Genomic DNA, 464,961 nt, shown 5'->3' on the forward strand with positions numbered 1-464,961 from the left:
TTCTGGGCGCGACTAACTGGGGGGCGACCTTGGCCTCCGTGAACGGCGGCGGGGCCGAGGGGTCGCTGCTGGACTCCGGGCTCGGGGCCGGGATGGGGACGGGGCCCGGACAGAGGTCCTGGGGCTCGTTGGCCGGGGTGGACAGGCTACACGTGAGGGTGGTGGTCTCGCTAGAGGGGCTGTCCTGAGCGGGGTCGAGGGTGGCGGTGGCCGTGTCAGAGTTGGTGGCTACCGAGGAGGAGAGGGCGTCCAGGGCCAGGGCAGCGGTGAAAGCCGCCAGCCTGAGAGAGCAGGGGAGAGAACAGAGACACACAGACTAGACACCGGGGTGACTGTGACAAGAGGAAGGGTGGCCTCGCACGAGGGCATGCAAGAGAGGGACTTAGTCACTGAGACTTAATCACAGAAACACACGAAAAAGCAAATATAACGAAAAGAAGCAACAGTGGAACAGCTAAAAAAAAATTGTAAAGCAGGACGTCATGCTGTGAGTGGACGTTCAGGATTCATTCCACACACACATACATACACACACACACATACATACACATACACACCAACATGAGTTACACCCACTAAACAGACTACTGTACTGAGACAGAGCCCCAGTCTCCCCCGCTGAGAGATACAGCACCACCTGCTGGGGGGGGAGGGCGTTAAACAGTACCAGCGACATTCTTCCACTATGATTTTTTTTAATTTATTTATTTATTTTTATTTATTTATTTTTACTCTCTGGGTTTGCTGAGGTGAGCGATGGCACCGCTGAAGGTTGTTCGAATGGCTTTGCGTTGTGAGTTGACCACACTCACGCCTCACTCGCTGTCTCTGACTGGTATTGCTTCAACCTCGATACGATGGAACAGAAAATCTCCCGACGGCCGGGGAGAGAGAGAGAGAGAGAAAGAGAGAGAGAGAGAGAGAGAAAGAGAGAGAGGGGAACACCAAAGTGCACTCCTTCCCTTTTAAACAAAGGAAGCGAGGAACAGAAAAGCGACACGCCTCAGTGGACTCCACTCAAGAATGAGCGTGTGTTTGCTGTCAGGGGTCGAATTATCGTTTCCCGCCCAATGAGACGGAGTTTTGATTCTTTGGAGTGGAGTGCAATGCACGACAGCTCGGAACACTCGAAGCGGGAGGAAGAGGAGGAGGAGGAAGAGGAGGAGAGCTGTGAACCCGGCGGCTACTCACTCTGGCTCGGTGAGGGGCGTGGTTTCGTTGGGCTCCGTGGGCCCCGCCGCGTTGTGATTGGCCGTGCACTCGTCCTCCGTCCGGACCTCCACTATGGGCTCCTTGGACTCATCTTTTCTGCGGAGGGCGAGACAAACACTCGCTTTGAAACTTTCCCAAAGGTCAGTCGCCGTGACCTCAGCCGATAATGGGAACATAGACTTAATTAAAAAAAGTAGGGAAACCAGTGAGAAGAGGTGCTTGTGCTCGCCCTCCTACACAGAGCTCGTAGCTGAGGCGTCGCTCAAATCAAAGCCACCTCCCACTCAGAGCAATTTTTGAATCTGCCTGTGTGTGTGTGTGTGTGTGTGTGTGTGTGTGTGTGTGTGTGCGCGCGTACAGTGCTCACTTTAATTCTAGTGCCACTCACACTTTTGCTGAGGTTCAATTGGAATTTTACCCTTGTATGTTATTGATTTTTTTTTTTCTAGGTGCATGAGGTAAGAGAGAACTGAAGCTTTCTTCACACCTTCACCTTCCACAGGCACAATGCTGTCTTATTCTCGACAGCAAAGTTCACCTCTATTGATTAATGAGTCTTATTAACCGCTCAGCACATAAAGCTCTCCGGTTGGAGGCCCAGCAAGCTGTAAAGAGTCTGTTACTGTGTGGGGAAAAAAAACTATCATTGAAAAGATCCGGAGCAGAAAAAATGAGAACAGCTTGATGGAGAAGAAAAATACCTGGAGGACATTTGGCAACCCAGATTGGAGGCTCCAGACCAGACAATATGTTCGTTTCTATTTAGTTTTATCTTGATAACTCAATTTCACAGTTAATCAGAAATCACTGATGGGAAAAACAAACAGGGTTCCTAAGTGAAGAAGGGTTTTTTTTGTGTTAAGAAACATCTTTAAAAACTGCCGTCAGAGACCTTAGCATGCTGGCTAACATTAGCATCCTGGCTAACCAATGTGCGCCGAGCTACGGTGGCAGATTGTAACCATGCATTGACGCCGCCGCCGCGTTTTGCTTTTGATTCATGCGTGATAAACGCTGACCGTTCCCGCGGAACACTCGTCAGTACTAAATGGGATTCGGGACGACTTTTACGTATTCATAAAATGTGGCAGCCAGTGGGAGCAGAGCGACGTGGCGGCGTGTGATCAGAGGCCTCGTCAAGATTACCGCGCCGCATGACACGCACCACGTGGCGCATACTAATAGAAGTCATCGCACACTGGCTGCTTTTCAACTCCCAAATAAACACGATTTATAACTTCCGTGCCAAAATATCTGAAAACTTCCTTTCCAGGAAACCCCGTTGCTGTTTGGGGGGGCGGGGCGGGGGGGGGGGAAATCCCAATTTTGGGTTGTGATTAGAACAAAAATTGCTGCAGGTGAACAAAGTGTGTATGAAAGGGTTTGTCTGACACTGAGGCTCACATGAACGCTGCCTTTCCCTCCTCCAAGTTGTGTCCTTTGGTCCCGGTGCCAGACTTGCCGCAGAGGCACATGATGAGGCCGCATTTGTTGACAAAGTAACATGTGACATCCACCGCCAGCAGCAGGAGCACAAACACTACGACGAGGATCCCGGCCCAGAGCATGACACCCATGGAGAGCGCTGCCTCTTCACCCAGATCTGCCAGAGACGGAGAGAGAAAGGGGGGAACAAAAGACAGAAGCGGGTCTGACACTTTTCCTTTTATATACAAAAAGGGCTCAAGAAATACCAAAAAAAAAAAAAAAATTAAGGACCACTGTACTGACTGGCGCTAAGCTATGCTAGCCACAAAGGATTCAGTCAAACGGAGAAAAACTTACCTGCTGCAGCTGCGACACGTTCTAGCGGCCTCGGCTGCTGGACTGAATCACACTTTAAGGTTGTTTGGAAACAATTTAACCTGGGTTACATTTGAATTACTGTATGATCGGGTATTTAGTTGTTTTTGTTTTAAAAAAACCCAAACAAATCAGCAAATACAACATATAAAACTGTTGTGAGTCATCGGCCGTCCAAACCTTGTTTTTATTCAACGCTGAAAGTAACAGTAAACACTTGTAATTGTGCGCATTGTTGCGCGGGTTGCAGCGGCGTTCCCGTGTGACAAACACCCACATCGGAGCTCATAATGACTTTCACTTCACGAGCTAAAGGTTAAGTATGTTTTACCCAGTCGAGCCGTTTATGTACTTTACAGTTTCTCATCCCGCTGCGGCGGTGCGTGGCCAGCACTTACAGCGGCGCCTGTGAGTAATGCTGCACTTTCTTTTGTTTCATTAAATGCCGTCGTTTTCTCTCTCTGAACGACATTTAGACTGCGTTTTTTTTTTTTATAAACCAGATACTTGTGAGCAGGCGAGTAGTGACTGATATTTCAGAGATTTTAGAGAGGAGGCTGCAAACAGCTAAATCAGCCAATCTCCCCCCCCCCCCCCCACACACACACACACACACACACACACACACACCCCGACCCCCCAACCTAATTTGCATCCATTTATTATATTAGCAGCATTATCGGGGCAAAGTATCCTGGCTGCGTTCAGACTGCAGGTGAATCTGATTCAAATCAGATTCCTTCTTTGAATCCAATTTGTCCACACTGCTTTTAGCAAGTGTCCAAATGGGATCTGGCTCTGTTCAGACTGCGCCACATTATTGACCCATCTGACAGGTTGCTGTAGCAACGATGTCGGAGTGGAGGCGTCGTCCAGCGCGTGTAGTGTGTGATGTCATATAATTGTGACAGCGGCATTTGTTGGGTCCATGCCCAAGCTTGGCTTGAATGGAGCTACAGTATCTCCCCACAGACTGATGAGGCAATGAGTTTCTTCCTCTGTCCAGGGACAGAGTTCTGTCTGCGCCATTATGTTACCTCTCAGAGGTGGTTTCAATCCGTTTTGCAAAAATCGGATTTCATGTGATTTGTGACTGTTCAGACTACAAGAGCCATCCGGTTTCAATCTGGATGGGCAAAAAAAAAAAATCTAATTTCAGCTGGCAGTCTGAACTTCTAGAAGTAGAAGTAAAAACACCTACGTGTAAAGGTTAGACGACAGGTCAACAAAAAGCACTGATTCTGGGAGGAACAAAAGACAAAGGAAAACAAACCCGAGGCTATTTTGTGTAAAGCCTGTTTTAATTTTTACTTGACTGCATAAAAATAAACATAACCTTTAAAAAAAACAAACCAACCCGATAATTAGCAGGTGAAGAACAGCAAGAGAAGGGCGTCTGAAAGAGCACCTGACGTTATGAATGTATAAAAACAGATATGTTGCGAGTGATCATGAAAAACTTAAAAAACAAACGGAAACCTGACCCTTTGGGTGGAGTCAGGATGCATGCAAACAACAACAACAACAACAACAACGACACTCTGAAACTGACAGTGTTGTAAACGTACATCGGTGGACCAGTGTGATTATTACAAACGCCCTCCGGCAGGGCCGCCCTCTCATAGTGTTAAGTGTTACACACATGTACAGTGCCTATGCATACTTTGTGAGCAATTACACAATATATTACAGTGACTTAGCCTTTACTCTGCTCTCGGTGCATAAATATCAGATTTTTTTTATTTTTATTTAAAAAGACTCCACTAAAGATCATTAACACTCTTCTCTGCTGACTAGTACTGACACCTAGCTGCTCTCACGGCCATCTGCAGCGAGCCCACAGGTTTCACTCCTTTTGGTTAAACACGTCCGTCGGCTCCGAGTGGCCGCGGCCGGCCGCTACGAGAGCAGGGCGAGCGCGATGAGGGAGGCGATGAGCGGCGCCAGCGTGCACGTCACGGATGAGCAGCCCTGAGTGGCTGAGGGGACCAAACACCACACACACACGCACACGCACACAGCGGAACCGCAACGCAACCACGATGGACGAGAGGCCAGAATGCAAATGTTCAGGTGGAGTGCGGGAGCGAATGTCCAGGGGGGGGGGGCAGGGGCCGGGCAACACAGCAGGAACACACACACCCACACACACACACACACGGAGAAAGAGAGAGAGAGACAGAGAGAGAGAGGGATGAGGGAGAGGGAAGATGAGAGGAAGCAAACGGGGAGGGAAAAAAAAGGAAAAGAAGGGTGGGGGGGGACAGAGGAGAGAGAAAAAGAGAGAGAGAGTGAGAACGTGTCAGGTCTGGAAAATCAAACGTGAGCAAGAGAAAAGCACGATCACTGAGGGGTGAAACTGGAAAAAAAAAACCAACAAAGCCAAGAGGAAGAGTGTGGTGAGTCAGCGGTGGGTGAGAGATGCTCGCGCTGTGAAATGAATCGGGGGGGGGGGGGGAAATAACGTTGGAAGACAAAGACAAAGGTGTTTGTGGCGTCTCGGCGAAGCAGCCCTGTGACTGATGGCCTCTGCTAGTTCTACTTCTAGTTTGTTTGTTGTTTTTTTACACGGCTGACAGCTTGAGAGTGACTGTTAATGGCTGATTACGGAGGGCAAGCGCCTGTTTATCAGGTGTTATGTGTTTATTAGGTGTCAAGTGTTCAAGTGTTCATTAGCACGAGCACAACCCCGGCTGTGCAGAGCACAACCTCGGGTTCGGGTTTGGTTTTAGTCGTCGCTCAGATATCAGCTTTCGCACCCGTCTTTAGTTGCGGTTAGGCAGGGGGGCGTGGCCTGCGGAACCTACCTGGGATGGCTTCCGGCTTGGGGGCCGTCCTGAGGGACACGGTCGCCGCCTGCGACTTCCCCTTCTCGTTCTCCGCCACCACCACCACGTCGTACTCGGTGTCCCACTGGAGCCCGCTGAGGATCACGTAGTCGCTGTTGCTGGGCATCCGGATCTCAGGTTTCCACTCCGACATCTGCTGCTGCAGAGGGAGCGCACAGTATTTGTCCGACCGTCAAAAACATTAGGCATTTTACCTGAGCACTAGCTGACATTATTATATGATGTGCCAAGTGAGGACAATCATTCAAAACAGATTCTGGTTTTCTGAAAGCTTAGCAGTAAAGCTTAGCTTGCAGTCTTTGTTTTCTATGTAATGGAAAGTGTGTGCTCACATCACCACAACCCCTGTTATTGTCCTAATTTGTCTGTATGTTTGTGCCATGAAAGTTTACACACACACACACACACACACACACACACTTGACCAGGGGTGGGCAAATTGTTTGACTGGTGGGCCCCAAAGAGTTTTAATATGTGACAGAAGGGCTGGAGCAGGAGCAGATGGATGGAGTGGTTTGGTGACCCATTTCATAGGAGGAAAAATATATATCATGAGATGTGTAGGAAACGTGCTTCCATGCTAAATGAAAATGATCAAAAGCAACAAAATATCTGTCTTTGAAGCACCAAGGTATTGAGCTCTTTACAGAAATGACTCTTAAAACACTGAAAAAATGGATGAAGTACAACTATTTTATGACTTACTTACTATTGATATAATTACTTCAAAGTTCGGCGGGCTGGATTAAAAAGCTTAACAGGCCGCATATGGCCCCCGGGCCTTAGTTTGCCCACCCCTGCACAAGACTATGGATGGAAACTAGCTGCAAGCTAAATCAATCCAGAATGTTTACACTAATGTATGTGTTCGTTAATATATTATCCCGATTAAATAAACACCTAGCTACAGATACAAAGACAAAACAGACTCGACTCTCTGCGTAAGTAGACAGAACCGGACACTTTCTTTCGCACTGGCTCGTTTTCAGCTTTCATCTCAAACTTACGGGTTTGTAGCGGACCAGGTAGTGCAGGATGGCCGAGCCGCCGTCGTCCTGCTTGATCCAGTTCACTTTGAAGGAGTTCCCTTTGGGTTGGATCCTGCCATCCAGCTTAGGAGGGTTTGGATATCCTGGCAGGGGCACATTCATCGCACATTTTCAGTTTAGCGGCAGTGGAAATTTCACAGTCAGACCTTCCAAATGAGTCAGAAACCCTTGATTAGAAGTGTGAGTCCGAGGTTAATTCCGTTGCCACTCGCCTCATATCAGAGAAACTAGGTGCGTGTGCTCTTCTGGCTGTGATTCTGAATCAGTCATGCACGGAGAAAAAAACAGGTTCTCTGTCAGACTGAGGTGTTTTTGCGTTGGCTTTTCATTTCGCCGCAAGAAAATCGTTGAAATAGACAGAACTTAGATTGTGTGCTAATGCGAGGAACACAGGGACGTCTCTGTCTCGCCTGTTTTCAGTGTGTTGCACTGCTCAACAAACCTCCGTTAGCATAACGCCTCTCCTCATCCGTTCTTCCAGTTCACTCATCGCCTGCTTTTAATTGTGCTTGGATACGATTTGTAGCATCCTGCCCGCCCTGCCATGACACATCAGCTGCGTGCAAAGCTGAGTCTGAGGAAACAGACGGATCCTGCATAAATTCGTCTCTCTGTGTAATCAACTTTTACAGCTGGCATTTTTATTTTTACAAGGCGGCGCCTTTTAGATTCTGGTACAATCAGTCGGATTTATTGCTGTAAAGGTTCATTTGGTGTGAGTCTTTCCAGTGAGCAGCAACTAGACTCTTTGAGCTGAACGGAACAGAACCTTGAATGGTGTTGCTGGGAGGCACCAGTGGTAACACAAGTATTTTTATCCAAAACCACTGCAGGGGAGAAAACAACAACAACAAAACCCTGCTTCAATTGTAGAACCCAATTCACACGTGATGTTTCCATTTGTCCATTTATCGTCCGCAACCTCATATTTTAGTTGAGCACTTTTGTTTTGACGCAACAAATCAGATTTCTGTTGTTGTTTTTTTGAACTTCTTACTGGACCGAGTTCAGCAAGAATTTGTGAATGGTCACACATCCAACACCGCTGACGCCTGTGGTTCTCCGCAGGGCTGCGTCCTCTCTCCACTGCTTTTATGACACTCACTTTTCCACTGGGCTGAGTCTGGTCACGACTGTGCCCTACCAGCGTGTGTTAAGTGGTGGTATGACGATAACCTGGACCTCAGTGTGACTAAAACCCAAGGAAACAATCAGTGATTTCAGCAAGAGTAGTTCTAACCTTGAGGCCAGAGTTGTACACGGAGCAATCAGGGTCAAAATCGGAGAGGCGTATAAACTAGCTGGAGTGTGTTTGACTCCAAACTCTGTTTTCTAAAAACACCTCGGTTACAACAGGAACAACACTTGACCCTGACGGTGAATTCTTCCACACTCTCTCGGAACATTTCATGCAACTTCTAGCATTTTCCCCCAGGGTCTTCTCACTTTTACTTTTTATTAGCTGGTTTTGTGGATTGTCTGTGAGGGATAATGGCCTCTGCAGCACTGTTAAAGTCTGCTGGGAGATTATTGGTCACCAGCTGACAGACATGAGCTCCCTCTGGAGGAAAGCTTGTCGGCTGGTCCAGAGAGCTCAACAAATTGTGCATGTTCTGACTTGTGAATTCTGCTCAAAGTCTCGGAGACGGCGTTCCAGATCCCTCCATTCAAAAGCAAATAGATTTGAATGGAAGTGAATTTAATTGAGAACCATGACTCCAGACTCCGCTTTGACACTGTTAACCTCTTCTCCTCCCTGCTTTTCGGTTTCCTTAAAATCTCAGCCAGTTCATGAGGTAAAATTGGCCACTGGATGCAAAATCCTTCACAGTACGACGCATAATTACACATCAGATAAATGTGAATCAAACCATGACGAACTGACCCAATCAGTACATGGAATGTGTAGAGGTCCAGACTCTCATGAGGTGGATAAAGCATTGTTTTTCCCTTTTTGAAAAGAGTAGAAAAAAATGGAATAGCAATGAATCTATGAAAGAACACCAGCCTTTTAGTCTTTGACCAAATAAAAGCAGCCCCAGTGGTAAAAGGGAAACCATTAAGGAGCTCTGTGCCCTCAAAATAAAATACAACCCAGGTCTGAATAAACCCAGAGATCCTAATTCGATTTCAAAAGACATTTATTCACAGTATTTTTTTTAAGCTGAAGTCGTGGCTGTGGGCTTCGCAGTAATGCCCCCAGCTTAGCAGCTACATTGAAGATTTCAGCTTATAGAAGAGTTCAAATAATGTGGACTTAATTCAAACACGGTATCTTTGGATTTCTGGGATTTACAGAGGCTTATGCCGTGCAAGCTTTATTGAGCCACTTTGGACTGATTTCTTTTTTTTTTGGTTGTTTATACTGATAGAAACCTATAGAAGACCTCCGATGTTGTAGAACATATGAAATAATTTTACAATGTTGCTTTCAGTTTGGAATTTTTAAAAATCCTGTCAATTAATAGGTGTACGGAGGAGCTTGTTTTCAATACCCTTTGAGGATGTTGCGTCCTCGGTCTTATTTCATCCTGACCTTTCAAAGTCTGCTCGCCTTTGATTTCTCTGTAACTGCGAAGCGGCTAAACGAGCCTCAACAATGACTCAATTAGGTGAAAACAACCACAAAGGCCGAAAACATGAAAGTCGGCGTTGGCTTGACTGACAGCCCGGCTTGACTTTGAATGACAGACGTGTGGTGAGACCTGTCAAAGTTAGTTGACTTTTACCCTGGGGAACTTTTACCTCAGGATTTAGACAATGAGCTTAGCGCTATTGGGGCTAAAGCTGTAGACGGGATAGCTGTTGCTCTCAGCAATGGAAAATGAAGAACCAGAGCAAACAATGCAGGTATGTGTGGTTGGCACTCGTTAGAATTTGTCTGTGATTGAAGGCAACGGTTAATTACAAGCTTGAATGGTCGCAACGCCCCCCACGTATGGAGCAGCGCTAACTGAATCCCTTTGGGCGGCGTGTCGAAGCTATTAAGACCATTGCACTGATCCTTATATTTAGCCGTTATTTACAAAAACGAAAGCTCTGGTTCTGTCACATATCCTGCTGAGGCAAACGTCTACTTGACTATAATATATATTGGAGTTAAAGTGCACATGGAGTGAGAGGGCGGTTAGGGGCTTTGACTGAAGGAGTCTAGAGGAGTTAGAATCCAGGGAGGGTTTTTTTTTTTCCTCCCAGAAATCTGCTGTTACCTTCGGCTGTTTGGAGAGACATCATCAGAACCATGCAAGCCAAGTAAGGGTCATAGTCACATGGCATGACATGACATTGAGAGGTGGAAAGAGTGGAAAAGGTGCGTGAAAGACAAAACAGAGTGACAAGTGGGGAAAAGACAAAACAAGGCAGAACAGCAACAAAACTCGGCGTCTTCATTAAAAAAAAGTGAAGTTGACTTCTTGCAGCAGCATTATCATAAAACTTTCTCGTAAGCAAACAAACAAATTAGTGGATACCAACTGGCCTACAGCAAGAGCAAACACTGCTAAACTACTGCCGAGGAGTTGCAGATGGAGAGTTCAAGGCAAATATGCACAAATCTAACTGGTTAGGTTTTTTACATGCAGGGAAAGTCTCTTCTACCCGGGGGCTGACTGAGAAGTAGCGTCTACAGGAAGCAGACAGAGGCAGGGAAACGGCGGGCAAGCGTTGCATCGCGGATCAGGCCGCAAGTTTATAGCTTCTATTAAGGTGCAAATGTTGCTGTAATCCTGCTGGGATGACGGGGGGTTATCACGCAGGAGGGGCAGACAACTAGAGCAGCGAGAGCTAATCGTCTAGAACTCCCACTACAGAACAAACCTGCGTCCTCAGAGTAATAATGAAAAAGGTCATCTAGGAATATTAAGGAGACATCAGACGTGAGAATCAGCCGCGTAAACAATCCGTCACCCATCCTACAAAACACTTCACTGACATGCCTGGCAAGGAAACTGCTGTAGCAGCTTGAAGATGGTAAACTGGCGAAAAATTAAACTTGAATTCAGTCGTTACAATGTGAATACTTTTTCAAATAGAAATTTGCCAAACAGTGTAGCAATTCTGCTCCTTCTGCAAATGCTTTAAAAATAATAAATTAAACCCAAATGCAAAATAGTAAAAAGAGAGAAAAAATCTTCATGTCATTGTCATATTAATACATTGAGCAAACATAAATCTCTTTAAGAACTAGATGTACTGCATTACACCTCTATAGACTGTATATCATTTACACCATTAGGGCGAGTTGGCTAATTTGACCATGTCCCCTGGTGGTAACTGAGTGAAAATAAAGTGATTTAGCGTCTTGATGATTATTGCACAGAGAAGAAACGCCAGTCTAAACTCAAACTGGTATTTAGAACAACTTTTTTCAAAGTGAAGCCACTATATAGTGGCTGTTTCTTCTTTCTGAACCAACAGAGGGAGCCAAAAACTAAATAATGGATTCAAGCGTCCCCATGCATTCAGTATATATAGATGAAAAAAACATTTTGTGCTGAATAGAAAGCATAACCAAAGACTTTTTCTTATTTGGATTGCTTATTCATAAACTCATAATGAATTCCATACTCCAGAACTGAGGATTTTAGATGATCCTTCACATTGGTAAATGTGTGATGAGGAGGCGGAATCAAAAATGAAAGCTGAAACGATTCGAATTCTTGGTTTTTAAACTGCCTTCAGCACAATTGCTCTTTAAAAAGATGGGAAAAAGTAGAGCTGTGTTAGTGGCTGTGGTCAGTCTCACTCCTTGACAAATCAGCAGGGACAGACCGAGAGTGAAATGTCTTGGAAGCCATTGTGACGCCGTCTCAGCGGCATCACTGCAGACTTGTGTGCAGCTGCCCGGCAGCGTGCAAAGTCTTTTCTTCGCAAATGTTTTTTTCTCTCTCTCTCTCTCGCCCCCTATCAGTAAATGGGATCAGCAGCTTTTTTCCCCCCCCAAGCGCGACTCCAGGTAACGCTCTGATAAAGACAAAGTCAAGAGGCCTGCTGAAGCTCTTCGGGTGTGCTGCCGAGGATGAAACCGGTGCCACTTACTGACGGGCTCGGTGCTGAAGAAGTGGGCGGGGCTGCTTTCGCCTTCACCCTTGCCGTTGACGGCCGACACCTTCACCTCGTACTTGGTCTCCGGCTTCAGGCCCTTGATGGTCACCTCTCCCACGGAACCTGTGAAAACACATGGCAGGCAGTACGTTCCCCCGCGTTCCCTGCTGTCATAACCTTCAGCGCTCCCGTCGGTGACAACAGCCGCTGTTCAAACAACTGCGGGCATAATTAATCCCGTCGCAACGGAATGCTGATTAGTTTGATCATCCTTTGTTGACTAAATGTTTAAACAACAGATGAGTGTATTTGGAGACAATCCTAAAAAACGAGGGACACAACTTTTAAAGGTTCCATAAATTTCTTTAATTAATGTTTTTAATGATAATCTTTTCCTAATCTCTTAGCGAATTGCCCAGAAAAGAATTAAATCCATCCTGTACTTATTGTGCTTGATTCTCCTTTTTAGAAACCGTGCACTGGAACCGTTTAGTGAACTGGCCCCTTGTGACGTCACAAAAAGCCATGACTTGAGACATGCCTTGTTTGTCCTGACCCCCACAGTCTGCTTTTTACCTCCTTCCGATCACAAAGGTTCGGTATTTAGGGGTTTACTCTGAAGATCTCGTTGAGTTTTCTCTGGCTAATCAATTGTGCGAGGCTTCTCCTCCGGAGTCCATAATGAAAAACAAAGCAAATCCAATAATGCCGTAGTTTTGGATGTCTGAGAAGTCACATCCATTGTCCCTTGCGCAGCTTAACGTTTCATTATTGGCTCCTTGACGATTTCATACAGAAAATATCAGGATATCACCCCCCATCCCTCATCCCCTCATCCCCTCTCACCATCCTGGGTCTCGTGGACCGACTGTGTCCAGACGCCCCGGCCCTGAACTCTCCAGTGTGCCATGTAGCTCAGCACGGGGACCCCTCCGGTGGACTCCGGCTCTTCGAACTGGATCTGCGCCGTGGTGGAGAAGGGCCTCACCTCGCTGATGTACGGGGCCGATGGCACCTCTGTTAGGGGAAGGGGGAAAAAAAAGCGGTGTGACAACACAAAGAGATTGCTCCTCGGTGACACTAAAAAGCCCTGACGGGTGCACTAAATCACAAAGCCCACCAAATAACATAAAACAGGGAGCCGGTTTGATGAAGCGCTTACCGAGAGAAAATGAGAATTGCACACGCGTTCGGGTGCTTCGACCTCGGATGACGCCGTCCTAAATTTAATTTGGGCAAATATCTGACCTCTACTGTAGGCATGGAATTAAAAATTAACTCCTTGATACTCCGATCAGCCGAGTGCAATCCTACAAAACGAGCATTTGTTGTTTTGCACCCCGACCCAACACACACACACACTCTCTCTCTCTTTCTCTCTCTCTCTCTCTCACTCTTTCTCGCTCTCTCTCTCTCCATTTCAGAGTAAATTACAATGTTCAATCTGTGTAAATCACTATATTAGTGGGACAATAATGGCTCTTTGGGCTCCCCCACACTCTTATATTAGCACAGATCTTTATTGAACCACTTTGATCTTTGAAATGAAAAGGCACACTGTGACGCCGCCACCGGGGTGAAAAAAAAGTGGTGTTTTCAATTCATTTACTTCCGTTTGTGGCTTTAAAAGGGTTTTATCTCCCCGCTCTGCTATCCAGCTGTCTAATTTACTACTGAATATGCAGATGATTAAATCTTGTAGAGTATAATGTTTTAATTCATTGTATACACTTGAAACCAGTACCTGAGACACTGACACAGTGATATTACACTGGTCAATCCCATAGTCTTATCTATCTATCTATCTATCTATCTATCTATCTATCTATCTATATATAGATGGATTTTATACTATACTGTTTTGTTGTTGCAGCAGTGGAAATTTCTTCACTTTTATTAACGGCTGACTATGTTTTAGTACTAAAAACGAATGTCCCCCAGCATTTACGGCAGGCCTCATAGTGGCCCGTCTAAAAATAATCCCCTTCCCTGAATCACTTCTCCCCTCTCCCTCCTTTGATTATGCGATTAGATCTAAACACACACACACACACACACACACACACACACACACACACAAACGGCTTGGAAGCAACAAAGCAGCGTGAGTCACGACTGACCGGCCTGAATCAGGAGGAACTCCTTGGACTCCGTGCCCATCTCATTCGAAGCGGTGCAGTTATAGCTCCCATAGTCATTCTCAGACTCTGGGGTAATCTGGGGTGAGGGAGAGAAGAGAAAGCAAATAGATGAAGGCCGGCGCCTGCAAAGCAGATGGACAATCTAATGTGTCAAACACGGCGGAAGGTGACCCCTGTGTGTGCCCATTAGAGTAGCCTATTTTTGTTTGTAGCTGCGCGAGCGTTCCTGCTGCTGAATTATTCATCGGATTTTATTTCCCACAATGGGGCCGATAGGAAACCCCCCTCGCTTCAAGTCTGGAAACTTGATGGCATGTGGTGTCGGGAGGGCTTGTGTACACGCCGGTGTGTATCTGTTGGGTCGGTCGCGGTGGTGCGGCATGTGAAGTACCTGCATGTAGCTGACGGACGGAGACCTGAAGACCTTAATGTTGGAGGTGTTGGAGTTGGGGAGGGTCTGGCCGTCCCTCAGCCACACCACGGACACGTCGGTGGGATGGGCCTTGACCTCGCAGGTGATGTTGACGGCGTTCCCCTCCCAGGTGTACGTCGCGATCTGGCCGTAGATCTTTGGCGAATCTGGTGGAAAGATTCAAAACGTTGCAGACGCTCAATCTCCAAAATGGAAGCAGATTCACAAGTCTTCCGGAAATGCCAGGGGGAGGGGAAAGGTGGACGAATCCATTTGGCAGCGGCGCCGCATTAATACTCACAGCGCACTTCCAAATACGCGGTCCTCTGGTCCTCTCCGATGCTGCTGCGCGCTGCGCAAACGTACTGGCCGGCGTCTGAAAACTTGGCATACTTCATGGTGAGCGAGGACACCCGGGCGTCACTCCTCACCACTATTCTCTCATCCAGACTCTAAATGAGAACAGAGATAGCGTTTTGGTGGTGGGTGGAAACAAAAAAATTGTTCACGTGACTGATTTTTCTTTCATCTTAACCTTTTTTTTATTTTATTTTTTTTAAGCTATTTGCTCACAAAAAAGATGTGTGACCTTAAAGTCTGCCATTACTTAAGACGGGGCGATGCGTCATTGAATTAAAGTGTGGAACAGTCTGTGATGCAGCGGCACTATGAGAGCACCGCTGACAGTGCAGGGGACTTAATCAATTATTGATGTCAGAAGGCACCGAAAAACCATCAGCGGCTTCTCACATGGAGGCTTAGCAATTGTTGAAATACGCCGATGCGTGACATCAGCGCATTACCTTAACTGCCTGTCACACTAGCATTTTATTATTTTTTTTTATTTTTCCTGTCTATTGGAAGGCACTTTGGACTCGGTGTCTCTTTCCGTGACTGTACATATTTATTAGCCAAACAGGATTTGGAAGTAAATCATATTCGCGGTCGTGCGTCCCGGCGTCGAAGAGTTTGCCAAACGCCTGTCAAAAAAAAACGTGCATGCCCCAGTTTCAGACCCAAGGGCACATGCCAAGTCGCATAATGTTTGAAGGCAGAGAAATAACAACAGACAGCTGGCTAATGAGATGTGTAAATGACCTTCCTTCTTTACAGATACTTGGTTTCATTAGCTCAATATTCACCGGTACAACATCCGACTCTTAAGTGGCCATCTGACCTTCAGGATCAACAGCTCCTTGTGTTTGTCGCGAGTGGTTGCACTTGTGCTGCGGCGACACTTGACGCCGGCTACCGTTTCAGTCTCGCCGCACAATTGGCTTTCATGAAGAAAACCCTTTTTATTGAGGAAAACAAAAAAAAACAAAACAAAACATGGCACTATCCGTTGAAGGGAAATCTCAGGGGTGAATTCCCCACCGCTGAGTTGATTTAAATTTTGTGGACATGCGTACTCTCAGAGGAAGGTTTGGTGTTTATTTTTTCCCTAAATGAATCCTTTATGCCTCTCAGGTGCTGCAGAATGGAGTATCGAACTCCCTTCCTATTGGTGCTCTGGTGGCTTTGATCCAAGCTGCAGGCGCAACAATGAGCGCGGATGGTTTTACACATATTGAATTAGGGGCCAGGCTGGGCGGCCAGTGTAAGAGAAACCCCGGTTGGTTTGTGTTCTCATTGAATAGACAAAGCATGTCTGGGGCATTCATTATGCATAACGGGTAGCAGGACCAGGGAGGCACTTGCGTAACACACCAGCCTTTCATTCTCAAGCCTGTGGTGCTGCCTCTGACTCCTGCATCTGTGCAGCGTGCCACGCAACGGCACAGCCACGGTAGCCAGCGTGGCCCCCATCTTGAGCAGCAAAACCTCCCCACCGCCGCCACCACCGTCATTTTTCTTCCTCTCCTCTTCTCTGTTTGATAAAAGGGAAATGCATCAGGGGCTAAAGCACCCAAATCGCACCATAAAGCCCATAATTAGAATTCATTAAATGAAAATGATATGCTCACTGCGATCTGATCTCTTCAGTTCATTGTTTATGATGATGCGTTTTCTCCACAAAAACGCAATCCATCACTTTGGTCGTCTGCTAGAAAAACAGGCGATAATTATTTTGGAGGGGGGAAATGCCTGCAGGAAAAGACCTGACGCAGATCAAATGTGCATCACTCTGTGTAAATGTGCCATAAAACTAAAGAGAGATTTCAGACAGATGCTCCTACAGTAAATCTGACCAAACTGACAGCGGAGCTCGGCGGCTTTATGGCTTATTTGGCTCTCCCAGAGCGTAAAACTAAGAATACACCAAATTTCAGCTGGTGCGGTATACAGATGTGCCTCCGCCCGCACGTACCTTCCCTTCCACCATTTTTCAAGCACTTGGCTGCCGGTGCGTCTGCAACCGCCATGATCAGCATGCTCAAAGTCATCCTGCCATCTTATAATCCAGAGACACTGGTCGATTCACGCTGATCGATTCAGATGCACGTCCTTCATTCTGTTTGTCTAAACCGACAGAGCAACGACCTCGAGCTACTAATGAACTCGAAACACAAGCAGAATGTGTTTGTATATACTAATCTTGTCTAACAATTTGGAAGATCAGAGCAGACTAGAAAATATGAAAAAAAAAAACAAAAAACTTTTGGGCACCAAAACATGGCGTTTGTTCTTTTTTCAGAGGCTTTTACTTTGTAAACTCCTCCCTGCATTGCGTCGCACAAGGGAGCATGCTAATCCGTCAGATTGTTTCAATAATCAGTTATTATGCAAGTCACGTAAATCAATTTGAATTAGTCCAAGCGGATAGCTCTTCTTCTGTGGTATTAATCCTGTAGCATCGCCACAACAACAAATAGCTCGGGCTAGGACTACCTGGCGGGTTGTTTGCTAAGTTCCGAAGTCGGCCGCTTGTGTGCGGATACGCAGACAGGACTTCGCCACAGTCACATGTAACACCCACTTCAAATGAGGGATCTTCTTCCTGCCACGTGTGCACGTCGCATGTAACATCTTTTCCCACAAAACTTTAGCTCGCCCCCCCTGTTAGCCCCCGACGGAGCGACAGCAGACGTTTGGATCCGCCGCACATTCTCGAAAACCATCGCCAATGTGGCGGCCGCCTGCGTTTCCTGCCCTCAACAGCAGGAAATGCAGCTCACGTCTGCTGCCAGGGATCCTGGTGTCGGCCGAGGCTGCCGAGAACTGAGCTCGGCCCTGCCGTCTGTCTGCTATCATTAGGCATCTCGTCTACAGAGCGACCTCCCTCCTCCCAAGGTACAGTGTTGGCTCCGAGATCTCACAATAAAGCGCAAGAGAAAAAAAAAACACACCAGAAATCACTGTCCTGCATTCATATATATAAACTTAATCATGAAATTCTAGTTTTGCACATTTTTTTTCTTCCACATTGGGTGACCTGTAATATGCTCCAGAATAAATCTGTATTCGTCTTCATTCCCTTTGGGCTGTACCCTCCAGGGGTGGCCGCAGCCAATCATCCTCCCCCGCGTCACTCTGTCCTCTGCACTGTCTTCTCTCACACCAACTAACTCTACGTCCCCTTTCACCACATCCATAAAACTCCTCGTCGCTCTTCCTCTTGGCCTTCCGCCTGCCAGTTCCAACCTCAGCATCCATCTACTGATATATTCACCACATGCATCTGTGTCTGTATTCTGCATTCCTTCCAAAAGACAGGAGGTGTCAAAAATGAAAATAACCTCATTGTGCAGTATGCAGATGATTTTGGATGTTCTTTGGGTGAAAACAGCTCAACACAACTCCTGTACGAGCGGCGTTCTCTAATGGGGAACACGCAGTTCTAATATTTAAGATGGTAAAGCAACATTTGCCGCGAATGTCTTACATACGTGAAACATTTTCGAGTGTGCAGGAAGTTATGGAAAGTCGTGCGCAGGTGGCTCGGTTTTTTCTTTTTCTGCCCATTTCCAATTTCCATCAGACACAGCCCATGGCTCTGGCAGGGAGCGTCGAGCGGCTGCGCTAAGGAATATTTCATTTCTCTCTTTCGTACCTATTCATGCATCTTAGGTCCAATAAATAAGAAGCCTCGGTACCAGCGTGACAGAAATACATGTTTAAGTTGCAGTCGAGAATTGGCAGTGGGATGCTGCGCGTGGGAGTCGCGCTTCACCCCGACGTAATCAGCTTTTTTGTGCGAAAGCAGGGTGACAAACTGCGCGGGACTGAGTCGAGCATAAAATCCATACACTATCTATAAAAAGGAGGAAAAAATGTAGCGTTCGCGCCAGGGAGGGCCCGCGCTGACTTGTTCTGGCGGCCCAGATTAAAGGTCAGGCGGAGAAAACAGGCCCAAGTAGGTCACCGCATGCATGTCCTTATGGAAAACTGGACAAGGAGGAACAAAGACGGACACTTTGGCGAGTCCCGCCTCCAAAACTTTCTCAGGGTGTTTAGTCCCCGGGACCCTCGCTTGAGAGATCTGCAAAATCTGATCTGCATCCATCCAGGATTGCATTAGGCTTCCCTGACATAAAAGATGGATGGGTTTGTTGGGGGAAAAGTCATGCATTTAGAATACCTTGTGCTGCTCGGGCCGAGTCCATGATGCCTGTAGAGGACAGAGACACAACAACAAACAAAAGGCAGAGCAATTCTTAGAGGGTAATTCTTATTCAGGCAAATACTGGGCTGTTGCATGCAGGCATCAAGTGTCTGTCTGTCGGTCGCTCTGACTCATTATATAAATCCTGAGTGCCTGAGCTATACGGCCTGTGTTTTTCTGAAAGTCTACACTATATTTGGACATATTTTCTGGAATTTTCACCCGGAAAGGCTGCAGTCTTACAAAACAAGGTTTCTTTTAGAGATTTTTTATTTTTTTTTTGGACCTCACACTGGAGAAACCCTGTTTTCAGTGTGGAGCAAAAGTGACTCTATCTGCGTCATGATAGCGCTAATGCTTACCGATAAGGATGCTACTGGTTTATTGGAAAGAGGACACTCCATTACTGTGCAACCACAGAGATAAGGTGGTAAAAGCGACAGTAATTATGACCTCGCTATCTGTTTTGCACAGTGTAGATATAAGACCGCCTTTAACCCGGAATTCACTGCCTCTGCTTGGTCCCTCACAGGGAAACAACAATACGCAAGCCATCGACAACTAGCAAGCTTTTGCCTTCATGCTAAAGAATACTTTTGGGGTTAAAAGAATAAGTTGAAGTTTGGAAATGAACAAAAATAAGTGAAGTTAATCTACAGGTGGTTCAATCCTGGGTGCAACTTTAATTACACCAATTAACCCTTCAGTTGTATTTAAATGCCACTAAATAAACAATAATCATAATTTCTATGTTGTCTTTCTAGCTTTTTAATCTTCTCCCTAGTTATAGTTTCAAACAAATTCTATTATCTTTGGTTTCATTGTCACTGTAATGTAGAAAGAGACAGTATTAATTTATTTATGTGTGTGCTAGTTTCACATATATTTTTTGTATTTTATAGATCCACTTCCAACTGGACTGTCGTGTTATTGTTATTCTTCCCAGCCTTAATCTCTTGAACGAACTCCATGTGTTTGGCAGTTCATTTCCGATCTCCTAATGTCACGTTCGGTTTGACCTCAGTTGCTGACGCTGCACATTTGTGTGGAAGGCATCAAAAAGTGTTGGAAGAAGAACATTAAATCAGCGTCAGCCTAGTTAAAAAACCTCGTATTAAAAAATAAAAAAATAAAATAAATGATTCACCGTGACCGCTGACATCAAATCCGTGCACAGCAAACACTTTGTAGCAGACGACAAATTACATCACAGTGACAGTGGCAGGCCCAAGTTGACAAGGCACAAAGCTTCTTAAAAAGGCATGCTTAATGGGTTTCATGATGCAGAGAGGAGAGTGTTTAGCATAGCAATGGGATGTGATGGCCGGCGAAGAGAGGAGCACACGGCAAGCGAAAAAATAATAAAACGGCTATTTCATCGGGTGGGACAACAATGAAATGTCAGGTTAATAAAAGCGATCGGCTGGATTAATTCTGTGACACGACACTTAATCAAACCATCAGTGGGTTCACACCCCAAAAGTCTCTTTAGTCGATTCCGACCCGACTAAGGTACTGTGTTCGAGCTTGTGCGCCTCTCAGCAAAAACGAACACAAATTTGTTGTTTAATACAGCAGAAAAAAAAAAAAAAGCCAAAAAATTAGGAACGGCAGGAGCGCGATGCAACAGGACACAACTGTAGAGCAGCGAGGCCAGTGGACCAGTCGGAACACGTAACCCAATAGCCTGGAACGCCACAGCTTCATCGCCCAGCACTGGCGGGGGCTGCTTTGTTTTTAGCGGGCGTCACGATCGCGTGTGCGTGACGGCTTGTTTGTGTTGAAAACAAAAACAAGGAGGCAGATGTGCGCGATGCAGATGCCAAAAACGCTCCCCTGAGCCAAAAAGACGCAGCGCAACAATGCGACGGCGCTCCTCTCGGGACGTATCGTTTTTCCAGCCCATTGTTATTCCCTCCCACGGAGGATCGTTAGCGCTTTACGTGCTGACACGGATCAGAGGCGAGGCTGAGCACGTGCGGAAAACCTCGTTCGGTCGCCTCGTTCCGCCGGCTGCCACTCGGGCCGCAGTCGCCAGAGTCGCGCGTCAGCCGACGGCTCCGCTAAGCACATCATAGGAAACTGGCGCGTTGGCAACGGGACCCTTATGTCACTATTGAGTTTGCGGGCGTGCCGCGGGGAATGAGTAGCCTTTTGTGGTGGGGGAAACAATGCTCCTCTCAGCACGCAGGGGCTAAAGACGGCTCTTTCTGTGTCGGTTGACCCACTCAAGCTGCTGCCACACAACATTAATTGCGCATTTTCTTCAGGCATCGCAGCAACGTTAACAAATAACAATAATAATAATAATAGTAATAATAGTAATAATGATAATCATTTCTTTCCCAGAGTCTTTAAGTTTTCTGATTGGATGTTACAAAGAGTGCGACTCTGCGGACTGCAAACTATAAATAAAAAAACAACAACAAGGCTTTCTCTTTTAGTCAAAATAGCTAATTACATATTAGTAATGCTTAGAGCGAAACATACATTTTTAATTGAATAGGCAAAAAGATTTATAATGGAGAAAACATGAGGGGGTTAAGTTAGAAAACAGTTGCACAGCAACAGAACAGTGCGTTCAATGGGCTCAATAATCGAATTTCACACATATTTTGAACTTCCAAGAAAAAAAAGAGCCTAATTTGTCACCTTAAAACCAATGCATATTGAAATGGAAGGGTGTTGTTTCCCCTCACAGTATGACATGGCAACTGTACAGCGATGGTAAAAGAAAAAAAAAAAAAACACTGCTACAAAACAAATTCTATTTACTGCCCTGGAGACAGTATATGTCGCATTCGCCACAAAAGCTGCACCTGGTGCAGCAGTTTCTCATGGCTCTTAGCTTGAGCTACCTGCTGGCTCTTCCTGCCAAGCCGTCTGTCTGTTCATCATACTTTCAAATTTCCAGTGTTTTTTTCTTACCTTCCTGAAAGCCATGACCCCTAAAGGCCTCCTTCTGATCCTTATGTCTTGTGTTTTTTTGGTTGCTTCTTTGAATTAATCTGATTTTGGAAGAACTTATCCAGGAAGGAAAGGCAAAAGCTGTCTGAAATATGTGCCAGGGAAAGAGATTATTTATGACTTGAATAACTGCTTTTAGTATCTGCTTGTTTGGGAGACTCAAACTATACTTGAAATATGAAAGATGTAGAAAAAAACAAGAACGTCACATTCATCCCCAAAACATTCATTTTTGCTTTTATAACTCAATCAATAGTAGTGATTTTTCAGGACTAAAAGGGGGAAAGGTAAGATATTTGATCCGTCTGTCAGAGAGAAGCTAATTTATGTACATCTTCTCATCTTAAAACCACAGCAATATTTCCAAGTTCGCAGGATCAAGTGGTTTAATTTAAGCAGCAGAGGCGCCCACTTTGTATCCATTAGTATATTTAGCGGCAAAGACTGATATTTTGAGGTGAAGCCACTGGTGGTTTGTGGAACTCTAGTTTCCTGACCTGAATCCGCTGAGGTGAAGCTTCACACACAGCTGGTGGGAAAATATCACAGCTGAATGTTGGAGCCCTGCACTTTTGTTGTTTGCTTATTAATTAACCACATGAACCTGGTTTGTGAGTGTTCTGTAAACCTGCCCATTTGACTCTGTGGAACCCTAACCGTAAGAGCCTCTCAATGACGCTTTTAATCTCTTGGCCAGATTAATTTTTTTCACACCTGGAAGATGTTTTTGTGTTGACCCTCTTTATTTGGTCCACATCTTAGATTCAAGTCTGAACTGATTTAATTTGGCTGATGTCAAAGGTCATTCGAACCAAAACATATTATTATGACTCCAGTCAGATGAAAAAGATGAATAAATTGTGTCTAACAGGTCAAAGGCGACAGCCTAGTGTTAAACATGCTTCAATACAATTTATTATCTTTATAGATGAATGTGGTTTTCGAAGGACATGGAAAGAAGAATGCTTTGAATTCGAGAGATAATTGAGTCTGAGCGTTGAATGGAAGACAAAAACAAAAACCTTCTTATGGAGATGATGTGCCGGGAGCAGAAATAATGAAGTCGGAATAGCGGATGCTCAGTAATAGTTGACAGAAACAAAGTAAATGACCAACCGGAAAGCCAAAGAAATAAACTTCGAAATATGCTGCTAAGTCAATTTAACAAAACAACAAGAAAAGCCACAGTGCCGAACTCTGGCGACTCCTCTACCACCACCACATCCAAACTCGCATCGAGACGCATGAAAAAAAAAAACAGCCTCCTGAGGATCTGAGGAGCAAAATTAACAAGGCGCTGTCTTTTACAACGAGTCGCGCCAACCCCAAACGAATGTTGTTTCCTTTTGTCACACCCACTCTGGATGAAATGCAGCTGCCGTGATGATTGCAGAAGAGAGTGACAGATGGACGTGAAATGGACTAACAGAAGACGACAATTAAACAATTAGCAGCCCCCGATTCCCCCTCCTCCCCCCACCGCCCGACGTGTTCAACAATGCCCAAATGAATCTCAATCTTCCGCGCGCCAACGACTTTAGGGCGCGATTGTAAAATCGTCGTGCCTCACCACGACTGTGCGGTGGTGGTGGTGGGGGGGCCGGGCTGCTAATCATTTCTACGATGGAGAGAAGATGCGCCACAGGTGGCCATGCATAGCTGAGGAACGTAGGCGCAAAGAACGCTGCCACCACGGCAAACAGGGAGAGGGAGGATTTATCTGCTCGCAGATCAGGCACTGCCAGTTGTCGGTCCGATAAACACTTTCCTGACGGCCCACCAGCTGAGCCCGTCCTCGCACCTACAGTGCGACTTGACTCAGGAGGGGGAATAAATCGTTCGTACCGAAGGACGGTGCGAAAAGTCTGCACTCTCTTGACTCGACTCCGACTGCGGCTCGAACCCTCCACCGAGTCGATCCTCTACTCCCGATCGATCGACGCACCTCGACATCTGTCACCGGGTGAGTCCAGGCGCAAAGAGGGAGCGGCGACGACATCCAGCGTTAAAGAAGCAGTGAAAGGAAGTCATTGCTTCCTTAGCGCCGGTCGTCTCCGCACTCCCAGCGCTGCTGGAGAGGTGCAAACTCTCGCCATATGCGGCAGAGTTTCTCGCTACTATGGCGGTGGTGGTGGTGGTGGCAAGTTGTCATATGGTGGAAGCGTGTCTTGCGCCGCGCGTGATGCTCCGCTCAAATCTGGGGCGTATCAGGGAAAAAAAAAAACTAAATAAAAAGAAAAATCAAGAAAAACCCGGCACTGTGAGTTGTGACAGGCAGCTCCGAGACTGTAAAAAAAGACTCATCCAGAGACTTCAGCTTTCAGAGTTGGAAAAATTAAACTTTCAGACGTCGGCTGTCTGCCCCGGTGATCGGAATCCTGACAAACCCCCCCTCCCCCCTCCCCCCCAAACGCCCTCCCACCTCCAATTACTTTGATTCTTCCCTGTCGTCTACAGAGGACGCGGGGTAGTTTTGACAGAGGCGCAGACTTTGAAGCGGAGCATGTTTACGCCCGAGTTCTGAAGTGACACCGACGCACGGGGTTAGACAGTGTGTGACAGCACTATGGAGATGACAAGACGGACCGAGCTGGTGATCAGGCAACCTCATGCTGCGATGGAATGATAAGGCGACACAGAAATGGCATTTTCCCATTTTATTGGGTTATTAACCTTTTTCTTTTCTTTTCTTTTTTTTTTAAATCTGGTCTTGTGAGATAAGGTGGGCGCACAAGATCAGTTAGGTTTTGCAGGCTACATTTGGGAAGCATGCAGCAGCCAAATCAATTTCATAAGATGGTTGGGGATCATTCTTTGGGGTTTTTCTCTCGAGGAACAGCAGGGGAAATATTCAATAAAAGGGGGATTATTTGACTCTCTGTGGAGGCGTACTTTGGCATCACTAGTCCAGTACATTTCTGTGCCACGCGGATTTTCATACCTGATAGATCCTGTTTAGATGTGCCTGTAGGGGGGGAAAAAAATTGTAGCGCATGTAATGGACTGGCTCAAGAATTCCTCCGTGAACAACAGCATCTCTCTCGAGGCTTTTTCCCCCTCATTACCTCTCAAGACACCGTGACCTTGAAGAAGCGGGCCAATGGGGCGACAGAAGTGCATTGAAGAAAAAAAAAAAAAACCCCGCTGCGTATTCGTTGTCTCTGATGGTTTGGATGCAAATGCTTGTAATATGCTCTCACCAAATGTATTAAGGATGTAATGAAGCAAAAGCCAAGAGGTGTGTTCCAAATCGCATACCGCACTGCGCTGTCAATGTTTTCAGCGGCGGAAAAAACGCGTTAGCGCTGAGGCGTCAGTGAAATTGCTGTGTATTATCCAAATGTTTGTGTGGAACGAAAATAAATTGTCGTGATTATAATCTGGTGCCTTTGAAACAGTAGTAGAAGAAAAACAGGGGGCAACAAAAAAAAGCTCTAAACACTTCCTGTAAGTGCAAGTTGACTGAGCACGACTTTGGACAACACAGCCCACGTCTGAGATTTGTGCGTCGCGCGCTGGCCCTCCTTTACAAAGCACGCACGCACGCAGCAAAAATAATGGGGGTATTCTCAATCCCACGCAGTGAGCAGCGTTTTACCAGTTCGTGCCGGTTTTTGAAACTCGCACCAGGTCTGACCTCGTGTGAAATAGCTGGTGGAAATATTGCGGCAGTCTTCGGGGATTTAAAGACAGTTAGCTTCGTGATTCAATGTCAGCCATTAAGAATTCATAGTAGCACAGATGCACACCTAACTCTCAATCTGGCATCTAAAATGTACTCAACTTTGCAGTTTCCCCTCTCTCACTCTCTGGCTCTGTTGCGTTGGTTTTGTTTTGTTTTTTTCCCCATGTGTTACATTTAATGAATGAGTGTTTTCTTGATTAATTGAGTCTAAACATTGGCAAAGACCAGATCCAGTTTTTATACTTGCCCCAAATGGGCACATTTGTGCCACGGCTGCAGATACTACAGATCTAAACAGAAAAGTGTTATTGTTTTCAAAGAGAGAAAAAAAGTTCCTTTTTAAATAAATTACAATAATATTAGTCCCTGCGCTGTCCTTTCCACCAGCATTGAGCCGGAACTGACCGGGCCAGTGTGTTGCTTTTCAAGGCTCGCATCACTAATGAGGACGCTGCATCTTGTAACAGGTCCGACCCATGTGTTGCACACAGATGTCAATAATTGGAGTTACATTACAGCCTGGGGCTATAATAGTTATCTGCAATATACATCCAGTGTAGTCAAGACTATAGAAGATGCGTGTTGCTGACGTATACATTTAACACTAATCAGATGGATATCGGTGGTTCCCACCAACTCTATTGACTGCAGTAGTGATTTCCTTCCAGATGTGCCGCTTCCAACTTCCAAATGTTTTTTCTTCTTCTTGTTATGGCATTTTTCTTATCTCTGAGAAGTTTTAGTCCCCGCTACACTAAGCACCTGCATATTGTAAAGTCTAGAGGCCCCCAGGCAAAAAGAATAAATAAAAAAAAATCACCAGGAAATGTGTGTGTGTTACAACTGCTTTCAACAGCTGCGCACTCATTCGTCCGCTGGCGTCTGTTTGATAAACGGGTGCCAGCAACTGGACAGCGCTGCCGCTCACCGCTCCGGAGTGCGCTAGTGCGAGTATGTGATATGGAACACAGCAAAGCTCTTGAGAAAAGTAGTTGAAGAAATATACAGACCATGGTAGCGGAATATGCACAGACAAAATAAAATAAAATATATAAGATAGGAGTAAAAAAAAAAACCTTTTCAATCATCAGCATGAGCAGAGAAATGGCACTGTGATTGAAAACACTTAAACACTTGATAGTTCAAGTGCTTACTCTGGCACTGTACAGAGGGAAAAAAAAAAAAGCAGAAAGGGCTTTTAATGAGACTTTCAATTGCGTACTTATTTTGGGCAACTATAATTGGGTTTCTGATTCAGATTTTCTTGACCTTGGGGAAAACTGGAGTCGGGTCTGAATGTACTCCCCCATTATTGGCTCTCTGGCTGAGTTTCTTGCTAATTACATGAGATCCACTGGGCCGTCTCTGAGGAGCTGCTGATGTCGGCGAAACGTGCAGGGGTGAAATAACTTGTTGAGAGTGTTTAGCCGTTGCAGTGCAGAGGTCGCCTCCACCTGCACCCGCCCAATTTTTGACAGAGCCCATCGCGCTTTGAAACGCTGTCGCCTGGCTTCTGCTGCTTGCAGCTCAGTCTGCCTCACTTCTACACCCTAATGCATTCTTTCAAAAAAAATGCTCTACGTTTGTATACTTGTATCCTTTGACTGGAACTGCTGAAATATTCTTCAGAGTGCAACTTCTGCCAGGCATCTCTGAAGAGGGTTTTCACTGTTGTCGTCCCAGTGTGTTCTTGATACTTCAAAAGGTGAGAATTTCTCTCTCGTGTGCAACTGGGCCAATAACTCCAGCAGGGGGAAGGGGAAAAAAAAAAAGATTCTTGCAGGATTCTTGCATCCAAAACTAGTTAAAAGTTTTTGTTTTTTTTCCTACATCCACGGTTACTCAAACGGTTTCGATTAGGGTACCTGCTCGGCTTCGCTGAAGACACGCCCACCGGAGCTCCAGCTGATGGTGGGAGTGGGATCTCCCGACGCCTCGCAAGTCAGAGTTACCTGCTCCGCCATCTCTGAAGTGGTCTGGTTCATGATGTAGGTGATCTTAGGCTTGACTGGAAAGACACAAATAAAGCCTTTATTGTCTCGGCGTACAAGGACGACGAATTGATCTCACGGCGAAAGGTCAAGTTTGCAGAAGAGCAACCGTGTTGGTCTGACACGAGTTCAAATAGTGGATCGGAGGAAAAGAGACTTATATGGCTGTGTTTATTTATCTGTTAGTATATTTTCTGTCCCCAGAGGTGGAATAACATTGAATTAATAAGCATTTACTTGTATTTGTGTTGTTTAAAAGTTTAACCTTGAATAGAAGCCACGACTCTGATATTATGAGGGTGAAAGTCAGGAGTCACTCGTAATGCTGCACGTTACTCGTCTTTTTTTTTTTTTTTTTGTAATAGTTTACCGTATGCATGATGTACGCTTCCAAAATATACAAGAGAATTCATTTTTAAGCCGTCCTCGGTGTCTGCTGACAACTAACAAAGAAGGAAAAAGAAACGGCTGCCGAGTCAAAACGTGATTTCTGAATAAACAAAAGCCTGCAGATATCCTGTAATTAGAAAGGCAACCTGGGGAGCAGCTCTGTGAGACACGGCGCTGTCAGTCTATTATTGTGGGCCACCTCTGAGTGCTGCATAAGGGTGAATAAAACACAGAAGCGGAGCAGAACCCCGCCTTGAGTAATGCAGTCACGGAAAACCTCCGGAGAAATCCCCCCCGCTCAAAAACTCAATTCTCCCTGAGACTTTGAGGTCGCATGAGCAGAAGAATTGTCTCCTTCAGACTGGTTATGTTCCGTGATGGATATTTCCGCCCGCTCTTTGGTTTTGGTAGAATGTTAAACAGCCGGAGTAAAGGTGTCATATTCTCGAGCAGCGTTGCCGCCGACGCTGCCAGACAAACGTGTCGACTGCCGCGTTCTGACGTCCGAGCGTCACCCACCACGTCTGCGGATGAAATGTGACCAATTGTGAGATGTGATTTGAAGATCCTATATAAGACAATGTGATGGTTACAAAACGGCGCTGACGAAACGTGTCGCAAAGGTTTTATCTTTTTTTTTTTACTGGCTGGATTCCATCCATTTTCTAACAGCGCTTCTCCCGCTCGGGGTTCGCGGGGCTGCTGGATCCCATCCCAGCTGTCTCGGGGGGGTCAAGGCGGGGTTAAAACCTGGACAAGTAGCCGAGTTAATCGCACGGCCACTGATAATGCGTTTTCATTAAGCCTCTTAATGCACATTAGGAGGAATCTTGCATCAGAGATTGTGATCGCGCTAATTTGCAAATGAGTCTTCTTCAAATTAAAGCCAGTGTGCAAATTGTTTTTGGAAACTGAATCATATGTGACCTAGCGACCCTGTGCTATTTGCATCGTCCTGTATTTTTTTTTCCATGACCAGCAGGGCAACAGGGCCGTTAGCGAGACGAATGAGGACGAGGGGACCAAAGTGTTCCTCGACCTCATTCGCGGAAAAAGAAAAATGTAACAGCTACTCAAAACAGTGCTGAAATTCTGCTGTTATTCATTTATTTATTTATTTTTTTAAAAACCTCTGCTTCTTCTGGTAGGCATGTAACACCTACTCTGAAGCAACTGCATTTCACATAGCCTCCTACATTTGCACATAATCCTTTCATGGAAACGCGTCACTCGTGTTTTTTTATTTTTCAAAAGTTTCCTTTAAAGTTGCTCGATAATTTATGTAAATGCGCCAATGGAGAGACAAAGAACCGTTCTTGCTCACGTTCGTGCATATGGACGATCCAAAGCTGCCAAATCACCTCACGTCAGTGTTTCTATAGTGTTGGAAGGAGCCGCAGTCCCTGGAGAGAACCCACACAGACACAGGGAGAACATGCAGTCTCCACGCAGCTCGGGCACCGCGCTGCCCCAAGCAGAACGCTTAATATGACGAAGACGTATTATTTCCTACCTGTGACTAATTTAAAAATATACATAAATAATAATATGCTTCATATGGAAATGCACTCCGACATGTAAAGGAAATCATTTGGTTGCCTTTCCAGAGCTTTTAAAAGAATAGTAGGTGCCACTTCATAGGAAAGTGAATGATGAATTATGTAAAGAGACTGCAGTTTTATCTCAGTGGAAAAAAAGCCCCATCATTATAATGAGGTTATTCTTGGCAGAACAGGTGAGCAATATGTTCCGAAGAGCTGTAGTCACTAATTTCACGGTAATTGTTTAACCACTGAGCACCATGGAACAAGGTCCCGGCCACCTCTATTATTTAGAAAAATAGACTGCAGTAGCAGGCGCAAGGTAAATTTAATTGACAGGGAGATTGCGCGAAATACGCCCTGATTGAAATTCCGGTCAGCCTCGCATGCAAAAATAAAGCCAATAAGCTACTGGGGAAAATGAAGGAAGAAGGAAAAAGATTTCAAAGAGTTCAGCTGCGCTCAGCCCACTTGGTCACTTCTCTAAATCCTTGAGCGTCAGCTTTACATGGAACAGCTACAGCCCACACTGAAATAGCACCTAATGTTGTATCGGTTGAAAAAAAAAAAAAAAAAACAGACACATAACCGCACTGTTATTCCTCCACCTCCTACATACTCTCCTGGCTCAGGCCTACACACATGGAATCATTTCATTGTCGCTCCCTCCCAACCGCGCGGACTCGACACAAAGCCTTTCTTCCTCACCGAAAACGGTCAGGCTGAGCTCCTGTTCGCTCTCCCCGGCCTTGTTCCTGGCGATGCAGGTGTAGTCTCCCTCATCCAGCTTGGTCACCTCCATTATGGTCATTTCGGAGCCGTCGTCGTTGAAGCTGTACTTCTCTCCCGCCTCCAGAACCACTCTACCCCTGATGGAGCAAATGGTTGGGGTTAGGCACCGTAAAACTGTTGCTCCGCTCATAAGACCACAATGTCAACCGCAATTCTTCACATTCTAGTCGAGAAGATCACATTTTCCTGCATCGGACCAACGCTTGAGCTTATTACATATTCATAGTCTATGGGAATTTAAACTTTAAAGACAAAGTGAGGCGGTAAAGGAGTTTATGACTATTCCAAAAAGACATTTTACAAATGGGGGTCAGGAACACAATGCGGCATTACATTGCAGAGGTACTTCCACAAAGCAAAGGAAAAAAAAAAAGTCATCAAACATTTATGGAGACCAGTGGGGGGAAAAATAAAATGGAGCCCAGTGGTTCTCTGGTTGGTCGACAATTTTATGGAAAATAACTAAACCCTGGTAAAACCTGCAGTAAAATTCTGTTCAAACATCTCCGACCCATGGAGGACGGACGTGGATCACATTAAGTAATCCCCCGACTTCTCCTTTAGCGCGGGTTAGCTTATCAGTCCACAATGAAATGTCCCGACGATTATTGGACGGTGCTGCGAAGAAAAATGTTCCTCTCATATTCAGGCTCCCTCAGGATGCACTGTAATAACTTTGGGGGCTCCGTTAACGTTCTCGCCACCCATTATCAGGTTGAAACTTTCAAAATGGCCAAATACCTGCAGAACTTATGACATTTCCATTAACCTCGGCAGGCACGAGTGCCAAGACAGGAGCCGTTTCAAAACGCGGCTCGGCTGAATCATTAATCATTTAGACTGAAACAAAAAAAAAAAAGGGGGGGGGGGCAAATTAGCCGTCACATGACAGCGTGGCAGCCTTTTGGCTTGCTGGCAGAGGCCTTACCTTGTCCAGGTCACCATGGGTTCAGGGTAGCCGTCAACGGCACAAGTCAACATGGCCGGCTGCCCGACATCTGCTGTGGCGTTCACCTCTGTCTGCCACACCCTGATGGTGGGCAGCACTGCAAAAAAAAAAGAAAAAAAAAAAGACAGCAACACATAAATAACCCACTAAATAAAACATGGGGACATGCATGTGGCAGGTTGTAGGAGGATGAAAACAAGAGGCGGGCGCGGTGACAAATTCAGAACACTTGTTTCGGGAACGCTCATTTGCCGGCCTCAGAAGTTGGAGGGAAAAACAGGCTTCATTAGCATGGAATATCTTTGATACACGGTTGCCCCAGGCAACGGTCTCCACACCGATGCTGAGCCCTGCTCGCCTCTGTGGCTCTTCAGCTTATTCAGGCGTCATGGGACACCTGCCACATGCAAGAGGAGGGGGGGGGGGGGGGGGGGGAGTGGGGAAAAAGTGAGAGGCAGAGAGATTCTTTCTCACCGTTCACGATGACCTTTATGACCCGCAGATCAATCTCGCCGCGAGCCATTTGGCGACCCTCACAAGTGTAGGGGCCCTCGTCGGTCTTCTTTATTCCACGGATTTGGAGGTGGTTGTTGCTAAGTACCTTGAACCGAACTGAAGGGGGGGGGGGGGGGACGGAGAATAAATGGAATGCCACGTGAAGGAGTGAGTGGATACTCGCAGTTATCTTTGTCTGCTTTTAATGAGGCCCTTGAACCGAATGCTGCCTATGGAGTTGGCGAGGTTGGATCGGAGCCTTGAGTGGACAGTTTAGGTCGAACTTTCTGCAGTGGGCCGTAACACCACAAAAGCAACAATTATTTTTTCTTACTTGATGCTTTTTTTGCACAAACTTTTACATATTAGGTTTTGACTTTTTGACTTTGCTTGGCTTTTCTAACTTTAAATTCAGCTCTCCTGGTTCATCTACGTTCCTTTTATTGTGCCTGATCATCCAGAATCTCGCCTAAACTCTTCCACCATCAACTAACCCAGTTGTCAATCACCCAGAGGTTCAACACAAAAGTGTGCTACTCTTTACACAGGAGCATAAAGCTCGACAGATAATCAGATAGGAAAGAAAATCATCCTCTCTCAACCATCTCAAGTCATGTTCTACATTAACACAATGCGATTGTTTCTTGTTAAACCCTCCAAATGAAACTCTGAATAGTTCCCGCGGTGTTATTACAAACTTAATTTGAATTGGTCCCTCAAGCTTTTATTTGGTCGGCAGGATTTGCAATGTTTTGGTCTCGGCGGAGCGGCGGCATATTATAGAGACGACTGACAATACAGCAGATAAGATGCAATGTTCATCTAGTCTGTTGGAAATGAGTGAGCGCGCCCGACGTTTCTCTCCCCTGCCTTAGCAGCGCAGGAATATGACCACAGCCTGCGAGGACACCGGCTTCCAGATGAAATGTGCAGTGAGTGAATTTAATCACGGTGTAATTCAAAACACTATTACAGTCCACACATGAGCTTATGTTATTATCCTCCAGGAGACAAATGGCAACAATACCGAGCCCACTGCCAACCCTTTATGACATTATTGCTCAGTGTCGGGGAGGTGAAATTCAGGTTGTGTTTTTAAATTCAGAAGCAAAATATGATCATTTTTCTCGTGGCAAAGGACAAAGCAGCGAGGGTCTCGGCAGTAGCTGAGCTTCTGAACCACTGCGCTTCAGTTTACATTAGCCGTGTTTTTAATTAATAATTTAACCTGTCACTGTGCCTCACGCTTGCAGACAAAGTGGAGACTTTGATTTGAATGTTCAAGAGCCGTCCAGCAAGACATCAAAAACTGTGCAGCGGCGTTGAGGTTTCCGGTTTCTAATAATATATCTGACAGATTGCTATATGAAGTGCTCAATGTAAAGACATTTCAGCAACCTGGGAACAGTGAAACGGAAATAAAGTCTTCAAACGACCCCTACCGTCGGTTTCCATCTGTATTTTCAACCCTCTGTACTTCCAAATGACAGTGGGCGGCGGCGAGCTGATGACATCACAAACGATGATGGCGTTGTCCCCCTCGTTGAACTCTTGCGGAGTCGGCGCGTTTTTGAAGGTGATCTTTTCTGCAAATGGAATGCAAGCGTGTCTTCGGTTAAATGAAATCCCACCGTCAGGGAATCTCCCATCCCAGCGGCCCGCACATGAAGACAGTCAAACAAAGGGACGGATTTGTAATGTACTTTTTTTTTTTCTCTCACTCTCTATTGTTTTAGGACAGCACGATTGTAGTCGCAGTCATCTGGTGTAATAATTCACTGCGTACGAAAGCTAACATAAGCGTATGTACTTGAGGAGGAAACAAGAAGGGAAGGATACTCTGCGGAGCTTGATTCAAAGCAAAGTGCTGACGGCCGCAGATGGACAGACAGACAGACAGACAGACGGAGGAAAGTAATAGCGCAACTGAGGCTCCTTCATCCGAGCGGCAGGGAAATGAGGGAGACTTTCCGCGAGTGGCAGCGCACTGCGTTACCAAACCGCTGCTGTCATCACAGAGGGCGACAATTGATGTTTACTGTCAGTGGCTGTTTCCTTTTTTTCTTGTCCTTTTTTTTTTTTTTTTTTTTACCGGAATATGTATTCTGTGGACAACAGAGTGCGATAAAGCGTGTAACACTTCAGAAGAAATATTTTCCTCCTCAAAACACAATTTTCCAATTTTGCCTCAGCGTCTTGCAAAGGGAGAGGGATCCTAAAAAAAAAAATATAAAAAAAACAGAAATTGCAATCTTGTTTTGCAATTGACACTGCATATCGATTTTTATGTCCTGACTATGTGGGTGAACACTTCTACTAATAGCTTGTGATGAGAAAGTGAAGTGGCAGGGAAATTTGTGTTTGGGAAAAGAAGAAGAAGAAGAAGAAGAAGAAGAAGAAGGAAAAAAAGAAAGTGTTTCATCCCTGATGGACATTTGCTGATGCTTGGCATTCACGGAAAATAAAAGCCATTACTCATAGGAACGGAGCAACAGACAGGATCATTAAGCAGCCCCCTAATGGTGTTCCGACCATTTATTGAACTGATGAAAAATCCATCCTCACTTGAAAAGAATAAGAGTAATGTGTTGCCCTTGAGCAGTCAATGAAATACTATCAGTTCAATAGACAGAATTTTCTCTCTCTCTGCTATGCTCACACCAATCAATAATATGATGAGTAATATGGGGGTGGGGGTGGTGGTGGGGGGTGAAAATAAGGGAAAAACCCTCACGGAAGATCTTCACTTTGACGGTCGACTCCCCCTGCTCGTCCCCGTTGGTGGCGACGCACTTGTACGTCCCTTCGTTCTCGTTCCCGGCATTATACAGTGTGAGGACAGACGATGACTCATCGTTAAGGGTGACTGTGATGTCTGGTCTGTTCAGTTCTATCCTGTCCCCGCTTGGTCCGAACCATTCTATCTTCTTGGCGACGCCTACAACTGAGAGAACAAGCAAGAACAGCGTGTCAGAAACAAGGCGTCTGATATTCAGGCACTCAGCCGCAGGAGCACAGGTCGGTTGTTGTTGGCGTGCATGCCGGGGACTGATGGCTGGGGCTCAACACCGAGCTGTTGTTGTTGTTGTTGTTGTTGTTGTTGTTTAAAAGGCCACATTGTTGGAAATTATTTCATTTCGTAAGTGTCTCCAGCCTGTCAGTGAAATTGAGAGAGTTACGAAAAGTCCATCCTTCACTTTTTTTCTGATCACTGAACTTATTTGTTTTTAGAAAATGTGCACTAAATATAGAGTTGATGGACTTCAGCCCTTAATGATGTCACACTGGGCACCGATACATCTCACTGGTTGGCAACAACAACCCCAACTGGCTTTTTGGTCAACCCTCTGAGAGCTGCCGTCTTGTTTTATTTCCCTTCCAATCATAACAACAGATTTAGCAGGAAGTTCAAACCGAGCATTTTTGCATAAGGCTGTAAACAGAGGGCTAATACTCCTTTTATTATGTTTTTGGGGAATGAATCTTGCGAGGCTGCCACGGTGGAGTCAGGCTGGCAAATAAAGATGTGAAAATGGGACCATAAATAACGTTTCTAGCCAGAATATTTTTTGCACTGCCATCAGCAGGGGTGCATGCTGTAGCCTTTAATTAGAAGCTATAAAATGTTCAAGTCTGCCGAGGAAGCTCTCGAATGTACAAACTTACCTTCGCACACGAAGAATTTGGATTCTCCGAGGCTTATCTCGCCCTGGTTTGGCGTGATCTGTACCTCCAGAGACACTGCAGAAGAGAAACACAGATATTAAAAAAAAAGTCCGATATTTCACTATTCACTATTTCAAATATCCATGACTAGGATGCTCAGCAACAAGAGATCCTGAACATTAGGAGAAAAACACCAGAGCCGGAAACTGATGTCACCATCAGTGTGTGCGTCTCAATGTGCGCTTCAGATGCTTGTCAATAATGAGCAGACATGTCATTTTTCAGTTACTCAGGCAAAGAACTGTGTATCCAAGGTGGCAAACCTTGACTGGTAGCAGGAACGAAGGGTGATTATGATTTCCTTAAATAGGAAGTACTGTGCGTTTTATTTTTGAAACGTTCCCTTCCTGCAACATTTACTTCAGAGGTATTAGTGTCTGCAAAAAAAAAAAAAAATCAGTGTATTTCCCTCTGGATTTAACCAAAGACCGGATGACAAAGACAGATTTATTTTATTTGGCAGCGCAAAGTATTGCCTTAAACACTTCTGTGCCTAATTAGAACAAAGCATCACTTGTTTCCCCGCAGAAGCTCCCAAAGGGCCAGTCAAGGGTTCCTGTGGTTGACTAAGATGCGTGACTAAACGGGCCCAAAACCCTGGCTCTATATTATGCATGAGCAAGGCCATGTGAAAGTGTGCACAGCGGCGTCGGCGTCTGCGCACAAGCGGAAGCGGAGCGATGAAGGACGGGGCAGGAGTGGCCTCGCAGCGTCCAGGAAGGGGGGCGGGCGGGGGTGGGGGGGAGGGACGGAGACGGACCGGGCCGAGCGAGTGAAGTGAAGAGGCAACGTTTTTGACTGACGCGTTCGTTTTCGGCAACATCTGTTTCACCGACTGTCGCAGTTCCGCCTTGTCGCAGATGTCAAGTAAACGTGTGGATTTCTCCGTATCTGCTCTGGGATAATTCTTGTTAATTGAATTGAGGAGCACGGCGAGACGAGGTGCAGCTTAATTAACGGCGCACGCCGAGGTCATTTGACGGCTTTCCTCTTCCAAAATATTCTATCGGTGAGGCTTTTTGATGTTCAAAGTGAGGGATAATGAATGGAGTGGATTTTTGTGCGCGCTGCCGTATTTGTCTAATTTCATGGGAAAGGGATGCGCCTCGATTGGGACTGGCTGGTGCTCATTTTGTCGAGCCTCAAACTAATTTACAGCCGAGGCAAGAAACTGTTTATCAGAGTGGGCTTTCATTTCAGAACTGTTTATCACACTTCACGTCTGAACGCATCCTGCACCAACAGGCGCCGAGGCGGTCGGCGCAAGTCAAAAAAAAAAAAAAATCAACCTGTTCAGTATTTCTGAATTTAAATAACCTGACATGCCAGATGGGATTTTCCTGTAGATTTGGCTATGGATTCTCCGTGTCCATCTGGTTAATACACCACTTATTATGTTGTTTTTTTTTTTTTTAAAAAAAGGACAATATTTTATATCACGTATTTCATCACTCTGTTACTACTGGATGGCGCTATCGCTCAAGGTCTCGTCCTGATGCAAATACGTTGACTGTAGATGCCAGAGTTTAGCTTAGTAAAGCTAATTAGCTTCCTTCGCAAGGAAGACGGTATTTTTTTTTTTATTTAAAAAGCGACTATTTTCTGAATCTTTTTTGCAGCGACACAAATCTGTTGCCCGTCATTGTTGTAGTGAGCAGTTGTTATGAGTAGTCATCTGCGTCTCACGGCCGTCTGCGAGGCGGTGGCGTGCCAGTGACATCATCGTCTCCAAGAAGAAATACAGTTTTTGGCAATTACATGAAGCCAGACATGGTGGTGTTTTCAAACTTTCTCACCCTGGAGCCTGTTTTCACACGTGTGCGCTTTCAGTTTGTGCGATTTCCGTAAAAAAAACAAAACGCCAGCTTTGTGCTCATTCAAAGCAGAAAACTAATTTTCACTGTCATTGTATAAACACACCCCAAGTGTCAGTAGCTCATGCTTGAGTTGAGTCACCTTCACCTTTATTCGCATTTCATGTCTAATATAAGTCTGTAGTTGGCAAAAGTATGGCTTTTGTTGTGTTAGTCGTTCTTCACACTTGCTGCAATGTGTTGTCCCACTAAGCTGCTGTACTTGACAGGGGACTTTAAAAATCTTATTGATGCCTTTAATCTTGTGCTGGCTGTCACCGGTACTAAACAAAAGCACGACTCTGCGCAACCTGTTTTTTTTTTCAAACACTGAAACATGTCACTTCTATCTCTCTCCGCATCCATCCGTGCCCAAGTGCCGCACAATGTGCACCTGCTCATACTTTTCGCTCCGTAAACCTACGACCGTTCGCTCCTCTGCTGCATTAGTCAATGCCATTAGGTTGTGTGACAGTCCTCAGTTTGTCCCCAACACCATCGTGTTAAATCCTAAATCTCTTTCCACCTGTCCAAGCAATCTCTGCCTACAAGCTCAATCTGAGCCAAGGCTGAATGACAATACTCAGTTTGGCAGAGAGAAGTGCTGAGCACTGGGTACAAATAGAGGAGGGGGGGGGGGGATAGGAAAGCTACAAATGCCTTATCATATGTTAGAGTAAAGCTGGCGTAAAGAACAGTAAAATAACTGTCATAAGCCCTCAGTTCAATTTGGCAATTTTTTTTCAACTCAAATCGCCGCAATCAGATGTACTGCAGCGTCGACTGCATTTTTGCCCTTTTTGAGGACAGGATGCAACTATTAGAACTGAGATTTTATCCATTTCTCTGAACTGCGGTTCTGTCAATTGCGGAGCCGTTTCTTATAGCCACTTTTTCCGGGAACACTTTCCTGTGCTTGAATTAAATTCAAACTTTCCAACTGGTGAGTGAGTTACAGTATTTCCTTCATAAAAAGAGACCAAAAGGAATTGAAAGACCGACTGAAAACACTTTCAAAACAGGCCTTGAAAGGGTGAATTGTGAAATCTTAAGTCATCTACCTTCCATTGAATGGCTTAGAATGTAAAACCTCAAGGAACTGAAATATACTCGGATACGAATTCAACAAAACTATACAATGTAGGCTGTAATTAGCTTTTTCCCCATGGAGTCCGCATTACAGCAGCTGAATAATAAAAAGAGCAGTTGTAAATTTATGACTACCTCACACTGAAAGCTCTGCGCATGAAATTACTGTCATGACGGTAGAAGGCAGAGAGCCAGGTTCTTAAAATTCGTTGCCGCTTTTCATAACACTGCCGCTACAGAATTGGAACAAACAGAGTAAAACAGTTCTCAAATCTTCCAGGCAGGCGGCCGCTCGGAGAGGTAAAGGTCTCATGGGGAATTTACTCCACATGATAACCTGTCAGCTTCCATGTCTGCTTCTTCCCTCATAATGGGATGAAAGATCAACGCACGTGCACAGCCCAAGTTTTTGTTTTTCTGGTTTTCAGGATTCTGCAATGGAAGGTATTCAGGTTCCCCTGCTTAGTTCTCCTTATCTGTTAGCTAACGCTGAATAGTCATAGAGGGGAACTGCAGCTGGTTAATCATAAAAGCTGAGAAGCAACAGCAACTCAAAGCTATTTAAAAAAAGGCAGAAAGGAGTTGCAGGAAATACAAGACTGAACCAAAACCCTTGCAAGATAATTAGATTTAGCAATCTCTTCCTTCACGTTTCCACCATGGATGAATAGCGTGGCTGGAACTCTAAGATTAGCTGTCATGAAATGGATAAAGACTGTTGCTTTGTTCCAAAATGAGAGCATCAAATTACGTCTTATCTACAACATCTCCAACAGAGAATCGCTGCCTGGCTGAACGTAGCCACAATAGGAACGCGCAAGGCACGTAACTCAGTAGAACATTTTCCTGCTACCAAACACAAAATCACAGGGGCAGCATAGAAATGTAATCCAACGCAATATTTCATTCTAGCTTTAGGCAATGGCATATATATGCTGTGCTGACTGCTGAAGATACCGTCTGGGGCCAATAAAGCCTTTCTAGGTGCCACATCAATAAGCATTAATGTTTTTATCGAAGAGCAACACATTAAATTTAGATCATCGCAGAGTTCAATTTTACATGACTATTGCTGAACCAAGTGTAACGGAGTGTCATGCTAGGCCGCGACTGTTACTAGCTAGCGCAGGGAGCTGCAGTCTCATTAATGTTTCTAATTTGAGATCATGTTAATTTTCATGGTCTCTTCATTCAGCCATAGGCCACTGACCTTCCAAATGCCACTGCATCCACTTTGGCCCGTGAACGCGCCATGTTTGTCTGCGCAAGGGCTCGCAAACATCTCTTCCACTACAGTGACTCGCCATACCGATGCCATTTGCCCAGTGTGTTCATTTGCTTTGTCACGTTGGCACATGAGGTGCAGCGTTTGTTGAAAGTACTGAGGGTCAGTGCTTTGAGCCCCAGCCTTCCACCGCCGTCGGTGACCTTGAGCATGACAGTGATTGCTCCCCTCCCCCCACCAAATTGCCCCTAATGGTGCAGCGTCAATGTGCGGATGCATGAGCTTGTGGAGAGCAGGTGGCATCCTGCAAAGTAGTCACTGGCAGTGTCGAGACGCGCATGTGAACCGGAGAATGCTGACCCGTACTGTTAAGTGCATTGATTTGTCAAATTGACTTGAAAGCTCTGGCGAGATGTGCGCCTGCCCCTCGCCGCGGGTCTTGGCTATCCTTGAAAAGGGACAGGTAGATGGTCAAAATCATACATGTGTATATATCAGTATAACAAAAATGGTCCTTCCATGTTTTGGATGACACCAAAAAAAAGAAGACACCGTATAAGAAGAAAGCTGACGGGGGTAAAGAAACAGGAAGACAGCAGGGTGAAGAAAGCTGTGGTATAAAGAGTTTGGACAAAATATAAATAGAAGGTGATTTAAGCAAGAAAACAAGAATTAAATATGATTGTAATTTTCAAATGTTTATTTACAAACATATGGTCTTTAATGCAGCCATTTCACTTTGGTGGTAACTAAAGGTGTTGGACTGGAAGGGGCGGCTGTTTTATAAGTGGAGTGTGCATTGATATTCCACTGGTACAGTAGTCGGGGGCTGCAGTTGGACATTCTTGAGCAACTTTACATAGCCCAAAACCACCATCTGTGGTTTGGGCTGTATTTTAAATTCAAATCCCCCCTTCGCCCCTCCAGGAATACACAGACTTTCGACAGTTAAGTAGGAAAAAACTGATAAGATAAAACAAGAAAGGAGCATTAATGAGAATATATGCAGAGCTTGACCTCCACCAGCTGTGGTTGTCGTAATGGAGCACCTCAGGCGTTATTCCGCACTATCAGATGTAGTAGTCAGCATCAATTTAAGCCACCACTTGCCTCAGTTACCACATGGGGTTATGCTGATGATCTATTCAAATTGGGTATGACACATACACACACACACACACACACACACACACACACACGAGCAAGTTAACACTTGCCAAATTGACAGACACAGTTTGAAGACTGCTTGATTAAAAATAAGTGCTGTTTGAGACTATTCTTACTTTCAAAGCAGCAACTGAGCCTGCGCCTCTGTGAACCAGCCAAGTGACCGTCCATGCAATATCTGAAGGGGTTAGCATGATGGACAACTGTAGTCGATATATCGGCACATGTTTAGATAAGGTTGGATAAACTTTCAATACTTATGTTAATTGCTGGAGCACCAGTTGAACTTGATTGAAAAATAAAATTTCATGGTACCGTTAGTAAGGCACAGACATTAGCTTGCTAACGTTAGCCTGTCTTGTTTTACTTTGGAACGAAATAATTAGGAATTCAAGACTATCTTTGTTATCGCCAAAGAGCAATTCGTTTTGTGGGCAGCAGCGAACGGCAGGAAATGGAAACGAACATAAAAGTAGAACATAGAAGGGACATAGGCACCAATCGTATACGTAAAAGCTCGCACTGAGTTATTCAGGAAGCCAACAGCAGCAGGAACAAACAAAGGAGTTCTTATTAATTTTTGATGTAGTCTGCTGCTCAAGCGGTCTTCCACGCTGCCTGATCTATATCCGACATCTGTCTTCTTTGCTTTCCAGCTTTGTGAAAACAAACAAAGAAACAAAAAAATTGACCCCCCCCCCCCCACCTCAAAAGTTTTTGGGTATCTGCTGCCATATTTGTAGGTCATGTGAACCCACCACACTAGCAAAGTAGCTTCTTTGGAAAACTTTAGAAAAGAAAAAAGAGGCCGCCCTGTGCATGGATACGGTTGCTAAGAACGGATTTGGAAAACGGCTCTTTTAGGGAGGGATTTACAGTTGCTTTCAGCAATTTAAACTAAGTGACTTCAGTGTTGCCAGACAAGGGCAACGGCAGGACGACAAGGCAACCGTGATCAGCATGTTCTGCAGTGTATTTGGCTGCTGGCATCATTTGCTATAGAGGTAAAAAAAAAAATAAAAAAAAAATGCACATTTCGTGTAACAAGACTGTTGGTTAAACCAAAGAGTTGATGGATTTAAAATGAGCACAATTAAATGTAAAAAGCAAGATAACAAAGACTCCTTCAATAGCTGAGATAAGCTACCAGTGCAAACCCTCGCTTGCCACCACAAGACACAAACAACTATGCACAAATTCTTTCTTGGTGAAACTTTTGTTTAATAGACTAATAATCTTTTCCTCAGTTGTGTTTCCACAACATCACTGAAATCAGTTATTATAATAACACTTTCTTCACAGCTTAGTCACGGCATCCCAGGCCCACAAAGACTTTGCACAGCTTGGGTGGCTACATTCAGGATTCTACTTTTAAGAAACGAGGGACTATTTGCTTGCTGCTCATGTCTTTCAACCACGGATACTAGGTTCTACCAGTTTCTATGGCAACATGTTTCTCCCCTCTCCCCATATTTTGACATCATCGTTCTCTCTCTCTCTCTCTCTCTCTCTCTCTCTCTCTCTCTCTCTCTCTCTCTCTCTCTCTCTCTCCTCTCCCGAGTTGTTCCCTGCGATCTAACGAGTTGCAGCAGTATAGCCTCCAAGGAGCTACTGTTTATATTTAAAAGGCTGTAATAAACATGGCACAAATTCACATTGAGACCTTTGCCTTCAGTGGCAGGAAGTGCTACTTCTGACACTCCAAGGTCTCCTGTGGTTATAGGATACAAACAAAAACTTTGAATGTATCGACAGTCTACCGAAACCTTGCTTTTGCCCCTACTGTGCTGAACACAAAGCAGCTTCACCTTTCTTCATTTTTCTTCTCTTTATGCCTGTGCTTTGGAGAAAGGCTGTCTTGCAGCTAACAGTGGATGATGAGTTAATTCTATGGAAACTTCAACAAGTAAAACCTGGAGATGCTGCAGTGGTACTATTTCAGATTCTGTGCGGAGCCTCTTTGATTGTCAGCGGGCCATGTCCCTAAGCACAGGAAGTGGAAATGTAGACCTTTAAGAACTGCCTGTGAGCACTCGACATACATGTAGTGCCTTAACGTCTCTGAGTTTGCACTCTGGCACACTCAAACTTGAAGTAAAGCTCTATATGAAGAGCGATCATGTTGTGAAATTTTCGGAGAAAGAGTAATTCCCAGGGTACAAGCAGCACCATCAAATATGCAACGGCTCTCTAGCCAATCAATGAAGTCCAAATATGCTTCAAACATGCATGCTCCGTTTTTCATTTAAAAGCTGCTAAGACCTGCGGTTCTGGAAATCCACCCTTTGTGATCTCACTGGTCACGGAAGGCACAGATAGCTCTGCCAGGTTAGTGACAACACCCCAAGCAGGTTGGTTGTTCCCGCCTCTGAAAGCACCACTTTGCCACCCTGGTTTTGTCCCCTTGCAAACACGTAGGAGGTACAAAAAAAAAGCTTCAATTTTTAACAGAAGGCTGAAATTGAGGGTTTTTGCTGGAGGCTACAAAACAGGGAGGCTGCGGGGGTCAGGAACAGGGGTATGTTGTTTTCTGGCCAGTTAAACAATTCTGGACAGTCAGACAATTAAATCATTTCGTGGCGGCGCCACTGGAGTCTGAGATGAAAAGCTAAACTCTGATTTAAATGGCTATAATATCTGGTCTTAAAACAGAGGCCTTTCATCTGTCTTTTGGTTTTCTAATATGATAAGGCTGTACCACAGATGGCTGCAAATCAAAGCTAATCTGTGTACTCTGGGTTTAAAAGAAATAGCTACATGCCAAACCAAAAGGAAGCACCAACATTTAAAATAATTGGTGATTATTTCATATACTTTTCATCCAAATAATCATCATGCATTACTTCCCATTTTTGTGAACCAATGGCCCACATGATAAAAGGCCAAAATGACATTCATGCTCAACTGAATCTAAAAACTTTCACATTTACTCAAAGTCACTTGATTCCCTGAGGATCCTCACATTTGGCCAGTGTAATCAAATCATGTACTGGAAACAAAGCAACATTGAACCAATGCAATAGAGCAGCTCTGTTAACAATAGAACAATGTCTTATTGAGTTCCATTTTTCTTTGTCACAATTTGATTGAAAATCGATTATTTTTACTGATCAATTGACTGATAGAGACTGATTGTCTCAATATCATTAAAAAAAAATATATACGAAAAACTAACTGAACTGAATGACCCATATAAGTTATTTGAGTTCTCATAGCTGTAAGCACAAATAAAAATAGCAAACTTACTTCAAAGTGTATTTTGCTGTTGCATTTTCATTTTTTTTTTTTTTTTATCTTTGCTATTTAAATATGAACACAGTAGATTATTTGGACATCAACATACTGTGGAAAATACAATTACTGTTCTCTAGAGAAGACACTTTTATATTATTATTTTTAAGTTTTAAATCCTAGGAGTGCACTGAATGTGGAACAGGCCACTTTAATCTGTTGCAAAGAAAATAACACATTTACTAGTTTACTTACTTCCTGCCGACTGCAATGCAAGGCGTTTTGCACCATTTTAAACTGGGAGAACCCATTTGATTATGTCTTGCACACACAGTCTGCAAGTAACAAAATACTACAATAGTCTTGAGTAACATCATGACTCAAAGAACAGCCAGAATAGAATTTAAAGGAAGCTCCTCTGAATGAGAATATGCCACTCTGGGCAACATACATCCTCCTCCTCTCTACTGATGGTAGTAATCTGTGACTCAGTGGACTAAGTTGCACTGCACTCCAGCGGCAAAAAGATTTTGCTCTAATTTAGACAATTTATTGCAAGTGCCCCTTAGCATCTGCCTCAGCTGTGCACCACAAAAACAAAAGGCGGAGACTGGGACAGCTGAGTGTCTGTGCCACATGATGCACCGCTGCACACTCCAGTAAAGACTCAGTATTGTCACTGCTGAAAATGTCGGCAGTGTCCTGGGATGGATACGTGACGTATAAGGGAACCAGGGAGTCTCTGAGGAGGAACAAGATTAAAGGCCCGTTATTAAATTGCCATGACAATTTTTAGCGCACGAAAAAAAAAAAAAAAAAAAAAAAAAAAGACAGAATTGACACGGCCTCAGGGAAAGACGGCGCTGATGTAAATGAAGAACAAATGGAAACAGAAACAAAACATATTGTTTGTATTCACGGTCTCTGGTTTCAAGTGGAGAAATAAGTGTGTGTGTGAGGGCTGGAGACTTGTCAGACCCAGCTATTGTAAAAGATGTGCACAGTGAAACGGTAAGCTTCTTTGGAGGGGTGAGGGAGTGAATTCTTGGAAATGTGCTGGATGATTTCAGTTTGCTTCCTGGCCAGAGACCACTGTGGCGACTGTGCACAAGAATGGGGAGTCTGTGTAGGATAAAGAAATGACTGAGATGATGCACAATGAATCACCCGCAGACTGTCGCAGGAAAAGGGCCGTCTCTTGAGAGACTAATCAAGATAAAGACAGTGGTCGGACTGTCACCACCTTGTTAGCTCCAGCCACAACACGCTCCCTTGCCGAGAGACCACAACCCAAGTGTTCCTTTCCTATTAGGGAGGACAATCTTGAGGTTTTGCTGGACTTAAACGCAGATTTGTCACGCCTCACTTACTGGTATAATGACGATGAAGTTGAAAATGCGGCAGGTGGATGGAAGAGACAATTTGGTCTGAAATGACCGGCTGTTGTTTTGAAAAGAAAGAAAAAAAATCTTGCAACGTTTGTCATAATTTTGGCAGAGCAGAAACGGTGACATATAATTTCTGACGGAAAAAAAAAAAAGAGTCGAACAGTAATGGACATTTTGCCAGGGTAGATATCACACCACCGTGCTCCTCCTCGGCATCGGGATATGATTTTTGTGGGCACGGCGAACATTTTAATGCTAATTGGCTTTTTAAAATGCCTCACGCAAATAAACAAGACAGCAACTTAAAAGATAAGGTCGCGCCACATTTTACTTTATTTTCAATTACATTTTAATTAACTGTTTGGCCTCAGAGGGCAGGAGGGCACAAGGGAGGGGGAGAGGGCCACAATGACCACTCAGCCACAAGCTGCCTTGGATGACACAGAAGACTGAGGCCTGGCAGAGACACACAGCCCTTACTGTGTGTCCTTTCAGAAGGCAGACAGGCCGGGCCGGGCCGGATAAGCCTGCCTGTGACTCCACCAGGAAGGATCAATAAGAAAGAATGTACCATTTCACATACAGCCAGACAGAGGCAGGGGCAGGGCAGAGAGGCGGCGCAGCACTTGAGTGCTCATTATGCCGTGTAGGATGGCACCGCGTGTGCGTCCTCGTCTGAAGCGGCCCGTAGGATGCTGAAATATGATGCCGGGCCATTAGAAACGATGACAGATCGCCACTAATTGGATTGCAGCACGCCATTAAGATAAGGAGCGCCACGAGCTTGTTACTGTAAAAGGTTAACAAGCTGACAGTGGTAATTGTTTCAACAAAAAAAAATAAAAAAAATAAAAAAATACCCGCACAAAAGAACAGTCAAAAGCCAAAACCTATCCTGGAAGAGGTAATCAGTGTTAGCTTTGTGTGGCTGCATCTTTTGCTTTCACTTACCACGTTGGAAAACAGTTGGCGGCAGCCTCCAGTTTGATCGGCTGCCACCAACAGTCAGCCGCATACGTAACGGGCTGCCACCTTGTCTAACCACCGTCTGAAATGACCACCTGCCAACAAACATGGCCCGCTAAGTTCTGCCGTCGCCAGTAAATAAGCAAGAGTCACGTCCCGCGCTGGCAACCGCGAAGCCTCAGATGGCCGTCTCCAGTCTGCAGATTTTCTCCTCTCTGACCACTGCGCACACATTCAAACTGTGAGCCAGCGCTCAAGGCAAAACAGAGGCTGTGCATCAAAATAGTGTCGCTGATGAGCTATTCCTCTTCCCTGTCTGAGTGAATGCTTGTCTTTTTAAGGAGAAATGAACGGTGGGTGAAAAAAAACCATTGTTATTAATCTGCATTGTGCAGTGACAACGAGGTGGGCCAACACAAATTATAGCAAGTGGATTAATCAATCAGACCATCAGATCTCTTGAAACTTCGGCAGCGGTTAAAGTGGTCGCTAAATTTGCCGAAACAACCTGCAATCCAAAAAGCAAAGCACATTCATTCCACATCTTAAAAGACAAAGAAATGCAATCAAGCCTATTTAGCGCTCAAGAACTAAGCTAAAAAAAAAATTAAAAAAAACACTGATTAAAACTGCCGAATAGTAATTAGAAATGTCTTTAATGATGTGGAAAAGCATTTAAACACTGCCTGTCCAGGGCCCTTCCGGTCCTCCTGTAGCATGTTTGTGATATTCAAGGCCATCCCTGATGCCCCTTATTAATCCATGCCACATCTCATTATGCTAAGCCCTAACAGCACGCCATTTGCATTCCGAGACAACAGCGGTATGCTCTTCAGCAGAATCCCAAGTCATTGTTAACAAAGTCATGCCGCTGACTAGATGAGCATGAGTGATGTCGATTGATAGGTTCAGATAAACTCTTCACCTCTAGCCATGACTGAGAATACAGGCCAAAATCTGAGGCCTTTTAAAAAAAAAAAAAAAAATTAAAAAAAAGAATGACTTCTGTTGTCAGACCCGACTAAGCGGAGGCATAACGACAATAAGGTTTCAACAGGTGCCAGAAGGCAGTCGCAGTTGTGTGAATTTTACAGCTGCTGGTTTGGTGATTACGGAGAGGAGCATTCCAAATGGAGAGACACCACCCACGAGGAAGGCCTGGAAAAGTGGGTTGATTGGGTCGTGTCTAAAAACATCCTCTGAGCTGGATGTGAGGCTTCGGCAGATAAGTCCTAAGTAGGACACTTTCAGTCAGTCAGGCATGAGAAATATGCTGATTTGTGATGTCTCTCAGTCAGCCAAATGTGATTCAATCATTTAGCACTTTTGTCGAGACAACAATTCATTCTGATTCGTCAAGGCCCGACTCACAGACAACCTGTTAAAACACCTGCTTTTTGGTAATGGGTGGCGTGTTTAAGAATGACGTGTTCCTGCCTCCAAGAACTCTGAACGGTCAGGATGGAGCTCGGAAATTGGGCATCTAACATGCGTGACCATTAGCTGTTCAAAAGCATAGCTCGGACAATGAAATCTGCAAACCAGACTTTGCAATGGGGGTGGGAGGTTGCAATTCTTCGTTCAATCAAACGGTAATTGGGAAGCTGGACTCCTGCGGTGACTTCATGTCTTTATCTTGCCGCCAGTGCAAAAAGAGCAAGGAAAGCCCAAGGTTGTGTTTTGCATTCTGTGACACAGAATGACGAGGCGTGGTCTTTTTTTCCACAATGGCTCCGCGGAGAGCGACAGATGGCGCAGAGGTACCTAATGACACAACATGAGCTTGCACACTCCCCCCTCCTCATCTCCCTCTCCCTTCTCTCTCTCTCTCTCTCTCTCTTGCTCTGTCTCTCTCTCTCTCTCTCACGCACATACACAGTCGACCAATCAGAGACGGGGCTGTAAAAATAGACACTGGGACAGGGCTAGCCTCAAGAGACTTGGCTACTCTATTCCTTAGGGCTAAGGATCTCCGGAGATCTCTGCAGTAGGAGAGCACTGTCGCAATTAATCCGGGCACTTAAAAGCAGGGTTATGATGAATTAAAGTGGGAGAGTGCTGTTCTTTTTTTTTTCCTTGGGATTTTACGGCCGCTCGTTATCCACGTAATAAGATGTTCATGCTCACTGCAGTAATTTGGCTGTACTTTATTTATTAGGAGTGAACTCACAACGATTTAAGAGCCAGAGCTGCCTTTGCAGATATTTTGTAACTGACTTGTCTTTGGTGAACTTAATTTTTTTTTTTTTTTTTTGACCTACAAATATTAACAAAGCAGCTAGGCAAGTTTGAAACCAGAGGGTGGTCATTTCAGCAAGAAGCAGGCTATAGTAGTGGAAAGGACACAAAGGCAATGCAACCGGCACAGTGACTGAAGTGTGTCACTGTATGAAATGTAAGCCTCAAACAAGTGGGTTTATGTCCTATGTCTCTACGACCTTCCTTTGGCCACTTTTGGATTTAAGTGTTTTGCCTGTAAGTGGCGCTCTGGAGCAGCTAGTGTTTTTGTTTATGCATTTTATCTTTTTTTTTTTTTTTTTTTAACTATACTGTACTCACCTGCTTGCCAAATTTGGTGCGTTTTGAGTATGTTCAAAGGGGCAAAATGAGGTTTGAAGACACATGAGGAAAACTGTCACAATACTAATAATAGGGAACATTACAAATACAATTGGGTCTTTCGCCTTTTGCCGGGCTCAGCCCCAAATTATAGACATAACTCAAGTGAACTTGGCCTTTCTGATGCAAGTGAGGCGTGTATTTACCGTCAGGATTTGGGTGTTTGGTTGGGATCTATCAAGGGGGATATAAGCAGTAGTCGGCTTATTAAACCTCAGGGAAAAACAAATTTGCTGAACTGGCTGTGTCATCTGCACTGTGTGTTGCTCTGCTCCTCTTTGTTACCCATCATGTTATGCCTTTAGAATCTCTTCCTCCTTCGTGCCTTTTGAACCTTAACCACTCTCCTGCTCCCGACACTGTGTCAGTTAACAGAAAAATATAGGTGACAGGACACCAATACTAAGCCATCCTGTTGAAAAGGTTGTGTAAATCCAGAAAGAAAAACAACACCATATAGATTAAATATCAAAAAGGACATCCTCTCACTTGGGGTATCATGTCCTTACTTTATCACTTGATATTGTCTACAACACTGGTGGTCACATTATATCCTTGTCTGCTCAGCGGAGGGTCAGGCACCTTAAGCCACTGAGCTGAGCATATTGGTTGTTGTGGTGTGCAAGCAATGAAAAACCACCTACTGCTATTTCTAACTTTATATTCCCACAAACGCAATGTAAATGTGCAATTAAAAAGTGATGGGACACATATGTTTGCAGTCATCAATGCCCCAATAGTTTTCTGTTCTGCTTAGATTCCATACCACAATTATTCAAAACATTAAAGCTGGATAATAGTTGGCTTGATATTCTAAAGATTTCAGAATCATTAAGTTTAAGATTTAAGTAAATATTTTCTTTGAGCGCAAAGCCAACAATATACTCAATTTTTGACTAATTAATATTGACAAGGCACTGCCGTTATGCACAATGTAATAAAAATATTAGAACCATCTGAAAGTAAATCATCGATTTGGCACTCATAGCCTGAATAATATTAAAGACAAAGTTCTGAATATGAAATGCACATTATTAGTTGGCATCTACTTTTCAGTAGTGGAACATTAACACTGAATTTTCAGTATTTCATACCGCTGAAATATGATATGCTTACGAGTGCAGCTGATCCTTAAAGTCCTCAATGCTACCGGCATAATGTTTCCATCTACTAGTAAAATGAAGTTGCGACCTTGTTCAGTCAAAATGTGTTTTAACTGCTTGTTACTCCAGCCATTCAGGCAGAAAGAGTGGCCCTGCGCTGTCATAAGGCAGAGAACAGCTCTTCCTCTGCATACCCACTCTGCACATTAATGGTGCTCATGCAGCCAGCTCCATAGGGAGTCAGTATGCAAGTTGCCGGTATGCCATTGAGAACACGAATGACAATCATTGTTTGTGTGGAGCATACGTGCAGTCAGTCATGTTCATGGATCAAAAAATACTATTTTTCTGGAATGTTCAACAAACAATTAGCAGTAATGAAAAATTAGAAAAGAAAATTAGTCTAAAGCACATATGAAAAAAGGAGGAACTCTTTTTTTTTTTTTTGGTAAATACCTTGTGAACTGACGGGACAATCTGTTCAGGATTCTTCAGATTTATGGCAGAAGAAGTGGATCTGAGTCTGTCAATTTTCTATTCCCCCTCTGGAGTTTCATGATGCAAAACTTGTCCCTTAGTCATGGTTCAATTCCGAACGGCGAATCAATGAGACACGGAAAGCTGTGGATTTCTAGTTTATCATCGTGTCTTTTGTAAACTGCACTCTTCAACTGTGCTGCTAGGAGATATGCAAAAAAAAATCATTCTTGTCTGTAATAAACAAAAAGCCATAAATGCATTTTGTCTTCACACAAATATTCATAAGATTACCACAAGCAACGAGGTAAAAATCAATCTTATTTTTCACAAATAGTCATGCAGTCATTCAAATGAAAGCCATCTTGCACATATGCACTGCATGTATTCAAATGAAAGCCATCTTGCACATTTGCACTAACAACTTATATAAGCAACAATAGTGCGCAAATCCCTCTTCATTCCTTCATTCCCCTTTTTAGGCTTTTGAAGAGCCAATCCCAACGTACAATGGAGCATACATACTCTGCCTCTGCGCCGGTTTATAGTCATTATAGATGTTAATGTTTCATTAGCGTCGGAGGGTTTGCCTTCTGCTTTTTGAACTCTATGACATGCGTGGAGGAGACGTACAAAGCGGTCCATGACACATCCGGCTTCTGTTGGCAGGGAGGGCAGCATGGCTCTCAGCAGCCCAAGTCAGTATGTCATACTGAGAGAAGATCCTTTAGGGGAAGGCCTTAGTGGCATAGAATAAAAGACCAGCACAAACACAGAGTTTAGACAAACAACGGCGGATTCAGAAGGACGGAACGCTCCCCGCTTTCCTTGGCACACTTGGAGAAACTGCTTTCACTGCATGAATAGTCAGTTTCTGTTTTTTAAACTTGGAGCAAATACCAATATTTGTAGCTAATTGAAAGACAGTGTCAGCTCATGGAAACATTAAAACGTGCTATAATGGATTACAAATTAGTTTAAATCTGTTTATTCAGATATCTATTGCAAAGCAGGCAATAAATAATTCATTCTCAAAAAGTGGCGTGTTGGCATGATCATCAAAAGCTAATTCAACTGATTAAAGTATTAGAAGATACTTCCGTTATATTTGAAGCTGAGCTCTTCACCTCTCATTAAGTCATCATTTGGTGTTGTATTTCACCAGCCCAACCTTTTAGATCTTTAGAGCTTTAGACCTTTAGCTCTTTAGAGCTTTAGACCTTCTGGAAGTCTCTGGATGCAGGGCATCGTGGTCCAACTTTCAATGATGTTGCCTGTTAATGTTGTGTCTTGAAATTATCCCATAAAGCCTCTTCAATTCCCCCGACTTCATGGCGTCAGTAATCACATTTCTTGTGGTTACCACTGCAGACTGTACCAAACAAAGTGCGGCAATATTCCAAAACTATATAATCTAATACAATTCACTCCATGCAAAATAGCACTAATAGTTTTTAATGAAATAAACTGGACAAGAAGACAAGACAACAGCTGTGAACTACCATAATAATTAACGCTACAATGCCTCAAGGCCCGAGAGCCATGACGTGTCCAGCATATGCAACTGCTTGCAGATATTGTTTTTTCTTAAAACAATGCAATTATGTCACTATTACATGAATTAAACTGAACATGGGCTATTTTCCCTTCCTTTCAGGCTGACTGTTGAATAAAAGATTCTCATTATCATTTGATGAATGATTGTTCCATCAAGAGTTTTTTTAAAACGATTTGCCAAAAAGAAATATGGCATTTCTCTCAGTCTGTGAGTTGATCCATTCAAAGTTCTTCTCAGCAACTTTTTAAGGCTTTGCAATGAAAGTAAAAATGTGCGTTGGAGTCAAATTATTAATATTTCCATAACATAATTTTTGATTACACTGCACAAATGAGGGTGAGATAAAGCTAATTCCCGTCCCCAGTCTTTCGGCAAGTCTCTTTTGCTGAATGAAATCCTCCATTAAATACTGGTGACTTGAGACTCAAACTACAATGACTTGGCCTGTGTAACTCAGAGGGAATACAGTTATAAATATATCATTTTGTTTCTCTTGAGAAGGTAATGCCTATTGATGAACAGTCTTAGGCTGGCATTACAAAGAGAGGCACGACCTTGCAGCCTCTAAGTATTCTTGCCTTGCCTCTTTCGTCATTTAAAAAATGCAAAAAAGAAAACTTAAAAAAAAAAGGAAAGAAATCATATCTGAATTAAATCTGTTAAGTGCGTCAGTTAAACAGCAGTCTGTGGTGTCTGTGGAATTCACTGGCGTTATTTCAGTGCAGATCTCACTTTCACTTCCGAGAGGTAGCGCTTTCTTAGTTTGATCTCACAGCAGGTGGAAAATAACAGCTTTCTGATAACAGGATCAGTGTCACTCAAGGGCTGCACTCTTTGCAGGACACTCCTCAGAATACTTAGAAATTTAAAACCTCAATCCTCCAGTATTATTGGGATGTATAAGAAGACTTTTTTTTCTTTCTTTCTTTTTATTTTTTTCTGTTTAAGGCCTCGAATCAACATCAACAAATTAAGATTTTCAACCCAAACATTGTTAATAGGAACATTCCTTTTCTGATGAACAATTGGACAGTAGGCATTAAAAATGCATTACACTTAAATATCACCAAAACTATAACTAGAAAAAGGTAGTAACAGTAGTTTGAAAGTATTACAATATTGATATGTGTCAGAATAAGCCTGCAGAAGTTATTTCTTCACCTGCTTTTTCTTGACACTGCTGTGAACCGCATGCTTCTTCTTTTTTTTTTTTTATAGAAAACTGCCTGGCGTTGACTTGCACTGATGGCTGTGTGGTGTTGAGGGTGACTGGTAACTTCATGGGAAGGAAGCCTGCGGCATACCAATTCAACTTTTCCCAGTTGTGTGTGTGTGGCGATGTATCCTATAGTGTTTCAATAATGAATGCACCATGACTCGCATGAATGCTTGAGAACACACACGCTGCTTCCCTTCACACTACATAATGGAAGTTGAAAGCCAAATCCTCGCCAACAGCATATTGCTTTGTAACAGTAGGATGAGACACGGACTCATTTTCTAAATTCAGAAATATTGTACGCTTCCCCCGAGTGTGAGTTTAGTTGTGTGCAGTCCTAAATCTGTATGCTGGTACACAATTTTGTCTAGCCTTGGTGGGAAAGGATTTTGAAGTTCTTTGATTCTTTCTGGGGCTGCACAGGCCACCGGCAGACTATGATCACTCAGAGCCTGTTCAGCTCTGCTATTGCTCTACGTCCAAAGTGATTCAATCACAAGTTGACAGCTCCAACTCGGTGAAAATTCACCTTGAACGCACCGGGGAAGATTTGGGATCCAATTTTTAGATGTGCTCAAAAGGCACGAATCTACAAAGAACATGTGGACTCTCAAGATGCTTTGCATTGTTTTTTTGTGTTTCAGGATGAAGAATATCACTTTGGTATATTCAGAATGAAATATCAAACGACCTCCTGTGTGTGTGGGAGCAGCAGATGTTTGTCAGTAGTCCCCTTTAAAAGAGTGAATTTCTGCATGTTCCCTGAGCTCTTGCGATGCGAGCGTGTGAGTTGTGGTGTGGAGAAAGTTGTCAGTGTGTGTGATAATTACTCCAGCCACCAATCTGCTGCTCTGGGCCTTTTACCTGCCAACATTTAACAGTTGTTTGAGAACAGGCTCTCACCTGCCAATATTTAGCAAACATTTGAACACAGTGTAAATTCATTTTTACAATGTTGACTAAATGTACGAGGGAGGACGTTTTATTGGCCGCGGTAACCTCAACATTGATACACTAGAGCCAATGCATTCTCCCAAGGTGTCGTTTCAAATAACTGGCCAGTTGAGCGACTTGTTGAAATCTCCCCCGTCGAAACTTTAGAGGATGTCCACCGCAAATCAACTCATTTTGTTGATGTGAAGATGCAAAATCTCAGTCGTGCATCCTTTTCACACATGCACCGTTTCTACCTGGGATGCATTTTTTTTTTTTTTTTTTAACCTAGGGTTCCAGCGGTGCACAGTGATACAATTATAAATGAACTACATCAACATTGTGGTCAGCAGCTGCAGAGTATCTTCCTGCTCTTGTTTCTCCCATGCTCCATACTGCTTGTGCGCGCGCACAGGCACATATTGGAAATGTTGGTGGAATGCACAGATATACGAAGACTGTTATTTTTAGTGCAGCGCCATTTCATCGCTTACAATCATCCCTCTAAAATAGTTGCCACGCAGCCACAAAGACTTATAGTAATGGGAAGAATACAGCTCTTGGCAATTATCAGCATTAACAGTGTGGCAGGTGGAGAACGGCCCCATTAATAAAATAGCAGTTCGAATAAACCATGTAGTCTGATGAATGGCCTGAGTAGTGGAGTATTTGTCTCTGAATGCAGTCAAAGGGGAAAACGGTATAGTGATTAAAGGAACAGGATGTAGGTAAAATAATGACTCCGGCAAACTTTTTGTGGCACTTGTTGACCAGAGCTTTTAGAGATGCAGATGATTCATCTAAAAATTTAAAATTTCTGCTGCATGTATGAACAAGTTCGTTCAAGACATCAGTCCGAGCTGCTTTTCTAAGCACTGTCAGGAGTTAAGGTGTGGAAGAGGCTGTACATGGAATCATGCAAGCAAAAGGTACATTACTTCGACTGTCAGAATCAAATCTTCCAGACGGCACCATAAACCAAAATGTGGCCAGGTTTCACTTTTTAGTCACGCAAGTCCTGCTTCTCCCCGCCACCTCCGAAATAAGTCCAAATAAGACACACAGAAAAGGCAGAAGGATGAGTCAGGAGGAATGCTGAGTTCATAACAAGCCAAGGAGCTGGGGAAATCTATCTTTATTTACACTTGAATGCGACAAATTTTGCCGATTTCAACAGTGCTACACAGTCTGAGGTAAATGGATGGAGAAAAATGTGAATGACGGGTGAAAAAACTGTTCTGATTTTAGTTCCTTTTTAGTATGTCTATTCATTTTCGTCTTTGGTCTTGGGTGTAGTTTGCTGCGGAATACTGGCTATCAAGGTACATTGTTTGGTGCATTTTTAACTGCACACATTCGTTTGTCACATCGCAGTATAAGATATAAATACTTGGCTCTATGTTTGTGAAAACATTTTTCAGAATAAGATGATGATCCCTTTTTAACTTAATGAATGACACAGAGTGTGAGAATCAAGTCCTCTTAAGCGTCTATAATCCACAGAGTAAAAACTAAGACAGCAGAGGAGCAACATCAGGATGCTGCAAACACAGAGGCTCATCACGAACAAAGAGCGACTCAAGCCTGTGCCGCCGCCTCTGTGAGCGAACCCTCCGGACAGAATGTTTATATTCTGTCCTTAGTGCTTTGCAGGGTCACGTGCAAGTGTAATGTCATCTTTTTAGCGTCCTTAGGCAATGCATCTCCTCTCAACTCGCCCAGACCTGGATCTGTCCGATCTACTCTCCATCACAAAAGAGTCAAGCGGTCCTGGCTTCGACCAAACCCGTGTCTCTCCACTCCTCCGCCTCCTGATGGTAAATAAAACCGCAGCATCCAAAAGCTAATCCACTGACTCACAATCACGGGAATTGGGTGAATTTACGAGCCTGAATGATTACAATTTTCTAAAACAAGCACAGCTGAGTCACTTTTCCAGAAATTAACTCCCAGCTGAGTAGTTGCATTTCCCATCATTAGCTCCTTTCTGAGATCAATCCTGGCTCAACAGACACTGCTTGAAACCAGGTGGTGTTGTGGCAGCAGACAGGACATGGCCACTCCTAAAAACAACAAATCGTGTTTTCTTTTTTTCTCTCTCTCTCTCTCTCTGCGGTGAGAAGGGAAGTGTCATATGTGCAAATAAACGATCCAACTTGAAGTTGAGAGCACACTATCAGCAAATGAAACTTATTTAACTGCAGTCAACCATGACCTGAGTACTAAGCTCGACTGCTTTCTTCTCTCCTGGAGGGTTTTCTATCAAAGAAAATAAGGGGATTTTTCACAGACGCTGGTGAATCTTGGCCGTGATTTTAGTGAGTCTAAAGGCGGGGCCAACTAATTGGAAAAAAAGAGATTAATTGCAGATCAAAATCAATAGTGAATGCAGCCCTAATGATACACACCCACTGTGAGAGGTGGGACCGTGCTGAATTGCTGAATCATTGGTCTTATTAACGAAGGAACATTTCGCAACGCTCTCTGCGCAAAGATTAAAACAACCGTGTAAACAAATCGATCGTAAACATGAACGCGACAAGCGATGGAATCATATTCTTAAGGCTCGCAACTTATTTTTGGGGGCAAGAGATATGAAGAGCGAGGTCTTCCACATAAATCCAAATGACTGAACAGCTCTATCAAGATGTAGCTGCTGGACTGCAGACTTTGCTCCCGGCAGTGTTGTTTTCCCCCCATCCTCGCCACGCTAAATCAGACGTAAGAAGGCCGGACGCTTTGCTAAGTCTGGCCCGCAGTCACCGCAGCCTGCGTCTTCCATCTTGCTTGGTAACACAAACAGCGTGGCGAGTCTTACGTCATCGTGACCTTGTGGTCCCAGGCGATGACGTAGCAGGGGCGAAGTGCTCCACTGTAAACCCCCCCGCAGCCGTGGTTTTTCTCTTCGGTGGAGCGCTAGCACGAGAGGCAGGTCGCTGATTAATCGTATGTGTTGCAAGGAGATTTGAAACTAATCGTTTATCTTGCCCCGCTTTGCTTAATTTCTTTTACTCTTGAGTTCCCGGGGCCATATTTCATTAGGTGTAGGATACGTGTGGCTTTGAGGTTCTCCTACATTTAAGTTATGAGTTTGAAGAGAATCAATTCATAATTATGACAAGAAGTTGAACGTGTTCATACATCATGTGGTCGTTATCATAGAGGGGGAGGAAAATGGCGAACCCGGCCCTGAGTCATATATGCCTCAACTCTGAACATAGTAATTGTCTGCATCCTAACTAACTTTTAAAAAATGATTTAACAATTCACAAAAGTAGCCGACACATTTCCATTTGATTGACACACTGGAAAGCATTAGGGTTAAGTTGTCAAGTTTATTAAGTAAGATGAGTTAAGCCTATTATGTCTTTGTTAAAAAAAACCTTGAGTACATAGACACTGCGGGCTTAATTTGTTCTGGCATTGGGTGAAATCCTCTTTCTACCACCATCGGCATATGGTGTGTTGGAAGAGGGTAGTTTGGTATGTATGAGTCACCATGTTTAACTGTGGACACTTTCTATCATGTGCTTTTCAGATCCTCACTTAAGTTTCCAGAAGAGAAGTTTGAATTCAGTTCCTCAAGATTACAAACAATATAACAAATAATCTATGACTAGGTAACACTTCATCATGGTCAATCTTTTCTTGCAAATTACAATAAATGCCAGGAATTCTGCATTGACAATGGTCAGAATAATGCCAATGTTAAAAGGAAAAAGAAAAAGGCACTTCAATGTTGGAACTGTTGTGGCTAAAAGGCATTTTGGATCGTCTCTACTTGTGAAACAGATTTCTTTCATCTGCAGCAGCAAATTATGCAGAAACTATGCTTTCTATTTTGGAGGAGTGTATCACAGCCCATTGCTACTACTTTTATTGTCATTATATTGAGTTCTCACCTACGGGATCCATTAAACAAGTAGTTTCACTTAGAGGGTTTCAAGAGGCCTATAGACAGCTTCCCTTTTTTAGTATGCTGCAGAATATTCGGCGGTACGCTCGTAAAAAAAAAATAAAAAAATGTGAAATTAATCTTAGTGTCTGCTTTATTATGTCCCACGAGGGAACCAAATCCATTTCAATGTAAAATCCCAGGAGACTCTGCATTACAGTTACAATGCAATAAACACTCCACTCTGCATGAGGATCACCCCTGCACGTATTGGATTGTACGTGAAGGATTAAAAGGCTATCCCACGAAAAACCCTGATCTGGAGAGTGGCCGGCCGCGAGCACGACACCCACCCCAAGTATCTGGCAAGTCCAATTACTGATTTTGATCACAGTTAAAAAAAAAAAAAAAAAGAAGAAGAAGCAAATACAGCAAAAAGGATCATTGCAAATTCTCATTGAATGTGACACACAACGTTCTCCATTTGAACTTACATAACGCACATTTTACCAACTTAGAGGATCACATTTCAAAGCCTTTATCGCCGCATCAGATTACATAACAGATGATTCAGTGTAGAAGTTGCGCTCGCTCCGCATCACTGTGCCAGAGCGCAAATAAATAAACAAGACAAGACAACAATCGCTGAAAGGCTTCTGCGGGCATCCCCTCCAGATAAACACCCATTGACAGTTAGCGCCCCGCTCCTTTTAATTCATTGCACATGTAGCAAGTGTTCCATTTGGCACAGTGTACCTTTAAATGACAGAACGTGACTCGACCCATAAGGCTGTGTGTGTGTGTGTGTGTGTGTGTGTGCGTGCGTGCGTGCACGCGCGCCCGCGCGCGCATGCAAGGAGCCCAGCATCGCAACCCAACCCCCTCCCCCAGTAAACACGATCAATCTTCCCTGGGACTGGCGAGCCCATCGCTATGAAAATGCCTCAGAAAATTCTTAGCATACGCCCTCGTTGCAAGCACGTCTCTCTTTTTTTTTTATTGTTTTGTTTTGTTTTGTTTTGAAAATAATATTTCACCACAACGACGCTGAGAAAAATATCACCGCCATTCGTGCTCACGTGATTTAAATGTCCGTCCCTTCTGAAGCGTCATGTTTTATTTAATGCAGAATAAGGATAACTAAGCCCGCGGGCTGGTCACGCAAGGGGCGTTCGCAGTGCGCGTTTGCGCGTGAGTGTCCAGAAGAAAACAGGAGCTTGCACTTTTGAAATAAAAATAAATACAAGCAAGCCAGGTTTACTTCACCAAAAAAAAGGGGCACAGATCCTATGGATCGCCAGTAAGCTAATTAGCATCGGTCGCAGCAGCGTTAAGGTTACCGCTGCACCTGCTACACACGGCGCCTTCGGAAGAGGGGAGAGGGGCGACCCGGGAGGAGAATGGCAAGCCTTCTGTAACCGAGGATAGTTCACCGCTCCAAACTGGATGCTCGACGCACTTCATAAGGCACATTTTTATTTTGTGTAAATGTGTTTTTAAAAAAAAACAAACAAACAAACAAAGATGCTCTTACCTGTGCAGCCCACAAGAAGCGAGGCTAGAAAAATATCCCTTAACTGGACCATCGCAACTCCCGACAAACGTGACCGTTACACGGCGCAAGCTAACGTTTCGTCCGCTCGGTCCCTTTACTACGCTTCCCCCCGGTGTCCCTGCCTGTCTCAGCGGCTGCTCATCCTAGCCTACGTCAGTGTTATTTCTGAGCGGGTCGGTGATAACTTTCAGCAGCAGCGGCGGCGGCGGCGGCAGCAGCACCGTCAGTGACGACAAGCAGCGGCCAGAGATTAGCGGCGATGATGAGCGCCAGTGCTCCGTTCAAAGTCTGACTGACAAGCGGAGCCTTTTCACGCACGTAGATTAATGCGCACGGGCGTAATACGGGCGCTCCAGGAAAGTAGTGCGCGGATCTCAAAAGAAAAAAACATCTACAACGACGTCATGGGGAAATACCCCTATTGTTGCGTCAGTGCAGATGTCAGTCACGTCTTGTAAACACTACCTGGGATGTAACACTGAAACGAATGAGCGAGGTGGGAGAGGCAATCGTCTAATATTGTGGAAACCCTCCCCCCATATATGCCTGCTTTATTCTGCTAATAAGAACAGGTCATTGAAGTTGTTACAAAGGCATGGGGTCTCCTTCCTGTTTTATTATATTTATAGTCAGAATTACATTTCCTTCTGTTCTCTCCTTTGGTTTACGCTTCAAATTATGGATTCTAGGGACTGAGGGGGTCCTACTGCCACCAAGCCTTCTGTTTGAAACTGCTTCCGCTCTGAGTAATTCCAGAGTTCCCAACTCCGCTCTGAGTAATTCCAGAGTTCCCAACTCTCCACAGAGATTCAAGTCATTCAACCACCCAACACATAGTTTGGTCTTATAAATATTCTTATCATGGATTTCCAAGGTAATATTCATTTTATATTATTATCATTATATTAGTTTTTTCCCCCACTTTGCTCAGCGAATTTGGTAATTATCAGTGAAGAAAAGAGCCTACATGTGGAAAAATGTACTTACTTTAATTGTCCCTCTTGTGTGGATCATTATTTTTGTTAAGCTGTACTAAATTAATAATTTACTGGCTCACAGAAGCAGACTTGCTATTAAAATATTACTGTACTATTTGTAAATTGTAATAAGTATGCAAGTTCTTCTTTTATCATTGAAATACCTATGACTAAATGTCCAAGCTTGTCAGACACACTGGACCTCAGCATCTTTACAGCTACAGCACTTTTACTGTATATATTACATATTGATCAATATAGCTGAAGTGGATTGCCATGGCAACATACATTACTTCTAGATACAGACTATCAGTGGAAATTATTCACGGCACAATATGTGTATGAGAGGTGATTTTGCATTTAGTAAGAACCCAGCATTGTTGCTACCCCCTTGTACAGTTATTGCCACTTAACATGAGGCATTGTCGCGAACAGAACTGAATGGAAAGAACGCTGTTGACCTTCTCGAAAGCACACCAATGACCAGAGTGTTATGTAACACTTTTTTTTTTTTTTGGGGTGCAAAATGAACTGCACCTGAGAGAACAGTGAGGCAGTGGAAGAGATGGTTGTTTGCTGGCGCAGCAGGGAAAAGAGCTGCTGTATTTTGCACCCCGAGTGCCCAGCTTGCCTTTGATTTGCGCTGTTGGCCAGCATCTAATAATTCACTCTTATCAGTCTGAGAGACTGGCTTACAAAAACGCGCTGCGCTGAATGCACTTGCGTAATTCTTGCTCGCTTTTTCCGCCCTCCTTTTCCCGAGCCGCATATGTGCGCTGCGAGGTCGAAGCAGGGTGAAGGGCAGCAGAGAGTCTGACTGGGTGGGTTGAGGGCGAGCGGGGGGTGGGGGGGAGGGGGGAGGGGCGTTGCCTTGCGTTTCCTGCTCTCGGCGTCGCACATAGAAATTGTATGATTCAGCCGATGACTCACTCGTTTAAAAACGTCCGGCCCAAAATATACCTTAGTGTTTTATTCAGCGCGGGCTCAGGTCAGAAAAGCTGATGAGGTTTGTTTTTGTACTTGCGTGATCTTTTTTGTGCCACTTGCGAAAAACGTTCCAATACCGCCGAGAAGTTCTCAGGGGGATTTCTTTTTTTTTTTTTTTTTTTTTTAAGGATATAGATAATAAATTCCGCAAGCCTAGTGATTATTTACGGTTATTACTGTCCTGAATTCCTATCAGCCAAATAATTTTGTGTTAATTACCGAGAGGCTTGAGTGGAGGCGTATTATTTTAATTGGAAAACTGGCCAAATCGAATAATTTCTTTAAAAAAATAACTAAATAAATGAAGTTGTTGTTGCTGTTACTGTTGCTGTTTTTTTTTTTTTTTTTTTTTTTTTTTTTTTTTTTTACATAAGAGCTCCGGCTCAGCCCCTTATCATCTTCACTGCCCCACCACCCCTCCACCCCATCACCTGTTTTCCCTTCTGAGAAAATAACTGACAAAAAAAAAAAGCAAGGACGTGGCATCAGTCCCGAATGTGCTGTCCATCTGTGGTGCTAACACATAACTTGCCCTTTCCTTTGCACAAAGCATGGCTGTGATCTGTTTTGGCGCTATTCCTCGTGGCTCAAGCCATCACGGAATTGCACATGCTGATGAAACCCCCCCCCCCCCCCCCCCCCCGTGTTTGTGTCATTTTCTTTGGCCTACGAGGGGAATGCGGTCATTTTGCAAACGTGCACAGAAAAACTCCCAGTGTTCGTCAACCAGCCGACTGCCTGCAGTTATTTTTCTGCTCGCTATCGCTCTGCTTCTCTCCGTACAGTGCGCCTCCTGCTCTCTCTCCTGCCTCCTCTCATCCTCTTTCACCCATTACGAGTCGTGTCCACACATGCATACTCTCTGAAGCTCACGCCTACATGCACACACTCACACGTGCATTCTGTGTTTATTTTTTCCCGTTCCGTTGTTGAATTAGTTATTGCCACTGTGTCGTGTCTGTTACTATTTCAAGCGTGCATCCCTTCACGGTCAGCATGCCTGCACCAGCCATACTGTTTGTATAGATTATTTTTTATTTTTTTTGTCTTCGTGAAGATGATACACGTGAACATCCTCCAGTGTAGGAGTTTTCAAAATAACCACTCAAACCTCCCCCACTCCTCTAACAGAATACACAGTGCCGATACCAAGGCTGGTTTCTGGGTCATGAGACACAAGTGGAGGTCAGTCGTGCAGCAGGCACCTCTGCGTACTACGCGCGCAGCGGAAGTGGGCATTTGCGGGAAAGCAAACAAGAGAAGCCGTAATGAGCGGTTGTTGTCGTTTTCAGGAGACCAGCAGCTCCCTCACGTCGTCTCCTGCAGCAGGTATCAAACAAATCAATTCCAAATCAGGCAAAATGAAAATTAGGCAAACAAAGCAAGGTGTGTTGTCGTTTATGGATCAGCAGGCTCGTAAAAACAAAACAAAACAAAAAAAGCTGTGACAAGGTCTAACGGAACAGGCAATTATAAACAAAGCTTTATTGTCCTTTGTTCCACGTCTTTCTTTTAACAGCATTGTCCCTCATGAAAACCTTAGAAGTAGGCTTTAGAAAAAAAGCTGTGATAAAAGAAGCAAATAGCCATCTAGTTTAATGTTCTCTGCTTTTAGATTCATGGCTTTGACAAAGCTCCGTGCATGACCCCCTCACTGAATTACACCCCCAGTGCCCAAATAGTCAGTTGTGAACTGAGGGGTGCATATCGGTTTGCATGAGTGCAAGATGCTGTTGTCAGACAGGAGATTCGTTGTCCTATGAGTCTGTCCTGCGAGGCACACAGGCCTCCTTTGTGGACTGCAGATATTAATCTGCTCAGGCAGAGATGTGGAGGAGTGTGACTAAGCTCACATACAACCACACACATCAGCACACACACAGACTTGGCCATATGCATATTCATTATGTAACAGCCGACAGAGAGGATGCAGTGTCCAATTCTGGACGGCTTGCCCCACCATAAAGATTGAATTCTTTTTGCACAAGATTTGCACAATACCGTGGAGCGGCGAGCTTGTCGTCACCGCTGTAGACATAAGCTGTCACCGCCAGATGTCTTCAGCAAGTACAAAGGAGGCTTAGCTCCTCTGAGAGTTAAGTGTTCTGCTGCCAGATCAGTGACAACACTGTACCTCCGACTCATTAACATAAACCGGAATGCAAAAAAAAAAAAAAAAAGAAATCTCTGAGGAGGCATTGTTACACGCCGCTGAGTAGCAGCACGCCCAAAAACACAATGCCTGAATGTCGCCCTCAGATCAAAGTATGTTGGTTTATTGTTATAATATTTGTTTGTTTTTTGCTTTAAAATTGTGAGCTCTCAGTTTATGGACTCATAGGGTAACCAATTATGAGGCTTAATTATAAATTACTTAATATAATGTGGTTCCCTGATGACAAGGAAAAGACTTCCAAAAAATATTTTTCTTCCAAAACACCTTTTTATTGCATCTGCTGTAACCATCCTGAACACTTTGAAATAGAACATTCTACTTTTCAACACACACTATTCTATTCTATTCTGCTCTATTCTATTCTATTACAAAGCTTCATAGAGATGCAGGATCTTTTTTTTTTCTTTTCCATCTAAATTCCAACATATTGATTGAATGCTGCTCTCTCTTTGCTGCTTTCCTACTTGTGTTTGTCCCAAAAAATATGACAATCAATGTCAAAATGTTATTAATAATTGTAGATTTTATGAAAGCCATTTGAACTGAGAACTTGCTGGATCTAGTAGAAGAAGCAGAACAAAGCCGGGACTAGGAATCTGCTTTTGATATCTGCTGCCACCTACAGATAAAGGACTTTAAAGCACGCAAAGGCCTTAGATAAGAGCCTCAGATAAGATGGCAATACACCCCTAAGCTGCACTTAACGTGCGATGCGGTCGTCCTGACAGGTGGGGGCAGCATATCTCCATATTAGGTCGAAGATGTTGAAAATAACTAGAAAGAAATAAAAAAAAAAAAAATAAATAAATAAATGAGGCTAAAGGAAAAATAGCCTTGCTCAGCTACCTGTTGAAAATTTAGCTAATTGGTGTTAACATGTCATTTGAAAAGTGTATATTCTTTAAAAGAAAATCCACAAAGACTTACGTTAACTGACCTTTAATTATGTCACTTTATTTTCAACTCTATGGCAAAAAATAAAATGTCTTCACGTCAGCCAACAGGCTGCTTTGACATCGGAGCAACAAAACGTATTCGAAAAAGCCGTCCTCATTTATCTCATTGGTCTTGCTACTCTCGTTGCCCTCAACATTTCATGAATAGGCACTCTCAATATGCTACCTACTGTCTCCATCACATGCATTTTTGTGCATTGGAAATATTTAAAAGGCTCTGTAGCCTGATGAGAGCAAGCTGTGATAACTTGTCCCAGCTTATATATAGCACGAACAATTACAGTAGTAAGTCGGTGTGAAGACTTTTGCTGCGCCGACTTCTCAAACATTCTGTAAACCTTAAGCTCAGGCTGCTCCAGCCTCTGTAATGTGGAGAGACAGTTCGCATCAGAAGCTCAGTCTTTTGAGCAGCCCGTCACTTTGGATTTCACTCAAGACGTATGACAAGCCTCTCAAATACTCAACCTCATTTCAAACCCCGGGCAATGCAGAACACTGCTCTCAGTCATCACGCCGCCTTCAAGATGTTCGCCGCAGTGGTGGAACGGGGAGTCAAGAGGAGAAGGCGAAAGATGATTAAGAAAAGAGCTTTCATGTGTACTGATACAATGGGGATGTCACAACAAGTCGGAGGAAATGTGCGTATTTTTATTGGAAGCTAACCGGAGTTATTGGTTCACTTGGTGCAGTCATCCTTTCAACTCTGTTATTTTCCTCCGTACGCCGGTGCTGTTGGGTGCTCAGAGCTTAACTTCAATTTTTTTTTTCATAAAGGATTTTTTTTTTTTTCAATGTGTTTATTTGGAGGAAAAAAAAATGTTTTGGCCTCAAGTTCGACAGGACTGATATCCTGCAGGTCTGCCTGGAAGTTAAGTCTGCCACGGTTCATTGGCTTCAGCTGCCACTTTGACTTCAGCGGGGTGCAGAGTGTGTTTCCTAGATCGATGCTGGAAATGAGGTTTAACACAGAATAGTGCCAAAAACATGTGATTGCTGAATTCCTATTACGTGCTAGCTGTCAAAAGAGTAGACTGACATGAAGCTCTACACCAGTAAATGAATCAAGATTACAGTGAAATTGTGCAATTTTGAAATATTTTTCTTCATTTTATTAGTCATCATTTTTATTTTATTTTGTGTTATGTTAATACTACTTACAAAAGCTCACAGCAGTGGTGGGTATATACCACAACAAAAATGTCTTATTATTCTTAGTAGTTGTAGTAGTAGTGGTTGTAGTAGTGGTGGTAGTAGAAGTAAAGTACTCAGCGTCACCATTGTTAAGCCACTAAATGTATCTTGAATGAAAAATGTACCTTTATTGATACACATGCAGGATGTTGACCACAAAGAAAGATTTTTCCCTCGTTTTTTTCTTTCTGTTTCGATATTTTTCCAAGCGTTCTTCTCACTCAGGATCTAACAGGGACCTTGGCAGAGTGCTACTTTGCCCTCGCTCTCACTCTGAAGTACAGTATGAACTTCAAATCGAATGAAATGCACTGGGAAGGGGGACGGTGTTTGTTGTTTTTTTTGATGCTCTCCCTGCTATTTATTACGTGAAAGAGATAAGCGCAAAAAAAAAATATTGGTGTTGCTCCTGACCTCGGGATCCGCAGCCTTTCAATCACATCATGCCGACGGTTTTCATCCGAAGATACCTGAACCCGAGAGGCCTCGGCAACTTTGCTCCCAGGCCTAAATCTGAGGTCAGCGATGTTGTTTTCTCCCACTTCAACAGTTAAACTACAGCGCATTTAAGTGCTTCAGCAAAACTTCGACAGTTTCTCAGAGTAACAACCCCAGGAGGAAGTGAGAGGTAAAACCCAGCGACAGAAATGGAGAGAGGGCTGTGCAATGCTTACCCAATACACAGTAAAGCGATATTGGGGCAATGTGAGTTGAATTGGTTGAAATATGTACAGGAATCGCGGCAGCTTTCAACCTCTGGAGAAACATTTGAAATCATGAAAGCCGGCGCTTTCTTTGAAGTGATTCCATAAATCTTTCATGCCATTCTTCATTACTGCCTCCATCATGTGTTGGGCGAAAGACTTAATAATATTATTCCTTTGCCACTTTGAAGTTATCATGTCATATTTTGCTCCAGTGCATGTCACCGGGAGATCTCATCATCACTGCATGCATTCTACCGTTCTAAAGTATGAATTTCCTTCCCTCAGCGTGCGGGGCCGCACCCTCCCCGCCCCCCCACAATTTGCCTTCGGAATCAGATTCCTCATTACGCCATTACTGGTTCGGCGAGAGGTCGGGACGGTTTTGCGGCCGAGCGCTTTCCGAATCTCGCCGCGAAAATGGTGCGAAAATCCAAAACGTATGAATACAGATAAACTAAGATTGATGGCAGCCTTCTCAGACAGGATGAACGTTCTCATACATCCCCCAGCAGCCTGACCTGAGTCGAGTCTTATCTGTATTGTATCAGTTCGTGCCCGGCAGAGACGGAGAAGGAATGAGCCCGATGCAAACACTTGACCCAATCCTCTTCTATTTCCCGATATCTATCATTCTCCAGTAGTGTCGGGTTCCCACAGTGCAAGATGCGGTTTAATACAGTGAGCGGATGAGACAATCCCAAATACAGATCACAACCTCGGTAGCCCGCAGAACAGAGTCGAGAGGGAGGTATCGAGCTGCCAGCTGCAGGTGCAGCGGGGAAATTGCGACTAATTCTCTGCAATCGCTGGATGCAACTGAAGAAACTATTCTACAAAACTTCCCCGCAGGTCGTTGTTGGAACCAAACAGTTGACACAAAAGTCCAAACTTTGTAAAGTGCACTTTTTTTCCCCCTGCTTTCTCGCGCCGACAAATAAAACGCTCAATACCTCCCTCGTGTCTGTGTATCAAACGAGAAACTGCAGCGCGTGGCCGACCCACTGATCCAAGCCGCAAACAGCCAGCCAGTCTTTGTCCGCGGCACAACAAAGTCCGCCCACCACAACCTTCGCGCATTAACGCCGCTGCGTCGAATCAGAAAACTCAAATTGCGTCTCTGTTGTGACAGCGGCATGGCCTGGATCATGATGTTCTTTTGTATGATGTGTTTTGAGTGTCTCGGACGTGGCTCATACCCCGAGTAATGGCGGGAATGCTGCGAGATAATTAATTGCACTGTCTGACAGCTCGTCGTACCCACCTGGCTCATTAGCTGTCCGTGCAAGGCGTGGATTTTTTTTCTCCACAAAATTGCCACAATTAAAACACCAGGGCATGTCTCTACATGTCTGTAGAGTGGATTTACCCCATTGAGCTATTAAATTGCCTTTCAAGAATAGGGGTCGCCAATAGGCAACGGCGATCTGAAGGGGAACACATTTTGACGTGATGGGCTGAATTCCCATCAACTCCGCTCTTGACTCTAATTTCCGTCAGGGCCGAGACAGCATTCATATGCGTGTCACTTCTGCCTAACTCAATTCATCAGCGGTGGGGAAAAGACAGAACTATCGCACCGGGTAATTCCTGCCGCAGCGTCGGCTTTCAAGTCATGCTTAATGGGCAACGGAACAAAAGGTGACGCGCGTCGAGTCCACCCAGTTAATGCGAAACCGTGTGGCTGACGGGCCGGAATCCGCACCGTCTCCCCCCTTAATGAAGGACAGGCCGGTGCTGACCTTTTCGCGAGTTCACCCGAGTTGTCCTTTTGAAAGTTATATCTGCGACTCCGCCGCGTCTTATCAACGGCAACACAGAGACCAGCGCGAGCCTATAGCCCCAAGAGTGTGATGACAATTTGTGTTTTTGAAATGTCAGGCCCGGTGTGACCTGCAACGTACGGTTGGGTTAAATAACAATTTTCAAACACGGTGGGCAAAAAGAGAAGGCAAAGTCATATTACTGTGTGTGTGTGTGTGTGTGTGTGTGTGTGTGTGTGTGTGTGTGTGTCCATGCGGCTTTGTGAACCCAGCAACCAAGTTGGATTTTGATTTTTTCTTTTGTATTTCTTTTTTTTTTTTATAAACCCTTTAGATTCATCCCACACATCCGTCCTGAAAAGAGTCCGATGCATTTGGGAAGGGAAGACAAAACTTGTGTAGTCTGTTACATCTTTGTGGCTCATTTTGATAATTTACTGCTAGTTTAGCCAGACATGACGAGCCAGAGTGATGTCTGACTTAAGTTTAAACCCTTGCGAGTGAGTCAAAGACATGTTGCACAAAAAAAAGAAGACACTTCCGCACTATTTGTTCTTTATTTATATTCTGATGCAAAAAAAAACCAAATAAAAACACAGCCCAGAACTCTACTCTAACTTTAAAATGTGATTAGATAGATTTAATTTGAGAAGGACGTCACAATAAATCCGATTGCTTTCTTTGAGTGTTTAAGCACACATGCCGACTCTCAGTACTTTCCCACACGAAGCTCTTCACAGAAAAACAGCAATGACAATAGCAGACATTGGAAAGGGGGGTGGAAGGGTCGAGCCATTGAATACAGCAATTTAAAAGGAAAATAATTCTGCAGCTAATGAACCTACTGCACACAACTAATACAAACATGAAGAAGGAGGAGAGTTCCATGTTTTTTTTTGAAGAGGGGGCAAACTGGGCACTCAAAAAGCTTGTGTATAAAAGATAATATATCTTACAGTCACTAGCTACTCTTGCTTATATCACCAAAATCAATCAAGTAGTCAGTGAGTTTGGAAATATATTTATTTGTATACAAACACCGCTTCGAGGTTGGACATGTTGTGCGTTCCGAGATGGTTTTCTGCAGATCCTGGTTGTAACCAGTGGTTATTTGAGTTCCCGTTGCCTTTTTTTTTTATGATCGCCCATCAGTCTGACCGTTTTGACCTCTGTGACCCTGGCACCCCTGGCATCAACAAAGCATCTTCCTCCACACAGCAGCTGCCGCGTGGTATTTGCTCTATCTGGGACTGTGAACCCTGGAGATGGTTGTGCGTGAAAATCCCTGTTGATGGGCAAGTTTGTGAAACACTCGGTGCAGCCCGTTTGGCACCAGCCACCAACTAACTGAAATCCCCTTTCTTCCCCATTCTGACGCTCAGTTATTACTGTTTGTTTGGATAAGTCGTCCCCACCACGCGTACCTGTCCAAATGTGCCGTGTGATTGGCTGATTAGCTGTTTGTGCGAACAAGCGATTGAAAATTGTACCTAATAAAGCGGCCGTTTGAGTGCGCGTTGTTTTACAATAAGGGACAAGACGATCACTGCTTGCTGATGGATGCTTGTGTGTTTCCCTATGAGACACATTATTATTCAAACATTAGGAAACAGTTTACGATCACTAAAATCCATAAAACTGTCAATGCTAAAAAAAAAAATACAAAAAAATAAAAAAAATTGTGTTTTCACAGGATATTGCAGTGATGCCATCTATCAGGTTCCTTGTCCATGACTTTTATTGCCGTTCATGAATTCTAAAAGAGATTTTTATGCAGTTGGAGAAGCTTTCGCCGATGATATGGCGCAATATGACAAACGGGGGAAGAAAAAAAAAAAAAATCATTTCACGCGTGTCATAATTTGTCAGCCCCTCTGAAAAAGCAAAAGCAATTCAGATCCGGTTTTGAGTGTAAGAGCAGTCGGCAGCAGTCGGGATCGTGCGTTTGTCACGGCAACAGGGAGCTGATTGGAGGGTGAATCTGAGGACAGATTGGGAATGCGTGGTTGACGACGGCGCGGACGCGTGAGATTCCAAATTTCCAAAAATCTCACCTGCCCGACTGCCGTGGCTGCCGAGGCTGTTGCTGGCAGCCTTGCAGTCGTATGGCCGATGACGTCGTCACGCAGCGAGGGGGGGCATCAGGTGCAACATGTCGTGGCGTTTACTGTCTAGAATAAGAAGAGACACACACACACACACACACGCACTGAAAATCTCTCCCAATGCTTGCGTATGAGAAGTTATCAGTGCCCCGGAGCCAGACAATGTGACTGGCACCCCTCTGCAAGCACAAGCTCCTATTCATCAATTTTGTGATTAACACAGGCTGAGCCTTAATCTGGGAGAGCATCCTGGCATGAAGGGTGAGGATTATATAATATTTTTTTTTTCGTCACGGAAACTAATTGAAAAGGCCCACAGTGGTTCTGTTATCACTCGTGTCCCCCCGCTGAGCGGTGGCCAGGGGTGAGATATGACTGACAGAAAAAGGCGAGACTTAATGAACAGCATGCGAGTGTTTTAAATAGGCAGGTGCCGGATTGCTCTTTTTTTTTTTTTTTCATACGGATATCTGGCATTAGTCGGTATCAGCCTTTGAGATAAAGTGATTATACCTCCAGCCTTTCTGCCGGCGCCATTGTAATGGATGAATGAGCCGGCAAAGTCATTCATTTACCATAATACGTGAAATAACATTCAGCGCAGACACGTGCGCCACCGACATGTGCACCCACGCTGAATGGTGACATCATGAAATGTTGTGTCATGAGGGATTATGCATCAACATATGCTCCGACAGAGAGTCACGATAAACATCCCTTGATAAATAATGACGTTTACCGGTACACAGAACTGCATACGTGAAGCAGCGCTGTCGACTGACACTGACGTGAATGGACTTGACCAATCGCTGGTCTCCACCTGGACTCGACGACCCACCATGTGAAACCGCGCACACCTGCATCCAGCAGGGCTCCACAAGCTTTCCAATCGCAGCAAGGAACTCCTTCAATGTTCCCGACAACGCAAAGACCTGTTTCATAGGCCTGCTCCGTGGTTAACAACCCGCGGGTGTTTAAGCTCAGTAATGAATAAAGGGACGGTTAAATTGTTTGGTACCGCTCAGCAGAATATGCATATTCATTGTCTTCTTCTGACTTTCTTTAATATTCATGCGGCGACACGGATAACCCGGCATTTTATTGTTTTAGAGCGCCGTCAGTCAGAACACATTTGCTCGTGATTTTACGCGGTGCGCTGTAAATTCCCTTGTTAATTCTGCTGTATTGAACAACTCAATAATATTTATGTCAGCTGACAATGTAATCGTCAACAAGTCTCTTTCTTTTTTTTTTTTTTTTTTTTTTTTTTTTAGGATTTTGATTGCTCCTCAGATCTTTATTGTTCACGCTAGAGTCCAGCAGATAAGCCATGCATCATTGATGATGCAAAAAAAAAGGAATGTATTCAGCCCGCTGTTTACAGCCTCCTGCAAAACGCTTGGCTTCCCGCCAAAGCTAATGCTTTGCCATGGCTACCACATTTTTGGAAAGGAACAGTGAAATGAAACGTGGAAGTGCCTTTATCCTTAGAATAAAGGCATAACAAGAGTCTGTCTGGTCAGTTACATCTTCCCTTTGTGACATCACTAATGGCTGGTAACCAAAATGGTTGGTTTAGCAGATACTTCCAAAAAAAAAAAAAAAGCAGAGCAAAATAAAAAATAGTAAAGTAATATTATTTTCCCATTTCTCTGGAGTTCAATTGCAGGCTACAGGCACATATTGTTGGAACACTTGAAGTAAATTGTGTATGATGTGGGACCTTTACAGTAAAGACAAGAGACATAAAGGAAATGAAGACAAAAGAAATAAACACATTTTTTTTTCATGTATATTTGAGGAAAACAGTAAAAAAAAAAAAGAAATAAATAAATCTCTCTTTAACCTGAACAGACAAAGCATTATCCTGAAACTCACTGCAGTTTGGTGTATTTTTGTGCACAATGTAGGGCAATGCGTTTGGATTAAAGACACTTTCAAGAGCTTTTGTATTGTCCCTGGGGAGGACTAAAACCAACAATCATGCAGGATTTGTTAGGAACACTTTTGCAAGTGCATGTCTAATATTTTGGATATTTTTGTGTTGTTGACTGTTTATAAAAACCACTTAGCCTTAAATCTGCCGCTGTGATCACTGACACCAGGTACTGAGAGCAGTTTCTGCCCAGCTGTATTTAAAGAGCCAGACACTTTCTAACTGTCAGCCAGGGGCCCTTTTTGTTGTCTGCGGCCCAGTGGAAAAGAAAAAGAAATTGCATGCTAACGGCTAAAAATATGTTGCCAGACCCGGTAAATCTTATGACGATAGCGGTGTATGCGGGTAAAAGCAGAGTCATAGTAAAAATAGTCGTACAAAATGAAACAAAGTGTCTCTTTGAAGCAAAATGTGCTATTTTCTGTATGTTATTAAAGCGTAATTATGCCCGGGTTGGCAACCGTCTACATTTTTGCTTTGTGCAAGAGCTGAAACCATGTGAACGCAAATCTACAATGGTTAATTAGCGCACGCTGAGTCAAACACTGCAGCATTGTACGTGGCGCTCCTATCTGCCTAATAAGTGTTTATTTTACTGAAATGGCAGACATTAAGAGGCCGGCATTCCAGGACAGAGCGCGTTGCTAACGAAGTATTTTAATTAGGGTTCACTGTGCAAACACAAGCTATCTGTGTCCTCTGCCGGGGTAAGAAATAATTCACTGTGCAAATTGGATAATGAGAGCAGCGGCATCGACTGACCATATTGTATCTCATTTCAAACGCGGCCTCTTTTAATTTGCGCTGATTCGCAGTTTGGTTCATTGCACACTGTACGGCGGCGTTGCACTTTTCAGCTCAGAGTGCATTTCATCGGGACTGAGTTCTTTGTCCTTTCTGGATTCACTCCGAACTGTGAACACTTTGCACGCGCGCGCCCGCGCACGCCGGGCCAGTCCATTTATCTGTCGATGCCGCCCTCTGTACGCAGTATGAAAAAGCAGCATCAACACTTCTTTAGCGACCAGAGGTCTGAGTCAGTCTCCCAACACGTTTTTTGCCGCTCTTATTTTGGCGGTGTGAAGCCCCTTTTGCTCACGGCCTCTGTCACCTGTCTCTTTGCAAGCGCGCCCGCAGGCCTAATGACACACTCGGCGGCTGGGCGACTGCCGGCCACTGCTTGAGTAGATTTACAGCCCGGCCTAATGCGAGCGGACTCCTGAAATATGCTTTAGCGGAAGCGGGTCGGCCAGATAAAAAGTCCTGACAATATTGCGGATGAGCCTTTAAATATGAAAGAGAAAAAAAGGGTTAAAACAAAGCGGCGATGTGTGGAGGAGCCGCAGTTTGCCCCGAGAATTCGGCATGACGGGCTTTCAAATGAAGACGCATCACCTCCAGCGGCTTCATCTGCATGCCGCGCGGAGATGAATGGCGAGGAGTCCTGCTGCTGCGGCGGAATGCTATTTACACAGAATTAAGATTTAAAATGCGACAGTGGAAATGTCACTAACGTCTGGCCTTGGTTAAGAATCTACCATTCACCGTGACGGAGCCTCAAGCCTCTTCAGACGACGGCGGGTGATCAATCGGCGCTTCGTCGGAGCCTCAGACGCTGATCTCCGACTGATTGATTGTCCAACGGAACAAAAGCATATTTTGAGCCCTTTGTTGTCCTGCCACGTTTTACCGGCCTGTATTTTCGTCTCCCTTGGCACCGCAACATTGCAAATCAAATCAAGTCGAATCAAAATATTGTGACGCTGTGCCGGTATGTAGTTTCGACATAGAGAGGGGGGGGGGGGGGAGAGTCGAGTTCCGAGATTTTACATTTTGCGGCTGAGTTCCCGCTGAAATCACCTTAGAGGAACAGCTTTGCCCGCGAGGAAAAAAAAAAAACAAAAACAAACTTTAATCGCAGCGTTGTGGCACTGAGATTTAAGGGCATAAACGCAGCGATTACAACGTTCACAATAACGCTCGGCATATGGCGTTCTGCTTTTCAAACACCAGGAGAAGAACGCACACAAGAGGAATTGAAAAACACTGATCTTCACACCGCCTGCGTTCAGGGAGGATCATAAATTGCACCTCCTATTCATTATTAAATCAGGGAACTTTTCACACTCGGGGGAGGCGAATTAATCCGTCAGACACTGACTGGTGCTGTGGAGCTTTGTCCTCTGCATGGAGGAGCGGAAAAACACTCACCTTTGCAGATGGAACCAGGGGCTAAAACACTGCGGCGCACGTTGCCTTCTCTGTTTGTCAGAGGACACGGCGGCCGGCGACACGCGGGTACAGCTGGCCGAGGGAAGCAACAGATGTCACGTACGTGACGGCGAACAAGGCAGATTTACATCCCTGCTTAAGGTTTGCAGCGCACGCCAGAGGAACAGCGCTACACATGAGGACACGGGCACAATTTCCTGTAAATGGGGAAATGTCAAGATAGCAGCAAACAAGTTGGAAAGCTAAATGTCTGTTCTTGTTGCCAGAGCTAGCTTGGGAAAAGGCCGCTGGACGGACAAGATAAAAGTCCCATTTAGTCGGCATTCAACACTGGGATAAAAGATCCTGCGCTAATTTCAACACATCAGGAATTCATCCATTAAAAAAAAAAAAACCTTGTCTCATCCCATTATCATAACAATCAAAATTTACATACAAATTAGGACACTGCTTAAGCCCACCTGACAGTTTACAGACCACTAAGTATCTAATTAAACCATCAAATTAAAGATGAAATAATAAGTCATACTACTACTCCGGGAAGGTCTAGTCAGCAAAAAAAATAAAAAGTGAAATAATAAGGAAAAATTGTGGAGGGGGGGGTGGGCTGCCTGCAGGCGCTCATCGGAGCTCTGATTTATGAGCTGTTTGCTTCTTAAGATATGTAGATTGCTGATAGTAGACGGGTAATCACGCGGCCCCATTCCAAAGAGTTTGGGCATGCTGTGATGTGTTAATGAAACATTACATCACAATTTCCTACTCCCGCCACCGCCACCCCCCCCCCCCTGCTCATAGGACAATAGCACCATTTCATTGTTGTGAACATCATCTAATTATGATTGCCCGCAAATATTTTGGCCAGGATTACCGCTGCCCCTCCCCCATTAAAATGGTGGAACTTGGTTAAAAAGGAGAGAGATTGAACAGAGAACAGACTTTTTCTGTTGCCAGGCCTTCTCTGTTGGCTCAACAATACTTAGAAAAAGTACATTTTCACATAAATATGATAATAAAGTTATTCTCCATAGTCTTTTCTGTTCACGTCGTATAATATCCACTTTGATGCGTTGCTTCCATTGCCGTATATTCTGGTAGAGTTTTTATCCAATCATATTTCAGCTAGCTACTGTTGCCAGGTGCCATGAAATCTGCCTTAGGCATAGCAGGCCCCTGTCCACCGTAAGTGAACGGACCTCAGTCAGTTGCGACAGCCAATCAGATCTTGAGTCTGTGATGCCGAGGCCAGCTAGCTAGCATTACGCTGAACTTGACAAGTACGTGTCCTGTGATTGGACAAGAACCTGAGAGCCTTACAGACTGAACTCAACCTGGAGATCCAGTGTCCACCACGACGAACCCACGACGGCTGAATGAGAATATGAAGGTTTAGTTGCAGAATCATCTGCAAATGTAAAATGTAAACAACGTGGCGCACTGGTGCAGCTGCTGCGCCAATGTGTTCAATGGTTTCGTAACTTTTGATAGTTAATCGTCTTTTTGGCCTCTCTTACGAATCAGTGACAATGCGCAGTTTATTTGACAAGTTTGGACAAGTGTTTAAACTCAGAGTGCAGTTTTGGTGGACTTATTAAAACTTTGTGAAGGAATCTTTTAAAATCTCCTTTTTTGTGAGTTTTGGCAGTATCTGTGGTCTTCTTAAGACCCTTAAACACCAGGCCAGAGACCAATTTGGATTTACATGATCTGGAAACCATATAGGGACACCTATATGAAGGTCATGTAATGTTTAAGTGTGGTTCTCCGTGGATTCTCGAGCCGTGGGGTCACATTGAGGGTAGTATGAGGTGTATCAATTTAAGGTGACCTAAATATGACGTCACTGACGGCCTAGGCGTGAAATGCACGGCCCGCCTCTGCATTCTACGTGGCGTACACACCCGTCAACTGCCGCGCTTAGGCTCCTCACAGAATGCTGCATATAAGACTACTTTGACAGCAGAAAATGTATTTTGTTAAAGAAGGCAGAGTAGCGATTTCCCTGAAAGAGCCGTGAAAGTAAGAGTGAGCGTGCAATAGGGGGAACTGTGCACATTTATGCCCGGTTTATCCAGCAGGTGCACCACCACTAGCAAGACTAGGGTCCCATGCAGACACGATGACGTGGCGTCTCTATTAGCTCCCTGTTCCGCTGGTGAGCATAATGCATCCTGCTTTTTTACCCCCCAGTTGAAATAAATTATTAGGAAGCGACTGCATGTTCCTAAACCATATAATTGTCTCTTTGATTCCCGTAATTGAAAAAAAAAAGAAGAAAAAAAAGAAAAGAAATTCAACATACGAGAGCATCATCTCGGAGCATAATTTGCGTGTCCAATAGGATTACAGCTGATTTCTGCATGCACTGTCAAGGTTAAAGCGTTTCATTGGATTTTCTCGTTGCCTGCTTGGTCCTCGGTGGGTATTTTGCAGCATAATCATTGATACTGAGCAGACCTCAGGAAAATGTTCTGCTGTACTTTGTTTTGAGCATGGTGGGAGGTGGAGGGGGGGGGGGGGGAGAGAACGGGGGGGAAAAAAAACAACAACACAGCATGTCAAACTGACTCTGTGTCAAGTCTGCGAGTCTGACAAGATGAAGTGATGCCCAGAAAGGCAGATCAAGTGTCAGACTCTCAGGCTGGTTTTACCCTCTAAAACAGCACCTCTGGAACTCTGGGATTTACCTCAGGGAGATGGCTGCTGACACAAGCTTATATCTACATGTACAGTAGGTGCATAAAAAAAAAGAAAATAGCTGTCAATTCATCAGGATCTGAAAGGCTGCTCGACTTCATGCGCTGTTTTCCTGCCTTATCAGTGTGCAAGTGCGCGGTCGCTGGAGGAGCTGCCGTAATGTTCTCAAACTGGCTCAATCTGATGGAGTGCAGTGTCTCTGAATGCACGGCCCATCTCATTTAGCATATTATGAAAATGCATTGGGGTTTCTTTTTTTTTCTTCTTTTTTTTACGTGCCATTTAACTTGCTCCCCAAAAGGCTTTTCTCCTCAATGAAGGAAGCAGCAGTGAAAGATGGTGTGTTATAAAGAACAAGATTGAACTCCAGTTGGCTGGAGTGGTGATGAGGGTGTGGGCTGCTCTTTGTACGCTGCAGTGAAGGGCTTTCCATGATGGAAGTAAAACGTATGCACCGAGTGAAAAAGGATTTGTGAAGGAAACACAGGGAGGAAAATAATCCAGGTGAGAAATGTGAAGGTTTCTGGCCAAACCCCGACTAAAGCAAGAGGGAAAGACACGCAGGCATCTGCTCATCATTGAGGGCATTTCCATCAAGCCTGTCGACGCGCATTAGGATGAAAATTGCATTTAACAATTTATGCAAACAGCATAATTCAAAACAAGTTCCACAAGTTTACTGTAAGGTTTGTATGTTCATTTAACAGGGTTTTACTCTTTTTCTCAAACGTAATTCCTTAGTTCATGTAGCCTCATTAATTTGACTCAAATCACTTGCACACGTGAGTGAGTTTGCTTAGAATTTACTCAACATTTTATGGGAAACACGAATATAAGACTTCAGACTGTACCTGAACCAGTTCTGCACCAGTTTTAGCAAGCTAAGGGAACATATTAAGGCACCTTTACAGCTGCTGCTATCTCATATGAGAAACGGAGTAGCAGCTAGTCAACTGCACCAACTCCGATGTACTGTCTTGAAGATAGTTGTTTTGATTATTTGAATAGATGAGCTCCTCTGCATCGCTGTTGATGCTGCTGTTGTACCAGAGGAATGTGGAGGCATTCTGCTAAAAAAACAAACAAAAACAAACAAAAAACTGATCCTCTCGCTTTGAGATATTCACATCCTGTGTGGAAAAAATTAATAGCAAATCAGCGATTCAAAAACGCATCTGGTGTGTTGAGACCTCAAACGGCCCTATTATGATGAGAAATGAGCGGCGCTCCTGTCTTTAAAAATCACAACAGATTGGACCAGTTTACCAAATATGTCTTACACTGTCCAGCCATTTGTCAAATAGAAGTTGTTGCTAACACAAAAAAGGTCTATTGTTCTTTTTATAAACCAAAATTGCATGATGTTTCTGAGGTAGCACCAGTCATCTTGCGGTCGTCCCTGTCAAGCGTTGTCAAAGGACAAGCAGTAGCATTTGATAACATGTTTGTGTGGGGGCTGATGGCCCAAGGCAATCGTCCAATTAGGCGACCCAGAGATGTCTTGTTTTTAAGGCTTGTGTAGCTGTGCGCGAGCATGTATGTGTGTGCACGCACAAACGCGCGCGTGTGTGCGTTTTAATGTGAAGCTATTACGATTGATATTGATTTGTGTGTCAGCCTAACAGCAGCTGTTCCAGGCTCCCGCTGGAATCGGCCGTGAAGTGTGATGTTACATGACCCAGTGTTCTTCCCACTATGACTGTCACTCTGCTAAATGAAGCATTTTCAGCAAAGTGGAGGCAACAATTGGCTACACCATTGCTCGCTATAAAGTATAGAACAGCTGGGTGTTGAGCTGCATTTTTTTTTTTTTTTTTTTTCCCCTCTCGCTCCAAGGAAGCTCTTGCGCCGGTGTGAGCGGAGAGAACGGAGCGGTCGCAGGCCGAGGGCCACTTCCGTTGAAGGGACTCTCGCAAAGACCTGCGTGTTACAGGCTAATTAGGCGGCCGCCAAACGCGGGCAAGGTGTGGGCGCGGATGGGTGCTTGGCATTCCGTATGACTGCGGGAGAGATTTGGAAAATGAGCGCGGGCGCGCTGGAGTTCAACTCCACGTGCGGGTCCTCGCGCGGCGCGCTGGATTTGATGGACTTGAAGCAGATTTAAAGGTGCGAGAGGGTGAAAGATAAGGAGGATGAATGGGAGCGTTTTGAGAGTTCGGACCAACACTCAAGGTACAGTATTTCCCCGCACACGCGTGCAGACGACGGAGCGGCTTTGCCGGGTCCCACCGGCCAAGTTGACGTGGGCTATGCCCAAATGGATTTATTACCATTAGCGCCTCGATATGAGGTAGCGTGTGATTTATAGCGTCAACCTGCCGCATGTCCGCTGCTTTGGCGAATGCTAAATTGCCTGTTTGCGGCTGATAAAATGGGAAGCATGTGTCTTACAATTAAGTATTTAGGCGTTCTGCGGGGGGGAAAGACAAAGAAGGATGGCAGCCATTTACTGCATTTTACTTCTATATGTTTGGAAGGCGCCTGCGGTGTGGCAGACTGCTGATTAAATATGCTGCCTCAGAGGTGCCACGCTGTGGATAATCGCACCTGCTCAACGTCGGACCAGTTTACCGTGTCAGTCACCTCCTCAGAAATGTTGAGTGTGCTGTACTTTACCTCTTTCGCACGCTCCAATGTCAAATATGTGCCCTTTGTGATGTCAATAAATGTGTGATACGTATATGATATGCCTCCCGGGCTATTGACGACGCCCCCAGCCAGGTGGTTGGCTCCATTATCCCCTACCCCCTCCCCTCGTCTAAGGGTTCACCAAACGATCATTCCAGCAGGAAGCTGCGGCGGAGCTCCACTGGGTTTAATGTTGGACCTTCACGCAAAGAAGGGAGCCGCATGCGCAGATCGACCTCCGGTCCTCTCTTGATAAAATCGGATGAATGGCCCAGGAAAGGTGTTCTCTTTGGAATACGCCGGCGGTAAACACTGCCAGCGTGAGCGCGCAAATGTGATTTGCTCCCAGCTGCTGCATGTATGTAAGTGTGACCACAGAGGGCCTGGAAACCAATCGAGCGCACATGCCTCCTCCCTGGAAGGCATAAAGAATTGATGACCTGTGGTGATATATTTGGAATATAATTTCCTGGGATAATTTGCCGTGAGCGGAAAAGAGAGAGCGAAATGTCCAGTCAAACACGGCACTTTCATCAATGCTGTCGCTGCAATAAATTAAACGTGATTTGGAAGAATAAACCGCGGTTGCGCGAAGCCATTGTTCTGCCCTCATGGGTTTCTTCTGTCGTACTGGTATGGAGATTACATGCACTTACAATGCTAAGCCGTATTGCGCTTTAAACAACCCCTGCCGGCTAATTCATGCACGTGTTTGTTCGTGGCGGAAATTTGGAAAAGCCTCGTTCGTCTTCGCCCACCGAGGGTCACTTTGCAAGGGCCTGATTCAATTATTCCTCGGTTCACGACAGGAGGAAAACATTTTCATGGTGACTGGGTTGCTTAAACAGATTACCATCTCAAATAATTCAATTTCCGTTAATTTGATTGATTTCATACCAAGAGGGGAGAGAAATCTTAATTTGAACCCATTGCATTTCTAATCAAACGTTAACCGCGGAGAGGAGGCCCGGGCGAAAGTCTTTTATTACCACTTCCCCCCTCGCTAATTTAAATAGGAAAACGCTGGTGGCCGTCCCCCCCCCCCCCCGCTAAATGGCATCGGAATGCAAACTGCTCAGCCGCACGGGCAGCCGCGTGACCGCGCCTCGCTGGATGCGCCGACCGAGGGGCCACATAATGACGCACAGAGCAACGTATGACTGGGCATTCCTACAGAGGATCTAGATGAAGCAGTTCAGTCATCTGATCTATTCCCATTCATTATTCATCCCGCTCGGGGAGACCGAGGCGCTGGGCTCCTCTTCTCACAGAGACCCAAGGAACCCTATCTATTCTCATGAGCGGAGGAAATGCCATGCAGTACAGTGCGATGAATCACCGGGGAGTGGAAACAAAAGGCGCTCCTGTTGTGCGAGTGAGCTGAAATGAACCGTTTGGAATATAATTGCGCATAATTACAAATGGGATAAAGAATTCTTGTGTGTTTTTTTTGTTTTTTCGGGGAAGAAAAGAGGCTTCGCTCGCGGGGCCGACTTCTGCGGCGGCCCCGCTTGCAAGACGACGCGGCGTGGCTGGAGGAGAAAACACCTTGTGCAGACATTGTGTGAGTGGCAGGCAGAGCTGGCAAGCTGCCACAGATAATAACATCTGAGACAAATTTGATGTGTGGAATTCAATCTACGGCGATAGGGACGGCTGCGGCTTTAGAGTGGAGCTCTAAATGCTATCTACTCATCCATGGAATGAGGACTGACACGCAGTCTCGGAGAATAGATTGTGCAATTAGCAGCCTTTGTGCTGTTTTGACACAATGAAAAAGGGAAATGAGATTCAACGTTGTCATGCGCGGGCTCTCTGTCGGCCCCTGTGATTCCCATAAGATATTCCGAATGTACTTGTGGCGGCGGGGAATGGGGCCCGGGCTTGAGTGAAACATTACCAGACATAATAGAGCGTGCACGCTGGAGAGAGTGCACAAAGAGAGACAAAGGGAGAGAGAGAGGAGAGGGAGTGAGAGAGAGTTCAACTGCTTACACTTATTAACATTTTGTGCAATTTCATTTCCTTTCAGGCAGTGCAATTCTAAAAGTGTAAGATCGTGCGTGTGCTCTCTCCATCACTATCACCCGCAGTTTTTTTTTTTTTTACATTGCAGTACACCTTTCAAATAAAAGGGGGCGCTCTCTGAGTAGGCATTAAACGTCATCGCTTCAAAAAGCTCCAATCACAGACACGCACAGACCCAAAACTTCAACAAAAAAGAAGAAAAAAAAAAAAAAGAAGCCCATCCACTAAACCCTCGCTGCAAAAACGTTCCGCTTGTTCTGGAGTTATTTCGAATTTCAACCTCTGCCGTTTAAAAGACGACCGCCGCTTTTACAACACAGCAGTTGAGCTCCCCACCCAAACTCTCTGCTCCTGCAGCAGCAGCAGCAGCAGCAGCCGGACCGCTACTCCTGTAGTGCTGAGTGCACGTTGCTCGCAACTCGCATCAACCAAGAAGCCATAACCATAAAGGACAATTACTGTAATATTCATTGGAAGTGTCTGCGGTTCTCCGTTGGTGAGTTTATGACTGCGCACCTCACCGCGCTCCGTTGTATTTACGCATCCCGTGGCAAGGCTCAATTTATTGCTCCGTTTCCCCCGCTGGCTGATCTCAGCGCGGTTAAAAAAAACAAAACAAAAACAAAAACAAACAAAAAAAAAAACGATACCTACATCCCATCAACAAAATAAAACAAAACTTGCACCTTTCGTCCCTTTCCGCGCACGCACAAAAAGCCTCCCTACAGTTCGTCTCTGCCCCACTGTGTGTTTTAATGATGCAATATAATGCAGGCCAATATGATAAGAGGCTCCCTGCTTGAGCCCTCCCTCCATCCCTCCCTCCCTCCCTCCCTCCGCCTCACATGTGTCTCCTCTTCCATCCCATGGCCATCTCTAGGTGATTTAGCGCCGCCAGTCTCGAGCAGGTGTCCAACATGGCGATCACGGGGAGCGGATCTCTCGCTATAATTTCCCTCTGGCTTCTCGTCGTTTCGGCGGCGTTCCTCGCGAAAGGTAAGTTTATTCGTGAGCGTGTACGCGTGTAGCGGTTCTTTTTTTTTTTTTTTTTTTTCCTTTAGACTTCTTTTTCCCTCTCTCCTTTCGCCCGTGGCGTACGCGAGCTCCGCGGCCAAGGAGTTTCTAAAAAGAGAAGTTGTGGTGGTGCGTTTGCGCGCCGAGATGCGCGCAATCTCAGCATCACTTTCTGCGTTATTTCTGCTCGTTACCGGCTCGGAAATATCCGCTATGTGTGCCCCCCCCCCCCCCCCCCCTCCCTCCGTGCGCGTAACGGTCTTGTTGTGCTGTGGTTTTGGCTGCTGACTGACTGACCGTCTGAGTCGGGTGTTGTCCTGCTAAGCGGGCCGCTTTGTTGGGGGGGGGCGAGAAAGAAAGTAACATCTGAGCTGCGGAACCGTTGGGCGAAAAGTGAAGGCGCACACTGTTTTTGGAGCTGTATCACAAGTTGATGCCTCCATGCGATCTGAGGATGAGATGAGGCGAGGACGCGCACGCGTCTCCCGCACTCGCCGTGTGATACCGCCACGAGTCCCCAAACTCATCTCTGCGTCTCTCAAGTGATGGGGACGAAGAGGGGAGAAAAACACGCATTGCAGTTCCAGCACTGTCTGTCTGTCTGTCCGTCCGTCCTCTGGCCGCTCAACTGCACCCGCACACTCGCCGTTCCATGTGTGCGTGTGTGAGAGAGAGAGAGGGAGAGAGAGAGAGAGCGCCCTTTCCGGTCCCCTGCACTGGGGAGAAAAACCAAGCAAAAAACGAAGCCGCCGTGTCCATGTTGAGCTCCCCGCTCGCTCCCTGAACCAGCGGGGAGCTCCCGACGCGTGCACGACGCATCACGGACGGTCCCCGTGCCCGATCATCTCCCCGCTACCGTGCCGCGGTTGCATCAGAGTTGCATGCGTCAGTCAGTCTCTCTGTGTGTGTGTGTGTGTGTGTGTGTGTGTGTGTGTGTGTGCGTATTCCCTCTCTTGCCTATATCAACCGGCCATAGTGACGCAAGTGAAGCGGTTTAAATGTCACTTTGCAGCCGCTTCTAATCCCCCGCAGCTGCTTCCCGGACGCCGCCGTCAAACCTCCCGCTCGTCCGCATAATGAACAACAGCCACCGGCGGCGACACGTGTACACCTGTGTCAGACGCCGTAAAGCATGACAGCGCGCGGCGCGTGCAGCGGTTGTCATCTGCGTCAGGTCATCAACAGGTTTGCAGACCGTCGTCAGCACTGCGCGTGCATGCGCGCGTGCTCTCGCGCTTCTTGCCTTCTTCCAGCAGCGCGAGGTTGTTTCTGTCACGTCTTCCCTCTCCTTGTGGCTTCTTTAAGTTTCGACGTCGCTGCTTCCGGTCTCGCGTTCACGAACGTGAACCGTTAGACCGCTGAAACAACACTGCATGCAAATACAGTAACCTTGAGCCGAGTGGACTCTAGGTGGCAGCACCACGAACCTCTCCGTCAAAGGTCCCGAATTAAGGAGATTTGACTTTTCCATCGTCGACCTGCGTCTCTACAGGTGAGCTCTCCAAAAATGAGAGAAGTCCACCCTCTGCTTCTTTTGCTCGCACCACTTTCTCAAATTTCTTCAAATCAACCCACTGTGACATCACAAGGGGGCCTGACACCACTCCCGGTCGACTAACCACAACCCCCAGCCAAGTACTGCTACTGCCACCTTGTTTTGGTCCATGTGGAAGCTACAGCAAAGTTGAACTGTAGCAGTAGAGGGTAAGCCTGAGTGGTTTAACAGGGGGCTGTAAACAGGGGGCTGTAAACAGGGGGCTAAAGATGCAATTTTCTCGTCACCCTGTCAAGTGTTTGGCTGCTGAGTCGTGGAAGAATGATCTGAAAACGAATATAACGTTTGACCTTTAACCCTTCCTTCTTTGCATTGCACCTCGCCGTGTACACTCCGCGCTGCCTGGAAGTCCCACGTCACGCATGTAGCTCATTAACATCTGAAAAAGAACATGTCATGAATGGATGAATGCAATGCCCTTGAGATCAATATACTCTTGACGGCAGCATCACGAAGCCCCCACCACCACCACCACCCTCCCTTTGTTCAGGTACAACCCCCGCCACCCTCAACCCCCGCAGCCTCAGATCTCTTCCGCCGACAGGAGACAAAAACCAGAGGCTAAGGTCTCCCCGCTCGGCCCCCGATGGCGTCTATCTCTGCGTCATCGAAGAATTATAAGCTTCTCCGTTGATAACAATGATGATAATAATCCACAATGCGCGGCCTTGAACTTTGTCCCAGAACGAGAGCGAAACAACACCGCGGACGGGGTCCCTGCTTGACACAATAGTTGCCAGTTTGATAGAGTAGCTTCAAAAGAGTGCTAATTAACAAAAGCAGGGGGAGGAGAAGGAGGAAGAGGAGGAGTGGGAGGAGGAAGGGGGGGGGGGGGGGTAGGAAGTGATCCTGGACCTTAAAGGAGAAACGTGTTCCCGCATCACCCAGAGTGAGTCATAAAAAGCCAAAAAGCCGCTTTTGGCTGAGCATCCTGTTATGAAACACTGAGACTTTTTGCATTTTAACAAAGAATCTCTTTCGCGGCGCCGCTCTCTCGCTCGCCCGCCGCGTCTCCCGGCACTCAGCCTGCCGCCGAGCGATCGGCGGGGTTTTGAATTTTTGTTTTCTTTGAAGGTTGCGTAATCCCGCTTCTCATCATCGGCCTCGAGTCGCTCATCAGGGTTCGGCGATGGGCGACGCCGATCAATGGGACCCTGTCACAAAAAAACATCACCTGAAAAAAACAAAAGGAAACATATATAGTCGTTCCACTGCGACGGCGGCTGACAGCCGGCACGTGACGTGATGAGTGATGGAGGAGGTGCGACTCCGCCCCGAGGACGGCGGGCTGCTTCTGCCCTCAGATTGTATTTTCTTTACAGTGCACGCTCTGCTTTATTTCCTCATTTATCACCAGGCATATCGTTGATCCCGGCCGTGTTTATCGCTTGTGCCCCGTCAGTCGAACACATGGAGCCCTGGAGGAGGCGCATTAACACCCGCATGTCCTCCGCCGAGTGTTAAGGAGAAGGTCATTAGGATCCCAGACGTATTTAGATCCTTAACTTATAGCAGAAGCTGGCCAACTCGTGTCTCAATTGCTCTTGTAGTTGTTGTTGTTGTTGTTGGCGCCGCTCTGGCGGCGATAACCAGGTCGCTTGCCTCTTTTTTTTTTTTCCACTTTGAGTAGCAGCAACTCGCAGGGGAAAAAAAGAGAGAGAAAAAAACCCCAGCCTATTAATTGATTTAGACAATCATGGAGACTTGAAAGCTGATAGAAACGGTTCCAGGTTGGCAGAGTACAGGATCGACTGTCAGCCTTCATTTTTCCGAGAGACGCTTGTTTTTCGAGGCGGACAAAAGTGCAGTTTGACTGTTTGCCATGAGTCCAGGCCACAGCTGCCAATTTTTTTTTATATTTTTAAACACCGTGAAACAGCAGAGTACACGTCAAACTCTAGTTATATTAAACAGGATGTCATGTAATGCCTGTAGCTTAGCAAACCAATGCAGGTTTTTAGTTAAGGTGCCCAGACGTTGACAGTGTTAAAGTTAAAATGTTCTACTTTGACGGCAACAGCACATTTTCCCTCCCAGACACTTATTTCGAATGGATGGGGAAAAGGCGAAGAAAACCATCACAAATGAGATGCCCAAAGCACAGCAATCTCTTCTCTTTTTGCTTGTCAAGTAACTCAGCAAACTGATTAGCCGTCTGGGTTGCTTTCCTCGCCGGGGCTGCCTCTGCACCGAGCTGAACTTTTCCATCTGTTTAAAGCGGCACTTGTCCAGGATTGTGTTTCAGGATACATTTAATAGTGCACTTAATGGCCCGTTGATACGTGCCCACTTATGAACTATTTCATTGGCTGTACAGCGAAATCACCGCGGTACGTCATTTGTAACAATAATAAAGTCTTCTATTTAAGGGAATTGAATTTATTGCTCATTAAATTTACATTAAAATTCTGCCTAATAAGCCTCAGTCTAATTGCCAGATAATGCATGGTACTACTTTATGTGGTGGCAGCTAATCATACTGCCACAGAGGGGAGGGGTGGGCTGGCAGAGACTTAGTGCGGGGAGGGATGAATATAGCCACCGGTCCGAGATGGAACAAAGACCGTTGGGTGAGGACATCAAATGGTCCGGGCTGCGCTTCTCCTTTTTTTACTGCACCGTCGCCAGGCGTCGGCACAAGAGCAGGAGATCTCACCTGTGAATTGAATGCATTCAAACAATTACTGCCCTGTCAAAAAGAGGCAGCGCCGACGGCGTCTTTGGAGAACGCTTCGGATGTGCGAAGAGACTCGACTCGACTCGGGAGCGTGTCAGTCAGTTTGCTCTGGGATTAGCTGGTGGTGGAGGTCAATGTTGAGAGAAGCAATACCTTCTCTTTCTTTTAGAAAAAAAAAATGAAGAAAATCTTTCAAGTAAACACCGTACGTGTCGGATGTTGGCGGATGTGTCATCACTTTGAGTCATTTTTCCTTCCCGGTTGACAAAGGTTGAGAGAGCTTGAGGAAAGTGTGCAGCGTGCTCACCGTAAAGATGATGCAGACTCCAAGTGACGGAAAAATTGTATATAGGCAACGTTTCAGCGTTTTTATCCCCTTGGTGATTGAACACACTAAAAAAAAAAAAAAAGCAGGAGGAGGAGGGATACTAAAGTAGCTTCAGGCAGCAATTAGTGGCTACGTAGCAACAGATGGCTGGCATGACACGAGAGCAATGAGAATTCTGCCGATTTTAGTCCGTACACACGTTACCGACGTCACTCGTGATTTGCGGAACGAGCGCTAGTGAGACGACGTAGCCGCCCCTTAGCTACACGTCACCGCCCTACGGGTATCGCGGCACAGCCGTGGGGTGCTGGATGCGGTGCGGGCAGCGGATCAGCAGTGTCAGCGCCGCGGAAACTGCAACGGGATGAACTGCCGCCGAGCGGCCGAGCAGGAAGACGGGGAGATCGCTTTTGCCGCCATCTGTCGCCCGTCGTTTTCGTCCTCACCCAAGTACAATGTGTGATTAAAAACGTGGGAGTATTTGTTCCCTCTCCCGTTGAAAATTTCCCCTTAGCAACGCCACGCAAGCGAGTCCCTCCGACGCCGACTTGCAGCCGCCCAACGCCGCCGTCGGGAACCGAGCGTATAGCGGCCGCCACCGCCGGTCAAACTAGACGTAATTAAAAGCGCCGGACTGCAATTATTTCAACCGCGTGACACTTCATGTCATTAACAGTTTAGATTCGGCCTGAGTGTCCCCCCCCCCCCCCGTCTCCTGGTATAGATGCTGTTTAATATTCACACGGTAAATGTTATCTGCCTCCCCTCCTGCTGCAGCACCGCCAGCGCCTGTCCACAGTCTCATCTGTTGCTCCTCTCCTTCTAAAGGCCTTCAGAAAAAAAGAAAAGAAAAAAAGTTTTGGGCTCCTCTGTTAAAGAAAAGGTTATTTTTTTCATTGTTCGAAAAGAGATTTCTCTCTCTTTTTCAGTTTGCGTATCGTCAACAAAAGCCTTCTCTGTGCAAGGAGGGGTTAGTTTCCCGGCTGTGGCTCGGCGAGGCTTGCGCTATGGCGGGTGTGACACGGTGATATACAGAAGAAATAAAGGAAAGGCTAAACATCTGAGGAGGTGTTTCAGCAGATTTAGGGCCCACTGCTACTGTGCCAGTAGACGGAGCTCCCTCTGCCTGTTTATGGAAAACTAAATGCATGATGTGTTCTCTTTACTGTGGAATAATTCCTTCAACAAAGCTTTCAAATAACTTCTCGGAGCTGTTCTACTCGCCAACTTAAGTGATAATAATAATAATAGCTATAATATGAACGCAATTTGTTGTTCACTTTGTGCTTTATTAAAACCAATTCATGCCATTGTTATGAGTCAGCACACGCTGTAGGTGTTAGCGTGTTGCACCCGACCAGAGACGAAACGTGCTTAAAAAGATGTTTCATCGGGGGATATTTTTCTTGACAGCCGTTCTTTTTGCATGATGCTGGAGGAAGCGAGCGCGAGGGTTGGCAAGAGGGTGGGCCTCCCTGTGAACTGCAGGCTAAAAAGAACTGGCGCCGTGGGAGACGGCTCCGCACTGCAGGCTGGAAAGCATTTGTCTAATGTGCATCTTTTGACACTGACCTACATGGCATCGGGGTCAACGCTAGGGCCACGGCGAGCTGCAAAACTTAGACATGCAATAAACATAGAGCTGAGAAAAAGTCTTTCAGTTAGCGTGAACCGGAGGAACTCTGGTCATGAAGTGAAAATGCAAAGGGAGAAGGCAAAAAAAAAAAAAGAAAAAAGTTAAATGGAAACGCTCTGGACATTTCAGCGGGAGGGAATTTCGCCGCCGACCGTGGTGTGAAAGCGAATGACGAACGGAGCGCCATCAGAAATATGCCTGTCTGTCTGTGTTGAAATGTAGTAAACAGTCAATTAGCAGAAACAGACAGATGACAGGTCCTTTCATGACTGTGGGACAGAAGATTCCATTCATGACCGTGCCGTGGTAATGAGGAGGGGAACTGATGTCTCCGTTTATGAATATGACATTGTTCTCGCCGCTCCCGGGATCTGAGAGGCTCTCTCTCTCTCTCTCTCACTCTCTCTCTCTATTGGCTGTGGCGCTGACAATCGGGTCCACAATGACAGGGGGACTGGTGGGGGGGGGGGGGGGGGCGGGGGGGTGATGATTTTTTTTTTTTTTTTCGCTGTTTTTGTTTTTTTTGTTTTGCGGAGGGCCACAGAGTGCACATTAGTATGGGTGATGGAGCAATTACAAGCCGCCATTAAGACCGTTGGAGCTGTCAGCGAAAAGAGTGCTCCCTAAATGAAGAACCCCGGCGGGTACATTTCCTTCATACCTGCACCGTGGCATGAATATCGGGTCCCAAAAAAAACCCCAAAACAAATGAGAACAAATGTCGACAACCGGCTCGGTGCGAACGGCTAAAAGCAGCCGTGTGCCTCCTCTTCAGCGCTCCCCTCTAATGATGTTTGTCGGGCCGCGATCGCGCCTCGGCCTCCGCCTCCGCCTGACCGCTCGTCCGTTTCTCATCCGCGAGCACCGATGCCCGCAGTCGTCTTTTTTTTTTTTTCCATTTATCGTTATTATTATTATTATTATTATTATTATTCCATTTATTTATTTTTATACCCAGAGCCGGATGGGATTCAGCTGGGCTCTCGTACCTTTTTAAACCTTGGCTAAATTTTGACGACGGACGGCGCCGGGCGAATTTAAAAGCAGCGCCGGTGCCTCCGGAGGGAGAATCCATCTGCTGTGTGCCGTCTCCGCTGCATACTTTACCCGCCACATCACGGCTTTGGCGGAGCTTTTTCATCGAGGTGCAATCAAACACTTGATAGCGAGTCAGTGCCCAGAGGCTAGACACTATAATGGCTTTAAAAGATTCCTTGGCGTTTGCTCTTGCGCCCCCGCGAGTTTGCCTTCGGCCCTTAGTCGGCAGATCTCGTCGCGTCGCCGCGGAATAGACGTCGTATAATGTTAATCGGCGCGCTCGGGGACGATGTACTTTCAGGGAAATGCCTTTTATTCACCAACTCTGCTGTAGTAAAATGTCGTAATGGACGCCAAAAGGTGCACTGTTGTAAAGTAATCAGGGCAATTAGCAATTGGCGATTGGCGATTGGCGATTAGCGCGGGGCTTTAAAGTGGAGTTTTGCAATGAAGGAATGAATAAACAGGGTGCAAATCTAAGCAGGAATGATGAATACGTGCTTTAAAACGCCGTTCCCACTGTAGAAACCACAGCGGAGGCAGTGGAAGGCACGGCACGAACGCTTTGGTGGTCACAGAACGCGTTGCCGACAAACAATGTCAATGTTTTCACATCCCTCTTGACCGCTCACATTTTGCCAATAACGTCTCCATATCATCGCAAGAACTTGAACAGATGGCGGCACTGCACGCTGACGTGGTGATGCAATGCGGCCTCCTTCCTTGCGGTGTATCTGCCCTTTATGTAAATGTGAATGCATATTGTTGGCGAACAGAAGCACAGCAGTTGTTTGTCTTGCGTTTTATTTTATTTTTAAATTCTATCGTACGCCTACAAATCCCTTGAAACGTATAGAGGATCCTTGAGTGCGGGGAAAAAAAACCTCATATGGCGTAACACCTGGATAAAAAACACTAGTTTTTGTTATTGTTTCTAAACTGTATGTATTGCATATTTCTGTATAATATACACACATTCTCAGTCTCTTTCTTTAAACATACACACACACATACAGTATATATGATACTTGTTTTTGTGACTGTAGCAAAGTCCAACTAGATAGCATTAATAGCACCTGGTTGGATTTATCATTAGTGCAAATATGTTCCCAAGACCTGTTAGGCATCCTGATGTGTGTGTGTGTGTGTGTGTGTGTGTGTGTGTGTGACTGCTCCTCATGAATCTACTGCATGTTTGTGTGTCTGTGATCAGACTTAATTAGACCCAACTCTGGCATTCATTAAGAATTTGCCCTGTTTGGGCTCATTACGGTTCTGCAACATGAGTTCAGATGGCGCAGTTTTATCAGTAGATGGGGAGGCTTCTCACATTATCAGAAATTACACTGAGCAGCCCAAAGGGGCACCCCATGTCATTTGTTCACTCATCCGTGGGCCGTATGCAAAAACAGAACTGCGGTTGACCCGACTCTGGAAGATACCGGATGACATCATATAATCACGGCACATTCACCCAGCAAGCACCGGGGGAGAGAAATAAAATTACCGCCTGAAAAAACAAAAAATAAAACAAAATCAACCAGTTGATTGACATACATAGATAATCCAAAAATTCTGGTAGAAATGTGATTAGTGCGTGTCCTCTGCTGCAGGGGCAGAGAAAACAGAGCCAGATGAATCTCAGGCTAAAACTCACGACATTAGGACTGAATAACTGTTGGTCGATGCCGGGGGAGAAAGCACTCTTTCTGAGAGGGAAGGCTGGACCTTTAATCAATGAATTCAGTTATCGAGCCCACACTAATCCACTGCTTCAGATGGAACGAAATGGGTTATTTTTGTTGTTGTTCTCCGCGCGACACGCTTTTTCGGGAGGTTCGCCGTCGACCAATTAGAGGCCGCGCCGTTTCGTTTGCCTCGTCGTCGCTAAGCGCCGTTAACCGGCGCATGCATATCGCGGTTGACGGCGGTCGGCGCGGTTCTAAGTTTAGCGAAGCCTCTCTCTGCTTGTCGAGGTCGCTTCCCTCCGGCGTTCCAGGCGAGGGGTTGAGGAACCGCACCTTAACCCTCACCCGTATCTCCTCGCCGGGCTTCTTTTAGCACATCTGAGCCTCGCAACATAACCTGCTGGAGCCGGAGTCGCCCGAACAGCAGCTGCACCGTGGCGGCAACGGCACCGCTGGAGGAGATCAGGAAACACAGCGCCGGCAGAATGCAAACGCCGCTCGAATCGATAATTATTACATTGCTAATATAAATGTGGCCGTCTCTAATCTGATCTGGGGTCAGACGAGGGTGAGGATTGACAAATCTAATTTACCGCACATTCTTTCCTCTGTTCGGTGAAATATTAGTGCAGGTGCTTTCCTTTCTTAACAGCACCCCCTGGAATCAGTCTTTCTTGTCGAAGTGCTGTTTGTGAATGCATTTATGCAGACTGAATTAAATATTATTCCCTTACCCAGCAGGAAAGAGCGAGACTCGGGGACGTTATTAGAAAAAGGCCCGGCCCTTCCAAGTTTTTATGTTTATTTCAAGCGGTTCCTCCGCTGAACCCTAATGTTTCCCTAATTTTATTTCAGCAGAACATCCAGTGGTGCCAGCTGGAAAGAGGGGAAAATAATAAAACAAATCTTAAGGAAACAACGTCTAATTCTCCCAGGGGGCAGCAGAACAGGAACTTCCCTTTAATGTATTCAGGCAGTCCTCTTAAATTAGAGTATGCTACTTAAAATGTTCTGTTGGTGATGAAATGCTAATGTTTCTTCCAACTTATTGCTTGTGCCAAAGAAGAAAAAACATCAAAAACGTCTGAACAACAGCTGAGGAAGTACTACGTTTATAATGCACACACTAAAGCAGAGGAGTCTTGAAAGTACTATGTTTTGCATGTGCCAAAAAATGAAGGCTTTTATAATACATTTTTTTTTTTATTAATCCCGTGTGATTACACTTTGATTTCCTTTTAGAGTGCATATTAAATAGGCTAACCACCGCTCGGTTAGCAGTAGCTGCTGGCAGTCTGTGTTTTTGTTTGAGCGTTTGTTTCAGTTTTAAATGCTACTTGCTAGGATAAATCACAACCTATAGTCTCTGCTATTAAGCATTAAATGTCTTATAATTTTTATGATGTGCAATTGAATAATTAGACTTTGAGTGATGCAATTACTCAATGGCTGTTACTCGGCTATAATTTTTTTTAAATGCATTTATATTTTTTAGACCAACAAGTTTATAGATGGGATCTTTTTTTTTTTTTTTTTTTTAAGAAAATGTGTTGGTCAGAAAATGTTTTTTGTTCAAGTATATTTATGTTTTTAAGACAACGGACTAGCCAAGTGATATAATTAGCTTGTTAGCTTAATATGCTTGCTTTTGGCTCAGTAAAAAAAAAAAGAGCTCTCATTCTTGGCACATTGTCATATACGCTAACTAGGCAACAGCCATCACTGTTAGTGTATTTTATTTACCTGCCATTCGAAGGTGAGAGCGAGATGGTGATTCAAGAGCTAGCTAGTAGCTTCTCATCAGTTCAGTGCTACTAGGTAGAATTCAACAAACTAGCCAAGTGGTAACCTGGTTGGTAAGACAACAGTCGTTGCAACCTGTTGGATTTACACAGAATCACGACTTGCAGAATGCATTTACCTTTTTATATATATGTATATATATATATGTACATATATATATATATATACATATATAAAATTACCATTGACATGAACAAACACAAAACAGTTCCGCTCACCAGAAACCAAGGGAAGTCGTCTCTCTTCTCAACCTCCAGCAATGCAGAAATGCTTTTACTTTTCAAAGAAGCCGACGCAGTCCCTCAGTCAATAAATCGCTGGTGCACAATAACATTGAGAACACATCCCCCACAAGGGTACACAGATATTTATTGCGGGACTCTTGTTACGTCGATAGCATTACAAAGTTGAAACCCCTCGAATTGCATTGTAATTTTTTCCCTTTACCTCCCGAAGCAGCTAATGTACTAAGTGGATTGCCTGGGAGACGATTTGGCTGGAAAGCGTGTGGGCGTTCTCAAACGTCCATTTTCAAAACTACCCAGGCTTGCAACGCACCAGCGGCTGCGGCGGCGGATATTTTGCCGGGCATAAAGGTGATCATTTAGGAATGCAGAGTCGATGCCCAACTTCCTCTTCAGGTGGATCAAAGGATTGTTTTGATGCTGTTGACACAAGAGGAGGGCTGTTGCTCGACAGGTTGATGCTGCCTCCCCCCGCGGGCATCATGCTCTTGATTTATCAGCGTGACAATAGACCCATCTTAATTACTCTCAGACGCAGCGCCATAATCTGTCATTGTCAAGGCGATCAGGAGTGTGCAAACCAGGCACCAAGACTCATTCAGCCAAACCGCAAGCCTATTGATTACTTCTCATACTTGAGTCATTGCGCTGCCCGAGAGACAACGGGAGGCAATAGAGCTAATGGAAAGCGGGGTGGCGGGGGGGGGAGGGGCCCGACTCAAAGTCACATTGTTTACATCTGAGGTGACAGGTAAATGCATTTGAAAGGAAATATGGCTTTTGATCCAGCGTCTGTAGAAAAGAAAGTTGAAATCCCCGGAGCTGCCAAACAGTCTGCCACAGTTCAGACGTGGAAATGATACGCTTTGGCCATTGTTAAGGTCCACGTCTGCCTTCAAAGGTGAGCATTTGAAATTTCTGTCATTTGTATCCAACACTGGATGCACGCCTGACATCGGTTTGTTTGTTTTTTCGGTTACGATTTTGTAGCCAATATGAGTCAGGAGGTGGGTGGTGGGTGGTGGGTGTGTGTGTGTGTGTGTGTGGGGGGGGGGGGGGTAGTTGTTTTCAGAGTCCTGATGGCCAACAATTATATGTTATATTATATTTATTTTGCAGGAATATCACTGCACATTAAAAACCAGTTTCGGAGGGGAGCGGTGTGAAGTGAATGAGGGATAATCCAGACATTTCTAAAAAGTAATCTGGATTAAAATGCAGTGCAGTGACTTTGAGTGTCCAGAAAGGCGCCTGCAGATAAAATGCATCGTGTTTGCTCTTCAAGAATATTGTTGGTCTCTCTCACAAAGTTTCTGATGGCTATGTTAAAGGTCAGCGGTCATACCAGTTGGAGTGCTCATCTTTCTCGTAATGAGCAACGCTGACCTACTTGCAACTCTGCTGGGTGGTTTCCCGTCTAAGTGCACACTGCTGCAAATCATTTCTATTTTCATTTCACAGATAAAAATACAGGCGCAGGCGCAGTTAATGGTAAAACAAAAAGTATCCCAGGGGTTGTTTTTTTTTCCACCCCAAGAATGTAATCAGCGGCGGTTTTCCGCGCTCCCCTGTGGGAAAACATTGTTGGAGAGTTTATATGGACAAAACCCTAAAATGAAAGGGTTACACGGTTTAATTTAAGGAGCTTTTACAATTATAGTGCCACTGTTTTTACACAAATATGGGCAGTGTCCCATTCCATTGTGTTTGGTAAAACCTTTATGCAGATCATATTATTTCCACAGTTTTCCCGCAGAGCAAAAGTTTTCCTCCAACTCGCACATTTCAAACAGTCCAAAATTTCTCACTTTTAATCTCCTCTTGTTTGTTTTATCCCCACCTCCTGCCAATTTGTCTAAAGATGGTATTAAAGTGAGCCTTCTTTAATGAGCTGTATTTCCTTCTCTATCACCGTTTGTTGTTTTTGATGTGCATGTTTTTTTTTTGTTTTTTTTGTTTTTTTTTTTGTCTTTACATCACTTTATTAGCTCCCCTGTTAAAGTCTCGCACAGCTCCTACTGTATCAAGTCCTCTCCCCACTTCCCGCCTGGAGCAGTCACGTTAGATGGAGCTCGGCGGCGGCCCTTCATTAATGCTACTCATTTGTCAAGATAAGCCGATTTCACTTGTCAGATGTTCACTCAGACTAAATTCTTTTAACTTTTCTTTGTTCTCTGCTCCACTAGTGTCGCAACTCTGGCGAGGAACTAGACGAGCGGTTACGTCCGCATATATAAATACACTCAAAAGTGTACTATTTTTAATGGCGCTTTGTGAGTTCCCCTCTGAAGTTCCGCCGAGCTCGGCACCGCTGCTGCTTCCCGTGCAGGATGGATCGTCTGCTTTTTGTCTGAACTCCCCGGAGCTGGCGAGGTGTGCGATCGTGGGCCAGGTGAGGACTTAAAGGCAGGTCAAAGCTGCATCCATGACCGGCGTGAGGCCATCTCAACAACACAGTAGCAATTCACATCCCGCCAGGTCGCAGCTGTCAACGCTCTCGACAAGTGGCTGCGGAACGACCGCGCTTTCCCACGTGAGCGCCGAATCCCCGGAAGCCCGCCCCTCCCGACGCCCGGTCGTCTACTTTCAACGCTTTCAATAAATTTAATTAGCAATTGTAAAGTCTGCGCCATCGCCTAAATGGCTCCAATTGTTTTTTCCTTCTCTCCTTGAGGCGGAACAGATGCCGGCACTCATTAGCAGCGCTAAAGCCTCCTCTAACTTCTCGCCGTCTATGGCGCCGCGATGCTCCCGAGCAGCAACACCGCAGGTTGAAATGGGGCCGCTTGTCTCGGCGAGGAAAACAAAAAAAACGTTCGGCGTCGGACCTGCGTCCGCCGACATATCCCGAGAGGGGATTTTTTTTTTTTTTTTTTTTTTTTGTCGTCGTCGTCGTTCACATAAATAGATTTGTGCATCTGGACCCAGAGAAGCATCTCTCTCACAAGAGCCCTCAGTCCATCTGCAAGAAGAGCGGCAGCTGCGACGGCGCGTCACTCTCGCATCCTTTTGTGTGACGTCTGACTGCTCTTTTTCTTCACGTGCACACACACACACACACACACACACACACAGCATTCCCGCTAATCCACGGAGGAGACGAGGAAAGCGCAGCGTGCCAAAAATAAGTCCCACAATGCAAGTTTTACATTTGCCTTCGCCGCTCACGTCCAAACTCCGCACCGACGCTCGCTTTCGTTTTACCGCAAGAACGTCGGGGTTGCTGTTGGCGCGCGCGACGACGACTCGGGCCAGGCACCGCAAAGGACGACGCGAAATTTTGCTGCAAATCTAATATTGTTAACTTTTTTCAGTGGTCAGCCAGAAGGCCGTTGCTCTGTGGCACCTTTTAATAAACTCTAAAAATCAATAATTCAGCGGCGTGAACTGCATCCCGTAAGTCTAGACAGGGAGAGATATGAGGCAAACATCATTCAGTGGTCAAAACTCACCAAATGAAAAGTTCTGTTTTGTTGGAAGAGGCCAAACTTGGCCGCGTATAGCAAACCTCCGAGGAGGACAGGGCGGCCGTCCGCTCGGAAAAAAACAGAACAAAACAAAAAAACAGATATCAATAAATGTAAACAGCGCTGGCCTTGGGATGTCATTAAAAAGAATAGCATGTCTAGACCTCATGGAAGCGAATCATATTGTTATTTGGAGGCAGCAGGAGTTATTGCCTGTGAGCACCGAGATGACATCCATCAATTTGAGGGGTTTTATTGGAAAATGTAGATGGGTGGGCTTCGCGGGAAGATGTAAATGATTTACTTAGCATAAAGTTTTGCTCGAACGGTCAGGGAGATAGCGTAGTTAGCGAGGGCAGGGAAGTATGAGTGTGTCAAAGGCGGCAGCGAAACAAAAGCTGATTTCCACCCGAGAGAGAGAGAGAGAGAGAGAGAGAGAGCGAGAGAGGGAGAGAGAGGGAGAGAGAGGGAGAGAGAGAGAGAGAGAGAGCGAGAGAGAGAGAGAGAGAGAGAGAGAGAGAGAGAGAGAATGGCAATTTGTGCATGAATAAATGGGCCGGACCTGCGCAGCGTGGATTATTCTGCTTCAGATATCAGTCGTCTTAAGGGTTGTCACATGGCGTACATGCGTAATAGGATTGTCGTACACGATTTCGTTTTGTCACCCATCCGACCCCCCAATCCCCCCCCCCCCCCACCACCACCACCACCACCACCCCCACCACCCCCGTGCCCCAGATGTCACGTCTTCTGAGGTTGTTTGACTGCCGGTTTGTGCGTCGCTTTTTGTGCCCCCCCCCCCCAGCTCAAGGTAATTTGCGTCGAACGTCTTGACATTTTAAACCCTTGTTTATTTCAATTTACATGACATGATGTCAAATTAAAACTTTGTAACAGAGACGGCGAGAGCAACAGAAGCGGCGTGAAGGAAAACTCGCTTTTACGTTTTTTGTTTCTGTCCGCCTGTATTTGATTGCATTCAGTTCGCCACAATGAAAAAGGATAAAATGAACGTTAAGGGAACTATTTAGACTTGACACATGGGAGTTTTGTAAAATTCCAAGGCACATTTTTCTTTTTTTTTTTCCTTCCCCCCGCCCGCCCAATGCCTGGGCTTGAAATTACAGAGCATTTGCATGCAGTTGTGAATCACTTTGACATGTCGGCCTCATCTCTCAGCACATCTCAAACCTACATTTATTCAAATGCGTTCTGCGCGGTGAAGGTTGACACTGCATAATCCATCAAAATGTTCCATTTGAAGAAATGGGCTGGCATTATTTGAATCATCACAAGGCAGCCTCGCTCACGGTGAGGCGGCAGATACTTGAACGAGAGGCTGTCGAAAGGTTCTTTTTCTTTTACCCCGGCGAAGGGAAGAGGGAAAAAAAAAATCTCTCCAAATGTTTTTAAATCTCACCCTGCAGATGAACTCGACTTTTATTTTTTTCTCCTCGTCGCTAACCAGTCTTGTTTTCCTCTTTGCCCATAAACCAATAGCGCACATTCAGGGTCGTCCTTAGCATCTGTAACAGGAAGTTACAGAAAGTAAAGTGTTTTTTTATGCTTTAAACGGTGAGTTAATCACATTGTGTAGAGTCCTGCTGCGTAACGATGAGTTCTGTTTCGTCCTTTTTTTTTGGTCCCGTCGGTGTTGGACAGAGTTCAGGAACAGACTTGGGGCGTTTTCACACCAGGAAAGTCCTTTAGTTCGCTTTCTTTGGTCCGGACCAAAATACAATGTATCTTTTTGGTTTGGTGTGGTTCCTTTTCACATTGCAATTTTCGCAAGAGTCCCAGGATTTGACAACAAACCCACATCTGTGCAAAGATCGTGCAAATCATTGGACAAAACGGTCCGGGGGGGGGGCGGGGTAACACGGTAAAATACGGAAATTAAACAATCATGGATCTCCAGCGTGCTGTCCTCGTTGTGCTCATAATGTTTGTTTTCTTTCACACAAACAAAAGCGTTTGCAGGTAATTTGGAGCATAGGAGGCTATTGATGCAACATCGATTTTATGAGGACATGTTTACCATTTTGTCGACAACAAAGACGTTTGGCAAGAACCGTCTCCTCATTGCGACGTGCTACTAAACTTTCTACTATGCTAACCAAAACCTAATTTCCCATAATGGTTGTGGCTACGGAAGCCTGTGACGTGTAAAATAGTGTGTGATTTCACAACTGGCTCGAGCCACGGTGCGGTCGATCTCACACATCAACCGATGGTTCGTTTGGAAGCGAACCGAGACCACCTCTCCGGCAAGGTCTCGGACCGGCTGTTTGCTCTGGACCAGAGTTTGCTGGTTTGTATTCACACCAGCCCAAAAGGTCCGCAAAAGGGACTTTTTTGGTTTAGTTTGAACCAAACAGGGCAGGTGTGAATACGCCCTTAAAAACCACCACTTGAGTTCCATCACCAGGCTCTCCGTTTGTCCCGCGGCTCAGCTGCTGATACCCTGAAAAGGCGCCGCTGCTAATTCCAGTCCTCACCTATGCCAGTGCATTCGCGTCTCCTACCGATGAATGAAAGACCTCCCACATCCTCTGCCTTCCCTTCCTATGTTCACTTGGCATTCAGGTGCTGTTAATTATTTTTGTGCCATTGAATGAGCTACTCTTAACCTCACTGCTGCCACATACGACCATCCTGACACACAATGACATCTTTTATTGTTTGTTCTCATTAATCCGCGAAGGAAAAGACGCAGTGCTTTGCTACTTTTTTTTCCTCTCGTGGGTTTTTTTCGGCTGCGGCGATGTTGGACTCTTCCGTCTTTCACGCAGCCTCGTTTTTTTTTTTTTTTGTTTTTTTTTTAACGGAAGAGGTTTATTCACTCTGCTGTGCTAAAGTTAAGAAAAAAATGTGTTGACAACAAAGGTTACTTTCAAAAACGCTGCCTTCGCTTAGACGACGGCCAAGGCCACAGTTCAGTACAATGTATTATTTGATGCTTTCATTTACACATATCTTGGTACGCGATGTGTCAGGAGGGAGTGAAAACAGTTTTTTTTCCCCCTCTTTGTCCAGTGTCAAGGTTGGAATGTGTGCTTGAGGGACTCAGTTTAAAAAAAATAAATACGTCTTACTGAATGTTGCAGCCCCGTGACCCTGATCTCAGGAAGAAGCGGGTATAGAAAATGAATGACTGAATGTTGCAGTTCCTAGGCTAAGGTCAACAAGTACCATAACTTAAATTGCATTTTACTTTAAAGAAGATAAAGAAATGCTAACAGAATGTTCGCTCCTTTGCGCTCAAATTTTCGAACAGAAAAATAGAGCCGAGGTCTGCTTGCACTTTTTTTTTCTGTAGATACCAACTGAAAAGTAAAGGTGAAACTGCCTTAATTAAAACGCTATTATAATTTTTTTACCAGCAGTTAACTGTGATTTGCGAGAGCCTCGTGAGCATTTTATGCCTTTCATTTTCTGTGCTATGCTTACAACCCTGTTAACACAAGTATAATAAACTGAGCTTTGCGTTTAGTGAGGCAGTGTTTCTTACAGTAAACTTAATTTTCCTCTTTCCGTTAATGCAATGCTAAGTTGCGCAAATTACGAATTGTAATTGCCTGTAGATTTTTTTTTTAATGTCACTTTATTCTATCCAATTCACTCTTGTAAGTTGTCATGCCATGCTAACCTGGATGTTTTCTACATTTTCACATATGAAGCAACTGGAAAAGGCTCATTCTCAAAAACAAAAGAAAGAAACAAAAATGATTTGAAGAAGACTGGACAAACTTAGCTTTTTGATCATTTTAAAATGGACCAATCATTTCCTTTCTGCACCCTCTGGAGTGTTTGCCTTCAGACTGATACTTCAAGTATCGAATGAATACTGAAGCGAGCAAATTTTTCAGCCTTTTTAAGAATACAATCAGAATTTTGCAGATTCACTCGTAACCATTTATTTTTTTCCCAAAAAGATATGTGATTCTCTCCTCTCCATGCTTTGTTCCATTCTTTTTTTTTGATCTAAGCACCAACTGACGCATCCCCCCCCCCCCCCAGTTAAAAGCTTTTGCTCTTTTTTCCAACACTGTAGCAAAATCAATACACTTACATTCTTTAATTCTCAAATTGAGATCTGTTGGATTGTGCAGGTGGTGCAATATTATCTTGGAGCCGAGCAGAATAGTCACAGACAATCACGGATAATGTTGATTTTATTGATCACCTCCACCCAGAATTTTTTTTTTTATTTATTTTTTTGTCACAATCACATGTAAATTAACTTCCCTGAAACTTGTACAGGAACACAAGCTGCTGTATTGATTTAATTTGACTGGCTTGCATCAGTTGGCAGCAGCTGGTTGTATTAAAGTAGCTTTGAGTTAGTCTAGGCTGGTTGAGTCCGTTCATCCGTGCAGGCCGTCTTCTAATCGTCCTTTGAAATGTCCTCTTCACTAACTCTCTACACAACAAGTTTAGGAACCAGATGCCAGCCAGCTCTGCGCTCGGGAAATCAGATCACTCCTATTAAAATTCTTGACTTTTTTTTTTTTTTTTTCTTTTCAAGGATAGGAGCGTTTGGGGTACTGGCAATTTGTCTTAAACGGAGTAGTAAGGGAAACAAACTACTAAAAAGTACTAAATTGTCTCCTTGACATGTTTTGCGTTACAAATTATTCACTGATAGACGTTCTAGTCAGTTATTTCACTTCACTCTTTTTTGAATCCATAATTGAACTCTTAATGTTTGTCTTACCTGATGTAGATCACGTAGATCTTGTTTCAAACAGAACGGAAATGTGACATTGATTTAGCTGTGCTTTTTTTTTTTTTTATTGTTGACCTTGTACAAGTCATTAACTATACTGAGCTCTGTGAGTGGTGGTAATAATCCCCAAAAATGGAGGCTATTTGAGTTGAATACAAATCGAAGTGAATCAGTAACTGAACGGAGCTTGATTCTATATCCCCTCCGACAAGGCATCTCCTCTAGAAAAATAAAACATTACGCTTCTCAATGTGTGGCCAGATGGTATCTGTGAAGGCTCTGACATTTCAGCCTTGCAGAGTCCAATTGAAGGTGAACTGTAGGACGCTTCTGATGCCATAAAGATTTTCCACTGCAGTTGCAACAAATGGTGCAAGAGGGATATTATTTTGATGTAAATGCGACACTGCCTTTTAGAAATTCGATTTGAAACTTTGTTATTGATAAGTTATGGATGACAGAGTTAACAGTACGTGTGGGTGAGTTTAGTTGTTTTCGAAAACAAAATCATATCATCCGTAAAGAACTGTATTCCGCTTTACTTCTTTGTAATCGTGTGTTAGCGCTGAATGCTATTGCTAATGAATGGTTCTTTGCCGCGCCCCGCAGCAGCGGAGACTGAGGTGTGATCTTGAGAAAAGCCTCTTGTGATATTAAAAGGCTCACTTGCCAGTCCCTCCGCCAGAGGGTCAAGATGCGGGAACTTAATCCGAGTGCAGAAAGTCTCTTGACATCCAAAACGAGCAATAACATGAGGAAGATCAAAGACCTGCTCTGTATCAAGCGGAAGAGGAGCCATATGTCTGTGTGGATTCTATAGGACATGAAGAATGTGTTTTACATCGTGAAACCCTTGCCTCCCCATTTTGATCATTTCCCACAATGCTTCAAAGCGCCCCATCTATCCTCCTTCCCAAGACTTTAATTGGCTTCTTTTTGTGTCCGTGGAGACTTATTGGGCCCATGTTCTAACACTTAGTCTTAGTTTTACCGAGGTTTGGTGGCAAGATAATCAGAGCCTTCTCTCGCTGAAGCAGGTAGGAAACCACTGATGTAAGATCTCAGATACATTTCAGAAGGAGGAACCGCCAAAGTCTTTGTAATTAGGAGTCCATCTGGCGTTGCCGAGTTTGTTTATGCGCTGGCTGATATCACTTTCGTCAGAAATCTCTGGCACGTTAAGTTTGTCAAGGAATTCAGTTTGGATATACTCATTAATGTTGTTGCTCTGATTGGTAGGCTTGCCTTTAAAAAAAAAAAAAAAAAAGGAAAAAAAAAAAAATCTCCAGTGGACCAACCACTGTTGGTCGCCACGATTAGTCCTCTCTGTACTTGTTTGACGCACCGAGCAGTGACGCCACCGCTGCCACCCTCATAATAATTTTGTTTTAGCCTCATTAAGTTTTGCAGCTGGTTTATCCTCTGTTGCCTCATTTTGTTGAGTTCCCGTGTCAGTAAATGTTCTCAGACGTCGTTTCCATTCAGCCCCTCCTGAAACTCTTGCTTAAAAATAGCCAAAGTTGCCTCGGCTGTGTGTGTGTGTGTGTGTGTGTGTGTGTGTGTGTGTGTGTTTTTGTTATTTCCAGTGTGTCGTTGTCTATGTGGCACGCTGCTGCTTTTGCTCAGAGTCATTTCCAGCTGAATCTTAGTCTTCTTTTTTTTATTACTCCTGTTGAACCATTGCAGCCTTTAACGGATTATTCACAGTATTAGATTTTGCAGCATGCCCCGAGCGTGTCAACGCAACTGTAGAAGTTTCTGGTGAGGTGGCCTTGACATTGGTTCAACTTCTCTCCAGTCCTCATAATGTGATTTGTTTATCGGCACGATACCAGGTTAATTGTTGCACAAGAACGTTTGACTAATATTTCTCCTGTTACATTCAAGGCCCTGCTTCTCTCAGCTCCTCGCGCTCCTCCACCAATGCCGGGCGTCGGTCAAAAGACGATACGGTGTTTAAGGATTCCTTTGCCCTGCAGCTTTTTCCTCACCACACCATTTTTGCCTTTGCTGAACTTCTTGCCCCACGGCTCTGAAAGACACATTATTCTGTTCTTGCCGTTGTTGTACATTACTCCGTCCTCTGCTCTTCACATCCGAAAGGACGCCTTCTGCTGTCCTTGTGGTTCAGGCGTCTCGCAGTGAACGTCCTCAGTGCAGAACCGGGTCCTCAGTTCATTGCTCGGTGAGCTCTCTCCCCAACTGGCACTGGCACATTCAGGCTCGCTCAGCGTTCCACCTCTCCTTGGGAAGCAAATGGCCAGAACCTCTTTTTCTCAATCTCAAGAATGCCAAGTGTTTGTGTGTTATCACCTCTCAATCACCTGAAGTTTTACTTCTCAAGTTTTCCCATTACACCTTGCAACCTTGTCCTCAACCCCTCATGCACGGCATCCTTAACATCTTTTGAACCGCTGCAAGCACGGCACTCGCGCCGGTCAAAATAATTTAAAAAAAAAAACACCCAGTTTGAACATCTCTGTAGCCTTCGTGACGCCCAGAGTGGAAGGACTTATCATGTTTTCAATGTCGTCAGTTTGGCCTGCAGCACTGTCTCTTTCTAACTCAGTTCCTGACCTTTTCTGCATTTAAGAGCCGCTCGGAAACCTTGTGCGTCTGCACTTGTTTTCCTCTGCATACTTGCTGAATTCCACAGAAGTTGAAGCATTGTAACTATTTTATGTGGGCGATGGTTGTTTTATTGGTATTGATTTCAGCATTAGCAGCCGAGGTGGACTAGCCATGGCTAGTTTTTATTTATTTGTTTATTTGAACTTTTTTAGGTTACATTTTAACCAGGTAGCAACAGTTTGAGGGATGACTAACTAAACTTAACTAAATTCTTGCCAATGCTGGTTTGGAGTACAGCTTAAAAAAGTCTAATACATAGAAAGACTTTTTGGTGTTGTTCTGTTTTCCCCATCTGGCTCCAATAACGCTGGCACTTCTGTAGCACCATCTCAACTCTTTTTAGCACCGGCTTGGCTGGCATGGAGCAACTATTCGCTCATTGGCCTTCGACTGTGGCTTTGAAAGGCATCTTGCAACAGTTGCCCCCTGCTTTTGGCACAAACTCTAAATTATAAACGAGTATAAAACTGAACTATAAATAATAAACACACAAAGCATTCTTTGTATCCGGGTTTGGCTCGACGGATGTGAGAGATTTCAGATGTGAAATCTCAGCAATCCGGAGGCACTGCAAGGTTAGCAGTCTGGGTGAAAACCATTGATTTTGCATTTTGTCTTTTATTGATGAAAATGCGCGGCAAGGCATTCCCCTTATACCAAGAGTTATGAGGTAGTTATTGTTTTATGCATAAAGTAAAGCTATTTGACAATAGAGGATTGACCGTATGGCCGTATGAAGGAAATGAATCCGAGCAGATATCCGCGGTTCAGCATTTCCAAGTGGCTACTTTTATGAGAGCCTTGTTGTTTTTTCACCTTCGTTTTTCTTTAGGATGAGGATGGCAGAAGATTCTTCCTTTTCTTTTTCCAGCATTCACAGATTTGAGCTCTTTACATATGCAGATGACACCCCTCCGCTGGGGTATAGAGACATTTGTCGCCTCTTTGACTTGCCAACTTGTTAAGCAGCAGCTCAGGTAGATATTGGAAAAAAAATGCAAAGGCAACTTTAATGGTGACTCGGGTGACACATTGAGCCCATGGCTGATGAACCGCTGAGTGACAGCTGGCAGGCCCTTGAAGACGAAGCTGCCTGTCAAGGCGTTGCGCGAGTGGAAGCTGCATTATTAGGGGAAGCGCCGTCACGGTGCGCTTTAACTCTTTAAAACGCTTTGCCGTTTGCGTCGCGGGCAAATTAGCGGCGCGCGGCCGCCGCCCTGCGCTTATCTAGTGATTGGGCAACAATTTCACTTTCGGTTGAGTGCCCCGAACGGAAGCGAACGCGTCGACCTCGCGTTTGTTTGGCGCCGTCCGTCCGTCCGTCCGTCCGTCTCGGTGTTAAGTAAGTCACCTTCAAATATTCATCACAGCCGTGCGTCATCAACGCAAGGAGGCAATTTGCGGCGAAAAAAAATAAAATATCTTGCTCGTTCCCTCCTCCCCGTCAGCGTGGACTCACGCTTGGCCTCCGTGGCGTCAACACTGCCGTAATTACCCAGTATTAACGCGTCAATATGACACCAAAGCCGGCAGAGACGCGCAAAATGCCAGAGCGCCGCCGCCATCGCCGGCGTGCGTAAGGTTTACCCTCAACTCTTGTCAGAAAGGCGTGAAAAATGGAGGTTTGTTTACCGCCGGATCATAATTGCGATCGGTATTTACGAGGCCCATCAAGCCTTCAGCGGTGGGAGGAGGGTGGGAAGGGGAAGGGGGGTGGGGGGACGGTGGTTTTTGAAGGTGACTCCGGATGGTGGGTGGGTGGGGGGGGGGTGCGGCTCATCAGACGGGGCGGACGCAGCGGAACAAGACTCTCAGACAACCTGTCTCCGCTGGGCCGGCCTTTTAAATCATCATCACTCCAGCCATCTGTATGATCACCCGCATGATATATCACCTGTTAGAGCCGCAGCATACGCAGCATACGCAGCATACGCAGCGGCGGCGGCTGCGGCGGCGGCCGCCACCGTCGACCACAGACGGTGACAACGAGTCTGGCAGCCGGCCACCGACGTCTCATGCTCCCGCTTCCTGTTATTAAGCCGTCGCCGCCGTGCTGTTGTGTTAAGCATCACTTAAACTGCCAGTTAGGTTCCGGCGGGGGGGGGGACAGCGTCGGGGCGGAGGTGTTGGGGTTTGTTTCCTCTCTATCTCTCCTCTCTATCTCTCCTCCCCGCCCGCGCTCCGCGTCCGGCTTGTTGTCTCGGCGACGTGGCCGGTTGAATTTTTCATGGCTTCAATCAGCTCGGAGCAGCTTGTTAGTCGGGAGGAATCTGACAGCTGCTTTGATGCTCGCGATCTGTCCAAAATGTCGTCCGGCTAAAGCTCAGCTGTCTGCATCTGTGCAGGACGCGCGGGCTGACTTCTGGTCATGTCGAAGCTCGGGGGTAAATCCATTATTTGTGCGGCTCGCGGTACCGCCGTAGCAATTGTTGCTGGGGTATCCGGCGCAAAGCTTAAGGGGGTTTTGACGTGGAGCGCGCGAGCACCGCGGGATCCGCAGGAGCAGACACCGGTGGGAAGATGAGTGAAGAGAAATGCCAAGCAATTAAAAATGTATTTTTTCTTCTTTTTTTTGTTGCTTTGTTTTAGTTTTGTGCCTCAGCCTGGCAGTAGGTCCTTGCTCGAGCCCCGGAGAGGTTTAAATGTTGTTAAAATATTTACATTGGCATTTTTGATGAAACCTGTTCTGCTCTCGGTTACCTGACCTTGTGGAAATCCTAAAGTGCCTGAGCAGTTGACATCTCTTATACGTGGAGAGACAAGGATTTGCGGGAAATAACGTGGCGTTTTTGCAGTAGTAACGTTGTCGCACACAATGTCGGTAATATCTCAAGGTCTGAAAGGGGGTGTTTTGTTTTTTGGATGTTCTATTTATGACTTGCAATCAATTCCATCAGAAGACAAAAATCAGCTCGCGCGTTGTCTGATATATTGAGGCTTATTTGTCTTTGTCATACTGCTCTTCCCCCCCCCCCCTCCCCTCCTTCAGTCCAAAACCTATTAAAACCACATCAGTCACACGGTTGCCCGGGGTGACGTGTTCCTTTATTGCAACGAGCGCGGGCTGCTGTAGATTATTTTGACTCAATCCCAAATACATCATCCCGCTGCTGTAAATAATAGAGTGCCCAGTGTGCGGTAATCTTACAGCTGATGTCCTTTTTTTTGTCCGCGCTTTCATTTGAGAATGACTTTGCAGAAAGGGAAGAAAGAAAGAAAGAGAAAAAGCTTTTAATTCCTCACAGTTTGAGAGAATCGCGAAGCCTTTGTGTAAACAAATGAAACTTGACATGTGTGACTCTCCGCGCTTCAAAGGCATGGCTGGGATTCACGCTTAAAAAGAGGATGGATTCTCTTTTGTATGCAACTATTCCTTAACATCTGAGGGCACAGCGTGTGGCATTTAAATGACTCTATTGGCATTAAATGGAACAGGAAATAAATATAGATGCATTGTTTTTGAGTGGAACAAAGTGTTTTCATTCCCTAATTATGGGAGTTGTTTTTTTTTTTAAGCATATTTACATAAACAGCAGCTCCTGTGGCTGCAGTAGTTCTGAGCATTCATTTGCTCTGAGTTTAAAAAGAAAAAGAAAAATCCGACATTGCAGCTGAGATCTGGAGACGTCAGATAACAGGGGTTCAACACTGTTTGCAAAATGCTTTTTCACCATTAAATACTGTATATATATTTTACACACTGGCCCTTTAACTATTTACAGCCGGTCAATTATTCATCACCTGCAAGACTATTGCCAATATTTTAACCCTGTTCACGCTCAATGTCACTTGAGACGCTGTTAAATCCAGCACGATTTGCCTTTACATTGTATTCACCATAGGCCACATGACATAGCCACATGCTAGGTGTTATGTTGTTCGTCTGTGCGTGTGTAAATTTGACATTTTAACAACAATACGTGGAATGGACAGTCAAGTTGTGTCCCCCCCCCCCTCCCCAGCAGCCCTTTGTTTCCATCCTCGCTCCTCTTTATGCAACACAGGCTCCTCATCCAGAGTGCTGGAGTGTTTTCTGGCCTCAGCTGGACATTATCTGGGCTCCAGATTGTCCTTGGACCCCCGTGTCTGCGTTCTAACCTTGGAACCTCGGCTGCCTGGAGCACGGCGACTTGTCCCCCCTCCTTCCAAACCCCCCCCCCCCCCCCCCCCTCTTCCAAATATTGATTAATCCACTTTATCCCAATTCTGATGTGATTAAAGGCAGAGCGTCAGAGCCTTTCATGTCGGTAATTAGTCACTCGTTAGCCGTATGTTTGACAAGTGTGCCCCCGGTGGCTCCTGGAAGCGTCTCTATTAATCACAAACAGAGATCCGGACAAAAGGCGGGTGATGAAGAGATGGAATTATACATCTTAAATGGCAATCGGTGGGATTGTGCGTGTGTGCGTGCGTATGCGTTTGTTCCTGTGTTGATAAAAAAAAAAAAAGACACATTTGATGCACGACTGCGGAGGATCTCTTTTGGGTCAGGCTAATTCTGTTCCCCAGACGATGTCGCGCTCGTCATTATCACTGTGACCTGCTCCAGGTGATAGACCCATCCATCCTCCCCAAAACACACTCACAGGCACAGGCACACACACATGCGGCTTATTATAAAGGAAACAGTCTGTAAAAAAAAAGTATATATAAATATATATATATATATGACACATTCACCTCATCCCCTCCACCCCACCGCCCATGTTTTCCCACCACCTGAAGTGCGAAGACGATCCCTCCTCCGCCCGGCACTAACTCCAACCTTTATCTCCCGTCCGCATCTCCCCCCCCCGTCTCCCCCACCCTCCCGCCCCCCCGCCGGCAGGCTGCGAGGACACGACAGGACAGGAGAGGATAAATTACGGCCACTGAGGCCCCGGCTATCTCCCGTGCTTTCATTTGCACCGGCAATTAATCAGCCATCACCGGAGAGAGCTCTCGCATGTCAGGCGGAGGATTTTATTAGGGGTGTCCTTTATGGGCCTTAATGAGACTTATGTCTTCCTTGAGTATTTCATTTGCCGCACACACACACACACACACACACACACACGCACACAACGCCGGCCGCTTGTAACCTTGAGGTGAGGGGCTCCTTCTTCCTCCTCCTCCTCCTCCTCCTCCTCCTCCTCCTCGACGTTGTCGACGCTCTTTGTCCGTCACAGTGACGCTCTCCCTTTAGAGATTGCGCCTTGATTGCACCCCCCCCCCCACCCCCGGCCTCCTCCCCCCTCCGCTTCCCAGACCCACCTGCCTCGCGCTCGTCTAATTTAAGACTCAATTAGGCCTGATTTGTTTTTGTTTATGCCGACATCCTTCGCCCCGTCTCCGCCGCCGCCGCTTCTTCCTCTTCGTCTTTTTATTTTTTTTTTTGAATTGCGTCGCGAGTGAGATGTTGAAGAGAGATAAACGGCGCCGAGCGACGAGTGGAAGCCGACAGTTTTGTGTCGGCCTGATTAAAAAAAGATTCCGAATGCTGCAGGGCTGCGTTCGGTCAGGCTCGGCACATGGTTTGACAGCCTGGCGATTCTCTCCTCCTCCTCCTCCTCCTCCATCTCCTCGCGCTGATATTTTCTTTTTCCCCTCCACATTCTTGAGCGCTCCTGCAGCTTTCTGCGCTCACGAGTCCGTTTTCTCGACGTGCCTCGCTCTTCACACTCTCTCCTCGGTGGGTGGTGGCGAAAGTCCCCAAAGAATCTTGCACATGATTGTTTGAGGAACATTTGTCCCACGTAGACACACGGAGAAGCAAACAGCGTCCTCGAAATATTTATCCCGCAAATTATCATTGCTAAGGTGTTTGACAGAATTCTGAGCAACTTGGACGCTCTGTTTTGAGATAATAGACAAAACTATTTCTGCCCAGGCAGTGTCTTTGCAAACACTTTGTTCACCTTTTTATGAAATTGCTGCTATTTTCTTTTTTTTGTGGAAGAATTGAAATACGGTTTGAATTTGTGAAGTGAGCTGCACGCCGGATCAATTTTGAAAATCTTGTACCTCTTAAAAAAAAAAGTAAAAATCCTGATCAGTGCTGTGCGAGTGATTTTAAAACCATCTCCTGAAGTCGGACCATCTGCCTTATTTTATTTTCCTCTCCCTTCTGAATGCTGGGATAGGAAAGCCGCTCAATTAAAAGCATGCGCGACAAATATCTTTCTCCTTTTGATTGAAAACTGATCCCAACTTGCACAATGTTATTTTCTTTTTTCTGTCCGCGCGAAGGGGAAAGCAAACAATAGAACAAATGTAGAAAAATCTCCTCTGGCTATTTTCTGGGAGTGCACCCATGCGAGGCTGCACAGTGAAAAGACTCGGGAGTGGGCGTCACCCAGTTAACCCCTAACCACAGAGTCGGCCAGTAAGAGGATATGGAGGCCATCTGGTAGCGTTTTTACAGTATGGTGTGGCACTCTGCCCATGTGTGTCCTACAGGAGGGGTCGTATGACGGTCATGGAAGAGAGAGCCTCCGCAGGCCCTCCGAGGACGCTCGCATGAATATTCTCCGTCCAATTTTCCGGGTCGGCTGTGAACCCGAGCAAAGTACGCGACCTGATCACATCTGTCACCGGGCGCCGTGTTGAGAGTGATCAAGCCATACAAGCTTTAACAAACCTGCGTGACATTTTCAGCAGCTCGGCTCGAAACGAAAATATTTGGATAGGAGGGTTCGGCCTTACCGGCCGCCACCCGGAGACGCCGTGTGCCCCCGTGGCTCCTTTTGAATGCGCTTTCAGGGAGTGAGACACTGTGTGCAGCATCGCAGGCAAAGACAAAAGGGTTTTAGGTACGACTGTATCAATCTGCATTCATCTGTGTCTTTATGTATTTATTCAGGTTCAATTTGCAGGACAATTGTACTGTGTTCGCTTTGGTTTTAACAGCTACAGCAGTTTTCTTTTTCCTGAATTCTGCCGACCATCAATGAATAAAGGCAATCATTAACACACAACTCCACACATGAAAATCAATATCAATGTTCGTCACTATCAACATTATCTATCTATCTATCTATCTATCTATCTATCTATCTATCTCTGCCTGGCAACATCAAAACTTGTTGCGCAAATAAGAAAAAGCGAAAAACTTTATTTTTTTTTATCACTCTTTAGGCCTTCTTCCTGTACTTGTTTTTTTTTTCTTTTTCTTTTTTTTTGTTGCACCGACCATTTTGGCTCCGTCAAGTGAAACAATCCAAACAGCCTTGAGATGCACGGAATGATAAAGAACCGCAGGAGCTGAAAAATCGATATTGAGCTTAGACAAGCTATTTACAGTGCCTTGATAATGTTTGACACCGGCCGATCCAGCCCTCACTGTTTGGTTATTAGGGGGAAATCAATGGCCACTCTCGTTTTGGAGGCAGGCAAGAGCCGCATCGATTTGATGGCCCATTAGTCCAATGAAATAATATTAATTTGAAATGATTTTTTTTTTTAAGGAGGCAAATAAGGGACTTTTACCCTAAACGTCTTATCCCTGGCTCTCTTCTCTTCTTGGATGGAAATTGAAAAAGCACACACTTGCTGCTTTTTTTATTTATTTAAAAATGTTTGTAATGTTTGTCATGGAATGGAATTTTTTATAAACCTCAATAATTAAAAATGGAACACTCAGTGAATGTTGGCAGATTTAATGTGTTGTAGTTGAAAATGATCTCATATAAACTGCAACTCAATACTTGTTGAATACGAAAAGGTTTTGTTTTTTTTCTTCAAATTAAATATTGACATTGTGTACCATAATTATAGAGTCTGTCGCACAAATGTGGGCTGTAAGTGGTCTTTAATGTGCATCCTTTAAATTTTAAACAGGTGCGGTGGCAGTTGCCACTTTTTACAGTTTTAATTAAACGTGTATTCTCAGCGTGCAGCTCGGTGCAGAGCAGCTTGACTGGAAAATTCTCTCCCTACATGTGAACCCACAGAGTCTAATCGCATTAATAAATCTTTAATATTAAATCTGCAGCTGCACCATGAACCTGTGCTAGATTCCCCACCACCACCACCACCCTGCCAGGCCTTTCACCGTTGTTGTGAAATTTATTGTTGGAAAGCTGTTAAATTTCACCCTGGTCCCTGGAAACCCAGAGCGAGCCCTCACACTCGCGCCGACCACATTTTCACAATTAATTATGTGTGGAAGAGTCACTCCCCGCGCTGTCAGGCTGCCGGATACGAATCATATACATGTAAATGAACACGGTGGTCTGGGTCTCTTTGAGAGTCTGCCGGGGAAACAAGCGAGTCAGGAAATCAAATGATGCTTCCGAGTTTCCCCGGACTGCTTAGATTTTTCTGCAAATCTGGGAATGAAAAAAAAAACAACTTTATTTGCATCTTTAGCCCAATTAATTTGTAGTTTGAGGTGTGACAGCAGTAAGAAGCAAAAGTAGAGGAGCGGAATAATGAAATGACTTCCTCCCTGGGATTTAATAAACCAGAAAGTGCTAATTTCATCTTTGAATGCGTGCAGTATCTAATGCCTGAAGAAGGGTGGGTGGGTACACTTCCTGTTAAGGGTTGTGAAGCAGTGCAAGAGCCCCTCTTCTTCTTTATTTATTTATTTAATTATTTGCTGGGGCAGACGTCACAGCACTTTGGCAAACGAGGGACTGTGGAGAAGACGGCTGCCAGCAAAGTTTAGACGTCTTTATTCCTTTTCTAATCTCACGACGGCAAAAAAAAAAAAAAAAATCTGAATGTGTGTAACAGTGGTGCAACATGATGCAGACGTGTGAAACGACGCGGGAACGGCTTTGTCGAGTGGAGTGCCGGTCGTCTGGTCGGAATGAGTTAATGTTTAGAGGGACGAGCTGGTGTCTGTCGGAAGATTCACCGTTTGATAGCATGAAAGCAGCGCAGCCCGAGCAGCATCACTCCCACTCCCACTTTCACTTTTCTGGCTTATGTACGAAAATAAGTAAGTAAGTAAGAACTATTCAGTCAGTCAGGAAGCTTTATGTGGATGTTCATCTGGAGTGCTTTCTATTGGTGGTTTAAATTGTCTCGCAAAATCAATCAGCTGTATTTCCCCCGAACTCGCTTCTTCGTCTTCCTCCGCCGTCGATGACTGTAATTATTATTTCCTGCCATCCAAAAATATTCCGGAAAAAAAAAAAAAAAAAGCTGGAACCTGCAGATGTTTTGCCGAAACCCTTAAACGGCTGATTATGGACCTCGCCGCCGACTGTAGACTAATGTGTGAATTGCCTAAATGCCGGGGGCTCTCCTCTAAACTTCCTTCCTATAAAAGTTGCACTAAGTAGCTAATGGCCTCGCCGCTCCATTGAGCATTAAACACGTAGTTAGAGCGCTGCGGCAAACAAACAAGCCTACACGGAGAGGCCATTTACATGATGAGGATCGTGTTTAATCGCAGCCGAAGGAAGAAGAAGAAGAAGAAGGAGTAGCAGGAGGAGGAGGAGGAGGCGGAGGAGGAAGAGGAGGAGGAGGAGGAGGAGAGGCAGCGAGGAGAGGGAAACATTTAGAATAAACAAAAAAAAAAAGGAAAAATCCGAGTCGTCGCTCACTCAACTTGTAAAACGGAATTTACATGTTGAATACCGCCGGCATTCATACCAAGCCGGACCTCGCAGCGCCTTATTTCAGAGTGGGGGTGGAGGGGTGGAGTGGGTGGAGGGGGTGTACAGGAGGAGGCAGGCGGAGTGACTTTTCAGCGCAGCCACCCACCAGCTGCCGGAACATAAATAGTAATGTGTCATTATCGCCGCGCTGGGGGAAAACACCCTGTGTTTTAGTGCTTTGCCGAGTTCATGTGGCAATCAGTGGGTGTGTTCGCACGGCTCCCGCCTGGAAAAACAGCCTAAATTAGACGTTTATGATGCGGCCACGTGGATCCCTCCGAAATCCAGAAAATGCCGACGGACGTCGTGGAGAGCCGCGTGTGCGTGTGTGTGTGTGTGTGTGTGTGTGTGTGTGCGTGTGCGTGTGCGTGCGTGTGTTTTCCTTTCCCGCCTCTTCCCCCCCACCCCCGCTTTGAAGCGAGCTGCGTTTACCGCTCGTCTGATGGAAATGACCTCGGCGCAAGTCGCATTCGCCTGAGTCTTATGCGAGTGGGAGGGGGGTAAATGTCTTGCGGGGGGGGGGGGGGGGGGGGGGGTTGTGTCTCGTGCGTGAGAAGCGAGTGTAAATAAAGAGATGCGGGTTGGTTGAAGGGGGGGGGGGGGGAGAAAAAGATCAATGTCTGGTTCTGTGTTTTTGCGGCCCCGCTGCAGGTTTGTCTGGAATGGAGCACCGACCGGGTTGCCGCTGCGCCTTCACATGATGCAACCCGCCGCAAGTCCGTGTTTCTTTGAACTCGGGTCTTTTCATGGAAGTCTACCAAACATTTCTCTCTGGATTTTTTTTTTTTTTTTTCCGAGGTGGGGGGGGGGGGGCATTGTTTTGCTGCCTTCTCTTCTGTTCTCAACTTAAGCATTTGCCACAAATACAGCGGCGGTGGTTTGCGTTTGCGCTTTTCTAATTAGAACTCGTGTGTGTGTATGTGTATTTTTGTTGTTGTTGCTTGATAGAGAGATACCCCCCATAAAAATAACCAAAAAATAATCTGACGAGAGCTAAGTCAGACGCCGAGGATGAAAAAGCGACGGCAGAGTGAGAGGAAGTCCAAGTCGTACGCAGAGGAAGATTGCGTGTGCGTCAGTGAGGGAAGTGCAGGGCCTGTTTGTTTCCCCCCTTTTGAATATGTAACTTCGGAGGGGGGGGGTTATCGGCGGATCGTCGGCAGCGGAACAATTGCGTAACGTTCTTCCTTTATTTTGCCAGTGTTGCCTTTTCATGGAGCCCGTGGCGCAGCTGATCATCACGACGTCCTACCGCCCCCCCCCTCCCCCACACCTCCCCCGCCACCCTCATCCCCCTCTTTTCATCTCCTCCCTGCACTGACACAGAAATATTTGGCTGCCTTGTTGCCCGAAAGAGCGCTGATGAATTCCTGGAATGATTTTCATGAAGTGGCCTGTTTTGCCTGAGTGAGAGCAACTGTTAAATATGCGCGGCTGAAAAATAAATGAAGCCGAGCCTCTGAGGGAGCGTCCGTTATTTATTTATTTTTTTGTTGTTGTCGTTTTTTGTTTTTTTTTTCCCCCGTGAGCGACTCGATTTACAGCGGCGCATTTACATGAAAGTTGCAATTGTGGTAAAGAAGAAAACACTGAGCGTGCTCTGTCTCTGGAGGTGGAAGCTGCTCCGCCTCCGCGTTGGACTTCACGCCGGGTGACCTCTCAGCTCGGGTCCGCCAGGTTCTGCAACCCGCTCGTCCAAACGCCGCACAGTTCGCCCTCCTGCGCCTTTAAAGCCGGCGCGAGCCGCTTTAAGGCGATGCACTTACGTGTTACGCGTCAACGATTGGTTCGCCGCTGCAATGCTGATGCAAGAAGCTAAAAACATCCACGTTCAAATACGTGATTGAAGTAAAAAAAAAAGGCTCTTTGACCTCTAAATATTGGTACAAATGCAAAAAACAACAACAAAAAAAAACATACTCAAACTCACTTCATGTGTCATTTAGTTCTGACAGTTGAGTGAAATGGATATTAAATATACAGCGGAAAAAACACAACAAAGAAGACTTGACGCTTGATGGACAGTCGAGGGTTGCTGGCCGTTTTTCTTTTCTTTTTGCACCCTTTTTTTTTGTGTGTGTGTATTTTAAGAGTCGCTATTAAATTTCAATCATGACAAATTGAGGAACATGCTGCGTATTTAAGTGCCAGAAAGAAAAAGGCTCCAGCTAGCCGCCTCGCCAATGCTTTTCTGCCCGTGTGTTCTTCTTTCAGTCAGTCTGACATATTAATGAATGAATAAATAAATAAATACAATATACAGTATATACAATTACGCAAATAACCCCATGTTTTTGTCGTAGTTGTGTTTTTTTTATTTATTTTTTCAATAAAACCCCTCTGAATATTAAGAAGTCATGCGACTCTCTGAGCTATTTCAGGCAGCCAACTGTTGCTGGGCTGATGCACATGTGTCAAGCTCCACCCATGGCACATAATTGTTGAGTTTTACGGTGGTTGGGGAGCTGAAATGGCCTTAATGTGGTGGTCTATTTAAACTCTCCCGCTGCCCGTCAATGCGCTTCTTCTCCGCATCGGCGCCGCACCTGTTATCTCAGCCCCGCCCCCAACCCCAGCCTCCACCTGCGGGGTTATTCAGGGTTTGTTGGTTGTGTGTACTTCTTTTTCTTCACTCCTCTAAAAGGCCACGCTAACCTGCTGGATGCCAAAACAACACGCAAACGCATTTGCCGCGGCGTGAAACATTTATAGCAGATTTCAGATGGACTTTAAAAGAAAGTTTTGAACAAGTCGTTCCACTTCACACTCACAGCAGTCGACCTCAGAAGGTTGCGCTGCGCAGCGCAGCTCGGCTAAGGACGACCTGACGTTGAATTTCAAATTAACGGGCCCTTTGAAAATGGATGAACCATTTTCCAATAGTCGTCCGATTCATTTAACCTGTTGTCGCCCCTGACTCATCTCACTTTATATCAACAGTTGGCCAGTTCTCAAGGTCCTCATTCATTTCTGGGGCCATCGGATGTGAAATTTCAAGATTTCTTTTTTGAAAAAAAAAACATTCCGCCCAAACTCAAGGACACAGTATCTGTGCTTGCTGTCACACTTTGCCCCTCATATTTCCACTCCATCACCTTTCACTCGGCTTCAACTCTCCCGCGGAGCCGTGTTGTTGGCCGAGTTGAATGAAGAAATTAATGCCTTCTATTTAGATTTGGGGTCATGGTAACGACGTTGCAGAAATCAAGGGGAAACTTCATCATGGCGGTCGGAGCTGCAGGGTGCTTTCATGAGTAATCCTGGTGAAAGTATGCGGTGTTGCTCCAGCCGAATGTGCCCTTACAATATGTTGCCATCGAGTGTTAAAATGCGGTGGCATGGGAGGCGCTCAAGCTAAATGTGTTAGCCCACCTCCTCCCTTGTCACCTTATGGAAATACGGACAGACGATGAAGCGCTCCGAAGTGAAATACGGCCCCGCACCTACATTAAAATCCCTCTCGCTCTTATTTCATCTGGCCGCTGCCCCGTGTTTATTTCCGGGCTGCGCTGCACTTGGCTGATGTGAAGAGGCTGGCTGTCCTGCAGCTCCCAGCCTGCCTCCCTTTGAATCGCCTCATCTCATATTCACCCTCCCCAACCCCTCCCCTTCCTTTTTTTTTCTCCCACCGCAGATTATGAATAAAATAATCTTTGTTTGCTCAATGAAATTTCTACCCCACTTCCCTCCACTGATGCTTATCTTGTTTAAAGTATATCAGCTGGAAAATATACTCTGTAATTTGAATGCCAATGATTCCAGTAAATATGTTTGGGGGAGATATATAACACCGAGAGTGACTTATTGGTTTTTTTTTTTCCTTTTTTTTTTTTCATCTCTGCAAATGCCTCCACGGTTCTCATCCAGGGGCTCGCCAGCGTATGAAAGACGCAATTAGGCAAAGCGCGCACCTGTGAATGTGACCTTTATACCGTGAGAATGCTCTTTGTCTGTGTCGTGATTGTTTTCTCGGACTGCTCCTCTACTCTGGGTGAAAGTAGCCGTATCAAGCAACATATATATATATAACTCTAAATACTACGAATGGCTGTAAGTTTGTTAAGAAGCGAGTGAGCTGAAGGCAGCTGGGATTCCAAGTCTAAACTCCAAAGAGATTTCTAGATTGTTTGCAGGCCGGACCGAGCGAGATGGACGTGACGGATGGATACATTTGTGAAACATCCCATCCGTCTCGTCAGGTCATTAAAGGGACGGCGTGAATAATCCTTCAAGTTGAACTGATTCTCTCTCTCGGGACTGAGAGTCTGAGTCGCCGGGCTGGATCCCCGCCAAGATGGGGGAAGCGCTAACGGCGAGCGCTGACCTTTGACCTCTGCGTCAGGAAAAAACCGCTATCGCCTCGTCCTTCTATCCCGTTTGACATTTTTCGTGTAATTCTTTATTTTTTCTATTATTTTTTTGTCGCCGTCGCAATAATATCCAGGAGATACGGCGTTTCATAAGGACTGATAGCTGATAACCCAGGCCGTCTGGAGCCGCTGCTGGCAGAAGCACAAAGATAAAGGACAGAGTGTGTGTGTGTGTGTGTGTGTGTGTGTGTGTGTGTGTGTGTGTGTGTGTGTGTGTGTGAGAGAGTGAAGGACAGCTGCTTAGCTTAGCCTCGGCAGCGCGCCGGCCTGCCCCGTATCCTGCAGCGGCGGCCGTAGCAAAGACAGCGAAAAGGCGACTCACCTCTCCATTCAGAGCGGACAAAAGCTTCCGGCCGCGTTCCCTTTTTATTTTCCTTGCCAACAAAGCACGTATGGCCTCCTCCCCTCCGTCTGCCTCGCCTGCCACATAAATGAAGAGTCGAGCGCTATTAATATTCAGCCGCGACCATTTGAAGGGCCATCGAGTTTAAACTCTTGCACCTCCCCAACCTCCAGCCCACCCCGCCCTCCGCTCGGCCGCGCTCGGCTCTCCGGACCGAGACAGATGGTGAAATCTTGGATTTCGGTGCGACAGGTGGAAAAAAAAAAAAAAAACATTTAAAAACCCCAACGTCGCCTGCCTGCCCGCCTGCATGCCTGCCGTTGCCAAGTCGGCGGGGCTTTCATCCCGCCCAGCCGCACTTAACGAAAGCAGTCCCTCGCCGCCCGAAACGAAAGTGCACAACAAAGTGAATCTGCTGACTGTCGCTACTCAGCACATCGGCGCCGCAGCGAGCTGCTGCACGCCGCAGCGAGCCGCTCTCTCTCCGCACTCGACCGCTTCTTCCTCGGGGCTGGTGGAGGCCGCCGTCCTGAGAGGTAAATGGATGAATGGAGGCTTTATGGAGATGAGGGAAAGCGTAATGGCGCTCTCTCTCTCTCTCTCCTCCGTCCCGGCGGCTGGAACAGTGGCTCTCTCTGTGCGTCTTTTATCAGGGACATGAAAGGGGGACAATAAGCCTCTCTGCTATCAACAGCACGGTGTCATTTGAAGCAGATTATCCCTCCGTCGAAGCGAAGGGGAATAAAGGACTGGGAGACAATCGACAGCGTCGGGGAGCCGAGGTTCCCTCCTCCCGGGAGCAAATGCTCTCCTTCCGCTTTTGCCGTAATTCCAAAAAGAAAAAAAAAAGTCTCATCTGCCAGCGGGCCTACTTATCGGCGGCAACATTTTGCACTCGCCGCCCCGAAAGGGACGGCCAATTTAAGTTGCCCAGGTGCACGGCAACACGTCCCAGTAACACTTCCGGCGGCCTCGGCGTCCAATGTCGAAAATGTGCTTTCGCGTACGGCTGTCGATGTTTTAACATGCAGAACAGACGACGCAGCCGTGAAAACCTCTGTCCAAGCAACAGCGAGCCACTTAAAGGGCCAGTGCGTAGGATGTAGTTCAGTGGTAATTAAACAGTATTGCAAACCGTCATAATTTGTGCATTTTTGCATAAAATGTCGAGCAAAATTTCAATCCAGTGACTGGAAATTGTCATCTAAAATGTTATGGAAACGGCAAAATTCCATAAAATTTTAGATGCAAAATTCTTCTCAAAGTTTCTTTTTTTGTCTCATATCTTCTTTCATCAGCTTGAACCTCAATCAGATCCATGTTCACAGCTGCTATATGAGCATGTTGGGACAATACGCCATCCGTCCTTTCAGCAGAGATGCGCTGGAGGCTTCATTTGAACAGTTAGTTGACTGGTTAGTTAACTGTACTCTCACCTCGGCTTGGACCGGTTCTCCACGGCGTAGGTTACGACGTGTTGTGATTTTATTTTTTTATTCCCCCCCCCCCCTGGGGTCAAACGTGGAGCCGGCCCATCCATCATGCCCCAGTTGTTCCCCCCACTAATATCAGCTGTGGAGAGGCTGTTAGCAGCTCCTCCATCACTGTTTTGAACCGAGGCCCCAGGTTCTAAAAGCTGTTGCTCTGTCACTGTCTAAATTGAGACGGAACACTGTGGAACGGGGCAGGTCAGGACTTTTATGCCATCAGTTATCCGACGCTAGCAGTGTGACACGATGGCGACCGCGACGCCGAGTCGTTCTCACGTTTGAGCGGACGACTTTTCTGCGGATTTGTACGTAGTTGCACTAATTGAGCTTCTGGTTTGCGCCGTTTCCTGGTTCACTTCCTCCCTGCGCTTGTTGTCTTTCTGTTTGCTTTCGCTTTGACGTGCCTTTTGCACACCGTGCCATCACAGCTCTCTCTTAATTCTTTTGTTTTTGTTGTGAACGTTGGTTCTGCCGCTGGTGTTTGGCTCCTTCAAACGTTTGCAAGACCCAAAAGCCATCCCAGCTTAAAAAAATGGCGGGGGGGGGGGAGTTGTTTTCTCATCTTTGGCCAGGCTTCACGGTAACGCCAGGCAGGAAAGAGTGACAGATTCATCATGTTTCACCAATAAAGTGCAAGGTTCCGGGTAATTATGACGTTTAGTTTGATCGCGTCCACAGACGAATAATAAAGCCTTGTCTGACAGAATGGGGACGCAGCACTTTCTGTGGGTTGTAATACATTTGATGCCATCGGCTTTGAGTTTCTTCAAAGTTTGCTTAGGTATGTTTAAAAAAAAAAATATATAGCTCAAAGGGTTTTTTTCTTTCTTTCTTTTTTTAAACCGAATTAAAAGCTAGAAGAGAATTAGATCAGGTAGCTTTCTCCAGAACAAAACCTCCAGAACAAAAATGCCATCCCGGCACAGAAATTTAGAGATCAGAGATGATGACACGTCCTACAAAATATAACTAACAGACTAATTCAGATTATTATCTTCCATCTAATGCATAAAATTCCTGCAGCTCCTGTGACAACTGCACGTCATGTTGCCTGGTTAATTCACGTCAAGTCACCTGATAGAAACGCTGCAGCTGCCTTTCTATTTTTTCTTTTTCATAACACATTTTTAGAAGCTCTGAAGCCTTGACATTTTTTTGGAAATACACCAAGTGATGGACGTCTTTGGAAGCTATTTCTTTTTATTTGCAAGCTAACAATATTCCCTTCCCAGAAATGCCAGTCCCGAGCGACTGTAAGGTGGATCTAAGTCTTTCGCTGGACGAGTTTATTTCCACACAAACGTTTAAAGCTGCAAAAGAGAATGATTATATTTCTGCCTAACTGTTCTTAACACCGTAGTGGAGTGGAATGCCAATACAATCTCCATCCATGTATATTGAGCCTATTTCACTCCTGACATGTCCACTGGAGACTTTCAAATGGTTGATTTTTAAGAAGAAACATTAAAATCTTTACGCACTCACACACAAAGACACGAGACTTTATAGGGTTTTCCAGTCCAAGTGTGCGTGGCCGTGTCTTGTGTCTCCATTATCAGGGGTTTATGATCCTCCGCAGAGTTTGTTTCTTCCTTTGTCTGACACGCCGTATATATAAAAATCCCTCTAGGAGGCAAAAATCTGGTGTGTCCCTGGAAATTTTCCAATTTGGCTGTTTTATGGTCGAGGGTCGCTGCAGACAGGGAGTCAGCGAGTGAGTGTGTGGCACATAGGGATAAAGCCACTGTTTTTTTGTTTGTTTGTTTTTTTTTCGCCCGCCCCATTGCAATAATAACCAGCTAGATTTCCCAATTTCCACTCGTAGTGTGTTGCTCACTGCTAAACAATATCAAGCGTCGTCTCGGAGGTGGAAGGCCCCATGTGCCCGACAAAAGAAACAGAACAAAGGGCCTTCAGAAGGGATGCTTTCATGGCATTTACACTATGTGTCGAGATGGCGCAGTGTTTCAATCATAACGCGCGTTATTATCGAATCCATCGTCCTTAGGCAGCCGCGGGGAGACGCGTGTGACATGTGGAGTTTCTGTGTTATAAAGTGGGAGACGGAGGCAGAAAAGGAGATAAAGAGGGCAGGGAACACATTATTGGGATCAAGCCAGATGCTTCAGGTCTCCATAGAAACCCCCCACACTTCACACTCTTCTCTATTTTCCCTCCATTTCATTATTTATTTTGTTGTCAGCGGTCCCAATAACTTAATTAAAGCCAAGGCAGGGTAGCCCCGCTGTGCGAGATGACAGGAGCCCGCCATGATTTGTGATGGATTACTGCATTTTATATTCCCTTTACTTACTCTGGCGAAATGCGCCCGAGCCGCCTGCTCTAATACCAAATGAATGTGTGACAAACAATGTTTTTGTGTTTGCTCAGAATGATTTAACAAACAAGTCATTGCAAATATGGATGACACCCCCTTCCCCCGCCACTGCCTCCCCACCACCACCCAACACACACACACACACACACACACACACACACGCACACACAGGGTTTTCACTCCCTCCCCGAGCCCCCTTTACTTACCCACAAATCCATATTTTTGTTTTGTGCTGGCAGTCTGTGCAGATGAAAGTGGAGGCAGCAGCAGTGAGTACCTGTGAAAAGCTCGGCTGCAGAGCTCTAGTGACAAAACACAACTCTTAATTGGACACCATGGGGTGGTGGGGTGTGTGTGTGTGTGTGTGTGTGTGTGTGTGTGTGTGTGTGTAGAGGGAGGGAGCAAAAGCATATAATCCTTATCTGAGCTGATTAGCCGGCAAAGTTTTGCTTTCCTGTTTGTATTGGGTTGGAGTAACGCCGCACAGGGTTGCCGTGATACACAAATTATCGCCAGTGGTTCGTTTAGAAGTTGCGTTTGGTTTCGTGACAGTTTTTTTCATTTATTTTTTTATTTTTTTCAACTTTTACAGAACGGCAGCATTTTTACATCTGACACCTTCAAGGTTGGGTCCTCCGGGCAGGGAGAAAAATGATTCCCCCCACCTCACACACCCCTCACCCACCTCCACCCACCCCTCCCCACCCCACCCCGCCTACACATCTGTCTGAAATCGAAAAAAAAGAGAGAGAGAGACCTAGTTTCAATCTGTCTGTCATGAAAAAAAAAATCCTTTAACTCTGACTGATATCAAAAAGTGACTGAGCTGTCACACGCTGTCAATCACTCAGGAGCTCTGTCAGTCAGAGATGAGAAGTTCCTCCTTGCTATTTCAGGGCTGAGCTATTGAACATGGCTTGGATTTTTTTTTTTTATTATTTATCCCCCCCCTCCCCCCCCCCACCACCACCACCACTACCGCCACAAGATCAAAATTAAAGAGTGGATCCACTCATAGTCACCACTTCCTCTGATTGTTGCCCCCCAGTTGATGGTTGTCTCTGATCTCGGCTGAACTCTGATGGAAACCTCTCTTCAGGCCGCCAGCCTCTAATGTTGCCTCAACCCACTGGATTTATTGTATGTATTAACCTGGTAAAGAATCCACTGATTTCATTTTTAAGGTTTTTCTGAGACATTCCAACTGGCCTATTTTTTTTTTTTTTCTCAAGTAGAACCAGTTAACAACAAGCTTGACGCTTTGTAATAGTGCAAGTGTGTCACCACGATGTTCCACAGTCTTTGACTAAACTGTCAAAGCGGGACCTGTCAGGAGTAAACAAACAGCAAAAACATCTTTCATCAAGACCTGCCGTGCTTGATGTTCTTGGTTTCCTTTTAACACAGAAATCCCCTCAATTTAATAATAAAATTACCACAGGTTCTTTTTTTGTACCAATAGCAGCAGTTGAGCTTGCATTTACTTCCTGTTTATATGGGTCTCCATCTTCTAGAGCAGTTTCCAGCAGCCGGTCTCTGCTTTTGTCACAGTTAAAAAGATGCTGATTGGTCACATTGAGTAAAAACACTTTCTTGCGAGATGGATGCCCAAGAGTTCCGACTTGAAATCTTGGAAGGTGCTCAGTATTTTATTGAAGTGGACGTCTGGTCCCAAACATCCTCTTTAATATTATACTTTTTTCTAATGTAGTGGACCTGCCACTAGCCTCAAACTACGCTTAAGACAGTGCGGCTGGGCTTTAGCTTTGTGCTTTTCTCTTTCCTGCTAATGGACTGTCCTCAGCCAGGGGTGCTATCCATCACATGCACTACCTGAAGTCTGGAGCCTCTATAAAGATTAGGGACGGTTAAGAGAAGATGGATGGCTCTTGTCTCTGCCAAGAATCATCCCCCAAATGCCTAAATTAAATCTAGGAGTTCTCGTGGGGAGGCTAGATTAGCCTAGCAGCAGCAGGCGGGGTTAGCCGCGGCCCATGTCACCATTACCGTGTCATATGCTGAAATATTCATTAAACTGCGAAGATTAGCTTAAAGAGTCGCCTTTAAAGTTAACCGAAGAGGGCTCCCGGTGGGATCGTTGAGGTAGCCGGCTCCTTTCTTCACTCCCTCCTCTTTTCTTTGCCCTCTGGGAATTGTCAGCGAGCTAAACATTTGTTAAAGAAGTCCATATTAGATTGACCTTTATTTCTCAGCGTACACATCTTTTGGTCTTTGAAAGGTTTGTTGGCTCTGTGGCCTTTTATAGCCGGTGATTATGGATTTGTTTCCTCTCACTCAGGTGGTCGGCCGAGGTGACACGGTCACATTTTGCTGTAAGAAGCCCTTTAAAAGACGCGGCAACACCAGCTTTCGCTGAAGTACAGCTGCGCTTTCTTTTTTCCGGCGGGGGAATGGCGGGGGAATGGCAGGGGGGGGGTATTTTTCCTCACCATTTCAGCCGGTTGGAATTAAAAAATGGCGCTCGCGGTGAATTTAACACAACGTCCGCGTCTGCCCTCAACAGTTGTGCCCTGGCGGAATTACTGTTTTCATTCAACAGACTTGATTGCACTGTGGCCATTTTGATTTGTCACAGCGTGAAAAACACGAGCGGCCCTTGTTCCATTAAGAGTCCCAGTAAAAGTCCGACGCTGACAGCAAAACCGCGCACACTTAAAGGATCTCCTCTAAATGGAATTTGGCATTCATTAACGGCCTCTTGCCTGCTATGACATGACAAAACGTCCGCTGCGCAAAGAGTCCATCATCACAGTCACTTTCACTTTGAATTCATAATCCAAACCTCCCGCTAGTGTTTCACATCAGCAACCCTGAGGGGGGTTGGATACGTTAAGTGAAACAAAGCAAACCCAGAATTTGTCTTTAAAAGCTCACCTGACTGCGGTAAAACAACAGATGGACGTCTACATGTGTGACAATGAGGTGACAAAGTTGATATCCGCAAAGTCAACACCGTCTTCTAAGCGGAGTAACACCTTAATACAGTCAGGATGATGTAAAGTCGCATCTTAATTTCATCAGAAATCAATAGCCGTGTTTGCAAAGCAAAGAGCTTCTATGGTTGATTAATATGACGATTACTTTCTTACACGCCTGATTACACCTGCTTAATAAAAACAGAAATGCGATCGCTTGGGTATTTGATTGAAAAATCTTTTTCGTACTGGAAAGAAAAAAAGAAAAAAAGCTTAGATTAAGCAGAACATCAAATTTCAATCAAACCGCGAGAGAAACCTGAAAACAGAATCAAACGACCTCACCAAAAAAGGGAGAAATTAGAAATCATTCTCCCAAATGCGGCCACACAGTCGAGGTTAATAAAAGCCGCGGTGTCAGAAATGAGCAATCAACAGTTTCCTCACAGCCGTGGTGTTAAAGAATTGGGAGAATAAACACAGAGCTCATATTTTTCTTTAATTTGAAAGGGGACTGGGGCGGGTGGGGTGGAGGGAAGCCTCCGAGAGTAAAAGGCGAATTTCGGAGAACACTGAGGAATTTTTCTCAATCAAAGCGGTGAAGGCTGAGGACGCGGCCCCCTCGCGATATTTAGACCTCAACATTTCTGTTTTGACTGCCGCCTTGATTTACAGTGCTTCATCAATATAACGCAGCACTCCAGGCCGGGGCCGAGGGGAGAGTGGCTGCCGCTGATTTACGGTTTTGAAGTGTGCCAACCGCCAACAGTCTCGCACGCGCCACTTTCTCCTCCAATATTTAAATCGAGCATCAAGGGTTTGTGTGTGTGTGTGTGTGTGTGCGTGTGTGTGGGTGTGTGGTCCGCGTCCCTCTCCTTCTGTGTCACTGTGTCGTGAACGCTCCCCCCTCCCGGCCTCATTTATATGAAATGAAAGTGTCAGGAGAGGGGGCGAAAGAGAAAAAAAAAAACTGTTTCTCATTTCCTCGGAATGTTTTGGAAGTAGACGACGTTGGTGTCCCGACAGCCCGGCATGCCCAGACCATTAACCATCCGCAGCGTCTCCCGCGCTCAAACGAGAGGCGTGCGCGCTCAGACCCCGTCGGTGTTTGCAGGAAGTGACAGCGTCTCACGACTCTTAAAGGGACAGTTCAACCTGTGCTGGTATTCTCCAACACTTGTCAAACTGGTTCTAATCCCTGCGGCCATCCTGCAGTTTCGCAGATGGAGCGAATTCAGCTCAATGGACCAAAGTGAGTTAATGAAAAACATGTACGTTTCTCGCAGTGTCATCCACATACAGTATATGGGGGACACACCGGTCAAAGTATCGACTTGCTACATGCATGCGAGCCTCATTGGCTAGCCTTTTTCAGTGATATTTCATCATGTAAGTAGGATATTTGATCAAAGTGCATTCGTTATTTCTGCGTCACAAACAAATAAATGGAACCAAGGCTAACCGCAGCACTTGACAGGCCGCAAAGTCTCTTAACAACTTGTCATCTTGAATGATGTTATTTAAAATGTGATGGGTGTAATGAAGAGAACTGTTTTCATGCAAACACGCAGTACCGTGGGTTGTCAGTTCAAGTATCAGACACTTGTGTTTGTGATTTCAGTGGTTGATCGTCTGGTTTGAGATAAGTAGATTATGCAGATTCAACATTTTCGGTCAAACGAAGTTCACCTGTAAATGATATAACGCATTTAGTTGCATTCTGAAATTTGATCCGATTGCAGAACCTCCCAAAGTGTATTTTTGTGAGCTGGAATGGAGTGTTGTGACCCTGAAAGCCGGAGAAGTGGTGATACAAAGTGGACGGTTGACTGGAAACTTTGTCATGTTGAGACAAATTGGACCTCTGGTTGGACGGCACGCCGGGGGCAGTGTGGAGAAATGTTTTCTTTGTTTGTTTTGTGTGTGTGTGTGTGTGTTTGTGCCTTGGCCACAATTGACTCTTAAACTAACGGTCAGCGGTTTTACTGATTATAAAGTGTCATCAAAGCCTCCGCTGATTTTAGCTTGGTAGTAAATAAGCCGCATTTCATTTTTTTCTTTTTTAGATGAACCATCCTTTTAATGGCGAGGTGGGGGAAAAAATAGAAGTTAAAAGCAGAGTGGGATTGTTGCGTGTCTCACTCTGGGGCGGCCGACGTCTCATCGGCGCTTGTGCCGCGGGGCGGCTCGGCTCTGTGTCAGAGCTCGGCCCGCTGTGCGTCGACTCTTCTGGAGTGGAGACGGCGCTGAGCCGGTGCTGGCGGGACCTGGGCAGTCGGTGCCAGTTGTGGGTAGTGGGGCCAAGATGTGTCGGGGGAGCAGACAGTTATTATCTGAGATGAAAATCCATGCTATCCTGACGGCTACAATTAGTGTCAGCTGGGGTATTGAGTCTTTAAAAGGACTCCTGGCCTTTTGGCTCCCAGCCTGTCTGGCTATAGATGTCTCTAATGAGTCATTAGCCGCATGGCCTCTCCTCTCATGAGTCCACCACATAATGGCACACCTTTCATCTATTTTACAGAGAGGATGTCGTCGGTCATTAGTACAGCTCTGAAGTCCTATTACCTTAACGTCAATGATGAATGAATGGATCGCCGGCTGCCAAGAACAATATCTCTTCGCATGCCCCGGTCAAGCTTGACTCTTTTTTTTTTTTCCCCTTTTTTTTTTTTTATTTCAATCCAATTCCTCCCCTGCCATTAAACCGTAATTGATAACTGATGTGATTGTAACTTTTATCGTCGGAAGATGTGGAGAGAAAAAAAAAAATAAAGCCCCGGAGACAAAACACAGGGAGGCTTGTGATTGCGCGGCGCCGTGTTTTCTTGTCCTCGCTCGGGTGTCACAGGTGATGACTTGACACCGACGTGCGATCCGCCGGGGAGCGAGCGCTCATGGGAAGAAAACTCCCATCAGTCCTTTAATACGCTGCGCCGCGGCGCCCCCGACAGTGTCATCTCGCCCGTGCCACTCGCGGCGGCCCCTCGCCCTCGCCTCCGTGAAACACCGCAGCCCGACACGGCTGTTTTGATGTTTCTTTTTCTTTTCTTTTTCTTTTCTTTTTTCTTCTCTTTTTCCGAAAGACGAGCAAATTGTGCGGATGTGCTGCAGATTGGCAACCTCGGCTGAGCTCCGTGTCTCTGGTTCAACACTGAGGGCAGTCGAGAAAGGGCTCGCAAGACTGTTTTGCATAAGACAGCCCCGAGGAAAAATCCAAACAAGCACTTTTTTTTTTTCTTCTTCCTCTTCTAACTTCTATCGATTGCAGCTCCGTCTGCGCACGTGTTTCCCCTCACACGTTTTGAAACCGCATGTAAGAATTTGCATGGTGAATCCAAATGAGCAGACAAATAACTGACTTAGAATCAAGATTAATTAGCAATATTCTCTACCCTGAATTGTATTTAAATTTGGACTTTTATTATTCTCAAGGTCATAGAATTAAAAAGTCAAATTATATGTATTATCTGAATCTGAATCCGACATATTTGTACATGCTTACGGGGAGGTTAAAGTGAAAGTGGCTTCCGGAAGAAAGAGAATAGTAAGAGTAAATTTTAATGAACGCAAATTAAGAGCAATAAGTTGATTCAGATAAGTTCATCTTTTGTTTCATTGCCCAACCATTCAGTCCTTTGTTCAGATTTTGTTTCTGTATCTTAACATATTTCACTCTAACGCCGTACAGCCAGAGATGCCGTTGCAATATCTAACGCACACACTTATGCATCTACGCACACACTGTTGCAATGTCATCGAAGGTAACAAATTATGTTTTGGTGACTTCATTGGACACGCAGCGCTCATTCGCTCCCTCTCCCCCTCCCAAGCGTGCCAGTGAGCTACGGCGGTCTTCGTCGAGTTCTCCATCTGATAGAAATACACCTGTTTCACCCATTTGATGGCCTTGTTTGCAAAACTCCACGCCAGCGTCACACAAGACAGCCATTATTACTGTGTTTTCCCCCCCCGCACCACCAGGTGTCTGTACGAGCAGGTGTCTGGGTATCTTCATTCTCTAAAATCCACCGGTTAAATGCATGTTTCAGTCCTTTCTGTTCAATTCCCTCTGCCATTTCCACACGACTACTTCAGAAAGTAGATGCGATTTTCTTCGGAATGTCCTTCATCTCAGTAATCAATCCAGATTGATATCAGTACCGGTGTGAATGAAGCCGACGTGGAAGCTTACTCGACATAGCAACAGTAACCAAGGGGCACAGGGAATAGCAAAGAAAGGTGGATTATAAGTATAGGTTATATCAATTCAGTCAGCACTGTATTTAAGTCCAATATGCACAAAAGATTGCACAGCATCTCAGAAAACAATCATTTGTTCTCAGCCTTTGATTTATTTGAGGACAGATGAAGAGACACTCTATGTAGAGTGGCTTGGATCTTTAATGAACGTTGTGTTGTTCCTACCAAGCACTCCAAATGCTTGCATTGAAAATTATTGGGTTCAAAGCAACAAAGAGCAGAAACTGGTCAGCTGGTCTTCACAACACAAACTTTCACCATCACCTCTGCAGACCCCAGATGCTGTTGTACATTTTGAATGCACACACACACACACACACACACACACACACGCACACGCGCATGCAGACCACCTCTCCAGACCACTCGAAATGCATCGCGGGTCAACGGTCAGCGGCAGCCCAAGGTCGCCCGGCCGAGGAGTCTCACGCTTTTACTCCCCCAGAAATAATTACGATCTACTTTCACTCGAGCCGTGTTTACTCAGCCCGCCGTCCTCCCCTCGCCGCCTTCCCAACTGTTCATTCCGTCGCTTCCAACCATAATTCCACCATTGTCAACGCTCTTACGGAGCGGCTGTGTTGTTCCGTGGCCTTGATGAAACTTGCCGAGCGCGGCCTCTAATTATCCAGCCTTGAGCGGTGTTAAGTGGGAAAGAGAAAGGCAAAGGGAAAAATAAACCAACAGTTTTCAGCCTGACAAAGAGCCGTGAGTCATCCATCTGTAGCTGCAAGCTGAGCTGCCAATCAAGGTCACAACTCGAGCAGATTTGTACAGGAAAGAGATAAAGAAACACAGCCGAGGGTTTTGTGTGTTTCAATGCAGCGAACTGGCGCCGCTTAATACGGATCAGTGACATTATCGCGCACGCCGCTCGGTGAACGCCGGCTGCCGTGTTGTCTTTATCTGCTGTTAATTTCTCTGGTTAAACGGATCCAGTGGGGTGATGATGCAGCACCAATTCATGATGCCGCCAGGGTCGGTTACTGCTTGTTAGCGCTAAGAGCTCATCAGCCAATCGCGTGGCAGCAGCCCAGTGCATTTAGCAGAGGCGGGAAAATATTTACATTCTGTACTTCAGTAAATTCATGGGTACTTGGAAAAATAAATACTGTGGTAAAAGTAAAAGTACTGAGTCAACTCATTTACTTAAAGTAAAAGTAAGAAAGTGCAGGTTTTGAAAAAATTGAAAAAGTTGCGACAGGAGAATCTGGACTGAACTGACCGGAGGTCTTGCAGGAGCATCTGGATAATTTTAGGTCTCAATGCTTTTGTTTCTTCTTTTCATTTTCAACTTTAGCAGAAGCCAAACTGTAACTCAAAACAGTTCTGACCAGCGAGGAATTATTTAGATGTTGCACTTTTAATAACAATAACCATTGTTATTGTTATTTATTTATTTTTCGCTGTACTGAAAATGTACTGAACAGTGACCTCAAAGCCAAGCAACTGCACAGTTCATATACCGTAGCTCCACTTCAAGCAATGACTACAATGTAGTTGTGATTTACCGGAAGTTAACAAAACTTGTGTCTCTTAAACACAAAAGTGACAAGCGTGTTTTTTCCAATGTAACAAATAGAAAGTGCAGATATTTGTGGACAAATGTAGAGAACTACTCCACCTCGGTGGTCCAGTGGTAAAGTGTCCTCCCTGAGACTGGGAGGTTGTGGGTTCACTCCCCAGCCGGGTCTTACCAAAGGCTATAAATATCATACCCATTGCCTCCCTGCTTGGCACTCAGTCCTCGGGGTCAGACTATGGGGGTTGTGGAGGACAAAGTTTGCAACCTTTGAAATGTGACAATCAGTGGGAACTCACTCAAGTAAAGTACACCAGATACTTGTTTAGACTTTTAGACTGACATTTAGACTCGTAGAGGAGGTGGAGACATGTGATTATCCAACCCTAAATATGCAAAATGGCGACCACCTGCGAGCAAGACCCTTGATCAGTGTGTATATAAATGAAGCGTTCCATTGGTAGGAAAACCAATCTACTCTTGTCTTACACTGCCACAAGCAAATTTATGGGTGGAGTATTGAGCTCTTGCCAACAAAATCTTGACTAAATTTTAACACACTGTGCAATTAAACGCTTGTGGACGCTTGCCAACTGAACTTGACAGCAGACACAAGTGCAGCGCTGACAGTCAGTGAGGACTCTCCCCATTTGGCCCGAACGTGTTGCGGCTGAAGCATACACAGTCTGTGTGTTGTTGCCGCGCATGCACGTGTTGCGCGCACGCGCGTGCACGTGTTGCGCGCACGCGCGTGCGGATGTTCCTCCTTCTGTCAGTGTGTTGAATAATTAGCGGTGTCAGATGGTCAAATCATTTGTTCGCCGTCGTCTCCTATAATGACCAAGGGTTGTTTGTGTGCGCTGTATACGTACAGATACAGAAACGCAGACACGCTCCGTCTGCTCCTCGGCTCAGCGTTTTTTTTTCGTTTTTTTTTCCCCCTCCGTTTGTTTTGTTTTTTCCTCTGCCTCTCTCTCGACGCTTCCGCTCGTCGCTCCTCTTTTGCCGTTCATTAGCCGTTTAGTGAGCCTGCCTGCCTGCCTGGGCGCAGAGGTCACGAGGGTCTCCTGACTTTAAATGGCTGCAGACAGGTGGAATAATGCATCGTGGAGGATCAGGCGAGTGAAGTGACGTGACGTGACGTCTGGCAGCGGCGGTCCAATGGTGGGGGGGGCGCTTCACGAGAGCATCAAGACCCCAGCACAGACTGGGCCCAACACGCACAACCTGCATTTCCTTTCTGAAAGTTTGAAACATCTTGCAAGAAGGACTGCGGGGCTGAAGTTTCAACTCTTTGCAAAAAAAAAACAACAACAACAAAAAACACATTAGAATTGCATGACAGTCTCCAATAAATGTTTTATTAATTTCCCTGACTGTGATCTCCAATTAAGCTCCGTAATTCTCCCCCCCCCCCCCGAGTGAGACGTGCTCAAAACTGACCTCGGCTGCGTCTGGTGTTTGGATACATTAGAAAGTGCTGAGCAGCTAATCTCCCTCCCCGCTCTTCATTTCAATCCGCGCTGCACAGGGTTAAAAAGAAAAAAAGGAAAAAAATAAAGAGAAACTGTGTGGCAGCACGCTGCAGCCGAGAGATTGGCTAATCTGTGAAAGCGAGTCCGGCCGCTCACTGGAATATTATGTCGGCTGATTTAATGTGCTCTCTCTCTCTCTCTCTCTCTCTCTCTCTCTCTCTCTCTCTCTCTCCCCCTCTCCCCTCCTCTGCTTTTTTTTTCCTCCTAGGTAAGCACTTTTCTGGCTGCTGTGTCGGGGATGGGGGTCAAGCTGCGTGTCATGGCGGGGGCCTGTGAGGGCCGGGATGACTGATTGAGGCGATGTACTGCAGTGTGTCCGTTTACAAGCGAACGCGGCTGGTAACATCGATTCTTCCACACACACCGACGAGGGACGACTCCGGGGCCTGTAAATATAAAGGTCTGAGGGAGCGGAGGGGAGGGGGGGAGGAGGGGGGGCAGCACTCTGCAAAGTTAGAGTTTCGCCCCTTTTTTTTATTTCAAAAGAAAGAAAAGGGAGCATCCAGTTTATTCCAACCTTGGTCTCATTTTTCTAATCTTCTCCTCTTGACTTCGCAATGTTCGGACCCTCTTTTAAAGCACTGGAACAAAGTTAAAGTGGGAGCACATCTGCAAAGATCTTGTCTCATCCTGCAGGCTTGGTTTGAGAAAAAGTAAACTGGGAAAAACATCAAAATTCAGATTCAGAATTTGGCTTGCAATATTTTGGTGTACTTTCTTAAATAAGATAGAAAATAACGTGATATAGGTGAATACTTACTTTAAATGTTGTCATCTAGAAGCTGCAATTATTGACTCATTAGTGTCAAAACCGTATTTAAACCAGTTTTGGGTGCAATGCATAGTTTTATCTCCACGTCAGCGGCGAGGAAAACGAAACTCAAAGTATTTCCTGCCAACTTCTTCGTCTCCATTTCTGCCCTTTTGTTTGTTGAAGCCCGATTTAACGCACATTAAATAGAGAGGCATTGAATTATTAAGCCAGGCTTCTCACCTTGCTGTCACATCCGTTGAAACATTAACTGACTCCGCCGAGATATTTTTGCAACCCTCTGCTAATAAGCGACTAAATGTCTCTGGCGTAGCTACCACGTCCTGGCCCATCAGTTGTAAGCTAAAATAAACATTTTTGCAGGTGCCAGAGATGGGAGACTCGAGTCACATGACTTGACTCAAGTGAGACTCGAATCGCAAATTTGAGGACTTGAGACTTGCTTGACTAACACTGATAAAAGACTCGACTTGACCTTGACTTGGTCTTCATGGCTTGAGACGTGACGTAGGCTCCAAAGGACTTTTGTAATTAAATATGAGATTTTTTTTTTTAGTTTTTTTAGTTTTGTTTTTAGATTAGAATTTTTTTTATTTTGAAACACGATCGGGTGATTTCACAGTGTGATGCACTGCAGACCAACAGATCAACACATGAGCAGCAGTCAATGGAGGCGGCTTGTAAAATTTGGCTCAATTTATGTTTTTTATATTGGTAAAAGCTTAACACGCTTCCCATAAATATATTAATAAAAGTGTATACTTGCAGTACAATAAAGGTAATTTGGTTTTCCTATCCTTAGAACTGTTCTCATACATACAGGAATATACACAGACAAGGGTCTTGCTCCTAGTTGGCTGCCATCTTGCGCTGCCACTTATTAAGGAAGCCTGCCGGACACTGCTCTAAATACAGAAACAAATTTACACACTGGGCCTTTAATGGTTGAGTCATGAAAAGGCAGAGATTAACTCATCAGTGGCAATGGGTGAGCGGAGGGGAAAAAAAACGATCAGATTTACTTAAAGTCGCTGTATTAAGCGGTGGGCCGCGCACCTGAAGCGGCCGGTTAATATTCCGGCAACACAGCGGCATATTGACACTGAGATTGAAGCACTTCCACATCAGTGCAGCAGTTGGGTTTGGCGGCGTGCTCTGCTGAGTCTCCATTATTCATGAGGCCTGACCACCCTTCACCAGCTGTCACCGAGCTGACCACTGAATCCCATCTGGGCCCTGGGGGACGTCACCGGGCTCCATCAGGGAGGCTGTAAGATGAGCTCGCTGACACGGAAACTCCCAGGGCGGCTCCCACTTACCTAAGCCCCGCCCACCCCCCCTCAACCTCCCCACTACCCACCCTTCATGCGTGCCCCTGTGAGGGTGGGTCGCTCTCAGCAGGTTCAGAGGTTGAGGGTTGGGGGGGGGGGGAATTACTTTTTTTTTCTTCCCGTGTCTGAGCCGACACGCAGTTTTTTGAATGCACTGTCGCATACTGTGAACGCAACATTTGGGCTTAAATCCGAACTAACAATAAACTTATTAAGCTTTGCATTAAAGTGTCCACAAACTATCAGCATATTAAAAGGAGGCAAAAACGGAAAAGCTGTGCGCAGGATAAAAAAAAAAAAAAAAAAAAAAAAAAATCAATCAAAATGTAAATGATTTATAGGAGGAAGGACTGACGCGAAGGATATATACAACGGTAAACGTTTATTCTGAGTCAGGAGGTGCATTCAAAATTGCACATTTTTGCTAGTATAATGCAGTGTACCCTTGAACACTATGTACACAGTATAATTATTCTGGTGCACTTATCTCAACAGGTCAGTGTTGTGGCAGGTTGCATGTTGCTGTTTCGCACAGCTACACTAGCTGCTAGTGCTATTTAGAGCTTATTGAGAATCATGTACCAAAATTAAGTATTTCGGAGATAAACTACCCTATGAAAACTGTTGGCCAAAAACCAAGAGCAGGTTAGCTAGCTGATGGATGCTGAGGTTAGCTAGCCAGCATGTCAATGTACGAATTATATCAGAGCAAAGCCAAACTGTAAAATGTACAGTGGTAACTAGGTAACAGGCTAGCTAGCTCGTCATTACGGGCGATACAAACATTGCTGACTCACTGACTACAATCCCAGTGGTGCTCAGTGCAAAAAAAAAAAAAAAATCACACTATTGTCTTATTGTTCCCCAGTTTTCCCTGCTGGTATTTCCAAAGTTGAGAGGTTTGTGGTCCTCCTGTGTTGCTAACATGGTTTCCATTAAGAGTGTAAAGTGTCCATTGTTCCCCACTCACTTTTTGGCTTCTCTGAGTGCGTGACTAGTACTCTTAGCATGCTTCTCACCGCTAATGCTCTTCAAGCACTCGTCCACTCGAAAAAAAATTAAGTACTTGGTGCAGGAGTGTAGTTCTAAAACACACCAACTGAAGTAAGTCACTACTGGCTTAATAGTCCATGTTTTTTTGTTGTTGTTGTTGTTGGGTCACTTTATTTTTCTGAGGATAGGAGTGACTCTACATCAGCTCATGGTGGGACAAAAGCTTCAGTCGATTAGCTGCCCCGGCATGCCGTCTGCAGTGATGATGTCATGGCTTTAATAATCACCGTCTGTGTTTGCACAAAACAGAGTATCGTCTATTCAGCATGTCTAAAAGTGTCCCTTCGGAGCAGATGGTGCTGGAAGCAGGAGACCAACCCCTCTCTCACCTCAATCTGGATAGCGCTGCTCATCACACCCAGCCAGGAGTGGGGAAGAGAGCAAGTTTGCTGCAGGCAAAAACACAAGCAGGCGTCTTTGTGAGGGGCGGGGCTTTATTTACGTGTTAAAAAAAAAAGAGAAAGAAAACAGAAAAAATTTGCTAGTGTAACTGTAAGGCGCACTTCCAGGATGGGTTATTTTGACGAGGTGAACCACTTACCCCCGTGTCTCTTTATTCCGTCGAGCCACGTGCCAAATGAGGCAGCCGTCTAATATCCTCAGGAAGTCCTCAGATTAATGTCAATGAGCGTGTGTGGCGCACTGCAAAACACACATTACAGCCAGCCTGTAATCACTGGAACGTCTCAGGACTAATCCTCATCAAACAGGCCATGTGTTCGAACATCTGATTAAGGAAAAATTGAGCCCCCACCCGTTATCCATCTGCAGCTGTGCAGACAATTACGCACGCGACCACTTCCTGCCCCACCCCACCCCACCCCACCCCACCCCCAAACAAAATCTCAATCATTTCAACGTTAAGGACCATAGCTCGGAATGCAAATGTCTGTGTGTGTGTGTGTGTGTGTGTGTGTGTGTGTGTGTGTGTGTGTGTGTGTGTGTGTGTGTGTGTGCTGTCTCCAGCTTGTGGACATACTGTGAACTCAGCATTTCCTTTATTGCCTTTTCCCTAACATGTCGCTCTATACTGCTTATATTTGTATTGCTAAAAAAAATCTTCTTCTTTTTACACGACGCCTCAGCCTTCAGATTCTCGTACTAAATACCTCATGTAATCTTTCATCTAACGAGTCGAAGAACAATTTTTTTTATTTTTAGCCAGCAATATACAGGTTTCATCTGGGGAATTTGATTAGAGGTCACTAGCCTTCGGCCAATGAGACAAAAAGTTCAATTTGACGCCCTCCTCCAGCGCTCAAAACCTAGTTTTTTGTGACGTGAATGAGGTCTTAACTGCTTACACAATCTAAAAAAAGTCAAACAATAGATGTGGACAAGACCTAAGTGAGCTCCCACATTCTACTGTGTAACAAAGAAATCAGGCTTTAATTCCAGGACCCAACTGTGCATTTTTAACAAAAGCCACTCAGATATGTTTGTCTTTTAGTAATCACACTGACTGTGGGAAAATGCTCAAGTGTCATTCAGTGTGTTGAGTACGTGGTGTTTGGTTGTAAATGCGGTGTTTCCGTTGTTTGTCATTTCAGGGACGTGCGTGCGTGTGCGTTAACGTGCTAACCTCAATTAGCCGACACTGCACTCTGAGTGAGAGCTGCAGGCTCTTATCAACTGGAAGAATAGGTGTCAGCTCCGCCAGCTATTGAATTTAAATCCCATTCATAATTTTACCTCTATGCTAAAGGTCACATTAGCATTTGTGTTGATAGGCAGTTGGTATGCAGGGCCTATGGCTCTCATGCCTTTGCTGTTGTTGCCAGGGAGATAAAAGTTGGGCTGGCTGATGATTGCCGTGGAAAAAAAGAAAAATGTCTCTCTGTGTGTCAGTCTGCTTCCATGCATTTGTTTGTCCTCCAAATATGAGCGCTGCAATTCATCCCGGCGCACTGGTGGTGGTCCCACCGGGTGCATAATGAATGCAATTTGGGAACGACACTTAATTGCCGTATCAACCTAGTAAAAAATGAGTAACGCACCTCGGAATAATGGTCAGCCGCACCGGTTCGGTGATGAGATGTCACCTATCTTGGTTAAGCGCTGACATAATGATGACACCAGGTGATGTGTGTCAAGTGGAGGACAGCTTGGATAAGCTAAGCAAACGGCAATGCAAACAGGAGGCACCTGTGCTTGTGTTTGTTGATATTTTATAATTGTATTGCGCCGGCAGGCTAAATTGTCGTTATCGTCGTCATTATCGTTACCTAGTGTGAGCATAAAACCTTGTGATATTTGCTAGCTAGCAAGCTGCATTAGCTTCCACAAACAACTTATTCTGTGCATGTGATCTGGAAATCCACTTCTGTGCTTTGATGAAGGTTTAATAATGCAAGAGTGCAAATGCGCTGCACCTTGCCATTAACAGTAGCTAAATACATAAGATGATAATTAGCAAACTTTTTAGATTTAGAAATAATTGAAAAACTTAGATGCCCCGGCAACCATCTTGGTCAATGCCAAGAAGCCTTTTTTTTTTTTTTTTTTTGCATCAGCCTCTCTGTGAGTATTGAATTAATGCACCGGGATGAAAACTCAGCCATGCATATTCTATATGCTGATCCTGCGCTCAGTTCTGAAGGCCGCTGAATATTTTTCGGTGTGAGGCAGCGGCCCCCTCCATCAGACCGCAGCAATATAGAAAAATGCCCGTCTCTCATTTTATAAAGGGTAAATAAACCTGATCTGAAGAATTTTTCATTTCTGCTATAAATAGATGATACTCAATTATTTTATAAAGGCATATTTTCTGTGGAGGTCACGATGTAAAGGGATACCGTTTACACAAAGCAACTCAAAACGTTTTGCACTTCCACAGTCAACAAAACACTACAACAAAAAGCTTCTTTTTTTTTTTTTTAAATGGACATTTCAGAGGGCGTTGTGACATCACAAAGGGCTGTTGCAGCAAACACTTTCTGAATTGTGGAGAAAGAAGAAATAAAAGATCGGACTTCTCGCATGTCAATCATTAGAATCTGTCTTTGTGTTGTGTCATTCGCAAGTGTTTCATTCAATAGTCTGAATCTTCTTGCTGAACACACCAAACTAAATCACTTGCTGAAACAGTTCTCAGCTCAGTTAAGCACTGACAGTTTGCAGCTTTGATTTTAAATCATTTTAAATCACAGCAACACTTCCCGGTGCTGTTGCTTTGGGTGCAAACTGCTCGGGAACTAAATGATTTGGTGAATAAATCTTTGGAGTGAATCGTTTTACTGTACCAATTCACCTATTTGTAACAATTTTTTACCGCGTCGACTTATTGCACCGATTATATTGAGAATTGCGAGAATCCCATTACTCATGTGGCTAATTTCAAACAGCATCCAACAATTCACAATTTTTACAGCGAAGGTGGAATTCTCAGACTTGAGCAGCGGAGCCAGACTTGCGATCAGCGGCGAAGACGGAGCGGCGTCTTTCTGCAAGGGAACAACAGACATTCGTCAACGTCTGAATGTGCCTTCGTGTTATTGTCTCCGCGAGCGGAATACATTGTCGCGCCGTCAAGCTAAACAGCTGCTGCGTCGAGCGCGTGCACGGGATCCATCTCCCGCGGCATCTGTTTCCTCCGCCGTATATTTTAAAACCTGTTGCCCGCTGGCGCTGACTGAGCTCCTCTCCGGCTGTAGGAACCTCCCGGCCCCCGTCAGCTGCGACGCGGCGCTCTCCTCAATCACCGGAGCGCCGCCGCTCCGCCGCGGCCTGAATGTCGCTTCTCTGCGCCGATACTCCACCGCTGAGTTAGTCTTTGATCTTGAGCGGCCTAGAAGATCGCTGGAGGTTTTAGACACTGCTAATGGCCCAAAAGAATATGAAAAGTATTTACAGTCGGACCCTGAGTTCCGACTGGTGGGGAACTCATTGTGACGGTGGTGGTGGCGGGGGGGGGGGGGGGGGGGGGGGGGTTGCTTCTTCATTAGGGTTAATGATCTCATTAGCTGCAGTTAAAATTGCAATCACCTGGTGCGGCGTTTTAGTTGGGGAAAGGCAACACGGTACGTTACACAGAGCGTCCTGAGGGACACGCGGCCAGGTTAAAGTAATTATTGTTGTTTTATTTTACTGTAGGTTTGTCGTTTAGCGTTGTTTGCTGCTAAAAACATATGCAGTGCAGCTCCAGGTGTGTTGGACACCACGTGTTTAGTTGACAGAAACGCTAACATTTGGGTGGAAAGGAATCTCATTAGCAAGAAAAAAGTTTCATATCTGGTTGAGGTGATTTTTAACCCGTGTGACATAAGGTAAATGCAAATTAGTAGAAGGAGACACAATTTGCCAATTAAATTGTCATGAAGTCAAAATCCCGGCTGGAGGTGTGTGTTGGACGGATAAGGTAACGCAAAACACGGGTGTCACTCGTCATACTGCCACCTACAGACAACGTTTGTGAAGTTTCTCTGCTCCTAGATTGTTTGTTTTGCTTTTGTCTGTGTTTTTCTCAGCAAAAATTGGCTTTGTATTAAGATGGAAACCATGCTTTGATTAATAATGAAGTAGATCACAAGTGCCGGATGATGAAATGATGAACCAAAAGGTGAAAACCCCCAAATCTTTGGGTAGAAACAGCTGGAACTGGAGGAAAACTATTTGTATTTGACATTGAGATAACCTGGAGGAGCGCTTGTTTACTTCATAACGGCAGCCATCTAGCCCACCAATAACAGAGGCCGTAGCACCGCGGTGGTGGGACCTCAAAACCGAACCCAGATAGTGGAGGCGGGCTCGTCGGGAGGATCATTGCTTCAGAAGGGATCACCTTGGTGTTTTGCCTGCAGAGGGGACGGTCTGAGCACGGTAGCAGGAGCAGCGGGGCGAAACGGAGGGAGACCTCGGAACGCTGCCGCGGTGCCGAGTCGCAGGGCCGGTTGTGGGCCCAGAATAATTAGGTGGATCAGCCGGTAGCGGCCATCCATCATCTTCTCAGGTCCGCGGGCGTCAGGCTTTCCAGGTTTCCTTCAGGCTGCCTTGTTCCCGGCAGCTCTGCAGCTCCTCCTGGAGAATCACTGGAGGAACGGCGCAAATGAACGCATCCATCCACGCCTCACGTGTTCCCTCAGACACGTCCCTGACTCGGAGCGGCTGCCGTCGGTGCCGCTGTTATTGCGTTTTTTTTTTATTGTTGTTGTTTTGTTTGTTTTTTTTATCTTCCATTTGAGTCATTGCATAGCAGCCACCGCCACAGTTATGGAAAATGATGAAGCAAATACGTGCACGAGTCAGGCTGGTGGTTAGCGTTCGGGTAGCGACTCTGCTCTGACGCTCCACATAGCCGGGGTGACTTTAGTTCATGCATGAATTAATTGCAACTTGGTTGAGTAGCGAAACAAAGTCGCAGTTAGAACGTCTGACGACTGCGTGGCAGCTGGCGCTGCATAGTCACTGATTTTGTGCAACCCTGCCATGAAAACCCAGTAATTTAACAGAATTATTTTTTATATATCTGTCAATTTAAGTGACTGGTATGAATAAAATGATTTTTTTTTTTTTAATATCACCATGTCCAGGATGCACTTTGTCCAAATCATTTGTCATAACAGGAAACTTCCTCTTTCAAAAAAAACAAAAAACAAAAAAACCAACACTTTTGTAATTAGACATTTCCTTCTAAAACCTTCAATCTAAAAAGCCAACTGAGTTGACCAAGTGAGGGAAGGAAATATGGAGGGTTTTTTTGTTTTAGCATCTTTTGTAAGTATTTAAAAAAAAAAATAAATAAAACAGAAGAAAAATCTTTACGCAAGCTTTTCTGTCCCTTTTCAAGAGCAACACAGCCGAGCCTGTGGGGAGAGTCTTCACAAAATTGTTGGCTTTTATCACTGCGCTGCCTCTCTGTGTGACAGCAGGCATTATACCCCAGTTTTAAGTGCCACTGGGGGAAAGGTATACACATTTGTATTCTCGCACAATGCACAGGCGTCACTTTTTTTTTACGGAGCGTTGCGTTAGGCCCGAAGGTTGTGTTGAGACAAAAAATAAATAACATATAAAAATAAGGGGACAATACAAAGATCTGAATGGCGGAAATGATTCAGCGGAGGAGTAATAACAATGGGGGGATGGAAGTCGATTTAAACAAGGGAACTGTCTCTCGAAAAGGAAAGCAAACAACTCAAGGACATTATTCTGGGGAAAAGCTAAACAAAACAACACACACACTCACAGCAGAGGCACAGCATCGCGTTTACCGCCATATACATTAGCGGAACAGTACGACGAGGGGGGGGGGCGTTAACGCTAGCGGCCGTGTTCCAGGGTGTGAAAAGCTCGATCAACATTTCCTCAGGGCGGCGAGCTCGGATGCATCCCGACAATCCGGAAAGATAAATGGATCAGGTGTCCACGCCGTGTGTGTAGTTCAGGGGCCCCCCGTTCAGCCAGCGGCCGCACAAACACGGCGCTTCCGGGGCTGCAAACACAGGGCGCTCGCTCTAGCGAGGCTTGTCAAAACACAAAACGTCCCCGAGGCTGCAGCAGCGCTTTGACGTGATCAATGGACACCGGGGGGGGCGACGTTGCCGTGTGCTCGCCGGGCGTGACCCGCGGATTTAGTCCGCCGTCCGGGAGAGGAGGGGGGGGCGAGTGCACCTTGTTTACTCGCAGTCCGGAGAATCGGCCGCCGCGGGGTGAGGCTATATCGCCACCTGTGGCGGCGGAGGGCTGGTTGCGGGCTGCAGGCAGCTCGTATTCATTTCGTCGGATTCGATGGACACAATCACACACACACACGCACACACACGCACACACACACACACACACACACACACACACACACACACAGATGCAACTTTTTTTTTTCTTCTTTCTTTTTTTTTTTTAAATGAGATTTATATCCTGTTCATTTGGGTGTCATTTCCCCTCCTCCGTCATGCGTCCCCGTCCAAATGACTTGTTGTTATTGCAACAGGTGCGAGCCCGAGATAAAATGTGAAGTGAAGGAATTTGATTTTCGGCGGAAGGATGGACGTTTCTTATCACGGGTGACCACTTTCACTTCCGTCTTAATCTCCCTCTCCTGGCTCGGTGTCCCTCAGTTGTGCCTCTGCATGTTTCTTGACACGTATGTCCTCCTGACGCTCGGCTGTGCGTCTGTGCAATGTGCACCCATTCAGTCCGAGCCGCATGTGCGCGTGGGTGAGGGAGGGGTTTTCCATTTTTGATTTCTTGGTTTAAATGCCATATTTTGATTCAGCCTTACCTGATTGAATTAATTCATCCAAAAATTGTTTGGAACCTTGTGTTGGTTTGATCATGTCTGAATCTATTAATGAACTCAAATCAATTAAATGAGTTGAGTACAATTGCGTTTAATTGAAGCCTCCTTTCCTTCATGTTGTTGCCGCTGAACATCAGTCCCGCTGTTGCGGGCGACGCTTATTGCGAGTCACATGACTCCAGGATGCAACTCTTATCATAGCTGTGTTGTCATTTCATTGTTAGCATTGAATCTGAATTTGAAAGCTTTTGTATTCAACTTTCTAACAATGACCGACTCTATAAGGATTATGTATTTGTGGTTGGGTTCAGTCCCATGGAAAAAATGTGCCAAGTTTTCGCCCCTTATTGTTTTGACTGTGCGGTTCTAAGCTGTTGCCGCTAGTTAGCACTTTGCCAACACCCGCTGATTTCCTAGAAATCATAAGAGAGAAGATGTAGGAGGTGGATGATAGTGTGCTGGTTGTTCCACTGATGGACTTCCATCTATTGGTTGGGGGCAGTGTACAATCAGTGCTGTAGCGAATCAGGATGAAACTCTGCCAGCAGTCACAATTTGGCATATTTTCCTCGGCACCTCATTCACTATTTTTCGTTGTGAAACCAAATTATACCAGTATTTTCTATTCAAACCACACGTAATGCTAATGCTTTGATACAATCAACACAAAAATCCAGCCTTTTTTGCTGACCTTACAGTGGTTTTTTTTAAATATTAACTTTTATGCTTGAAAATACAAATGTCAAAAGACTTGCTTTTTTTCCCCCCATCCAGTCATTTCATGCAAGTACTTTAGAATTTCTCTCTCATCTTTTGTGCCCGCAACTCTTTAATCTGCTGATTTGCGCATTGTGGATGCACTGTCAGCGCTCAATTTTCTATCCCCCCGCAAACTGGAAACTCAGTTCTGCGGTAAGGACCCTATAATTTCAACACCACTTACATTCAAATGCATTCTATCAAGCCACCACAAGGATAAACATGGTCTGAAAAATTACAGATGGTAGATGTGGGGGAAAAGAGTTGCCAGTCTCACAAGAGGAAGCCAAATTATTATTATTTTGCACCTATACGGCGGCGGACTTCTCGAGTGCTGTTTGTCTCTTTCAACACCAGCTGTCACTGCCAGTTGTTTGGATTCAAAACTTTCTCGAGAACGGTTTACTTTTCCAATCTCTCGCTGCCCTCTGTTCACAAAGGCCTAAGGGAGGGATTTGCTCCCGGAACCTGGAAATCAAGTCCGGAGCAAAAAGAGTACATGAAGACGGAGTAACCTATCAGCGGGGTATTTGAGAGAGTCCTGAACCCAACAGCCAGCTCGTTCTGTGCTTCTTATAGAAACACTGGCAGCAGTCCCTCTCTGTTTACAAAGCTGGCCTGCGCCGCCGCTTGTGGAGTAGAGCGCGTGTGGGAGGGGCTATGGAGATCTCTCATATTTGGCAAAGTCAACAACGGTAACAGGAGGATACTTCATCATAGTCACAGTCACTGTCAGGTACCTGAGACCTCGCCAGCTTTTTCAATTTTCTCCCGGCCTCGCAGCAATTTGCCAAGCAGCCCAATAGCTGTTGCATTCCAATCTGCGCGTAATGTTATTTGTATATCACGCTGGAGGTGGGGCTCAAGGTCGCCCCGCCGAGATCAAACCAATAATACAGTGCGCGGAGGAGCGATCTGGCTCGGCCGCCGCGGGAGAGAAACGCGTCAGGGCTGTTTGAGGAGGTCACCAGATGGCTTGAAAGTCATCGTCTTCCTACCTGGCGACTTGCGGCCCGAGCGACGGAAAGAACCGAGCCTGCCGGACGGGGCCGTGCACTTCGAGAGGTTTTAGCTCTCAGTCAGCAGCCAGGCGGTAATGTAGCGTGGCGCGACCGCAGTGGAACACAAGAAGAAGTGGAGGTTAGGAAGCAGAAACAAAATAAGCAGTCGCCATGGTAACGGCCAGCTTGATATCAGCGTTTGCATTTGTGATGTTTTTGACCCTCGCCGGTCCACAAACACGTAACGCACAGCTGCTGCCCTGATGCGCGTTACGGGAAAGCGCTGCCTCGGAAAACCCAAAACTCAAAATGTTTTTAAAAATGTGTTTTCTTATTTGTTTTTGACTGAATTTTTTTGCATCCCATCAGCAGTGTTGGGGAGTAACAAGTTCAATGTAACGGTTTTGCAAAGTAAAGATAATTCTAATCAGTTACATGGCTGGAAAAAATGTGTCATTAAATGAGTTACTTGTGGAATTATTCACGATTAGGATTTTAATTACATCTGAATCAATTTTACAAAAAAGGCTGTGCTTTATGTTTCGTAATTTTATTTTTGTTGCATTGTGTAGTTTTCTCCCGCACTGGCTTGGCACGAGCACCGTCCCTATCTGCTTCCCTCCGTGGACCAAGTCTGGTTGTTGAATTGTCTCTCTCTGGAGCGCCGTCTGGTCGATGTTTAAGTTGCAGCAACAACAATGTCGATTAAGGAAGTCAAGGGGAAAAAAAGGATGAAGGAAAAATATATGTTTCGTGCAGTCATCGGAAAAGGGCGCAAACGTGATTGTCCAATGCAAACAATGTTTGCCTGCCGTCAAAGATGTTGTCGACCTCTGAAACGTCCACGTCGAACCAGAAGACACATCTGACATCTGACATCATTTTTGAGTACCGCAGGGATGTCAACACTGTCAGGTCTAAACAGTTGAGAACAATTACTCAAAATTTAGAAAAATAATCAAAATGTAATCAATGTAGTGTGATTAGATACATTACTTTGATAAAGCAGCTGAAATAGTTTCACTATTATTACATTTTTGAATAGGGTAATAGAGTTATTGTACTAGTTAGATTTGCAAAATGATCTTCCCACCACTGCCCATCACCGCGTGTCGGAGGTGTGCAGATCGGTCAGCGTGTCAAAACGCCGGCGTTCGCCGAGCGGATTTGAGCGCCGACGAGGGATTGGCCAACGTCCTGCTATTCGAATACCCCCCACCCCACCGAGGTGATAACCTGGGGAAGGAGAGCGGGACGGCGCCGCCACAGTTCACCTGTCACTCCGGCCGCTGCTGTTGATCTTCCTGATTGGAGACGGGCCCGGTTAAACAAACAAAAAAAAAAAACGGAAAAAAAAGAAAAGAAAACGTAACGCACCGGGCCTCGGCGAGAATGTTACAGAGACAAAATGCGTTGGGCGTAAAAGCGCCCTCTTGTTTGCCCTGACATGTCAGACGTGACCTTTTCAGGAGTTTCAGAATAACCGCAGGGACCCGACGGGGGAAGTAAGTTGAGGCTTAGGAGAGGAAGTTCCTGCTTGCGCTGACATTACCGGCCATCTGCTTTAACTGCTCGACTGGGACACCAGCAGAGAGGCAGGTACTTAAAAAGCGCGCAGGCAGCTTTGTAGTTAATTTTCTGTCATGTGGGTGTCAATAAAAAAAAGCACTTGGTTTCAGCCTTTTTTTTTATTTTATTTTTTTATTTTTTTAGGACTCCAAGGACTGGAAGTGTCCTGATATAGCCTGCAGTCTTATTTCCTTCCCACCCCACCCGGTGTTGTTATGACTACCTTGATAGTTAAAAAAGAAATTATATTTTGTGTTAAAATTGTATAATTTTATCGCTTTTAATGACTCAACAGTGCAGATGTGCGGTTTGTAATTATAGTTATTGTGTGTCACATATTGGTAAAGAAGAATTGGACTAAAATCCTCATCATCATGTTTTTTTGTTTTTTTTTATCTATCTGGTCTTACTGTACAAGACTGATTGTGATTGTTAAAGCTTTGCCATTGAATGGCAGCGTTTCAGTGCTAAAACCTCCAAAACATCCCACCATCCAGGGCTTCAAATAGCAGCTTTTTGAAAGGATGATAACTTATTGTATTCCGACAGGGAAAGTTATTACGTATCCATGACTCACATGGTGCCGTAATCAAAAAAAAAAAAAAAAAACAATTTTGTGAAAACCCCACAGGTGGCCATTTTGTCCAATTTCCACTGGTAGAGATGTGACTAACAGATTGTGGGTTTAAAATGTGTGTTTGTTTGTTTATTATTTTTTTCAGGCCGCTTCACATCTCCTGCAAATCTGCTCATTTGCAAACGCATTTCGCGACTCCTGAGTCTTTTTACGGCTGCGAGTGATCAGACTTCCGTCCCTCCACTGGATTAATCACCGCCGTGATTTCCGCGAGGTTTGCTACAGTATCAGCGTGGCCGCGTTCCAAGATGTCATTTGGCCAGAGAGCGTGAACCGGCAGCAAAATGAATGACTGCATATCCCATTACCCCCAGTGCTGGCTTTGCATTTTGTCCCCTCTTCTGGAGTTAAACCGAGGGGTATTTCCAGGGGAAGGCGGGTGGAGGGAAAGCATGCGATATTTCGCTCCTTCAACACCCCCACTGCTTTGCACCTCATCTCATCCTCGAAATGAAGACGAGGGGGGAAAAAAAACCCGACAACTTGTAAAAACCCCTCCGGCTCGGCGGCTGGCAGCGGGAATAATGTAACGACACGTTGAGATTCCGAGTGAAGACTTTTGTAACCAGCAGGGTGGCGGCGTGACCTCCGCCCGGCTAAGTGATGGTCTTCGCTCGCCTCCATCTGCCCCATTGTGTTCGCCCTTGGCAACCCACCATCAGGGTTGTTGGTGTTGGTGAGTTAATGAGGAATGTGGAAAGGTTAAGCACACAGGAGGGGCCCGGCTAACAGGAAAATTACAACCGCAATCATCGCCCGCCGTTGCCCGGCACGCCACGCCACGGCTCGGCACGGCTCGGCACGGCTCGGCCCTGCTCCCGCCATTATGTCATCGCTTGCCGCTAATGCTAATGACGGCGGTGCGGTGGGGTAGGGGCTCACTGTATTGCGGATTAGCAGGCGTTCCGCCGGTACGTTCCCGATCACCTGGACACCGGAATATTGCTGCCGAAGAAAGTGCGACGTCAAAGCCGAGCACGTTGCGGGAGCGGGGGCGGAGGAGGAGGAGGAGGAGGAGCGTTGGGAGGGCAAGAGAAAAAGAAAAAAAATTCTGTTTTCACTTCGCCATCCCTCACGGTGGCGAGCTGCTCCTCGGAGCTCCTCCCCGGGACGGAAAACGCGGGCTGCCGGCTCGCCGCGCGCCGTGATGGATGACGCGATTGTTATTCAGCATTCCTGGGCTCCGCTCGGCTGCCAGGCGGCTGTCTCCTCCGATGGCCATTGTTCTCCGGTCGGCTGGAAGAGTCACCTTTATCCGATTGAAATAAATGAGATATACTCAAACTGAGACATTAATTACAAAGTTTATCTCCCGGCTAAAGTACACTAATAAAGGACTCTAATAAGGCATCCATCATGGGCCAGACTCTGCGGATGTACCTAAGGGCGCCGGCCAGAGGTCACCTGATTTGATGAATGGCAGTCACGTATGATTCAGCACAAGATATTGCAGAGCCTCCTTCTCACGCGTGGAGCAAATGCCCGTGTGTGTGTGTGTGTGTGTGTGTGTGCGTGCTTGTGCGTGCGTGTATGTGCGTGCGCACACGGCAGAGCTGAGACGCCGTTTTTGATGTATTTTTCCCCCGGAATTTCTGCGCGAGCCCATCGGACTGGTGACTTGTTAGGATAGAAAGCCTACACAACATCTGTGAAGAATTTTTCTCTCTTTTTTTTTTGGTAGCTGCCAGCAGATAATTAGTCCGTTTGAGCCGTTCTGTTCTCACAACGGGGAGTTGCAGTTACAGGCCAGGTCAGAAAATCCTCCTGCTGGCATAAAGATTCGAAGAGAAGATACGTGTCCAACGCGGCGCGGAAAGCGCAAAAAAGTGGATTATCCCACAAGAAGCTCTCTGATTGGGTGGGTCTGAGTTGTATGTGGGCGGGCCCAGTCCCACCAAGGCTTAAGCAAAGCTATGCAGGCAGCTCTGAGGTTATTTTCCTCATTCTGGAGATGAATAACTTGAGAATGCAGGTTATATTTAGCAACTTGCCCCTCGCTGTGAAATGGGCTCTTTGACGTCTCCGGTCTCTTTCTGTTTTTCGTTGCGAGATCTCCTCAAAGTGCTTTAAAGTATTTGCTAATGGCTGTTGTTCTGATTCCACTCGGCTCGCGACCAACAACAACAAAGAAGCGGCGCGAGTGCTCAAGGTACTCTTTAGTTTTGTTTGGCGTGTTGAAACTGCGGCTCCATTCTTCAGCTTGATGTTGAAACGGGACCCCAAACACTCCTTCAGAAAGAGAAACAGTCTTCACAGAGCTCGTTATTTTAACAGCGGCAGCTTATTGTTTTTACTTTCCCTTTTCCGTCGTGATCTCACTGAACTTATTATCTTTCAGCGGAGGTAAAGATTTTTTTTTTTTTTTTTTTTTACAAAAAAAGAAAAAAAATGCAGTGACAATGCAATGAAAGGAGCTCTTCTTATGCTCCGCTGCCTTCTTTTCTTGTACAGAGATGCAAATTGTCCATGCAGTGCAATTTCAGTCACCATATTGTGGCTTTTGGCAGCGGCACAGAATGACTGTCTGACATCTTCACTGCTCGGCTAAGATTGCACCAGCTGTCTCCCCGTTTGCTTTCAAAATGCCTTCTTTGTTAGCATTTTATCAGCCGTCTGATAGCGGCGTGGCTGCAGGGCAGGCTCCCTCCAGCGCCGGACTACAATGGCACGCGCGGCACCAGATCGTCTGCGCGCGGGGCCGGTCCAAAGGGAGAGCCGTCTGGGATAAATAAAAGCGCGTCGGCCAAGTCTATGCTAATTAGCTGTAAATGGTCACGTTTAAATTTTAATAAGCCCTGTCAGCACATCCATGTCTGCTCATTAAACAGCTCCGCCGCGCACTCCGGTGCCGCACTACAAAGCAAAAAAAAAAAAAAGTGGGCTTTCACCATGAGACAGGTGTTCTCATGCATGTCATGCAGCAGCATAAAAAGCTCACTCATCACTTTTGAAAAAAGAAATGCAGACACACACACACACACACACACACACACACAGAGGCAGGTTTTAAGGAAAGTGCATGAGCCAGCAGCCTTCTCTCACTTATGCAAAATATTGTTGTACTCCTTAAGATCTATTATTCACTCTCTTGCTTGCATATCCAATTACCAAATGAGCTCTGCCGCATTCCAGCAACTTCTGTGGAGAATTCCTCACGGAGCGAAAACACAAAACAAACAAAAAGAAAAAATCCAAAACAAAAAACCTTGATGGCGGCAATTAGTAACACCAGAGGGTGACATGACTTTCCTTCTATTTGTGTTGTCTTCTCTCTCTTTTTGTCTCCCTCTCTCGCCGTCATTAATCAGTGAATCTGTCGGCGGACGTCGGCGCCGAGCGTCCCGGTAAATTTGCCTCCCCGTCCAATGTGCCGCGCGCGCGTTAGACAGCTTGCGCAGGTGACTTCCTCCTGCACGGGGCCACGAGCCCGGCTCTCCCTGCGACGGCCAGCTCAGGCGAGAAACAGCCAAGACAAACTGTCTGCGGCGTAATGATCTCCCACTGTTTAGCAGCGCGCGATGCACGCCGCGGCCTGGCGGTTCGGGGTTTGAGCGGGCGGTGCCATATTGCGGAATGAAAATAATCTTGTTCTCCCTCCCTCCCTCCACCCCCCCTCAAGGCGGCGCGAGTTCCACCCCTGCAGGCTGACCAAAGCAATGTGGTTTTCCCAGGGCAAGGCTGTCTCGCTGCCGCTTCTCCTGCAGCTCATCTGTCATTGGCCAGACACACAGCTTCTGGATCGCTGCCTGAAGACTTTTAAAACTCTCTGGCGAGAGGTCATACATTGAATTAGAAAGCCGGTGGGGGGAAGAAAAAAATAGAAAAAATTCTTGGTGCCGGAGCACAAGAAAGTATTAAACTGCATTTCTGTGGCAGTGATGCCTCAAGCGTTACTTGGCCTGTCAGTCTGGACCCATCATGTGAGGTCCTGGTTTATTTCCAGGAAAAAAAAAATGCATTTTAATCTCGGAGTTTAGTTCAGACTTCCGCTGACCTCCAAAGTGCCGTATTGATTTATATTCATCTATGTTAACGTGTGCGCGCCAGCGTGAGTCCATGTGCTGCTTATTGATGGACGAGACCGTGGACATCCTTAAAAGGCCCAGTGTGCAAGATTTGTAGCATCTAGTGGTCAGAAAGTATATTGCAAGCGCATAGCTTAGCTTCTCGATAGCATTGTGTTTGCTGTGTCCCATCGTGTTGCGTTCACGGTTCCCCTCGACGGGGTGGAACACCCTGTGACAGTTTCAGCTTTAGCTACCAACAAATACAGTACAGTTGAGAAAGGCAGTGGGGTAGCTGGGTTGAATGGCTCACCCTTCAGAGTGCAGCAAAATGATTTGACCGCTCTTGGTGTTAAACCCCTGTTTTGTAATTTATCACTAGATATTTTATTTATAGACATCACCAGATATAGATAGATGGATATAACGGCATGTGAAGAACCAATGTGGAACATTTGAATATATATTATGCGCACTGATGCCTACAAAAGTGGAAGATTTTTTTTTAAATGTCTTTAATACCGGCAAACAAATGTTATGCATGAATTTATTTCACCCGTGGGTAATTGGGAAACATAATGTAATCATTGTGCCTCCTCAAAAGTGATTACTGATGCATTTAAATAGGAATAAGCATAGGATTTTGTCGGGAAAATGAAACATAATTATTCCAACTTTATGTGCAACTTTGTGATAAAGTCCCAGTCAAAGTTGTTTTTTTTTCTTGCTAATAATGACCAATTATATTTACAGCAGCACTACATCCAATTGCAAGAAACAGCAACAAAAAGCGCCACATGCCTGCAGTTGCCTCGAACATGGGTCTTTTTGGTCAATTTTGTATCACAGCTGGTGTATGAAAGATGTGCAATTTTAGATCATGTCAAAGTTTTTCAAAGTGAAAAGCCAAACATTTCGCTGCTGAGCGGCAATTTAAACCAACAACGTTGTGTCAACACAGCAGGAATTTCCTAAAGGAAATCGCCAACGCAAAGTTGGGTTTTAGTTTTATCCATGACTGGAGTTCAGGAAGTAAAGGGTGCTTAATGAAAATTAACTGTTTGTGTAAGTACACAAAATATAGCCAGCAATTAGTTGTGTGTTTTTTTTACCCTCGTTAATTTGTGGTGGTATGTTCGGCATGAAGTAGCACGACATGCAGATACTTGTTTGAAGTCCAATTACCTGCGACAGATGTGTAACGGTGCTCAGGCAAATGACTCTGTAGCATTTGCACCCAAGCCACGGCCAAACAGGGAAAGCAGTTCAACAGTCTGTGAAGCCGACTGCGCGGCGGGCGGACGCACCGGGATAATGGAGCACTCTGCAAAACTAACAACCAAGTGAAATGTGGCAAAGCGCAATGCCTCCTCCCGAGCCACGGCTCTCCACTCGACGTGTTGGAGTGTTTGTCACCCTCCTAAACAAGGAGGCGTCGATGGAGAGGATGGCGCCTGCAAAACCTCAGCGGGGTGGCGACGGGGAGAGGCGGGGGGGGTGGGCTCGGTTTGGGGTTCTGGCCTGGTTTCGCACGCGGACGCTGAGCGGATTTGCATGCCGCCGCACCAGAGCGGAGTTGTGGGAAGAGAGAGAGTCTGGAAACAAAAGCCCCGGGGCGGAAGCTGCGTGCAGCTCCTGCAAAGGAAAAAAAATAAAAAAACTAATTCAGAGCGCCGTTGCAACGCTGACGACGAGGCTTTTCCCCCGCGCTGCGCCCTCTCATTATTCATCTTAATCGCCGACTTGCTATGTGTTTTTGAATAAATAATTGAAAAGGCAGACAATTAATAAATAAAACAAACTGGGTCATCTATTATTTAAGAGACTCCCCGTTTATTATCTAATCTGAGTGGAGGTGAGTTCACGGTTCAGGCCTTCATCTCTGCTTCGCTGAGAGGCCACACTGGCGATAGGTGCCGAACCGTCAGCAGCCAAACTTTAAATTCAGAATTTTTTTTTTTTTTTTTCTGAGAGTTCAAAGCTTCCGTTTGGGGTGTGTAAGATCAAACCCCAGGGACGTATTGTTTTGCATAAGCTCTTATCTTCCAGGATGTGGCACTGCTCTCTCATCGCTCCCTTCCCCCCCTTTTTTTTTTTCCATGTTTTTCATAATATGATAATGCATTGTTTGCCTGGAACTTCATATGTGTTGACCTGTGGTCCACATCTGTCTCTGAGAGATTACTGCAGATCTCATGAAAGAGCAAATGAAAAGATGCAAAAAATAATAATAATAATAATAAATTAAAAATCCCTCCTGTGGAGCGGTGAGAGGAGCTCCCCATGTGCCAAAATTCACCAAATGGTTTCGCTAGCAATGAACGGTGCCAGCACATTTGTTTTCGCACTGAACCACAATTCAGAGAGTAATACAAAATGTGCACAAATCATCGGAGGCAGTGAGATTCTCTTATCTACGGGAGAGAAAAAAAAGGACGGGAGATGCAAAGGTTATTGGAAATTAACTTTGATTTGGGAATATACGCGAGCTGGTCAAAATCAAGGCTGGCCCAAAGTGCAGATGGATCAGTGTCACCCGAATAGATGCAATTTCCATTAATTTGTAACACTCCGCAAAGGCCAGCCAAGTTCTTAAATTCCAAAAGAATCCATTTATTCTCGACAGCCTCTCTTAGCGCTCGCGAGTCAAGTCATGTGGGAAACGGTATTAGTTGCTCTGAATATGATATTAAATTGAGAAGAAACTCTGATGTCGAATTCCTAGAAGAAGAAGAAAAATAAGAAAACTAAAAACAATATCTGATTCATGGTGGATGCTGTTCATGCCTTGGCACCGACTGATCATCTTGGCCGAATTCAGGTTGTCTCTCCGTACGTCACGTCCAATTAGTTTTGAATCGTGATATCTGAAGAGTGCCGTAGGAAGCGGTTGAAAATGTTTCTCGCTGTTTCTCCAGAGAGACAGTCGGCCCGAGTTCTCACCTTTATTCTAAGAATTCATCTGCTGGTTTCTTTGGTCAAACCTTCCCTCCATGTTAGAGTCTTTGTTGTGCGCCACGGCCAGTGACCCGTAACGGATGGGCATTCTGGCATAAAAGATCATGTGACCAACCCTCAGGGGTAGAACACTGTCCATTAGTCAGGGTTGAATGTCCTGACTTCTGTCTGAGTGATTGGCTGCTGCTCATTTGCTGCCAACAAAGATCTAAAACGTAATATATAGGACTTAAGATGTTCTCAAATTTCAAGGATCAGTTCAATATATAATATATGTCTTGTACTACTCACCCTGATGCCAATGGTTGCTCTGGTGACATTGTCCATATTGACCATATGACTTAGTTTCACAGAGGTGGACATTGAACGGTGAGTGAACAGCTCCCCTTGTGGCCAAAGGTGGTCGGCATTAACCCCCACCTTCCCAAAAAGAAAAAAGGGTTAGGGTTAATTGAGCAGATAAATGAAGTAAATGGGGACTGAAGTCTATGTAAAGCCGCATTGAGACTAAAGCCAAAGTCAGAATAAATACTTCATCTTTATTTAGCGTTGTGTAGTGCAAGAGGTGTTCCGTAAGTGTCAAACTGTCACTTTTCAACCATTCTTAGTGAATTTATCAGTATATTCTACTTTTGGAAAACACCTCTAAAGTTCTGAAGAAGCTTGTTTTGTGAACGCCAGTCTAAATGGGACTAGCGTCCCCCGCTAGTTGCGGCGTCAGCTCTGCCTTCGCCTTACTTGAATCAATCTCTTGGCAGGCTGGGGACGACACGCAGAGATGTTTCTCGCTTGGCTTTTTACGAAGCCCAGATGGTGCATTAAAAAATGTGCGCGCCTCAGACCCGGCGGGCCGCAGGATGCCCTCTGAGCAGCTTTTCTCACGTCTGACGGGGCCGTCTGAGGGGAAAGTTAGTGCTTGACATAAAAACGTAGCGCGGGACGAGATTGCAAATGGCTCCGCAGTCACGAGGACGCGGTTCGTAATGGGGGAGTTGACAAGACAAATGTTTGTTCATTGGGTTGTAATAATCTGTAATCAGAGTACCGCAAAAGCTTTTTTTTTTTTCTCCCCCCCACATCAGTGTTTGTTTTTTTTTTTGTTTTGTAGCGTAGAACGATTTGAAAAAATGCCCAAGGACGGTGATCAAACACTGGATTCACATCATCTCAAAGAGCCGCTATTAGAACTTTTTGTAAACAGCGTGTATTTGTAATCACTGTCATTTTTTCCCCTGATGTCGTAAAAGTGAAAGAAGAAACACAATTTCACCTCTTTTTTTCTGTTTTTTCAAGCTGGCATTTAGAGCGGAGACCAGGCAGTTCTGCATATTTTTTTTTTTCTTACAAATACTGTTGACATTAGGAATCAGACCTTTGGGAGGAAAGTAGTTCCTCAAATAGCTGCTAAGATGGGCAGTGAGTCCCCAGAGTGAAGGTGTGTCCCACTTTGCTCAAGATGAAGAGGGCCGGTTCCAATCCTTTCATGAGGGGGAGGCTCGGCTGAAAGAGACAAGCGGCTGATTGAATCGAACAGTTTTAGAATTACCGACAGAAAAAAAAAAATCCTCCTTAATAATTTTAGCAAATCATATTTTGGCTGACACCAGTTGAGGTCAAGCTCCTTATTTACAACTTGGTCACTCATTTTCTTTGACATTTGACACTGACTGATCATTGAATTACAACCACATGATGGTTTTTGACCAAAACGAGTGTCGTGGGATTAAGAGAAAACCGCAGCGCTGCGTGTTTGTTTTAATCGCTCGCACTCATCATTCCATACTCGGGTGCTGTGATACTCTCAGGATGACTTGTTCTCTCCCAATGAGATTTGACTGCACAACTTTAACCACCCAGCGTTGCGATGGAGACTACAAAGACTATACAGTTGACAGTACAATGCTCCCTTTGTGCATTTATATCCACAGCTGCTTTACCACATGAAATGCTAATATGGCATTTATAATTATTCTGAGGCATAGTTGCTGCCCCCTCTACCTGTAATCACCTATGTTGTCCTGCTTTAGCCCATGGAGTAGAGCCTGGCGAAGTCACTTGGCTCCTGATATATTCACTTTGCTTTCTTTGCCCGTGTTTGATTTACTTTTCATCGATTCAGCAACATTTTCACCTCCCTCAGAAGCTTATTTTGCAATATTTATTTCTCTCTTTAATTCCCAAGGTTTCTAGCAAGCTGTTATTTGCAAATCCATAACATGCACAAAAAAAAAACACTTGATTGAGACCCCGCCATCGTAAGATAAGCAATAACTCCTGAAGAAAGCAATTTAAAGGACATCTGAAGTCAAAAGCAAGGAAGAAAATAGGCAGTTGAGAAAATTGAATATTAAAACAAACAAAGCGGGCCCTTCTGCAGGATCCAGCCAACTTTTAATGCACTGATTTGTCATTCATGACTTAATAGTTATGGAACTTTTGCTTCATAACCTGTAAGTGAAGTGAAAAACCTTAATTTAACATTAATATTTCCTCATTCCCATGATGGAGGCTGGTCGATCAAAGGGACAATCTCTTAGGAATAGTTTAAAGGCACCCACCTACTCATTGTCACTGAACATCATGTCATCATACGAGGGCAGACAGTAGTGGTTATGGGGCCTTAAAGTTCTTGCTTTGCAAACACGCCTCGGATTACATTTTCTGCACTTACCGCCAATAGACAAGCAGCATCCTTCACTGACTGTGACACATTTGCCCCGAGCAGCTTTGGAGTTTGCGCGCAACTTGTTGTTTTTGAAGCGCCGGGTTCAGCCGCGCTCTGAACCCGACGCTCGCCGCAGACTTTGGCTCCTTCTCCTCTTTCATCCCACTTCTCTTTTGCACTTGGATGCGCCGCGTTTCTCTCGGCGTGTCCTCGGTCAGCGCGGTACGTGGCCGCTGTGAAGGGTGACCGGCGGTGTCGGGGAAGGTTTAAAGGTCAGAGCTCGTCTCCCCTAGCGGCTTCGCAGCCGCAGATAGCATCACATTTAGCCCTGACTGTAGGTGGTTCCAGAGTTAGCTTATTCACAGCGGGTTGCAGTGGCAGAGCCCCCTCGACTCCGTCTGGGCCTCATCAGTACACTTTAGTCTGTGCGAGCGTCACACAAACACAAATGTATGTGGAGTTTATTAAGTATCTGCTTGAAATGTAACTGCATATTAATCTGACTTGCTGCGTGTAATATATCACCCATATAAACACATACTGTGGCTTCTCCACAGTATGTGAAACCTCTGTTTTTACACCACCTTGTAGAAAGTGTGTTTTAAAACATGCAATTCTGTAAATCAGCCCTTTGAGACGCTGCCTTCTCAGTCCGCACTGTTGTTTTTTGCTGGAGGCTGCAAACACAGGGCTAAATATGTTGTTGTTTTGGCTTGTTTTTGATCATTTACAATGCAATGCAAGGTAAAGAGAATAAATTGGGTATAACATTGGACCTTTAAGGATGTGTTGTACTCACAGGTACCAAAAGTTACATTTAACATCTCATCAGCCTCCAAGCAGAAGTAGCGTCTCAAAACGAGGCTTGGGCCTCACCTTGCGTCATTCACTTACAAACGCAGCGCGGAGATCGTTGGCTGCCTGCACACCATTTCTAGAGAGGAGAGATTACATTACATTAATCTGACTAATGAGCTATCACGCTGAATAAATAAATCTTCAAGCCCCGTAATGTATTTTAATAAGATATGCTAAAGGCTACTCAGATGAAAAATTGCCTCTCAAAAGTCTGAGCCTATAGAATAAATCTGACTTCCCTATTCTGTTGACACGAAGAGTCCGGGTGAAGCAGATTTTAATAATTGATCACTACAAAGTGCTGCGAGAAAGCGTTGGTGATAAGCAAAAAAATAAATAAATAAAAAAGGTTTTTTTTGTGCGCGTCTGAATTACAGCATCCTATCGATCCCCTTTGAATAACATTAAGCTGAAGAGTTACAGATATGGGAATTATTCATAGACGTTTCCTAAGAGAGATTGACCACCAAGTGGGCACGAAAAGAATAAATCCAGAGACTGAGGCCATAAAAGTGGAGGGGCGGCTGATTTTAAAACCGTAAATTTTTGCCCACAAAAGACTTTCGTTCTCTGCGCCGAGGTGAGCTTTCCTCGCCCGTCGCTCGGCCCTTCGTAGGTTAAATGTTTCTAAGACGGTGCTCTTGTTTGCCACAAAGGATCCATTCACAATTCGCAGAAGAAGAGGAAGGGAGGAGAAGAAAAAAAAAAAATCAGTTTTTGCAGATAACGACTGGCAGTAACCAATTCTGCAATGTTTTCTATGAAAGTGGTTACGGTGCAATCTGTTTGCAGCCCCGGGGTATTTGGAAGGCTTTGTTAAAAGGAGATACATAAACGAAACTAATTAAAAGTAAAAATGTTCCCACTTTCCATGACCCTACACCGAATCCAACAAAGCGTTCTCTTCTTCTTTATCTGCACACAAAGAAACATATCTTGTTGTTGGTGGATATTTTTTTGTGTGTGTGTATTTTGCTTTTTCTCCTCACTTGCCTGTTGGCACAATCTGTTAATTTAAGATGCCCAGAAACAAAATGGTTTGAAGAATTGTTCTATTGAGTGGACTGTCTGCCCGCTGTGCCAAACTAATACACAGCAGCTTGAGAGAGCAATCAAATGGAAATGGACATTTGAGCAGCTTAAAAATGAAGCTCATTTTTCCCCCTAAAGAGATATCGAGCGTTCTGCCAGAATGTGCGATTCTCTTTGCCGCCTGCGACTTTTCCGAGGGCACGCTGGCCGATGTTCACAGCTTTTTCTGATATACGTTGTTTACACTTTTCACCGAGCCTGATGTCTGAGCTTACTCTGCAGAACAATAGAACCACTGTTTACTTTCCTTTATCTCTCTCTCTCTCTCTCTCTCTCTCTCTCTCTCTCTCTCTCTCTCTCTCTCTCTCCCTCTCTCTCTGGCGCCGCTCTTTGGAAATGAGAACGGCGGAGCGTTTGGCCGTTGCTGCCTCAACCCTCTGCACTTAAAGCAATTACAAGGTTTGTCAAAGGAGGCGCGAACCTTGATGCGTCTGACCATGAAGGAGGACAAACGAAGCCGCTGTTTAGAGGGCCGTCAAAAAAAAACAAAAAAAAAAACAGAGCAAACCTTTGATTCCTGTCCGTCAGTGTTGTGTTTAACAAACGCTATAGATTAGCCTTCAAGCTAACTGTGTAATCAATGGGAGCGCTGACAATGAGCGCTGATTCCAGCTCTTGCTCTCCGATTGGCTGTGCACACATACTGTAGCTCTGATTAGATACACTGTGGACGTCACAGGAAACGACAGATTAGAGGAAAGTCTCATCTGTCCTTAAGAAAATACTGACTTGACACGAGGTTTCATTGTTTAATACCTAAAGGGATCTCTTGACATGAAATGCAATTAAACTGCTACATCTGTTGAATTTGATTTGGATCTTGTGCTTCTGACAGCATTTGGAATGTACATAGAGCCCAGACAGACTTGCAGGGAGGTGACTTTATTGTTCCACTACTCGAGTTGGGCATCAGAAAACATGGATTGGCGTCCAACTGACTACAGACATGCCCGTTTACATGAGAAATAAACAGGTGCTCAAAAAAAAAAAAAGGAGCTGCAACACTTTACATGTCGGGGCCTTTAAAATAATAACTGCAGCTCTGCTAGAAGCCAACTACTTTTGCCACTTCCTTGTATCTTAACTTGCGGCTACTCCCCGAGGATGGCTTCACTGCATCAAGCTCAGATTTTGATGTGCGGCAACTGCAGGCTGAGCTCGCTGCTGCATTTTTTAAGTGGCTTGCTCAGCAGTGCTCGTATGATTTCCCAGTCAGGCAATGTTTCAGTGTGCAGTTCTAAAACTATCTGAGACACTTGGCCACCCAGGTGTTGAAGTGGCGGGTCAATGGCTTCATATAGAAATAAATGAATAAACATGCGATTGAAAGCCGTCCACGCGATCTGCGGATCTCGGGTGTGCAGGCTTGCCAAACCCTGGCGTCATCCAGTTGGCCACTCCTGGTGTCTCATTATTCTGCCTCGTTTCGGTCGGAGAAAAGGTAAAACTGTATGGATCCCACAATCCCACACAGAATAATTCCATATGTGATACAAAAAGATGAAAAGACAAAGGGATAAAGCAATAATTGCGGTAGACTTCTGATAGCACAGACTGTATAGTTATATAAGGGCCTAATGCACAAAGTAGCACCTGAACTTCCCCGTTTTTGTCTCTTCGTAGACGCTGGTCCTCTGCGTCAGCTCCTCGTGGAGGCTTTTTGGGAGAGATTTTCCAAGATCGTATCGCTCTTATCCCTCATTGTGACACATTTTTGCTTCTTAAACCTCATTGCTAATCTTGATATTTCCCTTCTTAGGAAAGCAGTTCTGGTGCATACCAGCAATCACACGCTATGTACACTACTGTTCAAAAGTTTGGGGTCACTTGTTCATTACTGCATTAAACTGCTTTATAAGCGGTTTCATTATGAGTGCATGCAAATCAGTCTAGTTGTGCTGAAGAAGTCTGAGAACACGTTAGCGTTTCCACTGTTTGCAATTTCTAATTAAAAATGATTGAGAGAATACAAAGTGTGAAACAATCCATGTGAACACACTAAAAGTAGGCTTAGGGTTTTAAAGAGCGTATATAATTTTTCATCTGTTTAATCTTTTATGGACGAGCAACACAACTAAGTGTAATTATAATACAAAGCTTTGTTTTAGTAATGTTGAGGATTTTCTTCTTTTTTTGGGGGGGGGCAATTTCAAAGCCAAAAGAAAATGATGGCGTTCAATGATGGCCACATGTAGCACGCTTGATTCATTCTCTAAAATCACATTCAATTCGACATTCAACGCAAAAGCGGTCAAAGTCACCCTATATGTGTTCAGTACATCCTGAAATGATTTCCGTGCACCAGCAGTAATGTTCTCAGAGCATTCCAGTAGATTATTCCATGATGCTGGTCATAATGGAGTCGAATGCAGACATTAGTCAGTGACCTCAAACTTTTGAATGATCGTGCAAACGTCTTTCATCGTGTTAAAGTTGGCAGAAAACGAACAACAACGAGCTGGACGCAAACCGCTTGGAATGCATAAAGTGGGGAAAGCTAAATGCGTTAGAGTTTACCTTTGCTGCGAGGTGGAAGAGGGAAACCTCTTTGATAACAAAAAGAGGGAAAAACACCATTTGAAATATTGCAAGAAATATGCAGCGGCAGCAGCGGCAGCAGCGCCGGCAGGAGCCACGAGGGGACTGGCGGCGTCGGCGCCGGCGCCACACATGGCTTAATTAGGGCTCCCAAAGTGAGCGCATTGCCGAGCATTGCTTTAATAGCCGTCGCCGATGCCCCCTCACTTCATGTGGACTCACGCGGGGCCGGAAAAACCATAAGCGGGGCCGCCTATAGGGCGGACGCACGGGGCGACATCACAGGGCCGCGTAGGAACACACAAGCGGCTCGTTTCCTTAAAGCGACACCTTTTGAACGGGAAACACAAAGAGGGCCGAGACAAAGAGCCGGAGCGATGAAAGAATTAGACGCGGGGAAGAAGTGGGGGTAGTTGGAGGCGGGTTGGGGGGGGTGGGCGACAACAAGAGACGCCGGCCGAGGCTAAACGCAAGTTGTTGTCGCCGCAAACGCAGCGCAGGTGGACAAATTGACACGGCGCATTGAAAGACGCGGCGCCGAGATTCCTCCCGCTGTACATCTTGTTCATTTGAATATTAATGAGGCGGCCACCTCCCCCCTCCCGACCCTCCCCCTTCCCCCGCCCGCCCGCCTGTGTATGCATATGCACCCGGCCAGGCCACGTGCAGCCGTCCTGCATGTTAATATGCGGTTGCAGGGACCAAGTATTAGCAGTGGATTACAGGTGACTAGCAGCCTTTTGAATCTCTCTCCTGTGATACCCTTTGAATGTGTTCGCTCCCTTTGAAGTGATGTCAGTTTTAGAATATCTCAGCCCTTTTATGTTTAACCATGGGTGTTTGCGTTCGGGAAAAAAAAAAAAAATCTTCTTTTTTGGGGAGGAGGGGAGGGAGGAGGAGATGAAAGCTTAGCATCCATCAAAGAGTGAAAAAAAAAAAAGTCTGGGAAAAGTCCTGGCCATAATGAAGCCGGACTTGTTAAAACGCAACAAGAGGCTGTTGTGTCGGCGGCGGCGGCGGCGGCGGTGATTAGGCCGCAGCGGCGGGTCAGGGAGTTGAATGACAGGCGGGGATCCTGAGCGAGCGCCATCGCTGGATCTGATCGGCCGCTTGTGTGTTCCTCGGCGGTAATGAGCTTACAGTATGTGCGTAATGTGCCCGCAGCTGATTCGTATGCTGGATGAGGTGCTTAATTGTTCACAGTGCGTATTCCACTCCAGTCTCACGCCTCGTCCGTGTTTGGATTCATTTCGGCTGCATTTCACCTCATTTGACACGCCCGCTTCTTTTTCTTGTCTTTGTTTTTTCTTGTTTTATTTTTTCATTTTTTAAGCCAGGTTGTTTAAGGAGTATTCGTGCATTGTTGAAATTGATTCCAGTGATTCAATCTCCCAAAAACAACCAAGGTACTGTGCGTCTCCTGAATTTGAGAGGGTGGAAAAGGTGCAGATTTAAAGTGCTCGTTTCAAACGAAATTAAATGTTTTTCCCGGCGGAAGATGAGCTAAGTTGGCTTCAGACAAAAGACTTCCTATTCAATTTAATTTTACTGCTTCCAACAACAAGCTACAAAGAACTACCCCATAAATCCTGTGCTGAATCTGCCAATAAACTGTGCCCTTCTTCTTTGTGCTCAATGTGAGAAGCAGTTGTCGGGTTATTTCAAGGAGGAAAGCAGACGCTTGGCTAAGATTGGGAGAGGCTACGGAGGAGACGCGGAGCTGTGGTTTGCTAGGTCTTTAAGCTGGGGGATAAAAACCTTCTCTGATGTTGATCCTGCAGTTGCTTAGGATCCCAACCAGAAGCGTGGAGAGCTGACAAACTGGGTATTGGCACCGGCGGCACCAGCGGCCGCCTCCTGTCGGCCCAAAACAGACAACATCCCAGCAATGGTCTTCCTTGAAAAAGCCTCTCTTCAGAGAAAACAATTCACTCGAATGTCACTATTCTTCCGTCAAATCGCCAACGAGCCCGTGTCTGCTGTTTGCCATGCGGTTGAAACCCGAGATTTAATTGTTAGCTTGAATTTGATGGAAGAAAATTCTGTTGAGTGCAGAACGGAGTCGGTGATTGCCGGGGAGTTTCCGACACTCTCACTGCAGACACTCTCTCTCAAATTTCTCTTCCTAATCATCGGGTTTGATTCATACCTTTTGCTCTCAGCATGTCTGCGTGAGTGGAAGTCTGTGTGTGTGTGTGTGTGTGTGTATGTTCTCTGCTCTCTTTGTGTGGGCAACGGTTCCCTGAGGAGAGTAGCCTATAAAGCAGGTTATGTCACTAAAGGGTGACTGATTTAGACTGAGAGGCGTCTCTAATTTTACGAGGTGCGGGCGAGTTCTGTGCTACGAATCAGTTCAAGCTCCTCTTTTGTTTCCTCTCTTCCGTCCTTTTTGAGGTCACGTCCTCCTGTAGCCATGACCGCTGTGCAGCGTACCCATCGCTCTGGGTCACATCGAATGTAGATTGCCTGGTGCAGTGTGAACAGGCTTTGGAGGATTTGCCCAAGAAACACATTGCACAGAACTATCTGAACGTAATTAAGGATATTAGATGAATGGCAGACAACATATTTGACCAACCAGACTTTCGGCCCTGGATGGACAAGAACCATGGAGATGCTAGTGGCAGCTGAAGGTATGTAGCAAAAGTAAATGCGATGATGAAAGACAGGAAGGACGAGGACAACTTTTAGGTTGGTCCCTTTATCAACTGGAGCAAGGTGGGTTTGGCTCAGTCAAGTCATGCTGTTAAAATGGATACAATCATTGGTTTTGCTTTCTCTTTACGCACTTTTCCAAAATTGCTTTAAAACCGGGGTAAAATTGGAAATGTAATTTCACGTAAAGGCATCTAATGCAAATGAACGTGTTAGGGGAAACTTCCAGGAAGACGCAAACATGTTGCATCCTCCCGGAATTAGAAAAAGACTAAAACCACCTCAAGCGAGCATTGTCATTTTTTAATGCAGTTTTTCTTTTCCCCTAATGGTCATTTAAAGGTTTTATGGAAATGTACTAATTAATCGTCTGCACAGTCATCCCACTCTTGGGGTCTACATTAGCACTGTACCATTGAATTACTCTGGACTCGTGTTGCAGTTCATACGCCTATCGTGCAACATTACCTTTCCCCGATACTCGTTGTGCGATGTCGGATTGTGCAGTTCACCGCCAGATTGCTCGGAGATGCGACTGGCAGCTGCATCCGCGGCACCCGGAGCCGCTCTTCACCGAGCTGCCACCGGTGTCTCACTGAAGAATGCAGGAGGTCTCGCTGAAAGTGAACCGTCCTTCAGATGCGTCGACGCGCCGTCTTCTCATTCTGTTCATTAAAAATAATCAACTGCTCAGCGCTCCGTCTTCGCGCCGCTATTTAACCGAGAGGCTTTGCGCTGATGGAAGCACAGCCAGGGCAGGGTGAGGAGCGGGTGCAGGGGGGAGCTGCAGGTAGAGAGCGGGGTGAACTCTGTCCGACTGGCAAATGGAGTACATGCGCCAACAAGGTGCTAAAACAACCAGAACATCATGTGCTCAGGGGTGTCGCTGTCACAAAGGTGGCACGAAATGTGACAAGGCCGTGCGCTTCTCTATGCAGGATAAAACCTGTCAGTTATAATTGGTTCCAGGAGTCCCGGCGACTACCATATTACTGGAAACAGCTGCGTCGTGCCCCAGAACTGGGATTTCAGCTCGCAAACGTGATCAACAAGTGGCAAAATAAATAACCAATGAGGACTGTGACAGCTGATAGAGCTGTGGAGCATTAAACTCACTGTCACTGACTGAAGCCAGCTTCTTTTTGCATTGCCAGTAAATGGTAGACAGGATTTCAAGGGACACGGCAATTAGGAGATATGATATCAAGTAAAAATATATACTTGCTGTTGGTTTTGTGAACAAAAAGCAGACCTCATACTATCATACTGGTTAAAATGGATTGGATTTCCTGGTTAAAGTTGCTTGTTTCCATGCTGCCAATATTTCATGTCTCTTATTGGTCGCCCAGCACTGCCATATGGCTCGCGGCATAGTGTAAAATAGTGCAACGATTTCCAGCTTCCAAGAGGTTTAAATAGGGACAACTGGACTGCGAATATAGCAGCCCATGATTCAATTGGCATAATTACATGTACACATGGCGTCATCCCAGCCACCATTTACACCATGCTATAGCGCGTTCACGTGTAGGCTAAAAGACTGTTTATAGCACATGCAGAGAGCACAGCATATGCAGGATCTGGTCGGCGTAGCTGTCGCGAACATGCACTCTGAGGTGAGTCGTATTTAATTGTATTTATTTTTGCGGGGACGGCTGTATGTATTAATCATGCCATCATGTTTGCAGACTTAAAAAGCACAGATGCAACGTGTCACTCAGCCAGCAAACACACATGAAACGAGCTCCTGTGAAGGTGGGTGAGTCTGTCAGGCTGTTGTACTCCGGATTTCTTGGCGTGCACTTGATCAGTGACGAGCCTTTGATGTCGAGCGCCCAGATCTGACGCTCTGATTCGGAGCGTAACAGAGACAACATTACTGGTTGCGGGCGGGCGTGTGCGGGCGGGTCCGCATCAAATATGTAATATAATGTTTCTGCCGCAAAAAAGAACCCACACAGCGTTCGCGTCGTTTCATCTGTTTTGCGTATTTTTCCGAGCTGCTCTCTAAAACAAATTGACTCGTTCCCATAAGGATAAGCTGCGAACATTACCTTTAAATTGACAGCGCAATGTATGCTAATGGCGTCGGAGCGGCGCCTCTCCCAAAGTAGTTACAGAGGTGTCGTCGCCCGTTTTTTCGGGGAGAGACGCGGGGAAAGCCATTACGCGGTGAAACCCTGCAAATTGCCGCAACCCAATGTGACCGTCCCGCGTCGTCATGTGGGTGGCTGGCTGGCTGGCTGGCGTGCACCACGGGGCTGGAGCTCGCCTGAAATGGGAACACAGCCAAACACGCCTCGTGACGCCGGGTATGAATTTGTGTATTCTGGCTGCCGCATTAATGTTGTTCTGGGTTTAGAGACTCGGCGCCAGCGGGGGTCCGCGAAGATTAAAGAGCGACTTTTTAGGTTGGTGGGCCGCAGCGGCAGCGGAGAGGCAGGGGGAGAGAGAACAACTGTTTGCAAGAGGTGACAAAAGATAACTGAGGGGAATAAGAAATGTGACACAGAGAGCCATAAAGGTGCAGACATTCCCCCTAACAGGCATTAGAACACCGCGCTGCCTTTTCAAAGGGTTCTTTCAAAAAGAAACAAAAGAATGAATAGTCCCGAAGAGTTGTTAACCATAAAACTGGCAGTGTCTGAGGTTTTTTAAGGTGAAAAAAAAAATAAAAAAGAAATGCTGTTCTCTAGTTTCTCACTTGCAGCTGCTGCTGGTCTGATGTTGTGCGTCAGGATGAAATAGTGCTGGTCCACTGGTCCCCGTTAATGTTTTTGTTTCCGTCCTGGCGCCGTAGGAGGAAGAAGGCGGCGCTCGGGGTGATGAAATGTTTTGTTGAAAAGCCACCAAGCGAACAGCGGCGTGTTTGACCGCTTACTGGCAAAACTCTTATTTAATCGTACACTGGCGGTGACCCACGGCGGAGGTCACGAACTATCGCTGCATGAATGTCAGGGAGGACATGAGTCAAACTAAACGCAATTGCTGTTTTTTTTGTGTGTTTCACTGAAAGGTTTTTTGCTGATATTGGGCTGATTGCTAGTTTGTTGTCTTTGAGCCATTTAAGATGATTTTTTTTTTTTTAAATTTGAAGGTAACAAAGACTTCCTGTCCTAATCGTTCCTCGAACACAGATGTAATTTTGGAAAAGTTGCAAAAGCTACAAAAGGAAGTTATTGACATAAGGACAGGCTGGACTGTTTTCTTATTTTGAGGACCTGATGAAATTTGCAATACATGACATACAAATGCTGAATGGGATTGCTTTGTTGAATAGACATTTAAAATGAAATTTTATGGATTTCCATGATAGGTTATTTACTTTTTTGTTTCTTTTTTTAAAAAAAGAAAAAAAAAACATGGCTTTACCGTTAGAAAACAGAAACATCTCAACTTTACAAGTTGTAGGCAGCAGCCCGAGTATGAAAACCGTGAGTGGGCAGATGGAAATGGCTTTAAAAAAAAAAAAAAAAAAGTTCAAACTTGGTTTCAAAAAATATAAATAAAAGAAACGAGTGTATGGGTAGCACAGCGGCCTGACCGTGTCTTCTTCTTCTTTGCCTTCACATCTTCCCAGCAGGTCTTCCTGACGATCCACGAGCAGCAAGACAAACAAATGAACTTGGCAGCGCTTGTTAGTTTGGACTCGCCACGTCCGAACGCGTCCCTCCACTTTGATCGCGCGGCCCTCCGCTCGTTTTCTTCCCACGTTCGGCACACGCGGCACCCCAAACTCGTGGAATGAAGACCTAAATTGCCCATTAGTGAAAATGCAGATGCGCGAGCTGCACAGTCGCCAAGGCTAATTGCAGTCCTAATATGGAATAATAAACTCGCTCTTTGCCCGGGCTGCAGTGGTCATCGTGGTTTCACCTCCTCGGGGGCGTCAACACAAGTCCGACTCATCGCGGTGACCCCTCCCACTCCCGCTGACACCCCCCCCACCCCTCTTCCCACCTCCGCGCCTCCGTGTCTTTGAGTTTGCATGGGTGTTTCTGACCTGACAGTGCAGCACATCAGTAATCGTAACATGCAGTCCCTGTGGAGGGCAGACTGACAGGTAGGTAATGATCAAAGAGGCTGTTTCCTTTGTTTCATGTTGGGCTCCGAGAGAGAGAGAGAGAGAGAGAGAGAGAGAGAGAGAGAGAGAGAGAGAGATACATCTGTACTGCCGCCACCGCCGCCGCCGCTTGTTTTCCGAGCTACACTCGCACACAATCACGCTCAAAACACGCACAGAAGGCGAAACTTTAAGTGCCTTTTACACTCTTCACAGTAACAGCTACACGCTGCCGGGACGCCGCCTCATCTCACAGTCGCGCCACACCTCCCCGCCCGTGTTTTGGAACGGTGAAGTCCTGTCCATCCCACGGGGGAGTCGGTGGGGGGGGCTGGGGCGGGGGGGTACTCTTGTCACATGCACGTGTAATTTGGGCTATTAATTAGGATAATTAATTTTGGGTGGCGCCTTGAAAAACACGGAAGACGGTGGAATGAATCACAAAGAGACGGAGGGGAAAAATCTAAAAACGCAGAAGACGACAGACGATGCACATTGAACACAGTGTAAATGTGTTTGCCAAAGAAAAGCTTCCCCGATTAAATAGTGTGTGTGTTAATTCTGGATAAATAACTTGAAACACCACTCCAGAGAGAGAGAGAAAGTCTGCAGACCTCTTACAAGTTATAGTCATCACGGATCTAAGGGGCGTGCTGGTGGTATGGGGCATTTATAAAACACTGACATGCTACACAGCAAGGCCCTTCAGTTTAAATCTTGAACTGAACTTGATTGGAAGCCGGTGAAGACACTAGGAGCAGGGAGATCTGAGGGCAATACTGGGAGTTTTGGTGTACCGATGCCGTAGATGCAGCATCCTGTGACAAGAAAGGTAGTGGTGCAGATGAAAGGGCAAAGAAAAATGAAGAACTTTTTTTCCCGTTGTAAAAAATACCTGCGGATGTTGAACGCAGGAAACACCAATTTCACCATCTGGCTACTCCAATCGTTCAAGCTGAAGAAAATGATTGTGAGACACTCGTCGGGCCAAACATTCTTTCCACGTGGCGAGATTTGACAGGCGACCTGCCTTAAAGAGCTCTGTGTTGCCGTGGCGGGTCGTGCTTTTCACGCCCAGGCCTTCAGTTACATGGTACTTAGTCCAACCTAAATGAATACACCTAATAATACCATCAATACTATCAAAACTCCAAAGCCGCAAACACTCAAAAACAGCAAAGGTACACTGTGTGTGGGGGGGGGGGCCCAAAAAAAAAGTTTGGCCATTTAATTTAATTGCCCAGATTGTTGCCTTTTAATATAAAACACCAACAAAACGATAACAAAACAAACTATTCATTGATCATGTGAACAGGGAACAGAAGGGAACAGATAATTCACATTTGTTTTCGAGAATATGCAACAGCACGACAACTGAACAATATTGTGTCCCTTTACTTACAGTAGAAATTGCAGATGATTCGGCAGTTTTCCTTCTCCTCCTTCAGACATCGGATCTCCAGGGTTTAGTTGAGTCTGTCCGGCTCTCAGGAGTGATTATACAATCACAGCTCAGTGTAAGATATCGCAGACTCGAGATCTGATTGGCTATCGCAACTGACTGCGGTCTGTTCACTTCCAGCAGACAGGCGCCAGCAACGTTGATTCTGAAGGCCTCAGGCAGAGGACATAAAACCTGACGGCACAAGCTAGCTGAAATACGATTGGATAAAAAAAAACAAAAAACGACAACAATTGAAGTGGCGGATAATATGACGTGAAGAAAACAGACTATGGAGGACAACTTTATGATTATATTTTACAGGGGAAAGGTAACTTCACTGAGGATGTTCAGGCCAGCAGTGACGGCCCTGCTGGCCGCTGGTGGACATCATTAACGCAGCAGTGACTGAAACGCAGCTCGTCTTGCTGAGTCATGCAACCCGAGGACAGCGTCACAAATCCACTAAATATTAACCCACAGCGGAGAAAGAGGCGAAGCGACCTGCCCCCCCCCCCTCTGCCCAAGTGAAGCCAGGCTATCTCCCCCACTCAGGTGCCAGACCACTCACACATATCTTGCCCTCCAATCTTGTGTCCACAGTTGCCGGTGGCTGTGAGGACAGGTTTATAGTCTGCTGCCTCTCTGTTCAGCCGGCCAGTGTCTGTTTAATCAATTGAAGCAATTCAGATTGTGTTTGAGAGGGGCAGCAGCCGGGTGTGCCGCCGCCATCGCCGCCGCTGGTACAAGTACATCCTTGAGGTGGCGACGGTGGGGAAGCTGCTTCGCTTTACGCCGGGGAGATTAAAACTTCAGGGTCACAGTCTTAATGAAAATGTCAAGTGATAGGCGAAGGTGTAAATACGGGCGCTCAAGCCACGTGGGCATTTTACCCTAACTGATTTTATTACCTATCTTTTTTTTCCCTTTTTTTTTTGTCGTTGCTGTTGGAGGGATGATTGGCAGACGTGAGGCTTTGGCTGATTGCTATGAGGTAAATCAAACAGCAATTAGCCAGTGTTAAGGTAATTGCGTAGCCAATCAAATAAAACTACTCAAATCAGGCAGGAGAAGCATGAGGAGCTGCTTTAATGGTCTATAAGATCTACTCCAATAACACGGCAGCCACTAGACTTCCCCCCAATTCCTGTTTTTTGGTTGTTGTTTTTTTTTTTTTTTTTTTTTTTTACAAAGGACTATTTGTACGTTTCACACCTTCCCACCTACGTCCTTGGCTGTGGCACCAACTCCTCCAACCCTCAGGTTTTGATTTTAGCAACCGATTCCTGTGAACGTAAACCTCAGCCGTTTCTAACAAATACTGAAAAGACGGATGGCAATCTGCTTCGGGAAAACCTTGGTTGTCGGATAAAGAAAATTTTCCAGCTAAAACCTTTGTCACATTGTGAAAGGACTTGAAAAAAGGTCAGGCAGATACAGAATGATGGGTATTTTTTTTTGTTAAAAAAAATCTTTTAAAGCCTTTAAAGTTTTTGGTTTGAAAATACATTTTCAATATACAAGTAGGCTCTTTCATTGAATTCAACTCTTCATCAAAAATCATAATGTAATCTTTAAAAAGTTGTGGCACCTCTGACCAGAGAGGAAATATTTTATTAAGCGTAGTTAACCATGAGTAATATGTTTGTTATTTCCTTTGGGTCTTTTTCTATCCTCGTGCAGCGCTGGCCCTCTGCTGCTGTGACCTGAGGCTGTGTCTCAACGGCCTCCTTTTTCCAGATATTTTCTAAAAGGAAGAAGTGTCCTACTCAAAGATAAAAGATTGTTTTAAGAATGTTAAGGAACGCAACACTTTGTGAGCGGAGTAGGTTCTTTGTCAAATCGCTGTCGTGTCCATTTGCATTTTCAATATTTGATAGAAGCATTAAAGGGATCTGTGGCATTGAGAGAAATGGAAACAATGGAAGATGTTTAAAAAATGGACAAGAGAACCTGGACTGCAGGTTCTCTGTTTGTTGTTGTGCTTTATTTTATGCACTTTTTCTTTTCTTTTTTCCCCCAGCAGTGTCGTGGTGCCTGGTTGCTAATGTGTCCGGGGTCATTTCATGTCGTACTTGGACAGCGGCTGGTGTGTAAATGTGTCTTGTAGCGCCAGTCGTTTCGATCATCTGCGCTCAGCGCAGCGTCATGTTTTATTAACAGCTCAAGATGTCGCCGGCTTTGCTCCTGTTTCTTTGGCCACTGTGCACTGCAGTTCAGACTGGGTTGGACAAAAACAAGCCCCCCCCCCCCCCGCCGCCACTGCCACCGCCGCTGCCATCATATGCTCCTAATGTTTTGTAGGCATGATTATTAATTGAGCCAGACTAATTTAATTATACGTGGCAGCCCTACTCAGCGGCGAGTCTTACATTAACTTGTACAAATGGACCTGTGGTTTATTTGGATGCTAATTACATACAGTCTCAGACACTCAGAAGTGATTTGTAATGAAGGAAAAGGTTAGATTGCTCGTCTTGAAAAGAAAAGCTTAAAGTTGTTTACTTTTTAGTCAGTCATCTTTCATTTATACCTTCGTTAGTATGCGGCACACGGGCGCCTGCTGGAACACTTCCTGAGTCTTCTTCCTCGGCTTCCTGCTTGTGGACAAACATCAGTGAACCCCGACGCGGACCCTCTTTAATGCACCGAATGGCTGGCAGCTGATCCCTCAGAAAACCAACCGAATCTCTAAAAGGGGCGGGGGGAGGAGGGGGGAGGAGGGATGCGTTGCTGGCAAGCGTGAAAAGCTCCAAATGATTGATGGCCATTTGTTTTGCCTGCTTAATACAACATAAACTCTCTGGCGATTCATCACCAGAGTGAGGCTTTTCCACGGCGCCTTTTCAAAGCCCACTAAAAATAATTCATTTTCCGCGAGCTAGCAGCCAGGCGCTAATGTTAAATATTCATGCGGGTCCGGCCTAAATGATGTGGCCATTGGCTCACAGTTAGAGTACACTCTGCGCAAGGGAGGAAATGTCAAGCTGTGAATAAATGAAAGCGGCGAAGCCGTATATTAGCCTGCCATTGTGAATTTACTGTGGCTGCCATTTTGTGCGGCCACTTCAGACGGATCTCTTTTGTAATCAATACGGCCGGGAGAACATGGAGCGTATTGCCACGTTGGCAGTAATCTGGACTCGTGTTTACCCGTCCTTAATTCACCCTCTGCAATAATTCCCGCCTCGTGAATGTTAACACGGGGGCTTTTTGTGCCGTTTTCTGTCGCGAGAGTCGCCGCCTTTTGGGGAAACTGGCCATCGGGAGGGAGGGAGGGGGCGGGCGGGCGAGCGAGGGAGCAGGGGAGGGAGAGAGCAGAGCTTTTTCAAAGACCCGGCCACTTGTCGCTACATGAGGTCAACGCGGCCGGCGGCCGGCTAGATGGAAACGAGTGGTACGCGTCGCTGGGAGTCACGACGGTCATCGGGGCGGCGGTGTGTTTGCAGGCGCCGACTCATTCCCTGGTCAGCAGCCGCCGGTGTTGGAGACACACACGCCATTCTTTCTGGAACTTAAAAGCTTCTCTAACATTATGTTTCGTCATTTTTTTTTTTTTCTTCTCACAGTCGGAGCGCTTTTCTTGTGTGTATGTTTTGTCCATTTTCCCCCGCCACTGTGACTGCAGTAGCAAATGAAACCGGAAACTCCTTTGCCGATCGCTGGTGGAAATCAGAAGTGCGTCACAAAGCTGCTGTGCAAAGCCAGTTGACTGGGAAGCTTAGTTTAAGCTAAAATAGCAGCTAGAGTTTGTGCAACGGCCACCCAGTTAAATTATCATGAGCACAAATCAGACCAGACCACTTCGCTTTGATGTTGAAATCATGTTTTTTTTTTGTGTTTATTTTGTCATATTATCAATCATGGTCATGTCGCCATTGTTTGACTGCTTTTATTTTTTGTGTTATCCAACACACGGTCAACATTCTCTGAACACAAACTCTTCAACCCCAACATTACGAAACCTCACAGCGTCATACACAGATACAGAGGAGATTTTTTTTATTTTTTTTTGCCTGGGATGCACGAGAGAAAAAAATGCCAAAAAATAAAAAATAAATGTTTGCCGAGCTCACAGGTCATCGATATTAGAGAGTGCACTCGATAGAAAAGGGCAAAACGTAATAGAACTTACCGGGTTGAGTATCCATTTAGAGGAACTCAAATAGAGAGCGTAATGTCCGCTGTGCATCACTCGGGTGCAATGTTAAATGGCCTCATATTGACAGACACACGCTAGCAGAATTCATTTCATCTCACACACACACACACACACACACACATGCGCGCACAGACACACACTGTCTCTGACTAATGAGGCCTAGGGCTGGAGATGGTTCCATCAAGGAATACCACCCCCCAGCCCCCCACTCCCCCACACTCTCCCCGTCCCTTTCTTCCCTCCCCCCCTGCCCCCCTCCCACTCTAACACACTCCTCCGCTCCCCGCTAAAAAACATGCACCTGATTGATAGCGGTGATTTTAGTGAGAAAAGGGAAATGGGAAATTGAAAAATGGAGGAAGAAGATTGGAAACAACGCGCTGATTATAAACTCTGCGCGCGAAAAAGTCGGCGCGGGGGTGGGGGGGGCGGTTGGGGAGGAGAAAAAAAAAACAAAAGCCTCCTCGCCGCTTGCTGCGCCTTTTTCATGGCGGCGACGAAAGGCAGGCAGCAGGTGTGTGGCTGACAGGTGCCTGATTGAGGCCCACAAAAGATATTACAACTGCAAACAAATGGATGTGTTTAACGTCCCCGGATGCGGTTAACGTTTTGGGGCTGATAGATGTGATTATGAGCGCAGGCGCCGCCGAGCGGGCACAGGTGTTACGGAGTGGGAGGGGGGAGCGGGGGCCGGAAGGAGGGGGGGGGGGGGGGGTCCTGCCGTGTTATTGTTATGATGATCATAATCCATCCATACAATTAATGGTATGCCATCGCCAAGGTCGTCAGCCTTGGGGGGGTGGTGTTTAGTGCGTCTGGTGTTGTAATAATGGAGGCGCAGAGGGTGAGCGGGCCCGCGCAGATTTATCATTAAAACAGGGGGGCCGGGGGGACAGTGGGGGGGAGGGGGGATAAAAACAAAACAAACAAAAAAAAAACAACAAGAACAACAAACACCGTGTTCCGAATGCACTGATTTACCAAATAACCCCAATTACCTCCACGCCGCCGCTATTTATTTTTTGGTTTGCTCTTCTCATGTTTATGCTCTCATATTTCAGGATTAAATGCAGCGCCCTAAACAATGGCGCTTTTATAACGGTGCGAATAAATCGGGCCGGCAGGGCGCAGCCCCCCCCCCCCCCCCCCCCCCCCCACACACACACACACACACACGCCGGGAAGCTTTGTGCATTCCATAAATGAGGCGGCGGCGTCTTGGCCGAGTCCCGGGTGGTTTAATATTCTCTGAGAGCTTCCAGACAGTGAGTGGTGGTGCAGCAGCTGTCTCTTGACCCCGCCGGACCCCCACTTACCCCTCTGACCGCCTCCATTCCGGCGGCGGCGGCTGTGGCGATGACAAGCCTGTCAGAAGCTTCTCCTAACGTCCTAATTACCCCTCTCTCTCTCACACACACACACACACACACGCACACGCACACGCACACATGCACACACGTGCAGGAAATGCGAGCGTGGACGTTGCGCACGGTGAGTAAGCCGATACGCTGGCGCACACACCCGACGAGACGGGACAAAACACAAGCGCGGTGACACACACGTGCGAGCGCACATACAGGCGGCACACATGGTTTGTGTAAACGCTGCCCATGAGGGGTTTTTTTCCTGGCAGCCGTACTAAAGGTGAGGCATTACAATGTCTCCAGAATAACAAAAACTCCTCCCCCCAGGACTCTTAGAGACGCTTTGATTCCTATCTGCCGTGTGCGTGTGTGCGTCAGCGCTCAAATTTGTGTGTGTGTGTGTGTGTGTGTGTGTGTGTGTGTGTGTGTGTGTGTGTGTGTGGGGCCTCCGCTCCGTCGAGCTCCCCCCCCCCCCCCCCCCCCCCCCCAGTCCCTCCGCCTGGATTGGAAACAAACGCAGGCGCTCCCGTCCTGGAACCTTCCAAGGAATGAGAGCCGAGGCGACGTCTGGCGACGCCCCACAATGGGACCCTGACTGGAGAAAGTGCCGCGTCACTATAAAAAAAACGGGAGGCGGCGAATGAGACGTGATGTGTCACTTTGCCAGGTTCGAGCTCGGTCTTGGCTTTAGGTGGGGATTTCTTCTCTCTGCTTGGCGGGGTTTTTTTTGTTGTTTTTTTTAGGGTGCAGAGCTGCATTGAAGTCTGTTTCCGCAGGACGCTGAGAAAACACAGATCGCGCCTGAAAGGAAAGAAAGATCATCGCAGATCCTGTTGAATGGAGTCGCCTGGTGATTTATGGACCTTTAATGTCATTTCATTTGTCATATTCTGCGTTGCTTAATAGTGCAGCCGGCTTCCTCTGACAGGTCCAATTCTGATATGTACTGTCCATGTGCTCAACTACTGTACTGTTTTCTGACAATCTTCTTGAGTCCATAACAGTGACTCATACAGACTTGGTTTGCATATTAAACATAAGGATGGTTTTCTTTATGCTTTTTGACACAGTTCCTGCATTTATCAAGGTTGGGAAACTGGCACAAGGCGGACGCTAGTTTGTGCCCCCTTGAGGCTGTATTTGGGAATGACCTGGACAGCCTGACTGACACTCCACTGCTCGGTCATTTTAATGTGTCGTGTACTTTTTTTTTTACTCATCATAATAACAGTATTATTGTTGTAGTACTATGTGTAAAGTTACACAAATCTCTAGGAATATAGCATTTCTTATTTGAGGAGCAAAAAACAATCCTTTCAAAGAAGTAAGTTCAAAATTAAATGCACTACAAAGGCCTTTTTTTTTTTTCAAGATCAACATCTACCCTCTGATATAAACACAAAAATTGTATATCCCGATGCATCGTGCAAAGAGGACACTTGATTGTAAAGTTGGGGCACAGCGGTGTCTGAAGACAACTTAGCTGTGTGATTTGTTGTGATTACAGCAACGCAGCGTGCGCACGCTGCCTGCTTCTCATGGTGCGTTTGAGAACAGCTGGAAAAACGTGTCAAGAATGTTTAAAAGTTAAAAAAAAATAAAAGAAATTGCACCCATTGATGTTTAAGAACTGGGTACCGGACTGGCAATATGGCGGCGCGTCAGATTCTCCCAGTGGCCACTCGCGGTACTGCAGCAAATTTATTTTCTCCCATAGACCGTAATACAAAAGCAAACTGCGCAAGCTCTATGGGCCAGCAGTAGGAAGTGTAGAGGACGAGCAAGGCAAAGACTGTCATCGTGAGAACCCTGCGGCCGCTGCTACACACGAGCGTCTGCTGCTGCCGCTGCTGCTTCTCGTCTCTTCAACTGTTAGCTGCCAGTTTCCTTCGGCGATCTTCCGAGCGAAACTCCTCCAGATGCTTGAAATTGGTCGCGCTGTACGGCACAGCGGCACTTCCGGCGCACGAGACGCTCGAGACGCCGGCCTGGCTTGCGAGTGAAACCTGTCCACGCTGAGGACCTGTTGGGAGTTAGCCGGTCGCTAATCAGTGCGCTCATGCAAGACTGTCTGACGTTACAGTGTGACACATTCACAGTCCATGCGATGGACTCGGCTCAGCGGCGTCTATGCAATGTCCAGTCAGTAAATTGCAGCGCTGATGGCAGTTGGGGTTTATATCAGTCCCATCTCTAATAGTAATGTAATATTATGTAGTGTCCCTCCTGACTCATTTTATGTTGATTGGAGACATCCTGCCCCCTGAAATAGTCTGCCTTTTTGTGTGTGTGAGAGTGTGCGTGTGTGTGTGTGTGTGTGTGTCAAATTACCTTTTCACAGCTGCGGCATGAAGCCAGCGCTGCATCTTTTGATTCCTTTTTTTTTTTTTTTTTTTTTCATAACTCCTGCCTTTTATTCCGCGACGAAGCCGCAAGAGCTCGGTGTCTGTCATGTGAGGCTGTGCGGAGCAGCAGTCAGCTGTCTACAGCAGTCGAAAGAGGGGGGGGGGGATTGCTAGCCTTTTTTTTTTCCTTCTTGAGTGCCGAAATGCTACCTGGGTTGTCATTGAAGCAGCTTGGCTGCTGTTTGCGTTCATGTGTGTTGTGAGTGACGGCACCCGTTCACGCACAACAAAGGAGATTATACTTGTTTTGTTTAGTTTTTGTGCAACACCTTAACTGACGTCTTATTTTAGCCCTTAATTCCGCAGAACATCTATTTGGCTTCATTAGTGTGCCTGAAGCTCTTGTCCAAGAAGAGGCCGGTCACCTCATTCAATATATCTGCTTTTTATCTGCCAGCGTTTCTGGAGGATTATCCCTTAATCTCTCGGCGTAAAAGCTTCAGCCTTCAGCTACACATGTTTTCCCGCACAGCACAAACATCTGGGTCACGGATTGGACATTTTTCGAAGCTTGTCCCATTAAGAGTGAGCAATTATCACCTCTGTGGGGATACGTTGCGTCTAACGCAGTTTATCGAGCAGCTGCAGCCGCATGCTTTGCATTCCTTTTTAGTCCAACAGACTAATGTGGTTTACTTGACTCTCGGGGCAATTAATCTGAGTTTTCCCAGGAGTGCGGGTGAGTATTTTATTTTATTTTTTTCATCATGACAGGATAGGTTGTAAAGTAAACCTGACAGCTTGTCAAGCCAAGTACTTCCTGGTTAATAAGCAGTGCCAAATCCATGTGCACCACACAAACTTGGGGAGTAAAAGCTCCTCACCACTGGCAACTGCAACATTCCCCACTTGTTAATGGTGACTTGGAAAATGAGAAAGCAGCTCAAGGTTTTCTTACCAGCTTTCTCAAGGGCCTCCACTGCTACCACTGAATGAGCTGAATGAGGTTTTTTTGTTTTTTTGTTTTTTTTTTGCTGTCCCCAGACTTTGATGGATTTGTACGGGTCCTCATTCTTGAATAATTTGACGAGTATTTTCTCATGAGGTCGAGTCTATTCAAGTGCGGCACAATTTCCACAATTTCTTTGTTGAGCTCATATTGTTTGGCTCATAATGTTCAGCATGTTGCGCGTCAACCTGGTGTGTGATCGCTTGAAAAGATGCGGGAAGCCACTAAAACAAGGAGTTTTTTTTATTTTTTCATTTGTTTCCTAGCCTCCTGAGGAGCCCACACGCCTCTCTAACTGCAGTTATCGCAGCGAACGTTAATCTCACATTATTCTCCAACTGGCTACAGTGGGGGAGGATCATCAGCGGCCGCTGTCACTTCCTGTTCCTGTCTTGATCTTACTCATCGGCCGCTGCCGGACTCTTTGTCGTGGGCGGTCGCCTTCCCAACACGGAAGTGTAAATTTCAAACCCGTTTGATATTTGCCATTTGAAATCAAAGGGGATCCAACTTGTTAAAGGCGGTGGGGGGGGGGGTTGGATAATCTTATTAACACCTCACACTTGAGGAGTATTTGGACAAGTAGCAATCACTGGCAATCAAGCTGCAGATCGAGTCACACCCCCTCGATTGTTGCAGGCAGGCTTCGTCCTCTCCATCGAGTGGCCAGCCTGAGATGCTAATTAACCTCAACTGACATTTCTTATAAGATAAAGTTCACGTTTCCACTAGACTCTGTTTTTCCCAGTGATTAAAAAAAACGAAAAAATGTGCTTACTGCCACGCGCCCTTGTTTGTTCTTGACCTGCACGCGGCGCATCTGCTACATACAGTGCGAGGCGCCGCTTCTTCTGTCTCTTGTTTTGCAGAGGCAGATGAATAAGACTGGTGTCTTTTGTGTGTGTGTGTGTGTGTGTTGCAGTGTGGGGGGTGGTGGGGGGGGTGCATAAATATATTCTGCCCCTTTAAAAGTTGCCCATGTTTACCAGCTCCACTCTGCGGGGGCTCGCTTAAACGATTTCCTAAAGGAGAAAAAGTTTAAAGCCCACCTCTGATCCTCCTAATTAAATGAAAACACAGTGGGGCGACGCGCAGTGAGACGGCGTCACTTCCACGCGCCCGGCAACACAGAGCTCTGTCATCTGACTCCGTTGTGTCCCCCTGTGCGGCGCGATCACACGCTCGCTTGACGCGGCGCCTTTGCTTGCACATTATGTGGCTGAATAAGCAGGGGAATGTTTCACCTGAAAGTGGGCGGGGGCGGGGGCGGGGGAGGGGGCGGGGGAGGGGGATTAATTCAAAGGCGTCGCACCGGTCCTGAGACGAAACGCGGCCTCATTAGCGTTACCCCACTGAGGAAGGAGGAAGGCCTGTATGCCGCTCTTAACACACACAGGCGTCCTCTCTCCGGAGATTCGCTCGGCGTCAGAGATGCGAAGAGCGCCGTGGTTTGTTTTGGGTGCAAATGGCTTTGACGGAGGGCGAGATGCGGGGGGGGGGAGCGCAGAGCCTGGCGTCCAAACGGGTTCGAAAAACAACCTTTTCGCAGGTCTCAGAGCCGCTGTTTTAGCCCCTTTGAAGAGTTGGAACTGTTTGGCACGTTCACATTTATTTTTAGGGGTTTGGAACCAGCAATGATTTCACACCATCTAAGCAGGCAGAATCCTGGTCCTAAGTTTGGGTGGAAAAAGAGCGAGTAGGGGTGCAGCCGATGTTGTTCATCGGCACAGTCAGTGGAAAGCAGCTGCACGACGCTGCAGCTTTCGCTCAGCGGTTAATCAACGGCATAAGAAATTATGCACGGCAAACCTGTTATTCAAATTCCTCGTCAGTTTGAAACCTGAAATTCTTCCTCATGCGACCTTCTGAGTACAGCAGTCACCTTGTTTGAGATGGCTGTTCTTTTCAATGGTAGTGTTTTTGCAGCATTGCAACTGTGACCATTGCCATTTTTTTAAGACTTCAAAAAATACATCAAATCAACCGACACTGAAGATTGGAACTGAATATGTGTTGTTTTGTTTTTAATTCATATTTTTCACTCCTGACACTGTGTGTTTTTCCCTCTGAAATGTTATATTTAGGGACGTTGTAATCAGCGAAGCCTTCAGCCCCCCCCCCGCCCCCCCCCAGCCCTGACTCAGTGTCATGTTTTCTTGGTTATTCATACTGGGAAAGCGTCAATGTTGTGTTTACTCGTTGTCTGTCAGCGGCTTCAAGTTTGTAAGCGTCTGAAATGTCTGAAATAAGTCGAGCTAAACTCTTTGTATCCCGACAGTATCGCGCAGCCCACTTCACGCTGCCACGTATATCACTTTCATGCCTCCTCCGTGAATATATCCCGCTTTCCGCAGGTTGATTTTCTTTCACTTGAAATTTCCCAGAGGTTTTGCAAGGTTAAAGGGCTGCCTCGATCGTAGAAGAGTTTACTGCCGTAACTTAATTGTCATAATATTTTCACTTAAAATAAATGAATAAATACATAACAACAGCATATTTTCCTGTAGCAAAGGAGAAACGGTCCAAATGTCGAGCGTTCCCCGGGCGATCGCGCCGCCGATAAAAGCCAGGGCAAGGACAGACATTAGGACAGGCATCATTTGGAGGACGGCGGCGGCGGCGGTGCCCGCTCTCGTCCCGCCTGACTGACAGATTGGTACAATGGCTGCGCTCGCACGGATGCCATCGCCGCGCATTTCCCCCAAGAAATCTGTCTGTCAGCACTGTCTAAGCAGAGTGACAGCCATGACATCTAATCACAGTCGAGCTGGCACCTCATAACTTCTAGTTAATGTGCTGCAGGTACAGAGGGGACACAGAGAGAGAGAGAGAGAGAGAGATGGTGGGAGCATTGCAGTCGCACCGCGGCGCTATTTATAGCCCCCCTGGCCCCACCCCCCCACCCCCACCCTCTCCTTTAGAGGCCACAGGCAGGAAGTGGATCATGCTGAAGGGTTGGGCGAAGGCATCGCCGCACTACATCACAATACAGCTCTCTGCTGACAAGATTAAACGCCGCGATGCCCCGTTGTTACCATGACACACGTTTCTAGGTTAGCGCCCCCCCGCCCCCAACGCCCCCACACACACACACACACACACCCACCACCACCACCATCACCCTCCTCCCCATCACTCCCCACCCACCCCTCCCCCCGACCTGACAAAGTAGCACAGAACGAGGGCAAGATACATTCCACATGTACAAAAAATGGTAATGTGTCATTTACATAATGTTGCGACAACACAATAATTACCTGGCAATTAAAGCGGCTCCGGATCCTCATTATGGGCTGTCCTGAGGGCTCCTTGTGTTTGCTCGCCTGCACTGGGACACCACAGCTCAGGAAACAGGCCCGTGGTTTTTTGGGGTTTTTTTTCTGGTGTCAGCCTATCAAAATGTGCCGCCGCCGGGTCCGGGCTCTAATTGCCCCAGGAGTCCCACTCTGTGCTGAACAGCCACAGTAATAACTGATGAAGTTTTTAGCGGACAATCTGCATTCTTCAATTATTATTATTTTTTTTTTGTCTTCTCAAGAATCGAAGGCGCGAGGTGCCGCTCCAAGCTCCCCGGGACCGTGTTCGAAAATTTGTTTCCCCCCGTCGAGTGCGATTTGTCACTCAGGCCTCCTTTGTCCCCCGCGGGGGTGAATCGCTGACACGTCGAAAATGCACAAAGGAGTGTAACAAGGACGTGTGTCACACCTTGCACCCTTATTACACCCGCCCAATGACAAGTTGGACAAGCGGTCGCTCCGACGCGCCGGTGTGCCGAGCTCACCGTGCCAGCCAGAGAAGAAGCCCGGAGAGTGTCCATACGATAAAAGACGGCATGGAGGTGGAGGGTGGGGGTGGGGGGGTGGGGGTTGGGGTGAGGGGGTGGGGGTTGGGGTGGGGGGGTAGGGTCTGCAGCAGAGGGAGAGGAGGAAAGGTGTGTGTGTGTTAGAGAGAGAGAGAAGAGAGAGAAGCCAGCCTGTTTATGAATAGCAGACAATGAATGATGGAAGCTGTCTGTCGCCCCCTGGGGAGGGTTGGGGGGGGGCTGCGGTGGGGACTTGGGAGCGCGCCACTCCCTCCCCCCCCCCCCCGTGCCCTGCGAGAGATGCCAGTTTGGGTGGGCACCGTTCCGAGTGGGTGCTCCCCTCTGCAGGACGCATGGCGGCGAGGGACCCCCCCCCACCACCACCACCACCCCCAACACTCCCCACCTCCACCCCCTCGGGAAGGCTGTGGCTGCTCCGGAGCAGAGGAGCGGCCGGAATCTCAATCAGGGGACACAAAGGCACCGCTGCTTTACTGCCCCCCCACCCCGCTTCATATTACCAGAGAGGACAGTTGGACAAAGACCAACAACTGTGTGTGTGTGTGTGTGTGTGTGTGTGTGTGTGTGTGTGTGTGTAGGTGTGTGTGTGTGGTTGCGGGGGGGTTCGAGCAGGTTGGAGCCAAATGATCTTAAGCAGCCTCGTGTTTGTGGAGTTTTGAGGCCCTAACGTGTGAAATATTGGCCCGGCCGTTTCTCACCTCCCCTCTCCTGTGTTCTTCTTCTTCTCCCCCTGCTTCCCCTCCGCATCGCCTGCGCCGCTACAGGAGCTGCTGAAAGCGTGACAGGTACCGCTCTCTCTCTCCCTCTCTCTCTCTCTCTCTCTCTCTCTCTCTCTCTCTCTCTGCCGTCGCCTGCTGTTCATTTGGATCTGTCTGTGAGCTGATTGGCCGTCCGTAGCAGTCTGTTCATCTGTTCATATTTACAAGAATGGCTCCCCGTTATGTCCCAACTCCAACCCCCCACACCCTCCACCCCCACCCCCTCCACACACACAAACGCACACACACGCCACACACACACACACACACACACACACACACACACACACTTTACAGGAAAAGAGGAGGTTAGAGCCGCTGCACTCACTCGACGGTGGTGGTGATGATGATGATGATTGTCTGTTGTTTTTTGATTTAATTACATTTTTTTAAAACTCACTTAGGTTCAATTATCCCGACAGCAAAAATAAACAAAGCTGTCCATCATCAAGTGCTGTCAAGTCCACAGTAAAACCTACTTTTCCTCTTGAAGGATGCACGGTAGCAGTCAAGGTTGACAAAATTTAGTTAAAACACTGTACCATTAACAATTGGGTGAGAAGACTCCCTCATCTTCTTTGTGGAATAGAATTTAATTGTATTATTGCTGTGGCTTTGTAGAGCACAAAGCCACAGTAAACAACCAGTCATCAAATATTGCCAAAGCTGGACTAACAATCACACAAAAACCTCACAGCAGCACAGGTGCTAGCATGCTAACGTTAACGAGGAGTCACCGTATCCCCATCTTTGCTTAACAGAATGCCTCATTATTAATAACAGGAGCGGCTATGACTCAGTAATCTTCTGTCTGCCTTCTGTGCATTTGGTCAGGTTAATAAATTCGACAAACTGCCGCAGGCCACCAAAAAGCGTCATCGCTCCTGATCCCATACGACAGACGAGACGTTAGCAGTGTTAATTAAAATGACGGTGACACACCAGACATGACTTAAAGTTAACGGCAGACCATTGTTGTCCCCCGGACTTATTCCTAACAATAACATCTTGTCTGATGCAGCAGTCAAACTTTTACAGCACATATTGTCTGAACATGAGTGCGTGGCTCGCTCCTCCTTTGTCCTAGCCGCAAGCTAACACCCTCCCACGTGAGAGCAAACCCATTTGCTCTCAGTGATAGTCGACTCTAACATTGTGTGAATTTTAAAGTCTTTGTGTTTGTTTGTGTGTGTCTGTGTGTTTTGTATATATGTATCTGTATTATTTAACTACTTTAATATATTCCTCTTGAATCACTTCTGAATTCTATTGCCCACAAAGTTGGATTTTGATTTTTTGTTTTGTTTTTATTCAGACACAGTCCTCTGTTTATTCCTATTCAAATGTGTTAACAATCGCTGTTGACCTGGGACAGTGATTACATAATATCCCAATTACCCAGGTGAAATCCATTCATGCAAAACGTTTGTTTGGTACCGTAAAAGACGGGTAAAATAAAAAAGAGATCCAACTTTATTGACAACAGTGTATTCATGACTATAAAAGAGATGCTGTGTATTTTGTTTTTAGCACACAGGGTCTGATTGTGTCCACAGTACTATTGTAGGTGAATAGTTGGATGATATTGCCCTCCTCTCCAACATACAAGTAGACTGGCTTATGTAAATGTAAATGTTTATCATTATGAACACATTAATTTTTTGACTTTATTAAACTAAGAATACCTACACATCTACTTTTGTACCGTGTCATGCAACTAGACCCCTTTAAATGTTCTAAATTAGGCTCCTTAACGTAATTGCAAATTGTGAGAATTGAAAAATTGATGCTTTTAAAGTCATCTTCATTTGATTTTTTCTCTGACCTTTGTGGTCCAAGTGCGAAAAGAGACTTGAGCAGAGGCTTGTAAAACTAATTTGTCAAGCTGCCGTCATTTATTTTAGCCATAACTAAAGCCAGCGACAAGCTGCCTCATTACAGAAAGGGTACCCTGTCGTTGCAGCGCTATCGATCATTTCATTACTATCAGAAAAGTGACGCGCACCTCCCCATGATATTTCAAGTCATGTTACAGCATGATTATACAAACGGTCGCTCTGAACTTCTGAGTGAGCGCTCGTCATGAAAGGAAACGGGGGGGGAGGGGGATGGTCAAATTAGAGGGCGTGAAATGTTTTATGCCATGCAATGGTGTCTGGGGGAAATGGCGCTGTGGTAATTATACCCCGAGACAGAAACCTTCTTACTCGGGAACATCCTTAAAACAGCATTTCATCAGGAGGATCGGGGTCTAATGACAGGGAGGGGGATAAAGACGCGCGGCGGCGGTGGCGGCGGTGGCGGCGGTGGCAGCGGAGCGGAGCGGCGCCCGTCAGATAACGAGACAGAAACTTTTATTGTTAATGACTGTCGATGGCATTGGATGTTTCTTGAAAGGACACGACTGCTGCTGACAGCGCCGACTCAGGGGAGAGGAATTGGTGGGCCGCCCGTCCTGCTTTCTGCTCCCCCTTTCATGTCTTTTGATGTGAAAACAAGAGAGGAAAGTTCAAAGCCGGAGCTAACTTGATTCAAAGGTGCCTGCCTCCAAACTTCTGCTGCAAGATCTGCCCCTGCTAATATGTCTTGATTTCGTCCAACTTTGGTCCAAATTGGGCAGGAGGGGTGTGGGTGGGGTGTGGGTGGGGTGGGGTGGCGGTGGCGGCTGCTGTTTTTTTTTTTTTTTTTCTTTTCCTTTTTTCACCCCGCTGTTTAGCATTTTGAGTACAGCTGATGAGCCGGCCGCCCGTGCCAGGCACTCAATGCCAGATTGTCCGTCTCCTCGGAGAGGGCGCAGACTTTTGAAGGTCTGCGTTTTCCATCCGACTGTTTCATTCACCATGTTGTGATGCGGGAACAGGAGGGCAGCCATGTGTACAGACGCAGCCACTTTACTCTTCCAGACAGCTGCTGGAATGAGTATGAATTTATCAGCCAGTCATCTGTGCCGTGCCATGCCTCGGCCCGCGCCCCGGCTCCCCGCTCCCGCTCCGTCCCCACCCACCCAGCGCCCCAGAATTAATGACTGCCTTCCCTCATTTGCACCCAATCATGACCGGGATGCTGAGGCAATTGAAAATGTTTACTCCGATTGCGAAAACCCTCCATGTTTTTCACAAAGTGGCCCGTTTTCACTTTGATGGGATTGCTAATCACCGCAACGTTATTTATGTGTGTTTTGAATTGGAGATGAGCCCGGGCTGTGATATTGGAGGGGGACCAACCTTGCTTGGGGCTGCAAAACCTTATGGAGAATTTATCCGTTGCATTGCCTTTCTCTCGGCACAACAGATTGGAGGCAGACTAACCTTGCTTTGAGGCTGCTCCGCCGCTCTGACTGCCAGATATACGGGCGCCACTTCCAACCATGTTGAGACACACTTCACAGCGTTTTGGAAAAGGAAAAAAAAAAAAAAACACTCGCGAGGCTCAGCGCGGTAATTTCCCAGCACTTCTTCGTCATTATGAAGCGGTATAAAGATAACAATTTAACAGTTGAATCTAATCAGGCAATCAGCTTTGTTGGTTTTTTTTTGGTTTTGTTTTTTTGCAAGACATAGGAAAGAAAGAGTAATACTTTATTATTAAGAGAAAGTTGTTTGGATTTCAGTAGACATTGCATATGACTATCTACAGCTTTCGAATTATCTCTCTGCGCTCCTACGCGAATGCTTTGGAACCTTGTTGCATATACCAGTGTCTTTTTTTTCCCATTTATTTCTCATTATTCTATTCATTGCCTGTAGCGCAGTGCTCACTAGTCTTCCCTGCGTCGCTCAGGTGAATTACCAATGCAGCCGTTTCTGACTCGCTGCCAGGCCATAAAGTTGCGAGGCTTGAGAGCTTTCCATTTTTCGGAGCTTATCTCTTGAATTTGCATGTCTCACAATTTGGCAACCTTGTCACTCTGAGTTCAGAGAATGCCGAGTACAAAGCCTGCAAACTGTGATTTTGCTCAGTGCTGCATACCACTAAATAGTTGGTGGCCAGGCATAAAAGGAATCCAGGTAAAGATGAAATCTCTGTGCATGCATATTTGAAGGGATTTTCATGTATGTCCACATGATTTTTTTTTTGATGAATCATACTGATTCACCCCTGAAGCTGAATGTCAAAGTGTATCTCATTTTTCTAGGAAAGTAATGGCTGAATTAAAGTCAGAAGCAGGTCAGAGTTAATTATAAATCGGGTAATTCTGTGCCTCAGGTTTAAAACCCACAGACATTTTGCAGAGCTGCACACGACAGAATTACCTTCCTATTGGAGCAAATGTTAAAAGAGGGCTTGTGCTTCTCTGACTACATGCATATGTTAAGACCTGAAGTTAAAGTTCTCCTGCCAAGCAGAATGAGGAAACAGCTACTTAGTTACAATTCTGGTCTCTTTTGGTCACTTCTCTTTCAAAACACTTTCAAATATATAAATACATTTAAACAAGGAAGCAGGCCAGGCTGTGTTTCAGTCAACTTTTACAATGACTGACTGGTATTTTTTTACAAAAGGCTAATTTGTCAAAACTGGAAACTTTCTCTAACTTTATGTGCCTCGCAAGGAACAAACAAGTCTGGCACCGGATGCTTTCCTGGGTTTTTTTATTTATTTATTTATTTTATTTCATTTTTTCCGGAATCATCCCCAGCGTTCCTGTCTGGCAAATGTTTTATCAGGATATTTTTTCACCACCACCAACACACCCACCCACCCAGCCAGCCAGCCAGCCACCCACCTCCTCCCCCCACCACTGAGCCTTAACAACACTGTCAGTATGAAAAATGTGCAGAAAAAAAACGTAAAAAATAAATAAAAGTTTGAGTAACACCTGCATACATTTATACACTGTCTCATCCGTAAAGTCATTCATCGTCTGCCTGTCTGTCCCTGGTGGCAGGTTGAAGGTACTGCCTGATAAAGCGCTGAACCCGAGACGTCGGGCCGCCGTGTTCCGCCGAACCGTTTAATTTGTTCCGTGTCGCGTCTCTCCAGCCTGCCAGCGCGCATTAAGACGCAGTGAATGCACGCCACATTAAAATACCCCGGGATGAAGTGCGCGTCGCGGCGGCGGCAGGTCGCGAACGGACGCGTACACTCCAGACCTCCCTGTTACCTCCCCTTTTGTCCTCGACCTGAGTGAGTGGAATGAAATGGGTGCTTTATTGCATCGGACAGGTTCTGAGGAGGCCTTTTTTTTTCACACCGGAGGTTAATTCCTCATTGCTCGCCGCATTCGGAGTTCATTCTGAATCATGTTATTTTGGCTGTCTCTTCCCATTATCACTATCTAAAAAATGCAGGTGCCTTTTATTATTCTCTCCCCACCCCCACTGCACCCCGCCGGCCTCTCTTCTGCACTTTGTAAATGTCAGAATGCAATAGAGGTGTCTGACAATTCTGGCATGCAAATGTGTTTTTGATGTTTTCTTGAGGGCCGAGGGGGGTTTGAGGGGTTTGGTGGTGGGGTGGGGTGGGGGAGGGGCGCGGCTCAGAGTGCCGCTAATCTGCCGGTGTGGATCGCAGGCATTAAAACGTTATTCTCTATCCGCTCCCTTTTTTTTTGGGCTACCGCCGGATAAATATAGCACAAGGTGACTTTTTGCTTCTCCCTTTCAGAAAACGGCAAAAAAAAAAAAAAAAGTCGCCTTTTGTTCGGGGGGGTTTGACACGAGGTGCAAGTCTTGGCGGCGGCGGGCTAACGAAGGTGCGCAGCCTGTCTCGACGTCATCGGAGGAGCGCCGGGATGCTTGTGGCGCATTTATTCCTCGAGACGCAGCGAGCAGCTGAGCACACAAAATGCACAACGCCATCGCAGTCATCGGCGCCAAGCTCTCGCGACTTTATCCAGAAATGATTTTGGACCGGCCCCCAATCCCTCAGACAGAGGAGGAAATCCATAATGGCCAAGGAATGTAAATATTCCCATTCTGGACCGACGCGTTCCCTCTGCTGCCCGCGTTCGGCACAAAGGAATGATGGACACGTCCGCTCAGATTGTGGCCGCCTAAGCGGTAAACCCTCCATCCATCAGCCGGCCTGCTGCCGGAACAGTTGTTTCTTTTCCAACACCTGCATGCATATTTTAATCCCTTTGCTATCTGTTTTATGTTTTATTGATGTGCGAGAGGTGATTAGCGCTATGCGCCTGCCCTCGGCGTTTGTTAAGCATTCTTTTGCAAGTTGTAACATCATTACGCCAGGTCGAAACTGGACTGAGCGGAGGAGTGTTTAGTTTCTGAGAGGGCTTTGATTTATCATGAATCGCTGAATTATTTCAAACTTTCCACTTTTTTTTTTTTTGCACCCAGTATGGAATTGAATCGATATTCTCTGGGGGCTGTTCTGTCTCGGTTGCGTGGCCCTCCTCCACCACCCACCCCCAAAACCTCTAATTTTGGACGCACACTTTTGAGCGTCTTCCTAATGGAGGATCGCTCCAGGCTGTAATTACACCCACCTGTGTACCATCACCCGTTAGTCAGAAGGATAATATCCAGTGACCTGACTCTTCGTGATCCCTGGATTGCGTGGCTCACACCGATATTGCGCACCGTCGATATAAATAAAGATGAAAGGCGCGTCTCACGTCTACTCCCACTGTGCAGTTCGCGGCTTCAAACGTGGAGCCAACGCAGGATCGCAGTCACGATCTGGCAGAGGCAAAAGACGTCGCCGAGCTTCCTGCCACGCTGCCGCTCGGCCAAATCGCAGCCGTTGCTCAGCTATCAATCACCAGTCCGTGTTTTGTTTTTGTTTTTTCCTCTTATAGCTCAGGCAATTTCTGAATTCTCAAATTTCAATACTTTTGATTGACGCGTGGCTGAAGCACCGAACAACATGGTGACCGCGCTGCCTGCAACCGTCGTTTAGCATAAACAGCATCACCCCGACTGGAGTCCTGCTTCTTTCCTTTTCTACAATTGGCTCGCTGTAGTGAAAGACGTCAATACTCATTGCCAGGTTTTGATTCATGGATGGAATAATTAGCCACTTCTTGCACAACAGTCTGTTTTGTGCAAGCAGCGCTGCTATTTAAGTCTGCGAGCGCCAAACCTGGTTTCAACCTGGTTGAGTTTGTGAACTTTGTGAAGAGACTGTAGCTTCTTTGTTCAGTTATTATTTGTCTCCACCAGCACAAATGGTTCTGCACGTGGACTGGAGGGACTGCTGTAGTCGTTAGGAAAAAAAAATGTGGTTTCCAGTAAGACCACAAATATAGCAGCCACCAACAACAGTCACTGTGGATTTCTTCTTTGGTCTGTTTTTCTTTTTCTTTTTTTTAAACTCCATATTAGACCGACTCAGCTTCCGAGTGAGACCTGGTTAGTCCGTTGGATTACAATCACATCCCCTAGCATAGAAGACACAACTTTCAAAGCACAGCAAATGACATGTCGCACACGTCAACGCGAAGTCAGCAAACTCACAGTCACACCGCGACTCCTGTGATGCTAATTACATGAACTCAGCGCAGGTGGGGTTAGGCTTGAATAATTGCGTGGAACACCTGTGAGGCAGAACGATGCAGAGAGTTGAAATCCCAGTGCTGTTACTCTGTGTGTGTGTGTGTGTGTGTGTGTGTGTGTGTGTGTGTGTGTGTGTGTGTGTGTGTGTGTGTGTAAGTGTGTAATTTACCGAAAGCCTCTCTTCCAATCCGAGGCCCAATTCCTATTTTTAACCCTCGGCCTTAACCCTCAAACTCAACCCTCAATTTAGTAGCCCTGAAAACCAACGGCCTCAGGCACTGCGCGGCCTCAGAGGACGACACAAGCTTGTGTGTAGGTGGAAACATTTCACCTCTGCAGTATCTCGATAAAGCAACTTAACAATAACATTACAAACGGGAAAAATAACATTTCTAACCTCGAGGACAGCAATATATATATGGCTTTGTGGCGCAGCTTCTGACTTTAGCTCGTAAAAAACAAAAACAAATGCCCTGCATCATGGAGGTAATCAAAAAACATTGAACTAGGAAAAATCTTTATTTCCTAATAAAATAGGTGGGAGAGGAATAGAATTGGTTGTGGAGAATCGGAAGGGCGACACAGCTTCCTTTTTGTCCCTCAACTTGGCACTTTTGAGAATCGGGACGGCGCTAGCACTTGGCGAGAACACGCATTTTCGAGACAGGGGGGCGGGGGGTTAAGATGGAGACTTCCAGGGGGAGTCGGGATTCGCTCCGAATTCGCCCGGTCTCGTCCAACTGTTGCATCACACACATTCCAACGTGGAGCTGAGTCACTTTGTGACCTGCGCGACAACCCCGACGCCAGGTGGCGGTCGGTCTGTCCAGGATTTAACTCTTGGGGATCCGTCATGTCGTCTCTTTGTTTACCGTCAGCGGTGGCGGCGGCGGTGGGACGGGGACGGGGACCCAGACCCAGACCCAGATGGTCTGGGATCAGCCTCAGAAAGTGTTCAGTCGAGAAACACTTCCTGCACGCCACTTTACAAGAAGTCAAGACGCCTCTCAGCCGTACACGGCTCCGTCTCCTCCCCACCACCACCACCACCCAACTTAGCTCACATCAACTACTTTGCCACCTTCCTCCTCTCTCTCTCTCTCTCTCTCTCTCTCTCTCTCTTTGTCTCGTCTTCTTCCTCCATCCCTCTCTCTCGTCTCTCTCCACCTCCGTGGGCAGCAGAGCTTACAGCCCATCTGGCACTGACTCACAGGGCCCACTCCGAGCTGGGGGGAGATCAATAGTGACAAACATTTCACATGGCTCTTATATTAAAAGGATTAGACGTGGCTGCGAGTAGACAGTCTAAGCAGCCCTTGCACATATATTTGCGCTGAGTATATGTTTACACGCAGCCACTTGTGTGTGTGTGTGTGTGTGTGTGTGTGTGTGTGTGTGTGTGGAGGAAGGGATGGGGTGGAGGGGTGAAGGAATTGTCTAATTAGCTGCAAATGTGCATGAATTGTGCTTTTGTGTTGCAAAGTGGAGGGCCTGAACCTGTCGACCGACAACGTGACGGTGATCGAGGGGGAGACGGCCACCATCAGCTGCAGAATGAAGGACAACGACGACTCGGTCATCCAGCTGCTCAACCCCAACAGACAGACCATCTACTTCAGAGACGTCAGACGTGAGTACACGGCGGCCTGATATCGACGCATCGGAAAATTTGTGAGAGGTGAAACGGTTTTCCTCTGTTCTAAAACAAAGGATCAAGACCTTAGTGGTTGTGGCCCGTCGCCCACTTCCCAGATGCGCATTAAAAAAAGATATTAAAAGTGAAAAAAAGAACACTGCTGGATGTAGAGCCGCTCGGCTGCGCCTATGTGTTTTCCTTTTTTTTTTGTTTAAACATTCAATGAGTCGAGGCAGACACAAGAAGAAAAACACTGACATATCATGTCGAATCTTGATCCTTTCCGTCATTTTAAAGCTTTTCCCCCGAGATGCAGCTCAAAAGACGCACAGTCTAATATTCTGCAGGTAAACATGTTCATTTGTAACAGAGGACAGCGTGATTGGCTATGAAAGGAGTGTCCTTGAAGGCCCCCTGGTTCCCTCGCTGCGGCCGCGAGGACACGCAGCTGCTTTTCCGTCCTTCAGTAACGATGACTGACCCTCGTGTAAACGCTCCCGTGTATTTCGCGCTGTGCCTTATTTATAAATGCAGCCATCAACATCATCACAGAGGGGGGTGGAAACCAGAGAAACAGATTGTTTCCTGGTAGACCAGCGTTGATGTTGACGGAAAATTTGATTTCCTATTGTCATAACCTATTGTCATAAGTGCACGTGTGTGATTATTAAATCCACACATCAGGTCTCAAGAAGACGGACCGCGAACGCCGACCGCAGTTTGCCTGCAGATATTCACACTTGACTCCAGTTACATTTTAAACAGGTTTTTTGTTTAGGCAACGGCATTTTCATATTTCCAAACACTTGTTTCCAGGTTGTTTAATACAAATATTATTCTGAAATTTGAATGTGGCCTTTGTAACCTTTTCTAGACTTATTTTCATTCCCTGCTGTTTGCTTCTTTCATGAAGTACTTTCACAAGGGAAACCTATAATTAAATGTGCAATTTGCTGCTCTTCAGCAAATATCCGAGCAGTTAAATGCGAAGCTTTGCTCACTGCATGAGAAAAATATTCTCTTCTGCTTCATTCTTGTTGCATTTCCTTCTTTCTCTTTCTCTTTCTTTTTTCTTTCTTTATCCTTATGATAACTAATATCTTCATCATGTCTTGAGTGCGGCGTTTTTGTTTTTTTATTTGTTCATCACAATGCTTGTGAGTGCACATTTTATATTTGTACACAAAGCAGTCAGTCATTCTTATTTATTTATCTATTTTCACGAGGCAGTGAAGGTTTCCGGCAAAACTCGTTGCAGATGATCTGCAAGGGCGTGACGTCATCTGTCCTTGACTCCTTGGCTCTTATACAAAAGTCATTAAGCTCAGAATGCGGCAAGATTATTATGAGATAATACACAGTGCTGCCGTAATTGGGATACTTCTGTGTCCTTGTCACTGTTCGATTTTACGATAATCTCTTAGATTAGGATATTGAACATTATGATTATGCATGAGCATATGCTCTCCCTCTGCTTCAGGTGAGTTTTTGTCTCCTTTTTTTTTTTTTTTTTTTTTTTTTTCCCCCTCCTTGCACTTTTTGTATCTGGGATCCGAGCCAAGATTCAAGGTTAACAAGAAACACTCCTCATTTCATTCTATATTGCATCCCAGATGTCATTTCACGAGTCGAGCTAGCGAGATGTGTGTTCCATTTTCTCCCTTGGAAACGTACCGGGGGAGCCTGAATACACATCCTGGCCACATTTATCGAAAGCACCGATGGCTCAGCATGGCACAGAGGAGTGGATTCAACATGAAGAATAGGTCATGTTGTCTTCCATAATGTGAAAATATTTATCCTGACACCAAACGGGGAGACAGAGACTGGGATCATGTTAGTCTGAAAACAGGAATAATAAATAAGCGCCTCTTGAACGCCGCCAGGCTAACAATCGATTTTTCTTTAGCGCCGAACTGTTAAGGAAATCTTTGCACTGGCTTTTGACAACCTTTTACTCTTCATCCTTTATTAATCTGCCCCGCATGAGTCTGTGAACACGCTTTTTTTCTCCCCCTTGCTTAATCAATGCGATTTCATTGTCAAGTGCCAAACACTAAAGGTGTTTTTGTTTATCTGCCATTAGATCTTAATATATGGCAGCCTTCTGGCAGCTAAAGTGTTATTGAGCTGCTTGTTTGTGTTCTTTGTGATGGAGTCTGGTGGGCCGCCGCCGCTCCACGCTCAGCTCCTATAGGACTGCTGGCTCTGCGGGGACCCCCCCCCCAAAAAAAAAAAAAAAAACCCTCAGCCAGAGGCATTGTTAGCTGTCAACAGGCCCGATACACACTGTGGCACATCTTTGTGTACAAGCAGGTAAACAGCGCTGACACGGAGACGGACGGCGAGCTGCAAGAATAGCAGCTACGAGCGACAGCCGCAGAAACTGAGACGCACGCAATACCAAAACAGTCTTGTTTTTTTGGAGTGTGGGGGGGGGGGGGGGGGGGTGTACAGTAACGGTGAAGGCCAAATGAACACATTTCCGTTGCGGCAAATAAAGACGAATAATGTAGCAGGGACGAAGGCTGAGCCAGCGTTCCCGGGATGACTCATCTATTCTGCCAGATAGATGCGGAATGACATGCAATTTGGTCGAGTTGTCATCTGAAATGGTACAAACGAGCTGTTATCTACAGAGGTAACCTCTGAGGATGCTGATGTGATGTCACGGCGTTATTCATTCCTCGGGAGCAATGCTGTAAGGCGCTGCGTACTCTGCTAGCTGACCTTCTTTTCAGCACCCAAGTACCTGCTCCCTGTCAGTCCGAAGTGCAACATTTACTTTTCTTCCAAAGTTTGCCTGTTTTCTTTTGTTTGGTATTTTTTTTGTCAGGTCTCAAACCTGCAGAGCAGAACTTGCGCGTCCTTCCACTTGCTGCCAGTGAGATTAATTGGAACACTTCTTACAGCGTTCCTCTGAAGCTCTTGGCTCCAACATAGAAAACCGGTCTATGTTAGAACGTATTGCTTTCAGTCAGAAAGTCACACATGCAGTGGGTAGTGTTTTCATAGTAGTCTTTCATCAGTTACTTTTCGCCTTAGTTACTCTGCAAGTGGTCAAGGTTGGCGCAGAGGGGAAAAGATATTTGAGCTTTAACAATAGGGCCACAATTAGGAAAAATAACATCTTTGCAAATTTTCCACTAAACTACAGGTGATTTATGGTCTAATCAAGTGACCATAAATCTGCATAACAGTTGGGGAATAGACCAAACAAGAAAAACTATGGCTAGTAATAGGAATGCAATGGTGATGATAGTAATGGTGGTCCATATTAACAAAAAAAACAAACAATGAAAACAGCTTCCTAAAAGTGTTTTTGCGATTGAAAAGATGCTCTAACATGGAATTGTAAAAACTTAAAAGACGAAACACAAAAATATGTCATAATAAGACAGGATAGTTTTATCATAAGAATGCAATCTTCACTCTTCGATGAAAAAAATAATGTTTTTTCATAATAGTCCTTTTTTTCAGCCAATCCAGGATCCAGTGATTCACCAGAATGTGAATATTTGGTTGCTGTCTTGGTCTCAGCTGGGTATCTGTGGGGTTTTTGGACATTTGGTCTGAAACACAAGCGAGCTAATTACACCAACGTGGGATTTTGGAGGCTGTGGTGATATTTTGTGACATTTTATTTGCCAAAACGCTTTATTTCAAAGGAGAAAAGAAAATCAGATCATCCCAAACAATCTTCATCCGCAACCTTAATACATGGACACGTTCAAGGAAATTGTACAAATGTGCTTCCTTCAATTTATGTACGCAGTCGAGTGGTTATGAGACAGACTCGTTGTAATCTATAGATAGCATTTTAGGGGTGAAGGGCTTTCAGCCTGAGCAGGTGTTTCGGCTCCCAAAGCATCTCAGTGTCACTTTCACGAGAAACTTTTGGAGAGTTCATGAATTCTAATACAGAGTTGGGGTCCGGGGAGATTCCGTACCCAAAATAAAAACTGCTGCTCAGCCTGATGTCGGTGGAGGCTGCGGTAGCACTTCATGAGCTACGTAAGCGTTCTCAGAAGCATAACATACTGCTCATGTGGCGTCGCCCAAGTGTTGGTAAGCCTCGGCTGTCCAATTAGTTTCGAAACGGTGATTCCAACTCCACGTTTTCACCAAAATATTCTGCGCGTTGCAGCAGCCTGTGAACTAACCTCGCTCAACTTGCAAATTTCTCCCCCAGCATCTCTCGCTTCACTCGGACGGCGCCACATTAGCAGTATGGAGACATTTTGTTTGTTTTTTTGTGTTTTATTTTGGAATACTTGGCCAGTCCAGGCTCCCGCTGGGTGAAACTCTCCGTCTGTGAAACTCCGTAATGGTTACATGGATTAGAAAGTGTCGCCCGAGCCGCCGCCGTCGACGTCAGGACGAGCGCTAAAGGGCTGGGATTTCAATTTTCAGCGTTCATGTCGCCGCTGGCCTGAGGCCTCGGGTAATGATCGCTACGCTAAGAGTAAACGCCCCCCGGGGAAATAACAAAGTCACTGCGCTTTAAACAGGTGCCAAGTGGGGTTTGCTAGTTCAACAGACACGTTGGAGGGTTTCGATTTTGGGGGTGTGGTGGGGAGAAAAAATATGATAATAATAAAGAGGCAGGTTAGAGAACATCAAAAGAGCTCCCAATCAAATCAAGCAAAGCTGTTTATGTAAAGAGCGCTGGGGGACGAGGGCTGACCCGAATGCAGAGCACTCGTCGGGAGGCGGTGCGCTAACCCAGCCTGACAACATTAAAAAGGGAATCCAGCCAATCTATACCTGCATTAGTACACAGCTGCCAGTCCACTTTTTGATGTTCCAAGTTTCAGGCTGGCAAGCGCCCGCCGCCCGCTTTTGATTTCATTCATTATGAATGTTTGAATGCCTCGCCTTTTTCTGGAATATGTGGGCTCGACGCATCCATCCGTGACCAGCAGCAGTCCATTTCTTAAGAGTTCCCAGCTTGTTAGGAGTCCTCATGAGCGGTCTTCACACTTTCCTGTCTCCGCGAGTGCTCCCTGGACTGTAAAGCTGCTTTATAAATCAACTTGTATGAATCATTTGGAAACTCGCTTTTCTTTTACTCAATTAGGGGAGAAAGCGAACAAAAAAGGGGGTGGGGGGTGCGGAGGAGGTGGTGGGAGAGGCGGAGGCGGCGCTCGCCTCTCCCACCACCTCCCGCTCACCGACGAGGCTTCTTTCTCATTTTCTCCTGGACGCTCCTCCGTCTGCCGCCGTCCCCTCTCTCATTCTCGCCACTCTCCCACCTCCCTTCTCACATGTGTGTGTGTGTGTGTGTGTGTGTGTGTGTGTCCCTGCACTCTGAATCCTCATCGTCTCCTCCTGTATCCCCGCAGCTCTGAAGGACAGCCGGTTCCAGCTGGTGAATTTCACTGACAACGAACTGCGGGTGTCTCTGTCCAATGTGTCACTTTCCGATGAGGGACGCTATGTGTGCCAGCTCTACACGGATCCTCCTCAGGAAGCCTACGCAGACATCACGGTCCTGGGTAGGTGTGACGGGGGCCATGTGCGACCCTCACGCACACGCACGGGACGCAGTTCCTCCTCCTTTTTTTTTTTTTGTTCTTTTTTTTTTTTTTTTGCATTTCCTATCATCGACGCCCGCCGCCAAATAAGGTTAATCTCCGATCCTGTTATCTTAGCGAGTGCAACAAAATGTCTGCCAATTAGGCAGTTGCGCTGCTCAACAGCGTAACGCAACCCCCCCCCCAAAAAAAAAAGACGAAAGGAAAAAAGGAGCAGATGCTGAAGCTGACGGTTCAGGCCGTGTTGGTTTTGGCAGCTGTGTTGACTCTGTGAATCCCACTGAATGTTGACTTGGCTGCTCCCAACGTTTCCCCCCATTGAGAGTCAGCTGTGCCACACTTTGATGCTTTGCAGCGAAATTACTCTAGTTAAGCTTTATTATACATGCAGACATCCCGGGGGATTGAAAAGAATTAAAAGCACTTAAAAGTAATTACTCTGGTTGTACAATTGAAACCTAGCTGCAGCGTTTCTAAAACGGAGGGTTGCACTGAAGGGCCCTTGAGATAAACGCCCTGCTGACTCTTCGGCTTCCAGGGGAGCAGAGTTCAGCGAGTCGCTGCTCTGACGGATGCACGAGGTCGGAGGGGAGGGGGGGGGGACCGTGACTCTTTTTTTTGTTTGTTTTTTAATTGTATCGGATGCAATCGTACGAAACTGAATGAATTAAACATTTTTCTTCAAGTTTCTGCCTTGTGCTAACTCGCAGAAAACGGCGAGAAATCCTTCAAGGCAGCATGTAACGAAGCCCAGAGTGCCGGATGCCAGCTGAACACGTGCGGCCGAAAGCAGAAGTGCTGCACATCAAAATAATTTGTTTCAAATGTGTGTTTCTGGTGATATAAATGGCCCTCCGCTCCGAAAAGTCGCCTGTTTGTTGCACTTCTCTCTGCCGCACAGTCGGCGCTCACGTCGCGTCACATTAGACGTGCGCTTCCATCGGCGCCAAATTGCTTGTACAGACGAGGAATATGGCGGTTGACCGTTGAAACGGGCTGGGAGTGATGAATGGGCTCCGTGTTTATTAGCGTGGTCCGCTCGTCTAAAGGCTTTTCATGCCGAGCTTGTCAGGTATCGACGTTTCCGTCCCATTCAGACGCTGCAGTTTTCCTCTCGGGGTCAGCTGAAGACAATCAGGGGGTTCGGCGTAGCATCAGTCAGAGGGTTCCCAGTTCGGCTACCGGAGCACACCGTGCACTCCGTAGCGGAGACGGAGCTCTCACTCAGAGGAGAGGAGTTTGCCCTCGGCGTGAAAGCCGGGGCAGCAGTTTTATTTCCTGAACATTTTTTTTTCTTCTCAGGGAGAAACATGATGTTGCTTCTTTTCTACCTGACACTGTTGCTTGGATGGAAGGGTTGCCAGAGAACAAATTAGGTGACAACCAGTTTAGCAGAAGATGTGATGTGATGATGTCAAATACATCCTAAAGCACATTTTTTGACAAAAATGAAAGAGACACTTTGCCTGTTAGCTTGTAGCTTGACAGTATGTCGATCCATCCATTAAGCTGCTGCCAACTCCCTTTAGAAGAAAGGTTGGGTTGCACCAACGAAATACCAGTTTATTGCAGGTTCACATGGTGACAAACAACCTTTCACAACTATGGATAGTTTAGAGTTGCCTATTAGCTTACTGTCCTTGTCTTGGTACTGTGAGAGGAAGCCAGAGTACCAGAGACAACCCACACAGCCACAGGGGGAACATGCAAACTCCACGCAGCCAGGCTGCGAACGTGGGAATCAATAGCAACAGAAATAGAAATGATCTTCACGTCCTTTTTTTCCCTTGTAATTCCGCCACTGCTTTGGTTTGTCCCCATCCATTTGATGTCATATTATAGTAGCTTTCAATTTGTAATCGGAAGAATATTTTATGGAATCCACGAGTCTCCGAGGGGTTCGGCTTCAGACTCACTGACGTGCATAATACTCCAATGAACTCATTAAATATTTGATGTTTTGCATGAAGCGCCGGACAGGTGAGTGCTTTTGCTAAATGCTAAAATCTTCCCGTCCAGTCCCGCCGGGCAGCCCGATCATCGAGAGCCGCGAGGACGTGGTCAGCGAGGGCAACGAGACGGAGCTCACCTGCACAGCCATCGGCAGCAAGCCCGTCGCCTCCATCAGATGGATGAAAGGGGAAGAAGAGCTGACAGGTCAGTGGAATAACAGCCACTCCGCCGTCTCCCGAGGCGTTTTGCCGCAACCGAACGGCGACCACGGCCGTGTCGGCGATACGTACTGGGGTGAACCAGGTCGCCGTGGTTAGAGAGGAGGAGCAGGAGGGTGCGTTTTCACCTGCCTGCCTGCCTGCCTGCCTGCCTGCCTGCCTGCCGTCATGCCTGCGTAAACCAGCCGTGTCATCACGCCCGCCCGCCTGCTCGCCCGCCTCGGCCTCCTGCTGCTGAGCTCCGCCATGCGGTGATCAGACTGCGAATACATCTGGAGGAGCTGCGTTCAGGGAGGCAAGGCTCCCGTTAGCCGCTGAACAAACAGCCCTGACAAATTTACCTTCCACTCACTTTTCACCACTGCGATTGCCATTTCATCCCTTGTTGACTCTTAAAATAGCTTAAATATCTGCCGTGAATAATGAATTGTCACGGGGGTGGGGGGACTGTGTGTGTGTGCGTGTGTGTGTGCGTGTATTTTTAAGGACAGAACAACATTAAGTTTAAAATAATGGTAATAATAATAATATTAAAACGGCGACAAACTTGTATCCGTTTGCCTGATCCTCCTTTTAGCTGCGGTTCGCAGGCTGTAAACTGGGGATGGCGGGGGGGGGGGGCGGTGGGGGGTGGAGGATGGGGTTAAAGAGCACAGGAGCTGAGAGAAAATCCTCATTACCTCTCAGTTATGATTAGGAGTCATCAATTATTCATTTCATACTTATTGTACAGCGTGCCGGGATGAGGCGGGGGTGCGGTTAGGGGGGGGTTCATTGGTTTTAGTCGTATCGTATTTACACAGAGTGGATATCTGCGGGCCCCGCTGTCAGATTATATATGTATTAGAACGGAGAGGATTCATTTAGCTCGTCCAGAGATGAAATATTTAGACAGGAGCGAGCGCGAGAGAGGTAAATGCCATCTGCGCCTCCGGTCGCTCCCTACAGGAGTCGGAGTCAATTTCTGTTTATGACTCGTCAAGTGTTGTGTGGCGGGAGGCCGGGACGACGGGACGGGTCGGGATCAGCGGAAATGCCAGCGACACGCTGAGCCGAGGCTAATCCATAGTGGCAGCGGAGCGCACGGAGGAGAGCGCCGGCGAGTCGCGGACCCCGGCGAACACCAGTCGCTGCTCATTACGGATGCCGCGCTAAACTATTCATTAAGATTTAGAGACGTGCCCGATTTTTTTTTTTTTTTTTTTTTTTTCTGATCCACATGTTCCGATCGTGCTCGTCTCTCTCGGCGCACCGAATTTTCACCGAGCTCTCAGACTGGCCGAACTGATTGTGCGGCCGTTTTTATGGCGATGGGCGCCGGCCAGAGAGGCTGGGTGGCAAAAACGCTTGTTAGCATAAATGACAGCTGCCGTATTATTTCAAGTGGAGCCGCGTTGGAGGACGAGGCAGATGGCTGTGAATGACGGGTTTTAAAAAATGTGCATGCGGTCGTAAGAGGTGGAACACGGCGGCGGGTTTAAAGAGATTTTACAAGCCTTTGTTTGAAAAGTGAAGGTTTTGAATTTGGGTACTGCGGCATCTCCTCCCTCCTCGCTGTTTGTTTAGGGCTCGCTCTTTCGGACTCCCTAAGGATCCCTGACTGGACCTCTGGAGCAGAGCCGCATGATTGATTATTCAGAAAACAGCATGTTTAGCCCTCTGTTTACAGCCTCATGTCAAAACCCTGGGCTCGGTTGTGACACGAGACCTGCCAAAGAGCTTTGCTGCACCCTTCACATGTTCGGGAGGTGATGGAGGAAGAAGGTCACGGGGGGGGGAGGGGCAGGAACAAGCACCCGCTTGGAGGTGTTGTCACAAGCTGGGAGAGTAATCTGTGCCCTTTGTGACATCATAAATGGCCGTTTGTTTCACTTACTCAAAAAATGGAGCAGGCAAAAGGAGTAAAGGAGAGATTTTTCTCATGCCTAGGCAGGATCGTTGACACAGATTATTCTCAACAGACATTGGTAAAATAAATTTTGCAAGAGATGGGGCCTTTAATTTCTCTGTCTTATATTGGACTCAAGGTTTAATCGTTTGCACTATCGCACGGTTGTGGCAATATCCAGCTGTCTGAGTGGTGCAACTACCAAGGTTAGTTTATTAAAGTCGGAGCCTCTGCGTAACAGCAGCGTAATGTGATAAAAAAAAAAAAAATTAAAAACTCAATATTTAACATTTCTCAGCCGCTCGGCCAAACTTCTAAGTAATATTTCTCCTACTTTCTCTGTCAGAACCTGTTATTAATTCTTAATGGGATGTGTAGCCTTTAGTTTTATCAATATTTAACGTGAGTTTTAATAGAATAAGGGCCATTCATGAGAAAGAGGAAAATAACCTTGGAGTTATGTGATGAAAAATTGCCGCTCCTCGCTGCAGTTTAATGCGACCAAGTAACCCAAGGGTTGCTGCAGAAAAGGTTTATAACGATCCATAAATGTCAATAAAGCCTGAATTACAGTCCAAATCCTCCAAACTGCGCCGCGCATTAATTAAAAAATCAAGTCGTCCGGCGGCGCAGTCATCCTGCGCCGCCTCCGCCGCCGCGGGGATGCGCGGCGTGACTTCAGAACCTATATTATCCTGATTGTCGCCAGCTTTACTGATGCTAATGCCGCCGGAGCCATTCAGACGGCACCACGAGTGGCTTTGCTTTTCAGCACACACACACACACACACACACACACCCGTGCATGCAGGCAGGCAGGCAGGCAGGCAGGCAGGAGACTGGGCCGAAGGAAGTGACTGAAGGAAAATGTCACCCTGAGAAGAGGCTGCGCTTGATTGCGCCAGGCTTGATCAGTGGTTGATGCTCACAAGAGCGTTTGATTTGACATGTCTGCCCGCCGCACTCACGTCTCCTCTGCATTCAAATTGGAGTCCTTCCGCGACCCGATCGGCCGTTGTTTTCTTCGCCTGGCTTTTTTTCTTCCCCCCCCCCCCTCCTTCCTTCTCCTCCTCCTTCTCCTCCTCCATCTCCTCCTCCGGGTGACGTTGATAATTGACATGATAAATGACAAGCATCGGGTCCTTCCCGCGCGCTTTGATAATGGCTCTTGTTTTCTCGCGGACGCCGGTCTGATCTTCAAAAGCGCATCTGAGGACGCTCGCAAGTTTTTGCCGGCGGATTTCTAAATTCAAATCGGGGGTGGGGGGGGCGAAATAAATAAATAAATGGAATGAATAACCGATATTGGAAGATTTCGACCAAGAACTCTTTTTTTATTTATTTATTTATTTTTCATTTTGTTGACAGCGCCGAGATGAGCGCGAGCGACGCCGTTTCTCACCGACCTTGAGATGTGTTTTGCTCTCCCTGCGGTGTTTTGCATGAGGCCGAGGTCAAACAACAACGCGGGAATTGAGTGTGGTCGAGGTAGTTTGAGAGAGGACGATGCCGTCGTGCCAAAAGAAATACATAAACTGTAAGTCAGACTTTGTAAAGAAACAGATGTTGACGGCAAAGAAACTTTAGGTTTGTTTGACTGTTGATTTAGTTTGAAAGGTCCGGTATTCTACCCCTTCACACATTTTTGTTTTGGAACAGACTGCTTAGCCCTGTGTTTGCAGCTTCCTCCACAAATGAGTAGTTTTATTTTTGGAGTGTGTCCCTCCTTAAAAGCCCCACATTGACGCTGTTCTCCAAACTTCATTCCATTCATTTTTCTCCCCGGAAAAACAGTGGATTTCAAGAAAACACTCTCTTAGCCCTCTGTTTACAGCTTCCTGCTAAAACTGAATTAGTTGGATCCTCCACGTCCGTGGACAGGGGTCAAAACTCTTCACAGGGGATGCGGTCATTAAGGTGCCCCCTTGTGATGTCACACAGGGCATTGAACTGCTTTTCAGCGCTCTTTCTGCCAGCATTACTGGAGAGTTGATTGACACGTTGCACAACACATGGAGTCATCATTAGAAAACACTGACACACAAGCTACAATCAGCCCTTTGTCATGTCACAAACACCGATTCCCAAAACTTCCATCATTGTGACCTGGCAAGGGGTAAAATATGGGAAATTTAACTTGCATTGGGTTCAACAGTGCTACTTTGGGGAATTCATACAACTTTATATTGGGAAGATCATCTTTCTGAAAATGGCAGCAGGCAAGAGAATAGAAAGGTTCCACTGGCCTCAGTCCTGATGCGCAACGTGTGTCATTGTTAGAAGTTTTGTTTGTTTGTTTGTTTTTTTGTTGGTGTTTTTTTACGGTGCGGGACCTTTAACATTTACATAACTGCTCTCCCCTGGCCGACTACGTCCTGAACCGTTTTAGCCGTAATTAGTCTGACTCAATTGTGTTGACTCACGGAGAGGATAATGACTCATCATCGCAGCGCTCCAAATTGTGCTCCAATTCAGCGCGGCTCTTTGGGAAACGCCCTCGCTGACCCTGCCAAAGTCGGCCGGCGCTTATGATTACGCAGCAGCAGTGGAAAGTCTCTCTGAGGAGCAGGCGTCTGGTTGTTTGTCCAGGTGAGTTAGTGTCGGCGCTGCCCCTCAGCTCCTCTCCTCTGCCTTAACTAAGGGTGGCTGCCATGAATCAATACGCTGTTTATGCGCGCAGAGCTTTTTACAATCGAGTCAAAACCGCTGGATTTACTGCACGCTGAAATGCGTTACGAATAAATTACACTTTTATTGCTCAGTTGGAGTTCAGCGACACCCCTTTCATTAAAAATCTACCTAAATATTCACCGTTTTAAAGTGAGAGCCGTTTATTTTTATGTTCTTATCGCACCTACCGCTTTTTTTTTTTTTTTTTTTTAATACATTTTTTTTTTTTTTTACTCCCAATGTTATTACCTTCTCCACCGGTCAGCGCTGCTTTTCCAGCAGCTTGTTCTCTCGCCGCAGTTGGCAGAGTGGTCAAATTTAATGCCCACAAGCACATCGACCACTTACCTTCTCCCGCAGCTTAAAATTTTATGTAGGCAGGTCCAGTGCCGGGCGGGTGTGTGTTACTGCCGGGTTAATATCCATCAAGAGGCCACGCGCATGTGTGTGTGTGCACAAGCGTGCTTGTGTGTGTGTGTGTTGGTGATCATCAAGTGCGGAACAACAGTGGGGTTTTTTTCTTCTTTTTTTTTTCTTGCCCTCCCCGAGTCCGGCCCGGGTTCCCCTGTGACGGGGCTGAAATGGAAGTGTGCTGCAGGTCAGAGTGGGGTTGTAATTATTTCCTCACTTCATTAAGTGCGAGTAAACCATCACACTCAGCACTGCAGCTAATGCGATGCCCCTGTGGCATTGTAATGCTCTCTAAATGAATGCCCCTCTGACAGCCCTGGGGCCTTGTGGGCAGCAGATTACTGCGGGGTTAGCCCCGGCAACGCTCGGCGCCCGCCCCGAAGCTGCCCGAGCATTCATTATCGGCCGCGTACGACCCGGCCGCTCCGCTCTCATCAGAAATCGAAGGCCCCGCGGCCCATCAAAATTCTATAAAGTCTTGTTTTCGCAGCGGCGCCTACCAAATCATAAATTACAAGTAATGAAAGCTGCCCGCGTTGACAGGTAATGCGTGTGTAATAGCAATGACCATTTCCCCGTCGCCGAGGTCGGCGCAGGTTTTGTCGGCGCGGAGGAATTTTTCCATTTGTTTCATGAGCCGTTAACTTTTTATTCTTTTCTTTTCTTTTTTTCTTTTCCCCGCCACCACCGCCACGCTCTCTGCTGGTGTTTTTTTTAGGTGAGGTAACGGCGGAGGAGACGTATGACAGGTTGTTTACCGTGACCAGCCGCGTGAGCCTCGCTGTCACCAAGGAGGACGACGGAGTTCCGGTGGACTGCATCATTGACCACCCAGCTGCGAAGGACCTGCTCGCCCAAAGACACCTGAGAGTGCTGTGTGAGTGGCCTCCAGTTGGACTTTTTCACGCCAAGAACTGTTCAAGTCGTGTGCGTCGTGGCTCTCAGAGGTGCAACGCGCGCCCAACATTGTTTAACAATCAGTCAGGTTGTCCAGGTGATAAGTTTTGAGGTAACAAACACAGCCACATTTATTAACTGACGAAACTGGACGCTGGAGCATCAGCCCATCCACTCACTGCCACACAGTAGAGCTGAGGATTATAATGAGAAAATTAGATCATCAGCGTACAATTTTACATTGTAAGCTGTAAACTTTTTTTTTCGGTGCTTGTTGTTAACAATAATAGGTTATTGCTGTGACAATGACATTAATTGAACTACTTGCATTTGTTTTTCAAAAAATCTGCGACCGTTTGCTGCAAGGTTGCTGCTAATTAGCTTGTTAGCATTAGCAGCATTCGCAAACCGAGGCCGCCGATGGCTTTTTGTGTCCTTGAGTCCCCCCCCCCCCCCCCCCTCCCGAGTGCGTGTCTGAATATCACCTTCAGAATATGTGCGCAAGTCTTCTCTTCCTCCAAGACAGTTAGTGAGAAAACTTTTGAAGAGTGACAAACCTCACAGCGAGGCTACATGGCAAAGTTCAGGACAGACTTGTCAGGGGACGCAAACATGAGAAAAATACGTTTTGTAGTGGAGGCTGTCTTAAAGATGCACAGCCGAAATATGAGCCGGGCTGACCCGGTGCACTCCCTGACCAGCGGATGATAGATGTGCTGCAGTCTACCGGCCCGTCCGCTATCTTCGGATCGTGCAGACTTGTTCCTTTTTTTCTTTTTCTTTTTTTAAGCCCCGCGCTGCCTTAACCCACGGGACAGACCGCGGATGAAAAAAGTAAAAGAAAAAAAAGAGAAAAGATGAAGCAAAAAAAAAAACAAAAAAAAAAACTTTTGTTCTGGCGTCAAGCATTGTTCCTTTAAATGGAGCGTTGAATAAAGATCTACAGACAGCGTTGTAAGTTAAAGAAAAGGTTATGGTACCCTTTTGTATTCAATGTCGAATATTAATTTTTATCAGGGAGACAACTGTTTTGTCTGACCTTTCAAGGAGAAAAGAAAGCTTGACTGGTACCGCTTGACATTTTGGTAATCTTCTGCTAGCGTTGATAAGGACAAAAATAAATAATTTTCCCACCAGATATCCGAGACTTGGGTGTGTGTTTACCGAGCAGAATAAAGTGAAATCATTTCACCCTCCTCTAAGTTTCACTCCTGGCAGTTTGCCTTTCATTTAGGGGTTCGCTTCACTCACTGCTCCCTCTCAGAGTCCAACACTCCCTGAAAAAGACGCTGTGTTGTTATTATTTATAACACCGGCAACCCTTGTGTCTTTTCTCCGCAGATAAACCGGAGGTGAAGATTATGGTGACATATCCCGAGGGATTAACCCGAGAGGGCGACAATCTCGATTTGACATGTATCGCCGAAGGAAAACCGCAGTGAGTGCCCGTGCAGACGCCTGCACTTTTTTTTTTTTTTAATTTATTTTCTTTTGCTTCTTGCACTTTGCCTCTTCACAACCTCTTTTCTTAGAAGTCCAGGCACCCTCTTAACCTTTACATTCCAATGTACCATTTAAATGTTAGCTGTTTTTAGCTTGCTCGATGAAAACCAAGCAAAAGAAAAACATCATTAGACAGGGCCTGCCAGCAGTCCTTCTCCTGGAAATCTCCCGTCTGACCTTTACGCTCGCTTTCGAGCCGGGAAAAGACACCGCCTGACTGATGCATGTGATAGCCCCATGGTGGCAGGTTTCCTTAGATGTGTGAGCGGCAAAGATGCAAAGCACATTCACAAGTCACACCAGATCCCTTGCAAAACTGTGACGTGCCGGGCGTCATCCAGCGGTATTGCAATGACAGACCAAAAATCCATCTTTTTCCCTGAACATGTTGCTCAGGAACAGGCACATTTACACAACAGGCAGGCCGCCAAAAGGAAACTGCAGCGCTCACAAGCTCAGGTATTTAAGAATAAACCAGAAAAGAATAGTAATAAAAACAAGTAGAAGACACAGTGCAAGTAAAGAATCAGCGAAAATGTTTTTTTAACTGTCTACGTCTGGCATTTTAAACAAATGCTTTGAGTAAAATTGTCAAAACTATTTCACAAGTTCAGACTTGACTGTAGGGACTTTGCCCAACTCTGCCTCCAGGCACTGGAGAGCCTCAATGTTTTTAACCGGGGCAGTGAAATGTTTTGCAGAATTTCCAAGATTTCCTCTTGTGCTCATCGAGAATCAATTCTTGGTTTGTTCACATTTATTTCAATAGAGGAAGGTGAACTAAACTAGTTCTGCCTCGCTGACAATGCAGAGGCTTTGGGTTCGATGAGTCACTGTGGCGACCACCTGGTGGAAACAGCCGGAAGCAGAAGACTGACACAGAGTTTTCTGAAATGACCACTGAGGTTGAAATCACCACTCAGGAATCCCCCTATTATCACACTCAGGGGAAGCTTGCCTCAATCCCCACCAAAATAAAAGGCATATAATATTTTCCACACTGTCAACAGCCATGTTGAGTGGCCACAGAGCGGCCAAGAAACTGCCAGTTGATGTCAGCAGCAGCTCAGATCACTCACTGGTCTTTACTGTCGTCAGTCCCCACCAGATCACCTGGCTGAGGGTGGACGAGGACGTGCCGCCTCACGCCGTGGTCACCGGCTCCAACCTGTACATCGAGAACCTCAACAAGTCCTACAACGGCACCTATCGCTGCGTGGCGTCCAACACCGTGGGGGAGGCCTACGACGACTACATGCTCTACGTGCACGGTAGGTGCCGCGCCTCACTGGGGCACCGCTGCTTTTACGTCCAAAGTGAGTTTGAGTGTATGGTTTTTTTTTTGCACCCTGCGTAGATGCAGTTGGCTATTTAATAGCTCCAGTTCGTTTTGTTGTGTTTGCTCTAATTAGCCGACGTAGCCACAAAGTGCCCGTATAGCTTTGCCGCCGATGACATCACGCAACGCTTAACATAACTCCTTCACGCATGAAGACGCATTTTACTAAACATGTAAAATCCCTCTTGAATTTTTCATAAAAGCTCAACTGCTGACATTTGAAAAGGACAGGAAAAAAACATACTTTCCAAACACTAAAAACTCAGTTTGTCAAAAACGAAAACGAAAACGGACTGCGCTCGCTGATTTCTTGTTGCCATCTGTAAACCCTCTGCTCACAAACTTTGCACCGGGTGACTTTGGCGAATGTCATCATGATGATTTTACAGCCAATACAGGAAAGCTTTTTTTTTTTTTTTTTTGGAGGGTAGAAAGATTTATATCACTCCATAATGTCTGCTGCCGATTTTTGACTTAGCGTAAACGACTAGCCTGGCTGTGTGCAACAGTGACAAATCTCCCTGCCAACGTCTCCAAAGCTCAGTAAATCACTGGGGGATACAAACATAATCAGCTGTGAACAATGCCCAACCCATCCCCGCTTTGTGTTCCCCAACTCCGGTCTGAAGCTTATTTATAGTAACTGAGCTAATAAGGTCCATATTTATCCAAAACTGATGCAATATTTATTAATCAGGTCTGAATAAATCATTGACTGTAGTGGCCCATTTAAAACACGATGCGAGAGTATAAGTAGCCCTGAACAAGATGGCAACAGGGACATTAGACGATGTATCTGAAATAAATAAATAAATGTTTAAAAAAAAAAATCCGCCCATCATTAGTTCATTCACTGCTCCAGTATTGGCCTTCAAGATGAGGTGCTGCAGCAGAAAATCAACCTCACATTTCTACAATGAAGATGGCCTTTGCTTTTGATTGACTTTCATCTGAGTGGATGGAATGTCAAAGTGCTCTGCAGCCAACCAGTAAAGGGCAACGGAGGGATCGTCTCTCCCAGGACCTGACTTTAAATGCGGCGGGCGGCTCGTGTCCTTCCCCCATCGGAACCAACCTGCCTTGAACTCCAGCCCCCTTTAATTGTGCCGTCACTGCCGCCGCACAATTAGCAGGCGCATGCCGCGGTGGCTTCAGCCGCGCGCCCAACGCAGAGAGACGCTTTCTGCCGCGCGCACACCAGTCATCCTTGCACTTTAATCTGGGAGAGAGAACAGCAGGGGGGCGCCGTTTGAAGTTCTGAAAAAGGAGACAGACTTTATCATTCTGAGAGCATGTTAACGCCATGCTGGTCGAGTACACTCTGCTCAGACCTTTATTCCTTCTTGTTAGCGTCTGGAGGGGAGAGGGGCAGCCATTGTTGCTGGCTGCTCTTCAAACAAGAGAATTTCCTTCAGAATCTTCCTTTTTTCCAGCCCCCTGGCCAAGAACATTAAATACCCCCAAGAATGCACTTGATGGCGGGGGTAAAAATAGTCTGTTTGCTTTATATTTGTGGTGGTAGTCACAGCAGTATTATGATTAGTTATGAGAGGAATAGTTGTAGCATGAGCAGTATTAGTATTAATAGTCGTGATAGTAGTCGTAGTAGCAGCAGCAGCAACATTGTTAGTATTAGTATTAGTGTTAGCAGCAGGAGGAGTAGCGGCTGTCGTGGTCGTAGGAGCAGCAGAAGCAGCAGCAGAGCAGTACGAGTATTTGTATTAGTATTAATATTTGTATTAATATAAATATTAGCATTAGCAACAATGGGAGTAGTGGTACTAGCAATGGCAGGTGGAAAAACAAAAGAGCACTAGTAGGTGTAGTAGTATTAGTAACAGTACTGTTGGCAGTAAACATTTAGCACATTTTAAAGGGCGGGAATCAAAACCAAGGAGTTTGTTTGTGTTTTAATCACGTCACTGCCAGCTGCCTTAGTCGAGGATCCCAACATCCCACGTGCTCCACACCAAAATATGTTTTCTTATTGTTTGCTTGCTCAGATGTTTGGCCTTCTCTCAGCTGAATGATGTATGCTCAGAGTTCGACACACAAGGCTGCCTTTATTGATCTGCCGAAGAGGAAAAAGTTTGTCTGTGCTCACCTCAGTTTCAACTGGCGTCCCAACTCGAAGCCTGGTTTTCCTGCTAGTAGCTTAAGAGCCACTCAGGAGAAGCTGGAGCGTTCACGCTGTACAATGCGCAGCCTTCAGAATCTACTCCATTCATAGTTGCAGTCGTTTTTCAGTCGGATTTTCACAGAGTTGGTGTTTGTTTGGATATACTCGATAACACTATCCGGCTTGAACTTTATTCTGACAATTAGCAGCCAGTTAGTAACACCAGCAGACAGGATGTAATATAAGATCTGCCATTACGCTCCCTCGCCTCTGTGTGCGAGTCATGGGAAATTATTTTTTTACTGATTCGAGTTTATATGGGTGACTCACCAAAGGCCACCTGGTTTTCGAGTGACTGAGTCGGTCAAACAGACCTAGAAATCCATACAGGAATGAGGAAGGAAAGGAGGAGAAACCAGAGTTGTAGTTGTTCTTTATTCGCACGGCAGCGTGGAAAAAAAGTAAATATCTTGATACATTTACTCATATATATTATATGTTTTTTTTTAGCATGTGGTTAGAGTAGCAGGTGCACGGTGATGTCATGTCGTCTCGTCTTTTCTTCTTGGTGAGCAAATCATCGCACGAGTCACTGGAGACTGGGAATGACGACTCGCTCAGGAGTCGTTGCATTACCGCTACTTGCTCTGCTCTGGCGTTCTGATAGGCTCCCTTTAGCTGTTGTGTCTTCATTTTGCTGCTGGATGCGTTTCAATTTCCCTCCCAAGCACACACATGTACACACACACACACACACACACACACACACACACACACACACACACACACACACACACACACAGACACACACAACCTATGTGACTTGAGCTGGGTTATATACAGCTGGTTTTGGAGTTTTAAAATGTATTTTGTAAAAGCTGTGCCGTTTGCAGAGAAATTCAGAGCACCTTATTAAAAAACAAAAAACAAAAAAAAAAAAAAGTCTGTCATCTCACAACAAAAACCTTGTGCTCGCCGAGATGTAACAGCGCATTATTAATTGCCCTTTGGCAAAATGCAGCAAGCTGTTGTCTGTCCCCCTTTGTGGCCACTGAAACCGGAAGCATGAAACGTGGCCGGACAGGAAGCGTGAAGAGAGGGGGAGCGGAGCCGCGGCCCAGCATTACCTCCTCGTGCTTTTCATACAAGAGCTCAGCGCCGCTTTCAAAAATGCTGCTGTTGTTGTTTGCTTTTGATGGCCGTGAACTTTTGTGTGTCGAATCGGTGATGTAACGTGGATTTATTTTATTCTCTATTTCTCTCTCTCTCTCTCTCTCTCTCTCTCCCTCTCTCTCTCTCCCTCTCTCTCTCTCTCTCTCTCCGCGCTGGCCGGCAAAAGTGTTAATGGAAGTTGCTGGAAATGCAGCTTTTTTTATGAGGGGAATGGGAAAACGCATTTCTAATGGTTTTAACATCAGCTCTGTTTTGCTATTTATTTATTTATTTTGTTTGTTTGTTCTGGCAGACATTGAAAAGGATGTTAATGGAGGGGTCGCAGCGAGGTCCCGGTGTAGGGAAGCCACAATATCGTGCAGCGTCATTAAAAGCTGGAGTCCAACTCTTTGTTTCAGTCTTTTCTGACTGGAATTCTACACCAGCAAAATAAAACAAGCTGAAATCTTTCATGCTCTGGTTGACGGAAATGTTTTGTGTTTTTTGTATTTTTATTTTGGCGTTTTTTGGGGATTTTTTTTTTCCGAACGGAATCACAGCATGACTTGATTGATCCTCTCAGCCGCTGAGAAAACATCAGATGCTATTTCTGTTCTATTTCCCCACCTGCCGTGAGTCGAATATAAACTTTATTCCGCCGCACGCTTAATAAAGAGAAAAGTGCCTCCTGCCTGACGTAACGTTTGGTCAGCGGCACCTCCGTCTCCTTGTGTGACTTTGTCACGGTGACACGGGGCGCCTGTGACTCTCGTAACTCCGTCGCACCCATGGTTATTCATCATTGTGCTCTGCCAGGCGGATGATGACATCTGCTTGTTCCCAATGGGCCCATAATGATCACTCTGAGACAAAAAGGACAGCATATGCTGGCAAATAGCTGCGGCTCACCACGCAGACTTAGCCGAGCCTTGGCCGCCCGCCTCCCTAATTGTCGCGAAAAGTTTACAGAGGGGAAAAAAAAAAAACGGAAAAATCCTGCCGCACTCTCCCGAGGTGCGACGGGGAGAAAATGAAACGTGTTCGTCGAAGGTTAGAAAACCTCGGCTCTGTTGCCTGTGTGTGCGCGCGTTACAGCGGCATCGCGCTTGCACCTCGGCGAGGCCTCCGCTGGAAAAAAAACAAACCAGACGCTGCTTTCCGTCGGCGTTCATGCTCGTGGCGTTTTTCAATTAGCCGCTCCCCCTCCACGTACTTTATAAAAAATTCAATCAAGCGGCGGAATGTCTGGCTTCAGTCGTCTATAATGACACAGCAGCGATAATAACCTTGTGTAACCTTGTATAATTGTGTCTGCAGCACCCCAACCCGCCCCCCCCCTCCACTCCACTCGTCTTCGTCTTCCTTTCCGAAGAAATAAATGCCAGACAGAATCTGTGAGAGTTTGTTGTACCAAACTAATCATCGTTGCCACAGTAGCTTAATTGGACCTTTTTTTTTTTGTGCAACATGCATCAGCCCTAGCATGTCCTTGCGTGTCTTTTTTTTTTTTCGACCACTGCCCTCCACTCGAAGCTCTAAAGTGTTGAGCAACGTGTGCCCCCAGTGCGCCAGAGCCTCTTAGACGCACAGCAACATTTGGACAGTGAATTGTTGTTGTGTTGGCTTCCAGAGTTGAATCGGGCAATAATTATATATACACCCATCCAATAGTGCATATACACCACTGGTCAAAGGTTTGGGGTCACTGACTCCTTCCTGCATTGAACTTCATTATAACCAGCATCATCAAACAATCTCCTGGAATGCTCTAAGATTTTTACTGGTGCATATAAATCCGTCAGGATGTGCTGAATATGGAACATATGGGATGGCTCTGACGGTTGTTGCCTTGAATAACTAATTCATTGTGATGTTAGAGTATGAATGCAGAGGTCGGATGCTTTACCACTGCTAAAATAAAATAAAAAGTTAACATTTCTAAAACAAAACTTTTTATTATAATCACACTTTTGTGATTAGTTGTGTGTGCTCGACCATAAAACTGTGAACATCATGATTCATATTTCAGGCTCTTTGAAACTGCCTACTTTCAGTGTGTTCACACACAACTCTGCACACTCCATCACTTTTAATTAGAGATTGGAAATTGTTTTCATTAAACACTAAAATGTTCCCAGACTTGTTAAGCACATCTTGACTGATTTTCATGCACTCATAATGATCGCAGAGCATTCAAGCAGTCATTATTTCATGAAGCTGGTTATAATGGGGTATCATGCATACATTTATATAAATATATACATATATGAATGTATATATTAATATATATGTATAATTTTGCACGAATACAGACACACACATATGCATATGTGGGGGTGTATATATATATATATTCATGCAAAATTACAGATTTCTCCTCTTCAGTTTCTGGCATTTCCCCCCCTCCCCACCGCTCGTCTCCCCCCCGCCCCACCCCCCCCAATTTGTTTTGTTATCGCGTCAGTTAAAGCCTCTTGTTTAGCCGACTTCATACAACAAATGGCTGCGCTCTAATGAGTTCTGTTGCTGATAAATATTTGCTTATGGGCATCGCTAATGGAGCCAAGCTACATTTTCCCTCCACTTCCTTCTGCCCTTCTGCTGCTGCTTCTCCCTGCTGCTGCTGCTGCTGCTTCTCCCTGCTGCTGCTGCTGCTCCCCCCTGCTCACCTGCTCCTCGGTGGTGCCAGTCCTCCTGGCTCCTCCTATTTCAAAAAGACTAATGACCTTTCAGAGTGTGACAGGCCCCGACAGGTGTGAGGCCGATGTAAATCCATGTCAAATAGAAATCCTATTGTGGGCCGGGTATTGTAAGGGGGGGGCGGCCGGGAAAAAGGAGTCTTGTCACGCTGTTCTTCACGGCCGCGTGTGTCTGCAGCAGAGTGTGAATTGTGCCCCCCGGTGTACGTGGTCTGGGAGTGCGCGAGGCCTCTCCGAGGCAGCGGCGGCGCTATAACTCACGCACGGCGCCCGCAGGCGGCACAGCGACCCCCTCGCTGCCCTCCTGCCGCCGCCGCCGCCGTTTAGGCCGCGCTTGGCTTTTTGTCCGATAAATCTGCGGTGGACGAGTCGAGATTCGCAGGTGGTGGTTTGGACACAACAGAGGCGGACGTGATTTACCCGGCGCCCGTGCTGGGTTGTAGGTAGGAGATGTGCAGCACTGCAGCGCACAGAGCAGGTGATCGCCTCATACATTTTGAATGGAAAACGAGCCCTTATAGGTGCCGTATTGTGCACATTTTTGGCATCCTTGCACTTTGTCTGTATTCAGTGCTCCACCTAAGAAGCATGGAATGCTCAAAAAAAAAAAAAGAAAAAAAAGGCATAATTAGCCCTCTGTTGACAACCTCCTGTTTGAGCACCATGCTAAAAAAGGCATATTTAGCCCTCTGTTTACAACCTCCTGTTTGAGCAACATGCTAAAAAAGGCATAATTAGCCCTCTGTTGACAACTTCCTGTTTTAGCACCATGCTAAAAAAGGCATATTTAGCCCTCTGTTTACAACCTCCTGTTTGAGCAACATGCTAAAAAAGACATATTTAGCCCTCTGTTTACAACCTCCTGTTTTAGCAACATGCTAAAAAAAGGCATATTTAGCCCTCTGTTTGCAGCCTCCTGTTTGAGCAACATGCTAAAAAGGGCATATTTAGCCCTCTGTTTACAACCTCCTGTTTGAGAAAAATGCAAAAAAAAGGCATATTTAGCCCTCTGTTTGCAGCCTCCTGTTTGAGCAACATGCTAAACTTCCACATCCTGCTTCCACTTGCATGGAGACCGTAACAAAGTGACAAGGTGTGCTGTCACTAACACTGGCTTGTGATCGTCACCCTTTGTGACATCATCCAGGGCAGATTTCCGTCAGTGTGTCTCAGCAAAGGCCTCGTTCCTGGGGAATCCATGATGAGCCGAAGATGCATTTCATTGGTAGAAAACACGCTGCAAAACGCAGCGAGCTGAACACCTGAGCACCGTGCAACGGGTGTTTTTGTAAGCATGAGAGAAGAAAGGAATGAAGGGGGTGGAAAAACAACAAGCCAAATCTATTCGCTCGCTGTTATGTTTGCAGACAGGTTTAAGCAGGCATAGATAAACAATTTCTCCCACATTGTTTCACTTTGTGCTTAAAATTGTCTCACACGGAATTCCTCACCGACACAAATGCTCCCTGAAAAAAAAATATGGCCTCTCGCGGCGGCACTCATATTTCTGCCCTCATAATGTTTAGCCCAGAGTCATCCAGGCCTGGAAATTGCTCATGGAGAATTCTTGTTCGCCGGGATATTATATGTGCCACATGCTATCCGAGCTTTTGTGAGGACCCTCTTCCCCTGAATGGCCAATTTCCCTCTTCCAGACACTGACATTTCAGCTATCAGACTGCCTTTGGTCACAGGGAGAGAGAAATCTAGCCCAACCCCCCTCCCCAATACACACACACACACACACGCACACGCACACGGTTGCAATACTTTCAGGAGAGAATCTTTCCCAGATACCCTGATACCCTCTCCCACCATCAGCACCGCCTCTGCTGTACTCTCCATCCCCGGCGGCAACATTATGCTGTCCTTGATGTTTTATCATTAGTTTGGGAGTGTGCGGTCCCCCACTGCTGCCTTTTGATGGAGTGCAGACAGTAAAGGCATGGAGACAGCCAGTCAATTTCCCCTGCTGCGACTCCACCACAGCGAGGGGTCACGCTATCTTCCCCCGGCACCATCGCCAGGCATATATTCCCCTGATGAGGATGTTTCCAGCCCTCCTTAGTGCCGCAGCGTACCTGAGCTGCCCTCCGTTTTGTCTTTACACTGCGTTCGTGTGTGTTCTAAGTGTGTGTGTGTGTGTGTGTGTGTGCGTGCGTGCATTGGCAGGTTGGTGACAGGCCTAATCAGAGCCGGCGCTGGGCGGAGGACGCCGGCTATGCGCGGCGCGGCGCTGCAGCGGAAGACCACCAGTGTGGTTTAATTTGCAGTTTGACTTAATTATTGTGAGAGACTGTGGGAAATTGCAATTTGGCTCTGTGACAACCAGACATTATTATTCACAGTAAATTAGAAAATGTAACGGGGGAAGAAAAAAGAGAGAGAAATACAATACCCCCACCCCCACGTCATGCAACTCTACGCAAAGAGAAATATTGGTATTGGAGTGGCTTCTGTTGCGTGTGCGTGGTGGTGATAATAATAGCTGCAGTACACGCACGCGGGCGTGTAGTTGGTGCGGTAGCCAGTAGCCTCCGCAGCCTCTCTGCTGGTTCTCCTGGTTCCCCGTGGATCAGGTTGCTGGTCTCTGGAGGATGGTTGACTAGTTCAGTGATGACCTGGCAACCCGGCCGTGGCTTCGCCTTCAGCCGAAGACAATTAGGAATGGGCTGCAGCTGTTGACAGTGGTGTTGATTTGCTGTCTCGTCTAGTTAGAAATTCGTAACCAACGACTGGATGGAAGGAAGGATGGAAATCGTTTGCAGCGACACCCAGGAATCACCGGCTTCGGAATTACGACTGTTATCTGACCTGGTCCTCATCTCTTGGCTCAGCTGTTAAACACAACTGTCAAGTTTGGGAGTTAGCCGCTAAATCCGCTGCTACTTAGCGCTAATGAGCAGGTATTGCAAGATAACTGTTTACCTCTTCATTGCCTGGTCAGGGTCGACATGCTGCATTGTTGTCTTCAACTTTCAAAACAATTTGTATACAGTCAGCCAAAATAATGTAAACACACATCAGAAAAAGAAAAAAAAAACGTGCGTACATTTTTCAGTACCAAATTTATTCAGACATCTTGAGATTAATACGAGTTAACTCAAGCCTCTAATTACAAGAGGTGCTGAAAGTGGTGGCCATTGGCTTCCAGACATGATGTGTACGGCAAACTACTGCTTGGGTAACGTTTCTTACCTCAACACGTTGATGCTACATTCATGAGGGTAATGACATCTGTTGGGAAAACATTGTACAACAGTACACAGTGTGGTCGTAACTTGATCAGACTTGGGAAGAGGTATTTATATGTGTAGAAGTACTTACACAAATTAAATATTCATGCTAGTTTTCCCTTTCCTGTGTACGCATTATTTTGGCTGATGCGATAAACAGTGAGCTCCGAAATGTCACACGACACCTTCCGGTGATCCCCAAAACGAGCGCGTTTTCACCCTGCAGAGTCTTCAGGTTTTTAGAAAGGTTTGTACGCTCAACGAAGAGCATCGTTTCATCGGAAAGCTTTAGCTAACACGGAAGAGAGACGTTGGTAGCTAACAATGGGATCTTCTTAGATTCGTATAAGAAGTCAAAGCGCTGCCCTTCTCCCATCTGCACCCTTACAAGGAACCCACTACGACTCGCTCACGTGCACCCTGTGACTCTCACAGCTTTCTCATTCTCAATGACCTTTGACCTTATTTTCCCTTGGATTGTTCCTCTTTTGTTTCTCACACCTGTCTTGTATTTTTTTTTGACTCTTTTCATCTAGATGCTCCCACTACTAGCCCTACACCCACCACCAACTCAGTCAACACGCAAGGTAAAGTATCTCCCCCCTCAACTACTGTCCTTCTCGACTGTGTGTGTGTGTGTGTGTGTGTGTCTGTGTGTGTGCGAGAGAGAGAGAGGATGTGTGGTGCGTGTGTCCCTGCGCATGTGTGTGAGGGCCTGCATGCACGTGCGATCAGGTGATCGCGAGGAGAAGGGGCAAGGGCATGTACCGAGGGGCCGGGAGAGAGCTTGCGTTGCCAGTTTTAATCAGATAGTGTCGCTGATAGGCGACGTGGACGACAGGCAGCGGCGGCCCGTCACAGATTCCTGTCATAGTCCTTCCCAGTCGCGCGTTTGATGCGAGCAAAAAGCGGCGGACCCGCGCCCTGGCTCCGCCGCTATCTTATCAGCATCTGCAGCCGTATCTCCGCCGGCCCATCCATCATATTATAATGCCCTTTACATCTCCCCTACAAATGCCAGTCACATTTAGCTATTACGAGGCGGAGAAAAGATCAATAACTACGTATTTTTCCTCAAAGACAGCCTTTCCTTGGCGTAGCGAACAAAAGAAAGTTTAGTTCATTTGCGGAGTTTGGCGGCGGGGGCGACCTTTTGGGCACCTCGCCCGCCCGACCGCCCGCCCCGACCGCCTTTTTCCATTTTGATTCAGCTGTGAACAAAAAAGAAAAAAAAAATGGAGGGACGGGGGGTGGGGGGGCAGGAATCTGAATATTAACCCCCTCCCATATTGACACCTCTCTCTTTCTTTTCTTTTTTTTTTAATCGCTTTTATTTCAAAAGCGGCGTTAAGGCTGCGGCGAGGCAACCTTGGGAGCTGACATTTGGATATGCCAGAGTGTGACATTTCAATACAACAAACTATCCTTAAAGAATGGATCGTTTTTATCAATAGCTGTTTTGGAGATATGGCACTCGGAGCCCTTTCGCCATGACAACTCCGCAATTGATTCAGCCATGGAAATTTACGCCCGCTGTTTTAAAGCTTTTCTTAAACTGTGGCTTCCTCCTTCTATCTGTTGTGCCCTCATTCATTGAAGGAGACAAATGAAAGTCTTGAGCACATGACACCGGCACTTCCGCGCCTCAAAGTTGGAGGCCTCTTTTCCGCAGGAGCGTGCACGCCCGCCTTCCTGCCGTCGCCGCGTTTTGTTTTTTTTTTATTCTTCCTTTTTTTTTTTTTTCCAGCGGAAACGTTCCACTAATTTCCAAAAGACAGCTCTGAAAGGGGATTTACCATGATTTATGCAATACATGCTGGGCGGATGTAATTGAGCTTTCTTGCAGTTCACCACTCTTCTAAATACCCTGTCACAAGGGCAACGGTAAGCCGTCTTGCGGCGGATTGCTCCGCGCTGCCGTAATCAGCATAAAAGCAGGGGTATAGCGCCCGCCCGCCCCCTCCCCCGCCCCCAGTCAAGAAGAATGCAGGTTCATTTCGCAGTCGTTCGTCATAAGTGTGTAAACAGGCGCAGCCGTTGCAGCGTCAGCTGTGCACTTTTCTTTTTAACTTGCTCGTAGTCTGAACAGCCTCACACACCATCCTGATTTTAAGGCCCAATCAGAATATTTTCAACGTCAGCACCCCCCCACACTCACACACACACACACACACACACACACACACACACACACACACACACCCTCTCTGCCTCTCTCACTCTCTCTCTCTCTTGATCCTTCCCTGAAACACACGCTGAAGGGCTGAAGTTTGGAAATCTCTTTTGTTTGTCAGCAGTTTGCGACTGAAAATTTCCCCCGCACTTAACAAGATATTCTGTCGTTTTTTTGCCCTTTGTTCAACCAACTTTTCCCTTTTTTGAGTGTTTTAGGCGTCCGATGATACAGCATCCACTGGTTGAAACGGCAAAGATGGCACAACCCACTAGCCACCAAGCAAATAAACACAAATAGCAAATAATGGCAACAGAAAGAGTTTTTAAGGGATAAATGGTTTTGGTGTTTTCAAATCTTTTGCTGAATTGGAACCTAAGGTGAACTAGAAATGAGAGATCAATCAGTAATCAGGGATTAGGGATTGATCCAATAGTGGATTAAAACAGACTCTTATTGTTAGAATGTCTGTCATTGTGTATGGATATGGATGTTAAGTTAAATAGTTCTGTTTCTTCAGGACTTCCAACCAACAGTTTTAGATGATCTGGCCTCCATGTTTTATTTTAATGCTGTAGTTTTTTATTGACTTAAAGGTACAAACAGATTTGAATGGCTAAGACTCCTACGAGACTCGTTTATACAAGCGACAACTTTTCTTTTTCCTCCTTTAAAGTCATAATTTTCTTGAAGCACGTTGTGCGGTTCGAATTACCTTGTAGATGCAAAGCTCTCCCAGCAGGCTTGGATCTCTGCGGCTGCCTTCTCTTCCCTGTGTTTCCCGTCTTCTGTTATTGCCAAGCGAAGCTTTCGGTTCAAAGACCAAATCTGTTTTTGGGAGGTGGGTGGGGGGGGGGAGCAAATATCGCGTTAAGGCACAGGCTTGCTCCCCGAGTTGTTTGTGCTCTGCGCCGTTTCATGTCGAGAAAAGTTTCACAAGAGGGTATGATGTCAGGTCTTGCAGTGCCTTAAAAGACTTCGTTTGTGACTGCGCATTTGTGAAGTTGGCCGTTCAAAGCGGCGCGTCTTTAAAACTTTTCTGACTCTCTTTGTCTCATTGTGCATTTGTTGTGTGTTTACACTGAAACGAAAAAAAAACCCACCAAAAAAAGCTTTTAGCTGACTTCTCGTACCAAAAGAGCAGTTGACACATGTCACCTTCCGCGCCACCCTCGATTCTGACGCGTAAAAACTAAAGACGGCGGAATGAGTGTCGGTAGAAACGGAGCAGGCTTGGTGTCCTCGAGATGAAGAATGCAACCCAGCGGGGAGGAGTCGGCGTGCGGCTTTACCCGCAACGCCCGGCATCGGAGGGAATCTGTGGCGATAATGCTTGCAGCTCATCAGATGCTCAGAGAGGAATCCGAGGTAGGGACATCAGATCCTGGCTTAGCCTTCAGTAACACAGCGCTTTGTCAGCCAGCCAGCGGAGGAAAGACAGGGGGACAAGGATTTGTCTTCCACTCCCCCATTATAAAGGCTCCCTAATATCAGACGTGGCAACCTACAGCAGGAGGAAGTAGGCTTCAGGGAGCAAAATAATCCAAAGGTGGGGGTGGGGGTGGGGTGGGGGTTTCCTCGGGTCAACACGGCGAGCTTCACCACTTCCACGCAATCAACCTTTCCAGAAAATATCAAACTGCGTCTATCAAGCGGACGCCGCCCACAGATGAAATCAGACTAACCCTTGGAGATTTTCCACAAGGTTGGCCAAGCTTTGATTGTCATTTCCAATTTTATACACACACACACATATATATATATGTTATATACATTTCCAGGTCTTGATTTTTCGTAGAAAGTAAGTGGAAAAATATTGCATTATTAAAAATGTACAAAAATGTTTACATTTGTGCATTCATTTGAATGGTATTGTTCTCTTTAAAAAAAAAAAAAAAAAAAAAAAATCAGACCTAATGCAAAACACCTCTTCTGAAAAAAGAGGCAAAAGAAAGAAAGTAGGATTTTATTTATTTGTTATTTTTTTACTCATTTCACAGCAGTCCGCCGGTCACCAAACGCAAAGTAACGTAAATCAGCCCTAAATCCTGTCACAAAACTCATTTGCAAGTGTGTTGAGTTTTCAGAAAGTCCAGGACGGAAAAGGAAGATCTGACAGTGGGCCCAATGCAGCACCTTTAACATGCACATGGTGCACACTACAACAATACATCTTTTCACTCAGAGGATCACTGCGGGTTTTTTTCTAATTTCAAGCCAAAAAAGAAAAAGTGCAAACTGTTATTTACAGCCAGATGGCGGCCTTCTTTAAGAATCCGTGTCTGGCAGGTCTGGTGTTTGTCGTTCTCTCCCTCTGTGCCGGTACACACTAAACGTTGTCGGTGTGTTTCCACGGCTGTCGACTCTTGGGGTTGGAACTTTAACTACACGCAAGTAATTGACCTCTGCAAAGGCTGTTCTGAGCACACTTTAGTCTTCAACATAATTAGCCGTTAAGCATCCGCCGCCGTTGTTTGGTCTCTCACGTGTATCATCACCCTTTGAAGTATTTCATTGGAAAAACTGAGGAATCATTTAGGAATGCTTATTTCTCCGTTTCCCTGCTTCACATTTGTTTATCCCGATTCCCAGTTGAAATTGTGTTTTTCTGACCTGCAGGCTTCATTTTTTTATTATTCTTCCATTTAAAGAGTTATTAAGGAAAGAAAATATTGTAATAGCCCATTTTAATTGGTCTCGGGGGAACAGGTTAGTAGTGCTAGCCCACCCTGAAGTCGAAAGTGTGTTTCACTGTAGCGAAATTGCTCTTTTCATGGAGCAGTTGCAAATGATTATGAGAGCTCTACTTAGCACATTAGGGTCTGAAGATTGAAAGTTATGTGCCAGTGAACTCACACTGTGTCCTCATTCTCGACTGATGAGCCGCATTACTTTGAGCCACTTCACTGGGAGAATCAGAATTTGTTTTGGGTTTTTTTCCCCCACTGCTGCTTTTATCTTCTTTTTTCCTGGAGACAAACAAACTAAATACATAGATAGGTCAGGTTGCGTAGAGGGCGATGCAGGCGGGCTGGAGTTTGCTGTCCCCTGGTCGTTTGGCATTGGGTCAGTAGTGGCATCTTTTGTCTTTCAGTCTCTGATCATTGTCGCAGTGGCGTTTGCGCATGTTTAAAGAAGCTACACGAGGAATCATTTCACCACAAGGTGTCGTAGTTTTGCGCTGCAAAGACGCCACAATAAAGCATCTCCCTGCACAGACTGCGGAGCCTCCAGTGTACTGAGCAACTTCCACAAAGCAAAGAAGGGAGTAACAACCATTGGACATTATTTTGTGGAAGCAAGTGCACAACAGTGCAAGCAAGAGGTTGTCTGTCTTTGCATATTTTTCTTCTTGTCTTCCATTTTGACTGTGGCATTTGCCACTTCTGCTTCATTTACACTGTGTTGGGATCGGGCCGGTGGTTCCAAAGGATGAAGTAGAGACACACATGCGTTAACGTGATCCAGTCCAGCCAATAAGCGAAAGGAGTGGAAAGAGCAACACACACAGAGGACGTGTGATGTTGTTTTTTGCTGAGATGTACCGCTAAGGGTGTGTAGCTAAATATATAGCATAAGCTAAATACATTTCTATATAATTAAATAATATTGATCTAAACTATGTATTAGGTGCCTTCATTTATTGTATTAGATAAAGCGCATTATGCGAATGGGAATTCAGTTTGGCCTGAGTGTGGTTTAGTTGGCTTATTAAAACACACACAGTCACACACAATCAAAATCCAATCCGAAAAGCACTGTATTATGTTTCGTTGATGGTCAGCTGCAACGGCAACATTGCACTGGATGGGGAAAAAAAAGATTCCATAGAGATTTCCGTCCTTCAGCGCTTATCTCATTACATTCATTTCCTCTTGCAGCAGCGACCGACACAAAAGCCTCGGACGTTGGCGATTTACTGCTGCAAACGGCCATTCCTTAGGTTGAGTCTGTGGCCGTGTCCCATTGTCCCTGCCGCTGCGCAGGCACAAGGTCGGTACATCCAGCGCGAGCCGCGACGGCGCTGTATTGCTAGAGGAGAGTCATTGTTTCAATTATAGCCACATAATTACACCCATAAATTGCCATGTTTTTGTTAATGCCCAGGGAAAAAAAAGGCAACAAAAGGAACCAAAAAAAGATGGTAAAGCTGAAATTGCATCCGGCGTAATCAGCCTGGCGACAAGCTCGTGCCTCTGATCTCCATCCTGACTGAGGCCCCCGTCGGCCGGCCGGCCGGGGGGGCAATTAGTCATTCCAGCACAGAGGGACTGGAAGGTGGGACTGTAAAGCATACGGCGCGAAGGTTCAGCGGAGCAGATTTAGCCGCGGCGCGGACACAGGCATCAGCTGCAAATCCTCTCTATTCCCCCCGTAAATCCCCACAGCTGTGCACACCCTGTCAGGACGCTGGTGTGAGCGTGTCAGCGCTCCCCGGTGCAGCCGCGAGCAGGGCTGTGCCGGCTCTGTGGACACGGGGGCTCATTACAGACCTAATCATATTCTGCTTATTTCAAGCAGTGAGGTCATCGGGGCTGCTGTAATGACGCTCGCTGGGGGTTTTTTTTCCTCTTTTTTTTTTTCTTACTTTTCGAAAAACCTAGTGGGCTTCTAAGCACGTAAATTGAGTGCGGATGTGCCTGAAGGCATCACGCTGTTCATATGTGGATACGTTAGAGCCCCAAATGAGGAAGTAATGTAAATGAACACTGAGTATGACTGATATTTTTTCACATAAGGTCAAACACTGGAGTCAGAGGCAGATCAGTTCCTCCAGAGACTAAACCTCATTAACCGAATGTGTGGAGAGGTCACTCATGTTTTTGTGTTTGTCTTTTTTCTCCCCCTTTTCACCAGCGTCTGTAGGCTCTTTACCAGGAGGATGCGTGTAAAAATAATAATAATAATAATAATAATAATAATAATAATGATGATTTAAAAGAGCACGGAGGATTAGGGAAGCGGTCTCTCTGGTTGCAGCAGGTTGTTGCTCCAGTTCCTCCAGATAAACGTAAAGCTGAAGTAACACCGACCCAAACGACAGCGGTTATGTTCCAGGTCTGGGGAGTACAGTGTCAACCGCATTATGCATCAGCGCAGCTCAGGGTTCTGTATGTTTACGTAATCTCTTCTCTCTCTCTCTCTCCCACCCCTCCCCCCACCTCAAAAAAAAAAACAAAACAACAGCATTGGTTTTATGGGGTATTTAGTGTAATCCCCTAACAATGCACTGCAGGCAGGCGGCGCTGGGAGTTGAAGGAACAGGAGTGCCGCCGTAGCGTTTTTCTTCAAGTCGGGGATCCTGTTTTTTTTTGTTTTTTTTCCTTTCTTTTTTTTTGCAGCCCTCCTGTGTAATAAACACGTAACTGACAAACATAAAACTGCTGTTCGGTGGTGTAGTCGGCGCGGGCGAGGCAAGATATGCAGCCAACCATGTCTGCAGATACTGCAGGTGTTATGGGATTTTCTCTGGTCGCCCCCCTCCACCGCCGCCACCACCCCGACCCCCACCCACCCACCCACCCCTTGACATTTTGGGCGATGGAGCCTCGGCGCTTCGCTCCCGGAGAATTTTTTCCACCTGTTAAATGAAAGTGTCCCACGCTGTGCCCAGGCAGCCAGGAAGCCCGGCATGTTTCCTCGCGGATGTGTCAGGCGCCAGACAGCGGGGGGGGGGGGGGTGGAATGGGGTGGGAGGAGGTGGTGGGGGGTGGCAAGGTGAATGGTGGGCGGTTCGGGGTCGCGGCTGGGGGTGGGGTGCAAGAGACAGGGCCATTTAGCAGGTGAACGTTCATTAGCATGGAACACAGGCCTGTTCCTCCTCCTCCTTCTCCTCCAGGGAACAGCCAGTGGCTTCTGACAGCTCTCCTATGGTAAACAAACAGGGGAGACGCAGTGGCTCACTGCCCCCCTACTCCACCCTCCACACACACCCCCACGCCCGGCTCTGCGAACACGAGTCTTTTTTTTTTTTTCCTAAGAGAGAAAGCTCAGGAGCCGTCCTCCTTAATTGGTTTCCTCCGAACGAGACGTCCTCACGCAGGACGTAACCTTAAACCTCTGGGAAGGTGTTGCTTTAGCCGGAGACCACTTACCTCGACTTTAGTAGCCCCCTCGCCGGCGAGAGCGGCCACTCGGCGAGAAATTCTCGCCGCCGCCGCAGCACTCGTCTCTCCCCTCCGTATCGAAATCGTTCAACTTTTGAGCGCGGCTCGTGAGATTGATGGAAAATTGAGCTGCTCTCTCATGCAGCAAAGAACAGCCTCCGCCGCCAGCCCGGCCCCTCGCCTGACACTCCTCTATCAGCCCAAATGCGCGCAGATAGACTATTGATAAACGGCTGTGAACTATTCTGAGACTGGAAAATTTATAGGCTTCAATTTTTTTTTTTTTTTTCTGCCTTGTTCTCGTAGGGGTGCACGGATAAATCTGGCGCGACGCTCGGCGCCAGCGCCGGGCCGACACCTGAGGCAGCCGCGTATTTTCTGCGCGTGGCGACGCCGGCGCCAATTTATCTGCCGACTTGTGTCTATTTCTTGATGATTGAGCTCCGTAACTTCCAGAAATGGCCCCTTAAATCGTGTTGTATTTTACAGTGTGTGAAATTACGGGCAGCGTCGACTGCCTCTCGGCGAAATAACTGTCTTGGGGAAGAAGAAAAAAAATGCGTCGACGTCGCTCGCCGTCGGCGGGTCAGACAGCGATTCTCCACTATATCAAACCCGGAGAGGCTTCGTCGAACGAGGCGGAGTGCAGCGGGCGAGCGTGTGCAGTTCCCCGGCACCTCGCTGGGATTTAAATATGTCGGTGTGAACCGGGTCGTTGCCGCGGCTGATTTTGTTTTCACAGTTTTTCCAGCGGCCGAGCTGTAAATGGAGGATATCGGTTTGCAGTTACTTCTCGCTACTGATTGACAAGTTGAGTGAAGTTTGAGTGGAATATGCAACTGAACAGAGTCGAGGGACTTGAAGAAGGAGACGAACTTAACTGGGCTGCATTATTTTCTTTGGATGGTTCGATTTATCTTTATCAAATCTTGCACGTCTAAGGTTCCTACGGAGGAACTGACCTGTTTGACGCTACAAAAAAAAACAAAAACGTGGGTTTCAGTATCATGACTCCGCTCACCACACACCTCTCTGCTTTTAGACTCCAGGGCCGGCGAGGGGGCGCCACAGAAAATTGACCACGCTCTCATCGGAGGAGTGGTTGCCGTGGTCATGTTTGCCATCCTCTGTGTGCTCATCGGCCTCGGTCGATACTTCGCCAGACACAAAGGTAACGCACCCAGCAGCGCAATCACACTTGATCATGAACACATCTACAGTTCAAGTGGTTTTTTTTTTTTTTTGGTGGGGGGGAGGGGGTTTGTTTGTAAGTGAAGCGTAATGACATCAAAATCCGCAATAAGAAAGACAATCGTGTCGTGCAGCTTTTTTGTGTGTTTTGTGATATACAGTTGTTGTTTCTCCCTTCCCCGCTCCCCCTCCTGTACCCGCCAGGCACCTACTTCACACATGAAGCCAAAGGGGCGGACGACGCCGCAGACGCCGACACGGCCATCATCAACGCGGAGGGCGGACACAACAACACAGACGAGAAGAAGGAGTACTATATCTAAAGTGGGCGGGCCAGGAGAGACGGGTGGGAATGCTGGTGGTGGTGGTGGAGGTGGTGGTGGTACTGGTGGTGTTGGGGGCGGTGCTGTGGGAAGATGATGTCTTAACTGGGATTGGTTGAGAGAGAGGTGTGAGACGGGGCAGTTGTGAGGTTTTGAAGTGGATGAGAAGAATGTGGAAAGTGGGACTGGCGCGGCCAAGTGGTGAGAAGAGACACGGCTGAGTCTCCTATCCGACCCTTCCTGGACTGCTGGGGCCTGTTCTGTACGGTTTGATTATTTTACAGACAATTTTGTGCCTTGTTCGATTTTTTTTCTTGTTGTCGGGTTTTTTTGTGTTGTTGGGTTTTTTTTTTGTTCCCCCTCCCTCACATGCTTGTTGGATAAAAATTTTATTTTTCTCGTTTCATATACTCCACCTAATCCTTGCTTTTGGCCGTTGGGAAAGGTTACGTGAGCCTGGTCTGTTTCTGTATGTGCTGCCTTTAGTTTATGTACCCAGATCTGAGCAAGCAGGTCAATGTTTTTGTTTAGTTTTTTTGTTAAGGGAACAAAGAAAAAAAAAATTGCAGCCCCTCGAGTGCGAAAATTCACTTCCTGCAGGGTGAGTTCCAATGTAAGTGGCGGTCCGATTGGTCAAGACAGCACAGAACCTCCCCGCTTCTTGGTAAACCTCACTGTGCTAATTACTAATTTAATCTTTATGACGCAAGTGTCGGCCACACAAACTTGTATGCTGATGTATGCTAATAATGATGCCCCATGGAGTTCACCTGCGGGCGGAGCGGGCCCGGAGGCACGTTGAATCCAGAGTCCTGGTCAAGTCCCGCTGAAGGATGAACCACGCAGATGTCTTTGTTTTTGGCTGTTTCTGTCACATGAAAATTGACCAAAGTTGAACCCCACACAATGCCAGGATGTGAATGTCAATTACTTCTCTCTTTTTCTTTTTTTTACATAGTGCAGAATGTAAATGAACAGAGGACGATCATTCTCCAGTATTAATTTCTATGTGCATCTGCTCCCTGAATGATCATAGAGCCTCGTCACCAAGAGAAAGCGGTAATCATCAGGAAACTGTGGCAAACTCTCCCAAATCCCTCCAAACACAACTGTGCCAAGACAGGTTGGTTTGTTTTGCATTGATGAAATCAAAGTAATTCTCTAACTCTAAAAGCATGTAACTTTACTGTCACCTACAAAACTTGCTGGGCTTTTTTTTCTCCCTTTAATCCTCAATGGATACAAAAAAGTGGTGTGTACAAGTCATTGTCCATTTTCCCTTCATCAGCGTCCCTGTTTGGTGTGCTCTCTTTGAATTATAAAAGTACTAAATATTGATTTAGTTTTCGGTGCATTTTAGCCGAGGTCCCAGTCGAACCACAGCAAATGAAGTGTTAATGTTACAAACTATGAACTGATATGGAGCTAATTGCAATCCTTGAGATTATTTTTTTTTTCAGCCGAGATAATAGAAAGAACGACTTGTTCTGAAAAATGATTGACAAATCGAATTTTACGCATATAACTAAATAACACTTAGACAATACAGTATGTCAACGCTTGCATGATTTGCTCTGAGGAACTGAGGACGTTTAAGGGATTCTGAGTGGCCCAGGAAGTTCAGCCTGACAAAAAAAAAAAAAAAAAAAAAAATGCAGAAAGCAGCTTTCTTTCTCACCTTGAAGCTCCAAAGTAAAGCTGGTGTGTAGCTCATGCCTGGGTCAGACTACGCAACAATTGCCACGCCAGATAAAACAGGAACTGTTCCATAAATTCCTGCTGTGTCTTGCTTGGAAGGCTGGCAACGCTACAAGTAATAACCCGACCAATCATTGTTCACAACTGCACAACTCATAGATCATTTGGTAAGGCAGAGTCTGGCAGGATGAGGAGGACTTCCTCCTCATCAGGCAGCATTGAGCGGCAAAGATTCCAGCTTTCATAAAACCGGAAAGAAGAAGAACATTTGAACAGCATTTTGACAATTTTGTGCCATTGCTACCGAAACACTGTGCATGATTGCCAGCAGTCTTTTTTTTGTGACACAAAAACTGTAAACCTAAACCCTGTGTTCTACTGGACGGGTCATGCTGTCATCATATTTGTCAGTTCCAGGGAAACATCATGGTGGGTGTCGCATTAGAGAAGACATGCAAGACTTGTTTATCCTGGATGTAAAGCCACCGTTGCACATACCGTCAATTGAATACAATCATTCCGAATTTGCAAAGTCTGTAGTCTGATCCTGGCATAAGTGGGGGCTGTCACTTTAAAAACTACTCTGATTCATGGTTATGCTTGCCACAGAGAGTGACCCAGTTAGCTAGTTAGCTCCTTAGCTGGGCTTGACCTCTCGGCATCGGCTACCGGAGAGCAAGCTAACCGTAAGGGCGTCCAGTTTAACCCCTGCAGCTGCAAAATGCACCACGCGTTAAGACTGACATTCTCTCTAAAGAGGACGAGTCATACGGGTGAGATTTGACACAACGGGCAAGGAACAGCTGGAGAGGCAGATGGAGACATTGTTGCTAAGTGCTAAAGCTACAATGATAGTCCTAAATGGAAGCAGACAGCTGCAGCTCCTCCAGTCGCATAGCAGACAGGATTACACTTCTTTCGGGGATTTGCATGGGGGACATTGTTACTCGCAGATATCACAATAGATCGCAGTTCATCGCGACGCCGGCTGCGCCATGCTTGCTAACGGCTGTTGTTAATTGTTGCTAATTTCAAGGCAATCTTTTTTTCTATTCTTTTTTTTTTTTTTTTTTTTTTTTTTTCTTAAGTAAAATTCAGTCAACTTGTCAACTCTAAGGTCAATTTCTGTGCCCCGACTCCTCTCGCATGCAGTGAACTAATAGTGCACTTGAAGCTAGCGCAAAATGAGGAAGTGTTCTGGCTGTACTGCGATCGTTTAGTATTAACACAGTGTAGAGTTGAAGATGTGTTTGTATGTTTTTATTATTGAAAGAGATGACAGGACCTAAAGGGAAGGTGGACAGTGACAAACAGAACTCCACAGAGAAGAAATCACTTTTTGGAATTAGAGAATCTGCAGGATTTTTTTTTGTAATATGTGATACTGTGCCAGTCTTACTTGCATACACTGACCAACGCATCAGTTCAAAAGAAAACCTTATTCTTTTTCAATATTCAATGTGAAAAAAAATGTACTCTTTTTATTTCATGCTTATTTTCCAGCTATGAAATTCTTGCTTTTTTTGCCATTGTCAAGTTTAGATTTGAAAAAAAAAAAAAAGACGTTCAAACATGATTCAGTTCGACTCCAACACTGCCTGTAAAGACTCTCCACCTTTGGGCTGCCTTTGATAACTTGGAAGGGCTGCAGGCCTTACAAGTTATCAGAGATTTGTGTCAAGCTCTGGACTGAGGTTTTTTTGGGGAGGAATACATTTCACTGCAGCCTCAAACATCCACAGAGGAGCCATTATTTTATTTTATTTTTTTTTATTATTTATTTTTTCTCCAAGCAACATAAATCATAAATCTGGCTCGGAGACAGAGTTACAATGCCTCACAGTTACAGACAGATGTGTAAAATCCTGTATGCTAATCAGTGGGAGCTTTTGTTGCATTCCCTAAGTACGGAGTTTAAAAAAAAAAAGTGTATTCTGAAAAAGGACCACTGCCTTAAACACTCCTCTTAATGCTTATCATTCAAAAGGAAAAGACTGAAGGACTTCATTTTAGTGCCTTCTTTGATTTCGAGGCATCTGGTCAGTATTGTACACTTATCCCTCACGTACACTCTTGCAGTATATATTGTACACTACTCGCCTGTATCTCACAGGGCCAATATCAGTACACGTCATCTGTATTCTTGCACCGTAGACTCGCATCACAGTAACAACCTGGAGCGTAACGAAAGCTGGTATTACTGATAGAAGAAAAAAGAAAAACCCTTTGACGGACACTGTGGCGTGGCAGCTTCCACTGACTATAACGCTGTATTGCCAGGATGTAATATTTATTGTCTCGACTATACGATTGCAAAATACTTTCAATTTGGTCACGGTTTTGCTCCGCATCGCTTCATTCCTTATTTATTGTGGATATCTTCAAGGGAAAGTCAAAAGTCAAAACTATGGGAAGTCACTTTTTTTTTTTTTTTTTTTTTTCCAGGAGAGTTGAGAGAGTCGGTGTCACATGCATGACCTTTTGGGGTTCTGTAGTTGTGTTTAATGGATATACATTGATAATTGTTTTCTGATCATGGAAAAGACAAGGGGTCAATCTGAGCATCTAATCCATTTTTAAAAAAATTGTTTTAAATACTTGATATTTGGTATGTTTTCACTCTCTCAGGTTCATGAGTGTTTATAGTTGTGTTTTTTTTTTTTTTTTGCATCTCAGGTAGAATGCAAACTTTTAAGGCCCCAAGTATATACTGTAGTACCGCGGTTATTCCAGAAGTGAAGAATTGACAAGATGTACATGTTTTTATTTCTTCATTTGTACATGTTTATGTGTTCTTAATATGGTGCACTGTTACAGTAAACGTTGATTATTTTGCATAGACCTAGTTCCTAAAGAAAGAAACCTAGATTTGTTAAGCAGACGAAAACTATGTACAGTCAGTGTCAAAGAAATCACAACGATATTCATGAAACCTTCTTCCTCCTCCTCCTCTTCTTCTCCTCCTCCTCCTCCTCCTCTTCCTCCTTCTTTTTGCTCCACTGTAACGCTTTGCTTCTACAGTATCGGTTATTTAGTTACTATAGAATGTGACCACAGTCCATTGAAGCATCTGTTTGCATTCAGTCGACTCAAGCATACATTTCCATAGATGAAAACGATGGCGTGTTTACTGTGACAAAAAGTTTCATAAATGAAGTGTAACATGTCTTGGATATTTGGATGAATCTCGTGTTTAAATGGAATTCGAGGGTGGGGAGGGGCGGGGCGTGACGCGGGGGAAGCGGCGAGGGCGGGGCTCCGCTTGTTTTATCGGACCTTTAAACGGTTTTAGGGTTGTATTTTTTATGTTTGTTGTTGTTGAATCTTTAAATTTCTCTGCACCCAGGTGACATTTTTCTTCTGTGTAGTGAAGAGAATGTTTTCTCATGCGGCCATGCATATTTTGTATTGGTTCACACCACCATTTTTACAGAAAAAAGAGAAAAAAAATATCAGAAGAGTACTTGTCTTAATAAAAAGATATCAATGTTTAAAGTGCCGAGCTTCTGTGACTTGATCAACACACCGCTTCTCTGTGGCATCCGGCGCCGACGCTCAGATGGCAGTTGGTTTTTTTATTCTTCCCACCCTTTTTCCCTCCGCACACTCCAAATATGTTGTCTCGACTGAACCGCTTCACTTTTCATCCCCGGCTGCTGATACTTGTCAAACGCTTTAAGGAAGAAAAAAAAAAAACATTCCTAGTTGAGGGTTTTTTTTTTTTTTTCTTTTTAAGTTTTCTAAAGGAACTGAAACACTCCTGAGGTAGATTCAAGGTGGTCAAGCAGCAGCAGCAGCAGCAGCAGCAGCAGCTCTGGCAATCTGAGCTCCCATCAGTGACTGACATGTACCATGGTGCAGATAGAGGGAGAAACATCTTTAATGACACCTTGACTGACACCGACAGGCTCCGGGGCCCCTGTTAAGGTCTCCGGCTGAACATGTGGATGTAAGTGATTTGACAAATTGATAGGCATTTTGAGGGAGAAGAGCGCGTTGCTAGTCATAAGAAATTTTGTCATCATATTTCTGTCAGTGCCTCCGTTTCCCATTACTTTGGCTGATCCATCGCAGCTAAAGGTCAATAACATTATTCGAGCTTTAATGGAAATGGTTTAACCTCAGACACCAGCCACTCTCCCTCCTCGCTCATGCAATCATTCAAATAAAAGTGTTGGCCTTGAGCGACGTTGCGCTCGACGCCAAATGAATGTTATTTTTGCGAGATCCTCAGATTTATTTATCCTTACTTTGGCCAACACTTTCAAGAACATTTCTCCGCGAGGAGCCCGTCGCTCGCCGCACGACTGCGGCGGCTGTCAGCCCCACCAGCCCGGAGATTGTGATGTTTCGGTTAGACGGCTCTAATCCCATTTAAATGTTCAATTTTAATTTGGAATGCCATGTTAAAGTGTAATTAGCACAATGGAGAAATTGAGAGCGAACGAATGTCTGAGCATGGCTTGTTTAGTCGGCTAATTGATTGATTGAGATTGATGGCATGTAGGAGTCGGCCTGGCTGAGGTATAATTAAATGATGTGGGAGTAAATAGTGAGTGAACAAAGGCAAGTGCACTGAGCTCTATCTGCACACTTGAACATCACGCACGCACGCACGCACGCACGCACGCACGCACGCACGCACGCACGCACGCGCTACCTAATGGGGCAGCAAAGCAAACTATGAAGTGTTTAACCTTTGAATGAAATTTTTTGACGTCTGCGTCAAGAATGTTTGAATGGTTTGAACACGAGGCCAGATAAAATTTTAGCCTCGTAATGTAAATGAGGTGGTGCTGCATTTTGGTTTCTGCGTTTATCCCACGCGGCGGCGTCTCAGAAAGCGGAAACAAGCTTTTGTTATAATAACGTGTTAATTATATCGTTATCTCCAAAAAATCTGCCTTGAGCCGCCTCGATAAAGGCCAAATAATTACCGCGTTACCACGTGAAATTTGCTTTGTGATCTCGGTATAAAGCAATCATTAAAATGGGATGTCAAGATAAAAGCATTAAGTGGGGGGAATAGAGGGAACATTTATTTCCTGTTGCCTGGGCTAGGCTGTGACACTCCCATGTGTAAATGTTTGTTGTACATTTATGTTTGTTTTGAGAGGTTTTCCATGCGACAGTTAGTTTGGAGTTGTTAGCGTAATTGGGCCGTGATTTTGGGCTTGAAGAGGTGTAAAAATAATAATAATAATAATAATAATAATAATAATAATAATAATAATAATAATAATATATTTAGTTCAATATTGTTTTTTCCTGTGTATCCATATTCATTTAATTTAATTATTTAAAAATGTGTATCACGGAAAAAACGTTTTAATTAACCTTTTAATTCAAGTGTCTGATGTATTTAATAGTTACATCACAGTATGTACAATTTGTATCCACTAACATTCAACTGACTGCATGATGAACTTCACCATTCTTTCAGAGAAAAGAAGGAACAGTTTTCTCCAACTGTGGCCTCAAAAGTACATGAATCACAGTCCAGCTTCACAAACAGTGACCCCAGTGGAGTGGTGGACTTATTACAAGTGGAAATGAATTCGGCACGTATAACTTTTACATCAGGATGCAAAAGTGAAAACAAAACCTTTTGTTATGGATTGAAAATGCCACATTTGCTCAGAGTGAGTTTAGGGAGAAAATGTGCTCCGAACTGGGTCCCATGTTCAGGAATTAATTTGGAAGAATTAATTTAATTATTTTGGTCACAGAGGCCTGCTGCAACATCTAAAGTGTGAGAAAAACATTCTGTTCTTTTTAATTGAGCTTTACAAGATTAACTGCAAATAAATAAATATGTAGGACTAAGAGGAGCCTTGCTGGATTAAGTCGGGGAGATTTTCCTATATTCTGATATTCTGTTTTTTGGAAGATTTACTCATTATAAAAACAGCCCAAAGAATAGAAAAAAGGTCAATAAAAAAAATCACATCAGGAATAAAAAAAAAAAAGCCTCAAACCTAATTCCATTTCTGTCAGGGTCAGTGAAGGACAACACATCTTCATTTTTTTGTGAGTGTGTGTGTGTGTGCCCGTGTGTGTGAGTGTGTATGTATGCCTGTGTGTGTCCTTAAAATAAAATAAATTTTTCTAGAGTTTTCAAGTTGTTTGAATGAAGGACAAACATCTGAGGCCTGAAACAACAAAATTATCTCCCCAGCCTAACAGTGTGATGCAAAGAAATCTGTGGCAATTAAAGCGCCTGCGCACGCACACGCTCACATGCACGCGCACAGGCTGTTTACCCAGTATCAGAGTGTGGGGAGGCGCGTGTTTCTGAGGCGATTAACCCCCAAAGTGAAAGACGCTGTGAACAAAAACAGTGTATGCTGTAATGTCGCTGATACTGCTGCTTGATATTTAACACGTAGTGAGATACCGATGTTTACCGGGAGGTGGAAATGTGGCGGACGGTGACGTAAAAACTTTTCGGTTCGCTTAATTAGAGAAAAGCTATAGGAAGAAAAACAAATAGGTTTATCGTGCGGTTGCTCTCGCCGAACAATAAAATTCACACGCGTCAGACAGGAAAATCTGCAATTATCCGCCGAGCCGGAGCTTAGAGCGAAGTTCCCTGTACGAATTCCCAAGGTGACCCCTCGTCCGGGGCTCAAGACAAAGTTTTTCCTCTCTAAAGTTGCACTGATGTTCTGTGTCGTGTGACAGCACCCAGGCTGAACAAGGACAAACCATTTCTCGCCTCCTTCAGCATCGCCTTGTCAACCTTTGTATCACATTGAGCACTGTTGATCAATCAATCACTTTTTCTTTTCAAAAGTGCTAAATCACAGGCAAAGGCGTCTCTAAGTATTTGCACAATCAAAGGGAAAACTAACTGATCCCTCCAGAGCAAGCATGAAGTGACAATTTCCAGAAAATAAGAACCCAGTGAGAAGACACCTGGAGCAGACCCCGACTCTGAAAAAAACAAAAAAAAAAATGAAGCAATAGATAGAAATACAAGTAGAAGTACAGTCAAGAGCGCACGACTACTGACACATGATTCATTTTCATTGGAAGGCAACTTTCAATCTGAAGTCGTGGTCGTGATCGTCCTCCCCAGTTAGCCGTGGAAAAGGCTATTGTTGCTCTGTGATTTCATGTCGCCATCCAGCCTCCCTCTGATCCGCTGATGCGCCTCGCTAGGTTGTTTTCTCCCTTAATGTGTTCATTTCCTTGTCTGCATATTAAAGTGTTCTATTTTCGTGCCAAAGTCAGTCGGCGCCTTAACAAAAACAAAGAATGAAAAAAAAAATGTCTCCGTGCACTGCAAAGTCACATGGAGCCTCAGTGACTCGTCCAACTGCCGCAATAACGTTGCCACCTCAGTAATTTATCACTCTCTTTCTATTTTCACTTATTAAATTAATCAGTTAGGTAATTAAAAGTTACATGTTTTAATTAAACCGGCATTGGATTCAAACAGAGGGAAAGAAAGGCATCACGGGATAAAGGTCATCAGCTTGAATGAGCTTGAACTTAATTTCTCTTCCATTTAAGCAGATGCGGATAAGTTAAAGAATGAATTATCTCTTCCGTGCTCTGTCACCGTTGCAGACACGTTCCTTTGAAATAAGAGCTTGGAGATAGCAGCACAATGCGCCGCCTCACAAAGACAGAGAGCAGCCAGATAGCGGGGGGGACTGAGGAGAGAAGCCAAACAGATACGCGGGCGAAACTGTGTCATAATCCAATTCTGCAGATCTCAGAACAATCAGAAGAAGAAGAAAAAAACAAACCTCTCACATGACAGAAGGAAATCATTATTTCTGACTGAATTACTTTTCCAGCATATAAACACACTTGCTTAGGTACACATTGCTAGTAGCAGATAATGAATAAATAATAATAAATAAGCTTTTTTTTTTAAAGTGTGAAGATGAAGTTCTTCATACTCTGCTTGTAACCAGTGGTTATTTCCACTCCTGTTGTCTTACTTTGCTCTCCAACCTATCGGCCCATTCTGCCCTCTGACCCCTGACATCAACAAGGCTACCCCCCCACACCTCCACCCCACACACACACACACAGACACACACGCACAACTGCTGCTCACTGGATATTTTCGATTTTCTTCTTTTCAAACCCTGGAGATGGTTGCGATGTTGCGAAAGCAGATCAGCACTTTGTGAACTACACGGATCAGCAGCCAACCATGTTTGCCCCGTTCAAAGTCACTTAAATCACCTTTCTGGTTGTCTGAATGTATTGAGTCGCTGCCACGTGATTGGCTAGTTTGCCATTGGTGTTAATTAGCAGTTGGACACTGCACTCAGTAAAATGGTTGGTGAGTGATTGTGTACAAGCATGGAGAAGTTGTTGTCTTTTAACTTGAAGATATTAAAAGTGGACAGCAAGACACAATTTGTAAATTTGAGGGGAAAATATCAGAATCTCTGGTAGGGTTTTGGAAGACATCTGTCTTTGAATATATGATTGAATAATTTCAGAATTTGATTACTGTTTTTATTATTATTATTATTATTATCATTATTATTATTATTATTATTATTGCATTGAAGTGAACAGCATGCTCTCTCTCTCTCTCTCTCTCTCTCTCACTCTAGGTGTCTGTGTATGTGTGTGTGTGTGTGTGTGTGTGTGTGTTGCAGCTAAATTTGTGCGTTCCCATTTTTGTCTTATATCATTTTGTTTTCCTGCTCTCTTGCCTTCAGCTGCCACCTCGACAACAAAGGAGAACAAACTCAAGACACATGCTCCAAGTATTTGTCTCTGTATCTGCTGTTTTCTTTTGTTTTGTACTCGTTTGGACATTTGACTGGCGTCCCAGTGTATAGATACAATCGCTGCAGTTTGCCTAGGCTGCAATCGGGCTCTATAGGCTTTTTGGTGTGAATATTAAAGGGAGACTTTCAAGAGTGCTAACCGTGTTTTGCTTTTCTAGGCCAACTCGGATGAAGACAGACTCAACATGAAGGATCTGCAGACAAATAGGGAGGGGCTAGGGGGGTAAAAAAAAAAATGCGCGCGGTTGTTTTTCATTTGTTCAGCTGTGTGAAGGATTGAGTTTTCGCCTGGTAAAACAATACTGAGCTGAGCTTGTAGTTTTTTTTTTTTTTCTTTTTGTCTGTGTGGTCATCGCTCCGCATCTGTGCCGCCTTTTATTCATTCTCACGGTTCAGATTGTACAGCCAGATGAAGAGAGTCGTCATCTGAAGCATATTTCTTGTACTCGCCGTTTTCGTTTTAAGACCTGAAAGGCTGAGTTGAGTTGTAGTGAGTACCCAGCGTGAGCGCACTCTCGCCAAGTCATTGTGATGTGAACAAAAGAATAGACGGAGCTCCGGAAACAAGAAGAAAATGCGTACCACCAAGAACAAAAGAGACGAGTTAATGGAAACAAGATTGAACACACTTTTTTTTTTTTCTACACGCCGTTTAATTAACGCTGAGGAACGGGGAGTAGCGCCGAGAATATTGTGTTATTCATAGAATTTTATTTCAGGCCTTGAATAATTATTACAAAATGTGCGGATGAACAAAGTCCCCCAATTATGTCGATAATTACCTTTAAACATTTCATTAGGACCCACAAGACGGTCATTTCAGGCTGCGCACTCCTGAAGTTTATCTGCCTCCTTTGACATCTGACAGGCAATATTTCCAATTTCAAAGTGACGCATCCCACGTGAGGCTGATTCACATCTGCGGCCTCAGTGATGTAGCTGTGTGCTGTGACGCACCAATACGGAGTCCACGTATGTTTTGTTTTTCTCTTTCATTTACTTTTGACTGTGTGCGAGTAAAGATCAGTTCGGGGTCCATTAGTTTTATACTAGTGCTTTTTATGCTCTAATATCTTGACAACTTGTAATAACTTCACAATCAAATACTATGCAACACAGGTAGAGGGACAACAACAAAAGAAAATCTGTGGATCAAACAAAGTTAGTCATCTTATTTGGCTGCGCTTCCCCTGGCTTCTCCTTTCTTCCATTATTAGCGTTTGTTTCTTGGTTAAAAGTGCGAGTGCTAACAATTTGTGGAAGAGCGCACTGAATTTGCGTCTCTAATCAAGAAATCAAACAGTGCCATCTCCCAGTACGGCTGCTTCGGCAGTGCAAAGAGCCAGTCCAAACAAGACTCATCCAGTTTGCCGTGACAATATTTCCTTTCAGGTTTCTGGGTTGTTTTCCTCCATTTGTGGGTTTGGAGGCTGTAGTGTGCAGCTGATCTCCTTCGCTTTGTAGCCCTCTGTTTTTGAAAGGGGCATCGCAACGGAGCCCGCAGCGCTATCAACATTATGATCAATTTGAAAAAGCCTTAAATTAGCCTAGACTTTTCTGTTCTCTTAAGGCATGGTAGTAAATTTAGGGCTTGTGGAATAATTTCCTTAAAATTAAATTAGACACAGCATCATCTAAAAGACATTTAGTTAAGGGGAATATTTGCCTACTGGCATAAAGTCATGCAGCGGAAATGTAGAAGTTATTACCAAATGGTCCAAAAAAAGGAAAATTATGTGGAAATGGTATTTTGTGCTAATCTTCAATGCTGTCTGCCAGACTGAGGCCAACGGTGTTTTTGAAACAGTGGGTGGGTTTATGGCAGAGGAGAGTTAAAGGGGCAACGCTACACGACTTTCATAATTGTCTGCGTGAAAGTAATAATAAATTGGTATGTGAAATTTGTGAATGTATGTTATTTCTTCAAGGGCAAAGCGTCACATCGCGTATCCTCTCGATGTGTTCATTGCCAGCCCTTTGTATCCTTCTGTTTACAAAACCGTACCGGCCGTGTATGTGAATCCCTGCCTGCTCCCGCCCACTGGAAAAGTTGCCATTCCACTGTTATAAATAACTTCAGAAAACATGTGCAAATACTACGAAACACACTCCAAATGAATGCTAATGTAAGCTGCAATTGGACCGGATTTAACTTTAAATTCCGATGTTACCAGAACTTGTTACCATGTTTCGTTTCCAAGGGGACCACTATCCGCGACGCACCTGCCCTCGTGAAAGAACTTTGCAAAGGTATGCAAATGGTTTGATTTTACTTTTACTGACATAACTGGAGAAATAAAATCGAGCAAAGCGTTTTATATAGAATCCTCCTGTATGAAGAGGATTATGTATCAGATGAAGGTCCGTCACTGTTGGTGGTCCCCTTGGAAACGCAATGTGGTAACAGTTCTGGGTTCTGGTAACAGAATGTGACCCTTTGGATTTATGGTTGTATTCAGAAGATTTTCAGCTAACGTTAGCATGCTCTGTTCATTCAACACTGACACACTTGTGGCATTATGTTTTAGTCATTCAACAGTTTCCTTGCTTGCTCTATGGGGTTAAGGAGGAGGAGTCCCAAGCCCCTTTGTTTGGTTTACACGCTGCTCTCAGCCGATCCCTCTAGAGGTGCAGTTTAAAAAACAAAACAAAAAAAAAAAAAAACTAAAAATAAAATAAAATAAATGAATAAAATGCTTATAGCACTTTAAGTCAATGAAACCTGGGCTAAAATACTGAAAGATATAAAATGCAAATTCATGACACCACACATTTATTCATAGAGTGTTTTAAGGTCTGGCAAAAACTTGTGGCTGCTCTTCAGATATCTATAAATGCGCGTGCGTACACCGAGCTTCTACTGCGAGGCAAATTTGATGCAATCCATTTTAAAAAGGGCATTTCAGAAATATAAATTACATCCACACACGCTTTGTTTCCCAACGTATAAATTAAACGAAAGTCTCTCTAAACGCATAAATTAAATAACTTGTGTAATTACAGAAAGTGCAGCCTGGAGCGGCCAAGGCTCCTCGTTCTGGTCGGTTAAATAACTGCATGAGCGTAATTGGTTTTCTGCTCGGTTAGAAGTTTCCTCCCTGACATAATATTCATGTAAACCGACAGCCTTGCGCGCGCTACGCCGCTCTGGCTTAAGGGTCACTGACCAGCTGTAAATTAGTGCAGCGTGTCCACCTGCAGCGATGGCACAACATTGTCAACGGCCTTGGAGTCTCGGCGCCGCAACCGAGCAGCCCAAAAATTCACTCTGGGCTCCTCCTGACGCCTTCATTTCTGCTCGGCTTCACTAAATGCTCACTGTTCCAGATGGCAGCTCTGGTATTCTTTTAATGAATTAAAAACCCACACTGCCACACTACCTGGAACCTTTTTTCTTTTTCTTTTTTTTTTCTTTTTAAATTACAGCCTTCTGATGATATTTCCTCACCAGTGGCGCTTTTATCTTTCACCAAACTCCGACCCGTTCAGGGCCCCCTACCCACCCCCAAAATCACTGATGCACCTTTTTAAAATTAAACGCCTCAAATGGGCTCACGCGGCTGAAGCTAATTCAGCTGGTGTTTACCTTTTGGACCAGCTGCATTGCCTCGGATAATTGCATTCTGTTTCTCGGGCTATTATTCATCAGTTAAAGGTCAAGAGCGTTATTTACAAACTGAACTGATCCTTGCGGTGTACGGGCCGGCAAAACACAGCCATCATGCTGCTTAGTCACTTTGATGTGCATGTCAACGTCTGTGTATGGGAAAAAAAAAAAAAAAAGAGAGACAAAATGACGGAAATAATAAATCCAAACTGCGAACCATTAGCGAAAGAGAGGCGCGTTTGTGTAAAACTGTTGCTCCAATCACTCCTTCAATCACTCTTCCGCTGTTTTGCCTTAAATCGCACCTGATTTTTGCATTTCAGAAATCACTGATACGCCCATAAGGAACGTGCTTCTAACATACTGATTGGTTATCTCATCTACTGCCTTGGCTTTTCTGTCATTTCCGTGATTCATTAGATTCTATTGTTGCGTGAACACGTCAAGAAGGTACGGATGATTATTTTTTTCTCTCTTTTCAGTCGCCCCCTCGCGCCTCGGAAACGTGCTCTGAAGGACACAATACAGGAAGAAGCCGATGACCAAGTGGCAGAAGTTAATAAGAACAATTTGAAATACAACTTGTTCAGCCAAAATCCAATTTTTAGCCCTTCCAGATTGAAACCCTAAAAATCGGATTTGAGAAGGAATCTGATTTGAATCAGATTCGCCTGCAGTCTGAACGCAGCCAACCAGTGTACATCGCCATCACAGCCAAAACAACAGCAAAAAAACAAGGAAGGGATTTCAAGATAGCGCCCCCTCCCTTCCTCCTTGTCATAAAACTGGAATGGTCGGATAAAAAAAAAAAACAACCAAAAAACGTTTCTTTTGCGGAGGCGCCAGTGTGCTTTGAACCGTGGAAGCTCTGCTCCTGCCATATGCTCTCCCGCTAATAGACGTGCACGCTGCTGCAACAACAGTCAGTCACCATTAAGGATTAAATTGCTCCCAGAGAATGAAAAGGCCCGACAATGCCGACATTCTCCCAGTCGACGAAGACTGTTGTTATCCTGCGGATCGCCTGCACCGCCCCCCACCCCACACCTCCCCGACCCCCCCGACTCCCCTCGGGAGGTGACGGTCCTTTCACCTTGCAGCTGCTGCCGCTTGGCATCACATGCCTCACACATCTCATCCTCAACATCTGGACACCAGATGTTCTTGCATAATTCCTCACACAGGTGAAAGTTTGTTCACCTTTTCTTTCCCCGCACCTTGCCCCCCCCCCACCGCCATACTTCCTCCCCTCACCCCCCACCCATCTCAGGAAGGTCTAGACACACTTTTTGCCTCAGTGTTCTCCTTTTGCCTTTAATCCGTTCAATGCCGCAAGCAGGGGTGAAAAACCTTGACGGCGGGGTTGCGCTAGCGCTTTTTTACTCGTTTAATTTGGCTCGCATTTGAAAAATAAGACTTTAACCTCATCCTGAAAGGCAGCCGTGTCTCAAATGCATCGCAATGTCCAGGGAGCCAACGGCAGCCTCGCAGGGGCAGCATTTCTCCCGCTGGAAACGCTGAATAATAAACGCGTACGTTGCTGTGATGCGGTGGATTCAATGGCCTATAGAAAGAGGAAAGCTCTCCACGCAAAATCTTCTTTTTTTCCCCCCCTTGCTAGAGGCTGCTCACTTTTCTCAGGTCCACTCTCCCATAAATAATTTGCCTTCAACCTGCACATGCATAAAAATTGCAACTTGTTGGTTATGAGAGAGAACAGTGAGGATGCACTTTGAATGCCAATGTGGCAATGAATAAACAATGGCTAGCTGCTCCAGGAGCAATGCAGAGCTGCCAGGAGGCATTGCTTTGAGTTCGCAGCCCCTCCTTAATGGTTTTCGCCACAAATCCAGCCTTTCACTCCGCCGTGAATGCGAGGCGGCTCTCCCAATATGAGCCTTGCAATATTTCAATAATTTTTCAACAAAGCAACAATTTTCAAGGCACCCGGGACATCCTTGGCTGATTATCCTCCATCCACTCTCCATCACCCTCAGTGAACTATGTTTGAATGGGTGTTCTGTAGTAACAAGCCTGTGCAGAGTGAGGGCTATCCTTGCAGTCGTTTCAAGAGTAGCAATAGATTTGCATCCCTTTCTGACCTCCTGTTAACTCAGCTGGAGGAACTTTAATGAAAGATTCAAGGTCTCATCACAGTTTGCGCTGACCACGGTCAAGGCTTCAGAAACAATGCAAGTGAACCTGTTGGGATCCTCTTAAATGTTTTGAAAGGAAAGGGCATGCTCTAGTATGTTCAATAAAACATAATATTAGTGCTTTGGTGCCACCTGGTGGAAATCAAAAACCACTGTTGTTGAATTGCAACATGGCCACTGTGCCACTGGTTCCAATTTTAGCTTATGAAAAAAAAAAGAAGAAGAAATACATATATACATATATATATATATATATATATATATATATATATATATATATATATATATATATATATATATATATATATATATATATATATATATATATATAAATATATATATATGTATATATATAAATATATATATATGTATATATATATATATAAATATATATATATGTATATGTATATATATATATATATATATATATATATATGTATATATATATGTATATGTATATATATATATATATATATATGTATATATATATATGTATATATATATATATATATATATATGTATATATATATATATGTATATATATATATATATATATATACATATATATATACATATATACATATATGTATATATGTATATATATATTTATATATATATATATATATATATATATATATGTATATGCATATATGTGTATATATATATATATATATATGTATATATATACATATATATATATATATATATACATATATATATATGTATATATATATATATATATATACATATATATATATGTATATATATATGTATATATATATACATATATATATATATATGTATATATATATGTATATATATACATATATATATATGTGTGTGTATGTATATATATATATATACATATATGTATATATATATGTATATATATACATATATATATATGTGTGTGTATGTGTGTATATATATATATATATATATATATATATATATATATATACATATATATATATATATATGTACATACATACTTTTTTTCTTGGTCATTGTTACATTTTAAACTTCCAAAATGTCAGCAGAATCAAAGAAAATACACTGGCTGAAAAGACTCAGTGTGACTAATCTCTCTCCCAAATTGTGTGCCTGTTTTTCCAAAAGCTTTCTGGGAAAATCCTACGCGCATGATCCAAATACAGGTTCATCAAATGAAACTGTGAACAAAAACATTGTCTCCTCTGTCAGTGTTTGATTTCTTCTTTTTTTTCGTTCACTCTTTCTCACACTATAATATCGTGGAAGAGTCTATTATACTACCTCAGAACAGTCCTTCCAGTGACGTTCATGCACCCATGCATCCATAACCCTAACCCCAACCCCGACACTAAGGTCAAAGAGGGGGGTTGCCAGACCTTATGTTGCAGGTAGGATTGCCTAATAACCTGAGGTTTCTTTTCCGCCAGGGGGCACTAGGGGGGCGAACAAAATTGGAGAGAAGATGAGAAAAAAAATGCTCATAAACAAATAAACAAATAAATAAATGATAGACTCAAATGATCTTTTAATCATTGTCACCAGATAGAATCTCATTATTGTTTAATCATTATTATGAAACATAATCTATAATAATATCCAGTATTGTTGCCTGCCAGTCAAAAACACTGTTCATGGCGTGGGTGTGTAGGCATGCCGGTTTTGCACCATTGATCAAGATGATTTGCTCCTCAAGCGAGTCTAGCTAGTAGAAAATGCACAGGTTTGGGACAAAGAGACTGAAGGAACAGACAGACGTCTTAACCACTAAAATCATGATCACTTGCAGCTCAACATCACAGCGTGGGATTCTTTAATTGTCGCAGTCTATGAGAATAACCACTGGCTGCTAGTGGTAAGTGTACCATGTTTTTATATGAACAATTGCAGCATGGCATAAAGTATGCTTTATTGTCCGCTTCCTGCCACAGGTCATGTACCCAAGTGAGTCCCGAGCCCTTTCCATTGACCCCTTTTGCGCCCTGGCCAAACAAGTAGAGTTTTTAAGACTGCGCCTTCTTAACAGCTCCACACCCCACCCAGAAGGATGCTACATCTCGCTGGGTTATAATTTGCAAAGTAAGTGAGGTTTGGAAATTGACATTGAACATTTTCCAAGACCCACCATTGCTAAATTATTGCATTTAAAAAAATCTTTGTCAGATTAATTAGAATAATTCTAAATGTGTCTTTTTTTAAAGAGAACTGTTTGCTGAGAGAGATTGAGACTGTTCGCAAGCAAAGCAGGCACCGTCCTCAAAGAAGAAAGCCTTGGACTGTGGCCAGCTGTCCTCCTCTGAGGAGCCAATCAGCTTTGCTCTTCATTTAGGAATTATTTCCATGGCTTTGTCAAATGATTCAAGTCATTGTGCTGCATTTCAAATGTAACAGTCTGAATTATTTTAGTCAAGCTGACAGTAAAATGAGATGGAGGCGAATTTGATGACAAGTAGTAACAATGATAAATAATTTGTAACGTCTCAAAGGGCAAGTGTCTAATCCCCAATACTTCAACATTACATATTACGAGAGGTGGTCACTGTGTCACAACCTCCATGCTGACCTACGTAGTCTTTTTTTTTTTTTTTTTTCTCGGCCGATTGACGCGACTGCTCCCAGTCGGCAATCTACACACCTGTAGCTCATCCCCTGCAATCAGGCCCTGCTCTCTTAAGCTCCAAGTCAGCAGCCACTGTTTGCCAGATAGTCTTCCGACACACGCAAGCCTTTCCAGCACTTATCCCCGGACTGATTGCCGTGAGTAGCAGCTGCAACCAAGCGTAGCGTTCTGCTACTGTCTCACTGGGTCCCGTCCCGTCCACTTGATAAAATATGTATATAATTATTTTTTTTGTCCCAAAAATAAAAGACATGGTGTCTTTTTTTTTGTTTTGTTTTTTCCATTTTTGGATGTGTTTACATTTTGCATTCTACCACTCTGTCTCATGCTAAACTGTGATTGGACAGCAGTGAGTTTTGGGTAGATTGAAGGTTTTTGTCAGACATGTTGAGATTTTATATTCTACCATGTCTCTTGCTAAACTGTGATTTCTATAAGACTTTTAAAATTTGCTTTAAAAAAAAAAGTCTTACAAGTGGCCATTTCAATCAGGAGGCCGGAGAGGAAAAAAAAAAAAAAAGATGCTACGTCAGATTCCAGCTTTTCTCATTGGAGTATCAACTTTAAAAAAAATAAAATTATAATTATTCAAATTTTTCTAGGATATTATGCAGTCTAAGATCCTTAAAGCCCAGAACAAAACAAAACCTAATGACTTGAGATTTGAAACCACAATCTCTTGATTCACACTTGTTAATTATTGAATCTCTCTCTCGCTCTCTCTCTCTCTCTCTCTCAAACTTGAACCAGCAGTCTCCCACAAACTGCAGCCCAGTCCTGCAATCTGTCACACAGTCGTTTGTGGCTCTAGTGAGAGCTCTGCAAAGACTGATAAAGTGCCTCAGATAAGATAATGAGTCAGTTTTATACGGTAGTGGAAAACTACAAGTCTGACTATGACTGGAAAAAAAATATATATATATACATATATATATATATATATATGTGAGTGGCCTCACTGGCTAGAACCTGGAGCTGAACCTTGTTACACAAAATGCGCTGTGCTTAGATTCAAAGTCAGATTGGGCCTTTTGATGTGTCAGTAGGTGAGAAAAAAAAGTGGTTATCTTTCTATAAATACCCCCCAACAACAAAATAATTCAGGATACTACTACCACTGATATAACATCTTTATTTTTGTAAGACTTTCACTAAAATAATCCATTTAACATGTCTTAGCGAAATATCCTCTTCTACATGTCAGGATTTGAAATATAATCTTTAATGAATAAAACATTTTAATTTATGTAAAACAGCTTATTGTTAAGTTTTTTTTTTCCTCATGAGAAGTCCATTTTGAAACAAAACACCAATGCTGTACGAATTACACTTTTTCACCTCACTGAATGGAGCTCATTTGCATTGACGGATGCCTAGCATATTTTTGCCACAGTAGCTTTTTAACATAACAGAAATGACATTTGTTATTTCAAATGTGCAGTTTACAATATTAAAACAACCGTAACGGCAAAGAAAAACTCCAAAGTTAAAAACCATGAGGTCCGCTTCCATTTAGCCCCCAGAAGTACTCATTTAATGTTAATAATAATTATTCAAAGCAAGCTTTTTCTGACAGAAAAATGCACACGCGCGCACACACGCACGCACGCACACACACACACACATATATATGCGTGTATATCTTTTGTATATATATGTATAATGTATGTATGTATATGTATGTATATACACATATCAGTAACATGTGGTCACCAGAGGCAGAGGAGGCATCATGGAAAAGATAAATACGTGATAAACAAATAAATGACATGGTTGTATTCATCAAATGGTTTGCACTATAAACTAATTTTTCCTAGTTTTTGTTTTATTTTTTTTTATTTGAATTAAAAAAAATCACAGAATTTTAACATTTCTGTTTCAATACAGAGAAGAGTCAGACGATGAGGCAGCTGGGCCTCACCTTGGATTGTGCAACCCCTTGCACACTGCTCTGCCATGCATGCATCCGTAAGTCGCCATCCCATCTCTCCTGACTTTCCATAGTTTACCTGATGTTTACAATATGTGTGTAATCTGTTTCGTGTGCTCAGCGATCTTTAACAACGGCAGTGAAGAGGCACAAGAGGAGGCAGGCAGTTCTCCTGCCTCACGGTAGGGGGCACTACTAGGCCCAGAAGACGTTCATTAGTGCCGCTCCACACAGTGAGCCGCCGTCATTGTTGCATTAGACTCGATGGAAGTAAAAAAAAAATTAATAATAATAACCTTGTGATTTCTGCATTAATTTGTAAGGGTTTCTTAGTAATCTCTCAACATCTGGTGAATAATCTATTCTGTTGGGTTCATGTATTTGTAAATCGATTGATGGAGTCAGCGTCTCACTAGCCTGAACCACACCACACGTCACTGATATATGTACACATTACTACATTTAGACAATGTGTTTTGTTGTCTCAGTGTATATATATGTATATATATATATATATATATATACATACATTACTACATTAAGACAATGTGTTTCATCCACAGTAAATTCTCCAAAGTGCTTGTTGAAGTCTGAGTAGACCAGGATAGAAAACAAAATGTACAGTACATTGGCCACATGTTAGTTGTGTGTTATTTATACAAATATCATACATTAGAAATAAATGATATTTATACACATTCCTATACTTCAGTCACACTGATGAAAACCAGTATAATTTTGCTCTCCATCCCTCCTCGCTTCAGCGTCAAACAAAAAAAATTATAAACCGATAATTTACCCACATGCCTCTCGACCTGCTCTTTGCTGATCTCTAGATTTGTGACAATATATCTGTGTACATTTAACTTGTTCCCTTTGAGATCCCCCTAAAGCCGTCGCAAATGAAAAACTACACCAGCAAAAAGACAACAGTATGATCAGCAGCAGCAGCAGCAGCAGCAGCAGCAGCAGCCTCACTTCACACTATTTAGCAGCTCCTGAATTTTAGAATAAACACACTTTCAAGACAACAGTCTGTTGGTCTGGCGGAGGATAAAGTGCTGTTCTCCTTTGGCCCCAGTAAGGAATAAGATCAAAAGTGGCGGGTGGGATTCAGTCGAAGGCCCCGGCCTCTGATAGCAGGGCAGCTTGGTGTAAAGCCTCGTGACCCAGAGCCTTAGACAGCAGTCTGTGCCCGCGGGGAGACATGCAGCCCTGGCCGGGCAAATATCCGGACGCAGCTTTGCCGGATCTGGAGGGTTTGGGTTTGGGCACTGCGTAATACCCCTCCATTTGGTCGTACTGTGTGGGCCTGACTTTAGTGCTTTGAGTCCTTCTGGTGTGCTGGGAGGAAAAGGTGCCCAGGTGTTGGGGATCCAGAGGGGATTGGGCGTGTTGATGATAGTGGTGTCGGTTTTCTCTGGTGCTCTGCGACCTCCCGGCCCTCCTGAGGATGCCTGGCTTTGCCACGCCAGAGTAGCCGCCGCCGCCACCGCCCCCGCCGCCGCCGCCGGCCATCATCAGACGCTCCTGCTCGTGACTCCGCGTATGGCTTCTGTTGTTGTGCTCCGTGCTTTTGAGGTTGGGACAGCCTCTCTCTGGGAGGGAGGGGACTTTGCGAAGAGGTGGGTTCTGCCTGATCTGAATCCTCCGTGGCGGAGCCACGTCCTCGCCCGTCGGGTGGCCGTAGTGCCGCCTGGAGACGTCGAGCTCGGGCTGCCTGGGCCCCTGGGAAGTCGGGGACACGGCGAGCGCGGCGTTTCGATTTTCCGATCTGTTTGCCGAGAGCAGGCAGGCGTTCCCGGGGTCCGACTTGCTTCTCGTGTGCGCAATGTCTCTGTTCCTGGAGTCCATCGGCGACACGGGACTCAGGCTCGGAGACGCGGCCGGAAACGTGTCTTTACACCGGGGTGCGTTCTCGTGCTTGGCCGGATGGTACACCATTCTCTCCAGAATCTCCACGTCTCTGCCCTCGTAAAAGTCACCGTCCCTGTTTTCCGCGTAGAGCTCCCTACTCACGGGCGGAACGCGGCGCGGCGAGAAGTTGTAGTAATCCGCCCGTCCGCCTCCCCGGTAAGCCTCGCGATGGCGGACGTCGCTCGGCTCCTCTTCTGGGTAGCGGCCGCCGTCTGCCGGGTTGATTCCGGAGTAAGGGTTGTAGCGGTAGCTGGGACGCGTGTTTTCAAACTGCTGGGCGGGCTGCATGCCGGACTGAACGAACCTCCGGTAGGGCGACTCCTGGCCGGACCGCCGCTCCACGTAGAAGACAGGATCGAGTGGCAGCATCTCGGCGTCCAGCGGCCCGTAGCGGCTATACTGGGGGGCGTGGAAGGAACGAGCCCTCCTGATACCCGGCTGCCCCGCAAAGCGATCTTCAGCCCTCTGCCACGGGCCCTGCTGCCTCTGGCGCCCACCCACGAGCAGCTCGTCCCCGCGGTAGCGTCTGCACTGAGGCGACAGCGGCTGCCGTAAGCCCAGGGTGCTGTGGCGGCTCTCGGAGGACTGCCGGTAGAGTCCCCTCGGCCCGAAGAGGAGGTGCGGCAGGACGTCCGGTCGGGGGCAGTGGGACTGCGAAGGCGCTCGGTTGCGTTGACGCGGGTGACTGTAGACGTCCTGGTCGAGGCCCGGCGATCCGACCTCCTCCGGGCTGTAGTGGCGGGCCGAGGGGGCCTGCGCCGGACGCGGGAGGACCTCCTCCACGGAGGCGGGCATGGCGGTCTCCGCCAGGACGGCCCGGAAGTTGAAGATGTTGATGGAGTCTGCGTTGACGTAGACGGGCGAGGTGACGGGGCTCTGGGCGGAGCACGCCAGTTGGGTGGGCGTGGAGACGCCGACGCTCTGGCAGGCGGGCTCGGCGTCGCCCGCCAGTAGCTCCCGGTCCTCTCGGCGGTCGCTGCCCTCGTCCAGGCTGCCCGAGCCCAGCGGGCTGACATTAGGCGTGAAGTTGCACGCGCTCTCCTGCCCGTCGGTGAGCTGCGAGGAGCCCGAGCCGAGGCGCGGCGGCAAGAAGTGCGGCGGGCGAGGGCAGCAGTGGCTCTCCGGCGCCGGCCTGTGCCACTGGTGGGGAAGAACTGAGGGGCCGCGAGAGGCGAGCGGCTCCTGAGGGTAGACTTTCAGGTCGAGGACCGAGGGCCGCGGCGGTCTCTCGTCCGAAGGTCCCACCCTCTGGACGTCGGCCCTCCTCTGGGAACCGCTGCTGGCCCTGTGGGCAGATTCAGCCAGAGCCAGAGCCAACTTGCGTGCGGCACTCATCGAGGGAGGGTGAGGAGGGAGAACAGACACTGAACTCATAAGTCTATCTGTTCCTGGGGAGGGATAAGACAAACAACGCTACAGTATGACAGGACAAACAAAGCTATGGTAAGACATGATGGGAAAACAAAACACAGAGGCTCGCGTAAGAAACTAGGGAATGCATTCTCCTTTAAAGTTAGGCTAAGCTATGTGCGGTCACGTGACGCCTGGGGTCGCCGCCTCTCACCTGGGTCGGGCAGGTTCTGGGCCGACTGCGTGCGGTCGGTCAGGGCCGACGCCTGGCTGGCCGAGCTGAGCGGGCTGCGGCACAGGTGGGCGGCTCGGGCCGCCCTGCCCTCCTCCAGCAGGGCGTCGCACTCATCTACTGGGCCCGGGGAGAAAGGAGAGGCGGAGCAACAAAGTACAAACACTTCATTACTGCACTTCAGGAGATTTTTCAGATATCTGTACTTTACTTGAGTCTTTATTTGTTTGATGAGTCTTTACTTTTACTTCCCACATTTGTACACAAATATCTGCGCTTTGTACTTTTTACAATGGAAAAATATTCTTGTAATTTTTGTGTTTAAAAGATACAAACTCCGTTTAAAGTAATTCACTTTTTTTGCTTGAAGTGGAGTTATTTGAACTACGCTGTTGTGTAGTTCAATATGAAAGTGGATCATATTTTAAAGTAAGATTATTTTTAGTAACCTTTGCTTTGGTGTTGCTGTTCAGTACGTTTTCAGTCCAAAGAAAAATAAAAATGTCAAAAATAATTAGTTATTGGTAAAAGTGTAAACATTCAATAATGGCTCACTGCTCACAACTATTACTGATTACAGTTTAGTTGTGCAGCAGTTGAAAAAGAAAACAAATATAGCACTGAGTAGCAAAACTGTTCAAAATGATCCGGATGCTCATCAAGACCTCTAGTCAGTTTAATCCAGATTATTCTGTCACAATTCTGTCTGTTGCAAATCTATCAAACCGTTTGATTTATAGCAAAAAAATACATTTTTACTTTTGTATTTCAGAACCTGTAGTTTTTTACTTTTACTTGAGTGAAGAAGTGGAATCAGTAGTTTTCCTTTTACTAGAGTATTTCTTAAACAGTTATCTGTACTTTTACGTAAGTACAGAATGCGATTGCTTCTGCCACCTCTGGTGGAGTTTGGCCGTCTCCCTACCTTGGCAGAGACCCGGGCTGATGTCCGGAGACTGAGTGCGACTGATGTTGTAGTTGTTGTTTGGAGAAGAGATGGGCTCCGACTCGCTGGAGCAGCCAGCGCTCTTCCTCCACTTGCCCCTCTCCCTGTGCTGCTGCTGCTGCTGCAGCCGGGGCGTCGCTGAGGGCTGGCTGCACTGGAAGGACATGGGGTCGAAGTCCAGACTGGAGATGCCGGCGGCTGGCGGGCAGAGATCCAGCTCTTCGTCCGGTTGCTGAGGTGAAAGGCTCGTCACGCTGTGGATGCTGTCGGGGCTGCGGTAGGCGTCTCTCGGCGGGTGGCCTCGGTGGCCCTCTTTGCTGCGGCTCCTGCGGACGTCGTCCCTGCCCACCAGGGAAACGGCCTCGCTCGTCGACCGAGGTCGGCGGGGACAGTATGCGGAAGACTCGGCTGAAATTAAAAACGAGCGTAAATTAGATCAGGGCTGCCACCAAGGATTATTTTTGTTGTCGACTAATCTATTGATTTTTTTGTTTTTGTTTTAACCTGACTATCTTAAATCACACCTGTGTTTAATTTAATAATATTAATTGACAAGTAAGTGTGTAATTCAAAACATCGTCGTCTACGTTATTTGTGAACTCGATGACGATAGGTGTTCGCGTATCGCCGTAGTGCCACCCTGGAATGCTGGGTGAGCTTCAGTGTTTGCACCTGACGTGTTTGGCTGCTTCATTTTTCTATAAAATACTCCTAAACTTTAGAAACTCTGGTTTGGAGTTTTTCAACCTCTTCAGAGAAGAAGCCGTTCTTCTTCTCTGTTTTTGCAGGATGTAAACAACGAGCAACGCCACCCTCAGAGCTCAGTACCGCACTGCAGGTAAAAAAAAAATGAGCAGGTAGCGGCTGCAGTGTGATTTCTTTTCATTCAGCAATTTACAATAACACCGCACATCAACGCTTCAATTTTTGCGTCGAAGAATTTATGTTGTCGACGTTATTCATTACGTTGACTAATCACTGCAGCCCTAAATTAGAGTCAAATTGGAGAAATGTGCACACTGCAAGGGTGAGGCGTAGAGACTAAATGCATAATCACCTTCCAAGTTGTGCAAAGACGTGAGAGACTCCTCACTCTTGGTCGAGCGCAGTGTGCCAGTGTCTCCCCGTCCACCTGCACAATTTGTCAGAACACGGTTGTATTTTTTTGCTGTTGATACGACAAACACTCGTGATAATTCAGAGAATCGCTTAAAAAAAAAAGAAGCGCTTGGAGAGTCACGGAGGAGGGGGATGGGGGGGGGGGATCACCTGGCAGCGCGATGCTCTTGATCTCGTTGGGCTCGCTGGGGTGTCGCTTGAGCTTGCGTTTGGACACCGACTGGGATTTCCCCAGGTGGAAGAACGAGAGCCAGTTGCCCACAGGAGACTTCTTGGCTTTAGCAGGAGGCCGTTTGTTGCTACGACACACGAGAGCAATACATATTTCCAACCAGCCACTGAACACAACATGCAGTTAACTCGGCCAAATGTTTTTCTCTAAAGAGTCTGTTTAAAGAGACTTTTAAATACTAAACCTGGAGCCTTCAAAGTTTTTGCTATGTCGGTTTTGCACGTTTGATTATTCAATGAAGCCAAAACACTAAAATCAGATGGCATCCTGTCTTCCTGTAGCTTTCAGCAGATTCCTTTGACCCACCTCTCCATCGGCAGATCGATAACTGTGTGGAATTTCCCGACCAGAGCTCCGGGTCCTTCGCCGACCTCGATGTAGTCACTGTGGCTGAGGCAGGGGGTGGTGGCCGGGGAGCCCAGCTGTGCCTGAGTGCGTGCCTGCGCCTCCTCCAGCGAGAGCAGCTTAGTGGACGGAGAGCAGACCAGCAGGGACTTGGGCCTGGATAAGGTGTTGTTTCCTTAAAGAGAGATTTTTTTGTTTTGTTTTGTTTATAATCAAGTCCCACTCACAAGCTCAGAATAGATGTGGCCTTCTTCTCTCACTGTGTCAACCCACCTGTGCTTTCCCGTATGATGGCGTTGAGTTTGGCGCTAAAAAGAGCCTCGGTGTTGTTGAGTATGAACTCCACCACCACCGACTGGATTCGCACCTCCATGAAGGCCGCCGTGCCGCTAAAACATGCCGACTCGATCTGCCTGGACCTGGAGGCAACGGAAGGTCCATCACTCGTTTAACAGCCAAAATCACCGGCACACAAAGAAACTCAGAGGCAGAGAGTTCAAAGACAGCAATCTGAACTGGACACACAGGATGATGATCCCAAAAAGTCACCTGAGGAGATTCGGGGCCCAGACAATAGCCAGGTTTTTGGTGTGCATATTAGTGGTGGAGCTGAAGGTGGCCAGGTGGGAGAGGTGTCTCATGAGGTATTCCAGAGTCCTGTGGGACAAACAAGTAGAGCATCAGTATTTTTGTGTTGAAAAGATACAAATTATGTTCAAAGTAATTTACGTATCTATTATAGTTGTTATTGCTTGAACTAGAGATATATGAACTATGCTGTTCTGTCGTTGAATATAACAGGGGATCATATCTTTGAGGGAGATTACTTTAGAGTACCTTGGTTTTGTGGTCACTGTTTAGTATGTTTTTAGTAAAGTGAAAAACGTAGAAAATAACATTGCTTATTATTATTAAAAGTATGAACTTTCAATTAAGGCTCACTGCTCATAACAATTACTGATTACAGTTTGGTTTTGCTGCATTTTTGCAAAATAAATAAACATTTTGTTTCATTTCATTCATCGCAAAAACCTGGTTTACTGTTTTAGTTAAGTACATTTCAGAATCTGCACTTTCTTCTCATATTGCAAGACTTTGGCACCAGTCTCCGATTAAAGGACTACATGGACGAGTCACTGGGGAAAAAATGCGTCTCTTCTGTATTTCTAAACAAGAGTAAAACAAGCATCACAGCAGGTCGCCCAGCTGTGATGCGCTTCCGCTTCAGTCCACCAGGGTGCAACAGTGAGCCGTAAACGTGACCTGTAATGAGGCGGAGGCAGCTGCTGGATGACGTTGTGGATTTTGACCAGCCTCTCCTCATCCGTGGCTGCAGACACGGCCTCCTGCGGGCGCAGAGGATAAAGCGTTGCATCACTGCGCACTGTAATCACATGTACACAGTTGCCTAAACTTCTCCGTCTTTGGCGCTTGGGATCAGAGCAGAAAATGTTTTGGGTTTGCTTAATCTGGTATTCGGTTGATACGTGTGCACCCCCCCCCCCCCCGCACCCCCCATTCCTCCCACCATCCCTGGAAAGCTCAGTGCAATGCAATGACCCCATTTGGAGCGGGGAATTTCCTATTGTTTCTCCCGCTCTTATATTTTAAGAATAGAGGGGTTTTGTCCTCATGATGCCAAACAGCTTTGCCGGTTCCCATTCCCACATTTATCCCCGGCGGAAATCCCTGCCCCAGTTCCGCTGGTTCTCACCGAGAATCTGTCGTAGAGCTGGTAGGTGAGCAGCGGGTTGGGCAGCTCTCTGAAGTACAGCTTGCACAGGGAGCCCACCGAGTGGATGTCCTGCCTGAAGACGTCCCTCGTCAGGTCAGGGATCTGCTCCGAGTCAAACTCGTGCCTGGACAGCAGAGAGGAAGGGTGTGTTTATTCACACAACATTATCATTCAGACGCAGGGCGACTCATGGCGCTTCACAGGGACACTGCAGACGTGAAGTGAACCAGATGCGAGAAAAGAGATGCACGACACTGACAAAAAATTCTCCAGCAACATATTTTGAAGAGTTTCAATGAAATTAAACGCAGGATAAATTCTGTAATTTGCTCCGAAACTTGGGGGAGCATGAAGCCACTCACCATTAATACATGCAATGAGAGTAAAACATACGTGTTGTTAATATATAACTAGAACTAGAGAATAAAGCTGGCATGTAACTCGGGGGAGGGGGGGTTAGGTAGACTTTGGCCAACGTATGCACTTCCTAACTCATCCATCCATTCAAGCACAACAAGGCGAGGTTAAAACGGTTCAAATAAAAATAGAAATGTCCACACAGTGACAATATGGGAAAACTGCATGACACAAAGTGTTGATAATAATGTTCAATGCTGAGGTGCTTGGTCTAATTCCAGCGTGAAACAGCCCATAATAATCCACAGAAACATGAAATTAAAGTTGAGCGCTTGAAAAACAACAATGCCACCGAAATGAGGCCTTGCTGCTATTTGTTTGCACACCTGAGTTTCTGAATGTTGGATGAAATTCCCGAGAGTCTGTAGATTCCATCTACAACTCCGTTTTTCTCTATGAATTCAGTGCAGCTCTTCACAACCTGCGGGACTGCATGGAGAGAATCGTGATGTGCTAAAACACAAGAACACAAAGGAAAAACAAGTAAATATAGAAACAATCTGTAGATATTGAGTGTAGAAGCATCCCAGCAGGAAACAGAACGTTTCTGTGTGATGGGAATTCCAGTGAGTAAATTGCAGCGTGAAAGATGAAAATCCAATTCACCCTCATGTTCGGAGCTGTGCAGATGCTCTCCCAGGTCGCAGCCGAACACTCGCTCCTTCAAGATGCCTCGCTGGCGCAGCTTCTGGGGCGGCGGCCGCGACTTCATGAACGTCCTCAGGAATGTCACCAGCTTTCCGTGCTTTTTACACACTGATGAGGATGGCACACGCTCATAAAGTCATCCATTAACCCAGCAAAAACAAATCCTCTCGCCACACAGTGCAAAGTACCTGGTTTGGGCACCGAGCTTTGCACGCTAGGTGGGAGCTTGTCATTTATGAGCTCGACACAGTCGCAGGGAAAGAAGCCAACCTGCAAACGGGAAAGGAAATGAGCAAAGTAGAGGAGTGATGAAGAGGGCAGAAAGACTTGCTAACTGCGGGCACCAGTGCTGAGAGCTAGGTGTGGAAATAGGTCAGCTAGCATGAGGGTACAAACTGCCTCAGGCTCAATAAAAGTTTCTCTTTGAAATTTGGGTCACAGCTCAGATTTGCCTAAGATGACCGTTCTATGACAGCTTCCCATGAAAACAGGTGAAAGAATGCAAATTCTCAATGTGTTTGAAAATGTCTTTTTTTTTTTTAAAAGTTAAATCAAAAACTTGCGTTGTTTTTGGAAAATTGGGTCACGCCTCAGACTTGCCTGAAAGTCACTGGGATGACCGTTCTAGCTTAGCTGAGCATCAAAAGGGTGACAGAATGCTAAATCTCAACAAGTCCAAATATCTCTGAAAAAAGTCACAGTGCGGCCTTACAGTCCTTGTTCCTGCAAATGAATCATCTCATGGTTTCACTGACACCCCATGGCAAACAAGCGTCTTTTGCCTTGAATTATACTGCAAGTTAAAACAGCAGCCCATCTCTGCTTCGTGCACTCGTTCAGCAGCACATTTTGCACTGACGAGCCACGTAGATTCATCCAAATAGATGATTTTTACTATTCAACTGCAAGTGAGCAGCTGGTGACACAATTTCTAACATCTTCCACTTCAAATGCCTCCATGTGACCTTCTACATTTTATTTTAGATGGAGAAATGAGCTATTCCACTTTTTTTATTCTTTTGAAAATCGACCTTAGACAAAGTAGAGCAATGATTCACCTGGAAGCCGTGTTTCCCTCTCCACCAGCCCGTGTCCTCTTTCGGAGGCATGTCTATTACAGACACGATGTCTCCCACCTGCGCCGCGGAGAGACAGACGGTCAGAGTAAAGTCAAAACGCATTCAGAATCATCAGGAGATCAAATCCAGTGCGTGGGAGGTCTCACCTCGAAGGTCAACTCATCGGTGGCCTGGGCCGTGTAGCGCTTGGTGACGTGGGCGGCAGCGATGGCCGGGACGTTGATGGAGGCCTCCTCTGACACCAGCAGATGGTTCCCCTTGTTGTCAATCTGGAAGAGACGTCAGACAGGACAGGATTTAGGTGGGATTCTTAAGCCAGCTTTTCAAAATAAGCAATGAAAAGGATGTAAACGCAGCACAGCGCTTCTGTGTTCCAGATGGAGGATATTAGCTACGTTATTGTTCTCTCTGTGCTGCGCCGCTGGCTTGTCTTTGCGCGTTATTGGCCAATTCTCAAGTCTCCAGGGTCAAAATTAGTATTTATCCAAAACGAGGAACAAATATCAAGGGGAGAGGAAAAGAAAATAAACAGTCATTTGTTGACTTTCATCCATATCGGAGCTGTGAAATCCATGCAGGATTGCCACTGTGAGGATGCCCAACTTTAATCGCACAGTATTTCATGTGAATGCCCTATGGAAGTATATAGTTGATGGCTGATTTAAGATGAAATACTCTAATTCACCATCCCTCTGCTGGGTTAAACCTGGCTTTGAACAGTTAACGGCCGCGTGCTGCATGCCGCTTTCATGCACACTCGCAGGCGCTCGTCACTGAAACATCACAACACTTTTGCAGATCGAGCCCAAGGCTGCAGCAGTCTGTTAGCTCAGACCGTCAGCTGTCCGTGCCTGCTACGCTGGCAGCCGGTGGCTCTGTCACACTGTGTCAGCATCTGCTGGCTGGCCGCGAGGAGGCCACGCCCCCTCTCGACACTCGCAACCGAAAATAACAAAAATAAAATTAAAAAAAAAACGCTGCTGAATTCTGCGCATCAGCTGAGCGAGAGGCAGGCACTTTTTTTTACTGTTAGGATGCAGTTTCATTTAAATATTGAAAGCGCGGATGAAATATTGAAATAGATAAATGGGGTCGTGCCCTCCGAGTCACTCTCTAACAGACACTGCAGGAGGAGCCGGTAAACCAGGAGATACCTCCATCCATGTGAGAACCGGACCGCAGTTGATCTTGTTGTCGGCGATGGAGGAGAAGCGGGACAGGTAGGTGGCCAACATCCTGGTCACTGACTGAGCGAGAGTCACAAGAACGGAAGGAAAAAAATAAACACATGGCGATGGAAAGGAACTCATCTTGATTGCAAAATAATTTTTTTTTGAATGCATAAATATGTCCGATTTCAGCTGCGGTACCTCCACGGTGTCCTGTACGGTGTCGTATCTGGGCAGCTCGCTCAGCTCCGAGTATCGCCGATCATAGATACACAGGTGCAGGTGTTTGTCGAGCACCCGGAAGTCTTCGTAGGACCTCTTCACCAGCCAGTTTCGTCCCTGACGCAGGACAGGAGAGTCAGAGTGATCACAATATGACCAATAAATAAACAAATAAATAAATAAATAGCTCCCATGATATTCCAACTGGCTGTGAATTTACCTGACATGTGATCTGGACCAGGTAGAGCAGCTCTTTAGAGTCCAGTCCAACTTTGGGTCCTTCACTCTGTCCCTCAGCAAAGGCCAACTGCAGAAAAAAGAAGAGCAGAAAAAGAGGCGATAACATTGAGAGGACTCATGATATGTAAATAATGCATGCGTGAGAAAGGCCTCACAGCATGATACCTGCGGTGCAAGAGGAACACCGTGTCCGACTCCATATTTCCATTAAAAAGTAAAAAGCACTTTTGTTTCAGTGGCATGTTTGAGTCTGGCAGCCTTCAACACTCGAGTTAAAAAGAAATGTGTAAAAAACGAAAAGAACAAGTTTGTTTCTGATCGGAATAAAACTTCTTTTTTTTTGACATTCTTGCTCTTCAGAGGCGTTTAGATCATTAAAACCATGGTTAATAATTAGTGTTCAGTCGTTTCCCTCTGCAAAGAAGTAACTCATAATCGCATCGCAGTAAGAAATGCATAAAACATAAGTCGCTAGCACAGATTTCCTCCTATACTTCTCCCTCCCCAGGACAATTCTATCTGCGGGAAAAAGGAAAGGGAAGAATGAAAGCAGTTTGGGAACAAGCTGACAGACAGACTCGGCTGAAGAAGAAGAGACTTCAAAGACCTGGAAGCGAAGAGGGAACTTCTGGTTATTTATATCCGTTAGCGGCTCATCCAGATGTTACACAACACGCGGCGCCCTATTTACCCGGCACCATGGAGGATGACGAGGAACAAGACCAAAAGATTTAAAAAACAACCCTGGGAAGGATCCTGACTTCTATATTAACGCGCTGCCAGTGACGGGACTGCATGAACAACCGAGATCAGACGGGTTTGTTCGACTCTTAAGTAAAAAGAGAATCTTAGAGGAGGTGTGCTGGAGCATCACTTCCTCTCTGAGGTTGACGCCTCCTGGAGCACCTCCTCCAAATTAAAGACAAAATTCAAACCTTTTTTTTTTTCCTTTTTTTTTTTGAATTATTGATCTTTGCGCAGAAGCATCCTGTCGTCCCGGAGGTTTAACAGTGACAGACGGACAAATGCGCTTGGGTTACCTGCTGCCTCTACAGCATCTCAGGCATCCTTGTGGTGCAGCTGGAGGAAGTGTCCCCCCTCTCTTTGTGTGCAGCCCCGCCGCTGCAGCAGCAGCAGCAGCAGCAGCAGCGTCGCCTCCTCCGGCAAGCTCAGTCAGTCTTGGCTGAGGGCGGCAGATTTTTTTTCTTTTCTTTTCTTTTCAGTCGCGCCGTCCTTTCCCGCCTCACGCAAAGGAAGAAAAAACAAAAACAACACTCACACTCTCACTCAGCCACTCACTAGGATCGCCACGCGCCTGCCGCTCCATTCAAAGCTGTGAAAAGAAGACGCCTCCCACTATGTGTCTTAACCCCCCTCCCTTCCCCCTCCTCCCTTCCCCGCTAGCCTCTTTCCATCCCTCTCCGCATCCTTCAGCCCTCCCCCCATCTCAGACGCTGCTCTCCTTTCTCTCACTCACTCACTCACTCACACACACACACACACACGTGCGCGTGCACTCATCCATCACGGCGAGGTAAAGCATGAGATGAATAGACGAGCCTCCATCAATTTAACGCATTCAGCTTTGGAGGCGGGGCGGAGCTAATCTGCAGCCATCCGTCAGGCTGTGCAGACACAGACCGTCTGCCCTCCCGATGCTGCTCCGCAGTCAGGATACAGGAGACCTGATCAGCGTCCTCCCCCCTCCCAGGGCTGTAAATATAGAAACAGGGCCGAGTCGTCGTGGGAGGCGCGGCAGGGAGAACAAAGGCTCCAGCTTTTGAGTTGAAGTCAAGACGTGAATCTGAAATAGCATCACAGGAGTAAAAATATCTATCATCCGAGGACACACCGCCTGTGTTTGTCTTTTTTGTCATTTTCAGTGTTCATGCAACACTCATGCGCCCCCCGCCTCCACTCTGCCCATCTGGGCCTTTGGTGTCCCGGTGGAGCTTTTTCAAGGTCAACGTGGCTGCCGTGCAGCTTCCTCTTCGCCGCTGAAGACGTCACCAGCGGCAAGACGTCCAGTCAGAGGCTTCACTGCGCTGCTCCGTGAGCGGCGCATCTCAGCGGCGAGACCCGCATCCATGCGCGGCTCGTGCACTCCTTTGTGCGCAGCCTCCCCGGCAGCATCTCCCCTTGTGGAGAGATGGCGGCTGCTCTCTGCTGGCAAGCGAGGTGAACTGCATGCACGGCAGTGAGCGCCTTCTCTGCTCTAATAAAGTGTCTGTTGGCAAAATGAATAGCGTCACTCTACATTAAACACTGATTAAAAAAAAAAAAAAAAAAAAAACTTTCTCGACTGTGTTTATGTATTTGAAAAGATCAAATTAAAAAAAGACTTTGACAAGAAGTCTGTCACAGTCACGGCAACAATGCAAAGGTAGAGTGGGAGGTGCAATTTTTCTTTTACTTTGCAAACAATCCATAATTCAAATGAATATAATACTTTGCAAACTATTTATAATACAAAAAATTTGAAGCAGCAGAGGTCGACGGGCAAATGGAAAACACTCCAAATCGCCTTTACTTTAATATTGCCACCATGTCTGCATCAAGCACAATGTGAAAAATCATTTTTATCTGCTGCGTACAAAACAACAACAACAACAAAAAATCAAGAGATCATCAGACTGACTAGGATTTATCCTGTGTGGCAGCCGAGCGGGTGGGCTTACACAACATGAACCATGGGACTGTGTCCAACAGTGGAGGAATTAGAATAGAGAATTCCAGCCTGCACACTCTGCTGCATTTCCTCATTGACTCTGCGCCTGACATCATTGGCTGGAGTCAAGCTAATAGGGAGGATTTACAGGTCTGCACTCACGCAGGGCGAGTGCCCACAATAATGTGCCATAATGCAAATGATTAATCCACCAGCTGGTGGGACACGATGGCGGCCTCAGTGTGAAAATAACTGTGGAAAGTCTGATACTATTTGTGAATAAATAAATATCAGTCTAGTTTTCCTCTGATTAGTTAATTTTTCATCTGCAAAATTGGAAAAATGTTCATTTTTCACTGCCCATTTCCATTGGAAGCATCATGTCAGGATGCGTTCAAGAACCACAGACCACAAAAAAGAACCTGCTTGTAGCTAGCTTGTAAACAACTGCTGTGGACGAAGAGCTAGCAAGGATTCTTTTTTGAGAACTTTTTGTTCATTTTCACAAAAAAGCAGCGACGCAGGACATCACGTTTTCACTTCGCTACCAAGTCGCTTTGGTACAAGTTTAGTCAACCACCACGCACGCTTGGCACACAAGCAGCAAGTCTAGGCTAATGTCACATGCTAGCAAATCTTCACGCCAACAGATCTGACAGACATATGGGGACCAAATTCCCTTCCAAAATGTGCCTTTCTTCCAAAAACCCTGTGGACAGGCTCCTAACTCAGAGGGTAGGTGGGGTAAATCCAGGGGATTTGGGAACAATCAGAAAAAGAATTACAGCTGCTACAAAACAAAAAAGATCAGACGCAATACGAAGCGCCGGCCTGATAAAGAAGCACATTGATTCAACTGTCGTGCTGGGTTTTTAAGACAGCAGTATTTCTGGAGAATTTTAACCAGGCCCATTGAACTCCGGCCAAAGGAAGAGACCTACAAACAACTCTCAGCCGCGAAAAAACATCGGAGTTGCGAAAGCACTCGGAACTCACCTGCACGTTGCCAAAGTCAACATTCTCATAGTGGAAGTGGGCGCACTCTGCCAGCCTGGGGAAGTGACCTCTCGGGAACGTCAGCCTGGATAAAAAAACATAGCGCAACAAGCCCAATCAGTATTCAACACAGCGAGGAGAGAGCAGAGCCAGAGAGGGATTAGGCCTCTGTGGCGGAACAGACTGACTCAGTGTCCGCCGGAGCCTCGCCCAGCATTTTATAGGTGGCCTGGATAAGAGGCCCGTTTTACAGCCCATAATAGCAGCGGCAGCGGCGCAGCACCTACTTCTTCATGTTCTTGACCTTCATACTGGCCGTGCTGAGGCAGGAGCGCAGGAGGGGCTCGGCTGGGTGCTCTGTGATGTCATCACTCCTCACCTGCCACAACGCCAAGAGGACACGTTACTATCACATTAGACCGTGACAGCAAAAAAAAAAAAAAAAGAAAAAAAAGAAAAGTAAATGTCAGAAAAATAGGTTCAGAAAATTCTTCATTAAATGGTATTTAAATGTTACATGTTTTATTTATGCTTTCAAGGCACTGCTATGTTATGCTAAGCTGCCAATTGTCTCACAATGTTTACTACAGCGTTATGTAACAGCAGGCTGAGTCATATTATCGATGTACATAAGCAGAGTGGTAGTATCGTAAGATATGACTTTATGATTCAAAATGTTTATAGTACAAAACTAACGGACTGACTGTGATTCCAGCAAAGCCGGACTTTGATTTTTTTTTCTTTTTTCTTTTTTCATAATCATGTGCTGTGACACTGTGAAGAGGTATCAGTGCCCTTTGTGACAACACAAAGGCTGATTCCCAGAACTGCTCATTGCAAGATTGTTTTTTTCTAAAACACGTTAGAAACATCTGGTCACGAGAGATGTCTGCGTAATACACTATTTTAATTTAATTTTTGTTTTTAAGGCAAAGTACAAAATAACAGGAACCTGCGACGACGTCCTCATCCCGTGACGTCATTTGCAATACACACTCACTGGCTCAAGCCGTTTACCATCGTAACGCACAACTCTCGGACCCAAACCGAGGAGGTGACGCGTCCAAAACACACGTCCACAACAAACCGTCGCCGCTCTGCTGCCATTTGCGACAGCGTGTGTTACCTCAGTGACGCCGCGTGGACGGTGACGCCGCAGTGTGACTCGAGCGGACGAGCGACTCATCCATTAGCTCCGTGTTCACACCGCCACTCGCACTCTATAATGAGTCAGAGCTCCGTGTGTCCACGTGCGTGTGAGTGGGCGTGTACCCTGGCAGTGGACGTCCCCTCCGGCTCCCTCTCCTCCGCGGGGACGTCGTCGGTGTCTTGGGGTAAGGCATCGTCTCTACTCTGGTCGTTGGACGGCGGCAAATCCCTGTGGAATCAGACAATCCGTCACAAGTGGGTCGCTTAAAAAAAGCACACACACACACATGAAAGGCAGCGCTAACGTAGCATGCAGTCTGGGAGACGCCGATAGGATTTTGCAGTTGTTTCATCCGGACAGCAGAGGGAGGAATTGAGCAGGAGGATTGGAAAATGTGAGGCCCGGGCACCTACGTGTGACTCGTTGCGGCTCAGCTCAGAGAGAATCTCTGCAAAGGTCCAATGTGCAGAATCTGGCTTGATAGATGATACTTACTTTGGTAAAAGCTTAACATACTGCCCATAAATATATAAATAAAAGTCATTTGGTTTCCCAACCCTTGAGCAAAAGATATACAACGAGAAAGGCTCTTGCTAACCGTTAGCCGCCATCTTGCGCCGCCATTTTTTTTTTAAGGAAGCTCACCTGACAGTGACCTAAATACAGAACTTACTGTCGGACGGGCTTCCTCAAAAAATTGACTCACCGGACCCTTTAAACTTGAGAACATGACCAAAATCTAAACTTTCAATTGAGATTGCATGTTGCACTGTGGCGGGGTCATCAACAGCAACAACAACAATAACAACAACAATAAAAAAAGAAAAAAAGAAAAGGCGGCCGTCCTTTTGTTTGCATCAGGAGGGCAAAGCTCAGCTCAGCTCAGCTCAGCTCAGCTCAGCTCAGCTATTCAGGAGCCATAAAGGCAGTCCGGCCACAAAGGAGTGCTCGACATGGAAAAAAAACCTTCATTTGAAATGTGACTCGGTGCATTTTGGGAGTGGACGCAGTGCAGGCGCATTCAGCTCAACTTTTATTGTGAGCGAATGTGACGAGATCTTCTGATCCGGTGGTGTTCTGGTCGCTACAACGAGGCAGAGAAAAAAACACACACAGGCATGTGCACGGACACAGACACACAGACACACACACACACACACACACACACACACACACACACACAAAGGGAAAACTCACCGCTGGAAGATGTCATCACTTCCTGGTTCACCCCGGGGTCCTGAGGCAGCATTCTCAATCACCGCGGCAACCACGCATGCAGCCTCCATGGTGCCGCCCGACTGCAACAGCCCACTGTGGAGGAAACGTGAGCGTGGGAGGAAGGGAGGGAGAGAGAGAGGGAGAGAGAGAGAGAGATGGGCGAGCGGTTAGCAAGGAGGAGGAGGAAGAGGAGAAGGAGGCAGGATGATGATGCTGCCACCGCCAGACGTCGACCCACTTGAAGGCGCTGCGAGAGACACTCAAGGATGCGTCCACGGAGGAGAGAGCGTTATCTGCGATGACATCACTCTACAGCGCCGCGAGCTGCCCTTGGCTTGGCGCTGCGTGCCGCGGTTGAGAATTCACCGGACGGCTTTTGACGAGGACACGAGCCTCGCTACGGCGCCGCCGCCGCCGCCGCCGCCGCCGCTGCGCTGACAGTTTTATTTAAATTTGGAGCGAAAACAAACGATCGCAAACCTTCATCGAGGAGACGTCGAGATCGCCAGAGCGGCTTTCAAGACGGTTCTTTGATATCGTATGCAGGTTTAGGGCCATTCTGTTCTCTTTATTTCCCTTAACGGCCCAGAAAAACATCTTGAGCCTTCGTTTTCCTGCTACGACAACAGAAATTGTTAAAGGAGTTGATCATGTCGGATAATGAAATCCATTTATTTTCTCTAACCGCTTCTGCTGCGCTCAGGTGTGTGAGGTGCTGGGGTGCTGTCCCTGCTTTCTCAGGGTGAAGATGGTCACACCCTGGACGGGTTTATCAGGGCATCAACCGGACAACCATTCACGCTCACACCCACCAATCAGTCTCATGTGCTGGAGTATCGGAAGTATCTGCCTACTCCACACAGAGGCCCCCAGAGGGAGGATAAATATAGAAAACTATATTAAACAACTGTATATATTTTCACTCTCTATAGGATCAAATAATACATAATGGCTATTAAAAAAAAAAGGTCTCACTGTTGTTGAGATATTTATTCATCCATGTTCAGTCACCACTTACTGGGGTTGATCCACAGCCATCACAAGGGCTTGTTAAACCCTACACAAGCTGCCCGTTCATCACAAGGCTGACACACAAGCGTTTTACACTCACGGGTAATTTGGAGTCACCGGCTTCTCTAATGCACTCAGCAAAGAGCCGACGCAGACACAAGAAGAGCTACACAGAAAATACAAACTCAGGACCTTCCTGCTGTGAGGTGGCAGTACTAATAAGACTCACGCCCTGCGGCAACACAATGGTAAACTGCATTCACTATGTATCTACTATGATTTAAAACACTGACCTAAACATCATCCTAATGGTGTCCTTGTATTACAGAGGAAAAATGGAGCGTGGCCATGTAACCTCCGAAAGCGTAATAAGAACAATTTGAAGCCAGAGCCTGTGAGCTGGGGAGGCAATGCTAACAGGAGCGTGATAGTCTGACTCTATTAGGACTCGTGCTGGTCTCTCTGCCTGTCTGGATCAGGACTCGGTGTATTTGTTTTGATTTGCTATTTTAACATCCCGGTCATCCGTTGAAGGCAAAAACAACCACCACTTTGTTTTTGTTTGTTTTTTTCAGTACAAATAGTTGAGATGTTCAAGTTAAAGGACTCGGATTATTCACTCAGTCTTTGGGAAAACTGCCAGGGCCACTTTTTTCCAATTACCACACCTCTCTCTGTTTACTGCCAACAAAGAGAGGGATTGTAGGGACGCACTGATCGAGTGTAACTGGACTCCTCCTGATAGTCCCGCACGCCTTTCCCATGACCAGGCTCCAAATGGACGAGGGTGCTCAGCATTAAGGCAAACAGAGGAAGGCCCCTCCTTAAACCTCAGAGGAGCACTTCAACAAAAAAAAAGTCCCTCTAACAAGGAGCAGGCAGTTTCAGCTCCTCTCCAAACAGGTCAGCTAACCAAAACAACCAGTATCTTCATCACGCCTGATTGCCGCTGTGGCAGTTTCCCAGCAGCCCCTTCGCGGCTTCGCTCAAAAAGCTTCATGACTCAGCAGACAGGCAGAGGACGCAGATAAGAGCCCGCAGGTCTGCTCGGCCCACATCTCACAGGCATCGCAGCCTTTGCCAGGGGGGGAGCCGGTGCTCTGCACCGCGGGCAAATTAATTCTCTGTTTAATAGCGTTCCATCAAGTGCAGTTCCAAAGAGGCCACTTGGGGGAGAGAGATGGAGAAAAAAAAACAAAACACTTGTGAAAGCTATGCAAGAAGGCGGCAAGGTTTCCAAGAATGCATCTGAAAAATTTACGGAGAGAAAAAAAGAGACAAGAAAATATGTGCAGCATAATCACAGAAATATGACGATGACGCCTTTTAAGTGTCCGTGTGTGCGATGTTTGCTCTGCGAAGCCGTAGGGAGGGGAGCGTCAACGTCCTTCCAAGCATTCCGTGATTACTGCTGGGACGGGGTTCACGAGTACAGCAGCTGACCATGCTGACTGCAGCTCATCAGACACACGATGGACGCCAAGTAAAGGACTGAAAAGTGTAAGAGCTTGTGTGCAGAGAGCTGCAGAAGGCGGTGTAGAGGAAGAGTGTGTTACTGCGGCAATCACAGAAAGTGAAACCACTCAAATATCAAAAGGAAACTTGAAGGGAGTTGTGGTGTCGTCAGCACGTGTCAGCATACAAAACACTTTTGAAAATCAGATTAGTGTAGAACTGGGTGCTGATGCTGATGGGCTTCTTATTCTTCATTGTGCTACACCTTAGCCTGCCATGGCTTAAAGAGGAGAGGAAGGTTCCAATGTGTGAAAACGGCCTCTGCGAGAGAAGGACGTTGGCCTGTTATCTGATGGCCTACATGGCTCTTTGCAGCCCAAAACTAGGGCAGCCTACGCGCCATCCAGGCAACCGCTATCAGCTTGTTTGTAAGAAGACTGGTGAGAAATGGCTGCCTACATATTTGTAGCTACAATACACACACACACACACATACACATACAAATGCACAAACGCACACAGCAGATGCATCCGTGAGTCACAGCTCAGTCTTGGTATGTGAGAGGAGGGATGAGCAGGGAGCCAACAGAGGGGCGGAACATGAAAAACTTTAGCTCTGGCTCGAGGGGAGTAAACACTAAATGAACAAATGCTAATGCACATAAAAGATGTATAAAAGATTATGTCAGACAATATAATGTCTCATGAGACGTTAAAAGCCCATTACACTCATTATCAGGTCTTTATTTCTCTCTACAAAACTCCACCGGAGCAGCCTCACAGGGTTAATTAGCCCAAAATAAGAAGACAAAAAAACTTCTGGCACATTTGGCCTTTTTTAGCGCGCAGAGGACCGAAAAGAGCTACTGGTGAGGTATCATCAGAGCCTGTTGTGACATCACAAAGGGATGGTTTCCATATATATATATATGTGTGTTTTAGCACACAGTTTGAAAAGTGGGTCAAGCAAACGATGCAAAGGATCGACTTTCCTCCCCCTCACTTCACGGACAGAGTAATGAGTAAATTAATTGGTGACCTTCAAGATGCTGAGGTCTGAGAGGTCCGTCCGTGTGTCTGTTAATGGTTCAGCTTTTCAGCTTGATGTTTGACTCATGAGACTGAGCCTATAGCAGCTATCTAGATGTTAGTTGTGCACGTCAATCCAAGTTTTTTGTTGCTGTTAACTTGATCCGGTGGGTGTCAATTTGTTGGTTGTTGGCGAAAAATTTCTCCCCAGGAGAGCTTAAACTAACACTCGCAAAGCTAGCTAGCTAGCTAGCTCAGGATTGGAATGTGAATTTAGTTTTTTTTTTTTCCTACCCCCAGGCTACAGAGGATTAGCAGCAATAGGAAGATAGCATCAAACACCTAGTCAAAACTACACTGCACCATCTCTGGAGGAGGTGAAGGGGCCACAGCTGGTGCAGCAGTGATACAGAAAAAGCAGCTCTACTGTGGGTGGAGTGGATGGCAGAACAAAAAAAAAAAGAAAACCTGTGATGGGGCAAAGATGCTGAAACAGCTTCAGCAGCAGGGCTAACCGCTTGCTCTGTGGGCTCTGCTAACGCGTTACAGCTGTTTGTATGTGGCAAGTTGACTTTAAGATGATTTATTGTGACATTTTCACTGCAGTTGTTTTGCAATGTGAAGATTTAAAGAACTTAAAAACTTGTCTTTTTTTTAATTCTCCACTCTGATCTTCCCGGGTGTTTTGCTGTTGCAACTTCTTTGCGATCCAAAATCGCAACAGTGGAAAAAAACATTTGAGAAAGAAGAGTAAGCTAACACATCTCCCAAAAACATAGTTCCATGCTATTTAACATTACTTCATCTTTATCTCAGTTGAGACACAGGCATCCCATAGCTCTGCAGTGAAAAAACAAATCTCGGCCACATCAACAAAATTACCACTAATAACATGATGACATCATCAACATAGAACCCCGAACTTGCACTTGTGTGTTGCTGCTGCAGCTCTTCCATCTTGACTGGGGATTTGTCACTCATTTCACCTCTTGGGGGGTGGAGGAGGAGGAGAAGGAGGAGGGTCATATGATCCCATAATCTTCTTGAAATCTACCCGACTGAGATTAACTCTATTTCATCCCACACTCAGCCAGTGGCACAGCTCGTCAGCTTGGCCCCTGCAACCTTCAGAGTCGGGGTGATCCTGCCGAGAGCACGGAGGGCGGGGCCAACAGCAGGCCGATTAAGTTGTCGACAACAAAGTCCCAAATATTTAATCAAGCGGCCGATCTGTCACCTAAGCCTCACAGTGCAGAGCACAGGGTCGTTTTTTTTTTTCTCTCTGCTCTCTTTGCTTCCTTTAAGAGTGATGGCTGAAGCACAGCGTTGGTTCACTAGCTTTGCGAAGGTGTCACACAATATCAGACACGTGAACACCGTAACAGCTTCCAGCCAAAACAACGCAACAACGATGCAGCTACTGCAAACCTTTAGAAATTCCTAACGAGTGCACTGCCAACACAACAGTGCACAAGTGTTGTAAAGTTGGAATACATTGTTAAAATCCCCAACGTGTGCCATATTTTCCTCCCAGACCTTCCAAATACTGGTTCTTGGGACTACAGGCATCATCACAAGGCAGAATTTATAATCAGCTTCACTATTCATGATGCAAAATATCCAGTCAAAGGCAATTTACCGAAGACCAAGATACCATCGCCAAAGCTCCTGTTCTGTGATAGCATCCGAGGCCCCATGAGGTTAAGTTACCGCTTTTGGCTGTGGAAAATTAAATCAGACAGAAATAATGCAAAAACTGTTTCAAAATATTTATTCTGGCTTAATGAAACTGAGAAGGATTTTTTTTTTTTTGTTCGCACCAAAGTAAACCAGAGTAGCACTGTAAACCAAAGGTGGGACATTATTGCCACCTTACAGGTGAACCTCTTCTTAAATACAAATATTATCTTAGTTGTTCATGAGTTAAGTGACAACAGTTGTTTGTCTTTTGTGAAATTGTCAAAGTAGAAACATATATTAATAATAATACTGCTTGTCTTTGCCATGACAATTTTGCCCAAACATGATGCTGGTGAAACAAATGTCTGTCTAAATCACAGTGCTCACATATACTAATTAATTATGTCATCATGGCAGCAGAGTTTTACCACTCAGTGGTGGAAAATACACAACGCTAGGCACGTCTGCCCAGAAAATGATAAATAATTAGATGTAGGAGGTTTTCGCCAAGACCTCAATGACCATTTTGTGTCTATCACACATCACAAACCACGATACTTTGTCAACACTTTGTCATTGTGGGCGCGAGACTCACAAAACTATTTTCCACAATCGTCTTCCAGCAAAAAAAAAAATAAAAAATTGCCTTGTGAACTCGAAGATATCCACAAAATATGATCTAACTATCAATGGTTGACTGAGCATCGGCCTTCAAACACACCAACTTGCACTAAATAAAATCCTAATATTGACGTGTACAAGGCTGTTACAGTGGCATCCAACATTGGATTTTTTTTTTTTTTTTTGCCCATCATGTATGCCCATGCCCACCCACACTGACACTGCTGTGAGTTAGGGGGAAAAAAACAGCACCAAAATCCTCCCGCAGGCTGTGATGCAACTGCAACACACTCTCATTAGTGGGAGCCCTACTGGGAACCAGTGGGAAAAGTTCACCGGCGATGTACTCTGACCTGTTGGGCCTGACGGATCAGCAGCAGGCGGCTGGGTGCGAGCGACGCACGCACGCACGCACGCACGCACACACACACCCACATCGGGTGCGCGCCCGCGCCCGCAAAAAAAATAAATATATATATATCCGCTACGAACGCAATATCAAAGGAGCGGATCGATAGATCCGCGTGGCGATCGGGTGGTCGAGATGACGGCCGCCTCGTCTTGCTCGTGCCCGGCGCCACTTGCCTACCTGTAACCGCGCGCTGCCGTCTCCTTCTACGCCTCGCGGCTTCCAGCAAACACGCCGTCAGCGTCCCATCGCGCCCGCGATGCTTCTCCCGCACGCACGCCGACCGTCTGAGGTAGACATTTCAGGGCACCGGGCTGCGACATCTCCGAGGCGGCGTGGTGGGAGTCATCCCCGGCGTGCCTCCACTACCAGCTCCTCTGCCGCGGTCCCGCTGCTTCACCGAGGAGGATCCGCCGCTGCACTCGACTCGCTGCTGCTGCTGCCTGCCGCCGCCGCCGCCGGGAGCGCGCACCGGTGCTGCTGCTGCTGCTGCTGCACGCCGCCGCCGTCGTGCACGCGCTAGCCGGATGCGTTGCAGCCCCAGGGATCGTCAGACCTTTGTCAAAGTCAAGGAGCCCCGGGCGAGGTGGGCGCGGGTGTGCGCGGACTGGAGACCCTCACTCCGGTGAGAGTCCCGAGGAGCCCCATCTGGCGAGCAGTGCGGGGTTAGGTAATAAACTTGCTGCTGGATTACATAATCATCTGGTGTAGGTGGGGTGGCAGCCGTAAGAGACATGATGTACAGCTCACTGTGTCATCACACCTCTTCTTATTGTGTTGTGGAGCTGGAGCAGCTGCTGCCAGCTGTTGCTCTTTTTTTCATTTAATTTCTTGGAGGCACTTTGATTCTGATACTGGCACTAAATTCTGCCATTATTTTTTGTCAACACTAGCAGATGTTACATGGGTGCACAACGAGACGCTTGTCATCCAAAATCAGCTTCAGATGTCACTGTCTGGCCAATAACGGCCATTTTAATGTGCACCTGAAATAGATGTTGGATATTTATCTGACTGGTGTCTAATGAAACTGGGAGCAGTGGGAGGTATCCGTCCTGAGGACATGGTACCAAACTGTTGCCTCTGCAGCAACAGCCCAGCACCAAAGCCCTGCTGAAGCCCTGCTTAAAGATTGACAGCTGAATGCCATGGCATTACTGGTCAAAGCACAAAGATGCACTTTTATCATAGGAGAATACCAGATATCTGTATATCTGTATGTATAATTAAATAGACAATGACTTGATTTACATGGGTTTTTTCCATTTCAGATGAAAGGCCATCTGAAATTAACTCTTTTTTAATAATTCAATGAAACCCTCAACTTTACTTCACTATTCTGTGAACATGATTGTAAAAAAGTGTCCTACCTGATGAAGCATGGGGACAGTTTGCATTTTCCAAGGCTGATTGGGCCAACTGGGTTCTGACGGCGACTGTACCACCAGATATTTGTACAATCTGTTTGAGTGGACAGTAAAAGACTCAATATAGATATATCAGCACGATATATGTGTTTGGATGGATGACCTTATTAAAACAATTGCAAACATCATGTATTTACATAAGGAACAGGTTCAGTCTAAGGTTTGTGGTTTCAGTCTGACACCACAGTGTGAATAAGAAAGCTGAGTGATCATGTGCATCAGTCAACATGGATCCACATCCTTTGCTTTCTCAGAATTAGATGTGGCAACACCAAGCGCTTTAAAATCCTTTCCAAAAAATAATATATGTGCCATATTTCCCATAGTTTGGAAAATACTTTTCCTTGGGACTTAATTTTACATGCTCTGTTAACTTGCTGATATATTTTCTCTGTTGTAAAAAAAAAAAAAAAAAAAATGCAATAAGCAAATAAAAAATAAAAGCATTATATTGACATCTTGGTATCCCTACAAGCAGTTTCGGACTTGGTCCGAGTAGCTTTGTGGCAGAGTGTTTGACCTGTGGATCATCATCACTTTTCATTTTGCTGTGTGCGTGACAGTTTGTTTGCTCACCAGCCGGCTGGGAGGAATTTAAACAAGAGCACAAAGGTCATCCCAACAGACCTCATCCTCTTTCAAGCTATTTGTTTTCCTTGTTCTCGCTCAGTCACCACACAACACTCGACTGAGCATTTGGCTGCAGACTGAAGGGCCAAAAATATTAATCATTAAACATCGTTGGCCCAGTTGAACACAATCACCCTGAAGGATTCTGCAATCTCAAGTGGTCGAAGATTCCGGTATGTGTGTTTCAGCTCCACCGCTAATCTGTAAACATTCTGCCCAATACTTACACCCTGTGTCCAGCACATGAACTACACCCCTTCCATTACTGATAGCATCCACGAGACCCGGGCACGGGCAAAGAGACAGAGAAAGAATGCTAAAGCCTCTTTTGATGTTTTTTATTATATCAAAATACAAAATTTGAGAGGAAAATTTCTGATGGAACTAAGCATTGGGGATGATATGGTGACATGGATACAACACTGCTTTCATATTCTCACAGACATGCCATCGATTGAGCACAGGTCATGTGCTCGGCCCATGTCTATACCGTGATGAGCCACCAGAAGTGAGCCTGTGCGTTTTCCCTAGAAAAGGCTTTTGATGGTGACCGCGTGAGGCCGTGCTGTTAACAGGCCAGAGTGAAACTTATTTCCTCTCTTACATCGTAGTTCCTGCAGGTTTCTCTTTACTCCATAAAAGAAACGAGATCCATGGCAGAGCATCGGGAGTGTGAGTAAGACATGATCTCCGATGACAAATTCACTGGACAGCAGTGGCGAATGAGAGAAAAAAAAAAAGTAATACAAATATTATACATAAGGCTTTGGTACAGCACCATACAGTATGAGTTAATTGCTCACAAAAAAGTTAAGTGAAGCTTAATACCTGATGCAGCGACAGAAGACTAAAAACCGGCGTTATAAAAAGAAGAAACATCAGGTTGTCATTTTAAAACCGAAAAAAAAGAAGTTTTGCTTGAAATATTTACATATGGACAATGATGAACAGAACTTAAAAAAAAAGACACGTTATGGAGAAAAGGTATGTACAGAACAGAAGAAAATAACACAGAATGTAAACATGTGATGCACAGCACAGAGTTCAGTAGATGAAAACGAAATGAAGTGTTGTAAATTTGCTTCCATTTTCAAGCACTACTTGGTTCATTTTGAGTATGAGCATCAGCTAAAACAGTCAACGATGTAGCGCTTATTGTAGCCTACGATAATAATACATTCTAGTTTCTCAGTGCTGGTACACAAAAAAGAAAAAACAAACAGAGAATATAGAAAATACTACATATTTCTATGTTCCTCCCGTTGACAACCAGCTTGGGTGTTCCATGAATGATTTGTAAATAGGCGTTTTTTGTATTGTCTCTACATGCAAGATTAATACAGTTTTAAGAGAAAAAAAAATCAAATCACTTCATCATCCTACCAGCACCTAGTGATGCACTAAAAGCTATAAGCAGAAAAGTTTGAGAAACAAACAAACAAACAAACAAACAAAAAGTAAAACAAAACAAAACAAAACGAGTCAAGTTGAGCTAACAGTACGTCCAAAGCAGCCCTCTTAAACACTGTACATGTTTCTGTTTGAATATGCCAAAGAAACAAACAAACAAAAAAAAGCCCGGAAGACGACATCCATCTGTTTTCAACCCATGAAGAGGATGTCCAAGCTTTCCCAAGACCTTTCCCACCAGGAGAATAAATACAAACGCGCTCCGATGGTTGCTCATGGCTATACTGTACAGTACTAGTAGTAGGAGTTCTACCGTCCGGACGACGATGAGATGACGTGACGCGCTAGCTACGCCCCTGCAATAGTGTGCTTGGAAAACAGTGCTGTTAACCGAGGATGGCAGACCTACGAAGAAGTTGTGTAGAAAATATTCCTCTTGATACCCCCACACGATGCTCTCACTGGGTTTGCTTCTTTTCCCCCCCTGTTTAATCCCCCTCCCACGTTGTTCCTGTGGCCTGTACTAATATAAATTCAGATTATGCTTCTCCTTTCTTTTTTTTTTAGGCTGGGTTAATAGTCTCAGTAACATCACAATTATACTTTTAGAGAGGGTACCTTGGAAGCACAGACAGACATTTGCAAACACACTATAGAAAAAACAGGTCATCTTTAGAGTTCCACTTGAATGTCACAAGTCTCTATTATTTGAGGTTATACGACTATGTTTTTTTTTTTTCTTTTCCAGTATTGTCTATCACTGTCATCACACCATGTTACTGTTATGATACGGACCTCTAGTGTCTCTACCAGAGCTAGTTTAGTTGCTCAAAAACACACAGGGGGCAATAAAGAGTCACTGGTGGGAACAGAGAGAGAGAGAGAGAGAGAGAGAGAGAGAGGGAGAGAGAGAGAGAGAGAGAGAGAGAGAGAGAGAGAGAGAGAACAACGGAAATTAAAAAAAAGAGTTCTTTTAGACTTCTACTCTACAGCACCACGAAGTTAAACATAGCACCAAGTCGTTATGTTCAAAGCAACTATGCCCTAACACGCTTTGTCTCCGTCAAGCTAATGTAAACACAATTTCCTCCACACAGCACGTGTTGTACATGACTCTAGCGTGTCTGTGACTCTCTGTGGACCTAAAAAAAAAAAAAAGAAAAAAAAAAAAGAATATTGGTGTTTGTTTTTTTTTACCTTTTTTTTTCTCTATTGGCTTTTGGTCGCCTGCGAGGTGGTGGAGCGTCTGGAGGGAATCTACGTGTGTGCTCATGAGCGCGAGAGAATACAGTTTGGACTTTGATCCAGAGATATGATGATGATGATTATTATTATCATAGAGGGCAACACGCTTCTGCTTCTAAAGCTCTGTCCAATGGGCATTCACGTCAGAGGAAACACTACTAAAGTTGTGCGGCCAGCGGGCTATGGCAATTCTACGTCGTGTGGCGCTAACGAGTTGCGCGCCGTTCTAAAATAACGTCCGCTAAAGTATGACAAATGAGGCACCTCAAAATGTTTTAGAAACATTGTCACCTTAAAGCCGTACTATAAGCAAATACTTTTTTCCTTATACTATGTAATCTAATTTTCTTCTTCCTTGGGATCCGTCCCCGTACTTTTTTCATTTTTCATACATCCTCGTACAAGAGCGTCGTCCTGAAAAACACGGGTCGATTTTCTTTTTTTGTTTTCATCTTTACAAATACAATACATACCATGTACAGTACATAACAAATATAGATCTTTTTTGTTCCTCCCCATATCTTACATGAAACCAATTGGTTAAAAGTGTGCGCGCGCTTCAACTCTCACCAGCTCCCGGCGGCCTGCCAAACCGTTTCGACCTGCAGACGTCGGTCTGATTCCACATTCACGTGGCTGTGAATTTATGAGTAGCAGGCAGGGAAAAGTTGAGATCGAACCAGATTGGGCGATAAAAAGGGAAAAGCCTGTTGATTGGTTTCTTATGCTTGTAAGCACCGGCGCTACCTGCGTGGGTGGCGCCCCCTTGGGTTGCGATTGGGATTCGGGTGCAACGCGGAGAAGGGAAACCAGTCGGATTTAGCGCGCCGGCAGCTCCGCTAGACGCGACGTTGCGGGTCATTCAATGTACTTGTGACATCGGGACATTCATTTCCTGTACAGCAAAAACATACATTCATTATCGGTTAGTGTCGAAAAAAACAAACAAACAAACAGGCAAACAAACAAAAAAACAGAGCAAACATACTAAGAAGTAGCTAGCAAGTAAGATAAAGGTGTTATAGAGAGAAACAGTCGGGGTGGCCGTTGTGTGGATGTGTTTCCTTTTGCTTTGTCGCCTGCTCCGTGACGCAATCACGCTCCTCGCTAACGGCTAGTGTTAAACATTAACATCCTCACTCTACTGGCGTGTAGTTCTTGTACTTTTCTGCTGAAGGTATATTCAGTGATTTACTTCAGTTTTTATTTTCTTTTTTTAAAACTTTTTTTTTTAATCTAAACATCTGTCTTTATTGTGTATATGGGTATTCTGGTTCTGCCCTATTTCTCAGATATACACAGTTGAAGCAGTTACCCATTTAAGATATATTTATATATGTATATATATATACGTGTGTGCGTGTAAAGAAGACAAAAAAAAAACTGATAAGTAATGCATCTTGTTGTGTTTTGTCTCATGTTTCCTTGGCAGAGAACGGAAAACAAACAAACAAACAAACAAACAAAATAAACATATATAGTACCGGAGTCCCTCACTCCTCCCGAGAGAGACGAACATGAGAAGGCGAAGGAAAAGGCCGTTCATGTTTGAATAAACAAAAAGGCAAAAAAGAAAAAGAAAAAGGCACCAGAAAATGTGCCACACTTCACAAATGAGTCCTCAGTAATGAAACACATGCTACTACAGTACACTTTTTTTTTTTTTAACCACAATTCATCACCCTGTTCGTCTAAATCCTACAAACCCCACCTCAGTTCTGCGCCCAAATTACTCAGAGTCCCCGGCGAGGCCGCGACCTTTCGTCATCTCGCGGCGGTGCTTCAGCTTATGCGTGTAAACAGCCAAACGCTCCTGGAGTGGTTGGCATTACGTCAGAACTTAAAAGTCAAAACGCAACGATGTGCCTGCTGTGACTGGGTAACGGGAAAAAAAAAAAAAAAGAAAGAAAAAGGCTCCGACAAAGTCGGGCCGGCATTATCCGTTTTTTGAGCGCGCGGTGTGTGTCGATAGAAACCTTTTGAACCGTAAGCCTCACATGTAAAAAGGCCAAGTACGTACAGTATACCACAAAAATTACAGCAAGTCTGCGTTTTACTCTGAGGTATATTTTGCGGTGAGAACCCTGTGTTTAAATACTGACAACTAGGTGTGTTGTAGGAAAGGCGGGCCCTCTCCCTGGCTGAGGACGCACCAGGCTTTCACAGTACACTGTATCACTGGAAAACCAAAAACGATATGAAACCCTCAATGATCAGTGAGTGGACAAAAAAAACAAAAGAAAAATCTGCAATGTGTTGTGACACACTCCAACAACACTCTGTTATTACTGAAGGAGGAAGCTGAATTTCCCTTGTTTGTTTCGTGTTTTTTTTTTTTTACTATTTATATACATTATATATTTTTCAGAGCATTTTTCAAGTGAAATTCCTCGAGAGACAAGCAACTTAGAAAAAAAGCCATTGTTCTGGTCTTGGGTGAGATCTCCTCCCCGACTCCAGCGCCGTGTTCAGCCCTGGTGGATGTTGCCCTGCTCCCCCCAAAAACACCGACCGACTTCGGAGGCGATGAGAAGAAACGCGGGAGTCGCTCGATATCAGGAGCAGCAAAAGGCCGAGGTCAGGCTTCTCTTTTTGAGGCGGAGGGGGGGAGTGCGGGAGGGTAGGTCAATGGTCCAATGGCTTGGTGGTTCAAACGGGGGTCAGCGAAGAGTCCCGTAATTGGGGCCTTCGGAGTCTGCACTGGCCAGGATGCCTGTCTGGTCCTCCTCGGACTGCCTGCGGTGCAGCAGGGAGGTCAAATAGTGATAGGGGTTCTTCTTGTTCTGCCGTTTCCTCTTTCTGCGGAGGCTGAGCTCCTCTCCCTCTTGGAGTGTCCGGGATTGCTGCGGGGTCTGAGAGGGACATGCGCCTAGAGAGGAGAAGAAAGGGAGTGAAGGCCCAAATCTGTTGGTTTCAGGACAAACCCCATCGTGACCCACAGCGAGACCAACCTGTTCTACGTGCTGAGGTCGTGTTGTTATTGTTGTTGGCAGCCACTCCTTTGGCTTTAGTAATACAGTGGTGTAGCAGTGCTGGTAAACTCTCAGACCCGGCAGGATCACTAGACGCACCTAGAGGTTCCCTGCGAGGGGGAGAGACAGCACAGCACACATCGGCCAGCGTTAATCCCGCAGCCACGCCCCCGACCAGCTCGGCTGCACAAAGGCAGGAACGGTTTGCTTTGCTAATTCCAGCGGATGCTATCGGAACATGAGTTTGCGATGGGCTCCGGCGCTTCTAGTCACACTTGCGTCACCATGGCAACAGAAACAAAAAAATGAAATCAAATCCACTCTCTATCGGCGTTGATGGATGATCAAAGTTAGACACAAACATAAAAGAGAAAAAGAAACAATAGTTTGATTAAGGTGGCAGTGGGTTTGGTGGATTTATCTACTGTTAAGTTCCTTCTCAAGCAGTCACTGAACTGAAGACCCAGCTTCACTGGACGTGTGCAGAAAATGCATATTCTGGAGTGTTGGAATACAATAGATGGATGTTTTTTTTATTCTGGATTGATAAATGCAGGCTAAAGGACTGGTTGTAATACTGAGGTTAAGATAAGGATTTGGATTCCACTCAGGATGAGCCTCTGAAGAGTGACTGCTTCAGAAATCGGGTACAACATCGGCCTTTTTGCTGTATAAAACTCATCAAATGAAAATAATGTCTGAAACTGTGAAATGACCGTCCCTGTAACAAATGAGTCTCATCATAGAATGTCATTAGAGTTGCTCTAGTCTGACTATTCTCAGCAGCAATGCAAGTGTGTGTGTGTGTGTGTGTGTTTGCGGGGGTGTTGGTTTGCTTTAACTGCTTTTTAACTGAGGCCAAGAATAGATGTGCAAGCAATAATTTTTCATTCAATGCTGTGATTGTACTTTAACTATAATTGTGGTGTAGAAACAACAGCAACAGTAACTTTTCCTAGATCATATTTTGGATATTGCCTTGACAACTGCAGCTGCTAAATCATGCTAAAAGGTCGGAAGACAGCTGGTGCTGATGCAATCAGTCCGTAATGTGAAAAATTTGGATATGGCTGGAATTAGATTCCCCCCCCCCCCCAACAATTGATGAAATAACTGCGGTTACAGTTATTCTAAAAAGAATAATTGATATAACCATAAGTCACTATTTTCATTTCATGAGTAATACATGCTACATTGAATGAATATAATCAATGTTGAATCAGTTCAAACAAAACAAAACAGAACAAGGACATCAAGTTAAGGTATCTTAACCGTCACAGTACACAGTAGTCTGTCTAAGACGTACTTTTACCTCAAAGCGAACACTCGACTTTGGTTGTCCATCTCTCATAGAAAGATGAAGTCAAATCAAATCAAAATGACCTCGCAAACTCTTTGGCTTGAGGTTCGGGTTCATGAGGGGCCAAATACGGCTCATGGAACCGAATGCAAAAAGCATCAAAACCTGACTCAATGCCTCATAGTAATAATAATAATAATCATAATGGCTCATTAGGTCAGGCTGCATCAATACATGTACTTTCTCAAAAGGCAATGGGAACACAAAGAGACGCTGTCCGTCACTTGCCACTGTGGAGAGAGAGATCGAGAGCCATTAGCAGAGAGAGAGAGAGGGGGGGAGACAGATCAGCGAATTAGAGCAGCATATTTCCATCATCTCACTATAGCTGTGCGCCGGGGCCACAGCGTCTCAAAACGGTAGCAGGTTTCCATAAGACATATACACCGTACAGCACACTTTCATAAACATGAACACTGCGTACAGAGGCTTCACCATGCTGACGGGAGGAGATGGCAGGAAGAGGAAATGGCCGTTAAAGAACAAGTCACATGACAGGAGGAGGAAAATGGCCATTAAAAAACGGTCACATGACAGCAAAAAAACAAAAGCACTTAGGACAACAAATGTGACAAAGAATTTAGTCGGAGAATCGTTGTTATTTGTTTGGTTGTAGAGAGAAGTTTAGAGATTGCATGCATGGCATTTTGCACATGGAACAAAACTTTAAAGGGGAATACTCCAGTCTATTATTCCTGTGCGTACCTCTATTGATTCAAGGTTTGGTTTGTTTTTTCTTTTTGTTTTTTTGTTTTTTTGCTTTTTTTTGTGCAGGGAAACACGTCAGTGTCCAAACAATCCAAAGAGCAACAGCAATGCTTCTCCACCGTCCAAAACCACTCCTCCTGCTCGCTCACAAGCCGGATTACTGCAGCCTGACGCCGCAGCAGCGGGCTGGCTGTGCCCTTACGAGCGTGTATTGACAAATGTGTCCTGCAGTCATTATTCCCATTAGTTGCACTTCACTTGAATCCAGCACAGAGGCACAACCCAAAGCGATTCCCCTTTAAAGGAGAGAGTGATTAGAGCCCTCCCCCTGCTGACCCCTCCCCTCTCAGACATGGGTCCGACCCTTACCTATTGCTGCGTAGGGGACCGGGTCACAACGCTGCCCAGATAGCTGAGATCAATCAAAAACAAATCACGTAAGACCCTTACCCTCTATAAAGCTGCAGCCCTACAAGCTACCATCCCTCTACAGGCCCGTGCAGACGCAAGTCTCGGCCTCGTGGCTTTTGGCTACTGAGTGCTTGTAGCTTCTAGGGTTGTGAAGTGGGTGTGAGGGGGCGCTATAATGTGTCAGCAAGTACTGTGGGCCATACAGCCTATAATAGGCTCGGCAGTGTTATTACTGTTATTGTTATTATTTCGCAGGGGTTAAATGTGTTCTGGCATGATGCGTCTCCCAATCTGTGCTTTAAGTCTCTGATCTGCTTTAGCGAATGTCGCGGCTAAGAATTGAAATACAGATATTCAATCAGTCTCAAAAAGGCCAATTAATGTTATGACCATAAATACTATTTAAGGGAGTGTTTATTATGTTATGTTTAATTACTGCTGACTAATGCTTGTGTTCTAAGTAGCAAAATCTGTTCGGCCTTTGCTGTTATATTCAATCATTGTCTTAACAGTGCTGCCAACCATTCAGAAAAATAACTATATATTAAATATATGATAGCAAACAATGTATTTTTATTTACAACAAAAACCCAATTAATACAAATAAAAAGCTGGTCAATTATTTAAAGGTTGGCCCTCCTAAAACATTGAGCTTTCCTCTTGTAACTACAGACCTGATCCCTAATTATTACTCAACATGTATAGAACTTAAGTAAGAAGATTTAGATTTAGGACCTGTTTACAAGATTATTGTAATGAGATATAATTGGTCCACAATAATAAGTAGACACATAATTAAATATCATAAAGACTTATAGTGTATGTAATAATAATAATAATAATAATAATAATAATAATACATATTTTAAATTATATAGTTATATACTATATGTACAATCAAAGTTGTCTAATCAAGTTTGACATGAAAAGAAATCTTAAATGTAATGCACACAAAGAGCTCTGCTTTAAACAAGTAAACAGCTGAACTGACCTAGTTTAACTTCTGCAAAAGAATGAATGATCTGAAATTGAAATTGAATCTTGACATGCCATCAGATCAGGTTTAGGTCAAATGCCTTTTTTTTGTTTATTTTAGATGGACTACTATGATGTGTGCTAAATGCAATCACATGCCCTCTGCATATTAAGTAACAATATGCACTTTAAGTTTGCCTAAATGCAGACATCAGAATCAAAGTGCGGTTCAATACTGAGGAAAAGTCTTATGATGAACAGATGAGGAGCGAGGTCTCCTTTTGTTGTTTTTTTTGTTTTTTTAGATAAACATGTGACTATTCTCTACGTGGATGGATCACCTACCCTGAGGCTGATATCTGGAGCTGAGAGGGCTCTGAGGGTAGCATCTCCTCCTCTGTCCTTCTCTGGGACGGCCTCTGCCCGAAAACATCCCTGCCCTCTGGCGGGGGGGAGGGGGACTGGGAAGGGTAACTGGCTGCGGTTGAGGCATAGGACATGTGGGCGTGGTAACTGGGGCTGGGTTGCCTGGCGCCCTGAGTCGGGGAGGTGGTCAGGGAGGACCTGCGGGAGAAGCTGACTGTGGCCGTGGGCTGCAGGGTGATCTCAGGCATCTCCAGAGACCGAGAGGTGCGGAGGATGCTGGGCCGGGGCGGCGGCCGCACTAAGATGTCTGGCGAACCCGGTTGGGTGCTCAGGGGGCTTTGGGAGAGCGGCGAGAGGCGCGAGGGCTGGAGTACTAGCGGGGGTAAGCTGGGGTCTGCCCGGCGCCCCGCCCTCGGGCTGAGCCAGGACTGAGGGCTACTACTGGGGGCTGTGCTTGGGCTCCCTGCGCGGGCTGCCGGGTCAGGGTAAGGCAACACTGGTATGCCCACACCGTGGGCCGTGTGTCTGAGCTGGCCGAGACTCTGGGCCTGTTGCATAGCTAAGCGCCTAACCGGAGGCCCCAGGGGCCTGTCTCTGCCTGGGGGAGCCATGGGGACCTCCAGCTGCAGGAGTCCAGGGCTGGACGGATCCTTCAGGGGAGGGAGCTGAAGGCGGCTGGGGGGGAAGGAGTGAGGGGGGTATGGCGGTGGGTCGGGGAGGTCCTGGGGGTGATGCAAGGGGTGATGAGGCGGATAGATGAAGCGCGGACCCTCTAAACCCAGGAAGGGGAACTCGTGAGGCTGCCAGCTTTCGGGCGAGCGAGGAGGAGAGCTCTGTGAGTGCGACAGCGAATGGCCAGAGGTGTACTGATGGTGCTCCGTCTCCCCGCTCTCCTCGGGGATGGAGGGGTAGCCAAAGGGCCCCTCGGCGGTGCCCGGGGGCGAGGAAAGAGCGGAGCTGCGCGGGCTGATTTCAGGCATGTAAAATGGTGGTGGAATCCCTGATTCGCCGCGGCTGCCCAGGTACCCATAGAAGGGGCCCTGGGGGAAGCCCCTGTAGCGGGAGGCCGGTGCCTGGCCTGAGGCGTGAAGTGCACTGCCCTCTGCAAAGCTCATACCTTCCATGGCCCTGTGGAGGCGGGGGCTGTAGGTGGGGGGCTGCGTTGACTCCAGGCTGGAGGACGTTGGGGAGAGCTGGGGCCGCAGCGTGGGCATGATGGGCGGCAGAGGCCCGGGGTCAAAATCATTCTCCTCATCGGACTGCCGGAACTCGGGGTACATGTCCGACTCCTCGGCGAAGGGGAAGCCCTGGATGCGGCGGTGCGGCGGGCTGATCTCCATGACGAAGCGGCCGTCGGGGCCGCGACTTATCAGCTCAATGGGCGTGGTGACCTCCGCCTCGTGTTTAGACACACTGTATTTCTTGCTGGCTATGGCACGCTTGGTTTTCTTGTAGAAGGACAGCTCTTTCTCTCGTTCTCTCAGGGGGCTGGGCAACTTTCGGACGTACAGGCCTGGACCGTGCGAACCCTCGGAGGAAAGAGAACGGGGCCGAGATGGAGGGGAACTCTCTGGACTTATCTTCCCCGACGACAACCTGACGGACAAGCAACAGCGGATTAATTAAAAGCAAGTGCAGCAAAAAGAGAGACAGAGTGCCTACAGTCATTCCGGAGTAAGACGTGGTTGGATGCTCTTAAAAGGCGCGACGGCTGTTTCGTTTGCGAACCAAAAGGAAAAAAAGAAGAGCAACAGAAAAGCAGCACGACAACAAGGTTGTTGCAGCAGCGGGTTCGCAGTAGGACAGCGGATAACACACCAGGCGAAAGTGATGGGATGAGAAAATAACCAACAACGTGACCATGATGAAGCGTGTCACAGATCTATCGATTGTCGAGCTTCTCGAGCAGACGTGAGACCAATTTCCGTATGCGGCACCAAATGGTCGTATGAGGGAAGCAGATGACATCAAACCAGGCCTCATTTGCCCACACCAGGAGCAGAATAGTCACCACTTACTGGGCCACTCAATGCATTTGGTCGGCATACATCCGAGTGCAGATACCGGCTACCCGACTGTACATGCGGCTGAGATAAAAGCGATTGGGTTCCTGCGCGGCGCGTGAGAGTCTGTGCATGCAAATAGAGGCTCCACTGCAACAAATAAGTCATTGTCAGTTGATTATTTTCTACCCATTGCATTAAAAACCATGCAGCCAAGCCAGTGCAGTGCAGCACGCTCTGTATTACTGTGCAGGCAGGCACTCACAGGGGGCTGGCGGGCGGGGGCAAGAAACTGCTCCTGGCAGGCTCGTCCCAGCAGGGCTCTACCCCCGGCAAGGGGGTGAGAGGAGGCCTGCGGTGGGAGACAGACGAAATGGGCCTGGTTTATCTTTGGCAGGTGCCACTCGCGGGAAGAGCTAAGAGTCAGCTTCCTGGTTTTGCCTGGATTCTTGACTATAATTAACCAAGGGTCACTTTTGCTGATAGCTCAGCTTCAAGGGTTATAGCTTGGTAAATAAATTCAAGTGTCATCTGTTTGTTGCTCACCACGTTGCCAATGTGGGATCTGGTAGTATTTTCTAAACCACGCGACCGATCTGGAGTTTCACAGACGGAAAAAGCTGCACCCAGAGGGCGGGTACGATAGCCATGGACTCCAGCGTATATACGGACTAGAAAACCAGCAAAACCACCAAAAAGAGCTTCTGTAGCTTCTCTAAAGAGCAGAAATAATGTGACACAGCAGTTTGTTTTTGAGCTAATGGAAGCTTCTGCTGAAAGTCAGAGAGAAGCAGGCAGCCTTTTGAGAATATCAGTGAAGAACTGTTCCAGTGTACATTGTCATTCAACTCATGCGCCTCACAATAACTTGGCTGCCGGCTATAATGCTACAGAAGATATTTTAGATGAAAACACATTATCACACTATTGACAGTGGACTGTCTTCTGAACACTGGAATGGCACCGCATGTGCGCGGTATGGAGACTTTTATTTAACACAACACAACCATTATGCAGCAATCAGTCGGGTTCTTTCTGTCTGTGAAACTCTAGAACAGTCACCTGGTACAGAAAATATTCCCAGTTGAGTAACAAATGGGTTCAATTTCAGATTTTGGTCAACTCACTTCCAACTATCCTGATCAGATATTCTGGAACGGGATTTAAAGTGATTATTGTCACACATGAGCTCCTTTTTGAGATTAAAATGCAGTCATACTGTACATGTACACAAGATATACAGAGAGACAGACAAGTACACACATGTAGTGAACACTGTGCATTGAATGTGCGGCTAAACAAAAATAAAATCATAGCATTAACACTTAGAATCATGCAGAAAGCATTTCAGGTTAAAGAACACAGATGGATCAAGAATCAATACGCATACTGCAGCTCGGCACTCTGGGTAATATGCTTAAAATGCTGACTCCACTGCTTTGATCTTTCTTTAATCTGCCCGTGACCGGCTGCAGGCTGAGTCTGTACAAGCTATTTCACACACACACACACACGCACGTCACACAAAACCTACAATCTTATTTGTAAAATCATCAAGCACACTTTATGAAATTCTAAGGCTGTGACAAATAGGCCGTCGCTTTCATATTATCTCGTGGCACGACAGAGAAAAGAGGGCAGGTGTTTTTTTTTTCCTGCATTTTCTAGTGTCTTTTCAGAAAACTGGTGTTTGAGAGTTCGAGCCGTTTGTGTGAAAGGTGCGTTTGAGGACGCACACAGGCTCCGACTCTGGCAGGCTGCAGAGGGTTCGGTGTTGACTTACGGTGACTCAATGCTTTTCCTGAAGTGTGTCACAGACAGGGGAGGATCTGGGAGGACAAAAACGATATTAGGATTTAGCATCACCCTCTTTGAATCGCTACACGGATGATTTGTGGGAAAAGTCCAAGATGCGAAGCTCTCTGGTGTTTGCTTTCAAAGATCTTTTACCTTTTATTAGAATGTTTCTGGTTAGCCATTCATTCTGCATCTATCTGCTGTTGTTCTGTGCATGTGTGGTAATCCTCAGGTACGTAGTTACATTATTAAGACTCGGACTTTCTTCACTTTTCTGTGTCATTATTTTGTTATTCTTTTAATGTACAAATTCAACCCAGCCAATGTCTTTGGCAGCAGCCAGGCTTTTTTTTTTTATAAGACCATCGAGCAGCAGTTGTCTTGGTTGATTACAGCTAAAAGGTAACTCATAATGCAATCCTGAAACTGACCCAATCCATTGGATGTTGCCAAGAAGGTGAAATCTGACCGATGCACCTGATTAATCCTCTAAGAAACACATTCCAGTCTGCCCCTTCATTGCTATGTTGCATCTGTTTGTTTTTTTTTTGTCCCCATATAACCAATGGTGAGACAGTGTAAAGAGACTTGCAAGATTATTCCATATAATTTATATTAGGTGGACGGGGAGACTGACCTGGCTTGCGCTTGAGTTTGCGGCGGTGTTGCTTATTGACGAAGCAGGCGGCCAGAGTGCTGAACAGCACGGCCGCTGCCAAGAAGCAGATGGTTGCCACAACGCCCGCCACCACAGGCCGCGCCAGACCCTCGTCGGGTAGCTCTGCAGGAGGGAAGGGATCTGACGGTGGGAGAGTGGGCGAGGGGGGAGGGTGGGAGCGGGGAGGTGGTCCTCTCGTTAATGGAAAGTTTAACGACAGGCTGAGGATTTCAATTATTGTTAGCAATTATTTGCTTGAAGAAAACTGACCAGTGCTGGACACTCCCACCACATTACTGCTCTCGCTGATCAGGTCGTCCATTACAGCCATCACTCGGAACTCATACCAGGACTCCTGCGCACAGAAACACAGCCGGCTCTTTAACCAGGTGGCCAAACGGTTTCACTAAATCAGGTAAGTTTGTACTTTTTTCAATATTCTCCTGCATGTTTTACCATTCAAAAAACAGGCAGCTTCTACTATGTTTTCATAGTACACTTTCAGTAAATTCACACGGAATCATTTGGCCGCCACTGACCTGGACGAGGTCTCGCGCTATCAGCTCCGTTTCGGTGGACGGGATCAAGTCATCGAGAACCTCCCACCTCTCCCCGAGGCGGAACTCCATGATGTAGCGGTCGACGGGCGAGGAGTGGTTTGCAGGGGGGAGCCATGTGAGGAGAACACCGTGCTGCGTGCGGTTGGCTGTGAGGCACCGTGGTGGAGTAAGAAGCACCAGTGGTTCTGGGGTACCTAGAGGAGAGCCTGCGGGAACAGATGCACCACAAGTTTGTTCGATGGACACACTATGAAAGAAAAAGAAACAATATCACAACAACTCACAAGTGTAGCTAGTAGGTTGATAAGGACAGTTTTCTTCAATCACTGTGCCGTAGCACACGAGTGTAACGGGAAATAATGTCGGCTGTGTCGTGAAAAACATCCAACGTGGAGTGACTGTGCTTTGCGAGGAATCTTAAGTCTATTTTCCTCCCTCAATTCCTTCATCCAAGAATTCAATTAAAGCACCACTATGTAGTTTTTCCACATTAGAATGACAATTTCAAAATCATTTTCACGAGTCATTGACTCAAACAGAGGATAATGACAGCCCTGCCACTGTACCAGCCAGCTACGGTGCCATGAACCATAAAGATGGCTTTAGAATTGTTGTTAAGGGAAGAAAAAGAACCAGGTTTTGCTTTTCAGATGTATTTTTCTTCAAACTTTGTACGACCACAGTAACACAATAAGGCACTCTCAGGGTATGACACATATTTCGATAACAGAACCTTTTATCGCTGGCCGCCATTCATCTATTGGCTGCTCTGAAAGTGTGTGAACTAGGTCAGAACTTTGCAAGGCTCATTTAACCTGGGCTGAATGCTGCAACACTGCTTTGTTGTGGCTGGGAGAATCTGGGTTTACACATCAAAACAAAGGCATCATAGATTCTTTGTTGCTGAACTGTCCAGCATTGTGGAGTTAACTTTAATACTCGCAACATTTACCACTAGCGCCGTCGCTGCCTTTGACCCACAAACACAGCCCATTCATTCAGAAGAATTCTGAAGTGAAGTCCAACACCTAACATTCTACTTTTCTTTCTTATTTTGCTTGAAAACGGATCATAAGGTCATAACTAGAAGCACATGATGTATATTGAGGTATAAAAATACAACCCAAGAGACCAAGTAAGTAACATAACAGAGGAGAGCATGATGAGCTCTAAAAAATATAAAAAAAAAAAAATAATAAAATAAATCGGAAGTTCAACAGTGACGGAAAGAAAAAAAGCTCAGGCTCGGCTCCCACCTGCAGTGTTGACTGTCACAACTTCGCTGAAGGGGCCTGTGCCCAGTTTGTTTTGTGCCAACACACTGAACTGGTACTCCGTCCCAGGCTCCAGCCCAGGCACCACCAACCAGGTCTGAGCACCGGAAACTGGCATCGAGTGCCAGTCGTGTGGACCGAAGTCAGTTCTCTTTGACCTAAAAACAAAACAAAACAAAAAAACAGTTACAAGAACCAAAACATGAAACTTTTACACATACTCTATTGTCAAACATCGGTGCAATTCTTTCCATATTCAATTTTGTATTGTATTTTCCTCACTGAGAAATCTAAAGGAAAATACACTCTTCCTGTCTGCAAATGCGTGGATTGTTTTCCAACACGGGGAGGATTATTGAGAGGACGTCGACTTACACTGGACCGTACCACACGGAGAACGTCTGTTCGAAGCCGCCGTCGTAACCGGGTTCCCAGGACACATTAGCAGAGGTTGTCGAAGGCAGTACATGGATATTGCCGGGAGCGTGTGGACTGGTGCCTGCGTGGATTAACAGACACCGAGAGAAGGAATGGCTTCAAAAATGCCAGTTTCCTCAGCGGCGACTCTGGCCTGATGCGGCTGCGTGAAATTTGAGATTCACATGCGCTGAAAAGCAGTGGCTGGAAGATCACTTTCCAAATGTAATTGGTTCAGATAATGCTACAAAGTTCCCCAATTGAAAATGTAATAATTGGGTAACTATTTATCATTCATTCATTCATTTTCTATACCCGCTTCTTCCCGAGCTCAGGGTCACGGGGGTCTGCTGGAGCCTATCCCAGCTGTCGTAGGGCGAAGGCAGGGTGACACCCTGGACGAGTCGCCAGTTCATCGCAGGGCCACATAGACACAGACAACCATTCACACTCACATGCACACCAACGGACAATTTTAGAGTGTTCAATTGACCTCACATGCATGTTTTTGGAGTGCGGGAGGAAGCCGGAGAACCCGGAGAGAACCCACGCAGACACAGGGAGAACATGCAAACTCCACACAGACCTTTTCAGCAGCACAGTCTTGCATTGGACAATTACATTTGCGCCCTTTTCTGATATCTGCGCAATTTTTTTTTCATACTTTCAGCACTGGAATGCCTTTTTAAAGGACATTGTTATTGTTGCAACTTAGAGATTGCTCAGACGACGCTCCAGAGAGAGACAATTTAACTGGCAGGTGAATGGTAGGGAGCGCCGCAATGCCAAATTTAACAGGAGAGCCAATCAGAAGAGTCGGACTAGTGTCAAACTGTTGTCTGTGGAGGGAAAGAGAAAAGATCGGTTGCTCGTGCAGAGCCAGTGCACAAGATAACCATGCAAAGCATTTTGTGAAAATTAATCAGCTCTAATCTAAATTGTAACTATGAATAATTCCACAAGTAACTAATTTAATTTAGAAAAAAATTCCAGTAACGTAACGGATCACAATTATCTTTATTTTCTAATCAAATTACGCACGCAGCCCAGCCGTGCGCCTGCCACTTATTGAGGTGCAGAGCGATGCAGGCCGAGACGGCCGATCAGTCCGAGGTCAGCCTCAAGAGCGGCGCCGCTCATCCCGCCCGCCTGCCCGCCCGCCCACCCGACAGCTGCGCCACGTGGCCCACAGCCAGCCGCTGCTCACCGGCATAGAGTCGAGACCCGAGTGTGGGCTGAAGAACGCAGCTGCCTCCGTCACCTTCACGACACCCATCAGCCGAGGGAGAGCCCCACCGTGGCAGAGTGAGCTCCGCCAGCTGTGTGACATTACACTGATGCTGCACGTACGTCAGGAAAGGCAGCTTGGCTCGGGAAAGAATTTAATATGTCTGTGTTTTTTTCCATGCCTATTTTGAATTTCTTCTCCAATCGAATGCATTTGTGTCGCCAACCAAAAAATAAAAGAAAAAAATTCAGAGGCTCAGGAGATGGATCGATAATCAAGTGATGAGGTGGTTGGATTCCTGAGTCAGCATGCGGTGACATTGGACACTGGGCCACTGTGTGATGTCCAGTCTGAGGCATAAGCTGGTACATGACGAGCACAAAGCGTTGCATCGACGGCAGAAATCCTTGAACGAGTCCAACAAATCGAGAGATGCGAAGAAACAAAGCAAAGAGAGTTTTGGTAGCTAATCATCAAAACACACTGCTGACTCATCTGCATGAAGAGGTTGCAATTTATTCCTTGCATTGCACAATCACGTCGGGTTTTACCACAGCGACATTTCACTGCCATATGTAACGTGACGAGATAAATAAAATCTTTCGATGTTGAAATCTTGAATCTTTATACACATTTTCAGGTCTCTTTTATTAGCTTATATAGCTTATGTAATTAATTTAGCCCTCTGTTTGCAGCCTCCTGAACAAATGCACAATTTTAGCTTCATGCTAAAACTGATGCTTACAACCTTCCACGTTTTGAAAGGCACAAAGCGGCCGGCAGGGACGCGGCCTGAAGACCGGGCAACTGGCTTATTAGCCTGCGAGTATGTAAGTATCAGAGCCCTTTGTGACATCACACAGGGCACATTTCCAAACTGCTTGTTTGTAGCACTCACTTCCTGAAAAGTGGAGGCACAAAAAGAGCTCCTGAGCAAACGATGCTGCTTCCAACTGAACCAAAACTGGCCTAAGGTGACTTAACTTTGGTGCAAACAGACCTTCACCGGATAGTTTCAAGTGTTGTGGCAATAATGTTTTGCCTTTGTCAACACTTCAATAAATCAATTCTCCACTAAAAGACAAAGATGACAGCGACAGTGTTTTTAGCTGATGGGCGCACACCCCAATGAAACCGTAAAAGATTAGATCTAATGAAACTTTAATGACGTCCAAGGGGAAATTTTGGTAGAGGTTGAGGTGCTGTGTGTGTGCGGGGGGAAGGCGGGTTTCAGTCACGCAGCCCACACGTAGACGAGCGAATACGGAGAGAGAAAAGTTCAGCTCGGGAGACACCGTGCAGTTTACCAATGACGAGGATGCGAGTGCTGGCAGTGATGCTCGTGACCACGTTGGTGGCGACACACTCCCATTCTCCGTGATCCTCCTTGCTGAGGGACAGGAACTGCAAGCTGCCGCTGGGGAGGATGTTGTGCTTACTCTTGCTTGGCTTCCCCACCTGCGAGAAAAGAAACCCCAGTTAGGGGGCAAACGCCAAAAAAAGGCCAGGTGTTGCGACTGAGAGTTCCCCCGCCGCACCTTTCTCCAGGTGATGGTTGGTATATCAGGGTCTCCAGAAGCAGCACAGGGGATTACCAGCTCTCTCCCAGCCTCCTGACGGTACTCCCCGCCAGGTCTTACGTTGAAGTAAGGCGGGTCCTGCGGAATCAGCGCAGCGTTAGTGACGGCAGAGCGTGCAGAGAGGCAGCTAGCACGATCACGTGAGCAGCTGCGGTACCTTTAGCACCAAAGTGGCAGGGGGAGACATGCCCATGGTTCCTAGGGCATTGTAAGGCACACAGGTGTAGGTGCCCAGGGAGTCCTCTGTAGCCTCGGCCACCCGGATACTTCCGTCTGGCATCAGGCTCCAACCAGGGTACTGTGAAGAGCAGACACCAGAGGGGAAGTTCTCTTAACTTCACAAGGCATCAAAAAAAAAAAAACAACACTAGAAATTACAGAAGGAACAAAATAGCAGATTAATGTAAAGCATTGTTTATCTTGAATGTATCAAACAATTAGAGAAATAATAGTAGAAATACAAACTCTAACAAACATATGTTCAAAAGCCTTGCACAAAATACACACCTACTTCTTTCTTTAAATTTTATAGTGCTTTGTTGTGCTTTAAAGATCACGCTATACCAAATCTCTCTATATTTAAGATCTGTAACAAACAACCTTACAGATCTCCAGAAAACACTGTATTTAGCCCTCTGTTGACACTCTCCAGCAAAAAAAAACCATGTATGTAAAAGAAAGAAGTAAATTCTTATTTCTGAAGAGTAAACTGAGATGCTACAGACACATATTGTTGTGGGAAAATATGAATTTTGCCTGATATGGGCACTTTAAATAATATAATATATGTTAAGAGAATGCCGTGTCATCCAGGTCGACCTCTATGGGTGAAAATGTGTGAATTCTAATATCTTCCAGAACTGAAAATCAGGAGAGGTAGGAAATCCACCCAGCCTGGAGACAGAGAGAGCACGTGGCCTCAAGGCCGACTGACCTTCTCTACCCTGAGAGGGTAGCCGTCTTTCTCCCACTTCACCGACGTCACAGGTGGGTTGGCGTCCACCGGGCAGCGGATGATGCCCGGCAGCTTCCGCGGGACGTAAATGACCGGGGGCATGTTGATCACTCGGGCAGGGTCTGGACAGAAGGGGAAGGTCAGCGCTGGGGACAGTGGTTGCGAAATCCAAACTAATGTGAACATTATTTTGAAATTCCTTCACCAGTTTCGGGGAGAAAGAAATTAATCAGCACCGGGACTTTTGGGTCTAGAGCAGGTGGGCAAACTTTTTGACTGGTGGGGCCACAGTGGGTTCTAAAATGTGAGGGGGCCGGAGCAGCAGCAGATGGATGGAGTGTTTTGGTGAGCCGCCTCATAGGAGGAAAAAATATATCATGGGATATGTAGAAAAAGTGCTTTAACGGCAATTGAAAATGGACCAAAGCAAAGTTCCAATTAATCAGTGTCTTAGAAGCCTCACGGTATTTAGCTCTTTATTGAAACAAATCTGAGAACACTGAAAAAATACAACAATTTTATGATGTACTATTAGTTTAATTTCTTCAATTGTCACTTAACATGAAGAAATTATTTTATTTTATTTGCCGATATACAATATGGCCACAATGTTGCAGGTTGTGCAAAAGCTCCACAAGACATTCAGACATTATTGAGACATTCTTGTGTTTCTAAAATGATTTTTTTTTTCACCACAGATTTTTTTGCACTGTACAGTTCAGCCTTGCCGGCCGCTGCGGCGTAGAATACGAGGGAAGGACTCCGGAGCTTAGCGGCACAATTTCCACTTTGCCACGCTCAAATAAATTGAAACAGTAGCTTCCGTACTTAAAGAACACGGCAAAGATGATATTTTCCGACCTATATTAATTCCATTTCCTGCGAGGGGCAGCGACACACGCACAGCTCGGCTCGGCTCGGCTCGGCTGGCACCTCGTGCGCAGAGCATCCGGCGCAACGTCTTAATTACGGCCTGCCGTATTCTAGCCGACGGGTGACGAAAGCGGTGCCTGCAGTGCTGCACTCGCCTCCGTAGTGTAGTGCAGTAATCAATGATGAGCAGCAACTTGGGAGCAAATTAGCTGCACACACACACAGACACACACACACACACACTGGTGCTGGTGAGAACACGTCACTGGGCCAGAAGTGCTGTTTGGCCCTCATCCGTCAGAGGCGATGAACAGGAAGGTCATCGTTTCATTAAGGAGGCTCAAAAGAAGGGCGTGGGGGGGTGGGGGGTGGGGGGGGGGATTGAGTTTGACGACGTGGAAATCTTTGGGTGCAGGAATGAAGCTGGAGCCCCGAGGGGAAGAAAAAAAAGTAAGAAAAAGAAATAAAATCCAAGCAAAAACAAACAAGCTCGCCGCGTTTGAACTTGAATCTCAGCGAGGTGACTGCGCATCAAAGAGGCAGAAGGGCCGTTCGGCTGCCTTCATACTGCTGCTGCTGCTGCTGCTGCTGCTCCGGTGCTCTCACATGGCTGCTGCCCCCCCTCCCCCACCCACTTTGTTGCCAGGGCAACACTCACACTGAACAGTCAGGTAGGCCGATGCCGAGGGCGAGATGCCGAGGCTGTTGCTCGGACTGCAGGTGTACTTCCCGGCATCCTCCGGCTTGACCCGGAAGATGATGAGGGTGCCGTCGATGAGGATGCGCACTCTGAGCTTCAGGTCGCTGCGGAGGCACAGAGAGAGAGAGTGAGAGAGAGAGAGAGGGAGAGAGAGAGAGAGAGAGCGAGGCAGAGCAACCCCGTCAGACACTCACACCGACATGACGGCGCACACATTTTTTTTTCTCTCTCTCTCTCTCCCTCTCAGTCTCGCTCTCTCTTTTTTTTTTCTAACCCTGCAGGCATGAAATACTTGAAGGTGCCATGAGGGAGCAGCAGAGAGTCAAAGCTCGACCATCCCGAGAGCCGGAGAGAGACTTTCAAAGAGATCCGCTTGTCGTGACGCGCTTGAGCCTTAAATGCAAAGCAGCAACACAAATGTTTACCTGGGTTCTGCCGCAACATTTCAATTCATTTATTCATGCATTGCAATACTGCTGCGTTTACAACTGCAGTCCCTGAACACACCGGTGTGTCACGGCAAAGTATTGAAAAATATAGAATACAGCTATTCTACAAAGAATAGAGGGATTTCTCATTAACCCAGCAAATATATCACACACGTCCTTCACTGTAATGCTGCAGGTTCACTTGATGTTGCAAGCGGAGTCTTTATGAGATTTGGTTTAGTGAATTATTCATCACTGTTTTATAGTGTTTTTAGGCTTTTAATCAGACAAAAGTTTATTTTTATATACCAATTGGAATCTATAACCACATAAGCTAATCAAACATTTATGGGGAGCTGCCTCACCAAAAGACTCTCCACCACCACCAGGCCAGCCGGCTGCTGTGTATGAATGATTGATCGTTTATTGAGATAAAGTCAAACGCTGCGGCTGCCTGATGCCACTGCGTGTTTGCATTGGTGAGAAATGTCCTTGCGTCTTAGTCGGAGATCCATAAAAACACTTAATGTCCTCTGTGGATGTACAATCACTTTCTTCACCGACACGACTCGTCTACTCAGCGTAGGAAAAATGAGAACCAATACTAAGAACAGAAAATCAGTGTGACAAAACCGAAAAAGAAAATGCAATTAAAAAAAAAAAAAAAAAAAACTAAAATGACGAGTGAGGCCTGGCAGCGGCGCACGCACCGTTACTCATAAAGCTAGAATAAAACATTTTTTCACTCTCGTTTGGGACACCAAAAAAAAATGTAGAAGGCATTGATTTGCCCAGAGGGGATGGGACGCAGAATGTAATTATTGCAAAAGTGTTTGTTTACGAGTGCATTGAAATATGAACAGACAGAGCTTTACGGGTGCCAGTGTTTAAAACATGTACAAAATAAATGCATAGAGCTGTAGAGTAATTAATGGGAAATATGATTGGGACATTTTTTTTTAACTTAAATCAAGGTAACACAAAAAAATGTAACCGATTCCGTGGAAAACAGAGAAAAATCTCCGTTGAATTCCACCCACCCTCCACAACGCGAAGCATTGAAGCCTTTAAATCAGGGCCGCCGACCAGCCTGTTCACTCCTCCCCCTCCCACTCGCTCTGTCTGTCTGTCACTTGCTCGGTGTAAAAACCCTCTCAGATGTGCCCTGCGGCGCTCCGGGGCTTCCCGCTCGTCGCTGCAGCTGATGGCACGAGGCCCCCGAGTCATGTGGTACTGTCATGCAGGCGCGCAGGACTGGCACTGACCAGACAGACACCCCCCACGCCCCCGCCGTCACCCTGCCAGGCTCGCCGTGTCCTGGCCGCAGCAGGGCAGGACTCACACGCACATACACACACACACACACACACACACACACACACACACACACACACTGACTGAGACGACGAAGACTCGGCGACCTGACGTGAACCATAAGCGCCTCGCCCAGACACAGACTGTGAACCCCGCGGCGAACTTTACTTCTTGAAGTAGACGTTGTCCTCCTCCCAGAACCAGGTGTAGGTCAGGTTGCCCGGGTACGCCTCGGCCTGGCAGGTGAAGAGTGCATTCTGGGAAATGTTGACGGTGATGTTCTCCGGCGGCGAGACAATGTAGGGAGGCCCTGCGCGGAGGAGAGCAGGCGGTCATGAGCGCAGATCGCTTTCAGATGATTGTAGATTTGTTTGAAATGTGAAGGGGATGCGAAGTTCAGAGTCTCGCTTTTAGGCCCTGGTGAGGCCGAACCTCATCTCAAGACTGACTGCTCTGCCCCTGCTGCTTTGTGATAATTGAATCAATAAAACAAGGCAAAGTAAGCATCATTGTTGAAATGCTTTGCAGCAGCCCACTTATATAAACAAGCTTTTTATGTGACTGCTCCCCACTTCAGAGAGTTGCAAACTGTTAATTATGTCTTGCTTTCGTTTCTATTGTTTTCCTCTCCTGTCTAAACCTGTTGGTATTAATTTAATCATTTTTATTTTTTATTTCCTGATTACTTCTGTTAACTATTTATTAATGTTTTTGCCCTGGTTTGAGAGGCGGCAATGCACATGCTTTTTGTTTTTGTGTGAAACTTTTCGTCAGCAACTCTGTGTTGTTATTTGAAGTGCACATCATTTGCATTCTTATGGGCATTCATGCACTCAGACTGCCTTCTGACTCAATGAGCTGCTTCCTGTCCGCAGCATTTCAGCGGCCGTTGACATACAGCATGTTTAACTTTGCATCAGTTCTGGTCTTCAAATGGGATACTTTGAAGACGTTTTTAAGACTGATTTCATTCTTCAGGTTTCTAAATTCAGATCTTTATTTTTTGTTTTTGGAGTCAAGTACTGCAGTTTCAGCTTCCAAAAACTCCCGACGTCAACAGAAAACAGCACATTTCGCCTGCCGTCCGACGGCTGGAACACTTGGTTTTAGCTTCCTGCTCGGACTGAGACTTTATTGTAAACAAAGCAGTTCCCGGAGGGGAACAGTGCTTTTTTTTATGACACCGCAAAGGGCTGATTCAGAGAAAAGTTCATTTAACAAAATCTCTCTGGAACGTAGAGAAGTAAAGGATGGATTTATTACCAATCAATACTGGCTAAACAATGCTTTGGGGGCTTAATAATCACAAAACAAACTTTGACATAAGTCATTGTGAAGAGCACTAAAAGGAAAAAACTGCAACTGCAACTTAGGTTTTGTCAGCATTTTTTTTTCTTTTGCTGTTTATTTTAATTTTGGAGGATCAGCGTGAGAGAGAGCACACGCTTCCAAACTATTTACAATAACTCACCTCCGTCTGGTGTAAAACGTGGCTCGCAGTGCTGCTATTACAACCTTAATAGTAGCCAGCGCTGCGGTGTCTGCGTGCCTGACATTGCAAACTCTTCCCTCCCCAAGGCTCCCGACGTTAGCGCTCCACTCTCCATAAAACAGCAGAAGCCATGAAAGGTAAGCTGTCTGTTATGAGCGGGCCCAGATACCGGCCTCCCGCTTCTTCCCTTTCTTTGCTGAGGCTTTATGCATCAGGTGGGGCCGCGGACGGTGCGGCGCGGCTTCTTCTCGCAGGACAATTAAATACGGATGGCTGGAGGGGGGGCCATCCCGACGCCTTGTTACGCCAAAGTCTAATCAAACCCCCGGCTTTTCACGCACGTATTCAAACCAAAATAAACTGCAGAGCAGCATGCAGCACTTCACGCTAAAATATCTGAATGCACCTTCAGAGAATCTTATCTTTACACACACACACACACACACACACACCCAGGCCTGACCTCAGGTTTTCTCTTGCTGTGGATAACAATGTGTGCCAGCTAGTCCTTCTCCTATCCAATAGTCTTAATCACTTGTATTATATTTTTGTCAAAATCCTAAGAAAAGAAAAAAAAACAAAAAACTTTCCTCTTCATTCCAAATTTCTTCCTTTCCTATAATCAAACTCCCTGCTATTGTGATGAGTTTTCCCTTGAGCGGTATATTGCTATGTCTCTCTGTGCGCTGAGGCTGAATCCTACACAAGAGGACTCGGGACACACAAAGACAAAAAAAGACGACATTTCGTGAATAAAGTAGAAATTTCCTAAATTGTGTCGACGCAAATAAAGTGGAAATTTTGTGAATAGAGTGGAAATTTCGAGATTAATGATAAATCAATCTATGGCATTTGCGCACCTTCGTCACCTGACAACATGTCTTCTGTGGGACAACTTGTGAAATTGCACTTCAAAATTGGGTTTAGTAACAAGGAACTCCTTGCTCTTCTAGCACACAAACACAGTGTGGTAATAAGTATTGGGACATTGAGAAGACTGTGTCTGCCAGCTGTTTCAACAGCCTGCAGACGGGTTGCACCGTGTACAGGAGCAGCTTCTTTCCCTTCCCTTTGTTTTCTGTGTACGTTTGCAGCGAGCGATGGCTCGTGCACTTCGCCGCGCGACGAGACAGAAGAGGTGAATGTCCTGCTCTCTTTGCGCCGTCGCGGCCCGGGCATTAGCCACGGAAAGGAGATCGGCTCGATTTTCTTTTTTCTTTTTTTTAAACACACACGGTTAACTCTCCGCAGTATCGGGCGGAGGAGAGAACCGGAGGCTGGCATCACATCCGTCTATCTGATCTGTGTCTAGCGGAGAGCCGAGTTAATGGACCGGAGACGGACAAGAGACGCTCCTCAGACGCATCCCGTTGTTGCAGGCCTACGCACACGGCTGTGCGTGCGCACGAGAGAGAGAGAGAGAGAGAGAGAGACTGAAAGGGGGAGAGAGCGAGAGAGAGGGGGAGCGAGAGAGGGGAGGGGGGGGAGAGAGAGAGAGAGAGAGAGAGAGAGAGAAAGCGCAATCATGCATACGCCCATGGAGGCCCCAGACTGAGTTATTGACTGACTGATCCAGACTCAGCAACGCTACACACATCAGCAGAGACGGGCACGGCGGCGTAGCTTTAAAATGCTAGCACGCTAAATGCCTTTAGCTATAAATAATGAAACATAATCTAAAGGTGCATTTTAAACATTTAGCTGCAGGGAACAGTTTTCACTTCAAAAAGAAAATTCTTTTTTTTGAAGGTAATTGTGAACAAAGTTAATTAAAATTTTCCTCGCAGGTGATTGATTTCTTTCTTCTTCGTTTGTTTACCTTGAACCAGCAGGCGGGTAGTGTGGAGCACCTCCCCCTGGTCGCTGTACGCCCGGCAGGTGTACGCCCCTCTGTCATCTCTGGTGATGGCGAGGACGGTGAGAGTGCCGTCGTGAACCTGCAGCCACACGGAGGACAGGCGGGAGAAATGGGAGCGGCCGTCGCAAACAGCCAATAAAAGGCGAGACGGACGAGGCAGGCCGTGATTCGGGTGGTCAGGGAAACTCCCACACGACGGACTCAGAGGTGAAGCCCGTCCACGGCAAATGAAAAATTAGCAAACGGCGTGGGGAACAGATTTTTGAGATCCGTCATCGTTGGCCTTAAAATGCAGCGACGTCGCAGCGATTGGTCTGCTCTTATGAGTCACAGAGGGAGGAGAAGAAGAAGAAGAAGAAGAAGAAGAAGAAGAAGAAGAAGAAGAAGAAGAAGAAGAAGAAGAAGAACAACAACAACAACAACAACAACAACAACAACAACAACAACATGAACGAGAACAAGAAGAACAAAAAACAAGAAGAACAACAACAACAACAACCTGGGCTGAAGTTAAAGAGATTATTGCTGGTGCTGCAGTCATGTCTATTTTACCAGAGGTGGTCATTGTATCTCTATAACTTGAAAACTATTTCCCTTATCTTAAAACATTAACAAAAAAACGTAAAAAAAAAAAAAAAATTTATTCAGTTCAGTTCAGTCCAGTTAAAAAGTATTGGGAATAGTATAGTTATCGGCAGCGCCACCTTTGGTTAAATTTGGCGCGGGACCAGAATGGAAACCAGTGGTTTCACTACCACTAATACCACTAACAACACTAACTAGCAGCATGTGTGGATGAATGGTTTAAAATGATTTCCAGAAATTCATTTCAATCATTGAAAACTGCAATTTTTTTTTTTCAGGTTTGCCGGCAATATATTAAATAACATTTTTTAAACATGGATTTGCCTCGGGGTAATACAATTAAGATACAATATTAAGTAAGAAGTGTGACAAATTAGTGTAAGCAACTGTGCTAATCTACATTTGATCAAATAGATGGAAACGGACACCCATAATTCTACACCAGTCGTGAATGTCTGCAGCGAAAAAAAAAACAAATCAAACCAAAAAACGGATGTGAAGAATGCGCAGCGTTCCGGCTTCCTGCGGCTCCGACTGCTGCATGCGTTGACCTTGGCGACGTGGAACTCTGGGAGCGGCGAGCGCGTCAGCGTGCAGCCGCTGATGAAAACCAATAAGTGGCGAAGAAACACATTAACCGAACCTAATAGAAGCGCCCTCATAAATTATGCAGCAGGTTTTGCGAAAGGCTCTGTCCATTCAAGTCACACACAGCTGTAGCCTGTCCATTCATGCAGCGGATAGGCAGGAGAGAGGGCGGCGGCGACGGATGGTGGTGGTGGTGGCGGCGGTGGTGGTGGTGGAGGGGATGCCGTCTATTTATCTGCCCTCAACATGTTTTACAGCCGAGGCTTTATTAATCCCAGCCACAGTTCACTTCTGTTGCCGCGCAAACTGAACCGTCGCTGTTCGGTTTGTCTGTCGCAAGATTGTGGCAGTGGGAGGGAGGCGTGGACTCAACACTGATGAGCCTTGAGCTCCGGAGAACGCCGCTTGTCTTAATTGGTGTTACACATTCTGAGGCAGAAAGTCAAGTGAAACTGATGCTGAGGAACCGCTGGAGGTGGACAGATCCGGCTGCCGCGGCTCGCAGCACGCTAGCTAGCTAGCAGAGCTAGCAAAACTCGTCAGGTGTTCCCCTGTGTGTATAATCGCGACAGCGCGATAGCTCAGTTTCATCCAGACTGTTTGACATTTTCATATTAAAAGAAGTTCAATAAAAGAAAGATAAACCAGTGCTGAAGGTTGTTTTTTTTCCTGAGGAAAAACACGTTTTTGTTTCAAACCCAACAGACTTGAGTTCAGTTCAGCGAAACTGTGCAGTGCGTCGCGACTCGCTACGGGTTGGTGGTGCAGGAGGAGGACTGTATATGTGAAATGAACACAATGAATCGGTGCCATGTCAGGTTACTCTAATCATAATAATCATAATAATAATTCAGGTCTGATAATTGTGATTGTAGGACTGAGACTTTGCCTTCTCAGTTTCTTTGTTTCAGTTGTCATACGCTCATTGCCAAGACAGGCCAAGTTGGAAAGACATATGAATTTAAAGCCTCTATTTCTATACTTTCTTCTAAGTACTTTCAGACCAGTCAGACACAGTGAACACACAAAGACCAAAAACCAACAGTACAGGTTTTAACGAACATTCGTATAATCTAAACCGCTGTTGATCGACCGTTTGCTTTCATAGGAACTTGGATCTGGACGTTGAGTCCAGGTTGTTTCGTCTCACAACACAATGTCAGTCCTTGACCTTTATTCGAGATCAAACACAGGTCAGTTAAATACAACCTGAGCGCCAAACACTCGTGGTTTTCCATGAGAACATGGAGCCATTACCGCAGTGGTGTCCCCAGTCAGCGGCTGAAATGTGCCTCGTCTTCGCTTCGTCCTTTAAGAATATTTGAACTCATTTTCCATATTGACACAAGCGTTTCAAAAAAGAAAAATATTTATGTGTGTGTGTGTGTGTGTGTGTGTGCGTGTGTGTGTGTGTGTGTGTGTGTGTGTGTGTGTGTGTGTGTGTGTGTGCGTGCCCGTTTTCATCTCCGGGCTCACCAGAGACCCGACTTCTCCTCCTTTTATTTCCCGGCGGGCTTCTCTTCCCTCCTTCGTCTCATCCCGCCGTGTTTACGCGGCAGATTAAGCTACAGGATACGTTCAAGTCAAAACAGCTTTCCACTCACATCTCAGCGTTTTTGGGTCATGTTGCATCCCCCCGGACGTTAACTGATTATACACTTTTTTTTTTTCAAACGCGCTTATGCCACTTTGATGGTTTTTTTTTTTTTGGGGGGGGGGACGCGGCTCTCGATCGACGACGTGCTGGTCAAATCTTCGTCCTCGTCCTGCAGCGAAGCTCCAACACCGGCGCCGAGCGACGGTCGTCGGGCCGGTCGTGCGCTTTTTGCGATTGCTGCAGCTGCACTCAATCCGAAAAGATTAAAGAAGGAGACGAGAGAGGACGGAGGAGGAGAGGAGGAGAAGCAGCAGCAGCAGATAAGGTGAGGCAATGAGAGATGAAGGCTGAATACCAATTTCTGCCACTTCGCCAACACTTCCTGACACAGCAGGAGGCCGCTGTTGTTTTTCACCTCCTTTTTTTTCCCGTTTCTTTCTTTTTTCTTTTTTTTTGCTTCGCCGCAAATGAAGTGCACTTCAGGGGAGACCCGTCTCCCTCCCACGTCGCCTCCACCGGGCCTCTCCTGCGCAAAACGCCTTTCGCATCTTTTGTCTTTGGCGCTGCCGCGACTGTACAAACAAATGAAGCAATAAAGACGAGCAAAGAAGAGACGGAGGCCGATGCAGGATTCCTCCTCGTCCTCCTCGTCCTCCTCGTCCGTCCCTGTCTGTCACATTCCTGCTTTTCTCCATGACGTCTCCATGGTCCCGGGGGGCGGGGGGGAGGGGGGGACGAGAGCTCGAGCAAATATACCCACACTCGCACACAGCTCTCCTCTCACCGCGGAAAAGAAGCTTTTCCGCCGCCCCCGAAAAAAAAAATCGGAGATTCTCGGCAGCTGAAGCAGACGGCCGGAAGACGCGAGACGGCCGCTCAACGCGCAGCTGTTTCAAACGAAGCGCGAGGCGAGGCGAGCGTGACACCCGGCTCTCGCTCGCGATTTTCGTTTTGCGGCTTAACGTTAATATTAGGACTCATGTAATATAGATGCGGAAAGAGGGGCGATTAATAATGCATCGGAATGATGTCTAATTGCTCACGGAGGCGGCTGGAGGACGGAGCGGCGGACGGGAGGAAAGAAAAAAAAGGGAGTGAAATTAACAAGAGAGAGGAAGAGCAGCCGCGCCTCACAAGTTGTTTCTACTTCCTGTCTTGCGGGAAGTTGGCTCCAAGTCAGGCGCCGCCAGGAGGGGGCGAGAGCCGCGCGTGCATCTTTGAAAACGCTTCCAAGAAATAGCATGAAAGATGCACTTAAACACACGCGACCCTGCTGTGGGTTATAATGAGATGATTTCATTTTCCGTTTACCGTCACTTGACCTCTACTTCGCATTCTTACTTTCCGCACGCGCGCGCAAAAGCTGACAACGGGAGCACGAGCCGCCGCCCAGGTGCTGCATTCAAAGTGCTCTCCAAGGTCTGCGGGGGCTTTTATAGTGCGCGCCCACCCGCAGATGTGACGATTCCTCGTCATCTGCTGAAAGCTGCTGTTGTCTCTGCGACTCACTCGAGACGCAGGGACGAGCCGAACGTCGCCGATTCCGGGCGCGAGGAAGCAGCGCTAGCTCGACGCGGGTCGTTAGCGGTTGATTAAGCCGTCAAACCCGCGCCGAGGCCGAAGCAGAAGCGCTCTTGTTGTGATGTCAAGCTGTCGACTTTTTTTGGGGAGGTTATCCACGGGTATTAGAAAGAAAGAGAAAAATCCCACGGCAGCAGCCAGCCGCTGAAGAGAGCTCAGAAATGTGGCTGGCAGGAGTTGATTCCTAAAGTGATGATTCAAGGTGGAGCCATTTCTTTTAGGGAGAAACAAGAGCAGTACCACCGGGTTCTTCCCTCTCCTATAATTAAGTATTGGAAAAAAATGACTCAATGAGCAACCGCACATTTCAAATCATGTTTTCAACCCCCTGGCAAAGGTTCCCTCATAAAATCTGCAATTTGTTTTGGGCGAGACACAGTTCGGAGCGCACTCTCGCTGCAGATGGACCATCTGCGCTCAAGCCCCCGCTTCTATATTTGCAAACATCACAAATCAGATTGATGCCCATTATTCGTTATTGCTGCCTACCGAGTACTTTGCGTTGGTCGCGAGCTCCTCCCCCTCCCTCAGCCAGCTGATCATTGGTTTTGGATTTCCCTGGGCAGAGCAGCTGAGCAGAGTGCTTCCCCCTTCCTTCGCCTCCACATACTGCGGCGGCGTGGCTGTAAATGACGGTGGGGCTGCGACGAGAAGAAAACAGAGGGAGAAACGGGAGTCGCACAATTAGTAAGACAGCGCAAGGGGTGACGGTCATCTGAGCTGTTGAATGAAGGATTAAAGTCACACTGAGCAGTTTTTTGTTTTTTTTTTACCTTTAACATTTTTAACAGGGAAAATTTGTCATTTTTTAATCTGCCACTTCATCCTAGGAAATCATTTCACAAAAAAAGGCAAATTTAAAAAAACTGGTAACCAGTGCCTGCGCAAACTGGGCAGGTGTTTTCTTGCAGCTTGCTGGGCAGGCAACCAATGTCGTTACAGTTCTGACACCATCGCCTAAAAATCTCACTAGGGCAACAGGATTCTGTGTCTACTGCTGCAGATAAATGAATTTGATTCAGGTCCCTGCATTTGCACCACAAACGCCACCAAATTTCAAACTGCAGTCTTTCATGAAACGTGTCAAAATTGTAGAACTTCCACACAGGCATACATTGCAAACAGGTTCTTGAAATATAAAATATACATTTGTTTATTAAGGACAGTACATTTAAGTTTTGTCATCCATCATGTCTAGCTGATACATTACGTTTTCATTCCTGCAAGAAACACAAAAAAACTTCAAAAAAAACTTAAAAAAAAAAAAAAGTAAAGCAGCTTTATTGTTATCATATTGACGTACAAGGGAATTGCAAGAATCAGATGATGGTTAAACAACAGGGGGGAATGGCAAGGGTATACGTAGTTTAATCAGTAGTTCCTGGGACGGCAAACCAAAACTACTGAGTAACATCCCCGAACATGTGCCTGATGCTTCGGAGCAACAAGGAAGCTTCACACTCACATACACACACACACACACACACACACACACACACACACACACACACACACACACACACACACACACAAACACTTTACACAGAGTAAACAAATGGTCCAATTAGTGTTGAGACGTTTGGCCGGCCGTGCTGCCCTCTGCCTCTCTCACACCCAATACATTTATACCACACAGTGGATTAACATGGGCTCTGATAAAAATGTGTGACTGCTTTGTTGCATCTCATGCTTGCGTTGCGTCAACAGCTGGCACCAAACAGATGATCAAGTATATTGAGCAACCTTACGGAGGGGCCGTTCTGGGACGTTTATGAATGTTCAGCGAGATGATGATCTAGTTAAAGGCCGACTGGGTAACATAGAGAGACACCTGCTGGAATTAAACGAAACTGAAAATAAATATTTCCTCAGGTGCTAAATAAATAAGCAATGCTTACATTGTTTTTTAGCTAATGATAATTATTTCAAAAATATTGAAAGTATACTTTCATGTTATAAAGTAATGTATAAGTATATGTATGTAATCTGTTTTATATTATATCATCTACACAAACTTTCTGGAAAACTGGTGCTTAATTACTTTTCAGGTGAAGCCTAACTCAGACTATTCTTGAGGGACTAATCACGGGTTTGACAGCAACGTGGTGGCACACACCACACACCACACAGCAGGTAGCATCAGCTTGGGAGCTGTTCCACACCATCAGGTGCAGCTCCTCACGGCGGATGTGTCAACATGGCCGGGAAGCTTGGGAGTTGCTCCACAAAAAAAGTGAGTTGAGTGTCACGTTCTCGCCCTACTTTCTGCAGCTCTTCATCAATTATATACATTAAAAGATGTTTTCAGGAGGCGGCACGCCCACGCTTCTTCTCTGCAGACCACGCAGCACAACGGCAGATGGCCTAGATCCTCTGACACAAAGTGCATCTTTGTAGTTTTTTTTTTTTGCGCATTACGATTTTTTTTCATGACCAATTTCATCGTATATATCGTGTCATTTTGAATAAACATCAGAAAATCACAGCGTCTGACACACAAGATGCTAGTTTTGTCAAACATTTTAGATTTGTCTGTGGTATCCATCCGGTAAAGATGCACAGAAAGTCTTCGGTAAGGTGAGAACCTTTCAATAAAACAAAACATGAAAGGCGATCCTTCCGTCTTTCACATTCAAAGTGGACTGACGCTTTTTTCTTTTTTTCTTTCCCTGCCAGTTTAGCTCCTTGGCGACGTCTCAACACTTCCCGAGTGGTGCGAGGAGCAACATGAGCCACCACCTCATGGTGAGACACGACGTGTCGGGGTGCCGCTTATGAGGAAAAGCAGAATCATCTTTTCAGAGGAGAGAAGCCTTTTTGTGGAAAGCTGGCGTTCTCTGTGTCCTGCTTCTGATGTGAAAACATCCTCCAGTAATAAAACGACTGCCAGGCTACTACAGCAGCATCTGAGCTCATTTATCCTCCACGTCTCCTGTTGTAAACTTTTTTGGATGATTAGTTCCACAAAGCTGCTCCACAGATACAAAAAAAAGGGGAGAAACTAGATAGGGTAGAACTATCCAGTCACTTACATTAACTAAAGACATAATTCTCCATTAGCTCAGCTGCGTAACAGCAACTCTGGTCTTTCTGGAGAGAGAGAGAGAGTGCCAAAGAACCGGCAGCACATCTTCCAACATTCGGTGCCCGTGTGGCTAATTTACAGAGAAATGAGAGGCAGGAACAAATGTCCGCTTATTATCTTAATTTCCATCCTGCGTGGTTCTAAATGATTTTCTCCACTGGTAGCCTCAGCGGTCCTGTTAGCCGCTAACACACGGGCATCTGGAGCAAAAAAAAAATGAGCGAGGCTCCGGGGCCCCAGCGGGGTCAACAAAATGGGTCCCAAATAGAGGCCCGACGGCGCTCTGAAACAAAATCTTCCGCCGCAAACGGTTCAATCAGAAACACGCCAATGTGCCGGCGCACTGCTGTGCCGCTTAAAAAAAAAGAAGAAGCTTTTTTCGCCTCTTCAAAGCGACGAGAGGGGCAGAATGGGACTACAGAGAGCAGGGCGGCGGGGAGGAGGAGGGCAGACAGAGTGGCCTTAGTGTCTTTTTTTTCCAGGCACAGGGCTTTGCCATCTGACACCTGCCACTGAGTGGGCAGCGATCCCCTGTCCGCTTGGCAGGAAGTTAGCGCCGCCGCAGCACAGGAACTCAAAAGGAAGAGTGTATGCAAATAGCCGCGGCCAAAGGAAATGGGTGCCCTCAGTGTCTGTGCGGAGGCCAGACGAAAATGGCACCTGCTTCCCTCACAGACGGCCATTTAAGAGGACAGCAGTGACACCGAGTCTTCACAGGAATTCCCCACTGGGGGGCAGTGGGAGGGTGGGGGTCGGCCCCTGGAACAACTGCAGCCTGTGCCCCCCCACCGCCACCACCACCCGACTAGCGGGGGTCCTTATCACAAAATGAAAGCCTTAATCATCGAAAATAGCGCTAGCAGTCGACGGTCTAAGCTAGCTGGACGTAATCTGCCCACCAAGCCGGGCGCAACTACGTCCGCCGCTTAATATGCAAAATACGCACAACATTCTGGGGATATTATTAGTTCTGCTACATCCCAAAGAGCTCCGCCTGTGTTAAGAGCAGAGCCGCAGCGGTGCAGCCCAAGTTAAGGGGGAATACTGATGAGGCCAGCCACAGAGACGCAGTATGCCTACACAACAAAACCTCCGTGTACACACACACGCGCGCGAGCACCCAACCTCCGCACGCTTCCCGACCAATGATTTATGTCTTTTTTTTTTATATATATAAACACAGCACACCCGGAAGAAGCGTGCAGGTGCAGCAGAGCGCCACCTATTCACCATTTCAGCGATCCGAGAGACAAATCTCCAGCACCGAAAGCGCCAAACGCCGCAGTGGCGTCTGGCGAACGGGGGAACAGACTGGGACGCGTCGGCGTGCGCAGGTTCCGGCGTGGTGCCGAGCGCTCCCCCCTCATCTGCATTTTTCATTCCGAGGTGATTAGGTTGCACGGCGGACTTTATAAACGGCTCCTCAAACAGCATCTCACACGCCGTGTTTTGAGATCATTATTCACACACTCACACGCGCGCGTGTAACTCTATTGTGAGACATATGCGCGGATCAAATATGCATAAGGTTCACACGCAGCACTCGCAGGCACCAGGAATATACGTGTGGATGAGCTTGAGAGCAATTTTCTCCCTCAGGAGCGGCAGATAAGAGAACTTGTGACAGCAGCACAAGAAAATATCTTGCAGGTCCCAAATCGTTCTCGTTTTCTGATCTTTATTTTTCATCCCGGACTTCAGTGGGGCTGCCTCGCATGATTAATTAACCAGAGGACTCGACAGATCTCGGGGAAACAGCATGTTTGCCCTCTGCTTTCAGCCTCCGTCAGAGACACAAACATTTTGACTCCCTACATTTTTAAAAGTGTCGACAAAAACAAGGCCGGAATGAGCAGCCGGCTGAGGGTTGCCAGTTAGGCATCAGAGCCCTTTGCGAACTTTTCGATCAGTTCCTGAATTAATTTTATTAATTTATTTTTTTCCTGCGGCTTCCCATGCTGCACCAACACCAAAGACAGGTTTCACATCGGACCCTTTAAGCCCCCGGAGCCTTAATCAGGAAATGCAAAGGTGCAGATTTTGTCTTTCCGCTCAGTCATCAGTCTGAGCCCTCAGACTTTCATTGAGCTCTTCACAAAAAACACTCACTCTCGCTATCATCAGCTTTTTTTTTTCTTTTTTTTTCCATTGAGCAGTTGGAAAGCAAGATCTAACGATGAAATCAAGCATAAACTAGAATAGGTCTTCCACTGATATTATGTCTAATTGCACGAAAGAGACAATAAGAAGAGTAATCAGTAGGCAAAACAGAGACAGAGCAGTAATCAATAAGAAGAGCTTTTTTCTTTTTTTTCTTGAAGCAAAGTCAGATATTTTAAATATCTAAAAGCCTATTGAGGTATTTAAGCGGTTGATAAAACAGAAGAAAAAAAATCCCTCCAATTGTTTTTTGTTACAATAATTAGAATAAACAGCACGACAGCAGAACCTCAAAAAGCAGATTATCTAACATTTTTCTTTAATGACCGTGTCATTAATATTGTTGTTCTATTTTTCTTTCTTCGTGATAAAACAGACTGAGACACAAAAAAAAAACCTGAACAAAGCCTGCCGGCGCCGTGGGCGGGTGACTCACCGTTGACTGTGAGGTGCACCCAGCTGCCGTTGTGGAAGGTGTCGGACTGTTGCTCCAGCATCAGGACCCGACACTCGTACCAGCCCTGGTCCTCGGAGCGCACCGGATCGATCTGGAGGGAGGCCTTCCCATGCAGAGAGGCTCTACCTGGAGACGCACCAGACAAAAAAACAGAAAAAAAAACTGAGAGAGAGAGAAAAAAAACGACACAGCAACTCTGCTGATCATCAAAAAGATCAGTTAATACAAGGGGGGATTAAAGCGATTCGCTTCAACCTTTTCTTCCGCAGCGCAAATCGTCAAATGGGGTCTTTAAGTGCAGATAGAGAGATGAATCAGCTGTAATATATTCTCTCAGTGAGTGCAAGTTATCATGCAGATGAATCCCAGTTTGTCCCATTTTCTGATATTAAAACAATATGACTGAAAAACAAAAAAGAATCTTAAAAAAAAGACCCTAAAAACATTCAATTCATGTTTACATTTTGGTTCCACTTATTTCCTCAGCAGCGAACGTTTAGTTGTTTAGTTGCGACGTCTCGCTGAAGTTCAAGGCCGGCGTCACAATGGGGGAATCGACTTTGAACGTGGCAAACATTCCAGAGTGGAGATATTTACTGTCAGTTCACTGTATGAGCAGGACATAGTTGTTGGTGTCGAGACGCGCTGCTCTGAATATTTCCCAGACCTGCGGATCCACTGGGATTTCCACGCACAACCATCTCCAGCGTTTACAGAGAATGCTCCCAAAAATAAAGATAAAAAATACCCTGTGCGCTGTTGAAGTGTGAAGGAAAATGCCTCGTTGATGTTAGAGGTCAGCAGAATGGTGGAGACCACGAGTTAGGCAACTCAAATACCTACTGGTTGCAAACAAGGCCTGCAGACTGCACAAATCATGTGCGCAACTAGAGTATATTAAGTATGTAGGACTCCATAAAAATAAGTTTTCAGAGAAGAAACTACTTCTGTCTCTGCGTTTCAGGTTGAAAACCTCCTGCAGACGGTGCCTTCACATCCCAGAAGCATAAAATCGATTAGACGTAAATGTCCCTCAAAGTGCTCAACTTCTACTCCGACCATAAGTGGAGGAGGGGCGAAAAAAAAAACCCAGCAGGCTTGAAAACAAGGTTTCCTCTGCAGCAGTGGGATTAAACCGCGGCGCAGACCTGCTTCCCAGAGCCCATGCATAACTTCAGCTGGATTAAAATAGATCTTTGGCGTGACTGGCGGCAGGGAAAACCTTTCCAACCTCAGAAATCATCTCTTTCTGATGAAACTTCTGCTCTCTTTTCTCTCTCTCTCTCTTTCTCTCTCTCTCTCTCTCTCCCTCTCTCTCTTCAAGGCTGCGGGATAAATTGGAATTCTAGCGGCGGGAACCCGCGGGGGGGATGAGAGGAGTTTGAGGGAAGCGGGCGGCGCTGAAATGTTCAGCCGCTCGACTGTCTGTCTTGGAGCCTCCAGCCGGCTGCTCACATGGCTACCTCTGACAGGCCGACAGAGAGAATCACTCGCTGCTGCCGCTGCTGCTGCTGCCGCTGCTGCTGCTGCCGCTGCTGCTGCTGCCGCTGCTGCTGCTGCTGCTGCTGCTGCTGCCGCTGCTGCTCTGTCTGCCGAATCCTCTCAGACGGAGCATTTTTATAAACTTTGATGTTTGGATGTACTGCGAGCGCCGTTTCCCTTCAGTCTAAATGTCGGGGCAAATGTATCGACTCAGAGCGAGGAGGAGGAAGAGGAGGAGAAGGAGGAGGAGGAGGGTGGGGGAGGGGCGGCTGAGCGGCTCCGGCTGCGCTGTCTATGAATGCAAGAAGACAGATTCTGTAATCCCGCCATTGCCGCCTTAATTGGTCTAGAAAACTGACGTTCTCCTCCTCCTCTTTTTTTCCCCCCCTTCAGCAGAAAATCGATACGGCAAAGCGGGAGCTGGGGTTGGGGGGAGATAGAGGGGGTGATCGCTTTAACAAGCTTGTCTTAAAAAAAAAAAAAAAATCAGGTTTATTTTTGGCCGGGCCTTGAAGTGCTGAGTGGGGTGAAGTGGTGGTGTGAAGGGTGGGGATCAAGCTCAGCTCCCATTTGTCAAGAGCCAAAAGTGCGGCGCTGTAAACTGTGTGAGTGTCCTCGTCAGGACCGCCGCACCCTCCCTCCCTCCCTCTCCCCCTGCTTCCCCCTGGGGGGGGGGGGGGGGGGGGGGGGGCGCACATCACTTACGCAGCGCGTGGTGGACAAGTCGGGGAACCAACGCCTCAGTCGAATCGCATCACGGGCCGTGTCACACCGAGGAGCAGCCAGGAAGGAAAGCAAAAGAATACGCTGGGCGAGACGGCTCGCAGCCTCACCGGGGCGACGAGCGCAAAGAGGGAAGAACGCAGCGCCCGGCCTTTATCTTGGACTCCATCGTTAGGAAACGAGTGGCCATTAATCGCTGGGTGAACGACGGCGAAGGATCTCGGACGACCGTCAGAACCGTTGCGAGACACCCTTTAAGATGTCGCGTTGAAATTCTGCTTCTTCTTTAGTTTACCCCATAAGCAGTCAGTCTGATCATAGCGTGATTCACTGCGTGAATTGTAATGACTTTAAAGTCTGGACTGCAGATATTGCTGTTACACTGTGGCTTACAAGCTACGTAATGAATGGAGGAATGAATGAATGAATGAATGAATGAATGAATGAATGAATGAGGACTACACCCACTGCCCTACATGGACTCTATTATTCCTCGACACTCTCGCCTGAACGTTGACGTATTTTATCGACTGATGCTCCTGCTAGCCTGAGTGGAGCAACATTAAGCCACAGAAGGAATACTTGACATTATTGTTTTGTTTACGCCTTTCAAGCTCCTCCTATAAAATGGCTATTGCCCCGACCTCTGCATTCATTGGATAATTGCTTTATCAACTGAAGAGATCACAGTTTCAAAAGGGTGATTCCAGACCAAAGAGAATCAAGTCGTCTCAGGAGAGTGGGCGGAGTCTGTGATCAAGGGGGCCAGGCCCACATTCCTATTAGAAAGAAAATCCCAGCTGAAGTTCTGCAAGCAACAACTGAATCTGACGCTAACGTGGTTTCGTCCAGAGGCCCGAGTGAGGCCAAATGAATTATTGATTCCATTATTTCATTAAAGGGGACAAAAAAATAAAGATTTTTATGTAGCCCAACCTGGATGGAGAGACAACAAGGTTCGCTCTACTGTGGCCAAAGCATTGCGATTCATGCGCAGTGTAAGTACAGTGTTTGTAGATAATCTATTTTGGTTTGGCGGCACCAGCTGGACGACAGAGCAGAATCACATTTAATCTTTCCATTAATTTTACTCGCGTCGAACGACAACAATTCGTGGAAGCGGCCCAAAACGAGCAGCGAGTCGCCCCCCACCCTCACCCCCACCCGGCCCCCCCGAGGAGCTGCTCGTAATCTGCCAGCCAGTCCGGTGTCATCGCAACACCGCGGCCGCGCACGTTCAATCCCCACAACAAACTTTAATCTGTGTAATGAGACCGGCCATATTCCCGCCGCATCTGCTCCCCGGTAATTCCTCGCCAGCGGACTTGACGGCACACGTTGCAAAGGCCCGTCCGGCTGCAGCCCGTGTCAGCGTGTGAAAAACACTCCTGGTTTAAAACGCTGATGCTGGTCAGGAGGTTACAGCGGAACAAAACCCAACAAAACGGAAGCGTCCTTTTTACTGACTAACGTTGCGTAAAAAAAGAATTCAGTGGATGTTAATTTTTTTCATATTTTTTTCCATCACCTTTTTGAAAAATTTCATTTGTTGAAAAATAATTAGATAGCACATTATTTGTCGTTGAAAACAGGCAAATCTCTGGGGTTTTCCTTTCGGACACGTTGGGGAGAGGAATCCTCCGGCGCTCCGACAAGCCCGGCTTTGTCCTTCTTTCACAACACATTACCGAGTCAGGCAGAGGTTCTGAGCTCGCTAAAGAGGTGGGAGCTGGGAGAAATAATTCTGACCCCGTTCTGACAGCTCGCCATCTTGTCACAGACAATGAAGCCGCTTCGCAAGAGACCGTTTTTCTCTTTCTTTTTTCACCCCCTCCTCCTCCTCCTCCTCCTCCCCCCCCTCCTCGCTGTCGGCCGGGTGACTCTTAAAGGAACATCGCAGGGATTTGACGGCTTTCACGAGCCAACTGTGATCCATGTGGACGTCTAAGCAGCTAAAATCTTAGAGCTGGAATCAAGACGATGAAAGGAAATGAAAGAGGTCGCTCGATTGTGAGGGATTGACAAAAAAAAAAAACTGATCTGTTTTCGGAAACATTTGACTTATTTTGTCAGTCAGTGAGAAAAGACTATTACTATATTGCCTGACAACTTTGTTTATTAACTATGTTGGTGGTGTCTCAAGCCAAATAATATGTTCCCGCACACTAGCTGGGGCAAAGTTGACCTGATTCATCTCGTACACGGTGTGATCTGTCGCTGCCATCAATAGAATGCAGGACAGAATGCATCAAACCATTTCTCTGCATGTCTGGAAGTGACTGAAAGTTGCAGCTTCATCTTGGTGGGGCGGGGATCAGGAGTCAGCACGCTCTGCATGGCTCTCATAAACAGTCTGGAGAAATGTATACGGTATATATATATACACAGTATGTATACATATTTCATGTATAAATAGTCACGTACCAATCACTATTCAGGTCTCTTGAAAGGTGAAGTGTGTAATGTTTATGTGTTTGGTTATATCATCAGTACAAGCTCCCAAAGGTTTGAGTGTCCTTTCACACTCTATGGTAATACTGACAGAACCTGCTAACAAAATTCAGGGTAGAAGACAAGAAATAGTTTCAATGTTCTTGTTTCTACAGAATTGACACTTTTCTTAGCAATAAAACAACGGCTATATATAGCTACATACTGTAGCCATGTATCAGCTCCCATGAAATTGGCTATGACCTAATAATCATGTAATCAATGTACATTATTATAGGTCACAGGTAACTAAACTAGGCTAAGATAAACTGTCATCATCATCTCTCATCCTTTTTCCTAAGATTCAACATTAGTGTCAAATGTTTTGTTTGATATGTGTCAAAGTTTGTTACATATTCACCATTAAACCCAGTACATTGTTATTCCAATTATTTTCCTTTATCTTAAAATCTTGAAATTACAATTTTTCCAATAAAAAAAACAAGAACGAGCCCTTAAGGTGTATTCTGCACATTATATATTCCTGAGAAATTGCCCTCACTTCTTGCACCAACGAAAAGCCTCCCTGATCCTGAAGGTGCCAGTCACAACCTCCTAGTTTACTTCAAATCTGAACGCAATCTGAGCTGCATGTGCACCGTGCAGACGTCTCACCAGTGTACTCTGGGTCCACATGAGGAGGGTAGAAGCGAAAGTTGATGAAGAAGGGAATAGGCACTCCGAACTTGAACCATTCCACCACATAGGGAGGCTGCTGGCCGTCCAGGGGAGGGGACACGTCGCACCCCAGGATCACGCTCTCTCCGGCGCGCGCCGTCACAAACCGGGGCTCCTCTCTCACTCCGTGGGCACCTGAGGGCAGAACAGGGCGACGTTTTAGTTGCAACATCAATGGAATGGAATATCAGTGAGGCATGAATGGAGGATCTACAGGGACAAAACAGAGAAATGGTGGTGGGGAAAATAGCGGTAAAAGGCAACTCGGCTGTGTTTCCATTACCCCTAGAATTGCGCAAAACCTAAATATCGCAATAAAAACCTGGTAATGGAAACACAGACATTTCGGAAAAAAAAAAAACCTCTCAAATAATCACTAAAAGGTTTTTACTCTCTCGTGAGGTGTTTTTTTTTTTTGGCATATCGATATCGAGGTACATCGCAAAAGTGTCATGGAAACACTTTTTCCGCATTTACGCGTCAACGGACGTGACATAGGGGGTCACATGACCAGTTCACTTCAAATGAACACAGCGCGTTATGTTCGGACGGAGGAGGAGACAGAGTATTTTTTTTACAAGTAATCAAAGAGAAAAATATAACAACCATTCTTGACAGCAAACAAACGTAAACAAACAAAAGCAAACATAATTTTCGTCAATCTCGTGGGACGAGATTTGACGAGATTTACGGCTTCACACCATTCAATGGAAACACCTGCGAATCACAATTGTGCTTTGTTGAAATTGTAGAAATATCGCTTTTATTTTGCGAAAAACTGTAATGGAAACGCAGCTAGTCACTCCAATCGCGCACACACACACGCACACACACACACTAGTGGTGAATGAATAAACCCTCAGCCTCTCATAAACTTTTCTCATCCATTCACCGAAACAACCTGTCGTCAGCTGCCCCCTCCATCTTTTTTGGTGAGCGTTTTCATTCTTTTATTTTCTCAGAAGCTTCCCAGGAGGCTCCGAGGACCATCGCTGGCCGCTCCCCTCCAGATAAACCTTACTACGAGCGGCGGCGGACTACGCACCAGGCCCGCGGACGTCCAGGCACGCTGCCCGAGCGTCGACCTATCAGACGACTGAAAGGTCGGCATACCTGTCTCAACAGAATGCTTACTCTGGCAATAGATTTCCTCCAGCTGCCACCCCCGCTTCCCATCGAACTGGCTGCACCTCCGCCGTCAGAGCAGGCACGGCTGCCTGCCCTGCAGGGGAAGAAGGGGGTTTGGCTCCGGGGATCAAGAGACATGCTGACGTATCACTCCGGAGAAGCCGCAGCTGAATAACTTAATGCTTTAATTAGCAGCCAGTATCATTTGCATTAGCGGGGTAATTCAGTTTTTTTTTTTCTTTTTTTTTTTTTACAAGAGGAGCAAACGCAATGAGAAAATGGTCCGGCCAGCACTATGTCAGAAAAAGCCAACGTGTCTCAGAAAATCAAAGCCCAGCCCCTTTTTACAGGCCGCATGCATCACACAACGACAGTGTTCACCCGCTTAATCTGCATCATAGCCGCAAAGAGAGCTAATCCACTTTATTCCCCTTAGCCGGCGCATATTCTGGCCCTGAAACGGAGTAGATTTAATCAAATCACACTTTTCAAACAACGTGGTCGGCCCTCACGTCCACCAATCCGCCTTTTCCTAACGTGCCACATTTGTTAAGCGGGAGAAAAATGCGTTACTATACGCACCTACTGAACGTAGCACATGGCTGTGTCCCAGTGGGACGCACATGACCAGCATGTGAGCATAAAACCTGCACCAGTCTCAACATCGACCTGACACTGGATTAAGAGCCAACAATTAGCCTGTTACAGTTCCAAGAAAAACAATCCCTTGCTGTAGCTGAGCAACAACAAATAGTTTTTTGTCAAACTTAAGACTGTCTAAATCATGCGAGTGGTAAATTATTGTTCACTGAAAATTAGAGCAAACTGTAAAAATGCCAAATACTGAGACAAAACATGGAGAAGCCGCAGAGCTTTTGTTGACACCATGTGACAAACCCACTGCCTTCTCAGGCACCTGTGATGAGACCTGTCCCGTCCAGTTCTGCACTCCCCGGCCACTTCATGAGAAACAACTTTCAATTGCTGGTTATGACACCGGCCAATCAGACTGCAGCGTCTCAATGCATTCCGGCAAGTGGACGTGGTGAAGACGACCTGCTTGGGGTTCAAACTGAGAATCAGAATTCAATACTATTGTCACTGCCGACTGTTAAGTGCGAGAGGGGGTTCTTGTGACCGTAAACGTGGTGACCTAAACATGGTTGGTTGCTGGTCAGAGTACAACACACGCTGCTGATCTACTGGGATTTTCAAACACAGCCATCTCCAAGGCTTCCAGAAAATAAGAGAAAATATCCAGTGAACGGCTGTTGTGCGGAGGAAGCTGCTTTATCCATGTCAGATGGTCAAAGGAGAATGGTCAGACTGGATGGAGACCATAAGAAGGACAACAGGAACTCAAATAACCACTTCAGTCTGCAGGAAATCACCTCTGAATGTACAACATGTCCAAGAAATGTAGCAAGCAGCGTGTGTATCTATTGATAGCCATTTATTAGCTACCCGGTTCTAGTGATGTGTGCCTGAAAAGTGACCCATGAGTGTGCAGCAAAGTGCAGCAAAATCAGCAATGTGCCAAATAAATTGCTTTGGGCTCAGTGGGAGCTTGAAAGTCACACCTGAGCATTGTCGCCTCATTTAGAAGGCCCTATAAAAAGATTATGATAACCCCTCTAAGCACTTCCTGCACGGCTTATGCGGAGGCGTGTACAGTATAGATTTACTATCAAAAACAGACTAACTTGCTTTTTTTTTTTTAGCTGCTGTTAATCAAGGCATGGCAGGAAAGTGCTGCAGGACTTCATACTACTTTCTTCGGGCCTGCTGTTGCATTGGCAGCTGCATTGATAGAAAAGACTTAAGAAGTCGAATTAAAGTTAACATAAAGAAATGACAGTAAACAGCTCGGTAGTGAAGAAAAAAATTCACTTCTTTTAGTGATTCTAGGTACTACGCATGTGTTGTTGAGGGGAGCAGGCTCACACCCATAATGAGACACACTGGATTCATTGTTAGCTTTGAGTAAGTAGAGTCACTTGACATGAAGCACAGGCTCAAACCTTTCGGTTGTGGCTGCGGCTTGTGTCGCAGGAAACCCATTGTTTGCTCCGAGCACACTTCAAACTGCAGGCGTTTCTGAGCGTTTAGGTTTCTGCCTGGTGTCGCATTGCCGGTACTGTGCCTTACTGTCTGCTTGAAGCCCTGGAGGTGATATATTGGGGAGGGGTTCATAATTATTAGGGACTTTTATGGGATGCTTATGATGGGACGATCAGAACAGGCTTGGTCGCCGCTTGTGCCTTTTTTCATTTCCTAAATGGAGACGCGGCAGCCCAGAAGGGTTTATGGGGGCTTATTCAGGGTAAAATATTTACACTCTCAACAGGGCATAAATGATATACGAAGGGGCTACGCCGAGGACGATGGGCTAAAGTCACAGCGGTGTAGATATGAAAGGGATCAATACTGATTACGAACGTTCCTGATTGCTTGGACAGTGTAAACCTCAACCGGAGTCAAGGGAGGTCGCCGAGCGAAGGCTGAGTCCTGCCAGCAGGAATCTGTCGACTAAGATCTGCATAAATCAGACAGCTAATAAATCCGAGCAAACCAATAGGTTTTATATGCATCCGTCCCTGGCGCAGAGCAGATTTACGGCTATCATCATCAATTCCTGACGGCTGGGTAACAATTCAATCATTCCTCAAACACCTGTCAGATCAATCACCCGCCGCGGCAGACGCTCCCCGCTCCAAAGCAAACACGCGCGAGGGAAAATTCCTCTCTGTCGAGCAAAGGTGAAAACGCTTCGCATTCGCACGCGGTTTGACTCCATTCATCGTTTGATCCGAATCAATAGACGAACGGCTGCTGACATCTTTCAGCTGACGTCTTAAAATGACTTCCGCTAAAACCATCAGTCCAAAACCACACAGATACTACAAATTAGCTGCAAAGGGGGGAAAAAAAAACTTGTTTACGCACTAAAACGAAGACATTCATTAATGAGATAGATCCAGCATATTGCTGTAAAACCTGTGTCATGCTTCTACAGTGAACCAACCATATTTGAGTGATTAGATCACGTGTTTGCTTTGTCCCAATGTAATATCATTCAAGGTAGAGGAGGAGCACAAGACAGGGAAGACTCAACAATAGAAAGAAAGACACACTTTCATAACTAGCAGTTAGCTGTAACCAGCAGTTACAGCTTTCAAGCCAAACCAAGGAGGCCCGGTTGGTGAGTCATCTTGGAACTTGCTTGCTAAACACTGCATCACAGAAACGACTGGAGATTCAAAGAGCAAAAGGACTCCAGGGCACAATTCAGGTCCAATAATCAGGTTAAGCTGATCCAGAGAAAAATTGTGGTGACATTTATGTGAATAATATTGCAGAAAAACATTTATCACGGAGAGCTTCACTCCAGCGCAAGAGCAAAAAACAAAAATAAAACGTAAAAATGTCCTCAACACTCGGGCGAGCCACTACGGCTCCAGTGCAGTTTGGAATGTTGCATACTGGACAGAAGTGCGGATGTGGAGGATGTAATAGAATATAGACTGGACAGAGGCTGGAGAGAGAGGAACTCAAGGACGTGCAGCCACTGGGCTGGATGGGACACTGACAGGGCGGTAATTAAATGCCAGGCTGGATGTGCTGAAGGTCACATCAGTGGCTGGCCTCAGAGCGCACGACTTCGAATGCGTGCGTGTTTGCATGCAGGGGACGTGCGTTGCGTTGCCCGGATCTATGTGTTAATTTGGGACTGTATGATTGAATATACAGAACCACCAGGAAAACAACGGAGAAGAGGGGATTCCAGTCCAGAGCGCTGCTGCTGCTACTGCTGCTGACCACACCTGTCTCCTTATGTAGTGCATCCCCATAAAAGCTTTCAATCGACAGGAGTAGATGAAAAATAATTCAATGGAATAAACATGATTTAAATTCATTTCCTCTAATTCAGTGAAGATAATAGGCTCGCTGGAGGTGGTTTTAGACTTTTTCAAATCAGCGCTAACGCACAAAAGGTTTTATCAAAACAGGTTATTCTGAATTAGCTAAATTGACAAAGTGAATATGCAACTCAAGTGACCTGCACCGCTTGCATCGTCTCAGGTGTTTCCATTACAATCAACACAATAGAGTAATTTTTTTATCAACAGTTATCAAAGTAACATAACTGTCTCTCAAGGCATGATAATGGAGATGTAAATTGATTCTAAAGCATCTCGAGCGTCGTTATTTGAAATTAATTAAGTTTTGTTCTGTTTGTTCTGCTTGAAGCAACCTGGTCAGGTCAGTATGTTTTCATTTGCTTGAGAAATGAGGCCAGGAGGACATATTTTAATGCACAGGTCTCATCAGAGGATCTATGTAAGTGCCGCACCTTCACTGTCCCGTATTTGACTCCCACTATTGCAGGCAGCAGCACGTGCTCTGATGATGATCAAGTGGCCAAGAGAGCAGACCGTCCAAATCTCAGCCACGCGATCAGAAGACCTGGCTTTCCCAGAATGCTTCAGGCTCTGTTTTGCAACGGGGCTCCGCCGGGACCGAACTGGCCGAGGCAGAAGAGGTGAAGGGAGGGGGAGGTGGGGGAGGAGGAGGAGTCGGGGAGTGGAGGGTAGGTGGTGGCATCACCAGAAAGCGCTGGCACATGCCCAGTACTGAGAGTCTGCCATCCACAGCTTGTGCACGGAGCAGCGCAGAGGAAGGGGGAGTACAAATGAAAGGAAGTCAGTAGAGATGAAGTTGCGACGCTTATCTGCTTGAGGACGTGAACGGAATGGAGGCGCGACCGCCCTGGCAGGAAATGACAAGTTATTTCAGAGGGAGTGTGAGATAAATATGTAAAATGTGCATATTTATAGTCACAAGAAACGGAGCAGATGGCTAAGAATAAAGATTAATGTTAATATAGCGATTGATGCAGGACGTTAGAGCACCTGGAACACACTTAGAAATTATTTTGGATGTTTTTCAGGTTGGCAGAAAGTGGCTAAATATCACTACAGCAAAAAATCCGATGAGTTTATGGTACATTTGGATTAATAATAATTAATAATTTTTCCAAAATATGACAATTTGACTTGATTTTCATCAAGTCAATGACATGTCATCGGCCTATTGGTGTCGTTGGGCAATGTCCACTACTTGGCTCTGTTTGCATTACCGACTCTCAATGGATCAGAATGGGGATCCTGATCACTGTTAAATGTGCCAAATCACCTCCTGGTTTCTAACATTTCAGAGGATCAGACTATCAATGCGCACTCAGATGGATGAAAAACACAATTCCATATCCATCAACCTGTTCGACAAACTAGAAACTCTGGTTTTCCAGAAATTCCTTCACTCATCTAATGGACATCTGCTTCATAAAGTCGCGGGCTAGCAGAGCTCACAGCCTCGGCACTAATGGGAGCCCATGTCAGCCTCGATTCCGCCACCTTCACAACGCTCGGCGCCTCCACTCCATCTTTGAAGAAGTGAATAAACCTGGGCAACGAGAACAAGCCTTGCCGAGCCGCGGTCCACAAGAGAGCTCCGAAATCCGTGCGAAACATCAAGGAAGAGGCCGACGAGGAGAAGGGGAAGTGCAGACGGACACCATCTGGCCCGGCGCCAGCGAGACAGACACTTTAAAAGACGGAGGTCCCCGCACAGGACCTGAGAGCACCAGCAGAGAGCCGCACCAGCGACACAAGTCCCTGCCGCTCGCCAATGACATTTAATTACTTCTGCATTGCCCCCGTTGCACCACCTTGATCGGCTGCCAAGTCACTTTTGACTTTGTTGAAGTAACCTTGCGTCTCCGAGATCGCACGCAGCACCGCTCAATATGCACCTAGCGCGAGAAAACTTCTCCCGCTGCTCATTTAGGCGCGACTGATGGCTCAGCGGCTCTGCTAAAAATCACTAGACAGCATCTCTTTAGAGAAGAGACGGAAGCCAGAAATCTTGTTTGGTTTTCTTGGAATGAATTCTCTGTGACATTTTGATTTCTATTAAAAGTCCAGTTTGAAAGTGGTGCTTTATCTTCCATTGTCTCAAACTTCATCATCCCCTGCACACAACAGCTTGCGAGCCGGCTAACACAACAGCTGAGTTGTTCTTCCGACTCTTGCCAAGAATGAGACGACTGCCAAATTCCAAGGAATGTTGACAAGGTGGAGGTGAACTTGTCGGGAGCAGGGAACAAGGCTGTTTGCCACACGCTTGCGCCGAAAACAGCTTTGTATCCGGAATGAGCTGCGCTGGTGGTGGGGGCGTATTGTTTTTCGGAAGTGAGATCTGGGTGGACGGCTACTGCCGAGTTATAAATCCACCACTTTTCAGACTTAGCAGTGGCCGAAACTCTGCACACTCTCTGCAAACGACTTATTGTGTAAAAATTAATAGCGACGGTAAAATTTGTCCTAACTGCACCAAATGCTGGAAGGTCACAGATAGGAGATAAATGAAGTCTTGGGTTTATATTGTGTTGTCTGTCTGCTGACGACAAGACTGTGTTTTTTTCTTTCCACTTTTATGAGTGCACTTAAGGAGATTTTTGAGATCTGCTTTTATCACCACAGCTGCTAGTTACTCATGCAAGTCACCATAAAAATCCACACCTTTGACAGGCCAATACTAACATTTAGAATATGCTTTTGACAGATTTTGTTCGAAATCTTCAAACGACCATTTTACGCAACTCTCAGATTTGAAGTTGGCGCTGGTTTATAGCAGAGCCCAAGTAGCAGACTCAACAAGTCTCACAGCATAATTTATTCAACAATAGGCAGGGCTTTTATCTAACCATTAAGTAGGTGGCATGATAACGAAACTGGCTGGCTGTGTGCATTGTTTAACAAGCACAGCCATATAATCCACTGAAGTAGGAAGCAGTACGAAAATTTACGCCAAATAAAGTGGTGCGTTGCAGCCATTGGTGTTTGTTGTTGCCATTGTGAAAACTTAAAATAGTTTAAGAGGAAAACAGTATGAATGCTGTTTGAACTAAATTCTCATTACGCGTTCTATGAGAAGCTATGATACAGCAGAGTCCATTACAACAAATCCCACAAGAGCAACATTACATTGAACCAAGGCATTTCTTAAAAGACAAACAAATTGTTTTCAAAGTATTAAGGTAAAAACCCCACCGTGCTCGTGTGATTTGGGCAAAATAAACTGTAGGCTAATACATGAGTGGGATGCCAGTCTTCAGCGCTGAGAGACTTTACCATGCCTCTGTTATCTTAAACAGTGTGTGGGGGGCAAACCAGCGGAGACAGAGACAAAACTCTCCCCCGTCTTCATGTTTGTTTTCTATCGATTTAACTAGAGGCTTCAACGTTGATCTTTGTACATTCTGACAGGGGCAGTCCAGCCGCCTCTTCACTTTCCATTCTTAAGTTAAATCCAAAGTAACCCACTGGTTGTAGCTACATACTGAACAGACAAATATGAGAGCCGCATCGATTTTCTCATCCGCTGCCAAGTGAGAAAGTGAAAGGGCTCATTTCCCAAAAATGTCAAACTTTTTCTTTAAAACAAATACTCCATTAGTATTCCACTGCGGCCGCAAAACACAATGAGGTCTATTTGACAACAACTCTCTATAATTACCGAAAACTTTCTTTTATCTCATCTGCATTTTTTTTTTTTAAATTCACACATTTTCTTCCTGTTTCACTTTGTTGATTGCATTTTGCTGAGCATCTGTTTGCTTTTATGTTGTGCATTTATCACCAGTCGGGTTCTGAAAGCTACTTCATAAATAGTTATATTGCTATTGCTATTCTCACAATTATTGTTATTATTGACTACTTTATCACAACTTGAACTTTTATTGAATTACAATCAATCAATATTTAAAATAAAAAAAAGAGAGAGAATTGATGCAGCTCGCACTGTCCCCAATCTTAATGTGTCGGGATTGTTTCAAAGACTTTGTGTAGGGACAGTGCTGTGATGACTAGCTTTCATTTGTGATTGATGATGAAGTACGCCGCGATTTGTGGCTCTGCGGCGTTGAAAAGACAATCACCTTCCGAATGCTGGTCAGACAAATCAACCCATGCCACCAAGCCGCCTCTACGCTTACAAAGAAAATGTGCTCAACATCTGCTTTAATCCCAGATGAAATGAGTTTTGCTGCAAGGTGGGGGGGGGGGGGGGGGGGGGGACCAGTTCTGGCTGGGTCTGATTGGGTTGGGGTGGGTGGGTGTGTAGGGGGGGTGGAGGGGTCACTATGATCAGTTACCAGACGACAAAGTTGGCACATGTCTCCCTCATCTGGACACGGACGGAAAAGCAAGGTTAAGTAAGTACATGGGTCAACGCAGAGGGGCCGGGATGGTGGGATGGGGGTGGTGGTGGAGATGGGGGGGGGGGGGGGGGTCCTGACAGAAGAGGATATTTTGGCGTGTGCGCGCGACGGAAGGACTCGATCATGAGCCACTTTGAATGAATGAACGAACTGGGCGAACGAACATTTTTTTTTTTTTTTGCAAGACTGCATGCCTGCCTTTGGCGCAGCGCACCGTGCACCCCCCCCCCCCCCTCCCAGCCATCAGACACCCCCCGCCCCTCCAACCCTCCTCGCCATCATCATCATCATCATCATCATCATCATCAACGTGCAATATGAAAATGGGCGCATATGAAGCTCCGAGCACGCAGCCAACCAGCTGCTCCATCAATCCAGGAGTGCATTTTTATCTGACACCCGATGCATTATTTAGTTACTTTTCCATCTCGAGGAGCTGATACGGTCACACCCCTCTCTGGAGAACTCAAATGGGACTGCTGCTGCTGCTGCTTGCTATGATACAATGCACCCCCCCCCCCCTCCACACACACACACACACACACACACACACACACACACACACACACACACACACACACACACGCGCGCGCAGAGGGAGGGAGGAGGAGGAGGAGGAGGAGGAGAGGGAGACGCTACAGCGGCGGCGGAGACGTTATTGGCAATTTGCGCGTCGCTCTATCACGCAAAAAATGAATAAATAAATAAATAAATAAATAAATAAATAAACATGCCCCGTGCACATATCTATCGCAAGCCGGGCGCTGACAATCGCTCAATCCCGCTTTCGTCACCGCCAGACAGCAGCATCCGTATCGGCACAGACATGTCACTGATACGGCCTCACGCGTGAACACAAGCACAAGTGAGCCAAGGCCGTTCCGAGACAAATTGCCACATATTTATATATTTCGTTTTTCCCACCCTTCCTTTCCCACCGTCCTTCCTTCCTTCCTTCCTTCCTTCCTTCCTCCCTCCCTCCCTCCATCCTCCTCTCCTCCCGTCATGATACGATTAAAACCGGGGCTGAACTTTCACGTGACACGAGACATGCAGCAATTTGCGAGAATGACACACAAGCGCACAGTTTTATGATCCAAACCTCCCTCCTCCTCCTCCTCTTCCTCCTCCAGCACCAGCACCAGCACCACCACCACTACAACCATCAACACACTACCATCACGTCTCTCCAATCGAGAGGAGAAAAAAAAAAAAAACAGGCAGACGGTGGAAATGTGCGGCGGCAGCAGGCACCAGCAAGACAGACATCATGATGCGTACGCGCGGGCGGCGCGCGGAGATGATATATTGCACTTCAACTCACCTTGAGCGGCCGTTCCTCTGGTGCTGAATACACTTGCTATCAGAGTGGCCACATACCAAATCATAGTACTATTGCCGACCAGCCACCGCCACGCAAAGTGCCCCGTTCAACCAATCTCTCATATTCGACCTTGCAACCTGGCGGAAGCCAACCCCTGCTCATATCCCGCTCTCCGTCCGCGCGGCGCTTCCCTTCATCCCTTCTTCTTCTCCTTCCCTCCCCCGTCCTTCCATCCGCATCCTCTCTTCCCGCAAGAGACAGAGAGCACCTGCACCGCCGCGCTTGTAGTAAGTAGACGGAGCCGTTTTATTCCCCCCACCCCCTCCTCTTTTTTTCTATTTTTTCTTCTTCCCCTTTTTTTTTTTTTTTTTTTTTTTTTACGAGCGCATAGTGAAACCAAGTGCGAGAATGCAGCCACAGGTCCGCCTCTGCCCGCCTCCCATTGGTTGCCGTGCGGCTCTTTGGGGCGTGTATTGGCTCTCCGGCGCGGCCCCGCAGCCGAATGACAGGCGAGCGGAGCCGTGCGCCGATTCAAGGTGAGTTGGAGCGTGCCATAGTAGTGGCACCGCAGTATCATGCGCACTGACAGACAGACGCGTCCACATCTTTAAATACACCCACCACCACCACTACCGCCGCCGCCGCCGCCACCACCACCACCTCTCCTAAAGTGGCCCTCCTCCACGTGCGCCATCATCGCCGCACACACAGCAGCGCGTCCATTCATGCCGTCTCCCTTTTCTCTCTCCCCTCCCCCCCACCGCCTCCACCACCGCCGTCCCCGTCAGACTGTTTGCCGTATCGATATCAGCACCAGCCGCCGTCTGTTTGCGCCGCCGTATCGAGTCCACGGATGATGATGGTGGTGGTGGTGGTGATGATGGGGTGTCGGGTTGCGGCTGACTCATCAGCGCTTGTCAAATGTCTCTGTCGCCGACGCAGCCTTAAATTCACTATTATTATTTCCCCCCCCTTTTTTTTTGACGTGCTCACACGCGCCGCGTCCGGCCGGATGCGATGGGTGTGGCGACGCGATCCACGAGCTTCTCCCCCCCCCCCCATTCAATGGCCGCGAGGATGCAGCGCCATCACGCTGCCCACTGCGCTACACATGGTTTCCACTGATAAGAGCGCCGCCGCCGCCACCATCCTCCTCCTCCGCCTCCTCCTCTTCGTCTGTTTTATTCTGCATGCATGACCACGGTGGGATCGCAACGCCTCTGGCTGTGCGACATCAGCACCCAAATCTGTGGCGAGCGACACGACACTGGCTGCATGTGGGTTGGTGGGAGATCAGCCTCACAGGGTCGCATAGGTGATCCAGGGGTTCATATTTTTATTTTTTCCTCTTTTTTTTTGTTGCAAATGTTTTATGTTTTTTGGGTCTTCTTCGTTTTTGTGCTTGTCTGTCTCTCCCAGCCCCTCACCCCCTTCCTTCTGCTCCATTCCCCATTTTTTGGAGGGTGGGGGGAGGCTGTCATTTTCCTGTCTGAAATCAGAAGAGGGGGAAGAAAAAGAAAAAAACAGAATCCAAGACGTTCTCCATTTTCTTCTGCAGTCTCCTGAAAGCCCCGCAGTCCTCACCTCGCTCATTCACAATCCGGTTTTCAGCGTCGGCTGGCCAGCACACCAGGCAGGATTCCTGACCTTACATGCATAATGCATGTGAGAAAGATGAATATATAATTAATGTGTTGTATAGTCTTTACCACTCATAGGTTTTTTTTGGTATCGTTTAAAGGATTCATCAAGCTATGACTAACAGAAATACACAGCCTCTGTAATCTGCCTGACATGCAGGCTTCAACGAGAGCACCTTGCGTTCAAATTTCACACTATTGGCTGTTTTTCTTAGTTTTACATTTTCTGTTGCTGCGACGACACTTGTCTGTCATGTCACTCCATGAGCTCTCGTAGGTGTCAGAGAGCAATGAGGTGACTGTGAAAGCTGTAATGTATGACTCACGTTGTTTCCGTACTCATCCAACCACTCAGCTTGGGAGGGCCCCCTCTCGCGCACCGTATGGCAGCATTTGCATTTGTCATGTGTGTTCACTCATTTCTTGTGATTCTCCAAATGCGGTCTCGCCGCTGGTTTTCCTTCCACAGGATTGGAGGAGCTCATCTGAAAGGCACGATTCGCAAGAGGGGAAATACATTATTTTCCGTATATCCTTGGCTTTATCGTGAAAGTTCTGAACGTCCCAAATCTTAAGAATATTTTTGTTACCATTTCAGCTGAACATCCAGGTCAAAATTAAAAAAAACTATGCAGGGGGGATGATCAGATTAGCTCCAGTTAGCATCTGAGCGGTCTTCCTCAGCTCTGTGGGCTCCTCCCTCCCAGATGGACCACATGCAGTACTGTAGATCGAACGTCACATGCTCCCAATGAAAACCTTCCGTCAGGAAGAGAGCTGCGTCAGTGCATCACAATTATCACTATGTGCGTGTTTGGGAATTCAGCGACATGTAACATTTTTAAAACACCTCCCCGAAGCGTTTGCCTCATAAACCACAGGAGAGACTGTTTGATGAGAGACGGCGAGAGCGGCTCAGATAATCTCTTATGTAACCAAACTTTGTTTTGCAGTCCCATTAAAGGGGAACAGGAGATCGCTGTGTTAGCAAAAGGCCAGGGAGGGAACAGGAAATGTTAGAAATTTGAAATGCAACAAGGACCCAATAATGCTGGCCAGAAAAACTGCTTGTGATGTTACATGTTGTACTATTGTGTATGTGTGAGTCACCATATTCCTAACTTAAAGTGGATGTGTGACCGTGTAAGTAATTGTAAAAATTATTCATTTTCATTTCTGTGCATAGTGTTCAAAAATTGTGTTAAATGATGGACAGATTAGCAAAGATTCCTTACCTTCACGCAGCATGGAAACACTGCTCTCCCTGCTTAACAGGCAGTGGGGATAAAAAGACGTCAAATCTCAACAGGTAACTTGCAAAAAAAAAAAAATGTTGAAGTGAAAAATTAATTTTCCTTCAAGTGCACTGTAATAACAATGGAGTCATTGTTATTTTGGGTGCTAATAAATATTTCACTTTCAGGCAGCAGACAGTAAAAAAAAAAAAATCCCTAGAAGGATAAAATAACTGCTACGTATTAATCTATAACTATGAACAAAATCCGAAAGTGAACTATTTCACTGGTTCATGCATCCATGGCAGAGACATAGGGATGTGTACGCTGAGGGCCCCATCCTGCATCAGTCAGTCAGCCAGCAGATAAGCTGACCTCCCTGCACCGAGCAAGATGTCAGGCGCACCAGCTGCTGAACAGATGTTCTGTTGCGTGTCTGTTTATGGAGTTAACAGGCGCTGAAAGTCCGTCCGCACAGTCTCCCGCCACCGACTATAATTCATGCTTTTGACCAGTAGTGGTCAGCAGTGTTTTGGACAAATACCCTTGTCGGCTGTTTTTATTTGTGCCTCTGCTGGAGTCGGTTGAGACGACAGCCAGGCCAAGTTCAGCAAATCTAATGTGAATGTCTAAACATGGCTCGGACCAAATTATTACAATTCATAACCAATCACTTTATCTGTAATTTATTATGTCAGTCATTTTCCTCCATTTCAGCAGATGCTGATGTGAACTGAGAGAGAAAGTAATTATGGTTTTCTTTAAATAAGCATTTATCAAGAAAGTGGGCTTTTCTCATCGAGTCAACTAAGATTCAAAAAGTTAAATCTGGAACGAGAAATTTGAACTGAAAACGGAACATTAAAGGTCTCATTACTATGCACATTTTTAAAGGTGGGACCTTTTGCAAAATTTAGACATTCTCCATTAATGATAGATTGATTGCAGGCAATCTATCTATCATTTATTAGACTGGGAAAGTTATGTTTATTTTACAGTATGTTTTGATTAACTTTTTAAATAGCAGAAGCAGTGAAACGCATGGTGGAAACCTTGAGATGAAACATTATCATATAGTTGTTATTAAGGTTTTCAGACATCAAACTACCAAATAAAACTTTACCGAAGAGATTCCCTGTTGCAACATACTTATATGTTGTTTGGCTGCTCATATGTGTATCATTGACAGGGGAAAATACAATTGCAGCTGTATAACAACAATAACCGCTAGAATACATTTTAGCATGACGGTCATTTTTTTTTTGTGAGTGTGGCAATTCATGGACCTGCTCACAGCCTAAAAGTATTTCTGCACCACTGATGCTCAAAGCTGATGCCACTTTTTTTTTTTTTCGCTCTCCTTTCGGCTTACGTCAACCATCTTGTTGCCCACACAGCCCCACCCTTCCCCCACAGCACGGTCAGCCGCCTGAGCTGAGTGAAGTTTTCACCACCAGAGAAGGTGAGATGTGATGCTAAGTCACGTCTCAGGAACAAAAAGTCGTGATACTGCACATTCTTATCTAATGCATCAACCAAGCTATGTAATACCTAAATCAATCTTCAGCAGTCTAGGATTAAATCAAGTGCTTTTTTGGCCATGAAAGCAATTTGAAGGTTTTCTATTTCTGAAACCACCTTTTATTTAATTAACTGTTATTTTAGAATACCATTGGAGAGAATCATCTCTCCAAAAAAGCAGTTCTGAATTCCAACACCAAGATTGAAACATTAACTTCACTGTCTCCCTTTTCTGTCCTGCTCTCTGCAGCAGCAGATGTGAATGACACATGCACTGCGTCGGCAGGATGGGCTTTGAGGCTCAAAGTCACTTTCATTTGCTGCGCCCCCTGTCAGATGAGAATTACTTGTCATGTTCAGTGGTCATCAGCGGATCTGTGGGAGAGAGAGAGAGAGAAAAAACACCCACATGTCTGCTTCTTCACCCAAAAGCTTTTTGAGACGTTTGCGGAGCGCGATAATGACTCAACAGTCTTAATTTAAAAATGCCTGCACTTCTTTATCACACTGAAATCTTCAAGTTTGCGCACCATGGCACCTCGCTGCTCACTTGTGAATCCTATTATTACCACGGTGCTAATTGGGTTGGGGGGTGCAGTGCCAGCAAACTGTCAACTCTTAGTCTTATTGGTATGAGGAGGGAGTTCAACTCTGCCTGTCCATGAGAGGAATCAACATAACAATTTGGCATGACTTTTTTGTTTTTTTTGTTTTTTTTTGCTCCTTGTAATAACTTTCCAACAGTTATTGCCACCGCAACCAATATAGAAACTTTCTGTCGCGCTTGGCATCACAAACTGATTCAGCCTGCCAGCTGAATGAAGCAGTCTGGTCTTACGTGATTAATATCGCTGTGGCTGCAGAAGTTTGATTGTTTTATGGGGAAAAGTAATTGATATAAACTAGTTTAAAACAAACCCCTAAGTTAAACTAAGTCCAACTAAGCTGCTGATCACGACACATTCACAATATGGGTTCAAAACATGAGGAATGGTGTTTTCCCCTTAAGAACATTGACATGTTTGTTGTGCTCCAGGGTTTACAGCCGGACATTTTAGACATAAATATTTCAGTTTTTATTGAACTGATTTATTTGACCACTTTGAATACTCCAAAAACTCAGCCCGAGACTGTTTATCATTGCAGCCTAAACAGCGGTCAGGCAAACTTCGAGGTTGTTGATAAATAAACATATTTTTAGTTTGGCACTTTACAAATAAGTTGAACTATACACACTCTCTGCCCTGTCCTGCCTGGAAGTGCCCGATATTAAAGAAGAGTTTGAAGAATTTAAAACAAGGTTTGACAGGTCAGTTCTTCCATCATGACTGTTGAACTGAGAGTTTAAGAATGTCCATGTATTAAATCTATAAAGCAGCAGGCAAGGTTTGAGCTCATGTGCTCATCAACTATTTTTATCTTTACTGAAATACAATTTCAAATCCAAGCTCATTTGCAAATTTGAAATGCTTTACAATATGCTTCACAGTTTGATTTGTAAATATTCCTAAAGATATTGTATATTTTTGATAGCATTTTTCACTAAGTAACTAGAAATCAGTGTTTTTGTCTTAAACCATGAATTACAACGTGTAAAAGTGTATTTAGAAAGAAGTGTTTTAGACCTTCTGGTGAAAAAAAACAAATGAATATCAAGATTTAAAAAGCAAAAACATGCTTAAGACATGCTGTATTATTATCGCTATGCATGATATTTTTACCAGGGTTTCCCAGTGCTCTTAATCTGAAGGAGCTAAGACAGAGGCCTCCACCACCTCCTCTGCTCTTTGGGCCACCATGATCTGAAACTTCTGTCCTCTGCTGGATTTCCTAAACCACCACCTCCATTTGACAGTCTGCTTTGGAAATCCTCGGAGCCGCCTCCCTGCTAAACCTTGAGCTGCTTCTGAAAGCTCCACTCCTGCCCAGAGGAGCCCCATCACACTCGCAGGCAGGCTGCACTTTTCTTTTTCTTTTTTTGATTAAAGCTATACTGCCAAACGTGTCTGCTCCTCTTATCCAAGCCTGATGAACAGGAATCTAAAAGTGGACGTGCGCGGGATGCAGCCCTGCATCTCATAGAAGGCGCTTGATCACAACAGCATGATTTCCCAAAACCAAACAGAAGAAATAACAGCAGAAAATGGAAAATGCACATGGCAGAAACAGCAAAGAGGGCGAGTTAGGACATTGTGGGTTGGGGGAGGGGGGGTATGAAGGGAACCTGCAGACAGCAGATTTTTGACAGGTACTGAAGGTTACTTTGAGATAAGACAATCCTTCAAGGCAAGTACGACAGAGTGACCAAGCCGCAGACACATTTGACACATTAGCATTTCCTGGAATCACTCTAGACTTGGTGTGTCGCCGTCTGTCACACTCACATATAATTTATCTTAAAGGCCGAAGATTCACACCGACACGCACCAATTCGGGGAGAACACTTATATTTTACATAATAATGGTATTCTGTAAACTCTGGCTGTAACCAGTTATTATTTGAGTTACTGTTGCTGAGTGACCCTCTCAATGAGGTCTTTGTCCTTGGCTCACAATGCTCCATGAGTTGTTTTAAATTGCAAAACAGTGGCAATATCTGCACTGTGTCTTTATTATAAAGTGAGTCAACACTCACCCCTGAATACAAACTTTCATTTATTCAACCTCCAGCACCTGAGAGTTTTAATCTCCCTTTTATGTGGAGGAAATTTGCAGTTTCACGTCACCATAGTTTTTTTCTCTCCCTTCTGCATAACGCTGCAGTCTAATATGCTTTTCATATCTCGTGCTTCCAACACGGCGCACAACTTAAATAGCTCAGCTGGTGTTAGACCTGTCTGTCAAGCTTACAGGAACAAGACTCATGGGTCTGAGCCTGAGTAGAGGAGTGGATATTAAATCAGAAGCCAATGCGGTGCATTCTTCATATTCGAGAAATATATGCAGTCCCAGAGCAAACGATGCAAACAGGCGCTGGCTCTTTTAGCGATGGCATATTACAGGAAATGAGGGTCTCTATTAGCAGCACCGGTGACATGAATCACGATGCCACCGTGTCAAAAGGGTAGTTTCAAAGAATATACACGAAGAAAGGAAAAAACTGAGTATTTTACCAGTTATTTATTCTCCATATTTTTATTTACTATAGAATCTCAGCAAAATAAAAGAACTAAATGTCGATGAAGCCCTTATCTTTGAAAGTCCCACTGCATCTGCTAAACAGTAGAAGCAAACTGTTTTCTATGACATGCAACAAAGGCCAACCAGAAGGGGCCTTGAAATGGAGAAATGATTGCCTAGCAACGTATACTAGGAACACAGCTACAGTGGGAGGCCAGCAGGAGGGAGGTGAAGGTCCTTTATTTCCCCACTCTTGTTATTTTAAGATGATATTTTTTTTTTTTTTTTTTTTTTTGGGGGGGGGAGTCAGAGCTTGTGTCTCAACTTAACACCAAACCTCTGCATGAGGAATTTAGTTTTTTAGTAACATGTTCTGTATTTGTTTTGTCTATTATTATTTTTTCATTATTAAGAATTGAATATTGCTATGCGTACAAATGCATCGACCTAATATACTCTCTGTAGAATGTAAGAGGAGTGGTAACAGATGGTGGCAAAGATTAATTCTATTTTTTTTCTCTCCATACATTTTTCCTCTACATAAGATGGTGCTGCAAAAATGGTGACAGTTTTAAAAATATGTACGTATACCTGATGATATACTGCCACCTACTGGTCATTATCGGGAACCAAGTCGGCTACATTTTGTGAGGTATAAAAATATAATCAGGCTCGAAACAAAATGAAACTTTGTATCAGACCTACTTTCAGGGGGATTTGATTGATTCGGTGGAAAATGATGGTATTGTGTAACGTTCAGTTTAATATGTATGTATGTTTTTTTTTATTTTATTATTATTTTATTTTTGAGAGAACAGGGGCAGATGTGATGACGTTTTTTTTTTTTTTTTTTTCAGTGAAGGATTAACGACGAGTACTGGCCCAAAGAAGAAACATATTGTTGTGCGCTTAAGAGATAAATACCTTGTGATTCCCAGGCATTTCCTGTCTGTGGACATCTTCCGCCCCGGTGCCCTTGTAGTAGCCTTTCATGAGGACGCCCAACCCTCGGTATTGTCTTAAAGGCAACGTCTTATAGGTCTTCAGATAAATCGCTTAAAGCTGTGTGTATGATATTTCTTTTAGCCTCGCAAACAGTTAAGTGTTAAGTGTCTATTATATTGCAAGTTCTTGGTCAAGAATGAGTTCTTCTCACGTACATGTTTGTTTTTACTCGTATAGTTGATTTCATTTGAATTAATACAGCCTCGCTAATAATATTGGGAGATATAATATGTAATGGACGTTAATAGAAGTTGCCATGCTCAGTTTTACCAATGAATTTGCAGTGCACTTTGGAATAAAGAAAAGTTCATATTTTATATATCTTTGTCTGTATCAGATTTTAGGCCTGGCCTTTCGGGGACTTCAGTTGGTCCCTGGACCTCACTTTGAGAACCACAAATCTATTATTTCAGTATTCATCTCAAATGTCCCGGAAATTGTGCATTTATGTCTGCAAAAACCTATTTTCTTTCGACATGCACCGGTGGGGCAACAGCTTAATACTTACTATTTCATTTTATCTATGTTTACTTTTTCAACCCTGGGAATTTAATCCACTACTGGTATTGACTGACTCTTAAACTGAGTCATTTCCAAGTGCTTTTCAAAGCAATGTGAACATTTGAAACGTCATCACTTCGCCGAGTGTGAGTGTGTGCCCTGCTTCTGCTGCCTCCGTCGGAGGGGGAGGTGCGAGCCCGTCTTAGCGACGCCCAGCGCCTGCCAGCCCGCGGTGGAGGCTCCGCCCCCTCCGCTCGTAGCTATGGAAACTCGTCGATGGCAACATCCAGCAGTGTGCGCTGCTGCTGCTGCTGCCGCCGCCTCCATCCTCATACCTCTCTCCTCTCGGAGGTGCCGCCGTGTGGATGCGAGCGTGTTTTCTCTGCCTGCGTGCGTGTGTGAGCTATTGTGACCGTCACGTTAGACACGGCAAGATGGCGATGGCTCGACTCGTGGCTTGTCTGCTCCTGTACAGCAGCCTGGGTAAGTTTTTCTTTGCCCTTTCTCAACAGCGGTTCTCCCGCACAAGGGAGCGGAGGTGCCACCGCTGTTTAGTTCCAGCCGTAGCGAGCCGTAACGTTGGGGGGGGGGGGCTGTGTCTGCTAGCGGAGGTTAGCTCAGCGTAGTAGGGTAGTACGGCCAGCAGCCCAGTGGTCTCCCTGCCGCGGAGGGCGTCTCTGTGTGTGTGTGTGTGTGTGTGTGTGTGTGTGTGTGTGTGTGTGTGTGTGTGTGTGTGTGTGTGTGTCATTGGAACGCTTTGCTTCCGCTCTACCGTCGCTCAGGGTGAGTCGAACCAGGGACAAAAATGACGTCGCTGCAACAACAAACGTTTTAACGTCGTGGATGAACGTGAAAACACCTGAGCAGGGAGAAAAAAGCTTTAAAGGGCGCTTTATTTGTTCTATTATCTTTGACATAAATACCCAAATACGAGATTTTATGTTTATTTTGGGATGATCACAGATTTGTGTGGGGATTTCCGTGCTAAACAAAGATAACGTCACTTAGGGTGACAGGGAGTGCAACTATAGTGCACGCTATGGTGAGCTGGGGGGTCCTGGTCGTGTCAGAGCAGAGATGAAGGGTATCATAAGTCACAGGGCCTCGCCACTGCACCTCACATAACCGCTGTAATAATAATAAACAATGAATTATGCATGCCCGCTCATTCCTGCAACCATGCATGCAAAAAAATCATAGCGCCGCTATTATCCAAAGTTCAAATGCACATCTGTAACAAGCCGCCGTTGAGGTGGCGTTCGAGAGGCATGTTTTTATTGACGTGCGGGGTTAAACGGATGGTGGGTCACATGGTTGGAGGTGACATGCCTCATCACCCCCCCTCCCTCCCCTCCCCCTCATCTCCCCCCCATCTCCCCCCCATTTCCAAAAAAAGAAAAAAACAGCTGGAGCATTTGAGTGGATCAATGCAGCTGCCGGTGGGTTGACAAGTGCTGTCCACCCCCCCCCCGGTATGCACTTAGTGTTGGGTCACCCTGCTGCTGCTGCTGCTGCTGCTGCTGCTGCTGCTCGGCGGACACCAACTACCGACGCAGCAGATAGTTTTTTTCCGAATGGGAAGAGAAGCATCTAACAGTGTTGAACTTTTCACGCACGCTTGCTCCGTCTTTGCAAGCGTGAGTCAAACGATTAAGAGGAGCACATGCGACGCATCTGAAATTCAGCTCAGCGCGCCTAAGCTGCTGAAACTCAACCATCATATAATGTTGGTGGCACTGAAAAAAAAAAAAAACCCCACCAACAATCCAGTAATCTACTCTTAAGCCTTTAGGTCAAAGTCATGAATATTAATCAGTTTTCACATTCTTTTAACCACGCTCCATAGAACTCGGAGACAATGATGCATAAATTATTTTTTTGGGGGGGGTCAGGGTAATTATAGGACAAGGTTTTCGCGTGATGGATTCAAGATGATGTTGAAACTTTAGTTTCCTCATAGAGATGGTATATTACACGCAGAGGCTTGTATCACACATACTGCATTCTATTACTTTTGTCTATGTAGTGTAAAGAAGAAAAGGGGAAGAAAAGTGAAGAAAAAGTATGTTTACAGTGAAATCTGGATTAAACTCATTCTTCGGGTCACTCGAAAGCTCATATCTACATTAAAACATAAGACAATTTTGCTTGTTTATTTCATAAACCGTACTGCTGACGGTTTACTGCTGAAACCGTCAGCAGTAAACCACGGTATGTTGTAATAATATGACTGGTGTTCTCTTCCCACTCTTCTATAATCAGACTGGTTTGTTTAGTAACCTCTGTTAAAAATTTGTGGACATAAACTGTTTCTCTGCAGTCTTTTATCTCTCTCTCTCTCTCTCTCTTCCTCTCTCACTCTCTCTCTCCCACTCTCTCTCTCTCTTTCTCTCTCTCTCTCCCTCTCTCTCTCTCTCTTTGGTCTCACAAATAACAGAAAATAAAGCTCCCCCATATTTCCCTCATGAGCTTATCGCAACACAAGTGTCTCACACTCCGTAATCAGCCGCTGTTGCACCCCAGTATGCTGAGAGTGCGCCTGGTCTTTGGCCCCGCTCGCTTTGCTTCCAGCTAACCGTTCTCTTTGCAAATGTTTGCGGCGGCTGCGCTTGGAATGTCTGGGAACGAGGCTTTTTATAGATGCGCTGCCTCGACATTCATGTCCCTCGCAGGGACGGGGGGACAGGGCAGTGGCTTTCATGTTTATAGAATAAGAGTATTGCGGCCGTGTGGTCATTAAAGATCACGTCTCCGCATCCAATATAGGCCCCTACATTGTCTATGCGTTACAATAACCGGGATTACAACGGAGCCTGTGTGTTCGCTTTCCCAGCGAGCAGCCGGATTATTTTCATTATTCAGAAATATTGTCTCTTCTTTCTTTTCTTTTTTTCTCGCATGCACGGCCCCGCCATTGTTGCGTGCACGCCTCTATGCGACGCTCGCATGCATAATTAGGCGGACGACGTGGCGCTAATTGACTGTGGATATTCCTTCCCACGGCACACTGCCCTCGATCGCATCGACGCCACGCCAGGTTTCGCATGTGCTCTAAGGCATTTTGTCATATTTTACACGCACTTAACTTTTATTGTATTGTTTTTCGAAGAGTAAAAAAAAAAAAAACTGTCGTTACGTAAGTCACTTTTTTTTTGCAGGGCTGCATTACCAAAGACAGAAGATGTGGGAGGATGACGTGCAACAGGGGTCGGCCCTCGGGCCCTTCATCTTTTCCACAGAGTGCCTTACCAAAACAAACAGACCTATGAGAACATTTCATTAGATTCATCATTTCCTCTAAGACCGCAACGCTCGAGTTCCCTTCTAATCCTCTTTTCTCGCACGTGTTAATATTTTTTTCCGCGACGCAACCCTTGCTTGCCTTTGCATCATTTTGCGTCGTGTTCCCTTCGCGTTTGGCCCGCGGTTTAATTCCCGACTGTGCGCCGTCACCCGACGCGCCGCCCTGCCCCCCTGCAAGTCGCCTCCAGAGTCTGGTTCTGAGAGAGCGCGATACGTCGGTGGACCCGTGCATACGCCGAGGGGGCATTTTGCCGCTCAAGCTTATGTCTCTCAGGATGTCCAGTTACTGCCGCGCTATAAATAGCCTCCGATGTACAGGGTGGGAAAGTCAGCGAACGGAGACGGAAGCTGAGACCTGGGAGTCAGATCCCATCAGTGTCCGCAGCTGTGCTCGTATGAGCGGATGCTTTGTCATCACCCATGTTTTCAGCAGCTTCCTCGGTGCGGGCTGCGTGCCTACCTACTATACTACACTCAGACTGAGCGTCGGGCTCGGAGGCTGCTGGAGAGCCACTGAACTAGAGTCTGCTTCTCCTCAAGGCAAATAGGGGGGGGGGGGGGGGGGTTGGAAGTATTCAAGGTCTGTTCGGATAATTGTTATTATCTAATTTCAGCCTTCATGCCGCCACCACTGGGAGCCCTAGCGCCTTAATTATTCAGCGCGGGTGCAGTTAGCTGCATTTGTACCCGGCAATTGTTGCGTTTGGAAGTGGCACAAGACGGAGCGGGCTAAGTACACGGTTGCCGCCGTTGTGGTGGCGCGCCCCGTTGAGTAATTTGCACGTTGAAAGATCGCAGTTGTGGCGTTTTTGCTAATTTGTTGTGTCGCGCAAACCTCGGCGCGCCGTCGCAGAGGCTGAAATTTAGAATTAAAAAAATGACAAAAAAACCAACAACTTGTGAACCGTGTCTCTTGCCATTACAATCTGACATTTACAAAATAACACAGATCGCTTAAAGGAAAGTGCACTCAAGCAAGGAACTTAAATAAGTATATCTTCTGTGTTGTTTATGCCGGGGGGCGGTGGGAGGGGGACCAAGGCGGATGATTAAATGTGCTTTGAGTTTAAGCACATTCCCACACTGTCGAGTTATTTTAGTTCGTCCAATTTGTTTTGTTCGGGGATGTCGGTAAATTATTTATTCTGCATAGCTCAGCACCTATTAGTGTCACATACATTCAGTGAAAAAAGCCTTTGGAGAGAAGAAATAAACCAGGGGGGGGGAATTAAATTGAACTAGTATGATGTTATTTTTGGGTGCATGCATGTAGCGTGTGTGAGCACAGGAATCTGAGCTCCCTGGCCTCATGAGTGACACATCATTGAGCAGCTCTGGCCAGCCTCTTTAAAGGCACGCTGTCGCACAGGAGCTAAAAGCTAGTGAGGCAGAAGCTCCCGTTTTCAAATCACAGCTGTTCTTGACAAAATTCTGACAATTCCTCCCACTTTGACTCTGAAAGCCGAGCTCTATTTTTACTTCTCGTGACAGCCCGCAAATCAGACGGTCTCTACCCCTCAGCGCTTGAGATGAACTTGAGCAAAGTCACCCCAAAAAAGAAGGAAATAAGTTGTTTGCAAATAGGATGTGATTTTGTTCTGGGGTTTTTGTTTTGTTCCAAAGCAGACCCCTTTTCCTTCGGGGGGTGCAGTCTGACGCATTTGGACAGGGGTCAGGAGTTGGTTTCAGCCCCTAAATAAAAAAAGATCCCTAGTTTCCTTTTCTATAGGCTTGTGATTGTTTTGCTGACTTTTGTGTATAGAAGTCCACCCACGCCGGCTCTCCAGAGAGTGTCACAAGCCTCAGACAAAAAAGCAGGGAGTCAGCTTTTTAACCTCAGTCAGTTTCGCTTCCAACGCAGCCCTGTGGAACGGAGCCAAAACAATAAAAAACAAAAACGTCTAACTGCCGGAATTAATATTTTTATTGAGGCAGTTAACATTTGGAGCCCACGGCCGTTATTATGTTGTCATAACAAGCTGAAATGACCACCGTCAGCCGCCATAAACTGAACCACGTGTAATAGCAGAATTGCTATATTTCTTTTTAATGCCAGAAGCCTGTAAACATATTTGCATTAAAAAAAAATACACGTGCAGACACATCTTGGCTCAGAGTGTTAATCTTGTTAAACAGGAACGCGGAGTTATTAATGAGATATGCTAACCTTAAATCAGATCCCAAGGCTCTGGCGCTCTCTGAGAGGCTCTATATTTATCACCCTAATCCTCTGTTTATTAGGCAACGTGCCGAGTTGATAATGTGTGTTAATGAAAATGTTTGTGCGCGCCATCAGGGTTACTTAGCACTTTTAAAGCCTCATTTTTTTTTTTTCCTTCTTCTTCTTCTTTTTCTTTTTTTTTTTTTTTTTTTTTTTTACTTCGCAGGTCACATTCCATCATCTCTCGGGGTAATCCTCCGGACCACGGACAAGATTGTATGGGCAAATGAGTTTGAGCGTAAGTTGCCGGAAGATCACACTAATCTATTTATTCCAAAGTAGCTTTTCTCTCTTTGCTGATTTGAGACGCGCGCCCTTGCTGTCCGTTTTCCTCACAGCCATCGAGCTGACCTGTTTAATAGAGTCCATCTCGACAAACAACCCACGGATTGAGTGGAAGAAGATTAAGAACGGCATCCCCAGCTACATCTACTTTCAAAACAAGATATCAGGTGAGGCTTAGAAGCGCCGTTTTAAAAGTGACATAAACCCACAGAGCTGCAGAGAGAAGTTTGAAGGAATCACTCAGGACTCAAAGACCAGTCGAATGAATAGCGCCGAGAACTTGGCTCGGAATTCTGTTTTTCTGGACCGTGAAGTCTCGCTGCGTGTGTGAATGAGCGATTGTGATGGCTTTCTTTTCTCTCTCTGAAGGGGACTTGGAGAACAGAGCTCAGCTCAGAGAGCCAGCCAACATCCTGATCTTCAACACCACCCGGTCGGACACGGCAGAGTACCGCTGCGAGGTGGCCGCCATCGACGATCAGAGGGACTTTGATGAGATTCTGATCAGCCTTGCAGTGAGAGGTATAGATGGCAAAGCCCCAGCTGATCTCCATATAACTTCTTATTATAGAAGAATCATACAAGGACTTCATTTGTCTGCTTTTCCCTTACCTTTGAGGCGTTTCCACATCAAATGCAGCATGACGTCAACACACAGATGTTGCAATTGCTTTTTTTGCAGCGTGATTTTCACATTGCGTGTGAGTCCAATCATGCCCCAGCCACAGCTTGCGTGTTATTCACCCGCCATTGTAAATAATATCACAAAACCTGGCACCCTTCCACTTTCTGTCCATGCTTCTCCTGCACTCGGGGTCGTGGGGGGTGCTGGACTCTTTCCCAGCTGTCTTGGTGTGAAGGCAGGGTTACCCCTGGGGTACAAGCCTGGACGAGTTGCCAGTTCATCGCAGAGACCAAAGCACCCACACTCACAGTCTCACCTAGAGACAATCTAGAATTGACAATTAGCCTAATGTGCATGTCCTTGGACTGTGCGAGGAAGCCGGAGAACCTGGAGGGAACCCATGCAGGCACAACAAGCACTGCATACACAAAGGTTCCAGCTTCGAATAGCACTTGTGATTTTCTTGCTCTGAGGCAACAGCAATAAGCACCTTGTAGTCCAATGAGCTGCTACAATATTAAATAAAAGCAAATTGGTTTGTCCATGTTGTAGTGATGATTATCTTTGGACTCCCTCCCGCAGTCCAAAGCCATGCACTTCACCCTCACTGCCTTCACTTAATTGTCCATATGTGTGAGTGCTGTGGCTCAGTGCTGAGCTGGCTGCTTTTACTGGGTGTGACCCCACCTTCACCCTAAGGCAGCTGAGATAGGCTCCAGCACTCCCATGACCCTGAGCGCAGGAGCAGCAGCGATAGAAAATGGATGGATGGATGGATGGATGGATGGATGGATGGATGGACAGACGGATGGATGGACGGAAAACGGACGGACGGATGGATGGATGGATGGACGGACGGACAGACGGATGGACGGATGGACGGACGGACGGATGGATGGATGGATGGACGGACGGACGGATGGATGGACGGACGGACGGATGGATGGATGGATGGACAGATGGATGTTGTCATCCATCTGTCCGACGCATGATGTCATTGTTACGCGTTCATCCATGTCCGTGTCTGTCTGTGTGCAGTGAAACCTGTGGTACCTCGGTGCAGCGTCCCCGAGGCCGTCACGGTGGGAACGTCGACGGAGCTGCGGTGCCTGGAGAACGAGGGCTTCCCTGCGCCCCAGTACCGCTGGTTCCACAACGACGAGGAGCTTCCTCAGGACTCCAAAACCAGTCCCAAGTTAATCAACTCCTCCTACAGCATCAACCCTGACACGGGAGGCCTGGTGAGACCAACAGGGGCAGAGCCAGGGATGACAACGGTGCATTCGATGCCTCGTGTTGTGTATACTGAGAAAAATATTCCCAAAAAAATGTATGTCTCAGACAAATGTGGGGGATGTTGTTTGCATAACAGCGCAGGTGCAGCTTAGCTTGTGTAAATATAGACGGCTCAATTTGAATAAACCCTGGCAATGTATGACTATTAGCAGGATTAAACCACGCATGCAAATTTAGCAATTAACAATGTTGAATCAGAGGCTGCACAAGAAAGGAGGATGATGTCGAATTGACAGGTATTGTGTTGGGATTATGGTTCACTAACTCAAATGCAACAAGATGTAGTGAGAGGTGCAAATTTTTCCGCGCCTTGAATTTATTCACAGCCGAGCATCCGTTTTAGCATTTTGTCGACAATGCAATGTGTCACGGAAACGTTTCTATATGTGTCCCCTCTAGAAATTTCGAAGAGTGAGAAAGGAGGACGCAGGGGAGTACTACTGCCAGGCCAAGAACGACGCTGGGCACGCACAGTGTTCGCCGCAGAAGATGGAAGTCTGTGAGTGTCAAAGCGCCTGAGTCAGAGTGTCAGAGGTCACCCTCTTAGAATAAAAAGAGCAATTTTTACTGTCCATACGGATACAAAAGCAGAGTCTATATCAGTGCAAATGCTTGCCACCTTTATGACAGCTGGCTGGATACCAGTTATGGTGAAAATGTCTCGGCAATGTGGAACAAATATTTATGGAATTGTACGATACATGCAGAGGAACAACCGGCAAGCCTTCCTACCTCTGTTAAAACCGCCTCTGTGATGTTGCAGATGACGTCGACATCCTTGGGATCTTCCTCAAGTCCTGCGGCGCGGTCTTGCTTTTCCTCTGTTTTGTTGGGACCCTTTGTCATTCCCTGAAGCGCGGATGCTTTCACAAAAAAGGCCACAGTGAAAACAAGTGAGTACAGCGTGACTTGGAGCTGTGGGAGGTGAATCCAGTCGTCTCCCGCAGCAATGCCCTTTGCTATGAAGGATTTTGAAATATTTGTTTTCTCTACCCAATAGCTACAATTGGCCCACACAAACTAACGGTGTGGACTATGCTGACGCAGATGAGGTAAGCATTTATTGCTAAATGTGAGAGGTGGAAGCTTATAGAGGATGCTTTGTGGATACCAGCTTTTCATGTCCTTTATTTCCCACAGGGCCATTTTCGCCACAAGTCTTCATTCATCATTTGACAGTTGAGACAGGAGATGATACGGAACAGAGACAAAAACAAGAAGTTTTGGAGGAGGTTACACACTACAATTACGCTCCAGGCGGTGAAGTTTGAAGTTTAACATAGCACATTATTCTCTGATGCACACAAAGATCAAACCAACCAACTTGCCAAAGTAACTTTATTATATTTTGTGGCACAGTTTTGTGATTTTTTTATAAGTGCTGTAGCATTTTGTATTCACTACGCTGTTAATATTGAGTTGAAAACATAACATCGTTTTTTGAGGTTTTTTTTCTTCTTCTTTGTTTTAAAAACGTTCTCAATTTTTTCCAGCATGTGTTCATCACACGTCAAAACCATTGTTGTCACCGAAATTAAATGCTGGACATTTTTTTTCCTTTTGGGAAGATTATCTTTTATAAATCTTTACTTGTTTTTACAGAATTCATTTGAGTTGTTTTACTAGATTTATGTAAACAACTTGTGATCGTTATCATAAAGATGTTTGTGTTTTCTTTTGCATTGGGATGAGTTGAAACATTTTGTATATAAAATAGTTACACAGGCAATAAGCAGCAGAGTGTAAGCGGCTGATGCGCTCCATTTGAATAGGCACAATTTGTCAGCCTTTCCTCTATTTACAAATAATAAGGATATATACAAGTTTCCCATTGATTTGACAAACATATATGCCACTATGCTGCAAAATCAATATGTACTATAAAGGTGATGAAGTATGATTTTTAGAGTGCTGTTTCTGTGTATAAGTGACCTTCTGTGCTTAACTAATTATTTTGAGTATTGGACATATTGTCCAGGTTTGACTCAGTATTTAATGTACATAGAAATGCATACATTTTTTTGAACTTTTGATTTTCATACATTGCACTTCATACCTTACTGTACATATGCGATAAAGTTGTTTGTTGGAAATAAAATAACAGTATTTACTGTTTAGTGTGTTTCTGCAGTGTTGAGCCTGTCATTTCAACATTATTGTCAGTCATCTGTGTAACAACTCAGGAACTGTTGTAAAATGTCCACTGGCCATTTGATAACAATGCTGTATGTTCATGGTATTTTGTTACTATTAAATACAATTGAACTGTTAATTGGAGGCGCAAATGTGTCACGTGTTTTATAAAATATGAGGTACAAGCCTTTTAATGCTTTAGAAAGGTGAGGGATTTTAGATTTTAGATCTTTTTTAACTGCGTCAAATTAAGAGCAGATAGTTGAATATTTATGAAGTGCAGCGGCATTATAACGAAATACATATTTTTCGCTTTGTTACACATGGCAATAATTCAGTAAGCACTATATCTTAACATATAGTTGTTGTTTTTTTTTTTTTTTAATGTATTTTATGTTATCTTTAAAATCAGTGAAAGCCTTCTCACCGAACCGACGTAGTTTCAGGCCCAAATGCATCCAACTACACACGCGTTGCTCGTTGGCGTTTTATTTTGAAATTAGAAAGGCACCCGGAAGCAGTTAACCCCATGCTGCTGGCGCGACGCAACTTCCTGAATTTTTGACAACAGTCACCGTCTTTTCCTTCAGTAAACAAACATGTAGTATATCTTTTCAACACTGTTAATCGCTACGACGTAAATCGACAGTAGCCCGCCTTTACCGTTAGTCGATAACATTTTTACATAAAGGGAACAAAAACGGAAACTACTCATTTGCTGATGGACATATTACCGTACCTCTTCGTTTTGCCAGCGCATTGCCAGCTTGCTCCGTCGTTAGAACTGTGTGTTGACATGTAGCCAACGTTTATCTTTTCGAGGAGTTCACTATCGTTGACTTTGTCCTTGTTTGACAGTTTGCTGTGTTCACCGACGTCTGGACGGTAGCGATACAACACAGGCCTGGCCGTTCTCTGCCTGTTTCCTACTTTTGCAGCCTAGCATTAGCAGGTTGTGTTGGGTTTTTTTTTTTTTTTGTGGACTCTCGATCTACAATAACGTTACGTTCATAGTTTAACCCCGCACGTCTGCACGATGAGTTTCTTCAGCTTTGGCCAGAGCGCCGAAATCGACGTGGTCCTGAATGATGCCGAGACGAGGAAGAAGGCTGAGCACAAGACCGAGGATGGAAAGAAAGACAAATATTTTCTTTTCTATGATGGCGAGACTGTGAGTGGGAAGGTGAATGTCACACTGAAGAACCCCGGGAAGAGGCTGGAGCACCAGGGCATCAAAATAGAATTTGTTGGTCAGATTGGTATGTACATGGTGACGGGTGGTGACTTCTGCTGCCCTCTTTTCTTATTGGATAGTGTCAGCAAGCGCTGACATTTAAAAAGAAAAAAGAAAAGAAAAAGACATCTATTAAGGGACTGTGTACAAATTATTTTTTACTGCAAGTGGGGGTTGCGAGATAACACAGACCACTCAAACATATAATGTAAATTATTTCTAAATACTTATTTTTACTTCTTCATTATTTTATTGTGTCAAACTGTCATTGGTACAATTGGATGTGTTGTGACATTTGAGCCGCTGAAAACATAATCCACTATGAACTGAAATTTCACCAAAAGACTGGTACATTTACCCCCCTTACTGTATTACTTTGGAAGTGTGGTTTTGCTTTTTGTCTCTATGCAAAATAAGCCCTAAAAAAAATAAAAAAATAAGGAACCAGCATGCCTTCAATGGAGTTCAATGCACTTTTAGACAAACCACCCAGACTCAAAAGTGTAACCTGATTTTCTGCTGCTACTCCACTGTAAAAGCTCACAGCTTAGTGGACATAACTTCAGAAATAGTCTAACATTTCTTCCGAAGTTAGTAGAAAAGCAATTAAACGTGTGTGTATATGCATTTGCTTTCCTTCCAGAGCTCTATTATGACAGAGGAAACCATCATGAGTTTGTCTCCCTGGTGAAAGATCTTGCACGACCGGGTGAAATAACTCAGTCGCAGACCTTCGACTTCGAGTTCACTCATGTGGAAAAACCTTACGAGTCCTACACAGGCCAGAATGTCAAACTAAGGTAGGATCGATCATTGACTCTTCCCTTGCCAGGTAGTGAGGCTGGAACAACTGGAAGTGTCTATTTTTAACCTGCCTGTCATGTGCTGACATTCAAGTTGGGCGTCACCAAACTTTATCACCTGATGATTGGATGAAGAGGGAAAAGCTTCCGTTTTCTGTTCCTTCTTGTGCATTCACAGATATTTCCTTCGTGCCACGGTGATCAGAAGACTCAATGACATCGCCAAGGAGTTGGACATCGTGGTCCACACATTGAGCACTTACCCCGAACTCAACTCCTCCATTAAAATGGAGGTTGGCATTGAGGATTGCCTCCACATTGAGTTTGAGTACAACAAGTCCAAGTAAGACTGTTGAACTGCAACAAACATTCTTCATGATTTTTGAGTTACTCTTTGGATTACTCTTTCTGGAAAACTTGTGATTAAAAAAAATTGAACAAGTCATTGAATTGTGGCATTATATTGTGTAACTGGAACTATAATAGTAGCTGTAACAGAGTGACACAAGTCTCAGCAGCCTTCATGGACAAAATATCCTAAAGCGCACAACATAACCTCCGAAAAACCCTGAAAATTACAGTAAAGATTCTGAAAGAATATTGATATTGCACCAAGACAATGAAAATAGGTTTACCTGTGTTGCCATTTGTGTTTGGACAGGTACCACTTGAAAGACGTCATCGTGGGGAAGATCTACTTCCTCCTAGTGCGGATCAAAATCAAGCACATGGAGATCGACATCATCAAGCGAGAGACGACGGGCACCGGGCCGAGTGTCTACCATGAAAACGACACCATCGCCAAGTATGAGATCATGGACGGCGCCCCTGTCAGAGGTGAACAACACATCTCTACGACTGCAGCTCGTTAGTTTAATCAGAAAGGACCCCGCTGTTGACCAAAAGATCAATATCATCCAACCTGCTGTTCCAGGAGAGTCCATCCCCATCAGGTTATTCCTGGCTGGTTATGACTTGACTCCCACCATGAGAGACATCAACAAGAAGTTCTCGGTGCGATACTACCTGAACCTGGTGCTGATCGACGAGGAGGAGAGGCGCTACTTCAAACAGCAGGTGATGCACGACTGTGGTTAAAAGCATGAAGTGCTGATAATCAGCTGCTGCCAAGGTCCAGCGCTGGAAAATGTGGAAATGAATGAAAATTAAAAAAAAACTTATGGTGGCTGTTAGGATGAATAGCAACGCAGTAATTAGTAGACATCATATTATGGATGCAGTTTCTTTGGGTTCCTTCATATTTGCAGCTTATCCAGCAGCTCAACTTTAATTGTGTCGCTGTAGGAAAAACAAAATAATCAAATTGGTGCGAGCCATTATGGGATGTACCATATTAGTTTGCATTTAATCCTCATGCAAATAGATTTTTACATCACTGAGCCTCCACAATGCAGTTGGAAGTCAACAAGATCAATTTGTGAGTTAATGTATGAGTGCACAGCAATTTCTTTTTTTCTAGCCAATGGCGTAAATATGCATCTTTTAATTTCTTTTTGTCTCTTTCTCTCTGCTTCTCTTTTTTATATATTTTTTTTTGATTGATTCTCAAGAACAATTATATTACAACAACAAAACAAGAAAACACCAGACAACAAATACGCACAAAAAATAAAAATAACAAAAACACACAGACAAAAACAGACAAAAACATCTTGATATTATTACAAGATGATGCTGTATGGACAAACATTGAACATATACTTCAACTTTTCAGTAGATTAACGACTAGTTGCCAGATTTTATAACAACAGCTCAGCTCTGTAGGCCATAGTGAATCTGATCTCCTCCAGATGCAATACATTGCCCAGTCCCTTCCGTCCTTTAAATGTTATTTCAGTTTTAGCCGGAGGCCTAAAAACGTGTCTTTTGAAAGAGTGCACCAGCGCAAACCACGGCGTGGATGAGTTTGTGGACGTGATGAAAAGAGAGCTTGACCAGCTATCTTCTCCCCGCCTCCCACGCAGGAGATCACGCTGTGGAGGAAAGGGGACGTGGTGCGGAAGAGCATGTCCCATCAGGCCGCCATCGCCTCGCAGAGGTTCGAGGGCTCGGCTGCCTCGGAGAGCGCTCTGGAGCAAGCGGCCAAGGAGGAGAGCGGCTAGAGGCCCCGGACGTCCCGAGCGCCGCCAAGCGAGCGACATCTGGGCCAAGCAGCTGTTTGTACCTGCTGGGATGAAGAAGGGAGGCTGCCATGCAGTAACGCAGTGTGTGAACTGGAACAGTGTGCGTGAGGCAGCAGGAGTAGCTTCAGGCCGCTGGTCTATTTTTTTTTTTTTTTTTGTCTCTCCTCTTTTCTCTTAAATCAGATTACTCACCTGCCTCACTGTCCTCAAGTCTTTTGTGAGTTTTTTTTCCCACTGATTTGATTTATAGACTTCTAATTCCGTACATGTCAATATGCTTTTAACAAAACGTGTGCCCGACATTCCACGACAAGTATAAAATACATTCCTAACTCTGGTTATTGGTCAGAAGATTTTTTTTTTTTTGCACTGTTATAATTTAATGCATTTCCTCTTTTCGTGTTTGCTCTTTGAAAAAGGAAGCTGGATTCCTTTTTTCTCCTTTGAGAATAAATATAATCCCACCTTTGTGTTGAATCTGTAAATAAGACCAGCTAAAACCTTCAGTCATGTTCATGTGTACACTGAGAAGACTGCAAAGTGCCACAAAATGACCTTTTGGTGTTTGTTTGCTTTACTTCGCCATTCCAGTGTTGTTAGGAAGAGGTGTTGTATTATGGATCTGATAGTATGAACTCCTCTGTAACCTCTTGACTAGAGACTTGACACTTGTGCTTATGTGTAACAAGAGAAAGAAATGCTCCTGCTTCTAACACCATTTCATTCTTTTAACCAGAGAAGTTACATCAGAGCTATATTTGCAAAACGCTGATCAAATCTTCCGCCATGTCCCTGAAAGTACAATAAATTAATGCCAAATGCAAATGGAGCACTTCAGACTACTGCTTGGTGGATAGAGTGACATTACATGAATTTAATGTGAACGTGGGGACAATCCCCAGATTCAGATGGTGGCCACACTTGAGTTACGATAGGAACGCTAACCAATCAAATGTTTCATTCTTGCCTTACTCTAATTTTCATGATTATATTGTTTAAAGGACCAATGTGTAACATTTATCAGCATGAAAAGAAAACCTATGTTTGTTTTTAGCAAAATAAAGTAACTAAAAACAAGTCACTGGATTGTTTTCTCCTGCTAACAAGCAGTTCTATGTACATGGAGAGCAGGTCTACTTGTATATTGCATCACCATGGTGACAGCCCAGCATGTGACATAACAGCTGGTAAATAAAACATGTGGCATATTAAAAAAAAAAAAAGGACAATATCTGCAATATGCTTTCACACAATTAGATGCTACTAAAATTCACACTCTGGCCCTTTACGTGACTTTGTACTCAGTGCTGAACAAACACTTCCATCTTAGCGCTGGAACTCATTATGTAAATTTATGGGGTACAAAATGTAAAGTAATTTACCCAGGGACTATCAGCAGAGTGATGAATAGTCTGTTTTCTTGCTTTGTGTGTTAAAATCAGCTGAATTACAGCAGGAAAACAATCAATCCTGTGGGTGAGTTTCCCTCATCACTACATATGATGAGAAAAACTCATAAGCCAGAACAGCTGCACTTTAATCACTGCTTTAGTTTTGAATCCACTAGCACCCAGTCCAATAACTGGTGCCATAAACCAAACTCAAGTCAGGATCTTTTTTTTTTTTTTAACCAAAACATGTTTAATACTAGTTAACAGACAGAAAAAAACAGAGTCGCTCGGCCGATCCTCACACAGGCTCTTCATCTTCCAAACCCACAACAAAGGCAAACTCTTCTGCAGAGGAAGAGCACATCAGTTAGCAATATGCTGGAAAAGCACATGAGAAAAAACTGTGCAGGACAAGCAACAGTGAAGCGTCTCCTTGCATCAGGATCCAGGATCGTCGCTCCGTAATGTGGCAATGTGTTTATAATTATAACAACCAACCAATCCTGACCTAGTCAAGCCCCGTTTAGGCAGCAAAGGCAGTAAGAACAGGTTGAAACGATGCGTGTCTAATAATTAAACTTAATTCATTGTCTAATAATTAAACTCTGTTTCACATCAGAATACTGTTAAATGACATTTCCACTGTCCAACTCTGTACTCACCAGCAGTGAGGGGTTGCACAGACAGCCGGGCCCTTGTAAAAAGCGCCATATTTTTCGAAGCGCCCCCCTGCTTCACGTGCTGCAGGTGGTACTTTTTAAGCTCGGAGAGCGGAATAAAACGCTTCATCATTCTCTGGTACTGAACGTCAACCTGGCGGAGAGCAAAAGCAAAAAAAATCAGAAGTTGTACCTGCTGCGCATCAGCTGCGCATCAGCTGCTACGCTGTTGATGCCTGACGTGTCGGTTTACCATGCTCCACTTGGGGTTGTCGGGTTTACTGGAGGCATCGAAATGGACGTCTTTCTTGTCGAACTGAGTGTGGTCCACGTACGCTTCCTTCACAATCTGGAGAAGCAAATGCGGCAGATGAGACAGGCACTGGGTGCGGCATTCAATCCGAACATTTTTCTGCAGGTTCAGAAAGGCGGAGTGATGACTAAGATTTAATTTCTGGGGGGGAAGAAAATGCTTTTCAACTGTTTGTTAGGATTGGGAGCCTACCTTCATGACTCCTGCTATGCCAGGCTCCTTGCAGTTGCTGTGATAGAAGAAAGCCAGCTGACCCTCTTTCATTTGCCTCATGAAGTTGCGTGCCTGCAGGATAATATTGGCATAAAGAACAGTGACTGCACATGGCTGGATAACGAGGCCAGGCCCCGGGAATGACCTAGTGCTGATCTCAAGGCTCTTACTTGATAGTTACGCACACCGTCCCAGCAGCCAGTCTGATCTGGTAAAGCCTTGAGGTCCTCGATCCCAAACTGCAAGCGGGAAGCAGGCGAATCAGACCACATCAGCCTACTCTGTTAGGAACAGGCGGCAGGCTTGACGCTCTCGTGTACCTTCACATCCACGCCGTTCTCAAAGCGGCTCTCTGGCTCAGACTTCATCAGCCAGTGACAGTACTGCGAGGGAGCAGCTGATTCTGTCACCTCAGCTTTTCCAGATGTCTTTCTTTTACCTCCATCTGCCTCTTGTGCAGTGGAGCCACCAGCAGCTTTGCCTGAATTGTTACAGAAATAATAATTAATTTCTAAACTGCATTGCCGCTCCCCTGTGACAACATTCACACACCTGCTTCAGCTGCTTTTCGAGTCACTCTGGGTCTTTTTCTTGGAGGCATCTCTGTCAGTCTAAAACGACAATAGACAACTTTCAAAAAACATTTATTTGCAAATGAATTACAAACAAATCTGTGACAACCGCCTAAACACAACAATATCTATTAAAATCCACACTGACCACCCACAACCCAGCGAAAGAGAAAGTTCTACTGGTTTGTTGACATGGCTGGGAAGTCGTGGCCAGAGATTAGTTGAGTTAGTAGATTTGTTGCTTTACCGGCTGCGCACAGCTCGCAGAGTTGTTTAATCCAAATGTTGTGACGTTGCGGATCTAACACAGATTAAAAAGCAGCTACGAGAGGCAGGAAATGTCAGCGGAACCTCTTGGTGCTGAGTCCTACCCTTCTGTGGCTCACCGCTCTGCCATCAAAACCCGCTGAAAGCGCCGCGACGCGTGACGTCACTGAGTTTATCGTCGTGCAGGCGGCGAGGAAAGGCAAAATGCCTCGACTGCCCCCTAGTGGCAGCCAACAATTTAGGTCATGAACTTTCCCCCGAGAAGAAAAGAAATCCATTTTGTACTCTCGAAGTGAAGCAGTCTTCAAGAGAACATCAGCGAACCCGGGACGTCGAGGAGCTAAACAGGATATCCTCGATAGCTGTGTGGTGTTCAATTGCGAGTTTGGGTGAAGTTCCCCCGGTAATTTTGACACTACCCCAAATTCCACATTAAAGACGTTTAATCCATTAACCATCACCGTAAAATAATAGGGATATGAAAATGGTTGTGGCATGGACTGATACCTACGGCCTGGTACTGGACGGCATACATTAGTCAGGAGTACTTGAGTGCACTGCGCTAGCATGTTATACCGCCATCTGGTGGAGATGCTAATGCATTAAATAAAACCACAAATTTATTTTTATGTAAAACTTACAATTTTTCCAACCGTATTCGGGTGGAAGTTTATTTCATACGGTAGACGTTTGCTCATACCTTACCCAAATGTCTTATTCTAGAGATGCAAGGATATAAACAAAATAGCATTATATGGAGGTATAACAACTGGAAACCTGGCATTTTTGCAGTCATTCTGAAAAAAAGAAAATCAATCTCGTGTAGTAGAAGTGAGTGCCATGGTGAAAATAATCAGAAGATAATTGCCACCAGCCGGCCCTCACTCTGTATTTGCAGTGAACATTTTAAGTGTACCTTTAATTTGCACTTGTTGTTATCCACCACAAGGGGGCGCTCTTCCCCTCATGTCAGCTCTCGTACCACCAGCATTATGTTTGCTAGTCAGTAATAGTAGTACAGGTGTTCAAGGAAGTTTTTGTGAGAACAGTGTTTCATTCACGTTTATCTCCATTCTCTTCCTCTGTTCTCATTGGCAGCTGGGTTCCTTGGACGTGTTCATATGTCACAAACATGTATATTTAAAAAAAAAACATAATCTTTTAAAAATCCGAAAGATCTCAATTTTGTTTCCGAGAAGCACTTTAGGTATGAAAAGTAGTGAAATTTATTTAACTGGGCCGAATGTAAGATAACAGTGCTATTGATTATCATTGATTAAACTGGTTAAGAAAAAAAAAAAGGTGTGTGTGTGGAAAAACACACAATCTTGTTCATTTCCAGAGGTTTTGTGTCACCTCCCTGCAGACAGTCTGTGCTTTGTCCTTGGATGGGGCATTGAGAGGTGATTTGGTTCATAAATGATGGTGTCTGGGTTTGCTTTGCTGCACCCAAAAGCAGTTTGTTCCTATTGGCTTCCTCCGAATGGAGCACAGCCATGGAGCTATAAGTTGAAACCTGGGAAGTTCCTGGAGCAGTCACCCAGTGCAGTTTCACCAAAGTATCGCTCATTCTTCATTAGAGTCATCATTAGAGCCCTTGTCTGAAAGGAGGCCATAGCATGAGATGACAGGAATGGCGACACAGATTTTATCGTAGTGGTTATCATGCGATCACGAGGAAAGCTTAGAAACAAACTTATGCAAAACAAATTGTACTGTAAATGTTGAAGTAATCAGACCTGCAGCAAACTTCCTGCATGACTAAGTGAGCAGCAGGTTAAAGGTTGGAACTGATGCCTTTCATGGGCCGCAGTGCTTTTATGACCTCAACTACTGGAAACACAGGAAACACACCGTTTCCTTCTCAGAAAACTGGATGCTGTGATTCCTTAATCAACGCTACCTGGACATGTATCCTGATATTTTGGTTTTAAGTGGCTCGTCTTTTGAAAAGAATGTCTGGATCCACCTGACCTCAAGTCACCAACCTCACCCCACAAAGCACCTTATCTGAGCCGAACCCTTTATGGACCATCAGCTCGTAATCCTGCACCTTTACTACTGCGCGCTGCTGTCAAGGATAAAGTAATCAGCTTATCATGAAGACATGATTTATAAAACTCAGATTTGCAATAAGGGCATCTAAATGATTCTGAACCGCTTTGATGGCCTCCAAGGAAACAGACACAGTATTTCTGACCCCATATTATGGTGTAGTCTATTTTTTCTCACTGTTGATGTTGTTTGAAAGCACTGTTAAGCGTTTTTAAAAAGATAGTTCAACTGTGCTCACCATCCTGGTCCCGCACCTGCAGGAGCAGCAAAAGGAAGGAGGAGAGTAAGACAGGTTTCGGTACTTTGTTGCCTTATCTTAGATCATATCCCACCACTGAAGGCATGTGATGTTGGGAAATAGGGCCATAAAGCAGCCGGGCAACTCTTTATGAGTAGGGCTGGGAAATCTGGCTGTGTGGGCACATGGGGGCTCCAGGAAATAAAAAGGATTACCACAACATGACAATATGACAACATGAGTTGTCGACGAATTTAAAATTATTTGATTTATTTTTTTATGTTTTTCCACTTTTTTCTTTTTCTTATGCTGTGATTACGTTGGTTTTCCTGTTTTGTCATTTTCGATTCAGCTTTGCTTCAAATCTCTTCATCATTCTTTGAGTTATCTGCTAATCAAAATCACTTAACCCTGAAGGCCTTTGGGCAAATTATTGAATTATTATTGGGAAATTACATTTCACATTTGTTAATTTAAAAATGAATGTATTACACCCCAAATTTGCTCAAAACATTTCAAAAGACACTCATTGAAATAGAGGAGACGTAAAGGGACGTTGTGTAAAATGTAGCAGCACCCTGTGGTAAAAAGGCATTTTGCAAACAAATATTAATGTTAATTTTTGAGGTCACAGTCGATCTCAAATCTTTCTTGTACCAGGGTTAATGTCAGTGTAAGAATCACAAACCCTGAGCACATTCACGTTATGGCAATCAAATTAACTTGTGCTGAATTCTTCATGTACACATAACTCCTCACTGCTACACAAACGGCCTCCTTCGTGAGGTGAAGCGGTGCAGGTGCCTCCACACAAACACTCCTCACTAATGGGATCAGATTGCACCGCCTTGATTTTAAAGCTGTAATAAAAGTGTCTTTTTATTTGATTGCTGGCGGGTATCACTGGGCCTGACTCCATTCAAGGTCTGTTTGAAAACAATGAGGAAAACCAAAGGACAAAGGTGTGTGTACACTTTTGTGTGTGTGTGTGTGCATGAGGACCAAGGGGGGTCAAGTGAGGGGGTCATGGGAGTGAAGGTGGAGGTGGAGGGGGGATCCTAGGGTGGAGAAGTCACACAGGTAGGGGACACTGATGCAGGCAGCAGCACTGTGCACTCACCATGTCTCAATCTACAAAGCGACCCTGCATGACTGGTCTTGGGCAACAGCTAATGGCCCCCAATTACAGTTTCTCTGTCCTCCAGAAAGCAGGCTGCTGATGCGTGACCGCCTGAAATGAGTCTTCCTCTGCAAATGCACAAAACAAGTGACCTGCCAAGACAGCGACAAGCCTTCGTTTTGATGACCGTTTTCCCAATTTTGGAATCGGGAGATTATCGAGCACTTTGGGCTTAATGGCTCCATTCTGAGACGGTCGTGACGGTGGGGAAAAAAAAAATCGACACATGAGAGCAATAGAGGGTACGGGGTGGAGAGGTCAAACTGATGTCTCACCGTGAAGCTGCAGACGGACGTTTTTTTTCCCGAGTTTTTTTCCGACAGGATGCCTCCTGCGGTCGGGGTTAATGTGGTGTTGTAGGGACAGAGATGTGCGCATGAATTAATTTTAGGGATGAGCAGACGAGCGTGGAGAAAGAGGTTCAGAGTCCAGTGGTGGCAAGATGGGAGGGGGGAGAGGGCGAGCGACTGGTGAAGGGAAGCTGCGGGAAGCGGTTTTCATAAGGCAGATGTACAGGAAGTGATAGATAGACAGATAGATAGTTAACGTATTTAAACATTATTATTATTATTATTATTAGTAGTAGTAGTAGTAGTAGTAGTAGTAGTAGTAGTAGTATTATCTGTAACCCATCAGCCCAATTAGCCGTGCCCTGTTGTAGTGTGTAGCTGCCTTGAGACGCTCTCAGGTGTTTCAACACGGTGGTTCAGAACCCCTGATATGGGCCGTCCACCCTCTACAGGATCAACACTTGATTCATAAGTACCAGAAATCATGCAAATTCATTCAATAAATCATGCAGCTTGTAAAGCAACTGTTTAGTCGTTTTAGTTTGACAGAATAGAGACCGATGAATACACATTAAAAAAGTTGACTGCTGGCACTTTAAACGACCCCTGGAGGTGGAGGTGGAGTTGGTGGTGGTGGTGGGGAGGGAGGGACAGATGCCACGGATGACTGAGTGTGAAGCTTTTCTCTTTACTCATGAAATAATAGATAACTTGGGTTCCACATCAGGTGGCACGGGGCCAGAATCTTAATTGTCCAAAAGCTGACTAGAATAAGCAAAAAGCAATTCAATCGAGCTCCCAAGAGAGCTTCTCTCTCAAAGTCCATGTTGACAGTGAAAACAGGTTAAGGGGGGGGGGAAAATAAAGAAAAATCGGACCCTATCGCAACGCGCTGCTTGTTGTGAACACATAAACTTGAGACTTCCGTGGTTTTTTATCAGACATTTTGAGTCATTTAGAAACTTTAGCATTGTTTATTTATCAATCAATGTCAATGAAATATTTGACAGTTGTTCATGCATGATTTTTAAGTTTGGTTATTCTTAATGTCTGCTTTGTCACTACTCAACGGAATTTCAGAAGTCCCTTTTTCTTTTCGTTTTTATTAAATTATACAGGACAAGCACATGGGGAGTCATTAGAGTTCATCACTTTTAATTTACAGTCAGACTTTGTAGAACAGTTCATAATCCACTCGTGTCTGCACTGTCGGCTTTTGTGACTGATTCTGTTTATCCTCTGAAAATGAATAAAGCAAACTTCAGCATCTTCAAACTAAATTTCAATAGTTCAGTTCTAACTGACGGCCATTTCGGTGGACGGCGTTCTGTGCCCAAGTGCTCCTCTTCCTTAAGTGTGACGTTGAGGTACTTTTTACGCGGCACTCGGGATGAAGTGTGCGACTGTCGCCGCAGCTTCCTCGACAATGAGCCTATTTAGGTACCTCACACCGCGTACACACCAACCACATCGATCTTGGTATGAGGTAAAAGGAAATGTGCTGATCTCCTGCTCGCTCTGTTATACATTAACTGTTAACAAAAAGAGAAATAAAAAGAGTTCACAGACTTGGACAGATAACCTGCTACTGCATCTGTCACACCAAGCAAATAAGTTGCTGACAGAAAAAATAATCTTGACACTCAAGGTCATTGTTGCTACCGTCACATTGTGGAGTTTTCTGCTTTTATGGCCAAAATAAAAATCTATGGTTGACTGATAACAGCAGGAGAAAGAGAATCTAGTCTTGAATATAGTCTCCCTGTTATTGAACTGGACATGACAGAACATAGATAGACTTAGAACAGTTTACTTAAACTCATGCGATTTATAGTTTTGGTGAGTGTAAAGATGGGAGATTTCACATTTATAATCAACCTCTTGGCGCTCATCTTTAAGTGTATTAAAAAAAAAAAACTACATAAAATAGCAAAAAAAGCTTTTATTTTGTCGTTATTATTTTGCACATAGGACCTTAAACTCTTCATGCAAGTGGCACATAAATGGTGGAGAAAATGCATCAAGGTCACAGTGTGGCAGGGTGGCGCTGCGCCGGTCGAAATGAAGTTCCGCTGCTTTTCAGCATTCTGCAGGATTTATAGTCGGCTTTCTCAGATTGCATTTATTTATTAAACTTTTGATTTGGACAAACATGCCACTGCAACGTACCCCCCGCTGAGAACTAGGGAGCTGTCAGTGTAGCCAGGCGGTTAAATGTGTTTCGGTGCAGTGGTTCCAGAGAGAGGCCTGCCGGGAGGGGAGGTCACATTTTTAAGCTTTAATGTCCGGTTCTCCACTTTTAACACCAGGAAATTCAACAATTTAGAATACATGTCACACACTGCTGGACGGTCCACTCTTCATTTCGTCTGGAGAATTGTTTCACCACTTGAGTTTATAATTGAACACCAGCCGAGGTGGAGTGCACAGGACTTTTATTTTGTGTATCTTGCCGTCGTTGAACTCAAAAAAGTGCAAATGAATTTTTGCCCAGGTTGTGTGTTTTTCTGCCGGGCAGGCGCGGACGGCCGTGTGTTTGTTCTGCGGGGCTGCAGTCAGAACGTTCCACCTCTCATGGCCGCTAATGGCAGGTGTGCATGCCTCTGCATTAATCAGGGTGCTGTGAACCTGCCATTTAATCGCTGAGGAAGCCGAGCAAGTAATTACTTTTGCATCGTTAATGCACAGACCTAGGATTGTGTGCAGGGGCAGCGACCGCATGCAACCTACAGCTCAGTCAAAACTTGCTCCCACTCCACTGTTTCACTACTTTTATCCAGGCAGGTGTAGTGTTACTTTTTTTTATCTTAAGAATGTGACATACATTTAGTGACTTAGATAAAAAAAAGGTACACTAAACTGTTTTGCAAGAAACGCTGATGAGGCAACAACAAATGAGCTACTTTAATGATATCAGCCAAATAAGGCCAGTGCTACAAGTGAAACCTGCATGACGTGTCGCAGCTGAAATATTAAAGTAAATAAAGGCTTTCAGGTTTATTTCTTTTCTGATCTTTGGAAAACTTTTCTGTGTAAAGAACATACTTATATAAACTAAATATTTGCATCACTGACATTTGATTCCGGTAATTAGACCACCATCAACAACACTAAGTGCTGCAACAGTTTTAAAATCCCATTATCAGCACTTCCTGTTTCGTAACACCCTGCAATGTATATGTTTACGACCTGAGTAAGAGGTCACGATGCAACAAAAAAGCTTGTGAAACAGCTGTTGTAGAGTGTTGTTGCATAAATGAGATAAACTTGTTGTCTTTTTCTTTTTGCAAGAAAACAATTTTTTTTTTTTCGATGTTTGCTAAAATGAAGAAAATATCTTGGTGTCCAGCTTTGGTTAAAAAAAAAAAAGAAAGACAACCATTGTTTCTTTATCAAATCACACTCTCAGTCACAGCAAACTCTACCTTATGGGCGTGACCTCCCGCTGAGTGGAGCCGCCAACTGCTTGGATGTGATTCACGCTGTTCTTTTCTCCAGAGATTTATCGCTCTATGACACGCCTCACACGGACCTGGCACAGTTTCTCTGCTTAAAATAAGGTCAAGGGTGGGTATGCCATGCATGAAGGAGTGAGTGTGTGTGCGTGTGTGCGTGTGTGTCTGTGTGCGCGTGTGTTCAAGCTTTATTGTTATACGTGATAAGTGTACACTGTAAAGCCTTTACAACAAAGCTCTCAAATACAAATAAAAGACAGGAATGTAGCCATCATTTACTGTCCAGACTCATGTATAAAAGCTGATGCCATACTGTGCACTCACTCTCAGCTGCATGACCTTCCTAAAGCCCAGTTCCATCGTTCGCCAGGTGACAGCGGCGCAGTTCAAGCCAAGATTCCTGGGGAAAACCGGAGTTCGATATGCAGCGGCTTAGCTTGTGCAGAGTCTTCTTATGTCCTCAGTGCAGATGTGTGCAAAATGCAAATTTTTTACCAGGGTTCCTCGCTTTAAGCCAGGCAGCTCCCGGGCTTGAGCCCGCGGCCGTTAACACCTGCTGAGATAAAACTGTGGCTCCAGCCCTGCACGAATAGTTGCACGGAATTAAACTGATGCTTTTTACCAACCGACACATGTGGCACCCGCATCTACTTCATTCAGTAGAACACTAGCCTGTTTGAACAGTCAACCCACTACTTCTCATTTCGTGCCTTGGTGTGCGTCGCTTTATCTAGAGTGAATCAAGAGCCTCTAGTGGTTTGTTTAGGAAAAGTTTGGATTCATCAAATTCGTAAAGGCCAGAAGAATGAAAATCAGCCTCAGAACCTCAATGATATACAATATAATATGTCTAAATGTACTTATGTAATCTGTTAATGAAGGTGGCATCAGCTCCAGCTTAACACATGTACAGACACTGCTGTAGCTGTTGTTTTGTCAGGGATGGTAGAACTTACACTTTTCTCACTTTGCACCTCGTTCTCACTGATGCCTTTGTTAGCAGTTTTGTGGAATAGGGCCAAATGTGGTCCCTTGTAGGAAACTTAAACGATACAGCAACCTGGCTTTACTAACTAAAAAAATAAAGGAAACATCCAATTCCTCTGTTTCTAATGTGATTGGCCAATCATTTAAAAAAAATTTTTTTTTTATAAACACATCGGGAAATTCCAAATGTAAGCTTTCAGCAGGCTCCTTATCGAGGATGAGCCGGACCATTTTTTCTGTTTTCACCTGACGCCATCGAGATGGCAGCTCTGCCCCTCAGTGCACCCTCACAAAGTTGCCTTCATCCCTGAGTCAATATTGACCAGTGGCCAGCAGGAGATAGACGCAGCGACAGCAGCTGGAAGGAGGACAGATCATCAGCCACACACACACACACTCACACTCACACACACACACACACACACATGTAGTCACGTGCAAAACACGGCAACGTGTGTGTGCGCTCTTGTTTAAAACAAACGAAAAAAATTCTGATTTATGGCTGTTACCACGACCACTCATTAACTTCTATCAAATAAATATGCAAAAGTAGAGAAAAAACACAATTTCCATATCCAGGAAAACACAATTTTCTATTCTAAATGGATAATAATTCTGGATTAAAGGCCTGGACCTTTATTATTGGAATGACTGATCACTACCAATCATCATCTCTTTACATTATAGAAGCCCGGCTAGTTCTGACAGGACAAACCCAACAGGCATCTTGGCTCTGCTACAGTGAAAGTGTGGGAGTACTGGAGCCTTCATGATGCTCAGGGTCGTGCTGCTCTGAGGAACTTAATACTACATCCCCAGCTTTTTTCTCTCTTCATTCTTCTTCTCATGTCTGGGTCTTTGTTACTTCACACGATGGAAAATCCCAAATGTGTGAGGTTTTTTTTTTGTCAGTGGACCAAAATAAAATATGCATTCATGTTCCACAAAAGAGCTAAGGCGAAATCAAACAACCCCCGGGACTGAAACCGATTCTCTGTGACTTGACGAACGGCCAAAAACCTCAAAGCTTCCTCTGATCTGGTGCAATCTGACAAAGGGAGAGAGGAGGAAAAGCTCGATCCCCGGCTGCACACGTGCACACCTTGTGCATGGAGAGCAAACACGGGCGAGAGACTTTCAAGGCTCTGGCTTGATTTAAGCGCACAGAAACACTCTGTCACACACGCCCTTGCCTCGGCAAGTGTTGACAGAGCCAACACTGTCTGTGTGACCCACACCGCTGCCGCCGGAGCAAAACTGGCAGCCGCAGGCCACCACGGCTCTCCCGGCGCAGGATCACCCGCAGGTCATGTTTAAGAATCGGGAGGAGCGGACGGACGCCGGCCTCTTCCATCACTTTCCTCCTCCTTATCCCGCTTGTATCAGCGAGGTGGCAAACGCAAATGTTTTCTTGTTTTTTTTTTCCCTGTGTGCTAAAATCCAGGCTGTGATTCATGGGCGCGCTGATGAAATCGTATGGGCCTGATAGCGATCAGAGCTGCCGATGCGTCCGATGATGAGAAACTCTGACGCAATCAACTCGCAAGTGTAATAGTTGGGTCGGGTGATGGATTTAAATTCCCGCAGTTATCCTGAAGTAATGGGAAATATTTGCATGATTAGCCATGTTTGTGTCAGGAGGTGGAGAAAACCGATTTCAGTTTTTGGAACAACTCGGCGTCTTGTTTAAAGAAGCCAACAGCTGCGACTGCCTTTGTCTTTAATGTGTGGTATGTACAGTGGTATGGTTTAAAATGTACCTACAATATTTAAAGGTTCAGTAGGTTATTTCCTCTTATTAGCGTTGTTTGTTAAAAAAAAAAAAAAGTCTTTATTCTTGAATTCGCCAGTTGTTGACAGATTCAAGCGGAAAAGTTAGCATGCTAACAGTTAGCAAAACAAGGAATTGATGAACAGTAAAAATCTCAAAGGAATCCTAAAAAAATTAGAAAAAAAAATGTGTTTCATATTTTAGCATGTCTGGCTCGATACTTAACAACACATCTTGCAGAGTCTCTGGAAAGAGGAAGAGAACAGTCAGAGGGGTCAGGAGGAGGGTAAGGTCCAGCTCAGTCTGCGGAACGGTACGTGGCCGATGGCTCCCGGATCACATGCGCACAGTGTTGCCCTTGCCCTTGATATTTTTTTAATGTTTTTTTTTCGTAGCGTTCCGCGTTCTGCGCCTGCAAGACTGTGGGGTGTGGTGGCCAGAGGTCACCAGAGGTCAGGTCAGATGGGTCAGATCAGCTCGGAAAGTTTCAGATCTTTGGGAAAATCAAATCTGAGCGTTAAATATGCCATAACTGTAGAAGATGTAAAGACACACTGAGCACAACTACGTCATATGATTAATTAATGTCTTGACTTAAAGTGAATTTCTGATGCATTTTTTTATGTAAAACATCAATCAACACTTTGAACATTTTGACCTTTAACCTTTTTATGCTGTTTGACCACCAAATGACAAGCATACATTCATTGGTAGCATGACACAAACCCATGCAGCCAAATAATGTGCTTCTAAAAGCTTTTGCTCAACATTGGACTCTTTTGCAATGTATATACATTGTTTAAGATGACCCCCCCCCCCGAAACAAAGATAAGTTGACACACAAGTTGCTTTGTTACAAGTTTTGGCCGGTTACTGAAATTCACCAAAATAGAAAAACAAGAAGATTTTCCCTCGTCACCATCTCTTGAGGTTACCTTAAATCCACCTGCTCTGTACAGGGCAGGTACAAACAGGAACATGAGGCGCATCTCCCCTCCGGATGGTCCCGGTCTGTCCTCTCAGCCAGTTGCTCAATCTACGTGACTGGGGTCTGTGACAGTGTAATGGGCAGTGCGTGTTCCACGCTGCGCTCCAGCGCACACGCCACTTTCACAATACGGAGACGGTGCTTGCACTGGATAAACAGTTTTGCCTGCTTGTTTTTATTTGCCGTTAATGGTTCACGGATTTGAAAAGAAGACATGACAAAAGTGCCAAAAGATGTGAGTCAAAGTGTTGGTGTCACCCGAGGGTGTCCAGAGGTGCTGCGTGTGCGTCAAGCAGTCTGTCTGTCTCTAAACAAGGAGCGATTTCACAAAGCATGATTCTTTTTTTTTTTTTATTGACTACTCTTAAAGGGCCCTTTGTGTCGTCCATAAAGGGATCTAATGGCATGAAATGGAATTTGAAATGCACAAAGCTAGATGAACTCACCAAAAAGTAAAAACTAACTGTTTTGACTTTGTTGTTAAATGACAAGATTTACATAAAGAGCAGGTTCACTTTTGAAGGTAGACGGCCATAGTGAGTCAACATCTTTCTACACCAACCCAGGATGTGGATCTGCTCAGGCTTTCTTGATGTTTGTCCTTGAAAGATGCCACTCAAGTGGGACATCAAAAAAGGGATTGACATTAGCATTGCTTGCAGCATTTGTTCTGACCATTAGATGTCACTAAATCAAACACACCAGGCCTTTAAACCCGTATTCAAAAATGCACCTCGGCCTCACATGTACTTGTTTGCCCTGTTTAATAAACCTGTCTCCAGTTTGAAACAAATTTTTGTCTTTAAGCATCAATCTTGCGTGATTCTTCAGTTCCAGAAAACAAAATGTGCCATTTGTTTCCTTATCAAGAATAATCAATCTGTTTTTCTGGACCCTAATAACCGACATGGGAGTCATTAACTGCTGGCTGGCGCTGGCAGCCGGACTGTGATTAATCTCTTTCCGCCAGCTTATTAACTTCAGTATGCACAACACAGGCCCTTCGCACTGCCATCCAGCGTGGTAAAGTTTTACATCAGGGAATCTTTATACAGCAACACCTCCATGTGTCAATTTCAGGCAGAAATGACTGTCAACTCTTTGTTATGTGTGCAAACAGAACACCTTGAAGTGATAAAAGTCAGAGGCATTTCCGCCGTCATGGACCCAAGTCAATTTTTAATGGATTCCATTTCTCTTCTGTGAAGCAAATAAAAAAAAAAAAACTGATGTTGAGATAAAAGTTTCCTTTCCATTCCTGGAGGACAACACACATCTTAGGTCTGATAAGTTTAGGAGACTCCTGGATATTACTAATGATCAACCACATTCATACTACACTAGATGTTCACACGTTTAAGCAATAATTAGCTTGTTGTAAACCACCATAAAGAGTTTGGTGCGTGCATTGTGTTAGTAAGAAATTATGTATTGATGCAAGGGAAAAAATAATACTCTGATTCTTCAGGGTTTTTATCTGTTTGAGATGTAAAAGACAGATGAAAGTGAGACAAATAACAAAGGAATTGAGGTGTGTGTGTGTGTGTGTGTGTGTGTGTGTGTGTGTGTGTGTGTGCGTGTGTGTGTGTGAGGGTGTTCAAGTGTAGATAACATCGCACAAGTCATTCAACTTTTATACTTTTGTAACCTGTAGAAAAAAATAATCATTGATTCTACACATTGTCTACATTTTTCTCCAAGAACCCTGTGTGTGTGTGTGTGTGTGTGTGTGTGTGTGTGTGTGTGTGTGTGTGTGTGTGTGTGTGTGTGTGTGTACATTCATCATCACTTTTTATTTCATTAAAAGGTGCTCCCCCCCCCCCCTTTTTTTTCTTTTTTTTTCTCTCTCTCTCTTTTTTGTTTACCTCCACGAGCCCTGATCAGCTGTCCTAAAAATGTAAAATCCTTTCCTTCCAAATCTGGTTTTATCCGGGTCTTCAATGACTAACCGATTCTGAACAAAGGCATCACGGTCTTTTTGGCATGGGACAAGTTGACTAACTATTTCTCCTATTTAAAAAAAAAAAAAAAAAAAAAAAAAAAAAAAGTCGAGCCGTCACCGTCATTCTACCGACGGATTGTTCAGACAATCCAGTTCGAATTTGAACAAACTGTCGCAGATCCATCAGGGAAGGACACTTGCAGGTAGTGTCCCACTTAATCATTACTTTGGTTATTAATATTCCGTTAGTGTGAAGATATGCGCTATAAAGTGAAAGGACATGTGATATCTGCGAGCGAAGTGATACCTTAAATAAAACTCAACAAGTTTTATTTATTTTATTTATTATAACAGTTTTAAGACTCTGACACGTGCACCTCGTTATTTTTCCGAGCCACAAGTTGCCGAGGTAAAGAAAGAAAGCTGACTTTTTTTTTTACTTAAAAAAATAAAAAATAAAAATAAATATTCAAAATTGTCACAAAGACACCGTTGACAATCCTGCGACACATTTTAAAATGTGAACACTGCGGCTCTGGCTCAACAAATGAAAAGTTGTTGTTCTTTTTTAATAACAACTGCAAGCAATACTTTGTGGTTAAACAAACTCTTAATATGGCTGTGGTGGTCAATAATGTCTCCATAGTGATGTTATTTAAACCCCCCCTGTAATGAGATTATTCGGTTTGATTGTGGGACAAACTGTCAATGAATGAGGGCAGCGACAACACATCCCATTAACAGCCACGCGGTTATCCAATTAAGCAGCAAATAGAACACAAAGAGCGGACGGCTTCATAAGCAGCACGGACACGAGTGCTTTGAAACGGTTTCACTTGTTTCATGACAGAGAAAAACCTCCCGTCAGGCCTTCGCAATAAAACACGACCTGACAATTTAAAAATTAAATAAAATAAAATAAAATAAATAAATAAATAAGGAAGGAAGGAGGAAAGTGTGACGACAGTTTGGTCCAGCGTTGTGCGCTGTTCGCCGTTTTTCTTCTTCGTCTCGTCTCCTTCTTAAAAGTCTTTATGGTACACACCGCAGAGTCCAAGGTCCGCCGGGGCTGAGCTGATAAGGGGGAACCAATAAAAGCAGCCGTGCAGCAGTGTAAACACGTCTAGGCTCGGCTCGGTGCGGCCCTCGCTCATGTGGATTTACATAAGGCTCCATCAGCCGGCCCACTCATTATCATCTTTTATATTCCCCCCTCAGCGACAAAGCATCATGGCAAAGCAGCTCCATCCTCCCCGCTGGACCGACTGGGAAGTGGAGTCAGCCTCTCGGAGCAGGTGTCTGTAAACACCCCCACAAACCCAGCACATTGGATTGCACCAAACGAGGACTAGGAAGTTGTTTGGGTTTTTTTTTGTTTTGTTTTTAATCTCAAACTTTTTAAACTTTTATTTTATTTTTTACTTTTAGCTTCACTTTTTTTGCCCCGCTGCTGCAGCGCACCCAGCAGGCCTATATGTTGGCTTTTTAATGTTCTCAAAAATGGTATCCAAGCTGACATCCCTGCAGCAGGAGCTCCTCAGCGCCCTGCTGGACTCGGGAGTCACCCGAGATGTTCTGATCCAGGCCCTGGACGACATGGACCCAAACCCGGCCGGCTTCGGAGTGAAACTGGAGAGCCTGCCGCTGTCTCCCGCCCCGCAGCCGGGCTCCAAGTTGAACGGCTCGGCGGGCGACGGCGCCGACGTCAAGCCCGTCTTCCATACGCTCACCAACGGCCACGGCAAGGGCAAGCTGTCCGGGGACGAGGGCTCCGAGGACGGCGACGACTACGACACGCCGCCGATCCTCAAGGAGCTCCAGTCACTCAACACGGAGGAGGCCGCCGAGCAGAGGGCGGAAGTGGAGCGCATGTTGGCGTGAGTTAGATTTTTTTTTTTTTTTTTTAGTTAGAGTTTAGCACTTCAACGCACACACGCACACACACAACAACAAAAAAAAAATCTGCGCAAAGAGTTAACAGCAAATACCCGGGAATTAAAACGAACGCATTTTTCGGAAGTCTGAAGGATTGCCAAGCATAATTCTTCACGGCACAAATCGGTAAAGGCACAAGTGAATATAAAGTCCAATTGAAACGATTTCATTTTGAAGTAGTCCACGTTTTCCTTCTTTGTTTACAATTTTAAAATAACCCGCCACGGCTTGGTTTTGACATTTCTGGTTACTAATTATCCAGATAGATTATTATTTCCCCAGCTTTGAAAAATATCAGCTGAACTTAGATCTATTTATTATTAACTATAGCCAGCTGCGGCTCTGAGTCGCGGCAAGACGGCCAAAGGCCCCGGGGAGAGACAGACGCCTCTTTCTCATATAATTGAAATTCAAAAAATTATTTTAACCAAGGAAAAAAAAAAACAATAAAGTATTTTTATAACAGATTTAAAATAATCTAAATTTATAAGTAAATAAGTAAGTAGTTAAAATTTAAAAAGGGGGCTAAGACAATAATGATTAAAAAAAATATATAGTAATAATTCTAAGAATAATTTATAGTATTATAGAATACATATTCAGCTGCCTAATGAACAACAGTGAACTTTTTATTGTAAAATGAATTTGCTCAGTACCCGCAGTCATAAGGCCTCGTTCAAAGCCATGCCCCCTAATCCATTTGTTTCTAATCATCTTTACTTAACACACTTGATTTTCTGTAAAACTAATATTTGAGGCTTTAACACAACCGGAAGAATAACACAACTAACCCACGTGTAGTCCAGTTATTATTAATTTTATTCTATAAATCATCAACTGAAAGATACACAGTGGCGTGCGATTAGAGTGAATGGAGATCTGGTTATTCATTGTCAAAAGTTATAAACTAACATCTCCCACTTAACCCGCAGACTTAGATGCAGGCCTCCACATTCTCCAAAACAAACAGTCGTGTGTAGCTTTGCAATAATTACTGATGTCAGTGTGTGTGGACCGGCTAATCTCTGGCTGTAGGGTAAGGCGCTGGCTTTCATGTGTTTTCTTGCATTTGTTTGCTGCAAAAATATCTGTAGGTTGTCATGATTCATTTGAGCTGTTGTTTAAAAAGTAGCGTAATTTTTAATCAAAAAGTAAAGGCTGTGCAGTCAGACTAAACGGATAATTGTAAAATAAAATATTTACACATATTTAGTACCAACCTTCCGTCTGTCTCTAAGGCTAATGTTTTATTCACACAGACAAATTGATCATTGAAAATTGAAAATGGATAATGCCGCATCACTTTCAAATTTCAATGCATCATTGATTTGATTTTGGTACTCAGAATATTTTTCTTTCTTTGTTGAGATACTTTTTAATATATATATATATATTCTTTAATTGAAGGCAGCAGTTTTTAGGATGCAGGTTAAAATAAATACATCAAATGCTCCAATAATAGCACACATCTAATAACAATTTTTAGTGGTGGACTAGACAAAAAAAATCAAATTAAATCTTTTTGTAAAACTTTTGACACTGTTTCTTTTTTCAGATTTTATTTTGTACACAATTGCTCCAAACTTGCATGACATCATTCTCTCCCAAAAAAGAAAACTGTACTGCATGATAAACACTGAGTTTTTCAATCTGCTTGGACCCCCTTCAACCTTTGGAAATATTTACAGTCTATTGAATGATAAACAAGTCTTCCGTGAGAGCACTTGTTGCGCATGTGCTTTTATGCTTGGAGCTTTCAAGCTGCGGTGCTAAAAGGGAAAAACGGGACAACCGTGAGACGAGCTTTTGAATAATGTGTAGGTTTTTGTTGCGTAACTGAACGTGTTTACAACAAAGTTCTGAACCAGACCTGCCACCTGTCTGGAAGACATTTGAACGGTCTAACTTCAAGGCCATAAAAACTAAAATTTCATTTTCACTTATTATGATTTAAGAACGATGATGCACTCGTGCTGAAACGTTTCGGTGAGCTTTGCTTTGTGGCTAAAGGTGTTTTTCTGTCCCGTGTCCTCGACTCTGAACCCAGCGAGGATCCATGGCGCGCTGCCCGCATGATCAAAGGTTACATGCAGCAGCACAACATCCCCCAACGGGAGGTGGTGGACATCACGGGGCTGAACCAGTCTCACCTCTCCCAGCACCTCAACAAAGGCACACCCATGAAAACGCAGAAGCGAGCGGCCCTCTACACCTGGTATGTCAGGAAACAGCGGGAAATTCTTCGACGTAAGTTAATATTTGAGTTTCTCACAGCTCGGCCTCGGCCTGTGGTGGGTTGTCGCTGGAGTGTTTGGGTTTCAAACCTTTCAGATTAACCTGCTAAATTGGACACGGCCTCTGCTTTTATCTGCAGAGATATTCCGGCAATACATCCTGTAGATTCTGTTGCTTGAGTTTTTCCCTGGGAGTTTTTTTTTATTGAATACGTCTCTTCTTCTTTTTGCAGAGTTCAACCAGGTGGCGCACGGTCCTGGCGGCAATATGACAGACAAAGGCAATCAGGATCCGGTGTTTTTTTTCCCAGAGTTCAATCCGTCTGGTCAGGGTCAGCCTACCGATGACATGGGCAGCGAACCCTCCTGCAAGAAAATGAGACGGAACCGTTTCAAATGGGGGCCTGCGTCGCAGCAAATCCTGTACCAGGCGTACGAGCGGCAGAAGAACCCCAGCAAGGAGGAGCGGGAGTCCCTGGTGGAGGAGTGCAACAGGTACAAGGTCGCCGCGGCCTCCGCTACCGGGGGTGGGGGGGATTTCCCAAGTCGAACCGATGTCAACGGCAACTTTTTCTGTCCACACAGGGCCGAGTGTCTGCAGAGAGGCGTCTCCCCGTCCAAAGCTCAGGGCCTCGGCTCCAACCTGGTGACGGAGGTACGGGTCTACAACTGGTTCGCCAACCGGCGGAAAGAGGAGGCCTTCAGGCAGAAGCTGGCCATGGACGCCATCACTGGGCAGCCTCACAGCATCACGCCTCTGCTGTCGCACAGCTCGCCGCATCATCCTCAGAACAGCGCTTCGCCTCCCAGTAAGAACTCCAATTCCTCTTTGCTCTGGTTCTTTTGTTATATGTTTTGTTTTGTTTGTCAGGTCATGTGATTTACCCAATACGAGTCAAATACTCACAGTTTTGGCGTGTTGTGAATTTAAAGTGTTGGTAGCCTGTTGATGAGATAACCTGCATGTGACAGGTACGCGTCCCATCGTCCTTTATTTCACTTCCTCACACCGCTAGCTTGCCCAGCCCAGCCAACTCAAGTGCCATTGCTGTTGATCTGACTCCGAGCAGCTCTCTAATGAATCACAAAAGCCTTTATACGATGTCCTAATTAGTCGCGCTTAGGCCCAAACGTGAAGTGTAAAAAGCTGCTGCACAACCGATTACCGAAACGTGAAACGTGGCGACGTCGGTCTACACCTGAATCACCTGAATCTCTCATAACAGCGGTGATGTGCACGATTTAGTCCCCCTCCGCCTCCTTAAGTGCGAAAAACGGTGTCCGAAACAATTAGGAGGCACAGCTGATGTGATCAGAGGGGCCACGGGCGGAGGGGACAAGTGATAAATGAGCGTGAGTGAGTGAGCTGAGCAAATGCCATTGTTATTCCGATCTTTGAAAACACACTGAGAACAATCCGCATTGTACCTGCAATCTCCACTCCAAAGTCGGCATGGAGGAGCGCGATACAAAGGGCAGCGGTCCTGTGACGGGCCAGGGTCAGGCCAGGGTCAGGGAGGGGCCGAGGGGGGAGGGGGGAGGGGGAGGGAAGGGCTGGAGGGAGACGCATCCAGATTAGCTCGCCATAACGCCATCATTTCCACATTTCCTCCTCCTCCTCCTCCCCGCCGCAGGTTGCTAATGACTCCCCCTCGCCAAGTTGCCAAAACAAGGAAACGCCGGCTGTTATTCTGCTGACCATTTCACCCTGACCCGGTGTTTGCATATGGACTAATTGGTATTGACCGAGTCTACCTGCCGTATACGGCGCAAAAAAAACCCAGAAAAAAACAAAGCCGTGGGCTTCACGCGGCATTTGTCCTCGGGTGCCATCACTCACCCGCCATAAAAACGGCGATTTGAGAGACTCGCTGCTCCGAGTCCATTGTTGTTCCTCTCGTGTTCGAACACGAGGCCGGCTTTGAAGGGAAAACAAACTGTTTGCCCTGGCTTGCTCTTTTACCTTTGGATAAACTGGTCCCACTTGTGGATTGTCTGTTTGCTCCCTTGTGGTTTCTTTTTTTTTTGGAACACCTGACCAGGCGTTGACCTCAGGTGGGGTCAGCCGTGAGGTTGCGGAAGGGAAGGGAAGGGAAGGGAAGGGAAGGGAACGGTCCCCTGGGTGCCTGGCGGAGAGAAGCACTTGTTCTCCCAGGAATGAACCCCCCTCAGCTGGCCGCTTACAAGATTCCCCGCTGGCATCCCGCCGACGGCATCAGCTGTTTTCCAGTGTCTGCCCCGGGCCGGACAATAATATCCCAGCAGGGCGTCTCATTGCGTTGCTAGGGCACGACCTGTATTATGCATGCTTAATGGACAATTAAAATCCTTTTGCTACTACATCTCCCGGGCCTTTGATAAGGGGCTCCTCTGACTTCTACTCTCTTTGCTCCGCCTCAGCAGGGGACCTCATTGTCTGGGGCGTATTAGAGGGGCGCAGTGACTGTAGCCTAGGTTCATTTATCTCTGCTGGGCCTTAAGGAGGACCCACTGTTACAGCCCCCCTCCAAACCCCCAGCACCTTCACAGTCGCTAGTATGACTTGGCGAGGTTGGCTGCAGACTTGGAGCAGCAGGAGCTGTCCGCTGGGGTATTGGCTCTTTTCTGGCCAGACAGGACTGATGACCCCTTCTGTGCCTCCAGAGAAAGCCAGTCAGCCCCACCACCACCACACCTTCAGTCCGATACTAGAGGTCACCGCTGGGTCGGATCAAAGAAACTCCTCTCTGGGAGTTTTTATTGATTCTGTCACAGCTCGTTGGTCCGACGGTTTCGACTGGATGAACGCTTGAAACGTGGTGACGTTTTCGGTGGTGACTTTTTTTTTTTTTTTTTACTTTTAAAAATGAAACTGATCCAGTAGAGATTGGAGTGTGCGCGTGCGTGCGTGAGTGAGTTTTGTGTGTGAGCACTGCACACACCCGTGTTTTCCAATACAATATTTGCCGTCTGTTCATCCCTTGATAACATTTGCTGAGCTCGGGTGATTCATCTTGCTGCAAGCATTTTACTCTGAAGTATGAGTTTCGCAAATTAGTCAATGTCATGGGAATAAATATAATGCAAGCAATTACTTTTAAGTGGTAGATTTCTCGACCTAATAGTTTTCAATAGAAGTTTGGATGTTTTCAGCTATGCTGTGGTATTATAATTTTTCTTTTGACCCATTTTAGTTTACGGTTATCAGACTTTTCACAGATTAAGTTCTACCACAGTAAGCAACACCTAAACCAGATAACCGAGTGTCCCAGTGAGTGCAATTTGACATTTATTGGTAATACATTGCCCTTCCTGTCATGGCTACGGTGTTTTCATCAGTCTGCTACGGTTGCCAGTTTCCAATACTGGATCTCCTCCCTTCTTGTTCATTTGACAGAATTTCGCTGAATCACTGCTGTGTAAGTGCAATGTTGACGTTCACGTCACAAAACTAGCAGAGTCAGAAGTTCCAGATCGGACACAGTAGTCGGGGGGCATCCTCAGTGGACCCTTTGCTTTCTGTAACCTCAGGCAAGTTGGAAGTGGGACGCCCACACAAGGCCCTTGCTCTGCACTTTCCACTCCTCTGTGTCCTGCACAGAGGCACAAAGAGGAGACTGCATACGTCCTGCATAGACGCAGGAGGTCTGTCATATGCAGGGCCACTACAATGAGCACTGCCTGGGGTTGGGGAGGCAGGCTTTGATTTTACATGGCTCACACAGGGAGCTAGGGCCTTTTAGAGCCACTGAAGATCCTTGCTACCACTCCCCTTCTGAAGTTCTCGCCCTCCCCCGGTTCTCGTACGGGAGACCTACTAGTACTTTTACCCCCGGAAGTTCCCACCTGTTAAGAAAAAAAAGCGCAGTTTCCTGCAAGATTTCAATCCAAAGCTTTCCTGCCGACGCAAACTACAAACACCAGTGCAGCTCTCTGGAAGAGAGCGTCCCAACTCCTTCTTACTCAGCCTGATAATACTGGCAGTTAAAATTACTGCTGAACCCAGAGAAACACAACTGGCCTGAATAGCATCTTTTACTCCCTCCTCAGAGGTCGCCCAACAACGAGATAACGGCCTTTTTATGAGTCCTTTTCTATGGGGGTCATGAGTCCAATGGAGTACTTTATTGTCCCGCGGCAGTGTTTACAAGACACCGCGGACTGTTGTGGTGCTACCACTCTGTCTGTGCAGAAGAACATATAAAGCTACCGAGCTTAACAAAATGGAGGACATGATACGCCCAGTAAGACTTTTTTGCTGTGCGCCAGTGTGGAAGACTTGTGTGCAAACAAGTGGATGGTTTGGCATTGCTTGGAATGTTATTGTCTGCTATTCAGCAAGAGCTGGTCATTTTGATTCCAGTCAAGTTTGTGTTTATTAATGTAGTGAAGAATTAAGGGAAAGCAGCTAACCTGGTGATCAGGGAAGCTTAGGTTGATACATATAGAAAAATGGGGATAAATAAATGAAAAGTGACTAAATCAACCCTTTGTGATGTCAAAAAAGCCATGATACAGCTTCCAGGTTGGTGATAACATTCCTCCCTTCCAAACATGTGAAAGGTACAACAACACATCAGTTCTAACAGGAAAGTAGTGTTTTTTTGGCAGGAGACTGGAAACAGCGGGCTAAATAATCTGTTTCGTGGAAATCTATAGAGAAATCTGAAAATGTATTTAAAGTGGCACAAAGTGCAGAGCTGACTTGCTGATTGTTTCTCTAGCTAGCAGTGTTAGCTCACGTAGCTACATGCTGTGCTTGCCTAGCATGTTTGTTTTTGCCTGCACATGCAGCCAAATTCAACACATGCTGTTGACGGACATCAGTTTGCATGCATGCAGCTCCTCAAAGATTGTCTCCTCGAGAACTAAAAGCTAATCGGTCTCTCTGGAGGCAAACTCTTATATCTGCAAACACATCCTGGCCCAGTTCCCAGCACCGGCCCAAATCAATGCCCACTCATTGGTCATATTTAGCGTCAGTGCCTCTCCCTCTTTTTATCTCAAACCGGCTGTATATCAACGCTACCTGTCACGTCTGGCCGACTTTGGTGTGGTGTCCAGGCCGACACACCTGGGTCAGGGACGCAGGGCCTCGGTGGAAGATGGGGGATCTGAGTGCAAACAGAGTCTGTCTCTAAACCGTCAGCCAGGGAGCGGTGCTACGTGTGTGTGTGTGTGTGTGTGTGTCCGTGTGAGGCCCGGGACCGCAGGATAAGAATGTGTTTGACATTGTTTGTAATTGTGTAATGTTTACTCTCTTGGTATCAGAGGGGGCCTGCATCAGCAAACAGGCGTTTGATTGTCGGCCCTGGTGGGGGCGAGGCATTCCTTTCGCGATTCACTGGGAAACAACAAGGAGTCTAGACGCGGGATTAGGTGATGGCACTTAACGGACGCTTTTCATTTTTATCACGGCTGCGTTATGAGCCGTTAGAAAGGAAAATTGAAGGTGCTTGTTCACTTCTGCACATTTTTCATTCTTCTTTCTTCAATACGTTCACATCAGATGAGTGAGTTGCTAATAAATAAGAACATAATAGCATATATATATAATATATATAATAGTAGTGTAACTATTTCAATGCCTTCAAAGTAATGTAATCTAACTAAAACACATTTCATTAGATTTTGATTACTTTTAGAAATTTTGAATAAATGTTCTTAACTGTAGTAGCCAAAGCAGCAGCAGCAGCAACAACAACAACAACAACAACAACAAACCATAACAAGGTCAAACTTAATTGCCTCATTCATACTATGAGATCATTCTGAGATCTAAAATCACGGCAGCATAATCTACTGTCTTTTAAATCAGCAATTCCTTTGTAAAATAAATCGATTCGTGATTAAAATTGTAATAATTGATTATTCTGCAAGCAACTAATAATATTAATTTAATTCCATTTTTTTCCAGTAATCTAACCAGTTACAATTATCTTTATTTTGTAATGAAATTACTTAACACAAGTTACATGTAACTCGCTACTCCCCAGCACTGTGCGTAGCAGAGCTTTTATTGTGCATTTCCAGTTTACCCCCAACATGTTGACACAATTCTGATAACTGTTTGTCCCATCGCAGAGGTTGGAAAAGCATCAGTGTACTTTTACCATTTCTTTACCTCACTTTTGTACTTTGTACGAGTTTGAGAATGCTTGCACCTCGCGCAGTACGACGGCCGCGTGCTGCCACGAGGAGCGAATCCTCACACGAATGTGACGGCGCTCGACGTCACTGTGTGCGTCTCGCGTCCTGTCTGGAGAGTCGCTGCCGCGAGTGCATGTGTGTACAGTTGGTCGGCCTTGGCTGAGCCGCACGGCGCAGATAGCGGCGGCGGCTGCCTCTGCGTGTTTGTTTGTCCTGTCCTCGGCTGATGGAGTCAAAGAGCAGGTGGCTGCTTGGGGGTTACGGCGGCGTTGCTCACAACAAGCGCCGCTATCTCGCTGCCCTACATAGCTGCCGTAGGCGCGGGCGCGTTAAAAAAAAACACACACTGAAACTAAAACTGCGTCTTCTCTCCAATCCAGTGCGTTACGGCCAAGGCCCCGGCGAGGTCACCTCCTCCACCGCCATCGGCCACCACGGCAGCAACGGCATGTCCTCCGGCCAGTCGGTGCTGCAGCAGGTGTCTCCAGGGGGGCTGGACCACAGCCACAGTCTACTGTCACCTGATGCCAAGATGGTGAGTGAAAGCAACCTGGGAACCCGGCGGGCCCTCAGATTAGATAAGAGGCGGGCCGGCGTCCAGAGGCTAAGCGTACAAAAGCAAGGTCCCCTGAACTCTGCCTCTCCCGTGGGCTCCGCCGGAGAGGAGGAAACAATTAGAACATTGTTGCGGCTCTTGTTTGGAAGGTGGGGCCCGGCGGGTGGCAGGCCACGGCTGGCCTAGCGTGTAGCCTTCACCGCAGCGTGCCAGCCGCACTCATTACTCAGCCAATAAACCTGACAAAGAAACATTCTGTCCTTATTGATTAAATGCCTCGCACGGAGGAGCCCCAGCAGGCGGAAAGCTGCTTGCTCTGCCCCGAGAGCCAGCGCCAACTTTTCATCGTATCTAAATTTTTTTCTTCCTTTTTTTTCACTTTAGAGTTTCTCCCTTTTGCCCTAGTCCAATATTTGATCAGTGACGAGGGAAGCCGTGCTCTGAGGAGGGTTGTGACAGTGCTTTGAGATGTAAAAGGGTTTTAAAAAATCCTTTATAGAAAAGACCATGTTGTTTAAAGGTTGGGGACGGGTATAAAATCCTTCAGCTGAGACATTTGAAGCTGTTAAACAACTTCCGTGCAGAATTGAAACACTTCTGCCTTTTTGGAACCTGCGAGAAAAATGACCTCGGTCGGGTTCGTCGTTGCTGAACGTCTAATATGAAGAAGTGCGTCTGGAGTATCTGCATGATGATCTACATCTGTCAGAGCGCGCGCATGGGTACTGTTTTAGAAATGCGGGTAAATAAATGGGTTGATCCATAAAAAAAAATCTCAGTATTTATGCACTGGCATTTTTTCGCCTCTTATCCCTGTTTGCTCATGTATGAGTATGGTTACACAAGTACAGCGTTTCACAAAAGGAATCTGAGCAAAGTCAACATTTATGCCCGTTGTGTGCTTTGCAGCCAACATCTGTGTCACTTTGAAACGCACTCGTTTGAATGTGGGTGGCACATTCAAATACAAAACGTCTGCCATGTTAAAAAAAAAAACAAAACAAAACAAAGCATTTGCTCTAATGATCTCATTCCTCTTTTACCCAGATTTCTGGTTCGGGTGGAGGCCTCCCTCCGGTCAGCACGCTGACCAACATCCACAACTCCCACCACAGCCACCAGCAGACGCAGAACCTCATCATGCCTCTGTCTGGAGTCATGGCCATAGCACAGAGTGAGTCCGCCGTCCTGCTTGAAGCACCCCCAGTCGCTCCGCTGTGACTTCCTCCCACTGACTCTGACTCTCCCCGGTCCAGGTTTAAACACGTCGCAGTCCCAGACGGTGCCCGTGATCAACAGCGTGGCGGGCAGCCTGGCGGCGCTGCAGCCTGTCCCCTTCTCCCAGCAGCTGCACAGCCCCCACCAGCAGAGCCTGATGCAGCAGTCGCCCAGCCACATGAGCCAGCAGCCCTTCATGGCGTCCGTCACACACTCGCACAGTCAGTAACCCTCTTGTGACCCTCCGGCAGCTTTTATATGTGCGCGCAATAAACAGTTGCAGTAAAGATTAAAGAGAAATGAAAAGTTTTAAGGCGTTGTATAATGCAAAAGTCAATGTGCCCGAACAATGTCCCCCACACGTGCCAGTTACGAGCTAAAACCGAGGTCGTCTTCGGGAAGCTGTAAACAAATGGCTAAATACGCTGTTTTCTGGGTATCAGTGGAGGTTTTAGGGTAACTGAATGTGTGAGGCTGTTCCACTTGGAGACAGGATGTTCAATTCGATAATCAATGATAACAACTGAAAATTGGTCTAATAGGTGGTTTTTTTTTTTTATTTGCATATTATACACTGTTTGACTTGCCTGGCTCGTTTCTAATCAAATCGATCCGCGAGTCAGGAAATCTAATTCTCTCTCTCCGCTTACTCTTTGCAGTGTACTCGCACAAGCAGGAACCCCCCCAATATTCCCACCCGTCGCGATTCCCCTCGGCGATGGTGGTCACGGACGCCAACAGCCTCAGCACCCTCAGCTCCATGTCCTCAAGCAAAACGGTCAGTTCACGTCTCTCACTTTTGCCTCTACTGAGGGTTCTGAATCTGGAGCAAGGGCGCTAACTGGATCGGCTGTGAAATTGTAAAAAAAAAAAAAAATGTAGCTGTTCAGCTCAGCTCACAGGCACAAAGCAGATTCCCCTCATGCTCTCCTGACCCAAAGTTTGTGCGTGTGTGTTGGGATTGTGTGCTGACTTGTTTGATTCCTGTCACATTAGGACGCTCCTGTAAACAAGATGGTGCAACTCGGGGGTCTCTCCTGGGTAAATACAAATTTCATCCGTCTTAAAGCATTGCACTTTAATTTATAAATTGAAAAAAAGCTAAGAAACAAAAAAAATCACAAGAATTACACACAAAGCAGAATTTTTCCGCTCTCTCACCTGTGAGAGTTTGTTTGGGGCTGCTGCTGCTGCTGCTGCTACTGCTGAAGCTCAGATGCTTTCTGTGTCTCTAAACTTTCAGACAAGACTAATGTATGGATGCTATACTCCTCCAGATTCCTATTTCCCCTTTAACTGCCATCCAATCAATCACCTGCTCTCTCAACCCTAACGCCTTTTGATTAATGCCGCCTCCTCTCGCTCAGAGTCACCTCTGCGATCAGGAAATGAGCCCCTTGTTAATCAAAGCTCTCAGTGCCGCCGAGTGCTCGGCTGTCTTCTTCCATGCTACAGTGAGGCTGGAGATGAGATGGGCAGGATGGAGGGGGCCGTAGTTTTCTGTTGTTTTTTTTTCGCTTTCCTTAATTACGCTGCTTCCTCTTTCCTATTTCTCCCTGCTCTCGGTGATCGCTCTAGCCTGAAATGTTGTCCGCGACACTTTCACACGCTCAATTTCCCACGCTGAGGCAGGCACTCGCATTGACACGCCGCCGCTGCTGACAAACTGATGGCCTCATGTCCTCTGCTCACAGTGCAAGCAGAAAACAGGCCAAAGTTATATACTCTTTAACTATAGTATCTAACATATTGTGCACTTTAGAAAAAACTGTGAGAAATTAGTAATTGATACAATACTGGTATTAAAAACTAACTGGTAACTAAGTTGCGTTTGAAAAAAAATCTAAATTGAATTTATGTTGGTAAAAAAAAAAAATTCCTAGTAGACAGCATGGTCTACTTGGTAAGTAAGAGAGGATAGTTAACAGTTAAAAAGACCTGACAGAGAAAAAACGTCCAATATTCCAATTTTCCCAATATTTAAATAATTCATGATGAATTTAAAAATAAAGCTACATTTAAATCCCTTTATCCCTTTTTTTTTACCACTGTTAGAAAAGATAGTTACATAAAAGAAAAAAAAGAAGAAGTTCATACTAATAAGGAAGCACTTGTGAATGAAAGTCCTGCTTCTGATTCAGAATAAATAAAAAGTACTTCCTTTTACCTCATCATCACCTTTTGGCATTACACAAACCTATTCTGACGGGACTGAGCCGGCTGGTATTTCCTTATCAGATCGTTATTTGGACGGAACAGACTTCTTCTCATGCCACCACCGACACACTCAGGCTTTATAACGTTCATTGTTTGCCGTGAACCCTCCATTACACCTGAGTCAGTTTGAAACCCGCCTCTGCTCACAGCACCGCATCTAATGGCTGCGGTCTTAGCTGCGGGTCACTTTTTTATCAGGTGAAACTGTTTGCTGGCCGCAGGGTCGGGCCAGGGTCACCTGCCTCCACCCCGCTGGAGAGGCAGGACAAAAATAAATCCCACAAACAATCAGGGGGAAAAAAAGAGGAAAAGTGGCGTTTCAATGGAAACAAAGCTTTTTTGGAGGTGGGGGAGGGATTAGCAATGTATTTGGTCAGGTGTGTCATATGAAGGCACAGGAGGGATGTTTTTCCCTCTGTTAGAGGAGTTTGTGGTACTTAGTTTAAAGGCATAAACTAGATTTTGTAAAGGTTATATTTGATGTGACTTTATAGATGTAAGATCCTCGTGATGAGTATGCAAAAGTAATGATATTATTATTATGAAAGACTTTTAATTCAGTTTCTAGTGTATTTAATCACATGCTGTTTTGCATAAATGTAAGCAGCAAGTGACTTTAGATGTTTAAAATCAAAACTAACTTGAATACAAACGGCATGAAAGAGTTCATGCTGCCTTTGACTTCATCAAAAAGAGTTTCAAAAGTCCCCACGTCATATACAGCCTTGTGTCTGTGCTGCGTCTGTGTAAGTGGACAGATTGTATTTATTGTTTAATTTAACGCAGACCTCCCTCTTCTTGTCCTCCCCCTCCTCCTCTCAGTGTCCTCTTCAAGCCTGGTGAGAGCGTCCACCTGACTTCCTGGGAGCCTGGCAACTGGAGCACATTTTTCCACCCTCTCACCGTGGTAGCCATGACGCTTCTCTTAATAACCGGCAACGGCGCGGCTGGACGATGAGTCGGTCAACATGCGAGGGGAGTGCGGCCGACGGGCCAGGCGGTGAATGATGAGAGATGGGGACAGTGGTGGAAAAAGGAAGAGGGGAGGGGAAGGAAGGGAAAAAAATAATGGTAGAAGGAAAGGAACTCACTGCACCTGAAAGTGACTGAAGAGAGACTGGATTCCACTTCGGTTGCACGCAAAATGATCAACAAGGATGGATGATTTTAACACAATCTTTGCAAACAGTATTCAGTTTTGTTTGTTTGTTTTTTTGGGGTTTTTTTCTACTGCTCGTTTTCAAAGGAACAAAGATGGAGAACGGGAAAACAGACAGTGTGTGGTGAATGAAGTCTCCGGGACCATTTGTATTAGACTGTGATATAAGGTGGAAATATGAAGACACGTCGGTATCATTCTCATGTGAAGGCCTGGACTTTACCTGGAGCGCCTTAAACGCGAGCGGAACTGTGTGACAATCGCATTAATCTGTATTGATCTTGTCACTGGGCTTTCATGAAGTCTTCCATGTTATTCTTACACACTGCGTACTGTACAGCAGCATAGGTGCGGGCAATCATGTCGACTTGGTTCAATGTGTGAACGCTGATCGAAAAATGTCTCTGACAATCTCCAAAGGACTATGCAATGTGTCTGTAGGTAAATGCAATGTTTGTTTGTTTTTGTACAGCTGGATTCTGCACAGAACTCCACACACTGGAGACCAGAAATGATTATGCACTATCCATGAAATTAACAGCAATTATTGTGTACTGGAGCTGGCTAGAGAATAACACAAGAGCAGATGTTTTTGTCAGATGTGCCAAAGAAAAATAATTGCGTTATCGTGTGTAGGAACGACGTTTATTTGAAACCATGTCTCAAGAGCTTTTCCAGCGAAATCTTGTGTCCGCCAGGAGGTGGGTCGACTGACTCACACTCTCAAATGTGGCCCTTCCCCTTCACGCTGTTTGCACTCGAGTTCAGGTGAATTTCAGGAATGGCGCACACACCCTCCTCTTCCCCCTCCTACTTCCTTCTGTAATGTGAAGAGATACCAAACTTGGACAAATATTGTTAATAGCTCCTCATCATAAGTTGTACCGTGGGACCACCCGCTTGGGGCAGAATGAAAAATATTGACAAGTATTCAGAAACAAAACGGCCACCATCTTCAGGTATTTTGTGACGCTACATTTTGTGGGATGAAAGAGGACAATGTTTTGACAGGAGCTGCACTAATCACACAGGAATTCACGCAGAATGGAGTGATGTAAAGGGGACAGGGCACGGAAAGTTAAAATACACTGTCTCTTTTAATTTATTCACCTAAAAACATAGCAAAAGGGAGCCACTGTCTGTACGTTTGCTAGCTTGCAGGCTGGCCAACAATCACTAGCCAAAGAGCTAACGGTGAACTCAAGTCACGGGAACTTTGATTTTGTTTTGTTTTTTGTTGTTGTGGTAATTTTCCTCCTGTCTCCCTTAGCTTCCCCACGTCACGTAACCAAAACACATGCTATATAACACATTTCTATGTAATTCCTTATTGTTTAGTTCTGCCCAGACAAATAAGATGCAGGTTAGCTAGCTTGACAGGGACACAGAAGGTAAACCTGGGCTCTGAATTTGGTATCAATAATATGATTTACTTTGACTTCAAACACCAACTTGATGAAGTAAATGATGATGTATTGACTATCAAATTCTAAATGTTATTTAGTGTGACACATCTGCTATCCTGTTCAATATAGGTCATGACATTGTTTTTGTGATGTCAGTTGTTTTGTGACGACAACTGCCATCTGATCAGAGGGCACTCATACGTGTGTGGCAGGGCATGATTTTTTTTTTTCTTCTTAATGTATTATTTTTGTATAAAATTGAAATCAATCATAAATCATTATTTATACTTTAAGAAAATATTGATATTTCAGTAAAGGTTTTTTTTCAAAAATGAAAACATGGTTTTTGCGTCTTTTTATCTGAGACACTGATTTAAAAAATGTTATTCTGTCTAACTACTACTATTACTAATGGCAAAGGCCTGTGTTTTTTATACTTGTCTATCAAATTGAAAGCATCAGCAACTTTGCTCTATATTGATACAGGCTCCACCAAGATGAAGTGTTGCTACGCGATAAGTAAATAGCCTCTCTGAAGTTCATAGATCTAAAGGGCATGTTGCATTTTCAGCAACAGGTTCACTGAACTCAGCATGTTGTGATGGTGCAGGTTTCAATCTTTATCTGATAGTGACAAAGCGACTCATTGTAAAACATATAGTTCCCATCATTGTTCTCATAATTATGTTTCTTTTTTTTAGGTCGAAAGAAAGCACTAGTTTAGTCATAATGACAGCACACAAATTAGTAAATATTATTGTCTTCATCCACATTAAAATTCATAAACTGATAAAGGAACTAAAGTATGAAATGAATGTTATGGCTCCACCTGAAAACAACCCAAAAAATTGCCATCATATGGATGCATACAGTGCATGCAGATGTGAACAGGTAGTTGTGATAATTTTATTTTTATTTTTGAACAGATAAATACTAAAGTCAAATAGCACAGTTTGAAGAAACTCCAGTCTCGGTTGATCATTACGAGGATTCTTTCGAGATTGTTTTTGTTGTCAATGTTTTTTTGTTTTTTTTTTAAAAAAGAAAAGGATTATTGCTCATAACGTTCTCACTTGATTCCAAACAAGCCTAACAGAATGGATGGAAGCTATGTACAAGCAGGTGATTAGATATATTTAGATCCAAGGGCCTGACTGGCTGACTTCTGGTTTGAGTTGTGTCTTGCTGTCCCCTCAGGATTCATAAGGCTCAGTTTAGCTGCCTTGAAGATCCCTGACTGAAAACTGAAGCCTGCAACATTAAAACTAAAAGCTTCCCTGCCATCAGAAGTCTGGCTCACTCCCTCAACCTCACCCTCCCTTCCTCCACTATCCCTGCGTTGACCTGCAGCCCCCTGCTGGGAGAGCCTTGTAATCCACTGATGTTGCTCTATTTGGTTTTCAATAAGGCCTTTGATTTTCAGACCTGGGAATCCTCTGAAGATCTGAACATGTCCCCTTTACTCTTTTCTCTGCAAAGCACTGAAATGCCAGGAGGTCCATTAGCATCTGTTAGAGCTTGAAACACAACACTAAACACTTAAATCAGCTGGGAATAAGGCTTCGAATGCAAACTTGACTTGAATTGATTTGAAATAATTTGTGAAATCCAGGAGATGTGAAGAAACATTCTAAAGGCTATAAATGTGTTTGCTTAAGTGTTTTATCCTTTCTGTTAGTGTCATGCCTTTATATGTTGAGTGGCCGAGCACTGTTATCTTATTACAGGGGAAGTAAACATCTAATAAACTACCACTCGCACATCTTCTCAGTCTAAACCTGACATCTTTAAGAAAGAGATGACAGTCACACCCTTTGCCCCGTAACCCGGAAACTTTCTCCTGCATAGTAAAGTTAAAGAAACTGCAGATCCCGTATGGGGACGATGATCCCATCCAGTCAGTGTGGATCAAATCTGCAGAGGTCACCGTGAGGTGCAGGCTCACACCGAAAGAGACGGAAAGTTGAAGCTGTAGGGTGAATGTGGCCGTGTGTTTAGCAGCACTGGAAGAAAGGACACTACATCAACTCCAGCTGAGGCCCAAGAGGTTAATGGGTAAGACTGCCCAGCAGGAGTCAAGGGTCAGGAGGCCACTCTCTGCCAGGGCTAATTGGTCACTGTGACCAGAGTTAACGCCAACTTCTCTCTGGAGAAATACATACACATGTATGGAGCAGCTCTGACAGGAGTCCTCCATCAAAAGCCCCACCAATGATCAAGGAGGCCTCTGTTGTGATCCGGGAGATCAGTCAGTCCTCTGTGGCCGTGCATCGCCACCAGAGCCACCTACGGTGACAGCTGGGCAGGGCTCGGGAAAAGATTGCTGGCTTTTGATCTCGAGTTATTTCAGTTCTGTTTGTTGTCACATTTTTTGCACAAAAAGTGAGAAGGTAAAAGCCTTCAGAAGAGTAACAAGCTCATGTCAAATATGTGTTACAGCCTGGGGCTGCTGTGAGTCTCCCGTTTAGAATCTGTTTAATCGTCTGTTCAATCATATCATTATTTTTTAATAGAAAATAACAGTGATATATATTTAAATGGTTTTCTTTGTAGCAAATTATCCAGAGTTTTGCCCTGAATGTATCTAAGTCCTGCTGATTTTTCATTGAAGACCTGGTTTTTTTGAGGTGCCCTGAGGATTGATGCTGTCATTCTGATGCTGTCACCCAGCTGACACTAGACAGCTTAATGATTTATGGGAATAGTGGGATGCCCAGAATGGGACCCAGGTTAATGTTCACCTTTTTCTCACTGGACCTTCTCATCAGGGGGTCTGCCCACGACCGGTCCACATCCAACCGTGGAGGGGGACGTGACTGACTGACTGACTGATTGACTGACTGACTGACTCGGCCGGCCGCCAGCGAAACCCTGAGCACTCGGCTGAAAGGGTTCTCTGCTGCAACAGACTTGTGTATGAAACCGGAGGAGACGAGGGAATGGCAGATGGATGATGACCTATGTCTCGATAAAGAAGGAAGAAAATTAAGAAAAGCAAACTTTAGAGTGGAGTAATGAGTGAAGGATCTTCATGACAAAGGCTATTGTCTTGCAGGATAAAGACTCTTGCTGCAAGCCATATTTTTCTCACTGTAAAATGAGCATAATTATAACCCACAGGCACACATACATGTCTAAAATGCTGTTTTCAGACATTATATTTACTTTGTCATCATCCAAGCCTTCTTTATTTAAAATAAAGAATATTGTACCACATTCATCTGCATGTTAAAATCAGAACAATGTCACAGATTTCACACTTCATGTGCAGCATTCACAATCTATGTGAGTGTTTCGAAGATTTGCACTTTTACGAGGTAACAAGCTTTCTCTTGTTTTCCGAGGTGTTTTTTTCCCCTGCTGACTTTCAATTTGTGTCTTGATTCTGAGAGCCCTGGACAAGTAGAACAGCGTGTTTACACTTGTGCTAGACTTAAAATGGTAAATAACAATGTTTAATCTTGGAAATGAATCTATGTGCATGCATGACATGCATGTTGTGGTCATGTCAGCCATTCCGAGGTGTCTCTCTTTTTTTGAATGTGTATTTCATTACCTTGTTAAGAAGTAGAACCACAGTACCCGCCATTGTTAGATAAATTCTACATATAAAATCTGATATTTAAAATTAGATAACAAACTAATTCTTAAATGACTGAACAACTTTCTTTGAAGCAATATTTTTTTTCCTTCACTGCTTCTATCTGGAAAAAAAAATGAAGGTGCATCGTTTCCTTTTGTTAGTCACTTTGAAGGCTAAATGGTTGCTTTTTCCCTTCTGTCATGTATATGGACTCTGAATCGGTGCTGTTGAATGGAGTTCAGCTATAGGAGAGGTTGATGGCCAGGTGATGGATAGCGGCACAGCTTGCATCCACTGCCCTACACTACTAATTAAGCTGTAAATCTTTCACAACAACACTGACTAAGACAATGTCAGAATGGCCATTCCTTGTTGTCCCAACTTGTCATCGGTGTAACAATGAAATTGCCATGTGAATCACTCTGTAAAGATGCACAATGGTCTCAATACTTCAATCGGCCTGTAAAAATGTAGAACACGACATAGAAGGGCCATGGAGCAAACTTTACATTCTAAAAGGAACATAACGCACGTTAATGGTGCCAATCAGGGACAGTAACGCAAACAAAGCTGATTTTAATTTTTCTATCAAACGTGACTCAGTCTGTTTCTATAGGGAGTGACAATAGAGGGAACTGTGATTACAATTTAAATGAAGTGAAGTAACATTCTTACATTGTAGTTTAAATCAAATGTAAAAATTTGTAACACTGTTATATGACCTGCATTTATATATTTTTTACATAACTGTAAATTATTTGGCAGGAATACAGAGCTGTGTTCTAATGCTGCAGCAGCGCAAACTTTAATTATGACCATAAAGTACTACCAACTAACTAATCCCTTAATGTAACAGATGCCACTCTGCCCTTGTTACTTTGTGCACGGGAAGCGTCTCTGCTGAAGGAATGATGCCAACATGTCAAACACTGACATCTACAGGAGATGGACCTCATTGCCGTTAATCACAAGTTATGGTTGAAACTATTGACCCAGTTTAATGCCTGACAGACAGATGTTGTCGGTCTCGGCTTAAGAAAAAAGGATTATTCTTTTTTTTTAAGATTTAAAAAAAAAAAAACCCAACAACAACAAGAAAAAACAAAAACAAAGAGTCAGCGTTGAAAAAGTACATTCAACAATAGTATACAAATCTACTGGTGTGTGGTATAGTGACAATTGCACATGAAATATTATATTTTAACGTGAATAAGTGCAGTTAACGTACTATTTTATTATGCTCCTCTGTAGACTTACATGACAGTAGGTTTTGTTGATAGAAGAGTACAAGATCAACAATAACTGGATGGGACATTTTCTCCTCTTCCTTAAGAACAATGGACAAAATGTTAAACAATAGCCTGTCCATTTGATTGAGTGCATGTAACAAACAATTGAACGAATCGAAGCGCAAAATGTTTTTTTAAAACGGGTCCAACAAACTATTTGATCGCGAGTCAAGGTAAGCGAGTCGAGCCTGCAATACATTTCTCAGGGAAAACTATCCCTTGCTCGCTACCGTCACATGATCGTCACGGCTGACGTCATCTTCTTACGAGTGACTGCTGTTATCAAGATGGCGCTGCGGCCCGGATCTGGTGGAGGCAGCAGGTATTTTACACCATTAAAATGACTTTTCTTGTACGATGTGACGTGTTTCGGACAAGCGTTCGTCTCCGGATGCCATTTAGCCACACCGTAATCACACCAAAAATCCCACAGACGGCGGAAATGGCTCGAAGTTTGTTGTCGAGGCACTGGGATGAGATGAGATGAGATGGCTGGTTGTCAGGTGTAACAGCGTCTGGCCACCGGGAAGCTAACGATAGCTAGACGTAAATGTTGCGCTCCCTGCCCTCCGAGTTGGTTAGAAAATGGTTGTGATGCCTTTTTTTTTTTTTCTTTTTTTTTTTTACCAATAAAATTCGTTTCCTTTTATGTCTGTGCGCATTGGATAGCTGGAGGTCACGATATTCAGTCACATATTGTCAACAATTACCTGTAGGATATGCCCAGTACTCCCTGGGAAGAAGCTAGCTAAGCTCGCACATATGATGGCGATAGGCCTGTAGTCGTCTGTTAACGTTTGAAATATGTTATTGTTGGTCCCCTGACTACCACCTACCTTGAAGCCAAGTTCATATCATTGCAGGTGACACGTTCTGGCCTTTTTTTTGTGACACTGCTCGTTTTGAGGTGACAGTGATACCAGTTGCTCAGTTTGTCCTTTCACAGATGCACGTTTTTCATCTTTAGCCAGTAAAAAAGAAAAAGGGATGAGCATGTATCCCATTATAGCTGTGCAGTAGGTGATTGGTAGAGGAAATTACCAGGGTAGACTCATTACTCTTTAATAAGTGGAAATCAAGCCGCTTCAATAATGCATAAGGTGTGGGTTGGCTGCCCTGACAGGTGAAACCAAATCCATCACCTCAGAGTGAGTGTGAGGGGAGGAGGAAGAGGAGATGTAATGTGAAGACCTGAAGCTGTTTGTGGTTCTCTTGTTATTAGTGTTCTCTGCTTGCTTGTGGAACGGTTTTATGGACTTGTAGGTGTCTTTTGTGTATGCATATGTTGATCATTCTGTCCACTGAGAATATGTTGATGTGTTTTCAGTGTTTCATTGGCACATTTTATCTGCAAAACACAGGGCATGTGCTTGCAAAGGTGTTTGCTGCACAGTTAGGGATGCAGTAATGGCAAATCCCCAAAGGTCCCACGCAACTGATACTTTGTTGTTGTTCTGTTGCAGCGTCTTGGACAGATGTAATTTCCCTCCGTGACATCACAAGGGGCATTTGGGGTGCACATACTTTTACTAGAGGTACGCAGGCATAAAGAAAGTAAAGATCATTTCACATTTCCGCTTCTCCTGCACTCAGGGCTGCGGTGGGTTCTGGGGAGTTCATTTACTGGCCAGAGACGCATGTTACTGTGAAACAAGACTGATCATGTGACTTTTACACAATATGACCCTTTGAGATATAAAAAAACAAAAACAACAACAGCAGCTTATAAAGCTTTCAGGATGCAATTAGTCATTGTTGTGTGGTGACATTGGCATTATGCAGATTTCTCTTCAGAGTGCTAAGTCGCATTCTATTTCCTGCTTGTCAATGTGTGGCTGCTGGGTGCGTTCGTATTTACCGGATATCCTTGTGTTATTTTTTTAATTTCCACACGCTCACACCAACTTGCCCTCCACCTCCTGCGGTCCCTCCCCCAGCTTGATCACAGTTGCTGATTGATTAGAAGCCTTTACAAGGCCCCAGTCTACCCCTGCGTCCACAGATGCTATTACTGCTGATCTTCCTCTTTGTTAATCTTCCTGGACTCGGGCTGCTGTTTGCTGGAGGATGGCGGGCAGCAGTGCCGCTGTGCCTCTATAAAAGCCTCTAAAGCAGCAAATCTTCCACGCGGCAGATGTGAGAGTATGAAACCCTAATCTCTGAAGACTGCGCCAGGATGTGAACGCAAGCGCTCTGTAAAGTGTTGACTCAACTAATGCAAGCTGAATATTTTTAATTGATGCCAAAGCATAAAGGGGTTCCAGTTCTGTCCTTCCAAGTATGAAGCTGCGCCCCACCCCCGAAAAATAGGTTTCTGCTACATGCCTTCAAAATGTCTAGTTCTCCTTTAGTGCACTATGTCGGTTTTTTAGCACTGATGCCAAAGATGTTGTCAAAAAGGTCAAATTTCATTTGACCTTTCATTTTCAGTTTATTTCCCCTCATCTTTCCTTTGCATTATTGTTCTGATGTGAATGTTACTCGTGCCTTTGCATCTCTAATTGGATTTAAGTAGATGCATTGAAATGATCAAATTTAGCTGTGGGCCAGTTGAGCTTGCAGAGGGCCCAGATGGCTCGTAGTTCCGTTTGACTTAGCCTGATAAACAGGGCTTCAATAAGTTATTTGACAAATAGCTTGAGGCCTGTGTGAATTGGCTGTGGTGTGGAGAGACTTGGCTGGCTTGTTGAGTCTCCCTCTGATTTTTTCCCAAAGGCCTGTTTCTCAGCTCAAACCCCCCCCCCCCCCCCCCCCCCCCCACACCCCCACCGCGCCACGAGTCCAAGTCGTCTGCTCCAGGGCTGCGTTGCTGTTTTTTTTTGTGACATTAAGGAAATGTTGTTATCAGTTTGATTTAGCGGATGATTTTGTCCTTTGAACATTTCATGTCGACACAGAACATGAAATCCAAATTATAAATGAAAGTGAAGAAATGCATTTTAAATACAACAGAATGGCCTTTCTGAGCTTTATTCATAAAATAAATACCATAACCTGCGTCTCCTGTTCTTTCCTTTTCAGTTACATGTTTCCTGTTGGAGGGGGTCTGGGACCTCCACAAGGTGAGTCATCCCGCCCACAGCATCCCAGCTACATGGTGTTTTTTTTTTTTTTTTCCTCCTGTATTTTTGGCCCAGTGAGTGATTTACCTCTTCAGCTGTGGATGGCCATCATGTTAAGGGTGTTATTGTAGGGGACAATCCACTGCAATAAGGACCTCTGAGGGGTCATTACATGCCCCCATCAACTCCGTCATTTGGAGAAAAGTAGACTATCTGCAGCCGCTAATGCAGGCCATTTGTCCGCCCTGCTGAGCCCAAACATGCAGAATCATCTGTAGGCTGCAATCAGAACTGGCTGCTCAGCTCATGCAGCATCTGGGAAAAGAAACAAACTCTTTTTTTCTCTTTCCCTCCTCCCCTCCGCTCTGCTCCCCCCCCCCCCTCCTTGTTCTGCACCAAGCTGTCACAGTCACCCCCCAGAAAACAAATTTGCTTGTTTGCCGAGCCTGTGTCTCTTTCCAGCTGCCAAGGAAATTGATTTGTTTTACTGAATTTCATCCAGACCCAGGAGGCTCCCCCACCACTGTTGGGACCTTCTATTAGGTTTTCCTCTGAGTATTTTTAAACTGAGCTTAATTTCACGCTTCAACTAGTAATACAGCTATTCTTTGTCATGTCAACCACTCAATAGAGATTAAATGTGTGTGTTTGTGTTTTTGCAGGCATGGTTCCCATGCAGCAACAGCAGCAGCAGCAACAGCAGCAGGGCTTCCCCATGGTACCTGTTATGCAGCCCAACATGCAGGGCATGATGGGGATGAATTTTGGTGGACAGATGCCACCTGGAGCAATGCCGATGCAGGTGAGTCGTCGTGTCAGTACCGGAAAGGATTTGTCCGCTCGTTTGTTTAGTATGTCGTCTCTTCCAGAACATGAGAAACAAATCATCTTGATCACAGACGGGTGGTAGACGATAGAATAGGCCACAAGTGTGGCGTCTTTAATCATAAAGAGGTGAAACTAAATACTGCACAACACTGTTACTCAGACCTGGAAGCATATAGACTCCAAAGGCACTAGATGGCAGCACTGGCATCCAACAAGTTTTCTCCTCAGCGTTCACGTTAGGAAAGAGCCGATTAGTATCACATCGCCTTGGCACGACGTCACCCTCTGATGTTATTTTTTTCTTGTTGTTCCTGTCTGACAGGGTGGCATGGCTCTTGGCATGCAGACGCCTGGGATCCAGTTCCTGGGTCAGCCCCAGTTCATGGGCATGAGACCGGCCGGACCCCAGTACACTGCTGACATGCAGAAGCAAATGGCTGAAGAGCATCAGTAAGATATTTTCACACTTCTCACACAAAAGCCCAGATGTTTACGTCTGCATACAGTTTATGAAATGTAGTCAACTGCTTGACTGGCTGGACGCCAAGATGGCAGCTGTGTTGTCTGATATTGTTGTCGTCACATCAAGTCCTGTGTTGTATGGTCCAAGTGTTAAAGAGGAAAGCTATCACCAATATTTGGCAAGCAGACCCTAAATGTAGCTCTATTGTTTACACTTAAAAGGGAGAGTGTAAGTTTTGCACAATCCAGTTGCAGCATTTTGATAATTTCTCATATTGAACTGTTATGTAGATTGAGGCAGCATTGACTCTGTGATTCAAACTGTTAATCTGTTGATAACTGACCGTCATCTCTGAACTCCATCTCACGACTTCACTCTGCCCGCCCCTCCAGAAAACACCTGGAGCACCAGCAGAAAATGCTGGAGGAAGACAGGAAGCGACGGCAGTTTGAGGAGCAGAAACAGAGGCTGAGGCTGCTCAGCAGCGTCAAGCCCAAGGTGAGGTTCGGCCCACTCTGCATGTTGCTTCTGTTTTTCATGACGCTGATCCTACTGCATCCTGTGCCGACGCTCGTCTGGTGTGCGCAGACGGGAGAGAAGAGTCGGGATGATGCGCTAGAGGCCATCAAAGGGAACCTGGACGGCTTCAGCAGAGACGCAAAGATGCACCCCACCCCGTCATCACAGACCAAGAAAGCAGGTCGGTTCACCTCGGAGCTCTGATGCAGACGGCATTCCTGTCATTTCTGTTTCCTTCTACAGCAATACATTTACACTGTGTGAATGCTCTGAAATATAATTTATATATATATATATAAAATATAATAATGAGTTCTAATAAGTTCCTCATCACATTTAACCTCTCACACTCTTTCTGTAGAATCCTTGGTAGTGTGCTTTGCTTCTTATTCTTTTTCTTTTTCTTTTTTAGAAATGCTATTTATGCTCCACAGAGTGTTTGCTTTTTGCCAAGCACATTCCTTTGCTTCCTATTGTGCCTTTGAACAGGATATACAGTTCTCGAATAAGAACGCAGAGAGGTTCCTTTTTAAAGTTCTCTAACTGAACTAAAGCTGTTTCATTCTGAAAAATATTCAAGAGATAAAGACCCAAAGACAAACAAACATCAAACAATTAATTAATAAAGCTAAAAAAAATTCGAAAAATGTTAATTTTCTTAAATTGCAATAATCATTCAAACCCGCCGCCACCCCCAGACTCGGCTCCACAGCCTTTAGTCTGCTTTGTTATGGAGTTTATTCATACTATTTAATCCTTAATTAGGCATGATATTAAAAAAAAAAAAAAAAAAAAAAAAAAAAAAAAATCAGAAATTAGTCCTTTCTCACTCTCATCTATCCTCCACTGCAGTCTGTGTGTGTGGTTGTCTGGCGCCATCATCATTATTATTTCTTCATTTTTGCAGAATCATCGCCATCTCACCCCTCTGTCACCACTCACTCGCACCTCCCAGCTTTGTGCGAGGACACTGACGAGTTTACTGACTTTCAGGGGCCCGTAGGCGCCCCGGCCTCTTTCCCCACACCCTCCTCCACCACCTCCCCTCCCACCTACTCCTCTGGCCTCGCCGCTCAAGCCCGTGCCGGGCCTCCGCCCTCTGGTTTCTCAGAAGACCCTGACGACTTTTGTGACTTTGTTCAGGGTCCCGCTAGTAGTTTCCCCGCGCCACACCTCTCTGTGGGCGCGGCTCAGTCCTCCTCACCTTCCTCCTCCTCCTCCTCACCCCTCCCTGTCACCCAAAACTCTGCTGTCAGCACCAGCTCCCCATCAACATTTCAAGGTAACTCTTCTTTTGCTTCCTTCAACCCTGCCATCCTCATGAACCTTATTATTTGCACCTTATTCTATGAATGTATGAATACATTTAGTTTTTGTTTTTTTTTTTACTTTTGTTGCTGCTCTTGTGCCTGATGCTGAATATATTAACAGTTATGTTGGGGATTTTAGTTTGTGTCGGCCAGTGTTCCAGCATGTGAGAATGCAGCCAGTACAGCAGATGGCGTGGCCTCATTACCTAAAACCCTTTAAAAGCAACAAGACTTTACCAGCCAGACAAACAAGGATTTTGGGGAAGAAAAAAAACCCACCCACCTCTATTTATACTAGTGCCTGTGTCTCAGGAGGCTCTAGCAGTGCGATCGCTGCATCCACTATTTATAGAAGCCCTTAATGGTTTGCGCAGTGATGGAAGACACATCACATTTATGTGTCCTCTGCAGTCTAATCTCTCCCTGAGCAGCTGCTCTGTGACAGCTCTCACCCAATAGGCGATGAGTGATGGGAGATAGGCGTCGCCTCCTGTCCGGAGAAATGCAGCAGCACGCCTTACATCGATCATCATCGTTTCCAAATCCTCTGAGACATTTCTGACCCAGTTGTTAAGTATCTGGATTAAGCGGATTAGATGGTCAAGCGAAGGAGTAAGCGTATAGATTTAAATAAAAATAAAAATGAAATGGTTTTGGCACTCAAGTGAAATTGAATTGGTTCTGGTAAATAGAAAAAAATAGAAAAAAAGAATGAATTAGTGCACAGTGTGCAAGTTTCAGTCACAATGCCGTGGAAGCCATGTGCTAGAAATAAACGGTTTTCCAGCACTTAGACTTACTTTTGCATGTTTTTTTTGCATGAAAGAATTTTTACACACAAAGCTGCCAGTATAGCAAGTGAAGATAGAGAAGAATATGCTGTAAAAAAATAAAAAAAGGAAGATGTTTCTGTTTTTTTGATAATGGGGGCTGCCGCATTCTGTTAACATTCATCCTTTGATAGTGCCGAGTGTAATTTAGCCTTTGCTCTACCTCAGATAAAAACCTTAAACTGTGGTGTGAAAAAAAAAGTGTATCAAGAAAACTATTTCCTGACTCATCCCCTCTAGGCCCGTCACTGGAAGAGAAGCTATTCTCCTCGTGCGATTTCACTGCTGATAAGACGGCCCTCGTTAGCTTTAAACCCAAGCAGAGTTTGGCTGAAATGGCTCCCGCAGCCAAACTTTCAACCCAGTTTCAATCCAGCCGTAAATCCAGGAACTGGGCCGTGGCCCCCAAGAACTTGAGCTCCGTCTTCGTCACGGAGAAGCCGCCGGGGGCTCCCGTTTCAGCACCCGTTGTCACCCCATCAGCGGCAGAGCCCTCTCCTCAGAGCGGTAGTGACAGTGGTGAGAGAAGTGTTGTTTATTAGATTGCAAGAGCCGCATCTCCTATCGCTCGCTTTGCCGCGGTATTAACATTCAATCGATGCAGCAACTCTCTACTTGTCCCCGGGAAATGTTTTCACTCTCAATCTGTTACAGCAGCTTAATCCTATTCCTCTCTTTGGCTCACATGGTATCTTCTGGACTGATCTTCCTTCTATTGTGGACTACGTGCTATTAAATTAAATCCCACCGGCATCTTTTCTTCACTTCTGGGATCATTATGCGGCGAACCTGGCTGCCGTCTTTACACCTTGCCCCAAGCCAAATCTCTTCCTCTGCCCGTTGTCTGCGTGTGTGTGTCATTTAAGCCAGATCTTATTAGAGTTGCCTTGTCAATTCGTTGCTCTCTGCGCAGACTGTGGAAGTGGGCCGCGTGTGTGTACGTGTGTGTCACAGCCCTGCTGCTAACTCAATAAGCCAATTGTCTTTGTCACACTTTACAGAAAATCATCTCCAGTGCATGCCTGCTGCTTCGGTCTAACAGGGGTTGTGCAAGGATTGGCCCCAGACATTATCCAAGGCTGACTGTGCATGCCGTCAGGCTTCTCCTTTTGTGCTGTTGTTTTTGTTTGTCTGTCCGTGTCATCGTGGGAAATACTGAGGCTAATCATGAAGTCCGGGGAGATTTGTAATTCGATTTATCTAACGGCGCAGGACTGATGAGAATGTTATGTGCAGAGGGCCTGGCTGAATGAGCAAGTGGCTCACAGTGAGACTGTGGGGGCTCAGCAAGAGTCACAGCCTTTGTTTTTAAAAGTTAGTTTTGTTCACCTCATATTTGTGGTCACAACCTCTGTATTAAAGAAAAAAAAACAGAAACACCCCACAGAATGATTTATGGATGTTTGCCTTGACAGGCTGCTTGTGATTCAGTGCAGGGGGCCGTACGTCCGCCTCCCACACCTCAAGTACACGATCTTTGTCCAATTTGATGCAAGCAGGGCTCAGCTGCCAAGAGGTTTGGCAAATCCGATGCCCAGACAAGGAGTCCCATATCTCAACTAACTGTGTGTGTGTGTGTGTGTGTGTGTGTGTGTGTGTGTGTGTGTGTGTGTGTGTGTGTGTGTGTGTGTGTGTGTGTAACATCAGGTGTTGGCGTGTATCCACAACAAGAGCACATTCAGCCCATGCTGCCAGCATGGCTGTACAATGACAGCCACATCCCAGGTAAACATTTCTGCATGAATATTTTCAGTTCGGTCAACAAAAGATGAAAATTGCACCAAATTAATAAATTCACGCAGCATTTATCCCATCAAACAGTCTGGATGGATTTATTTCAGTTCAATAAATACATGTCATTATTAATATTATTTCTTATCTCACTTCCTGTTGGAAGTGCCACTGTCTAAAAATGTATTTGCTGTATCTTTTCTTTCTTTTTCTTGGTTTGTTTTGTTTTGTTCCCTTCAGAAATGTTCAAGAAGGTTCTTGAGTTCACTATGACTCCTGCGGGAATAGACACAGCCAAGCTCTACCCCATACTGATGTCATCCGGTCTACCCCGAGAAGCACTGGGCCAGATCTGGGCATCAGCCAATCGCACGACGCCTGGCATGCTGACCAAGGAGGAGCTCTACACCGTACTGGCACTAATTGGTGTGGCACAGGTGAGTATTAAAGAGGGGGGCAAATCACCCACTCGGGATCACCTCATTAATTATCTGTAAATGGTGTCCGCAGCCTTGAAATCCTTATTGGAATACCGTGTAGCGGCAAATAGGGAGAAAGCAGCAGCTGCAGCAGCAGTTTAGCGACCAAGTCCCGTGCTTGTGAAGCCCTGTGTAAGCCACATATTTGTGAGTCCCAATCAGCCAAGTTTGGCAGGAGGCTTCTTATCATCCTGAGCCTGGCACTGTCTCCTCCTCCGCTGGGAGGCTGTAAATCTACTGGGCGGCTCATGAAACGGAACGCCGCCGCTCGCATGCACAGAATAATAAGTCACCCTCGGTGATGTAAATCTTCCCGGCACCTGCAGCTCTGCATTTTCTCACGCGCAAAACAAGTTTTGATGCTGCCTGTGACATCTGTTTTGGGGATAATCTGCCCTTTTTTTTATCATTTCTGTGCATACACTGCACACACTGGGCCCTTGCAACTCACTGATGGCGTGCACTTTGTTTTCAGAGTGGCCTACCGGCGATGAATGTGGAAATCCTCAGCCAGTTCCCCTCTCCGCCAGTCCCCAACCTGCCCGCCCTGGCTATGGCCATGGCCCCCGTCATGCCCCAGCACCAGCAGCCCATGATGGCCAAGCCGCCAGCCTCCATGGCCATGCCCGCGACAGCGCCGCCCGTCATGGCCATGCAGCCCGTCGCGCCCATGCAGGCTCCCACCAGCACCAGCTTCATCGCCAACTTCCCACCCGCTCAGGTGACACTCCCTCCGTCGTCGCCCTTTCCCACTTGATCACATGTCGTGTGGGTGTGTCCCTCACAATCGTGGCTCTCGACTCAGGCGACCAAAGCTGATGACGATGACTTCCAGGACTTCCAAGAGGCTCCTAAGGCCGGAGCAGATCAGGCCTTCACTGAGTTTCAGGGAGATTCAGGCCCAAGTTTTTCCACAACAGTCGCACCTCAGCACCAAAACAGGTAAAGTGGTTTGAATACACTGAGAAGCCCATCTTTTTTTTATGTTAAAAAATATATATTATTTGTATTGCTGCTCCATGATCTTTTGTGGTTCTGTTAGAGTCTCAGTCCTAGTCTTCTTATCCATGTGGAAGGTCTGCCAGAAGTGTATGGGGTTAGGTGGTGGTTGGGGGTTATTGAATTAATGTCATTGTACTGAGATCCAGCTCAATTTTTCCCTTTTGAAGTGATTGAATGAAAGCCTGCTGTGGAGTGGCTCTATTATTTGCCTGTAGAGAGAGCCAGCAGGGAGGGGAAAAGTAACATTTATATTTTTGTTAACCACATTTAGTTAGCATTTTATTCATTTTTGCATAATTTAGCCAAAGCCAAAACGCTATTGTAGCTCACAGGGCTTGTTTTAAAGAAGGTTCACCCAGAGCAGTGTTGCCAGACATGAATTTCTATATGCTGCCGTACCGACGGGCAGCTCCCGAGACACAAAGTGGCAATGATGATTTGTTCTTTTGGCCCTGATGTGATATCTGACGTACTGTATATATCTGCAACCACTGTTTCCACTAAAAGGCTGGGCTAAAGTTTCACGACGCAGGCAAATGAAAACCTGTTGCTGCTTGCAAGACAAACACAGTCTTGAAGATGTTTGCAGATGAATTTATTTTCAAAACACTTACCAGTCCATCCCGGAAACACAGGCGTTAGTATTCCGAAGCTGCCTCGCCCGGAATTACAATGAGCGTTGTCATCTAATGAATTCACTTTAGTGGACAGTCGGTAAGCTCATATCTTTATATTGCATTTCAAACCCATATGGAAATGCGGCTCTCTCACAGAGTGGCGGCTAAAAAGCAATTAGCTGCTGAAGGACAAAGAGAAGTCGTAAAGTATCTCCGGTTAAAACGGCTTTGGTTTTTTTCTGATTCCCCTGCATGTTCTTGAATTCTGTGCGCTTCTCTCTGTTGGAGATGTTCTCAATCTCACATTTTAGAATTACGTGTTGAAGTTTTGTGTCTCTTGCTTACCAAAAATAAACAATTTTTGCACATGTTCAGACTCATGACATCCAGCCTGAACTGACAGAAATGGCCCTGAACTGTACTTTGCTGAAAAGTATTGTATTGCATTACATAGTTACATCTTCATTGAAACAAAAGGCGCAGGTCTGTTTCTCTTTCCTATAATCCACTTGCCTGGAGATGTGTCGTTAGCTGATGAGGCAGGTGTCCTACGTGTTTAATGAGTAAAGCGGTGGGCCGACCAAAACTGTAACATAAAAGTGGCTGTAAAACGCTGGATAAACACCTTTTACAATCTTCCATTATTCATATCCTGAGTGCCTCTAAGTCACACTGCAAAAACACTGCAGATAAATGAAACTTGTTTGCATGGTGGATGAGCCATAAAAGGACCTGCTTGTCTGCGTCTGCCTCCCTCACATTGTGACCGCAGACCTGCTGCTGTCCTGGGTTTAACCATCTTGAATAAGAGGCCGAGGAGAAGCTTGCATGTCTGTTGGACAGTCTGAACGCAGCCAAAATCTCAAGAAAGCAGAACTGTGTCCATCTTCCTGCTAAAACTTTACATGTTGTTTTCATGTTTTAATACCAACTGAAAACATCCGGAATGGGAGATCTTCTGTTTTGCAAAGAGCACAGATGAACACTTTGATTGACATGTGCCGCTCCCCCCCCCCCCCCCCCCACCTCTGTCAAGTAGTCTGATTTAATTTGTTACACACCAGCACTTTGGCTCATTTTGAAACGTTTGCTCTTGTCTCTTTCGGCATTGGCAATTTAAAGCACAGCTATTGATTAACGCGCCCTCCGCCTGCACCAGCCGCAGTCCAGTGGTTATGACCAGTGTGAAACTTTTTAACAACCCCTTTGTTGGCGTCCCAACTTTGGGAGCCGGGGGAAAACGTTCAATCAGCTCTGGCGGCTTAAAGGGATTAGACTCTGCTTTTTGAACCTCGCTCCTCCCTAGTTCTCACTGTAGCCATTGTGTCCCAGCAGTGTTCCCGCCATGCTGACTCCCGTCTCCGGCTCCTCGTCCGCCGTCGCTGCCGCCGCCGCCACCGCGGCCTCCGACAAGTACGCTGCCTTCAAGCAGCTGTCCGTAGATCAGCCCGCGGAGCCCTCGCCCCCCGCCTCAGGTACATTTCATTGCTCACAAGCACGTTTAGACCTAGAGGGGAACGCCGTCTGCTTCTCATGTTACGCTTCAGTCAGGGTGATTCATGAAAGGAAGTGATCAGACGGCTTATGCACTTCACACCATTCAATGGAAACATCTGCAAATTGCAGTTTTACTTTGTCGAAATTTTAGAAATATCGCTTTTATTTTGCAAAAAACTGATGGAAATGCAACTAGTGTCAACGGTGGAAATTTATTATGAGTGTTTTGCATTGTTTTCTTTTTTAGATATAACTTTATTGCAGACAATTTAAGGCAAAAAACCCAGCAACAATAAAAAGAAAACATTAAAACTCAAATTTTACATCTTGCACATCTTTTCTGAAATGTGCTTTGAAAACAACAGTGTTTTGTGCTCTGTGGATAATTATTAATCATTAATTAACAACTATTCCCCCCCCCCTGCTGTGTGCCGTCCAGATACCGGAGACAAATACAGTGTTTTCAGACAGCTCGAGCAACCTGCGGACAAGAAACCCATCGGTAAGAAATCCCCCCCGCTCTCTAATAAGTGTCAGCCTTGTGTGAACACACGCAGCCTCATCCTCTGCACGGCAAACACACGCTAAGCTGAGCGCTGATCTCTCAGAGTCCACGGCTTCACTCCCAGGAATACTGCTATTATTAACATTAGGAATACTTTACCACCCATCACTCTGCTGCAGTGCCACCTTAGTAATGTTCTATCTTTATGCTGCATCGTATGATGGAAGCCTTTCTTTGGTGTTGATACCGCCATGTTTCCCCATCCCTGTTCTATTAGAGCAGTTTGCGCCGGAGACGTCTCGTACAAAGCCAGTAAGTGATGCTCTGCGGTGACCTTTCCCTGGCGTTGTCTGGCTCCGTCTTCCTAATGAGCCCATTCGTTATCCCTCCTGCGCCGCACATCATAAGTGTTAACGGATTCTCTGTTTCAGTCTGCGCATATGAATATATGTAGTATGCAACAATGGATAAAAATAGTTGAAAAGTTGTGCCTTATTCAGGCAAGCAGCACAGTTGTGTAAAAGTTTCTGCTGTTCACTTCACAAGATTTTGAGTGCAATGTTTTTCAGGAGTCTCTGGTTGCGTAACGCCTTCCAGTTAAATATATTTACCCATGTAGTGGTGAAAATGAACATTTTATTTTTGCTCTCATGTTTTTCTTGGTTATTTTACTCAATACCATTTGACAAACACCTTTACTTGAAGCCATGAGGAGCAATTGGTTGAATTTCTCGTGTTTCCTGTATTCATTTCAGAGGTCTGTTGCATGGCAGTGTGTTTCTGCATGGAATTGCCCTTTTGTGCGGTGCTGCTCTGCAGCTTCTCTGCAGCTCACAATCCATCAGGACTGAGAGTTTCACACCTTTCAAGCGTTTCTGTCGTCACCTTTACCCAAAGGGCCTGTAAAAAGAACACTATTGTGCTTTCCTTCCTCTCCACGATGATCAATATTTTTAATAAACCAACAATTTCTTTCTCTCTCTCTCTCCCCTCTCTTTTGCTCGCAGGTGAAGGATTTGCAGATTTCAAATCTGTTAGCGCCGACGATGGCTTTTCAGACTTTAAGACCGCCGACAGCATCTCCCCACTAGACCCCTCAGAACAGGCCAAAATCTTCCAACCCGCCTTCCCTCCCGCCTTTCCCAACTCTCAGTCCCTGCAGCATCTTTCTCACCCGCAGCAGCAGCAGCAGCAGCCCAAAAACCCTCTCAACATGGCCGACCTGGACCTTTTCTCCTCCATGGCCTCTTCCCTTCCTCCCACCGCAGAGACAAAACCCGGCGCCGTCCCCCCTGCGTGCATGCCTCCCTCTCTAGTGCTGGTGCCCGGCGGTGCCAAGCCACCAGGGGGAGCCACGGACGACTTTGGCGACTTTGCGCTTTTCGGCTCCTCATCCGACACCTCCAAAACGACGACGACCACGGCGGCGGCGGCGGCGGCTCCCCAGGACAACTTTGCAGACTTCTTGGCGTTTGGGAGCTCCGGCGGGGAGCCCAAAACCGAGAGCAGCGGCGCCGCGGCCCAACGGGAGAGTGCCCCACAGCGCCCCCTGCAGGGCTCCGACAAGTACGACGTGTTCAAGCAGCTGTCGCTGGAAGGCGGCCCGGCCTACGACGACGGCGGCGGCGGCGGCGGCAGTAGCATCAAGGAGTGCGGCGGCGGCTCCTTTTCCTCGCTCCGGAGCGAGACGGAGGACTTCTCCGACTTCCAGGCGTCCAAGTTCTGCACGGCGCTCGGCGCCTCGGAGAAGACGCTGGTGGACAAGGTGGCAGCCTTCAAGCAGGGCAAGGAGGACTCGGCCTCCGTCAAGTCCCTGGACCTCCCGTCCATCGGGGGCAGCAGCGTGGGCAAGGACGACTCGGAGGACGCGCTGTCTGTGCAGTTGGACATGAAGCTGTCGGACGTGGGCGGCGACCTGAAGCACGTGATGTCGGACAGCTCGCTGGATTTGCCGGGCCTGTCGGCCCACCAGCCGCCCGCCACAGGTGAGGAACTAGTGCGCTTGCTCTGGTGAAGCGGGGGGGGGGGCAAAACTCTGTTGTATATTGTATAAAAAAAAAAAAAAAAAAAAAAGGAAAGAAATACTATCCAGGCCCCTCCCCTCTCTGCAGCGTTACACTACAAAAAGAAAACCGACCAATACAAGTGGCACCGTCATTAAGCAGAGTGCAGCCACCCAACAGAGACGCTACACGAACAACATATCAGACAACAGTGTTGCATCGCTCAGCTGACATTTAATCCTTCATCTCATCTTATTTATTATCATATTTATATTTTCTCATCCTATTTATTCAACCCACAACATCCTCCCTCCTTTATGTTGCACACGTCCCCTCTCACCCCATTCATTTTGTCTCAGTTGTAATGGCAGAAAGCTCCTGGTAGACTGCGGAAGTTCACTCCAGCCTGAATAGATTCCAGTTTAGTTTAAGGGACAGAATATAAAACTTGAGAGATGTTTTGGCCGTGCCGAAAAACATCTGGAGCTGCTCTGAACCTGCCAAGATGAACCAATTAGGTTTTATATTTTGTCCTTAAAAAGAAAAAAAAATGGCTAGAAAGCTCCTGGCCTCCGTTTTATTTCCTTTATGGAAGGACGAGGAGTGTTGGCAGATGTACGTCGTAGCAGTTCCTCACTGCCGTCTCTGGGAATCACGCAAGGTTCCTGTTTGTTTGTGTGTTTGGCAGAGGTAGACGCTCCGCCACTCCCCTTCCATTTGCCTTTTGTCTCCTCCAGCTGAACACGTGTGTCTGTGAGGGTCGTCCATGTGTCGCACAGCACAAACAGGAGTGTTTTTATTACCAGATTTACCGTCATATATTGACGGTTTTGCAGACCGGGGATTGATATTCTTTATTAGCCGTTTGAAAGTAAACGCCAGTGCAGTATTTGGAGCATTTAGCGGTTATTGCGTGTGTTCCCCAGCAGCATGGTTTTGTAGACGACAGGGAAGAGGTTTTGAATGTGTGGAAAGGCAGCCACAGTAAAACTGATTGTTGAGAACCCAAAGCTGGATGACACGTGTGTGTGTGTGTGTGTGTGTGTGTGTGTGTGTGTGTGTGTGTGTGTGTGTGTGTGTGTGTGTGTGTGTGTGTGTGTGTGTGTGTGTGTGTGTGTGTGTGTGTGTGTGTGTGTGGTAGCACATGTTATTGTAAATCCACTAGCTAGGCTTCTACGCTACAGGTGCAGCCTCGCCATGCAGTGTTATTTTTGTTTAAATGACTATTTTTACTGTCAGTGGTTCATCAGGCCTGTCATGGACGACCTAATGGAAGTGAAGTTTACATGCAGGCTGGTGTTCCTGGTGTTCCTGGTGCTGACATTGTGAGGGAATCACCCCATTTTGCTCACGCCGTTGTTCCAATCTTTCCTCTTTCTGCTCCGCTGCTCTTCATCCATTTTTCCATTGTGTCTCTCACCTTCCATGTCATCGCCACGATTTCACACATGACGGGAGAGTAAACGTGCCCTCAGACGGGCTCACAGATTGTCAGCGGAAAGATTTCCTTTCTGTTTCGAAGGGTTGTTTTTTTTCACTCCAGTAACTTGAGTATAATTTTGCTTCATGGAAGGTATTTCAAATCCCACTTATTGTCCAGCGAAAATGACACTCCTTTCCTCCTCCTCCTCCTCGGTTCCTTCACAACGTTGAAAGTGTTTGACTCCGCCCCCCCTGCACCCACACCACAAGTTGTGTTAAACCTGAGGTCCGAGGAGCACTTACACTACTGACGGGTGACGACAGAGTTACCAGTTTGACACGGCGACACTCCTCAGAGGCTTTTTACCCTGGCCGCTCCTCACGTCCTTTCTTTCATTATTCATCCAGTAATGGGTTTCCTGGGAGAGCTGCAGAAATAAGCGTTTACCTCACTTTGCTTTTCTTTCCCCCGCTGTGTTCCAAAACATGTTGCGTGTTCTTAAAGAGACAGTATTTCTTTCATGGATTCCTTTTGGCCGCCAAGCACAAAAGAAATCCGATATTTGCCTGTTATTTATTGATTTATTTATTTGTCGTCTCAACTGTTATTTGTGCTATCGGCGCATGAATTATGACACGTGGCTCTGCGGTCTGGATCTCTGCAGACACTATGGAGTTAGTATTACCCTCCCTGCCTTGCTTTTTCCCCCTCCTTCTTCTTCTTCTTCTTTGCTGAAGTGTGCCTGCCTATTTCAATTTGTGAAATTGACAAGAACATCATATTAGATAGAATAACGGTATTGCAAGCTATTTTTCTCAAAGACAAAAAAAGGTGTGCAGATTACTGATTTATTTTTATTACCAGAAATATGAGCTCCTATAAGACTCACGCGGTCTTGTCGTGCTTGTGTACATGAATTGTAGCCTACAGTAATAGATAATACCCAATTGTTAATCAGCATATCCTATATAAGGCCAGCATTGTCGCCTGGAGTGTTTAGCAGTGTTATTGTTGAGGGAATGACAGGATTTTCGCGGTGGCCGTAGCGAGGGAGAAGGGATACTGTCTCTTTAAACTGGCTTCAGCCTCTGTGATTGGATGTTGATCCAGAATCTTTCTGTGAGTTCAGGTGTGCTTTTGGCCCTCTTTGTTTCTCCAACCCTTTGAGTGCTTGAATGAAAATATTAATAACCCCCCCCCACCCGCCACCCCCCACAAAACAATGTTTTCTTCAGATGTGAGCATATCAAATGGTCCCGTATGGTGATGAAGCCTCTTTAAAATGAGGCCTTTTAAAAGCGTCACCACCCCCCCCACCTCCACCCCCCTGCCCCCAAACAATTTCACATTGCCTTCCCAGTCAGTTCTCCCCTCCTTCAGGTCCTCAAAGGGTTCACGCCTCCCGCTTTTGAGCTTGTTCTCCAACATATCTTTGCAACCTGGCTTTTTTTCCAAACATTTTGTATTCCTGTCTTTTTTTAAAGCACCTGTTGCTTTCCATCCTGATAGTTTCAACAAAAAACAACAACAACAAGTTTATCTCCTCTGAGCTAACTGGTTTTAGTCTGTGAATGTGCCTTCTCATTCGGGTCTCTGCTCCTATTTCCTCGGGGGTTTTCTTTGTTTTACCCTCTGGCTGTTTGTTTTTCTTCATTTTCTCCTGACACTGCATGCCCTTGTATTCTTAATGACTGGAATCTAATTTGTTAGTTTGACAAAAAACCCTCTTGTAACGATAGAACTCTTTCACGGTACTTTGTGAACCTCTCTCTCTCTCTCGCTCGCTCTCTCTCTCTCTCTACTCATATTGTTGTAATAAATATGACTGTTGGTATTGCTGAAATGCGTACCGTCTTATTTCCTCTCCTCCTCCTCCTCCTCCTCGCCCTCGAGAACTGATCCGATGACACGAGGCATTACAGCGATAGGTCCTTGTCAATTTCACAAATTGCTTTTTTTGGTATCGGACTCAGCTGCGTGTGTGCGTGTGTGAGTGTGTGTGTGTGTGTGAGAGAGGGAAAGAGACACACACACACGGATAAGGAGACTTGTCTGTGTGATGCAAATGCAAATTTGTGCAAACTGCAGAACTCAGCCTGTGGATGTCAGCCGGGATGAAAATTATATCTGCCATGACAACAGGACGCGGTGAGCGGCTGTGACAGGATTGATCTTTAATTTATGCAGTCTGAGGTGTTTGTCTCCAAAGACAGCAGCAGGCGTCAACACACAGCCTGGCTGGGGGAAATAATGGGCTGTTTCAAGAAGAAGTTAATACAGCGGAGACGTCGGTCGGACGCCTTTTTCACGCCGCAGGATAATTCATGGAACGTGACGCCGTGAAATGTGTTGTTGCTGCGGACGTATTGCTGCGGTATTGTTGCTGTCTCGCCGTCAGTCAAGTCCGACTTTGGTCGTGCGCCGCTCACGTCAGTGACACAAACTTGCTGAATGTTGATGTGTTTGAGCAAAACACTCTCTGGAAAGCAAAGCGAGCAAAAGAAGTTTCAAGGGCGCACTGTTGTCCTGTCTGAGGGGTTCGCTGACAAGCCAGAGACACAGTGTTTTATGAGTGAGTTTGCATTACCTGGTATCAGGGATGCAGATTGCCGATTAATGGATTCATCGTTAGTGGATTGAACTTATCGATCGACTAACGATTAATTGATAAGCGACGATTTTTCCTGAGAACCTAAATTTCAAAATGAAAAATGTGTATGTGTTTAAAAGTAACTCGTTCAAGTTATATGGTGACCATCTCAGTATCTACAGGTGACTTGCTCGTTCCTGCCACTACACTGTTATGATATTAACTACCCGTGTACGAGTGCAATTAATTGCGACTCATTTAATTGAATCGATTAAATTCTTAATTGACAATTAATTAATAATGGATTAATTGTTAACATCCCTACTTGGTGTCTTCAAACTTTAGTGCAAAATACTTAGTAATGCATTGGACTTGACACTCGGGCCTCTGACAATTTCAATGGCAGTGCCATTCAAACAATTGTAGAATTCACGTTTTGCCCCGACGTATTTTGAGAAATTGGGCTGTTCATCCACCCACAGTTTTACTGAGGTGAAAAAATCCGCTCCTTCAGAATCAAGCCCATTCTGCCCTTCAACGTCTTTAAACAATGTGCGCGCCCTAAACCGTAAATGCAGGACCTTGAAGAAAAATCTGTCAGATCGCAGACAAGCGACTTGGAGGTGTAACGATAATTGTCGCGCTGATGATCCAGCTGAGTTCTACGTCCTCGCCCGGGTTTTTTTTTTCATTCTCCTGCCGCCTGTCACCAGCGTGTGTGTTATCCCCAGGAACCTCTTGGCATGTCTGTGTTGTCATTGCAGAGGGAGACGACTTGAAATTTGACCCGTTCGGGACCTCCGCTCTCAGCACGCTGGCCAACTATGACTGGTCAGAGCGGGACGAAGGTCTGCCAGGTGAGCTCAGGAAGCCGCAGCAGCGGGGCTCCGGGGCGGCTCCACTCCCGCCCCTAGCGCCGGCGCCGAGGGCCGAGCCAGCCTTCGGCAGCACGGAAAACATCACGAGGGCGGCCGCCGCCGAGGACGCTGCGTCGGCCGACGACAAGTTCGAGGCCTTCGCCGACTTCGGCGACAAAGGCGGCGCGGACGGCGAGGACGACTTCGGAGACTTTGCCAGCAACTTCTCCGAGAAGTCCGACTCCTCCGCCGCCGTCGCCGCGGATGAAAGCCAGAGCGAAGCCTCGGACGAGTTCGGCGCCTTCCAGGGCGACAAGCCCAAGTTCGGCAAGTCGGACTTCCTGAAAGCCAGCGCTCAGGCCAACGTCAAGTCCAGCGAGGAGATGATCAAGAGCGAGCTGGCCACCTTCGACCTGTCCGTTCAAGGTGAGAGGAAAGATTTTATCAACCTTAGTTTGCATCTGAGAAAAAAAATTGCATCACCTACACGTGTCACCGGAAAACAGTCGATTTATTGGCCTAGTGTAGTTACCTGGCAAGCTCGGGGGGGGGAGTGAAAGACGCTGCAATCTAAAATGTAACCACCTGATGTCGCTGTTTCTTCTTTAATATCTCCAAATATTGCACACTTAACCCTTAATTGGATTTTATTAAAGAAGAACTTGACCAAACAGAGCATTGACTGTAGGACCGTCTCCCCCTCAACCTGCACCGACTGCGATGTGTAACCAAGCCGTCAGACGTCGGGTGGCAGTGTTGAGATGTCAGCGCCGCTCTGACCGACTGATCAGTCGAAGGCAAACAAATCCACGCAGCCACAAATCCAGCGTGCGTGTCCGTCTGCAACAAGGACGGCTGTTTGATTTCTTTTTTTCTATTTCTTTTTTTGCGTTCTACACCACGTGACATTCACGGTGTTTCGTGCCCCGCGACATCGGCTGTTATCGTTGGCGCGTCCTCTTGTGTTGGAGCCGATTGCCGTGCAAAGAAAATGACTCTATTGTGTCGCCATCATCCTGTGAAACGGTAATTGGATCATGATGGGGGCCTCCTGATTATAGGAAGAGTGATGACAGTCTGGGTGGCTGGGAGACTGGGACACACACACACACACACACACTGTCACATTCAGAAGAGGTCTGGCTCCTCCGTGTGTTTGTGTGTCTTCCACCGCTTCCTCTGAATAATTCATAGGTGCACATTGTATTCTGCACATAATCACTATTTATTACAAATGAACTATTTACTCACGCTGTTCACGTCTGCCGGGGAAAACTGCTGCTTGTCTCTCAAGTCTTCAACAACGTGGTGTCACCTTAAAGGTATTTGCTGTGTGGTTTTTTTTTTGTTTTTTTTCCCCCCGCCTCATTTATTATTGGCTTTTGTCTCTTTGTCATATCAGGCTCCCACAAACGCAGCCACAGTCTGGGCGATAAGGAGATGGGACGTTCTCCTCCGTCCCCGGCGCCCGAGCAGCCCTTCAGGGACCGCTCCAACACCCTGAGCGAGAAGCCGGCGCTGCCCGTCATCAGGGATAAATACAAGGACCTGACCGGGGAGGTGGAGGTACGCAGAGCCAAACCACTCCCCCTGTTTTCTACCTGCCACTTCACGCTATCACGCTAATTAAAGTCTTAAGAGAGCAGGCCGTGCAGTTTTTTGTTTTGTGTTCACTTGTTCCCGCGAGTCCCTTTGAGATAATTCTGTTTCCGTGCCACCGCAGGAGAGCGAGCGCTACGCGTACGAGTGGCAGAGGTGTCTGGAAAACGCCCTGGAGGTTGGTGCTTTTGCTTGTGTTTTCAGACTGCGACCTCTATTCAGTCAAAAAAAACAAAAACGAATTGTTCTCTTGACAAATATGATAAGCGAGTGGAACTCAAGTGGCTTTTTTTTTTTTTCTTCAAAAGCTGACATTTTCTTATCAAACCCATATTGGGGCAGAATTGCTTCCCATAACGAATCAGACGACCCATGAGGATTTGAATTTGCAATACGCGTCCGCAACTTTAGACAAAGACGCATTCAGATAAAGTCGATCAAAGTGCTGCAACCTTTTCATGTTGAAAGTGTCATTTATTTTTCTCATTTCGCCGTGCGGTTTTCATTTCACTAATAGAATTTTGTCACTTGAAATCCATTTGTTGTTAATTGCAAAACAATTAAAATGGGCAGCATTTAATATAAATCTCATTTACCTTTTGATTGCGTATAAAGAGAATAGCGCTAGGGCAAACCCATCAGATGGTCGTTATGTGAGCGGCCGTCATGACGCGGCCGCCGTGTCGTCCTGTCAAACTAAAGGTCATCATCAAGGCAAACAACATCCTGAACGGCATCAGCAGCTCCGCCGTGTGCACCGAGGTCATCCAGTCTGCTCAGGGCATGGAGTACCTGCTGGGTGAGGAGTCACGCACCACACACACACACACACACACACACACACACACACACACACACATGGTGCGCTCTGCTATGAACAAGCTGCGTCTGTGAGAGAACCCCTCGGTGTGGCCTTGCACCTCGTGAAGGACAGATGGACGGAGCGAGCAGATTACAGCAGGCTCTGGTGTGATGTCTTCTCTGGTGTAGATAATAAGAGGCCTGCTGCTGCTGCTGCCTTATTGTGTCTCTGTGCTCCTAATGAGCTGCCAGAGGTGAACGTGTCGCCTCCCTGGACTCAGAAATATAGGCTTCTCCCCTAAAAAAAAAAAAACAAAAAAAACCTTGAAGTAAACGTGTTTCTTTTTTTTTATTATTATTATTTCCTTTTTGTCCTGTTATTTTTTCCGGACTGTCAGGTGTGGTGGAGGTGTATCGCGTCACCCGGCGGGTGGAGCTCGGCATCAAGGCCACGGCCGTGTGCTCGGAGAAGCTGCAGCAGCTGCTGAAGGACATCAACCGCGTGTGGAACAACCTCATGGGCTTCATGTCTCTGGCCAAGCTGGCGGTGAGAGTGGATAGAATTGGAAGCCGGCGCAAAGTCACATAACAAGCGGAGAGATTTTGTCAGCCCCTGCTCACACACACACACACACACACACACACACACACACACACACACGTAGAAAATTGGAGCAATAGCATCATTAAATTGTATTGTTGGTCCATTATGTTGAAATCAATGTTCCATTGATCTGGTTGCAGCAGCCTTTTTGGTAACATAGTGCTCAGATCAAAGAGGGTCACACGAGTGAGATAGATTTTTTTTTGTTGTTGTTGCTGTGTCTGACTGGGTGGGACTGTTTTTATTCTGAGGGAGGATTTACATTTTTTTTTAAAGAAGACAGATGAAGGTTTTTGTTTTCTGCTTTTTGTTTTCACTGCATAGAAGTAAAAGAAGGCTGACGGCTTTTAGGCATAAGCAGAGTTTGTGTTCCCGCTGCTCTCGCAACCGACAGAAGTGACGAGGGTGTTAACAATTAATCGATTAACGATCAATTTTCGATTAAGAATTTAATCGATGAAATTAAATTAGTTGCAATTAGTTAAACATTTTTTTTACACGGGTACTTAATGTCATTATAACAGTGTAGTGGCAGGAAAGAGCAATTCTGTTGATACTAAGATGGTCATAATATAACTTGAACAAGTTACTTTTAAACACACACACATCTTTCATTTTGAAATGTCAGTTCTCAGGTAAAATCGCCGCTTATCAGTTAATCGTTAATCGATCAATAAGGTCAATGTCAATCAACTAACGATTAATCAATTAATCCATAATTTGCATCCCTAATTCCAGGTAATGCAAACTCACTTTGCTTTTTTTTTTTTTTTTTTTTAAATAAAAAAGTTGAAATGTGACCCATTAGAAGGCAGAGGCTGAATGTGTCGGGTGTTTTTACTGTTCTCCAATGTAAAAATCTGTCACGTTGGACCCTCAACATTGTTTAAGGGTTGAATAATGTGTTCCTGACACATTTTTTATTGTGAAATTTAGGTTCTCAGGAAAAATCTCTTCTCATCAATTAATCATTAATCAATCGATAAGGTCAATCAACTAACGACTAATGAATTAATCAGTAATTTGCATCCCTGGAAGTGACGATTTGTTTGTGTTTTTGTGTCTTTTTTTATTATTATTTTTTATTTTTTTTAACTCCTGCGTTCTCAGCCTGACGAGAGCTCCCTGGATTTCTCCTCCTGCATCCTGAGGCACGGCATCAAGAACGCCAAGGAGCTGGCCTGCGGGGTGTGCCTGCTCAACGTGGACGCTCGCAGCAAGGTAAACCCCGCCCACCGGGTCGAACCTCGACGCCTGCGCTGTTGCGCCGAGACGCCACTGACGCCTCTCCGGCTCTGACACGTTTTGCAGGACAAAGAAGAGAGCGCGATCGGACGTCTGTTTAAACGAGTATGAAACGTTCAGCCGTCAATCAAACCTTCGTCCCTCTCTGTCACGCTGGGGTCCTCTGCGGTGGTCGGGGGTGGGGCTTTTCTCTGATTGGATTGGTTTGGCGGGGGTGGAGGGGTGGCCAAAATGACAGGAGTCATTTCTTCCCATCGCTTCTCCTTTGCTGGTCGCCAGCCCGTAGAATCTCCTCGCTCCTCCTGCCATTTAGCGACAGCAAAGCAGTATGTAGGGTTAACTGCAGGCAATTTGCTGTCATTTGTGCAGGAGTAGTAGTAGTACAAAATAGAATTTTTGTTTTTTGTTTTTTTTTTCCTCCCTACCTAGAGACTATTACATTTTTCAGGTTAGATTTGCAAATCAAACCAATGATACCTGGTTGTGATTTAATGATTCTGGGTGAAAACAGGCTTTGGAAATGAATAAAGTCCATAATTAATTATATGAAATTCCTTTTAGCCATTTTAATAATTACATAAGGGAAATCAGTAAACCCCCCCCCCCCCCCAAACAATGATTATAAAAAAAAGTCCACCCTGTACTTCTCTTGTGTTTTCCACTTTTCCAAAAACACCCCGCTTTTTAAAGCAGCCCTTTGTGACATCACAGATGCCTCAAACACTGATTCCCCTCCCAGGTCCGTGATGACACCCGAGGCAGGTGTACGTTCCGCCTCATGGGAGATTGTTCTCGTCCACATATTCTCAAAGTTCTGAAATCCACTTTTCTGTTGGACCTTGTAAATGATGCTGGAGGACTTTTTCATTTTGTCATCTAAAATGAAAATAAAAATCCTATTGGGTGATGTAAATCAAATTAGCTCTCATTCTACAGTTTAGAGCTGCTTAGACTTAATATTTATACGATGATAATAACATTTTATTACTATACTATACATCTATTTCAGGTTTGGGCTGTCCAAACCTCATTATTCACTGCTGTTTTTTTTCCCAATCCGGCAAAGAGCAGCGGCAGGCTACTTGTTCCTGAACCCCTTTTAATAATCAGAGTGTCTGCAGACGGTGGTGTGAGAGAGGACAGTTGTCACTTTGGCACCTCGGGGTGGTTTTAGCACTGTAGGATTGGTTTTTCTGAGGTCCCACACGTCTTGGAAGGGTTTCCACTCTGCTCTCTCGCTCTCTTGGGGTGTCACAGCTCCTCCGTGTCACTCGGCCGTTCCCACAGTCAAACCTGCACGCTGTGGAAACGCTGCCTCCTTACCTTTCCCCTCCTGTGAGGTGGGCCGGCCATTATAAAGGTGTTGGTGAGCAAGGTGGCGGTGCTGACTTTTTCTCCCACTTTTCACTTCCTGCCACTCGGCCCGAGCCAGAGGGACGGGGTCGTAAGGTTTGGCTGAGCGAGAGGCGCTAGCAGGGACGCTAGCAGGGTCGCTAGCAGGGACTCTAGCAGGCGTGGATCACACTTCAGTCCGATGCGGAGAACACAGCCCAATCTCAGACCTGCACGCACACACCAGCCGGGAATGAATGCAGTTTTATTTTGACTCTGTGCCACTAGCATGAGATTAATAACCCAGTTTTTTAATTATGTTTCTGGCACGGCGACGCCAGTAAAAAAAATGAGCAAAAGCCAATTTTGAGCGCATCACACAATACAATAAGGAGAGCGGAGAGCCTCGGCAAATGGGACGTTAACGAACTGAAGCTGGAAATATTATAAATGGAACTGATTCTTTTGGATTTAGGAAAAAACAACTGTCGAATCCCATTACATTCTTCACTGAGACTGTAGCTGCGTTTCCATTGCGCTTCCAAAACCTGTAATTTAAACGCAGCTACTGTCTCCAAGTTGTCAGCACTGCTGCTGCTTTAGAAGCAGCACCGAGATTAGCAACTCAAACGGCTGCATCCTCATAAATGCAGAAACATCTATCGGTCTTCTGGCTCACGGTTTAACTTTCCCATTAATAACTGCAGTATTGGGATTTGAAACCGTGGCCTGTTTCCATAGGAGGTCTGTTTCCATAAAACAGGAGCCCCTCTCTCTTCATCCTGCGGCATTTTTATCTTGTGTTTGTGTGTGCGCGCATTCGGGGGGGTAAAAGGAACTTGTTTTTGTTTTGTTTTTTTACTTTGTGAACTGGTTGCCTTCTATGTTGACCTGCGCTGCTCTTCCTGCTCCGGGCCTTGCATGGAATCGCCTCAACGTGCTGACTCTTCTTGTGCTTACAGGCAGTGAAAAAAGACAGTGTCGGGAGGTTAAGGGTAATTATTCCTCATTTTTATTCATTTTTATTTAAAACGGAGAAAAACACCAGAAGCTTTTAATGACACCCAACCGGGTCGTCTTTCAGGCCGAACAACAAACTCGATACTGAAACTCCAAAAGGTCAGATTTTTATCTGGCCGGCTCCGCCGGGAGACCATGAATAGTTTATATCTGGTTCCTGACTAGAGTTACCTGGTGTTTGGGAGACTGAAAAGCTGAATCTACAACCATTTAATTGGCTTTTATTTATTGGAGCACACAGGTAGGGGCTGTTTGAATGAATGGGAGGTCTGAGACGCAGAGACTCTTAAGGTGAACCTGCCTCCCCTCCCCTCCCCTCCCCTCCAACACGTCCGGCGCATGCAAACAAGTACGCCAGGGTAGCGAAGAGCTTTGAAAGGAAATCACACCACCTGTGATGGGGGGGTGGAGGGGCGGTTAGGGGCGGGAGAGGCGGCGCAACGTCTCATTGTGCGTCTCAGACACGAGCGAGCGGAGACGTAGTCGACTTAATGGTGCGTCGCCGTTGTTGTACTTTGCATGCAGTGGTCGCTTCTCTGCATGCGTCTCCTCTCTTGTGCTGCGTGGGAGGCTGTGATTCATAGCACATGACTCACTGCTCTGCTCTGCCCGGCTCCGGCTCCGGCTTGCATCCTTTCACCAGGGATGCAAAAGTCTGCGCAACACACACACACACACACACACACACACTCAGTGCCACAACTGGTCTCGGTTAAATCAGTGTTTTAGCAGCAGTCACATTGCAGCTGTTTTAATCCTGGACACAGTGAAGAGGTTTAATTCAAGAGGCGGCAGATCAAGAAAGTACGATGCAAATAATCGTTAATTCATTCATCGTTAGTTGATTGACCTTATCAATCGATTAACAATTCATTGATAAGCAGTTTTTAATTTTTAACTTGATGAAAACTTAAAGGCCCAGTGTTTAATAATACTCCTCTTGTTTTTACTCTTTTTTTAGAAATAGTTCCCATCCGTAAACCAGCACTTAACAGTAGTGAATTAAACTGTTTTAGTCCGTTTCCTTCCTTTCACACCCTGGGGTGTCTAAATGTGTAAAGTGTGTGTAATATTTGAACCTCCTCTTTTTCTTTTCCTGTCCCGTCAGGCGTTCAACTCGGAGACGGACAACTTCAAGCTGCTGTACGGGGGCCACCAGTATCACGCCAGCTGCGCCAACTTCTGGATCAACTGTGTGGAGCCCAAACCGCCGGGACTCATCCTGCCAGACCTCCTCTGAGTTTGGAGCGCTGCTAGCGCCTGCTGGGTGGAGGAGGGGTGGAGGTGGGGGAGCGGCAGGGGCCATGGAGAGCTGAGTGGCGCACACTCACACTTTACAAAAGATGTTGAAAATCACTGGGTCGTCCCTTTCTCTATTTATTGTTCTCCGTTCTACATTCCGACCATGTTTTGGCAAATCAAGCCGCCACAGTCGGAGAGCTTCTCTGATGAAGAACCAGCCGCGCTGTTATCGATGCCCTCCGGCGGTTTTGTATTGTGAACACTAAGAAAAAAAAGTGTGTAAAGGTCAGGAGATTATTCTCACTGTTCATGATACTAAACCTCCCATCAAAATCTGATTTCTGAAACATGCTTTGCATGTAATTTGTATTCTTGGATCCCTTCCCACTGAAGCAGAGCCCTTGACTGTAACATTGCATCTCACCTGTACTTGATGGATCTCTGTGGCTGTTAAAGTTTTATTATCTTTCTAAAATATTTAATGTTCTAACCTTGGAAGGTATCTGTCTTTTGCTAAATTATGCTGAGGGAACTGCTTTGAATGTTTTTGCACTGTCGTGGATATTTTAGCACCTTTTGGGCGCATTTGAACGATGTCTTTTATAGGGGGAAGGTTCGGCTTCTGGGCTGTGAAGAAAAACATCGTACTTTGTTTGAATGTTTTTTGTTGGTTTGTTTTTTCCGTGTAAATTTAGCGCAGTAGTTGTTGAAGACTGTGACTGTGAACTACTGTAATGGCCGCGGTACTTTATATTGCTGTCTTGCAGTAGCGGTGCAACTTTGATTGTAATGTGAATGTTGTGTAAATAAATCAACATAGAGTTTATTTAAAGTGCTGCATCGTTGAGTTTGTGCTCTGATTTAATACATAAACACTGTTGGTCACAAAATGCAGAAGATGAAAAACCGGATCATGCTGTCCGATCAATCAAAACACATTCAAAAGTAAAAATGAAAATTTCTAATAACAATAAATTGCTGTCACCCTTTGTTTTCATTGTATTTGCTCATTTTAATATCGTATGTTGGGGTTTTTTTTTGGGGGGGGGGCAAAAAAAAATGTCTTAACAGCCCAAAATTCACCGAAATACCAGTCTTATCGTAGTATAACATGAGACAGAGTGATAGAATGCACAATGTGAACATGTCAGTAAATTGAAAACAATCAACATACTATATATACTGTTCTGACGGTTTTCTTTTGGGGGAGGGGGAATAATAATTCTTTAAACAGCCCGAAATTCAAACAAACAAAATGACCGCAATATCTCTACAAGTCTAAAATATTGAAAAATCAACATGCAGCAGTGGTTCCCCAACTTTTCCACACCATGGCCCCCCAAACAGTATTAGCATCTGGTCAGGGAGCCCTTACGTCAACCAATAGACAGCGTTACAAAATATGTTCAAAAAAACAAAACAACTTAGAATTATTTTTAATTTCTCTCATTTGCCATTTAATAATTGTTACATTTGTTTAGTATAAGAATACTATCAACTAACGTGTTGATAATCATGACCATTTTTCTATATGGCTGTAAAGCCTTACTTCATGTATGCTGCTACATTTTCTTACTTTAGTGGGCCAATTCTAAGGTTTTTTACAGCAGTGTCTGCACAGCTGGGTTGTCTGCCTGTTCCTTTGGTCTCTGTCATAAACCGGTCCGCTTTGTACTGTGTTTTTTTTTTTTTTTTTTCAAAAAAAAAACAAAACCCTGCTGTCATAGTTTTTTTAATTTCTTGAACATGTTGAGATTTTGCTTCTTCTTTTTTTTCCGTGCAGTACTACCAGAACGGCCATCCCAGCGAGCTTCAGGCAAATCTGAGTTGCACATTTTTTAATCCCCAAATTCTTCACATTTTATGTGTTTATGCAGCTTCTTTTTTATATACTTCCCGTTTGGGTGCTGCTGCACGTCCTTCCTCTATCTTCCACTCAATAATGCACATTCTCTCCAGACAGATTGGCCTCATCTCCATCACTTTGCCACAAAGTGGAATGGATTGTGCTTTGACGAGCCTGCCAGACCACCGGTGGCAGCGGAGCTCCAGCCAATCATTGGAAAACTGTCCGGCGGGGTTCTGCGAAAAGCGCTCTGATTATCGCTCTCGCCCCCTTGTGCTCAGGTGTGTTCCATCACATCCATTTCACATCTCACACACTCCCTCTAATTCATTTCCGAGGAAAAATGAATTACCTTCCTCCCACAGTGAACACAGGGATTATGGAAAATTACAAGCGCGAAAAAGCAGCCACTGAACGAGACTGCGGGCTTCTCTCTCAGGGCTGCTCCTGTCATCGTCACGCCTGCTTGTTTTCAGACTGAAATATCACTCTGCGGGAGATGAAAGTGACACCGCGCTGTATTGACTGATGCTTGGTGGTATTTCATGGCCTAAATCAATAGGATTATTGTTGTTCAACAAAGAGCTTTTGCTAAATTTTCTCACAACAAAGCCTCCTTTCAAAATGCTGAAGATTAAGTGCTCGTCCCGAAAGGGAACAGACTTGGAGAAAACCATCTGGACATCGATAAAAACCATGTAATGCAAAACTCCCACTATCAATGTTATCAAACAATAATGTGTTTGCGGTCATTGAACCCTGCAGAAATGATCAATTATTAAATTTTTCTTTTCTTTTTCTTGTTTTTGGCTAAACCTGTCAGTTTGCCAAAGCATGCACCTCTGCAAATCTGCCCTTTGTGATGTCATGTCTCTGGGACATAATGACAACACCACCACCCAGGTGCTCGTTCTGCAATCTGAGACCACATGACTTTTGTGGGGTTGTGCCAGTGGAATAGGGTGGATATTGAAATGGGTCAAATGTGGGTCAAACATAATATGCTAAATTACACAAAATTATACAAAAAAAACCCCCTCTGAATTACTCATTTAAACATGCTTGGGAATATATGTGGATTTTTCTTTTTCAATTTTACATTTTTTTGTGATTTTTACTCAAATCTGAGTGATCCATGTGGCCCTGGAATGCATTCTACATCATTTGGGGGGACGAGGTGATGGGAACTTTTAAAGTCATGCATAAAACTTGACAGAACAAAGTGTTTTTCAGCTCCTGTTTGTTCTGCCCGCTCCTTATTTATCATTCACGGCAGAGGCACCTGGCTGCATTTTGTCCCATCAAACGTCTCACGCTGCTTCCCATCGATCGGCTGTATGGCAGCATAAACTCATTATCCCATACGTGAGGTTCTCTCTCCCGGCCCGTCGCTTCTCATCCCTAACCTCTGATGTGTGCTGGAGTTCTGTTCTAAAAAAAAAAAAAAAAATGTCACAGATAGTCTACAATGACACTCTTGGAATGTGCCCAAACACCACAATTTGATGCCAAACACACTCATGGTATCAAAAGAATGGCCACGGCCCTGGAAGTGGATTGTGTTTGTTTGCTGGAAAAAAACGAACAGACAAAACACTCGGTCGGTAGCGCTTTGGTGTGTTTACAATCTACAACATTGTTTCAACGGCGATGATGGCACGAGGCAGCTCTCAGATCTGAGGTCGGGCTGAACTAATGTCCACGTCCAGCCGAGCCCTCAGATGTGATGAGTCACCGTCACACCGCGGAGACTCGTTCATCCGCTCGCTGACAAAGAGGCGCTTGTTCTCTCAGCCTCGGCATAGTTACGCATGTTTTTGTTTGTTTGATTTCCTGTTTTTTTTCTTTTCTTTTTTCCTCCCCTTCAGCGTATTCAGCGCCTTTACACAGAAGCGCTAAATGTATTTCAATGTGTTCTCGGAGGCTTTTGTGTAGGTTTCTGTGTGTTCCACTTCACGGTGGCTACGACCATTTATGGCTGCAATTTTCCGTGACACACACACACACACACACACACACACACACACACACGGTTAAATGAGGGTATGTCTGAAGGAGCTCTGACAGCAGTGTGTGTGTGTGTGTGTGTGTGTGTGTGTGTGTGTGTCGAGCTTGTTAAAAGCGTGGCATTGAGAGTTTCACCTATTGATATGAAGCAGAACTGCAGCGCATACCAATTACGCTGAATTATTAAAGGCCGTATAATCCCAAACCCACAGAGCCCGGCGCTCGGTAATTAATTTTTAGCTGCAGCGGATCATGGTCTCCGGTGGAGATAAAAACCTGCGCAGAATAAAATGAATTCCGATGCCGAAATACAGCCACGGCTCATTGGCTGAATTTCACATCGTCATCGGAAATTCCAAAGACCCTAATAACGACAAACGCTCATGGGAATATGATTGTTTGTAGATTGGGATTGTTTCCTGTCTATATAATGTTAATATAGTGAGTAATATTGTATAATAAACTAATATTAAGTTTCTTCCTACAAACACGTTTGCATTATTCTTTTCAGGACTGTATCCTCCTTCAAGCTGCAGAATGCTGAATGGATAAAACACAAAAATACGACCACCTGTTTACCTGCGTGACTAATTACTGGGGGAAAGTGTTGCTGAAAATGTTGCATATTTAACCCTTTGTTTACAGCCTCTCTCCAAATGGCTTTATTTTTATCTTCCTGCTAGCACTGCCTGAAAGGGTCGAACAGCGCCTGGCTGGATGTGTCGTCCCTTACCTGGGAGAGGTGTCTGTGAGATCTCCAGTGCTCTCGGTGACATCACGGACAAGGAGGCCGGTCCCCAGAAACGAGTTTAACAGCACCTACTTTCTGCGAAGTGGGGCCAACAAAAGTAAAAGATGGACTGTAAATGCAGCTGTTCGAGGCGCTTTTATTTTGAATTACGGACTTTTATTTTGACACTCAGGCAACTGTTACCTTCGTACACTTAACGCAAGGACTGAGACGCACCTGTGGACGCTAGGTATATAATAAGTAATATTTACTGTATGTCCAAGCAGTTTACCAAGACTGGACTGTGAAGATTGCCTGGAAGAAATATCTAGATAACTCTGCCTTTGGTTGAGAAGGCTAAAGTGGTTAGTGTTAGCTTATGTCTTCATCTGTATTAGCCTGACTGCAAAGCAATGCCGTTTTGCTAATGATTGTGTACAAGCTGATGTTTTATTTTAGTTTGTCTGAACGTTTAGATAAATGACAGAACGTTCCACAGGCAAACCCAAAAACCGTTTAGCGAGGAATCAAAAGGTCTCCTGGAGTAAGTCAGCAACCTGTTCAAGTCAAAAGAACTATGGCTGTTTTAAGATTATTCCAAGAACATGCACATTTATATTCCAGAAGCCACAATTGTCGTTTTTTTCCCCCCCTGCATAAATTTAAACACACCAGAGTGTGTAGTTTTTAATATCACCCAGTGCGTGGATAAAGTCAGAGAGCAGATGGTGTATTTTCTCTTTTGATTATGTCTGTGCATCGGTTAGTAATTACTTACCCCTGAAGCTGTAGTTCTCCATTATTTTCATCTTCTTTGTTGATTTCAGGGCCGCAGAGTCCATCGGGTCCTTTTAAATGTCATTCAAGCTGCATTTGTCGCCCAAATGTTACTGGCAATCAGGTTAACAGTGAAAACAATCATTAGCGTGAGCATGAGCGTGAGGTTTTTGTATTTTTATGAATTTCTTTACAATTCAATCATTTTAAGGCGTCCCAAAGCTGGCCTGTTTTTGTCAACACTCCTGAATCCACAATTAACACATAATGCAATCCTGCAATCGCTTTTCCTGAGGCACATACTTCAAAAATGGAAAATGTATAGCACAAAAATATAGAGTATATGATATTTATTAATTATTTCACAACTTGTGACAATAAGTTTGACATACAAATTATAATTTAAAATGATCATTACCTTTAAATTACTGCTGTCACTCAATTATGTAGCATCGGAGGATTCTATGACTCAGGCTAAGTTAAATCAGACTTCAGCCAAATATCTCACACACAATTCACACTTTTGCCTTCAACCATTATACTTCAGGCGTAATGGTCACACGATCTGTTCAACTGAGGTGGGGAACTTTGTGAAGAGCTGACTTGAATTTAGAAAAAGAAAAATACATGATTTTGTTAAAAAAGAAGAATTGGGCCATTATTTTGAGAAGGCAACATTACTGACGCACCGTCATGGACGGATTGTGGTAAATCAGCTTTTTGTTCCACGAATCTGTCACAAGCCTAGAACAACCGGCTTCTGTGTTGTGGCGATGTTGTGCGTTCCCACTTGACTACGTACACGGGGCAAAACAAACAAGACAAACTAATTTGTGACAGCCCTTTCAGTTCCTTTCAGCCCGACAATACATATATATATATATATATATATTTTAATAGAGCATCCAAAGCACTACAATAACATAGTGAGGTCACAGGAGGGAAACAGTCAACCCTGTGGTACACAGGAACTTTCCTTAGACTGCACATCTGACAGGATTACACTTCCAAGAAGGCAGAAAATCTCACTTCAAAGTGTGTTTTTTTTTTTGTTTTTTTTTGCTCACTATCGGTATCTTCTGACAAAATATATTTCCAGATATTGTTCTTTTTTTTGTTGTTACACTTATCTTAAATGCTACCTTAGATTAAGAGCATGCTGCCCTTCACATTGAAAGACTACTTGCGAAAAAAAAACAAACTGGCACAATACCACCACATGACATCACATCAGGGAAAAGGACTTCAGTTGAAGAAAACCTCCATCAGGAGCCGGACGGGTTTGGAGCAGGAGATCGGAACGGAGCACACGTCAGCGCTCTCTCATCCCGGTTTTGCGGTGACATCATAGCGCTCCAAAATCCATCTTTTCGGTCCTGAGGGGGTGATTTATAGCTTGAAGTGGCCCTATTTGAAGACTCGACACGCAAAAACAAGCAGCACCGTCGACATCGACTGGTGTTGGGGTCACGACATTTACCTTCTCTTCGTTCCTTTTGACCGAGCGAGACGACCCCCCCCCCCTCACAGGCCCCAGTACGGAGCCAAGCTCCTGCGGTCCCTCTCGTAAACGTCCGGTACGACCCCATAGGGCGTCTGCACCATCTTCACCGAGTTCCTGCCGAACAGCTTCCGCTCGTAGTCAATGAGCTGCCGCCAGAAGCCGCCGTTGGGCCTGATGACGGGGCGGCGGGCTTTGACCCAGGCGTGGGCCTCGGCCAGCGACACGCGGTGGTACTTCATGAGGTAGGCCAGGCACAGGGAGGCCGAGCGGCTCACGCCGGCCGCGCAGTGCACCAGCACGGCACCCCGCTTGCGGCCCACGCTGTGGATCTTGTCGGCCACGCTGTCAAAGTACAGGGAGATGGGCGAGTGGGGCATGTCGGCCAGCGGCACCTTGACGTACTCCACGTGGGGCCAGTTGAAGTTGGGGAGCTCGATGGTGGCGTTGACCACGCAGGTGATGCCCTTGGACAGCAGCAGGCTGCGGTTGGAGGCCACGTTGCCCCTGCTGAGGAAGAGGCTGGGGGTGATCTGGGCGATGCCCCCCAGCAGGCTGCCATTCTCGGGCAGCAGCCTGGGCACGGCGGCAGGAACCATGGTGCTGCGCTGGTGGTGGTGATGGTGGTGGTGGTGGAAGAAGCCTTGGCTGCGGGAACCCATCGGGACGGCGGGGTTGGGTTTCAGAAGACGGGCGAAATGTTCAGCAAATCAGAGTTACAGCAGTGCAGCAGGACCAGGCAGGCAGCTCCTGAAACACACATGAAAAAATAATAATTTTCCTCTAAACTAAACATTTTCCTGTTCACTGTAGGCCGAGTACTCAAGACTGACAAACATAACAAAACCTTTCAAAGGCTCCCTATTGGCTCGTACAAAACAAGGCTTCCAAATGGCTCATATAAATCAAGGCTTCCAAATGGCTCATATAAATCAAGGCTTCCTGTAGGTTCGTTTAAATCGAGGCTTCCTATTGGCTCATATAAAATGGGGCTTCATATTGACTCGTATAAAACAAGGCTACCTATTGGTTCTTTCAAATTAAGGTTTTCCTATTAACAGGTGTAAAACAAGGATTTCAATTGGCTCATAAATCAAGGCTTCTAATTAGCTTGTTCAAATCGAGGCTTCCTATTGACTTGTATAAAACAAGGCTTCCTATTGGCTTGTATAAAACAAGCTTTCCTATTGGCTCTTTCAAATTGAGGCTTCCTATTAGCTAGTATAAAATACGGCTTCCAATGGGCTTGTATAAATTGAATCTTCCCATTGACTCTTTTAAATTGAGGATTCCTATTGGCTCTTTTAAATCAAGGCCTACTATTGGTTCATATAAAACAAGGCTTCCAATTGGCTCTTTCAACTTGGTGTAAGACTGCCTCATTCGAGCCAGCCTTCTGCTGGGCTGAGTTCAAAATTCAATGTATTGCCTAAAGACTGACAGAAGAAAAATGGGAGTAGTACAGGAGTGGGAGTCATTCTGAATGGGAGCGAGCTGGGAGTGGGAGTCATCTCACCAGGAAAGGGATGGGACAAGATTTTTTTTTTCTCTTGGAGAGGGATGGGACAGGAGAGAAAATCCTCTCCCATGTCGGCCTCTACCTCCCACCCCTCCCCGGAGGAGGCACGCGCTCAACCTCATCTCCCGCTCACCCATCCACGGGCCTCACGCAGATTACATCTCTCGCCTCTTCCTGCTGGCTATTACCGCCGCTGATGCCGTTGCGGATTGCAGCGAACCGCCGAGTGGAAAGTCATCACATCCTGCACCATCGCCCAAGAGGACGTGCAGTGTTTTGACACGCGGCTCCTCTCATCCAAATAGCAAAAAATTAACATGCAGATGTGCAACACGGACGTCCGGAGAAACAATAAATTGAAGGTCGTGCAACATGTTTTTTTTTCCCCCGGACTCCAAGTGAGACATCCTTGCAAACAGCTCTCCGCCGCAGGCTCGTGTCCTCCACACGATGTCCACAGGCCTGACGAGACGAGCAGGAGGTTGTTGTTTTGTTTTTTATCCCTTTTTTCCCATTTCTGCACCCGTCTCGTTAATGAGACACACAGGTCAACTGGCTGCTTTACAATGAATTCAACCTAGAGAAAAAAACACACACACTGCTCTCTTGCAAAGAGACTGCCTGCAGAGGTTCTTGCTTAAATTAACAAATAATAACGTGATGCAAATCCAATGTTCTCTGCATTCTGCCCCCTTTAGTTGTGGCTTAAAATAAAACTAAATTCACACAAAGAGTGCACTTTCATTAGTCCAACAAACTGTTAGAGAGGAGAATTTTCCCGCTTCAATCCATTAGTAAGAATGACTTAAATTTGCCCTGTGGTGCAAGTGCAGATTTTTTTTTTTGAGATGAGAAAACATAACCGATATAAGTGGGGCCTTAAGTGCTGGGTTTAGCTGAATTTAAAAAGCATGTTTTTGTTTGGTTTTTTGGTTTTCTTGGGAAGTGAACTCTGATCAGTTCCTTTGGCTTGCAGCGAGTGTGACAGCAAACTTTTTGAATTGCCGACAACATTCTGGGTGGTGGGCAATGATTCAGAATCTGCTATGAGTCATGCAACAGTGTCATCCAACGCAAAGTTTTATTTCTTTAAAAAAAACCAACGTTCTAACTCAGCGGGAGGCAGAGCTGAATCATAAAAATGGAAACAGGCAACTTTCCCCCAAAGCTCGTTTTTTTTTTTTTAAGGCAATTCAGATAGCAGAGAGTGCTAGTTTTAGTTTCTCATTCTCAGTTTTTGTTCTTTGCTATTCATTCCAACACCGTACTGTACTTTACCTGGAAAGGCATTTCTGATAACCAATTACGCATAAGCAAAACTGAAAGAGGAGACAGAACTCACTTTTCTGGAACCTGTGCACCAGGCAAGCCAAGACTGGAGACTATTCCCCGCTAAAGATCAAGAACCTGAGCCACAGACGTGAGAGTGACACTTCCTATCAAATCAAACACACCGTTACCGCCACGGAATAACAACTGCTCAGTGCGGATCCAGACGGAACTGGATATCAATTTTTCAGAGTGTTCAGGTGTAACATCACCGTCCCTGGCAAATCATTGTTCCTCCTTACCTGAAGGACTAACTATCTTTCATGCATTCTTCCCACAGCCTGTCACCCGAGTGTCTTCACCTGCAGGTCGGAGCGTCTCGTGTGACCGGAATCTATGTATTTGTTTCCTGGATTGGAAAGTATCCAGGCTACCAGCGGTAACCATGTTACCGCCACCGCCGCTGCTGCTGCTGCCGCCGCCGCCGCCGCCAGGAGCCAGGAGCCAGGAACCGACGTGGCATCCACACACGGTTGGTTGGCCTGGCAACAGCGTACGTAATTAACATACAGTACACTGACCGGCAGACGAGACGGAAGCTGTGATTTCTAGAACACCCAGGCATAGACGACGACGGCGTCAAGAGATCATTGGCCCGATCAGACGCGCTGATGAGCCACAGCGACGGGCTTCGCGGAGCTATGCTCCATCCACCGGGTTATTTTTACCACCGGGGAGGGCAGGAGTGAGGCTGCAGAGCGGAGGAGGGAGAATTATGCAGAGGCTGTCACCACATTAAAAAAAAAAAAAAAAAATCTACAGTAATCTTCAACATACTGCAGCTTAAAGTCGAACGCATTTCATGCACGGATGAAGATTATGTACATCAAGGAGGGTCAACTGGGCTTTTCACGGCACACCCTGACTAGCCGACACAAATCACACGACCATCTTCCTTTTTTCCTTTTTTTTTTTTTTTTGAGTTCCTTAAATGTCACCGGGGGAAAAAAAAAAGCAGCCCTCAATCACCCAGAGCGAGTCTGTCAACAGGTGGTCTCGTCTCGCAAATCTTCTTACGCACGTATCCGTTCCCGCCCCCCACCCCCAGCAAGGGAGATTCCTCTGGGGTCCGGTTCCCCTTTCGCTAACGCAAATTGGAAACGTGACCCACCTGTGGGAGGCGGAAAAAAACAAAAAACAGAGCGGCAGAGCTCGCAGTCACGCCTCCAGCAGTGAGACCTCGTCGACAACAGGATCCGGGCGGCGATTTTGACACTGAGGGTGAGTGAAACCAGAGAGATAAAAGAAAATGCGAACGTGTCCTCACTGCCCTCCAATCAGAGGTGGGGGGGAAAAAACACTCTGCTCCCCACCCCCGATGGTAATCAAGGGCAAACTCCTTGTTTAAACCAATCAACCAATGGCAGTTTTACAAGCCCGCTGTCAAGTGCAAAGAGGTCGACTTGAGCGCAGACAAATTCCTGCCGGTGTGTGTGTGTGTGTGCGTGTGCGCGCACCACGTCACACACCAGCAGGCCGAGGCAGGAAGGCCAGTCAGGCGCTGATAGATGGCCGCGGCTGATAGGTGCAGGATTCGCTCTGGTTTGGGGAAGACGTGTTAGACAGTCGCATCAGCGCCAGGCTGAAACAACGCGTCTCCACTTTCAAGCAACAGTCAATCAAACTGTCAATCTAATGAGACAAGCTCGTCATGAGCCTAAACTGCAGCGAGAGGAGGCCAGTCTCAGATTATAGAGGACAGGGGCGCCCGATACGTCGATCGCAAAGGTACAGAGGGGGAGAGAGAGAGAGAGAGAGAGAGAGAGAGAGAGAGAGATAGAGTGTGTGAGAGAGAGAGAGAGAGAGAGAGAGAGAGAGAGAGAGAGAGAGAGAGAGAGAGAGAGAGAGAGAGAGACTTCAGTCCTTCGTCCAACGCTGCTTCTTCCACTCACACACCAATTACCCTGACCTACGCGCTCAAAAAGATACTGAAAAACATCCTAACATAAACATACTTTTACAAATCAAATTAAAACATCGGCAGTTATAACCTTCTTAACACGTTTAAACCATGAGTTTGCTTGCAATGATAAGCATATAGGCACACTTGGAAAAAGTGAGTGCACCCGTGATATAGGACATTTGGTGTAGAAGCATTTTCTCGAGGCATTGAGTAGAAAACTTTTTGACTTCTTAACTTCAGGTGAATGGAATGTACCATCACGCTTTGTTGTACATTATATTATAATATAATGCATTGGTTTTGTTTAATAATACAAATAAGGCAACACTTTATTGTACAAGTATGTCTCTAAGGCCGTTTCCACATTATAATTAGATGCCCCGCCCAAGCACGTTTGGCATCTCCTCTAAAACTTCGCCGCTGCCGGTTAGCTTTCACCTGAACTTTTTTTTTTGTCCAGCCCCGAACTTGCTTTAGGATGTAGGCGGTCCAGCACAACACCACCGGTGACGGCAGGTATTAGTAGTAAATCCCCGAAACACACAAAGACATAAAGAAAAAGAGACGACTAGCCAAGGCTACTGTCAGCAGTTCATCGTGTCTGTGCACCAGTGCAGAAATCATCCAGGAGTTGACTTCACAAAAATTTCCTCCAAACATTTTTCACTCTTAGAGACCAACAAGGACCGTTTTTCTCCCTTCCGACTGTACATGTACCATTAAGTGTGGAGAATGCAATGTAATTAAATGAACTCGACTAGGTGTTCAGACCAGAAATGGGGAAAATTGACTTTTGATTGATATTCTTTTCAGAAAACATATAAAAGAGTAGGCAGTTCTGGACAACAGCATTCTGTGATGTCACGAGGGGAACTGAATCCAAAACCTTCACCACCATGCCAGGTGTTCACCCTGCTTCCTGAGACCACCACCTGTTCAACAAGACATCACTGCTGCCGCTAGGAAGCTTAATAAGAAGATACTTTAGAGTTGGCTGTAAACAGAGGGCTAAATATGCTGCTTTTTTTTTTTTTTTTTTTTAAACTTCATTAAGGAGATATAGATAGATAGATAGATAGATAGATAGATAGATAGATCAGGAGGGATAAATATGATCTGCCGATTGATCGCGAGGTTCTTTAAAACTCTTTCGTCACAGAAATAAGATGCGACGTCGCTGTTGTGATGTATTAAAAATGCAAAGATAAACGCGAGTCTCTCCGGTTCACCCAATGAGCGAACCGTCCCTGTGCGCACGCGCTACTCGTCCTCGTGCGCGTGACGCGCGTCGAGCGAGCGAGCGAGCGTCCGTTGTCAAGTTGGGAGTGTGATGGGGAATGAAGTGTGGAAAAACGTCAAGCAGGGGGGGAAACAAAACGCACAAACGCGTCCTCGGGCGGAAAAGGCGTCCTGCACCTCCGCACCGCCGCCACCACGTGCAAAAACACCGTCAACCTCGTCGGGAATGCAAACGCGTCTGTTTCACGTGTGTGGAAATTCAAAGTGAAAACTGCGAGTCTGTAGTGTTGAGGCGAGACCGGCGCGGACGAACCGGCTCCGTCATCAACTTACCGGCGGACTCCAGCCGGGCGGAGATAGATGGAGGTCCCTCTCACCGCCCCGCAGCGACGCTCCGGGCAGCTGTCACCCTCTGGGCAGTCACCTTCATGCAGCCGGCCTGGAGGACGGAGACAGGGTCGGAGCATCAGACACCGAACACCTTACGACAATGTGGCAGCAGCGGCGGTGGCTCGAGCCCATGGGTGCCGGTGTAGCGAGTCTGCCTGCTTGACAGCCGCCTCTGTGGGCTATGAGGGGTGATTAGTGCCGCACCGACGAGGTGGTGGCGACGGTGGCGGCGGCTGTGGCGGCGGGGGGAGCGGCTCGGCTTTACGCAGGCCCGGGCGAGACTTCCTATTGGCGGAGGCACATCCACGGTGAGACGTCAGAGATGCACGCTGCACTCAGCTGACAAGTGTCTGACGGGGTGGGGAGCGGTCCACCGGGTCCACCCCCCTCAGGAAATGTTGGTGCAACATGTGTTTGGAAGTCGGAGAACATGGTACCCACTCCACTACTTTGACTTTGACGTCGTCTGTCTTCAGTTTTGTGCAGACTACATTGGATGGCTGGTTTCTAATATCCACATTCCTCTTTTTCTTATTCTTGTTATTTAGGTTTGGTACTGTCTGCACTAATGTATGGTTACGTACATTACCACAATTACCATAACGTGGCAGGAAAAGAAAGGACATTTGTGTTCGATTTTTTTTTATTATTATTATTTTTTGCTCCTTTTGAAATAGACTTGAAATAGACTCAGTTTCAAAGCCACAAACTATTTGTCAGCAGCAGCTATTACATTGGCAAAGGCAGAGAGGGAGGGTGAAGGATTTGCAAAGTGAACCGCATAGATTTTATCAACACATCTGCATTTCAGTTGGGATAAAAAAATGAGTTGGGACCAAATGTAAACCTGCATTCTGTCGGTTCCAGTGTGATTTAAAGCAAAGCCTTTGCAATTTCTGTGGATTTAATCAGTTAAGCCAAAGGTGTAAATGTGCCTCAGGATGTAGAGTAATAATAATAATAATAATAAACATAAAAATAATTGTAGAGATTCAATTGATTTACAGTACATTGTCTCTGTTGCTCACCAGTTCCTGCTTTGGCATCGACTAGTCTTCAGAAAGGGGCAGGGGGAAGCCTGAGCGCATCCACAATTCACCAAACTTCTAAATACATCTCCTCTTCGGTAATAGAACCACCCAACCTCAGGCACTCTGTGGGTTGCAGTTAAGAAGGTTGGATTGTTTATCTCTTATCTTCAGACAGACCCTGCCCAGAGCATCAGTGGGAATCGTCTGGTCCCACACCTCAGAACTCCACAGGTGATGTCTGGATGAATGCACTTCAGTTTTCCAGTCTCAGGCACTGACTGTTGTTTTGACAGGTGCCTTTATCGAATCAAGTTCAAAAAGCCGTATTGGAGTTGTGAAGGATTCAAGCGTGTGGAAACACCACCTGCTGTGTGCATTTGAAGAAACGCAGCCAACTGGTTGTGGACCCAGACGTTAACCTCTGGCACATGCACTCTGTGAGGACCTCTGCACCACAGAGGAGAACGGCTTGTACTGTAGCGACGGAGCGCCTGCCGAGAAGCCCGTGATCACGTTTCACGTCCCGACGCACATCAAAAGAGGACCTGCGCTCCGCTTTACACTGGCAGTAAACAAGGTCGGGATCACGTGGCGGCGGCGGCGGCATTCCCTCAGCGCGTTGTGCACGTTTAACACGGCAGCGCACATGCAGAAGATGCGCACATTAGCATCGTAATTGTCGCCCTGGCTTTGAGGGCTTCCATGCGTGCGCGGAAAACAGAATGTCTAGCCCTGGTTATTTCAAATCTCATTATCCTCCTGGCTGCAGGAAACAGCTTGATGTCCTCGAACGCAGCTCTAACGCTTTGACCATCCATCTATAGACCTTCAGGAATGTGGCTGTCTGCCCTCCCAAACTCCCTCCTCCCAACTGTGAGCAGCCGTGTACAAAATCATAATTAGACATGCCTTCCCAAAGTCAATTTTATTTCAGAGAGGATCGGGGGGGTATGGCACTAACCGCCAGCCCGTGGCCCCTGCATTGCTGTCTCCTAATTACATTCCAAATTTAATCAAGCAGAAACAAACAGCGGGACCGGGCAGTGGAGCGACAAAAAATACATCAAAATGAGTCCCGGGCTGCTGGCTGTTTCTGCAGTTACGAGGACACCAACAGGAGCTGGACTGACTGTGAATTTCTCAGCCCCCCCCTCCCCCCAGCCCCCCAACCCCCACCAAACGCACACACACACCCCTCCACCTGGAATGCACAGTGGAAAGGAGAGATAAGAGCTCATGCTGGTTGAAAAGCCACCTGATGAATGTTTAAAGAGTCGAGGAAACGGTGACACAAAATGTCTGTGAAAGGAATGAACGAGAAAGAGAGAAAAGATCGGGTGGGGGGGGGGGGGGCTTGGTGGGGGGAGGGGTATATGTTTGAGGAGTGGTAGCCTTGAATTTGAAGAAATGGGGGGGGGGGGCACAGAAGATGGATGTAGAGACAGGGAGTGAGGGAGGGAGGGGAGACGGAGCTGCAGGCTGGGGAGACAGCGGCTGCGGTTCAGACCCGAAATGTCAGATGAGTCAGAGGCATTCTGGGATGTCGCTTCCATTGGCTTATTACGGCTCCGCATGGTCTGCCAGCGAGAGCTGGAAAATTTACAACGACAACCATCAGTGCAGTAACAAACACCTGCAGCGACACGGCGTGAAGGCGCCGTCGGCTCTCAGCCGCCGGTGACCTTGATCGACCCTGACCGGCTGTGACGAGCGGCGGGCCGGGTGTCGGCGAGGTGATTGGTGCACACAATAAAAAAAACAGCTCTAAGACGTCTGGATGCGGCTGTGACGTGCGCCTCCCGATGCGTTCTTTGATGATAGCGGCGGCGACGGCGCTCCTGGGGTCGCCAGATGGCGGCGTTTTAGCGTCGCAGCGGAGCCGTGAAAATGTCTGCGTTGAGAGAATCGTTGTCGATGCACGCGGACTTGTCACAACAGTAACAACCACTACGACTGGCTCCATACTGCTCCTTAACCTTTTAACCTGTCCCTTATGAATAATTTTCCCACATCCCCCCACATTTTTGCTTGACTGTTATAAATCCCTAATGCATACAATGACACTGATGTGTCCATGTATGATTACATGGAGGTTGTATCTGTATCTATCTATCTATCTATCTATCTATCTATCATGCATGTTTTGTTTCTGTACATACCTTGGAGGTCAAAACTGTGGTACAAATAAAATAATAATTCTCATTTCCCACACAGTGGCGTCTGCTAGTTTTGGTTCTTGGTGTGAGAACTAAAGCCCCCCCCAAAAAAATTCAAACTGAGCTGAATGCTGCTGCTGCTGCTGCTGCTGCTGCTGCTGCTGCTGCTGCAAGAATGAGAATAAGAATGAAGAACCGGGATGTTTGTCCCTGAGAAACTGTGTTTAAAGAGGCAACATCAATCCCAGATGACCCCAGCTGGTTGTAACACTAGAGGTGTTTATTTGAGTCTGTGCCTGTGCGTGTGCGTGCGCGTGCACGGAGTGGTAAGACGAGGAGAATGGAAAGTGCTTTGTGGCGCTGACGCTCCACCTGGTGCCGCTGGTTGCGGCAGGAGTATAAATAAAGTTGCAGCGCCGCACGGAACGTGACGCGACGACGGCGGTTATTATCACCACGCGTGGCGTGTTTGCTGTGGCAACGCAGAGGCTCCGCACAGCGGTGATGCTAAAGGGGTCTCTACCCCCACATTAGCCCCGTCTGTCTTCAAAGGCTTCGGCCGCTGCGCAGGTGCTGCACACGACCCCTCGGAACATCTGTCTGCGAAAGACGAGCAGATTTTTTTTTCCCCTCTTTTTTTTTTTTTTTTTGCGCTGAATGAGCAGCGTTTTCTTCCAACCTGTGAGTCAGTGAGGAAGCGCACGTCGACACAGATGGGTGGGCGGATGGATGGGCGGGTGGGGAGGGGGCTCTGGTTAGTCACGACTCCTCTGCCCGCCAAATGAGCGGGAGCAACAGGGGCGAGTGTATGTGTGTGTGTGTGTGTGTGTGTGTGTGTGTGTGTGTGTGTGTTCAATGATGTACCCCGAGCGCCTCTTATAGTTGATGAGTTCACCTCTGTTAATCACTAGCCTCCAATAATAACTAAAGGAGGATGGGTGGCTAATCTGCGTCAGTGTGTGTGTGTGCGTGTGTGTGTGTGTGTGTGTGTGTGTGTGTGTGTGTGTGTGTGTGTGTGTGTGTGTGTGTGTGTATTGGCCTTTGTAAAAGTAGGTTACACAAACTCAGAACAGCGTGGAAGACATCTTTTCCCTTTTCTTTTCTTTTTCTTCTTCTTCTTCTTCTCCTGAGTGGCTCCAGGAGTTGAAAATCGATGAGGCAGCAGCAGCAGAGGCGAAGCTCTGAAACCTGCGCATTGATTTTCAATGGAAATGTGTTTGTCCGTTAAGCTTGCGAACATCTTGGACCAGAACCTCCTCCCCCCCCCCCCCCCCCCCCCCCCCTCCTGTTTGCTAATATGAGCAGGAACAGCTTGAAGACAACAGGAGAGAGTCAAATAGCTTAACTGTGCTGCAGTTTAGCAAAAGACATTGGGGCACTTTGAAAACCACATTGCGACAGATGATTAATTGCATTGAGCAACGTTATGACCTTTGAAATTGTAACGTTGCATTTAGGAAATTTCTCGTTGACAAATTTATATAAAGGTATTTGCCACACCATGAAGCATTTACCATATACCCACTCATCTGCTGATGTGCAAATAAAAGTAAATTGTAACTGGTCTAATTTGTCCCCATGAATGTGACAGAGAGAAGATTTAGCCTCCAAGTTAGCGTCCAAGTTTTTTTTTTCCCCCCACTGGGCTCTTTACCAGATGGATGCCTGAGATAAGTCCACAGGATTTAGGGAAAATATCCCATCTGGTGTGCCAGATTTCAAAAATAGTTAAATGATGTAAAAATAATTCAAATGGATTTAGTTAGACAAGACAAAGAATGATATAATATCGGTTGTTTTTCTTCGATCAAACATTTCCCCCCCCGAGTGTTGGGACTGATTGGGCAGACTTTATAGCCACCGTGCACAACATTACATCCTGGCAAAATAGATTTAAAAAATGCCCCACGTCATACCTCGGACTGACATTACTGACTCTAAACAAATGGTCAGAAATGAACTAGCATTCATCTATATGTCTCAGACTATGATAAATATCTCAAGTCCAGATAAACCTGCAAACTGTCAGAACAACTTTACCTTCAGCCCGCGACCGTCAGGGTGAAGGAGGCGCTGAGCGGCGTACAGTGAGTGGGTGAGCTGATAAATTCAGCATCCCTGCACGCACACACACACACACACACACACACACACACACACACACACGCACAGCGCTGACACTAACATCTCCACCGTCTGCTGCTGCTGCTGCTGCCGCCGCCACACTGGGAGCGAGAGGGCCGAGACGAGCACAGCCCGGTCGCTGACAGCAGGAGATGTAATTCTCCGTGGCGGTGAACAAATATGTCATCAGTGCAGTTGAGACAAAGGTAATTAACCGAGTCGCGGCCCGTCCTTTATCAGACAGAGCTGGATGAATCTGAGATGTGCTGCTGCTGCTGCTGCCTCTAGTCAGCTGATGCTGTTTAAAGCCTGAGGAGCCAGGGGGTGATGCGGGGGGGTGAGGGTGAGTTGGGGGAGATGCAGAGCAGCTCAGGGGCTCAAAACATGTCCACGCAGAAAGAAGTGAAGCTGTCCAGGGCCGATTTTAACATTCTGCTCGACGAAACACTGCAAACCTCATGTTTCTGCAGAGAAAAGCGCCCTGAATAAAACAAGCAAACCTTGAGCTCTGCAAAAACAAACAAACAAACAAACAAACAAACGGAGCATTTCAAATTGCACGCTCCTGCACTGAATTTGCTTTGACTCTGAGTCAGTAAGGAGAGTTGAAATGTTCACAGTCAAACACCAAAATGCAGTTTGCGGTTTTCGTTTGCTCATTTGCACAAATGTTCTCTTTCTTTTTATTTATTGCTATGGATGGCTATGTGGATGGTCTGGATTTCTTAATTTTTCCTGTGTAATTTGATGTCCCAGAGAAGTTTAAAGACATTCACCACGTTGAGTTGAACATAAAAGGTGAAGAAAGGGTGAAGACACCCGATGTAACAAGAGGAAAACTGTTTACTGGAAGCAAATGCCAAGGCAGTGAGTTCCTCTGCTGCTTGTCATTTGAAGTGGAAACTTTATTTGTCTTTGATCAGACACATGGACGCTCATTCTTCCACATCCTCTGAAAAATGACAGTGTTACAGTGTTCCAAATGAGACGTTTCTCTTCTTGTTACTGTCACAAGGGCTCTCGGCCAGCAGTTCAGAGGCTGCTAACGGGTCAGAGTTCATTTGCTGCCACCGACTTCGAGCGTCGGCTTCGGAATTGCCACAGTTGTCCCTCATCACAGCGCGCCCACACGTCCACATGGACAGAGGATGGAGTCAGCGCTGCCGCCGTCTGTCACTGTGGAACGCGTTCAAACATGCGACAAACCCTGCCGGATCATCCGGTTCAACACAGAATGCAGTCGAGTTTCCAGTGAGTTCATCGAGTTTCCCTGGACGACACCTTTCAACTCAAATGACCACGATATTAAATTTGAGCCGACAGGTGTTTTTGATGGATACAATATTCCACGATATAATTAAATACGTTCACAATTTATGCTGAGGTGAAGGTTCTTTTTAGTAGAAGTCAGGAATTTATTTTCCCCACTGATAATTTTGTACTGGCTGTTTATCGGCCTTGACTGACCTCAGAGAACATTATGACTTCCATTACGAAATGATTTAATTTCACTTTTAAAGAGTATTGTTAAAATGCAAAATGTTCAGTTTTTGAAAAGAAGGCTTTCCCAGGGCTGAATCTGTAAAACTACACAGACAGCAATTTTTTTTTCAAAACCCTTTAATGACAAAAACAAAAACAAAAAAAAAACATCCACTTTTTAAAAAGCTGAATTTGAAATGACAGGGTCATACGTATTTCCTACTTTGATACATCACAGTTTTCTTTTTTCAAACGCAACAAAAAACAACAACAACAATAACAACAACAACGTGAACCTTTAACAAAAACGTGAAGGCAGCAGGCAGAGGCCAGTTTCCAGTGTGCTCAGCAGTGGTGGTCTCAGGCCTTGGTGATGTGTCCCTCTTTGATGAGGAAATCGTAGATTTTGCGAGTCTTGTTGACGTCGATCTTGATGAGAGCCCTGGCCTGCGCCAGCCGCAGTCCGCCCTGCCGTCGGCACTCGCTCAGCAGAGCCTGCTTGTATTCCAGGTAGGCCCCCGGAACCAGCCGCACCACCTGGCACAACTACACACACACAGCAACACCCAAGGTGAGAGAGACCCGTTTCCTTTGGAGGCAGACTGAAGCTCCACACTTCCTGATAAACCTTCCGAATGCAGGAAAATATAAATAAACCAAAACTGGAGCTGTACCTCTTTCTCGCGCTCGTTGAGTTTCTCCGTCCCCGGCAGTCCAGTCAGGTTGAGGGGGGGAGCACTTCGCCTCCCTGTTGCTGTTTGGGAGAGGAAGTTCAGCACTGCAGCTCTGACAGAATTAACATATTGCGTGTGTGTCCGTGTGTGTGTGTGTGTATATGTCTATTTAATATATCCATCTATACACATATATACTTATAATGTAATATTATATATGTTTATATACATACGTGTGTACATATACATATATACACATACAAAAATATACATATATCTATGTGTATATTTGTGTGTGTGTGTGTGTGTGTATATATACACATACAAACACACACACATAAAGTATAGATATGTACATATATACGTACATATGTACACTAACACACATATATAAATACATATACACACACACACGAATATAAATACACATATATTTACACACACACTAAAAGGAGATAGTTTGGCGAGCAGCCGGGGTTGAATCCTCTACGCAGCAGCGCAGGGAGCTGCTGATACACGGGTGTATTTATGGAGGTGTGTGGCAGTGAGTGCCAGCGTGGCAGCACAACAGAGAGGCTCCGTACCTGACACGGTGATGGTTGTGATGGTGGGAGTGATGCCGGCGTCTCTGCCATCACAAAGAGAAGAGTCAGTGTCTCTGCTAGCTCGTTTACACACATACACCCCCCCCTCCCCCCTCAAAGCTTCACAACTCTCGCTCCAAGATCCCCGCCGGCATCCAATGAGATGAATCATCACGTTTGGCGTTTATTTCTAAAAAAGGTGGAACAATTAGAGAAAGCTGGATTCCAGCCACGGGAGTTTAAAAATAAACAAATGCAGAAGAGAAGGAGCTCATTGAGGCGACTAAAATATACTACAGAGACTGAGGTGTAAGTGAGGGGTTCTTCAACATGAACGCTTGCTCGGCTTCATCTGGCCGCTGGCCGCCTGGCGACAGGTGCGATGACGGAAGCGCCACTCTTACATGGAGGCCTGCTTCCTGAGCCACTGCTGGCAGGCTCGGCCGTCCTGGATGTACTGCAGCACGTCGCAAAACATGGTCCGCTTCCTGCGCTCGTCCTCCCGCGTCCGCTTCACCCGCTCGTACACTTTGGCACCTGGGGGGGGGAAGATACGCAGATCAACAAACCAGCAGACTCAGACAGCAAAATCATTCCTGGCTGGCTTCAGTCCTAGAGAAGCAATTAAAGTTTCTAAATAAATTCAGTGCCAGCTTTCCTTTTGCGTGCCATAGTTCAATAGAACGGCAAAACCACCGTGATCCCCATATTAAAAGTACCAAGGACTTGCTTCGCTGTGCTGCCGCTGCTGCTGGATGTTATTACAAAGAGACAGAGCCAAAAGAAAAAGAAAAAAAGGCTTCGGCGTTTCACAAAAAGTGGGCATGAAAACATTTTCGGAGAGAATTTTAAACAGCAGGATTTTTTTGCTGAGCAGGGGAGTGAAAAGGTCAGACGAGACTCACTGCAGAAAGACTTGATCCCGGCTTTTCTGTACTCCTGCAACCGGCGGATCTCTCGGCGCAGCTCAAACTCCACTGGAAGAAAGAAAAAAAAAACAAGGACGCAAAGTTCGTACATGGTGTCAGAGGGAGGAGGAGGAGGAGGAGGAGGAGAATTCAGGTTGTGTTTCCGTCCCGAAGCTGAAGAAGGATTTTCTGTCAGTTTGTGTTTTTGATGGCGAATTCACAGAGTCATGCAGCCTCAGTATCAAGGCTCCTCAACACTTGATGCACTTACTCAAAGTAGATCTCAGTTCACATCTGTCTGATCCAATGTGACGCCGCTAGACAATATTAGATTGATTTGTTCAATTGAGATGTTTCAAGGGAGACTATTACGATCATTCCGCTGTCCTGACTAGAGGACAGAGAGAAGGACCCTGTTGCACAGAGTCAGATTCAGTCTTCTGTGTGTTTAGCACGGGGGTGGGCAAAGTTTTTGACTGGTGGGGTCACAACGGGTTCTAAGATTTGACCTTTTGAGGGGCTGGAGGAGGAGCAGATGGATGGAGTGTTTTGGGGACCCAACTCATTGGGAAAAAAATATTGTATATAATATCTTTATTGAAATGACTCTTAAAACGCTGGGAAAAAAAACTACAGCTATTTTATGACTTACTCACTATTAACATAATTTCTTAAAGTTCGCCGGGCCGGATTAAGATGCTTAACGGGCCGCAGATGGCCCCCGCGCCGTAGTTTACCCGCGCCTGATCTAGCGGATACTCACAAGCGTGGCTTTCGATGAATTTGTCGTGTTCGATGGGTCCGGTCACTCTGGCGAACCTCCTCATGGCGTCGTAGAGGTCCTGCACCTCCTTCGGGTAGCACCGCTCCAGCACTGACAGCCAGACAGTGGAGGAGGAGGAGGAGGAGGAGGAGAAGGAGGAGGAAGAGGAAGAGTCGGATGAGGCCAACAAAACAGCGACAGAGCCGTGTTGTGGTTTTCACTGCGTGTCGCGGGGAGCTGCAGCCATTCGGCCGCTGATTAGATTTCCCCTGAGCCACATGGAGGACGCTGGCAGAGAGCGGCCATTAACACGCAGCTCTAAATCAACAACTTTATGTGCATGTAAATATGAGCGCCGCTAATGCTTTTCTATCACCGCCGTTGTCGTCATCTCCGCCGTTACGCCTCGGTCGGGCTGCTGCTCGCTGTTATGATGTCTCCAGGCTGCCGTCTGGGGATTTACACAACAGATTGTAAAGGTCTCTTGCCTTGTACTCAAAGCGCTGAGTGCATGGCACTAAAACCCACCGGCCGTCTGCTACCTTTCACATTACACACGCCGCGCCGCTGACATATTGGGCAGAGCATTGCTTCCTCCATAGGCTCTCTAGCGTGTGTTGATTTAGCGCTTCAAGGGTCAATAACATAGCATTATATGCACATGACTGTTGGCTAGATATTTGCCAAGCTGAAAGGGAGTCAGTGCAATAAATTAACCGAACTGAAAACGTTTGTACATCTGGCCGTACGTCCGATCTGAGAGCTGTGGAATCAAATGCTGGTTTGAAATGATCTCCAGAAACCCGCGCTGGGAAATTTACTTTGCAAATGTAATTGGTTACTATTACAAGTTACCATATTGAAAATGAAATAGTATTATTTTGCATTTGAATTACATTTATCCAGGTAATGTAACTAATAAGATTTGGTTACATTTTGATTTATGTTTAAATGAACATTCTCGACTGTTCAGACCTGACAGTGTTAAGCTTCCAGCAGTACTCAAAATAACATCAACAACAAAAAAAATAAGGGTCAAACTTCAGTACCTCTTATTACTGAGATCATTCTGAGATACAAAATCATGGCAGCACAACCTACCACATTTTAATTCAGGAAAATAAATCACATACTTGCAAAGACATGCCTGCAAACCAACCCATTTTACAGTTAATCTCGCACTCAATGAAAGCTACGTCTACAATTTTGCACATTTTTTCAAATCAACCTTTTGTTTGTGGAGGGAAACAAAAGGACGGTGCTCATGCCAAGCCAGTGTACGAGAGCCCAGGCACAGCAACTACAATTGAAATTATTTAAAAACTTGGCCGTAATCAAAATTTTAATCATGAGTAATTCCACAAGTAACTGTAATTTAATGACATATTTTTCAGGAATGTAACGGATTACAATTGTCTTTAATTTGTCATTAAAATCACGTAACAATGTCACATGTGGCACAACAGTGAGCCCAACTCTGCCGCATCGCACTGCCGCATCGCAAACGCAGACTCACTTCCACTCCACTCGCTCCACAAGTGCTGAACGGCCGTTATGTTCGTCTCAGAGCGCCGCTGTGGTTACCGAGTAACAGACAAGTATGAAAGCCCAGACAGGGGAAGGGTGAGGGGGCGGGGGGCTGCTGCGGGGGCGTGAAAAAGGAGCGGCGTCGGTCAAGCTCACTTCACCGGGTCTCTGAAGTGTGCGCTCGAATTAGCGGGGCGCCATCTAGGTCACGCAGCGGAAAAAAACAGCCGGCGGCCACGACGACGACGCCGGCCACAAAAACATTTCTGATTCACTTCATGTGACGGCCGCTGAAAGGACCTCGGAGACACTGCAAACAGCGGCGCCGGTCCATTTACCTGCAGCGGCTTGCGAGGCACCGGCACGACACGGAGAGCTGCCATGCCTACGATACCACTGCCCTTACTGCATGCGACACACACACACACACACACACACACACACACACACACACACACACACACACACACACACACACACACACACACACACACACACACACACACAGGAGAGACAAACAATCTTTGACAGTCTCCATGACAACCGGTCTGCAGCTCGACATCCACCGAGTTCCCTTTTGTCTTCAGAGACCGAGGGGGGAGATAAGGGAACAGGAGGGGTGAGACAGGAGGGGGAGGGGGAAGGTGAGGGCGAGAGGCAGGGCTGACTGGCGAGCGAGACGTACGTAAGCGCAACACAACAGCAATGCAATGCAATGCAATGCAGTGCACGACAACCCCCTGTGAAACTGCACGCTGGCAACCAGGGATGCAAATGGTCGATTGATTCATTAATGGTCGGTTGATCGACCTTATCGATCCATTCATGGTCGATTTCAACTTTTGTTGTTTTGTTTTTTTAAAGTAGTTTAAAAGTGAACTGTTCTAGGTATATTATGACCATCACAGTATCTACACTGTGAAAATGATATTAACTACCAATGTAAGAAAATGTTCAATTAATTGTGACTAATTCAATTTAATCGATTAAATTCTTAATCGACAATTAATAGATAATCGATGAATTGTTAACATCCCTACTTGCAACAGGTGGGCCTGCGCTAGGAGGAATGGGTTGGCCTGGCTGAAGCTGAAGTGGGAAAACTGAAATGCAGGAAATTCATTACCGGGTGGCAGCGGCAGCAGCGGGGTCGATCGATAAACAAAGGCTACGTGCCGCTCAACACACGCTGATCTATTAAGGGAGTGGCACATACACACGCACAAACTATTCTAAACCTCTGATGTAAAACACGAGCCCCGTCCAGTTCGGACCCCCAGAGGAGCAGCGCGGTACTGCGAGCAGCAGATATCTGATTCCTCATCAGGCTGCAGCAGAGGCCGATATAACTCGAGTGTGAGACTGTGACGGGAGGAGGGACTCACTCTGGAATTTGCGCAGGTTGATCAGCCCGTGGTCTCGGATGACCCTGGAACAAATGGAGATTGGGATTTATTAGCATGCAAATTAATATTGTGATTGCGGCGCCTCGGCAAAATGAAAGCGGGCGCGTTTGCTCGTATGCAATCACCCCGCGGGCTGCCGCTCACCAAGGAGGCCTGACATTTTGGAGGTTCAATATATTCATTTGTCTCCAAAGCAGCGTTAAAGGTGAAATCTGCTCAATAAGCGGGTTCAACGCTGGAGTCAAATTGTTTGAAGGGCTCAGAACGAACGGCCCCCCCGTCGTCTTGTGCTCAAAAGTCCCAGGGTTGCAGCCACAGCGGGCTTCTGTTACCAGCCGGGGGGCCTCGCTAACACGTTAACGGGGATAATTTAAGGATCATGAAAAGTCAACCTTGGAAAACAAACAACACATGCCTCCCCCAGCACACGTGCCATCGCTACATGTGCTCCAGCCGGGGGTGTTAAAACCTGAGACAGCGCAAGGTTTTGGAAGTTCTTTTGAAGAGTTTGTCAAATGACACCATCTGAAAAGAAGACGGTCTGATTTTTTTTTCACAAGTTGAGAACAAAAAACAACAAAAGCACAATATTGAAATTAGCACTTGTTGTGTGTACGGTTCCAACAATGATAACAAAAAATATTAAGAAAAGACCCTGAAGGCAAATGTTAAAGCAAAATATTATTTCTTTGACTTTGAGTCCGAAAACGAGAGATTTGGAAATAAAAAAATATGCTTGAGAAAAATCTTAGATGCCCCCAGCAAGGCGTGGGTTCTTTGTCGAGACCACATTGTTTTGGTTTTGAAAAACAAGGGACTGTCAACAACAAAGCACCACTTTTACTGCGATGATAAATGCGGATGTTTTTGCATTAGGCCCTAAACAGAGGGCTAAGCATGCCAGTAAATACACCTGCTTGGAGAGGTTTTCATTCAGGGTTGCTCGACTGGATTCAACAATAAAAATGGAGATCTGGAAATTGGTAAAAACAAGGAACCTTTTCTGAAAAGAAGTCAGGCTCAAAAGAAGAAACGCCAATATGGCAGACCACTGCCATCTACTGCCAAATGTGGGTCATTACAAGACAACAGCGTCTCAGTAAATTTACAGTGGACCTACTTTTTCCTCCTCTGCCTCTCCTTTAATCTTGAGTGATAAATATCCACGACCGACAGCTTGAGAGCTGAAACAGAACAAGAAGTTCCACAGGCCATCATTCACAGAGGATTCCCTTTTGAAGCTGAAGAACCTCAGAGAAAAAAAAGGGCCTCACCGCGGAGGATGTCCGAGTCATCGTCCACAAAGTCGATGTCCTTTAAATCCCATTCTGCATAGTTGTCGAACTCCTGTTGAGTAAGTGAAAATGATTTCACATGCACGGTTCACACATGGCTATCTACAGTAGATGCTGTCGGACGTTTAGAGAAGATTATAAAGCATAACACAGTTGTCCTCACCTCCATGAAGTCTGCTCGTGCAGGCATGTATCCAGCCATATCTCGAGACAGCACAGAGTCAAATGTGGGCCGAGGAGGGTCGTCACTTGCTGTTATATCGGGGGAAAAACAGGGCAAATACAGATTAAATTTGACGATGGACATTTATTTGTCTTATGCATGAAAACAAAAACTGTTGCTACTTGCATAAACCTTTCATTTTTTGTTAATCCCAAACTTTTAAGAGTCCTGATATACTTCCTGCCGTTTCCTGTTGGAGTTTTTCCCAACTGCTACGTGATGTGACAGTGAAACAGTTGGCCAGCACTGCAGCAGATGGGAGACCTGAAGGCTCTTTGGAGCCAAGGCAAATTTCTTCCTGACCGAATGTTCACTTCAGTTTTATTTCACTCGAACTAACTTGCGGCTACGTTGCCTGTCCACAATCTAACGCTGCAGTCATTTTTAATTATAACTACTCACGCACACATTAGTAATGGATTCAGATAGCAAAACTAGAAAGAAGGTGGATGAACTGTATAACCTTCAAGACTCTGTTTCTTCAATTGGTCAAAATGAATACAGACAGGGATGGACGATGTGTGGATACTGACGTTTGAATGGGATTGCTCCCTCTGCAAAGCGAGAATCTTTTGTTTTTCGCATGCTGAGCAAGGTGGAGGAGAAGAGAGGGTTATTGATGAAATTCTTCATGTAGTGGCTCTCGCATTCATCTTTGGTTTTCGTGCGCATCTGGTACGCTACGTCCTGCCTGCGGCGGAGAAGAACAAAACACATGTTACTACTCCCTGTAAGCTGGTGCTCTTTAAACATAATTTCTTCACGATATCTAGTATCTAGCCAGTGACGCTTGATAAAGCACTGACCAGTTTCCAAAGCCACAGTCCATGACAGCCTCCAACAGAGCCATCTCCTCCTGAGCCGTCCATCCCGGCTCGAGCACGGGGAAATCTGAAGTCTGTCGGGAAAGACAGCGGAAATAATGAGTGTGCAGTCAGTCTGGTGCTTCATGCTAAAGAGTAAAGACGATATTCTTTTGACTCACCATTATTTCATATCTGTGATCGCTCTCATGCTTCTTGTGTTCAAATCCTTTTGTGAAACACTGGGAAACAAAAAGTGACTTTAGTGACACTGCCAGATTTGGGCACAGACGAGACGTTTGTGCACATGTGATGCATGCTGACCTGGAGACACAGCAAAAAGGGCGAGGGTCCACATTCTGCACACTTGATATAGGGCTCCGTTAAATACGACGAGCAGCCTCTGCAAGGTGGCTTATCAAAAGGGTCGTCTGAAAGGGCAGGCGTTTTAGTGAGTGTGATGCGATTCATTACTGGAAATACATGCATAGAATAAACAGGCTGTTCGTTAGGGTCACAGTAAGTCAGTCACATTGAGATCGCAAATAGTAAACAAATCGTGAAAATGGTGGCTACATATCAGTACCCACACTGCTAATAACAATAATGTTTGCTTTTACAATGTCTGGTGCACACGACAGACTTGCATAAGGTCACGTTGCAAGAAAACTAACACCTGGCATTTGGAAAGTCGCGATAAATCAAAATACAGACGAATTCAATAGCCTCTCTTGTAGCGTACAAGCTAGCACAAAGCAGCAGCAACTAGCCACCGGACGGCAAACGTGCCTTTCAGATAAACAAAAACGAGACATATTCTTCGTTTTACCGCAGTGCCACCACGGCTATAAAACCATAAATGACCATAAAACAAATCTTACTTCCAAATGATGCCAAGCGGTCCATGTTAAAGTTTCTAAGGAAGCTAATTGACAGATAGGAATTCTTCTTCTAAGATGTTTAGTTTCCACCCATTCATATATGTGTAACGCTACTGCCCCCATCAGGACAACTGTCGGCACTTTTCATAATTCTAGTCACTGATGATTCTCCACTCCACGTTTCAGTTTAGTCAATAATTTCAGTAAAATTCACAAAGAACAAGTATCTTCCAATGTACGAGTCACTTTCCTGATCGATAAGTGTTTGGACTCTTATTGATTGGTGATGCTAAATTAACCTTAAATTTAACAAGGGAGGTTTTTTAATTTATTTATATATTGCATTTTAATTTCCATCTGCGGTTTTTCAACGGGATTAACGTTGGGCAACGAAGTGAACATTGTTTATCATTTAGACAATATTTATCCTTCCTTTAAAAAACAACAACAATAGTTTTCCTGATTTTAGAGGAATCAGAACAAGTTTAAAGTACTCTTGCTATTTCCATCTTAAAAATCACGAGTTTCGAAAAGTTCTCTCTTTATATTTCCCTCAACATATACAGTATAATATAAGCTTTCAAACATTCCCCACTTTTAAAACAATACAAACTTAAACATTTTAGTCTTGTCCCCCCTGAATGACAAAATACAACGCAGCTATTAAAAAAACAACAAAAGACTGACATAAATTTAAGAAATAGAGTAGAAAATGGAAATACGCTAGGGGAAAACATTTCAAATAAAAAAAAATGGTGTTTGCATTAACCCTCAAAACAAACAGAAAAACAACAACAACTGCCATCCTCTATTTCACCACGTGATGGCGATCTCTCCTTACATCTGTGCAGAAAACGAGCAAACGCCAGGTCTCTCTTTGTCTTCATATCCGCACACGCGCCAACACCTGAGCTTTGTTTGAGTCACTGGCTTGGTGATGGACGATGTGAGATGCAGGACTGCGTGACCTCACAGCATCCCGCGCAGAGCTGACGTCTTCTTCTGTCTTCTTTATAATCCACTGTGGAGCAGGTTGTTTTTTTTCCCCCCACATGCTGCTCGCCGTCATGCTGACTTGAAAGCAGCTCACAGGAAAGCAACACATAAATCTAAACTTTATTACTTACACGTGACTGAAAGGAACAGCCCATTAATCAGCTCGGCTTTGAAAAATCTATAAGGAAGCAAAACCTTATTTATTTACATCTATTTGATATTTGATTACTTTTGCAAAATTTGATCTCCAGATAAAAACACGTTTGGCACTTTGGTTATAGCCTCCTGCAAAAATGGTCAGTTTTGGCCCCCAGCTTGAACCGATTCTGGGTTGTAGATTCCATTTAGGTGAGGAGAAAAACAAGGTGACTGACCTGAGAGATCAATCTGTGAGGCATTTGTACTTTATTTGTCATCACTAAGGGCTGTTTCCCCCCCTGACAAACATCTTTTGAATGAAAAAAGAAGTGTCGGCAGAAGAAGCTTTCTTTCCTCATTTGCACAAAACTCACAGAAAACACTGTGAAATCATATTTTGCATTATACTGGACCTTTAAACCCTTGAAATCAGGGTTGGAAAACACATTCTAACTGTTGATTGGTTTAGGCCTGAGGTGTCCGCTTACATCTAATTAATGAGCTTTCTCTGTGAAGAAGATCCACCATGACGAGCCCTCTGGGTTTCGACTGGGACCTCTCGGGAGAGGCCAGTGTGAGGGTCTGGGGCTGCGCAGATCCGCCAGTGACAACAAAGCTGTTCCCTGTCCAGATGCACTGCAGAGTGAAGAGAAACTTTCTTCACTGTTTTCCCATTGGGTGGAATTTCCAGACTGCAGTTTGTTTATCGGTGCCTGCGAGGACATAATGATTTATTTATCTTCAAAAAAAGAAAAGCTCTTCTTCGTTTGACATTGGTGTTGTGCGGCAGCCTCTTGAGGCCAAACCCTGAACTATCCTGTATTTAAACATGAGATCAAAGTGGCCCCTGTGAGATGTATACTCCATGTCAAAACGTGCAGCATATGGCCACAAAAACATTGCGCGTTATTAAAATCCCGTAAACATTTATAGTCGGCAGGGACATAAGATACCGGAGGTCGGTTGCAGTGACTAATTCTGAGTTTGAAATGGGAGCCTGTCATCCAGCGCTGATGTCAGATGATGCTTTTCATGTCCTGATGCCCCCCCGAGTAGAGTAGGGGTCAGAGATAAAGGTCGGAACGCTGTGCAAGCCAGTCTACATCAGACTCCATAAAAACAGCCCTTTAATGGCTTTTGTCTAAATCAGGCATTGGCAAACTATGGCCCGAGGGCCATAAGCGGTCCGTTAAGCTTTTTATCCGGCCCTCCGAACTTGAAGAAATAATAATGATAGAAAGAAAAAGGTCATAAAATAGCTGAATTTCTTAGGTTTTTTTCCCCAGTGTTTTATGAGTCATTTCAATAAAAAGGTAAATACTGTGGGGCTTCAAAGACACATATTTTGTTGTACCTTTGATTTTGTTTTTTTCAGATCCATCTGCTCCTGCTCCAGCCCCTCTGTCACATTTTAGAACCCATTGTGGCCCTTGAGTCAAAAAGTTTGCCCACCCCTGGTCTAAATTCTTACTGTTCATTTGAACACCTATTTATTTATTTTAAAAAAAAAATATTTAAACCTATTTTTCCACATTTATTCATCTTTTGGTCTCAGTGTTTCCAAATTCTCAGTCTCATCAAACTAGAAAATATTAAACCAGGCCAAATAATCTGCTATCTTGGTGAAGACCACGGCTCCGCACCTTGCATGTGACTTTAATGACACTGGGCGCCGATTTAAAATGCCAGGGTCAACATATGCGCGAGTTCAACTGTACGAGATCGCGTCTTGGCAGCGAACGCGGGCAGAATCCATTATCCACACGGGCGCTAACAAAGGAAATAATGTCCGCCGGGCAACGGTGACATGTGCGGTCCCCCCACTCCTTCCACAGCACCCCCACCCCCGGTGCAGCAGCATCCCTGCCTGCGAGCGGACAACCTGCTGTCGTCTCCCAGCCACATGCCACCCTGGAGACCCTCCCCCTGTTGCCCCTGTGGCAGTAAAGAAGAAGAAAACAAGGGCTGAACATGCAGGCAAAGCTCCAGGCTGCAGGCCCCACGCTGCGCCTGTGGATCAAAGACTGCGGTTCTTGGGCTTTCGCCGTTATTGACGTGTGCCACATTATACACAGGCTAAACAAATGTATCCCCCCCCCCCCCCCCCTCCTACTTCAACCTATTACATCTTTAACACCGCCCCCCTCCCCTCAGTCAGTCCCTGCCCACTCCTTTGCCTCTCACCAAAAGCACTTCCCAGCTGCTGCGTTTTCAATGCGAGGGCCCCTCGGAAGAAAAGGAGGCATCTGGCGCGCGCCTTACAGGCTAATGGAAGAAAAGAAGGGAAAAAAAAGAAGGAGTTAAAATGCTCCTCGCGTGGAAATGTTCTGAAATACGACGGAGCCAAAATAGACAGGCGCTCCTAAATAAGTCCGGATGAAAAGACAGAATGGAGAGACGGCTGGGTGAAGTCGATATCCTGACACAGAGTGGTAGCTTGGGAGCACCTTTGAGTGCAGGGTGGCCTCGGCTTGGTAAATTGCTGTTCGTGAGTAAAGATCGGCACGTAAAATCATCTGATTTAGCTTTAAATGAGAAGGGACATGCCAGCGGTAATCGTGTAATCACTCTCCAAAGGAAGCATTCAGCTCAGATTTATTGGCCCCCCGTGCCCTCATTTGGGCCCGTCTGCTGCTTCACATTCCAGTTAATTGTTACTGTATTAAATAGAATTTATAGGATGCTGCCATAAAACACCTTTTGTTTTGTTTACATAGTGTGTGTCTTGGAGAGAAGTGTTTATTGGACCTACTCACAACTGTATGTGGACTATGGCTAACGCCGCTTATACAACGTCAGAATGATTTGATGCAAATTAGGATGAGAAAAAAAGAAGCACTACTTTTTAACTTGCTCGGTTAAAGTTACATTTATCTTCCAACCATGTGTCCTCCGGAACACATTGCATCAATTATAAACAGTGACTATGATGATTTTCTCCCATTGTGATAAAATCTAAGGGCGGCTGTAATTTGCCTTAAGAAACAGTCCTTATTTTGCAGTGAAAGGGGCCACTTCTTCAACACAGTAGCTATAAATAGATGGTGAAAGTGCTAAAAAAAAAAAAAAAAAAACTCTGCAAAGGGTCAAATCTTTCCCCTCTTAAACAGATCAACATCATAAAAAAACTGTGAATTTATCACCCACGAGTTTGCCCAGTGGAGATTACGGTTTAACAACTGGCCAACTATCTGCTGTTAATCATTTTCTCCAATCTTGGCAGTAGCATAGGTAGTATGACACTAAACTAAACGTGACTGCCGAGCGGTGCGGCCGGCGCTGACCTCCCCTGGAAGGAGGAGGCCGCCGCTCTCGGTCTCTCACGTGCGGCGAGAGCGAGGGAGGGAAGGAGGACGAGATAAGCGCATTTCTGCCATTGTTGGAGCGGCGCTCGAAGTTCGTCGTCAAGTCCTGCGCGTTTCCCCTCTGCTGTGAAGCGGAGGACTTTTAGGTGGGACGAGGTGGCTTTTGACCCCGCGGCACCTCAGCGGGCTGATTTATATGCAAGCAGTAGCCGGCGGGGAGCGAGGAAAATGAACCTTGTAGATGTCAGCAATGGCTTATCTTCCTCCAGCATCTGCGAAGAGCCCGAGAGGATGTGATGAAACCAAAGGAAAACATGCCCTCCTCCCGAGCAAACGTGTCATCTGCTGCTGATTTTTCTTTTTTTTTTTTGCCACAGGGTCGCCCACCTCTCTCTCCCTGGGTGTGCTTCACCTCCTCGTGAGCTCGCTGGACTTCCACTCCCCACGGCCAAGGTAACACCCAGGAATCAGCGCAGCCAGAGTTCAGGGAGGTCAACAAGTGGGTGTGGAATGTGAGCGGTTCCCACACAGAGTGGCCGTGCGCACACACACACACACACACACACACACACACACACACACACACACACACACACACACACACACACACACACACACAAGGCCTGAGAAAACATGTGCGCAACTGCAGAATGGTAAACAGCGATTCCGAAAGGGCCGGCCGCCACTTTATGCAGAGAGTCTTCCTGTTTGAAGAGGCATCCAGCCTGACGAGGGGCAGGAGGACAAAACTAGAGGAGGGAGTCCCAACTACTTAAAGTCCTAATACAACAACAGGATAACAATAGGAATCACTGTCACTGTACGGAAGTACTGCTGAACAACCAAAAAGAAACAGTTGAGAAGGCATTTATATAAGAATTGGCCTTTTTTCATTCTCAATTTCTCATGCCTCTATTTCCCACAATGCATTTCAAGCAGTCTGTCACGCTATGTTGTGGTTTGAGTCGCACATGTTTTATTGGACCCGCTGGATCAGTTGTGGGAGGTTTGTGGAGTGCACTTCTTTCTTGGTCCAATTCCAACACCACCCATGTCTTCCCCCCACCACGATGAGGCGTGTAAGTCCTCAGCTTCAGCCAAAGCTGATTTCAGAAACATCGCTTGAGGTGATTTGTCGGGTTTCAGCATAAAAGACTTTTTACAAGATCCCTACAAGATGCTGCAAAATTTAAGGGTTTGGAAATTGAAATTTCATAAATTTCTTATGTGTTTATCGCAAGCTTTAAACCTTTATGACAACACGCCAAGAAAGGGCTGGAAATACGCAGCAGGATCACAGTGGTACGCTGACAGAGACTCAAAACTGTGTTTCAGTGTTAAAATCAAAGTTCTGGTGAGGAAATAAAGTAACATTCAGTATCCTGTTGTGGGAAAATGTTCAGAGAAATGATGTGATAAGAGATTTCTGGGGCAGATAGAGGGAAACGTTGGCTTACACACACACACACACACACACACACACACACTCTCTCTCTCTCTCTCTCTCTCACTCTCTCCTTGTGTGAGGCGCTCTGTGCTTCCTGTGTTAGCGCTCAGAGCAGAGCGGCTCTACCACAACAGTGTCAGGCCGCATCAGCTACGGGAGCCTTGACGGCCTCCACACTCCAGACTCTCCCAGTTGCAAACTGGAGGGGAACCAGCGCTGCTGTTGGTTTAGCACCCGCTCGGCCTGGCAGGATCTCGGTTTGTTGGAGGCGGCCGCGGAACAATAGCGCAACCACCCCGGGCTTAATCTGGGAGAAGAATGACGCCGCGCACTGTGCATTATCTGCGGCGACACTGGAGATAATGGACAAGAATAACAGCGAGGGGTCACGAGAGATGATGTAGAAAGTTTCTTTTTGTTTTTTTTGGCATGAATGGCCGACGTGTTATCGCTGGAGTATAAATGGTCTTGAAGTCCTGAGGCAACAGCTTCTCCACGTGAAGAATAGTATCCTCGTAGTGTGACTGGATGACCATAATGAGCCATAAACCCTCCCGCAACTATAAAAGACATTGTACTTCACATTATTTTTAATCAATAAATTCTACTTGTTTTTCAAAATAATCATCAAGTTAGCATTAGCTTTGAATTTACAGTAGCTCCAAATACAAAAGTAAATAGTTTTCAATTTACTCAAGTTTAATTTGAGCTCTGTAAAGGAAGCGGAAAGAAAAAGTATAGTTTCAAAATCGCTTTTGTCACCAAAAAGTTTTTAATGTCACTGTATAATCAGTTATCAAACGCACACTAAACGTTGAATTTGTCCATCCATTCATGCCCAGTCCTCTGCAATGCCTCCCCTCCGCTCCGCCACATTGCTAAGAATGTGTCGTGTCATCGCCGTCTCGCTCCCTCACAGCTTCACGCCGAGTGTCGGCCGAGTGAAAGCATTCTCGGTTGTCACCTGCTCTCTCCGGGCTAAAGTGAGACGCGATCTGTCTGTCGCTCTTCAGAGGAGGAATGCGGCGACAACGGCGCGACTCGACAACAGTGCGGCGCGGCAATAGAGACGCCACACTTCCCGCGTCCAGGCTGCCAGTTCAGGGTCGCGACCTCGGCGCCACCACTTTCTCCCACCCTGGTGCAAAAACGCCCGAGCCGGGGTTTCCGCGCAGGGCTCATCTGCACCACCACCACCACCACCACCACCACCACCAGATCAGAGGATTAGCCAGCTGTTCACAGGGAAGCATGTGAGTAACCCTCCTCACCTCCCCTCCGCCACCCACCCACACACACACGCACACAGATCAGCAGAGCTACTACGGGAGCTACTGAAACAATCTGCCCACCGTCAGCGGAACGACTCTGCAGAGGGCGACGACATGTTTTCACAGGGTTGCATGACGGCGAGGCCAAATGGGCCAGATTAGCAAGTCGGACCCAGCGAGACAGTTAGCGAGAGGGTGCGACAGGCTGGGTGAGACCAGCGACAAGTGGAGTGGATGCGTCGGCTAGTGTTAGTGTGTCGCCGTCGCAGCATCTCAGTTTGTCTCTCAGGTCATGATACGGTCGTTTTGGTGCAGAGTCACATCTTCAACTTTTGACATTAATTATTAAAAAAAAAGAAAAGAAAAAAAAAGGAATTCTATTAATAAATGGTGTTTCCTTTCGGATCAGAAATCTTGAAAAAAACAAACAAAACTCAAATGCAAAGACGGCCTGGTGCTATAAATGCTGCTGATGTCTGCAACTCGATAACGGCCAGACATCAGAACCCAATTGTACTGTTTATTCTTATTGATTATTAAGATTATGCTCTGTCCGTGCATGGCAACCTGTGCCTTCAGTGCAGTATAAAGGGTGGATTTTGTGAAATACAAAACGGCTCGTAAATCTCAGTCTCAGCCAAGTCAGTAGCCCCGAGGGGCGTTCCATGTAGTATTCAGCTCATTAGACTTAAAAATGGTGAGTAACAGGCAAAAACAACGCTGCGAGGCAGAAATGTGGCGGCCGAGTTGGGATATTGCATCACAGTTGTTGTTGCGCGAGCACGTGTCGGGCAAGCAAAGGTGTGGCGCTTTTTTTTCCTCCCCTCCACGGAAAAGCACTGCGAGACTGTGACGGAGCCGATGTGAAAAACCACTCGGTGCGTTAACCCGTATAGAGCAGCGTCAGCAGCGAGTTCTGGGGGGTAAAGAGCTGAATGAACACAGAGTGGTTGTTTATGAGCTTGGGAACTGAGCTCTCACAGGACAAGACATGACTGAGAGCAGCGACCAGGACTCGGGGCCGTTTGGGCTTTTTTTTTTCTTTTTTTTTTCTGATCTGCCATGTGGTTCTCGTTGCTGCGGCGCTCCGACCGTCATTGTGCACTGGTGCTTTAACGGGCCTCGGCCTCGCACGTGAGCCGATCAAAACCACATGTTCCTGCACGACTGCGTCTGCGGGCTCGTAAAGACGGTGCTGCGGCCGGAGAGCTGGCCCCCTCCTCGCATGCGAGGAACATTTTCCCCTCCGCAAACTCTCGCGGCTGATGCAGCATAACTTCCAAGTCGGAGTGAAATTTTGTTTTTTCCCTGACTCAGGGATTCTGAGGTGACCGGCGCTTCGGTCGCAGTTGTCAGAAACGAGTCCTGAAAAGAGAGGAGTTTTGTTTGTTTCCCAAGGCTTTATTTTTTCTTTTTTTTTCCAACACCATAATCCAGAAGTAGCCAGGGAGGAATTGAAGATGTTTAAAGAGAGTTACAGTGCATGAAAAGCAGAGATGTGCCTGTTGAAAGATGCCAGTAACTTTGAAAAGGTGTTGCGTAAATAACTCCGGCAAACAAAAAACATAAATTCAAATACATAACTGCATTTCTCTTTAAATTGAAATACAAAGTTGACTCAAAATCCAATCCGAATCCAAAGGAAAGGAAATAATGATGCGAAACTGTACAAAGTCTTTCCTTACCAGTACATTCTCTGTGGACATGGCTAAAGGTTTAAATGTCCACCTTCTTCTGGGGCCCTCAAGAGCCACGCGACTCAGAGGAACATGACTGTCGATTACTTCAATCGATTATAAACTCTCTCCAATGCAGGTTTTTAGGGTGGGTTAGTGAGATTTTTCAATTTAAATCTGAGCGAGACAACAGCCACGGCTCCCTCCAGCCACCACCCACCCCCAGAGTAGCTGCTTCTAAAGACTATCACTGGAAAAATCTCTTTGCACCAATGCCTTTTTGGAGAACGCGCAGACGGGTCTAAAAGCAGATTGAGCGATGAATGGAATGGAACCACATGTTCAGGGAGGGAACAACACAGTTTGTCTGGAAGGAGACTGTGTTTGGGTTTTGTGGTATACAGTAAACACAGCCAGAGGCGAAAGGCTGAGTGATGTTTTGCGTCTGAATATCAAAAAGTGAAGTTGTCTGGATTCAGAATTCAATGGCTGCAATATATGCATGTATACATGTATGGATGTATGTATGCATGCATAGGTGTTTTCTAGGGATGCAAATTTTTGATTAATTCATTAATCGTTGGTTGATTGACCTTATCGATCGATTAACGATTAATTGATCAGCTGCAATTCTTCCTGAGAACCTAAATTTCACAATGAAAAATGTCTGCGGAACACATTATTTAACCACTAAATAATGTTGAGGGTCCAATGTGACCCATTTTTACATTAGAGAACAGTAAAAATAGCCTAGACATTTGTCCTCTGACTTCAAGTTGACTTCTAATGGGTCACATTTCCAACTTTTCTTTTTTTAAAGTTGTTTAAAAGTAACTTGTTCTAGGTATATTATGACCATCACAGCATCTACAGGTGAATTGCTCTTTCCTGCCATTACAATGTTATAATGATATTAACTACGCGTGTAAAAAATGTTCAATTAATTGCGACTAGTTTAATTCAATCAATTAAATTCTTAATCGACAATTAATCGATAATCGATTAATCGATAATCGAGTAATTGTTAACATCGCTAGTATATACGTACATATTCATATATTGATCCATCAGCCTCACAACACCCTAAATGAACTTAATTACTCATAACATTACAGCAAACAGTAAACTTATCAAACAGTTGGTGTAAGTTGAGTCCAACCTGCTCAGGTTTACATTTGCATGACATGCTGGGGTGGCGGACGAGCCGGATCAATTGTACGCTTATCATTTCGATCCAATGATTCCAAGAGGGCGACTTTTGCATGACGAGCCGGCGCTGCTGTTCACAGCTCTGAACATGCTCGCTCACGTAACATCCCGTCCTCGCCACCGTCCCCGGCTGTCAATTCAGTCGGATGTTCTCAGCAGCTGCTCACATCGTCACGCAAGCAGCTCGCCTCCACAGTTAACCAGCAACCTTCTATTTTTCCCACCCTCAGAATATGTTTCCTCCTGTCTGGTTCTGGTTCATTCTCGCTGCTGCTGCCCACTCACGGTTATTTAGTCATCGGAGCTTTGCGCTTGGATCTCTCATCCGTCTATCCGCCGTGGTGGAATCATGAGCCGCCAGGACATAACGCCCTGCGTCTGGGGTTATTTGTGTTATGGCAACACGCTTAGACGTTCTGCAATTATCGCTTATAACCTGATGACATTTCTGACTTTGTTCTCACTGGCTTCTCTTGCTGAATCAAAACTCATTTGAATCTACACATCATGGTGCATATTTGCCTCGAAAGTCCCTCAAATTTCTTTTTCTTCTCCAATGCTCTGCTTCTTCTCATGCTCATTGTTTAAATATTTGATATTGACAGTAGAACAACAAGGCGTCATGTGACTTTCTGGTCTGCAGCAGACCCTGGAAATGCCTTTAGACTGCTGATTGCAAACAGGGACCTATGGGCTGGCCTATATACTGTTTTCATAAGGTTTCAGGAGCATCACCAATGTTGCATCTTCCTGCGCAGTCCCAAGTTCAGTAATATGCCATTCAGAATTGCTGGCTATTATTTGATTATAGCAAGAGTTCATAATACAGATATTTGATAACACTGGAACTCAGAGTTCTAGCTCTGTGCATAATACAATTGATCAAGTTTTACAGAAAGGAGAAGAGACATCTGCCACCAAGCTGCCCTGAGAAACCACAGAAGAAGACAAATAATGATGATAATAATAATAATAATAATAATAATAATAATAATAATAATAATACATTTATAATTGAAGCAATCTCAAAGTGCTAAGAAAAAGACTGAGAAGTCCGAGCTAGATTCTTTAGCCGCTGCTGCTAAACACAGGTCAATTTGAATGCTGCAGTCACAAAATGGCACTTTCACAAAGATCAACACTGAAGGGTTTAACTGATGAACAATCAGTTTTGAGGAGGGTTAAGTAAAAACACGTAGACGCGTCATGGCTAACCACAGGACGGCGGTGCCGGCCAAGAAGCAGTAGCTAGCCAAAAAAATTAAAGGGGAAAAAAGAAAAAAGTCACACAATCGAACAAATTTAGGAAAGATTTCATCACTTGTGTCACACTGAGTCTAGCCTGAAAAAACAAATAAAAACAATTTCATTTTGGGATAGAGTTTGCGTAAAAGGCGTCAGGTGCCAAGCAAACCACCAAGTGCTCGAGTCGGTGATTTTATTTTTGGTTCCGATTGTGGAAAGTCATTCCTGAGCCGCCACAGCTGTGGCAGAAATGCGTCAAGAAAGCGAGTTCATCTTTTGTGTCAGCTATATCTGTTTCAGGGGCAATGTGACACCGCCGACAGACAAGCAGGAAAGAAGAATGAATATGACCTCTGAACTCTCTGGCTGAGTCACTACTCACAGCCTTCGACGGCTACGCAGACACTCTCAGGTGTCTCTATGGTGGTCTGTTTTTCCCCCCTGAAGCATCTTCCCAGACTGACAACCAGGTTGAATGAATGAAGACGGAGACGTCGAGAGACGAGGAGTCGTGCCTTCAGCGTAAAACCGGCCTGTAGCTACCTGCAGGCTCTCCCTTCTACAATGTGTGCTTGTGTTCTTCTCAGCTTGGCAGAGATCAAATTACAAAAATTTCCAGTCTCTTGATGTTGAGCGTCTTAACTGCTCCCGGAAACAGTAGTTTACCTCACACTGAGGCAAACAGTAGTTTACCTCACACTGAGGCAGCAGATGCAGCAGCACCACCTGTCTCTGCAGTAGCAAACAGAGGTCAAGACCCCTGGACCACCAGGAGCTCCAAGAAGAGCCGCACTTCCCACAGCGCAATGAGGGTCATGTATTGCTGTCATTTTCAGGGTTCATAACCTCATAATGTTATTTTAACAACAATGAAAATGAAAAAAAAATCTCACTTTCGTGCTTGCGTGCAGTACATCTTCAAATGACAGCAACAAAACTAAATTGAATAATCATAGAGGACAGCTGAGATGAGCTTGGATCAATTCATTTTGGACAGGAATTCCATCTCAAAAATATGTGAAAATGTTCTCATCAAAAATAATTTAGGTCAACACATTTTTCTCAGGCACTGCAGTGTGTGGGTGAGGTCTGGTCACAGAAATTTCCATATAAATAATAATCTTAACAATGATCTATACAACCAACCAAAGTTGTCCCTAACGGTCCCTAAAATTCAGTGAAACTGTTTATACAAACCGCCTCATAGTATTGAATTCAGTCGCAGCCGTTCATGCGGTAAGCCTGATGGTCATTGACCAATATTAAAGTTGACTGATGTAAACTGCAAAACTCATTTCAGTTTAGAGAGATCGCCTCAGAAGTCTTTTTTCAATCTCACTTGGACTAAAGATCAACAGTGATATATAATGTTCTGACTCATTGCCCCTTGTGCAGCAGTTTAGGGGGATTCAAACTATTTCAGGCAATGGATTCTCATTCGACGAACCATACTTCTGTTTGACATGTTTAAGAAAAGATCGAATTCCCGCTTCCTGCACCGGCACCGACTGAACAGCTTTCCAACGTCTCAGCTATACGTGCGTTAAGTAACCGGAGCACTTCCTCTTTCTGCGGCCGTAAAACGGGAGATCCATCAGCAGCTTCCTGTTTGCCGGTGCGCCGGCTCAGTTTACGCGCTTCCTGTATAACCGAGGGGACTTCCCGCACAGCCGCCTGCATCCAATGAATCCCTCAGCAGTTGGCTTATCTGCAGCGCACAGCACGACGCATGTACGGACGAGGAGATAAACCGGCGCACATGCAGGAAGCACACGGCCAACTGTAAAAGTCTGCTGTTGATCATTGATAAGAAAAGACAATAAATCAGTCACCTGAAGTACCTGTGCTCATTGTTAATAGACTTGAAAGCCTCAGGTTCCACTGCTTCTTTCTTTAGAGAGGCATTCACTGCTTCCTTTTGATCTGTTACTAAGCTGTAATGGGGAAAGCATTCAAAAAGAATAAATTGAGATTATTCAAATGCTTTTCACTCCAGGCCAAAGTCCTTGTACACGCTAAGATATTTGCACCAGCTGTGTCACGTCAGCAGTCGCTCCTGTATCTCGTGACACTGACGTTTTACTACCCTGTTGACAGTTGAGTTTCTACCGGTGTAGCCCATTAACTTCCCTTCATTGAAGAAGGAGAAGAAGTAGAAGAAGAGGAAGCCGCTCTCATGTACATTAATCAATCAATCAAACTAAATAAATAAATAAATATATAAATAAAAGAAGAAAAAGAAGAAGAAGAAGAAGATTTTTTTTTTTTGATTTTTACAATCACATTTATTTACAAAATGGAAAGACAACTCTATGTGCTTCAGAGGAGAAATAAGAAATGATGAAAAATACAAAATTGTTAATAAAGTACAATGTTCAAATATGTACAAACACAAACAAACAAAACAAAATACAAAAAAACAAAAACAAAAATGAAATAAAATATGAATTGGTAACTGGCTTACGGAACAGGGTATTGTCTTGAGTCTGGTTTTGAAAGCACTGAGAGCTTCTGATGTTGTAGAGGAGAGAATTCCACTTTTTGGGGGCATGATTTAGTTTTTATACAGGATATGACAAGTAGACCACTGGATGATGACCTAAGATGTCTTGTTGGTGTAGTGCAGTGATGTAGTGTGGAGCGTAGCCATTTAGCGCTTTACATACAATTGAAATAATTATTTAAAACCTATTATTGCCTGAAAAGGGGACTTGAGGATTGGGGTGATTGAGGTGAGTAGTTTTTCTGGACCCGGCGGTCAGAAAGCGTGCAGCAGTGTTCTGGACGAGCTGTAGACTTCTGACTAATTTTTGAGAGTCGCATCGTTGCATCTCAGCGTCCTCCCCGCTATCACTTGCTATCATTGGAACTCACCCGGAAAGGCCGCAGGGCTCCACCATTAAAACTCTCCGTGAAAACAAAAGGAAGACAAAAAAAGTGTGCCACAAGTTAGCGCGTTAGCATGAAAGTGCTGATGTGTGTGTAAGTGTGTGTTAACCAGTTGCGAAGAAGTGCTGAGGCAGCTCGCGGAGCCTCGTGTTTTAAATCAGCCTTAGGATGCGCCACAGCGGGTTATAAATAAAAAAAAAAAAAAAGAAAAGAAAGGAAAAGAAAAGTCAGTGAGATGACGCAATTTAAAGTGCCAGACTCTGAAGTCTGGAGCCCATCCAGCTGGTTCAGGTAGCACGGTCGGTTGGTCGGCCTCGGGGGAGATTTGACGGCACCATGTTTAATGCACGACGAGGCCGTGGCGCCCCCCCACTGATACCTCAGCACTTAGGATGGATGTATCAGAGAAGAGAGAGCAACTCTAACTACTCGACTAGACGTCCACTTCAATTATTTATCTCTGGAAGTTAGAAACTCGGCGTGCAGTCGGAGCGAAGGAAGGACGTTTTACTCTAACAGGCAGTCGGCATAAATAAAACACCAGGAAGGTTTTTGAAAGAGGGCTTGTTTGTTACAATACACATGTGTTATTGTTCCTTTGGCCGCTGAAGGACATTAACATTTAACTTTGTTGGTTGAAAAAAATAGAATAATAACACTGACTAATGTGACACAGCAGCTGGACGTCGGGAAGTTGACTGAATAAATATTTTGTTTTCCAACCAAACCAGTGAATTTTTTATAGCCAGCTGAGACAGCTGGCAACGACTTTACCTTCCTGGTCTTTTTCCTGATTTTTTCTATTTTTTTTTCTATTTTTTTTAAGGACGGAGCAGTCACAGCTAAAATGAAACCAACTTGCTTTTCAGTATTAAAACCAAGTGGAAAATCATGAAGACTGGAGCTTTTTAGAGGCGATTTGTCAATACCTCAAACAGGGGATTTCAGAGTGAGACAATAAGAGTATTCAGTTCAAGTAAAGAAAGATCAGATCATCACGGGGAGATGGAGAACTCTCGCTCTGATTGAAAGTAGATCAGAAAGCAATATTCTGATACAGCTCACGGGAACCTTGAACTTCGCATGTCAACCAGGAATACCGTGAAGCGAGTGGATTTAGGGATTATCTCCTTAATCCCAGACCTGTTGATCAGTGTTTGGGCTGCAGATTGAAGGAACAAACAGCTGTGAATCTTTTCGATGAGATTCGTCAGTCGGTCGGCAGAGGGATCGTTGCACCGCCGATACGTTCGACCTGGCTCCCATGTGACACACGATGCAAATCTCCTCCCAGAGAGAATCAATGCTGTGGTCAGTGGAGGGGATGAAGTCCTGGGCCGTTTTCCTGCGACATCTGGCTGTTTTCACCGATGCAGCCCACCCCCCCACCACCACCTCCTTTATGTCGTCAAACCAGCAGCAGGAAGAAACCTGCCGCAAGAATGGACACCCGGCTCGGGTCAAAGGTCGAGGCCCTCGCCTGCCAGTCACAGCGGTCATCTGCACGCTGGTATCAAAGCAGCAGCTTCGGTTTCAACCCCCCCCACCCCCCACCCCGGCTTCGGTCTCCTTCAGCAGGTTTCAATGTTTCAACTCTGCCCCTGCGTTTCTTCCGACGGCCGCCACGGAAGTCATCTCGTACCGCCGGGCAGAGCTGCGTTTCAACCTCCTCTGTCCGTCATCCATCTTTATATAATCCGCCAAGGCCCAGCTCATAAAGACAGTTGGTGACCTTCCGGCCTCGACGCCGTCGCCCTCCGCTGCCTCCCGACGCGGAGATTTACGCCGACTCGGGGCCGTTAAAATGTTATCGCCCCAATTTTTCACCACCTTCTCTTGACTTATCGCGGACGTCTTTTTAGCCGAGAGTTGCTGAGCATGTGAGGGCGCTCGTCTCCCGCCGTAAATCTGGGTTTGGGAGACTTAACGGCGGACAAATGGTGCTTGTCTTAAAAAAAAAAAAAAAAAAATGTTTTGGTGAGTGAAGGAGCCGGCGATGCTGCCTGTCTTGCGAAGGATTTGCAGTTAAAATTATTACGAAGCAAGAAGATTTTTACAACCTTTGCAAACTCTTTTCATGCAGGACCTTTCATGTACATTTTATAGCCTATATACAAATCATTAATTTCATTCAGCAGATGATATCTGTGTTTTCCAAAGTCAACCCTTACTTCTAGATGTCGTCACATGACCAATGGCAAAGTCTGAAATCTCTGTAATCTGCCTTCCAAACCTCAGGGCCAGCTTGTTTTCAGCCAGCTGCAATATGACCGACCCAATCACCATCCGTTTAGAAAAGAGCGATGGCTAGGAGTCTTGATGCCAAATATCTGTCTGCCAGTAAACTGCTGCTTTTATATATATAAACATGAAAAACTGTTGGCTTGTTCTATTATTGTAGCATTTTAAAAAGTTTCATCTCTTTTCTAGAGACGATTAAGACGCTTACTGGAAAAGGAAAATTGAGGGTTTTCTGTTAAAACTTTTTTGTTGAAAGAAAATAATACTAATGAGTTTCCTCATCTCTGCATCGCACCCGACACGGACGAGCTCTGACGCTAATCGTCTTTGACGTTTCGATGATCCCACGGGTCCCGCTTTGCTCTGCCCCCCCCCTCACATGTACATCCTGTCATCCTGACACCGCCACAGACGTATATGACATGACATGTCGGCGCTAAATATTACCCGAGCCAAGCAGCTGCTGTACGGGAGGACATGGTGGAGGCGTGCGACATCCCGGCTGACGTTGTCTCGCGGGCGGGTGGGGGAATGGCAGCTTTTTGTACGCCGCAGCGTCAGTGACTGACGGAGATTACAGTTGATTATCTGTTGGCCTACGTTCACTGTGTTATTATGTATGCAGTGAGAGAAGGGGGTTATAGATAGGGAAGTGACGAGAAAGGTCTTCATAACCGCTTGTTGAGATTTCCTGGATTACATAAAACTTTTTTTTCCTCTGTTGCAAAAAGTGGCCAGTGAAATGTTTGGAAAGTGGAGACAAGCCTCTAGAAGGGCGCTCAATCAGGTTTGTTAGTAATCGATAACTCTAGAGCTACAGGCTGCAGAAGCAATATTAGCTGCACAAAGCTGCCCAATGGGTATCTGGTATGGCCTTCGTATAGAAGAAGTTTGACGGAAAGTTGAAAGATGTTGTCTATCAATATTATTAGATGTTGTTTTCAATGACATTTTATACATTGTATTGTTTTCACAAGACAAAACCATCTCGAGGAATTCTCTGCAGCGCTCAAGCTAATTGTTAGCAGCCGCCAGTGCTTACAGCTACTAGCAGCTTCCTCATCCAGCTCTTCTTCGGTGGTTTCAGTAAGGTGCAGTCCATTTTATTTCTCTGGCACTTCTCTTGTCTTAATGCATCTTTCAATGAATAAGTCGGAGCATTCTGTCGTAGTTTGTCGAAGTTTAGCGCTACACGCACAATAAATTCCCACATTTTGATGTCTCTTTTTACTGCTTTTGAAGTTCCACTGTTCTTGTTCAGCTGTTTTTGATAGGGAAAGCTAATTCCGCCCCGATGCCTTTTTCAGCAACTTAAAGCGTCTCATCACCAGACAGGAGACACCTACTACAACAGGTACTGAAAGGAGCCTTTTCATTTTGTAGCTTGGGTGACCCTTTAAAATGTTTGGACAGCAGTTTTGGGGTGTTTACTTTGGCTCAGCAGCTCGCTGGCCCACGCAAGCAAAGAGTTCAGCGTGTTAAAAGGCAACCTGAGTGCAACTTGAAACCAGACACCAGACGTTTCACTCTTGTGAGCCGACAGGCTCCAGTGCAGCCTCATCGCCTTCCAACATGAGAGCAGCCTTGTTGATATAGTTTGACTTCAAAAAAAAAAAAGAAACCTTGAGATCAAAACCGAGAGAGAGCCCACTTGCAGAATCGCTACCATTGTGTCCCGACTCTCGGACTGCAGCCAAGTTTTGCCCTGAGACGCGTAAGCTCACTGACGTCGTGCCAATAAACTGGTTTCAGTGGTTTTCACGCAGCAAAGTCGCTGATGAGAGCTGCGAGTCCTTGAGTCGTACGGCCGGTAAACATTGTTTAATCTTTTACTCGTCCACTCTCGGTAAAAGTCTGAGTTTGTTGAAGTGGAATGTGTGAGTCATGTGTCAAATGCACACATTGGACAATGGAGTCAACACCATTAGATTTATAGCACATTTCACACAGTCCCAGAGGTGATGAAAGCTCATTCCGTCAAATCCCTCTGATAGTTAAAGACAAGTTAAAGAAAAGAAAGAGGCTGCAGTTTCAAGATATTCAGGGTTGATCTTTTTAAATTGCAACTTGCACCTCTGGTTGACTTTTCTCCATCTCAACTCATTGTGTGCATCCACACTACAAAACTAAACAATCAGCGACTGCCTTGTTTTGAAAATTTAAATGTACATTACATACCTTGCACCACATTGGAGGACAGCAGCTTAATTGCCTGTGAATGAAAAGGAACAAAAAAGTTGGATAAATTAACAGGAAAGACTTGACAGTCTCTGATGCCACTGGTCTTTATTAGAGGACTTAGGCAAGTGTCAACAAAACAATTATTGATTATAGTAACAGTAAAATCTTCATTCATGACTGAACACCATTCTGCTGTTTTGGTGGGCGCTAAATTCCGGCAGCATTCCTCAGGCTGCTTTACAACAGCGGCCTCCGGCTCCAATAAATGGGCACCAGCCTGCAACAACAAGCCTTAAACATACATCGTGTTTGCAGAGAAAACATTGCGCGACCTCGTCTCGCACCCAGTGGCGACTCGGTCAGGGCGTGGTGGACGTGGCACTGGTTAGAAAAAGGAACGAAAAAATGTCACATATGAAGCTAATGGACTCCATGTGCCTGAAACCTGACACACTGACCGAGTGCCGGCAAGCGTGGACGGCCCTGTCAGTGACAAAGAGCTCTCTGGTGAGCCATCAATACGCGGAGGCAGTGCCCTAATGATCGCACTCTTCGTCTTCCTAACCCCGACTGGCTGAGACGTGCAGTCTGGTCTGGTCCAGGAGGAAGTTCTGCAGCTGCCGAGGCCACAGCCCAGTCATCCACCCTCTGCAGGCTTGGAGCCGGAACCCCCCCCCCCCCCCCCCCCTTTTCCTCCTCTTTCTCAGACTCCCCGGTATCAGTTTCTTCCTAGCGGCTGGGCGGGGTCGAGTTCGACTAAGTGAGGCCACATGCAGTTCTGCGCACCAATCAGAATTTTGCAACATTTGAATGAGAAACGGACGGCCTCACCAGAGACATTTTCACAGTTCAGTTCAACTTTCTGTCAGTCTTATTCATCCCCGAGTATGTCTGGGTTTTCCCGGTGACATGGAAGTCAAGTCAACAAATCAAATCGTATCAAACTTACTTTGATCCGTTTGCTTCACATACATCTGTAGAGCATGCAAAAGTGTTGCTGGTGGGTCAGTCAGTGCAAGCAGCACAACTCAAGCAGCCCCAAGGTTGCAAATGTTTCTGAACGAAAAAAAACCCCTGCTCTCCAG

The 464,961-nt window shown here is 45.5% G+C and overlaps 11 protein-coding genes across 30 annotated transcripts in view; 5 read left to right on the forward strand and 6 right to left on the reverse strand.

The window, feature by feature from the left end:
* The window catches only part of ncam1b (neural cell adhesion molecule 1b), a 64,747-nt gene extending 4,279 nt beyond the window's left edge, over window positions 1–60,468 (reverse strand). For 2 of the 5 annotated variants that reach the window (XM_076036358.1, XM_076036361.1), the window contains exons 1-20: window positions 59,849–60,468; window positions 35,532–35,606; window positions 34,600–34,809; window positions 33,308–33,451; window positions 31,845–31,982; window positions 31,350–31,467; window positions 30,338–30,498; window positions 27,573–27,715; window positions 24,964–24,987; window positions 19,032–19,061; window positions 14,811–14,961; window positions 14,489–14,676; window positions 14,077–14,173; window positions 12,803–12,973; window positions 11,951–12,079; window positions 6,872–6,996; window positions 5,823–6,003; window positions 2,617–2,815; window positions 1,192–1,308; window positions 1–281 (exon numbers count right to left, since the gene is read on the reverse strand). The exon at window positions 1–281 is cut by the window's left edge. In XM_076036358.1, the coding sequence (XP_075892473.1) occupies window positions 1–281; window positions 1,192–1,308; window positions 2,617–2,815; window positions 5,823–6,003; window positions 6,872–6,996; window positions 11,951–12,079; window positions 12,803–12,973; window positions 14,077–14,173; window positions 14,489–14,676; window positions 14,811–14,961; window positions 19,032–19,061; window positions 24,964–24,987; window positions 27,573–27,715; window positions 30,338–30,498; window positions 31,350–31,467; window positions 31,845–31,982; window positions 33,308–33,451; window positions 34,600–34,809; window positions 35,532–35,606; window positions 59,849–59,900 (2,734 nt within the window). In that variant the 5' untranslated portion in view covers window positions 59,901–60,468. The remainder of the gene's footprint in view (window positions 282–1,191; window positions 1,309–2,616; window positions 2,816–5,822; window positions 6,004–6,871; window positions 6,997–11,950; window positions 12,080–12,802; window positions 12,974–14,076; window positions 14,174–14,488; window positions 14,677–14,810; window positions 14,962–19,031; window positions 19,062–24,963; window positions 24,988–27,572; window positions 27,716–30,337; window positions 30,499–31,349; window positions 31,468–31,844; window positions 31,983–33,307; window positions 33,452–34,599; window positions 34,810–35,531; window positions 35,607–59,848) is intronic. The other 3 variants (XM_076036359.1, XM_076036363.1, XM_076036360.1) reach the window with 3 other exon arrangements.
* A 22,655-nt stretch (window positions 60,469–83,123) lies between these two features.
* On the forward strand, window positions 83,124–230,636 carry cadm1b (cell adhesion molecule 1b). 3 transcript variants are annotated; one of them, XM_076036387.1, is made up of 11 exons: window positions 83,135–83,245; window positions 183,548–183,568; window positions 192,482–192,628; window positions 197,980–198,132; window positions 200,191–200,328; window positions 206,030–206,188; window positions 207,550–207,646; window positions 208,810–208,982; window positions 218,793–218,843; window positions 227,579–227,707; window positions 227,932–230,636. In XM_076036387.1, the coding sequence occupies exons 1-11, from the start codon at window positions 83,167–83,169 to the stop codon at window positions 228,048–228,050; spliced, it is 1,266 nt and encodes a 421-aa protein (XP_075892502.1). In that variant the 5' UTR covers window positions 83,135–83,166; the 3' UTR covers window positions 228,051–230,636. The 3 variants fall into 3 exon arrangements, with proteins under 3 accessions (XP_075892503.1, XP_075892502.1, XP_075892504.1); XM_076036388.1 differs by lacking the exon at window positions 183,548–183,568 and having other exon boundaries at window positions 83,124–83,245; XM_076036389.1 differs by lacking the exon at window positions 218,793–218,843.
* A 17,366-nt stretch (window positions 230,637–248,002) lies between these two features.
* Window positions 248,003–273,584, reverse strand: LOC142895392 (uncharacterized). Of its 2 annotated transcripts, none has more exons than XM_076036393.1 (23): window positions 272,886–273,584; window positions 266,480–266,593; window positions 265,405–265,510; window positions 264,420–264,511; window positions 264,133–264,217; window positions 260,449–260,535; window positions 260,208–260,345; window positions 259,992–260,084; window positions 258,984–259,106; window positions 258,817–258,894; window positions 257,947–258,028; window positions 257,717–257,866; window positions 257,437–257,539; window positions 256,673–256,817; window positions 256,222–256,304; window positions 255,508–255,615; window positions 255,232–255,377; window positions 254,920–255,133; window positions 254,532–254,680; window positions 254,320–254,394; window positions 253,242–253,670; window positions 252,299–252,436; window positions 248,003–252,122 (listed from the first exon to the last, which is right to left on the reverse strand). In XM_076036393.1, the coding sequence occupies exons 2-23, from the start codon at window positions 266,566–266,568 to the stop codon at window positions 249,931–249,933; spliced, it is 4,905 nt and encodes a 1,634-aa protein (XP_075892508.1). In that variant the 5' UTR covers window positions 266,569–266,593; window positions 272,886–273,584; the 3' UTR covers window positions 248,003–249,930. The 2 variants fall into 2 exon arrangements, with proteins under 2 accessions (XP_075892508.1, XP_075892505.1); XM_076036390.1 differs by having other exon boundaries at window positions 257,437–257,563; window positions 272,886–273,582.
* Window positions 273,585–275,439: 1,855 nt separating this feature from the next.
* Window positions 275,440–345,447, reverse strand: igsf9ba (immunoglobulin superfamily, member 9Ba). Of its 3 annotated transcripts, XM_076036394.1 has the most exons (25): window positions 345,372–345,447; window positions 344,993–345,123; window positions 344,018–344,269; window positions 329,475–329,633; window positions 327,509–328,997; window positions 316,710–316,907; window positions 311,379–311,525; window positions 306,187–306,338; window positions 301,308–301,425; window positions 298,165–298,306; window positions 296,213–296,358; window positions 294,661–294,803; window positions 293,884–294,024; window positions 293,685–293,804; window positions 293,454–293,604; window positions 290,877–291,000; window positions 290,484–290,659; window positions 289,207–289,433; window positions 288,938–289,022; window positions 288,647–288,808; window positions 287,996–288,041; window positions 286,478–286,564; window positions 284,189–285,805; window positions 280,369–280,499; window positions 275,440–280,286 (listed from the first exon to the last, which is right to left on the reverse strand). In XM_076036394.1, the coding sequence occupies exons 5-25, from the start codon at window positions 327,570–327,572 to the stop codon at window positions 280,078–280,080; spliced, it is 4,386 nt and encodes a 1,461-aa protein (XP_075892509.1). In that variant the 5' UTR covers window positions 327,573–328,997; window positions 329,475–329,633; window positions 344,018–344,269; window positions 344,993–345,123; window positions 345,372–345,447; the 3' UTR covers window positions 275,440–280,077. The 3 variants fall into 3 exon arrangements, with proteins under 3 accessions (XP_075892509.1, XP_075892511.1, XP_075892510.1); XM_076036396.1 differs by lacking the exon at window positions 286,478–286,564; XM_076036395.1 differs by lacking the exons at window positions 329,475–329,633; window positions 344,018–344,269; window positions 344,993–345,123; window positions 345,372–345,447 and having other exon boundaries at window positions 327,509–329,460.
* Window positions 333,119–354,190, reverse strand: thyn1 (thymocyte nuclear protein 1). 3 transcript variants are annotated; one of them, XM_076036398.1, is made up of 9 exons: window positions 354,095–354,190; window positions 353,703–353,761; window positions 353,471–353,631; window positions 353,321–353,389; window positions 353,130–353,222; window positions 352,878–352,973; window positions 352,628–352,778; window positions 352,231–352,310; window positions 333,119–333,130 (listed from the first exon to the last, which is right to left on the reverse strand). In XM_076036398.1, exons 2-8 carry the CDS (start codon window positions 353,749–353,751, stop codon window positions 352,264–352,266), a joined length of 666 nt encoding a protein of 221 aa, XP_075892513.1. In that variant the 5' UTR covers window positions 353,752–353,761; window positions 354,095–354,190; the 3' UTR covers window positions 333,119–333,130; window positions 352,231–352,263. The 3 variants fall into 3 exon arrangements, with proteins under 3 accessions (XP_075892513.1, XP_075892515.1, XP_075892514.1); XM_076036400.1 differs by having other exon boundaries at window positions 353,970–354,097; XM_076036399.1 differs by lacking the exon at window positions 333,119–333,130 and having other exon boundaries at window positions 350,788–352,310.
* Window positions 336,783–346,537, forward strand: LOC142895397 (junctional adhesion molecule 3B-like). The gene is made up of 9 exons (XM_076036402.1): window positions 336,783–337,013; window positions 342,221–342,292; window positions 342,393–342,506; window positions 342,709–342,861; window positions 344,003–344,205; window positions 344,660–344,759; window positions 345,024–345,153; window positions 345,261–345,312; window positions 345,401–346,537. The coding sequence occupies exons 1-9, from the start codon at window positions 336,896–336,898 to the stop codon at window positions 345,434–345,436; spliced, it is 978 nt and encodes a 325-aa protein (XP_075892517.1). The 5' UTR covers window positions 336,783–336,895; the 3' UTR covers window positions 345,437–346,537.
* Window positions 346,929–351,399, forward strand: LOC142895396 (vacuolar protein sorting-associated protein 26B-like). The gene is made up of 6 exons (XM_076036401.1): window positions 346,929–347,652; window positions 348,271–348,427; window positions 348,609–348,773; window positions 349,092–349,267; window positions 349,365–349,507; window positions 350,416–351,399. The coding sequence occupies exons 1-6, from the start codon at window positions 347,430–347,432 to the stop codon at window positions 350,551–350,553; spliced, it is 1,002 nt and encodes a 333-aa protein (XP_075892516.1). The 5' UTR covers window positions 346,929–347,429; the 3' UTR covers window positions 350,554–351,399.
* A 13,820-nt stretch (window positions 354,191–368,010) lies between the features above and the next one.
* On the forward strand, window positions 368,011–384,081 carry hnf1ba (HNF1 homeobox Ba). Its single transcript, XM_076036403.1, has 10 exons — window positions 368,011–368,772; window positions 370,878–371,077; window positions 371,298–371,559; window positions 371,650–371,873; window positions 377,574–377,728; window positions 378,797–378,923; window positions 379,006–379,188; window positions 379,627–379,745; window positions 379,964–380,008; window positions 382,007–384,081. Exons 1-10 carry the CDS (start codon window positions 368,384–368,386, stop codon window positions 382,025–382,027), a joined length of 1,725 nt encoding a protein of 574 aa, XP_075892518.1. The 5' UTR covers window positions 368,011–368,383; the 3' UTR covers window positions 382,028–384,081.
* Window positions 384,082–388,861: 4,780 nt separating this feature from the next.
* Window positions 388,862–417,012, forward strand: synrg (synergin, gamma). Of its 9 annotated transcripts, none has more exons than XM_076036411.1 (24): window positions 388,862–388,943; window positions 391,643–391,683; window positions 392,346–392,485; window positions 392,834–392,961; window positions 393,367–393,472; window positions 393,563–393,674; window positions 394,401–394,775; window positions 395,874–396,152; window positions 397,281–397,358; window positions 397,605–397,801; window positions 398,319–398,564; window positions 398,649–398,785; window positions 400,795–400,937; window positions 401,399–401,461; window positions 402,472–403,449; window positions 408,245–408,763; window positions 409,740–409,903; window positions 410,061–410,114; window positions 410,639–410,735; window positions 411,136–411,284; window positions 412,452–412,562; window positions 412,653–412,691; window positions 414,881–414,913; window positions 416,047–417,012. In XM_076036411.1, exons 1-24 carry the CDS (start codon window positions 388,909–388,911, stop codon window positions 416,176–416,178), a joined length of 4,356 nt encoding a protein of 1,451 aa, XP_075892526.1. In that variant the 5' UTR covers window positions 388,862–388,908; the 3' UTR covers window positions 416,179–417,012. The 9 variants fall into 9 exon arrangements, with proteins under 9 accessions (XP_075892526.1, XP_075892527.1, XP_075892529.1 ...); XM_076036412.1 differs by having other exon boundaries at window positions 400,798–400,937; XM_076036414.1 differs by lacking the exon at window positions 414,881–414,913.
* Window positions 417,013–422,179: 5,167 nt separating this feature from the next.
* dusp14 (dual specificity phosphatase 14) lies at window positions 422,180–429,637 on the reverse strand. Its single transcript, XM_076036404.1, has 2 exons — window positions 429,365–429,637; window positions 422,180–423,791 (listed from the first exon to the last, which is right to left on the reverse strand). Exon 2 carries the CDS (start codon window positions 423,701–423,703, stop codon window positions 423,065–423,067), a length of 639 nt encoding a protein of 212 aa, XP_075892519.1. The 5' UTR covers window positions 423,704–423,791; window positions 429,365–429,637; the 3' UTR covers window positions 422,180–423,064.
* A 6,817-nt stretch (window positions 429,638–436,454) lies between these two features.
* On the reverse strand, window positions 436,455–445,410 carry tada2a (transcriptional adaptor 2A). Its single transcript, XM_076036408.1, has 15 exons — window positions 445,279–445,410; window positions 444,722–444,828; window positions 444,580–444,639; window positions 444,401–444,492; window positions 444,128–444,285; window positions 443,535–443,623; window positions 443,351–443,423; window positions 443,197–443,260; window positions 442,056–442,099; window positions 439,144–439,254; window positions 438,378–438,449; window positions 437,877–438,009; window positions 437,473–437,516; window positions 436,889–436,968; window positions 436,455–436,760 (listed from the first exon to the last, which is right to left on the reverse strand). Exons 1-15 carry the CDS (start codon window positions 445,301–445,303, stop codon window positions 436,575–436,577), a joined length of 1,338 nt encoding a protein of 445 aa, XP_075892523.1. The 5' UTR covers window positions 445,304–445,410; the 3' UTR covers window positions 436,455–436,574.
* Between the last annotated feature and the right edge of the window lie 19,551 nt (window positions 445,411–464,961).

The sequence above is a fragment of the Nelusetta ayraudi genome, unplaced genomic scaffold, assembly GCF_046127955.1.
Source record: "Nelusetta ayraudi isolate G7.1 ecotype Tasmania unplaced genomic scaffold, CSIRO-AGI_Nayr_v1 ptg000048l, whole genome shotgun sequence".
Taxonomy (NCBI): Eukaryota; Metazoa; Chordata; class Actinopteri; order Tetraodontiformes; family Monacanthidae; genus Nelusetta; species Nelusetta ayraudi.

Bases quoted from the DNA above. Each gene is read 5' to 3' on its own strand.
- cadm1b (XM_076036387.1), top strand. From the start codon at position 83,167: ATGGCGATCACGGGGAGCGGATCTCTCGCTATAATTTCCCTCTGGCTT. The intron at 198,133-200,190 runs GTAGGTGTGACG...CTTCCCGTCCAG, and splicing joins CGCAGACATCACGGTCCTGG to TCCCGCCGGGCAGCCCGATC. The intron at 208,983-218,792 runs GTAGGTGCCGCG...CTTTTCATCTAG, and splicing joins CTACATGCTCTACGTGCACG to ATGCTCCCACTACTAGCCCT.
- LOC142895392 (XM_076036390.1), bottom strand. From the start codon at position 266,568: ATGGAGGCTGCATGCGTGGTTGCCGCGGTGATTGAGAATGCTGCCTCA. The intron at 264,218-264,419 runs GTAGGTGCTGCG...TTTTTTATCCAG, and splicing joins AAGGTCAAGAACATGAAGAA to GCTGACGTTCCCGAGAGGTC. The intron at 259,107-259,991 runs GTATCTCCTGGT...CGTCTCTTCCAG, and splicing joins CGGTTCTCACATGGATGGAG to ATTGACAACAAGGGGAACCA.
- igsf9ba (XM_076036394.1), bottom strand. From the start codon at position 327,572: ATGATTTGGTATGTGGCCACTCTGATAGCAAGTGTATTCAGCACCAGA. The intron at 290,660-290,876 runs GTAAGTCGACGT...TTTTGTTTTTAG, and splicing joins TCCGTGTGGTACGGTCCAGT to GTCAAAGAGAACTGACTTCG. The intron at 288,809-288,937 runs GTCAGTTTTCTT...TCCCACCGTCAG, and splicing joins GGTGGGAGTGTCCAGCACTG to ATCCCTTCCCTCCTGCAGAG.
- LOC142895397 (XM_076036402.1), top strand. From the start codon at position 336,896: ATGCGAGCGTGTTTTCTCTGCCTGCGTGCGTGTGTGAGCTATTGTGAC. The intron at 342,507-342,708 runs GTGAGGCTTAGA...CTCTCTCTGAAG, and splicing joins CTTTCAAAACAAGATATCAG to GGGACTTGGAGAACAGAGCT. The intron at 344,206-344,659 runs GTGAGACCAACA...TGTCCCCTCTAG, and splicing joins ACCCTGACACGGGAGGCCTG to AAATTTCGAAGAGTGAGAAA.
- LOC142895396 (XM_076036401.1), top strand. From the start codon at position 347,430: ATGAGTTTCTTCAGCTTTGGCCAGAGCGCCGAAATCGACGTGGTCCTG. The intron at 348,774-349,091 runs GTAAGACTGTTG...GTGTTTGGACAG, and splicing joins TTTGAGTACAACAAGTCCAA to GTACCACTTGAAAGACGTCA. The intron at 349,508-350,415 runs GTGATGCACGAC...CCTCCCACGCAG, and splicing joins GGCGCTACTTCAAACAGCAG to GAGATCACGCTGTGGAGGAA.
- thyn1 (XM_076036398.1), bottom strand. From the start codon at position 353,751: ATGCCTCCAAGAAAAAGACCCAGAGTGACTCGAAAAGCAGCTGAAGCA. The intron at 353,390-353,470 runs GTACACGAGAGC...TCCCGCTTGCAG, and splicing joins AGAACGGCGTGGATGTGAAG to TTTGGGATCGAGGACCTCAA. The intron at 352,974-353,129 runs GTAGGCTCCCAA...TTGCTTCTCCAG, and splicing joins GCATAGCAGGAGTCATGAAG to ATTGTGAAGGAAGCGTACGT.
- hnf1ba (XM_076036403.1), top strand. From the start codon at position 368,384: ATGTTCTCAAAAATGGTATCCAAGCTGACATCCCTGCAGCAGGAGCTC. The intron at 368,773-370,877 runs GTGAGTTAGATT...CTCTGAACCCAG, and splicing joins GAAGTGGAGCGCATGTTGGC to CGAGGATCCATGGCGCGCTG. The intron at 371,078-371,297 runs GTAAGTTAATAT...TTCTTTTTGCAG, and splicing joins ACAGCGGGAAATTCTTCGAC to AGTTCAACCAGGTGGCGCAC.
- synrg (XM_076036411.1), top strand. From the start codon at position 388,909: ATGGCGCTGCGGCCCGGATCTGGTGGAGGCAGCAG. The intron at 401,462-402,471 runs GTAAGAAATCCC...TTTTGCTCGCAG, and splicing joins TGCGGACAAGAAACCCATCG to GTGAAGGATTTGCAGATTTC. The intron at 410,736-411,135 runs GTGAGGAGTCAC...CCGGACTGTCAG, and splicing joins GGGCATGGAGTACCTGCTGG to GTGTGGTGGAGGTGTATCGC.
- dusp14 (XM_076036404.1), bottom strand. From the start codon at position 423,703: ATGGGTTCCCGCAGCCAAGGCTTCTTCCACCACCACCACCATCACCAC.
- tada2a (XM_076036408.1), bottom strand. From the start codon at position 445,303: ATGGACCGCTTGGCATCATTTGGAA. The intron at 444,829-445,278 runs GTAAGATTTGTT...CTGCCCTTTCAG, and splicing joins CCGCTTGGCATCATTTGGAA to ACGACCCTTTTGATAAGCCA. The intron at 442,100-443,196 runs GTAGGTCCACTG...CATTTGTTCCAG, and splicing joins GAGAGGCAGAGGAGGAAAAA to GGTCATCCGAGACCACGGGC.